This window comes from Tamandua tetradactyla, chromosome 2, assembly GCF_023851605.1.
Source record: "Tamandua tetradactyla isolate mTamTet1 chromosome 2, mTamTet1.pri, whole genome shotgun sequence".
In the NCBI taxonomy this organism is placed as follows: domain Eukaryota; kingdom Metazoa; phylum Chordata; class Mammalia; order Pilosa; family Myrmecophagidae; genus Tamandua; species Tamandua tetradactyla.
Genome location: NC_135328.1, coordinates 14,382,599 through 14,934,819, shown reverse-complemented (window position 1 = coordinate 14,934,819; position 552,221 = coordinate 14,382,599). Strand labels below are relative to the sequence as shown.

The 552,221-nt window shown below is 43.8% G+C and overlaps 8 protein-coding genes, 3 long non-coding RNA genes, 1 other non-coding gene and 1 pseudogene across 36 annotated transcripts; 5 read left to right on the top strand and 8 right to left on the bottom strand.

Annotated features, from left to right (window-relative positions):
* Positions 1-34,126: 34,126 nt before the first annotated feature.
* On the bottom strand, positions 34,127-53,751 carry LOC143666333 (uncharacterized). Its single transcript, XR_013167536.1, has 3 exons — positions 52,959-53,751; positions 36,536-36,632; positions 34,127-35,906 (listed from the first exon to the last, which is right to left on the bottom strand). It is a non-coding gene; the product is annotated as an uncharacterized LOC143666333 (long non-coding RNA).
* A 32,064-nt stretch (positions 53,752-85,815) lies between these two features.
* Positions 85,816-89,707, bottom strand: LOC143666330 (translin pseudogene; annotated as a pseudogene).
* XPA (XPA, DNA damage recognition and repair factor) lies at positions 89,692-133,089 on the top strand. Of its 5 annotated transcripts, none has more exons than XR_013167522.1 (7): positions 89,692-89,944; positions 91,099-91,209; positions 107,549-107,654; positions 110,791-110,956; positions 121,195-121,312; positions 124,668-124,900; positions 130,611-130,716. XR_013167522.1 is itself a non-coding variant. In XM_077140014.1 (6 exons), the coding sequence occupies exons 1-6, from the start codon at positions 89,719-89,721 to the stop codon at positions 130,757-130,759; spliced, it is 876 nt and encodes a 291-aa protein (XP_076996129.1). In that variant the 5' UTR covers positions 89,692-89,718; the 3' UTR covers positions 130,760-133,089. The 5 variants fall into 5 exon arrangements, 3 of the variants coding, with proteins under 3 accessions (XP_076996129.1, XP_076996138.1, XP_076996144.1); XR_013167534.1 differs by lacking the exon at positions 130,611-130,716 and adding an exon at positions 123,630-123,771 and having other exon boundaries at positions 124,668-124,770; XM_077140014.1 differs by lacking the exon at positions 124,668-124,900 and having other exon boundaries at positions 130,611-133,089.
* Positions 133,090-134,322: 1,233 nt separating this feature from the next.
* NCBP1 (nuclear cap binding protein subunit 1) lies at positions 134,323-196,349 on the bottom strand. Of its 2 annotated transcripts, XM_077139939.1 has the most exons (23): positions 195,892-196,349; positions 183,760-183,848; positions 183,124-183,224; positions 181,034-181,190; positions 178,903-179,010; positions 178,434-178,555; positions 176,524-176,593; positions 160,644-160,859; positions 158,412-158,509; positions 158,006-158,069; positions 156,549-156,659; positions 147,683-147,747; positions 146,267-146,329; positions 145,939-146,013; positions 143,909-144,012; positions 142,938-143,060; positions 141,556-141,658; positions 140,657-140,750; positions 139,807-139,910; positions 138,552-138,666; positions 136,483-136,611; positions 135,717-135,830; positions 134,323-134,486 (listed from the first exon to the last, which is right to left on the bottom strand). In XM_077139939.1, the coding sequence occupies exons 1-23, from the start codon at positions 195,923-195,925 to the stop codon at positions 134,373-134,375; spliced, it is 2,373 nt and encodes a 790-aa protein (XP_076996054.1). In that variant the 5' UTR covers positions 195,926-196,349; the 3' UTR covers positions 134,323-134,372. The 2 variants fall into 2 exon arrangements, with proteins under 2 accessions (XP_076996054.1, XP_076996064.1); XM_077139949.1 differs by lacking the exons at positions 183,760-183,848; positions 195,892-196,349 and having other exon boundaries at positions 183,095-183,208.
* TSTD2 (thiosulfate sulfurtransferase like domain containing 2) lies at positions 196,064-235,608 on the top strand. Of its 4 annotated transcripts, XM_077139968.1 has the most exons (11): positions 196,064-196,540; positions 197,031-197,234; positions 205,390-205,605; positions 210,148-210,461; positions 216,855-217,029; positions 225,152-225,277; positions 226,077-226,182; positions 229,036-229,154; positions 229,552-229,710; positions 230,274-230,412; positions 232,651-235,608. In XM_077139968.1, exons 3-11 carry the CDS (start codon positions 205,441-205,443, stop codon positions 232,914-232,916), a joined length of 1,569 nt encoding a protein of 522 aa, XP_076996083.1. In that variant the 5' UTR covers positions 196,064-196,540; positions 197,031-197,234; positions 205,390-205,440; the 3' UTR covers positions 232,917-235,608. The 4 variants fall into 4 exon arrangements, with proteins under 4 accessions (XP_076996083.1, XP_076996091.1, XP_076996079.1 ...); XM_077139976.1 differs by lacking the exon at positions 197,031-197,234 and having other exon boundaries at positions 196,064-196,255; XM_077139964.1 differs by lacking the exon at positions 197,031-197,234 and having other exon boundaries at positions 232,651-235,607.
* TMOD1 (tropomodulin 1) lies at positions 231,516-302,856 on the bottom strand. 2 transcript variants are annotated; one of them, XM_077140000.1, is made up of 10 exons: positions 302,810-302,856; positions 286,073-286,228; positions 267,602-267,758; positions 263,745-263,864; positions 256,544-256,633; positions 255,399-255,529; positions 252,330-252,437; positions 249,344-249,487; positions 239,941-240,085; positions 231,516-235,463 (listed from the first exon to the last, which is right to left on the bottom strand). In XM_077140000.1, exons 2-10 carry the CDS (start codon positions 286,190-286,192, stop codon positions 235,399-235,401), a joined length of 1,080 nt encoding a protein of 359 aa, XP_076996115.1. In that variant the 5' UTR covers positions 286,193-286,228; positions 302,810-302,856; the 3' UTR covers positions 231,516-235,398. The 2 variants fall into 2 exon arrangements, with proteins under 2 accessions (XP_076996115.1, XP_076996106.1); XM_077139991.1 differs by lacking the exon at positions 231,516-235,463 and adding an exon at positions 235,506-236,277.
* Positions 291,116-294,136, top strand: LOC143659108 (uncharacterized). Its single transcript, XR_013163427.1, has 3 exons — positions 291,116-291,172; positions 293,384-293,512; positions 293,795-294,136. It is a non-coding gene; the product is annotated as an uncharacterized LOC143659108 (long non-coding RNA).
* A 7,264-nt stretch (positions 302,857-310,120) lies between the features above and the next one.
* TDRD7 (tudor domain containing 7) lies at positions 310,121-395,370 on the bottom strand. Its single transcript, XM_077139929.1, has 17 exons — positions 395,284-395,370; positions 375,220-375,432; positions 372,712-372,853; positions 371,532-371,745; positions 357,600-357,673; positions 355,216-355,433; positions 347,637-348,229; positions 344,086-344,272; positions 337,627-337,738; positions 335,933-336,135; positions 332,316-332,450; positions 329,676-329,762; positions 320,612-320,746; positions 318,372-318,482; positions 315,805-316,301; positions 312,041-312,201; positions 310,121-310,578 (listed from the first exon to the last, which is right to left on the bottom strand). The coding sequence occupies exons 2-17, from the start codon at positions 375,424-375,426 to the stop codon at positions 310,358-310,360; spliced, it is 3,297 nt and encodes a 1,098-aa protein (XP_076996044.1). The 5' UTR covers positions 375,427-375,432; positions 395,284-395,370; the 3' UTR covers positions 310,121-310,357.
* A 5,671-nt stretch (positions 395,371-401,041) lies between these two features.
* On the bottom strand, positions 401,042-401,143 carry LOC143675324 (U6 spliceosomal RNA). The gene has a single exon (XR_013171555.1). It is a non-coding gene; the product is annotated as a U6 spliceosomal RNA (small nuclear RNA).
* An 80,508-nt stretch (positions 401,144-481,651) lies between these two features.
* On the bottom strand, positions 481,652-488,205 carry MRPS2 (mitochondrial ribosomal protein S2). 3 transcript variants are annotated; one of them, XM_077139865.1, is made up of 4 exons: positions 487,112-488,205; positions 486,543-486,695; positions 485,662-485,791; positions 481,652-484,629 (listed from the first exon to the last, which is right to left on the bottom strand). In XM_077139865.1, the coding sequence occupies exons 1-4, from the start codon at positions 487,182-487,184 to the stop codon at positions 484,005-484,007; spliced, it is 981 nt and encodes a 326-aa protein (XP_076995980.1). In that variant the 5' UTR covers positions 487,185-488,205; the 3' UTR covers positions 481,652-484,004. The 3 variants fall into 3 exon arrangements, with proteins under 3 accessions (XP_076995980.1, XP_076995971.1, XP_076995989.1); XM_077139856.1 differs by having other exon boundaries at positions 481,653-484,629; positions 485,662-485,794; XM_077139874.1 differs by having other exon boundaries at positions 481,655-484,614; positions 485,662-485,794; positions 487,112-488,202.
* On the top strand, positions 487,144-492,350 carry PIERCE1 (piercer of microtubule wall 1). Of its 4 annotated transcripts, none has more exons than XM_077139903.1 (4): positions 487,144-487,253; positions 488,308-488,455; positions 489,563-489,641; positions 491,906-492,350. In XM_077139903.1, exons 2-4 carry the CDS (start codon positions 488,322-488,324, stop codon positions 492,092-492,094), a joined length of 402 nt encoding a protein of 133 aa, XP_076996018.1. In that variant the 5' UTR covers positions 487,144-487,253; positions 488,308-488,321; the 3' UTR covers positions 492,095-492,350. The 4 variants fall into 4 exon arrangements, with proteins under 4 accessions (XP_076996018.1, XP_076996028.1, XP_076996003.1 ...); XM_077139913.1 differs by lacking the exon at positions 487,144-487,253 and adding an exon at positions 487,594-487,791; XM_077139888.1 differs by lacking the exon at positions 487,144-487,253 and adding an exon at positions 487,594-487,867.
* Positions 492,351-493,250: 900 nt separating this feature from the next.
* LOC143666272 (uncharacterized) lies at positions 493,251-509,886 on the top strand. Its single transcript, XR_013167482.1, has 4 exons — positions 493,251-494,611; positions 495,896-496,000; positions 504,721-505,495; positions 506,940-509,886. It is a non-coding gene; the product is annotated as an uncharacterized LOC143666272 (long non-coding RNA).
* Positions 497,897-506,302, bottom strand: PPP1R26 (protein phosphatase 1 regulatory subunit 26). 11 transcript variants are annotated; one of them, XM_077139760.1, is made up of 6 exons: positions 505,387-505,713; positions 504,768-504,972; positions 503,557-504,111; positions 502,561-502,759; positions 498,604-502,452; positions 497,897-498,243 (listed from the first exon to the last, which is right to left on the bottom strand). In XM_077139760.1, the coding sequence occupies exon 5, from the start codon at positions 502,387-502,389 to the stop codon at positions 498,649-498,651; it is 3,741 nt and encodes a 1,246-aa protein (XP_076995875.1). In that variant the 5' UTR covers positions 502,390-502,452; positions 502,561-502,759; positions 503,557-504,111; positions 504,768-504,972; positions 505,387-505,713; the 3' UTR covers positions 497,897-498,243; positions 498,604-498,648. The 11 variants fall into 11 exon arrangements, with proteins under 11 accessions (XP_076995875.1, XP_076995912.1, XP_076995951.1 ...); XM_077139797.1 differs by lacking the exons at positions 503,557-504,111; positions 505,387-505,713 and adding an exon at positions 506,244-506,295; XM_077139836.1 differs by lacking the exons at positions 503,557-504,111; positions 505,387-505,713 and adding an exon at positions 506,244-506,260 and having other exon boundaries at positions 504,768-504,882.
* Positions 509,887-552,221: the final 42,335 nt, after the last annotated feature.

Sequence of the window (552,221 nt, the reverse complement as noted above, 5' to 3'; positions counted from 1 at the left end):
ACTGGGGCCCAGATTGCATAAGGAACTTGACCAAGGTCACACAGCAAGCCAGGGACAGAGGCAGGAACAGCATCCAGATGCTTGGCCCGTAGTCCAGCGCCTCTTCATTATTCCATACCGTAGTGGCAGTTGTTTTTGTTTATGCAGAACCCCTTCCCGCACTCAGGAAATAGTTGCCAATCTTCTGGCCACGGGGATGGGCAGGTGACCTCGGCTGGACTCCTCATTGTGCAGTGCTTCGTCCTCTCTGGTCTCAGTCCTTAGTTCAGTGGGTAAACAAGTGACCCAAACTGGGCAATCAGGGCCCTTCCCTGAGATGTGTGAAAGTGGAGCTGGAAAAGGAAAGGAGCTGTAAGGATACGAGCACAGAGCTCGGGTAGCTAGAGCTGTGTCACACAAAAAGAATGCGGGCAGGAGGAAGACGCAGGCCTAGGGGGAGAGTCCAGACGGGGTTTGAATTACCCATCTAGTCACTAAATAGGCTTCCCAAGGTATTCTTTTTTAGCTTTTTTATTTTTGTAAGCAGTGAGAATACCCTATCAATAATCATGTCCTCCTGCCTCTTTTTTCCTTCAGTAAGTTGGTATTGGGTTCCTATTACTTGCAGCCGAATGGTCCAGTCTGGGGCTTCCCAACCTCAGCACTGTTGACATTTTGCACCAGATGATTCTGCGTTGGGAGGGCTGACCTTTGTACTTGAGGCTGTTTAGTAGCAATCAGGCCTCTAGCCCTTTAGATGCCAATAGCACCCTTCCCTGCAATTGTGACACCTCAAAATGTCTCTGTCACATGTGTCCCCTGGGGATCAAAATCCTCCTCAATTAAGAATACTCAGGGTGCCTCGGTCACCAAATGGCTGGGGAAGTAGAAGCTCAGCAAGACTGTTGCAAGGTGGACTTTTTCTCAAGGTGGCAAGGTCAGGCTCCCAAATCAAGGAAAAAGGATCCAGGAAGCGATACTATGAGGAGATGTTGGCACACGTCGGTCTGGCTGTCTTACAGCTGCTGGAACAACAACTCCATGAAAGGATTCGGGATTTTACCCATGACACAGACGGCACCTCTCTGCCTAAGAATTCTCACGATCTCACAAGATGGCGAGACAAGGCAGTGCCAATTAGTTTTATTTCTGTTGTTTTAGATCTTTCTGGTGAATGACTTGGAGGTTTGGGTTCAGTGAACTTTAACTGGGTGTCTCCAGAGGCACTTCTGAAGCAGGTATCCAGGAAGCCAAACCTTGCTGCAATTAAAAAAAGAAAAAAAAGTAATATGCATTGCACAATGTTGTCTATGTGAGGTCAGAAAAGACTGAAAAAGCTTCATTTTCATGAGGTCTGTCTCTTTTTGAGACAGTGCTCGTCACAGGAGGGTTGTGAGGAAAAGAGTACTGAGCGGGAATCCAGAGATCTTGATGTGAGCCTGACTCTGTCCCTACTGCTGTGTGACACTGTGCAAGTCTCTGCCCTTCTGGGGCCTCAGTTTCCTTCTTTATACAATGAGGGGTGGGACCAGCCACTGACCTTCAGTGTTTCTTTATGCACGTACTATTTCATATCTAATTTGGCTCCTTCCTTTCTCACCCCTGTACCTGGTGCAGTCCCAGAGACAAAATAGGTACTAAACAAACATTTCTGGATATTAAAAAGCTCTTCCTTATCTTCCTTATCTGGTTAACTGGAACCTAAATTATCCTCCTTGTAGCTATCATCTGATTCTGTTTTATTTTTTCTATTAATTTTCATTTTAATTCAAGAACTATATGCAGATAGCTTGAAAAGTCAAATAAGACCAAAAATCTTATTTATAATGAAAACTAGCTCCCTTCCTCATTCATTCTGGCTTCCCAGAGCTGCTCTCTTCAGACAACCACTTTTAACTCTTTTAGCTCTTTCTTCTGATATTTACATCTGTGTTTCTAAATGATATTTATAAATTTGCTTTTCACTAATTATACTATTATTTCTTGATTTATCAATTTTAGACATTATTTGTTGATTTCCTGTTCTATAGAAGAGGGTCCCTCCCTCTCAATTAACCTCCTCTAACTTTCTATTCCTTAATCTCTCATTATACTTTCACAATTTTCATGTTACAATATTCAATGTTTACATTAGGATAACTATAAATAGTGTTCAATACTAAAATAAATAATATACTATAATGTATATTATAATGTAATGTATGTTATAATGTATAGTATAATGTACTCTTCTTGGACTTCCTTTTGCTCGTCCTGGAATTGATGATTACTTGGTATTTTATTTCATTCATTTTCAATGTGCTTTTCTCTAATTCTCCCCAAGTGTTTCAACTAATCTATGAAACATCTATCAACACATAAGTTTAAAATTTTAAAATTTTTATCAAAGCTATATATCCACATAGTTTAAAGAGTCAAATAACTATAAGATTTGCTACAAAAAAGAGGAGTCCTCTTACAGTCCCTTCTCCCATTTCCCCTTCTCTGAAAGAAAACTTTTTTTTAACTGCTTTGGTTGATGCTTTCCATATTTTCCCTCCATATCTCTAAATAATATAATGCTACCGCTTGCATTTCAGGTTTAAGATTTGCTATTATGGAAGATGAAGATGTAGCTTTCCTTACCATCCATCGCCACCATTTGTACACACCCTTCTCTCATCCATCTTCTCAACATAGTAATATCATGATGTTAACTAGATCAGCATTCTGTGTGCATTAGGATGATTATGTAAATGGGTTTTCACAGCTAAGCCAATAGAATGACATTCTTTCTTTCCCTGTCTTCTGGAGACTGCTGCCTGACCCTTCTAGGTCTTTTGGCTTCCAGCTGGGGCTCAGCCATCAACCTGGTCCGATGGCTCACCCACATGCTGGGGCGTCCCTTCATCTTTCCCCTGGGTTGCATTCCCTGTTTCCTTCATCCACGCTTTTCTCTTTCTTGGTTTTCTTCTTTGTCTCAGGGGAGCACACACTTCAGCAGCTTCCTAGGAAAAATCATGGGAAGTACGACTGGGATTAGGGTAATACAAGTGAGAACCCTGCCTCAGGCACAAAATTTAAGGGGGCACCAAAAAACTCAATCATCTATATAAATAATATTTTAGTGCAATACTTCAAAACATAAGAATGATAAAGTATCAACATTTTAAATAGGATTAGTATAATTGAAGTTTTCCTTTTGCCTTAGTCCACAATATTGCTTTCAGGAAGTAAATATTTGGAAGCATTTCTTGTATGAAAATGCCTTTGTTTTGATTGATAGTTTGGCTGGATATTGAATTCTAAGTTAGAGATAATTTCCTTCTGAATTTTTTTTCTTAAATCTTTTATTATGAAATAATTTCAAGCTTACAGGACAGTTGCAAAAATAATATAAAGCCATGCAGATGCGCAGCTATATGATGATACAGTGAACCATTGATTGTACACTTTGGATTATTATATGGTATGCAAATATATAATATTCGTCAATAAAATTCATTAAAAATAAATACAGACCTGAAATAAAGGTAACCACTTGGATAATCATTAAAAAGAAAAACATACAGAGAACTCCAACATACCTCTCTCCCAGGTTCTGTGATCCACCAATTTTCACATTTTGCCACATTTGCTGTTTCATTCTTTTTTTCCATCTATAACTATAGATATCTGTATCTATACCTATATATCTATTATCTATTTTCTAAACATTTGAGAGTAGGTTGTATATCGCATGCTCCTTAAAAACATAATACTTCCCTGTACATCTTGTTCCTAAGAATAAGAATATTCACTTGTACCATCTTAAGTACAAGTTCAAGAAATTTGACATTGATATAAGATGTGCTGGTTTGAAAGGAAGTATGCCCCCTAAGAAAAGCCATGTTTTAATATAAATCCCATTTCTTAAAGGTAGAATAATCCCTATTCAATACTGTATATTTGAAACTATAATGAGATCATCTCCCTGGTTGATGTGATTTAGTTAAGAATGGTTGTTAAACTGGATTAGGGGATGACATGTCTCCACCCATTTGAGTGGGTCTTGATTAGTTTCTGAAGTCCTATAAAAGAGGAAACATTTTGGAGAATGAGAGATTCAGAGAGATTCAGAGAGAGCAACACTACAAAGCAGAGAGTCCACCAGCCAGCGACCTTTGGAGATGAAGAAGGAAGATGCCTCCCGGGGAGCTTCATGAAACAGGAAGCCAGGAGAGAAAGCCAGCAGATGACGCCATGTTCTCCATGTGCCCTTCCAGCTGAGAGAGAAACCCTGACTGTGTTCGCCATGTGCCTTCTCACTTGAGAGAGAAACCCTGAACTTCATCGGCCTTCTTGAACCAAGGTATCTTTCCCTAGATGCCTTTGATTGGACATTTCTTTAGACTTGTTTTAATTGGGACATTTTCTCGGCCTTAGAACTGTAAACTAGCAACTCATTAAATTCCCCTTTTTAAAAGCCATTCTGTTTCTGGTATATTGCATTCCAGCAGCTAGCAAACTAGAACATAAGGCTTACAGTTTCTATTCCATTTCTTTAATATGCCCCAATAATGTCCTTTTTTAAATCCAGCCTAGGATCACATGTTGCATTTAACTGTTGTTGTCTCCTTACTTGTTCTTATTTTTCAATTGTGGCAATTTATATACAGCATAAACTTTCCCATCTTGAGCACTCCAAAGTACATCATTCAGTGGGATTCCTTCAGAACTCTGACAGCATTGCTCGTTGTCTCCTGACTTCCAGGGTTATTTTTGAGAAGGCGTCAATAATTTTAATCGCTGACCATTTGTATGTGAACTGTTCTTGCTCTCTGGAAGTTTGTAGGGTCTTTATCCCCAGTGCTTTGACATTTCTTAATGATGGGCTGATGTGGAACTTTTTTAAGTTCATGGACCTGCTTCTCAGGGGTTCTTTGATTCTGGAGACTTCTGTTGCTCAGTTCTGAAAATATATGATTTAAAAAAATAATTTTCCACTCTCCCTTTTCTCTCCCTCTAGAATTACTATTAGTTAAATCTGAATCAATCCTCTCATTCTCTTACTTCTCCATTATTTTCCATCACAGGGCTGTTTTGTTCTTCTTTCTGAGTGATTTCCCTGCTGAAAAGAGATCAGTGCAGTTTTGAAGAGCCACTCTCTTTTGTTGTTTTGAAAATCAAGACAATTGGCACCATCCAACCTTTTACTCCCTCGCCTTTTCTCTGTGAGTTTTCAAAGATTACAGGGAGTACTTCTGAGCTTACAGTTACAACTTCTTTCACACCTTGACCTGGAGACAAACTTATTATTTTATGAAAAGACAAAACGTATATAACAATAGACAATATATTGAATAATTGCTACATTCCAACTCTGTTCTAAAGGTTTCACATGGCATAGTGTATTTGTAAGAAACCAGGGTCAAGGCCCCCCTCCTCTCTATTTTGAGAGGAAGTCACTGCTCACAGCTGCCTACAGGACTGGGACAGGCTTTAAAGATCAAAGATTGTAAACCCCCCCTCCACTAATCAGTTCTCAGGAGAGTCTTCTAAGACCCTGTTGTAACAAAATTTTGCAGGACTCTTAAGCTTTATAAGCCACCCTCTTTGTACTTCTCCTCCCTTTTGGTTTTGTGTAGTGTGCTGGTTTACATTTCCAATTGGCTGCCATTGGGAATGGTTTTCTCCTGTTTGTAAGTCCCTAGTTAAAACTCATGGTTAATATTCTGCCTGGTGTGTTCTTTGGTCTTGGGGTTGTGCGGGGCTGGAACAATATTTAATCCTTACAACAGCATTAGGAGGTAGCTACAATTATCCCCATTTTACAGGTGAGGAAACTGAAGCCTAGGGAGATCAGTAGAGAGCAAATGGCAGAACCAAGCTTTGAGCCCAGATGGCAAGTTGTCAGAACCCGTGCTTTTACCCACTGCACTATACTGCCCACTGGAAACTGCATGGCTCCTGAAACATCCTCTTCTATTCCAGGATAAAAAGCTTTTACTTTGGAAAAATGGAACCAAGTGTGCAGTTCCACAAGGATCTTTGAGATCCAGAGAAGACAGTGAAAGTGTTTTGAATCTTTTCTTCCCAAGAGACTCTTCTGCAGGCTTGTAAAATGACTTATGGAAGGAAGAAGTCTGATCCGGCTGGCTTGGGGAGACTGGTATGTAGAAGAGACACAGTCAGAAAGGGGAAATGCAAGAAAGGAGGTCGGAAAATTTGAGGGTCAACCCAGGAGAAACAATTTCAGACTAAAGAGGAGATCTAGAAAGAGAGAAGAAAGAAAATGGGAGAATCGGAAGCAGTGTGTTTACCGTCTCCCCTCCCCCTGAAGTGACAGTAGTGCGGTCTTGTCCACCTGTACATTCTACAGAACATTGGCCAGGGATGGCTCTCTACTTCCCTTTCAGCACCTGTGTCTGGCTGCCTTCTCTCCGCTCTTGGGAGTGCTCCCTATACTGTAGCTTATAGACACTGCCCTCCTCCCCTGCTCTGATGCCTGCAGATTGGAGAAGGGCAGAGGGAAGAGGCCCTCAGCTCCCCTCTGTCGGGGAGGAGGCCCTTTCTGATAGCACTGCTCAACCATCTCCTGCCTATAGAGCTACTGAAACAAGCACCATCTTGGTCCTCTAACGCAATGGTTCTCTGAGTTTTAGACTGGCCAACATTTCAAGCAAAATTTGCAAGAAACTGTATGGCATTGCTAATTGTTTAAACAAGTCAGGACAGAGAAACTAGCAAACCATCAAAAACCATGACCTCCCATCATTTCATGAAAAAAAGGACATTTCAACAGCCAAAAAGAAAATAGAGGAGGCATAAACTCAGAAGCAAGGCCAGCCAGTCCTTTCCAATAATGTCGCCTGGTTATCTTACACCATTTCCACTGTGGACTGAGTTGGCAAGCCATTGCAAGCATTTTGAGTTTTTCTTTTTCAGAAGACAATTCCAAGCTCTTGAATTTGCACCACAGTATACGTTTCAGAAAGCACCTTCAGTTAGCAGTGAACAGCAGGCACGGCTGGGGGTTATTATTTTGGGGTAACAGGTTAGGAGACAGAAGCCCAGACAGGGAAGATGCTCTAGGTTCTCCTAGCAGGTATCTGGAGGTGAATGACATTTGCATCTGGAAACATTCCTTTGAGTCCAACTGGTCAATGGCAGAACATGCTTTCAAGATAAGGGGCTCCTGGGATATGACTCATTTAAACAGGCTGGAATAAGTCACTTCCGTGCAAAGCAGGGCTGGGCAGCTGGCAAGCCTGAGTGGGGCTGGCAGCCGTCCGAAAGGCGAGTGTCTCCATGCCCTGTAATCCTGGCAATAGGGTCTTGATTCTTTAAGATTCCTTAATAGCGTTACACATACCCCTCCAGGGGCCTGAACAACACACAGCCAGGTAGGCAGGGGCAGGCAGGTAATCCCCTCACACGCCCTGCTGCCACCTCGTTAGCTGGAGGAGAACAGTGTGGCCTTAATTCCTGAGAGGCTGATCTCTTCTTGCTCCAATTGGGAACCAGAAGGGCAGGAGTGAGAAATGGCCAAATCAGTTTCAGTTTTCAGAGGTGATCTCTGCAAGGTAGAAAGACAACTGCATTCAGACCAGAAAAGTCCCAGCCCCATTGGGACCATGGAGAGAGCCATTGACATGTGGCCAAGGGGTCCCTGGAGATGTCATCGAGAGCATCTGGAGGCAGGAGGAAGCCAGTGTCTCCAGGTGTTTGTACCTGAAGCAAAGAGGGCACCTTTGTCTCTCTATTCCCGTGGGGCGGCCGTGCCAGGTAAGAGGGGCAGTGAAGCTCTCCCTTGCCGCCTCCAAATATTCCTGACCCTCCAAATCCTCCCCAGCCCTTCAAGGCCCGTGGTTTATCATCTTGTGCAAACCTTTGGAATGATGCCAGGAACCACTCATCAGCAGTTCCAGGACTGGACAGACTCCCGCTGTGGGGGCGCACAGACCAGAACACCTTGGAGCAGGTTTGGGGTGGGGGGTCCAGGGGCTGGGGCAAGCTACCCCATCCCAGTCTTCCCCAGGCCTGCCTGCTGCCAAAGCCCGAACTCGCAGGCTCAAAGGAGACGTCAGGTAGGAAAACACACTGGCTAGAAATCTGTGTTCCTGTGTCCCCCAGGTGCTCGGTAGTAATTTGAGGAAGAATTTGGGAGGCTGTGGTGGAGCGGGGAGTCGGGGCCTTGGGTCCTGGTCTCCTGCATGACCTACTGTGTGACTTGTGTCTTCCTTCCGGTCTGAGCCTCACTTTCCCCGCCTCTGGGGCAATGCCATGGAAATGCCTTCTATGGGGCCCTGCAAAGCCGGGGTGGCCGTGGAGGGGACGTGCTTCCATCCGGCCCTCAGTCGGCAGAGGGGAAGCAGGCCACCAGGCAGGATCAGGGTGGTGGCGCGGGGCCTGGCCTCCCACGAGGCCGAGCTGCATCTCGCCCACCAGCCCGGCCAACGCAAAACCCCAGTCTTTGTTTGACTTGGCTTCTTGTGCCTTGTTTAGTCTGCAGAGCAGGGAGCTTATCCCGCTGCCTTTGTCACAGGCCATTAGTACACACTTAATCCCGGGGGCTTACGGCTGGCTGCTTTCTCTAGGAATTCAGGGAGGGCCACAAAGGGAGCCCAGCTCTTAGGAACCGCCCCTCCCCCACTCCCCCTATCAGAGCGGCCTCAGCTAAGCAGCCCTGGCACTGTGTGCTCCTGTCTGCAAGTCTCGCTGTGTGACCTTGGGCCGGTCTCTCCCTGTCTCTGGGTCTCCCGGCCTGTCCAAGCATGGAGGAGACAGGCTCAGATGACCCCAAAGGCAAAAAAGGACACCCACCCCCTGAGGCTAAGAAACACATTCCTGTGGTGGTCCTCACCCCTGTCCCCTCCCCTCCCCCAATCTTGAAGCAATTTGTAGAGTCTGTGGGTTTTCACTGATCCCTTCCCTGCCCTGAGCCTGGGGCCAATCCCGCTCCCATTCAACCTCCTGCTTGTAAATTGGGGATAATAATACCCAATAACTCACCCTGCTGCCACGGGGATTAACTAATTAGTGGTTATTATGGGCTGGAGGAACACAAGAGAGCTCTGTTCCAATTTCAGGCAATTTCCCCCACTGATTTTCTGCACAGTGTTAGAGTTTGAAAACCTCAAGTGTCCCAACTCCGGTAGTCCTGCTGTACAAGTGGAGAACCGGAGACACAGGATGGGCGAAAGGGTGGCCTGGAGCCTGCCAGCCACTTTGCAGCAAAAAGCAGACTAGAAGTCGGAGCTCGGTCCAGTGCTCCTCTTCCCGGCCCGGTGGTAGCAGCCCACGCCGGTGGGGGTGCCCCTGTGCTGGGAGGGGAAGGTGCACTGGAAGCTTCCATGCCCAGGGCCTGGCTTGCAAGGGCTGCATGGCTTGGTCACTTATGGAGTGATCTTGGACTTGTCACCTCTGCTTACCTGTCAGTTTCTTCACCCATAAACTGCGAGTGATGGCACCTTCCCCCAGGGGTGCTGTGGGGCCCGGGACAATGGCATTATCATGCTGTTTTCATTTGACCTCTGTGATGGCCGGGAGAGCCGCTCTGAGGTGCCATGGGAGCCAACGGCCACGGACGCCCGTGCAGGCTACGCCCCCGCTGGGCTCTCTCATACAGCACCTCACCCCATCTGCACCCCGAGATAGCAGGGGCGGTGTCGTTACCCACTGGGATAGAGCTGTGCACGGAGCCTAAGTGAGGAAAACAATGCACCCAAAGCCGTGCCTTTCCCCGAGTGAGGCATCTCACCTCCTGCCTCGCCACGTCCCCAGCTCCCCGTGCCCCTTCATTTCCTGCCTGCGCCCTCTCTCTTCTCTGCAGAGAGCCCGGGTGGGACCTGGGCCCCCAGCTCCTCATCCTGCTAGTGCGCCCGGCCCGTCTGGGTGCCCTAGGGCTGCCGGCACCGAGCCCCACACGGCAGCAGGGCCTGCTGTCCCCGTCCGGGGGCCGAAGGGAGGTGTCGGCGGGGCCGGGCTCCCTCTGCAGCTCACAGGGGAGGCGCCTTCCTGCCTCTTCTGCCTTCCGCTGCTTGTCGGCAGCCCTTGGCGCCCTGGGCTGAGAGAGGAGCTGGTGTCCATCATCGCCTGGCCGTCTTCTCCGTTGCTCTCTGTGTCCGAATGTCCCCCTTCTTATACCAGTCACAGTGGATCAGCCCCTCCCCCCTCCAGTGTGGCCTCCTCTTAACTGACCACATCTTCAAAGACCCTGTTTCCAAGCAAGCTTCCACCCGTGGGACTGGGGTCAGGACTGGACCGTGTCTTTTGGGGGGCACAGACCTCAGCCCAGATGATCAGGTGTCTGCTGGGGGCCACGCGGGGGTGCAGGAAGCCCTGGTAACTCCCCGGCCGCCAGCCTGGCAGTGGGCCTTTGGTACTAAAATCCTGACAGTCTTGGCACTGGCCCCTGGCCGAGCCCCCCCGAGTGCCGGGAGCAGCACTGAGCGCTCACTGTCTCCTCGCTGCCACCCCCTCCCGCCGCGGTCCGCACACCGCCCTACCAGCTCCAGTTTACAAATGATGAGATGCCGAAATGCGGGCTCAGAGAGGTGACGCGGCTTGTCCAAGGCCACACAGCCGGAAGGTGGCTGCGATTTAAACTCGTCTCTTTGCCCCCAAGGCCTATTCTATATCCCCTGGGCCCAAAACTGGCTTTCCTTGGTCACATCCATTTTCCAGATTCCTGCAAGTGTCCCCTCACTTGGAGTAACAGACATGTATGTGTGCAGTCTACTCATCTGTGAGATGGGGATAATAATGAAGATTATATAGTAAAGAGTAAATAATGAAGATTAACAGAGCAGTCAGCCAGGTGCCAGCACATGGCGAATAGTGGGCGACAATAGTTATAATGACTGAAATGACTGTGGCCTCTTGAGGGGACCATGGATGAAAGGGGGTTCATGTGCTAATGGGAAAGGGAAGGTCTCTGTACTAATAGGAGGGAGCACCACATCCCCGATGGCCTTTTGAGGTGGCAGCCAGGACAGAAGCAAATTCGGGGGCCCAGCGCCTGCTTCTAAGGGTCTCCCCTGGGGCAGATGGAGCAGATGGAGCGTTGGGCCCGGACAGCAAAGGCAGTGGAGAGGAGAGGTGGGAGGGAGGCTGGTTCTCAAATGCCCAAAGAAGGAAAGTGCTGCCTTGAGGGGGCGTTGAGCTCCCCAACGCTGGAGGCCGGTGGGTAGGCAGGGGCTGGGAGCCATCTGGCTTCGGGGGTTGCAAGGGCATTTTTGTGGCAGTATCACACGGTTTCCAAGGTCCCACATCTGCAAGGAGGATGATTTTGACTCAGCATAAGCAAGAATTTGCTAGCAGAACTGTCTAAAGTTGGATGGCATTGCTTCAGGGAATGGTAGTGAGGCTCTCATTATGGGGAGTATTTAAGGAGAAGCTGGCTAAACACCTGACAGGGCTGTTGTTGTTGAAGGGATCCAGGCACCAGGAAGCAGGTGGGACGTGATGGCCTCTTAGGAGAGGCAACGGACGCTGGTGGGGGGTACAGGAGAGAAGAGGCCTGGAGTTTGGCCAGATCCAGGCATGGAATTCGCCAGCTGGGTGTTCTTGGGCAGGTGTCTCCACCTCTCTGAGCCTCAGTTCCCTTACCTGTGAAATAAAAACAATCATCCCTCCCTGCCTCCCCTCTGGGAGCTGAAGCACCTGTGAGCTAGCCTCTGGACCCTGTGGGGGGATGGGGAGCTAAGGAGGCTGTGCTGAGCTGTGTGTGGGTGCTGGAGGCACGGAGGATATACATGGAGCAATGGTTTGTCCTCTTTTAGGGCTGCCACCAGGTTTGGGGTCTCTGGAGCAGCGCTGCTCCTGGAGCTTTCCACAGTAGTGGCCATGCTCTGTATCAGCACGACCCGACCCAATTCCCAGGACTGAGCCTTTGGAACGCTGCCAGTGTGAATGAGGAACTGAATTTTAAATTTTATTTCATTTTAATTACCTTAATTTTAAACAGCTGCATAGGGCCAGAGGCTGCCGTGTTGGACAGCTCAGCTCAGCTCCAGAGAAAGCAGCAGGCCCTCCCTCCTTCGTGCCTTCCCCAGCCTTGCTGCCTAAGCTTTGGGGCGCAGTGGGGCTCACCAAGATGAGTAAGGTGTGGTTCCTGTCCCTGAGGGGCCGCAGCTCCTCCTGGGAGATGGACAGACTGCACATGGAGAGCAGCTACAATCCCAGGAGAGCCACGGCCACATAGGAGTAAAAGAAGGGAGCTGGGCACCCAGGTGGGGTCTGGAGGCTGCCTTGTAAAACAGGAAGAAGGGGGAAAAGCATTCCTGAGGAGGGATCAGCATAGGCAGAGCAGCCTGGAAGCAAGAACGAGTCAAGAAGTTTGAAGAGGGCAGGCCACGGTGGTTCAGCAGGCAAGCATTCTTGCCAGAGGACCCGGGTTCGGTTCCCGGTGCCTGCCCATGTTTAAAAAAATAAAATAAAAAATAAAAAAAGAAGAAGAAGTTTGAAGAGTGACTGGGGTAAGGATGCAGGAGGGAGGGCAGTGGGAATCCACTCCCAGATGCCCCATTCCAGCCACCCGCAGAATGCCCAGGGCAAAGACAGGATAGAGACAGCGAGGGTTTGGCCTGGCGAGAGTCCTGTTGGTCTGCTCTGCCTGGCCAAGTGCAGGGGGTGCCTTTGGGGGTCTCCTCCCTCCGCCCCTCACTCACCCAGTCTTATCTCCCTGCCTTGGCTCACAGAAGTGTTGGTTTGTCCCCTCTTGGGCTGAAACCCCAGGAGCCCTCCATCTGAGAGCGCACCCGTCTCATCCTCAGCCCTCCCGGAGAGAACGTGCTCATGACTCACCCCTGGGCTGACTTCAGAGCTGCTCTCCCTGCCCCTAGCAGCGCCCCCAACCCCTCGTCTGCTAGGGACCCCTTCCTCGATGGACTGGAAGAGCAGGCATCGATGCTGACGGCTGCTCCAGGCCAAGCTGTGTGCCCTCTCCGCTGATCACTGCCCTCCTGCACAGACCAGTGGGAGAAATCTTGCCACCTAAGGATTCCTCGGGGCCCAAGGGTCGGAAGCTTCGGCCAGGGTGGCCGCTAGATGTGGTAAGTGTACGTCCTCGATGCCTGCCCCGCGTCCTTTCTCCTTTTGTTCCCTCCTAAAGGAGGTGTCACTGCATACCTATGCCGCCTCAGCCATCTGCCTCCAGGACACTCGGACCCTATTCCCAGCTTCCCAGGTGAGCCTCACTGGTCTAAGGAAAATTCCATTGCACTTGCCAGGGATTGACTAATGAAAAGCAGGAGATGTTACTTCAGTCGGTGAAACATAGAAGGTAGCTGTTGAGTTCTGCTGAAGTTTCCTTGCCTTGTTCTTTAGATGAGTGAGAGATGGCCCCTCTTCTTCCTGGGGTTGCCGTCACCTACATGTGACGTCTGAACCTCTCAGGCCATCTTGCTTCTGGGCAGGGTGGGGAGCTTGGAAGAGCCTCAGAGACACCACTGAGGTCCTGAATCAACCTGCCCTGAAGGCTAACCCTAGACTTTCTGTTCCTTGCAGCTAAAAGCTTCTTAATCAAGTTAAGGAGGTGAGGGGTTTTCGTCAGGACTCTTTCAGTTGCACGGGATAGAAACTCAATCCCGACAGGCTTGAGCCCCAAAGGAGACATGCTACTGTTTTGCATACCAATTTAAGGCGGACCTCCATGGGGGCAAGGGAACCGGTGCCAGTTATATGGATTCAGAAAATTGTTTTTCTTCTGGTAGTCTAACCCCAGACACAGTCTTTGGAAAACACCATGGATTGACCTGCCTTTCAGTAAATCCTCTCCCTGTGGGTCAGGATTGAGTGGAAGTTCACCTGGCAAAGGACCAACAAAGGGATTTCTCTAGGAAATGTGGTCCTTCATGAGGAGACCCTCTGTGAGAGTTCATATTCCTTTTTTCTGGACTCTTGGAAGAGTTATATTCAGAACTCAGGTTTACGGCTGTGTTCCGGGTTGGTCTCTTGGACCATCAATAGAGGCTGGCCACCTCCGTGTCCTTGTGTGTGGGGCGGTGGGTGTTGAAGATGGACCAGAGATGGCAGAGTGGCCTTTCCAACACCCACCACACGCTGCAGTCCTGTAGCACACGACATCACATGGCAGAAGAGCACAGCTAAGAGCTGAAGCCTGACGCAGAGCTGAGTGTGGTGGGCATGGGAGACCCTTCAAGAGCCACCTGTATCTTCCAGAAGTTCTCCAAATATTTCCCTTCCAGGCCCTGGTGTCAGGTTTAGGGCAGGGTTTGATGAGGGTGGGCCAGGATCCATAAAGGTCTCCATACACACCCAGAAGCTCCTGTGCCCCCTGGGGTCCTTCCAAAGCAGACGGGGTGTTCTCCTGTCCGGCACGTGGAGCAGTGATGCCTTATTGCCTCCTGCCTTGCACTGGGAGGCTTAGTGACTTACTGCGGCTGTTGAGAAATAAAGCTATGTAAGTGGTGAGCATTATATTTTGATCTACAAGCCTGTCTGTTTCCAAAACACCCTTGTAGAGACCATCAAGCAAAGCCTGGCAGATGTTTTTTTTTTTTTTTTTCTCTCCAAAAGACTAATAAATTGCTTGGTTAAGTATGACATGAGAAGTTGTCTTTTGTGGTGTTGGGTTCTGCTCTGTCTTCTCCACTGAGGCCACGGGCTTGGAAGCCTTCTGGGTGCAGGGAGGGGGCAACTCCTCAACGCCCAGGCCTTAGCCTGGATTTCAAGGCTTTTTCATGACCTGGTCCCAGCTGATATCCCCAGACTTAGCTCCACCTCCTCCGCAGTACTTATTCTATTATTTAAAGCAAATGAAGTGTTCTCTATTTTTAAATCCAGGGACTCACAATCACCCTCCTTTGGCTGCTCTTCTCTTCCCTCAGTTGGAAACACACTTCTCCCCCTCCCCTCCTTACCTCCGCTTGCAGGCCTACCTCAGGCAAATACCACCCGGACCATAGAGCCTTGCCTGGGCATGGACTGAAGTCACCAGAGAGAGAGCTCGGTTCAAAGCGCAGCTCTACCACTATTAACTCCATGACTTCAGACAAGTCATTAGCCTCCCTGGACTTCATTTTCGTCATCTGAAAAGTGCAGATAATGATTCCCAGTGAGTGGATGCAACGAAGGCCCAGTACCCTGCATCCATGCCAGGTGATTGCTCCTGAAGGGCCGCTGCACCCCCTTTCCTGCCCATAATCCTTAGGGGGCTCCTCCCCATTCTGCCTCTTGGGATCACGGACCAACACACCTCAGGTCAGCCTGCGACCTTGGCTCCTGCTCTCTCCCGGCCCTTCCATCCCTGAGTGCTGACGCTGAGTCTAGATTCACTGGGCTGTCCTTCGCCACTCCTGCTTCTTGGAGCCCCCGATAGAAATAAGGCAGCTGGCCCAAGGTGCAAGTTCGGAGGACGTGGTGATCTCATCCAGCTTGGGGAGGGGAAGCTGGCCTGAGAAGACTTCCTGGAGGCCCTCGGTGGTGAAGATGCCTCAGCCAGAGGGAACATGGAAAGCAATGGCAAGGAAAGCTTGGGGTGCATTTGGAAAAAGGTGGGAGTTGACTATGGATGGAAAATAATGAGAGAGAAGGTTGGGGGCATCTGGTGGTCCCAGGTCATGGTGACTGGATACCTAAACCAAGGAGGTCTTAGCCCAGATATCACGTCTCAGTAAAGCCTTCTTTGGTTGTCCTATTTAAAGCTAAAATCACTCACCTCCCTTCGCTTGCACTCCCACTCCTCCTTTCTTGCCTTATTTTTTTTGTTCACTTACCCCCTTCTAATATATATAGCATAATTGTCTTATTTGTTATGCTTATTGCCTTTCTCCCTTTGCTAGAAAATAACCTCCAGAAGGGCAGGAAATTTTGTCTGTTCAGTTTTCTGCTGTGTCTCCCTGTGCCCAGAACATAATAGGCACTGAATAAATATTCGTTTAATGAATGAATGAATGAATGAATGATCCCTAAAGTCCCAATAGCCACTGAGAGCTGTCCCTGGTGCTGCCCTGGTTCTGGTCCCGCCTGGCCTCCCCTGGTCCTCTCTGCAGCCCCGTGTTGAGCTCAGCTTGCCTGGTCTCTCAGTATGTTGGGCCCCATGCCTGTTCACGCATTAGCCGCTGATTCAGCCAGAGGGCAGATGGCAAAGTCAAGAAGATGGATTAAGAGGGGCATGAAGACACTGCAAACTAATTTTCGGTGGCCCCAAGGATCAAGTCCAAACTCCTCGACATGCAACCATGAGCAGATGCTTGGCACTTGGAAGGCACTGAATAAATGGCAATGCTGTTAATGACATTAGGAAACACTAATAATTATCTCTCCCTTTTCAGCCTCTGTTTGCAAAGTCCTTCCAAACCCACACTCTCATTTCATTTTTAGTGTTACTCTGAGGCAGGGAGAGCATATGTGGAAGCTGAGATTAGAGAGGGTAAGCAACTTGTCCAAGGTGGCCCAACATCATAGGGCTAAGCTGAGATTGGACCAGGGAGCATGACTCTGGAGTCCTTCTTCTTTGGCCCCACCACTCCGCTTTGTACTTTGGCTACTTGGGTTCCAATCTCCCTAGACCGTGAAGGGCAAACATTGTGCAGAATCCCCAGTTTCCATGCAGAGTCTGACAGAGATGTTTGTTGAGTTGAAAAAGATGCACATGAGTTTATTCATGACTCTCTCAGCTCTGCCAGCACGCTCTAACGGCTCGGTTGGAGAGGACCTCCCGACCACTTCCCACTGGCCACTTCTGGCAGGCTCCCAGAGAGGCCGGGAGCCCTAGGAGGAAGCAGCCCTGGCTTTGCTGGACCGTGTCCCCGGCTCCATGGAGAGACAGGTCAAGTGTCCCTGGAGCCCTTGCCTCTCTTAGCAGCCCAGCACCTCTCTTTCTCAGCACCTGCTTGGGAATCCATTCACCTATGACAACCGGGTCAGGAGCAGTGCTGGAGAGGGCAGGAGTACTGCGGTCCCCAAGACAGCGACTGAGAAGCTGGGTCTGGCCTCCCAGGAGTCATCCCAGCCTCGGATCCTTGGGGAGGCAGAGCAGGAGACCTGGGGACTCTGTCTTCCCAGTCACTATCAGGGGGAATTTCATTTACCAAAAGTCTGAGAACCTTCAGTATTTCTCTCATTTTGTTTAGGCCCCAATAAATCTCTGCTTCATTATATCTTTCCTTTTAAAAAATTATTAATTTGCTTATTATTTTTTGTTTTTATATACAACACAAAATTTCCCATTGTAATAACTTTCAAGTGTACAGTTCAGTGGTATTAATTACACTTACTATATTGTTCTGCCATTGGCACTGTCCACTACTGGAAGTTTTTCATCACTCCAAACAGAAACCCTGCACCCCTTAAGCACCCCATCCTCATTCCCCACCTTTCTGACCACTCTGGTGACCTCTGAGCTTTCTGTCTTCATGAATATGCTTATTCTAGATATTGCAAATAAGTGGAATCATACAGTATTTGTCCTTTCGTGTCTGGCTTATTTCACTCAGCATATTTTGTCGTCAAAGTTTGTCTATGTCATAGCCTGTACGAGAACTTCATTCCTTTTTTTACAGTTGAATAATATGCCATTGTATGTATATACCCCATTTGGTTTATCCATTATTTTGTTGGTGTAAATGCTTTATTGTATCAGCAGAGATGTTGCAGAAACAAAATAACATGAAGTATCCATTTGAATACTAGGGTTGAAATCAAGACAATATTTTTAAGGCTATGTGATAGAGATATTTGGAGTGTTAGGCTTAAAAATACTTTTTTTTTAAAAAAAAGTATTTCTCAAATACTTTTGGATCAAAGTATGTTTGCCTCTCATTATGCAGTATTTATGCAACTGAAAAGAAGAATGCCTAAATTGCTGATCCAAAATGTATGTAATTCCCTTTGGTTTCTCTTAATGTGCAGCACTCCCCCACCCTCTGACTCCTGGGACTGCTGGTCCAGTTTCTGTCTGTGAATTTGCATATTCCAGGTATTTCATGGACGTGGGATCATGGTTATTCATCCTTTCAGGTCTGGCTGATTTCGTGCAGCATGATGGCTTCAAAGTTCATCTTGCACCTGAGGCATGTGGCAGAATAAGAGGGGCCCAAGGGAAAGAGCTGGGGTGCTGGGTTCTTTCCCCAAGTTCGCTTCCCACTTGGGTGTGCCTGGACAGGGCGCTTCCCCTCCCTGGGACTTTAGCTTCTGAGGTTGAGAGAAACATTCTTGGGAGGCAAGCTCACACACACCCCACCTTCCTTCCCAGTCAAAGGTAAGCAGGCAGCCTGTTCAGAATCAAAGACCCCCTGCACTCAGAATTGGAGACTTCTGTGATCTCTGACAAGTCTTGACTCTACCAGAGACTCGATTTTCCTAACCATAAAATGGGGTGACGATCACTGCCCTGACCACCCCGGACTCATGGGGGCTCTGCTCACCTCATGAGGCAAAGCACGAAGCTGGTGGGAAGGGCTGAGGACCCCAGCCTCAACCGTCTGCATTTTAAATCATTAAATCAACTAATATTTCTTAAGCACCATCCACGGGCACAGCACTGCACTGAATGCTGAGACGCGGAAGGATTTGTGCAGGGAGTTAGAAGGTCAGGTTCTGGGCCTTTCACTTTCTACGAATGACCAATATAGTGATTCTTAAACATCATAGCCGTAATCACCCAGGAGGCCTCAGGCTGGAAGAAGTTTCCGGAGAGCTTAGGGAAACCAAACAAGGCAGAGGAATGAGCACCGTTGCATGTGAACTCATTTAATCCTCAAGCCAACTCCCCAAAGGCAGTCACAGCATCCTCTCCTATAGTGGGGAAACTGAGGCTCAGTGAGGGGAAGCAGTGGAGAGCTGCGGCTGTGCCAGAGAGGAGGCGCCTGTCTTAGCTCCCTAGGGTTACTCTAACAAAGAGCCACAAATGCGGGGCTTAAAGCCGCAGCTTTGGCAGCCAGAAGTCCAAAATCAAGACATCGGCAGGGCCATGCTCCCTCCAGACGCTCTGAGGAAGGCTCCCTCCTTGCCTCTTCTAGCTCCTGGTGGCTCCCTGGGGTCCTTGCCGTGCCCCTCCCTCCACTTTCGGCCCCCACCTTGTGGTCATCTTCTCACAGTGTGTCTCTGTCCAAATCCCCCTCTGCTTATAAGGATGCTAGTCCTATTGGATTTCGGACCAACCCTAACCCAGTATCTCCTTATCTTAACTTTATGACATCTACAAATACCCCATTTCCAAATAACATCACATGCAAAATTATGGTGCTGGGGCTGGGACCACATTTCAACCACGACAGTGCCCCAGAAGGGAGAGAGAACCGTGAGGGTCCATAGTGCTCCTTCTCTCCCTCCACCCTCTGATCAAACCCACCTGGAAGTGGGATATCGAGGGAGCCCGAAGATGCCGTCTGCTGGAGTGAGCCCCGCAGGATGCAGAGATGGGGTTGGGGGATGACATGGCATAAATAGAAAATCCACACATTTGCCCAAAGTCACTAAATTATGAAGTCCAAAAGATGCAAAGCTCAATCTAAATGCTCACTGGGAACTGGCAGGTCACATACAAGGGACAGGAAGGGACTAGTGACCAGAGCTCCCCTTACTCTATTCAAAAAACTCCAACCAATCTTTGCCGCCTGGGAAAATAGACCCAATGGTGCCAATTCTTCCATTTTTTTTCCAGGAGAAGCTGAAAACCTGGATTTCAACATACCCCCCATCCATTCTTGAATTATGGCAATTCCAGTTTTGACACATACTACAAACACTCTGGGGGCCATATGAAACCCAAGCCTGCTGGATCCTGCCACCAGTTTGCAACTTCTGATTGCATCCATGTCCTTCATTTTATGGATGGGAAAATTTTGAGGATGAGGAAAGGAAAGGGGCCCTGCCAGGCTGCACAGCAAAATGAGGGCAAAACGCCACCCTTTAGGGTCGGGGTGGGGCACCCAAGGAAGGGAGCAGCCCAGGAAGGCCTGCTGTTGCTGAAGAGGAGGCAGCTGAGGGCACAGCCAGGGGCCAGCAGCAACCCTGGCCAGGAGAGTTGGCCCGAAATGTCTCGGGGACAGCGAGGGCTCCCGGTAGCCCAGACATCCTAAGCAGCCGTGTTTATTTAGCCAGAGACCAGGCTCCCGCCTGGCTTGGCCGGAACCAGACTCAGTGAGCTGGATGCAGAAAGGAGTGGATACATGGGCCCTTGTATATGCCTCCGACCAGAGACAAGGCTCCCAGGGCAGGGGCTGCTACCTGGGGCTTCAGGATTGCAAAGGTGTGACCGGATTGGGCATTTGAGGGATGCTGGGTGACTTTTCTGAGATCTTTTATATCTTTCTTTCCTCTAATTCCTCCCAGTCTATCAGAGCTATAAGATGAGTAGGACAGAGATTATTCTTGTTTTATAAGTGAGTAAACCAAAGAAAGGTTAGCATCAATACAGCCAATGAATGGGAGAAGAGCTGGGATTTGAATCCAGGCCTTCTTTTCACTATTTTTTAAAATTAATTTATTTATTAATTAAAAAAAAGAAACAAAATAAAACATACATAATCAGTAATTCACAATATCATCACCTAGTTGCATATTCATCATTTCTTAGAACATTTGCATTAATTCAGAAAAAGAAACAAAAAAACAATTGAAAAAGAAATGAAATGAACACAGGAAAGAAAAAAAAAGATTATACCTATCATACCCCTTACCCCTTGACTTCATTGATCACTAGCATTTCAAACTAAATTTATTTTAACACTTCTTCCCCCTATTATTTATTTATTTTTCTGTTTTAGCAATCGAATTTTTTTTTATTAATTAATGGAAAAAAAGAAATTAACCCAACATTTAGAAATCATACCATTCTACATATGCAATCAGTAATTCTTAACATCATCACATAGATGCATGATCATCGTTTCTTAGTACATTTGCATTGGTTTAGAAGAACTAGCAACACAACAGAAAAAGATATAGAATGTTAATATAGAGAAAAAAATAAAAGTAATAATAATAGTAAAAAAAAAAAAAACAAAACCTATAGCTCAGATGCAGCTTCATTCAGTGTTTTAACATGATTACTTTACAATTAGGTATTATTGTGCTGTCCATTTTTGAGTTTTTGTATCTAGTCCTGCTGCACAGTCTGTATCCCTTCAGCTCCAATTACCCATTATCTTACCCTGTTTCTACCTCCTGCTGGACTCTGTTACCAATGACATATTCCAAGTTTATTCTCGAATGTCGGTTCACCTCAGTGGGACCATACAGTATTTGTCCTTTAGTTTTTGGCTAGACTCACTCAGCATAATGTTCTCTAGGTCCATCCATGTTATTACATGCTTCATAAGTTTATCCTGTCTTAAAGCTGCATAATATTCCATCGTATGTATATACCACAGTTTGTTTAGCCATTCTTCTGTTGATGAACATTTTGGCTGTTTCCATCTCTTTGCAATTGTAAATAACGCTGCTATAAACATTGGTGTGCAAATGTCCGTTTGTGTCTTTGCCCTTAAGTCCTTTGAGTAGATACCCAGCAATGGTATTGCTGGGTCGTATGGCAATTCTATATTCAGCATTTTGAGAACCGCCAAACTGCCTTCCACAGTGGTTGCACCATTTGACATTCCCACCAACAGTGGATAAGTGTGCCTCTTTCTCCGCATCCTCTCCAGCACTTGTCATTTTCTGTTTTGTTGATAATGGCCATTCTGGTGGGTGTGAGATGATATCTCATTGTGGTTTTGATTTGCATTTCTCTAATGGCCAGGGACATTGAGCATCTCTTCATGTGCCTTTTGGCCATTTGTATTTCCTCTTCTGATAGGTGTCTGTTCAAGTCTTTTTCCCATTTTGTAATTGGGTTGGCTGTCTTTTTGTTGTTGTTGAGTTGAACAATCTCTTTATAAATTCTGGATACTAGACCTTTATCTGATATGTCGTTTCCAAATATTGTCTCCCATTGTGTAGGCTGTCTTTCTACTTTCTTTTCTTTTTTTTTTTTTTTTTACTATTTTTTTTATTAATTAAAAAAAGAATTAACAAAACAATTAGAAATCATTCCATTCTACATGTACAATCAGTAATTCTTAATAACATCACATAGTTGCATATTCATCATTTCTTAGTACATTTGCATTGATTTAGAAAAAGAAATAAAAAGACAACAGAATAAGAATTAAAACAATAATAGAAAGAAAAAAAAAACAACAAAAAACCTATACCTCACATGCAGCTTCATTCAGTGTTTTAACATAATTGCATTACAATTGGGTAGTATTGTGCTGTCCATTTTTGAGTTTTTGTATCTAGTCCTGTTACACCGTCTGTATCCCTTCAACTCCAATTGCCCATTATCTTACCCTGTTTCTATCTCCTGCTGGACCCTGTTACCAATGACATATTCCAAATTTATTCTCGAATGTCTGTTCACATCAGTGGGACCATACAGCATTTGTCCTTTAGTTGTTGGCTAGACTCACTCAGCATAATGTTCTCTAGGTCCATCCATGTTATTACATGCTTCATAAGTTTATCCTGTCTTAAAGCTGCATAGTATTCCATCGTATGTATTACCACAGTTTGTTTAGCCACTCTTCTGTTGATGGAGATTTCAGCTGTTTCCATCTCTTTGCAATTGTAAATAATGCTGCTATAAACATTGGTGTGCAAATGTCCGTTTGTGTCTTTGCCCTTAAGTCCTTTGAGTAGATTCCCAGCAATGGTATTGCTGGGTCGTATGGCAATTCTATACTCAGCTTTTTGAGGAACCGCCAAACTGCCTTCCACAGTGGTCGCACAATTTGACATTCCCACCAACAGTGGATAAGTGTGCCTCTTTCTCCGCATCCTCTCCAGCACTTGTCATTTTCTGTTTTGTTGATAATGGTCATTCTGGTGGGTGTGAGATGATATCTCATTGTGGTTTTGATTTGCATTTCTCTAATGGCCAGGGACATTGAGCATCTCTTCATGTGCCTTTTGGCCATTTGTATTTCCTCTTCTGATAGGTGTCTGTTCAAGTCTTTTTCCCATTTTGTAATTGGGTTGGCTGTCTTTTTGTTGTTGAGATGAACAATCTCTTTATAAATTCTGGATACTAGACCTTTATCTGATATGTCATTTCCAAATATTGTCTCCCATTGTGTAGGCTGTCTTTCTACTTTCTTGATGAAGTTCTTTGATGCACAAAAGTGTTTAATTTTGAGGAGCTCCCATTTATTTATTTCCTTCGTCAGTGCTCTTGCTTTAGGTTTAAGGTCCATAAAACCGCCTCCAATTGTAAGTTTCATAAGATATCTCCCAACATTTTCCTCTACCTGTTTTATGGTCTTAGACCTAATGTTTAGATCTTTGATCCATTTTGAGTTAACTTTTGTATAGGGTGTGAGATATGGGTCTTCTTTCATTCTTTTGCATATGGATATCCAGTTCTCTAGGCACCATTTATTGAAGAGACTGTTCTGTCCCAGGTGAGTTGGCTTGACTGCCTTATCAAAGATCAAATGTCCATAGATGAGAGGGTCTATATCTGAGCACTCTATTCGATTCCATTGGTCGATATATCTATCTTTATGCCAATACCATGCTGTTTTGACCACTGTGGCTTCATAATATGCCTTAAAGTCCGGCAGCGCGAGACCTCCAGCTTCGTTTTTTTTCCTCAAGATGTTTTTAGCAATTCGGGGCAAACTGCCCTTCCAGATAAATTTGCTTATTGGTTTTTCTATTTCTGAAAAATAAGTTGTTGGGATTTTGATTGGTATTGCATTGAATCTGTAAATCAATTTAGGTAGGATTGACATCTTAATTATATTTAGTCTTCCAATCCATGAACATGGTATGCCCTTCCATCTATTTAGGTCTTCTGTGATTTCTTTTAACAGTTTTTTGTAGTTTTCTTTATATAGGTTTTTTGTCTCTTTAGTTAAATTTATTCCTAGGTATTTTATTCTTTTAGTTGCAATTGTAAATGGGATTCGTTTCTTGATTTCCCCCTCAGCTTGTTCATTGCTAGTGTATAGAAATGCTACAGATTTTTGAATGTTGATCTTGTAACCTGCTACTTTGCTGTACTCATTTGTTAGCTCTAGTAGTTTTGTTGTGGATTTTTCCGGGTTTTCGATGTATAGTATCATATCGTCTGCAAACAGTGATAGTTTTACTTCTTCCTTTCCAATTTTGATGCCTTGTATTTCTTTTTCTTGTCTAATTGCTCTGGCTAGAACCTCCAACACAATGTTGAATAATAGTGGTGATAGTGGACATCCTTGTCTTGTTCCTGATATTAGGGGGAAAGTTTTCAATTTTTCCCCATTGAGGATGATATTAGCTGTGGGTTTTTCATATATTCCCTCTATCATTTTAAGGAAGTTCCCTTGTATTCCTATCTTTTGAAGTGTTTTCAACAGGAAAGGATGTTGAATCTTGTCGAATGCCTTCTCTGCATCAATTGAGATGGTCATGTGATTTTTCTGCTTTGATTTGTTGATATGGTGTATTACATTAATTGATTTTCTTATGTTGAACCATCCTTGCATACGTGGGATGAATCCTACTTGGTCATGATGTATAATTCTTTTAATGTGTTGTTGGATACGATTTGCTAGAATTTTATTGAGGATTTTTGCATCTATGTTCATTAGAGAGACTGGTCTGTAGTTTTCTTTTTTTGTAATATCTTTGCCTGGTTTTGGTATGAGGGTGATGTTGGCTTCATAGAATGAATTAGGTAGTTTTCCCTCCACTTCGATTTTTTTGAAGAGTTTGAGGAGAGTTGGTACTAATTCTTTCTGGAATGTTTGATAGAATTCACATGTGAAGCCGTCTGGTCCTGGACTTTTCTTTTTAGGGAGCTTTTGAATGACTAATTCAATTTCTTTACTTGTGATTGGTTTGTTGAGGTCATCTATTTCTTCTTGAGTCAAAGTTGGTTGTTCATGTCTTTCCAGGAACCCGTCCATTTCATCTAAATTGTTGTATTTATTAGCGTAAAGTTATTCATAGTATCCTGTTATTACCTCCTTTATTTCTGTGAGGTCAGTAGTTATGTCTCCTCTTCCATTTCTGATCTTATTTATTTGCATCCTCTCTTTTCTTCTTTTTGTCAATCTTGATAAGGGCCCATCAATCTTATTGATTTTCTCATAGAACCAACTTCTGGTCTTATTGATTTTCTCTATTGTTTTCATGTTTTCAATTTCATTTATTTCTGCTCTAATCTTTGTTATTTCTTTCCTTTTGCTTGCTTTCGGGTTAGTTTGCTGTTCTTTCTCCAGTTCTTCCAAGTGAACAGTTAATTCCTGCATTTTTGCCTTTTCTTCTTTTCTGATATAGGCATTTAGGGCAATAAATTTCCCTCTTAGCACTGCCTTTGCTGTGTCCCATAAGTTTTGATATGTTGTGTTTTCATTTTCATTCACCTCGAGGTATTTACTAATTTCTCTTGCAATTTCTTCTTTGACCCACTCATTGTTTAAGAGTGTGTTGTTGAGCCTCCACGTATTTGTGAATTTTCTGGCACTCCGCCTATTATTGATTTCCAACTTCATTCCTTTATGATCTGAGAAAGTGTTGTGTATGATTTCAATCTTTTTAAATTTGTTAAGACTTGCTTTGTGACCCAGCATATGGTCTATCTTTGAGAATGATCCATGAGCACTTGAGAATAAGGTGTATCCTGCTGTTGTGGGATTGTAATGTCCTATAAATGTCTGTTAAGTCTAGCTCATTTATAGTAATATTCAGATTCTCTATTTCTTTATTGATCCTCTATCTAGATGTTCTGTCCATTGATGAGAGTGGCGAATTGAAGTCTCCAACTATTATGGTAGATGTGTCTATTTCCCTTTTCAGTGTTTGCAGTGTATTCCTCATGTATTTTGGGGCATTCTGGTTCGGTGCGTAAATATTTATGATTGTTATGTCTTCTTGTTTAATTGTTCCTTTTATTAGTAGATAGTGTCCTTCTTTTTCTCTTTTAACTGTTTTACATTTGAAGTCTAATTTGTTGGATATTAGTATAGCTACTCCTGCTCTTTTCTGGTTGTTATTTGCATGAAATATCTTTTCCCAAACTTTCACTTTCAACCTATGTTTATCTTTGGGTCTAAGATGTGTTTCCTGTAGACAGCATATGGAAGGATCCTGTTTTTTAATCCATTCTGCCAGTCTATGTCTTTTGATTGGGGAATTCAGTCCATTAACATTTAGTGTTATTACTGTTTGGATAATATTTTCCTCTAACATTTTGCCTTTTGTATTATATATATCATATCTGACTTTCCTTCTTTCTACACTCTTCTCCATACCTCTCTCTTCTGTCTTTTTGTATCTGACTCTAGTGCTCCCTTTAGTATTTCTTACAGAGCTGGTCTCTTGGTCACAAATTCTCTCAGTGACTTTTTGTCTGAGAATGTTTTAATTTCTCCCTCATTTTTGAAGGACAATTTTGCTGCATATAGGAGTCTTGGTTGGCAGTTTTTCTCTTTTAGTAATTTAAATATATCATCCCACTGTCTTCTAGCTTCCATGGTTTCTGCTGAGAAATCTACACATAGTCTTATTGGGTTTCCCTTGTATGTGATGGATTGTTTTTCTCTTGCTGCTTTCAAGATCCTCTCTTTCTCTTTGACCTCTGACATTCTAACTAGTAAGTGTCTTGGAGAACGCCTATTTGGGCCTAATCTCTTTGGGGTGTGCTACACTTCTTAGATCTGTAATTTTAGGTTTTTCATAAGAGTTGAGAAATTTTCAGTGATAATTTCTTCCATTAGTTTTTCTCCTCCTTTTCCCTTCTCTTCTCCTTCTGGGACACCCACAACACATATATTTGTGTGGTTCACATTGTCCTTGAGTTCCCTGATCCCCTGTTCAAATTTTTCCATTCTTTTCCCGATAGTTTCTGTTTCCTTTTGGAATTCAGATGTTCCATCCTCCAAATCACTAATTCTATCTTCTGTCTCTTTAAATCTATCATTGTAGGTATCCATTGTTTTTTCCATCTTTTCTACTTTATCCTTCACTTCCATAAGTTCTGTGATTTGTTTTTTCAGTTTTTCCATTTCTTCTTTTTGTTCAGCCCATGTCTTCTTCATGTCCTCCCTCAATTTATCGATTTCGTTTTTGAAGAGGTTTTCCATTTCTGTTCGTACATTCAGCATTAGTTGTCTCTATCTCATTTGAACTATTGGTTTGTTCCTTTGACTGGGCCATATTTTCAATTTTTTGAGCATGATCCGTTATCTTCTGCTGGCGTCTGGGCATTTAGTCAGATTTCCCTGGGTGTTGGACCCAACAGGTTGAAAGATTTTTCTGTGAAATCTCTGGGTTCTGTTTTTCTTATCCTTCCCAGTAGGTGGTGCTCGTGGCACACGTTTGTCTGCGGTTCCCACCAGTAAAAGGTGCTGTGGGTCCTTTAACTTTGGAAAACTCTCACCTGGGGGGGGTTCGCCAGCCGACGTGGCTTGGAAGAGTGCCAGCCGGCCTGGGGTTCCGAACGCAGGGAGGGTCGCCGGCCCCCGCAGCCCGTGAGAGCGCCCGTCCAAATTTCCTAATCGGCCTGAGGTGCCAAGCATGGCGGGATGGCACCAGCCGCCGCGGCCCCGGGAGAGTGCACAGTTCCCAGCTGGACCGGGGATTCACATGTTTGGAGGGGACCCCCCCGGTCACCGTTCTCCGCGGCCTGGGGATTTCCGATCCAATTCTCTCAGTTGGTCTGGGGGGCCATGCATGATGGGGGCGCCAGCTACCGCAGCTTGAGGGGACCGCCTGCTCAATTCTGCCAGCTGGCCCGGGAAGGAGGAAGGGATGGACTCCGGCCGCTTGCCGCCCCGGCCCGGGGAACCCCTCACCCCTCGGCGATCTCACCGGAGTGGGTTCTCTCAGCCAGTCAGCCGTTCCAGGATGGGGTACACTGTCTGTTTGATCTCTGTTGTGGCTCCGGGAGCTGTTCTGTATTGTTTCTACTTCCCTAGTAGCTGTTCTGGAGGAGGAATTAAGATCCGCGCGTCTTACTAAGCCGCCATCTTCCCTCTCTCCTTGTTTTCACTATTAAAAATTACATTTGGCTCATGACAAAAAGAGCTGTTCATACATCTTGCACTCTGGGTGGGAAATGTGCTTCTCACAAGGTTCAGGTTCTTATTCTGAAACTACTTACACATATACAACGGTTGGACAAATAACTAAAGAAACTGTAGAGAATGGGGAGCCAGATTTCTTACTGTCAGAGAAAGAAATTACAAATGAGCCAGGGGCATTGGAAGGAGCCCCATGGTGCTAGACTGGCGCTGGAGACATCAGCATGAATTCCTGGTCATTCAAACATATCTAGGCAGATAGTTGCAATATACCGGGAACAGATTGGGAATTTAATGAGTTGCTAGTTTATGGTTCTAAGGCTGAGAAAATGTCCCAGTTAAAGCAAGTCTATAGAAATGTCCAGTCAAAGGTATCCAAGGAAAGATACCTTGGTTCAAGAAGGCCAGTGAAGTTCAGGGTTTCTCTCTCAAGTGGAAGGGCACATGGCGAACATGGCATCATCTGCTAGCTTTCTCTCCTGGCTTCCTATTTCATGAAGCTCCCCAGGAGGCATTTTCCTTCTTCATTTCCAAAGGTCGTTGGCTGGTGGACTCTCTTCGTAGTGCTGCAGCAGTCTCTGCTCTCTCTGAATCTCTTATTCTCCAAAACATTTCTTCTTTTATAGGACTCTAATAAACCAATCAAGACCCACCCAAATGGGTGGAGACATGTCATCCCTTAATTCAGTTTAACAACCACTCTTGACTAAATCACATCATCCAGGGAGATGATCTGATTACCGTTTCAAACATACAGTATTGAATAGGGATTATTCTACCTTTATGAAATGGGAATCTGATTAAAACATGGCTTTTCTAGGGGGCATACTTCCTTTCAAACCAGCACAGATACAGACATAGAAATAGCTTTGTGTGTGGACCTGGGCTAGTAAACATACAGCAGTCTCCTTGCTCTGTTTGCTGACACCCCAGGAGGTGTGAGCACCCCTAACACCCATATGTTGGTGTCTAAGTGCCATTCTCTGATGAAAGGAACCAGGGCTCCTTGGAGAATTGGCTGATTCTAGGATTGACCCAGGGAAAGCACAAGATGATCCATTTTGTAGAGCCAGAAAGTAAGGCAGTGATTGAAAATAAAAACAATGCGGTCAACCTGAAAGAACTCTCAGCTGCTGAAGCTATAACAGTTTGGACAAAAAATAAATGGTGAGAGTGTTGGGTTGTAAGCCAAAGAATAAAAGCAATATCCAGGGGTCCATGTTGATATAATAAATAATTGTATACATAAATGAATGAGAGAAGAGACAAATCTTCCTTACAGAAGAATTCCAAAGAATAAATCTAGAAGGAATCAGGGAAATGGAAAATCACCATTAGGACACTACAGAAATAATGGCAAAGATACAATGGTTATGATAATATTGGTGGGAAAAACTTTAGGGAGAGATAGGATATTTGTAGACTTGCAAAGTACCTCCCTTAAAATGTTGATTAATTATAATGAATTATAATTCTTTGATTCTCTTCCCTCCAGGAACATAATTCCCAAACCCTTCAATGGAGGCTGGTCTCATTGAATCTCTTCTCTGAGTAGAGCAGGGAAAGGGGAAAAGTTAGTAACTTTCCAAGAGAGAACCTGGCAGAAAACATCCTAACCAAGGGACCAAATTTGGCATCACCAACAACTTTGTGAAAGTAATGAACAGTGCATATTTGAGTGTGGTTAAAAGGGAAAATTTTGTGTTGTGTATATGTTACTAGAATACACATTTTATAGAATACACATTTTAGAAACCACATGGAACTGCACAACATGGGCAGTGGGCCCTATTGTAGGTGCTGGACTACAGTGAACAGTACAATTATAAAAATATTCTTTCATTAATTGTAACAGATGGACCTCACGGATGCAAGGTGTTAATAATAGGATGGGATGTGGGAACTCCGTATTTCCTGCCTGATTCTTCTGTAAACGTACAACTTCTCTAATAGATAAAAATGCTTTTATTTCAGCACCACCAATGATAATTGTGTTTCTGTTGTTCCCCTGATATGAAGCAATGAGAAGGGAACTTCACCTGTGACATTCTTTCCCCCAAAGTTCATTAGCCATGTCAAATCATGAGAAAACATCCACGAAATCCAGGTTGAGGCCATTCTACAAAATGCCTGAGAGTATTCCTCAACAGTGTCAAGATGGTGACAAACAAGGAAAGACTGAAAAACTGTCATGGATTGAAGAAATAAGGAGCTATGCCAAGCAAATGCAAAATGGTACTTGGATGGGGTTTTGGGACATAAAAGGGACATTAGTAGGAAAACTGGTGAAATCTGAATAGCATCTGCAGTTTAGTCAATACCTTGTACCAATGTTGACTGCTTGGTTTGGTTAATTGGTTCATTGTATTAAGGTTTTGTAGGACGTTAACATCAGGACAAGCTGAGTGAAAGTATATGAGAAATTTCTGTTTTACCTTTGCAACACTACTGTGAATCGAACCTTTTCAAAATAAAAAGTAAAAAAAAAATTCTATTTGTTGCACGTACAGATTGAGAAGACTGCCGAGGAAATCTCAAAGACGGTGAGATATCGCCCCTGCTTTATAGCTCTAACCTGCCCACTGTCAAAATGAGGCCTTCAGTTCTCAAGTCTCACTTACTTTACCTGATATGTTAATTTGCTAATGCTGCTGGAAAGCAATATATGAGAAATGGAACGGCTTTTAAAAAGGGAATTTAATAACTTACAAGTTTACAATTCTAAGGTCATAAACATGTCCAAACTAAGGCATCCAGAGAAAGATACCTTGGCTCGAGGAAGGATGAACTGGGAAGGCATGTGGCTGGCATCTGCTGGTCCTTGTTTCTGGTTCCATTGCTTCCAGCCTCTGATGCCAGTGGCTTCCTCTCTAAGCATCTGTGGGCCTCCCCTTAGCTGCTCTGGGACAAAACTCTGGGTTTCATCTCTTAGCTTAGCATCTGTCAGGGCCGGAGATTTCTCTTCAGGTTCTGGCTTTTTTCGTGAATCTCTGTTCGGCACCCAGGCTGTTTCCGTCTCCATCTCCAAACATCTATATCAGCTCTGCTCTCTGTTCTCTCCAAAATGTTTCCTCTTTTTAAAGGATTCCAGTAAACTAATCAAGACCCACCTTGAATGGGCAGAGTCACATCTCCATCTAATCAAAAGGTCACACTCACAATTGGTCATGCCACAGCTCCATGGAGATAATCTAATCACCAGTTTCCGCTCTACAATACTGAATCAAGATTAAATGAAACGGCTGCCCCCATAAGATTACATCAGGATTAAAACATGGCTTTTTGGGGGTACATAATAGATTCAAACTGGTACACATGACATCTTTCCAACTGGGAGAATGAAGCCAGATATTTACTTCAATGTCTGTTGCACCAATGGGGAAACTGAGGCACAGGCATGGTATTGGTCAGAGTAGACTAACCGCTGCAACAGCCTTAATAACTTAACATAATACGGTCACCAGGGGTGGGGGTCGGGGTCACTGGCTGGAGAGCATTCAGGGACCCAAGCTCCTTGGACCACATGCCTCTGCCCTCTTTCAGGTCCCTAGACCTGGGGGAAGAGAGTGATGATGCTGTGTGGAGGTTTCTAAGGCCAGGCTGAGAGGCAGCACTTGTCATTTCCCCTGTCCTTCTTTTGGTCCAGTGTCCTTGTTTGGCCGCATGGGAGGCTGGAAGAGAACCCTGGCCATGTGCCCAGGCAGTGGGTGACCACCTGTACTCTCTGTCCCGAGGTAGTCTTCCAGCAAAAGGCTCCCCACCCCCAGCATTTTTGGTTGAAGTCACTGTTGCTTCTCTAATCATCCGGCAATTTCCGGATTGAGCTTTTCAAAAGGTGAGCCATGGGTCTAGCCCCTAAACCAGCTTAGGGCTTAGTGGAATGTGCCAGACCGGGAACTCCCACCCAGCAAAGTTGAATTTTCAGAAGTATATTTGGGTTCTCCTGGGTGGATGGGACAGCTACAAGTCGCTCACCCACCTGGGAGAGCCCAGGCAGCAGCAAACAGCCCTGGGATGCATCCCCTACACCCTTCCTGGAGGCCTGAGGCCTGGAGGGTCTGGCCAATTGGGAGACTTTTTCAGAAGAAAGTGACAGTGGTGGGGGCTTCTCCGAGGTCCTGCTGCTTCACTCGGGGAAATCCCTGGGATGCCCGGTTTAATCCACAATGCACCTTCCTCATGGCCCGGTGTGTCTTACTTACCACTTTAATTTGCCCAAAGCCCAGAGATGATCGTCAGAGATTTTTTCCCAGAGTTTATTAAGCAACGTGCTAGGTCCTTGGAGAGATACAGAACATAAACTATGATTTCTCTTAACAGAAACCCATAATCTTTCTGAGGGGACAAATATAGTACAAATTATTTCCTTTTTTTTTTTAAATTAAGCTTTTATTGAGCACATACAGTGTGCCTGGCCCTGGATGAGATTGAGCCGGAGGAGTCACAGCCTTGACCTCTGGGGTGGGACAGGGGGGTGGGGGTGGGGTACAGCCACGGACCATAGAACTCTTAACGTAAAGCAGAAAGTGCTCCGGACCCCAAGAGAAGGACAACTTCAGGCTGGGCGAGTGCAGTAGAAGGGGAGACCACACTGCTGGAAGTCTCAGAAGGCTTCCTGGAGGAGGGCTGGTGGACATGGGTCTTACAGAAGGGGCAGTATTTGAACAGGCAGAGATGGCATGGAAAGAGGCTGGGGAAAGAGCATTTCAGGAGAAAGAGCAGGGTGGTGGCAGAAATGGAAAACGAGGCGTGACCAGGAAACAGAGCTCACGCCAATTCAGGAGTCTAATGGGAGTCGAAGAAAGAGAGGGGCATGGTGGAGGGGTGGGGTGGAACTCTTTGCGAGCTGTGGCATCTGGACTTTCTCTTGGCAGCAGCACTAGGGAGCCACTGGAGGTGTTTGAGCAGGATATTGACGTGGTAAGAGCTGAGTGAAAGGGAAATTTCTAGGTGATCTTGGTTGGAGAGATGAAGTGAAAGAGAGCTCAGTGGAGAGGCCATGGAATGATCTAGAAGAGAGATGATGAAGTTTGACTGGGGCGTGAGAGAAGCCAGAGACCTCCCAAGGATACATGAGCAGAATTCAGTGGTAGGTCAAGCTGCTTTGGCCATGACTGCCAGACAATTAGGGAAGGACTCTAAGGCAAGTGGCCGGGACAGTGACAGATAAAGGGGAATGGAGATCGACAGCCTGGGGAGTCAAACCCGCCAGAGTGCCCAAGATTTACCTGCACAGCCTGCCTGGGGTGGAGGTGCGAGCAAGGTGCAGGCACTGGGGTTGAATGGGTGGGTGGTGAACGGGCATGTATCCTGAGAGCTCTGGACAGACAATGGGCCACACGCACAGGCAGGGTGCAGTGTCAACAACGGGGCCTCACAAGGGGTCTTGAAGCACTCAGGAGGGTAATGCTCATTTGCAAAAGTTTCCAAAGCATCCTTCCTACAAACTTATCATTGTCCTCATTTTGCAGATGAGGAACCTGAAGTCTGAGAAGTTAAATAATTCACCCCAGAGCCCAGACTCTGGTCCAGTGCTTGGTCCACCGCAGGGCACTAGCCAACGGGGGGCTTGTCCCATCTGACCCTGCGAGGAAGCTGTGAGGGCAGGAAGCTCCATCCGGGCCACCAGCCCCTCTGCAGCCCGCCACCAGGAGCTTCTTCATTGTCATGCTGGGGCACTGGGTCCAAGGATCTTAAAACTGGGCAGCTCCCTGGTGCTAATATTGCCCCACTCTCTCATTGAACAGAAGGGAAACTAAGGCCCAGAGAGGAGGAGTGACTTGTCCCTGGTCACACCTCAGGGCAGGGGGAAAGCCAGGACTAAAACTTCTAGGACCCTAGCCTTAAAGCTCTCTGGGCTGGCTAAATTCCAATCAACTCCTGCTGACTCTTAAGAACACCTAAGGCTCGAATTGAGACTCTATGAAAGTTTCATGCACTAAGTTTGCTTCCTGGAACCTATAATTCCCAGGGGGTTCCTAGGTCAGGTAAATCCCGAAATGCAGAGGCACCAGCCTCTCCAAGACTGTCAATTAATTACACCCCCTTATCCTTTAGTACCAACCTGAAAAAGTCTGAACAGGCATTGCCTAAAGATCTTGATAGATTGGGAGAGAGATGAGAGGAGAAGGAAGAGGTATAACAGAGAAAACAGGATATGGCAAATGAGTATGACTGCTGAAACACTGTGTTAATAATCCTTCTGGGCTCCAGTGTTTTGGAGCAGCTAGAAGGAAAAATCTGAGATGGTGGAATGCTAGCCCATGACAAATGCTGGGGTCTGTTCTGTAACTACTTGTTGACATGTGCTTTGAAAGTTATTGCTTTCTCCTTTCTTCGCTTTGTATATATGTTGTATTTTACAATAAAAAACATTAGAAATGAAAACAACTGTCTGGGCTGCTTTTTTTTCCGGGCAGCTGCAGACAAAGCTTTAACTTGGACTGTTCAGGAAGGCAAAGGAAAGTCACTCTCATCCTGCCCCCACCCCCTTCTCACCTCTGAGTTAAGCAATAATGCTGAAAAGATCCTTCAACAAACAAATCCCTCCTCATTACAGAGTCCACGGACACATCAGCTCCTAGGAAACCTGAAAGGCAAGCTTCCCAGGCGGGAGGCTGTTCATACATGCCTGTCGGGGCGCCCTCTTCCCTGTTCCTCCTAAAAAAGGCGAGGTGCCTGCTTGGGCTGCGTGGCGAGGTGGCCACTCAGGGTCTCAGGCCCCCAAGTTGGGGGTGGTTTGGGGTGCTGGCAGCAGCTTCCTAGGGAGGCGAGTTGGCCGAGGCACAGTCCATGTGTGGCCATTCCAAAGCTGGCTTCATTCTCCAGGTTGGGGAGTGCTCCCGAGTGCTCTGTGATTGGGAAAGGCATTTGTGGGGTCAGGCCTGCAGGGTGATCAGGTAAAAATTGTTCCCAGACCCGACGGAGGGCCTGGAAAAGAAGAGCCTCCTTCTCTTCAAATGAAAAGCAAGGCCCTGGGTATCCTCTGAGCACTGAGAAAAGTGTAGCAGGAAATGGTTTTGGTCCGGAACTTGGAACCAGGAACTCGAGGCGAGCTTTGGTTGCACCAAGAGGGGGACCTTGGAGGAGGAAACTATTTGCTTAACTCTTAGAAAGGCAAGGAAAAGACTCTACTCAGGTAGCTTGTTTGAGAGAGGGAGAATGGTTTCTCCGTGCACATAAACAAAATATTAAAGCTTTTTGTTCAAGAAACCTGTATCTCAGGGGAAAGGAATGCAATCATTCCAGTAACCAACACTTCCCCCAAGAGATGAGGTTTGCATCATATGTGATTTTCTCATTTTGATTCCGGAAAACACAATGTGTCTAATCCAGGGCCCCGTGGAGGGGAGATGGCATTGCAAGGAGATTGGGCACACCTGTGATGTCAGAATCAAAGTTTCAACCCTGGGCGGATGAGCTTTCAGATAAAGGAACCCAACGTGGTGGGGAGAAAGGGTCTGAGAACTCCTGGCCCAGCAACCGGGCTTGAACCCTGCGCCTAACCCCACAGCTGTGCAGCTGGCCTGCCAGGAGGCTGCTAACCCCTCCGATCCTATGGTTTCTGCTCTTTACATGGGGATAATAATGGCAACATTTGGGTACAAGTTTTCGTGTGGCTGTAATGCTTCGTGTCTCTTGGGTAACTGACAGCGTTGAATTGCTGGGTCACACGGGTATCTGTGGCAACGTTTCTGCAGAGGCTGCGCTTTTTACAGTCCCTTCTAACGGCGTTGTCGGGCGAGCCCCTTGCAGACTTCCGTCACACTGTAGGTCTTCAGATAGCAGGGGTTCAAGAGACACTTGTCATTGCGCGCGCTTCTCGCTGGCTCGCTGGTAAATAGTCCTGTTTCCCATGGCTACGTGTTGATCAGCAATCTTGTTTTATTTCCCTCAACAAGAGCTGCTTCTCCCCTGCTCTCTTTTTATAACTGCTCTATGGAACTAAGAAAAAGTTCACGTTAAGGACAGTTTTCAAGACAGTTCTGCTGATGAACCAGCACACCCTGTACTCGGAAGACACTCTCGGCAGCATTGCCACGCAGCTCCCTCTACCTCTCCTTTGTAGCAACTACCGCCATTCTGATTGGCTAATTAACTGTGAAATAAACTGTTTAATGATGAACCTGCCTTACCAGAATGTAAGCCTCATGAAGGCAGGGTCAGTGCCTGTCGCATTTACTGGCACATCCAGTGAAGGCTGGTGTGTGTGTGTGTGTGTGTGTGTGTGTGTGTGTGTATGTGTGTGTGTGTAATCCAATAAGGATCTGTCTGCATGAAACAAATACATTAGTGAAACCTGGCGGCATAACCAGCCAACCAAAGAAAGATATGTCTACATTTGAAGAAAAATATTTCACATGACATTGTGGAAGATTATAATGCATTGCTTTTTTATTCTATTTTGACCGAATTATGTATGGCCTTTCAGCTACAAGCTGTGAGAGGTGACTACAGAAGTATCAGAATTGATGGCTTCAAATCCCAACTCCATCAATTCACTTCTTCTTTTTTAAGTATTTTTAATTTTATTTTTTTAAATACCAGAAAACATGTAATAAACACAAACATACCTGTTTTGATCATTCCGTTCTACATATATAATCAGTAATTCACACTATCATCACATAGTTGCATATTCATCACCATAATTTCTTGGAACATTTGCATCTATTCAGAAAAAGAAATAAAATGAAAACAGAAAAAAAAATTATACATATCATACCCCTTACCCCTCCCTTTCACTGACCACTAGCATTTCAAACTAAATTTATTTTAACATTTGTTCCCTCTATTATTTATTTTTATTCCATATGTTCTACTCGTCTGTTGACAAGGTAGATAAAAGGAGCATCAGACACACAGTCTGATTTCACAATCACACAGTCACATTGTGAAAGCTATATCATTATACATCATCTTCAAGAAACATGGCTACTGGAACACAGCTCTACATTTTCAGGCAGTTCCCTCCAGCCTCTCCACTACATCTTGAACAACAAGGTGATATCTACTTAACGTGTAAGAATAACCACCAGGATAACCTCTCGCCTCTGTTTGGAATCTCTCAGCCATTGACACTTTGTCTCATTTCACTCTTCCCCTTTTGGTGGAGAAGGTTTTCTCAGTCCCTTGATGCTGAGTCTCAGCTCATTCCAGGATTTCTGTCCCATGTTGCCAGGAAGGTCCACACCCCTGAGAGTTATGTCCCACGTAGACAGGGGGAGGGTGATGAGTTTGCTTGTTGTGTTGGCTGGAGAGAGGCCACAACTGAGCAACAAAAGAGGTTCTCTTGGGGGTGACTCTTAGGCCTAATTTTAAGTAGGCTTGACCTATCCTTTGTGGGGTTAAGTTTCATATGAACAAACCCCAAGACTGGGGGCTCAGCCTATAGCTTTGGTTGTCCACACTGCTTGTGAGAATATCAAGAATTCAAGTTGGGGAGGCTGAATTTTCCCCCGTTCTCACCATTCCCCGAAGGGAACTTTGCAAATACTTTTCCACTCACTGATCAAATCACTCTGGGATTCATCAGGGCATCACTCTGGACAAACCAACAAAATCTCATGTCCTACCCAAGGTTCCATGTACTTATGGTGTTCAACCAAGCTATCTACATAAGTTATATTCAGAAATACACTAGTCAAAATATAAATTTTGTACCAAATAAACATTTTTTGCTTTAGTCTCACACATAAGTTGAAATTTTAAAATTCTGTCACTTCTTAACTGTGTGACTTTAGGCAAGCAAGTTATTTTACTCTGAGCCTCCATTTTTTTCCCACTATAAAATGGAAGCAATAATATTTATCTCAAATTTTGCTCTGAGTATTACAGAAAAGACAAGTGACACTTTAATAGAATGTCTGAAATATAATAGACACTTCAGAAATGCTGCACCTTTGAGAAGTAGTGCAGCATGGCTTTTGATGTTACCGTGCCTGGGTTCAAATTCTGATTCTGTCATTTGTTAGCTGTGTGACCACGTTCAAGTTACTCAACATCTCTGTTTCATGTTTTTCTTATCTACAAAAAAGGGGATGAAGATAATAATAGTACCTACCTTTATGGTTGCTGTGAGATTTAAATAATTCAATATAAGTGAAATGCTTGGCAAAGGGGCTGTTGTATATATATGTAAGTACAAATACATATATCCAGTTATCAGACATTACTCTATACATATATACATATGTATGTATACATGCATGTATATATGTAGTAAGCACAATATAACTGCTGCTATTATCACTGTCACTCTTTGTGGCAAGTATTTATCCTTTAAGAGTACAGCCATTTTCAGAAGCAGCCAAAAATAATTCCAGCCATCAAAGTGATCCAGCTGAGAAATAGAGTTTTGGGTAAAAATCAAGTGTTTCACTCATTCATTCTTTAGCCCTAAAGGTCAGGATCCAGGAAGTCAGGAACTGAAGGGGCCTCCAGCCACTCTGAGGAGACAGACAAACATATCAGCAACTGCAGGGAAGGCCAGGCAGAGCCTCTGAGCAGACTCGGATTCTAGCTTCAGCTGTACTTTGAACTTGCTCCGTAGCCTTGGGAAATCCCTTCCCCTCTCCCGCCTTGTCTTGGAGGAGCTGAGGTCTCTGTGAGACTGTCCTGCTTAGTGGTTCCCTGATCCTATGATTCTTTTTAATAAGTTCGTGCCCCTTCCAGTAGTTTCCATGTCAGTAAGTCTGTGTGATCACTAGAGGAAGGTGTGGGAGGTTTCCAAACCACCAGCTCCCCCAGCCCGGCTGGAGTAAGACAGATTTCTTGGCTGTGGGGTGAGAGTCGAGACCTGCCTCCTCCCCTTGTGGGCTGTGTGACCTGGGGGCAGACCCTGCCCTCTCTGGGCCAGAATCCTAGATATGTAATAAAAAGGCACTTCTTGAGTCTCCTCTACTCCTCCACCCTGTGTTCCCAGGTGGGTAGGATATGAACTGACATTTTTACGGGCAGCATTTCACAAACTGTGCTGGGTAGAACATCACTATTCCATGAGATATGAAGAGAGTTTTCAGAAAAACAGTCTCAAACAAGTGTAGGGAAGGATTTGTTAAATTTAAGCAAGTCTTCTCAGTATGTTTAATATGCTTAAGTACACCATAAATCGGCCGAGGGATGATGCAGAGGCAGGGGGTGGCGTGGGGAGGGCAGTTAAGAACCCCAGCGGGGTTCTGAATCCTGGTTCTCTCTTTCCCAGCTATGTGTCCACAAGGAAGCTCACCAGCCTCTCTGAGCTGCAGTTTCTTCATCTGTAGTACAAAGAAGAACCTAAGCCTGCTTTAGGGTTCTCATGGGGATGAAATGCAGCATTGCACATAAGGCGGCTTCTGCCCTGGCTGAAATGCAAGCACCGATACGATATGTATCGGCTGTATAGTTACACCACCTGGGGGGATTTTTCTGAAGGGGAACAGCGATGAGCGCCTCTCAGCGTTCTGGGATTCCGCGTCCATGGTGTGAGAAGTCCGATGGAACAGCTCGTGCTGACCCCTCCGCTGCTACCGCCCCGACGGTGGAAGGGTCCTGTGAACATCTGCCCCACCTCTTCATCCAGCTGCCTAGCTCATGGGGTCTCCAGGTGCGACAGGGACAGAGTTTGGGTGCAAGGAACGGTTCTGAAGATTCAGGGTGAGCCCAGAGAGGGGCGAGGAGGTGTCTATGGAGGGAGCAGAGCATCAGAAGGGGAGCTGCAGAGCACGAGGCTGGAGAGGGGGGCGTGGGGAGGGCACGGGGGCCTCGAGGCCCTGAATAGGAACTTGGGCTTTCCGCTGGAGGTGCTGGGGCACAGCTGTTAGAGCCAAGTGCCCAGACGCAGCACCTTGTCACAGTTCCTCGGGCCCGGTGTCCAGGGCCCAGGCAAGAGGGCAGCAGCGAGAGCAACGCCCTCAACCAGAGGTACCAGTAAGAGCACAGAATCCCCACTGTTAAGGGTCAAGTCGCCTCTCCCAAAAAGGATGTATTCACTTCCCAACTCCTGTTCCGTGGAAGAGACCTCATCTGGTCTTTGATGATGTGATTAGTTAAAACAAGACCAAACTGGGTTAGGGTGGGCACTGACCTACTGAGACTGGGGTCCTTATAAGAAGCAGACAGACACAAACAGGAAGGCCACGTGAGCATGAAGGCAGGGGTGGGAGTGATGCTGCCACAAGCCAAGGGACACCAAGGACTGCCGGCCACCACCAGAAGCCAGGAGAGAGAGGCAAGGGACAGATACTCCTGTCAATCCTTCCAAGGGAGCCCGGCCCCACTGACACCTGCATTTCAGAAACGTGAAACAATAAAATTCTGTTGTTTTGAGCCGCCAGGGGTGTGGTATGTTGTTACGGCCACTGCAGGACACGGATACCCACTCAGCTCCGGGTGCCCTGGGCATGTCACTTTGCTTCTCTGTCTCCACTTCTGCAAAATGGGATGAATCATAACTTCTGGCCAGCTTAACCCCCAGGGGCTGCAGTGAAGGTTGAGAGAGAGAAAGTGTTTCAATAAGGCCCTACTGTGCACCAGGGCCCGTGTTCAGGCCCGGGGAAGACCGAGAACATTTGACCCTGCCCTTGAGGGGTGCATGAGTTGCAGGCTATTACATGGTGAGATAAGCGTCAGGGTAAATGTGAGCCCATGGAAGTCCCTTGACCTAATCTGGGGGCTGCAGAGGCTGATGAGGGGAGGGAGGCATTTGGAAAGACCTTCCTGGAGGAGGTGATGCTCCAGCAGAGTCGTGGGGCACACCTGGATGAAATTTAGTGAATGAAGAAGGCAGGAGTGAGGGTCCAGGCAGAGGAAACAGCATGAGCAAAATTGTGGAGAAACGAAATATCATGTCTATCTGGGCAATAGACTAGCCAGTGTTTATTGTTAGAATGTTAAATCTGAATTATGGAAGGAGACTCAATGGACACTGCTGGCAGGAACTGATGCTGGCATTTCAATGGAGAATGCAGTCTAACACTAAAGAAATGAAGCTCTAACTGTGGCATTCCAGAATTAGCTTGTGTGAAGCTTTCCTGCCTTTCCCAAAATCACACCATGACCTCCTTGGTATCTATGATAAGTCGGGTTGATGGTACTGGGAAGGCTGCAGGCTGTGAATGCCAGGCAGAGGGGTTTGCACTGTCACCTGCGCACTAATGGAAAAATTGTCCCCCCAAAAGCTGGGGGGATTTAGAATGGAATCCTTGGTATTTTCTGCATGTGCAGGGCTGGCTAGGCCAGGAGGTTCCCAGAAGAAAAGCAGAAAGACCTTTGCCCTCCTCCTGCACTTAGGTGAAAAGCAGAATTAGGACAGGGAGGGTTGAGTGATCCGGCTATTGTGCCTGCCCGTCAGCTCCAGCATCCAATCTGCCATAGTGCAACGGGCTTAAGGTGTGGCGCTCAGGAGGCTGGGCAGGAAGCCCCCACCACTGCCCGGGCTTTGGGGAGCTACTGCCTGCCAACAAGCCAGAGCCAAGGTCTTACTCCTGTTCTTACCCAGAGACAGGGGCTTGGCTGTACCTCCCCAGCTGGGAGTGCATACCATCCAGCCTACTGCTGGTGGGGGGAGAGTCTTCAGCCTGCTCCTTCAGGGCTTGCCAGAGGGGGCCGAGTTGTGCAGGCCAGGTCTCCAGGCAGTGGGACCTCCTTGCTGTGAGGCCCCTGGGGTGGGAAGAATCAGTGCCTGACTCTCCTGTGTGACCTGGGGCAAGTTCATTCCCTTCTCTGAGCCTCAGCTTGAGAGAACCTCCGAGGACAGACATGAGCATTAAGTGAGATAATGTGCATGGGAGGGCTTTGCAGTGGAAGAGCTGTGATGATCTTTATGGAAAGAGGCAGCAGGAGAGAACAGAAAAGATATGGTAATCATTGGAAATGTGAATGCTGCCTTAGCGGTTGATAATCTTAAGAAATTCTCACAACATTTTAAGACACGGCAATGGTATTTTTGCTAAGTTTTTAAATTTTGCTTCATCTTTTAAGGGCATGTATTGAAATATGCATGGACAAAACTAGGCAATGTCTGAGATGTGCTTCAAAATAAGGAAAGGATGAAGGAGTTGTGGCTAGAACAGCTCATCAATGATGCTGGGTGTTAGGTAACATGTCTATTTCTCTATGTTTGAATTTTCCCATATTAAAAATTTACAGGGGTGTGAGGGTAGTTCAGTGGTAGAATTCTCGCCTGCCATGTGGGAGACTTGGGTCCAATTCCTGGCCCATGCACTTCCCCAAAAAACAAACAAGCAAGCAAAGAAAGAAAGAAAACAAACAAACAAATAAAAATACAAGACATGGTGCTGCAATAATGGGACACTCACATGGAAAACTAATGAAATGTGACCCCGCCACACAGTATACACAAAAAAAGTTGCACTGCCTGGCATTTGGGATGAGACTGACCTGTCTTCATCATTTAGTAGCTGTGTGACCTGGCGCAAGTTGCCTCACCTCTCTGAGCCTCTTTATGTGTCTGTTTAATGGGTATACTAATAATAGTACCTGCTTCCTAGGCTTCTCATGAAGATGATGGGTGATAATGCATATTGAACGCTTAGTCTGTGCCCGCGATGGAGCAGGTGAGTCATATATCATTGTTTCCTTTCCCCCTAGAGATCTTCATCCATTATCATCTGTCACCATATGGCCCTCCTGGATGTGGCGGGACACTCTGGACCGGGGCTGTTCCCCTGGGTGGAGGCAGAGGCTGACGTGCCCCACAGCCCGAGCTCCCTCTCCAGTGGCTGTTTGGCCCAAAGCGCAGGACTGTCAGCATGTGCCGGGGCTCTGCTGGTGCAGACAAAGGAGGTGACCCCCCCTCCTCTCCACCTGAGGGGAGCGCACTCACATGGGGCACCTTCTCTCAGCTGAGCTTCTCAGTCGCCCTGTGAGGTCAGGGTTTCTGCTCAGAGGGTTTAAGGAATGAAGTACAGCTAGTGTGTGAAGAGGGTAGCGACGGGGAGAGGGGATAGGGGTAGAGGGAGAAGAGCGAGTGGCTGTTCCAGGGGAGAGTGGAAGGGGGTGAAAAGGAAGAATTAGGGAGAAAAAGGCACCAAAGGGTGGAAGCAGAGGCAGCCTGTTCAGGCTCCCTCTCCCCCTCACGGACTCTCTGGTGAGGAAATGTCTCCTCTGCTTTTAGCTGCTGTCCCGGAAGGGTTGGGGGTGAAGAAGCTGGAGCCAAAGCTGTCTTCTCAGCGACGCGAGGAGGGTCAGCACTGCGGGGCGGACAGCGCCCTGACCACGCCCTCGGCCGGGCGGGGCGTGGCCTCACTCCCTAGTCTCTTCGCGACTCCCATCACCAACTCCTCTCCTTCCGGCCACTGTTTCCACTGAACGGGAACCTCCAAAGACTGCCAAAGGTAGCAGCGAGCTGGGACCCTGACCTGCAGACCAGGTTATTGGTGGTCCTGGGAGAGCGGGGGCGGGGGGAGGGCAGGGAGGGGGCGTGGTCTCTCCTTGGCGGGCCTGACCCATAGTGAGATATCTTTTTAGGAACCAACTTTGGGCACGCACTCAGGTTTCCCAAGGAGTGTGAGACGAGTTATCACCCACAAAGGCTCAGTGTACTTAGGTTGATAAGACAGACGGCTCTGAAATCCTTGCAGAACACATGAGGCATTTATATTAAATAGAGCCAGGAGACTTGTTCTTGGAGCCTCAGGGAACCACAGCTCTGCCGCTCACCTGCTGTGTGATCTTGGGACAATCCTTTTGCCTCTCTGGACCTCAGTTTCTTCATCAGTAAAATGGAGGTGACACCATCTTCTCTGCCTGGCTCTCAGAAGCTGTTTGAGCTTATATAGGATAATCGATGTGGAAGCACTTTGTGGAAGCTGGTACACTATATCCATGTGTGGGTGCCAGCCTGTGTGTTCAAGGTGTTGAGCTGTGCTTTCTTGTTGTGCTGTAGATTTTATCCAGGGTTGACACGAGAAACCTCTACATGAGAAAAGTTCTTAGATCTTCTCTAATCACTTAACATTTTATTTTGCCTTGTTCCATGTCAATCATGTGAAGATGTTCTTGCTCACTTCTTATTAGAATTTCATCTAAGGGAAAACCATGTGTTTCTTAAAGGACAGAATTGTTTCCTATTTACCAGAAAAAGAAAATATGTAACCCATCTTGATTCTCTTTTTACCTTGGCTGCCAGGAAGCTTAGAGTAAAATTTAAGCTCAATAATAACAATATATGTGTATATTATATAATTTTCTTCCTCCTCCTTTTACCTGATTTTAGTTTTCTTACTGTTGTTTCAGAATGAGTTTTATGTCAGGCTGACCCAAAGGCAAGAACCACGCTAACAAGCCCAAAACAATCCATTCTGGTTCACTGACGATTGGAGAGGTAATACACTTTACCATGTGTCTCAGTCTTGGATGGCTGCTGTAACAACTCGCCACAAACTGAGTGGTTTAAAACAATAGTAATTTATTCTTTCATAGCTCTGGAGGCTAGAAGTCTGAAATCAAGGTGTCAGCAGAGCCATGCTCCCTCTGGAAGTTCTAGAAGAGAAGCTGTTCCTTGTCTCTTCCAGCTACTGGTCAGTGCCAGCATTCATTGGCTTGTGGCTGCATCACTGAAATCTCTGCCTCTTTCTTCACATCACCTTCTCCTCTGTGTGTCTTCTCTTCCATCTGTGTCAAAACACCCTGTGCATCTCATAAGGGTAATAGGATTGCATTTAGGGACCACTCAGGCAATACAGGATAAGCTCCTACTCTTAAGACCCTTAACTTAATTGCATCTTTTGCCATATTATATAGTCAAGGCTCCAGGAATTAAAGTGTGGACATATCTTTGGGGCCACTGCTCAGCTTACTCCATAATTTGAGAACCCTATACTCACAGAATCACCCCCCTCCCCCACTTCTCATTCATTATATAGGACAGTGGTTACAAGCACAGGTTCTGAAGTCTGACTTTGGGTTCCCTTCCTAGCACTGTCCTTTGCTGTGAAAACTTGGGAAGGTCACTTAATCTCTTAGTCCCTCTAGTTTCTTGTCTGAAAAAGAGAGGACAGATTCTCCTATAGAGGGCTGTTGTAAGAATGAAGCAAAATATTGTGCAGAAACACATAGTACAGCACCTGGCACATAGCTGGCTGTCAATAAACGTTGACTCATGTTAGCTATGGCGGCTTTAAGAAATGTCCACAAATTCTTTAATATTCCTCTTTTCAAGAGGTGGAGACTAATTCCCCTCTCCTTGAGGGTTGGGTGGAGTTAGCTGGTCCCTTTTAATCAACAGAATAAAGCAGAAGTGACTGCATGTGACTTGGAACACTAGGTCAACAAAGGACCTGCAGCATGCTGCTTCTCTCTCAGATCTCTTGCTCCAGGAAAGCCAGTGTCCATACTATGAGGAGCCGGTGGCAAGGAGCGGAGGTCTCCAGCCAACAGTGAGTGTGAGGGACCTTGGAAGAGGATCCTCCAGCCCCAGTCAAGCCTTCAGACAATGGCTTCTCTAGCTGATGCCTTGGCTGCAACTTCATGAGAGACCCTGAGTCAGGCCCACCCACCTGCAACCACATGTCTGACTGCAGAGAGTGTGCTAATTAATGTGTGTTGTTTGACACTGTTCTAGTTTGCTAGCTGCCGGAATGCAATATACCAGAAACAGAATGGCTTTTAAGAAGGGGAATTTAATAAATTGCTAGTTTACAGTTCTAAGGCCAAGAAAATGTTCCAATTAAAGCAAGTCTATAGAAATGTCCAATATAAGGCATCCAGGGAAAGATACCTTGGTTCAAGAAGGCCGATGAAGTTCAAGATTTCTCTAAGTGAGAAGGCACATGGTGAACACAGTCAAGGCTTCTCTCTCAGCTGGAAGGGCACATGGTGAACATGGCATCATCTGCTACCTTTCTCTCCTGGCTTCTGGTTTCATGAAGCTCCCCGGGAGGCGTTTTCCTTCTTCATCTCCAAAGGTCACTGGCTGGTGGACTCTGCTTCTCGTGGCTATGTTGTTCTGCTCTGCTCTCTCTGAATCTCTTTCTCCAAAACGTTTCCTCTTGTATAGGAGTACAGTAAACCAAACAAGACCCACCTAAATGGGTGGAGACATGGCGTCACCTAATCCAGTTTCACAACCACTCTTGACTAAATCACATCATCCAGGGAGACGATCCAATCACAGTTCAAAACATACAGTATTGAACAGGGATTATTCTACTTTTATGAAATGGGATTTTGATTAAAACATGGCTTTTCTAGGGGGTATACTTCCTTTCAAACCAGCACAGACACCATTAAGCCTTGGAATACTTGGTCACAAGGCAAGAGATAAGTAATGAATTAGCTATTATTATTTATCTTCAGATATGAAGGGTCCATTTTATAGCAAGCAAGAGGGATTGCAGGGAAGACAGATGACTTGGGCTAATGGGGATGGTGAGGGGAAGGAAGGACACATAAAAAATGTTTGCAACAGTGTGTGAGATGGGGCCATGTAGTGTGAACACACACTATACAAAAAAAAGCCACAGCAAGAGAGCATTCTAGAAAGGAGTCTATTGATCTGGTTGGGTTGTCTGGAGCTCTAGAATACAGACTCAAGTTCAGGTGGTGCTAACCAGACAGGGGTCTGCATATGTCAGTACCTGCAGGGACTTCATGAAGAAAAAACATAACAGAGAATTCAAAAAAATATTCACTAGAGCTAAATATGCACCTGTCAGATGATCTGCCAATCATGCTTGAGTATCCACCAAGAAATTTAGTCACCAAAAGACAAGTCCAGGAATATCCACAGCAACAGGTCTTCATAATAGCCCTAAACTGGAAACTCAATGTCCATCAGCAGGTGAAAGGACAAAGAGAGTCTGAGCTACTCACACAATGGAATACTTCTCAGCAATAAAAAATGGGCTTACTAGTGATTGATGCAACAGGGATGAATCTCAGAAACATGATGCTGAGCAAAAGAAGCCAGACACAAAAGAATACATATATGCACACTGAGATAAAAATAGAGGACATTTCCAGCACTTCACAGTATATTTGTGATATCCCAATTAAAACATTTTAAGATAAATGGTGGCCATTAAAAAAAGAATGATGGAAGCATCTTATTGAACAATAGTTAAGTATACATTACTGTACATTTATTAAAGCATAAGTGTACATGCAACTTACTGCAAATGGATGGGGAGTGACATAAAGGAATCAGGTTAGGGGTTTTAACATAAACATCCAGCTCCTAGTCAGAGGGGTCTCATTAGCTTAGCTCCATGGCTAAGCAGGAATTCCTAGCCAATGTGCACAGGAGTAAACTCAGTTTACTCAGTTACAGCCACAATTAAGAGCAATTCCTAATGTGGTTGGAAGATGGAGCCGGAGGGATCTGGGGATTGAGGGTTGTGGTGGTACAGCTCACTGAGAGTGAGAACCAAGGGCTTGGGGGGCATGGGGCCATCTGGCTGAAGGATGACACATGAGAACTCTGCTTGCGGGTACCTAAGGCAGTACAGCCAGGGCAGCCGTTAGCTCAACTAAATGGTGTTACAACACTGAGGGGCAGGCAAGTCAGTCCTGAAACCTGGGAGTGCTGTATAATCCCTTCCAATGTGCCTCTAGAAACTCTAATATTTGGGAGCATGCCCCAAACTCCAAAGAGCAAGAATGGCTAGACTAAGGAGGGGCTTCCATTCCTGATGGACCTGTCTTCTTCCAGGCTCACATGTCCCCCTCGGGGCACCTGTCCTATGCCACCTGCAGGAAAGTAATATTTGCTCAAGCATCTGAAGGCCCTTATCAATATTGAAGGACATCCTTTGGCCTGTCTAATGACATTACTCAAAGTTTGTGACAAATGCAAGCCTTAATTAATTTTATTCCTACAGAGTTTTTTCCTCTGTTCTTTCTTAAGATCCCAGAAGCCTGCCTTCATGTTCATCTAAGGGTGGGGTTCCTTCTCTGATGTGAGCAGCTTGTTCTGAATATCTGTGTTCCACACTGCAATGTGACAATGGCAAGAGTAACAGCAGAGTAATTTCCTGGTTGGGATCCATGATGGAGAATTTCTCTTTGAACAGAAACATGGAAAAAGTGCTATTTCTCACATAGCACTCTTGACCCTCCTTCCTTGCTGCTACAAATCAAAGTTTGGCCCATTTCTTGATTGATGTCATGCATGCAATGCCTGATAACTGAGGTGACCCCCAGATACAACAGTGGGACAAAAGAAGGAATGAAGTATTAATTGGTTCATGTAAGCAAATGGGATGGACAGGACAGGGTTATGTGTAGGGTTTGTAGCTTTGTGACTGCTGGCAGTTTTGGGCTCACCGACACAAGTTCATCAACAGAGAAAAGTGGGTTCTTTACCCCCAGCTCAAACTTTATAATCCCAGGGAAGAATCTGACTGGTATGTGTGGGGTCACATACCTGATATTTGACCATTCGCCATGGCCAGGAGATGAGATACTGTGATTGACCCAGCTTACTCACTCCTGTGGCAGGGGGAGGAATTTTGATTGAAATGAGGAGGGAACCATTTTTCAAAAGAAAGAAAGAAAGATGTCATTACCAGAATAAGGGAGAAATATGTACCAGGAAGACAAAACAAGAGTTCTTCACCACAGAAGGTGTCAGAAAGGTTGGTACTTTGCAAAACAGCCACATTTACCTCCCCCCTACCCAACTGTGCACCCCATTTGCAATATGACTCTGCTGCTTTCCCAGTCCCACCCTTTGAACTGGGGCTTGGTCATGAGACTTGCTTTGGCCAGCAGCTGTTTGCAAATGTGATGCAAGTAGAAGTTTGATAAGTTTTTGCTTTTTGGTGTTCACCCCTCTCTTGCTGTTGGGAACTTGAGTCAATGAGGTCAAAAAGATCGAGCTAGCCTCTTGGAAGCCCAGAGCACGCTTAAGAGGCTCCCCACCCATCCTAACCAAGTCCCTCACGCAGGAGGGGGCCCTACTAGACCAGCGAGCCCCAGCCAAGTCAGCCCAGACCAGAGGAACCACCCAACCAAGCCACAGAATTGTGAGAAATAACAGTATGGGGTTTGGGGTTTGTTTGCTTTTAACCACTATATTTTAGGATGGTTTGTTATGCAGCAAAAGCTAAGCAATACGGAGAGGACAAAGCAGTTGAGATAGATCCTGAATGGGCTGGATATTCGCAGAGGGAGAGAGGGTGATGGAAGGGGAAACACTTCTGGCAAAGGACAATCAGCAAAGTCACAAAGGCAGGAAGCAGTGTGACACATGTGATTGAGCTGGAGAACCCAGAGCTGGGAAGTGACACAGGGGGAGAGACAGTTAAAGGAGTCGGTAAGGGGTAGACCAGAAAGAGCCTTCTAGGCCAGGTGAAGGAATTCCCATTTACCTGCATTTTGCGGGGAAACCACAGAAAGCTTTTGAGCAGTGAAGAGACATGAGCAGATTAGCCTCATTAGAAATGTCATAATCCCACCAATTGTTAATGGGTTGCAACTGTGCTCCAGGTGTCTTGGAAATGCATGGTGACAAGGTTTTTCTGGCTGCAGGTGGAGGGTGGACTGAGCTGGGCAGGAGGGGACAGGCCCACACCACCGGGCTCAGGTAAGCGCAGACGAAGGCCTGAACCCAGGCAGATGGGAGAGGAGGGGACAGGGCACGATATGTTCAGGAGACAGAATTGGCCACCTAGTGACTGCCTCAGGGTGAAGGGAAAGGCGGAGCCTGGGGTGATCATGGAGTCTGGCTTAGGTATTTGAGGCGCATTTCGGAATCAGTGGCCAAGTGGATTCTCAGCATCCTAAAGTCCTAGCGCCTAAGATTTGAAGGGGATTTGCAGATGATCTAATCCCAACCCTTGATTTCATTTGCTTCGCAGGCTCATTTTAGATAGTACAGGAACAACTACCCCCGCCCCTCCTTTTTTTTATGGTTGGGAATTTGTTTTTATTGTATTAGGTGTTATCAGCACATAAATCCCATGATTTCACGGACATCAATGTTTAGCAAAGACCGAAGATGTTATTTCAATTTAAAAAATGAGTTGCTATTAAGAAGAATATTATGTCAAAATAGTATGGGGCATACATGAACAGGCCAAAATTGGGAATAAGTGAAGTTTGAGGCATTTTGCACAACCTGCAACTCAATTTTCTCAGCAGGATCCCAGCTTGTGAACACCCACCCGTCAGGTGTTCTGGTGGGAAGGAACCCTCCGCGAACTGGAAAGAACATCTCTGTCTTAGAGTAGCTATGAAAGCCGGGGTCAGATGGTCTAGGTGAAGGATTAGATGGAGAGGCTGTAAGGAGGCAGAGAAAATGAGCAGCACGTTCCCAGAGGCCTCCCAAGGCTCTAACTCCAGGAGGTGGACTTGTCCTCACCCGCCTGCCTGCCTTTTGTACAGATCTCTGCATTGTCCTGGGAAAAGACTCCTGCACGCAAGCCGAAACTTTGTGTGTGGTGACGGGGACCTTGCTGCCGGAGGGACTGTAGGGGGGTGGCGCGGGATGCCCTTGGGCACCCGGAGCCCACCCACTGTGGGCTGATTAAGGGCAGTGCTGGCCCCCGGAGGCCAGCCTGGTTGGGGCTCAGCCCCTGGCTCCGCCACCACATGGGCTTATCGCTCAGCTGGGCAGGCTGCCCCAGCCACCAGAGTGGTGCATCCCAGGCTGGGCCTCCCTTTGTGTGTAACCCCGCAGCCCTGGCTGGCAGAGGCAGATGGGCAGGATCGCGGCTTCAACTGGCTTGGCTTCCTGTCTTGCTGAATGGCTTGAATGGGTGCTGGGCCTGCTCTTAATTCCTCAGTGGCTGACTGTCCCAGAAGGGAGGGGTGAGGAGGGAGGGGAGGACAGCGGCTCCTAGGGCTCCTTTGTGGCAGGAGGCAGATGGGGCCAACCTGGCGCAGTTCCCTACCTTCTCCAGCCATGGGACCACTTGCAGGCACCCTCTCAGAGCCCTCCCTGCCTCTCCCAGGAGTGTCTGTGGCCAGAGGTGGGTGAACTGGGTTGCAAACTAAGGGTGGAGGAGAAGCGGTCAGAACCCAAAGTGCCCTTGGGGATCTGGCTCTGATCCCCTTTCCCATTTTATAAGTGGGGAAACTGAGGCCTGCAGAGGTAAAGGACATGTCCCAGATCACACCTTGAGTGAACGGCAAAGAGAAAATAATGCCTGACTTCAGGCAGGTGGCCTTTTCAGTAGACTCGCAATTGTTTCCCAAACTCTGTTCCCTGGAGCACTCTCACCCAATCTGAGGATGCAGAGCATCTTCCCAAAAGAGCTACGGGGTCAGATATGCTCACTAAATGCCACCCGTGAGCCACGCAGACTGAGGAGCAGTGGCTGCGAGAAGCTCTGCAGCACATAACCTTGATCTGGCTTAATGTAACACTTGCCCAAAAATTCGGCAGTGTGGTTCTCTTTTCATATGGCACTTTTTCTCCTGGAGAAGCAGGACTTAGAAGCACATGACATGGGAATTCTGCCCTAGACCCTGCTGTAGGCTTCCCAGAAGTGATTATGGAGATGATGAGGACGCTTCTGTTTATCCTCCCAGGAGCTTAACCGATGTGGGGAGCCCGGATAAAAGGAGGGGAGCTCCTTTTAGATCCAGCTCCAGTCATCCAATGTTTTTTGAGCATCTGCTGTATACTAAGTGTCTTCCAGCCAGAGAATCTCAGCTAAGCCTCACTACAGACCTGTGTGATGATTAATAGAACCTCAATTTTACAGTCATGGAAACTGAGGCCCATGGAACTGAGTAACTTGCTTAACGTCACACAGCCAATAGCAGGCAAAACTGGGTTTCAAAGGGCAGTTTTCCTAGCTTTATGTCCTGGGCTCCTTCTCGTCTACTTCCCTCTTCTCTTTCCATACCGCATGATAAGAAGCAGCAAGATCCATCCAGCTGGAAGTTAAAGTCCTAGGTTCAGGCCCCATTCCACTCATGAAGCACTGTCAGACTTGAACAAGATCATGCTTCTCCCTTGGCCTCAGTTTCCCCACCCCTACAGTAGGAGGGTGAGATGAATTGGCCAGTTACCAGCATTCCATGATCTATGCCAGGTTGTCAGACCCAGCGTCTGGATGCCGCCCTACTAGGGGCAGAGGTCACCCTGAGTCAGTCCCAGCATTGGGTGACGTGAGGCTGGGCACAGAGACAGCCTTTGTGAGAAGGCAGGGCATGTGTCAACCCATTCCTGGCACCTTGTCAGAGCCATGGGAAACTGTCATGATGGGTTAGGGCCCGAGTCAGCCCTGCATGGTGCTGGTTCTTGGCAGCGTGACCTATAGCAGCCTCACAGGTAGTGACCTCCTTAATGGGTGGTGGAGAAACTTGCAAGACAGGTGAGGGTAGGGCAAGAAAGGACCATGGAGGTGTAAGAGGGCATCACAATATTCTAGCCCTAGCTTGGATTTACTTTCTAAAGGCTGCATTTATCATTATTTGGCCCACCCCCAGTCCCCTTGTTTTAAAAAAGTTACCTCCCATAGAGACTCTAACATAAGGATTCAAAGACAAGTACCTTATTTACGGACGGAGCCCAGGAAAACCCGTTGGGGAGCATGGAAGTACAGCAAGGAAGGGAGAGGACACCATAGGGTGTGTGATGGAGTGAGTCAGTCCTGTGGGCGACAGGAGCTCAATGCTGCTGGGGTCCTCTGGGAGCCCATGTGGAGCACGTGTCTCAGGTGTCCCCCTCCATGGATCCATCATTCCCTGCCAGTCAGACCCTGCATGAGGGCTGCTATCAGAGAGGCGAATGGTCATTTCCCAGGACGTCTGACCTGCCCCAGCACTGAGGACAGAGAGCCCCAGGTGCCCAGAGCCTGTGCAGGAGGCACCAGCCACCTCAGCCACAGCTGTTTTTAGTGAGACAGAAGCTGAAACACCTGGAATAGGTTGTCCGGCCACCCACTGCTGGGGTGGGGGTGGGGGGGAGGAAGGTGAGTAAATCACGTGTCCTCTTTGAGCTTTAGTTTTCTCATCCATCAGATGACAAATGGAATCCCTGTCCTGCTTATTCCACAGAGGATCAAATCATAAATAGTTAAAAGAAAATAAGTATATACTCACCCTTCTCCAATCCTTTCTCCCCTCCTCCTGGTCTCCGACACCACCTGTCAAGCCCTCATTCAGTGAGGCTAGGTCCGAGTGCTGAGGCTGTCTTAGCACCTACCCACCCCTGCTGTGAAACCACCTCCCTTCCAACAGGAAAGGACTTGAAATCCAGAAATTAAGGTTTTTAGATTCAAGGGGAGGCAGACTGATAGAGCAGAGCTGGCTTCAAATCCCAGTTCATTCATTCATCAGAAACTTGTTTGAGAACCTACTGGAAGCTAGTGAGGGGCAGAGGGTGTTCAGAGGACTGAGACATCCAAAACGAGCTCTGAGTTCGTGGGCAGGCAGGCCCCTTACCCTCTGTCACCTGTGAATTGGCCCCTTTCAGCACTGTTATTTTTTTGTTTTAAGTTCAGCACCCCCAAACTCCTTGAGATCAGTGGCCCCAGGGTCACTAGAGCACATGGAGGCCAGGGTCTCTTTATTGCTGGAGACTCCAGGCCCGGGGTAGGTAGAATCCACCCTGGGCCCCTAGCGAGACTGCCACAGCGTCTGGGCCCCCGTCATGTGGGGCTGGGTAAACTCTGTACACAGCAGCTGAGGGTGGCAGCTTGGGTCAGCATTAAGCTACATCAAGATGAGCTGTTCCACAGAGTACCTTTTAGAATAAACATGGCAGCAAAGCCATGAACGGGGGCGGAGCAGCTGTAAAAAGTTGTAGCCCATCCTGGACAGCAGGCAGAAAAAACACCCCCTAAGCCACCCACTTGCTGACACACCGAGGAGTAACTGCCCAGCATGCCCCGCGAGGAACACACCCTGTAACTCTAGAGGGGGGCACATGACCTAGGCTGAGCCAATCAGAGTAGCTCATCCTTATGTGCACTTTGATTGGTCTAGGGGTAGCCATGTGACTGATGCCAAGCCATTCAGCGTTGTTTCCTGAAAAATTTTTTTTTTCTGGTGGAAAAGAATTTTCTCTCGCGTTTTGGACGTGGGAACCTAGAGCAGGTGGGGTGTACATGGCTGAACAGAATGACGCCAAAGGAGGTAAGACCGTGAGAGTAGGGGAGCTGTTTGTTTGTAAAAATAATAATAATGTAAAAGGAAGCTGGGATGAGTGTCTTGATGGCGACTCTCTATCCCAGACCACCCTCAGGCTAGCTCCATCTCTGTCCTTCTTAGTTGCTTGAAACAGTAATCTCTTCTTTACTTAAACTAGTGTGCTTTATTTCTGTCTCCCCAAATCAAGAGTCCTAGATGATATCGACAGCTTCCATTTATCGTGCTTATTATGGGCTAGGAACCTTTCCTGGCGGCGACTTACATAATCATTCACCGACCCATATGAACGTATTACACCCATTTTTCAGACGGGGAAGCTGAGGCTCAGAGCCCTTGAGGGACATGGCTGAGGTCATCCAGGTCTGCCTAACACCAAAACCCATGGCCTTCGCCCTTTCCCCGCAGTGCTTATCCGCAGCCCAGGTCCGACAGCCTCTCCAGTTCTCACTCTCTGGGGTGTCTGCCTGTGTGGTCAGAAGTGATGCAGTCTCCATGACTTAACCTTTTGTGTCTTGGCTTCCTGTGTTGCATTTGAAATGCAAATAACATTACTCTCATACAGTTTTCAGTACTGGGCTCATGACGGCCCTCAGCAGCTGAACAGGTTGGAGACAAAGTCTCAAAGCTCAAGTTCCCTGATAATTTTCCTCCTGTCACCCCACCTCACATCTTCACCAAGCTGAGCAAATAAATGCTTCTTGTTGACATCCTTTGGAATGTAGGATATTTTTGATCGTATCAAATCCTCGCTTTAAATATGGCAACCAATGCTGTTAGCTCTTGAGGCTCACAGAGGTGAAGTTATTTGCCCAGAATCACTGGTTTGTCCAAGGGCAGAGCAGAAGGTGGAACCCAGTGCTTTAAGGAGTGGAGTCCTTTTTCCCATAAATTTCTCAGACCTCCATTACTGCCCCTCGGGGTACCAAACCCTCTACCACAAGACCCCCCTCCAAGCCCAGATCACAGTGGCGCAGTGATGTTGGCACTGGTAAGGAGTGATGCAGAGAGCCCTACCTTTTAACCAGCGATGGCTTGAGCTTTCCTTGTGGAAACTTTCCTTCTGGCCTGTGGGCAAGGGTGAGGGCAGGAAGTTGGGGTAGACTACCTGCCTTTCCCTTCAGCAACAGAGGATTCTCCCAAAGCCAGTGTGGTCTGGAGTGGGGGAGGTTGGGGGTAAGGGTGGAGGATGGGAGAGCTCCAAGCTGGCCCTGGCCCTGACAATGAGTCTCCAAGTAACCTTGAATTTGCCCATTGCCACCACTTACTCTGTTACCAAGAAAAATTAATAATGACAACCATTCTTACGAAGCAGTTTCCTATAATGGAGTAAGAACTATGGTCCTTCCCACATGACAGTTGAAGAAATGGAGGCACAGAGCTGGCAAATGATGCTCTCGAGGGAATTTACTGGCACAGCTAGGAAATGGCGGGACTGGGATTTGAACCCAGGTATTCTGGCTCCAGAATCCATTCTCTCAACTTTCCAGGATTTTTATGTTTGCAAAGCAGACTGTAATGCCTCTGAACTCTGGGGAACCACTGGCAAGGCAGAAATAATTGTCTTCCATTTTACCTATGAGAAAACTGAGTTCAGAGAGGAGAAGCCACTTACTGTGTATGTTGTGTGTGTGTGTTTCAGTGGCTAGGAGGGGCCCTGTACGCTCCTGGATATCAGTTGTGAGAGGAGCTTGTCAACTCTGACGCTTGGAAGGGAGCGTTCCAGCCCACTGCCCGTGTATGGAGTCATTCAGACTTAGCTAAGTACACAGCAGCCAGGAGCCTGTGTTTCGGCAGCTGAAATTAGTGGGCAGCACAAAAATGTAGGCGCAGCTCCCTGCCCCCCTCCGCTCCTTCCCTTCTTCTCCCCCCCTCCCACAGGGTGGAACTGCCTGGAACAGGCCCCGCACTGCCAACGAGTCTGCACATGCAGTATCCGGGGACCAATTCCAGGGCAACTTTGGGGCACGTGTGGAAACTTGCACCCTTGCACATGCATGTGTGTGCATGCACTTGTATACACACATGGCTTTCCAGAAGGTCTACTCAGGAAGGGTGTGGGGCTGGGGGTTCTGGTCTTACTCAGCCTCTGACCCTTCCCTCCTCTAAACCTTGGCTCTCTAGCTTTAAAATGGGGGTGATGATGGGCACCTCGCAGGATGATTGCAAGGATCCCCACAAAAGGATGGAGTGCAGCATTCTAGAACTCCGGGTTCTGAGAGAAAATCTTGACAAGCACTTTCACTTTACAAATGGGGTGCTGAGGCCCAGAGAGGGAAGGGGAGCCCCCAGATCCTACAGTCAGCCAGGCCCGGAGCCAATAGAACCCAGGCCTCCTGACCCCAGGACCTGCAGCTAGCTCGAGGCCCAGCTCTGGGAAGAACAAAGTGCTGTCAAGCTGAGTCCTTGCTCTTGCACGTGAACTTCCATGCAGATGAGGCTTTGAGACCAAAGTGCTTTGTAAATGGTGCTTATTAACACATTTGCGTGTACTCCACCAAGGGGGCAGAGTTGTCTTTTTTGCTTTTGAAATATGAGGTCAATAGCATCAAAAGGACACTATGAATCTCAGTTTGTTTAACATCTTTGATTTGCCTGTTGCCTCCAAGTTCATACTAAGCTCCTGTGTACCTGCTGGCCTCTTCCTTCACACCCTATTAATTCAGTGTTACCCAAAAGGTAAGTCCAAAGTAGATGGAGAGCTGGAGTACTGGGAAGTGGGGGGCCCAGTTTTAGGGCTACTGGGAGAACTTGGTCAAGTCTCTGACCCCCTGCATGCCTGTCTGTAAAAGGCCAGGCTTGGGCGTGGTGAGTTCGTGTTCCCTGCTGCTTTCTGCCTACCAAAGTCCTCCTCATTCTCTGGAACCCACCCCCACATCACTTCCGCCCTCAGACTCCCTTTGGGATGTGGTTGTTACCCATGGCTCAGCTGGGTGCTCTTTGGGGATAAGACTGGAACCCCAGAGCCCCTCCCAGCATCCTTTCTGGAGCAGCTGTGCAGGTGTTGTGCATTTGATAGAATGGCTCCCAACTGAACTCTGAGTTGGGCATGCAGGTAACAGGAGGAAGGAAGAAACCAAAGAATGTAGGGAAAGCGCTGGAAATGTCACCTCTCCTTCCTCCCTCCATCTCAGCTGCCTAGATTCTTTGAATAATCAGTTTGTCCATTTATTCAGCACATCCCAGGTGCCAGGCACTTGACTTGCCTGAGCTCTATTCCTAACAACAGCTCTCATCCCATTTTAAAGACGAGGGAACTGGGGTTCAGAGACCTCAAGTTTTTTGCTTGCAAGAAGAGGAGCTGGGATTTGATCTTAGGTCTGTCTGAACATGGCCTTTTTCAGAGCACCGATGCATGTGAGTATTTAGGATCAGGGCATTTGCTTCCCTCTGCAGGACTTTTCTTCTTTTTGTAAAGCATGGAAACCAGGAGTTTGGGGTCCTTCCTGCCGTTAACTCCTCGTGGCACTCTTACTCATTCCCTTGATCTCGGTGTTCCCATGGGTGTATTGAGGAAGGGGACCAGATCCCCCCAAACTAATTGGTATTTCTGATAAAACATCCACATTCTCACTCCCGAATTTAGGGAGCAAGGACACGGGAGAAGTAGGGCAGGGGGAGAACGCAATGGTGACTGCCATCCCCAGAAGGGGACTGAGGAGGGACTTGGCTGCCTGGGGTGACAACTCACCATCACTGATCCATGTCCTGAAAGTATGGAAATCAGGGATATTTCCATGCCTGGCTCAGTGGCAGAATCACCTGGGGGCACCTGCTGAGATTCCTGGGCCCTGGTTGTGCATTTTCAATAGGTGCTCCAGATGTTGAGGCATAGGTTTAGGAATCACTGTCTAAGAGACCTTAGGTTTAGGAGTCTTCCAAATCCCAACACTGAGGGGCTAGGAGGGCAAAGGTGGGGGCAGGCAACGGCACTGTGAGTGAAAGTCCCTCATTCATTTGACATTGTCACATGTGACAAGATATTTCTATATCCTACCTGGATCCAAATAAGATTCAAAGTGGCATAGAAAAAGAAATATACTTAGGTTTCCCAAGTTGCAAATGGATTGGTGTTCCCAGATAGGGACCCAATGGAAACATCAAGATGCTAATTAAAAGGCATTTGTGAGAATGCTTACAGCAGCAGCTGTTCCAATAGCCACAAATTGAAAACTACCTAAGTGCCTTCCCAAAGTAGAGCAGATGAATACATTCAATTTGTGCAGTGGACCACTATGCCTCAATGAAAATGAAATAAACCAGTGGTACCTGCAGCAACGTGGATGAATGTTTCAGATATATCATAGTGTGAAAGAACTTACACACAAAGAATACTCATTGTATGATTCCATTTATAAGAATTTCAGGTTGACAGTCATACTAGAGGTGATTCCTGGGGGGACATTGACTGGGAGGGGGCTAGAGGAGGTCTCCCATGATGTTGGGAGCTTGGCCCATATGGCAGGGGGAAGAGGTGGACATCTGTGAAAACTCACCAAGCTTTACACTTAGTGTGTGCATTTTGTGTGTTTTACTTCAATTTTTAAAAAGTAAGTAGTGGAAATCTCAGCACATTCCAAACACCATCAAACAAGCTGTATTCACAGATCAGAATGCAAAACAATTAGAACTTAAAATTATTGTAAGATTCCTCCCTGCCCCCTGCCCAAATCTATACACCTGGAAACAAAAGTACACTTTAGGGCAGGCCACGGTGGGCTCAGCAGGTAAGAATGCTTGCCTGCCAAGCCCGAGGACCCGGGTTCGATTCCTGGTGCCTGCCCATGTAAAAAAAAAAAAAAAAGTACACTTTAAATCTAGGGTTAAAGAGAAATCAAGGGCAGGCCATGGTGACTCAGCAGGCAGAGTTCTCGCCTGCCATGCCAGAGATCCGGGTTCGATTCCCAGTGCCTGACCATGTTAAAAAAAAAAAGAGAAATCAAACCAGAAATTACACTATTTAGATATGATGATGAGAGCACTGTTTCTTAGTTTGTGGTACATAGTAAATGCTTACTAATGATTTGTTAAGTGAATGAATATCAGCTTTTGTGTGATGTTGCCAAAGCAATACTCAGAGGAAAATTTATAGTTTTTAACTGCCTTCGTTATAAAAATTAAAATGTTGAAAATAAGGAGTGGGACCAATTAGACTTTCAACCCAAGGGTCTAGAAAAAGAATAAAATAAACCCAGAGAAAGTAGAAGGAAGAAAAGGGTGGTGCTAAAATCAGAAATTAGGGAAATAAATAGAAGCAAATAAGTCAAACAAAAAATCAGGACAGGTGATCAATAAAACAAGCACATCTTTGAAAAAATAGATAAAATAGACCAGCCTTATGAAGAATTAAGAAAATAAAAGAGACAAAGCAATGTCAAGAGTGAAAGTAAGGGCTAGAGGTGGAGAAACTTGACCACAGACCCAGAGGAGATTAAAATATATATATATATAATAAAAGTAAGGCGTGAGGAAACCATTATCAAGGGAAAGTAAGTACAGGTGTGTACAGTGAAAGGCAGAGAGTGTCTTGGAGTTTTCTTTCTCACTAGGATTCAAAGGGGTGGCAGGATCACACAGAAAATGTAGTCTGGGATTGCACTGTATGCTCTTGTAAAGCATATGCAGTGGGACCTGGACAGAGGTGCAGGGACCCATGGGGTTTGTATCCAGCTCAGCCTGCCCCGACCTCTCCTCCTTGTACTTGTCTCCTCTCTGGCCCTTGGAAGGCTGGCACTGTCACAGGGACTCTACACCCTCCCAGCTCTGGCTGGCTTTCCCAAGTATGCTTTGAATACAGGGTGTCCTCTCTACAATGGCCCCAAGGCATGTCCTCCAGGGAGGTCGGTCTCAGCACAGCCTCCAGTCAGGCTTGCTCGCTGGGAGGTTGGGAGTGGCCCTCCCCAGGGCTCCTTCCTCCCTGAAAGCCAGAAATCAGCGCCTGAAGGATCTGGGGCAGATAGTGGGGCTGGAGGCAGCAAGGATGCTGACCGCCCCCCCTGGAGGTAGCAGTTGCTTCATCTCATACTGTGTCACTCTCCTCTAGGATCCGTATTTTAATCCTGACTGTGCCTTTCTTTACTCACCCCTGCCCAGAGTGAGCAGAGAAGGGCTTCTCTGGCTTGGTGTGTTGATAAATGCTTGACAACCAGCTCTTCAAGGATAAAAAAAAGTTGTATGCATATATATCCATACATCAACTTACTATAAATGTTCTTGTTGTAAATAATATGCAGCACATAATTCATGAGTAATATGCTATACTCTTTATTGTAAATTCCATACGCCTTTCCCTTCAGTGGTGTCATTCCTTCTAAAACCCACTACCAGTTTTTATAATTCCATCACCTGCGAGAGTGTTACAAAATTAAACTATGAACCAATGCTCGGTTACTCTCCGATTCAACCAGGGAGTCACCCATGGCATGGGCAAATGTTTCCACGTAAATCTTGGTTGATGTTTTATTTACATCAATGAAGAAAACAAGAGTGAAACAAAAGACAACAGTCAGCCGTCAGTGGTGGAACCCATCTTTTAGCTGAATCTTGTAATAGTTTTCAAGTATGAGAAGGATTTTCCAAATTGTTGATGCTGTTCACAATACAAAGACTACAAACATGACAGTTCACAATACAGAGACTACAAACATGACAGGCGTTTAGCTTAATTGGCAACATTAATATGTTTCCATCACTTTATTAAGCCCAGAGTCTAGACTCTAGACAGCCAGTAGGCCATTAAATGGAGACTGGTTTGCAGTGTGTGCTGATTTCTGTTGTGTAAATACTCCCAGTGTAGACAATTTCAAGTTCTCAACAAGATGTCACTGACCCCAGAGTTGGGAAGGGGAGGGGGGGAGGTAGCTCACTATTATAAAATTGTATTTCCACCAGACACACAGAAGGGATGTGATGAAACTCCGTGGCAGAGATGATAGGAAAATAGAGTAAAAGAGTTAGGATGCAATGATTTTTTTTGTATTACCTTTGTTTTGAATATTATTTATCTAGTTGTAAGTTCATATAGTTTAATTTTTAATAATGGCCATGTTCAACCACCGGCTTGCAAGCTTCCTGAAAATTTAGCAGTCTGTTCTCACGGGCTGTGAAACCCAGCTCCAGTACACAACAGGCCCTTTCCATCCTTCAAGGTCCAAAGGCCAACTCCTTCTAGAAGGCTTTCCTGATTTCTTACAGCAGAGGCCATCTTTTCCTCGCATAGATGCCAAGTGCACCTGCTTCTCTCCCTGGCTAGGAGGCTCCCAGCACCAGGTTTGATTTGTGTCTGCCACTGGGGAACTGGCATAGGTGAGCCCAATTGCTTGGTGAGTGTGTGCCGTGGCCAAGTGGGGGAACCAGCTCTGTCCATACCAGTTCCAGAAAACTCCTGTGGCCTAGTCCTGTTGGTGCAGGGCCCTAGCTCCTCTACTCTAACCTTCAGGTATGCTGCAGGCCATGTCGACACTGGAGGGTCAGGCTCTTGGCAGCAGGCCATGGGCCTCAGTTTCCCTATCTGTAAAATGCTAATGAAAGAGAGAATGGAAAGAAGGAAACCACACTGATACTCCTTCTGGTCTCTTTTTCTTCGGTATATCCTTGTGGACAGTTGTATTCAGTCTATACTTGTGATTTCTCATGTCACATATCATAAGCAGTTTTCCATTTGCTACGTAGCTTTCAGGTTCTCCAGTATCAAGGGCTGCAGAATACACCATATTTTATTTAATCAAAATCCACCTTGCCTTGCCTTGCCTTTGGGACATTTATCATTTTTGGTTTTCTAGCACCCGTTTTATCTTGTCACCACCAGCATTTTGTGTTTTCATTTCAGAAAAGTGAGTACTAATTTAGACATCGAAGACTTTGTCATTTAATGTATGTTTTGTTCTAATTTCTCTGTCCGTTTTTCTGTGAATTGTGTAGAACACAGATCACAAAGCAACTCGATTTTTGACATCTTGAGTCATTACCAAACCCAGGGGCTCCTGGGGTGTGTAGACTGTCAACCCCAGACTGATTTTGAGTGAATACGGCTGCCTTTTATACTCTTTCGGGTATTTCCCCTTTCAGTCTCTTAAATAGTGCTCTTTGCTGGGGTCAGTGGGTCAGCTTCTGGAGTCTTTGTTTGCTTCTAGTCCAAGAAACCAGACACAATAACTACACTTGTCAGATATGCCTTAAAGAAAACACACTGGGCGTCAGCGCCTGGCTGCTCTGTGGCCAGGAAGGTTTGTGGACTCATGGCGTCTTCCGCAGTGATCCAGAGACCTTGCATATTTGCAGCCCGACTCTTGGCTGGGGTCTGGGTGTCTGAGGCCCTCCAAGAAGAGGAGAGACTGCATTTGGTTTCATAAAAATCACACCAACAAAACAAATGTGGATAACAATTCCTGTACACAGGCATTGAGTATGACACGTTACAAAGCCCTTTAAATACCTCATAGCACTGATTCTTGCAATGACATAAGGAGGGGATGTGGCTTTTACCCCTTTCTTTGTGAGGATGCTCAGACCTGAAGACATCACCATCTTCCCCCATCTTCCTAGCAACTCTGGACCCCAAGTCCACTGCTTCCCAACTACGTGTGAGGGCTGCGTGACCTGGGCTCTAGTGTTTGGCTCCTTCACATGTTCGCTCATGTTCAAAACGCAGGATGTGGGGAAATTGCCTTTAAGTACAATAGAGGCGAAACAAGCAGATGAGCTCACAAGGTCTTTTGTTCGGGTGGTACCTGTTTATCTAACTGACGCTCCCCAAATCACTAAAAACCTCTACAGCCAGGAGCCAGGCCACCCTGCCTCTGAGACTTTGGCGTCTCTCTCCAGTGTACATAAGGTCACGACTAAACCGTCTTGGTGCCTGGTGCTGGGTTAATAGGAGAGGAGCGGGGTGACTGGGGGAAGGGGCCCCTAATGCCACCCTGAGGACATTGAGGGAGCCCTGGGATTGCTGGAGGCAGGTGGGGTCTTTAAGAGTCCCTCTCGGTGGCCCTCCCTAGACAAGCATTGGCCCCGGTGTGGTGTGACAGTGTGGCATAGAAGAGAACACACTGGCTTTGAAGACACACTGTCAGGGCTGGAATCCTGCCTCTGCCTCCTCTGTGACCTTGGGCAGGTCACTCAACCTCTCTGGGCCCAGGCTACATTCCTCTAAATGTGTTGCCTCCCAAAGACCCATCCTGTTTAAGACACAAGTTCTCACTTTATGTCTTTTGGTTTGAATGTCCGGCCTTAGTCCCCATTTGGGTCAGTGTTGCCAGTGCCCCACCTATATCTGCTCCCATCCCTTTAGGATGTGGGGGGCTATCTTCAGCCAGCACCTGCATCTCTTTGTCTGATGATATCGGATATAAAATTGTATTCAGTTTGTGAAAATTCTTTGAGTTTTACAATTATGATTTTTGCGTGTTTCTGTTTCTAATGTTCTACTTCAACCGCCATGATGAAAGGTGGCGTGGACAGGAGTCATCACAGGGAACTCCATGTGAGGGGGACGTTTTTAAATAAACTATTAATCTGGAGATAATTTTTGATTTGTGGTAAAGTTGTAAAGGTAATGCAGAAAGTTCCCATATACCCCTCACGCAGGGTCCCCCAATAGTATCAACTTACATCATCATGGTACAGTCGCCACCACACTGCAGGCGACTGGGCCTCTGGAGCCTACTTCCTGGCACCTGTTTTGAATAAGCAGTGGCACAGGTTTCTTCTCCTCTTACATGGCAGGTCAGAGGGAGAATGAGGTCCGGCCCTCTCCCATCAGAGTGCTCTCTATGCACAGTGGGCCCCCCAAAACCGTGGCTACAAGAATTCATGCCAAACCTGCAAAGGTTGCTTTGTGATAAAAAATCTGGATTGAATAACAAAGTTTCTTCCAGTAACTGTGTCCACTTATATCCATTTAACCTTGAACTACTTCTAAAGCTGTGGAGGAGCCGGTGGTTTCTGCTTTAAGCAAGATATGACTTGGATGTTAAAATCACTGAAGAACTTTATGAAAGTACCACTGGGGCTAGGTACTGATTTGGGTTGAGACATGCTTTAACATCCTGAGCACTATTGCTGGATGGTGAAAATAGCTGCAATATACTGCTCTCAGCGTTTGGAGAGTAACTTTGAGCTCCCAGGAGACCTCTCTGTAGTTATAATTTAATTCTGTACCATCTAATTTGCTTTATGTGAGACCCGGTTGGTTCCTTTGCATTCTACTGTTTTTTTTAGCATTTTTAGCGGTAATAGAGAAAGGTGACCAAGCCTCCTCTCTCTCTGCCTCTTCCTGGATCACATGCTGCCTTGACCCACACAGTGAGAACAGCCTTGCTCCTCAAGAGAGTAGACTTTGTTGTTGTTTTATTTTCAAAGATAGGAAAAAAGAAAGAGGCTCTTTTGTTTTGGACTGTGGTAAAGGTTTATTGGAAATCCCCCAAGTTGTTTTCCAGTTTCATAAAAATTTGCAAAGAATAAAGTAGAAGCCAGAGAGACAAATATTTGAGAGTTCCGTGTGGGTCTAAAGACTGTTTACCCAGTCCAGGTAAGACTCGTTTGCCTCTAAAAGCCTCACCCCCGTTCCCTGCCTGTCCCCACTGCTGTGCCACCGCCCATAAGGTCAAGTGGCCCGTGCAGAAGCTAAAGCCCTGCATTCCTGATCGCGGGTGCACAGCGGTGCTGACGTCGCCGCTCTTACGGGCAAAGGGAGTTAGGACTTGGGGCCTGCAGTTGCGTGTGAGATTCAAACATGAAACTTACCATCACAGGTGAAAAGCAGAGGCTTGGGCCTTGCATCCCTCTTGGACCAAACTGTAGAGAAAGAGTCAGGTTGATTGAGGTCTAGCCATCTTTAAGAAGGTGACCTCAAATGACATAGGCATGGAATATTATGGTTGATCACATACACCCCAGCGGCTTGCTAAAGAGAAAAGGAACCTCTGTATTCTGGAGCAACTAGAAGGAAAAATCGAAGATGTAGCCCATGACAAACTCTGGGATCTGTCCTGTAACTACTGTTGAAGAGTGCTTTGAAACTATTGCTTTTTTTCTTTCTTTGCTTTGTATATGTGTTATATTATACAATAAAAAAGTTTAAAAAAATCGAATTCACAGACTTAAAACTTACAGATAATAACTTGAAAAAAAAAAAAAAGGAAAAGAGCCTCTCCTGAGGGCTGAGTCTCCATTTCAGCTCAGCCACTGACTCACTGGAGAATCTTGGGCAGGTGACTTAGTTTCGCTGGGTCCCAGTTTCCCATCTGTGTAAAAAGGGGAGGGGGGAGGAGCAGGTTCTTTCTAAGTTGATCCCTGATTCTTTATTTGCAACCCACATGACAGCTCCAAGACAGGCAGGGAAAATAGCATTATCTCCATTTCACAGAGAAGGAAAACTGAGACTCACAGAGGGGACGAGTCCTGGCCATAGTTACAGGGTTTTAAATAAGCAGGTGCAGTGACCTCCTTGCCGTAGTATCGTTAAACTTGGGAGAAAAGTCATTGCAGGTCAAATAGAGCACGGCGAATGGTCCAGCACCCTGTCTCCGTGGTCCAGGTGAATCTTCCTCTATCATGCTCACTACCCTCTTTATAGGTTCAAAAAACTGGCTTATCAATGTTCTGCAAACCTTAGTTTTCCATCAAAACTTACGATACCGTAACAGACAGTTAGAAATAACTCTGGAATGACCAGAATGCAGCCTTCTCCTTGCTCAGGCTTGCCAACAGAGGGCACACACACTGCTCCCAGGGGGGAGATGCAGCATCTCCCAAAAGACATGTGAACAGCAGTGACATCAGTTCAAGCGATAGGCACTCCATACTCAGCCTTGCACCAGACACCCCATCGTGAGCTTCACCCTTGTCATCCTGTTTAATCCTCACAGTTGTTCTTAAGGTGGGGATGCCATCCCCATTATACAGAGGAGGGAGCCAAGGACTCCCAAGGTCGGGGCGCTTGCCCAGGTGGTCACCACTATCTGTGTGGGAACTGGCGTGGGATTTGAACCCAGGTCTGTCTGCAGGGGTAGGGTCTGTTTCCATTACCCCATGACCACTTGCTACCCTCAGATCATTCACAAATTCTGTAGTCACACAGTTAAAAAAAAAAAAAAAGAGTAAATAATTCTCCCTTGCAGGATTAATTAGTAATAGTGGATACATCTGGGGAAGAAAATGGGTTGGTTGATGGACCCAGAAAGGAGGGAGATTTCCTTTTCAGTGTGTATAGCCATGAGCCTTTTAAATCTTGAGTATTATGCATGTATTACCTATTCAAATAAGCTTAGCAAAAGTTAACCAAATGTATTAGTTCCCTATGGCCACCATAACCAAGTGTCACAACCTTGGGTGATTAATGCAACAGAAATTTGTCTTCCAGTTCTGAAGGTCAGAAGTCCGAAATCAAGTCATCGACTGGGCCATGCTCCTCTCCCAAGGTCTCTTGCCTCTTCCATCCTGTGGTGGCACCAGGTGTCCTTGGCTGTGGCTGCATCACTCCAACATCTGCCTCTGTCTCATCTCTGTTCATCTTCTCCAACATGTTTCTTTTTGACAAGGGTACATGTGCGTCCACTTAGGGTCCCTCCAGATAACCCAGGATAAACTTTTGTTCTCAAGATCCTTCACTTAATCTCATCTTTTGCCATATGGGGTAATGTTTACTTATTTACCGTATAAAGCAATAGACACATGTTACAGGGATTAGGAAGTGGACATAACTTTGGGGTCCCCCATTCAACCCACTAGGAATTAGCAAGTGACTCTCTGTCCCATCCCTGTCAGATTTTTTATCCCCCAGTTTTCCTCTGGATAAAAAGCATGTGTATAAACTGGGACTCCGAACTTGAATCTCATCTAGTGGGCCTTTGTGGCCGCCTTGGAAGGCATGTGGCATGAATTGGGTGCACAAGTGTAGAAGCAGCCTCACGTGGATTCTAATCCTACCATCTCCGTTTACTACCTGGGGAACCTTTAGGAAAACCAACCTTCACATTTTTTTGGATCACTATTAGTAAAGCACAATCTGATGACCTTACGTCTTTCCTTTCAAGCCTTCAGTGGCTCCCCAGGACCCACCAAATGAATTACAAGCCCCTTACCCCATATTCAAGGCCTCCCAACCTTCCAGGACCGCCCTGCTCAGGCCCGAGGTCCCAGACAGGTTCATCTCACCAAGCATGGGCTTGCCTCACTCCTTCGCACTTTCCTGCATTGGCTGCTGCTGTCCCCTCCCCCTCCCTGGCTCCACTTGTTGAAATCCTTCTCCCTCTTCAGGGCCCAGTCAGGTGCTACCTCCTCATGGCATCCTAACTCATCTGAAGAGAAACCCCACCTCCATCCCTTCTTGTGCCACTGCACTCTTGCACCATTTATGGGGCTCAGCTTCCCATTTCAACCCTCTCCACTGGCCTTATCCTCTTGATTGAACAGCGGGCTCCCTACTGACAGGAAAAGTGCGCTTCAGATGCTGTCAGAACCAGGAATAAGGACTGTTAAGTTGAGCAAAACCAATAGAAACAATACTGGAAGAACTTTCTGCAATGTGTGTTCGAAATCCCTCATTTCACAGATAAGGAAATTGAGACCCAGACTGCGAAACGAACATGACTTCCAGTTCAGTCTTTCAGGAAAACTTGGGGAATTAAGAGAGAAGAATGGAAGGTTTGATCTTGGGCCCTGTTAGCCTCTGGCCTGGGACTCCATATTCATTTATTCATTTATAATTCTGTCATTTGGCAGAGGGTGTGCGTTTCATGGTGAAGTGTTTTTGTTTATTTGTTTTGTTTTGTTTTGAAGTAACAAGTACAAACAGTTTGATTCCTTCCTCATTATTCCTTGGCTGTTGCCAGCATATTCCAGCCTTAGTCTCCCACATAGCCTGATTAAAATGTTCTTTGACTGCATTCCCAGCCAGCCCAAGCCTTTCCTTACATTTAGACTAGCACGACTCCCCAGATTAAGTTTTGGAGCCATTTTTGAGAGTCCTACTTCCCCAGGGGAAACACAGTCAGGACAATTTGAGTGCCTTGCATGGCAAATCCTCTCCTTTGTAAAGCCTCACAGAACCAAACCTGGCTCCATTACCACGCCTTTGTCATCTGGCACAGTATGAAAAGGGTGACGCAGAACAGCAGACCAGAGCACCTGTGACCTTTGTGAAAACCAAAGCCACTTCCCAGCGCTGAGGGCCTTTTATCCTGATTGTGGCAGCATCTGTCAGGTACAGGTGAAAACCCAGCCACAGAGGGCCTAGAAATAGGGCTCAGACAGTTGACTGAGGAATTAGATGGATTTTGTAATAAGCCCATTAATTCTGTTGGATTGAAATATCTTCAAGCTCTGCGCAGCTGAGGACAGCCACGCTTTTGTTTGCCATTTGACACGGCGTTTTATGCCTGCCTGAAAGCGGGGGAGCAGGTTTGTGTGGAAGGGCGAAAGGGACCAAAGATTTGGAGTCCAAAGACCTAAGGCTGGGATTCTGCAGCTACCACTTCCCAGCCGAAGGGGATCTAAAGCCCCCCGAATCTCAACCACCGCCTGTGTAAAATGTTCCCATCAGGACCACTGCAGATTACGTGTCTCACTGTGAGTTCAAACTACTAAGAAATATGCAGTTATTCATATTATTACCAAATTGCGATAGAAGGAAAAGCAAAACTTGGTGGTTCAAGGAAAGCCGTTTATCTGGGATTTATCAGTTGCGAAAAGGGAGAACGCTCCCATCCCTCCTAAATGTGGTCTCTCTCTCGACTCAGGCCTCAGGCTCCATTTGGGGAGCAGCCTGCAGGGCCCCATATGGACTCAGTTCCTTAGAAACAAGATGCTAACTCATTCATTCTCTGAGGCAGCCCTGTGGTTCCCTGTATTCTGAGCAAACTTTTAATTACCCCTCTGTGCCCCAAATGTTTGCAGCCGTCATCATCTCTTGGACGCCAGAGTCTCTTATCTTAAATTGTTTTCTCTCTTTATGCCTTCATCACAAATAAAAACAAATGCTAATGTTCTTGCTATAATATTAATTCACAAAGAATGGGATTGCAACTGCATAAAAGCTATCTGTACGTACAAGCAAAGGCTAGATGAGAGGAGGAGCAGCAGCTGCATTTGAGAAACTAGATAATGGATTTTTTCCTGCTTTTTTATATTTTACAAAAATTTGAAAGGGCTCACCATTACTCTTACAATGGAAAAAAGATTATGTTTGGAAATATTTTGATGCCACAAGTGGAAAAATCCATTTAGATAGTTTCATTTAAAATTAAATATATAACTTCAAAAAATTAATGATGATATTAATAATGAAAAAAGTAAAAATAACTTATTTTATGAATATTAATAAAGGACACTTAGACTGAGTCACTTGGTGACTTGGTGTCTCTGAAAAAAATTCAATACAGATGAAAGCATATTGCCATAAATTTCTTACACAATGACAATATCTGTATGATCAGAAAGTATTCAATTTCTGAAATAAAAAATATTTGATACATTAAAAGCACAGCGCAAATACAAAAGAATTTGGGCAGCCTTCTTGGGTTTGTTGTAATAGAATTTCACCTGCATTTATTTAGGTTCAAAAACATTGTCAACATTGTTTCAAAGTCATAAACTGGAATTAATGGAGGATTGTATTCCTGTTTCAAAATATTGCAGTTGTTACTGGTAAATATATATAACAGAAAGGTATGTTCTATAGCAGCACTACCCAAAGTTAAGTTCCAGGGGACCTTCATTGGACGAAGGGTCTTGGAAGCCATCTGAGAAAATAGTTAGGGAACCACAGGTAAGAGCACTCGAATGTAAGGTATAATTTACATTGCAGATCTCTAAGTGTGATATGTAGCATTTGCCCAAAGCATTTGACCACAAATTCCGACCCCCCCCCCCCCCACAGAATGACCTGTCATTGGGAATGCCACTGGCATGCAAAGACTTTTCTTTACCTTTTAAATTTTTAGTGTTGAGCGCGCAAAGCATAGAGTTTGTCTATCTCTATTGTCTAACCAAATACTTTATGTATTTGAATATGTGTGTGAAGCACACATAGAGATCACAAGAAACCATTTAATGGATCATTTTACACGGGACCAAAGTCCAGTTCCCACCTTTTCATTTCGAGTCCTTCCCTGGCAGATGCCTCTTTCTGCTGAGACCCGAGTTAGCAGGGAGTTTTGAGTCTCATCACCAGTTCAGTGCCTGGACCTCCTATGGCTTAGGAGTGACACAACCCACCCCCCTCCCCCAAACACACAATGCACACCCTTTGCTGGCATGCCAAGCCTGCTTAGAAAGGAGAGGGAAAACCCAAACCACAAAACCCCACATTCCTTTCAAGGGCTGTATGTGGACACACCCTGGACCTTTTGACTCTCTTTCCCTGGTGAGCAGGGGTTTTCGAGGCTTTGAGTCAGTAGTTAAGGAGTATTTCGATGCAGCTCTGACTTGTCCCAGCCTTGTGATTTCAGCACGTGCCCTCTCCAGGGCTGTATTTCTTCATCCGTAAAATGAAGTCACTGAACCCAGGGTCCTGTCTAACTTCGCAGGATTACTATAAGGACAAAACACAGAGTAAACATGCAATGAAAGCTGGAAATGCGAGGCTTGGTTACATTCTTGAAACTGAAACAGTCAACTTTCCATTTCCTTTGGTTGGAGGTAGTGGGGCAAGAAAAGACAGGTGGGGAAAACCTGAGGCATGCTTTCCAAAGACCCCCAGGCTCCTCTCGGCCCTCCCCACCACTCCCTTCACCGCTCATCTAGACAATCTTTGTCTTCTCACCAAATACAGGGCTTTCATTCATTCTAAAGAGGAGAGCAGGAAAAGAAAGGACACATGAAGTAAAGCGTGTCCAGAACACCAACTGTAGTCTTTTTATTCCAATCCTCACAAAATGTGTATGCCACTGAAAAATGCATTCAAGTGCGCACTTCTTTAAGAAAATAATGTACCAAAAAAAAGAGGCATCTGTTAGTAGTGTCTGAAACAGCCATAAAACCTGTGAAGGAACAGAAAAAGATTCTAGTAGCAATTCACCACACCACGCCTCCGAAGACTGACGGATTCTGGACAGAATTTGGGAAGATTGCCATGAATTCTATGGCGGATGGAACTGGATTAAGAAATCAACCAAAGAAAGAGGAGGAAGACCTGGCATCACAAATATATATGATTTAAGTTTTTAATCACACAAAAGAAAACGATAAAAGTGTTAAAAGAAAATATTTACATACGTAAAGAGACTATTTCTCTAACCTTGGGATGGGAAAAGCCTTTCTAAGAATGACTCAGCCCAGACATCGTGGAGAAAGACATTGCTTTATTTAACTATATAAAATGTAAACTTTTTTAGGCATTAAAAAGCATGAACACCTCATCCATGGCTGGTGAGAATGTAAAATGGTACAGCCGCCCTGGGAAACTCTGGCAGTTCCTCAAAAGGTTAAACACAGAGCTACCATATGACCCAGAAATTCCACACCTAGGTGGAATTTAATTTCCAAGAGAAATGAAAACAAACCATCTACATGAAAATTGGAAATGGATGTTCATACAGCATTATTTCTAACAGCCAAAAGGGGGAAACAGCCCAAGGTCCATTAGCTGATGAATGGACAAATAAAATGTGGCATATGGTATATGCATACAATGGATATTATTTGGCAATAAAAAGAAAAGACGTATTGATAAATGTTATGACGTGGATGAGCCTTGAAAACACAGTGCTAAGTAAAAGAATCCAGCTACAAAAGGCCACATATTGTATGTTATAGTATATGATCCCATGTCTGTGAAATGCCTAAAACAGGAAAATCCATAGAGACAGAAGGTAGATTAGTGATTGCCGTGGGTGGTGACTCGGGGGAAATGGGGAGTGATAACTGATGGGTGCCATTACCCAGAGGAATACTGTATGGCAATAAGAGTGGATGAGCTTTTGCTATGTGCAACAACACCTGAGTAAGTTTCATCAATACACTGTTGTATGAAAGAATATAAACAGAAGACTAAACACTGTGTAATTCCAGTAGTTAAAGTTCAAAAAGCAGTCAAAACTATTTAGAAATTAGAAGTCAGGATAGTGGGGACTTCGGGGAGGGGGTCAGGGGAAGGAGAGGGCTTAGAAGGTTTTGGGGGATGTCCGTAATATTCTATTAATTTATGTGGATGCTGGGAATACATGTAGAATCATTATGAAAATAACGGGTTTTGTATGTTTCTGTTTTCAGTGTTCTACTTTGACCCAAAGTTTCCTTAAAATGACATAGTAGAGGATGTGCAAGGGTAGTTCAGTGGTAGAGTTCTCTTCTGCTGTGCAGGAGACCCGGGTTCGATTCCTAGCCCATGCACCTCCCCAAAACAAAACAAACAAACAAAAACAAACATTGGACAAATGGTGCTGCAATAACGGGATACTCACATGGAAAAAGAATGAAATGTGACCCCGCCATACAGGATACAAAAAAATGACATTATAGAAGAATTTTGACATGGAAAGATATTCTTATTGTCATGCTACATTAAAAATAACACATATAGGTCAATATAAGTACCAGCCATATCATTCAGTGAAAAAAGCAAGGTGCAAAACAGTGAATAGTTTGCTATCATGTTTTTCCTTACAGAACACACAGACATACTTGTAAATCCATCTCGTATCTTTAGAGGGATATGCAAATGAGTGATGGGAGTGATTTCTTCTGAAGACAGAATTAGATCTATTGCTCTTTTGTGCCTTAAATTTTTTTCCCTGTGTACGTATAATGCCAATTCAGTGCGTAAGTGAATAAATAATAATAAAATATTTTTGATTGAATGAACAATTGAAGACCAAGGATTGGCACCTTCAGTACCAAATGTTAACCATTTTTGCCTCTGAGTTACGGGTTCATAGATGATTTTTGCTTCCTTTTTTAAAAAAAATGTAACTATTTTCTGTTTTCTCGTGTGGACATGTATTTCTTTTGAGAATGAGAAAAGTCATTAGAGCTTTCTTTTGCAGTTCTGTTTTTTAGTGGTACTATTGACCTTTAATTCGCATTCAGTAAAATCCTCTGATTTTTAATGCACAGTTCAGTGAACTTCGACGAAAGTGTATGCACAAGTATGCCATCATCACCCAGTCAAGACTAGAATGTTCTTTCATGTCCCTTTGTGATCAACCTTCCTCTCCCCTAACCAGCAACCACTAATCTATCATTATAGCTTAATATATTTTTAAATAGACTTATTGAAATAAAACTCACATACCAAATAATTTACCCTTTTAAAGGTGTACAATTCAATGTTTTAAAAAGCATATTCACAGATATATGCAACCATCAACACAATTGATTTTTAGAACATTTCCATCACCTCAAAAAGAAGCTCTGTAGCCTTTAGCTATCACTCTCCTATTCTCCACCTCCTTCCATCCCCCTAGTCCAAAGCAACTAATAATCTGCTTTCTGTCTCTATACATTTCCCTATTCTGGACTTTCATATGAATGGGGTCATATCATATGTGGGCTTCTATGACTGGCTTCTTTCACTTAATATTTGCGAGGTTCACCCACATTGTAGCATGTATCAGTACTTCATTCCTTTTTATGGCCAAATAATATTCCATGCTATGAATGGACCACATTTTGTTTTTCCATCGTTTGCTGAAGGATACCTGGGTTGTTTCTGCCTTTTGGCTATTATGACTAATGCATTGTTATGAATAATGTTTATTATGAGTAAACACCCGTTCACAAGGTTTTGTGTGAACATCTATTTTCGTTTCTCTTGGGCATATACCTAGGAGTGGCATTGCTGGGTCATGTGGTGACTGTAGGTTTAATTGTTTGAGGAAACCATGGCTCAGCTCTGCCTATTACAGAACTTCATATAAATGGAATTACTTTCTTTTGTTCCTGGCTTCTTCTGCGCAACATAATGTTTTTGAGATTGATCTGTGTGTTTGTGTATATCCGTAGTTCAGTGTAATTTTTTTTTTTCAATGAGAAGTAACATCTTAAGCACTTGCTCCTTTGTGATCTGGAAAGCGGGACACTGTCCACCAGGAAATAATTCCCCACCACTTTCCCAAGAGTTGATCCTGGCTGGAGTGATCTTGAAGCCTTCGTGTCCTGGGAGGAGAGAGTCACACCCGCCCCCCTCCACGCTCTACCCCGAAACCCTCTAGGCCTGCCCCTCTGCTCTGGCGGCAGCCCCCACTCTCAGGTGAGAACCACCCTGCTCGTCCCCATTGTTCGCGAGTGACAGCCTCCGGGGCACATGGAGAGCCTTCAACCTGAGGGCTGTCAGCGGCAGACAGGAATTCCTTTCTTTGTCAGGCTGGGTGGTCTCCCTGGTTTCGGCATCGACCTGCACAAAAGATGATAGCATCGTGTGTCCTTGCAGAAAAGCACCAGGCGGCTCTCATCACGCTCCTTTGTGAGGCCAGGATTAACCTGTGCTTGGCTTCCTTGACTGTGTCTAAACCACCACATCCCAGCTGGAGAGAGGGCACCCGGGGGGCGCCTAGCCCCTTCCTCCCACCCAGACACCCCTCCCCCCCGCAGGTTTTAGAGAACTCAGTTGTCCCAGAGTCTTGGTCCCAGACAGTGGGAAGGACACTTAGAGACCACCTGGTCCAACCCCGTGAAGGCCAGGAGGGGCCCGGGTGAGGACCTGGCCAGGGTTCCGCGACATCGGACAGAACTGGAACTGTCCACCAGGAGCCTTCCTCCTTGGGGTCCTGGTCCCACCACCTCAAGCTGCTTCTGTTAAGGTGAAGCCCCTCCTCAAAAAGCACGCTGCGAGTCCGAGTCCCAACTTCCCCATAGTAAAGGAGCATGTGGGAGGGACCCGCACATTTAAAGGGTCTCCTGCAACCTGGGTGTGATTCTCTGCGCCTGAGTTTGTTTCTTTTGTGACCTGGACACCTGAGGCAGGGGTCATTTGTAGATAGGTTTGGCTCCCTCTGCTGGTCACAAGTCATAAAACAATAGCTCCCCTGCCCTGGGCGCCCACAAAGCAGATGACCGGCACCTTTCTTTCCTTTTTTTTTTTTTTTTTCCGAATTCAAACATTTTTTTACTTCAAGAATAATGAAAGACTTTAGAAAAGATGATTAAATAGATTGAAGCAGAGTAGCATTTAACTAAATGTGATATATAGTAAGAATTGCAAAATCCTTAGAATATGGTTAAGACTTCATCCATACATGACAACTGATTATACTTACTGAATATAGTATATAACTCTGAATGTTTAACAAACATATTTAGTATATCAATTTTTATAAAACATCACTTGGAGCTTGTTAAGCAAATATTACAGCCCTTTCCTTTTCATATAGAAAGTTTTCCCTTTTACTTGTGCATTTCTTTCTTTTTAAAACATTTAGTTACATTTTATTTTTTTAGTAACTGATTTCATGTTTCCTGGGGTTCACATCTTTTGTGATACAATAGGGTAGGAACTGCAGTGGTGGAGGAGATGTCAGGAAACCCTTTTAGATCTGCCAGGCCTCCTTGAAAAATATAGCTGTTCTCCTGTACAGCCAAGGCATCTAGAATTTGAAGAGTGAAGAAAGGAAATACTGATCATTTTATCAGTGAGTTGCTTGCTGTCCCTTTTATTCTGTTGTTAAAGTCTCTCAGTTTTGGGCGGTGTGACGGTAGCTCAGTGGCAGAATTCTCGCTTGCCATGCCGGAGACCTGCGTTGGATTCCTGGAGCCTGCCTATGCAAAGAAAAAAAAAGTCTCTCAATTTTCATGTGTCAATTCTTAAATAGTAGGTATATTTGGAGGATACAGGCAAGCATTCCAAGTTGCCTTAGTCCTTGCTCTTTCTTTTTCTAAAGGTTAATGGTGATGGCAACCAGTAACCAAGCTACAACAGCCAACGACTGCAGGGGATAGGCGTGGAGTAGGAGGCACAGGTCATACTTGTTGCTGCAGATTGCCTTGTGACCTCACCCCAGCGTGCAAGTTTCATTCTATCCTTCTCCGCATGCATGAACACACAAACTACCTGAGAAGTGTTGGCAGTAAATGTATGTGGAATGCTTCATTCTTGTCCAAGTTTCCATCATCAACCATTGCAATGGTTTTGCATTTTTAAAAACATTTTTATTGATGCAACAATGTACAAGCACATATATTCTTAACATACAAGCATTCCATACAAGGTGTACAATCAGTGGCTCACAATATCATCACCTGGTTGTATATTCATCACCATGATAGTTTTTTAGAACACTTGCATCACTCCAGAAAAAGAAAAAGAAAAAACCCATACATACCATACCCCTTACCACTCCCTCTCATTGACCACAAGTATTTCCATCTATTCAATATATATATATTTAAATTTTAACATTTGTTCCCCCTGTTATTTATTTTTTGCTTTTTATTTTTTTTAATTTTCCCCTGTTATTTATTTTTAATCTATTTATTTTACTCATCTGTGCATACTGTAGATAAAAGGAGTATCAGACACAAGGTTTTCATAATCACACAGTCACATGGTGAAAGCTGTATCATTAAACAATCATCTTCGAGAAACATGGCTACTGGAACACAGCTCTACAGTTTCAGGCACTTCCCTCTAGCCTAATACACCTTAAACTAAAAAGGGATATCTTTATAATGCGTAAGAATAACCTCCAGGATAATCTCTCGACTCTGTTTGAAATCTCTCAGCCACTGACACTTTATTTTGTCTCATTATGCTCTTCCCCCTTTCAGTCGAGAAGGCCTTCTCAATTCCTTGGTGCTGAGTCCCAGCTCATTCTAGGATTTCTGTCCTGCATTGCCAGGGAGGTTGTACACCCCTGGGAGTCATGTCCCATGTAGAGATGGGAAGGGCAGTGAGTTTGCTTGCCCTGCACCTTTATTTCTAATTTCAAATCCAAAGGACGGGTTTGTTGAATGGGTTTATTCCCACTTTATAGATGAGGAAACTGAGGCTGAGAGATTTAAATAAGCTGCCCAAATTGGCTGAGCCCAGATTCAAACCCAGCCCTGGGGGGATTCAACACAGTTCATCTGTGTCTTTATACTGTGTGGCACTTTCCCCTTAAAAAATGATTCACCACACTTCCAAATGTGCCCTGAAGTGGGTATTAATGCCCCTCCTGAATGCATGGGGGGACCTCGGCTGGAAGAGCAGTGGCTTGTGTTGGGCTCTCCTTCGGGCTTGCGATACAGTGCCCGAAGGAGAGCCCAACCTATCAGGACCCTGGGGGAACTTCTTTCCCAGTGCAGCTTTCATCCAGGAGAGGAGTGGGGCTGCTTCAGTGCTCCTCCCTGGGGACCTACCTTGCCCTGGGCCTCTCTTCTCAGCCTCCCCGCACCCACGCTCCCTCTGTCCCACGCTTTAGGAGGGAAGGAGGCTCCGCAGGACTCTGGGCTAAAGAAAACACCGTTGCTATTCAGAAGGAACCTGCATCACAGTCCATGGGATTCAAAAGACGCTGTGCGGCCAAGCCCTAGTGGCGAGTGAGTGAATGAATGAATGAAAGACCTTGAAGCTAGGGTTAGGACCAAAGCCAGAGGTTGTGCAGGTCTAGGGTGGGTTGGCATGTGTGCTCTCAAGAGATGGACCCCCCGGGGTCCGAGGACTACACATCTGTTAGAGCTGTTTGCAGGTGGAGAAGGCTGCTTTCCATTTGGGGAGGGCTGCAGCCCAGGAATGTGGCAGCAGAGTGAAGAGCACTGTGTTAAGAGCACTAGTTAACAGACCTAGAGGGATTCCAAATGTGTATGATGTTATCTAAACATCTGTGTCAACATTTATGTATGGGAAGATTTCTCATTACATCCAGATTTCTAATTTCTTTTTAGCAAAGAGGGGGGCTCGTTCTCTTGGGCCAGCTCTTCAGCATGGTGGCAACCCACAGCAGCCCTGTCGCAGCCACCCCTCCGTGGGACCTGCAGCCCATCCCTTCCTAGTGCGGCCATGTGGGGCTGGAGAGGGAGTGGGAGACGGGGAGGCATTGCATATTGGACACGTGCTGTTGTTTTTCTAACTGTAAAGAAACATCTTCTTACCAGGTCTTTATCAAAAGAGGAAAATTAAAAGACCAAGAGAGTCACAGTTTTGAGGACAACAGGGCACAACGTATTATCCCTGGAAGTGAAGAAATTCCCTATACACTTAAAAGTCAAATACCCTACTTGCTTCATTCATTTTCATGACCACCTTGGCACCCCCGACACTTGAGTTTGCCACCCAGTGGAGTCCTTGATGCCTTCCTGCCCTGCTAGTGTGGACTGCTGGTCAGTCTCGCAGCCTGTTGCTTCTATTTTTAACTCTCTAGAGCTGAGGGGACATGGGTGCTGGCCGTGAGTGTGGTTCTGGCTGTGGCGGTTGGGGGTGAGAAGAAATCCTGCCCAGCGAGCTCGCTGAGCCGGTGGTGAGCGTGTAAAGGCCTCACAGACCCCCTCTGTGCCCTCTGCCCAGGGAACTCTTTGGAGATGTGGGGTCATCTGGAACCCTCTGAACTGGCTGCACTTCCAGCACTTGCTTGCCGTGATAGGGTTTCCTAGCCCTTGCTCCCCAACACAGACTCCCTGATGCCCTGGGTGGTGTCTAGAACTGGGGACAAGCTCCAGGTGTGGCCTGAGCAGCCCCAAACAGTGGGATAAACACGTCGCTCTGTCCAGACACTCTGCTTTTGTTCTCGCTACCTTGGATCATCTCATTTTAGCAGTCATGTTGGTTCCCATTGAGTTTGTGACACAAGATTCTTAGCTTGTTTTCTAATGACATTTTCTCAAGGCAGGCTACCCCTACCTAAACTGAAAATCACAGACACTGAAGGTTGAACATAGCCTTGGAGGTTGTTTTATGCTACCTCCCACATGTACAGAGAAGGACTCCTTCATCAAACATTCTGACAGAGTTGCTGAACCCAAATGAGAAAGTTCACATATTCCCACTTAATTTTTTTGGGGGGTGCATGGTCCGGGAATCGAACCCAGTCTCCTGTATGGAAGGCGAGCATTCTACCACTGAACTGCCCGTGCACCCCCCATTTAATTTTATGTTTGATCCATTGTTCTGTCCCTCCAAGAATGGATCTTGACTTTGTCAAACAACGCATTAATCATCATTTGTGGTTTTGTGTCACTCATAATTTTAATTAGACAATATGGTGGTATCACTAATTGGTCATCTTCTTTACCAAAGTAATCCATCTTCATTGTAGAAGAGTTAGAAAATACAGAAAGCAGAAAGGAAACAATTTAAAATCCTGGGATATTTAGAATGTATAAAGAACTCTTACAACTCAATTATAAAAAAGACAAATAACCCATTAAGAAATAGGCAAAGGATCTGAATAGATGTTTCTCCAAAGGTATACAAATGGCTAATAAAAACATGAAAAAATACTTTACATAATAAATCATTAGGAAAATCAGAAAACAATGAGATATCCTGTCATAGCCACCAGGATGGCTGTGATCATAAAAGAAGATAAAAACAAGTCTTGGCAAAGATGTGGAGAAATTGGAACTCCTCATCCTGTCACTTTGGAAAACTATTTGGTAGTTCCTCAAAAGATTAGTTTTTTAAATGACCCAGCAATTCTACTCCTAGATATATAACCAAGAGAAACGAAAACATACGATCATACAAAAAAGTGTGCACAAATGTTTATTGAAGCCTTATTTATAATAGCCAAAAAGTTGAAATAACCCAAATGTGTATCAACTGATGGCTGGATAAATAAAATATGGTATATTCATACAAGAACATTATTTTTCTATAAAAATGAAGTGTTGGTAGGTGCTACAACAAAGATGAACCTTGAAACCTTATATTAAGTGAAAGGAGCCAGTCATTAGAGGCCACATACTGAGTGTTTCCAATGATATGAAATGTCCAGAAGGGGCAAATCTACAGGGACAGAAAATAGATTAGTGCCAGGGGTGGGGGTGGGGGGCGGGAAATGGAGAGTGACAGTTAATGGGTATGGGGTTTCTTTCTGGGGTGATGAAAATTTTCTAAAATTGTGGTGGTGATTTCACAACTCTGGGAACAGTCTAAAAACTATCAGATTGTACACCTTAAAGGGTGGATCGGGTGGCATGTGAATGATATATGAATAAAGCTGGGAGACCCTGCCTCTCTGAATGCTTCATGTAAACTCTCTGAGCTGTGTCCCCACTGCCTGGTGGTGGGTTCAGGGCACATCAGCAGGGTTGACCAGTGGTGTCCACCCTGGGCCAGCTCCTCTGCTGGTCCCTGGATGCAAAATGGGCTCTGCCTCAGGAAGCATCTTGTATCATGCAGGGGGAATAAGGCACCTGCGTGGTTATAATACAGGGCAGAATGAGCTTGGACGACAGGGGTGGAATAGGGGAAAGGGTTTCGGAGGAGGAGAAAATAACGGGAAGAGGCTTCAAGGAGGGGAATGGAAGCTTTTTGGATTATGGCTGTGACAGATGGTGATGGATGTGTTCAGAGAGAGTCCAGGTTAGACTTCAAGCTCCTCAACAGGTGGCCCGTGACTGACTCATTGTACTACTGCACAGGACCTGGCTCAGAGCAGGTGCCCAGGAGAGTTGGCTGGGTGAATAAGTATATGAGTGAAAGAATAAGTGAATGGCTGAACAAAAGAATTCTAGGGCAGAGCACATTATGAACAAAGCACCATAGCAGAGGGATCTGGAAAATGCAGACTTGTCCAGTTTGGCTAAAGCATGAAGTTCATGGTGAGGACGCATGAAAGGTGAGTCCCCAAAGGGCTGTCGGGCCTGGGTGATGGGGTCTTTGAATCATCTTGGATCTGGGGAGGCAATAACAGTTTCTAAGCAGAGAAGCGGCATAATCAAAGCTGCACATTAGGAAGGTGAAGCTGGCAGCCCCTATAAATTAGGGCAGTAGCAGTAGTACTAGAGAAAGAATGGGGGCCAAGGACAAGCAGCTACTTTACAAGCAGAAGAAAAAACTGTAAAATCAAGTGCATCTGGTATTGCATGCTTCATCTATTCCACAGAACAGTGACTGTTAGAGGAAGTGCCTGCTAGTAAGAAACAAGTGGTTTGTGGTTGAGGCTGTGACCGCAATCATAAAGCTGATTGAAAGGAAAAGCCCAATTGGGGGTAATCATAAAACAGGAAACCACAAGCCTGTCACCCCATTATGTGGACTGGGGTTCACCTTTTATCCAGGCCAGGCTCTGGGCAGCGGCAGCCCTCTCTGTTTCAAGCCCCGTAGTTAGTCACGCAGGGCTTGGCAGGGACCTGATTTCTGACCCCAGCTCTGCACTAACCGAGACAGGACAAGTGTTAATGGATGAAGGAAGCAGAAGTCTTTTTCCTGTTTGGAGACGTAGAGCAGAGTGGATGAGGGTAGGGATGCCGAAGTGGGACTGTGCCTCGTCAGACCTAGCTGTGTCACTTAACTGGATAACCTGGAACAGGTTGCCTAACGTGTCTGTGCCTCAGTTGTCTCATCTGTGAAACGGGATTAGTGAATATACTTGTGGAGTCATTATGAGGACTAGATTGATTAATACATGTAAAAAGCTTAGGAAATGCCTAATGTGAAGTGCCATATAAGTGTGTGTTATTTTGTTGTTATTATAATAGATAATGGCCAAAGCTTCTCAACAATGGAAACAGAACATTCCCTATCACCACCTGTGTATAGGCAGGACAAAATGACCTTGGATCCTGAGTTTTCAGTGCTGGGGAGACATCCAAAAAGGCGTATCAGTATTACTCATTCAATTTATTTAATTCCACAAACATTTACTGAGCAGCTATTCTATACCAGGCACTATCTAAGCCCTGGAGATACTTGGATGAATCAGATGGTTCCAGCTCTTGAGTTGCTGATAATCTAGTAGGGTTGGCAGGTCACGGTCACCTCTGGTGTGCTGTCATAACATCAGCACCTCTGAGGGCCAGAGGCAGTCAGAGGACAAAGTCAGGGCAGGCTTCCTGGAAGAGGCAGTGAGGAGCAAGTTCCTTTGGGCTGCACTGAGGTCCTGGGGAATGCAGAGTGGGCTGGTCTAGGAGTGACAAAGGATTTTGGCTTCCAGAGCTAGAAGCCATTTTTCCTTAGTGGAGTCTTGCATTCCCCTCTCTCCTTACAGCTTTTGGAAAGACAAGTCTTGGGTGTTTTCGAGGTGTTTTCTGAATCTCTCTGAAGATACAGTTTATCAATTAAGATTCCAAAATGGTGCTTTTGCCTCAATTCCTTTGTCTTTTAGTTTAGGGAAGTTAAAACTATGTTTCTCTAGAGGGAAGATTTGCCTGGTCAATCACAGGCAAAACTCACAAAAAGAGAGTTTGCATTTCCTGGATTGCTACATCTATGAGTGTAAATTCACAGGACTGGGCTCATTTCTGTGTGGCTACATCCTTGTCCCAGAAAGAAACAATCTTCTCTTTTGATGTGTTCCTTCCCACAGTTATTCTCCTATTGTGAATTTATGTCCATAATGTTCAAAGTGACCATATGAAGGGGGTAAAACCCTTCATATAGGGAATCAGGAGGAGACCAGCAGTGCCACGTTCCTCACTCTTCTTCCTGGCTTCCATTCTTACCTGCTTGTTCTTTTTCAGGCCTCAGTTAGGACTGCCAATCCTTTCTGTGCTCTGGGTATTGCCCCTCAGTTAGCCAGGGTCACAGTTGGTCTGGGAGGTAAGAGAGCCACAAAGCAGGAAGACTGATACAGTCACAGGCTGTCCCCAAGACAGGGAAGGGGCAGAGGCAAGAACACTCCCACCGGTCTATTTTCCTTGCTGCTTTTCCTTTTGTGTCTCCACCAAGATGACTCACCGGCAGGTCTCACAGACGCTGTCAGCTGCTTGATCAGATTGGGGCATGCACTCTTCCTTTCTCTGAAGAAGGAGTCTCCTTTTAGCTTGGTGGAGGTATCGGCTAACAATTCAGACCCAAATTACCCGAAACTTGCTAACAAAGGTCAGTAAACCAAAAGGGAGGGAGTTTCTAGCAAAAGAAGACCAACGGGTTGTCAAGAGTTACAAAATACCGGAGCCTGCATGGCATTGGAGCCTTGGTCCTTGTCTTCTAGTGTTCAGGCTCGGAAGGCTTTCTTGGGGAGGAGGTTCTGGTGGCTGATTGCTCTCAAAAGGTTCTTTTGGGGGCGGGGGTTGAGGGGGCTGGGGATGTAACCTGGTCCTCCGGAAATATTCCACAACCTCCACACTCTAGAGCTGTGCAGAGTTTCCAGGGGGCATCTAGGGTGCAGCTCTCAAAATTCGTTGCCCATCAGAATTACCTAGGGGGTAGGGGAAATTAAAACAATCTGGATGCCCAGATCCCACTCCTCAACAGTGGCATCAGAATGTCACGAGGGTGGGACCTTGCCATCAGTGTGTTTTGCAACGCCAGGTCCTTCCAGGGTGCAGGCAAGTTTGAGAACCTGGGATATGGACCCCCTCTGGGGATTCCAGCACCACCTGGGAGCTCACTGAAATTCACACGCACAGGTCCCAACACAGACCCACGGCGTCAGATTCTGAAAGATTACCAGGTGACTGGTATGTGTTTGAGAAGCTCTTAATGTTTTTTGAAAACACTGGACCATCTGGCAAAAATGGGCCCCAAATCTCTCTCAGCAAACTACCTGCTGGAGCATCCAGGCTCCAGTTTGCCCCAGTCCCACACCAAACCAGGTTCATTAACTTCTATTACCTGCCGGGGTCTAGTTGGAATTTGTGATTTTTAAAAAAATTGTGGTAAAATATGCAAATATAGTGGTTCAGTGGTAGAATGCCTGCCTTCCATGTGGGAGACCCAGGTTCAATTCCCGGACCATGCACCTGCTCCCCCCCAAAAATGCAAATACAAAATTTACAATTGGTGACATTTAGTACATTCACAATCCTGGGCAACCATCACCGTTACCTAGATCCAGGACTCTTTCCTCACCCCAAAAGGAAACCCTACACCCTTTAAACAGTCACTCCCCATACTCTTCCCCCAACTCTAGCTTCTGGAAACACCAGTCTGTTTTCTATCTCAATAGCTTTGCCTGTTCTGGACATTTCATATAAGTGGAATCACACAATATGTGGCTTTTTGTGTCTGCATTCTTTCAGTTAGCATAATGTTTTCAAGGTTCCTCAACGTTGTAGTATGTATTAGTACTTCATTCCTTTTTATGGTTGAATAATATTCTATTGCTTGTGTGTTAGTCAGGGTTCTCTAGGGAAATGGAACCGACAGGATATATACATGTAAATACATATATGTAGATATTATGAGATTTCTTATAAGAATTGTCTCATGCCACTGTGGGACTGGCAAGTCTGAGCTGCAGGGCAGCTTACAGGTTGGGAGCTCTGATGAAGGTATCACTGAATTTCCCAGGAGAGGCTGGCCGGCTGAAGTCGAGCTGGATATAGAAATTTTCCCTTCTGAGTGGTGAAATCCTCAGTTCTCCCTTTACGGCTGTCCAACTGGTTGAATAAGGAGACTTCTCTCAGTGCTGAAGGCCACGTCCTTTGTTGACTATAGATGTAATCAGCCATAGATACAATCAACTGACTAATGCAACTGATGGCTTAAATCCATGAAATATCCTCAAAGGAACAATCAGGTCAGTTCTGCCAAGTTGACACACGAACTTAACCATCACATATGGATATACAAGATTTTATCTATTCTTTGATTGATAGACATATAAACTTGTTCTCGTTTGCTAGCTGCTGGAATGCAATATACCAGCAACTCAATGACTTTTTTTTTTTTTACAAACAGACCCAAAAAAATTTTTATTGCTTTACATCAAGCCAGCAACAAATACAACTGAATAATTATAAACATAACACTACTCAGTTCTTATGGCAAGACCCGAATGTGCCCTTCCACTTAAAATGCATTCGTTAAAACTGAAATCCACAACTTCTACCGAGCACTTTAATATTCTCAGGCAAAATCAATGAAGAGGCAAAGGAAACTCTTATGGGAGTTATCGTGACTCTAATTATGTCATTGACAAGCCTTTTATGCACAATTCAGTGTTGCCACTGCTCAATTTAGGTGACCATCCTGGGGACACTGAGGAACCTAATACTCTTCTTTCTACAAACTTTTCTGCAGGAAAAAGAAATTGTCAAGAAGATTGTTACACAATCCAACATTGCATAACAACGTGTGCCTAATTTCTACTTCTTTCCTCAGGATGGAAAAAATTGCTTGGCCTTTAACTCGATGAGATAAAAACTGTTGGCAATGCCACATATCCTATCATTCAAACAGGAAGTCCAAATGGATATGAGGCATAAAATACTTATTATTCTAGTAACTCTAGCACCTTTCTTGAAGTGAACTACAAGTGATTGTGTATTAAGTCACCATCTTAATTTCAATTCAACAGCAAAAGTTACCTGTTAACTTTTACTACCTGAAAAATGGGAAGGGGGAGGGGTCCTGGGGAAAAGGAACAAGATTTAAATGATGTGCCCCAAATTATCAATCTAAAATCTATTTCTATTGGGATAGCTATCAACATCTGAATTTTTCTTACTCTGAAAAACATTACCAAATTCAGCTTATTTAAAAAACAAAACGAAACAGGGTTCTATCTTTCGTCCATACAAAGCACTGCATTTTTCTCTAAGAACATACTAGATAGGGCACTGCTAATTAAGTCATGTGGGCATCTTTATTCTCCCAGACCAAACCAACTAGGTAGCTGCTAGAAAAAAGATTTCATAACTTAGAAACATATCACAGGAAATGTTAGTTCCAGATGCATGTGAAGATGATTTTTTTATTTTTATTTTTTTGTTATTATTTTTTTGTGAAGATGATTTTTAAGATGATTACAGAATATTAAGACATTATCATAAAATACAAATGACTTAAAATATTAAGCCATACTCCCCAACTGGTAAAGTATTCCTTTTAAATAGAGCCAATGGCAAGACATTACTAAATTCCTTAATAAAAAACTCCCCAAAATAATCTGTTGAGCTGGACTTTGTAGTTTAATTTTTTTACATTTTGATAGCAGTGGAAGAGAGCCCTGGGCTATAACTCTTTTGCAAAAATTTCAACACCGATTTACGACAAATCCTATAATAAAGAAGGAAGATTATAAAATAAGTTAATTCTTTTCCTTTGCTTGGCAACTGTCCTTTTAATTATGTATTTTTATACTGTATCCAGGTTATTCCCTGAGTATGGACAGCTGACTTAGGATATAGAAAACATCGAAAGTCACCTCAGGAAGTATGACAAAAACAACAAACTTCTCGATCAGTACCTCAACAGAGTCGAAGTAAGCAAAGGACTTTACCAAGATACTGACATTTACACTTTTGACAAACTTGAAATACACTGGATTACAGGGCAAGTTCACTGAAACAACAAAGAAAATTCGGTCCTTGTGAAGGTTTCTTTATTCCCCAAGAAAGTGTTTCGCTTCTGATACTTGCACCACACAACTGATGAAGAAAATAAAGTGCAGTATTTAGCAACTGGGCGTCCTAACTATCCTAAGAGGCACTGTGCTCACCCTCACTAGCAAACACCAAGGTAAACAAGGCCAGGAGCATAGGAAAATGCTTCCTATTTTTCTACACAAGCAGCTGCCATTTCCTTATTGAGGCCACGGATCGAGAGATCATAGGTTACTTCTTCCACTTTCTTCACGTCATCCTTCAAGCCATCATGGCGCTTCCTGAGTGAATCATTCTTCAGGTTGAGAAGGCGGAAACCGGAATCCAACTCATTGATGAAGGTGGAGATGGGAAGGGGCTGTGAGTAGTCTCCAGCAGTCACGCTGTTGACTGACAGTCTTGACAGTTCATTAGCAAGAATTAAAACTCCTGAAAGATAGTCTTCTACATCCAGACGGAATCCTTTCTCCCGAGCTGGCTCAATGCCAAGAATTTCTGTAATTGCTTCTCGAGTCACTAGTGTTTCTATTTCCAAATACACAACAAATGCTGCCAAGAAGACCAAGCGTTGCAACACAAACCTCCAGTGCTCATGAAATCTGTAGCACTGTTCAGCAGGAAACGTGGTCTTCAGGGACGTCAGATGTGTTTTCACAGTACCAAAATGTTCTCAAGCTTTCAAACACCTCTTTGGAATGTCTTGAAACCCAGCACCCTGATGGACCTCTTGCAGTAGAGGTAAAATCTCTGGAGCTGTTTGTTCTAAACTCTGTACAACTTTTCAGATTTCCTCTCGAATGTCCTGCTCAGCAGCCAAAAGGCCCTGCAGCTCCATGATGATCTCGCTCACAGACATGGTGCCAATGGTAAAACAATCAGCCTGTGCCGCGAAATCGGCCAGAAGAATACATTCCAGAAATAAACAGCGCAGTATGTAGCAGCATGGCAGACTCCACTCGGCCCTATGCCATGACCCTCAATGGCTTTTAAAAAGGGTAATTTAATAAGTTGCAAATTTACAGTTCTAAGGCCATTAAAATGTTCCAGTTAAAGCAAGTCTAGAGAAATGTCCAATCTAAGGCATCCAGGTAAAGATACCTTGGTTCAAGAAGGCCGATGAAGTTCAGGGTCTCTCTCTTGACTGGAAGGGCACATGGCAAACACGGCATCATGTGCTAGCTTCCTCTCCAGCTCTCCGGGAGGCATTTCCTTCTTCATCTCTAAAAGTCATTGGCTCATGGACTCTTTACTTGGTAGTTCTGCAGCACTGTGTCATCCTTCTCTGTTCTCTCTGAATCTCCTCCCTTTCTCCAAAATGCTTCCTCTTTTATAGGAGTCCAGTAAACTAATCAAGACCCACCTGAATGGGTGGAGTCATGTCTCCATCTAATCAAATTTAATACCCACTCTTGATCGAGTCACATCTCCATGGAGATGATCTAATTAAAGTATCAGACATACAGTACTGAATAGGGATTAGAAGAAATGGCTGCCTTTACAAAATAGGATTAGGATTAAAACATGGCTTTTCTAGGGTCCATACATCCTTTCAAACCAGCACAAAACCTTTTGGTCATTGGGTGCAGTGCTGTTATGAACACCCATGTACAAGTTTTTGTTGAGCACGGATTTTCAATTTTTTTGGGCATCTACCCAGGGATGGAATTGCTGGCTCATATGCTAATTCTTTGTTTAACTTTCTGTGGAACTACTCAACTGTTTTCTGCAGTGGTTGCATCATTTTACATTTCTACCAGCAGTGTATGAGAGTTCCAATTTCTCCACACCCTTGACAACATTTTCCTTTTTTGGCATGGGCAGGCTCCGGGAATTGAACCTGGGTCTCTGGCATGGCAGGCAAGAATTCTGCCACTGAGGCACCATTGCACTGCCCAACATTTTCCTTTTTTATAAACAAATTCCCTTTTTTCCCCCAAATGTGAAGTGCCCTCTCATTGCCATTTCAATTTGTATTTCCCTAATGACTGATGATGATCATCTTTTCATGTGCTTATCGGCCATTTGTATATTTTCTTTGGAGAAATGTCTATTCAAATCCTTTGCCAGTTTTTAATTGTTTTGCTTATCTTTTTGTCATTGAGCTGTAAGAGTTCTTTGCAAATTCTGGGTACCAGACCCTTATCAGATACATGATTTGCAACTGTTTTTCCCCATTCTGTGGTTTGTCTCTTCACTTTCTTTGTAGTGTCCTTTGATGCTAAAGCATTTTAAATTTTGAAGAAGTCCAATTTGTTTTTTCTTTTGTTGCTTGTACTTTTGGTGTATATGGAATATGAGTTTTTAAGGAGAAAGAGGTATCTGAGGGGAGAGTGAATGCATATTGCTTGAGATTCCTGTCTCCAGCTCAACCAGATCACAGCATTTGTCTGCTTTATGAAAGGCTCTGCAGTTTAAATGTATATATATTATACATATAAATGTTCTGAAGATTAAATATATATAGCTGTGTATTTGAAATATATATATATTTGTGTTTCTCAAACTTTGTTGAATACTAGTGGAAAACATCAGTATGTCAGGATAGTCTTTTTATGGTAATGCCAAATGGTATATGAAGTAATTAGAATTTAAGGTTTTCTGGTTTCAGTTAAGTTCTATCTGTAACAAAGAGATGGCATACATTTTGGAAAAGCATGCAATGTTTTCTTTGCTACATTTGTAACACTTTTGGGAAGTCAGGATATTTGGTACCCAAATCCAAATCCAGTGTCTATTTGGAGGCAACTCATCCGCACTGAAGGGATATTCCACGGTAAGGATAGCCAGACTCATGCCTCCTAGCCTCCTACAGGTATGGCATTTGCCTGAGGTCACACACCAAGAAAGTAAGGGCGTGAACGCAGGTCTTCTGTATTCAAATATAAGCCTCTGTGTCCTAGGCCATGCACCCAAACTGGAGCCAGACTCATCAGCGCTTGGTCTCTTTGATACCACTACTACTAGCCTTCATCATCTCTGGAAGCTTTCTACACGCATTAGATTTTCAGCTAATCTTCCCAACAACCCATGAAGTGCTTCCATAATTATACTCATTTAGCCACTGAAGAAAATGAATCCAGAAAGATAAAATTATACTTCACAAAGATGGTACATGTCAAGGCTAGGACATAACCTAGGTCTGATGCCAAATCCCATATTCTGAACTATCAAGCGAAACTGTTATTTTAACGATGACAGCGTCCTGAAAGGCAGCTCGCTGCCGACCCTTCTCCCAGGTAACAGGTGAGCAGATGCGTCCCCTTCCCCGCAGCGCAGACTCCTCCCACGTCCCCAGGCCTCCCAACTGCGCAGGCGCGCTTGCTCACTGAGGTGGGTGGGTAGAACCTACGCTGAGGCTGTTCCGGGGATGCGGCAATGCGCACGCGCAGGCATGGAGCCGAGGTCCTCTGAGGCGGCGGCGATAGCGGCGCCAGGGAGCATGTCGCCCGAGCCGGCGACCTCAGAACAACCCGCAGAGCTGCCGGCCTCTGTGCGCGCGAACATCGAGCGGAAGCGGCAGCGGGCGCTGATGCTGCGCCAGGCCCGGCTGGCGGCCCGGCCTTACCCTGCGACAGCGGCTGCGGCGACCGGAGGTTTGGGCCGCGGGGCCGGGTTCTGGGCGTGGCTTCCTCCGCCCTCGCGTCTGCGCCTTCGGCCCCAGGAATTGGCGGGGCGACTTGTCCAAGGCTACCGAGCGATCCCGCGGTAGACCCGGCCAGACCCCAGGCCTCCTGACCCCCACCAGCCTTTGTCACTGCGCCTCGGCGACTCGGCCTCTGTCTTTAGCTTGGGAATGTCGCCGCGGGTGCCTGTCAGCACCGCAGCTCTCCAGAACTTCCCTGTCCCCTTCTTGCAGGTTCCCACCAGTACCAGCGGCGGTCATTGTACAAAGGTTTTAGACCTGCAACCCATTTAAGTAATAATCTCGGCACCTGATCGCTCATTCGTCCAATCCATAAAACTGTCGAGTGCACGCTCCATGCCCAGCCCAGTGCTGTGTGCCCGGCGTCCGGAGCGAGGGGCCCGGACAAAGGCATTCACGGAGAAGCGCCTCTAAAATGCTTCGCAGTTTTCACCCGACTTTCAGATGATCTCGTTTGATTCACACAGCTGACCTGGAAAATAAATAGGGCAGCGTTTGGTATCTGTGCTTTACAGCTGTGGTGCCTTGGAGCCTTTGTCATTGAGTGACCAAATGTTTGTCTTAATTAAAACGCATACTTTTTAATTCCTGTAGTTTTATAGTAAGTCTTAAAATCTGCTAGTGTAAATCCTCCAATTTTGTTCATTGTCACGATCGTCTTGGCTCTTCTAGGTTCTTTGGGTTTTCATATAAATGTTAGAATCAGATTGTCGTTCTCCTCTCCCTCCATCCTGATATACACACACATCAGCTGGGGTGTTGACAGAGATTACATTGAATCTCTAGGTACATTTGGAGAGAATTGATAGCTTGAGGTTTCCAATCTATGAACACGGCATTTTTCTCCATTTATTTAGGTCTTCTTTAGTAGTGTTTTGTAGTTTTCAGTGTAGTGGTTTTACATATCTCTTTCTAGGTGTTTGATTTTCTTCATTCTAACTGTAGATTCTTGTAGATTTTCTATGTAATCATATCATTTGTGAATAAAGACATCCTTGTCTTGTTTGAGATATATTAAATATAATGGAGTTTCCTATTTATGTACAGGGGGACACGTGGGCTCATCTGGTTCAATTGTTGACTACTTTTATTTACTTTTTGTAGGTATGACTAATGTGAAAGCAGCCCCAAAAATAATTGACACAGGAGGAGGCTTCATTTTGGAAGAGGAAGAAGAAGAAGAACATAAAATTGGAAAAGTTGTTCATCAACCAGGTAAAATGTGAATTAAAAAAAAATTAAGTGGATTGGTTATTTTCAGTAACATGCAAAATTCTTTGCAAACTGAATGTTAAATAATGCCACACTTAGTCACTTTGGTCAATGAGCAGATTAACGTTAGTAGAATGATAGAATTTGGCGGTTTTGGCGGTAAGTTAAAAGTCAGAGAAACATGAATACATATGGAAATGATTAATATTCAACTTGTGACCTGTGTTTCTGATTGTAGACTTTTGATTGAAGTGCTCTCTTATTTTCTAATAGGTAGAGACAGTTAATCTTTTGACTGATAGATTAAATAGTCAAAATTATCCTGATAGAATAAAATGAGGACCCAAAACCCAATGGATAAAAGTAGTAAATTCTTGTATATTTGTTGGGATTTTAAAAAGCTGTTTTTTTTTTTAAAAAAAGGTGTTTTATTAAGTTTGAGATAGGGAGACCTGGCATAAAAGACTGTAACTCTGTAACCTAAGGTTGACACTTCAGTAAGTCAATTATATAAAAGTTTCAGATTGGGATGGTTTCACGCTCTTTGAAAACAATAGAATTGGAAGCATTATTTGATCATAAGATTGGTAGTCAGTACTACAATATGACAGCCTACAAAATTGAATCCACTCTTTAGCTGCAGCAAAAGAAGTATTGTGTATTCATCAAGGAAGGTAAGAGTCCTTTTCTGCTCGGTTTGTGTCTAAACTATTGTTTTCAGAAGCTGTGGCTTGAGATTAAAATGTTTGCTTTTGGTTTGGGTACCATAGTTTAAGATGGATATTCACAAGTAGGTAGTGTTCCAAGAGGGAGACCAAAGTGGAAGTCTGGAAATTGACACCTGAAGAACAGCTGCCAAACTGGATAGGTTTAACTTGGAGATTTCTAGGTGCTTGCAGGTACAAGAAGTACTCCTCTGTGGAAGAGAGATTACCCTTACCATGTTTTGCTTTGGAGGGCAGAACTTGTAACAATGGGTGACAATTTCAGTGAGGAAAGTTCCAGTCCTATATAATAAAGCTTACATATATTTAGCACCGAACATTTCTAGAATGTTGGCACATGTCTCTTGTGAACCTCACTGTGACTCAGAAATGGAGAAACTTCCTAACCATGTGAAATGTGGCCTTGAAATAGCAAAGCATTGAGGGGTTCAGAGATTCAAAGGTCACGTGACTGGGATATTGGAGAGTAAAGCCCTAAATTAAGAGGGAAGCCATTGGATTAAATGATCTTTAAATCCCTATGAATTTATGGCTATGAAAACTCAGTGTAACTTTTTTCTGCAGATTCCTGAATATAGGCTCTAAAGCCTATAGTTTTGATTTAATAGGCCATTCAGCAAATATTTGTTGACCACCTCCTGTAGTGCTTGCCTTGATATTTGACTAAGGAATGCATATAGTATGTCATTACTGCTGTGTGTTGAGGTAAGACTGGTCTTGTACGTAGAATTTTGGTAGTGGATATGTGCAAATTAGAAATGGTGTCCCCTTTGGCACTCTTTCTTTGGGCTGACGTAGCCTAGGCCAGGGCACAGAGCTTGGCCAGTGTAGTGTGGGGTGCATTTTGGCCCCTTGGCCAGATGCCTTTGCACAAGGAGCCTACTTTATGTGGCTAACCTATGTGAGTAGAATAGGGAGAGTGGTTAATATTTTCTATCACTTTTCTTTGTTAATTTTTAAAGACAGCCTATTTCTTCAGCCTAGCTGGAAAAAATAAAAACCATTTATTCAGAATATTAAGCTTTGCCTGCAAAGCAAAGACTACCACTACTTTTAGGGTCTAGAACAATGTGACTCGTTAGAATTCCCAGGAGATTACTGAGTTCCATTCCTAGTGTTTCTTTTGGGTTAGTAGGTCTGAGGACAGGCCTGAGAATTTGTATTTCTAACAAGTTCTGAGGTGATGCTGCTGCTGCTGGCCCAGGGACTACACTTTGAGAACCTTTGGTAGTAGATTAGATTCACTGTTTATTTTAGGACTTAGGTGATTGCAACTCCATGAAAAGAATGTTGTGTAACAGCAAGGCCAGCCACTGCTCATGGTGTCCTTTTTAAAAACCCTTTTTTTTTTTTTTTTTTAACTTGGGCAGGCACTGGAAATAGAACCCAGGTCTCTAGGATGGCAGGCAAGAACTCGGCCACTGAGGCACCATGGACTGTCCTCTGAAACTCTTTTTTTTTAAATACCAAAAAACACCAAATAAACACAAACATTCTTATTTTGATCATTCCATTCTACATTATATTTAATGTTTATATATAATCATTATATATAATGATATAATTAATGATTATAATCAGTAATTCACAATATCATCACATAGTTGCATATTCACCATCATGATCATTTCTTGGAACATTTGCATCTATTCAGAAAAAGGAATAAAATGAAAACAGAAAAAAAATTATACATACCGTACCCCTTACCCCTCCCTTTCATTGATCACTAGCATTTCAAACTAAATTTATTTTAACATTTGTTCCCCCTATTATTTAGTTTTATTCCATATGTTCTACTCTTCTGTTGACAAGGTAGATAAAAGGAGCATCAGACACAAGGTTTTCATAAACACACAGTCACATTGTGAAAGCTGTATCATTATAGAATCATCTTCAAGAAACATGGCTTCTGGAACACAGCTCTACATTTTCAGGTAGTTCCCTCCAACCTCTCCATTACATCTTGAACAACAAGGTGATGTCTACTTAATGCATAAGAATAACCTCCAGGACAACTTCTCGACTCTGTTTGGAATCTCTCAGCCATTGATACTTTATTTTGTCTCATTTCACTCTTCTCCTTTTTGGTCAAGAATCTGAAACTCTTTACAGTACTGAAATCAGATAGCAGAGATGACAGGGAAATCTTGTAATTATCACCAGAAATTTTTGTTGACTGTAATGTGTAGGGCAGTATATTAAGTTAAGGCATAAACGTAGTTTTAGCTCTCAAGGTTAGAACTTAGATAAACAATAAGATACTTAGGTGCACACACACACACACACACAGAGATAATTGATATTAAATCTAAAAGGCAAAGAGGGAAAGATACCTGTGCTGGTTTGGAGCTGTTATGTACCCCAGAAAAAGCCACTCTTTTCGTCCATCCCCATGGATGGACATATCTGTTGTGGGTGGGACCTTTATGTTCAATTGAGTTGTGACCCAGCCCATTGAAGGTGGGTCTTAATCCTTTACTGGAGTCCTTTATGAGGATAAGAAAGAAACTCCCAGAGACGTTTGAAGAGAGCTCAGAGAAAAAGGACCAGTAGATACCAGCCATGTGCCTTCCCGTGTGACAGAGAAACCCCAAGTGCCAGCAGCCTTTCTTCAGAGAAGGCATATTCTCTTGATGCCTTAATTTGAACATTTTCATGGTCTTAGAACTGTGATTTGTAAACTAATAAATTCCCTTTGTAAAAGCCTACTCATTTCTGGTATATTGCATTCTGGTAGCTTGAGCACACTGAAACTATATTGATTTGGTGTCTTGCTTTGTTTATATTATTATCTGAAACTTCTATTGTAAAGCAGCTTTGGCAATTTCACTCTAAAGTGGAATTTACCTAGCTCATCAGCAGCATCATCAGAGGAGGAAGAGAAGTAAAAGGAATAGAATTATGTAATCTAGATATGAGATTAAACTGGAATAAAGTATTGAGCTCCAGCTAGTTAAAAGAATAATTTTGTAGTTCTTTTGTTTTGACGATTTTGATGTTAATGCACTGGAGTCATTTTAAAAATGAAATTCCGTGATTATGAAGTGTTTTGATGCTTAAGAAACTGATACCCTTCTACCCTGCTCCCCAAATGGAATGCAAGTCAAAGCCTTTGTTGTAAATTCAGCTCTATAGTGAAAGCATCAAAATGAAGGGGTCCACTGCATTGAGGATCTCTTTACTTTTTAGAACCTTGATTTTTAGATCAAGGTTGATTGCAGATATATTAGTAGTTTAAAAAATAATTTTTTTTTTTTGCTTTTTTGGAGGAGGATTTTGATAGTGTGAAGGACAATAGTAAAATGGGAAAGGTGTCTGTTAGCAGTGAAAATGAAAATGTGAGAACCCTGGCTGTGACAGATTACATTTGAGGGAACATGTTTTCCTGAATAGATGGACAAAGAGAAACCTAAGCCTCATCTGTCTTGTGTCAAATGTTGTCATCTGGTACAGATGGCTCTCAGATGCCATCCTCTAGGCAAGCAAGACATGTACTCTAAGCTCCGGCTTTGCCTTTTTAAAATGCTAATTGGATAGTTATGCTTTGTTGATTAGTCATCTTCTCCAAAATCAACTGTATTTATTACTGTGTTGGTTTGAAACTGTTATGTACCCCAGGAAAGCCATATTCTTTTAATCCTAATTCAGTACTGTAGCAGTACTAATTCAGCACCTCTTGATTAAGTTGTTTCCATGGAGTTGTGACCCACCCAATTGTGGTTGTCACCTTTTGATTAGATGGAGTTGTGACACCGCCCATTCAAGGTGATTCTTAGTTTACTGGAGTCCTTAAGAGAGCCAACACATTGGTTCCTGGACTAGATAAGTTCTGAAATGCAGAGATGGCCAGCCCTTCCAGAACATCAACTAGTTCCATCCTCCTATCCCATGTTATTGACAACCCCTTCCAACATGAAAAAGTTAGAAGTACCTTTAAAGAGTGGGAAAAAGATCAAAGGTGATGGTGCAGTTTTACAGAGAAGGTCAGCTTTAACAAATGAGTATGAGTGCTGAATCACATAAAAAAATATACTTAATAAGGGTTATGTTTTGGTTTGCTAAAGCTGCCAGAATGCAATATAGCAGAAAGTGTTGGTTTTTACATGGGGACTTTTTAACTTAAAATTTACAGTTCTTAGGCCATGAAAATGTCCAACTCAGGGCTTCTACAGGATGATACCTGGACTAGGAAGACTAGTTACTGGTAACCTTGGGCTCCTCTGACAGATAGCAAGGCACGTGGCTGTCATCTGCTCGTCCTTCTCTCCTGGATTTCATTGCTTCCAACTTCTGGCTTCAGTGGCTTCCTTTCTGTTTTCTGAGTCCTTTCTTAGCTTCTGCAGGGGTTTTCTCTGTGAACTTCTATTTCATCTCTTAGCTTGTGTATGTGTTTTATTCTCTTATAAAGGACTCCAGTAAGTAGATTAAGGTGGGTCACATCTCAATTGAAATAGCCTAATTAAAAGGTCCTACCTATAATAGATCTGCACCTACAGGAATAGATTAAAAGATAGATCATGGCCTTTTCTTGGGTACATAACACTTTCAAACCACCACCGATGGAAAGAGTAAAAACCAAAAGTAAATAAACAAGAGAACCCAACTCTTTTTCCAAATGAATAACATAACCCTGCTCAAGGGGGAAGGGCCTAAAGAACTAGTCTAAAGAAACTTATGAACACAGTAATGACTGTGAACACAGTAATGACTATCTAACCTTGGTTTTGTGTGGCTGGGGTGGGAGGAGAATTGCAGAATTCCTCAAGTTCTTTTCTAGAGTCATACGGGTAAGATAATTCTGAAACAATTTTGCAAGTTACAGGCTCGAACAGATGACTAAAAGCCTAGTCTGTGTGTGTATATGCATATAAAAGTATATGTATGTATATGTGGGTATTTGTATGTGTCTTTGTCTACATATATATATTTCTGAGTTTTGTCCAGAGAAAGGACCTTGAAGCAAAGACACCCCAACCCCAGCATCTGTGAACACTCCTGTTGCCCAGACCTTGGACTCTAATGCCATTCCTCACTAAAAGGAACCTGGGCCCTTCAGAACAGTAAATAATTCTATGGTTGGGGCAGGATGGGTACAAGATGGATCACTTTGTAATGCTGGGAAATAAATAAGTGTTTGTGGTAGTTAGATTCACATGTCAGCTTGGCCAGGTGATGGTGCCTAGTTCTGTTGCTGTGAACTTGAACCTTTAGCATGTGAAACTCATCTATGGCTGATTACATCTCCAGTCAGCTTAAGGGAGTGCCTTCCGTAATGAGTGATGTTTAATTAGCTGGAGGCTTAAAAGAGAGAACTCAGTGCAGTGCAGCGCAGCCCAGATGTTTGGAGATGCAGACAGGAATTGCCCGGGTAAAGCTACTGGAACCCAGATGCCAGGAGAGAAGGCCAGTAAACATTACCCTGTGCCTTGCTGTGTAAGAGAGAACTTCAGATGAAAGCTAGCTGCCTTTCATCTGAGGAGCTGTAAGTTTTTAACTAAATAAAAAGCCAGTCCATCTTTGGTGTGTTGCATTCTGGCAGCTTTGACAGACTAACACAGTTTGGTACTGGAGAAGTGGGATGCTGCTGCAGTTTGCAAATATCAGACATGTTGGAACGGTTTTTTGGATGGAGAAGGGGGAGATTTTGGAGGAACTGTGAGGAGCTTGATGGAGTGCTTTGAAGAGACTGTTGGTGTAAACAGAACCACTGCCTGTCTGGACAAAGGGGAACAGTAAAAGGACAAATTGTAGTTTGCAGAGTGAGAACCTTGGAAGCTAGGGTCTGAAGCCAAGAATCCTCTGGCCAGGAGAGCGGACCCATCCATTTTGTGGAGAGAGTGAGTTTACCCCAGGAGCAGAGGGTGGGCCTTCCGCTTCCTTGCTCAGAAAGAGTTGTGCCATCCCAGGCATTGGAGAGGGGTGAAGCGCATAAACCAGGGATTGGGAGGAGCCTGGCTGCCACCCCATTGTTCTGGAGGGGTTGAGCGTGTGCCCTGGAGATGGCAGAGATCCTGGATGCTTCCTGAAACTTGGAGAGGGTGGAGCTGAAAAAGTAGTCTCCCTAATGGGCCCCCAAATTGCAGCTATCCCAGTGTTTGGAGAGAGCAAGTCTGCTGAGTAGGCCCCTGGAAAGGGTGGGAACACTGCTACAAAGCCCCAAGGATAAATGACTCTCAGACTTTGAAATCCAGTGGAGTTTGCCCTACAAGTTTTCAAAACTGTTTGGGTCTAGTGATCCCTGTGTTCCTTTCAGTTTCTCCCTATGGAAATGAAAACATGTATCCTATGACTGTTCCTCCTTTGCATATTGCAGCATATGACTTGTTTTTGAGTTTCACAGGTCCAGAGCCAGAAGAGAGTTTTTGCCTTTCAAGTATGGTTTAAGGTGATGTGTTTAGTTACCAGATTAATAATGGGTAGACATGTGGTAATGAGGTTCAGGTGTCAGCTTGGCCAGGTGATGGTGCCTAGTTCTGTTGCTGTGGACTTGAACCATTAGTCATCTATGGCTGATTATGTCTGCAGTTGGCTAATAAGAGTGCCTTCTGCAGTGAATGATATTTCATTAGCTGGAGGCTTAAAAGAGAGCCACTCAGTGCAGCTCAGCATATCTCTTCTCAGCACTCACAGCTCAGCCCAGATGTTTGTTGATACAGAAAGGAATTGCCCAAGGGAAAGCTGTTGGAACCCAGAAGCTGGAAGAGAAGGCCAGCAGACATCAATCATCCCGTACCCAGATGAAAGCCAGATGCCTTTCCTCTGAAGAACTATAAGTTTTTAACTAAATAAATCCCCTTTTATTATCTCTGGTGTGTTGCATTCTGGCAGCTTTGGCAGACTAAAACAGTAATAATGGGATAATTATAATAAAACATATGGGAGCATGTGATAAGGACAAAGGAACCAGCTTAAAGAGGCTCATACTGACCAAAACTGAGACAGTTTGAGCACCAAGATCATTAAGGACAGTCATGAATTATATAGCATTGTAAAAATTGGGATTCATGAGTCTGTATCAGTAGTCAGCGGGTACATATGTGAGTGAATGAATAAATAACCGAACAGGTTGGGTTGGTTTGAAATGATATATGTACCCTAGAAAAGCCATGTTTTAATCCTGATCCCATTTTGTAAAGGCATCTGTTTCTCCTAATCCCTATTCAGTATTGTATGTTTGAAACTGTAATTAGATCATCTCTCTCGAGATGAGATTTAATCAACAGTGGCTCTTAAACTGGATTGGCTGGAGGTGTGTCTCCACCCATTTGGGTGGAACTTGATTAGTTTATTGGAATCCTATAAAAAGAGGAAACATTTTGAAGAAGAGAGATTCAGAGAGAGCAGAATGACATAGCCACGAGAAGCAGAGTCCATCAGCTAGCAACCTTTGGAAATGAAGAAGGAAAACACCTCCCAGGAAGCTTCATGATGGGAAACCAGGAGAGAAAGCTAGCAGATGACGCCGTGTTCGCCACATGCCTTTCCAGATGAGAGAGAAATCCAGTGTTGCCTTCTCACTTGAGAGAGAAACCCTGAACTTCACTGACCTTCTTGAACCAAGATAGCTTTCCCTGGATGCCTTTGATTGGACATTCCTATAGACTTGTTGTAATTGGGACATTTTCTCAGCCTTTGAACTATAAACTAGCAACTTAATTAAATTCCCTTTTTTAAAAAACTATTCCGTTTCTGGTATATTGCGTTCCAACAGCTAGCTAACTAGAGCACAGGGAGAGTGGAGGGAGGCTCTGGGTTATAGTAGACTTCCAGTTTCTGAATGGGAAATGTAAAGGGACTCATGGAGTTGGAAGATCATCATTGTGTATATATAAGTTCTTCCATAATTTTTGGAAAATGCACATTTTAGACTCTTTATTAATAATGCTATACAGTGGCCTCTTAATTGGTATTTCTAACTGCAGTTTCTCTTCATTCATCATCCTGGTAAATTAAGTTTTTAAAGTTCTCACTTTGTATCATTGGACCTTTTCCCAAAGTTTTGGTTTTTCCTTCTGTCTGTAGTTCTCTCCCTGGAGTAATTTTTAAAGAGATGTATATATATATATTTTTTGTTCTTAGAGTTTGGAGATTAATAGATCTGGAGTATCTCCAAGACTTCTTGTATATGTGTTGCTAGGGGAAGGTAGTGATGGGAGCATGTATGCTTGCAAGGGAGAGTGGGTAGTGCTGATGAATAAATGACGTCTCTTGTCTTCCCACTTGGAATTTGGCCCTAGCAGTCAACCTAAGGACTTTCAGACTTGGTGGGAGAAACAATTCTAGACGATAAAGATCTTCAGGCATTTGAACTCTTAAAACAAACCTAGCTCTGGCCTACCGAGAGTGGTTTCTCTGCTGGGTATTGAGGAGACATTGCTAAATATAGAATGTAGTCTCTGCATTGAATGATGAGACAGATAAAGAGGAACCAGTTTTCTCTTGTGGTAATAGCACCATAGGCACCAGGAATCGAACCTGGGTCTCTGGCATGGCAGGTGAGAACTCTGCCACTGAGCCACCGTGGCCTGCCCCATAATGTTCTTTTTTTTTTTTTTTAATTAAAAAAATTAACTAACACAACATTTAGAAATCATTCCATTCTACATATACAATCAGTAATTCTTAATATCATCACATAGATGCATATTCATCATTTCTTAGTACATTTGCATCGATTCAGAAAAAGAAATAGAAAGAATAGAAAAAGAAATAAAATGATAATAGAGAGAAAAAATAAAGATAAAAAATAAAAAATAAAAACAAAAAAAACTATACCTCAGATGCAGCTTCATTCAGTGTTTTAACATAATTACATTACAATTAGGTAGTATTGTGCTGTCCATTTCTGAGTTTTTGTATCCAGTCCTGTTGCACAGTCTGTATCCCTTCAGCTCCAATTACCCATTATCTTACCCTATGTCTATCTCCTGATGGTCTCTGTTACCAATGACATATTCCAAGATTATTCTCTAATGTTGGTTCACATCAGTGGGACCATACAGTATTTGTCCTTTAGTTTTTGGCTAGTCTCACTCAGCATAATGTTCTCTAGGTCCATCCATGTTATTACATGCTTCATAAGTTTATTCTGTCTTAAAGCTGCATAATATTCCATCGTATGTATATACCACAGTTTGTTTAGCCACTCATCTGCTGATGGACATTTTGGCTGTTTCCATCTCTTTGCAATTGTAAATACTGCTGCTACAAACATTGGTGTGCAAATGTCCGTTTGTGTCTTTGCCCTTAAGTCCTTTGAGTAGATACCTAGCAATGGTATTGCTGGGTCGTATGGCAATTCTATATTCAGCATTTTGAGGAACCGCCAAACTGCCTTCCACAGTGGTTGCACCATTTGACATTCCCACCAACAGTGGATAAGTGTGCCTCTTTCTCCACATCCTCTCCAGCACTTGTCATTTTCTGTTTTGTTGATAATGGCCATTCTGGTGGGTGTGAGATGATATCTCATTGTGGTTTTGATTTGCATTTCTCTAATGGCCAGGGACATTGAGCATCTCTTCATGTGCCTTTTGGCCATTTGTATTTCCTCTTCTGAGAAGTGTCTGTTCAAGTCTTTTTCCCATTTTGTAATTGGATTGGCTGTCTTTTTGTTGTTGAGTTGAACAATCTCTTTATAAATTCTGGATACTAGAACTTTATCTGATATGTCGTTTACAAATATTGTCTCCCATTGTGTAGGCTGTCTTTCTACTTTCTTGATGAAGTTCTTTGATGCACGAAAGTGTTTGATTTTGAGGAGCTCCCATTTATTTATTTCTTTCTTCAGTGCTCTTGCTTTAGGTTTAAGGTCCATAAAACCGCCTCCAATTTTAAGATTCATAAGATATCTCCCAACATTTTCCTCTAACTGTTTTATGGTCTTAGACCTAATGTTTAGATCTTTGATCCATTTTGAGTTAACTTTTGTATAGGATGTGAGATACGGGTCCTCTTTCGTTCTTTTGCAAATGGATATCCAGTTCTCTAGGCACCATTTATTGAAGAGACTGTTCTGTCCCAGGTGAGTTGGCTTGACTGCCTTATCAAAGATCAAATGTCCATAGATGAGAGGGTCTATATCTGAGCACTCTATTCGATTCCATTGGTCGATATATCTATCTTTATGCCAGTACCATGCTGTTTTGACCACTGTGGCTTCATAATATGCCTTAAAGTCAGGCAGCGTGAGACTTCCAGCTTTGTTTTTTTTCCTCAAGATACTTTTAGCAATTCGGGGCACCCTGCCCTTCCAGATAAATTTGCTTATTGGTTTTTCTATTTCTGAAAAATAAGTTGTTGGGATTTTGATTGGTATTGCGTTGAATCTGTAAATCAATTTAGGTAGAATTGACATCTTAACTATATTTAGTCTTCCAATCCATGAACACGGTATGCCCTTTCATCTATTTAGGTCTTCTGTGATTTCTTTTAACATTTTTTTGTAGTTTTCTTTGTATAGGTCTTTTGTCTCTTTAGTTAAATTTATTCCTAAGTATTTTATTCTTTTAGTTGCAATTGTAAATGGAATTCGTTTCTTGATTTCCCCCTCAGCTTGTTCATTGCTAGTGTATAGAAACACTACAAATTTTTGAATGTTGATCTTGTAACCTGCTACTTTGCTGTACTCATTTATTAGCTGTAGTAGTTTTGCTGTGGATTTTTCAGGGTTTTCGACGTATAGTATCATCTCATCTGCAAACAGTGATAGTTTTACTTCTTCCTTTCCAATTTTGATGCCTTGTATTTCTTTTTCTTGTCTAATTGCTCTGGCTAGAACCTCCAACACGATGTTGAATAACAGTGGTGATAATGGACGTCTTGTCTTGTTCCTGATTTTAGGGGGAAAGTTTTCAATTTTTCCCCATTGAGGATGATATTAGCTGTGGGTTTTTCATATATTCCCTCTATCATTTTAAGGAGGTTCCCTTGTATTCCTATGTTTTGAAGTGTTTTCAACAGGAAAGGATGTTGAATTTTGTCAAATGCCTTCTCTGCATCAATTGAGATGATCATGTGATTTTTCTGCTTTGATTTGTTGATATGGTGTATTACATTAATTGATTTTCTTATGTTGAACCATCCTTGCATACCTGGGATGAATCCTACTTGGTCATGATGTATAATTCTTTTAATGTGTTGCTGGATTCGATTTGCTAGAATTTTGTTGAAGATTTTTGCATCTGTATTCATTAGAGAGATTGGTCTGTAGTTTTCTTTTTTTTGTAATATCTTCCTGGTTTTGGTATGAGGGTGATGTTGGCTTCATAGAATGAATTAGATAGCTTTCCCTCCACTTCAATTTTTTTGAAGAGTTTGAGAAGGGTTGGTACTAATTCTTTCTGGAATGTTTGGTAGAATTCACATGTGAAGCCGTCTGGTCCTGGACTTTTCTTTTTGGGAAGCTTTTGAATGACTGATTCAGTTTCTTTACTTGTGATTGGTTTGTTGAGGTCATCTATTTATTCTTGAGTCAAAGTTGGTTGTTCATGCCTTTCTAGGAACTTGTCCATTTCATCTACATTGTTGTATTTATTAGCATAAAGTTGTTCATAGTATCCTGTTATTACCTCCTTTATTTCTGTGGGGTCGGTGGTTGTCTCCTCTTCCATTTCTGATCTTATTTATTTGTGTCCTCTCTCTTCTTCTTTTTGTCAGTCTTGCTAAGGGCCCATCAATCTTCTTGATTTTCTCATAGAACCAACTTCTGGTCTTATTGATTTCCTCTATTGTTTTCATGTTCTCAATTTCATTTATTTCTGCTCTAATCTTTGTTATTTCTTTCCTTTTGCTTGCTTTTGGGTTAGTTTGCTGTTCTTTCTCCAGTTCTTCCAAGTGGACAGTTAATTCCCGAAATTTTGCCCTTTCTTCTTTTTTGATATAGGCATTTAGGGCAATAAATTTCCCTCTTAGCACTGCCTTTGCTGCATCCCATAGGTTTTGATATGTTGTGTTTTCATTTTCATTCGCCTCGAGATATTTACTAATTTCTCTTGTAATTTCTTCCTTGACCCACTGGTTGTTTAAGAGTGTGTTGTTGAGCCTCCACGTATTTGTGAATTTTCTGGCACTCCGCCTATTATTGATTTCCAACTTCATTCCTTTATGATCTGAGAAAGTGTTGTGTATGATTTCAATCTTTTTAAATTTGTTGAGACTTGCTTTGTGACCCAGCATATGGTGTATCTTTGAGAATAATCCATGAGCACTTGAGAAAAAGGTGTATCCTGCTCTTGTGGGGTGTAATGTCCTATAAATGTCTGTTAAGTCTAGCTCATTTATTGTAATATTCACGTTCTCTGTTTCTTTATTGATCTGCTGTCTAGATGTTCTGTCCATTGATGAGAGTGGCGAATTGAAGTCTCTAACTATGGTTGATGTGTCTATTTCCCTTTTCAGTATTTGCAGTGTATGCCTCACGTATTTTGGGGCATTCTGATTTGGTGCATAAATATTTATGATTGTATTGTCTTCTTGTTTAATTGTTCCTTTTATTAGTAGATAGTGTCCTTCTTTGTCTCTTTTAACTGTTTTACATTTGAAGTCTAATTTGTTGGATATTAGTATAGCTACTCCTGCTCTTTTCTGGTTGTTATTTGCATGAAATATCTTTTCCCAACCTTTCACTTTCAACCTATGTTTATCTTTGGGTCTAAGATGTGTTTCCTGTAGACAGCATATAGAAGGATCCTGTTTTTTAATCCATTCTGCCAGTCTGTGTCTTTTGATTGGGGAATTCAGTCCATTAACATTTAGTGTTATTACTGTTTGGGTAATACTTTCCTCTATCATTTTGACTTTTGTATTATATATATCATATCTGACTTTCCTTCTTTCTACACTCTTCTCCACACCTCTCTCTTCTGTCTTTTCGTATCTGACTCTAGTGCTTCCTTTAGTATTTCTTGCAGAGCTGGTCTCTTGGTCACAAATTCTCTCAGTGACTTTTTGTCTGAAAATGTTTTAATTTCTCCCTCATTTTTGAAGGACAATTTTGCTGGATATAGAATTCTTGGTTGGCAGTTTTTCTCTTTTAGTAATTTAAATATATCATCCCACTGTCTTCTTGCCTCCATGGTTTCTGCTGAGAAATCTACACATAGTCTTATTGGGTTTCCCTTGTATGTGATGGATTGTTTTTCTCTTGCTGCTTTCAAGATCCTCTCTTTCTCTTTGACCTCTGACATTCTAACTAGTAAGTGTCTTGGAGAACACCTATTTAGATCTATTCTCTTTGAGGTGCGCTGCACTTCTTGGATCTGTAATTTTAGATCTTTCATAAGAGTTGGGAAATTTTCAGTGATAATTTCTTCCATCAGTTTTTCTCCTCCTTTTCCCTTCTCTTCTCCTTCTGGGACACCCACAACACGTATATTTGTGCGCGTCATATTGTCATTCAATTCCCTGAGCCCCTGCTCAAATTTTTCCATTCTTTTCCTTATAGTTTCTGTTTCTTTTTGGATTTCAGATGTTCCATCCTCCAGTTCTAACCTCTGTCTCTTGAAATCTACCATTGTAGGTTTCCGTTGTTTTTTTCATCTCTTCTACTGTATCTTTCATTCCCATAAGTTCTGTGATTTGTTTTTTCAGACTTTCCATTTCTTCTTTTTGTTCATTCCTTGCCTTCTTCATGTCCTCCCTCAATTTATTGATTTGGTTTTTGAAGAGGTTTTCCATTTCTATTTGTATATTCAGAATTCGTTGTCTCAGCTCCTGTATCTCATTTGAGCTATTGGTTTGTTCCTTTGACTGGGTCATATCTTCAGTTTTCCTGGTGTGATTTGTTATTTTTTGCTGGCATCTGGACATTTAATCAGATTTCCCTGAGTGTGAGACCCAGCAGGTTGAAAGACTTTCCTGTGAAGTCTCTGGGCTCTGTTTTTTATTATCCTGCCCAGTATGTGGCGCTTGTCTGTCTGCGGGTCTCACCAGCAAAAGATGTTGTGGCTCCTTTAACTTTGGAAGGCTCTCCCTGCTGTGTGCGTGGTGGAGACAGAGGAAAGGGTGTAGGCTGGTTTTAATGGCTTCAAATTGCAAAGTCCTGGGATCTGATTTCCTTGAGAGAAGGATTCCACCTGAGATGCGTTTCACCGCTCCGTGGGGAAGGTTCAGGTGGTAGAGAGCCTTGAAAGCAGCCTGTTTCTGTGTTTGGGCAGTTGCAACCTGTGTAATCCTGGCGCTGAGCCCAGAGGCACCAAGCCTCCGTAGAAACAGCCACAGAAAGCTCTGTTTCGACCCTTTCCTCTTTTTCAGTTAGCCCAATAGGCGACTTCTGCCTTGATCAGTTTCGCCTGAGCTGGGGGCCTATTTTTAGTAGTCAGAATTTGTTTATTAATGCCACTATTGGTGTTTGGTTGGACTCAGTCCCTGCTACTGTTGGAGACTCTTTCCTTTCCCTCCAGGTAGCTGCCTGTGGGGGAGGGGCACCGGCCGCCGGCCACCGGCCACCGCGGCTTGGGGATCTCGCTGATCTGAGATTCGTAGCCGGTTCGGGAAGCTGCCCGCGAGGGAGGGGTGCCGGCCGCCGCGGCTTGGGGAACTTGCCTCTCCGAGACTCTCAGCCGGCCTGGGAAGGAGGGAGGGAGGGGCGCCGGCCGCCAGCCACCGCGGCCCGGGGAAGCGCGCGCTGCTTGGGGATTTCACCGCAGCGGAGTCTCGCAGTCGGTCCAGCAGTCCAGACTGGGATGCGCTGTGTGTTATAATGTTCTTCTTAATATAAAAAAATAAGTGTTCTGTTTGGAAGTGAATTCTCTGGCGTCTCTGGCCACTGCCTTGCCTTTGTTGCTGTTCATCATGGCATATGTTGGTGCCCTGTCTCCCCATCTAGATGTGGGGTGAGCCCCCCACTCCTAACCCAGGACTGAATTCCTTTGGATTCTCTACAGTACTGTGGTAAGAGAATAAGAGCCTCCAAAGAACTTCCCCAGAACCTGAGAATATGTTATCTGACATGACCAAAGGGACTTTGCAGATGTGATGAACATTCAAGACCTTGAAATGGACAGAATATCCTCAATTACCTGGGTGGGCCCAGCGTAATCACAAGGGTCCTTAATGGTGGAAGAGGGAGACTGTGGAAAAAGTCACAGTGACACAGTGGGAGGACTTAACTGCCTTTTCTGGCTTTGGAGGTGGAGGAAGGGGGCCAAAGACTGAGGGTGGCTTCTAGAAACTGGCGAAGGCAGGAAGCAGACTGTTCCCTAGGGCCTCCAGGAAAGAATGCAGCCCTGCTGACACCTTGATTTTAGCTCACTGAAACCCATATTAGATTTCTAAACTACAGCTCTGTAAGATCTGTGTTGTTTTAAGCCACTAAATATGTGACAATTTGTTGCAGCAGCTGTAGGAAACTAGTATAAGTACTTTGCATATAGTTGAGTTTAAAAAATTGTTGAATGGATATGTTTTCAACATTTTTTTTTTCCTTATAGTACTTCTTTTTTTTCCCGCTTTAAAACACATTTTTTGGTTTTAGGAAATAGATTATTTACTGTTTTATTTTGTCCTTTATTTAAATTGTTTGTCTCAGACATAAAATAAAGCTAATAAAATATAGAAAAATGTATTGTTCTAGTCACAGAAAAAAGAAACTTACAGAATTAATCTCCTTTCTTTAGGACCTGTTATGGAGTTTGATTATGTAATATGTGAAGAATGTGGGAAGGAATTTATGGATTCTTATCTCATGAACCACTTTGATTTGGCAACTTGTGATAACTGCAGGTACTTATTTCAGAGAATGTTCTCAATTGTCAAAGTTTAATGTTTGCATGTGGTTTATTGCAAAACAACTGTGAGATCCTTTTGGGTTTAATATTTTTTGTAGTTACGGTTTTTATTTTGGGAATTTCCTAATATTTTTATGGTTTCTACTTTGCCAAAGTAATACAAGAAGTCTTCTGGTCTTATAATTTGTCAGACTTATAATTTGTCCCATATATAGTGATATGCCTTGCCATATAAATTCCATTTTCCTTTTTGTTGGCCTAGGGTCTTTACCATGTGTTAGTAGCAGGCTCCCAACCGTTCTCCCCAGACCCAAAGGATCTCCTGTTTCTTATCTCCATGAGTGCTGACACCTGGGCCAGAGGATTGGGCCCTTCCATGACAGGAGCGGGGAAACCCCTCCACCTACTCTCCTGGGCCCCTCGGTCCATCTCTCTCCACTTGTCTTTTGCTACCCTGAATAGGCAAGGAGAAAATGGATGAGGAAAAATCAAATTCTCTTGTCATTCTTTATCTTCTTTCTTTTCCTCCTTTTATCAGCAGAATAACCCTTCTCATTCCAATTGGTTCTTCTGTCCCTGTCCCTGTTACTTACCTCAGCCAGTCCTGTGTTCGTGTCCTTTGCCTCTTAAAGATCGTAGTTGGATTCTTACCTGGTCCCCTTATCTGTTGCTAGGTCAGCTCCTCACTTGCCAGAAACTCCCACCCCCCACCCCCTGGCAGAATCCTGCTGCAGACAGTGGGAGCCATGTCTAGGCTTATGGCCCAGTGACTCCACAGTAGATAGGGAGAAGGGGATAGGGTGTCCCTAGTCTCATGATCAGATCTGTGCCTGGAGATATTCTGGCATTCCAATTGAAATTTTAAATTATAAACTCATTTCCCAATGACACACTGATGCATACAGAAGCAAACACCCACTGCAGTATCATCACTCTCCTTAAAATCCATTATAGTTTTTGGGAACTGAAACATCACATACAAATCTTGTTTCCATGAGAAAATAGAATCCAAACAACTAATGTATCAATTTAAAGAAAGTTGCACAGTAGTCTAGAAAACAGACACTTTTTTCTATTGAAGTATAATTAAGAACACAATTGTCTAATTCTGTTTATTCTTAGCATCTTTGAAAACTATAGTTTAGGTACACTGTAGTCTCTACCTGTCCTCTCCTTTGGTTTATGCTTATAAATTATTTAACTTTCTTAAAATTCTTCCCAGTTACAAGTCATGTGGTATTGTGATTGAATCCTCTAATCGAACGTTTGATTTCTTTTCTCCCTGATTGTTCTGCACTTTTTTCTGGGCTCACCATTTCTGTCAAGATCAACTTCATTCATTGGCTGTTTATTATCCCTTGTTTAATTCCAAATCCATTCGGCTCTGCGTTCACATCCTTTGCTGAATTTGTCCCCTATTTCCCCTCTCTCTCACCACTACCTTAGGTTGTCACCAGCTCTTGCCTGGACCACTGTAGTAAGTTCTAACTGGCTTCTGACCCCCTGCTTTTTTTTTCCCCATGTAGCAGCCAGATCATCTTTTTTTTTTTTTAATTTTTTTATTAATTTTTAAATTAAAAAAAATTACAAGAAAGAAACACAAACATTCTTAATATATGATCATTCCATTCTACATATACAATCAGTAATTCACAATATCATCACATAGTTGCATATTCATCATCATGATCATTTCTTAGAACATTTGCATTAATTCAGAAAAAGAAAGAAAAAGACAACAAAAAAAAACGAAAACAGTTAAAACATAATACATACCATACCCCTCACCTCTCCCTTTCATTGATCACTAGCATTTCAAACTAAATTTATTTTAACATTTGTCCCCCCTATTATTTATTTTTATTCCATACGTTCTACTCGTCTGTTGACAAGGTATATAAAAGGAGTGTCAGACACAAGATTTTCACAATCACACAGTCACATTGTGGAAGCTATATCATTATACAGTCATCATCAAGAAACATGGCTACTGGAACAAAGCTCTACATTTTCAGGCAGTTCCCTCCAGCCTCTCAATTACATCTTGGATAACAAGGTGATATCTACTTAATGCGTAAGAATAACCTCCAGGATAACCTCTCGACTCTGTTTGGAATCTCTCAGCCATTGACACCAGATCATCTTTTAAAAATATAAACCAGACATGTCACTCTTTTGCTCAAAGCTCTTTAATGGTTTTTTATCCCATTTAGAATAAAATCCACTCTTCATCATTACTTCCGAGGCCCCCTGCCCATCTCTGACTTTATCTCCCACCACTCCTAACCATCACTTTTCATGTTCTGCTCACACTGGCCCATTTGGCTGTGAACTCCAGTTGCAAGACACCATCCTGCTCCCAGAGTCTTTGCACTTACTCTCCCCTCTGCTAGCAGTGAGCTTTTGTAAGCTCTCCAGAAAGCTCTCTCACTTCCTAAGGGCTCTGCTCAAATGTCTCCTCATTAGTGGCCTTCTCTGTTTACCCATGTCTATCCCTTTACCATGCTTTATATTCCTGATTAACTCTTTTATCTCTCATTATTATTTTCATTTATTAACTTGATTCTCCCAGCTAGAATGTAAGCTTCATGAGAATAGGGCTTTGTTTTATTCATTGCTGTATTCCCAGAGCCTCAAACACTACCTGGCATGCACATGGAGAACAAATGAATGAGAACTGTAATTTGACTGTCTCCATTTTTACATTGGAGTCATCTGGAAACTGCACTGGGTTAGGTGGTTGGATCTTGCATATTTATATTCCTTATTTGTTGCCCATTTTGGTCTTACACTTTATGTATTTTTTCTTATTGAGTCTTTGCTCTCATTTATATTTGCTCCATTCTTAAGTCATTTCAAATCCTTTGCAGAATAAGGGGACTTAAGACAAATTCTTTAATTGTGGAATGATATGGATCTGCTGCTAATATAACACAGCTTTCCAATACAAGTAAAAGATAAAGTATTTTTCTGTTAGAATTTTATATGCTGCTAATTTAACCATGACAGTCGATGGAAAAGTATTTTATATGTCTCTTCTGGTGTACATGCCCCAAGGTTGTTGGACTATTTGAAAACTGAGTGTTTGTTAAAAAAAATTAATTTGTACAATGAACTTGACCTATTTTCAGAGACGCTGATGATAAACACAAGCTTATAACCAAAACAGAAGCAAAACAAGAATACCTTCTGAAAGATTGTGATTTAGAAAAGAGAGAACCAGCTCTTAAGTTTATTGTGAAGAAGAATCCTCATCATTCACAATGGGGTGACATGAAACTCTACTTAAAATTACAGGTCTCTAACGTTATAGTTTTCATTTTAAATTCTGCTTCAGTGAAGTATTAATAGTGAATTCATTATATTAGTTCAGATTTTGCTTATAGAGAGTTAAAAGATCTTTTTTCTTTTGTCGTTTTGTATGTTAATCACAGTTATATGTAAATAGTCTTTTTTGCTTTTTAGTCTGGTACTTTGGAACAAATATGTTGCTATTGGGTGATATTAGGAGTACAGTTAAGAAAGTAAAAAAAAATTCAGAGTAAGAATTAGATCTTGTTTCCCTTGCAAAAAAATTAAAATCTCAAATTTTTTCCAGAAATTTTACAAATACCTAAAATCTGACTTCACTTGGGAAATGGTCGCCTGGAACCTTGTCAAGTATTCATGTAACTGTAGTAGATCTAGAGCAGGTCTTCTCAATTGCTGTGTTACTTGCTGCAAATGACTTACAGGTGTCCCAAGATATTCATCTGCTTAGCACCTCGGGCTGTTGGAGCATCCAGACCAGTTGCTTTGAGTCACCAGTAGCCTCCTGTACAGATATTATAATGTTCTTTTTGTGCCATTATACAAAAAAGATTGGAAGGCATTGCTTTAGAGCACAGTTCGAATTGGAATGCACTAGGGAATCCATATCTTCAAATATAATTAAGAGGCCACGTTGAGAAAGAAAACGTACACTGAATTTCATTAAATATAAAACATTGCAGATATAGGATTTGCCATCATTTTATGTACCATTAAAAATGAGAAAATGCTTCAAATTAAAATGACCCAATGCTTTATCACTTGGTGCTTTTATTGTATACTTTCTGAAATAGTTTTTTGTCATAGAGCACTTTTATGGATACATAAAAAGGAAAATGCAAGTGCGGTAGGTTGATTAAAGTATTCTTAAACTTTACATTCAGAGTCTAATTCTGAACCACTTTCTGACTGACAGTTGCTGAAGTGCCATTCAGCACATTGATGTTGCAGCATTTTCAGGGATGTTATATTGTGGAAAAATGCAATGTCTTAGATTATTGAAATACTGGTATATTTCTTTAATACATTAGGAAGAATTTTGAGTCTGGCTACATTGATACTTCAGTCACCTTCACATATTGTTAGAGGTATCCTGAATATAATTTTTTTTTAACTTTTTTTTATTGTATAGTATAACATGTATACATAGCAAAGAAATAAAAAGCAATAGTTTTCAAAGCACTCTTCAACAAGTGGTTACAGGACAGACCCCAGGATTTGTCATGGGCTATTGTACGACCTTCTCGTATTTTTCCTTCTAGCTGCTCCAGAATATATAGGAGGCTAAAGGGCTTAAATAATTTTTTATCATCACAATCAACTTTTTTTTCTTTTTTGTGAACAATAACATATATACGAAAAATCTTTAAAGTTCAGAGCGCAGCACCACAGTTAGTTGTAGAACATATTTCAGAGTTTAACATGGGTTACAATTCTACAATTTCAGGTTTTTACTTCTAGCTGCTCTAAAATACTGGAGACTAAGAGAGATAACAGTTTAATGATTCAGCATTCATATTCATTTAAGTCCTATCTTCTATGTATAATTCTACCATCACCTTTGATCCTTCCATACCTCTCTTTGGGGTTGTTTGGGCTATGGCAATTCTAAATCCTTGATATTGGAAGGGTCTGTCACTAATACGGGGTAGGAAGATGGAACTATCTGATCTGGAGAGGCTAGGCTAGGTTTCAGGACTTATATGGATCAGGGACCCATCTGGAGGTTGTAGGTTTCTGGAAAGTTACTCTAGTGCCTGGAACCCTTGTGGAATCTTATATATTGCCCTTGGTGTTCTTTAGGATTGGCTGGAAAGGTCCTGGTTGGGTTGGCAGGTTATGATAGGTAGCAAGGTCTATGAAGCTTGTGTAAGCACAACCTCCAGAGTAGCCTCTCGATTCTATTTGAACTCTCTCTGCCCTGATACTTTATTAATTACACTTCTTTTCCCCCTTTTGGTCAAGATGGAATTGTTGATCCCATGGTACCAGGTCTGGATTCATCCCTGGGAGTCCTCCCACATCACCAGGGACTTTCACCCCTGGATGCCATGTTCCACGTAGGGGGGAGGGCAGTGATTTTGCTTGCAGAGTTGGGCTTAGAGAGACTGAGGCCACATCAGAACAACAGTAGAGGTCCTCCAGAAGTAACTCTTAGGCATGCCCATAGGTAGGTCTAAGCTTCTCTGCTACCTACATAAACTTCACGAGAGTAAGCCTCCTGATCCAGGGCATGGCCTATTGATTTGTGTGTCCCTGAAGTTTGACACAGCATCAGGGGATTCCTTAATGGTAAGGTTTAATAGTTCCATAGTCTTTCTCCCCTCCCTTGGGGGACTTTGCCAATACTTTTTGATTATCTGTTTAATATACTCTAGAATGTTTTCAGGCATTACAATAATCTATACAGGATTAAAGGACCTCTTATTCTGTGCTTCCTGTGTTTCAGTTGTTTAAATGAGCTATACAGATAGGTTGAATTAGATTGTGTACTATAGAAAATTTCAGTTTCAGAACAAATTAATCTTTCTTCCATTGGTCTCAAGGAGTATGTGTGGTTCTGAAATATAGACACTGTCTTCCTTACCCCTATATGCTGAATTACATTAACCCCAACCTGTTTGGCTTCATTCTTATCTCTCTCTCTTTCTATATATATATATATAAAACACCCTCTCAAAATCCAGAAATAATAATCACCACTCTGGACTTAATGTGTCTGCTCTAAAAGTTTACAGTCTAGGCCCCTGTTTTCTTATAAGTATTTTCTAAAGGTGACCATACCATTGTTGTTTTGTTTCTGGCTTATTTTGTCTCACCATGTGTCCCACATGTTCATTCACATTGTTGCATGCCTCACAGCATTATTCCTTTTTGTAGCACAACCTTCATTTATAAGTATACACCACTGTTCGCCAATGTACTTCTTCCTGTGTTCATCAGGCATCATGTAGAGAGCTCAAAGTCCACCGTCCATTAATATTCTAAATTTTAGATAATTTCATTGTTCCCAAGAGAAAACCAATAAACACACCCTCACCAAATAGGAAATTTAAACCTCCTCTTAACTCTTGTCCCTCCCCCATTATTTACTTCTGCTGTTGTTATGGTTGTGCTGAATGTTTCCTTTTGAACATAGCTCACAGCATGCAATAGCAGTTTCTCCCTATACCCTGGACTTAAACACTCTTTATAAAAGAATCATATCTTTGAAGTAATTCTTATAAGAACTCATTCATATTTCTAGTGTGAGTCAGTGGGACATGTAAGTCTATACAACCCCTTTCAATCTTGTTCATCTTCAGTATGGTAATGTCACTTCTAGACCCACTAGAGAATCACCTTTGCTCCTATCTATTCCCTTATATTGGAGTTCAACCTTATTAGCTAACAGTTCACCCATCTCTAGCTTCTATGTATCTTTAAGTCCCCTATATTCTGTAATAAAGCCTCTGGTTATATCTTTATGCTGGTCATAAAAGTGGAATCATATAGTATCTATCATTCTGTGTCTGGCTGAAGTAACTCAGCATTATGTCTTCAAGGCTCATCCATCTTGTCATGTGCTTCAGGACATCATTTTTTCTTACTTCTGCATGATATTCCATCATATGTATATACCACATTTTGTTGACCCACTCATCTGTTGATGGGCATTTGGTTTTGTTTCCATCTTTTTGCGATTGTGAATAATGCTGCTGTGAACATCAGTGTGCAAATATCTGTTTGTAACGTTGCTTTCAGGTATATACCAAGTAGTGCTATTGCTGGGTAACTTGATATTTAGTTTCCTAAGGAACAGGAAAACAGTCTTCCATAGTGGCTGTGCATAAGGGTCCCAGTTTCTCCACATCCTCTCCAACATTTATAGTTTCCTGTTTGTTTAATAGCAGCCATTCTTATAGGTGTGAGGTGGTATCTCATTGTAGTTTTGATCTGCATTTTCCTTATAGCCAGTGAAAATGAGCATCTCTTCATGTGCTTTTGAGCTTCAGAAAAATGTGTATTCATACCTTTAGCCCATTTTATAATTGGATTGCTTGTTCTTGAGTTATATGATTTATTTGTGTATACAGGAAATCAAACCATTGTCTGATATGTGATTTCCAAATATTTTCTCCCATTGAGTTGGCTGCCTCTTCAACTTTTTGGCAGAGTCTTTTGAGGTGCAGAAGCATTTGATTTTGAGGAGTTCCCATGTATCTGTTTTTTCTTCTGTTGCTTGTGTTATGGGTATAAAGTTTAGGAAGCTATCTCCTATTACTAGGTCTTGAAGATGTTTCCCTACATTTTCTTCTAGAAGCTTTATGGTGCTAGTTCTTATATTTAGGTGTTTGATCCACTTTGAGTTAATTTTTTTTTGTAGGGTATAAAATAGGAGCCCTCTTTTATTCTCTTGTGTATTGATATCCAGTTCTTCCATGCCTAATTATTGAAAAGACTCTTTTGTCCCAGTTCAGATGATTGGAGGCCCTTGTAAAAAATCAGGTGACCATAGATTTGGTGGTCTATTTCTGTACTCTCGATTTGATTCCACTGGCCAATGCTTCTGTCTTTGTGTCAGTACCGTGCTGTTTTGACCACTATGGCTTTACAATAGGTTTTAAAGTCAGGGAGTGTTAATCCTCCCACTTTCTTCATCTTTTTTAGAATGCTTTTAGCTATTTGGGGTCTTTTCCCCTTCCAGATGAATTTGGTAGTTAGCTTTTCCAAATCTTCAAAGTAGGTTGTTCGAATTTTGGTTGGTACTGTGTTGAATCTGTAGATCAATTTGGGGGAGAATTAACATCTTAACTCTATTTAGCCTTCCTATACATGAGCAGTGAATGTCTTTCCACCTATTTAGATCTCCTTTGATTTCTTTTAGCAATGTTATGTAGTTTTCTTTGTACAAGTCCTTTACGTCTCTAGGTAAGTTCATGCCTAAGTATTTGATTCTTTTAGTTGCTATTTTGAATGGAATTTTTTCCTTAACTGACTCCTCAGCTAGGTCATTGCTTGTGTATAGAAATGTTGCTGAGTTTTGCATATTAATTTTTTATCCTGCCACCTTGCTGAATTTGTTTATTAGCTCAAGTAACTTTGATGTAGATTTCTTAGGATCTTCCAGGTATAGTATCATATCTGCAAATAATGAGAGTTTTACTTCTTCCTATCCAATTTGGATGTCCTTTGTTTCTTTGTCCTGCCTGATTGCTCTAGCTAGAACTTCTAGCACAATGTTGAATAATAGTGGTGACAGTGGGCATCCTTGTCTTGTACCTGATCTTAGTGGGAATGCTTTCAGTCTCTCTCTATTAAGTACAATGCTAGATTGGTTTTTCATATATTCCCTTAATCATATTGGGGTAGTTACCTTTGATTCCTATCTTTTGGAGTGTTTTTATTAGAAAAGGATGCTGAATTTTGTCAAATGCTTTTTCAGCATCAATAGAGATGATCATGTGATTTTTCCCTTTTGATTTGTTAATGTGCTGTATTACGTTAATTGATTTTCTTGTGTTGAGCCATCCTTGCATTCCTGATATAAACCCCACTTGGTTATGGTGTATAATGGCCTGTAGTTTTCCTTTCTTATATCATCTTTACCTGGTTTTGGTATTAAAATGATATTAGCTTCATAACATGAGTTAAGTCGAGTTCCTTTTTCCTCAATTTTTTGGAAAAGTTAGAGCAGGATTGGTGTTAGTCCTTTATGGAATGTTTGATAAAATTCCCTTTGTGAAGCCATCTGGCCCTGGGTTTTTCTTTGTAGAAAGATTTTTGATGACTGATTGAATCTCTTTACTTGTGATTGGTTTGTTGAGATCTTCTGTTTCTTCCTGAGTCAGTGTAGCTTCTTTGTGTGTCTCCAGAATTTGTCTATTTCATCTAAGTTGTCTAGTTTGTTGGCATATAGTTTTCATAGTATCCTCTTATGATTTCTTTCATTTCTTCAGGGTTTGTGGTAATGCACCCCTTCTCATTTCTGATTTTATTTGCATCCTCTCTCTTTTTTTGTGAGTCTTGCTAGTAGCCCATCAATTTTATTGATTTTCTCAAAGAACCAACTTTTGGTTTTATTAATTCTTTCTATTCTTTTGTTCTTGCATTCATTGATCTCTGCTTTAATCTTCATTATTTCTCTTCTTCTGTTTGCTTTGGGGTTAGTTTGCTGTTCTTTCTCAAGTTCCTCCAGGTTTGCAGTTAAATCCTTGATTTTGGTTCTTTCTTGTTTTTTAATATAGACATTTAAGCCTTGTCCATATCCCATAAGTTCTGATAAGTTATATTCTCATTTTCATTCATCTCCAGAGAGCTCCTGATTTCTCTAGCAATTTCTTCTTTGACCCACTGGTTGTTTAAGAGTGTATTATTTCATCTTCATATATTTGTGAATATTCTCGTTCTTTGGTGGTTATTGAGATCCAGCTTCATTTCATTGTGATTAGAAAAAGTGCTTTGAATAATTTCAGTATTTTTAAGTTTATAAAGACCTGTTTTGTATTCCAGAATATGATCTATCTTGGAGAATGTTCCATGAGTACTAGAGAAGAATGTATATCCTTGTGCTTTGGGGTGCAATGACCTATGTATGTCTGTTAGGTCTAATTCATTTAGCAAGTTATTTAACTTCTCTATTTCCTTGTTTTTGGAGCTCTTTGATTGGAAGCATAAACATTTATGATTGCTATATCTTCTTGGTGAATTGACCCTTCAATTAGTATATAGTGTCCTTCTTTGTCTCTTATGATGTCTTTACATTTAAAATATTTTGTTCAATATTAGTGTAGCTACTCCTGCTTTCTTTTGGTTACAACTTGCATGGAAAATCTTTTTCCATCCTTTCACTTTCAATGTATTTGTATCCTTGTACCTAAGATGAGTCTCTTGTAAGCAGCATATAGGTGGATTATGTTTCTTAATCCATTCTGCCAATTTGTATCTTTTAATTGGTAAATTTAGTCTGTTAACATTCAAAGTTATCACAGAAAAGGTGTTTCTTGATTCCGCCATCATATCTTTTTTGTCAGATCTATATATTCTTTTTCCTCTTTCTCTTTATATTATTTAAATTACCCTTAGTGGTATTCTTCAATTCTGTGCCCTCTTCCAGACCTCCCTCTCCTGTCTTTTTTCTTTCAGCCTGCAGAACTCCTTTTAGAATTTCTTGTAGGGCTGGTCTCTTGTTGACAGATTTTTTCAGGACTTCTATGTCTGTGAAAACTTTAATCTCTCCCTCAGTTTTGAAGGACAGTTTGGCTGAGTAAAGAATTCTTGGCTGGAAGTCTTTCTCTTTCAGGATCTTGAATATATCATACCACTGCCTTCTTGCCTCCAGTGTGCTAGTTGAGTAGTCTGAACTCAGTCTTATTTGATTTCCCTTGTATGTAGTAGATTGTTGTTCTCTTGCTGCTTTCAGGATTTTCTGCTTCTCTTCTTCAACATTTGACAGACTGATTAGTATGTGCCTTGGTGTTTTAGTTTGCTAGCTGCTGGAATGTAATACACCAGAGATGGATTGGCTTTAATAAAAGGGTATTTAATTTATTAGTTCTTCAGAGGAAAGGCAGCTAATTTTCAACTGAGGTTCTTTCTTATGCAGGAAGTCACAGGGTGATCTCTGCTGGCCTTCTCTCCAGGCCTCTGAGTTCCAACAACTTTCCCTGGGGTGGTTCCTTTCTGCATCTCCAAAGGCCTGGGCTGAGCTGTGAGTGCTGAGATGAGGTATGCTGAGCTGCTTGGGCTGTGCTACATTGAACTCGCTCATTTAAGCACCAGCCAATTAAATCAAACATCATTCATTGCAGCAGGCACACCTCCAAGCTGATTGCAAATGTAATGAACAACAGATGAGGTTCACGTACCATTAGCTCATGTCCACAGCAACAGAACTAGGCACACTGACCTGGCCAAGTTGACATCTGAACCTAACTACCACACTTGGGGAAGGCCTATTTGAATTTATTCTGTTTGGGCTTTGGGCTTCTTTGACTTGTATATTTATGTCCTTCACGAGGGTTGGGAAATTTTCCCCCATTATATCCTCAACTACTCTTCCTAGCCCTTTACGTCCTCTCTTTTCCTCTTGGGACACCAGTGAGTCATATTTGTGCGCTTTGTTTTATCTATCATTTCCCTGAGTTCCCATTCAATTTTTTCCTTTTTTTTTTTTTTTTTTTTTTTGCCATTTCCTGTTTTGAGTCTTTATCCTGTCCTCTATATCACTTATTCTTTTTTCTGTGTCTTTAAATCTGGTGTTCTGTGCCTCTAGTATGTTTTTTATTTGGTCAACGAGTCTTTAATCTCTGTGATTTCTGCTGTTTTTCTGTTTATTCTTTCAAATTCCTCTTTATGCTCTTCTACTGTCTTCTTGATCTCCTTTATGTCATTTGCTATCCCACTTATTTTATTAAGTAGAGTTGTATGAACATCTTTGATTAGTTGTTCCAACGTCTGTGTCTCCTCTGGTGTTTTAATTTGGTCATTAGGACAGGCTATATCTGTCTGCACTGTGATATACTAGTGATCTTTACTGTCTTCATTGCATGTAAATATCTTGATTGATTTACTTTGGGAATTGATTTCTTTCAGTAGTCTCAGGCCTTGTGTTTGCGGGATGGTTATACACCAGGGAGCAAGGCATGGGGTGGTGCACTCAGTACGGTGATTTGTTTCCGGGTAGGTATGGATACAGGTTGGGGATGTTACGCTGATGCTTGTGAACATGGGCGCCTAGCGGCCAGGAAGGATATAGCTTTGCGGGTACACCAGTCTGGGGTCATAACCCTGGTGTGCGCTGGTCTAAGGCATGGGGCCCTTTGTGCATATGTGTAGAACTGTGGCAGCAGGTTGGCGTTACGCCTTCGTGGATTGGGGGCAGATGTGACCCGGCTGTGCAGGTCAGCCTTTCTCAGAGCTGGGAAGTGAGGCTGAGTGCTATGTGCATGCGTGGTTCTAGGACAGCTATAAAGTGTGGTTCCCAGAGCTGAATGATGTGATTGGAGGCCTGTGCACATGTGTGGGCCTGGGAGTGCCATAAACGGCTGTGCTGAGCTCAGGGAGGTAGGGGTGAGGCTGTGCAACACTATGGGCGGAGGGGCAGGGGTAACCTAGGTATGGGGGTTAGTGCCCACAGCCTTTATGTGCTGGCAACAGCCTGCAGGGAACAGGGAGGGGGAAGTAGTACTCAGGAAGGGTTCAGGAGAGGTGGGTTGGGCTGCACTTGGGGTGGGGGTGTGGGGCAGGTACATGCACTGGGGGCTGCTGGGGTGGGGGTGCCACGGAGTGTGGGGAATGGGAGCCAGTAATGGGGTTCCAGTGTGTCAGGTGTGGGGTGAGTTGTTAGTCACGGGGCTGTGCTGGTGAGGGTAGCGTGCCCAAGAAACGCGGCCTGGCTTACTTCCTAGGACCATGCTCCCATCCATGCACTCCTGCAGGCTCTGCACCTCCGCACCTCCGCACCTCTGCATCAGGCTCCAGCTATCTGCCTCTCAGTTCCTTGGCTTCTGCAACCAGGGCTGCGGCATGTGGTGCAGAAGGCTCTCCCAGGTCAGCTGCACTCCCGAATTGCCACTCAGATGCCTTCTCTAACTTTTCTGTGGTGCAGGGCTAATCTCGAGGTACTCTACTCAGCCATCTTCTCAGAAGTTCTACCTGAATATAATTCTTAGTGCGTGAATTGTTCTCTTGGAATGGAAATATTATAAAGAGTAAAAGTATTTAATTGCAAGCCTTTTAATGAGAACCCAAAACTATTTTTAGGTAATTTAGCTACCAAAGTCTTAAAAAAAAATTCATCTTCTGTAGAACAGAAACTTTTTGCTTCTAGTTGAAGGAGAAGAGTAGCAATGGCTGGTGATTGTGGTGAGAGACTTTAGAGATGACCCCTCATTACAGAACTCTTGTGGCTAGTCATTGGAACATGTGTTTTTGGTGAGCCTACCATAACTCATGAAACTTACCACATATACTTTGGTTCATGTAGAAACAAATAATCTAGCCAGAGAACAGAAATATATATTTCTATATTTATATAGAAATATAAATTTCTATTTATAATCTAATTTGGCATACATTTATTGAGGGTATTATAGATTTAGATAGAGGTTTTATTATTTGTTATTTAAAATCATAATTTAAATTTCAGATAAATATTTATAGATTTGCACTTGAGTTTGATCATTATTTGGTACCTGTGTGCTTTCTGAATCACAACTAATTTAAATATGACTTTTGTATTGTAGGTCGTGAAGAGGTCTCTTGAAGTTTGGGGTAGTCAGGAAGCATTGGAACAAGCAAAGGGAGTTCGACAGGAAAACCGAGAAAAAATGAAACAGAAGAAGTTTGATAAAAAAGTAAAAGGTAATTGGCTATACTTTATATCATGAAGGACTGTTCTGCTGCTTCACAAAAAGCCTTCAGGCTAAGTTCTTTCTGTTTGAAGTTACAACACCAATAGTTCGGTTTTTTTCTATAGTTAGAAAAAAGTGACCAAGTTTGCTCTCAATAGGTTGGTGTTTGAGGCTCAATAGGTTGGTTTTTGATGATACTGCATTTCTGAGAGTCATGTAAACTATCATCTTAAGGTGAATCATGTTTCATATAAGAACATGACTGGGGATGATATCCATGGTTAAGGATTTGGTATTAGTTAAATCAACAGTGTTATAAAAAGCAAAGACACAGACTAGCAAACCTCTCTAAATGTTTAAAATAAAAAATTATACCCTAAGTCTTAGTCATCTAATTTTGGAGCTAGATGGGACCTACTGACATCAGCTAGCCCCTAACTGCAACACATGAATAAAAGAACTAGGAAGGTGCAGTGACTTGTTACAAGATAGTGGCAGAGTTAGGACTACCCATCCCTCTGTCCATCAGTCTGTGTCTTTTGGTCTGTTCCTTTGTCTGTGTGTTCATTTGTCCATGCATCATCCATCCACACCCCTCAATCCATCCATCATTTCCAAGTGTCAGCTGTGTTCATTCCAGTGCTAGAGTCACTGTTTGTCAGGGAAGAGACCTAAAGTAGAAGCAAGTGAGCTCCTGATCCTCACGGCTCCCTGGGCCTGGCCGCATGTGCTGTCTGCCGGGTCTCTCACGAGTCCTGCTATGCTATGCTGTGTAGAGAGAACACCCATTTTATATGTATATATGTACTGGATATATATACTAAGAATATTAAGATTGATCCACTTAAAATGCTCTAGCCATAATAAATGTGCTTATGTTTTTAGAATTTAGAAAAGGTTTTGTGGGATAGCAAAGGTCTTAAAAACGAAAAAGGGCAAAAAACAATGAACATAAGTTGTCTCTGTTTCTTCTTAATGTGAAGGACCCCTTCACATTAAGGGCCCTGCCCTTTTCCTTAAAAGAGTAGCATGTGCATATGGAATTATTAAAGTGTATCACTGGGGAAACCTCAGGGACTGTGTCAAACATGAGGGACACCCAAATCAATAGGGACACCTTGATCTTGAGGCTTGCTCTTGTGAAGCTTCTGTATGTAGTGGAGAAGCTTAGCTTACCTGTGGGCATGCCTAATAGTTACTTCTGGAGGCCCTCTTGTTGCCCAGGTGTGGTCTCAGTCTCTCTAAGCCCAACTCTGTAAGTGATATCATTGCCCTCCTCATTACGTGTGACATGACATCAGGGGTGAAAGTCTCCTTGGAAGCATGGGAATTTACTCCCAGGAATGAATCTGGCCCTGACACCGTGGGATCAACAATGCCATTCTCAACCAAAGGGGGAAAAGAAGTATAACAAATGAGATGGTGATGGTTGGGAATTCAGGTGGAGTCAAGAGGCTGCTCTGAAGGTCAGCCTTACACAAGCTGCAGACATTGCTACCTGTCGTAACTTGCCAAACCCCAACTGAAACCATTCCTGCCAATCCTAAAGAACACCTAGGGCATTATATAGGATTCACAAAGGTTTCATGTATTCGGCTAACTTTCCAGAAGCCTACAAACTCCAGATGGGTCCCTGGACCAGATAAGTCCTGAAATGAAGTGGGACCAACCTCTCCAGAACATCAACTAGTTCTGTCCCCCTATACCATATTATCGACAGCCCATTCCAACATGAAAAAGTTAGGAAAAAAAAAATACCCCTAAAGAGTGGAAGAAAGATCAGAGGTGATGGTAGAGTTATACAGAGAAGGTAGGGTTTAACAAACCAGTATGATTGCGGAATCATTATATTGATATTTCTTTTAGTCTGAGTATGATTGCAGAATCATATTGATACTTCTTTCAGTCTTCAGTATCTTAGAGCAGTTAGAAGTTTAAACCTAAAATTATGGAATCGTAACCCATGCCAAATTCTAATTGTTGCGATGTGCTTTGAAACTTATTGCTTTTTTGTAAACATGTTATTTTCCACAAGAGAAAAAAAGTTTTAAAAAAGGAAATATATGCAGAAGGCAGAAAAGTTAGAAAATGACATAGGACTTCTATCCCACAATTCTGCTACCCAACACGACCATTAACGTTTTAATGTTTGTTCTTCTAGTTCTTTTGTATGCACAGAGTCCCAGCCCCTTTGTTTTTTTTTTTAATTTTGCATCAATGGAAGTATGGTTGACATCTATATCAAGACAGATAAGCTCATATACATCTTTGTATACATTACAGGCACTTAAAGATCAATTCCTGAATCAGGATGTGTATTCTTTTAGGATTGTTTAGAGACTTCCTCTAGCAAATTCAGCCATAGAAGAGCATTTCATTGAAGACTTTTTCCAGAATTAGCCCCTGCTCTATCACAGTATTCATAGATTCAACAGCAAGGACAAGGACCAGTTAAGAGGATTTGGAAAGGTGACATCTTGAATTTGGCCCTTTAAAAAAATCTTTTCAGTGTTCTACCCTAGCCCTCCCTCCCTTTCTTCCAACATCAAGGGACGCCTTGAAGGATAAAGACAGTAACAAAAAGACTCAAGGGGTGCAAGAGGAGGACATATTTATAGACTAATATATTAGCCTAGTATTTTGTTAACCCTAGCTTCCTGAATCACCTCAACTTTTCCCTCCCCGCTGCCTCCATAAACTACTCTTTATATTTTCATACAGTGATGTATAGATAAAAGAATAAGTATTAGTTAGAAGCTTGTGTTTGTAAGGTGATAAAATACATTTAAGAGGAGGGACTCTAATTCTTTTCTTAGATACTATTTCTGTAGTTTGGCTGACATCATCTAATGGTGAATTCCTAGTTAGACTAACAATAAAAGATTATAGCATGTTTCAGTTAATTATATATTTATGTTAAATATTAGTATGAATAGATTCATTTTCTTTTTTAGGTTTACAGTTTTCATAGGTATTTTTTTACAAAGGCTGTTTTTCTCACTATATTAAGTTACTGCTGTTAATCGCCAAATAAACTGCTATGGATTTTCCTCATCTTTGAAGAGTTAGAATTTATCCTGAAGTTTTTCATAGATTTGAACCTTTTTAAGACTGTTTATTTCAACTCATTTCATGTTTGGATAAAGCATGTCTTTTGAGAAAATTTTTCCAAGTTATCACATGAGTGGTTCATTTTCCAAGTCATACATATCCAAGAATGTTTTTCTGTTGCTTTTGCATGTGAATACCAGAGTTCTCTCTCTCTGTTCTGTCAACATTACTCCACTGTCTTCTGGCATTTAACATGCAGAGAGGTCCATGTGATACCTTCTTAATTATGGCTTCTTCTTGTTGATTTAATTTAGAGTTTGGTGGATATGTTCCTGTCCTCCTGACTAGGCCACAAAGGGCTGAGAGTGGAGTAGACACTGTAGAGATTAGAAACAAGGCACTTACTGTGCAGCTGGCTCAGAACAGAGAGGAATAAGAGCAAGTCTAAAAGCTTTTTAGTTGAAAAGAAATTGGAACCTGGTTCCTCTTGGTCTTCTGATTTTGATCCACAAAGAAGCTGATACAAAGTTTCCTTCTTTATGGAAAGGTAAGATATTACATTTACCTGCTTTTGGAATATGAATAGAATATGGTCAACTTTAGCAGTTTGAGAATTGATCTTACTATGTAGAAAAAAATTAAAGTATAAACAGTGTAAGGTTATATGGATAAAGTGAAAGAAAAAATGTTCCTGTTGGTGCATCTAAGTTATCAAAGATCTTTTAGATACTAGGTTGTAGAAATAACAGCTTCACTGCTGCTCATTTTAACTGGATTTCAAAACATGAAGTTTTTGTTGTCCTTGATATTGGGTGGGAACGTTCAGTTGGTACTAATATAGAACATTTTGGGTTTGCAAGCCTCCTTTCACAAACAAGGTAGAGATCAGGCCTTTAGATTATATTGTTTTCTCTTCCTCAATGTACTGGTTGAAGTTACCCTTCTAAAAAAAAGGAAAATAAATCTTCATTGTTACTTTGCACCCTCCTACCTCCTCCTCTGCTCACCCCCCCCCCCCCCCCCCCCCCCGGAAAAAAAGAGGTGGGTAAGAAAATCCCATCTGGAGCCACTTTTGAGTTTGCAGACATTTTATAAACTTAGCCGAGGCCATACTTACGAATTTTTTGGGACTTGAGTCTTGGGGATACAATTCCCTGACACTACTTCAGTTTATGGAAGAGAAAATAAAGGTCAGAGGTTCATGATAGTGTCATGAAAATTCCTTCTGAATTGTTTTCTCTAGTTAAAAAGGGCACCTTATGTCAGTACTTCTCCTGCCATTGAGATTTAGAAGTAACTGGTCTCCCTCTGCTATCTTTTTATTAAGTTCACCTTGTCAGGTACTTGGGCTTCTTTGAATATAAGCTATGTCTTTTTATAAAATTAACATATCAAACCAAATAAAAGTTTTAGAGGGTATGAGTTTTTGATGAAACAAGGATTTAGGGAAAAACTTCACTGGGTTAAAAGTACAAGCAGTCTCTGAAAGTTTCAGCAGCAATACTGGTTACTGTGAACATTTTATATATTTCTAGGAGAGTTGGTACTTACATAACAGCTTTCCATGTTGTGAAATCCTAGGCCAATGGGACCAGAAGTTGTAACATTGTAAAAGTTCTATTTTGTTCTCCAATCTCAAATTAGGCCTTCAGTACTACATAACATATTTCCCCATAGGTTTCCTTAGGATCAATTTCTTATCTTTCCCCTCTCTTCTCTCATTCTCAGCAATAGATAATTAATTTCTCCTTTTCTCAATTTTAAGTATAGTATTGTTGTTAAATGCAGTAATATGAAAAGCTTATTAATCCCTATTTGAAAAAATTCTTATTCACTGGATGTTTACTTTTTGTCACATGTACCTTCTTTATCTTTGTCTCTGTCTCACACACATGTTTTGCAGAACCATCTGAGTTACTTGCAGACACTGTGATTCCTAAAAATACTTCAGTATGTATCCCCTTTTAAAAGCAATGGCATTCTATATAACTAAAAAAACAGTGATCACCTCAACAAATCTGACATTAGAGTTAGGCTTTTCTCTAACCTACAGTCCATTTTAACTTTCCCTAGCTGCTTCAGTGTCCTTTATAGATTTATGGATTTTTTGTGTTGGATGCAGAGCCAGTGAAGGCACATGCATGTCTGTTTGGTCTCCTTTTTTTTGTTGTTGTTGTTGTTGTCGTCTCATCTTGTAGTCTAATCTCGTCCCATCTCGTCATCTCATCGGATGGGTCTCGGATGTTTGGTCTCCTTTAGTCTAATCCCTCAGCCTTGAAGTTTCATGGCGTTGAAGAGTCCAGGCTAGCTGTTTTGTAGAATGTTCCTCAGTTTGTATTTGTCAGCAGCTTGTTACCCTATGTTGAGATTGAGGCTAAATCTTTTTGATGAATCTTGAGTGTGACACATCAGAAACAGGCCACTGGTTTCTTTCTAAGGAGATGAGGTTGTTTGATTGCTTGGTTAAGGTGGTGTCTGTGATATCTCCATTGTAATCATACCCTTTTCCCTTTGTAACTAATATGAAATCTATGGTGTGACTATTATTGTGAGTATATCATCCTTCAAGTTTTACTCAGTGGTTTTAGTGCTAAACACAGGATGATTCTTGCCTGACTCAGGTATTATGGTAGATGTGTCTATTTCTGTCATTCCTTCATTATTGTTTGGCTTCTTTTGGAAAGAAGAACTTTCCCTTCCCTTCCAATTTTTTTTAAAGTATCAGTAGGACTCATGGATTCTTATTCTCAAATCAGTATGTTATAGTCCCTTTTTTTCATTCATTTTGATATTCAGATTGTCACAAATTTGGCCAGTGGAAATCCCTTCAAGCTATTGCCTTTTTTTCAACATTTTTATTTTGGAAATAATTTCATACTCACAGAAATTGCAAGGATAAGAAGAATAAAAGAACACCCTTCTATTTTTTACCCAGATACTTCTGTTGTTAATATTTTGCTTGTTCTCTCTTCAAACACATAATTTTTTCTGAACCATTTAAGAGTAAGGTGCATACATCATGGACCTAAACTTAAACAGTACTTGTATAGTTCCTAAGAATAGGAATATTCTCCTACATAACCCAAGTAGTTATTAACTTTAGTGAATTTAACATTGATACAATAATTTTGTATGTTCTCTCATCCCTGTTCTAGTTTTGCCTCTTAACCCAATTCTGTCATATATGATTTTTCCCTTCTAGTATAGGATCTAGTCTAGGAACAGGTTTGGATCTAAGTACCAAGTCTTCTAATCTCCTTTATTCCTGAATATTTCCACAGCCTTTTTCTTTTTTGATAGTGACATTTTTAAAGAAGAGTCAGTCCCCGCCCCCCACCCTACCCCATCCTCACTTTTTAGAAATAATACACATCTCACTTGGGGCTTGTCTCATGTTTCCTGATGGTTAGATGCAGATTGTAAATTTCTGGCAGGGATGGAATACAAGTGATCAATCTTTTTTGGGGCATCATGATGTTCATTGGCCCCACTGGTGATAATTTTTATTTGACAAGCAAAAAAAGAAGACCATGCAAATAACCTGCTCCTTGTCAATATGGCTCCTTAAACTGAACACTGACCTGTTGGTGACTCTTGTTGGAACCTTCAGTATAATGGTTGCAGAATTATTTTCTAGCTCCAGCACTCCGTCTACATTTTTACCATATGGAAGTCAGCATTCTTCAGCTTTCCCATTTCCTTATTATTAGTATGCATTTACTATTCTTGTTTTCAGTAGCTTATAATTCATTTCTATCCTTATTTTGGTGCTCAAATTATCTGAGATTTAGTCACTGGGAATCCCTTTGAGCTGGCTCCAGGATCCTTCTGACATGTCTTCATCAATCTTTAAGCACTTCCTTGCTTTCTAGCACAAAACACATGTATATTTATATTTCTGTGTCTATGTGTGTATATATATATATATATATATATATATATATATATATATATATATATATATATATATATATATATATATATATATATATAAAATAAGAAACCTTGAGTTCATGCAGATAGATACAATTCTAATCCAAATCAAGGTCTGTTCTGGTTCACTCCCTTATGTGTAATTCCCTCCCCCGACAGTGAGAAACCTGGCTCCCATTATCTTCATGGTTCTTCAGTCAGGGCCCCTGCATGTAACTCATTTCCCATGGCTGTTTCTGCCTCCTCCCCTGCAGGAGACCCTCCTCGCCTTTCTGGGGCTTCCACACCTCCTACAGATGCACAGACGCCTACTTGACCTGCTTCATGGCTCTAGGACTGAATAAGAAGGGAAGGAAAGGACAAGTCGAAGACAAAACTTCTCAGTTTTTTAGTACTTTCTTTCTGGCACAAGTTTTTCCAGGAATGTCTAGTAAATATTAAATATATGACTTTATTCTTACTATATACATCCCTTAGAATAACCAAAAGATGGTAAGAAAACTTCATCATTGTTAGTGTAAAACCTTATGCTCACTTACACAAATGATGGCTGGAAAGCTAGACTTTTAAGTATTCTTTTAATGATAAGAAAATAATTTTTCTTTTTTACCTCTCTCCCAAAGAACACTTAGTGCTCAGATTAGGCTTGGCAGTAACTGGGCTGCAGTCACTTTGAGAAGATTTTCTCTCTAGGGCAGTAAAGGAAGGTGGCCAGGATGCCTTACTTCAGATCAAGGTTGAAAATCAGACAGAAGGCATTTTCCTACCATTAGCCAAAACCATGAAGCAGCTGTGCAGTTCTGGTCAGCATATGATTTCATTCATTTTTTATTTAGAAAATGCCCTCAGGTTAAATAATAGAGGGATACAGCATTCCAGATATGTCTAGAAAAATGAGGGTTCTTTGTATGAGACTGACAGGAGTAAAGATTAGAGTTTAGAAGGACCTGACCCTCCCCACCGCCCTGACTGGAAACGATCTAGGTGTATATATTGATGTTTGAAATAACTTAAAAGAGTTTTTTTCCTTTTCCTACTGGAGGTCTGACCAAGGCAGGACAGCTGAGTGGTTAGGAACACTGCCTGGAGCTAGAGTGTGCTTCGGCCAGAGTAGATATTTGCGCTGAGAACTGTGCCGCGTACACACAGCCCTATATGTATTTGCTTTTCTTCATGATGTAATGAAGGCAGAAAATACAAAGATTCAAAGTAGTATTTCAATCCTGCCATTGATCACAGATCAAAAATGGATTAAGGACAATATGTGATTACTTGGTGTACGTTGATTTTTACGGTTGAGATTAGAGAAGGCAGCTGTATCATCCTCTCCCTTAGCTGGCCTGGTGCCTTGTCACAGATAGTGCTGGGCTGGATGGAGCACTCATTGGAACAGAAATGTTAATTAGTCCTTGCTTTTTATTTATGAAACTAGAAACTGAGAAGTTATCAGCATGGCATGTGGCTTCTTCAAGCGATTATGCAAAATGAACTTTTAAAATGTGATTGACTTAGTTGCTTTTCAAAATATCCATGTAACTCTTTTCTTTGTAAGGCTAAATTTTAACAGGATGAAGTGGAAAAAGCTCCAGCCATTGGAATAAAATGAACTGGGTTCACATGCTACCTTTATCTTACCTGCAAAATAAAATGAAGTAAAATAAAAATAAAAGCTCTGATTCCTTCTAGCTGTTAATATTTCACCTCTTGCATTTAGGTTGTACTTTGCAATAATTATTAGCAACCCCTCTCCTAAAATGGTGCTGTCATTTTACAGGAGAAAGACCTTAATAGACAGATGTAAGGTCAAGTTAATGATTAGCTTCCTATGGTGCTACACCAGCAGTGGGAGAGTTCTTGCCTTTCTAGTTTTTCAATAAAGCTTGACATTCCTCTTAGATATTAGCTTTTGACTTCCTTAGAATGTAGAAATGCTCCTTTTTTCCAGTCACCACAGCTGATTCTTTCCGTGGTAGCAGCTGATTCTGTAGTTAGCTGCCTGAATGTACCCTGTTCTATTACTCACCACCTCACTTCTCAATTTCTCCTTTGCTGCCCCTCTAACCCACATCTCCCATTCTGAATCTCTGTCTCACACTATTCCAACAGTGACTTGAACGAATCCACAGGCCTTGCTGTTGAAGCACTAAGAAAGTGAGCTTGTGAGGTTTTTATAAGACATTTTCATTTGTTATAAAATTAAGGTAGCTATTTAAACCCTACATGGTTTAAATATGTATTATTTATATATACATGGTTAAAAGACTGACAGGATTTATTTTCGGTTTCAACACCCCTGAAAACTGATTTTTAAATTTTTATCTTAGAATTGCGGCGAGCTGTAAGAAGCAGTGTGTGGAAAAGGGAAACAAGTGCTCACCAACATGAGTATGGACCAGAAGAGAACCTCGAAGACGACATGTACCGCAAGACCTGTACTGTGTGTGGCCATGAATTGACATATGAGAAAATGTGATTTCTAGTTTAATGACCTGTTTTATAGAATTGTATATTTAAATGAGGGAAATTTAGATTGGTTGTAGACAATTTCATACTTGATTCAAAATAAGTCACATAGAGGAACAGATGAAATACTGCCCCAGTAAAATGTCTGTATGTTATGGCGTAAGAGCAAGTTTCAGTGGGCTAGGTTGAATGGAATCTTGGGACTTTTTCTATAACAGGGAGGGGGGGCCAAATAGTAGAATAAGTTAAAAAATGGTTAGTGCTGCAAATGAGGGAATGAGAAATCATGGCAGACCCTAGACCAGGGTAGGAAGAGGAGCTTTTAATAAGGGTAAAAACTGCCTAAACTGCACTTCTATCCCAAGAAATAAGTAAGGCTGATGGCCTACCCCTGCATCAGGGACTGGGTTGGGTCGTCGAGGCTCCTTGTGTCCCCAGGACTTGGAGGGGTGTGGAGGACTCCCACTGGAAGGAGTCCTTGGCAGACACCGGCATCAGACAGGGAGCTGGGGGAGTCTGGTCACAGCTCTGTATCCTTGGGCCCTGGCGTTGGGCCTGATCAGCGTCTGTGCAGCCCTGCAGTCTTCAAGGCTGACTACCTGATTGTTGGGCAGAGAAGGTGCTCATGTCAGGCTTATCCTGACTGCCTGGCATGTCTACTAAGCACGTACCGTGTGCCAGGCAGGTGCTGAACCTCGCGGGTGTTCTCACTTGCTCTTGGGGAGGGAGGAAACCTTATTTGGAGCTGATTTAGTACTTCTCATGGCATCAGGCATCTTTTATCAAGGTGGGTTGCTCAGATTTTCCCATATCTTCTAAAAAGGATTACAAAGTACTTACAGCCAGCAAGAAGATCTGATTCCTTGGTCTCCTGGGCTTGGCTACAGGGCCTCTGCCTTGATTTGATAAAAACAAGTGCAAGTTAAGATAAATTGGCTATGTTCAAGATGGTTCTTGGATATGACTCTTTATCCTACTGCTACGAAGAAAAGAAACAGGAGATATACATTTTGATCTTTCTTTCTAGTCCAGTTTTGGAGGTTATGTTTGGAGGAATTCAAAAGTCAAAACAAGTCAAATCCTCAAAATCAGGTTTGAGATTAATTATTATTCTATTTTATAATACATTTTCAAATGTAGATTTTAGGCATGTTATAGCTATATAATATATAGCTCAGCAAAAATTGATTCTGAATGGGCACCAAGACTTCCCTGGGACAAAAAAAAAAAATTTCTTGTTTGATGACAATAAAACAATTAGGGGTTGGGCTATTGGACCTAGGTTTACATTTCCACTAGTTCTGGCCCACGGGCTGAAGTAACTCCAGGGTCCTGTTTTTAATCTGTAAATGGGCATCATAATCCTGTTCTCACAGGCCAGTTGTGAGAACTAAATAGGTGACTGCAGCACCCAGACCAATATGTTTACAGTTTGCCTGGCTCAGGTGTGTTTCCAGTCACTCTTAACTTCATTCACTTAAGACCATCCTGGTATTGAGGTATTACTGACAGGCAAATTGGCTCTACTCAGGCTGGCAAGCTATTTTCTCATCTTGCATTTTGAAGTATAACTATAGATTAGTAACATATAAATCATGGTTAAATTCTTTCCAAGAAAAACACAAAACCTTATCTTCATTAGAACTGTTTCCATGAATAATTCCTGGAGGGGAGATTTGGAATCAAGGAAAACATGTGATGGCTTAGATGGAAACATGTTAAATGGCATCAGTACAATTGAACAGAACAACTGATTTATTGCAAGTGGGACGTGCAGCAACATGCCATCCTTTTGTCTGTGCAGGCTTCATTACTGGAAAAAGCAACTGTTGATTGAGTGTTTGTTCTTGTATATTTATTTCCTCAAAATTCAATCCCTATTTCAGTCTTTCCATTCTTCAATATTCAGTGCCACCAGACTGGGACAGACAGGGAACAGTGCTGAGACACACCAGTGAACAGCTGTTAGAAGCAACTATTATGTATGAAAAGGGGGTCCAAGAGGAAGGAAATGAAAACTTCCAAATGCCTCTAGGTACGGTTTTAGTGTAACTAGTCAATCTTTGCAGTACATTGTGAAAGGGCGACTGAGCAGTTTAGGGCCAACCAAAAAGTTGTCAAGCCTCAAGGACAGTCATTTTCTAAATAGTTAAGTAGTTTGTACTGTGCTTAGCAAGGAAAAGGAGTAACAGTATAAATAAAAGAATATTTAGCCAAGAACCTGGGTTTTAGTTCTCTTTTTGCTAATAATTCGTCATGCCATCCTGATCTTGTGAACAATTACTTCTTGTCTTAAATGGCATGATATTACTTTGAAGTTTACTGCTTTTCTGATACATAGTTCACAATAAAAACAAAAACAGAAAAGCAGCTATAGTATTTTGAAATCTTAGGAAGTCTCATCTACTAAGTGGAATATCTTCAGTAGCCCCTAAAATGGATAGCAAACAGAAGGGACCACCTATCAATCCGGAAAATGATTAATGCATGAGAAGTGTATGATACAATGAAAAGAGCTATTTGGAGGCACTCAAAAATCTACTAGTAATTGTGGGCTTATGGGTAAGTTTTTCTAAGGTTTAATGAAAAGTTTAAAAGTCCTATAACTTTGGGATGCCAGATAATCCCTTATATTTGTATATTATTCTACGAAGCACTCATCTTAAGCTTCATCACCATATAGGAAACAGACTCAGGAACTAGTAGGACTGATATCACAGGAACAAAATCTAAACCCATATCTAATTCCAAGTATAGTTTTAGCCAACCTAAACCCATATCTAATTCCAAGTATAGTTTTAGCCAACCTAGCTACTTATTTTTCCACTCTAACCTGTAACTCTATACGACCCTGACAAACCCTCTCCAAGGCTGGGGGAAATGACCAGATGCTGTCAGATAGTGGTTTCCAAACCTGTCTGTACAGTGGACTTGCCTGGGGAGCCTCCCAGAGATGGTGATGTAAAAACTTTTAAAAGATTCTCAGGTGATTCTAATGTTCAGAAAAATTTGGGAAACTGCTGATCTAAATAGTCAAATTTTCTTTATCAATTAGATACTTCTAGGTAACCAGATACCTAGTGTATAGATACTACTTAAGAAAAACATTTTGAAGAGAAAATTTCAAGTGGAGGTAAGTAAACCTTCAGTATGAAATCACAAATTTTAAAGCAGACTGAGATGATAAATCATGAAATACCAAAGTTTAAAAAACGTGCTTTTAGTTTTATTTCAGCCATGTTAGGTTATCCATGAGCTGTGAAAAGCTACGCTACTTGGTAATAAACCCATCAGTTCTACATACTACTTTTTTAAGCTCGATCTCTAGTGTTTCACATACTTTTTTGGTGTATGTGTGCCTCAGAGAAAATATCAAACGAATCAAAGCAAAGTTGTATCTGTCACATATACACCATTATGGTCAGGTCAGGTTACTGTTGTTAGGAAGTCATTTAGGGGCAATTAAAGCTAACAGTTCATATTCTTCACTGTCACCCCCACCCCTTTTGCTTCCTTTAATAAGTGAAAGGATACTACAAGAAAGCAAGCATTCAAACCATCAAAAATAAGAAATTATTTTAAGATATTTTAAAAAAATCTCAACACAAGGCAAAAAATGACCCTTAAGCCTGTAGGGCACAGAACTGCTGGAACACAGCCAAGATGTGAGGGTCTAACTCAGCAGTGAAGAGAAGGTTCTCCAGGGTCACCATGTACTGCTGGATTATTTGGTGATGCTGTAGACACAGAAAAGGGGTGGGAGTTAGGTTAGGAGAAAAGCAGGGCAGTAAGCTCTGAGCAGCCCACCCATGGAGAGGAATGGGGGCCGGGGCAGAGAAAACAACTGTGGTTCCTGCCTATAGGAGTAAAACAGGCCTCTCCTTAATCTCAACCCTTACCCCACCAAGACTGTAGGGGGGAATGCAGAACAAAGATGTCCAATAACTAAAAATGCAACTCTGACCAGCTCCCAGGTCAATGTAGTTCACGACCCTAAGCAGTGGCAGCAACTGCCATCACACTTACAGCCTGGGTTGAGCTTGGCCTCCCCTGCATTAAGGCTTAACACTTTAGGACTTTCTACAGCAACTAGGGACCCACCCAGTAAGATTTAAAAAAAAAAAAGGCAGGCAGCAAAGGTGGTCTAAGTTATAAATGGGAATAGCATAACTGCTTAAGACCATGGTCTCTTCTGAAACATGAGAACAATGTTTTAGAACCTCCTCTTCCTTTTTTTGTTTTTGTTAGAAACTTAAAATAAAATATCTCTTTGCAGAAGAAAAAATGTAACAGATTACTGGGGAATTCTGTGAAGTCTTTCATAAAATAAGAAACCCAAATTCATTTTTTAAATATATTTTAGAATAGTTCATCTGTTTTACTGAAATCAGTGGAAAAAAGTATCAGAAAATAAAATCTCTTCTCTGCACTCCTATTAGATTTGAATATACGTAAGAGATCCATACAGGTCTAGAGGGCTGTTAAAGCTTTTAAACTGACAATCTCTAAAGAATCTGAAGTGAATTCCAATTTTGGAGGCTTAAAGAATCAATTTGAATTAAAAAAAACTCCCATTTTTTCTTTTTTGGAACAAATGTGGATTTTTGGGTTAGTATCTGAAGATACAAAGAATATGTTTTACTCTCCTATATATCTTTCAGATCTATCTAGCAGAGGGTAGGCCTTGTATTTTGTTTTAGTATAGAGACCTTAGGGAATTTACTTTGGACACTTTTATCATCTGAACACTAGATTTCAAAGATGTTTATAAATCCAGTTACTGTTCCTTTAGCATCTCTTCACATTTTACATTAATTACAACTAGGCTCTCTAGTATACAGAATGGCAAGTAGGAGTGCTACAGAACTAATTTAAATGTTCAGGTGAGCAACAGTGGGGCAGATACTATGGAAATTTGACATTGATTTTTTTAAACGGGAAATCTCTGTAGCCCGTTTTCCACGCACCTGTAAGAAGATCTGCTGGAGCCGCTCTATACAGTTCTTAAACCACGGTGTTAACACACTGGTCCCATCAGTCTCACATCGTACTAAGTGCTCAGTTAAGATCATGATAAAACGCTGTGGAGGGAGGGGGGAGCGGGCAGTACGAAGTTAAAGAAGTGTTAGAGGGAGAATTGTTATGCTTCAGAAACAACTGCATTCATGAGAAAGAGACCTCAAGGCATTGTTTGTGCCACCCTGTCTTTGTGGCTTATATTCCTCGCTTTCATAATTCATTAAATATTAACCATCTAGAACAGTAGATTGGTGATAATTTGAGTTTGTACATCTGCTCTGACAATACATAAAGACCCTTAGTGTTTAAATGACTGATCCTAGTAATTTCACTTGTTGGCACTGATCCCAAGGAAGTAATCAGAGATGTGAACAGGGATCTATGCACCAAGATGTGCACCAGGGAGGAAAACCAGGATCAACAACAGGAATTAAATATTAGGCATTTAACACAAACATAAAAAACAAAAAAACTTTCCTAAGCATGGAGAATGCTCAGGCAAGAATGCAAAGTAAAGAAGAATTCAAAGGTATGCACTGTTAAACTCAAGTGGTAAACTTTCGGGTGACCTAAATCTTCTTTGTATTTTTTTCTGTATTTGTAAACTCTTCCATAAATGAGTATGTATTACTTTTGTGATTAAAATAACTTTTTTTTTTAAACTAAAGAGATGTATAGTTTCCTTTCAAGTATCACTATCCTGAGCCAAGGTACCTGAAATATAACAAGGAAGAGGTTCTTTTGTTCACTCTGGGCCGATTCCACTTTTTCCTGCAGTCTTTCTATCTGCTCCTCAAGAGCCCCGTCCTTCCTGTCGCTGCTTCTGTCGTCGTCATCACTGCGCTGCAGAATGCCAGACGGCAAAAGGAAAATGTCATTGACCAGCAGTGTGCTAAGTGCTACTGTGTAAGGAAAAGATTTTATGAACCTTCCCAGACACCTCAAGCTCTGCTATCGTCTCAGATAACTTCTTACTCAGGAGTTGCGTGGGGACTTCTCTAAGCTAGGAAAACTTAGTGGGGTACCTCTCTCGTGGATAAGGGCAATGGGAAAATTTGCTAAGAAGTAGCAGTGAGTGACCTCTTTTGCCAGAGAGAAGGAAAAAAGTTTGCCCCACTTCGCTCCATTCAAAATGAAACCAGTTTGAGCTCCATGGGAAAATGTATTTTTATACCTCTGCCACTCTACTCAACAAAGACGAGAACCCAGGAGTAAAGGAGAGTGCGTTTTAGTCACTATCACCACTTGATCAATGAGCAGTGACAACAGGGAAAGAAGCTTGCTAATCTTTCATCCCCAAATCAGAGAATGTGCCACAAGGAAAAGCTGGGCAAGCCCTTGTCTGGCTCATGAACCGTGGACTGCTCATCCTTGATATAATTTAGAAATGGTTACAGGTGACATGTAGCAATCCTAAACAGTCTGTTCAACAGGTACCTGTAAAGCTTTAGTAATTCTTTCCCAGCCCCACCCTGAGGAGTTTACAGCATTAGCTTAAGTTTTTTACATTTTAAAGGCAGTAAAAAAAAAAAAAACCAAGACAAGATTCAATTAATTTTCCCAAGTGGGTAAGATGAACATCTCCATTTAACAGATACGGGAAATACAGACTAAGAGGGGTTAAATGGCTTTCCCAGGGTCACAGTGCCAGAAAGAGGAAGCCAGAACCTGACCCAGGCATGTAGCGGGCCAAGGCAATGCACCTCTTACAGGGAGGTGGGTCTCCCAGAGCTCTGAAAGCTTGGTGATCCTTCGTCAACTTGCTCTTCCGGGAGCCAAGAAGGCCTGGTGATCCTTCTAGGTCATGCTCCTCCATAAGGCCCTAGCTGTGATCGCCCTCTACTCCTCAGCCAAAGGATGTGAACTGCCCTCCCCATTCCTGTTGGTAAGAATTACTCTAATTCCATTCCTAAAATGTGGCTAGTGTGATGAAGGAACTCTATTTTTAATTGTATTTAATTTTAATAATTTTAAATGTAAACAGCCACATGTGGTTAATGGCTCCTGTACTGGACAGCACAATCTGAGAGCACGGTGTAGCACGAAGGAAGAAGAGTCTGTGGAGTCTCACAGACCTGGATCTGTCATTTACTACTAGCTATATAACTTTGAGCTAACTGCTTAACTCCTCTGAGCCTGGTTTATACATTAAATGGATACGACACCATTCATTCACTCAGGAGTGCTTACCCACACGCATGCTTATAGGGTGCCTGGCACTCAAATTCTCTTACAGATTCACAGAAGCCAATAAAGTATTTTTATTCTACTTCTACCCTGGCTGCCATGCATAACACTTGAAAATACCATCAGGAAGAATATCATTACCGTTATGCTCACTGCTTCCTTGAAAATGGCTAAAACATTAAACCCTGCATCATTATGAACAGTATTTAACAAACCTGGGAATGACCGTCACATCCCTCCCCAGAGTATTGGCGAGGTGGTAAGCATTCACCATACCTCCCCATCTTCCCCTGCTGTACCAGAAACTCTCAGAGAAATAAAAGTGCCTTCTCTCCTCCGTCTGTCTTCCGTATTGGGGAGGGCAGACATGAGGTTGACACAGCGTTGTGAATGATTCTGAGATTTGCAGCTTCCTAAGCAGGAGGAGAAACACATGAAAACAGACCTCCCAGTCCTTCTTCCTCCACTCCTGCAAACAGCTCTGTATAATTTGGCCTCATGAGAAATAAATCACCATCAAGGTTACAGACTTTGAATATTCTCAAGAGTTTCTGTTATACCTTCCTAAAGCATTTGTGAATCAAAACAAGACTCACCCGCTTGTGCTGTCTTGCGAGTTTTTCTTTAGCTTCTTCTAGCTCCTTCTGGATTTTCAGAACATGTTTGTTCATCTTCCGAATTGTGGAATGCAAGATTTCCCAAACAAATAACCTTAAAATAACATGGCATTTGTTTATTGTTTGTTGAAGTTAGCTATGTTCACAGATCTAAACCCTCTTAACTTTTATAACCTACTCTTTCTCAAGGCCTGAACCGCCCTTCCACCCTTGGTGCATAATTCATCATAGTTCCCACCAACACTTCCAATATGCCTTTTAAATTGGGCAAGCAGACAGGACCAAAGAGTGGTGCAGCCCCTCCGGAAGGGTGGCTGGGAATGGCTTTGCAGATTGGAAATAACTGAGCTGGATGGTGCTCCTGGGTTTGAATCCTGGTCCCTCACTTGGTTGTTTGACTTTTGGGCAACCCTGTGCAATTTTATAAAATGGGAACATTAATGGGACCTACTCTCTAGGATTGCGGCAAGTGGGAATGTAAAACCCTTGGGATGATGGCTGGCATATACTGAGGTGGTCAGTTTTCTGAGAGCTTATAGAGCTGTGAATGCCTTTGTGTTGCCATCACTCATCACAAGTCAACCTGGCTGGTCTGGTGCCCTGGGATCACATCTTTTCCCCCTAGGGCTTCTATTTCAGACCAATTTCCTCTGGTATAACAAATACAGTGGAAAAGTTTGATATGGTGAGAATCTTTTATGTCTTTGTAAGTAATCTGCATTTTTGTTTCCTGTTTAGTATCAACTCGATGCCCCAGTTCTGATCAGTTATATAGCCTGTAGACTCACTTTCAATAAGACCCAAGCTTGGTGAAAAGTCTCTTTTCTTTAGGGAAGGTAGGTCTAGCATGAATCATCTGTGTTGAATCTAAGACTTCCCCCGAGGTAGGCCCTCCACCCTCACAGGCATCCAAGGTGCCCACCAACGCTTTCTTGATCCATCCACGGCATGCACTTGATCTATTATGACTTTGGTTTCTCTCCTGGTTCTGAGTGTGAATTCCAGGTCCCATTGGAGCTAGAACCCTTTCTCGAATCCCATCTGGTCTGGCAGAGGCTCTGACAAACAGCTTGGCCCTCATGCTCTGATCCCCTCTCCTGGTAGAATCCTGATTCAACTCGTGTGTGTCCCCGACAGATGTGGCAATCTGATTGGCCATATATATTTCCATTGTCTGGGAATCTTTGCCAAGTTCAATCCTACCAGACTGGACTGTTAAAATAACCTCTATTACCTAGTAAAGTCACGAGATAGTTCTGAAGAGAAAATCCAATTTGCTACCGCTGCACAGTCAACAATCTGAGTCCGAATCATCTTATCCACTAGTACAGCAATCATCTTCAATGAGAGAAAGAGAAGTATTAGGGTGAACCACACTCGTATGTAGACCCAAATAACACTACTGCTATGAAAGGAAAATAAAAAGTCTCTGAAATTCATTTTCAGTGGTTCTGAGAGGGAGCAGTTTGACCATCAGATTTATTCTGTTCTCTTCTTGGCTCTGGTATTGCAGGAAATACTACGGTCTCTATAAACAATAAGTTAGCAAATGCACACTCTGGGTGGCAACACTTAAAAAACTTCTTTCATTTTAGATCAATATATATATATATATATATATATATATAATTTCAACTGAATCCCCAAAGTTAAAGATACAAGAATGTTTTATCATTGAAGACACTGGAATTGTTCGATGTGCTCTAAAATTTCTTCCAATGCTTCTTTATAATATGCAGTATAAAAACAATGTATTAAAAGTTTGAGAAATTTGGAACTTGTTTGTAGTAACTGCAGACTAGATAACCATTTCCCACGCAATTGGTAAAATATTACAAGCTGCCAGCATTCTATTCAGCATTTAAAACATGTTAAGGTGTTATAGTCCAAGATCAAATCAGACTTGCTCTTCAAAGAATGACTCAAACATCATCACTTCCATAACATTAAAAAATTCCAGATTTAAAAACCTTTCTATAGGCAGAGTTAAATGTCATCTTAACAAACTAAAACAATGGTAATCAATTTCTCACTTTTTAAGTAACACAATTAGACCCTCAACCTGTATAATAAATTGTTTTTACCTGTGGGTGGTTCCTCCAGACCTCAAACATAACTCTTAGAACATGTAACTTTCCCTCATCACTTTCAGCCAGGGTTTTGAAGACTTCATGAAACCTTATGATAATGGAGAAAAAAAAAACCACACCACATATATACCTAACTCAATGAGCATTTTAATGTTTTCAAAGCCCTTTTGATGATACTCAGTTGACAATGCAAAATATAAATGCCAAATGCAACAGCAACCATTAATGATGCAGGGCTATGGTTAGGGATGTGTATACGGAAGCTGTCACAGAACCTTAGGATATTTACAACACACTTTTATTAGCCCCAGACTAAGTTTTCACTGTGGATCTCAGAACAGACAAGGGCTAAGAAACCACGTCCAAACCAAAAGCAAACACAATAATCCCTCAAAACTTTTCTGACTGTACTTTCTGTAGGAACCCTGTAATGGAGCTTAGGAGCTGAGATGGGGAAAGGGGCTCAGTTTCTCTGCCTTCTGGACTCTGACAAGGGATCCGCTTTAGATGCCCATCTTTGGTTGGCTCCCCCAAATGTAATCTGTCCTCATTTCTGTCTTACCTTCCTTTGGGAAGATGCTTAGGCAGGGGTAGGGGGGGGCGCGTCTTACTGAATCTATGACTGTTCTAAGTACCAAGGTTTTCACTAGTTCCTCTAAAGGCTTATATGAAAAAATGTACATCCTATGTATATATGTAAACACATACAGACTGACCAAAGCAATGAGATCAGGATTTTAGCCACCACAAATCAAAACCCAAGGTGTCAAATTATATAAGGCTATTATTAAGATCTTCAGTTAACCATGTTAGGTAAAATTACTATACCATTTGTACCCAGCAAGCAAAGTCTCAACCCCTCAAGAGAGGCTGTGTGTTCTTGCTGGACTTACTTTGCAAGGGCACTGAAAGAATGGCTGAATGATTTGGCTGCAAGATGTAGCAGAGTCTGTACAAAGACTTCTATTTTCAGTGGGTTAAAACTGAATCCTTCATCTGAAAAACAGTCCACAGTAAGACAGTTAGGATAAGTCTAGCAGTGTCCTGGCACTCACCTGGCCTAGTCACACCTTCACATAACTTCTCTAAGTTCTAAGAGACAATAGGAGATCACCACTGATTTCAAATACTCAAAATATAAAACTGAGCATAACCTAATTCTTAGGGATTGTTTCCTTAATTCTCCTATATAACTCATTTTCTCTCTATATGGTAAAACAAGGTAAGTATATATATATTTTTTTCTTTCTATTAATGTTTTAATTCTTATTCTGTTGTCTTTTTATTTCTTTTTCTAAATCGATGCAAATGTACTAAGAAATGATGAATATGCAAGGTAAGTATATTAATACAAATAAAATACAGTGAACCTCAACACAGCTATGTCCATTTGAAAATGTTTCAGAATGCCTAAATGTAATAGCATCATGTTTTGATTTATACTTTCTCAATATATTTTCTCTAGTGTCATAATACAAGTTTTTTAGAGAAATCCAAACAATCAAAATCCCAGTAAAAAACACCCAAAACTGTGACTATTTTATTTTGATCCTTAGTCATTTTTTTCTATGCATATATTCTTATGCATGGATCTAATGAAAAATTTCCTCCAAGATAGCTACCCAATTATTCCAACAGACTTTTTATTTGTTCCAGTGATTTGTCTTTCTAATGCCAATACCACATTATTTTACTGATTGTAGTTTTCATAATATGTTTTAAGATATGATAAGGCAAGTAGCCCTCTCATTACTTTTTTTCCTCATCCATTTATTGATTCAGGTAAACTTTTAAAATTATTTTGTCAATTCCTCACCCCCGCCCCCCCCCCCCCCCCCCCCCCCAGAAAAAGAGACTAGGATTTTGGCTGGATTATATGGCATATACTCAGTAATTGTTACCCATTATTCTTACTACAGTGTACTTTGGAGACAACACCAGCTTTCAAACATACCATGCATTCTCACTCAGGAATGCTCTATGGTGAAAGCAGTGGACGTTTAAAAACCTTTGACTAATAATGGCATATTTCACTATATTTACGATATAGATTATATCCTTAATGTGAGTTATCTCATGGGGATGTCGGGATCTCATTTCCCATGGAGGGGAAATACCTGGATTCTAGCAACAAGTGATTAGCTGAATAGACCAAACGAATATACTGCTTTCTGACCATGCAACAGGATTTAAGAGGAACCCATGTGCCAGAGTTATATTTATGTTTTAGTTTGGCCTTCACAGAGTTCCACCCAAGAAAGCGCTAATCCCTTACCGTCGTCATCATCCTGGTTAGGATTTGGTACATCTTTCAGAATGCTGAAAATTTCATCACTGGTTGCCTTACTTTTAAATGCAACGGATAAACAGAGGGCAACAGAATGCCCAGGAAGAGAATCTAAACACAGAATGAGGGTGGGGAAGACAGATCAGCTTTATAGACTACTCGAACAAATAGTTAAATAACTGAAAACCTTTAACAAAAAAGTTATTTCCTTTCAAAACAGAACAATCTGCTTTATCCCAAGATCAATATTTAATCTGTACAAAGATACCACATGTAAAATCTCATTTCCGAAGCCAATAGTTTTTCACTTGAAATAAGGAATAAGATACAATTCTCATTTCAACACTTCCTTAACAACACATAGGTAAGTGAAATCCACAGAACAAGGGAGTCAGTCCTCCTCAGGGGTGAGGGGTGAGGGGTGAGGGAAAACGGATTCTTTGATAGCCCTCAAATTCCGGGGCCTCTATAGGCCCCACATTTAAGGATCAACATATGTCTCTTCCTTTTCTGCAGAGGTTCCCTTCCTCCTCCTCTTCCTCGAAGCAGTGGAAAGTAAGCTTGCATTTTAACAAGGTGGGGCCGCCAACATAAAAGCTATTTTCCCTTTTGCTGAGTTCATGTATTTGAGTCAGAATAAGCCAGGTGCCCATGCGCTGGGGCTGCACATGTGTATGGCCACAGGTTGACTCAACTATATGGACTCAGCAAAAAGAGAAAATAGCTTAAAAGAACAAATGTACAAGCCAATAATAATTAATTAGATCATGACAAAATCTTCAAGATAATGACAGGGCAAATAAATCAAACATGGCTATCTTTCAAACCAAGAAAAGCTAAAGTATAGGAAAAGAAAAAGTTCAATCAATTTCTCCACCTTAAATATCTGGCTTCAGAGTAGACTTGCACTGGTACTTTTTAAAGATAGAGGGATTTACTATATTTTCTTTTTTACTTACTGCTACTCTCATCTCCATACTTATAAATGCAGGTTGGGTTGGCAGGACACAGAGTTGAGAAGGTAGGAGGCACAATATCTAATATACGCTGATGGTATGACAACCTACAAAACAAAGAACAACCTCAGAAAATATCTTTCATCAGTTCCATTCTTCAGTAACACTCCCTTATCTGAAAAATCATTCTCCAACACCTTGAACTCAGCTGACAATCAAGGGGTGAAAGGAGGAAAAGGTCCTTTAAGCTTTTGTCTAAGCCAGTACACCTAAAGCTTAGGCCTACTTCAAAATTTTTGGCTTGCACTGAGGTATGGGTGGTGATGGTTTAAGGGGTTGGGGAGCCATTCGGAGTTGTGGACAAGCAAGCCTGGTGGCTGAAGACAGGGGACGGTGGGGTGGGGGAGGGAGTTTGCATGGTTGGGAGACAGGCTGCTTTGAACTAAATAAGTAAATACTGAGGATAATAAGGGGAACCACGTTTCTTACTCCCTGAGGAAGTATTTACAACGATGGTAAGGGAACAGCTGGAAAGAATGAGACGTTGTGTTGAAAGTAGAGGGTCTGGATGAATGCACAGTTTTATAATAGTTCTCTATAGAGACAGGTGGATATAAAAATGGTTATAGACACGTACGTTTGCATACATAACTATATTCTCTGGCTCTGTCCACCAAGAGGGCTTAGGATTAATGCTGCCACGTAGCAATAAGTCCATCAAACACCTAGATCTAGGCTTCTAAATACCATACTCCACTAATAGGAACTGAGGCTCTTGGAACAACAGATGATTCCAAGGCAGGGGCAAAGAAACACAAGACGGGACCTGGAACGGGTGAGGACATTAAAAAAAGACACAGGGGCCAGCTCGCAGCGGGCTTCCACTGGACAAATGAGAGACAATTTAGGCATCAAAATAATGAGAGGAATAATTTACAATCCAATGAATAAAACAGAAATTCACCAGTTCCTATCAATATATAAATAATCAATCAATAAACAAGGAACACTGGCAAAACACCAGCTAACAAATTCAGAAGGAATAACAAAACGAGAGTCGTACCTTGGATATTGTCATAGTGGTGACTGATAAAAGCAGGAGCTGTCAGCAGCCACTAAGGCTAGTGTGGGGAACTTGGATGACAAATAGGACACTTAAGTGCCATCTCAGAACACCTACTACAACGTACTTTAAGCATCTGCCCAGGTGATCGAGGTTAGCATCATGGATGGCCCCGAGTGCTCCTGGCATGATGCACAGAGGAGAGCACCAGCAGGGCCTGAACTGAGCCTGGTCCTGGGGAAATATGGCCATTAGCTGAGACTTCAGGCCTATGCTCTCTAAAATCAACAGGAACATGAGTGAAAGAGAACCACAGTGCAAGACGGGAGGGGTGTGATCAGAATGACACCCAAATGCCACGTATACTCCTGGTCAGGATTCTGGACCAGAAAGGAAAGAGACAGTACCAGGGCATTTGACAAGGGAAAGAGCTCAGCAGTGTCTGCGGATGGCACAGCAGAACTGGACCAAGTTGATTTCTTGGCTTGAAGGGCCATAATCAGGCAATGTATGCTAGTGTCCTTGCTTCTGGGAAATAAACAATGGAATGTTAAGGGATGTGGTACACCCTCTCTGCAGCTTGTTCTCAAAAGATTCAGAAAGAGACCAACAAAATGGGTGCATGTACGGGAAAGGAGAAAGAATATTAGAGCAAACATGGTGAAATGCTAAGTAGGGGTTTGAGGGAAACAGGACACAGAGTTCTTCATAATACTCCAGTAACTTCTGTCAAACTGAAATTATTTCAGAGTATAATACAGAAAAAAACCTTATTGGCTTCATTCACAGAGAATCCAGATGGTGTAGTTGCCCAATTTTTTCAGCCTTGATTTTAATTAAAAACTGAAATGGAAGAGAAGCAAGCATTTGGCAGAAATAACATTCTGGATGTAGGCTGCAAGAGAGAAGAGAAACAGTTCCCCCACAGAAATAAGGAGCCCTGAACAAAGGAGAAAATCCAAGAACTCACCTCATGCACTTTTCCAGTACTTCTCTGACAAACTTTGGTTTGGGGCTTTCAGGATCTTGAGTAAGACAATCTGACCTGATGAGGAAATGTACCCTTATTAAGTTCTTACCCATAATCTGTACTTACAGACCTGACTGGAACCTAACTACAAATAGTTTCCCTCTACCAAAAGTATTTCACTTCTACAAAGTAAGTAAACTATCAAAGAAGTTAAACATTTCAGACAGTGAAAAAGACTGCTTCTATGTTACAATTTTAAATACTGACAGTTTTTGTTATGGTAGACTCTAGAGAAAGGAAGGATAGAAAGAAACACAACACTACTTACCAATCTTCCCAGCTCCAGCGGAACTGGAAGTTATTAAGATGATGGGAAAACCAATTAATAAACCTGTGTGGAGAAAGGAGGGAGGGTGTGAATGGTTGCAATTTATAACAGGAACTTATCCTTCAAACAGCTCAGACCCTACTTTATGGCCGTCATGAAACATCCATTCGCTACCCCTTCCCTCCAGTGCTTCTCCTGCCACTCACCTGTAACCCACTCCTAACAGTGCCGTCCTTCTAGAGAGGGCCGTGAGTGCTTGTTTTGTGCTAGTCACCTTATATATGTTTATGTAATTTAAATCTCTTAACAACTCCTAAGGAATTTATTATATTACCCACATAACAGATAAAAATGAGGCAAAAAAGAAAAAAAATTAAGGAAACTGCAGATAAAACATCTTTCAAATGGCAGAATGTCTCATCATTACACCACAAACAATAGTTTAGACCACCGTGGCCCCTTTCCACTGAAACTGCTGCTGGTCTCTAACCAGACAGGAAACACCTTTGTACATCGTGTGATGTTGTGAACTTTCAAGGAGCACAGTAAACAATTGCTGAATGAGTGGCATAATGGGGATGCCCAACACAACTAGTGGTTTTATTAGTTACAATGGGAAAAATTTACATAAGACACTTTCCTAAAGCACATGACTTTCAGATATGGAATTTGTACAATAGGAAGAAAAGATAATGGAAACTGGAAAAATGTACAGTAACTGTCCTGACCTGATAAGGAAAACTAACAGAGATGAGAAAGAAGACAAGCTAATAAAAGGTGACCACATGGACCTCCCTCAAAGAAGCTGTGAGGCATGTGCCCATGGACGCAAATCCAGTTTCGTCTTTTGTGTCAACTAAGTCTAGGAGCTATAGGTTTGAAAAAACTTTTATGTGTGAAGCTCATGATTTTAGAAGCAGATGTTATCTATAAATAAAACCTATATATTTATAAATAATAAATACATTGTATTAGACTCTCCTAAGGGTTAGCATACAACCTACTTTAAAAGCTTAACATACCCAATTACAGGGGGAAATACAAAACTATACTGAAGTACCAAACATGAAATAAATGATGATGAATGAAGTTAAAGAAAACTTCAGCATGGGCATCATTTCATATCAAAATCAGACTAGATACAACAAATATGAGTTTTGCTGTTATACAAAGGATTATTTTAGCAACACACAAAAAAGCAACTTGGAAATTCCTGAGGCTGCAAAATGTCTTGCTCATCAAATTATTATTATTATTTTTATTTTTTGCATAGGCAGGAATTGGGAATCAAACCTGGGTCTCCGGCATGGCAGGCGAAAACTGCCTGCTGAGCCACCATGGCCTGCCCTCATCAAATTCTTTTATAAAGCACCAGAAGCTGGTGATCCCAGCACAGAAGGAAAGCAGTTAGCGTACCTGTCTACACATGTAGTATTCATTGTGTCCAATCGCATGTACAACATCTCAGTTGCTTGTGCAAGCTGTGAATTTGAAGATAAGGAAAACAATTCTCCACTTTCCTCCAAAGTACAAGCAAAAAAAAACCCTACACGTCTTTATAATAACGAATATTGCTGAGTGTCTTTTCATGTCATTAAATTTGACCTGTATATGTGTGTGAAATCAAGATTATGCCCATCACCCTCTAAAACTTCCCCACACGCCTCTGTAATTCATGACCCCCATCCCACTCCCTACCTCTGTCCCCAAGCAAACCTTGGTGTGTTGTCCCTAGATACATTTACATTTTCTAGAATTTTATGTAAATGGGATCACATACTGTCGACTTTCACCTGCTTGGTGTCTTTCACTCAGTACAGTTATTTGGCAATTGATTCATGTTCCATGGATCAAAAACTTGTTCCTTTTTATTGCTGAGTAACAGTCCACTGTATGGATATACCATAACTGGCTTTTTCATTCATGCTCCTGGACATCTGGGTTATTTCCCCTTTTTGGCTATCACAAAGTTTCTGTGCACAAATGTACTGTCATTCCCCTTGGGTTAATTGCTAGGACTAGAATGGCTGGGTATATGGTAGATGTTTAACTTTTAAAGAAATGGCAAACTGCTTTCACGAAGTAATCATATTTTTTTTATACATGCTCCATCAGTTTGAGAGTTACAGTTTCTCACATCCCTGTCAACTTGGCACAGTATGTCCTTTCAATTTTAGCCATTCTTGTGGATGTGTAGTGGTATCACACTATGTCAATTTGCAAATCCTCAGTGAATAATGCTGCTGCACATGTTTTAATGTGTTAATTTGCCATCTGTACATCTTCTCTTAAGTAAGATATCTATTCAAATACTTTGCCCACTTTTTACTGGGTAGTTTGACTTATTGTTATGTTGTAAAAATTCTTTACATATCCCTAGATAGAAATCTCCTGTCAGTTATGTTTTGCAAATACTTTCTCTTAGTACACAGCTTTCCTTTTCATTTTCTTAACAGTGTCTTCTAAAGACCAAAACTTTTTAGTAGGTCCAATTTATCAAGTTACAAAAAAATTATACTATAAGTTTTTTGAGTCCTAAATCTTTTCTTACATGGATCACTGAGATTTTTCTCCTATATTTTCTTCTGTAAGCTTAATGGATTTATCTCTGATATTTAGGTTTGTGATACATTTCAAGTTAATTTTTCCATAAGGTGCAGGGTAAGGATTGAGGGTCATTTTTTGGTATATGACTATCCAATTGTTAAACTATTTGTTGGAAAGATAATTCTTTCCCTATTTAGCTATCTTGGTATTTTGGGAAATGATCAACTGAAGATACGTATGTGTGGGTCTATTTCTACACAATTACATTCCAGTGAACTCCATATCTATTCTTAAACCAATACCGCATTCTTCATAACTGTAGCTTTCTAAGCCTTGCTAAGTTTTGAAATCGGGTAGTATGACACCACCAAGTTTGTTCCTTTTTAAAGTTGTATTGGCTATTATAGGTCCTTTGCATTTTCAATATTAATTTTATTAATTTTAGAATTAGCTTATTAATTTCTGCAAAGGGACAACCAATTCAATAGGATGAGCCCTCAATCTTGGGGCTCGCCCTTATGATGCTTATTCTTGCAAAGGAGAGACTAAGCCTACTAATAATTATGCCCAAGAGTCACCCCCGAGAGCCTCTTTGTTTATTCAGATGTGGCTTCTCTCTCTAAGCCAACTTGGCATGTGAACTCATTGCCCTCCCCCTACGTGGGAACTGACACCTGGGGATGAGCTGGGACTCAGCATCATGGGAATGAGAAAGCCTTCTTGACCAAAAGGGGGAAGAGAGAAATGAGACAAAATATAGTCACAGTGGCTGAGAGATTTCAAACAGAGTCGGGAAGTTATCCTGGAGGTTATTCTTTTACATTATATAGATATCTCTTTTTGGTTTATAAGAGTGGCTAGAGGGAAGTACCTGAAACTGTTGAACTATGTTCCAGTAGCCCTGACTCTTGAAGAAAACTGTTTAACTATATATCTTTTATAATTTGACTATGTGATTGTGAAAATCTTGTGTCTGATGCTCCTTTTATTCACAGTATGGACAGATGAATTTAAAAAAAGTAAATAAATAATGGGGAGGGATTGGGTAGATTGAAATATTGTGGGTCAATGAAAGGGAGGGGTGAGGGGTATAGGATGTATGAGTTCTATTCTTTTCCTTTTTATTTTTTTTTCTGGAGTGATACAATTGTTCTAAAAATGACCATGGTGAAAAATACACAACTATGTGATGATACTGGGAGCCACTGATTTATACGTATAAGATGGTTGAACTATATGTGTGTGGATATTTCTCAATAAAAATATTTTAAGTTACATAAAAAATCTGCTGGGATTTTTATTAGAATTGTGCTAAATCTATTTGATGCATTAACAATATTAAGTATTCCATGAGCATAGTGTATTTCTTATTTTTTCAGGTCTGTAATTTTTCTCAGCCACGTTTCCTAGCATTTATATTAGTCTCATACACCTGTTGTGAAATCTAGCCCTAACTATTTCACATTTTTGAAGATGTTATAAATAGTATCTTTTCAATCTCAACTTCTGTTTGCTCATTGCTAGTACAGAAACTGATATCAATAAATTTACCTCGTATCCTGCAACTTTAATTTTAGTTTTGTTCATTCCTGTATTTTCTATTCATATGTCTGCAAATGAAGAGAATTCTACGTCCTTTCCAATCTAGATGCTTTTTATCTTCTTCCTTGCTGACTGTAGTTACCAGGATATCTAATACAAGGTTGAAAAGAAGTGGTAGAAGAGACCCTTCTTATGTTATTTTTGATCTTAAGGGGAAAATATTTAGTCTTTCACATTAAATATGTGAGCTGAAGTTTTTTTCATAGATGCCTTTTATCAGAACGAGGAAGTTCCTTTCTATTCCCAGATTGCTGTTCAGTTTTTATCACAAATGGATGCTGCATTTGTTAAATCTTTTTCTGCATTTCTCTATGGAGATGATCATATGGTTCTTAGTTTGTTAATATGGTAAATTTAAAAGTTATTATATCTCAGAGATCTTTACAAAAGTGCTGTAATTGATCTCAAAATCAGTTTAGCTATAGGACTTAAGAGACATCTACTTTTATAAAGTAACTTCATACTGCCACAAATGTGGGTAATTTCATTATTTTAATAAATTAAAAAGCAATCCTTTTTTTAACTCCAGGCAAGATATTGCTTTATTTCTTAGTAAGAAATTTTCAGCATTTAAAACCCCAAGCAAATGAAGAATCATAACAAATTCTAAGAATACAAAATTGCTGAGAAAAATCTTTTCAATGTACTTTAACTTATATCATAAACATCAATGAAATACTGCACCTTCAATTCATAAAAGCAATTTAAACAACACACTAAATCAATGGCTCACAAACTTATTCAGGTGTCAAGTCATAAGACTCAAGGCTCAACAAATATTAATCAACTAAATTTAAAGAAATACTGTTTTGTATTAAGTTAGATATGTTATTTACATTCAAATGAAATCAAGGAACTCAGAAAGCTATGTGGGGCATCACAGGTGACTTTTAATCTGAGGGTAACTGCCAAACCAAATTATTCTGAGTGGAGGTTTTCAGTATCAGCTTGGACCCTGGAAATGGACACAAAACCTAGAATTCTCCAAGAGGGGCACTCTGTTAGGAAAAACTAACCTCCTCTTCTTAGAATTGGAACCAAAAGGATTACACCCTCACGTAAGAATGGATTAGAAATAAACCTGCCTGCTCCTCCATGAGGCCGCAAAGGGAACAGATTATCCCAAGTCTTGGTACTTACTGAAGGTGGGAGCAGAGACACCACCACTGAAAATCTGAAACGTAAGCAATCACTCATCCAGATTGCGGCCTGAATTCACTCTACTTAGGTAGTCCAAAAAACCTATTGTGCTGGTTTGAAAGGATGTATGGACCCTAGAAAAGCCATGTTTTAATCTAAATCCCATTTCATAAAGGCAGAATAATCCCTATTCGATACTGTATATTTGAAAACTGTAACCAGAACATCTCCCTGGAGATGAGATTTAATCAAGAGTGGTTGTTAAACTGGATTAGGTGACGACATGTCTCCACCCATTTGGGTGGGTCTTGATTAGTTTCTGGAGTCCTATAAGAGAGGAAACATTTTGGAGAGTGAAAGAGATTCGTAGAGAGCAGAGAATGCTGCAGCACCACGAAGCAGAGAGTCCATGAGTCAGCGACCTTTGGAGACGAAGAAGGAAAATGCCTCCCAGGGAGCTTCATGAAACCGGAAGCCAGGAGAGAAAGTTAGCAGATGACGCCGTGTTCGCCATGTGCCCTTCCAGCTGAGAAAGAAGCCCTGACCGTGTTTACAATATGCCTTCTCACTTGAGAGAGAGACCTTGAACTTCATCGGCCTTCTTGAACCAAGGTATCTTTCTCTGGATGGCTTTGACTGGACAGTTCTATAGACTTGTTTTAACTGGGACATTTCTCAGCCTTGGAACTGTACACTAGCAACTTACTAAATTCCCCTTCTTAAAAGTCATTCTGTTTCTGGTATATTGCATTCTAGTAGCTAGCAAACTAGAACACCTATAGTGAAAAATTCATTTCCGAGTGATTCCAGACTGACAGCATTACCAAGTGCCTGGCAGAAATAAAAAAATCTTTTCCGGAAAATGAACTCACTTAGATAGTTCAAAAAAACCTCTAGTGAAAAAATCATTCCAAAGTGATTCCAGCCTGATAGTGTGGCCAGGTGCCTGGCAGAAGTAAATCTTTTCTGGAAAATGAACAACTCAAAGTGTAAAACTACTAACCACACAGAGACAGGCACCAGGAGTGAGCAGAAACACTAGCAGACAGATAAACAACTCAGTAAACTGAATTCTCAGATTATCAAATAAAATTAAAGTTTGAAGATATGTAGGAAAGAAGAAAAGAGATTGAAAAAGAAATGATGGAACTTCTAGGCATAAAAGGTAAGACAAATTAAATTTTAGAAAAAACATAATCCCAACCACAAAAATGCAAAAACTAATTTGAGGTGAATCAGAGACCTAAATGTAAATGTTAAAACTATAACACTCTTAGGAGAAAACATTTTCAAGAAAATATGACCTGGGAATTGACAAAAATTTCTTAGGACACAGAAAGCAATAATCACAAAAGAAACAAACAAACCTTTAGACTCATTCAACACTAAAAAACGTGTTCATGAAAAGACTGGTTATCAGCATGAACAGACAAGGCACAGGCTGGGAGAAAATTACCTACAAAACACACAGCTGACACAGACCTTGTATCTAGAATATAGAAAGCCCTCTCAAGTCATTAACAGTGACAAAGAAACCAAAGTAACAAATGTGCTGAAGGTTTAAACAGACCCTCACAGAGGAGTGGTACGATTGGCTAAAGGCACAGGAAAAGTGCTCAACATGCATTAATTGTCAGGGAAATGTAAATGAAAACTACATAAAAAAAAAAAAGGCACAAAACACACATTAAAATGGCAACAATTGAAATGATAGAAAACTCCAAATGGTGGTGAGGACGCAGAACAACTAGACCTCTTACACACTGCTGGTGGAATGTAAAATGGTACAACCCCTCCGGAAAAGTCTGGCAGCTTTTTAATGAAGTTAAATATACATTTGCCCTTTAAACCAGCAATTCACAGTTAGGTGTCTGTCCAAGAGTAATGAACCTTATGTCCACAAAAGACTTGGAGAAGAATGTTCATAGCCTCTTTATTTGCAATACTACGACTCAACATTAAAAAAATATATAGTGCATATACATGAAACGTGGGTGAATTTAAAAATTATTCCACTGACCAAAAGAATGTTGATATGAAAAAGTTGATGGTATAATGCCATTTACAGAGAAAGCAAAATTACTTAATTTGAACAAAATGGGAACAGTGATTGCTTCAGGCTTGGAGAGAGGTTTTAACTAGAAAGGGACAGAAATAAACATTCCTAGGAGAAGGAAATGTTCTGTCATGATGGGGTGTGGGTTACTTGGGTGTGTACATGTTGGTTAAATTGAACAGCTACGATTTGCGTATTTCAACACAGGTAAATTTTAACTAAAGGAAGGAATTTGTAAAATAAAAATTTTAGAGGGGGTGGTGGAGAGTTACATGGCAGTCCAGATGATAGAAATGTGGCAGTAAGTTGGTAATTACTGAAGTTGGGTTGATTGGTAAATGGGAGTTCACTATCTTATTTAATTTCTTTTCTATATATTTGAGATTTTCCACATTAAAGTTTCAAAAGAAAAAAAAGAAGTAGATAGGTTTAACAGCAGATCAGACACAGGGGGACAGAGGTTAGTAAGAAGACAAAGACAAAAATTAGTTAGAAAGTAGCACAGAGAGGGAAAAAATGGAAAATATGAGATAAAGAGATTAAAAAACGGAGGCCAAAATGAAAGATCTCACACATACCTAGCTGGAGTTCCGTAAGGATAGAAAAAGACAGAGAGTGAGGTTAGAGGCAAGATTCAAAGTAATAGTTCAGAATTTTCCAGAAATAACAGAGAAAACCCCAGAGATTCAACAAATCCTTAATAGGATTCATGAAAAAAAAAATCTACTACTAGAAATATTCAAGGAAAACCTCAGGGCACCCCAAACAAAGAACATGCTAGGAGAGCAGCCACAGAGAAAAGGCAGATGGTAGTTAACAGCACAATGGGCATTAGGCTGAAGCCAGCTTTCCCTTGGCAACAGTGGAAGCTAGAAGACAGTGGAATGTTACGTCCAAGGTGCAGAGAGACAGTACTGTCAATCTACAACTCCATAATCAGCAAACTTTCAAGAATGAGAACAAAGGGTGTATAAGGGTAGTTCAGTGGTAGAATTCTCGCCTGCCATACGGGTTCGATTTTCTGGCCCATGCACTTCCCAAAAACAAACAAGCAAAGCAAAGAAAGAAAAAACAAACAAACAAAAATTCAACAAACAGTGCTGCAATAACAGGATACTCACATGGAAAAAAGAATGAAATGTGACCCTGGGCATACAGCATACCAAAAAAAAAAGAATGAGAACAAAATAAAAACACTTTCTAAAAACAAGTATGTTGAGAGCCAGCTAACTGGGTACCTTTTAAAAAGGAAATTTAAAGGATATTACTTTCTGTAGATGGGATATTTGGGATCCACAAAAAGCAATGAAGAGACTACCCATGAAAAAAAAAAAAAGCAGCGAAGACCCCTAACAGTAGATATGTGGCTACCTCCAAATGAACATTACTGTATTCAACAAATTTTCTCCTTTAATAATAATTAAATGTCACAACAACACTAGCATATGAATCAAGAGGGGAAAAAAATGAAATTAAAGTTTTTTCTGGCCCTACTATCTTAGAGAAAGGTTAAATTAAGTACATAAAAGAACAGAAACTAGGTATATGCTTGTAAACTAGTAGAGAAAAAAAATTAGATGGAGAATAAAAAATCCTACACAATACAAACGAAGACATGAAATCAAAGAAACAAAATTGCAGGACAGGTAAACTCCAGTTTAAAGACAAAGATTGCCAAACTGGATAAAAGAATTCTGCCTATATGCTATTTGTAAGACACCAAAAATTTAAGGATGCAGAAAGGCTGACAGAAAACAGATGGAATAAAATATAGCAAGTTATTTTAACCAAAAGAAAGTGGGTGTAGCTACATTAATATCCGGAAGAACAGACTACAGCAAAAAGCATATGTAAGCTCAAGAGGGTCACTGAAGTGATTAGAAGAATCCCATCATCAAAGAGATTTAACAATTCTGAATATGTACTTACCTAATACTATAAACTCAAAATATATAAAGCAAAAACTTTTTTGTTAGACCTACAAGGAGAAACGGACAAATCCACAGCAATAATGGGATTACTATCTCTCTCCCAGTAACACAAAGCAGCAGAGCAGCAGCAAAAACAAAAACCCACACAACCCAGTTAAAGATTTTGAAGAATTTAAACACAACACATCTGATCAAATGAACTTACAGAGAACCTTGAAACCCCGATTGCAGAATACACATCCTTTTCATATTTGTAGCATAACTATATTTTAAAAAGCAAGGGAATATGTCTCATATATCAGAATAACAGCCAATGTGGGAGTGGGGAGCTGAGGGATTCCACTGTGGAGGAGCACAGAGCTTTTAAGGTATGGCAACATAGTTCTATTTCATAACAGGGTGGGGAGGGGTCATTACATGTTCACTGGACAATGTGCATTTCAGTCCGTTTCTCTTGTTTAAATGATAGATTTCACCATAGAAACAAAACAAATCAGAAATCCCCTCCCTCCAAAAAATATCATGAAACTGATGGGAATAAAACCAAAATTGAGAAAATTTAGCTCCTTAAGTTATTAGTACTACTTTCCAAACAGAAACAGATGGGAACAGAGTGCCTTTTTTATTTTTATTTTTTTTAATTTTACTGGTAAAACAAACTTGTTTTACAAAAGATAACTATTTGACTTTTCCCCCCAGTCAGATGAATATCTAACCTCCTAGAGATCTAAGAAGACTGTATGTTAGTTTAGGAGAATTAAAATGTCTATCTTCCCTTAAAAATTAAAAATGCCAAGCTTTCTCTTTTTAGTTTTGTTTTCTTGAACTTTCCGACCTAAACAGAGAATACATATCTACTTACAGACATAGATATGTAACACTATAAATACATTTCAAAAGCCATATTTTAAACTAAAAAATTTCACGGCAGAAGCAGAAATATTTAAGTTAATCTTTTTCAGCCAGGCCAAGGAAAGAGCAAGTTGCAAAATAAAGAAAAGGATACAACTTGTGGTAGAGAGCCAGGCTGAAGTTTGCACAGTTCAATGAGAAGTGTTGTGTACATCACGTCAACGTGAGAAGGTGCTGGAAGTTGAAACAGCTCTGCAAAGATTACCTAGAAAAGAATTAAGAGTCAGAACTCAATCCAACAGCCATCTACGCGACTTCCACCGTTTGAATAACTTTTCTGTTCTAAATCTAAACTAACTTCATGGTATTCACAATGAAAAAAGAACTACCTTCTCATCTTTGCAATTATGATCTTTCAGACACAAAGATCTGTCAGAGAACATCTATAAAGAAAATTTCTTCTCTCAACCAAATGAGAGTTTGCAAAGACAATGCTTATCTGATGCATACTCCTAGAGAACTATGCAACTAAATTCCAACTTTGGAATTATCAAAGTTGATTTAAAGAGCGCAGTTTTCCTATATTATAATTTCATACCTATAAATTGTAAGAACCCTGATTAGATTCTGAGGATAGGAAACAGAAGACAGTCAAGTCATTTCACAATGCTGCACATAATGTGAAACGGTGCCCCCCAAATCTTCCCCATAGTCCATGACTTCTCTGCCATGCCTCTGGTCCAGAAATTTTGCTTCTTCCCTCCTTTTCAATTTGTGACCCACCTATCCAGAATTCTATAGCCCTGATCTGAATTCCTTCCTCTTAACTCCCATACTCATGGACTTCAGTTTGATGAATTTCTACACATTTTGTAGAAATTAAAAATCTGACATAGTTTGCATTGCAATTGATGTCAATGAGTCAAGCTCATAGCCTAAATACATTTTCAGTTTTGTAAAGACAGGACACAGGTAGTACTCTAGAAAAGTATTTTAAAAAGCAAGCAAATGTAGTATGAATAAAAAGTGAATCAAAGTAATTAACAGTTTGACAAATTATATCCAATGTGAGTGTCAAGTGAAAAAAAAAACCTTGTTTCTCACGACACATCTATAAGAGGTCCAACTATACTATTAATATCACCCTTTGGCAAGCGTTAATATGAGGTCAAAAGCATTTTCATTCTTCCTAAATGAAAACCGCTTGGCTCTTTTGATTTCGTATGATACATAGAATGATACTCCAGTCAGATGTATGCTAATAAGATGCCAGATGAACACAAAAAAGGTTACCTGCCTAGAGTAATACAATGTTTTTAAGTATTTAGAGCCAAAAGAACCTACATTACCCATGAGAACTATCCACGAATGAAGGTAGACTATATAAGTAATTCATAGGAAACTTGGAATTCCAATTGGCTACTGGTCTCAACTTCCTCTTTTCTCTTTACTAACATGGCTAACAGAGCACCACACTGATAGCAATTTCCTCACCCCTCTGTCAATTTTCAGTGCCTTATGTGTAGCAAAAGACAAAAGGAGCCAAGAGTAGAGCGCGTTTTGAAGTAACAGAGACTCCAGACCTCAGAAACAAGGTGGTGCGGTGCCTACCTCAACTATGTGGTAGTTCAGGGGGATCTTGCTCTTCCCGGGGTAGCTCACCAGCTGGGCAGCACTGCAAAAAGCGGGGCTTCAAGTCAGTGAGGACACAGACACGTGGCCAAATCAGATAGGCAGCTTCCAGAGCAGTGTGTTCAGATATCCAAAATTTTCTAAGGTCTTAGAAAAAGCCTGCATCACAGTACTTTATTCTAACACATTCAGAAAAGTAGTATTTAAAGATGAAGACAAGAGCCTCCAGAAAGTAAAGTGAGTGTTTTCAGAGATCAGCTGTCGCAAGACAGGGGCAAGGAGGAAAGATTTTCTTATATTCTTCATGTAACGACATTTTACTCTTACCAAATCATAAAAATTGCTGCTTTTTGTCCCCCTAAAAATATCATGTAAATAATCTTACCAAGTCTTCCTCTCCTTCCAATGGGACTTAATGATGCAGTGAAGATTCTCTTCTATCACAAATCTTTCAACCGAATGGCTTCCTGGCATAACGGGCCCCTGGATCAAAACCAAAATGTATGTATTTTAAAAATATATGCATCTAAAAATATATTTTCCTTCATTTATTCAACAAATATTTGAGAGCTGTTAAATTCCTGGCACAACATTGGATGCGGGGGATAAAAAGTTTTTAAGTGTTAAACCTCTGCTTTTCAGCAAATTTCTTTGTCATGCTCATTTATAACTATAATAAAATTATGTCACCTTTGGTGTCCTTCCTATGACATTCCACATCATGCTGCCATTACCCCCCCCACATACCAATTGTTATATGAAACAAGTCAAATTATTTTTGTCTATTAACAGCCCTGCATGTACAGCTGGATTTATTTTTTAACAATGAGAACAGATTACTTCCATTATAAATACAGGGAAGGGGAAAATTCTATTTTCAACATATATACATACATAATTATGTAGGTATTAGAAGATATCCACAATATACTGTTTCACAAAGATAACAAATAATTACTACATTATACTGTTTAATTTTTTTAGGTACATGCATAGCAAACAAGTTCAAAGCGTATACAACAGATTGTTTATGGTGACTTTGGGGTGATTTTTACTTGCTTCTTTTTCTTCTATAATTCTGATGTCTTTTTTGACAAACATTAAGAAAACAACAAATGCTCTTCATTTTGAAGGAATAAATACTTAATTTAATTATGCTCCTATGGCAAAGGATAGACAGCATATTATAGACAACACTGTCTTACGTAAAAACAGCACAGGAGGAAGATTTGGGGGCAACATTGTAGTCCCCTTTATGCAAAAAGATAACTAATCAAAACGGCTTTCACTCTTCAATGCAAATTATGCTCCTAGGTAGATATATCTACTTAGGCCATTACAGGATGTTGACAGAGTACATTATTCTATATGGACTATAGCACAACAGGCCAGGTTGCTAATTTTGTAAATGTATAACTGATTACCTGATAACTTTTTATTCTGAGGTAGATTATACATATACTATATTTTCACTGATCATTAAGCGCTTTACCAAAGGACAGAAAAGAGAAGGTAGAAGAAAGAAAACTCAAATTTGACCTTAGTTGGTATACTGGCTCTTTTATCAAGACATCTATGCCAGTGGTTCTCAACTAGTTTTGTTCCTTAGGGGACACTTGGCAATCTTGAGACATTTTTGGTTGTCACAATCAGAGGGGAAGAGATTAGAGGGCCAAGGCCAGGGATGCTGCAAGCATCCTACAGGGCACAGGATGGGTGCACAACTAAGAACTAACCAGGCCAAGTGCTGGCAGTGCTGAGGCAGAGAAACCCTGCTCTAGGCTGGCCAGATTGGGCTAAGCAGCAGGGGTGGAACCTTCACCACGTAACCACTGCACTTGCTGCCCACCAAGTCAAGGTGAGAGAGTTGTACCCAGGCAGAGGTATAAAATAATGAAAGTAAAAAAAAGAAAATTAATGAAATATCAACATCAAAGTTATACATTTTCTTTGAATTGCTGAAGTATAATGGCTGCCAACTATTTGACTTCAAAATAAAGATGATATGTATTTAAAAACTACAAAGTCAGCTTACACTAATATTAGAAGTTTTAAAATTAAAAATTCTTTTAATATTTGTTTTAAAGTAATTATAGTAGATGAAAAAAGTAAAGTCAGCTGTGAGGCTAAAGAGGGTAAATCTCTAAAACTCTTTTCTTTTTTAAAGACAAACTTATTACTAAGCAACTAAAAGTCATTGAACATTTGCCAAGTATCAATGCTCCCTGCGTTTTATGTGTGTTAAAAATTTAATCCCAATAGCCACCTTATGAGGTATATCTTATTACTATTCCTTCAGGAAATTAAGGCAAATCATTCACCCAAGATTTCACAGCAAGGATCTGGCCAAGCCAGAAGTAAGACCCAAACCAATGTGGCTCTGGGACCTAACACTCTTAATCAGCACACAGGATGCTATCTCGTCACCGATTTATACATACTAATTGTATATGATTGCATAATGAGATGATACCACTGACTGAATCAAAATACTAACTTCATTGCCATCAACCTTCTTAAACAATAAGTCAAAATTAAAATTCATCACAGGTGTTAGTTTAAGCAAGAATGAAACCCAAGTGCGATGTAATACAAGCCCTCTGAGTTGGCCCCGTACCTCAGGATCATCTGTGTAATCAAACATTCTAAAGATAACTCTTGGCATCGGGTACACTGAATCTTCTGTGTGAGGAGGTGGAGTAAAAGGAGGCAGATTGTGCTGCAGCGCTTCACACAGGATGCTGTCAAAGGCGAGATAAGGTCTTAGGATGTGCCGTTCCTGCCAGCGATCCTTTTTCAATTTCTGAATCTGGGCCCACAGGCAATCTAAATACTGAAGACAGATTAATTTTTAATAATATGTATCATGAGTCTAAAAGAAATAACACTTTGACTGGACAAAATGCAAAACCACTACCCTCTAAAATTCAAGACATAAGTAAGCTACCTTGCAATGAAATAGGGTACAAAGGAATGGTGCCAAGGTTTTAATTACTTCATTATTTGCTGTAAAAAGTCTGTGTGTGTGTGTGTGTGTGTGTGTGTTTAGGTATTCTAAGCAGCTCATTAGAGAGAGCCTTGGGCATTTCAATCATCAGCACTGATCCTGGTAAGGATGGAGTTAAGATAGGTCTAAGAGAAAAAATAACAAGCCAAATGAAGGAGATAATTCCCTAAAGGGCATATCTTCCCCAAGAAAGGGGGAGTGGAGGTGGGGCCCAGCTCAAGTGGTGGCCCTCACTCAAGGAATTCAGACCCCAGGGACTGGGAAACACCTTAAGCTACCCTCTACCTCTGCCTCTGTCTCAACCATGCCCTTGGCAGGGACAGGCACTGCTCGGAATTAAAGGGTGCACATCACTTTATGCCAATGGGGAGCTACAGGCTGACAAGCGCCACCTGTTGGGCAGGGTAGAAAAAGCACAGAATTTAGAGGCCCCACAGGAAAGTACGACAACCTGCTGGGTCTCATCCTTAGGGAAACTTGATACTGATTAAACTCTCACCTGAGACCCGGGCCTGTCTTGTCTGAGAAAATCTGATGGGGTCAATCATACCTGGGGAGACCTTCCTCAAAAAAAAAAGGCCCCATTAAGGCAGGGCAAGAACCAGAAAAACAAAACCTGAAAAATTTCTGATTAAACAAAAGCTATGCCAGAGGTCTACAGTAAGTTGAACTGAATGCCAAAGAAGAGATAGAGAACAAAGCCAGCCAACAAGAAAACCCTAGGTAAAAGAGTGAAAACAACCTCTCAAAGAATAAATTAATCAAGGAAATCAGATACCTAGCACCAGCAAAAAATTATGTCATACTAGGAAAAGCAAAGATATGGCCCATTCAGAGGAACAAATTAACACTTCAAATGAGATATAGGAGTTGATACAACTAATTAAAGATGTTAAAACAAGCATGATAAATAAATTCAAAAATCAAATCAACATGCTGAAGAAAGATATGGCAAAAGAGATGAAGGATATAAAAAAAAAGACATTAGGGGACCATAAAAAAGAACTCAAAAGCTTGAAAAAACAAATGGGAGAACTTGAGAATGAACGCAATGGAGACTTACAACAGCAGATTTGAGGAGGCAGAAGAAAGGATTAGTGAACTACAGAATAGACATCTGAAATCCTGTACACCAAAGAACAGATACGGAAAAGAACGGAAAAATATGAGCAGAGTCTCAGGGAACTGAATAACAGCACAAAGCGTACAAATATATGTATTATGCGTGTCTCAGAAGAAGAAGCAAAGTGAAAAGGGGCAAAAATAATAATGGAGGAAATAATCACTGAAAATTTCCTTCTCTTATGAGAGACATAAAATTACACATTCAGAGGACTTTAGGGAACATGGCCGAACAGAGTAGCTCAAGAATAGCTCTGCTCCATGGAAAAGTTAGAAAAGGGACAGGAGGGTGACTGAGGTAGTGATTCGGGAGTGCTGCTGACCTGGGAGAGCCTTCTGCAGCACATGTGGCAGCCCTGGTTGCAGAGGCCGAGGAACTGAGAGGCAGAAAGCTGGAGCCTGAAGTGGAGGTGCAGAGCCCACGGGAATACACAGACAGGAGTGCAGGACTAGATAGTAAGTCAGGCTGCGTTCCTTGGTTGCACTACCCTTACCAGCACAGCCCCATAACGGGCGACTCACACCCCACGCACCTGAACCCTATCACCTGCTCCCATTCCCTGTGCTCCAGGCACCCCCACCCCACCGGCCCCCAGTGCATGTACCTGCCCCACACCCCCATCCCAAGTGCAGCCCAATCCACCTCTCGTGCACCCCTCCTGAGCACTACCTCCCCCTCTCTGTTCCCTGCAGGCTGCTACCAACACATAACGGCTGCAGGCACTAACCTCCATACCTAGGCTACCATGCTCCCCCACCCATAGTGTCACACAGCCTCACCCTAACCTCTCTGGGCTCATGACATCGTTTATGGCACTCCCAGGCCCACACATGCACATGGGCCCCCAATCATGTCATTCAGCTCTGGGAACTGTACTTTACAGCAGTCCTAGAACCACACATGTGCACAGTACTCAACCTCACTTCCCAGCTCTGAGAAAGTGCCAACCTGCACAACTGGGTCACATTTGCCCCCAATTCATGAAGGCATAATGCCAACCTGCTGCCACAGCTCTACGCGTGTGCACAAAGGGCCCCATGCCTTGGACGAATGCACACCAGGATTATGCACTGCCCCAGACCGCACCCGCACACCTACATCCTCACTGGCCGTTTGGCACCCATATTCATAAGCATCAGCATTAACAACTCCAACCTGTTCCTATACCTGCCCTGAAACAAATCACCGTACTGACTGCCCTACCCCATGCCCTGCTTCCTGCTGTACAACCATCCTGCAAACACAAGGTATTAGACTACTGAAAGAAATCAACTTCCAAAGTAGATCAATCAAGACACTTATGTGCCATGAGACAGCAGAGGATCACTCAGCATATCACAATGCAGACAGATACAGCCCTACCTAACAGCCAAATTAAAGTACCAGAGGAGACACAGATGTTGGAACAACTAATCAAAGATGTTCATACAACTCTACTTAATAAAATAAGTGGGACAGTAAATGACATAAAGGAGATCGACAGTAGAAGATCATAAAGAAGAATTTGAAAGAATAAATAGAATAGTAGCAGATACACAGATTAAAGATTCTGATGACCAAATAAAAAACATACTAGAGGCACATAACACCATATTTGAAAAGAAGAAGTGATATAGAGGACAGGATAATTGACTCTGAAAACTAAAAACAGCAAATTGCAAAAAAAGATGGAAAAAACTGAATTGGAACGCAGGGAAATGATAGACAAAACAAAGTGTACAAATATAAGACTTATTGAAGTCCCAGAAGGAGAAGACAGGAGTAAAGGGCTAGGAAGAGTAGCTGAGGATACAATGAGGGAAAGCTTCCCAACCCTCATAAAGGGCATAAATATACAAGTCAAAGAAACCCAAAGAATTCCAAATCGAATATATCCAAATAGGCCTTTCCCAAGGCACATACTAATCAGTCTGTCAAATGTTGAAGAAAAGCATAAAATTCTGAAAATGGCAAGAGAAAAACAATCTACTACATACAAGGGAAATCAAATAAGATTGAGTTCAGATTATTCAACTAGCACCCTGGAAGTGAGAAGGCAGTGGTATGATATATTTAAGATCCTGAAAGAGAAAGACTTCCAGCCAAGAATTCTGTACCCAGACAAACTGTCCTTCAAAACAGAGAGAGATTAAAGTTTTCACAGACAAAGAAGTCCTGAAAAAATTTGTCAACAACAGACCTACCAGCCCTATAAGAAATACTAAAAGGAATTCTGCAGGCTGAAAGAAAATGGACAGGAGAGGTAGGTCAGACGAGGGTACAGAATTGAAGAGTACCACTAATGGTAATTTAAATTATACAAAGAGAAAGAGAGAAAAGAATATATAGATCTGACAAATAAAATAAAAAAAGATAAGATGGTGGAATCAAGAAACACCTTTTCAGTAATAACTTTGAATGCTAACAGACTAAATTTACAAATTAAAAGATACAGATTGGCAGAATGGATTAAATAAAATAATCCACCTATATGCTGTTTACAAGAGACTCAATTTAGACACGAGGATACAAATAGATTGAAAGCAAAAGGATGGAAAAATATTATCCACCAAGTTGTAACCAAAAAAAGAAGGAGTAGCTATATTAATATTGGACAAAAGAGACTTTAAATGTAAAGACATCCTAAGAGACAAAGAAGGACACTATATGCTAATTAGAGAGTCAATTCACCAAGAAGATATAACAAACATAAATGTTCATGCTTCCAATCAAGGAGCTCCAAAGTACATGAGATAGACATCGGCAAAACTAAAGGGAGCGACAGATGTTTCACAATAATAGCAAGAGACTTCAATACACCACTTTCCTCTATAGGTAGAGCGACCAGACAGGAGATCAACAAGGAAACAGAGAAGTTAAATAACTTGATAAATGAATTAGACCTAACAGACACATATAGGTCATTGCACCCCAAAGCACAAGGATATACATTCTTCTTTAGTGCTCATGGAACATTCTCCAGGATAGATCATATGCTAGGGCACAAAACAGGTCTTTATAAATTTAAAAATACTTAAATTATTCAGAGCACTTTCTCTGATCACAATGGGATGAAAGTGGATCTCAATAATCATCAAAGAACAAGACCACAGGTAAATACATGGCGATTAAATAACACTCTTAAACAACTAGTGGGTCAAAGACGAAATTGCTAGAGAAATCAGGAGTTCTCTGGAGATGAATGAAAATGAGAATACAACTTATCAGAACTTATGGGATGTGGCAAAGGCTGTGGTGAGAGGGAAATGTATTGCCCTGAATGCTGTATTAAAAAACAAGAAAGCAAAAATCGAGGACTTAACAGCACACCTGGATGAACTAGAGAAAGAACAGCAAAATAACCACAAAGCAAACAGAAGAAGAGGAAATAACAAAGATTAAAGCAGAGATAAATGAATGGGAGAACAAAAGAACGTAGAAATATTCAAAAAAACCCAAAAGTTGAGTCATTAAGAAAATCAATGAAACTGATGGACCATTAGCAAGACTGGCAAAGAAAAAAAGAGAGAGGATGCAAATAAACAACATCAGAAACCAGAAGGGGTGCATTACCACAGACCCTGAAGAAATAAAAGAAATCACAAGGGATACTATGAAAACTATATGCCAACAAACCAGACAACTTAGATGAAATGGACAAATTCCTAGAGACACACACACAATAACAAGTAAAGAGATTCACATCAGTCATCAAAAATCATCCAACAAAGAAAAGCCCGGGGCCAGATGACTTCACAAGGGAACTAATGCCAAACCTGCTCAAACTTCCCCAAAAACTGAGGAAAAAGGAACTCTACCTAATTCATTTTATGAAGCTAATATCATTTTAATACCAAAACCGGGTAAAGATACTATAAGAAAAGGAAAACTACAGGCCAATCTCTTTAATGATCACAGATGCAAAAATTCTCAATAAAATATTAGCAAATCGAATCCAACAGTACATTAAAAAAAATTATACATCATGACCAAGTGGGGTTTATACAAGGAATACAAGGATGGCTCAAAAAAGAAAATAACTATAATACAGCACATTAACAAATCAAAAGGGAAAAATCACATGATCATCTCGATTGATGCTGAAAAAGCATTTGACAAAATTCAGCATCTTTTTCTGATAAAAGTACTCTAAAAAGATAGAAATCAAAGGTAACCACCTCAATATGATACAGGGAATATATAAAAAACCAAGAGCCAGCATTGTACTAAATGGAGAGAGACTGACAGCTTTCCCCCTAAGATCAGGTACAAGACAAGGATGCCCACTGTCACCACTATTATTCAACATTGTGCTAGAAGTTCTAGCTAGAGCAATCAGGCAGGACAAAGAAATAAAAGGCATCCAAATTGGAAAGGAAGAAGTAAAACTCTCATCTGCAGATGATATGATAGCATACTTGGAAGCTCCTGAGAAATCTACATCAAAGTTACTTGGGCTAACAAACAAATTCAGCAAGGTGGAAGGATAAAAAATTAATGTGCAAAAATCAGTAACATTTCTACACACAAACAATGACCTAGGTGAGGAGTCAGTTAAGGAAAAAATTCCATTCAAAATAGCAACTAAAATAATCAAATACTTAGGAATGAACTTACTTAGAGACGTAAAGGACTTGTACACACAAAACTACATAACATTGCTAAAAGAAATCAAAGGAGATCTAAACTGGTGGAAAGACATTCACTGCTCATGGATAATCTGTAGATCAATTCTCCCCAAATTGATCTACAGATTCAACACAGTATCAATCAAAATCTGAACAACGTACTTTGAAGATTTGGAAAAGCTAACTACCAAATTCATCTGGAAGGGAAAAAGACCCCAAAGAGCTAAAAATATTGTAAAAAAGAACAAAGTGGGAGGATTAACACTCCCTGACTTTAAAACCTATTTTAAAGCCATAGTGGTCAAAACAGCGTGATACTGTCACAAAGACAGAAGCACTGAATGAATGGAATTGAATTAAGAGTACAGAAATAGACCATCAAATCTATGGTCAACTGATTTTTGACAAGAGCCCCCATTCCTCTGAATTGGGACAAAATAGTCTTTTCAATAATTAAGCATGGAAGAATTGAATATCAATAGCCAAGAGAATGAAAGAGGGCTCCTATCTTACACCCTACAAAAAAATTAACTCAAAGTGAATCAAACACCTAAATATAAGGACTAGCATCATAAAGCTTCTAGAAGAAAATGTAGGGAAACATCTTCAAGACCTAGTAATAGGAGGTAGTTTCCTAAACTCTACACCCAAAGCACAAGCAATGAAAGAAAAAATAGATAAATGGGAACTCCTCAAAATCAAATGCTTCTGCACCTCAAAGGTCAAAAAGGTGAAGAGGCAGCCAATTCAATGGGAGAAAATATTTGGAAGTCACATATCAGACAATGGTTTGATTTCCTGTATATACAAATAAATCATACAACTCAACAACAAAAGAACAAGCGATCCAATTATAAAATGGGCTAAAGATATGAATACACATTTTTCTGAACTCAAAAGCACATGAAGAGATGCTCATTTTCACTGGCTAAAAGGGAAATGCAGAACAGGACTACAATGAGATACCACCTCACACCTATAAGAATGGTTGTTATTAAACAAACAGGAAACTATAAATGTTGGAGAGGTTGTGGAGAAACTGGGACACATGCCCTGCTGGTGGGAATGTATAACGGTGCAGCCACTATGGAAGACTGTTTGCCAGTTTCTTAGGAAACTAAATATCGAGTTGCCCTATGACCCAGCAATAGCATTACTTGGCATATACCCAGGACAGCTGAAAGCAATGGCACAGACATTTGCACACTGATGTTCATAGCAGCATTATTCACAATCATGAACAGATGGAGAAAAACAAATACCCATCAACAGATGAGTGGATCAACAAAATGTGGTATATACATACAATGGAATATCATGCAGCAGTAAGAAAAAATGAAGCACATGACAAGATGGATGAGTCTTGAGGACAAAATGCTGAGTGAAAATAGCCAGACAGAAAAGGATAGATACTGTATGGTTCCACTTTTATGACCAGCATAATGGTATAATCAGAGGCTTATAATACAGAATATAGGGGACTTAGAGATAAATAGAAGCTAGAGATGGGTGAACTGTTACCTAATGAGGTTGAACTCCAAAGTAAGGGAATAGATATGAGTGTAGGTGGTTCTCTAGTGGGTCTGTGAGTAGTATTACCATATTGAAGATGAATAAGATTGAAAGGGGTTGTATAGATGTATGTGTCCCAAGAAATACGAATTCTCCCAAGAAGTACTTCAAAGATATGATTCTTGTATAATAAGTGCTTAAGTGCAGGGTACGGGGGAAAACTGCTATTGCATGTTATGAGCTAAGTTCTAAAGGAAACCATCAGCACTACCATAGCAACAGCAGAGGTAAATGATGGGGGGAGAGACAAGAGTTAAGAGGAGGTTTAGATATCTTATTTGGTGAGGGTGTGTTTATTGGTTTTCTTTCTCTTGGGAACAATGAAATTATGTAAAGTTGAGAATACTGATGGATGGTGGACTTTGGGCAGTCTACATGATGCCCGATGAATGCAGGTGGCTGAAGGATGCACTGACAAAAAAGAAGATTGGTGAACAATGTTGTATACTTATGAACGAAAGCTATGCTGCTACAAAAAGTAACAAAGTCATGAGGCATGCAATGATGTGAATGAACACGTGGGACATTTGATGAGATTAACGAAGCCAGAAACAAAAGAACAACAATGGTATGGTCACCTACAGATAATGCTTATAAGAAAACCGGGGCCAGATTGTAAGCTTTTAGAGCAGACACATTAAGTCCAGAGTGGTGATTATTATTTCTGGATTTTGAGAGGCTGTTTTACATATATAACCTGATATTTAGAGATAAGAACAAAAATGAACAGGTTGGGGTTAAAGTAATTCAGAATATAGGGGTACGGAAGACAGTGTCTATATCTTAGAACCACACATACTCTTTGAGACCAATGGAAGAATTTGGTCTGGAACTGAAATTTTCTGTAGTGCATAATCTAATTCAACATATCTGTGAGCTCATTTGAACAACTGGAACACAAGGAGCCCCGAATAAGAATCCTGCATAGACTATTGTAATGCCTGGATACATTCAAGAGTATATTAAGCAGATAATCAAATTATTGGCAAAGTCCCTTGAGGGATGGGAACAAAATATATAACAATTAAACCTTACCATCAGGGAATCCCTTGATAGTGTGTCAAACTTTAGGGACACCCAAATCAATAGGCCATGCCCTTGATCAAGAGGCTTACTCTTGTGAAGCTTATGAAGGCATGCCTAAGATTTACTTCTGGAGGACCTCTTTTGTTGCTCAGATGTGGCCTCAGTCTCTCTAAGTCCAACTCTGCAAGTTGGCTTTCACTGCCCACCCCCCAACGTGGGACATGACATCCAGGGGTGAAAGTCTCCCTGGTGACGTGGGAGAGGACTCCCAGGGATGAATCCAGACGTGGCACCGTGGGATCAACAAATCCATCCTGACCAAAAGGGTAACTAATTAAGAAAATATCAGGGGCAGAGAAGTTCAAATAGAGTTGGGAGCCTACTTGGAAGGTTGCTCTTACACAAGCTTCAGGTACCTATTATAACCTGTCAATTCCCAACCAGGACCATTCCAGTTAAACCTAAAGAACACCTAGGGCAGTATATAAGATTCCACAAGCGTTCTAGACACTAGAATAACTTGCCAGAAACCTACAAGCTCCAGATGGGTCCCTGGTCTAGATAAATCCTAAAACCTAGACCAGCCTCTCCAGAACACGAGATAGTTTCATCTCCCTACTCATATTACTGACAGACCCTTCCAATATGAATAATTTAGAATTGCCACAGCCCAAACACCCCTAAAGAGACAGATGGAAAGATCAAAGGTGATGAAGTTATACAGAGAAGACAGGATTCAAAAAATGAATATGAATGGTAAATCATTAAATTGGTATCTCTTTTAGTCTCCAGTATTTTAGAGAAGCTAGAAGTAAAAACCTAAAATTGTGAAATTGTAACCCATGTTAAAGTCTGAAATATGTTCTATAACTAACTCTGTGCTATGCTTTGAAATGTATAGCTTTTCTGTATGTTATTTTTCACAAAAAAAAAAAGAAGGAAAAAAAGTCGATTGTGATAAAAAGATATTTGAGCCCTCTGGCCTCTTATATTCTGGAGTAGCTAGAAGGAAAAATATGAGAGGATCGTATGGTAGCCCTTGACAAACTCTCGGTTCTGCCTTTTAACGACTTGTTGAAAGGTGCTTTGAAAACTATAGCTTTTTTCTTTCTTTACTTAACTTTGTATATATGTTACACTATACAATAAAAAAGTTGAAAAAAATTGATCTATCACATACAAGGGAATTTCAACACTCTGTGAAGGTTTCTCAGCAGAAACCATAGAGGGGATAGATAAATCCCAAAAGAAGAAGGAAGCTATATCAATGGAATCTAGAAGAGAATGGAAACACCAGGAGATGCCGCCATGTGACAAGCTAAGAACCAAAGATCACCAACCGCCAGCCTCAGAATGCCAGTTTTCAGAGAAAAAGTATCACTTGATTCGGACTTTCTTTTCACCTCAAAATTGAACTGATGAGCTGACTTCAAAATTTATACAAAAACAGGAAGGATAAGGAATAGCCAAAAGAATCTTGTAGAAGCACAGTGCTAGAAGACCTATACTATCAGGTATTTTACAGGCACAACGATCAAGTTTCCGGTCTATCTAGCAGATGGTGCATCCCAGCTACATGTTTCACCTCTGGTCAGTGAAAACACTGGTGCCCACTGACAAATGATGTCGGAGTTCTAAGCAGGTAAGATTTGTCCCTTTGCTTGCTGATTCTCTGGGGAGGATTTTCCAAAGAATGATTCATGTAGCCATGCTGATGAAACCACTTGTTGGTTTTCTTCCCTGGTTGGCATTGCCAGTTGATTTTTGAGAAGGTTTCAAAGTTTACTCAACTGGGAAAGAATACTGTCTTTAACATAACAGTTCTGGTGGTATTTGTTATCCATATACGAAGGAATGAAAAAAGACCCATATCTCACTTGTTACACAAAAATTAACTCAAAATGGATCAAAGACCTAAACTTAAGGGCCAGGACTATAAAACTCCTCTAAGAAAATGTAGGGGAGGATCGTCAGGATCTTGGGTTATGCAAGGTTTCTAGGACTTAACAGCCAAAGCACAAGCAACAAAAGAAAAAAATAGTTGAGTGGGAACTCCTCAAAATTTAAAACTTTTGCGCATCAAACAACTTTTTCAGAGACATGAAAATACAACCTATTCAGTTACAGAAAATATTTGTAAATCACATATCTGATAAGTGCTTAATATCCAGGACATCAGAATAAATCCTACATCTCAACAAGGAAAACACAAAAGCAAAACAAAAACAAAAAGGGGGGAAATTACTTGTATAGACATTTCTCCAAAGAGGATATACAAATGACTAAAAGGCATATGGAAAGATGCTCAGTATCACCTAGCTACTAGGGAAATGCAAATCAAAACTACAATGAGATATTATTTCACACATATTAGAATGGCCACTCTTAAAAAACAGAAAATTACAATGTTGGAAAGGAAGTAGAGAAATGGGAACACTCCCTTATTATTTGTGAGAATGTAAATTGCTGCAGCTGCTGTATAAGTTTCTCACAAAGCTATGTATAGAATTACCATATGATCCAACAATGCTACTATGAGGTATATAACCAGAAGAAATGAAAGCAGGGACTGGAATATATATTTGCACTCCAAGGTTCATAACTGTATTATTTACAATAGCAAAAGATGGAAACAACCCAAGTGTCCATCAACCAATGAATGGATAAGCAAAATGTGGTATATACATATAAAGGAATATTATTCTGCTGTAAAGTTGAATAAAGTCCTGATACATGTGACAACATGGCTGAACCCTGAGGAAATTATGCTGAACAAAATAAGCTGACAAAAGGACAAATATTGCATTATCTTAAGATAAGAACTAATTATAATAAACAAAACTTATAGAGTTAGAATGTGGAATATAGGCTACTAAGGGATAGAGTGGTACAGAAAACGTGAGCTGATGCTTAATTTGTTCAGAATTTCTATTTAGGTTCATTGTAAATGTTTGGAAGTAGATGATGGTGATAGTATCTTTGTGCGTGTAATCAAAAGCACTGAATTACGCATGTGAATGTGGCTGAAAGGCAAAGGTTTGGGTCATGTGTGCTACTAAAATGAAATTTCGGAAATAAACCACGGGACTGTATAACTCAAGGAACCCTGTAGTGGATGATGGGCTGGGATTAATAATCCAAGAATAAAAATGTTCTTTGATGAATTATAACAAATGTATGACACTAACACAAGGTCATATGGTGGTATATAGGACAGTATACACCTAATATAAACTCTGGACTATAGTTAATAGTACTATTTTAATATTGTTTCATCAAGCATAAAAAGGGTATCACACTTAAGCAAAGTATCAACAATGGGGGATGCATGGTAACACTGTTTTACATGAATTTTCTGTAAAACTACAGCTTCTCTAATTAAAAAAATTATTTTAATGATTTATGGTAAGTCAAAACAGATAGACACAAGACACAAAGTAGTAACTATTATATGATTCCATTTATATAAAATGTAAATGTAAATAAATCTATAGCTAGAAATAGATTAGTGGTTATGTAGGGATGGGGAAAATTCAGGGACTGAGTGGTGACTGCCAAGGTGTATGTCGTTTCTCTTTTGGGAGTAATTAAAGTGTTCTAACATTTATTTTGGTGATGAATGCACAACTCTGGGAATACACTAAAAGCCACTGACTATACAGTATGAATGGATAGTATGGCATGTGAATATATCACAATAAAACATCTCAAAAAAAATCAAAAAGAAAAAAGGAAAAGAAAGAAAGAAACCATGGAGGTGAGAAGCACAGTAGCATGATATATTTAAGACATTAAAAGGAAAAAACTGCCAACCAACAATTCCAGATCCAACAAAACTGTCCTTCAAAACGAGAGAGAGTTTAAAATATTTTCAGACAAACAGACCCTTAGAGAGTTGTGTACAAGAGGCCTACTCCACAAAAAAAAAAAAAAAAAAAAAAAAGCCAAAGGGAACACTACAGGTAGATAAGAAAAGACAGAAGAGAGAGGTCTGGAGAACAGTATAGAAATGAAGACTATCAGTAACAGTAAAAAGAGGAAAAAAAGTAAGATATGACATATTAGAATAAAGTCATGATGCATGCAACAAAACAGATGAACTTCGAGGACATTATATTGAGTGAAATTAGCCAGAAACAAAAGGACAAATACTGTGTGGTCTCACTAATATGAATTAACATTATTGAGTGAACTTTGAAAGAAAGTCGAGAACATAGGTTATAGAGAGTAGAGACTGGGTATTTGATGTTGAAGGAGTACAAAATGTTCAACAGGACTGATTGTAAAGATCCAGAAATGGATAGCACAATACCATCTGACAATATCACAATATCATAAGTACACTGAACAAAGCTTAATGTGAGAATGGTCGAAAGAGGAAGGCTAGGGACATGTATGACAACAGAAGGAAAGACTGAAGATAAATACTGGGACTCTATAACTTAGCAAAATGTACAGTGGACAATGATGGTGATTTAATATACAAATAAAAGAAATTTTTACATGACGGAGAATGAATGAATGTCAACAGTGAAAGGTATTGGAAATGGGATGGTATATGGAAAAATATATAATGAATGCAAACTAGGATCCACAGTTATTGGTAACACTGTAATACGTTTCGATTAAATGTAACAAAAGCAATATACCAAAGCTAAATGTCAATAAGACGGGGATATAAAGGAGGGTTATGGGATTCTTGATGGTGGTGTTTCTTCTTTTTATTTTATGTTTAAAATTTTTCTTCTATTTTTTTTTCCTCTTCTTTCTTTGTGGAAGAAATGGAAATGTCCTCCTATAGACTATGGTAGTGAATGCATAACTATGTGATTATACTGGGAACCACTGATTGTTTACTTAGGATGGATTGTATGGTGTGTGAATAAACTGTTGAAAAATAAAGATACAAGTGCTAGAGAAAATGTGGAGAGAGATGTACGTATTCATTGTGTGTAGTGAAGTACAATGGTGCCACTCCTCTGGAGGGAAGTGTGGTGGTTCCATGGGAGGCTAAGCATAGGGTTGCCTTATGATCCAGCAACCCTGTTATTAGGTATATACTTGGAAGAACTGAAAGCAGGGACACGAATGGACATTTGCACACTGGTATTTATGGTGGCAGTATTCACAATTTGCAATCGATGGAGGTGGCCCAAGGGGATATCAACTGGATAGATACAATGGGATACTGAGCGGCTGCAAGAAGGAATGAAGTTAGGAGGCACGCAACTAGGTGAATGAACATGGGGACAGTATGTTGAGTGAAATAACCCAGAAACGAAAAATCAGCTATTACAATGACTCCCTAATACAGACTAAATACAATGTGCAAACTATGAGAATTGAATTTAAGAGCATAGGTTATCAGGGAAGGCTTACTATAAAGATTTCTAGATTGTAAACTCTTATAGCAGTCATATCTATTCCTGAGTTGTAACTGGTATTTCTAAATTCTGAGATGTGGAGCTCTTTGTGTACAACCTGGTCATTTCTGGAACTTCACGTATCTGTCTGACACCTGAGATGCAGAGCGAGAGTTCTGCAGCTATGAAAATCAACATTACAGCAATTGTTTAAAAGCTGAAAAAGAGACTAGACTTCAATTGGAGATATGAATAAAGCTGATCTCGTTAGGATTAAGGTAAACCAGAATACAGATTAAAGAATGACACTGACTATATTTCAAAACTTCAACTTCTATGTGAGACCAAAGGAAGAAATGTTTATTTGGTGTAACACATATTTTCTGTAGTACACTATCTAATTTAACTTGTATGGTCAGGTTATTTGAACAGCATAATTACATGGAATCTTGAATAGGGACTGAGATCTTATTGGTTTGTACAGATTAGTGGGATGCCCCTATATGGCCCAGAGTAATGTGGGCAGAAGATAAAGTATTTGCAAAGTCCCCTTGAGGGACTGGGAAAAAATGTGGAAATATAAAAAACTTCCCCATGTGAGGAAGACCTGATATTCTCACAAGCATTGGGGACATATCAATTTAATAAGCCAAGCCCTCAATTTTGGAGCATGCCCTTAGGAAACTTATTCCTGCAAAGGAGAAGCTAAAACTTCTTATAATTATGCCGAAGAGTCACCCCAGAGAAACTCTTCTGTTGCTCAGATGTGACCTCTTCAAGCCAACTCTGCAGGTAAACCCACTGCTCTTCCCCAACATGAGACATGATTCCCAGGAGTGTAAACCTCTCTGGCAATGTGGGACCAGACTCCCAGGGATGAGCCTAGCCCTGGCATTGTGGGACTGAGGAAGACTTCTTGACCAAAAGAGGGAAGAGAAATGAAAGAAAATAGTTTCAGTGGCTGAAAAGATTTCAAGTAGAGTTAAAAGGTCTTTCTGGAGGTTACTCTTATGCACTATATAGACACCCCTTTACAGTTTCTGGTATACTGAGAGTAGCTAGAGGGAAATACCTGAAACTGTTGAATTATAATCCAGTAGCCTTGATTCTTGAAGATGACTGTCTAACTATACAGCTTTTAGGATGTGACCATGTGTTTGTGAAAAGCTTGTGAATGATACTCCTTTTATCTATCCAGTATATGGACAAATGAGTAAGAAAATAAAAACAAAAAATAAATAAATAATGGGGGGAGGGCAGGGTGTTTGAGATATTTTGGGTGTTCTTTTTTACTTATATTTTTATTGTTTTTGAAGTAATGAAAATGTTCAAAAATCGATTGTGATGATGAATGCACAACTATATGATGATACTGTAAACCACTGATTGTATTCTTTAGATGATTATATGGTATGTGAGCATATTTAAATAAAACTGCATTTTTTTAAAAAAAGAAAAATTTACCACCACTGCTGGTAATGATGTGAATTCTCTTTAAAAAAAAAAGTCTATTTGGGGCTATTTCCTAGTACCTTTTGAAACCTGACATTTAAATTAAAAAAAAAGTCAACCCTGTGATATTTGCAATTTCAGAGAACAAGGAAACGTTTTTCAATTACATTCTAAGGTTTATTAGAAGCCCACTCTATGTCTAGGGCTATGAGGAACTTGAGGCCAGGCATGAAATGTGGGAAATGTAGCAAAGGTGTACAGATGGAATGATGTGACTAGGTTACAGAGATCTGAATCTACTAAAGAGTTCACTGTGCTCATATCACAAGAGACTGGAATCAATTTACCTCCTCTTGTGGATGTGGCTTATCAGCAGTCCATACTTGAAGCATGGGTACATGAGTCTTCTGGCGTCTCCTAAAGATAAAGATGGAAATTTACATTTAGGCTTTTAAAAACATGAAAAGAAGCTGAGTCACTTTCATGACTAATAAAATGTAAATTAAAGTAATAAAATAGCAGTTTTTACTATCAGACTGTCAGTTAGCAAAAGTTTTGATAGTCCACTATATTGCTAAGATGTGGGCAAACAGGCAGCCCCAAACACAGCTGGCAGAGGGAATAATGGATATAATCTGTTTGAAAAGCAACTGGACTAAATCTCCCCAAATTAAAATTGTTCAGACCCTGCAGCCCTACAACACAACTTCTAAGAATTTACATTCCCCACAAATATACTTGTACATGGTCACAAAGACATATGTACAAGGCTAGTCACTACAACATCGCTTATAAAAGCAAAAGACTTGGAAAATGTCCAATATCAAAGAAAACAGGGTCCCTTAAAACAGAGAAATGCCACACAGGGGTTAAAAGAATAAGGTAGACTCTCTCTCTCTCTCTCTCTCTCTCTCTCTCTCTCTCTCTCTATATATATATATATATATATATATATATATATATATATGTATTTTTTTTTTTACACGGGCAGGCTCTGGGAATCGAACCCGGGTCTCTAGCATGGCAGCTGAGAATTCTGCCACTAAACTACCTTTGCACCACCCTAGTCTATATATTTTTATGCAACAAAATCCAAGTTATATTAAGGAAAAAAAGCAAAGTGAGGAACAATATGATAAATTGGCTATGATTTGTATAAAAAAGGAGAAAGTAACATATTCAAATGCTAGTTAGTAGATTCATACTCTATCTTTGAAAGATACCGAAGAAACTGTTAAAAACGGTTAGTTACTTTAGCAAAGGGGAACTAGATAAGAATCAATGGGAAAGGAGGCTTATTTTCTCTTTACATTCTTTTGTGAACACCTGAATTTTTTTACGTAGTATACCATTTTAAAAATTAAAAAATAAAAACACATTTTTAAAATCTGTCATTTAAAGATAGTGTAATAATATGAAAAAGCAGATTCTTATCTTTAGACTCCTTTTAACTTTAGCTGTAGCTAAGCAAATATTAGTAAAACCAACGTATCTATTGAAGACAGAAAGTGAAACTTAGGACAAGATTAATCTGAAAAAAATCAGACATGCTTAACCATTACCCTGCTGTTTGTTAAGTAAGCATAAGTTTATTCACAAGGTCTGCTATTAGTATTACATCTAACATGATAAAGTGATCTCTGACACTGGCTTTGAGGAAGTGGGGAACAGGAAAACATGGGACAAAATTATTTTATTTGAAATGTGTCATAGTCCTCAAATGTTGTGGGCTGGGATGGGAGGTTAAGAACCACTGTTTTAAGGGCTAGGAGTAGGACTGACTTTAAGAAATCAATATACTGCATGTGCTAGAGCAGTGGGCCTCCACTTGTGGAATATACTAATGACATAGATGTCCAAACCTCTCTCACAAATAGTATGATTCAAAGAGGAGAGTGTGTGTGTGCGTGGGGGGGGGGTGGAGGGAGAGGACAGAATAAATGCCACAGGTGCTTCTACGGCACATTAATATTTGAGAACCAGCACACATACGTTTTATACCTACGGCACACATGTACAAAAGTAGCTTAAAAGAAGCCATGTTACCAACTCCTTTGCACTGGTGAAGACAACACACTTGATCATTTTGAAGTCTCAGTGGGTTGTGACAGCAGAGAATGAGGTTACTTAGAGAATATCTTCAGAAGCTCTAATGTTTATGAGAAATAAAACTCAAATAGCACCACTAATAAACGTAATGTAACATGCTTATTATTTCAGCAAGATGTCCTTTACTTAAGCAACAAAGAGTCCTTACTTAAGATAGCTTTCAGTGTTGGCAAAGATGCGGTCCATCTCTGCATCTTTCTTTTCATACAACTCCTTTCCAACCCAGGGCAAAGATGACAGAAATGCATACACATACCAATCCCGTCGTACCTAAAGAAAGAATTTTGAAAGAAGTTACGTTTAAAATATGTGATTTTATATTTTCATCATATTTTATTTAATCTTGAATGAAACTCCATGGAAATTAAAGAGGGGTTAAGTAAGACATGACTCATTCAGAATGTTTCTAGATATGGTAGGCCTAACCAGACAGGAGTACTTGGATTAAAACACAAATGTCATGAGAAACCACTAGCTTGCCAGCTGACTTACCTTTAAGATATTAAGAATTTACAGTGTGGAAGTCTGCTATTATTTTCTATTTTTTATTACTAACACTTGCCAGTAAAAACAACTTCATACTGTATGGACACAATTCGGCATAACAGTTTTCTTACCTGAGGCACATCTTCTTCCTGAGTTACACTTACAAAATTTTCAAACATAGCAACCATGGATGGGGCAGCTATTACATGACAATTCACAAGATCAGATAAAAAACGGACCTGTTGGGGAAAACAATTTCTGCTATTAAATTTAAATGCTGTTCTTCATGATAAATCCAAAACAAATACTGTTAATTGTCTAAACCAGGGGTCTGAAAAACCCAAGGGCCAAATCAAATCGGCTGCCTGTTTTTTACAGCCTGTAAACTAAAAGGGCCAAATCAAACCGGCTGCCTGTTTTTTACAGCCTGTAAACTAAAAATGGTTTTCAAATTTTTAAATGCTTAAAAAGAGAATCAAAAGGATATTTTATGACACATAAAAATAACACAAAATTAAAACTTCAGTGACTATAAATCAACTTTTATTGGTACACACTCATGGCCATTTGCTTTTGCACTGACAACAGAGTTGAATATTTGTGATTGAGACTGCATGAAGAGAAGGAATCGGTGCATTTATAGGGTTCTATGCTATGCCATGCTATATAATACTATACTATTGTATGTACCCAGGGCTGTAAAATATTTTAGCTAATTCAACCAATTTTCTCTTTTTCCACTTGGCTGTAAATAAACCTTCAATGAACTAGAGAATTGGGAAAAACTGAACAGATTTCTTTTGTGTGTTCTTTGTGAAGGCCCTGTCAGATGGGAGCTCCCAGTCTAGTGGAACAAACACAATCTCAACTCAAAGCAATAACTTCTGTTCTAAAAGGCAAATAAACAGTGCTCTGGGGATTCTGATGAAGGGAGAAGGGACAGTATCATAAAAGAGTTAACAACTGGGCTAGGTCATTAAATACCTTTAAGTGGAGATTAAGAGAACATCTTAGGGAGAGAAGTTCAAAAACAAGGTGCATTCAGACACCTGCAAGTTATTTTCATATGGCTGGGGGGTACATGGGAGGCAAGGATGGAGAAGTAGATTGAAGGAACAAGGAGGGTCCGAACAAAGAGAGTGGACTTAATCCTATAGCCTGATGGTGTCCAAATTCTTTTGTGTATCAGTAAAAAAGAATGAGATTGCGTATCTCTAACACATGTATATTTATTTATAGAATATACTGGACCACTATTAATCTACGTATTAAACGTTAGTAAGGCTTATTTCATTTCCAAAGAAGATAAATAAGAGTCCTAAGATTTACTTCCTGTAAGCCACTGAATCATCTTGCACACCAGACTTTGAAGACCACCCACTGCAGACAATGGGAAGGAACTGAGGTTCGACAAGAGTAGAGCTGAGTCATAAAAAGACGACTCTGGTGTCACTGTCAAAGATAAAGTGAAAGGGGAGAATATGGATGCAAAATCATGACTTAGGAGGCTGTTGAGAATATGAGGAAAGGAATGAACTATGGCAGAGGGACAGGAGACAAAAGAGAAGGGAGACAGAACAGATAGGATATGGGTACTGCTTACAGTATGAGGGGAGGGAAGACAAAAACTAACTCTCAGTTTTCTAGACTGGTCACCCAGTATACACTGGTCACTATGTGGGGGCTGAAGGAAGGACTGAGGAAAGAAGGCACGAACTATGCATTCAGGGACTTCCAGTTAGGAGATCTTAGGACTCCCCAGGCAGCATGTGGAATAGAGGCCTAGAGCTCAGGAGAAATGCTGAGGTAGGAGATACAGATTACAGACTCAAGAAGTCATGAAAAGAAAGATAGTTCCTAAACTGAGAGTGAATAAGAATGCCTCAGTAGAGCTTAAAGAGAAGTAAGTAAGGACAGAACCCTGGGAAACACATAAATTTAAGGGGCAAATGAAGATGACCCAATAAAAGGAAACTCATGAATGGAGGGGAGGGGAGAGCAGGAGGTCCTGAAAAAAGTGGTGTCACAGAAACCAAGGAAGGGGAAAGGAGACTGAAGTACCACAGGTTGCAGGTCAACTAAGATTGAGTAACAACAAGCCACTGAACTTGGTAATGAGTTTTGTGGTTCCCTTAAACAATGCTTTAAAAAAAGAACAGCTATTGTTAGGGGTAGGGTGCTACCGTTCAAGAGAAACTGGTTGTGGTTCACCTCCTCCCTCCATCCAACACCAAGTCCTAATATGCACAAAAAATAACTTACCAGATATACTGCTTCATTATAGTTATTTGCTTTCAATGATTCTTTAAGTTGACGAATCATGGCTTCTACAAATTCTCCACCAAAGTTGTAATTCCTGGCATTTAGTAGTCCAACTAATGTTGTGTAAATTGTCAACTTCTCAGGTAACAGACGTGCACTGATTTGAGAACCCAGTACAATGAAAAAAAACGAAGATAACAGTATTACGTAAAGTTGCTGAATTTTAGACTTTATAAACCTTTTATCATTTCAACAACTTTAGAACAGCATTACTCTCAGCTATGCTTTGCAAACTACTTCAGAAAAGGACTAAAAAGTCATTCAGTCACTAACATTGCTCCCTCCCCCAAATTTTCATTTAAATTGTAGTTAGTTAATCGAAGAGTTAACAAAGTAAAACATTCTGTGAAGTTACCAAAATGAAATAAAGCTAACTAATGCTAGATCAGTTTTTCTCCAAGTATGTTTAGTGGAACTAAATAGCAGTTCCACAGAAAATGGTTTCCATGGTAAAATATCTGGGAAATGCTAGGTGAAACAAGTTTCCTTACTGCAGAATCATTAAGGGAAGATGCAGCATTTAGTGTTTCTAAACATAGCTAACCAACTGTCATAGGACCAAATTCTACTTTGAGAAACACTATTTTAACTGCTTATAAAAGATGCAAAATTAGAAACAACTTCAACTAAGTTCCTATTTAGCTATGTGTTTGAAACACTGATAAGGTAAGATTTCTTTACTCCTCAGTTTGCTTGCTCCAAGTATGTTAATTTCCATTAAAGTTATTTAAAATAAGAAGGGAAGAGAATTACAGTAATAAAATTTAGTTTTTGGAAAATGCAAACATTCCTTTCTTTAGGCAGTTGGCTCAAAAAGAAAAGCAAATAAATTCACAATGATATAGTGGGGAGGGTGATTCTCTTGGGTTTTTATGTTCTTCCAGAGCAAGTAAATTGGGTTCTAGAAACAATTAAGTTTTCAGAAAATACTTGTATTGGGAGCTACAATGATTCCTTCCTCACCCCTGCCAAACACCCCCAAACCAAAAATTCAAAAAGACCTCTGCCAAGCAATTAAAAATAAATAAAAAGCTTTAGCTCTCATTAGAATTTAAGCATAAATGCTATTCTATTCCATTGTAATAAATTATTCAAAATGAAAGGCATCTTATGGGTAGAGCAAAATGAGGTTTTTAGTGGTTTCTTAGATTACTTAGGCTAAGGATAAGTCCTCCTGAATTCTAAACGAATTCCTTTTAAAAATTCAAAGTAAATTAACTGCACTTCAAAATATTTTCACTTATGGTTTTAATTTTTTGTTGTATACATTTTTAAATTTCAAATGAGTTGCATGAAGTAGAAAACTATTTTAAAATAAGTGAAATATCAACTTAAAAGTAGCCTTCATAATTTAAAACTACCCACAGATGTTATAATTCCGTGTCATAAACAAAGACTCCTTTTTATACAGACGTCATAGTTAATTCTTTGCAAAGAAAACAATTCAGTGGATTAACGTCTATCTGAGAAGTGAGAAAGTAGAGATTGCTATTTCCATCACTGGGAAAGATTTGCTTCATGATGTTATGGGAGAATTTTTTTCACTTTTATTTCCCCTCAAGTTAAATGCTGATAACTGTTCTAGCTAACCTAACAGAGAAAAATGATGTCCTCTCTTCAAAAGCATACTGAGTCTTCCAAAAAGGACTATTACATGAGTGATTGGCTCTCAATTTTGCATGGTGCTACTGATTTAAAAACAGAAATTAATCTCTACTTTATATATGCGAATGCCCATGCTTTAAAAAAATCATTTCTGAATGTGAAGTGTTTACTTTCAAATTTAAAAACTCAAATGATGCTCTGGTTCTAAGAAACAGAAAATGAGGAAAATACTGAATTTTAGTCCTACTTATCCCTAAGAAAAAGCTTTCACCAAAGAGCCAATGTCATTTCATTTGTACAAATTTCTTCACAGAAAGAAAGCAATTGAAATATGAAACATAAACATATCTTCCGAACATTTCCCAAAGCAGTGAGAAGTAGATAATACATTATCACCTGGATTCACAAATCTTTTGCATACATACACTGTACAAAGAAGCCTTAAGATCTTGCTCTTGTAGTTAGGAAGATCAGCTTCCAAAACACCGGCTAAGCCTTCTAGGTTGCTCTCCAAAGAGCAGGCACTCTGTAGAGGATATCATGTTAAACACTTGTCAAGTACAGTAGTAATTTGTGAATTCAAATAAAATTGAATGATTATAAAAAAAAATTAAGGTCCTATATGCATAAGGCACTATATGTTTAGTACTAATCAATTTAAGTAGTTACTGACTTTTAAAAACCCATTAAAAGAGAATATACAACATTAAAAACGTAGCAGAGTAATTATTAGTAATAGGAGGACATCCTGGGCTCTAGCCTGTCTCCACAGGGCTCTGAACAAATTGCCTCATGTTTCCAAGACTTGTTTGGTTCTTCAGTTGTAAACTGAGAGGACAATTTCCTGAGATCCACTCCAAGGCTCATAGCCTCTGAAAATTACTAAAAATCCAGAACTCTTCATGATCTGCACCCCAGAGGCTTTAACATGCATTTAACAATTACCAGAGGCTTGGTAATACAAATTTTGCCTAAAAACTGAGATCGGTCATCAAGTTCCAGCTGCAGCCCAGGCAATCACCACCCCAAGGCCATCAATCTGTGCCTACTGGGGTGCATACCTTTTCTCCTACTTTGCATATTAAAGATTCCAAATGATCTTCGGTCTCATTGGCATCAGAGGTCTTTCTCCTCTTGTGAGGCTGTCCTCCTGGTTCAATAAGTTAAAAAAAAAAAAAAAAGAAACATTACATGATGACTCAGCTCTCAGAAACTGTAGTCATTTTAGGCTATAATCTCTTTTCTACCAGAGGTCCTTCTTTCACACATAATAAGTAGCTCTTAACGGATTGTTCTCTCAGACTAAATCAGATTAACCAACGGTTGCCATTCCCAGGGTCACTGTGTTTAACAATTCAAGGAGGCACCATTTATATCAAACTTTATGTGAATGGTGCCCCATGGAAGTATGCAATGCAGCAGCCCTGTTGGTTGTCATGGACAGGCTAAATACTATCGGTCAGGAAAATACTCTCTGTAACCCTCATGCACTGCTACTTCCATTCCTTGAACTTGAGTTGTTTACTTATAATCAATTATTTGTTTCTTGTTACTGCCAGTAGTACTTACTACCGCAATAATGTTGAGCGCTCTGGAAAGACTTGATCCAGCAGACCTATATGCAAAGAGAAGTCCTGAGCTCTGTATTAAATAGTTAATGGGGAAAAAATGACCATATGATTTATGATTTCCTGTTTTAATTACCTCTTGATTAAATGAATAACTACTGATCCTGATTGCGTTATCATCTGAAGAATCTCAGTATTAAAAAAAATTTATCTACCATTCTGAAATAATTACCAATTACCTATCTGTTCTTTAAGTTGAAGTATCTGGGTTGCATGAAGCTGTGCGCTACAAATCACCATGCTGAGGAACCGACTGTCTATTGTTTAGATCCCTGGAGTTGAGAGCCTCGTACCTCTTTACCATTTTGCTGGTTTATAACTTAACATCCCTACCTTAAATCCTTCTGTGGAATAGCATGAGGCTTAGAAAACTAAAATAATAATTTTACATATTAATATTTAAGTAACACTGTATATTGCTACCCAAGGTTGACTAATCTCCCAATGTAACTCAATTTCTGGCTTTGTCTATAACAGTGCTGGAAATCCGCATTCATAACGAAAATCTGCAGCTGGATACAAGGTTACCCAGAAACAAGTTAATATATAACCTCAATCTTTTTCATACCTGTTAACAGCCAAAGAAACAGAACGACCCTTTCAGAGTTCATAGTCAGTGACATGCCTTCTGGTACATTTGACTTGAACTGTCTGGTGACCCTCCTAAAACAGTACTTTCCACCATTCTAAGCACAAAGTATCCAAATTCTCTCAAACAGTGAAATAATGTTCTGAAACCACATGAATTCAAATAAGCCAAACAAGACCCCCCCCATTGGCACCCCCACAAGAAGGCATTTAGCAATCTGGAGACATTTATGGTTGTCACAACTGGGGGAGTGCTACTGGAACCTGGAGGGTAGAGGCCAGGGATGCTGCCACACACCCCATATTGCACAAGACAGTCCCCCTCAATGAAGAATAATCAAGCCCGAAATGTCCACGGCGCTGACGCAGTTCTTCAGAAGGAGAGTTTGGTCAATTTGGAAGAGTGCAGATGCTGAGAACCCAGCTGAACAAGAGCAGCATAAAATCAACAACGACAACAACAACTAAACCTCAACTACACTCTTCTCTTCTTTCAGACCCATTTGCTTTGCCTGCTCTTTATCCCACTCCTACAGCCTCCCTAAATTAACTACCCAAATAAACTGGGGATCATATTACAGTATTTAAAGCAATCCTCCCAGGCCCACTTGTAAGCTTGAAAAGGGGAAAATAATGCTGCAGGGAGTAAAAGGCAGGATTTCTGAGAAAAAACTAGCAAGTGCACGTACACAGTCATCTCTCTGAACTGCATCTTATCACCTGCCCCCCCACCCCCACCCCCCCGCAGCTATGCTGAAGGGCACGATTTGTTTGGAGAATGGGAGGAGGCAGAAATATTAAGAGGTAGGAGATGCCCACTCTCCTCTGAGAGAATATGGACGTAGAGACCAATCACAGACACAATCCAAATCCATGGACAGCAAAGGGATATTGAACTCAAGGGAGAACTAGAGCTGGAGCCTGGGGAAATGGAATAAAACCACCTGATTAAGAATAAAATGTGGGGAAGCAGCTGAATGTTTTCACGTTCCTTCCATATCTATGGTGGCTCCCAAAGCAAAAACAGACTTTATGTTAAAAATGTAGCCATGTGGACTTCCTGGAAGATGGCGGCTTAGTAAGACGCGCGGATCTTAGTTTCTTCTCCAGGACAGCTACTAGGGGAGTAGAAACGATACAGAAAGCGCCCAAAGCCACAACAGAGATAAAAAAGACAGCGTACCCCATCCTGGAACGGCTGGCTGGCTGAGAGAAGCAGCTCGGGTGAGATCGCCGAGGCGCGCGGGCCTCACTGGGCTGGGCGGCAAGCGGCCGGAGATACTCCCTTCCCCCTTCCCGGGCCGGCTGGGAGAATTGGAGAGGCGGTCCCCTGAAACCAAGGCGGCTGGCGCCCACACCACGCGCAGCCCCCCGGACCAACTGAGAGAATTGGATCGGAAATCCCCAGGCCGTGGAGAACGGTGACGGGCGGGGGAGGCCCCTTCCAAACCCGTGACTCCCGGGGAACGTGCACTCTCTCGGGCGGGCCGCTGCCGCTGGCGCCCTCCCGCCACGCTTGTCGCCCGAGCGACTAGGAAATTCGGACGGGCTCTTTCCCGGGCTGCGGCGACCAGTAACCCTCCCTGCGTTCGGACCCCGGGCCGGCTCAAGCCGCTTCGGCTAGCGAACCCCCCGGACGGCGAGAGTTTTCCAAAGTTTAAGGTCCCACAGCACCTTTTACTGGTGGGACCCGCAGACAAACGTGTGCCACGAGCGCCACCTACTGGGCAAGATAAGAAAAACAGAACCCAGAGATTTCACAGAAAAATCTTCCAAACTTTTGGATCCAATACCCAGGGAAATCTGTCTAAATGCGCAGACGCCAACAGAAGATAACGGATCACGCTCAAATAATTGAAAATATGGCCCAGTCAAAGGAACAAACCAATAGTTCAAATGAGATACAGGAGCTGAGACAACTAATGCTAAATATACGAACAGAAATGGAAAACCTCTTCAAAAACGAAATCGATAAATTGAGGGAGGACATGAAGAAGACATGGGCTGAACATAAAGAAGAAATAGAAAAACTGAAAAAACAAATCGCAGAACTTATGGAAGTGAAGGACAAAGTAGAAAAGATAGAAAAAACAATGGATACCTACAATGATAGATTCAAAGAGACAGAAGATAGAATTAGTGATTTGGAGGATGGAACATCTGAATTTCAAAAACAAACAGAAACTATCGGGAAAAGAATGGAAAAATTTGAACAGGGTATCAGGGAACTCAAGGACAATATGAACCGCACAAATATACGTGTTGTGGGTGTCCCAGGAGGAGAAGAGAAGGGAAAAGGAGGAGAAAAACTAATGGAAGAAATTTTCACTGAAAATTTCCCAACTCTTATGAAAGACCTAAAATTACAGATCCAAGAAGTGCAGCGCACCCCAAAGAGATTAGACCCAAATAGGCGTTCTCCAAGACACTTACTAGTTAGAATGTCAGAGGTCAAAGAGAAAGAGAGGATCTTGAAAGCAGCAAGAGAAAAACAATCCATCACATACAAGGGAAACCCAATAAGACTATGTGTAGATTTCTCAGCAGAAACCATGGAGGCTAGAAGACAGTGGGATGATATATTTAAATTACTAAAAGAGAAAAACTGCCAACCAAGACTCCTATATCCAGCAAAATTGTCCTTCAAAAATGAGGGAGAAATTAAAACATTCTCAGACAAAAAGTCACTGAGAGAATTTGTGACCAAGAGACCAGCTCTGCAAGAAATACTAAAGGGAGCACTAGAGTCAGAACCAAAAAGACAGAAGAGAGAGGTATGGAGAAGAGTGTAGAAAGAAGGAAAGTCAGATATGATATATATATAATACAAAAGGCAAAATGGCAGAGGAAAATATTATCCAAACAGTAATAACACTAAATGTTAATGGACTGAATTCCCCAATCAAAAGACATAGATTGGCAGAATGGATTAAAAAACAGGATCCTTCTATATGCTGTCTACAGGAAACACATCTTAGACCCAAAGATAAACATAGGTTGAAAGTGAAAGGTTGGGAAAAGATATTTCATGCAAATAACAACCAGAAAATAGCAGGAGTGGCTATACTAATATCCAACAAGTTAGACTTCAAATGTAAAACAGTTAAAAGAGACAAAGAAGGTCACTATATACTAATAAAAGGAACAATTAACAAGAAGACATAACAATCATAAATATTTATGCACCGAACCAGAATGCCCCAAAATACGTGAGGAATACACTGCAAACACTGAAAAGGGAAATAGACACAAATACCATAATAGTTGGAGACTTCAATTCCCCACTCTCATCAATGGACAGAACATCTAGACAGAGGATCAATAAAGAAATAGAGAATCTGAATATTACTATAAAGGAGCTAGACTTAACAGACATTTATAGGACATTACATCCCACAACAGCAGGATACACCTTTTTCTCAAGTGCTCATGGATCATTCTCAAAGATAGACCATATGCTGGGTCACAAAGCAAGTCTTAAAAAATTTAAAAAGATTGAAATCATACACAACACTTTCTCGGATCATAAAGGAATGAAGTTGGAAATCAATAATAGGCGGAATGCCAGAAAATTCACAAATACCTGGAGGCTCAACAACACACTCTTAAACAACGAGTGGGTCAAAGAAGAAATTGCAAGAGAAATTAGTAAATACCTCGAGGCAAATGAAAATGAAAACACAACATATCAAAACTTATGGGATGCAGCAAAGGCAGTGCTAAGAGGGAAATTTATTGCCCTAAATGCCTATATCAGAAAAGAAGAAAAGGCAAAAATGCAGGAATTAACTGTTCAATTGGAAGAACTGGAGAAAGAACAGCAAACTAATCCCAAAGCAAGCAAAAGGAAAGAAATAACAAAGATCAGAGCAGAAATAAATGAAATTGAAAATATGAAAACAGTAGAGAAAATCAATAAGACCAGAAGTTGGTTCTATGAGAAAATCAATAAGATTGATGGGCCCCTATCAAGATTGACAAAAAGAAGAAGAGAGAGGATGCAAATAAATAAGATCAGAAATGGAAGAGGAGACATAACTACTGACCTCACAGAAATAAAGGAGGTAATAACAGGATACTATGAACAACTTTACGCTAATAAATACAACAATTTAGAGGAAATGGACGGATTCCTGGAAAGACATGAACAACCAACTTTGACTCAAGAAGACATAGATGACCTCAACAAACCAATCACAAGTAAAGAAATTGAATTAGTCATTCAAAAGCTTCCTAAAAAGAAAAGTCCAGGACCAGATGGCTTCACATGTGAATTCTACCAAACGTTCCAGAAAGAATTAGTACCAATTCTCCTCAAACTCTTCAAAAAAATCGAAGTGGAGGGAAAACTGCCTAATTCATTCTATGAAGCCAACATCACCCTCATACCAAAACCAGGCAAAGATATTACAAAAAAAGAAAACTACAGACCAATCTCTCTAATGAATACAGATGCAAAAATCCTCAATAAAATTCTAGCAAATCGTATCCAACAACACATTAAAAGAATTATACATCATGACCAAGTAGGATTCATCCCAGGTATGCAAGGATGGTTCAACATAAGAAAATCAATTAATGTAATACACCATATCAACAAATCAAAGCAGAAAAATCACATGTCATCTCAATTGATGCAGAGAAGGCATTCGACAAGATTCAACATCCTTTCCTGTTGAAAACACTTCAAAAGATAGGAATACAATGGAACTTCCTTAAAATGATAGAGGGAATATATGAAAAACCCACAGGTAATATCACCCTCAATGGGGAAAAATTGAAAACTTTCCCCCTAAGATCAGGAACAAGACAAGGATGTCCACTATCACCACTATTATTCAACATTGTGTTGGAGGTTCTAGCCAGAGCAATTAGACAAGAAAAAGAAATACAAGGCATCAAAATTGGAAAGGAAGAAGTAAACCTATCACTGTTTGCAGACGATATGATACTATACGTCGAAAACCCGGAAAAATCCACAACAAAACTACTAGAGCTAATAAATGAGTACAGCAAAGTAGCAGGTTACAAGATCAACATTCAAAAATCTGTAGCATTTCTATACACTAGTAATGAACAAGCTGAGGGGGAAATCAAGAAACGAATCCCATTTACAATTGCAACTAAAAGAATAAAATACCTAGGAATAATTCTAACTAAAGAGACAAAAAACCTATATAAAGAAAACTACAAAAAACTGCTAAAAGAAATCACAGAAGACCTAAATAGATGGAAGGGCATACCGTGTTCATGGATTGGAAGACTAAATATAGTTAAGATGTCAATCCTACCTAAATTGATCTACAGATTCAATGCAATACCAATCAAAATCCCAACAACTTATTTTTCAGAAATAGAAAAACCAATAAGCAAATTTATCTGGAAGGGCAGGGTGCCCCGAATTGCTAAAAACATCTTGAGGAAAAAAAACGAAGCTGGAGGTCTCGCGCTGCCTGACTTTAAGGCATATTATGAAGCCACAGTGGTCAAAACAGCATGGTATTGGCATAAAGATAGATATATCGACCAATGGAATCGAATAGAGTGCTCAGATATAGACCCTCTCATCTATGGACATTTGATCTTTGATAAGGCAGTCAAGCCAACTCACCTGGGACAGAGCAGTCTCTTCAATAAATGGTGCCTAGAGAACTGGATATCCATATGCAAAAGAATGAAAGAAGACCCGTATCTCACACCCTATACAAAAGTTAACTCAAAATGGATCAAAGATCTAAACATTAGGTCTAAGACCATAAAACAGTTAGAGGAAAATGTTGGGAGATATCTTATGGATCTTACAACTGGAGGCGGTTTTACGGACCTTAAACCTAAAGCAAGAACACTCAAGAAGGAAATAAATAAATGGGAACTCCTCAAAATTAAACACTTTTGTGCATCAAAGAACTTCATCAAGAAAGTAGAAAGACAGCCTTCACAATGGGAGACAATATTTGGAAATGACATATCAGATAAAGGTCTAGTATCCAGAATTTATAAAGAGATTGTTCATCTCAACAACAAAAAGACAGCCAACCCAATTACAAAATGGGAAAAAGACTTGAACAGACACCTATCAGAAGAGGAAATACAAATGGCCAAAAGGCACATGAAGAGATGCTCAATGTCCCTGGCCATTAGAGAAATGCAAATCAAAACCACAATGAGATATCATCTCACACCCACCAGAATGGCCATTATCAACAAAACAGAAAATGACAAGTGCTGGAGAGGATGTGGAGAAAGAGGCACACTTATCCACTGTTGGTGGGAATGTCAAATGGTGCAACCACTGTGGAAGGTAGTTTGGCGGTTCCTCAAAAAGCTGAATATAGAATTGCCATACGACCCAGCAATACCATTGCTGGGAATCTACTCAAAGGACTTAAGGGCAAAGACACAAACGGACATTTGCACACCAATGTTTATAGCAGCGTTATTTACAATTGCAAAGAGATGGAAACAGCCGAAATCTCCATCAACAGAAGAGTGGCTAAACAAACTGTGGTATATACATACGATGGAATACTATGCAGCTTTAAGACAGGATAAACTTATGAAGCATGTAATAACATGGATGGACCTAGAGAACATTATGCTGAGTGAGTCTAGCCAAAAACTAAAGGACAAATACTGTATGGTCCCACTGATGTGAACAGACATTCGAGAATAAATTTGGAATATGTCCTTGATAACAGAGTCCAGCAGGAGGTAGAAACAGGGTAAGATAATGGCCAATTGGAGTTGAAGGGATACAGACGGTATAACAGGACTAGATACAAAAACTCAAAAATGGACAGCACAATAATACCTAATTGTAAAGTAATCATGTTAAAACACTGAATGAAGCTGCATCTGAGCTATAGGTTTTTGTTTTGTTTTGTTTTGTTTTGTTTTGATTTTACTGTTATTACTTTTATTTTTTTTTCTATATTAACATTCTATATCTTTTTCGGTTATGTTGCTAGTTCTTCTAAACCAATGCATATGTACTAAGAAATGATGATCATGCATCTATGTGATGATGTTAAGAATTAATGATTGCATATGTAGAATGGTATGATCTCTAAATGTTGGGTTAATTTCTTTTTTTCCGTTAATTAAAAAAATAAAAATAAAAAAGAGAAGGGATAATTGGAGCTGAAGGGATACAGACTGTACAACGGGACTGGATATAAAAACTCAGAAATGGACAGCACAATACTACCCAATTGTAATGCAATTATGTTAAAACACTGAATGAAGCTGCATGTGAGGTATAGGTTTTTTGTTTTTGCTTTTTTTTTTTCTTTCTATTATTGTTTTAATTCTTATTCTGTTGTCTTTTTATTTCTTTTTCTAAATCGATGCAAATGTACTAAGGAATGATGAATATGCAACTATGTGATGTTATTAAGAATTACTGATTGTACATGTAGATTGGAATGATTTCTAATTGTTTTGTTAATTCTTTTTTTAATTAATAAAAAAATAAATAAATAAATAAATAAATAAAAAATGTAGCCATGTAACAGTTTTACAATGCAATCTTATACACAGCTACTTTTTAAACACATCCAAGAACTTAATACCAAATACCTTTTCCCCGAATAAAGTGGTGCCAATTTTATATATGTACAGTGTATACAGCTCATACCTTTATTAGTATCAGGTATACTATAAAAGATTTTAAAGTCAAAAATTTAAAAATTAATATCAGGTACACTATGAAAAATTTTTAAGCCAAAACAAAAACCAAAAGCATAAGAGAAAGTAAAGTACTTTAATGCTACAGATTTAAAAGAGGTAACCATCACTCCTGAAACAAAGTATACTCTCCATCAGAACAACAATCCCCTGTACTTTTTTTTTTTTTTGTATGCAGGTGGAGTCACATTTCATTATTTTTCCATGTGAGTATCCCATTATTGCAGTACCATTTGTTGAATTTTTGTTTCTTTGCTTTTGCATGCTTGATTATTTTTTGGGAAATGCATGGGCTGGAAATCAAACCCTGGTCTCCCGCATGGCAGGTGAGAATTCTACCACTGAACTACTCTTGCACCTACCCCTGTACTTTCATTCTCTAAAAAAAATTTTTCAACAGTTAAGCAAAAATTAGTCTAAAAGATACGATTTAATTCCTTTTACATGCATAGCCTTATAGAAAACCTCAAAGCCATTCTTAAAGAGAATCTAAGAAGTGATGAGCTATAATTGGCACTGGACTACTATGCATACAGAACACTTGCCATTTAGGACTCCTCTTTCCTTGCTGTAAATTGAAGACTGGATAAACTTTTTTGACATATTCTTCTAACTGGTCTCCCTGGATCCTGGAGAGTCTGGTCTCAACAAAGTAGCCAGAGATAAACATATATGACCTGACCATATTGCTCCAGCCACACTGGCATCTTTGCTGCTCTATGAAGTGGCAGGAATGGTCTGGCCTTGAGCCTTTACACTTAGGTTCCCTCTGCCTGAACCACTGCTCTTCCCCAGAATCCATGTAATTTTCCTGCCTACCTCCTGCAGGCTCACAATCAGATGCTAGTATCAGATGGCCTTCCCTGAACAGCTACATAAAATATTAACTCCTCTCCTTCGGTCCTGTCTCTAGCCCATTTACTGATTTTATTTTTCTCCACAGCACTGACCACCATACAATACACTGCATTTTACTTGATTGATTGCTTTCTGCCTATCTCTCTATACTAGAATGGAGACTCCATCTTTAAATTGTCTCTTGCAGTACTGCCAATTATTTGACAATTATTCTGGACAGTGGCTGACACTATTACATATTGGTCAAGTAAATGACTGCATCCAAGTATACGGAAAGTCAGGGCAATTGCTGACATAAGCGAGAACAATAATGCAGAAGGGCTTGAAGTATCCATTTAATCCTAACGGTATTAATTCTGATTTTAAAATAGCCTCCTATAATATTTAAGCTTTCATGTTATTTTAAAAAATAAGTAGAAGTTTAACTAAAAGGGAAACATTCTGATTCAGATCCATTTTAGGGTAAACTCCAACTGACCACTACCTATAGTGCGGCAATTTACAAAAGTTCTAGATTTCATATATTTCAAAGAACTATAAACTGTCCCTCTATTACTAAAGCATCCACCATTGTGGACTTCGCTTCATCAATTTCTTATTCTACTTCTCTTTGTCTTTACTTGCGTACTGATACTCCAGCAGCAAGACCCACATGGACAATGATGAGCTACATCATTGCTGCCATGCTGCCAGCTGACGTTCAAAATCCCACAGAAAGTTATGAAAGCTTTCCAATAATCAGAAACAAGTTATTTTTCTAAATATTTGCATTCCATTCCTCTGGGTTGCCTTCTGGGACCATCCCCCCTCCCTTTCTGGATGCCCTAGAAAGGAGAGAGAGAAGAAAGAGTGGAGAAAAGAAAGCACAAGAAGAGCAAGGAACATGAGAAGAACAATAGACTCAAGTTCTCTAAATCCCAAGAGATGACTTCAAACATATTAGTTTTTGATTAGTCAAATCCATAATACACAAAGACTGTATTTTCCATGCTCTGTACGTACACGTTAGCAGTCACTTGTTAAAGTATACCACACAGCAGTGCCTGTGTAGTGAAGAGTTCTGGGCTTGTCTTCTCTGGTGTCTGGGCACTGATTACTTTGTCTCCATGTTAGTTCATTACACTCAGTCTCTGCACCCTGTGGTGTCAGATGGATTGTGAATAACCTCTCAAGCCATGCCCTAGCAGAAATCTGGTGTTTCACTGCTAAAACTAGGTACAAGTGAGTCTGTCCTCATCCACAAATGCTCAACATTCAAGGAGAGAAAACAATAATGGAGAATTATCATTAAAATTAAGATTATCAAAAAGTTAAAATTTTTGTTTTGCATTTTTCTTACATTGTTGGCACGTGCCACTATTTATGACCTCTTCAGCATTAAACAGACTATAAAATAAACATCACTGTCAAGCATTACTCAACCCTCACAAAACCCAAAACAGATTATCATTATTTTTACTTTATAGATTACAGTTTAAAGAAATTAGATAACCTGGATAAGACCACAAAATAAATAATGGGGTCTAGCTTTGAAACCATCAGCTCTCTGATTCCAAAGTTTGGTCTCTTACCCATTACTCTACAATTTAATAAATGATTCACTAAAATATTAAAACAGATTTAAGCACAGGTGTTTTTTTGACTGGATCTGTGTTCATGACTGATTTTTGTAATGCTTATGTGAAATGTGAGTATCTTTTTCTACTTTTTTTACTAGAAAAAGTCTTAGTTCTTAGTATCTCTGTGAGCACAGCACCCAATGGAAATGGAACCCCTGATCTAAATTTCAAAAAGATCTCCAGTTAGTTTTCCAGCACTCTTAATTACATGATGGAAAACGCCTAAGGCCAGTTCACAACCTAATAAAACAGCATGGGTCTGTTTACTAGTGACCTCTTGAGCGGAGAGAAGACACAAGATTCCTTTTCTGAAAGTTTGAACAAAGTTGAATCAATGGATGATGGTAGGTACAGGAGCAGAGTAGGCTGCAATTCATCAGCTCTTTGAGTCAGTGCTTTGTTTCTTTTCTTCAATTAAGTTTCCCTTAGAGGCCTTTTCAGGTTACTTTGAAGGCCAACTTAGAAGGTTAAAATGAGACACTGTGTCCCTGCCACTGCCCATCTAAGAGGTAAGGACACAGACACGGGTCTACTTCCTGCTCGGCAGAGCCAGGACCAACCCCTGAAGCGTCTTTAGAGACCAGGAGGTCTCTAATCACGGGCTCTAATCACGGGCTAAAGGCGCGAGGGCTGCGGGCAGCAGTCGCTTTCTGGAACCCACCTGGCCACACCCCCGCTCTGCCAGCCTCCTAGGCTCCGCGGCTGTACGAACTCTACCAGGGGAGAAGGGCTCTCCATTCCTTCCCTCGAGACCCGAAGGCCAAGGAAGCCGAAGCTAGGGCGCGGCAGCCAGGGCCGGGTCGAGGGCACTCACCGTCGTTTTCGTCGCTGTGCCGCCGTCGCGACATGCCGCACGTCGGTGCGCTTCCGAGGCGAGACGCCGGGCAGGAGGTGCGGTAGGAACCGTCGGACACTCAGCCGGCGCGACCACAGCAGGCAGGCGCGCGGATCCGCCGGCGCGCAGGCGCACTCGCTGGCGACGGCTCCCGGAAGCGCAAGGATGAAGGTCGGCCGGGTGGGCTAGCAGACTCGGCTGCAGGAGGGCCGCAGGTGTCTGCACGGCACGCAACAGCCCCCTCTTCTGCTCGACTTTCCTTCGCCTCGCGGCTGCTTTCTTCTCCTGCCTTTCGCTCTCTGTCCTTCCGGGGCCACGCAGAAAGCGCAGCTGCTTCATTCAGGTACAGCTCGCCGGCTGCGAGCGGCCTGGGGCGGGGCAGGAATGGACGGGAGGCGGAGGTCTGGGCGGGACGCTCTTTCCCCAGCCCTGGATCCTCTCGGTGGTTTTCCCGGCGGCCCTTGCGCTAACGGCCACTGAGATTTCCGTGGCCAAGTTACGTCGTGAGCGTTTTTCCCTACGTCAACTCGCGGCTGGGGCTGTAAGGCTTGAAGGCCGTGAGCAGCGACAATTGCTAAGCGGAGACTGTTCAGTGAGCCCATACCTCGGCAAGGCTCCGGACTGGCGGGTATGTGCTCGACGTACTACCGCTTCCCGGTTTTCGCCTACGCGGGAAGCTGTGCGGAGAGGTTGGGTCAGGCTACGCGGGGTTGCCCGGGCGGAAGGCGGGCCCCACGTGCCGCCCACTGTGATAGGGGAGGCCCGCCTGCTCGGAGCACCTCGGTTGTTGTACGTTTCGCCTCCGCGCGTTAGAAGGAGCTTGTTGGCCGTTTTAGTAATTCGTTTTCAGTACTTGTGGGTTGTCAAGAGAAACTAAGTCACCATTATATTCAGAACTTGCAGATTTTTTTTAAAGAAACTGCTGGAGCAGAGAGATCTCAAACTGGAGGAGTGAGTCTCCAATGAGAGCAGGCCACAGCGACTTATAGAAACGATTAGGGAATTTCAAATGGAAAGTTAAGATTGGTTGACGGCTAAGTTTTTCATTACATAGGGTCTTACAAAGCAGAGAACAGATAGCCATTGGTTAGTATAATGTATTTGTCCATTTTTAATAGGCTGTCCTTACTGGTCCGAGATCAGCTTATCATCAGGTGTCGCAAAAATTGCAACTTTATCGGGAGTGCTATTTCCTCAGAGACCTGTACTTGAATCCGTGTCATTTTTCGGCAAGGTGATCGCTACCGGTAACTCCCAAGGCAGTCGGCTTTTAAAAATCTCATTTCGCAGCATATACTTATATATGAACACCTCCGGCCTTGGTGAGCCCCCACCTGTTTATCTGTCTCTCCTTGGTCATTTGAAATTTCACTCTCCCTACCCATTTCAGTAAATGGCACCGTCCATCTTGTTGCCCAATCCAAACATCTAGGTAGGAGTCATTCTTGAGCCCTCTTTCCTTCACTTCCTGCATAGCAATTATCCATAAACCCCACTGGTTCTACTTCCAAAGGAGATCCAGAATTGGTGCACTCCTCACTACTGCTGGCTTTTTAATCCGAGCAAGTGTCCTCTCTCACCCTAATAAGTGTAGTAACTTGATTGGCCTACTTGATTCCTTGCTTTCTTAAAATTCTACACAGCAGCCAGAAGGTTCTTAAGATGAGAATCAGACGGTGGTGATCGTTTGTCTAAAACCCACAATGACTTCTGTGGAGGACTCTGTACTGTGGCCTTCCTGTTCTACCTGCTCATCACTGCTCCATCCACTTTGTCTTCTTGTTCCTCCAGTAAATCAAGCTTGTTCTCTCTGTAGGAGTTTATATTCCCTCTTTCCCTTGCCTGAATGTTTCTTTTATTTTTATTGTAAACAACAAGCAAACATACAAACATTCTTGACATGGTTACAATCATTGGCTCACAGTATCATCTTTCGTGTGTTCATCACCATGATCATTTTTTTGAACATTTGCATCTCTCCAGCAAAAGAAATAAAAAAGAAAAACTCATACATGCTGTACCCCTTCCCCTCCCTCTCACTGACCACTAGTATTTCATTCTATTCAATTTATTTTAACTTTTGTTCCCCCTATTATTTGTATATATCTTACCATATTTTTTACTCATCTGTCCATACTGTAGATACAAGGAGCATACCTGAATGTTTCTGATCCCAGATCTTTGCTTGGCTGGCTCCTTGTCATTTAGGGCTCAGCTGAAACATCAGGTCCTTAGGTCTTCCCTAGATACCTAATTAAATTAGCTGGCCCTGCCACTAGGTCATTCATAGCTATTTTATTTCACTCAGACATTCATTCAACAAATACTGTATTTATTATTTAGCACTAGTTATGTGCTAGGTACTGTTCTAATTCTTGAGGATGCAGCAGTGAACAAAGGAAAAATCTGATATTGTCATGCCCTGTTCAGGAATGGGCAAAGGGATCAGTGCAATCAGAGAAGAGAGCAAAGAGAAGTATGGATCAGAAAGGTAGTGAGAGCATGGTAAGGACTTTGGATTTTTATCTGAGAAAGTTGAGAAGTCTTTGGGGGGGTGATCTGACATTATTAAAAAATAAGTCTGTGTATTATTAAAAAATATACTTTGGCTCCTACATAAGAAAGGCAGTCAGGCTATTGCAGTGATTCAGGCAAGACCTGGTGGTGGCTTGAGCTGGGGTGGAAGTAAAGATGGTGAGAAGTTGTTTGACCTGCTTGTATTTCCAGAGCAGAGCTCAGGAAATATGCCAAAGTTGTTGCCTGATGTATTAGTTTGTTAAAGCTGCCAGAATGGATTATACCAGAAATGCAATGGCTTTTAAAAAGGGAAGTTATTATGTGTTTACAGTTCTGAGACTGTGAAAAAGTCCAAATTAAAGCGCCAACAAGAGGTTACTTTTATTCAAGAAATGTTGATGCCATCTGGAACACCTCTGTCAGCTGGGAAGGCACGTGGCTGGCATCTGCTGGTCCCTTGCTCCTGGGCTCTATTGCTTTCAGCCTGTTCCTTTGGGAGTTCCTCACTTGGTTTTTGTGGGCCTTCACTTAGCTCCTCTGGGACACAATTCTGGGTTCTGGCTTGCTTAGCATCTCATGGGAAGGCACATGGTGATGTCTGCTGGGCCCTGTATCTGCAAATGTCTGGGTCTTTTGGTTCTGTCAGCTCTGAAGCAACTATTCTCCAAGCATCTACATCAGTTCTATGCTTTCTCAAAAATGTTTCCTCTTTTAAAGGACTCCAGTGAACTAATCAAGACCCACCCAAAATGGGTGGAGCCATATTTCCATCTAACCTAAAGGCCACACCCACAGTTGGCCACCCCACACCTCCATGGAGATAATCTAATCAAAAGAGTTTCTGCCCTACAATATTGAATCTGTGTTAAAGGACATTGCTTTTCTGGGGTATACAACACTTTTAAGAAAGCACACCTAAGGAACAGGAAGAATGATTTATATATTTAGTTTTACTGAGGCAAGGAATACCAGAGAAGAATAGGTTTGGTTCCAGGGAGAGTACCTTAATAAGAGTTTGGTTCTGAACAGTTGTGTCTGAAAAGGCTATTAGACATCCAGTTGAAGCTATCCAGGAGAAGAGTCAGCTACATGAATTTGGAATTCAAGGGAGAAGTCCTAGTTGGAGATAGAAATTTAGAGTAATTTACTGTATAGTGTTCTAAACAATTTTTGGTTCCTTTATAGTTGTTTCCCCTTTTTTCTTTCTTTATTGAAAATTTTAGGTATTTACAAAAGTAGAAAACTTACACAATGAACCTTTATGTGCTCATTATCAAGCTTCAATAATCATCAGCTCATTAAGGCCAAGCCGGTTTCACCTATGTTCCCACCCAGCCCCCGACCTGCATCATTTTAAAGCAAATAGAGTTTAAAGCTTTCAGACTAGATTAATTCACCCAGGGAGTGAGTGTGAATAGAGCAGTTCAGCACGTAGAGGTTGGGACCATGAGGAGGATCCAGCAGAAGCATGTGGTTTTTACATGTTTGCTTATTTGTTTCCTTATTTGATGTTTCTCTCTCTTTACTAGAATAGAAGTTCCAGGGGCACAGGGGCATGGACTGTTCCAGTCAGAGCTGCCTCTTCAGCACTGTTCTTATGTCAGGCACACAATCGTGCCTCTGCAAGTAATAGTTAAAAGTATAGCTATAATTAGACTAAAGCAAGAGCTGAACGAGGATTTAGAGCAAGAGGGGGCAGGGGCAGCCCTTAAGGAGTGGTGGGAAAGGCATGTGCAAAGCATGGCTTCTGTGTGGGACTAGGTGAGGTCCAGGTGGCCAAAGCAGAGTGCCTGGCCTGAGATGACTAAGAGATGGGGCACTGGCTGATGGAGACGAATGTGTGAAAGAAGTGACATGTGAGCTAAATCTTGTTAAAGGTGTTTAGCATTTGGATAGGGAGAGAGGAGAGAAGTGAGTGTAAAGGAACAAAAAGGTGTAAGGAATCAAAGCTGGAGTGAACATGGCATCTGAGTGGGATGGTGGAGAGGCCAGGTTAAGCAGCAGGTCCTTTATGAAGCAGGTTGGAAAAGAAACCAGTGCCTGAAGTGGGGTCAGATGGTGCTGTTCTCTGTTTGACTGTTACCCCCTGAATGCCTCATAGGTCAGCTGCAACAAAATAATATGTTTGCTATACCTAGAACAGTCCCTGACACATAGTGGGCCTACTCTCAATATTTGTTGAATTAATTTTAATTTTAAAACGATATAAGCACTTTCTCTGCATGTACAGAAAATAGCTCTGGACTGTGGAAGAAGTATGCTGAATGAGGTTGTTTGATTTTTTTCATCTACCTGTAAGGTCTGCAGGTTTGGGTAGAGTAAGACTTGCTCTTTTCAGTGGAACTTTGTGTGATAGGCATTTGAGAGGAAGAAATGAAGTGCTAAAGAAGGTGATGTTTCTTTCTTCTCCCAGTCTCGGCTCATTTTTCAAATACAGACAAAATTTGGGTTTATTAAATTGTGTTTTGTTGCCTTACTGCCATAACAAAGTTCATTTTGAGCCCCACAAGGATGCCACTTAACTGATGTGAATGCATTTTATGTGATGCAAGTAATATCTTGATTTGTGAATATTAGGAACAGAGGTCCTTTATGAGAAAAGTGGTTGTGTGTGTGTGTGTGTATGTGTGTATCTTAGTCTCCATAAGTCCCTCCCAGCGTTCTTTTTTTTATGCTTTGCAGTTTCATGTATTTAAAAAATTCATTCTAATATCTTTCAGTCATTCTTCCATGCTTTGACGCCATCCTAAAGAACTGCATTAACAAAGGCAGTTTATGGAAATGGCATTTATATGGAAAACAATCTAAGTTTTGTTTGTTTATATTCTATATCTCCAAAGTAGCTGTTCTAGTTTGCTAGCTGCCAGAATGCAATATACCAGGAATGGAATGGCTTTTAAAAGGTGAATTTAATAAGTTGCTAGTTTACAGTTCTAAGGCCAAGAAAATGTCCCAATTAAACAAGTCTGTTGAAGTGTCCAATCTAAGGCATCCAGGGAAAGATACCTTGGTTCAAGAAGGCCAGTGAAGTTCAGGGTTTCTCTCTCAAGCAGAAGAGCACATGGTGACACAGTCACAGTTTCTCTCTTGGCTGGAAAGGCACATGATGAACATGGTCAGGGTTCCTCTCTCATCTGGAAGGACACATGGCAAATACGGTGTCATCAGCTAACTTTTTCTCCTGGCTTCTTGTTTCATGAAGCTCCCCGGGAGGCATTTTCCTTCTTCCTCTCCAAAGGTCACTGGCTGGTGGACTCTGCTTCTCGTGGCTGAGTTGTTCTGCTCTGCTTTCTCTGAATCACTCTCATTCTCCAAAATGTTTCCTCTTTTATAGGACTTCAGAAACTAATCAAGACCCACCCAAATGGGTGGAGACATGTCGTCACCTAATCCAGTTTAACAACCACTCTTGATTAAATCACATCTCCAGGGAGATGATCTGATTACAGTTTCAAACATATATACAGTATTGAATAGGGATTATTCTGCCTTTATGAAATGGGATTTTGATTAAAACATGGCTTTTCTAGGGTCCATACATCCTTGAAAACCAGCACAGTAGCTAATCACTAAATGCTAAAAAAAAAAAAGAGTTTTTTTTTTATTTTGATAGAATATGTACAAGTGATGCACATTAATGCAAAGTTTGTGATTCTAAGCAAATCAGACGTTAAAGTTCCCCTAGAAGCAAACAGGCACAGAAGATATAATACTTACCCAGAAAGTGGCAAGAGAAGCTTCCAGTCAGGAAGTCTGAATCCCGGTACCCATTACTTCCACCCTCCTTCCTGTCCAAGGCCCAGTCAGTCTTTTTAAACTGAGAACTCTTTACATACATACAGTCCGTACATAGTGTCCAATCAGTGGCTCACAATATTATCACACAGTTGTGTATTCATTGCTGTGATCATTTTTAGAACATTTGCATCTCTCCAGAAAAAGAAAAAAAAACCTCATACATCCCATGTCCTTTACCCCTCCATTTCATTGACCACTAGTATTTTAGTCTATCCAGTTTTTTACCCTTTATCCCCACCATTATTTATTTATTTTTTAACCTTATTTTTTTTATCTATCTGGATTACCCTAGATTAAAGGAGCATCAGACACAAGGTTTTCACAATCCAACAGTCACACTGTAAAAACTGTGTAGTTATACAGTTAGTCTTCAAGAATCAAGGCTACTGAAACACAGCTTAACAGATTCAGGTCCTTCCCTCCAGCCACTCCAATACACCATCAACTAAAAAAGTATAATTGTATAATGCATAAGAATAACCTCCAGGATAACATATCGATTCTGTTTGAAATCTCTCAGCCACTGCAACATTATTTTGTCTCATTTCTCTCTTCCCCCAATTGGGTAAGAAGGCTTTCTCAATTCCGTGATGCTGGGTTCTGACTCATCCAGGAGTTCTGTCCCACATTGCCAGGGAAATTTACACCCCTGGGAGTTATGTTCCACATAGTGGGGAGGGCAGTGAGTTTACCTACTGAGTTGGCTTAGCCACATCTAAACAACAAAAGAAATTTTCTGGGGGTGACTCTTAGGCATAATTATACATTGACTTAGCCTGTCCTTTGCAGGAATAAGTTTCCCAGGGCAAACCCCAAGATCAAGGGCTCAGCCTACTGAATTGCTTATCCCCACCTCCCAGCATTCTTAGCCTCTTTAGGGGAACACACACTACTTCTCATTTGCTTTCACCCAGTTGAAGTACCCAAGAGGCAAAGTTGTGAATTGACAGGATTTGTCTCCAGTCTCTCCCACCTTCCCTTTGCTTCCTCAATGATGACTTCTCTCCATTCCCTCTTGCAGGCTCCTCTGCATGTAATCCCACTTTATTCAGAGGTAATCCATCTTTGCCACTACCTAAGTTTCCTTTGGTTTTTTCCTTTGGTTGCTCAAGCAAGCACCATGAAATGTCTTGTTAAACAATGGGAATTTGTTAGCTTACTGTTTGGAAGCTAAAAGAAGGTCCAAATCAAGGTGTCTTCAAGGCTATGCTTTCTTCCCAGAGACTTGCAGTCTTGGACTGGCTGCCAGTAATCCTTGGTCTTGGACTTCTCTATCACGTGGTAATGGACATGGTGGCCTCTCCTGGCCTCTCGGCTCTCTCTGGGTTTTGTGAATTTCAGCTTCTTACTTCCTGTGGTTTTTTCTCCCTGGCTTTCTCTCCATCTATCTGAATTTCATTCAGTTTATAAAGGACTCCAGTGATAGGATTAAGATCCATCCTTAAGAGTGAGGTGGACCACATCTTAACTGAGGTGACTTCATCAAAAAGCCCTACTTAAAATGGTTTCACACTCACAGGAATGGACTAAATTTAAGAACATCTTTTCTTAGGGTCCATATAGCTTCAAACCACCACAACCTCCTTGGAGGTTGTCTTCAGGTGACACATTTTGCCAGTTCACTTAGTGTCATAAAATAAGCATGTATTAAGCTGTGAGGCAGGAATTTGGGCAGGGAGTAGCAGGGACAGCTTATCTCTGCTTCCCAACGCCAGGGGCCTTGGCCCAAAGTCCAGAGGCTAGAACCATTGGAACGTTCTTTCACTCAGATGCCTTGGTTGCTGCTGACTGTCAGCTGGAGGCCTCAGGTCCCTGCACCTGGCACTCTCCATGTGCTTTTCCTGTGTGGGCTATTGGGGATACTCAAAGCATTGGGATGGGGGGGGGGGGGTCTGTCCTGAGCGAACATCCCCAACAGAGAAGGGGGTGGGTGGGAGGTATCCTTTTCATGACCCAGCCTTGGCTCAGGGCATTGCTGCTGCCACATTTGATCAGTAGGAGCAGTTCTAAGCCTGCCTAGGTTTGAGGAGGGGAAGTTAGACCAGGAATACTGCCAGGGCCATTTGGGAAACACAATCTGCTAATTTTTAGAATGTCAATTATTTAAGAATAATTTTTTTTATTTTTTTAAATAAAAAATAAAAAACATTATATTGAATTAAAATATTGGTAATATTACTACCCCCTGAACCCTAGTTTGTGCCAGATCCTTTACATATTCCCCTTCCAGTCCTTGCTACACCCCTGGAAGGTAGAGGCTGTCAACCCGTTTTATAGATTAAGGGATTCAAATGCTGATAAGTTAGTTTGCCCGAGTTCATGTAGTTGCAACTAGCTGTGCTTTCCCTGCTGCTTCACGGGGTCTGTTAGTGCTTGTTGCCTTTCATATTTGCTTTATAAGGAAAGAATGAAGTATGTTGCTTGTATTGTCCCCATTTTGAAAGATTTGACCACGATAGCAATTTTGATGTTTATTCTGGCTCATTAAAATAGGGCTCTTTTAGTAGTTATTTCTCCTAGAGAAGGGAATTTGTACAGCTCAAAAATTAGGGGACAGGGTGCATGGGTGATTCAGTGGTAGAATGCTTACCTTCCATGTGGGAGAACTAAGTTTGATTCCCAGATTGCACCCAAAAAAGGGGGGGACAGAAAAGAATAGGAGTTCATAACTAAACACACTAGCACAGACTTTGGTTGATTTTGGTTCAACCTAGTGTGTTTCTGGTATTATTTACCCTAAATATTTGCTTGGCTTGGCCTTTAATTTGGGATTCTTCTCAAGTGCTTCTGCTTCAGAGAGGCTTTTCCTACCCTCTGTTTAAAGCGCTGCTCAATTGTTCTCTCTTTGCCTACCCTGCTTATTTATCTTCATAGCCCTTTTTGTCGCCTGACATTTTATTATCAGTTTATTCATTTTGTTTACCCTCTGTCTCTCTTCACTGGAATAGAAGCAACAAGAAGGCAGAGACTTTTTCTGTTACATTCACTGCTCTAGCCCCCACATCTAGAACAGTGCCTAGTACAAAGTAGGGGGTTATTGAGTCGTCGAGCAAATGAAATGGATAGCTTGGGCTGGTGGGCACATGATCTGTTCGTGATTGTCAACTTCTGGAAGTCATCAGAGACTTAGATGTGGTTGTTTCTTCCTTGCTTACATCCTAGGAGGTGGCCTATGGAAAAAGGATCTCTGCTCCACTAGTGCACCCAAGCCAGATGCCTTCTTCCACTTCACCAGGCCAAGGAGATGGCCTTGAAACCTGTGCTTTAAGATTGGCAGACCTGGATTTAAGGGACACAACTTATATCAATCCCAGTAGCAGCCTCAAAGCAGAGTTAGATGCCCATACAAAGAAGAAATATGCATTTGCAAAGAAAAAGGTAAAAGTGCTGTTGATATTTCCTGCTCATATATGTCGTCTGCCATGTGAGTTGATATGCAGGTACATGCAGCTCATCAAGGTGCTCCCCTGGGAGGTGGAGGGCCAGTGACAGTATATAGACCACAGCCATGTTCATGGTGAGGCCATTCGGGGCATTAGGCAGTGATGTTAATTCAGTGCCCGGCAAAGGAAAGCCATAGGCAAGGAGCAGCCCAGGGACAGGAATTTGAGTCTTTGAGGAGGGAAGATTGGGATGGATGGCCTGGGTTCCTTTGAGGAATCCCAAGGTTCCTGGTCAAAAGAATAACACATAGTCACAGGGCAGCTGCTGACTTGTGTGGCTGCCAGACTTGAGACTGTTCCTGACCCCTGCTGGGTCCACTGCTTGGGAGAAGTGCAGTGGGGGTTGGGTTTAAGGGGGTGTTGATGCTGCTCTTGGTGCCATTTAACCTCTTTTCAGAGACCATTGATGGAAACTCCACCTCTTAACAGTGGAGAATCTGAGGCTCAAAGGAAGGAAATCATTTGAATGAGAAAATTGATGTAGTTTTTTTTACCAGACTGGGCTCACTGACTGATGTACATAACAACAATCTATGACACTGGGATTTTAAAGAGAAAGAGCTTTCATTGCTAAGATCAAAGCAAGGAGAACAGGAGGCTTATGGGCCTCAGATCTGTCTCCCCGAATTTGAGTAACCCTGAAAGTCTTGTAGTATTCAAAGACCGGCTGGTTTAGGATAATGAATATAATGGCTCCAGATGACCAAGTTGGAGTTAGTCTAATTATTGAGCATGTGCAGTTTGATTATGTGCTTAGTTACAGAATATATGTAAGAAAATGGCCTTAACATGATCGTGGGTGTGATTTTTGGTATTATAATGAGGTATAGGTCACCTACAGGTTAAGGTCTAACCTACTGCACGTCAGGTAGGCCAATTCTGGTTAGAACTGACTTTGTCTATTAAGATAGCCTGGGAATTGGGGTTGATTAGTTTTGAGCTGACTCAAGTTCCTTCATTAATAAACAGTAAGAGCCTGTCTATGTGATCACAACTTCAGACGTGTAAAACAAGATAAGGGGGTACAAGTGGAAGTCACGAGATATCGTGAGGCTTTACAGTTATAAAGTAAAGATTATATAGCTACCCAATAAAACATCATCATCAGAGATCAAGGCATCAGGTTACAGTTCGGTGAGTTTCACTTGTTTCAGATATTTTGGGCTACACTACAATATCCTAGAAGGTAAGAAAGCATCTGTATAATGATTCAGTAATTATAGTCTATACCTCTTGATTGTAGTCTCTCCGCAAAGCTTGCTTTTATTGACTCTGTGTCAATGAAGAGTAAACATCTCTGCTTGTAACTTCCTATCCACCACCCCTCTACCCTCATCTCACACAGATTCCCTTGAGTACAAAACCCAAAGAATACTAAAAGGTTTTTAAAAAATATTACTTGGCAATAATTTCTAACTTAAGAAACGTTTCAAGAATTGTACAGAGAACCCTCTCTCCCCTTTGCCCAGAGACTCCATTCATGTTTCCCTAGTTGTCCCAAATATGAATTTCATCGACCCAGTCTAGGGTTACATATTACATTTAGTTATGTCCCTTTAGTATTGTTCATTCTGGAGTACCTTTTCAGTTTTTCCCTGAAATCACCACCATGACATTTTTGAAGATTACAAGTGAGTTATTTTATAGAATTTCCCTCTGTTTAATTTTGACTCATATTTCTAATGATTAGATTGAGTTTGTGCTTTTATTAGCCAGACTGTCCGGGAGAAAACACTGTCTGCCTCTTGCTGTGCTCATCTGGTTGCATTCTATCTAGTGGTTCACAGTGGTCATTTGTCTCATTACTGGGACTGTTAATTTGGTTATTTGATTAAGGATGTGTTTGTCAGATTTCTCCATTATAAAGTTATTTTTTTCTCTTATAATTAATATTTGGGGGAAGGGGTATACTTTGAAACTGTGTTAAGTATCCTCTTCCTCATCTAACTTTCACTTTTTGGTTTTAGACCCATTAAAGTTTCATCACTGAATTATTACCATAATGGTTGTTAAATGGTGATTTTCTAATTCCCTCATTCTTTTTACATTTATTATTTGGCACTCTGTTGTAAGGAAGAACTTACAAATAGATCCCTATCAGTATGCACTCAAGGATTTCCATTTTATTCAATGAATTATAATCTGTTACTATCACTACTTGTTTTAATATGTAAATCATCTCAGATTTGACTGGGAGTCCATTCAAGCTAGTTTTTTTGTCCTTTTTGTTTGTTTGGTTTTTAGCTTTTTATTTGGGTTAATTTCAAACTTACCAGACAGTTGCAAAAAAAGACCCTCAAACTTATAGGACAGTCGACAAACTCATAGAGAACTTCCAACATCCTCATCCCTCAGATACCAAGATCCAGCAATTTTAACATTTTGTCATCTTTGCTGTATCTATCATTCTGCTGTCCATCTGCCCATCTATATATGTTTTTCTGTTTATCTATTTTTTAAACATTTAAGAGTAGTTGTGTACCTAAAGCTCCTTGAGCACATACCTCCCTGTATATTTCCTAAGGACAAGGGTATTATGTAACCATCTTAAGTGTACTTATCAAGTTCAAGAACTTTGACATTGCTGTAAAGCTTACAGTCTGTATTCTAAGTTTTTCATATCTCCAATAATGACTTTTTGGGCCTTTTTTCTCTACTGTTGGACTTAGTCCAGGGTCATGGATTGCATCTAATTGAGAATTTGTGTTTTTGACTTGCTTCATTATTCTTTGAGCATTTCTGTTTCTGACTCAACAGGATGTTCCAGGTTCATCTTGAGTTTTCCCTACCCCATCCCTGGAATTGAACATTTGTGGTTTCTTTCTAAGGAGAATTGTCAAAAACCGAGACTTGGGGTCTAGGTGTGCTTATTACTCCCAGGGTGCTGCTCCTCCCAGGCCCCCAGTGGACCGATCTAGGGAATATAATGTATGTCGATACTGACTTTTATATTTGTTTAAATAAACCATGAGTTCATATATTATCTTCAGTTCCTTCTAACATCTCAAGTTTGATTCTGACTTTCCCCCTTTCCATATTTATAACTCTCCTTTGTTGGTGAAAATCTGGCTCCCATTATTCCCAGGGTATTTATTTATTTGCTTATTGCCCCTGAATGTAATCCTCCCCACCCCTTCACCACCACCCCCCAAAGGCCTGCCATCCTCACACAGGCCTCACCCACCTCTGAGCTGCCCTCCTGCCTCTGGCTTTCCTCCCTCAGGCAGACCCCACGTGGGCCCTAACTGCTGTTGGGTCTGCTCACCGAACCCTAAACGACCATTGCCAGGCCATGGCCTGCTCTCTTGGCCTACTGGCATTTTGATAAAGGAAGGGGAACAGAGGAAGGAAAGAAGGAAATTCAGGTTTTATGTAGTGTTTCTTTAAGGGCTGTGAATGTATAAGGCCTCAGTTGAAAATGAGGCTTTGGATGCATTGGCCTTATGAGTCTATGTAGGCTAATAATCCTGTAATTATTGATGCATACTGATGGACAATTTAAATAGCCTGTGAAATGCCCAGCTTGTTACTTGTTAGAGTGATTTCCTTCTGAGTACCAGCTTTTAGAGGACAGAATATGAAGTTGAAAGTTTAATAGAGAGAAGCACTTAAGTTGACATATGCTGACATCTCCTTTTCTTTTGCCTATCCTAGAATATTAATCACTTTTTAGACGACTAAAAAATGTCCTCTGGTGTGATTTCAAGCTACCCCAGCCTCACTGCTTTAGCCCAAGGCTTGTAGCCCAGACAGAGTTGTGCAGAGACTTGAGAAAGGCCCACCAGCCTGCTTCTAGGGCACCCACTTTTGCATACTTTACAGGAGTCTTCAGATCTGTTTTAAAAAAATTGTTTAATTATATAAATAGCACCCCTCCCCCAAATTAAGCCAGGAGAGAACCTTGAGAGGCTGATAATATTATCACATTTAATCCATATTTATGCATCAAAAACCACAAATAGTAAAGTTGAAAGACAGACTACAAACTGAAAAAAATATTTGTAATAACTATGATCAATAAGAGGTTACAGAAGCCACTTGCAAATCAGTAAGAAGATCAGTGCAACAAGAGAAAAATAGGTAAAAGACATCAACTGGCAAGTCAGAAAAGAACAGATAGATAAAATAAGAAAAAATAATCAACCCTACTCCTAATTAAAGACATGCAAATAAAAACAGGGTAGCATTTTTTGTTCTATTTGAGCCAACATTTAAAATTGACAATAAAAAATTAAAACTAATATTGATAAGACTCAGTGAGGCTGTAGATAATTGTACCCTCATGCATTGTTGGTGAGAGTTTAAATTGGTGCAGTTTTACTGGAAGACAGTCACTGTTTATCACACTTTAAAATATCATGCCTTTTGACCCAACAGAATAAATAAAAATAATAAAAAATTAAACCCCTGTGGACTGAGACTTCCGTTAGCCTTAAACCTAAAATAACAGTGACAGTACTTCAAATGTCATTTGCAGGCGTTTGCCCTTTTCGTCAAAACCAGGGAAGTTCCAGCACCTCCTGTTGAATGTAAAGAAAAATGGTGGAGGTGCTGTCAGCATCTATTCAAGGACCAAACGGGCATCCATAGACATGTGGCAACACAGCATGCCGATGAAGTTTGTCACCAGACTGCTTCCATTTTAAAGCAGCTAGCTGTGACTCGGCGCCCTTCAAAGAGTCTTAAGTCTGCAGACCCGAAGAACCTCCCAGAAGATTCTCTCATACATAACCATGAAGTGTCAGCTTGGCTCCCTGACATAAGCTCCTTTTGCCCTGATGAACTGAAAAGGTAAGACTTTCGTTCTGTATTTTTGATTTGCTTTCTTTAAGGGCCTTTCCAGCCACATGAGATACCAAGATTAACCTGCAAAAATGGCTAAAATGAGCAAGACCGACTCCACCAAATGTGACCAAGGAGGTGGAATGGTGGGGGCTCTTGGCCATTGCTCATGAGAATATGAAATGGTACAACTGCTTCGGAAAAGTGTTTGACAGTTTCTTTTAAAGTTAAGCATGCATCTTTCCCATGAGCCGCTCCTGGGCTAATCTCGGGATAAGAAACAGATGTCCTCAGAAAGCTTTATACAGGAATGTTCATAGATCTTTATTCATAAAACCAAAAACTGGATACAAGTGCAATTGTCCATTGACGGAAGGAAGATTGGCTGTGCTGTAGTCACAAGATACTGCTGATATATAGGGATCTGTGTGGATGAATTGTAGAATCACATGCCGAGTAAAAAGTCAGAAGAGTACATATTTTCTGATTCTATTTACATGGAGTTCTAGAATAGGCAGAACTAATCTGTGATGATAGAAAGTAGAACAGGGGTTGCTTCTGGCAGGGGCTTTGACTGGGACTTTTTGAGGTGGTGGAAACACTCTGGATTTTGTTGGGGCATGGATTACACAGAATTAGTCAAACTATACATTTAGGATCTGTGTGTTTCACTTGTAAATTATACTGCAGTTAAAATTTTAAAAAGTAAATGCAGTAGATAAAACTGAATCCCCACTCCCCCAAAAGCCCTTCTCTTTTAGGTCCCATCTTCTGTTTAAAGTCACATGACTTCAGATATCTGTACCCAGATAGATGCATCCTCATCAGAGTTTATTGGGGAATGCAGTGTTCCACAGGGTGAATTTTTCAGATGGCAGGTAAATGCTGTTTGCCTTTTAGAGCTCCTCAACTTTCTTTCATTTAACCTTTTTTTTTCCTTAATTGAAGTCTTTTAAACCAATTATACTTTTCTCTAGTTTCCTAACAGTATAATGGATGTAATTGGGCTTTTATTGGCTTAATGGCATTGTGATGAACATAGGAAGGATTCTGAGGTGTAAAAGTTTGTCTTTTTACTAATAAGCGTCCAGCTGTTACTATTCTGCCTTTCCTATCACCCGTTGCTACACCCTGACGCTCTGTACTAGTTATCTTTTGCTGTGTAACTCATTAACCCTGAATTTAGCAGCTTAAAACAGCAGGCATTATTTCACAGTTCCTGGGGGCCAGGGATCCAGATGTGGCTTTTCTAGGTAGTCAGGGTTTCTCACGAGGCTGCTGCCCTTGCAGGGCTGGACTAGAGCCGGAGAATCTGCTGTCAAGCTCATGCGTGGTTGGTGGGAGGTCTCAGTTTCTCACATGATGATCAGAGGCTTCCACTCTTCTCCATCACTGTTGAGTGTCATCAACAGACAGCCTCCTCCAGAGTGCATGACAAGAGACAGAGATACCAAGACAGACAGAAGCCCAGACGTTCTTAACCTAATCCCAGAATTGTCCTAACTTCACTTTTCCAAGTGCTATTGGTCAAACACACCAGCCCTAGTTCAGTGTAGGATGGCGGGAATCAGGGGAGGTACCCCAAAATGTAAGCACCATGGGACATGGCTTAGTTACCATACCCCAGAGGTGCTGCTTCGCAGTGTTTATGGCCAGGCAGCTCTGACTCTGCTCTCCACCATACTTGTCTCTTCTTACTCATGCAAGATTACTCTCTAGGCCTAAGCTAAGGCACACACACACACACACACACACTCATGCACATACACATAGAACTCTTGCCCATTCTGTCTTCTCTTAATTGCTCAAGATTTCTCTGTAGGCCTAAACTAAGCCACATACAAACACATACACATACACAGTAAAAAACCATAACCTATATAGTAGCATAAACACAGGCTTGCTGTGTTCATAGGCATTCTTGGAAGATATCTAACATATTTGGGATCTCAATTTCTTTGGGAGAGGTAAAGATCAGAAAATTGTTCTTTTCAAAGAGAAGTGGGAGAGCTTAGGGACATGTTAGTGATCCTGTACCCTGGATTATATCAAAGCTTGTAAAAGATTACCAGTAACCATCAAAGTATATTCCAAGAGAACCCTAATTATCCTCTAACTAGAATTTGGGTGTGAAAATCATAATCTTTTTCCTCTTTGCAGAAAAAAAATTAATGGAGATATATCTTTTAAATTAGTATGTTCTCCTTTAAATTTTTTTATTTTATTGAAATAATTTCACATTTACAAAAAAGTTGCATGTACAGTTGTACAAAGAACTTTTTTTCCTGAACCATATGATAAAAGTTCCTGTAAATACTTAGTATGTATTTCCTACAAACAAGGGTGTTCTCCTACATAATAACTATAGTATAACCATCAAAATCAGGAAATTAACGTTGTTGCATTATTACCTTTTAAGTTTTGCCAGATGTCCCAGTAAGTTCCTTTTTAGCGGAAGGATCTAGCATAGAATCCTACATTGCCTTTAGTTGTCATATATTTTTAGTTTCTCATTCTTAACTTTCATGACTTGACACTTTTTAATATTACAGGCCAGTTATTTTGTAGAATATCCCTTAGTTTGCTTTGTCTGATATTTCTTTGTGATTAGATTGGAGTTATACGTCTTTGGCAAGAATATTACAAAATTCACCTCATCACTTCCCCATTCCACCTGCCCAAATGAGCTGAAATAAGAACTGTGACTCAGAATTTCTTCTTACATTTTTCCACAAGACAGAATGCATGTTAAAAGAAAAGGAAAATTTCTGATTTTCCACTAGTAAGATTCTTCTGAGTTCTAATGACAATAACAGAATGCCATTTTTATCATGGCATTCTGCAGAAAATTCCACAGCTTTCCAGAGCTTCAGCCCTGAAACACGTTTGATACCCACTAGGTAGCAAGGACATTGTGTCATCCTCATGGAGGACCTCTGGACTGAGCTTGGCTCCCAGGGATGCATAACAGTATCCCTGTCTGACCAGTTGCTTAGTAGAAAGGAAGAGGATTTGTATTACCAACTGCGTTTTTTTTAGCTGAATGTGTTTTAGGAAGGATGTTAATTTTTATAACTGAGTCACAGGATTAGGAATTTAGATCCTGCCTTTGAAAAACTCACCAAATCATATTATAGAATTCCAGACAGATTTCTGATGTTAAGCAATTCCCGAACTATTTGGTGACAGAAAATAATCCACTTTTTTTTATGTTTTGTCACTCATCCTCATTGCTAGATTCCCCTCGTTCATCGGGAAGAAGAGAAGAAAGAGAATTGAGCTTGGACTCAGACTGGAGCTTGTCACTACAATTCTTTGTACCTTCATTTCCTTACCTTTGAAATTGGCATGACCATGGCTTGTCTGCCAACCTCACAGGAATGTGGGAGAATCATAGAATATGATGGCATTAAGAGCTCTTGTGCTCTCCAGAGAGGGCCTCTTCGATGGGCCCTATAAGGAGTTGGCTTTTTAGTTTGAGAAACAAAGAGGGACATGTGAAACAATTAACAGATAATACAAGACAGACTATATGATTATCACTTAAATCACAGGGTATGGATAATCATTTGTTACAGAAATTCAGAGAAAGGAAAGTGGATGTCGTGGGGCTAGAAGGCGTCGTGGGGCTAGAAGGCATCGTGGAGGAGACCAGGCCCTGGAGTATGATGCTGATTTGGATGAAAGAATCGCAGATTCCAGAGCCAGATAGGACCTTAATTATCATCTACTGTGGCATTCCCTAAAATACTCTGTCGGGAACACTAGTTCTGGAGGTTGCTAACAGGTATTGAAAAGGGTTCCCAGGGATGCATGTCAGTATCCCTGTCTGTACTCAGGATAAGTAAGCTTGGGAAAGACTGGGTCAAATAGTTCTTAACTGTAAGACTTCTTGGAGTCTTCGCAGAAAAGGGCTTTTACTGTGGCCTTCAAGAGGAAGATAGTGTCTGCAGGGTTTCTCAAACACGTTAGAAGAGCTTCAAGACAACCTCTTTTAGTTCTCCAGTTTTACAAGATGAGCAAATTATGGCTCCGAGATGCTAAAAGACCAACCCGGTTTCCATGACTAGTTAGTTTAAGACAACTTGGTGTGGGAGACAGGGTGTGGGCTGGAGGGTCAGAAGACTGGTGTTCAAGTTCTGAGGCACCTTGTAGCTGTGTCACCTAATATGAATGGGCCTCAGTTTCCTCAACTATAAAATTGGGCTGATAAGAGAGAGTCTTGTGGGTAAGAGAGAGCCATGAAAAAATGAAAGTGAAACTTTTTTTGTGGGTGAGAGATTCAAAACAGGCTGCCTTGTGTTAGAGGGTAAACTAAAACTGACTGAAATTTCTGGCTTTCTGGGTAAAATGGGATCATTGATACCTGTCTCCTGGATCTGAGGATGAAATGAAGAAAGTCAGCTTGTTTTTTGTAAAGTAAGAAGTTCAGTGCAGATCTAGTTTCCTTCAGAGCCAGTACAGACAGGAGCTGCTGTGCATTTTAGGAGAGCAGCAGCAGCAAAGGCAGCTGTGAATGGCTTCCCCTGGCTTCCACTCTGTGTGCCTCTCTCCTGAAGGATCTGTGGCTTCCTTGGGCCAGTGACTCCGGTGTTCCCTCCCTCTGGCTTTCTTTCTTTTTAAAAAAAATACTTTTATTGAAATATCTTCACATATCATACAGCCCATCCAAAGTAGACAATCAGTGGCTCACAATATCATCACATAGTTGTGTGTTCATCACCATGCTCACTTTTAGAACATTTCATCATTCTAGAAGAAGAAAAATGAAAAACCGACGCATCCCATCTGCCCCTTACCCCTCCCTCTCATTGACCACTAGTATTGCAATCTACCCAAAGTTTTTTTACTCCTTATTCACCCTCCGTTATTTATTTATTTTTTGTTCTTATTTTTTTACTCATCTGTCCATATTCTGGATAAAGGGAGCATCAGCCACAAGGTTTTCATAATCACATAATCACATTGTAAAAGCTATGTAGTTATACAATTGTCTTTAAGAATCAGGGCTACTGGAATATAGTTAACAGTTTCAGTTATTTTTCTCTAGTCATTCCAATACACCATAAACTAAAAAAGGGATATTTTTATAATGCATAAGAATAATCTCCAGGATAATGTTTTGATTCTGTTTGAAATCTCTCAGCCACTGAAACTTTTGTCTCATTTCTCTCCTCCCCCTTTTGGTCAAGAAGGCTTTCACAATCTCGTGATGCCAGGTCCTGGCTCATCCCTGGGAGTCATGTCCCATGTTGCCAGGGAGAGTTATACCCCTGGGAGTTATGCCCCACCTGTGGGGGGAGGGCAGTGAGTTCACCTGCCAAGTTGACTTAGAGTGAGAGGCCACATCTGAGTAACAAGTTTTCTGGGGGTGACTCTTAAGGCATAATTATAACTTTTACTTTGCAGGGATAAGTTTTATAGGGCCAAATCCCAATATCGAGGACTCAGCCTTATTAAATGGGTTGTCTTCACTTCTTGCAAGAATATCAGGAATTCTCCAGTTGGGGAAGTTGAATATTTTCCTCTTTCTCCCTAGTCCCCCCACAGAACTTTGCAAATACTTTTTTATTCTCTGTCTAGATTACTTTAGGATATATCAGGGTGACACACTTACCTGTACAAACCAACCAGATCTTACTCCCTATTCAAGAGTCCATGTAATTATGGTGTTCAAATAAACTGACCATACAAGTTAAATTAGATAATGTGCTACCAAAAATACAAATTTTGTACCAAATAAACATCTCTTCCTTTGGTCTCACACAGAAGTTGAAGTTTTAAAATATAGACCATATCATCCTTTACCCTGTATTCTGATTTACCTTAGTCCTTTTCAGATTAGTTGCATTTATATCTCTAGTCGAAGTCCTGATCAGTTTTTCACCTTTTTAAACAGTTGCTGTATAGTGTAATGCTGACTTTCTTGGCTTCGGAACTCTAACTCTGAGTCTTTGGTGTCATATAAATACCTGTAGTTCCAGGGAATGACCAGGTTATATCCAAAGAACTCAGCAATTCAGAATTTAGAGTAAATAGTTATAAGTCCAGAATAGATTTGCCTGCTATAAGAGCTTACAGTCTAGAAACCTTTACAGTAGGCCCCAACCTGATAACCCATGCACTCGACTTCAATTCTCTGAGCTTGTATATTATAGTTAGTCCATATGAGTGAGGCATGAAAATATTTGTCTTTTTCTTTCTGACATTTCATTCAACATACTGTCTTCTAAGTTCATTCACCTAGTTACACGCTTCAGAACCTCATCCCTTCTTGCAGCCGCTCAGTAGTCTATTCTGTGTATTCACCATAGTTCACCCTTTCATCCCTCAGTCGATGTACCCTTAAGCCGCTTCCATCCATTGCACATCGCTAAGCACTGTCTGGCTGTGTTTTTGCAGTGGCCAGGGCAGTGGCGAAGGGGAGGTGCTACTGTTTTACTGCTACCATGACCTGGATGACCCGCACTGGCTCTGCACCTGGCAGATGGCTCTGTGCCGGCAGCTGCACCTCACGGGCAAGGTAACGCCTCCCGACGCTGGCCCCCACAGGCCCCGCCTGCAGAAAAATTCACTGGTGGGTTCTTAGAAATTAGGAAATCCCACTGGGGGCTTAAATAGAATATGAAATATTAAATACTGCAGAATGGTGGCCAGGAGCTGGAGGGGAAGAGGAATGGGGGCGACCGCTGAATGGATATGGAGTTTCTGCTTGGGGTGATGAAAATGCTTTGGAACCAGTTAGTGGTGATGGTTGCACAAGATTGTAATGTACTTAATGTCACTGAATTGTACACTTTAAAAAGGTTAAAGTAGTATATTTGCTGTTATGTGTATTTTTTACCACAATAATTTTTTTTTTAATTTGGAAGTTCTCACTGAGATTCCCTCTGGCGCTGACATTGTAATATCTGACAGGAAATCTTTCCCACACTTCTCACTTCTCAGGTTTTAATTTCATGAGACAAGCAATAACTCATTCAGTGATGTTTTCCACACCCATGTTTTCTAACAGATAGTGACCGTTACCTCATCAGTTCATCACCAAGCCCTGCCATTTCTACTTGCAAATATACCTTGACTCCATTCACCTCTCCTCCACTTCCACCATGTTAGACCAAGCCACCACCTTCTTTCCTGGTCTTCTGCAGTAGCTTCCAGACTACACTCCCTTCTTCTCTCCTTGCTTGCCGTCTCATGCATTCTCCACATAGCATCTTGCAGATGCTCTTGAGAAATAAATAAAATCATATCCCTCATATCACATGCCCTTATGTTCCTGCATGATTTGGCCCCTTCCTGCCTTTTCGGCTCATCGGCTGCCATTCTTCATTCATTACGTTCCAGCAATGTGGTCTTTGTGTCACTGGAGCCCACCAAGTTCTTTTCCGGCTTTGGGCTTTTTTTCATGCAAACACGTTTCAGGGAACTCCCGTACCCACTGTCACTTCCTCTGATTTTTACTTAAGCTTCAGTTCTCAATTTTAATGACATTTCCTCAGAGAACTTTTGTGACCTCAATATAAATTTGTTTTTCCCAGTACACTCTCTCATAGCACCTCAGCTATTTTTCATAGCCCTTGTCAACTTGTAGCTTTTATCTTAATTTCTTTGACCTCTGTTAGTCAGTAAGCTCCAAGAGAGCAAAAACTTGTGTTTATTTTTTTCAAGCATATTCATCCCTAATTCTCAGGGATTCCTGGCTTGCAGTAAAAAAAAAGTAAACATTTGTGGAATGAATACATTTCTCTATTCAGAGAACTTCCACACACTAAGGATGGATACTCTTAGGGTAAACCTGAACAAACAAAACATGAATATGAAGTCAGTCTCTTTCCTTGGTTTCAGGTGGATCTTTTTTCTTGGCTTGCCAAAGTAAACCAGCCAAAAGGGGGCAGCACCTGCCCAGCTCTTGGGTCATATTTCCAGGCTACAGCAATACTTGCCAGTTACTTAGACACTTTTCTGTTGGCAGGAGATTTGGTAGAAGCAGGCACTTAGGAAGAGAAAGAGCAGAAGCTGAAAATTATGGAATTATGGAGAGAAGTCTCTGATCCCTGTTGTTCTACATTCCTTATTGCCTCAAGGAATCTTGGGGGACACATTGAAGGCTTTGGTATAAAGGGGAAAATGACAAGATTTGGAGCTGGAAGGATCTGGTTTTGAGTTCCAACTCTGCCACCTGCCATACACCCTGTTTCTTGACTTCTCTGAGCTTCTGTTTCCTTTTCTGTGAGACAGCAATTAACAATATCAATCTTTCCGGATTACGGTGTGAAGCTGGTGTCTCAAAACTGGTATTCAGGAAGTGGAAAGTATGGCTCTTCCACTCCCCAGGCAGAAGGTTTGCCAAGGAGCCGCTGTGTGCTGTTTCTTTTGAAAGTCTCGTGAATACATTTCTGGCTTGCTCCCCCCAGGCTATGTAGGAAGTTAGATGTATTTGTCTTTATTTTGGTTCTATTTTGATTTTAATCACATGGGAAGGACTCTATTGCCTTACCAGAAGACAGGTGCATAGAAGTGTGGGACCTCTTCATCACAGCCTATTACAGTCAGAAATGATTTCTCAGTGGATTTCCTGACCCTGATCCTGGCTCAGCTGTCTTTTTTTTTTTTAACTTTTTATTAATTAAAAAAAATTACAAGAAACACAAACATTCCCAACACATACACTCAGCAATTCACAATAGCATCACATAGTTGCATATTCATCATCATGATCATTTCCCAGAACATTAGCATCAATTCAGAAAAAGAAATAAAAAGACAACAGAAAAATATAACAAACAAAAAAAATTTTACATGCCATACCCCGTACTGATCCCTTTCATTGATCACTAGCATTTCCAACTAAATCTATTTTAACATTTGTTCCCCTATTATTTATTTTTATTCCATATGTTCCTCTCATCTGTTGACAAGGTAGATAAAAGGAGCATCAGACACAAGGTTTTCACAATCATACAGTCACATTGTGAAAGCTATATCATTATACAATCATCTTCAAGAAACATGGCTACTGGAACACAGTTCTACATTTTCAGGCAGTTCCCTCCAGCTTCTCCATTACATCTTAGATAACAAGGTGATATCTATTTAATGCATAAGAATAACCTCCAGGATAACCTCTCGACTCTGTTTGGAATCTCTCAGCCATTGACACTTTGTCTCATTTCACTCTTCCCCCTTTTGGCCAAGAAGGTTTTCTCAATCCCTTGATGCTGGGTCTCAGCTCATTCTAGAGTTTTTCTCAATCCCCTGATGCTGAATCTCAGCTCATTCTGGGATTTCTGTCCCATGCTGCCAGGAAGATCCACACCCCTGGTAGTCATGTCCCATGTAGACAGGGGGAGGGTGCTGAGTCTGCTTGCTGTGTTGGCTGGAGAGAGAGGCCACATCTGAGCAACAAAACAGGTTCTCTTGGGGGTGACTCTTAGGCTTAATTTTAAGTAGGCTTGACCTATCCCCTGTGGGGTTAAGTTTCATATGAACAAACCCCAAGACTGGGGGCTTAGCCTGTAGCTTTGGTTGTCCACGCTGCTTGTGAGAATATCAAGAATTCAACTTGGGGAAGTTGAGTTTTCCCCCGTTCTCACCATTCCCTGAAGGGGACTTTGCAAATACTTTTCCACTCACTGATCAAATCACTCTGGGATTCATCAGGGCATCACCTGGACAAACCAACAAAATCTCATGTCCTATACAAAATTCCATGTACTTAAGTGTTCAATCAACTATCTACATAAGTTATATTAGGAGATGCACTAGTCAAAGTGTAGATTTGTACCAAATAAACATTTTTTGCTTTAGTCTCACACATTAGTTGAAATTTTTAAATATTAAGTACCATCTATTTTTAACACACTGCAGTAATGACATTCTTTTGTTCTTCCTCATGCAAAAACATTTTTAAATTTGTACATTTAGTCACCATCATTATACACTCTAGGCATTCTTAGATTACACCATCTAAATCTTTATCGTCTATCTTTCTTTGTGATTTCATTTATGCCCCAGCCCTCCTCCCTCTATCATTCTCATATGCAGCTTCATTCAATGTTTTAACATAATTGTATTACATTTAGGTAACATTGTGCTGTCCATTTCTGAGTTTTTATATTCAGTCCTGTTGCATAATCTGTATCCCTTCAGCTCCAATTACCCAATATCTTACCCTATTTCTATCTCCTGATGGTCTCTACTATCAAGGAAATATTCCAAGTTTATTCACTAATGTCAGTTGATATCAGTGAGACCATACAGTATTTGTCCTTTTGTTTCTGGCTAATCACATTCAGCATAATGTCCTTAAGGTCCATTCATGTTGTTATATACTTCATAACTTTATTCTGTCTTACAGCTGCATAATATTCCATCTTATGTAAATGTCACAGTTTGTTTACCAACTGTCTGTTGATGGACATTTTGGCTGTTTCCATCTCTTGGCAATTGTTAATAATGCTGCTATAAACATTGGTGTGTAAATGTCCATTTGTGTCCTTGGCCTCGTGTCCTTTGAGTAGAGACAGCATATATATAGATGGGTCCTGTTTTTTAATCCATTCTGCCAGACTATGTCTTTTGATTGGAGAGTTTAATCCATTAACATTCAGTGTTTTTACTGCATGGGTAGTACTTTCTTCTACTATTTTGCCTTCTGGATTTTATATGTCATATCTAATTTTCCTTCTTTTTACCTTTACTCATAGTCTTCCTTTCTACACTCTTCTCTACACCTCTCTATTCTGTCTTCGTATCTGCCTCTAGTGTTCCCTTTAGTATTTCTTGAAGAGCTGGTCTCTTGGTCACAAATTCTCTCAGTGATTTTTTTGTCTGAAAATGTTTTAATTTCTCCCTCATTTTTGAAGGACAATTTTGCTGGATATAGAATTCTTGGTTGGCAGTTTTTCTCTTTTAATAATTTAAATATATTATCCCACTGTCTTCTCGCCTCCATGGTTTCTGCTGAGAGATCTGTGCATAGTCTTATTGGGCTTCCCTTGTATGTGATGGATTGCTTTTCTCTTGCTGCTTTCAAGATCCTCTCTTTCTCTTTGACCTCTGACATTATGATTATTAAATGTCTTGGAGTATGTCTATTTGGATCTATTCTCTTTGGGGTACGCTGCACTTCTTGGATCTGTAATTTTAAGTCTTTCATAGGAGTTGGGAAATTTTCAGTGATAATTTCCTCCATTAGTTTTTCTCCTGCTTTTCCCTTCTCTTCTCCTTCTGGGACACCCAGAACACATATATTCGTGCGCTTCATATTGTCTTTCAATTCCCTGAGTCCCTGGTCATATTTTTCCATTTTTTTTCCTATAGTTTCTGTTTCTTGTTGGATTTCAGATGTTCCGGCCTCCAGATCAGAAATCCTATGCTCTGTCTCTCGAAATCTACCATTGTAGGTTTCCATTGTTTTTTTCATCTCTTCTACTGTATCTTTCATTCCCATAAGTTTTGTGATTTGTTTTTTCAGACTTTCAGTTTCTTCTTTTTGTTCTTTCCTTGCCTTCTTTATATCCTCCCTCAATTCATTGATTTGGTTTTTGATGAGTTCTTCCATGTCTGTTCGTATATTCTGAATTAATTGTTTCAGCTCCTGTATGTCATTTGAATTGTTGGTTGTTCCTTTGACTGGGCTATATCTTCAATTTTCCTAGTGTGATTTGCTATTTTTTGCTGGCGTCTAGGCATTTAATTACCTTAATTAGTTTATTCTGGAGATTGCTTTCACTTCTTTTATCTAGGGTTTTCTTGCTGGATGAATTTGTTGTCTATCTGTTCTTTGACATTCCGTTCAGCTTTATCTGGACCTTTAGCTTAAGTTTTGTTTAACAGGGGAGAATTTTTTAGTTCTTGTTTTCTTGTTTCTTGCCCTGCTTGTGTGGTGGTGCCTTTCCCACACACACACTTAGGAGGGTCTACTTAGATATTATAGACCCAAGCCAGATTTTCCCAGACCGAACTGGCCTCCTATCAGGAGGAAAGAGTCACCTGTGTCGGTTTTCCCTGAGGGTGAGACCCAGCAGGTTGAAAGACTTTCCTGTGAAGTCTCTGGACTCTGTTTTTCTTATCCTGCCCAGTATGTGGCGCTTGTCTGACTGCAGGTCCCACCCGCATAAGATGATGCGGTACCTTTAACTTTGGCAGACTCTCCCTGCTGGGGGCATGGTGGAGACAGAGGAGAAGTTGTAGGCTGGTTTTAATGGCTTCGAATTACCAAGCCCTGGTGTCTGAATTCCTTGATGGAGGGATTACACCTGAGTTGGGCTTCACCCCACCCCTGGGGAAGGCACAGGCTCCAGATAAGCCCCCAAAAGAGCTCACTTCTGCCTATGCCTGGGGCAGTTGCAGCCTAAAAAGTCCTGCCGCTGTATCCGGAGGCAGTCAAGACTTTGTAGATACACAGCCACAAAAACCTCTGTTTCCTTCTTTTTTTTTCCCCCTTTTTCTGTCAGTCCTGCCCCCTTGGCGCCAGGGCAAAAATGAGCAACCTCTGCTTTGATCAGGTTCACCTAAGCTGGGGGCCTATTTTTAGTACTCAGAATTTGTTAATTAGTTCCATATTTGGCGTTTGATTGTGCCCAGTCCCTGCTGCTGTTAAAGTCCTTTCCTTTCCCCTCTGGAAAGCGGCCTGTGGGGGAGGGGCGCCAGCCGCCGCAGCTTTGGGAACTCACGGTTCTGGGGGGGTGCTCGCAGCCAGTCCAGCTGGTCCAGACTGGGATATGATGTGTGTCTGGTCACTGACGTGGCCCCAGGAGCTGTTCTGTACTGTTTCTGGTTATTTAGTAGTTGTTCTGGAGGACGAACTACAATGCCCACGTTGTTAAGCCGCCATCTTGACCCGGAAGTCTCAGCTGTCTTTTTCTGTGTAAGTTGTTGGTGGTGCAGTAACCTATGCTGTGGAAATGGCATGTGTGTCCCACTCCCCTCTTGCACACCCGGGACAGGCCTCCCTGCACTGCAACACTCTCTCAAGGAGCCTAGATATCCAGAATTGTCACTGTGGCTCTCCAGTTAACCACTGCCAGAGTCAGCATTGGCTTATGAAGTAAATTCCATTTTCCCTAAAGAATTGAAATCACGTGAGGCACAAATGAAGTCGTCTCTGGGTGTAAAAGGGTAACCATTTATAATCTTCAAATTCTAAAGCCTTGGTAGATTTCATTGTTATATGAACAGTAGAAACTATGTAGGCCCTTGAATTAAATTACCTCTCTTTCCAGGGAGGGCCGCGATACCACACAATTCCCCCGTTCTCTCTAGCACTTTCTTCTAGCGAGTTCAGTTCCCTTTAAAGATGATCCCAAGGATTTTACATTCCCCAAAATAACCAGCTTTTACCGAGTCCCCAGACCATGGCCTCTTATGGAAAGGGGGGTCTTAGGCTCTCATGTCCTCTACTCAGCAAAGTATTTCCAAGAACATACCGGGTTTGAGGAGCCTGATACCTCCACATGCAAGTGCTGGTCATTCACTGTTGAACACCTATGATGTGGCAGGCATTAGTCTAGGCTCTGGGTGTCCAGGTGGCCAAAGCTAACACACATGCCTCCAGGACCCTGCATTCCAGTGGGAGGCTTTTCGGTGGTGGGCTTCCCCCTGCACGCTGCACAGCCCTCACATGCTTTCCCAGCCCTCAGGTTTGCTCTCTGCTTTAGGGCTTGGGTACTAATTCCTCAGCAGTTGTCTCATTGTTGGTGGTCTTTTTTATCCCCATTTTATCAAGATGAAGAAATTGAGGTTCAGAGAAAATAAATGAACATTCTCAGGGCCTCATGACAAGCAGGTGGCAGCACTGCATCTTGGTCTAACTCTGCTGACCTGTGGAGGATTCTGTTCTAACTCTATTTAGACTGAGCTCAACATTCACTATTTTGGTTGTTGGAGAACTGGAGCTCCAGAGCAAAAGGGGCTTTCTGGACATTTTATTCATTCTCTTCTTCAGCACATAGGAACTATATGCTTCATCTGTACTGGCCTAATTGGCAGTGCCATTATTTTAATTTGCTAAAGCTGCTGGAATGCAGTATGCCAGAAATGGAACAGCTTTTAAAAAGGGAATTTATGAAATTGCAAGTTTACAGGCCTAAGGCCATAGAAATGTTCAAACTAAGGCATCCAGAAAAAAATATCTTAACTCCAAAGAAAGGACTGATGAAGTTCAAGGTTTCTCTCTCAGCTGGAAAGGCCCATGGCCATGTCTGTTAGCTTTCTCTACCAGGTTCTTCAAACGGCTTTCCTGGGGCATCGTCTTTCTGCATCTCTAAGGGTCTCTGACTGTGTGGGCTCTGGTGGCTCTGAAACATTTTCCAAAATGGTTTCCTCCTAAAGGGCTCCAGTTAGCGATCCCACCTTGAATGGGTGGAGTCTCCATGGAAACCACCTAATCAAAAGGTACCACCCACAATTGGGTGGGTCATATCTCCATGGAAACAATAAAAAAGAGCCCACCCAGCAATATTGAATGAGGATGAAAGAACATGGCTTTTCTAGGTTACACAACAGTTTCAAACCAGTGCAGCCATCCTAGAAAAATGCAAGTGTCTTTGCAGGTCACACCTTGGTGCCCACAGCAGATTCTGCTTTTCCTGTTAAACTTGTTGACACACGTGAGCCTGTTTTTCTGCCCTGGAAAGGCTGCTTAGCTAAGAGTGTGGGCTCTCATCCCTTTCTCTCACCATCTGGTATCTCAGGTTCGAATTGCTACAGAAGGAATCAACGGGACAGTTGGTGGAAGCAGATTGGCCACCAGACTCTATGTGGAAGCCATGCTTTCCTGCCCCTTTTTTAAGGGTTATCTCTGTAAGGATGATTTTAAGGTAAGAAGAATTGGAATAGAATTGTCTGCTTCTGCCTGAGGCCTCTCCCCACTCTGGGTTATTGAAGAGGAGATCAGTGGAGGGAAATAAGCAGTTCCAGATAAATATCCTGTCTCTGTCATGCTGTGAGGCTGCACGATGGAAGGAGAGTTGGGCCGGATACCTGGAACGCTGCACCAGTTCTTCCTCCAAGTCCCCTGAGGCCTGGGCAACCAGCTCCCACTCTGAACTTCAACCCTCCTTCTTATAAAAGAAGAACTTACAACTTACCCAGTCCAGGGCCATGCCTGGACAACTTTGCTTACTCAAGAGGCCACCTGGCTGCTTGAGGGGTTCGCTAGTTTTTTTACCACAGAAGGGGAAGCTGTTTCTCACACTGGAGCTGCCTCATTTGAGTGAAGCATGACTTCATGCTTCACCATAATAGATGGTTCACATGGTGGGAAGCACCTTGCTAGTGCCAGAAAGGTCATGATTTCAGAACAAAAGCTGGGGGGGTGATCACATGCTAGAATTGCTCAGTGGCATTTTGGTTTCACAGTGAAACACTTAAAGCTGTAGAAACACCTTTCCAATTTAATATTCCTCACATAGTAGATCTTTCAGATGTATTTATACTGAATGATCCAGAACATTTTATACCCTCACACCTGTTTCTCGCTGAAGCCATCATTCCTGATCTGAAGTTTCTTAAGAGTGCATGCTATTATGAAACAGCCTATAATTATAATTTTGGTACTTGCCTTATACCTGGGGAGAGCAGAGGAAGACTGACGTGTTTCTGTTTCTCATTGGCTAGACCAGCAGAGGAGGCGCTCACTGTTTTCCAGAATTGCGTGTTGGTGTGTTTGAAGAAATCGTGCCCCTGGGGATCAGCCCCAGCCAGATTTCCTACAAGAAGCCTGGTACGCCTGTTTTAGAAGAACTATGCTTTTCTTCTTAGGTCAGAGCTGAGAGAGAAATAAGAAAGGGAGACACTGATCAGTGAGGAGTGGTGGGTCCTCCCTGGAAGTAGCTGGGTGGCAGCTAGTACTAGGGGCTGTCAACATTAAAGCTGGTTCTCATGTTTGGTGTTGGGTAATTGAAGACCCCCGCAGAGTGACCTGGCTTAGTTATTCTCCTGGGTGATGGTTTGGCAAGAAGCTGTTTCTTTTTCCAAGGATAGCAGTTTGGGGAGAGTATGATTATTACTTACAGCGGTCCATCAGAAGACTAGAGTGCACAGGAAGCAAGTGGCTTTTTAGGTTCTAAGCAGTTTGTTTGCAAATGTGCTAGAATGTTCTCCCCTGTGCTTCATTTACTGTAGATGAGTGAAAGACATTTGTTTTACAGTTTTTTTCCCCTTGCTTTTTACTATGAAAGATTTCAAACACTAAGCAAAGTAGAGAAAATAGTAGAGCAAACGCCCATGTACTGTCGTGCGGGTTCCACAGGTACCAGCTCATGTTGTTGTTCTTACCTGTATCCCCAGCCACGTCCCCACCAGGTTATTTTAGTAGATAGCTCTAAAAAACTAAAGGCTCTTTTAAAAAATAAATAACTGCAAAACCATTATCACATCTAAAACATTTTAACTGTTCAAAATTCCCAGTTGTCTCCATTTTTTAAAAGTATTTTCGATTAGGATTCAAGTAAGGGCCATTCATTCGGCTGTGTGTATGTCACTTTAAGTCTCTTTTCACCTGTAGATTTTTCTCCATCTTTTTTCCCCCCTGCAATTTATTTTTTGCAGGAACTGGGTTGTTTGGTCTGTGGTTTCCAAGAATCTAATCATGCTAAGGGCTGTGTGATATAGTCTTCTGTGCTCTGCAGTTTCTGTAAATTGAAAGGTAGATTTGGAGCAGCGCTGTCCATTAGAAACATTTTGTGAGCTTATGTTGTTTTCTGGTAGCCACATTGAAAAAAGTAAAAAGAAGCAGGTGAAATGAATTTCAGTAATATACTTTAACTGTCAGTACTCAAAATATTATCATTTCAACATGCAATCAATGTAAAATATTGTTAATGGACATTTTATATATTTTTTACATTAAGTCTTCATAATCCTGTATGTAGCTTGCCCTTATCACAGCATACTTCAGTTTGGACCAGCCACATCTAATGTGCTCAGTGGATGCACATGGTTTAGTGGCTACATTTAGCTCAGACCCAAGACTAGATCAGATTCCTGTTTGCTATGTTTCTTTTTTTTCTTTCTAAGACCAGTTTTTTCATCAGGAGCACATTGGTCTGACTGAACATACTAGTTTTTAAGTATGTAAATATTTAAAATACAGATGAGTGAAGCCAGAGGGAAATGGGAGTACGTTGTGAGCATCTGGGAAGAGACTTATCCATGAGAAGATAAGTGCTAAAGGGGCTGTGTTTTCTTAATGTGCTCCTCTTAGCAGGAGGCAGCTCCTCCTTGGCCCAGAAACATTGCTTTGGAGGTCGGGGGTGAGCAGGTTCCCAGCAGTGCTGTGCTGCTGTCATTCCAGCCAAGGTCTGGTGGTTTAAGAGACCCTGTCCAGCCTGGCCTTTGAGGCCAGCGGAGTGGCAGGAGGAACCGTAGCAGTGGGGACAGGTATGCTCGAGGCTCCCTGCAAGCAGGAGGGTAGGCAAGTCCCCTTGCTTCTCACCACACATTGAACCTCCCTTGCCACATACTGTTTTGATGACCGTGTAATTATGTCACAGTAGCTCATGTAGAATCTGGCCTTGTCACCTCCTTACCATCTGAGGGATCTAGATTCCCTGGCCGTACCTTGGGCCTTCAGCCCCTCCTGGGTTCTGAGCAGTTCAGATGTGGTTGGGAGTCCCTGGGTGGAAGGAGGTGCTGTCCATCCTGAGTGATGATTGAAGTCAGGAGGGCCTGCCCAGGAGCTGAAGTCACCTGTTGCCGGAGGCACTCCTAACTCCACAGCCTTAGCCTTCAACTTTGGCTCGCCCTTCCTTGGCTAGGGCAGTTGACAAAGCTTTAGTCAAGATACAGCTGCCAATTTCTTCCATGTGCAGTGATGAGAGTACACTGGCTAGTCCCTGACCCCCACCCTTTTATAGATTAGATAGATAGATAGATAGATGATAGATAGATAGATAGATAGATAGATAGATGATAGATAGATAGATAGATAGATAGATAGATAGATAGATAGATAGATAGATAGATAGATAGATATACAACATACAAGCACAAACATTCTGTACATACCCTGATCTACCCTTGACTGTAGATAGATAGATAGATAGATAGATAGATAGATAGATAGATTAGATAGATTAGATAGATAGATAGATAGATAGATAGATAGATAGATAGATAGATAGATAGATAGATAGATAGATAGATAGATAGATAGATAGATAGATTAGATAGATAGATAGATAGATAGATATACAACATACAAGCACAAACATTCTGTACATACCCTGATCTACCCTTGACTGTACAGTGGACCAACAAAGCAAGTAGCAACTTAGACCCCAGTGTGTAGCTTTCATTGGGGTTGGCCAGTACAAGGAGACAGAATTCTTTGAGTAATTATTTCTGAACTTACTGGTCTCCATAATGCTAATTTTGGGAGAAGGAAGGTTGAGAGAATACCTGGAATTACTAAATTATGTGATCGTGATCATCAGATAGTGATATTTTCAGTATAAAAGTAATTTATGAAGAGCAAAGGTTTGTTTAGAAAGAACACAAGTCATCAGGCTAGGCCAGTTGTGATTAGATTTAGGTTTATTTGTTTGTTTAAACATAATTTTTTGTTTGGTTTTAGGTATCCATTTATCCCCAGCTGAATTCCATAAAGAAGTAGAAAAGTTTTTATCTCAAGCCAGTGAAGAACAAAGTGACACTATCCTGCTGGACTGCAGAAACTTCTATGAAAGCAAAATAGTAAGTCTGACCCAGAACTGAGCTCAGCAGAACAGTCTCCAAGGGGAGACTGGGTGTGCCCCACAGGGGTGTCTGTCACAGGGGTCTCTGCCCGGCACTGGCCATTTCAGAGGAAACTGGTGAGAAAGTCTAAGCAGAGGTGAAATTACGCATCATGGCCCTCATGCCGTTTTTGGCTCCCCCGTGTCTGTCCCTGTCATAGTGCTGATTTTGGATCTTGAGGCCGCTTTGGGAAGGGGATCCCTGGCCCACTGGCCTTGTTTTGAAATTCCAGATTTGAAGTTGGAAGGTCAGAGCATGTGTTTGCTGGCTACCACGGGGCCCGTCTCACCTAGAGAGAAGCCCTGTCCCACCAGGTGCCTTCTGACGATTGTGCTCCTGCTGCTCCTTTCCATAGGGACGGTTCCAGGGCTGCTTAGCTCCAGACATCAGGAAGTTCAGTTACTTCCCGAGCTACGTTGACAGAAATCTAGAACTTTTCCGAGAGAAGAGGGTGCTCATGTACTGCACTGGGGGCATCCGCTGTGAGCGGGGCTCTGCCTACCTCAAAGCCAAGGTCAGCCACGGTCCTGGGGCACTGCGGGCACCGAGGGGCAGGGAGGGAGGGAGGGGTGAGGGCTGCATTCTTTCCCCTCTTTCTCATCCACTCCCAGCCTGCCAGTGGATTTATTTTCCCCCTCTTATGATCCCAACACAGACCTTATAAGTATGAAATTTTAGATCCTTAAATCTCAAGATGTGAAAAGCACTTAACAATCTTAGAAACTTATCAGATACAAAAGGGAAAGATTAGTTAACATCTCCTTTGCCCCTAATCCTTTTACTTGATCCCCAGAAGAGCAAATTTGGTGACATTACACATCCCAACAGATGTCTTCCTATATTTAGGGACAGCAAAAACAGGTGGGCTTTCTGGGATGTGGAGGCTGAGGCCCTGCCCACCCCTCTGGCAGGCGAGGTCAGGCCAGTTGGTCCCTGGACCCCTTGGTCAGCAATTCCTCGGGCCCACGGGGGTGCCGCATACTCATGTATATGCAGAGGACACAGGAATGCCCTACTCCTGGAGCTCCCCACCAGCCTTTGCTTATTGCAAATCCCCCATGTTCTTCCTACACACAGGGAGTGTGCAAAGAAGTATTCCAGCTCAAGGGTGGCATCCACAAGTACCTGGAAGCATTTCCCGATGGTTTTTACAAAGGGAAGTTATTTGTTTTTGATGAGCGCTATGCCCTTGCCTACAACAGTGATGTGGTGTCAGGTAGGTTTACCCAGATCCAGAACTAAATCGGTACTCAGACATACTGTATTAGCCATTCTAAGAGGACTCCACTGGGAAGGCAGGTCGTACTAACTATATGAAGAATAGGGGAGGGAAAAAAATTGGTAGTACCAACATTTTTCTGGGAGAGTTGGAGGTGAAAGAGTAGGGCCAACAGAAGCCTGGTCCTGGAGTCTGGACACCTGTGTTGGAGTCCCAGTGTCCCTGTGACCAGCTGGGACATTGGGCAGGGCCTTGCAAAGAAGTTATCTCACTTGCCCTGCCCTCCTGGAAGTTGGACTGAGATTCTGAGTCCGGGTTTTTAACCTGGGATCCACATATAGAATTCAGAGGTTTTGAAAGCTTGGTGGGGGTGGGGTGTGTGTGGAGAGAATGAATTAAATCTCTCACTGAACTGCAGCTTTCCTTCCGTTCTGGACGTAGGCAGCAGGCCGATGGGATTGGATGTGCCTGCCTGCAAGCTCGTTATCAATAGAAATCACGGTAGTTTCAGATCCTGCTATGGTTGCTGGGATATCTCAAAACAGCATCTACTCTATCACTGCTTCAAACAGGAGATGGTTATTAGACCCATCACCAAGTCTTCCTATTTATGTGTTAAAGAAGAAACCCATGTCTTATAGGACAGATTTTTTTAAATTTTTTTATTTCAATTTTTTTAAATTTTAAAATGATTGCTTCAGAGCTTTATTGCAGGTTAATTATTATCTGCAAAACTGAGTATTCTTCCTCAACACAAACAAGGCTAACAAATAGTCTTTACATTTTCATTTCAAAAAAAGAAACCAAACACCAAACAAAAAATAAGAACTTAGCTAGAATGCTGTGCTTGTTTCCTGCTCAGAAAAAATATGTAATCTATAATAAATACAATGCAATTTCTGTACCTATTTTTTAAATTTATAAGGTTTTCATCATTTCTAAAAGTAAAAAGAGCTGCAATACACTTTACACTTTTCTAGTCAGCTTAATCTTGTCAGAAGATATTACATCAATATTGACAATCTCAATATTTTCTCTTTTGTATAGCACAGATTTTAAAAACATATTTTGTACTTCTAGAAAATTGTCTGCCTTTGTTAACTCCTAAGTATTTTATTTTATTCATTTAAAACATTTTCCTAAGACTTTGTCCATAGGCTTCACCAGAGTGCCAAATAAATCATGTCACAAAAAAGGGTGGGGAAGCCCCAAGTTTAGGCAGTCTGTGGATATACATGTGCACATCTGAGGGGGAGGCAGGGCCAGTGGCAGGCTGGTACCAGGACATGGTAACCCTGGGACGCCTATGGTCTGACTGCACAGTGAAGCCCATATAGAGGGAAGACGGTAAAAGAAGAGTGGAAATAACCCTTCAGAAACAGCTCCTAGCCCCTTTCCACATGTCCCTTGGAGGGGGAAGGTCACAGGCAAACAGCCCAGTGGCTGTTGAAGCTTTCTGGTGCAACTGCTGTCATCAAGGACTGAAGCTGAATTGGCATTCTGATAATGAATAAGATTTGAGTCTGATTGTTCCCTCTCCTTCCTTCTTGACCTTTGTGTTCATTTTAACGGTCTCTTATTTAGGTTTCATTGAAAGTTACTTCAGATTTGTTTTGGAGGTAGATGAAATATAAATGATAAGTAAGAAGAGTGTGTGTGAGATTTTACAGTCTTGGGAAGACTTTTACCTGCAAATGTGTGAAGGGGAGAGAAGACCCAGCAGTTGTAAGAAAAGAAGACCAGGAGACTTAGGAGTGACCTTCTCAGTGGTAGGGGGGTGTCTGGAAGAAACAGGCCTGGGCAGAAGATAATGTGAGTCTTAGTCATCAGGCAGCCCAGCATCCTAGTGCAGCAGGATAGACTCAGGCAGGGCATAGGGTCTGGGTTCCAGGAGGTATGTATGACCTGGCATTCTCTACTCAAACACCTTGTTCCCTGCTGGGAAAGGGAATGCTCTGAAGGGGGCTGTGTCCATTGGAATAATGTACCCATTTTCCAGATAGGAAAAGACAAATGGGTCAGTGAATACCAGAATCAGAAAGACAATTCCCAGAAGCACCATCCCCAAAAGCAGGGATGAGGGTGGGCAGAAGACTTATTATTTAGAAACGTCCCCAGGCCCAACAGAATAAATAAAATTTGGGTGAGCTGAGAATTTTGTTCAGGTATTAGAGATATCTGTGTGCACGTGGTGTATGTGTGTGTTTCTAACAAGGGCTTTCCTTGCTTTCTCAGAATGTTCATACTGTGGAGCTCAGTGGGACCAGTATAACCTCTGCTCAACTCCCAAGTGCCGCCAGCTCGTCTTGACCTGCCCTGCCTGCCAAGGCCAGGGGTTCACAGCCTGCTGTGCCACATGTCAGGACAAAGGGAACAGACAAGCTTCCAGCCCCAGCAAGTGCAGCTTTAAAGAGGAGTGTGCCTGCACAGCCCAGCGGCCGCAGGTGCCCAGTGAGCTCCCACAGCAGCGTCCAGGGCAGGAGCCTGATGCTGGTGTGTGAGTGGGACCCCCAGCACCTGCCCAAGCTGTCACCAGGCAGGTTTGGGGTGACTGTGTAGCAGCTGCCAAGGAGGCAGGAGCAGAGAAATGGGGAACTTCAGTGCTGGCTGGTGCCATTGGGGCAAACTGGTCATCTGTTGGCCACCTATACTTCATGGGGATGAGGGGCAGAGGGGAGCAGATGCTAACTGGCCACTTGCCTGAGACATTTCTACACAGAAAATGATCGAGTCCTGGGTAAAGGGAACTGTGGGGCCCACAGCTGCTAAGGGAGGAGTTTGATCCTGATGACCATATGACACCCTCTGCTGTGCAGCAGGGCTGTTGAGAGCCACTGCTCATCTGCAAACCTGTCCTGACGGCACAGTGGGCAGGCTGGGGCTCTGGGAGGGGGCTCCTGGGCCAAGCTGCTGAGGCCATCTGCCCCACTCCTGCCTCCCTCTTTGACAGTTCATGACTATCTAGGCCAGGTCCCTGCCAACTATGGCATTTGGTCCACTTCCTGTTTTTGTAAATAAAGTTTTATTGGAACACAGCCACACCCATTCCTCTACATATGATCTGTAACTGCTTTTGTGCTACAATGGTAGTATTAGGTAGTTGTGACAGAGACCACATTTCTCATCAAGCCTAAAGTATTCACTACCTGGCCATTCCTGGAAAAAGTTTCCCAGCTCTAGTCTGGACCAGCAGCTCCTCTGGTGGAACAGATGACGTTAAAGTTGCAGCCCACTTTCATTTTCATCAGTCTGATTTCTGTGAGAGGGCTCCCAACAACCCCAGCTTCCCCCAGCACCCACCCTCTAGTTCCCTTTGAGAGCTTCACTGAGGCTCTGTGATATTCTCCGTGCCTGGGACACGATGAGACACATTCATTCTCCGTGAGATCACTCAGCACTGCCACCATGCGGCGGCCACCCAGCCTTACAGGCTTTTGCACATCCCTGTCATACAGATCCCAATAATTACATCCACATCCATGCAGAGACCAGCAGGTTTAATGTTATGTTGTAGCTTCCAGTGGGGCAGAAAGCAGCTGCAGCTGTGCATCAGGGCAAGGCTGAGTGGGTATGGCCATCTCTGCAGCATAGTGCCCTCCTGGGTCCTGCCTTCTGCCCCCCAGGCTCCCCTGGACTGTCTATGTCCTTGAGTCCAGTGCACTTGACCGTTCATTCCTCTTTTGTCAAAAGTCCCTCTGTTCAGTGCTGTGCAGCTTAGTCTGTGCTCACCAGTTCTTTGACCCTGTCCTTTATCATAAGATTTTCTGAATCAAATGAAAATAACTCCCCAGAGCAACAAAGTGCTAGTTTAACTGGCACAGTGGTATATTGAAAGGCACAAGGGCATTGTAGCTTAATGTTTTTGCTGGATCCCAAGAGGCACACGTGCTAAAAAGGGCTGCGGCAGAAATACCAAAATTGCATGTTCAGATTAACTATCTTGGGATGATTTAGCCATGGTCTCCTAATTCATTCATATCTGGATTTTCTTCACCATTGTCCTCCGAAGGCTTAATTTACTCATACGGAAGCCGTGGGGTTCGTTTTAAGAAGTGATGAGACGGGCATTTGATGTCTAGGCTCCCCCATACTCATGCTGTAGCTCCGAGGGACTAGGAGTTCGTCGAACTAGTGTCCGGCCTAGCCCTGCTCGAATGTCTCCTTTTCACCTGCTGTGCGACACGAGTTTTCACGTCCATCGTGAGGCTGGCATTTGAGGAGGAAAAATTCTTTCCAATTCCAGCATTAAATTGTAAATAAACCCCAGATGTTCACAAGGAATACTTGGAAACATTATTTGTGTGGGATTGGGAAGGAGAGGATGGTTTTTGAGCCTTGAAGTTTCACCGTTGCCTTTTTCTGACATTTCCTCACATCCAGCAAAAGGAATCTCATGTTCTTTGATTTCTGGCAAAGCTCCCATCACTTCTGGCTTTCTGTCTTTCTTGAGGGGTAAAATTGGGTTCTCGACCCAGAAATCAATTAAATTGGCCACCTTAATCTTGAGGTTCTTAAGATTAAAGAAGAGTTAATAGAGAATGATTATCTGCTCTGTCTGCTGAGTAGCTAAGATAAAATCTTCAGTAAAGCATTTTATAATGCTTCTAGAACATGCGGAAGGGGCTGTTCTAGTGGGACACACTTCCTGTGCCCTGTGAGCTTGCACGGCCAAGCCACCAACACTGGGCTCCTGGGCTGGGTCTCTGCTGTGATGATGTGGTGTCCAGGAAGAGCTGCCGGTTGGAGAGTCTCAGAGTTTTAAAGTAATTACCAGGCTGAACTGTGACTAAAGGAAAACTTCACATTAATCAAAACTTAAAAAATTTTCAACTACAACCACTAGTTAGCCTAAAATCTTAGTGCATCAAGAACTGAACCACACAAGGGTTCTGCGCCGGCTTCCCGCCTTGCGGTGGCTGCTGCAGGGCACAAGTCACCAGTAGGACACGTCCAACTAGCGGGAGCGGCCCCCGTGGCCTCGGCCTAGACACCGCTACGACACTTTGGGATGATGGGCCCTGTCAGGTCTGCAAGCCTCCTCTTCCTCACTGAAAAGGAGCAGAGAAAGGTTGTGAGGGTGTGAGCCAGTCGCCCAGGGCCCAGGACCACCACCGCCAGGGTCAGAAAGCACAGCAAGCCTCTCATTCGCTTCTTAAAAAAAAATTTTTTTTGCAGGGTCTTAGCTCTTATTTTGAAAGGCAGGTATGTGTGAGGTGGGTAGGGGTTGCCCAGTGTGCCAGAGTTCACGGGAAGGGTCGCTAGTGTGGAATCACTTAGAAATTGCTTCTAAATGGCTGACCACACAGATGAGACCTGCTTTCCCCAGCTCTGTGAGGTCCCCTTTGCCCACGGAGGTCCTGTGGGGGAAGCTCCTTACTCTGGTTGAGATGAGAGTTCACCCCAGTCTGTGCCATGAGCAGCCAGAGCCTCGTCCTGGTGCAGGCATTCCCCAGCAAGTCTCCACCCCAAAGGCTCCCTGCAGCCACTGTGGCCGCATAAGTCCAAGCTCGATGGTTTCCCAAGGATAGGACAATGTAAGTTTTGTTCATGAACAAAGCCAGTGCTATAAAGAGGAAAGCAGGGTTGCAGGCTGGGGCCATTAGCTGCAGGGTCACTGTGGAGCCCCTGTGCTGTGACAAGGGAGAGGGCTCTGAAATGAATTATAGTGCAGATGAAGACAAAGCAGCAAGCTACATCAGCCATGAGAAAGGGGTCAAAGAAGGCTGAGTGGCAGTCAGGGGCCTGCTGGTGTGGCAGAGGCAACAGCTTTTGCTGAGAAGAAAAGGGCCTGTCTACTTAGATGTCTTCCAGTTCTCGAGCTGAGACGCCTCGCCCTGCCGCCACCAGATGGATTCGTACGAGCTACAACAAGAACCAGATGAGCTGGGGTGGGGTGGGGTGGGGGTGGGGGTCCCAGATCACCTAGGTGATGTAGTCAGGGGAGGCAGTCAACCCCGGGAGAGAAGACAGTGTCCCTCCCAGTTCCTGGAGACCACCAGTACATCCAGCAGCCTGTGGTAGATATGGGGAACGGAAAACAACCCCAGAGGAGCTGGCTCCTGAACATCTCCAGGCAGCAGTGCAGGCATTCTCCCAGGACAGCCTCTCACCCCTCCTCCCCACAGTACCCCGCTGGAGGCCCCCGGTGATCCTGGAACATCGGTATCAGCACCATTCCCATTTGACAGAGGTGAATAAGGCAGAGGGTATATTTCATGCTCAAAGCAATAAAGCCAGACAACTCCCGGGGCCCCACCATCCCAGCTGTCTTTCCAGAACAATCACACCTCCTCTGTGGTGTTCACCCACCCTCAGCCCACCCGATGTTCACAGAGAAGCATAGCTCCTCACCCCTGGAGGTGAAGCAGACCCCAGGCCCTGAGTGCGTGCACAGAGCCAGCGCTGCCATCTGGCCCCGAGCATGTGGCTCAGGCCCACTGTGAACCCTGAGCAGGCTGGGTCTGTGCAGCACCCCTGGCATGACTCCTTCAGGGGCTGGGTGGGAGGAAGGGAAGGCCACCGTTTCCTAAGGTAGGATTTTTTCCCATTAAGCTGATGACTAAAACCGAGGCCAAGAAAAGGGAAGTAACTTAACCCCAGTCGTGGTGAGGTGGTAGAGCAGCAAACAGAGCCCAGGGCTCCCAATGGCCTCCACCAACTGAATGGCTCCCTCTTTCTTTAAAGCAGCAGCCAGAGACTCATGCACTGTGAGAACCAGAAGGAACCTCGAGTCGCCTGTCCAGCCTCCACCCTCTCCTTGCCACTTTGCCTCCAGCGCCCTGGCTTTGGGGAGCATTTACCAGGTGCTGTCATGTGCCCTGCAGGGGACTCGGAAGGAAAGATGGAGCACAGCAGGGGACCAGGGAGTCACACAAGTTCGAGAGTTTTACGCGGGGAGTGGAGGGAGCATCTCAGGCCAGGCAGCTAACATGGCTGCTGACTTGGAAAGCCGCGAAGCGTGGGAAGGTGGCAGAGGAGGGCAGCCTGGGAGTCAAAGCCCTGCAGGCCATCTCTGGCTGGGGCCCTGGGGCCCTCGCACTCCCGAGTGAGGTTGCTTCTAGTAGGGCAGGGGTGGCGGGGGCTGGCATGGTCGCGAGCCTGGCCTCAGCCCGCCTGCACAGTGCACGTGCGCATCCCAGTTCCGCCTACTCCCTGCAGGCGACACTACCCCTTCTCTAGGCCTCCACGTCCCTCCTGTCCAATGGGGAGAACAGCAGCGCGACCCTCGCCCGGTTGTTGGGAGGATGAGATGAGCTAGTGACATGGGAAGGCTTCAGGGCAGGGGCTGGCTCTCAGGAAGGGCCCTGGGCCTGTCGAGGGTCCAGAAAACCAGACCCTGGGTTTAACCAGAGAGCAACGGGAGCCCAGAAAGGGCTGCGAGCTGTGGCTTGGTGGTGGGGAGGAGCCAGGTGCCCTGCAGCCTGCAGGACTTAGGGTGAGAGGTGAGGGGGCAGTGGGGAGGCACTGGGCGGGGACTGGCAGCCGAGAGGGTGGGGCCCCGCTTTTTGGCTTGAGCAATAGAAGGGAAGTAGCTGCCCTTTCCCGAGGTGGTTTTGGAGCTGCCAGGGGCTGTAGCAGGAAGGATACTGCCGAGGACCACGGTGGTTGGAGGGGGGCAGGCGGGAAGAAATACTCTGCTGGAAGTCTGTCTGCTTCATCCTGGTATCAAGAACAGTATGAAAATACTGTTTTCTCCTTTCTCCTTCTCCTTTGCAGGGAGAAACCTCATGCACCATCAGAACTGGGAGCATTTCTCTTGCAAGAAGTAGCCTCTGGGCACAAATTTGCTTATTTATTATTTTATTTTTGCATGGGCAGACACCAGGAATTGAACCCTGGTCTCCGGCATGGCAGGCGAGAACTCTGCTGAGCCACCGTGGCCCACCCCACAAATTGCTTTTTGTGCACAACCTACAACCCCCCCACCCCCAGCCCCAGCTTCCCCATAAGGGAACTAGACGGCCCAACTCTGACATTCTGGAGCCCTACACAGCCTCCGAAGGTCTTTAGTAATGGGATTTGGAACTTTGGAACTGTAGATTCTCAGGACGAGGAGAGTCCTCAAGGGCCAACTAACCTAGTCATCTGGAGCCTCTGTCTCCAGAAGACAGACCCAGACCCTTGTACCGTTGGAAGACAAAAGGTAGGTTGGCCCTGAGCTAGGCACCAAGGGAACGCATACAAAGCTTAATGTAAACTGGGAAAACTAGGTGAAGCTATTACATCTCAGAATAAAACCAGAGGCTTAAATTCGGGTTGTGAAGGAAACCACAGCTGTGGGGGGAGAGCCCGGACAGCCAGCCTTCAGCACTTCATTTAGCTCTCACTGTGAGTGCTCCCTATAATGTGAGTCTTTGTTATCTGTGTGTGATCTTATTTTATTTCATGAGTGATGTGAGCGTGGTACTTGTGTGGTTATCTACACACAGTTCTGTCAGTGTCTGCTATGCAGACACACCTCCACACGTGTCTCCATTCTTCAAGGCCCTCTGTCCCCCAACCTAGCCTCAGGTTTATCACTGGGACGTGACATCTGCACTGTGCTCCATGCCTTAGGATTTGGCTCTTAGCACTTTATAGAGGGTTAGAAACCAGAAAGTGCCACACATAGAGAAGGTCTGAATTTGATGTAAAACTTGAAGCCACTGTCCTTTATAAGACTGTTTTTTTCCATATTTTAATCCCAGAAAGAAGCTTTTATTTTCTAACACATTATGCTTCCTTCTGTCTGTAATAAGGATGATGTAACTTATTTTGTCCTCCCCATCTTGGTTCTAGGAGACCCGGGACTAAGTATAATGGTTGGTCATGTCAATAGCGTTAGATCTACTTAGTCCCTTTCTTGGTTTTATTTTCTCTTGTTTTCCTCTAACCATATCAGGCATTTTGTACATATCAGACATCCCTTCACTGTACACTTACAAGGCATGCATGTTAGCATTCAGCAGGAATATGCACAATTAAACACATTAGACCCTGTGGACAATTGGCACCTGGAAGTGAGCTGATTGTTGATTTGGCTTTTCATTTGGCCAACTTGGATACTAACTGACATATGCTCTTAAGAAAGAATGACACTTTCCTTATTTAAAAACAAACAGGGCGGGTGATGGTGGCGCAGTGGCAGAGTTCTCGCCTGCCATGCTGAAGACCCGGGTTCAGTTCCCGGTGCCTGCCCGTGCAACGCAAAACAAAACAAAACACTGCCTTTAATTGAGATTAACCAAATGTCACTTGCTTTTACTCCACTACAAAGCTGACGTTTTTGAACTTTTACCTTAAGCGTCGCGTGAAATCCCCTAAGGCCTGGGGTTTTGGTGGTGCCGGTGGCTTTGGGATGGGGTCTAGAGACTGTACAGTCGGGGGGCACCCAGGACACTTCCTAGCTGTGAGCCCTGTGCCCGTCTGCCCCCGTTTCCCTGCTCTGAGTCAACCGGCTGGGCACAGCCAGCGCTGAGCTCTGAGGCAGTGGCGGCGGGAGTGGGGGGGGGGGCAGGTGGGGAGGGGGTGGGGGCACCCACTCACCCAGGTCGTTGTTGTTCATCATGGCATTGGATGCCCGCAGCCGGGGCCCCTGCTGGGTAAAGTGGTAGCCGAATTTGAGCAGCGTCGTGTTCTTTTCCAACATGCTCACGATCTCCATTTCCACTTTGTTGCCCAGGGGTTGGCTCTTTGGTCAAGAAAAGAACAGTCACCACTCATTCCCTTTGTGCGAGGACCTAATCCGCCTTGCCGCACAGCAACCTTGAGTGATGGGCAGGGGAGAGATTTGAGCCCCCTCCCCGAGGGCAAGGGAGTGAGGTTTCAAGGAGTTGGAAGGTCCCGTGGCCAGGAGTGAATGTGCTGGGACTGCAAGCAGTGCCTGCCTCTCTCTGAGCAGGGGCTGCTGGGGCTGCAGGAGCTGCAGGGACCCCAGCAGCGAGCTCCACTACAGAGAATCCTGCACATTTGAGCAGGGCGGACCTTCAAGTCATGTGATCCTGAGGAGATTTAAAACGCCCACTGCCCAGGCCACACTCCATGTTAATTAAATCAGAATCTCTAGGGGAGGGACTCAGACATCTGTGGTTGTGCAAACTTCCCAGGTGGTTCTAATATGAAGCCAAGTCTGAGAACAAGTGATTTAGGTTCCATCTCCTCAATTTGCAAATGAAGAAACTGAGGCCCATGGAGGAGAAACATTCACCCAAGACCACACAGCAAGTTGGGAAGGCCCGAGTTAGGCCCCACTCTGATCATCCAACAGAGATGGAAAAAACAGAGGACACTGACAATTCATGGTGTGAATGAGGAGAGGGTGAGCACGCTCCTCACAATCTTGTTTACTAACAGTGGGGAGGAAAGGGAACAACTCAAACATTTGTCAAGAGGGAATCACTCAAATAAATAATGGCTCATCTTACAATGGGACATGGGCAGCTGTAAAACATGGGTACAGATACTTTGTCACAGGCCTGGAAAGATGGCCATGAAATGGTATTGAGTGGGGGAAAAGCCACACAAAACAGGTCATATTTATGTTGTTCCCTCTATTTTCCATACAGACATATATATGCACAGAAAAGGTCTAGGCATATGTTTATGGGAGAGAGATCTGGGGGAGTTTTTGTTTTCTTCCTACCCTATTGTACTAATAGAATTTTCTGTTACAATAACGTATAATAAAATGAAAAACTGAAAAGAATCTCAAGATGGGTTTTCAAAGATACAGAAAACAAGGACTTCTGCTAAGTACAACTAAAAACCTGGACTTTATATATAAAATACACATGAGAAGACTTGAAAAGAGGAGAGAAGAAGGAAGACAGGTTTGGGATCCAAGGCATGGCCCAGTGCTGAATTCCCCAGGTTTTCTTTTGGCCGCTCATAATCTGGCTTGAAGCTAAAAGAGTTGGCAACTGAGAAGTGCCAGTGCTGCAGAAAATGCAGCTTATTTAATCAACAGAATGTTATTCAGCTGTGAAAAGGGATGGGTACTGACACATGCTACAATATGGATGAACCTAGAAAACATGTAAGTACAAGAAGCCAGCTCCAAAAGGCCATTACAATGTGACTGCAGTTACACAAAAAGTCCAGAACAGGGAAATGCCCAGAGAGAGAAATAGATCAGTGATTGCCTGGGACTAGGGAAGGGGGAAACAGGGTAATAAAATGGTCAGGAATTAGACAGTGGTGATGTTTGCACAACTCTGTGAATATAGGAAAAATTACTGAATTACACTTTAAAAGGGTAAATTTTATAAAGTATGCAAATTATGTATTTTTAAAAACTCTCAATGGTAAAAGTTCAAACAATCCAGTTAGAAAATGGGCAAATGACATGAAGAGACTTTTACTGAAGAGGATATGCAGAGGGCAAACATGACAAGATGTTCAGCATTGTTAGCCACTAGGGAAATGCAAACGCTCTAGACCGTGAGCCACTGGGGGCACCTAGGGCACTGTATGTAGAACTGGACTGAGTGGAGGAAACAGCAGCATCCTCGGTGTTCAGCAATCCGGGTGGCTTGGAGTATACAACAGCCCAGCATCCAGATGGGCCCGTGTGGAACGGCACTTGGAGTCCTGCATGAGAACAGCTCCCAGGTGTTCTGAGTTCACCAGAGCTCCTCTGGGTTCACATGGGCAGAGGGATGCTGCTGACAGTCCTCCAGCCCATCTGGCAAGACTCCAGAAAGGGCGGGGGTGAGCTCAGTTTTGTCCTTGGAGCCTGTGACCAGTCTGGCTCAGCAGATGGTACCCTGACCCTCAGATACCCCAAGAAGGAACTGGCCACTTACCCCTGCCTCTCCACTGAGCAGGAAGCCTGGCCTTTCCCTGAGGTCACTTGCTGGGAAAGCTCTGCCAGCCCTCAGGATGCCCTAGGCTCCAAAAGCAGTGGTCTACCCTCTAGAGAACACCAGGGCTGTCTCCATGATGCTGGCATGTCCTACAGCTTGGTCCAGTGTCCAAAGGACCTTGACACAAATTACTCCTGTTCAAACCTTCCTGCAGCCCTAGGAGGTGAGCAGGGCAGGCAGAAACTAGCATCTCCCATTCAGAGAGGAGTAAATTGGGTCCATGGACAGATGGAGGCTGGACCGGGGTTTATATCAAAGCCAAAGCTTGACCTTGATCTGGGACCGGTGGGCTCAGAGGATCCCCTGGGCTCCAGAATCTCCAACCAGGGTGCCATATTTCTGGGATACATGGAGCTATATCTGAGCATGCAAGAGGGGAACAGATTGCTTAGATAATGACAGCCAGCCTCCCTGGAGCATTAATCTTAGAACAGATTCATTATTTTTAGATTAAGGAGTAAAATAGAAATATGACAACATTTAAAAATAAGCTACAACTTCCGGGAAGATGGTGGAGTGAAGTGGAATGAGTTCACTCCTGCTCCATGAAACAAGTTGGGGATGGGGAGAAAATGACCAGGACTGAGGTCCTGGAGTGAGTCAAGCCTGGGTCTCCTGCATGGTGGGCAGTCATTCTGCCACTAAAGTACATGTGCATCCCAGTCTAGCTTCTAATAGATGCTCAAATTGAATTCTATCCCCTACATGAGTTCTGGACCTTGATTTGGTGGAGAATAACTGACAAACCAAGAGCAAAAGGAAATCTTCAGCGAAAATCAAGTAAATACAAAACTTTGGAAGAGCAAAGGAAACCAACGTGCAAAATAACCATATCAAGATAATCAACTGCCTCAAACACAACAGAAGATCACAAAGCATGAGAAAATCCAAGCAGAAATAGCCCAGCCAAACGGCCAAATCAAAATTCCAAAGGGGACACAGAATATGGAACAACTACTCAAGGATATTTATAAAGAAATAAAGGATATCAGGAAGACACTAGAAGGGCATAAAGAAGAATTTGGAGGGTTAAATAGAAAAATGGCAGATCCCACAGAAATGAAATGTACAATAGACCAAATTAGACATATACTAGAGACACATGATAAGCAGATTTGAAGAAGCAGAAGGAAGAATAAGTGAGCCAGAAGATAGAACAATTGAACTAGAGCACACAAAATAACAAATGGCAAGAAAGATGGAAAAAATGCAACTGGATCTTAGGCAAATTATGGAGAACAAGAGGCACAGAAATATAAGAATCATTGGTGTCCCAGAAGGAGAAGAAAAGAATGAAGGATTGGGAAGGTTAGTTGAAGATGTAATTGAAGAAAACTTCCCAACCCTTATAAAAGACATGAATATGCAAATCAGAGGCCCACAGAACTCCAAATAGAATAAATCCAAGCAGGCCCACTCCAAGACATACTAATCAAACTGTCAGGTGTTGAAGAGAAACTGAAAGTCCTGAAAGCAGCATGAGAAAAGCCGTCTACAACATACAAGGGAGAACACATAAGAGCAACTTCAGACTACTCAACAGGCACCATGGAAGCAAGAAGACAGTGGTATGATATATTTAAGATCCTGAACGAGAAAGCCTTTCAGCCAAGAATTCTTTATCCAGCTAAGTTACCCTGCAAAATTGAGGGAGAGATTAAAATCTTCAAAGACAAAGAAAGATTGAGAGAACTAGTCAACAAGAGACCTGCACTATAAGAAATACTAAAGGGAGTCCTGTTAGCTGAAAAAAGAGACAGGAGAGGGAGGTCTGGAGGAGGGCACAGAATTGAAGACTAAGAGTAATGATAATTTAAAGGGAAAAAGAGAGAAAAGGAAAATAATTTGGAGAGCTGACAAATAAAAGCTAAAGGACAAGACGGTAGAGTCAAGAACCACTTTTACAGTAATTACTTTGAACGTTAATGGACTTAACTCATCAATTAAAAGATAGATTGGCAGAATGGATTAAAAACATAATTCATCTATATGCTGGTTATAAGAGACGCAGCTTTAAAGATGAGGGAATGGAGGCCTGGAACAGGCTGGCTCTCCCTAGTTATGCAGAAAGGACAAGGCAGAGCTGGGGTTGAGCTGGGGCTGGCCCAGGAGTCTGACTGCAGGTGGCAGAGGCTTGAAGACAGGGGTCTCCCCACGCCGGGCCTGCGGCTTTCCAGAACAGGCTGCTGTGCCGGTGGCGGCTGACCCACGGCGCGAGTGAGATGGCCGCTGTCACAAATCTTTATCTAATTAAATGTGATCTGTGTAGAAAAAGGGTTTTCTCTAACATTTTTTTCTCTCATTGCCACTGGTTTTCTTTCATTTTTCCCTGAGACGCAAGGTCAGGAAAAGGACATAACTGGCATTTAAGGGGAAGGGACAGTGACATATATCTGTTGTCTGGATGAGATCAAATGTTTCTAGGCTGAATTGCTTCAATACACAATGAGACTACAAAACACAAAAATACTGCAGGCACAAACCAAGAGCTGCCACTTAAAGGCTCAATGTGTAAGAACCAAACAGAGAACACAGGCAGCCAAGCAATCTTGCTGAATATTGCTAAGTGAAAGAGGCCAGTCAGAAAAGGTTCTGTCCTGTACGTTCCAACTCTGTGACGTTCTGGAAAGGGCAAGACTACAGAGATAGTAACGAAGTCAGAGGTCGCCAGGGTCTAAGGGAAGGGAAGGTGGGATGAACAGGTGGTGTATAGGGGGCATTCAGGGTGCTGTGTAAACGGTTGATGCATGACATTATATATCTGTCAGAAATCCATGGAACCGCCCAGCACAGAGAGAGCGAAGCCTTACACAGACTACAGACTTCAATTATTATTAATGTATCAACTATTGTTAACTGCACTCCACCGAGGCAAGATGCCAATAACAGGGGAAGCTAAGTGGAGGGTGGGCAAAAGGAAACCCTCTGTACTTTCTGCACAATTTTTCTGTATTCTAAAACTGCTCTAAAAATAACATTTATAATTAAAAAAAAAACTCACACTCTTGGATTTCGAGTGTGTTTTCTTTCTATTTTGCAAAACCTAGAGTCATCTGTGGCCTCATTTTAAAGGGAAATAAGAGGGTGGTCCACGGTGGCTCAGTCAGGCAGAGCTCTCACCTGCCATGCTGGAGGCCTGGGTTCGATTCCCGGTGCCTGCCCATGCCAAAAAAAGGAAATAAGGGGAGCCAGCTGCTGGAAGTGTGTGATTGGAAAGGAAGGGGTGTCATTACAAGTGAAAACCTGCAGGATCTCATTTCAGCGTGTCTGTGTTTTCTTTCCAATCTAATTTGCGTTGGGAAAAACAATCCAGTCTGGAGAAACAAGAAAACACAACCCACTTCCTTAGATTCCCCTCAAAATATTCGACACATCCTCACTGCAGAGCTGAGGACCCTTACCTGTCAAATACTAGAGTGAAAAGTGTGGGGAGGTCTGGTCAATATCCCCCAGAGCTTGCCAAGAGCTTTATTTTGGGGGAATCATGTTTTCAGGCCCCCTCTGTGCCCCAGGTCCTGCGGAAGGCAGCTCTGTTGGCAGCTGGGAGGGCAGAGGTTTGCATATGGCCAGCCTGGGGTAGGCAGGTGCCTGGGACAGGGCAGCTTGCACAGACACCTCCAGTCCAACCCCACCCCAACAAACTAACTTGATCTACGACCTCAGGCAGGTGTCTTCCCCTCTCTGGTCCTGGATTTCCCCACCCATGGATAGAGGCAGGGATGGATGAGACAGCGCTGCCCGTTCCCATCCCCTCAGTGCAGTCTTGGGCTGCAACCTCCAGGCTGCAACAGAGCTTTGCTTGGCGATAAGGAGGGACAGTTGAGTAAACAGACTGAGAGTCTTGGTTCCCGCATCTGTGTCCCAGGCGGGCTTCCTGTCACTGCAGGCACAGCCCCCCGAGTCCCTTTCTTTGGCCGTATAAGGCAAAAGGAAGACAGAGACTCTCTGATACAGGGTCCAGCAGGAGGGGGAGGACAAAGCTCCAGCCTCCCGAGGCATTACTGCCTGATCCAGAATGAGGAGGAGATGAAGAGCCACTCATTGCCTCGTCTTTGTCACATACCCAGTGCCTGGGGCTGGGCCTCCTGGGACATACTGTCTCAGGTGGCCTTACCCAGAGTTGGCAGCAGACCCCTCCCGAGACCCGCCTGTAGCCCCTTCCTCACTCTCTCCCTGCCAGGAGCACACTCTCTTCTCTTTCCAGCCTGGATGCCTTCTCCCCACTCCCACCCAGCTCCTCCGGGGCAGCTCCCACCAGCTCCTGAGGCTACACTGGTCTTGCCGAGGGGGCCCCAAGGCTTTTCTGAGCCTTCTCTCTGTCCGGGAGGTTCCCTCCACCCATGGTGTCACAGCCTCCACCTCACCTTCTCAGATACTGTCCACCCTGTGGGTTCATCTCAAAGATCTACCACCTCCAGGAAGCCCTCCCTGCTCCCTGCTCCGGCAAGACCGCCCCAGCCAATGAGCCGCAGGGCCCACTACTTGGGCTTGCTTGAGCAAGCGTTTGTGCGCCCGCCTTTCCTGCCATCTGAGGGGAACCCTGGCGGGCAGGGCCTGAGCGTGTTCACACGTGGAGCCCAGCCCAGCCCTGGGGAGCCAACAGAACTCACCAACCATATGAGAGGAGCCATGCCAGCCCGTGCGGAACTACAGTTGGGGTCAATAAGTCCAGAGGGGCATAGAGCACAGACTTTGGAGTCATAGACTTTGGACCTGGGTTCAAATCCTGCTTCAGCCACTTATGTACTGGGTGACTTTGAGTAGGTGACATAACTTGCCCGGGCCTCAGTTTCCCCATCTCTAATATGGGGGTCGTAATACCCACTTAAGGGGTCTCTGTGAGCATTATATGAGATAATGGAGGTGGAGCACCTGGTGCACCTCCTGACCCATTAATCTACTCTTAGATCAATGCACAAACTCCCTGGGTCACCTCCAGGGCGAGCACAAATGTTGACAATCTCCAGTTTACATCTGCCATCTCTCTAGCGGTAGAGAGTCTTATTCTACAGGTGAGGAAACTGAGGCTCAGGGAAGTGAACGTTCTTGGGAGGGGAGGGCGATGTTCAGCCATGGCTCTGTCTCTGGGTGCTGGGGGCACAGCGGCGAAGGATGGCGGGCAGTTGGCTCCCTGTCGGCGGCTCCTCCGGTAGGCTCTGGCCGATGTCCTGCCCAGCGGCGCCTGGAGTCACATGAGCAGCTAACCCCGGACCTGCCCAGGGCCGCTGCCAAGCCTGCCGCATGCCTCTGTCCAAGTGCCCTGTCCCTCCTGCCTCCAATGGAGCAGGGTCAGCCACGGCCAAGGGAGGGGCAGCAAGCGTGGGGGCCTGTGAGAGCGACGAGATGTCCACACGGCAGGGCCGCTGCCGCCTCATGCGGCCTCTTCATATGAGCTAGAAAAATGTGCCTCTCTCTGGGTGGACAGACACTGCACCGCAAGGCACAGAACTCGGAGGGTGGGGTGTGGGCTGCGTTTCTGCCCCTCCCACCTCAGCCAGGCACCCTTGTGCAATGAGCAACATGGACAACCATCCAGGGCAGCCCAGCCGGGCCAGATCCCGAGCTGGGCGCTGAAGTACAGAGGTGACTCAGACACAGACCAGCTCCTGAGAAGCTCTCAGGGAAGAGGAGGGACCAGCGAACTCTCCCTGGTGGGAGGCTTGGGCAAGCTGGGAATGATAGAAGACAATGGTGGGCTGGTAAACCAACTCTGAAAAAAAAGGAAGGAAGGGAGGAAACGAGGCCTGATTTGTAGCAGGTGCCAATTTCCATGGTGTAAATAACCCAAAGAGGATAATTTCAGGGTACGGGTTGCCGTGCCTGCAGTGGAGATGGGCAGAGACGCACACACCTGCTTTCACAGGCTGGTCCCAGCTGGTTCTGTCTCCCACTCTGGGAGCGGGAGAAGCTGCAGCCGAACCCAGTAGGAAGAGGAGGGTTTCTCAGGGCAGAGAAGGGGACAGGGGCCGGGCGGCCATCAAGGAAAAGCAAGGCACGGAGAGCGGAAGGCATGGGGGAGCAAGTCGTGGGGAGTTTGCAGGGGCTGGCATTGGGAAGGGGCGGCCAGTCTCCTGGAGGCTGATAGCACCTAGTTCTTCATCTGGATGGCAAAGCTGCCTTACTTACAACTTAAGCGTTACACTTAGCTTTTATACATTTTTCGTATATTTGTTCTATTTTACACAATAAAACAAGATAACAGTACCAATAAGTCACCGAGGATAACCACTGTTCACAATTTTATAATATTTCCTTCCAATCTTCTTCCTATGCTTATATTTATATACTTGGCAAAGGTTTTTATGCAGGGGGGTAAAAACACCAAACCTTCTCTGCACTGATGGAAAACACCCGGGAGTTCCCTGTCCACAAAGAAGTAAGCATCTTAGCACTGGCAGGTGCCGTGCAGCTGGGAGAGTGGGTTTGGAAGCCAGAAAGACCTAGGCACAAGTCCTGCTTCCTAAAGGGCTTCTGGGAAAGTTGCTGGTCTTTAACTTTCTGAGCTGTTTCCTCTTTGGCACAATGTGCCCCCATTTGCGGAGATATCCGGCAGGTCAGGGATGACGGCCATCAGGTGCAGGGCACAGAGCTCTGGCACGTGTGAATCACAGACATTTGCATCATGGTGGAACAAGCGTGAGGCTGCCCCGTGATTAGACTAGAGAAATGATACCCTGAGGAAGTTCTAGAGAAATGATGGGGGCTGAGGAGACCCAAAGACCAACTGACTGGGGGCCTGGCTGAGCAGAACCAAGTTCAGGGGCAGGACTGAGAAGGAGCCGATTCTGCTGGATGTAAGAAAGGATGCACTCTCACCACCGCTGTCGAGGGAGGGGGTGTGCTCTCAGTAGGGAGTCAGCCCCCCAGCTGGGGGTGCACCAGCTGAAGCAGGAAGAGCTGCTGAGTGGGACTGATGAACAAGGAGGGGCTGCTCATGGTGAGGGGGTGTGGGCCTCGGCACCCCGAGATCCTTTCAAGCTGGGCTTCGGAGCCGCCATGCTCAGCCTCGCCTGCCCCACCCGGAAGCAGGCAGAGTGCACCCCCCCAGGAGCAGACCCTGTCACCCCAGGTGCAGATCTTCTCACCTGGTTGTCGATTTTCAGCTCCGCCAGAGAGGTGTTGTGCAAAAGGGCTTCTACTAGGCTCAGGATCCCGGCTCCAGAAATGAAGTTGGATTCCACGTTGAGCGTCTTCAACGCTTTGTTCACCTTGAGCATTTCAGCGAGGGCCTGGGACCGCGGGAGAGAAACGGAGGTGGCACTGAGTCCCCGGGAGCCAGGCTAGAGCCCCGTCCAGAGGGGCTCTGCCGGGAGCTGCCCAGCTGGGAGCCTCTCTGCTTCCTTCTCCTTCGCACAACCCTGACTGGGTTTCTCCTTCCCTCCAACCTGCCAGGGCTCTGGAACCCCTACCAGAAAGTTCTACACTCCTTAGCCAGCCTTCGAAACCTCTGCCGCCCTGGCTGTACTCTTCCCTGTCCAGCCTGCACTCTCTGCCCCTCTGCCACGGGCTCCTCTCAGCTCCCCGTCCAGCCCCAGTGCAGTCCCATCTCCTGGCCTTTGCCGATTCTGACCCTGCCACTTGTTCCAACTCTGGCCAGCCTTCCAGGCCGTCCTCAAACGCTCCCTTCTCAGGAGCCTTTGTTGACACCCAGCTAGGCTGTGGCCTGCTCTCTTGATCTCCTCTGGAGAATTTATCCCTGACTTCCTGCCTGGGACCTGTAACCTCTGTACTGAAGTGGCTGTCACACTGGCATGGTCTCTGCCATCAGACCAGATGCTCCTGGTGGGCTGGAAACGCAGCTTATACACCCCCTGTGGCCCACACAGCAACTCAATATTGATTAAGTGACAGCGGAGTCCCAATTGCCCCACACTGTTTCCCTGTTGAAATTCCATGGAGTCAACATTTTCTTCGCTGAAGTGGCAGAGAGCAGAAGAGGGAAGAATTGGGCCTGGGAAACAAACCCCCCTTTTTTTTTTTTGCTTTGGGGGCAAGTGACCAGGACAAGCTGAAGGAGGGGAGCTAAGGTGGCACGTTTCAAAGGAATCCGGCAGAGGGTGTAGATGACCATCGAGCATAAGAAGGAAATGAGGTAATTAGCAGTTGGTGGAAAGAAGACACCAGCAGCTCATAGGCCCCGGACACACAGGTTGCCTGGCCCTGGTTGACGGAAGGGATGCTCCGAGGCAGGAACTCCCACCCCACTGTTGTGCCAGGTTGCTGAAACCTGACTCAAAGCTCAGCTCAGAGCTGCCTCCTCCAGGAAGCCTTCCTTCTTGAAATCATCACTCCCTTCTCCACTCCCCCCAACTTTGGTTTGGGGCATGTCAGCTTTCTGCCAGCTTCCTCTGTAACCATGTAGTGTCTCCCTGAGTGGGCTGGACGTTCCTGAGGGAGGGGACCTAGTCTGTGTCCACTTCATGCCCTGCACAGCCCCCACCCCCCAGGAAAGTCCTGACTTCTAATGACCAGTAGGTAACTGCTCCAGGCTGATCAGAATGGGCACACTTATATCTAGCGAGGTCTCTGCCGTGCCAGGTGCCAACTCCTTGGTTGCTGGCTTGTGGTGGAGGAATTGGGGGCTCCTGGCAGGGCGGGAGAGAACTTGGGGTCGACACTGAGGGGCACGTGCTTAGGGGGTGTTATTTACCAACTCACCCAGAAGCATGTCAGTGTTGAGAGTGGGCGGCCTGGCCTTTTGGGGTTGAGCTGAGTGTCAGTGCGGACACTCAGTTTGTGGCTTTGCCCGCCATGTCTCCAAGGGCAGATGCAGGGTCTGCCAGAGAGCACCTGAGGTCAGAGGTCATCCACCCAGCGGTTTCCCACTGGCAGCAACGGGAGACTGTGAGCTATTTATATTATCTCAAAAATATTGATGATAACCGTGCCAGTTAGTTTTAAAATTAGGAAAAAAACGGAATGCTACTAGATGGCTAGTGACCACCCTGATAAGCTGATTCCTGCACCTGCTGTTGGTGGTGGAACAGTCCCACATGCTGCTGCCCTTGCCCAGTGGACTGGCACGACCATAAGGGCAGGGGCTCAGGCCGTCTCGGCTGCTGCTGCATCCCCAGGGCCTAAGCCAGTGCCAGGCACAGAGAAACTCCTAACAGATATGTGTCTGATGAATATCTATGATGCATGGCTACTTTATTATAAGTATAATTTAATTAGATCAGCAGCATCTTTCAAGACATGAGTTACAGATAAAAAAAAAAATTGGGCCTCGGGACCCTCCAATGAAGATGCTGATTTTAGAGATGGAGAAGCAGGGGCCCAGGGAGGGGCAGGTGTATGTTCAAATGTGACATGCTGTGGGGAGAGAGATCTGGTGTCAGTGTCCTGAATCCCAGCTCTACCCCTTGCCTGCTGTGCAATTTTGGGTAAGACAAGTTGTCTGGCCACTCTGAACCCTGAGCTCCTCGTTGCAAAATGAGTAGACCCTGCGCCTTTGTGTTAGGGGGTGGCCATAAGGATTGAAGTGGGCTGATGCAGTCTGGCCCACCAGACCCCCTACCCCCAGCTCCTGGCAGGTGCTTCTCACCCCATCACGCAGACGCCCATCATCTGTGAGTGGGTGCAGCCTGTACCGAGGCCACTAGCACAAGCCCCTCCTGTTTCTATGTCCCTGGACTGGAGTGAACAGTGTCTCTCCCCAAATTCTTGTCCTCCAGGACACTCAGAATGGGGCATCATTTGGAAGCAGGGTCTTTGTAGGTGGAATTAGTTAAGATGAGGTCACGCTGGAGAAGGGGGGCGCTGAAGGACAGGTGTCTGTGTAAGAAGAAGGCCATTCAGACACCGAGACGTATGGGGAGATGGACACATGACAACATGATGTGTCCAGCCAGCTACGGAGTGCCAAGGACGGAGGCAAGAGAGGCCAGGAAGGATTTTCCCCCCAAAGTTTCGGAGGGAGCACGGCCCTGCCCACAGCTTGATTTGGGACTCCCAGCCTCCAGAACCATCAGAGAGCTCTCTGATGTTTTAAGCCACCCAGTTTGTCGTGGCAGTCCTACGGAGCTGCCACAGCCCCCACGTTCCACGCAGCCCAAAGAGAAGGGTACGTACATATGCCACGGGGTCACTGCTGCGTGTCCCCACGATGCTGAACTTCTTCACATACGGGTTTTCTTTCAGGGCTTCGGCGTAAGCCTTCAGGGTGGGTATGGGGATATTCTGCAGAGAGAGCGGTGGGCAGTGACCTGCAGCTCCCTCCCACCCCATGCCCTCCCCAGGGCAAGCAGACGGGGCAGCCCTTCTGGCAGATCCACTCCTGGCCAGTCCCTGACCAAAAAGCTGAGACCACAAGGGTGCCAGCTCTGCCTGCTCCCTGGCTTTGCCCCAGCTGGATGAGATTTGGGGAGAATTTCCTAGCAAACAGATTGAGAAAACTCTCCCTGAAAACTTCAGCGAGGACCCACAACTCCCTGGCTCTGTACACAGAGACCAGGAGAGAAGGGAAAATCAGGGCAGGGGGCACAGAAGGGAAGTGTGCAAAGAGCCCAGGACAGGCCAGGGGCTCAACTTTCACCCCATGCAGTTTCTGCCTCCAGGGAAGTCTCTTTCCCTCTCTGGCTCTGTTTCTGGGAAAGAGGGAAAGGGAATGCTCTAAATGGTCTCTAACAGACATACGTGCCTGAGGGTCCTGGCCCTGGCTGCACATCAGAGCTCATGGGGAGATTTTACACAATTCTGATGTTCAGCCTGCCCCCTGCCAGTGAAATCAGAAACCTCTGAGGGTGGCACCTGAGCATTGGTTTTTAAATTTTTTTTTCACTTTTCTGCATACTTTATTTGTTACAAACATACAATTTTTTAAATATAGACTGTAAAACTCCATTTGCAAAAGTCTGCTATTGTAAGGAGTGCACACCAGCAGGATTCTTAAACTTTTTTTTCTGTCAGTTTTACTCATTAGTGGTAAATACAGGACCCGCAATTTTAGACCTGTCTGAAGCTTCTGGCTGAATTCACATTGCTCTTTTGATGCAGCCCTGCTTGTCTCAAAACTGATCGGTAACTGAGCTTCAACCTACAGGCAGTGAGATAAACAGTCCATCTGGACTCTGCTTTTGAACTATTTCCAGGAAGTGTGATTTCTGAATGGGTACTGCACTTCATATATTTGTTTGACTTGCCCATACAGCTCTGTTTGTTAAAATGCATTCTTTTAAAAAATAAGCAAGAGGATTCAACTTTACTCTTTAACGAAGGTACTTAAAAAATGAACTTTTTGGTCTCTCAGCAGATATTCCCAAATTGATCCTATCACTACAAATTTTAGTATTCTATTTACATTTATAGGGTTACAGGTGGAGGGGGCTTTATAAAATCAAAGGTATTGCTTCTCTTGATGGAGAAACCCTTTCTACAAATCCATACATGTGAATAGTTTGCAGTGCACAAGCATGTGGGTATTTATACATAAAGACATCCAAAACAAAACAAAACACACCTCCTTTAAGAACTTTCCAACATCAACTCTAATTGTGTATCAGGAAGCTGTCTCCTGCTATCAAATTACTTTTGTAGATTCTATACTGGCATAACATCAGTCCCAGCTTTACAGTGAAGAATCTATTCTAGTAGACTGGTAGCTATGGCTGGCAGTGAAGGTTCCTTCAGAATGGAGTATTATCTGGAAATTTATCAGGTGGATGGGTTTAAAAATGGTCTTGAAAAGACATCTGCATGAAGGTCCAAAAGGAAGAATAAATTCCTACCACTATAATTGTTCCAGAACTTTAGAAAAAAAGAACTTTAGTTATTATTTAGATGTTGAAATAATCCACTGGGTTTTTAAATTTTTTAAGCCTCAGATGAACACCACTGATCTAGGAAACACCCTGTATCTGGACAGTATCCATTAATATCCTGCCTGTGACACTACACTGTGGTTTTGCAGGATGTTACCACTTAGAAGACTAGGGAAAGGACTCAGGGACTCCTTATTTCTTTAACATGAATATCAATCTACAATTATAGCAATATAAAACGTTTAATTAAAAAAAAAGTTGGGTGGGCAATGGTGGCTTAGTGGCAGAATTCTTGCCTGCCATGCCAGAGACCCGGGTTTGATTTCTGGAGCCTGCCCATGCAAAAAACAAAAACCAATATAAAACAAAACAAAACAAAACAAAAACAAACCACTGTTCTCATCCAACTGCCTCATGGTGCAGAAGGGGAAACTGAGGCCCACCCGGTTCTGAGCTGGCCTTCCCGGTTCGAGTGCACAACTCTGCATTGTGCTATTGCCTCCCTCCGGGCACAGGGCAGAGAGCTGGGCCGCCCAAGCGAGAACCTGGCTGTGCTTTTCCTGCTCTCTCATTTCAAGGAGTCATTTTAGCTCCCCGTGGGAGTACAGCCTGGGGAGGGAAGGCGGAGGAGAATACTCAGGTACCGGCTTCCAATCTGATCGCGCCAGGGTAGGGGGTGGGAGGGGGTTGGCAGCCTCTTAAAAGAAAGCAGAGGAGAAAGGAAAGAGGAGCGGGGTGGGAGTGGGGGTGGGGGTAGAGCTTGTCTGATACCCTCCAACCCTCCCAGAACGAATCCTGCCAGCTTCGAGCTGAGCAGTTGGGCAGGCAGCTGCACCTAATTCTGAATTCCTCCTACAGCCTGTCCTGGGCAGGACGGCCTGGCCATCTGTCCCTCCTCTGCACCAGGAAGCCACATGGGGAAATGTCCAGAGAAACATGGGCAGGCGGCTTAGGATATTTCTTTGGGCATTTGGGCCGCCAGCTCCCTTCTGGGGCTGAAAAGGAGGTTGGACATGAACAAGACACAGTAGTGACGAGGGCTGGGGTCGCCCCCAAGCTTGGGTTGTCCCAGCAGCCTACAGGCACCACGCTGGCCACGCCTCTTGGTCTGGGGCTGCAGCAGCCTGGGTCTGACTCCCCAAGAATCTCTCGGGGCTTCAAGACACAGGACGGGGAGCCCTGCAGAGGGGCAGTGGGCTGCACATGTGGCCACCGTCCGCCCCTCTTAAACGCTCCACGAGCCGAGGTTTTCCCGCCCTCCTGATCCAGAAACAGCCAGGGCCCACCCAAGCCCCTGCTCCCTTCGGCACAGCCGGACAGGCCCAACTGCGCCCTGGGGGCGGCCACCCCCGGGGGGTCCAGAGAATGAAAGGGGCTGTACCCGGATGTTGTTGAGGTTGACCTCCTCAAGCTTGGGGTCGTGGCTCTTTATCCGCTCCAGCGTCTCCTCCACGTCCGTTGAATTCGGCTCTTCGTCGGGCACCGGCTTGTACTGTGTAGGCTTGATCACACCTAGACGGGCCAACAAAAGGGAGGTGGCTCGTGTGGACACGGGGGTCATGCGCCCCCATCACAAGGGCAATGAAAGGAAGCTGGGCGCGGCGGGGGCTGGCAGAGGGGATGTGGGAGACACTGGGCTGTGAGGCCAGGCGTGTGCACTCTGCCTTTGGCATCCTGCAAGAATGGGGCGAACTCCTTAAACTCGTGGGGCCTCAGTTTTCTCCTCTGCAAAGTGGGGATATTCATTTTGCCTGGGCTCATGATCTCAGTCAGGGGAAACCCTCGAGGAGAAAGAAGTGGGCAAATGTTGCACGTGGGAAGGATAATCGTCATTCCTTTGACACACTCCTTCCTTCCTGGGGCCAAAACATGAGCTTGGAAGGAAATTAAGACCATGCAATATAAAAGGGGAATGTACTTGTATATAGGTTACCACAGCAAAAATTGAACTCATCAGGCTGTACAACACAATGTCTGAGTCCTAATAGGCTTTAGTTAGTCATATAATTATAATAATATTGATCTATCAATTGTAACAAATGTACCACAGTAATGCACAATGTTAATAATAGGGAAAACTCAGTGTGTGTGGGAAGTAGTAGAGGTGAATTCTGTGCTTCCTGCATGATTTCTGTAAACTTAGAAGGGCTATAAAAATTAAATTTTTTTTTAAAGACCATGAAATAGTGGCACAGGAAAGGGCAAAGAATAAGTGGGGAAAAGAAGAGGACCCCAAAAGAGATGGACATTTATAATACAGGCGGAACCCCAAATCAGGGATGAAAGGCTGAACGCTTGGAGAGAAAACGGCATTGTGACAATTGCCTGTCCATTCAAAGATGTAAGTCCCATCTCCAGCGCTCCAGGTGGATTAAGATGTCGAGAATACAAAAGAACCTCTAAAACTTTAGAAGCGAAGATGGGTGGCCGTTTTGACAAGGTTGGGGTGCAGGAGGCCTTCCTAAACAAGATGGGGTCGGGAGGTGCCCGGGTCCGGGGCGGGGCGCGGGGAAGGCGCGTACTCACTGTCAAGTCCCTCCTTGTTCACGATGGCGCTGCTGCCCAGGGCCTGGTAGTACTGCGGGTTGCTCATGAGCGTGTGCATCCCCAGGATGGCTGCGGGGACAGGGGGCCGCACTCACCTCAGGGTGGGACAGCCGCCCGGAGTGGACACGGCAGACCAAGTCTGGCTCGCAGAAATGACAGGCAATGCTGGCATCAAGCTTCTCTTATCTTTTTTACCCTCGCCTCCTCTTTTGACCTGACCCTCCAGGCCTTACCCCCAGCCTAGACTTTTCTAGCACCCACCACTCGCTCAGACTCTGCCATCTTCCTGCTTGTCCGACATTCCACCTCACTTGGGCAAAACAGGCTTTGTCATCTTTCCCACAACTGCCTCTTTCTGCCGATCACCTGTGCCTCGGTGCCAACCCTAGGTGGCATGGCGCCCCCTCCTCCAGGCCCCTAAATGGCCCATCGGCCGCTCCGGGATCGCTCGGCTCCCTTCCACTTCCCGTCCCCATCCCCTCCGGCCCGGTGGTGGCCCTGGCATTTCTTGGCCGAATGTGTCATGGCTGCACAATCACGAGAGCCTTGGCCTCAGCCTCCTCCTCTCCCGCCCACCCCACCTCCACCTTATGAGTTGAAGTGTGTCCCCCCAAAAAACATGTTCAAGTCCTAACCCCTGGGACCTGTGGCTGTGGCCTTGTTTGGAAACAGGGTCTTTGCAGATATAGTAAAATGATGAGGTCATAGGGTGGGCTAAATCTGTATGATTGGTGCCCTTATAAGAGGAAGACACAGGGGAGAAGGCTGGGTACAGACTGAGGCAGAGACGGGGGTGATGAGTCGACAAGCCAAGGAATGCCAAGGGTGGTCAGCGAATGCCAGAAGCCAGGAGAAGCCAAGGATTCTCCCCTACAGGCTTCAGGAGGGAGCGTGGCACCTTGATTTCGGGCCGCAGGCCTCCAGAGCTGTAGAGGAGACATTTCTGTTGTCTTAAGCTGCCCAGTTTGTGGTACTTTCGTTACGGAGGCCCCAGGAAACCAAGGTCCTTCCACAGCCCAGCACTGAGCACAGAGCAGCCAGAAAGATCTTTCTGGAAATCAAAATCTGATTATATCTCTCCCATGCTCATTCATTCATTCACTCATTTTTTCATTCATTCATTCATTCATTCACCTATGAAGTACCCATGTTGTGGGCCTCGCTCTGGGGCATGAGGGGACAGCAGAGAAGGAGAAAGACAGGCATTTCTGCCCACACAACTGACAGCCCACTGGGGGAAAGGGGTGTTCGGCAGGCAAGCATGTGATTAGGGACATCGGCCCAGAAGAAGTGCTGAAAAGAGAAAGTTTAGTATGCCCTGGGACAACATAGTGGAGGGACTTGGGACGGCAAGGATGAGTAAGTGCTGGCCAAGCTGAGGGCAGGTGGTAGAATGTTCCATGCAGAGGGAATGGCAGGTAGGAAAGCCCCACAGTTCAGGAGGTGGAAAGCCAGAGAGGGAGGAGCATTGGGGGAACCAGGGAAGATGGAAGGAGGTGAGGCTGGATATAATATTGAATGGGACACACACTAAAAAAATTTTCAAATATTGAACAGGACACACTTAAACAACAACAAAAAAAGATTTCCAAATATTGCATGGAACATATTTATACTAAAAAATTATTTATTGTTTATCTGAAATGCAAATTCAACCAGGTATCCGGTATTTTATCTTGCAACTCTACTCCCACCTTTCAAGCTACTTGGAGTAGCTCTTCCTCCTCCAGGAAGTCCACCTGGATTCTTCCCCTCCCAGTTGTCTCAGAGCATCTGGTATCTCTTACAGCACTCGTTAGAGATATGTGTATACATGACTTATTCCTATTGAAGTGTGGGCTTCTGAAGGTCAGGGAAGAATCTTTTTCTCTCCTCCATCTCTCCCAGAATACCCAGTAGGTATCTGCTAAGTATTTGGTGATGATTTTTTTAAACGCCCATGCCATTTCATCAGACAAAGTTTGCAGGTAGAGAGACAACCTCAGAGGTGGATGAGAAACCAGGAGAACAAGTTCCAGACCTGATTGTGTCCTGTTGCCGGTGTGACCTGGCGAGGCCCCTGACCTCTCTGGGCTTTGGCCTCCTCTGTACAACGAGGGGGCAGGGAGACAAGCCAGGGGCTCTCAACCCTGGAAGCACGTATGAATCGCTGGGGAGTTTAAAAGCAAAATCAGAGCCCCATCTCCACGCTGGCCCAACCGGTCAGAATCCCCGGAGATATATTTTTAATCTCCTCGGATGCTTTCAATGCTTAGCAGGAGCTGAGAACCTCAAGACGAGATGATCCCCAAGTCCCGTCTGCTTCTCACCTTCCAAGAGTCTTCTCTGCTAAAATTAGACTTGCCTGTTCGCCAGCAAGGAGAAGTGGTGGGAGAGAGATATCTGTACCCTGTCAAGCTCTCTGGGTTTTATTCGGGCTGCGCCTACGTGGGCAACAGGGGCTGGGCCTGAGTCAGCAGCAGGTGCATCAGCTCACCCCGAGTTACCCCCTGCAGCGAATCTTGGAGCTCCCATGGGGAGCTCAGCTCACGGCAGTTCTGGGCCGCTGCTTGCCTTCTGGGTAAACAAGGTTTGGGAATTGTCTGAAAAATACGCCCGCACAGGGCTGGCTGGCCTGGCTTAGAGGGCATAAAGGGATGGAAAATGGCGAATGCCTTTGGGCCTGGGATGCCAGCATCCTGTAGTGGGCAGAGGCAAAGGGGTCACCAGCAACCGGTGGGGGTCGGGGGACAAAGAGGAAGGAGACCTGGACTCCAGCCTGGGCTGTGGCACTAACTTTCTGGGGGACTGTGTTCAAATCATTGCCCTTTACCAAGCTTCAGTTTCCTCACCCGTAAAAAACGGAGTGTGTTTGAAGGCTGATCTGGTACATTAATGGGACTCAGCAGGCATGCAACAACTTTTCCTGTTTTTATATTGTTTGAGTTTCACAACAAGCATTCAGGCCAAGGGTTGGTGATGTCCCACTTTTCCAGCAAGATCGAGAAGGAAATAGTTTGCCAGAAACCATCCAGTGAGGATACTCTTGGCTTCTAGGAGCTCCCATCCTTCACACACTAGGCTACTAAAGCTCCAGAACTTTCTCTGGACTTCAGACTTCTAAGGACAACGATATATATCCTAGAAGGTAATATATGTCGATCACAGGCCCAAGAAGAAATGAAACCATTTTGCAGCTCAGAGGAAATTAGGGTTCCACAAAGGAAGGAGTGAGTGGTGGGAGAGAACAGCCCATCACCGTTGCGTGCTGCTTCATCTTTTGCAATACCAGCAAGGCTGAATTTAGCGCCGGAGTACTTGATTAAAAAAAAAAAAAAAAAGTCTAGATCTTCCCCAAAACTCAAAAAGGGCTATTTTTGAGCTCTGAAAAAGAACATCGAGTTCTTTTGCCTGTCTCTGCTTTGGCAGGGTTCACTCAGTTTGAAATTCCAGTTAGGACAGGGAGAGATAAGGCACACATCCCCGGCTTCTCCAGCTGCCAACTGCCAACTGCTCCAGCTGGCTTTGGGCAGGAAGGTGCTTTTCCAGCATCTTAGGAACAGGTGGGAGGGGCCAAGCTCCTGCCCAGGACTTGCTGGCAGGTTATTGGCCCCTGGATAAGCTCTGCTCTGACTCTGGCACAGGTGCCTGGGGCCATGACAGTCAGCCAGAAGAAGCCAGAGGGCCACCTGGCCAGGACCATCTGTGACAGCCACAGAGCTCTGGGTGCCAGGTGCCTATCTTGAGGGTGGCCTGCAGGGGAAGTCCCCAGATCTCCACTTCCTTCCAGGACTCCTGCCACACCTGACAGATTCCTAAAGGCAAGCCAGGATCCCATCCTGAGTGAGGAGGGCAGGCACAGAGACTTCCAGGCACTTGCCACTGATGCCCAGGGGTCTTGAGTTTATAGCCCGCCCTCACCTACTTTTTATGTTGGAATCTACACGCTTCTGCTCGGTCCTCCTATCACATCCTGGTCCCCGAGGCCAGGGACTGGGGGTGACCCATCCAGGCACCCAGTGGGAGTTCAATAATGTCTGATGAGTCAATGAGTGGATAGATAAATGAATGAATGAAAGAATGCTGCGCAAGCAAGAAAACAAATGAACTCATCGGAGCTCCCCAGATTCACTTTCACTGTGTCCACACTTGTCCCCAGATGCCCTCCGGCATGTCCAAAATCATTGCCAAAATCAAGGCTGCCCCACACGCACCTGTAAAGCCTGTAGAGGGATGCACCCTGCCCACCAGTGTCCCTGGGACCATCCCCCTTTTAGATTCAGCTTCACTGTGGCCTCTCTCCTCTCCCCCAGCTTCACCACCTAAACCAAAGCCCCCCGCTTAAACCCTGGACCTCTTCCGTCATGACACTCACTCTCTTTGGTCTTCTCACATTTGCCTGATTGTTTGCACGACTCCTGCCCTTGTGGCTGTCCCTCTGCCATTTCTTCTTGAGCCTGGCACGTGGGAGGGAAGCTCTTGGGCAGGGTCACCGACCGTGAGGCTGTGCACACATGCGAAGGCTGTGTCCGTGGGGTTGCCCGGATATCGGGTCTTGCCCGCTGGAGCTGCCCGGGTGAGCCCCCTCTTCCCACTCCTCCTTCTCCACCGAGTCCCCTGCACTCACAGCTTCCAGGTGGAATCTCCACCAGGCCACAGCTCTCTGCTGTGCGCGCCACAGCCAGCCCCTCCAACAGGGTGCCCCACCTCCACCCCACGTGTCATGCTCTCCTTGCAGCCCCTGGACTGTCTTCTGGTGCCCAACCCCGTCTTGGTGCAGCCATGTCCCAGATGCAGAAGCCTCCGCCCAGCTGGGACCTGCCTCCCACGGCCCCCCTCACCCTGGGAACCCACCACCTCTCTTCCCAAACTCCTGCCTTCATTGGGCCCCTCCCTGTGCCAGTCTAATACCATCTTTCACCTCCTTGGCTTGACGATTCCAGCCTTTCCTAATATGGCCCCGCAGTCCCCGTCCCAGGTCACCCTGGGGGGCGGTGCCAGCGGGCCTCAGAACAAAGCTGCCTGGGTTCACACCCCCGGGGCAAGGTACGTGACCTCCCGGGGCCTGGCTCCCCATCCATAAAACAGCGACAGCAAAGCCCCCCTGCACTCGGCTGTTGTGGGCAACAGATGGAAACAGCCACTTAAGGCACTCACAGCATTCCGGGACACAGCTGGCGGGCCCAGACCTTCAGACCCCGTCCCCAGAGTCACTGCCACCTTCCCAGTGGCTGCTAGAAAATGCCAGGGGGTCAGGGCGAGCCTGTCAGTGCCAGCGTGGCCTCCTTTCCGACGTCGGAAGGGCACGATGCCGTGAACAGATGAGACGAGCTCAGCATGCCGACGAAAATGAAGAAGAAATAAGGTTTTGGGAAAGCGAGATGGAAACCTAGCACCATCCTGCAGGCCTACTGCGGCTCAGGCGCCGGCCAGAGCTGACGGCGAGTCTCCCTACAACCCCTGGGGGCTGCGGGCCGAGGAAGGCGGCGGCAGGAAGGCTGAGCCAGGGAGAAGGTCCAGATGAAAACAACCCCGGGGTGACGGAGCCGGGGCTGCTGGACGCAGGCTCCCCCCACGCCCACCTGTCAGCTGCACAGATGCCCGGCAGGGAAGCGGCTGGGCTGAGCTGCAGGGCCTGACGTGTTGTCCTCTGTGACTCATCATGGGCAGCTTCTGACCAAGCAGAGCCTCAACGGCAAAGCAACCCAAGTCCCCCGAGTTAAGGGTTGTGCTTGCCCAGCTTCGGTGCTTCGTGCTGAAAATAAAAAAGCCTCCTTTCTCAGCAGCTGGGCAGTGGCTTGTCCTTAGTCCTTCCAGAATTTTCTGCCTCCTAAGCGTTGCCTGGACTCTCCCCAGACCCTTTCTCAGGTCTCCGCAACCCGGCCTCCATGGACACTGCCCAGGGCCGGCCCTCCAGCTTGGTGGTGAGTTCTCACTGTCCCCCACCCCCACCCCCGTGGCCTTCCTCGGGCTGAGGGCTCCCTCCCCCCACCCCCGCGAACACCATCAGGACTCAGGGTGAACACCTGTAGATGGGATGAGGTGGAAGGAGGCAGCAGGCAGCAGCAGCTGTGTCCCCTCTGGCCCCACGCAGCTCGGAGTCTCCCCCGCCGGCCCCGAGCCCCATGCAGGCTCCTCGGGCCCTGTGCAGAGCCCACCCCTCTCGCCCAGGCCTGCGTGCGGCTGGTGGCTCCGGGCTGGCTTTGCCCCACTTCCGTCACTCGCCGCCCAGGCACGTCCCTGCAGAGCCCGGGCCCCACCTTGCCCACGGCCTACGTCTCCAACCCCGGCGTGGAGCCCGTGCACAACTCCAGACCTTCAGGTGCCATGGTCCCCACCACTCCACAGGCCCTAAGCAGAGCCCCGCATCTCCCCCATCGCCCCCTTTCCCTCCCCGCCTCCCCCCGCCCCCCACCTAGCCTGGAGCCAGGAGCCATGGGACCTCTCTGGGGTCCTCCTTCCGCCTCACGCTCATCGTCCTCTCCCTCCCTCCCCCCTGCCCCCTCACCCTCTCCATCCGCCCCCGGCCATGCCCTGAAGAGATGGTTCGCTGATGCCCTGTGTGCAGGATAAATGGACTCCTGCCCACCGAGCAAGGGAGCAGAGTCTGGTGGGAGCATCCGTGGCCGTGGACCCTCGGTGGGGCCGGAGAGAAGGGCAGGCCGGAAGCGCTCTGGAGTTTTAGGGGTTGTTTGTGAAGATCGTATGGGAAGACCAGGCTGGAGGGGGCCACACAGACATGAGATACGGGGGTGATCCGCTCAAAGTCCGGCTCTCTGAGCCAGCCTTGGGCAACACGCAAGCCTGCAAAATCAGGGGACTCGGCCCGGCCCTGCATGAGCTGCCACACAGGGGTGCTGCTTGTCCCACTCTCCTTTGTCTTCCCGGGTTACCTGGGCAGGATTTGTGCACACGACTAACAAAGGACCCAGCTGGGATATCTCCTCCCTGGGGTACCTCCACATCCTCAGGGATGGGTTCTCACAGCAACAACAGATGGTTCCTGGGTATGCTGGGGTCGGGAGGGTTGGATGATCTTATCCCTACTATCTGCATTTTTGATATTGGACTTCTATTTTGACACTTCTGGTCCCCTGTACTCCTTATTAGAAATAGAGACCGTGTATCATAAAAGGCTCCCTGGTTATGCTGGCAGAAGCCCTTGCGGAGGCCGCAGGGAAGCTTCTGGAATGTGTCTTACCGGCAATGTCACAGAGTTCCGCATCAGAGGCATTTGCCAAGGCCTCCTCCAGCTCCGGCTCTAGTGTCACACTTTCCAGCACAGGATCCATCGGCTTCTGCTTGGGGACCCAGATCTTTCCTGCAAACACACGGGGGCCCATCACAGGGCGTGCAGCTGCCACGGGGCAGCCTCGGGGCCCCCGGTGGACATCCCAGAGCCCCTGTGGATCCCTTGATGCCAAGACTGTCTGAGGTGCCTCGCTCTGGGGACTGGGCACCCACCATCGCCAAAGAACGTGAGTCATGGATCTCCCACCAAGCCCCTTTCATGTTGGGAAAAAAGAACCCTGCAACTTGGTAAAAGCACACTACTCCCTATGGAAAGCATCAGGCAGGATTTTAATCAACCTGCAAGTAGGAAAAAATACAAAAAGAAAAATGTAATAGAATGCCTGGGATGCTCTTGCCAGGGGTTCTGGTATTAAAGAAAAATTGAGAAATATTTCTAAACAAAATAAACAAAACAGACTTTGTTGCAAGGACAGGGAGCAAAAATATATCCTTGCCTGGTAGGACATCGTATTTTAAAATGTCAGACTCATCACTGAATGGGAGAGCAAAGATTCATGCTCAAGGATGGTCACTGCAGAACCCACCAATAGGGGGCTGTAGAAGAAACTGGGGTGCATCCACTCAAGGAAGTATCAACAGGATGCTATGCTATCAGTAGAGAGGATGACGGAGGACTTGCTCAGAAGGGAAATGCCCAAGAAAAAATGTTGTGTAGAAAAGCAAGCTATAAAATAGCATGAACAAAATAAAATACTGGTAGTCAACCAGAGGGCGGGGTAAGGGCTATGGGGCATATAAGTTTTTTCTTTCATTTTTTAAATTTCTTTTTCTGGAGTGTTGCAAGAGTTCTAAAAACAATCATGGTGATGAATATACAATCATGTGATGATATTGTGAGCCATTGATTGTACACCATCTATGCACTGTATGTGTGTGAAGATTTCTCAGAAATATTTTTTTTAAATAACACGACCAATTCAACTCCACTTAGGGAAAATTGCATGTCTATATTCATTTATTAAGCAGGTGTCTACTGAGGGCTTCCTATGTGCCAGGCATCTGTCGAAGGCCTGGACAGAGAGAGTAAATCAGACCTTGGAGCTTATACTTTAGTGAGAAATGACGATAATAAGCAGGAACAGAAAGCTATCAGATGGCATTAGTGGGATGGAGGAGTCATGGTCAGGTTCATGTGTCAATTTGGCCAGGGGGTGGTGGCCCATTTATCTGATTGGGCAACTGCTGGCCGGTCTGTTGCTATGAGGACATTTCATAGAATTAAATCATGATCACATTGGCTGCAGCCACAGCTGATTCCATTTGCAATCAGCCAAGGGGAGTGTCTTCTGCAATGACTGATGCTTAATCTAATCACTGGAAGCCTTTTCAGGAGGATTCAGAAGAGACAGGTCTCCTCCTGCTTTGGCCAGCGAGCCTCTCCTGTGGAGTTTGTCCAGACCTTCCATTGGAGTCATCAGCTTCACAGCCTGCCCTATGGATTTTGGACTCTACATTCCCACAGTTACATGAGACACTTTTATAAATTTTTTATCTACAGATATTTCCTGCCAATTCTGTTTCTCTAGAGAACCCTGACTAATACAAGAGGAAATCAAAGCAAGCAAGGCGTGTCAGGCTGGGATGTGGGTGAGGCAGGTGCTGTGGTTCTGGGCAGGGAAAGCTTCACAGAGCTGATGGCCGATGACCTGATGGAAGTGAGCCAGGCAGGTAACCCTGGGAAGAGCATGGCAGGTAGATGGGACCGTGAGTGCAAAGGCCCTGAGGCCACAGGGTGCTGTTCACAGTTCAGGAACAGTGAGGAGACGGCTGTGGTTATGGTAGAGTTGGGGCAGGGCAGGGGCAGTCAGAGAGAGAGTGGGGGGCACAGCGAATAGGGCCCTGGAAGTCACTGTGGGGTTGGAAGGATCCTAGCAAAGGAGTGACATGTCGTGACTTAGGTTTATATAAAGGTTTGCTCTTGCAGTGGGAGAAATGAGGGTGACTTGTACCAGGGTGATAGCGGTGGAGATTGGTTGGGAGTGGGATGTGCAGAAAGAAACATGCAGAAAGATGTTCACTAAAATGGGATTGGTGTTTATCTCTCAGTGGAGTGAATTCCTTTGAATTTTTTTTTGTTTGTGATTTAAATTGTTTATAGAAAAGACATATCTATAGGCACAGGACACACGATGAAGTCATTTGGGGAAAAATGTATCATAACCTCTACCTTAATATCAGATTCTAGGGATCCAGAAAAGGGCAAAGCATATATAGAAAACAAAGTGCCTAATAATAAGATCAACTATGAAAATGACAATGCAATGACTAAGGTGAACATTTAATATGTATTTAAGACCTGAGCTCTATTATATTCCTACAGCAGGTAACTCCAGCAAGGACAATGACTCTAAGACACTAGCAGTGGGAACCTGGATTGCCTCTACTTTACTAATTGGAATGCTGATGTGATGACTGGAGCTTCAGCAGCCAGTTGGACCATGAAGACAAGAACATATTGCAGGGATGACAGAATGAAAAACAGGATTCCTGATGCCAAGGAAGATGTCCTACCAGGTTTAGAATGCCTAACCCTGTAGCTCTTCTAAGTGAAAGATTAAATTCCCATCTTGATTCAACCTCTGTTATTTTATTTTTCCTAGCACATGCAGCCAAATTTAATTCAAATGAAAGTATCCTCCATTGAGCTTTATTCTTACCCCTTCACCCCTGCCATGAGTGAGAACCGCTCTCACTCCAACTTCCCCAGGTCTCTGCACTAAGTTGTGGCTCTTTCCACATCCTGCTGGGTCTCATGGTGATGAGTACTGCTTCCCTCTGCCCGAGCCAGCAAAAAAGCTCAGCATGGGAGTTCCTCAGTAAGGGACAGACTGAAGAAGACTGGTAATAGGACTCTCATCATCCCCATTCTAGGGGAGGGAGGAAATGGAGACACAGCATATTCAAAACTTTTTTTGAGTTCACACAGCTGGTAAGTGGAGGTGCCAGGAGTGGAACCTGATCGGGCTCTAGGCGGTGCATCTAACCACTACACCACCTAAAGGAGAGAAAGAGCCAGCCATGGAGTTGGGCCGCAGGACCTGAATTCCAGGCAGAGGGAGTGTGTACAAAGGTTCAATGGTGGGAAAGAGCTTGGAGTGTTTGGGAAGCAAAGGGTGGCCTTGGGGCAGCAGTGCAGCCTGCAAGGGGGAGCATGATGCAAGGGGATGAAGTAGGGTGTGGAGTACGATGGAAAGTCCTGGAAGGACAGTCACGGAGGGCCTCTCCGTCCCCCTGGGGCTCAACTCGGTAGCCTTGGCTTCAGCTGAGACAGAGAGTCTTTGAGGGACAGAAGAAGGAAAAGATGCTGCAGTTGCCGGAGACAGAGGGACTTAGGGAAAGAGTGGGAACAGTTAGGATAGAGATGGTTGATGTATCTCTTATTCCTGCTTTGCAAGAGAAAGTCCTGGTTCACGCCTGCTGTCCTGATATCACTACCGAGAGCTCTCTCTGTCAGTCTCAAAAATGTCCAGGTATTCAAGACAAATTACCAGAACCTGGTAAAGGGTGCTCTGGGGAAAATTTTGCAGGTCTGGGTGAATGTAACTCTCTTCTGAGTCTCCCAAGAAATGTGCATTAGATCCGCATCATGTGTTGATGCTTTTGGAGTTGGATTTGGGTTTTTGGGCAGGCGGCGAGGCACACAGGACTCTGAGGAGGCCCAGTACCGTCTGGCCCACACAGGGCCTGGCACACAGTTGGCACTCAGTGAATGGATAGAGAGTGACAAGGTAAGAAGAGCGATACCTCGTTTTTCCCCTGTGTAGGGGACCAGATCTTCTCGGTCCTTAAACTCCTTGGCTTCCTTTTCCAAGTGGTCCAAGAGCTCCTCTCTCTTAAAGGGGCCCGTGGGTGCCTTGGTGGTCTGGTCCTTCTGCCTCAGGCCTGCAGGCAGCAATGCGTTCTACAGTGGAGGCAGCGGGGCACCGAGGGACAGGGCAGAGAGCGGGAGAGGGAGGGGGAAGGGGAGAGGGAGAGGGAGAGGGAGAGGGAGAGGGAGAGAGAGGGAGTGGTCAGCAGCTGAAGACTTGCACTTCTCTGGAAACCCACCATTGGCCAGCAGGGACCTCAGAGCTCACAGAATCAGTCCAAGCCCCCCATTTGTACTGAAACCCAGAGAGGGCAGGGACTCACCTGAGGTCACACAGTAGATGATGGCAGAATTAGGCTGGCACTCAAGTCTCTCAGTCCTCCAGCATTTCCCTGCCCTCTCATTTGAAGGGAGGAGCTGAGATAGTGCTAAGTGAAGTGGGGGGGGGGGGGTGGACGCTCGGAGAGATACAATGAAGTGGTGTCTGGATGCATGAAGATGTTCACAGTGGCGGTGGGTGAAGTGGTAGGAGGGGGAAGAAAAGCCAAAGGGGTCTGAGTTAGGGCCCTGGTTGCAGGATCAGGCAGGAAGGAGCAGAGCCAAAGACTAAGCAGGAGAAAGTCAGTGGGACTGCTGGGGGGGTGGGGCGCATCTGCAGACTAGAGCTCCACTGGGCCCTCCTGACAGGTCCTGCCCAGCCGCCTGTTAAATATTTTGCACATCAGCCCTGGAGATGGGTCTCTCCAGGAAGCTAGCATCAGCCAATCCTTGCCTTCTCTTCTTCAAACATGGGCAGGCTTCTAGGTGTGGGGTACCCAATGAGGGTGGATTTTGAATCACATGGGCTTCACAATAACTCAGCCCCCACATTCCCCCCACCCCTAGAGTCAAAGCAGTTTGCAGCTGCAGGTCATTTATAGTTTACGGACTATCTAGTACACAACCTCGCCTCCCTTTGATTTCAAGGGGGGAACTGAGGCCCAGAGCAAGCAAAGATCTGCCAAGGAGTCTCAGGAACACATCTTGAACCAAACCCAGGGCCTTTCTTCAGATGTGGGGTGGGGTGGGGTGCAAGGAGCCATGATCTTCGCTTGTAACCACTGCTTTCTCCACCCTTTCATTCCAGGGCTAGTGGAGGACACTGGAAGGTGGTGGTGGCAGAACCTCCTCTAACTTCTTGCTGTTCCCCCAAAGAGTCCTTCCTTTGCACCGTCAAAATGCACAATCTCAGTCTCTTACACACACTCCACATCTTTCCAGAAAATTCCCCTCTGAGAGAGGGAAGGGGTCAGGAATGAAACCTGGCACCCGGTGGGCTGCAGCTGGAGTTGCACACAACCATTTAGCTGTGGTATGATTTTTTTGTTTTGCTAGCTATCCCCCCCTGCTCATACCATAGTGGGAGCCCAGTGGGAGCAGCGGGTGCAGCATCAGGAGACCGGGCGGGGATGCCTGCCCCTGGGAAGTGCCCAGCCCAGAGAGCAGAACATGCCAGGGGCCCAGGGAGTGGGCCTAGAATCTGCTACACATTTGGGGATTGGAGTGTGTTGGGAGAGAACGGCCGTTAGCTGGAAAACCTAGCCTCCACTGATTTCGGGGTGAGCAGCAAGAAGCTAAGTGATGCCACAGCCACCCCAATTTCCCTGAGCAACCATTCTGGGGGGCGTTCTGCTGTGATACATGGGGTACCGAGGAGTACGGTGAGCCTCTCTTCTCGGGCATTTCCAAACCAGGTTGGGATCCCAGCAGCTCCCCATAACTCCCCTTTTCTCCCCACAGTGGGACATTTCCCCGGGGGCAGGGGAGCAAGAGGTGACCTAACTGCCCTGCCAACGCCCTGATGTGATAATCCAGTGTGAAGAATCCAAACTCCCTGCGGCAGGTCTGCACCTTGGCGTGTGCCGCTGGCCAGGCTTGAGCCTGGACTTGGAGTCATGGGGACAGCAGATATATGGCCTTGGGCAAGTGGCCTGGCCTCAGCGTGCCTCAGTTTCTGCAACTGTAAACTGTGAAGGGCACAAGCCTCCTCGCACAGAGAGGATGCCTGGCCCAGTGCCCACAGAGCAAGCACTCAAAAAGGATTACTTCTTCTTACTGTGGCTGTGATCATATGATCTGATAAAGTATATTTTAACGGGGCACTGCTTGTCCGAATGTGTAGGTTTAACAGGGGATGTATAAGCCACATATATCTTATATTAATGAGAAACCCAAACACACAGACATTAAGTGAATTAAGCAGCGGCAGCCAGTGCTCGTGTTTTCTCAGTGATGGATTTGAGTTAACAAAAAGCGTTTTGATGGCAGTGAGATGCTGGGTGCATTCTGGCCCCCCCCCCAAATGCTTGGCATTGCAGCTGGAGAAATCCCTGGGGCTGGAGCTGAAGGGAAGAGGGTTTGCAAACTCTCCCTTTGAATCTATCCAGTTGGGACCACTGATACAGTTAAAGCAGGGCTTCCCACCCTCAGGAAGGGAAATCAAGATAATTCTCTGATGTAGGCAGCTGTCCTGGGCATTGCAGATGTGTGGAAGCATTCCTGGCCTCTACCCATCGGATGCCAGCAGCAACTCCCCCTTGTGCCAACCAAAATGTGGCCCAGAGGGGAAAAAAACATCCCTCAAATGAGAACTTCAACATTAAAGTCCATTTAACTATAATAGGAGAATAAAGATGATTTTAATGTATTTCAAAAATATTACTTACATAGCCTATTAAAATACAGCTTCATTTATTTAAAACTTCATTGAAAGTAGATTTTTTAAAAACAAAAATGGCAAAAGCCTCTTTTTTTTTAAACAATTTTAGCTTATCAGATTTTTAAAGTAAATATCGAGAATATCAGCCTCGTTAGGAGTTAAAGCTTATTTTCTTTCCATGAAATGGAATGTTTAATAAAACATGATTTGCAATCAAAAGCAAAGACAATTGCATACTTAGAATAAAACACTCGATTATTTATTTTAACTTGTTTTCAAAAATAGCATATGATGTCACACTGCATACAAAATCACCTCAAAATGGCTTGCTCTTGTGAAGCTTATGTATGTTGCAGAAAAGCTTAGCCCACCTAAGAGTTACTTCTGGAAGACCGCTTTTGTTGCTCAGATGTGGCCTCACTCTCTCTAAGTCCAACTCTGAAAGTGAAATCATTGCCCTCCCCTCTATATGGGGATGTAACATCCAGGGGTGAAAGTCTCCCTGGCAGCATGGGAGATGACTCCCAGGGATGAGTCTGGTCCTGGCACTGTGGGATCAACAATACCATCCTGACCAAAAGGGGGGAAACAAAGTGTGACAAATAAGGCATCAGTGGCTGAGAGAGCTCAAATAGAGTCAAGAGGCTACTTTGGAGGTCACTCTTACACAAGCTTCAGACATTGCTCCAACCCCAACCAAAGCCATTCCTTCCAATCCTAAAGAACACCTAGGGCGTTATATAAGATTCTACAAAAGTTCCATGCACAAGGGTAACCTTCCAGAAACCTATAACCTCCAGATGGGCTCCTGGACCAGATAAATTCTGAAATGCAGAAAGGCCAGCCTCTCCAGAACATCAGCCAGCTCCATCATTATGTCCCATATTACTGACAGCCTTTTCCAACAGGAAAACATTAGAATGGGCATAGCCTAAACACCCCTAAAGAGTGGGAGAAAGGTCAAAGGTAATGGTGGAATTATACAGAGAAGGGAGGGTTTAACAAATGAGTACAAGTGCTGAATCAGAATACTGATATTTCTTTTAGTCTCTAGTATTTCAGAGTAGCTAGAAGTAAAAACCTAAAATTGTGGAATTGTAACTCATACAAAACTCTGAAATCTGTCCTACAACTAAAATTGTTGTGATGTGCTTTGAAATTTATTTTTCACAAGAAAGAAAAAAATATATTTCTTCTAGCCTCCAGTATTCTGGAGCAGCTAGAAAGAAAAATCTGAAATAGTGGAATGGTAACACATAACAAACTCTGAAATTTGTTCTGTAACTAGTCGTTGAAGTGTACTTTGAAAACCATTACTTTTTCTTTCTTTTCTTTGCATATACATTATACTTTACAATAAAAAAAATGTTCAAAGTGAAAAAAAACCCCTCAAAGTGGATCAAGAACCTAAATATAAGAGCTAAAACTATAAAACTCTTAGAAGGAGACACAGGTATGAATCTTCGTGGCCTTGAATTAGGCAATGTATTTTTAGATATGATGCCTAAAGCCCAGGGAACCGGAGGAAAAAATAGATAAATCGGACTTCTTCAAAGGACATTATTAAGAAAGTGAAAAGAAAGAAAAAAAAAAGTGAAAGGACAACCCAGAGTTTGGGAGAAAAATTTGAAAATCATACAGCGTCGATGCTCATGATTGGTGGTTCGATGTTTGTGAATCTACGTATTTTGCTAAAAATGTTCCCAACACTTCCGCAGTCAGGGCAAATGGCTGTGGATGTGCGCATGCGCAGTGCGGAGAAAAACAATTTCCCGCCGAGGTCGAACAAGCTGGTTCGGTATCCACCGATTCCGTGCTCACGGACACTTTACAGAACATAAGACACGGGAATCAGCTGTATCTGGCAAGAGACTTGTTCCTAGAATATATAAAAACTCTCACAACCCAACAATGAAACAACCCAATTAAAAAAAAAATGGGCAAAGACTTTGAATGGACAGTTCTCCAAGAAGATAGACAAATGGTCCATGAGCACGAGAAAAGGTGCGCAACCACATCAACCATTAGGAAAGTCAGAACCACAGTCAGACGCCACTTCGCGCCTGCTAGCATGGGTATGATCAAAAAGAAAATAACAAGCATGGTGAGGATGTGAAGAAACTGGGACCCACGTACCTTGCTGGTGAGTATTTAAAATGGTGCAGCCACTGTAGAAAACAGTTTGTTGGTTCCTCAAAAAGTTAAACAGAGAGGTACCCTATGACCCAGCGCTTCTACTCCTAGGTACATACCCATGAGACATGCAAATGTGTACACCTGAAAACCTATCCACAAATGTTCACAGCAGCATTCATAACAGCCAAAAGATGCAAACAACCCAAAAGGCCATCAAATGATGAAGGGACAAAAAAAAACGTGGTCTATTCAGACGATGGAATATTATTTGGCCATATTTATGAATGAAATACTGCACAGGCTACAATGTGGAGGAATCATGAAGACATCATGCTGAGTGAAAGAAACCAGTTCCCCGAAGTCACATACTGCCTGATTCCACTTACACGAAATGTCCAGACTGGGCAAATCCAGAGAGAAAGAAAGCAGACTGGTGGTGGCCAGGGGCTGGGGTGGGTAGAGAAATGGGGAGTGGCAGCTAATGGGTAAGGGGTTTCTTTTTGGGGGCGATGAAAATATTCTAAAATCGACTGTGGCAATGGTTGCACTACTCTTTGAATATACTAAAAAGCATTGAATTGTACACTTTAAGTGGGTAGACTTTATGATTTGTGAGTTATGTCCCCATAAAGCTGTTATGTAGAGGAAAATGATAAAAATGGCTAATGCAATACCTCAACGAAATGGCCAGGGGATGCTAGCATAGCCGCCTCTGTGTGCACAGACCAGTGGCCAATGAGGAGATTCAGATGGCGCCTGGTCCCAAGGCGAGGGGAGCGTGATGTCAGTTAGTCCTGGAGGCATGAAATGGGAAGGAAGTACTGCCTTGGATCTCTCGAGACTGTCAGAACCTTGGATGAACTCTCCAATGACCAAGGAAGAGACCCCGAACCCATGTGTCGTTAGTCCCGACTGGGAGAGTAGTTGGTGAACGTGTGTGCAGGAAGGCATCTTTCATTCCCACATTTCCTGTTCCTTCAACAGCTGCTGGGTGAGAATGGAGTTCCAGGGCAGTGTCCCAGGGAACTTTGTGGAGAGTAACGGGGGAGCTGAGAAGTGGAAGGGGAGGTGGGGAGGCAGAGCAAAATTAGAGAAAAGTCCCAATTACAGCATGTGCAGGAAAATGTGATGTTTTTAATCTTTCGAGTTTGTTCAGTTAACACATGGTAAGATCCTAAAGGGGTGTGTACTTTTCTGGACAGCAAAGGATAATCTACACTTAGTCTACAAATTACCTGCATCATCCTTATGGCTAACTGGAACCATGTAGCCTTTTAAGGAATTTAAGTCTCATTTGCCCAGTCTCAAAATGTGCAAAGGTAAAAAAAAAAATAAAGTAATATGGAAGTTAAAAAAAAACAAAAAAAAAACAGATGAGACCAGGAAAGTGGGGGATTCGAACCCCAGCGTCTGTGCTCCAAAGCCACACCACACTGTGTCCGAGTGGCAGCCTGCAATATGTGGGAATCACCACTTGAAGACAACAAGGGTAGTCCCAGGTGACAAGCCCCTCTGAAGGGGATAAAACCTCGCCATGAAGTGCAAATTATCTACACAGAATACAAACAAACAAAAAGGCTTATCTCAGGTGTCACCTCTTCCAGGGAGTCTCCCCTGAATTCCTACACTAAAGCAAACACTTCTCCCCTGTGTTTCCAGAGCCCCAGTGTTTACATCTATCATTGCCCTTAACACTCTCCTGACAGTATGGAAAATCTGTATTTAATGTGTCTTCCCACCCACCCCCACTCCCCAAAAAAAGTACGGAGGGCAAATTAGGCTGACAAGTGATTTCTGTACAGTTAGCTTAAAAGGAAGCATCCATCTGGGACAACCAGGAGAGTCACTGATTCTGCATTCGGGGAATCTGTATTGACACGCACATGCCAAACATAGAAACTTACGCTGAAGATAGGGCTGGTTATGGGGTAAGAGTTGCTTTGGGAAAGGGCTCTGTTATTTAGGATCCCTGAGCAAATCTTCATGTCTTTAGTTAAAACAGGAAATTTACTCACTTAAGGAGGACAGTGATTAATGCCCAGCGATCTTATCATCTCCCAAAAGGAGGGTTAGCATTGGTTTTAGGAAGGAAGAATTTCCAGCCGCTCCTGGATCTGAGGCTAAAATATAGCTGGTGGGTAGGTGGGCATGGTGGCGACTGTGACACAGTGTGGGGGCTAAGATTCCACACCCCATACGTCCCAACTCTGGGAACTGTTGCCATGTGGGCACGAGGGCAGTGCTAAAAGATCTGCTAAACTGATGCAAAATCTTGATTTTTAAATATGAACAAGTAACAAACAATGTTCAAGCCAAATAAAATACATCCACAAGCCGGCCCCGGCCCGTGGGCTGCCATTTTGCCACATCTGATCAAAGGTTCCTGTTTTGAGTTGAATTGTGTGTCCCCCGCCATCCTCCTGCCAAAGATATGTTCACATCCTAACCCCTGTCCCATGAACGTGACCTTATTTGGAAATAGGGTTGTTGCAGATGGAATTAGTTAAGTTAAGATGAGGTCATTACTGGAGTAGGGGGGTCCAGTCATCCATATGACTGGTGTTATAAAAACGGGAGGGAGGTACAGACAGGCAGCAGGGAGAAGGACGCGGGTCGACGGGGGAGCCCGAGGTGGAATGATGCATCCAGGAGCCACGGAAGGCCAAGGGGTGCGGGCGAACACTAGAAGCCAGAAGAGGTAAGGAAGGAGTCTTCCCTACGGCTTCCAGAGAGAGCGTGGCCCTGCCCACACCTTGAATCTGGATTTCTGAACTCCAGGACCGCGAGAGAATTCATTTCTGATGTTTTAAGTCATCAAGTTCGTGGTACTTTGTTATGGCAGCCCCAAGAAACTAAAATAGTTCCTAACAGACGAACAGTCCTCATAGAGAGAAATCTAGATATTCTTTCTTTTATTCCATAAATGTCTACTGAGCGTCCTGCCTAGGGCTACAAGAAGAAAAAGCTACATACATGAATTTATAATTTATATTTTTAAATGAAAAGACACATGAAAAGTTGAATATTTTGGGGAGAACAATCACAGTTGCAGAAATTAGACAGCCTCTTCCTATAGTTCTTTATTCCTGGGTTTTGAAATGGGGGTTTCCTTTTAAATGTTGCAAAATTAAAACTCGGACGTGCTGCTTGATAGCTTAACGTCTTGGTCTCATTTTCACAGCCACACTCCGAAGCCCAGTTGTTCCAAAGGACAAATGGAAACTCTGACAGATCCTTAACTGTGCTGTTGGGAGTCTAATGCCCTGCAAACAGGTGGCAATAAGACCGAAGATCAAATAACTGCACAAATTACTGTCGCTATAGATAGTTGGGGCTACGTGAGAGGTCATCTTGGCTGGAACCACGGTGCATATGTTCAGATGTGCAAAAAAAGAGTACACGTGCACACACATGGTGCACACAGGCATACACGGCTGCACACACACACATGACACAAGGCATGTCCTCCCGGACATGCATACACATGGGTGCACACACGTGGCACATGCACACAGGCACACACATTCATCCTGGAATAAAAGGATTGAAAACTCCCTACAGCTCAGAATGGCAAAGCCCTAAGAAATCGTCTAGGCCAACTCTTTCATTTTCAACTGGGGAAACTGAGGCACAGAAAGCTGAAGTCACTTGCCCAAAGTCATGCAGCTGGTTAGCCACACAGCCAGGAAGCCTGAGTATGTATGTAGATGACACTCTATATATTTAGCAGCTCAAGGATCAGTATGACTCTTTGGACTGGTGGCTAATCATACATAACATGTCCCTCACCCGGATCCTCCATGGTGACAGAAACGAGCCTCTCGTCATGTTTCCCAAATACATTTGCTGCATCTCAGAACAAAGAAATGCATGTGCTGCTGTCCTCTGTCTGGACCCCAGGCATCCTTAGAGGGAAAGATCCTATAGGGACCCTGAGGTATACCCCCATCATTGGTTACTGGAGAGAGCCGAGGGCCAGGGAGGGAGGGGACACGGCGCCCAGGACTCTTACTTCCAAACCATGGAAAACGTTCCATCCCACCTGGCAGCCTTCCTCAGGGAATAGGTCCAGGAAAGCAGATGTGGCAGGCACAAGAACTAGTCTTCCTCTTCCGGTGTCAGAAAGCCAGCTCTCACCTCCTTAGCAAAGGAGTTTCATCCTACAGCTGGGAAAAGAAACTGAGGCGCAGAGGCATGGGATTGCCAGCCTGGGATAAGAGTGAAACAAGAAGGCTTAACCTCTCAAAACTCCCACTGACTTCTCTTTTCCCCACTTAGTGCAAACAATGGATCCTACACATGCCTTGGACCCCTCTTCCCCTATCCCCTCTCTTCCTTCCATCACATCAGGCCAGGCCAAAACATTTTATAGACCAGCTTGTCCATCAGTTACCTTTGACAAGGTATTTGGCAGAAACATTTTTGCAATTTTCTTTTCCAGTGATCTGCTGTGTCTGTTTTTCCTTATGCGAAAGGAGGCCCCTTCCAGTGTCACACGCCTGCCTGGGCTTCGCTGGCCGGGAGCGCCCAGACCTGCAGCAGGTTGCTGAGTGGGAGCTTTGCATTCGGTGGTGCTTCAGCAGCACTCTCCTGTCACGTAGGGGAGGACGTGATGAGACTGGCTGGCACATGGGGGAGATGCCTCTCAGGCCCCCAGCACAGATCTTGGCTTCAGATCCCTCCAGGTGGCTCCTTCTTTCTAAGCACGACTCCACCCTCATGAGCATACTCCAGGTGACTTCCTCCCTTCTTTTTCTTTCTTTCCAGAAAGTTCCAGGCCTTTGACTTGGTCCTCTGACTTCACTGCATGCCTGATAGCTGCCACTCCCCCTTGTCAAGTCTATAAGGTGTTAGTGCTTTTGTCCCAGGCCAGCGCCAGTGCCTGTGGGTTTTGGGACCATCTGATCACAGTGGCGCTCCCTGTCTCTCTCTGGCATTTGAAGTGCAAGGGGAAGGCCAAAAGTTCTCCTAATTCTCTCTTCTGCCTCGCTTACCCAATGGGCCTGCGCACTGGGCATCCTGAGATAGTGAATGTGTGGTCTCTGCTCCCCCAGGCTCACCCCAGAGGAGGGTCTCATGTCCCGGGGTGAGCACTGACCCAGGCCTTCCTGGAGGAGGTGCTTCTTGATCCTCGGGACCACAGAGGCACAGCCAGGTGGAGAGAGCGGGAGGAGGGGGTGAGACAGGGCGCTGTGGGCACAATGCCAGCAGCAGCATGGCAGAACAGGGGGCACAGCTCGCTGGGGAAAGGGGGCTGGGAAAGTCAGAGACTGCAGGGCTGTCCATGCCCGTCAGAGCAGCCTCCAGCCCCAGGCTCCCTGCCTTGAGCCTCCGGCCTCCACTCTCTTTCCTTCCCAGCCACCAAACAGACCCTGCCAGCGTGGGCATCTGATGGCGCAGCTCCCCTGCACCCTCAGAAACGGGGCTTTGCTGACCCGTAGCATCACGGCTAAATCCATCAGGCAGGCCTGAGAGTGCCACGACTCAGCCCCAGCCCCGGCAGCCTCCTGAGCCTCCCTTTCCAATGTTCTCCGCTCCAACCCCTCCAGAAGGTTCCACATATCATGGTAGCCCCCTGTCCCTCGTTCAAGCCCGGCCTCAGCCTGGAATTCCCTCCCTCTGCCCCTGAGTCACCTGTCAAAGCCCCCTCTTCGCGCCCCATCGGCCTCCCCAGAACCGACAATTCTCCTCACAGCTCCCCTGCACTTCTGGCTGGTCCCTGCTTGGAGTGCGTTCATGTGGGCTCCTTCCCCAGGGAGACAGGGTGCTCTTCAAGGGCCGCTGGGCTCCATCTCAGTCCCCTCTGTGTCCCAGCGCCGAGCACCAGATGCCATGTGAGCACGGTTTGAATGGTCCGATTCACACAACACAGGTGCTCCTGCTGGCCAAATCACAGCCTCGGCCCCAAGCTGGGTCACCCAACCTCTGTCCCCAAACAGATTTGGGGGGCAAAGGGGAGACACATCAGAAAGGCGCCAGGGCAGGGAGGTGTTCAGGATGGGACCAGGGTTCGCTGGGGTCTGCAGGAGAGCCGACCTAGAGAGCGGGAGCTTTGTGACGTTTCCTTGGGGGCCTGGTTTGGAGGTTCAATTCCTGCCAACACCTCTTAGGCCACTTTGGGGTTGTTGGCAGGGCAGGATGTCAGGCCACCAAACTGGCGAACCCAGGGTGACAGACTCCAAGTTGTCCCCCCTAGTAAGTGTCTCCCTTTTTCCATGTGCCACATTTTAGCCCAGCACACAGCCACACAGATGAAAGAGTGCACGGCCAGCTCCCACGCAGCTGGGTGGGGCCATCTAAGTTCTGGTCAATGACATAAGAAGTGTCCAGTGGCAATTTCTCGTTGTTGTCCTTAAAAGGCCCCTGGCATGTGGCTCTTCTCTTTTCCTTTTGTTTCTTTGTCCTCTGTTCTGATGCCTGGAATGCAGCTATCATGGCCACTTATCCTGGGCTGGGAGGAGGGGAGCTGCAGCCCAGGGATGGCAGAAAAATGAGGTGGACTGAGCTTGGGACTCTGGGGCATGTGAGGAGCAGAGCTCCATACCAGCCCGAGACTGCCAACCCAAGGAACGAATAAAGCAGTGCCTAAGTCGGGGTGAATCTCTGCGACTTGCAGCCGAACTGCACACTAACTGACCACCGGGGCTTTCATTCCAGTGTCTGAGTTCATGAACGGGGAGTGGGGAGGCCGAGGGGGTTTGGGGCTCTCTGGCATCTATAAAACAAGGGTCTAAAGCCCTGCTAGCTGGATTTTTTATCTGAACTCCATGCAGAGGCTATTTATTGCCAATAAGGTTTTTCACCCTAGGGCATAACCACGTGCTTCAACTCAGCATACACCACACTGTGGGGGAGCCGTCAGGGCCACTGCATCTGCCTGTGCAAGTGTGTGCCCTGCACAGCAACAAGGGCGTTTGGTCTCTGGTTTATGAGAACGGTGTCACCTGGAGTTGTGCACAAGCGGCACCACTGGACCAGGAGGCCTTCTATCTGTGGTGGTAGGATGTGGCTCCAAGTTCCAAGAAGCTTAGATTCTAGCAGACAGATCATATCTTCAGGCTCAACAAATGTTTATTAAGCATCTATTAGATGTTTGGAACTGGAGGAAGTGCTTCTCATATACTTAACCATATTTACCACTATATACAGATATACATGTTTTTTAAAAAGCAGAAACAAAAACCTGTCACAGAGTAGAACTGAAAACTTGGGAGGCCCCCAGTCCAATCAAATGCCAAAACTTGGTTTGTCAGGTCTGGGCCTTTGAACAAGCTACTAACATTTAAAAGTACGGAAGTAGCACATCGAAATCCAGATTTCCAAAATTTCTTGAAAAATTGGACAGCCTGGCAGTCCCGGGTCTGCGATCTCACATTGGCAACAACTGGTGGAGCCGAAGGACAGGGACCTTCAGACAAACACCAGTTCTCCTGTTTGCCCTAGGCCCCACCACTCCCTAGTGCCTCTGACATAGTCAGGTTGGCTGATGCTTCTCTTCCTGCCAGGTTAAGTAGCAAGGGAAACATCTTAGCCATATCTCTTTCAAGAGTGGAAAAGCAAAAGACGAACAAAGGTGGTCACATGCTGCCAAAAAACCATCTCTCTTCCTATGCTGATTACCTGCCTCGTGCAGGCGCTGGGTTTGGTGCCTCTCGGATAGAAAGTCTTCGGCAGAGCTGGTGCAACTGAGAAGGCGGGAAGCCAGGGTTTCAACTTTATGTAGAGTGATTCCTTGTGAGGATGATCTTAATCAAGGCAGAATTGTAGCTTTCGTTAAATTTGGATGATGAGAATAGGTTTGTTCCGTACTTTCCTATGTGTTAAAATATCTCTTAATTACAAATGTTGAAGTCACAAAGGATTCAGGATCCTCAGTGAGGCAGGTGTCATGTGGTTGGGTCGAAGGAAGAAACATCTGGAAGGCTTCCCAAGGGATGGGAAAATGGGAAGGATTCCAACTTGAGGAGGTCACCCGGCAAGCAGAGGCAGGGAAGAAGGGGTGGTTGAGATAGGAGGGGTCCTGGGGGAGGGTGTGCTGGGAGGTGGTCAGTAGCCAGAGAGGTCATGCTGACACCTGCCGGGTCCCCCTCACCCCACTAGGCCTGTCCTCGGCTCTGAGCAGGGGCCGGCCGTGCTTCTAAGGATGCGTGCCTATTTTTAGAGGAGAGATTTATTTCTTTCCATTCCAACTGTTTACTTCTGTCCTGGGCTTGTGATCGTGCCGGTTTCTGTTACAAGGGAGAACTGCGGCCCTGCAGACCGGGCTTGGCTGCTTCCTGGCCGGCCGGTGAGCTCGGCTCGCAGGATGCGATTCCATTCGGGGTTCTGAGTAGGGAGGAGTCTGATGAGGCGAAGCCACATGGCGTGCCTGGAAGCCCCTGGCTCCCACTCTCATCCTGGCTCCATGGGGAACCGTGTGACCTTGAGCGGGTCCTTTTTCTCTCTGGGCTTTTTGTTGCCGTTGCTTGGATTTTTCATCACTGAAATGTCTGTGACAATACTTCCTAGGGCTGGTGTCAGGATTTGATGAAATGCAAGGAGCAATGAATGAATGTGTGTCTGGAAGGGACCCTTGCAAACCAGGGAGTCCACAGGCACTGGGCATGTACGCAGTGGGGGTAGGTGGGGGGCGGTGAGGGGCAGAGGCTTCCCAGGTGTTCTTCTAGCTCCGAAGTCTCCATCATTCCTTCCTGCAATTTATGGCCCCTTGTTCCCAGGATGCCAGAAGCCAAGGCGGGCAGAGTCGACCTGCATTTCCTTTCTACCCCGGGGGCCTCGGGGTCTCGGTTTCCTCCTCTATAATGCCACCAAGGAGCCGTGATTAGAGTGGTGTCTGGCGCTGGGAAGACGTTGGGAAAGAACAGAAGTTGTTGTTTGTTACTATTACTCTTTCAGCCCCTACAGTGCCGGCAGCCGATAGTTTCCGAGGTTGTTTCCGTGGTGATGACATGTCACAGATTGCAAACAGCTGCCTTTAAATCAACTTGGAGACCCCTTTCCTTTATAGGGTCAGGATTATCTCTACTATCTTCTCTCCCGCAAAGATTTTTGATCTTTTTATTAAGGTGATTTTTAAAATATTTTGCCTTTTCCCCAAAGCTTCATTAACAAGCCATATTTAGTTAACCTCCTTGTGTGGGTGATTTCTTTCTTCTCTTTTTAAGGTTAATATTGGTGGTGAAAATAACATAGCCACTTCAAAGGAAGCCGAAGTGGAGGAAACCAATTTGTTGTTGATACCCCACCTTGTGTTCTGTGCCCTCCCCTCCCCCAGACCGGCCCCTTTGTGCTCATGGGGCGGGGGTGGTGGTTAATGGCAGGTTGCGGGCAGGTTAACCTGGTCCACACTGGGCTGGAATCCGGCACTGCCTGGGATGCATTCCGGCCCGCTCACTTCATCCCGCTGAGCCTCGGTTTTCCCATCTTTAAAGTGGAGCTAATAACCGAACCTCTCTCTCAGAGGATGAAATGAGGTCAGTCACATGGGGCTCTGCCGATGGCCCCCCAGGTCACATCTAGGGGTCACAGGAGAACTTGGACGCTGTTCCCTGAGTATGCCATGGCACGATTGTCGCTCTCCAACCTCTCTAGTTGCCTTCTCCTCCCGCTGCCCAGCCTGGAGCCCATCTGAACTGAGGAGCTGGCGCGGTGCCAGGCCAGCGGCCACTTCACTGCAGACGGACAGAGAAGGGGCACATCCCCTTGGGGAATCAGTCAACAGCGGCTGCTTTTAGCGCATGAGGCGGTCTTTTCCCGCGGGAGTCCAAAGGCAGCAATCTCACGATAAGTCCGAGTTTTTCCAGGGCGGACAGTGAGAGGGAAAGAGTTTCGGGGACTTTTTTTTTTTTTTTTTTTTTTTGGAATCCTTTGCAGTAAGCAAAGCTGCTTTCCAGCTCCTCGTACTCCACGCTGTCATGTGACATCCAGGCGGAACAATTGCATAACTGAAAACGCAGCCCCCTGATGTGCTTGCTGGATTCAGGTAGCAAGAGCCAGGGCTTGCTCAAGCCATGGTCATAGATGTTTAGTGCTAGAGGGGGTGTCACAGACCCCCCCCCAGAGACCCCACAGCCAACTGCGTCCATTGTACAGATAGGGAAACTGAGGTACAAACAGGGAAATCAGAAGCCTGGAGCCAGGGCCAGGATAAGAACACAGAACCCTGTCCCTCGGGCTCCTTCCAGGAAGAAGGGAGGGGTTTCTGCATGCAGCACCCTCCTGAACCCCAAGACCTGGGCACTTCTGTGGCCCAAACCGTGTTCTTGAGGCCTCACCTGAAGACTCAGCAGCGTGTGGAGTGTGTGGCCCCCAGGACCACATGGTGGCTTTGCCACTGCGGAGCCCTGGGAGCCCGGGCAAGCCCCTCCACTTCCCTGTCTGCCGCCTATAAAAGGGGGCTGCTCCCGGGGCCCGCATCAGAGCCTGGGGTGGATGATGAAAGCAGTCGGTATTTGCAAAGTGCTCAGCGAGCGTCTGCACATAGTAAACGCCATGGGAGTGCTTGTTAGACTAAAGCCGACCCAAGAGGAGGGCAGGGTGGGTCCAGGAAGGCAGCAGCCAGCCGAGGCGCCCGCGGGCCCAACCCCCGGGCTCTGGTCCGGTTCCCACCGTGGGCTCCTGCCCCTCGCTGGGCTCTGAACTCGGGCCGGCTGCTCAGAGGCCGCGGGCGCTCCCACATACTTCGTGCCCCTCCCCGGGCTGTGATTTCGGTACGTGTGCCAAGGGAGGGTGAAACCCGAGCTGGAAAGTTTGGGTTCCCAGAAAGGGAGGCCCCTGCACCTTTTCAAAACTCGCCTACTGTCTTGCAAATCAGGTAATTGAGAAGATCTCCGTGAAGGGCCAACTATGGGGCTGGGAGGAAAGCCGCACCCTTATCTCCCATCCTCGCTGTTTTCTCTTTGCTTTTTCTAGAAGTAGGGGAGAAAGGGATCTTTAAAAACATGCATTTTGAAACCACAGTGGCAGGTGTACCACGGGTCTCAGATCTCCTGTCCCTGCTTCCAAATCCAAATTCCCACTCCCTTTCCTTGGACAGACTGGAAGGAATCGCTCTTTGGAGCCTCAGGCTCTGTAAGCCTGCCGGCCATAAGCCCCCTTCCTTTCTTCTACTGATCGGAGGGGGAGGGGGGAAGGAGAGAGCTGCCTGGCCCAGAGACCCTGGGGATTTGTGCCGCCGCCAGAGGCCCTGATGTTGGGGCAGGGGATACAGAAGGGGCCTCTGCGGGTTTAGACCTGGATCAGAGCCCCTGCTGGGCCTCAGGGCAGCCCTTAGGATAGCGTTCTCTGTCCTCATTGGGCTTCTCCACCTGCCCGTCCCAGCTCGCGGTTGGACCTCCCGCCTCATGTCTCGTCATATTTGCAGCCACAGGCTAATCTAACCTCCTCCCCATCCGGCAGCCCCAGAGACCAGTGGGGGCTGTGGGGGACCCCACTTCTCCTCCCTGGGCACAGCAAAGCCAATCTAACCCAGCAGAGGGGCTGCAGAGGGGGCCGCCTGTCTTTCCTTATAATCGGGAAGAGAGCTCTCCCTCCACCAGCTGGCAGAATAGAGGGGCTCCCACATGAGCATGCCCCCTCCGGTTATCTGTTGAGGGGTCAGCTTGAGCCACTGCCTTTTGGAAGCTTCCAGGGCCCGGTGCAAAAGTTCCAAGCCCTTCAGTTTGTTATGTAAGCCTCGGCCCTTCCACCCCTTCCCAGCCTCACCTCACCCCCCTGGAGAAACCACAGGGAGACTTGCCCTCCTCGGTGACTTTCCCTACAGGAGGGAGCTGTGCTCGTGGCATTCACTGGGCCTGGAATTCTTTGTTTTTATTCTCAACTTAAAACAATCCAGGGCCCAGTTCCAATAGCACCTGCTCTGTGAAGCCTCACCCAGTAAGGACGAACTCTTCCTCTGAGCTCCTCTCTGTTCCCATGTAGGACGCAGCTTGTCATGCCCGCTACTCCACAGACCCAGCTCCTGGAAGTCGGGGTCCCTGCCAGGCACCCCTGTTGGTGTCCAGCCTGGTAGGCAACTGAGCCACGTTTATGGGACCGAATGGGCACAGTTCCACCTCCCTTTTTAAAGCTGTTCTAGTAATTCATGGGAGGGCAGTCTAGGGGAGAGAATGAGAACAGACCAATTTTGCAGCAATAAAGGTGGAAGCCTGATTGGTTCTTGCAAATATCACTTGCTTTTCCTGAAGCCCAGTCTACTGGGGAGAGATGGTACAGGGCAACGAGGAGGGCCCCCAGGTTCTGCCCTCCAAAGAGGGACCCTCGGGCTCTGCCCCCCGCCCCCTGAGGCAACCTTCTAACGAGTAGCCTCACCCTGAGTAGAAAGATGAGGACATATGGCTGTAGGCATCTGTCATTCTATGGGGTTAGGACCCAAGGGCCCTGGACAAGGAGTCTGGGTTATCCAGAAACAAGCCATTAACCAAATTTGGAGATGAAGACCAGGGTTATAAATTCGTGGAAGCTCAGCCCTGATAGGGACCCACCAACTCCATCACTTCATAAATGGGGACCCAGAGACCCAGGGAAGGACGGCAACTAGTCCAAGATCATGGGGAGCGTAAGAGATAGGGCTGGGCTGGAACTGGAACGAACAACTTCTGTTTCTGTGTTCCTATGTTAGCAGTAATTATTTGAGAGTTAGAGATGTTCCCTTTATGGATCATTATTAAATCAGAGTTTAGTAATGGCTGGTTAAAAAAAAAGTGTGCAATGCTTTATTTTTAATTAAAAAGTATCTCAAATGGAAAATGCACTTAGCCTTCCTAATATGCATTAAGTAGTTGCGGTGTGTGGGGCACTGAACTGGGTGCTGGGCCACAGACGTGGGACAAAGGCGGCCTGGGCTCCATCCCTCAGGCCCACTCTCGGCCCCAAGGGGCCGCTCAATCCACACACAGCAGTGAGGGGCCTCCTACCTTTTGATGTGGGGTGTTCTGACTGAAGGGCTAAACTCTGAGCTTAAACAAACTTATTTTTTTAAAATTTGTTTTATTGTAAAATATAATATATATACAAAGCAAAGAAAGAAAAAAGCAATAATTTTCAAAGCACTCTTCAACAAGTAGTTACAGAACAGATCCCAGAGTTTGTCATGGGCTACCATTCCACCATCTCAGATCTTTCCTTCTAACTGCTCCAAAACACTGGAGGCTAGAAGGAATATAATAGAGTGATTCAGCAGCCACACTCAATTACTAAATCCTATTTTTTTCTGTTACATGTCCTCCTTTGATCATCCTCCCAATCTATAGGGATCTTTGGGCAATGCCCATTCTGACTTTCTCATGTTGAGAAGGGGTTACACTTCTTAAATCTGCCAACTATGACATGCAATGATAAAAATATCGGGTGGGTGAAATGGATTCTCCTAGCCCTTTATTTCCCAGCTAATTCATCCATTAAATTAAATGCACATTAAAACAAAAACAAAAACCCTACAGAGGCAATATTATCACGTCATTGCTGTGGACAGCTGCTTCAGGCAGTCTACACACGACCTCCTCCACCTCCTGCCCAGGGGTCACTGTCCCTGAGCCTGCAGTGACATGCCCCCCACCCCCTTAGCACTACTTACATCAGGATCTAGCTCATCCAGCTCGTTTTCCAGGGTCCTGAGCTCTTCCTCCGTGAGGGCACCCAGGATTTTGTCTTCGTCCAGGTCACGGTACTTCTCCAGTTCTCGTCTGTACGACATTGTGGAAGCACTTGTCTTGGTGGGCCAATCTAGGACCTACCAGAAAGAGTTTTAAAAGCTTAGCAAGGGCCTCCTTGGACAAGGAGGGGCTCTCTCAGAATCACAGGCGGCACTTGTCATTCACGTGGGGGCCTGAGCACGTTTTATGGGTCGCCAGGGTAATGATTATGACAGGGAAACACTGCATTCGATTCGGACTATTTTGCTAATAAAACTGTACAAGGAGAACAGCTCAAGGGTATGCAATGGAGTAAATTCTAATTGGTTGTGATTGGAATGGGTGATTATAAAGGGCTTGTAAGTGCCTGAAGGCAGCTTGATTTTTCAAGTAGGGTATTTTTCTGCACACCCCTTGCCCTCCTGCCCAGACCACAGTGGGATTCTTGAATGCAGAAATTCTGCCAAAGCCAATTTAAAAAGGGGAAGGGGGTACTTATCCATGGCTAATGAGCCCCCACTGCATGCATCTCATTTGGTCCACAGAAAAAGGAGCCCACAAGAAGAACTGACTTTTTACTACCATGTGCCAGGCCCTCCCCAAGGGTTTTCTGATTTAACCTATGAGGTCAGTCTTTCTTGGTATTCCCATTGAACAGATGAGGGCATTCTGCTCAGGGACGTTCGGGGACTCACCTACAACCACACTTCCAGAGCCCACCTGGCTCCAGCTGTCGCACGTTGGCGCCTTTACGGAGAATCACCTGCCGTCCCGAGGGGAGAGTGCTTTGCCCTGGGCGGCCCAGGGAGAGCCAGGGGCCTGCGTGCAGCTGCCTCAGGTTCGAGAAGGTGGCAGCTCCGACCGTAGTTCGGGCACCATGACTAACACCTGCGCTCGGACCCTGTCCTTGCTGCTTCCTGTAACCGTGACAGTTTTGCACCCCTTGGCTCATTTGGTCCTCACACACACTGTCGGGTGGATCCTCTCATTTCTGTCAATGGTGACGTTAAAGGACGGCACAGGACCTCAGACATCAGACGTGGGCTGCTCCCCCTACACCGCGTGGCCTCTTGCCTCATCTGGGAGGGACAGCCCGGCTCCCATGTCACCTTCCTGCTGAGGCCGGGGCATCCCCTCACTAAGCGCATTTCTCAGTGGCTCGGAGCACCTCTATGCACGCAGCTCGTACGTCTGTCCCGGCCTGGCGCCCACCTGGGCAGGGTCTGGGTTTGCTTTATCCCCTCTCCCCAGGGTCCAGCCTGGGGCCACACATACAAGAGAAGGAATTGCTGAAATGAACCCAATCCCAGCTCTCTGCCTGCCTTGAGGAGATTCTGGGCTCTTCTCTTGGAGGATGTCAGCTTGCTGCTGAAACTGCTATCATCTCTGTATGTGAGCCTGCCCCTGCCTATCCTTTGACTGACACAAGCTGACAGGCCACCAGGTGGGGCGGCAGCCCAGGACCTCTGTAAACGATGCAGAACGCAGCATCATACTGGATCTCCCTGAATTGGCATTGCCTCCTGCAGAGCAGTTTATGTTTTCTGACCTCCATACAATCAAACCAACCATCAAAACCCACGGCTCATCTGTGAAATGACTGATGGAATTTTCCAGAATAACGAGAAATAGAAAGCTAGGAAAAGACACCCAACCAGGCAACCAAAAAGCTAGGATTAGTCATTTTAATTTTATTTTGAGTAATTCAAATTTTTAAATAATTTTTTAAAATTACAACATCCTCTAAGCTAACAGAAAAAGCCTCCATCTCAGAAAGCGGAATGTAATTTTTTTATCATGAGTTTGCGCATGTGTGGGTATATGAGTAAGAGAAATCTAAGTGCGCTATAGCTGGCTTGACAAGAAAGGGCTTGCTTCCCAACACAGAAAACTCTAGTGCCATCCTTTTTGCTCAGAATTGGCTGAGCTTGGCTTTGCATCTTTCTCTGACCAGGCCCCAGGAATGCAATGCTCAGACCATAAATGGGCACCCCTGATTCATTTCTACTCACTTTCAAAGAAAGCACAACCAGCTGCCAGTGCTCTGGTATAGATGGGGGAGGAGGGAGAACCCTCCCTGAAGATCATCAGAGAACACCCTAATTTGGCTTTTTCTGAATGAAGCTAGGAAAGGAGAGGATCCTTCATCTTCATCCTGGGGCCAAGAAAGACCCTAGTGAAGGGCTTGGAAGCTTCCAGAACCAACTCATGGAGATGTCAAGGACCACCTCCAAACTAGGTTCTTTAAGGTGGACTACAAAACACAAGTTTTTGGTGCTCATATAGGTTTTGAGCATATGAAGTTCCGCAGGACTTCTCAAAAACTGTAGAATGTTACCGTGCATTGGGCATCTCCAAGGGTGACAGGTTGCAAGAAGGATGCCCCAATCCTTTTTGACCAGGAACCCGTTTCTCTGAGGATCTGCTCCTGGAATTGGAATCCCATGAAACAAATTTTGGAGAACCCAGCCTTATACTCATCTACGGGTCACATCAAGGAGACACTCAGAACCACATACGACAGAACACAGCAGGAACACACATCTGGGGGAAGCCAGACAGGTTTGAAATCATGGGAGCGCCCCGTATTTGTTTCCTGTACCACCTAACTCATTTCCTAGATGATGTTCAGTAAAATCCTTGGAAAAAGTCATGGACCCACCCTGGGGGGATGGAAGAGCCAGGATGAGGGAGCTGGGAAGAACAGATTCCATATCCAAGCCGGCTTGGGAAAAAGGAATTGGAGGAAGGAACAAGAAGAGAGTAGGTGGAAACTAGGGGACCTGCCAAAGGAAGACATGGGGCTAGGACAGCAGGCCACCTCCAGAGATGTCACCCTGAAGGCAGCAATCTTCAGGAAGACACTTAAGTTTCCTGAAGTTGCCCTCTTAGCACCCACAGGAAAATTAATGCACCACATTCACACCCCAAGGTGCTGCTAAGTTCAAAAATACCATTTCATAGGATTTTAAAAGCCCTTTCTAAAATCAAGTGTCCTGGTGAATATTATGGAGTGACCAGGATTTAAATTAAATAAGCTGAGAGGAATCAAGAACTTCTAAAGTAAACTATGAAGCTGTCAGCTTCAAGCCACACTCACCCACTTGGCTCCCAGGGACTGATTCTGCAAAGGAGGAATCTTTCCTGTGGTCGGCAAACACTGGGAACTGGGGGGGCAGGGAAGGGGCAGGGCAGGGAGAGGTGAAAACATGCCTGCTAACAGCACCCACTGCAAGCTCAGTCTTAAAGATGGCTTGGAAGAGATGGTATTTTATAACAATTAACAAAAGGCTTCCATTTCCTTAATAAAAGGTGTCATAGATGAGCACAAGCCTGAGATTCACAAGGCTTTGGCTGGACTGCTAGTTGCAAGGGTAACTCCCTGGGTGACCCTGACACCCTAAGTTCCTTCCCTTCTCTGAGCCTTCCTTTGCTCATCAATAAAATTAAGAAATTGGATCACCCCTATGCTTTTTAAACTGTACCCAGGGGAGATCTCAGATCTTGAGCTCCCAGGAAGTGCCTCCATGGTCACTGTGGGGGTAGAGTGAAGGCGTTCAACCCTGATTTGACCTGTTTTGGATATTTGGGGTTCCATGGCTAAAAAAAAAAAACTGTTGAAAACCTGGCCTGGGGTGCTTCACCAGGACAGTGAGGAGACAGCAGGACTTACCCCACAGGGTGTGATGAAGTTTAAACAGCAGCTGGGGCCGGTGGCAGGTCAGAGATTACCAGGCCATTGCAGCTGCTGCTGGAGTCACCACCTGTCCCCTTTCACCCCAAAGGCATGAGCTTGCAAGGTCCCTGAGTCTTCTTTCTGGATCTCATGTCCCCAGGGCCCACCCCTGTGCATGGCCCAGAGGTTCTGGGTGAGGAGGGGAAGGTGCACTTCTTGGTTTTGTCTAGTGTCCTTGGCACCTTGGCTAAGTCCCTTCTGACCCTGTTTTCCCATCTTCAAAGTGGAACAATTGGACAAGGCCTGTGAGCTTCAAACTCTGTTCCTGGGATAGCTGCAGATCTGAAAGGGGCAGGACCAGCAGGAAGGGGGCAATGAAGCTGCTGGGGCTCCCACCAGCACCCGCCTGAACCAGAATCGTGCTTCTGCTACCTGCTTTACAAATTCAGTACTGAGTAACAGTTGGTTAGGTGAAGAAAGGGGAGGGAAGATGGCTAAATAAATTAAAAATAAAACTAAAACCTAAGCCCCCCAGATCTGCTGTGTATCCTATATTTAGGGCATATCAGGCCATCCTCCTCAGTGGCAGATGCCTTAAGCCTCTGCTAAGCGGGAAGAAAATCGAATTTACAGAGCATGCCAGAAAATAAAACTAGGTGCAGGTTGGAGAGTAGAAATGAGGGGGTGGAGGACTGAGGCCATCCATCAAGGGAAAATTCTGGAATGAAAGCTCCAAGTACAGGAGGCTCTTTTAAATCTTCCAGGGGAAATAGTTCCAGCCCTTGTGCTGATGGCTTCTCCAGCACCTGCAAGTGTGGGACCACGCTGGGGAGGAGGCACCAGGAAGGGCATCTTGATTGATGGGATATAGTGAGCTCAGGAAGAGCTGAGTCATAATAAATAATCAAATGATTATTTCCCAGTTAGGCCATCTTCTTATTTCAGTTCCACTTGATGTCTTAGGGATAGATCAAGAAAGGTTGATTTTCAAACAAATTTGACACTTCATACGCCTCTCCTCATAAATTTGTACCACTCTTTTAGAAGTCCCTTTGGCTAAAGGGACTTTTTGCTATGATCCCTCATCTCTCAATCCTACATCCCAGGACAATGCTGTCTACTCCGCTCTCCTGAACCTCTCCTCTCCCTTAGCTTCACAGATATAAGGAAACTGCAGCATCCCCTCCCAGCCCCAAACCTCCCTCAAGGGACACCTATGAGCAGCCATGGTTGATTTGTGTCATGTGACCCCAAGACGCTCAGCTGATTGGACAGAATAGGGAGCTGGCTCAAGGGCAGCCAATTGATTGGCTGGACAAGGACCAATGAAGTGGCCAGGACAAGAAAAAAAAGATGAGTGGGACAAGTGAGCTCCTTTGTATCTTGGCTTCAAACTGAGACCTAAGGAGGGAGTTGGGCAGGTGGCAGTTGAAGCTGGGGGTGACATGCTGAGGAAGAGAGTGACCCAAGAGAGTGAGAGAGAAAGAGGTGTCCCCAGGCTCCTGCTCCCTCAGGTTTGGGTTGCTGTGGCTCTTGTTGAGTCCCATGGAACCCCTGTCTTCCCACAGCCCTCCCAGTGCCCACCTCTCCCCTCCCCTCACTGGGGTAGCCACACACTGTTGATCTCCTCCTTCCTTTCTGAGGCTCCTGCCTGATTTCCTTGATAATGAGACGTCAGGCTTGGCGCACCTGTCCCTCTGGGCTCTGCCCTCTTCTCCCTGCTTTCCTGGCTGGTTCTCAGCCTCTCCCGGACAGCTTCGGCCAGCACTATAAGCTGATGACTCTCAGATTTTCTCTCCCCAGCCCTAACTTCCTTTGGGAGCCCCGTCTCACCACCACCTCTGGCTCCTTACCTGGCTGACGACACCTGTGCTGCCACCTCTCAGCCACCCAGGTCAGACACCTGGGGTTCTGCCTACACCCCTCCCTCCCTCTGGCCCCCAGTCCAGTCCATCCTCCATCCTGCAAGGCTTCTCTCTAACAAGCTTTGTATTTGTCCTTCCTCTCCTCTCTCATGGGCCCTTGCCCTTTTTATCTATGCCACCTGACAGCCTTTCAACCAGTCCTTCCTGTCCACATTCAGCTCAGCCTCCACCTGCTCTTGGCAAAAACCAGTTCTGATGCTACACCTGAGCTGAAAACTGCCGTTGACAGCACATAGTTACGTCGCATGGAGAGCCAACTCCCTAACCCGGGGCTGGAGGCCATCAGAGAGCTGGTGGCCCTATGCTTCTCCACCTTCTGATCCCTTTCCCTTCTCACTAGCCTGGACTACTTATTCCCGAACCCTTCTGAAATTCCACTCCTCCCAGGCCATGCTGAGGCTCTTCTCTCAGGCTGGCACATCCACTCTCCAGAGTTTCCCCCTGTCTTGTGATGGAGGCTACCCACCTCTCTCTGCCTGCCCAGGCTAGGCTGGGGGAGGACAGCTGGGTGCAGGACCTTCCATATTCTCAGTACCCAGGCCCGGCTTGGCCCAGCTTGAAGTAAATGTGTGATGACTATGGAAGCAGGTCGAACTGAATAGGCAGGCAGGGGTGGACAACTGAATTCTGTCCCAGATCAGTTGCCTGCAAGGACAAAGGCCAACCAGCCCTTGCACAAATTAAAGGCAGCACCTAAACAGGTGGGTCTGAGTGGAAGGGCAGGTAAGCTGGTCATGGAAATCTGGTCCTCAAATTTTAGGTTTTAGAACAGGGCCGTAAAATGTGCTGTGATCATTAGATCAATGTGGAGAGAACTTTGCAGCTTCTAAAAAGCCACGTTGATGCTTGCAGTTCATTTCCCCTGAAGACTGAATGGTACATGTGCCTTGGGGCTGTGTGGTGACTTCAGATGGGATCCAAACAAAAGTCAGGAGAGGAGGAGAAACAGGGAATGAGATAAGCCAGGTCGCCAAGCTCTTCCAGCCACCTAGGCCCAGGTCCCAAAGCCCTGGGCATCCCCTGAAGAGTCCCTGCCTACCATGACCTCCAGCTCCTCACCCTGCCTGGATGAAAGGTTTCCACAGGTGGGGCTGACCTCACAATTTGTAGGGTTCAGCATGAAATAAAAAAGTGGAGACTTTTGTTCAAAAAGCAGGAAAAAAGTGCCATTAAAGGAGCAATATATAAATAAGCATTTTCCTTTCACTCCTGTTCTGTCTCTTGATTTGTCATGATGTTTTTTAATTTACTAGTTAACGTCCTGCCCACGTGCCTCTCCTGTGTGGGACTGGGAGGTCAAGCCGGACATACAGTTGATATGTTGTGTCCGGCCCCTCCCGCTCAACATTAAAGGCATGACATTCATCCACGTTGTTGTGTGTGGCAACAGTTTGTTTTTTTTCCTTGCGGTGTAATAGTCCATTGTATGAAATATATCAACCTCTATTTACCCACTCTGCTGTTAATGAACAAATCAGGTTATTTCTGATAATGGTTTATTACAAATAGTGCTATGAATATGTCTTTTAGTAGAAATAAGTACGTATTTCTCTTGGGTTTGCACCCAGAAATGAATTGCTGAGTCATAGAGCAGGCATACATTTATGTCAGTGGATATTGTCAAAAATTGTACCATTTTACATTGCCACCAGCAGTGTCTGAGAGCTCCAGCTGTTCCGCCCACACTGGGATTGTCAGTTCTGGTCTTTTCAGCCGTTGTGCTATGTGGGTGTCCCTCATGCCTGAGGACGCCAAGCACCCTTCACAAGCCCGTCGGCCAGGTGGGTGACATGTTTTGTGAACTAGGCCCTCTCAGTTGAACGGTGTGACTGAGGCCAGAGAGGGGGGTGGGGTGTTGGGCGGAGAACAGATGGAGGACTGGGGCGGGAGCTTGGTCCCATTTTGCGAACCTGTAGTGGGCTGACCCCAGGAAGCAGGAACAGAGGTAGTCTGTGGGGCAGAAAACCCAGATTTACTAAGATTACTGGGATCTAGATTTCTAATCACACAAGGATGCACAGGGAAGTTTCCAGAGGTGTTAAATAAGCATCCTGTCATTACAGGCATGGAGGCAAAGATGGCAGAGTCCTAGATCAGTGTCTTACAGAAGGGACTTTTGTCTGGACTGGAGTTAAACTGATGCGATTTAACGTCGTTATGATTCTATCATGAAAGACATGTTTGGAGCCACTGAATGGAAGATTTCAAGACTATCTCTCTTTAGAAGACCTGTTTTCCTGCCTGTTGGCATTTATTTTCCCTGGCTGATCTCATACTCTTAGTCATATGGGAAAGCACCTTCTAAAAGAAAGCAAGGAAACTAAACATAGTATTTGACTCGGTTGCTTTCTGCAGTTGCTATGAGCCCCTCCCAGACGTACTGGGCCTTGAGGATGCACACGTCAGCCAACGTTGTCAAATGGTTTAAAATAAAAAGGGCTTGTGCACACGTGTGTGTAGCAGGGGGTGGGGGGTGAGGATGAATAGGTATGTGTGACTTTTCATTTTGCTGTCTTCAGGTCATCACAGTCTGAGTCACGACTCATTGTAAGCCACAGGGTTCCAGCATAAGGCCCTGAAACCATGTCCCTGGCCCTGGCTGGCTTCCACCCGCTTCCCAGGCTCCTCTCTGCCTTCTGCCACGTGCCTAGTCCACCGCAGCTCTGGCGTGGACTCTCTCCTATGGCCCCCCCCACACTGGCCTGCCTGCTGCCAGCCTCTGCCTTTTCCATTTCTTCTTCCTCCATACCAGCTGAAGAGGGTCTTAGGGACCCACCATCCTAATACACATGGGAGAGGTAGGTAAAGTTCTGAAGGACTATTGCATGGGCTTACTGCCCCCTCCCCTAGACAGAAAGCTATTTGAGGGCAAGTATCTTCATCTCCGTGGTGCAGCACCAAGTCCTGCACCTCTCAGGTGCTCAAGAAATGTTTGTTGAATGAATGAATGAATGCCCAATATTATTATGGGCTCTGACAGCCATAAGTCCAAAGCATTGGGAGGAGAAAAGTCTGCCTGTAGAACAGCTTATGGAGCTCACTTCTATGCTGGGTCTCCCCGTTACAAACACAAGCTCCATCACCTTGTCTCACGGCAGGTGCTAACCTAAGGTACAACTTTATGGAGCAGGTTATTGCATTTCCTGAAAAAACAATATGAAAATTAGCATGAACAATGCCAAAAGACAAATGGCAAATTGGGAAGAAAGTATTTGCTGCACATTTGACAAAGGGCCAGTTTGCTTAATAGTTGGAGTTCCTACAATCAATAAGAATAAGAATAAAAGAATACAGCAGCTCAATGAAAAGGTGAGAAAGGGAAAGGACCAGGAAATTCACATAAAAAGAAATAGGAATGGCTATTAATGACTAGGTAATGAACCTCATTCATAAATATAGAAAAGCAAATTGAGAAATGAGATATTCGTTTTCCTCCATCAGAAGAGACTAAAAATGACTAAAAAGTCCGAGAATCCCCAGTGTTTATAAGATGGGGGGGCAGGGGGAGACCAGTATTCTCACATGGAATAGAAGTGTGTTGGCAAACCCTCTTTCTAGGCAATTTAAGCCACTTCTATCAAAACGCACACAACAAACAGCCTTTGACTCAGCAATTCCACTTCTAGGAATTCAACCTATCAGTTCTACCTGCTGTACTTTACAAAGATAAAATGTAGAAATGATCTGGTACGGCACTAGCGATAACAGAAAAAAGCCCTGGAAAGCACATAAAAGCCCTTCAGTAGAGGACTGAGTAAATACACTTGAGTGTAGAGAGAGGGTGGAATTACTAGGAAAACCATCCGTGAGGCTCTCATTATAGTGGTGTTATCCTGTACTCACTGCAGGTCAAACACTGGGCTGAGCTCTCTGCGTGGATTATTTCATGCCATCTCAGCCACTCTGCGAGGCACCTACTTTTATCGTCCCCATTTTATAGAGGGAGAAACTGAAAAGCAGAGAGGTGACGGAAGCTCACCGTTGGTCATAAAGCTGGTGGGTGACAGGCTGGGATTGGCATCTGGTTACCCCCATTCTCACTACCCTGTGCTGCCTGCCCTAATCGCTAACACGTATATCGGGCTAATGGGTACTCAGGGCACAGCAACCCCGCTCCAGAGGCGGAGAAATGCAGGCTAACTGGGGTTAACAAAATTCCTCGAGATCACACAACCAGGAACTGGTAGAGCTTAGATTGGAACCCAAGGACATGGTCTACCAGAATTCCTCCTCTTAACCACCACGCAAACCTGCTTCTAACACATGCTCTCCTCAAGACAATGTACTCCGAGAATCAGAGCTAAGAAGACATTTCTCTTTCTTGAAACACTGATCTTCCTCTTATAACCAGAGATGAAGAGAATATGGGGCCACAGTTCCATGGTTCACCCCAGAGCTGATGTGAGTTGGCATCTCAGGCTAGGATGTGGGCACCCCTGTCTCTCTGGACCTTCCATGTTGGGTATCCTCCACCTAGACTTTGGATGGGCTTCAGAGGGAGAACCATGCGCCCTCTGCAATGGTATATGCCAACTCTGTGTGTATGGATATATTCATTTTTCTGGGGCAAGATTCCAGAACATCCATCAGATTCTCAAAGAATTCCTTGCTCCCTGTCTTCCAGGCTTCTGCTCTAGTCTTTTTAAAAAATTTCTATTCTTACCAGTTACATTGCCTGAGTAGGTTTATTTTAAGTCATCTCAACTCTTTTAATGGTGTAAGTGGAATGTATTATAAAAACCATAAACAAAAGCATGTGATACTGCCATCCAGGCTGAAGCTTGAAATTTTCCTGGATTGGCATGGAGGAAGTCTGTCTCACCCTCTCCTTATCTTCACATTGGCACACATCTGAGCAGTTCTGATGCAACCATGTTAGCCAGGCACTCATCCTGGGCCCATAGATACCAAACCCATCAACGGCATGCTGCATTGAAAGAGCCCTTGAGTTGAAGTCAGGGATAAAATGAATTCATTTGTATATTAAAACAACACTTGTGCGTTGTGGTACACATATACAACATCAACTTCCCCATTTCCGCCACTTTCAATTATATGACCCAGTGGCATTAATTACATTCACAATCCAGTACTACTGTCACCACCATCTATTACTAAAACTTTTCCATCATTCCAAACAGAAACTCTGGACCCATTAAGCAATAACTCCCCATTTCCTGCTCCTGCCACCCCTGGTTAACCTGTACTCTACCTTCTGTCCCTATGAATCTGCATGCTCTAGTTATGTCATGTAAGTAGAATCATACAATATATGTCCTATGTCTGGCTTATTTCACTCAACATGATGTCTCCAAGGTCCGTCCATATCTTGCATGGATCAGAACTTTGTTCCTTTTTTCAACTGAATAATACTCCATCGTATGGCTCTGCCACATGTTGTTTATCCGTTCATCTGTTGCTGGGAACTTGTAGATTTTAAAATATTATCTTAACACATGGACAGGGGAAAGCTTTGTGATAACTAGCACTTGCCTTGAGGCTCAGAGAGTGGTCTTTGGACCAGTATCATCCAGGAATTTGTTAGAAATTCTGAATCCTGGGCCCCACTCTAGACCTACTGATTTAGATGCCTCATTTTTAACAAGACCCAGGTGACTCACATGTGCATTAAAGTTAGAGAAACTCTGGTGTAGAACACAAGGACTCTCATATTTCAAGCTGATCAAACCCAGTAGAGTACTTTGGTTTTAATAGAACACACACCCCAACTGGGCACCTGTGAACAATTCCCACTGGGCTCAATGCCTTACTTGCAAAAAGGGGATGATGATAGCTACCCTTCCTTCCTCATGGCGTCACTGTGAGTTTCAAATGAGATAATGGATTCAATCATTAGAGCTACTTATTGTGGCCCCTCTGTGTGTAGACACAGATGGGGTGGGAAGTCAGTGGAGAGCAGAGCAGGTGGGATCTCTGCCCTCATGTTCCTGATGTGTTGGTGGGATGGGTAAATGCTATAAATGCTGGTTGGTGTTGTGGTTGTCATGATTATGTAAATCTTTCATTCATTCACTCTTTTACTCATTCATTCGTTCAATGGTGGGTGTTTTGCTACAAAATAAAGTACGTGAACTACGTCAAGTGCTGAGCTCTGAACTAGCCCCTGGGTGTGACGGTTAGTTTGATGTGTCAACCTGGCTAGAGGACCTAGTTATTTAATCAAACCCCAATCTAGGTTTTGCTATGAAGTGTTAGTAGATGGGATTAGCATGCACCATCAATTGACCCTAAGTAAAGGAGATGACCCTCCCTAATGTGGGTGTGCTCATCCATTCAGCTGGAGGCTTCAAAAGCAAAGAACTGAGGATTCTAAGAAGAAATTCATACTTAAGACTTCAACATTACTGCTACCGGAATTTCTAGACTGCCAATCTATCCTACAAATTCAGACTTGTTAGGCCCCACTATTGCGTGGGCCAATTCCTTGAAATAAATCTCTTAGGATATACGTTCCTGAGGTTCTGTTTCTATGAAGGACACTGACAAATACATAGGGAAGGAGAAGTGAGTGAGCCAGAGACCCTGCCCTGAAGAAGCTTTCAGTCTGGCTGAGTTAGACATGTAAGCTGATAGTTAATTTAGAACTCACTGTGACTGGTGCTCTGAAGTCCTCTGAGGTCTAAGTGGGGGCTGTGGGAGCACAGGAGAGGCAATGGGGAGCTCTGCTACAAATGATCTCAGGTTCCCCAGGCTGACAAGGGGGAACACAGCATTCCAGGCAGAAGGAACAGCACGACCAAAGGCAGGGAGTTGCAGAGGCACACAGGGCTTGCACCGTGACCAGAGGGTAGGAGAATTTTGGTGGGGCACACCAAGAGATGATTTTGTAAGTAGCTATGGGGACCAATCATAGGTGGGCCTGGTAGGCCATCCTAAGAAATTTGGCCTTAGATTCCTTAGAAATGGCGGGGGTGGGGGGAACGCCCTGAAGGGACTGAAATGATGGTCCTACTTTTGATAACAGCACAGCAGAAGGGAGAGAACTAAGGTAGAAAGACTTTTGGTAGTTTCTGACAAGAGCTCAGGGGAGAGACGGCCAAATGCTCAGCTGGGACAGTACATGTGGGAATAGAAATGAGCCTAAGAGCTATGAAGGAAGAGACCTGACGGGACTGGCCGGCCCAGTGAATGGAGTGGTGAAGTGGAGGGAGGTCTCTGGCTTGGTGGACACCAAAGGGGATGTGGGGTGCTGTGGGGGACAAAAGAGTGGGGGGAGGGGATAAGCCTGAGCCTGGGGCTTTTGGGTCATAAGTGCCTTTGGGACATCCTATTGACTCTGTCCAATAGGCAAAGGTCAAGGATCTGAGAGCTGAGGAGAGGCTGGACACATGAATTTGGGAGCTGCATGTTTATAAGTGGTGAATGGTTGAAGCCGCAGGGGTAGATGAGATTTCCAGTTGAGAGGTGTGGGGTGAAAAGAGAACAGGGTTGAAAGTGGCACCAACAGTTACAGGATGGGCAAGAGATGAGTCCAAGAAGGAGAGTGAGCAAGGCCAAAAGGCATTTCTGCTTCCCTCAGCCCATTCCCTCAGGCACGGAGAGCCAACACCGCTGTGGTCACAACTTATCACCCACCAGTATCAACTCCAGGAAGGGCCCGGGAGACCAACTCCCCTAGAGGCCCCAGAATGAGCGGTGGCTTGGGCTGGAGATGCCAAGATGAAATGAAATGGGGATATGTGGATGGGTCTTGTCTTTCTCTCGCTCCCTCTTTCCCCAACATGGACATTAATACCCAACTCTTAAGTCTGTTTTCTCTGAGAGAAAAACAAAAAGATATAAGAGAAGAAGAGGCCAAAAGAAATGCTTGAGTCTGCTTAGTTTTTCAGATGGGACAAGGACCCAGTACCTTCTAACACTAAAGATGCCTCCCAGAGGTATCCTAGGTTGACTCCGATGAGCTCACTCCTCTGTTATCTTTAAGAGCAAAGAGAATCAGGTCCTATCATGATTAATCCAAGGAGGATTTTCAAAACAAAACAAAAGAGAGGAAATGGCCCCAGAATTATGTCATCTGATTCATGTCTTCCCATAGAAACAGGTCTGTGGCTTTCAACTGAAAATGGCTTCCAGCAGCCAAATAATTGATTTTTCTGGGGATCTGGCTTTAAGTGAAAAGTGAACTGGCCTTTTTAGAAATGTTGGCAGCCAGGCCAGTCCATTAGTAGGACTGAAAAATCAAAACATTAACTGGAAAAGGCCATTATGACTGTGCTCAGTGGGAGTCATCGATAGATGATGTCATTTCAAAAATAAGCATGCCAAGGTCACAAGGCTGTGGGCAGGGTCAAACACCAGTACACAGCCCATCGCCAACCTGCTTCACCAAGGGCACTCGGGGGTCTCAGCCAGGACACAGCTTCATTTTAGCCTTTCCTTGCTCAGCCTGATCCCAGGGGACACAAACAATGAGCCTGTGACGTCCAGCGGATCACCAAGGAAGGGGCCTCCGAGCTCACACCTCGTTTGGCTCTCCTTTACCCTCTTCCTCTCCTTGGTCCTTTTCCATCTCTTAGCACGCTCCTTGTTCCAGAGACACCTGCTGCCCCTTCATGCCTGTCACCAGTCCCCACTCCCTTCCTTTCTTATCCATGCTTTTAAGAAGAGCTGTGTGCCTTCCTCGCTCCATTTTTTCACTTCCCATCAGTTTCCACCCTGTCCCTCACTGACACCGGGACCGGGGACCTAGCACTAGGCTTTTTGTGAATCCTCCACTGAATCCCCATAGAGACTCATAGAAAATGGGTACATCCTTATCCCCATTGTACAGAGTAGGAAACTGAGGCTCAGACAGTAGGGTCACTGCCCCCTTAAGGTGGTGGCAGATCCCATTCTAGAACCTTCCAGCATGGCCCAGGCCAAAATCACCCATGACCTGCAGCCAATTCTAATGGTCCTTCCCAGTCCTCACCCACCTCTGTATCTTTGCAGGAGCTGGCACTGTGGACTTGTCACCTTCTTTGGCTCATGGGAAGCCACTTCTCCCTTTCCCCCTTCACGATGGCCTCCCCAGGATGCTACCCCTGGCATTTCACTTTTGTCACCATAAAAAGCCTTCCAAGGGAAACTGAGTCTTCTCGATTCCAGGTCCACTAGGGATCCTCTCGTCCACTCCATCTTTACCCAAGGTCACTGCAGGTGGGAGACAGAGCTGGGGCTGGGTCTCCAGGCAAGTCTGCCTTCCTGCAGCTCAGAGCTGCCACTACCTGCTCACTTTTTACTGAGCAGCCAGAAGCAGCCCCACCCTGGAGAAGGTGCAAGAGCCTGATAAGGTGGGTTGAGGCTATTTTTAGAGAACTCGAGCTTTCCACTCAGCCTGGAGGAATTCCAGGGCCACTGGCTCTCTAAAAGGTGGGTTTGCAAGACATTCAATCAACACCCTGAAGGGAACTTTTCTCTTTTGAAATCTTCGCCTGTTTGCGTGGCTCAAATTCACCAGAATCTTAACCACGTGGGTCTTTTTTTCTCCTAATTCTTTTCCCTATGAGGTTCTGAAATGGCTTTAGAAAAAACAAATAATAAATGTCAGGTAGAAACAAACATGAAATTTCAGGTTAGGGTGCTATTGTGTGAAAAAAATTCTGGATATCAGTAGATCAAAGAAAAGGGGGCACTGTTGGGGGGCCCACAGACCCGCCCTCAGCCCTGGAAGGGTGGTGAATAGAGACAGAAACGCCAGAGGTGCCTGCAGATCTCCCTGCGCGCCCATCAGCCTGTGACCTTGAGCAGGGGTCTGTGTGACCCCCTCACCCATACAAAATGGCGCCACCTCCGGGAGAAAATGCGGGTCCTCGGAGCGCTCCCGCTCAGAGTCCAGAGCCTTGGGTCCAGTTTTGTTTCTGAGATTCGGTCACGGGCGAGTTTGGGCCAGGTCATCTCCAGGAGTCTGAGGGGACCAAGTAGCTGGAAATGGTGGGGAGTGGGGTGGGGAGCGGAGGGGTGTGGGGGGGGTGAGTTGCACGGCTCCGAGGCCTCATCATAGGCGGCATAGACCGCGTGGGGTCCTCGCTAAACAAACGGGGAAACTGAGGCCAGAAAGCAGCTAAACTAGAACGCCGGGCCCGCCCGGTTCACTGGGTTTCTGAAGCTTTCCGGCTCCCATGCTCCCTCGCCCAGAGATGGCCACAGGTGCCGGGGGCTCCCTTCCTGGGGGTGGACACCCCAGACCATTCCGAGGGCCCTCGTGGGACCCGGGTTACGATCCGAGACGGGGAGGCCGCCACGGCCTTGGGTTTGCGCCCGAGACGTGCGCGGCTGTGGCCCCACATCCCAGGCCCGGAGGCGGGGAACAGGTGTGCGGAGCGCGGCGGTCAGGAGCGCTCCCGGCCGCTAGCTCCAACGGGGACCCAACCCGCGCCCCGTACGAAAGGGGAAACCGAGGCCGGGGGAGGGAGGTGGCTTGCCGAAGCCCCTCCGCGAGGTGGCGACAGCGGGGGGTTCCTGCGCCCCGGGTCTTTCCTGCTCCACCTCGCCGTCCAACGCGGGTACCGTGGCGCTTTAAACCTCTCCATCCCCGGCAGTTTGGGAAACTTTTCCCGTCACACATCGGCGCTACCCGAGCCTCAGGGTCTCTGTCCACCGAGCACTTACGCCCCCATGCGCACCCCCAAACTCTCCGCGGGCGGAGGAGAGGCCGCGCCTGGGTCCAGGACTCGGGCGGGCACCTGTGCCCCGAAGAGCGCCCGCGTGCGCCGGGCCGGGCCGCGCTGGAGACCCCCGGGCGGCGGGGGATCCCGGCTCTAATAGGACCGCGGGCCTCGGGACCGCTCCTCGAGAGCCAGCCCTCCTCGGGTGGACCGACGGGTCGCCGAGGCCGGGAAGGAGGGAGTCGGGCCAGGGCCGCGCGCGCGGGGCTCCAGACCTCTGCCCCCGGCTCCCCAGCCCCGGAGGCGACCCGAGGCGGCGGCTATTTATAGAGGGAGCCACGCTCAGTCCCTCTTGGCGGCGGCGGCGGCGGCGACAGCTGAATATTTTGCCCAGATATGGTTGGGACCCCGGCGCGGGGACAGGGAGCCCCACGAGCGCGAGGGGGACCCCGGGCAGGGCGCGGGGCTTACCGGGGCGCGGAGCTGCCGGGGCGGCGCGGGCGCAGGCGGCGGGGCGCTCTGGCGGGCGGCCGGCGAGCGGAGCGCGGGGCTGGTCGAGCTCCCGGGCGGCCGCGGGCGGCGGCGCTGTGGGCTCCGGGTGGGAGCCAGGGGCGGGCCCCGCTCGGCTCAGTCACCGCGCCCCGCCCCGCCCCGCCGCCCCCTCCCTCCTCCCCTCCCTCCTTCCCCCTCCACCCGGGGGCGCCGGGGCGCAGCGCACAGTCCCCGGAGGAGGAGCGACACCCGCTGGGGGCAGCACGGGCTAAGTGGGTGCGGATCGCCTCTCTTTCCCCCACTTGTACCAGGAGAAGGGTGAGCGACGGTGGAGTTATCTGGAAAACGGTGGGCAGATTTCATTCCTGCGGGGTCTAGAATTTTAAAATCGGAAGGTCCTTGAAAGCGCGGGCGCTCAGCTAGCCCGGCGGCCGCTCCACCGGTACCCCCCGGGATGGAAGCAACGCCCCCTTCCCTGCTTTCCTGCAGCCCCGCCCGGCCTGGAAGGAGCTTTGGTGAGGATTGACCAGTTAACGCGCAGTTCCCACAGTGTCGCAGGCATTCTCTCGCTGCTAGGGGAGAATGGGATCCGAGAAATCACCCCTTAAAATAACCACAACGAAAAAAGCCCCACTTTTTAAAAAGACTGATGTCTTGCGGAAAAACCACTGAAACCCAAAGAGAAATTTTAAGTGTTTTGAATAACAAGCGGTGCATCCATCCAAAGGAATTTGTATGGACAAAGGGAAAAGCCTCAGTTTGGGTTATCATGGGACAGGTTCTGGTGGCAGTAGATCCTATTAAAATGAATTCTTTTAAATTTTGGTGTATGATTGCTGCTGAGGAGCACATTTTAAAAAGTTATCATTGACTGTACACCATGGGAATGTCGTGTGTGAAGAAAAAATATATATATTTACATGAATTAAGAATATATATACTATATTCTACAAAACAAAACAAAACGTGTTTTTCACGGAAGTGTTTCCCTCTACTACAAGGCCCTGATGGCTGTTAAGAGGAATGCTCTTTTCAAGGGTTTAAGTACCACATATTTTAAAAAAACCAATGGTTTAAATTTCCGATTAAAAATTTTTTAGACCTTTTCATTGTAAAATAAATTATATGCAGAGAAAGCGCACACAACACAAGTGTGCAGCTTCAGGAGCTTTTATAGCGTGGACACCTGGACACCCACCACTCAGTCTGAGAAGCAGGATGGCCAGCAGCCCAGAAGGCTTCCTCCTAAAAGGCGTGGCTCGCTTGCTGCAGCTCCTGGCTTCTTTGGAAACTCTTCGTCTTCATTTGCTCAGCTTTGTGAGATGTGTCTATGTTGTTTCATGCAGCTGTACTTTGTTCACTCTCAAAGCCAAAAAGTTTTCCATTGCATGACTGTACCAGAGCCTTGAAAAAAATTCCATTATACTCTTAATGGACATTTACCAGGCTGTAGCTATTACAAGTAGTGCGGCCACGAACATTTTGCCAGCGTCCTGGCAAAGAATTCCTTGCCAGTATCACTTCAGTTGGAAGTGCTGGGTAATAGAGGATGGGTAGCGTCAACTATAGAAGGGAGAATGCTGAACTCTTCCAAACTCATTGTTCCAATTTACACAGCAGCTTCACATCCTCAGCATCTCCAGAATTAACAAAAACAAAACCTTCAGCCCTTCTCAAATGTGCACAGTAGTATCTCACTGTGGTTTGGATTTACATTTCCCTGTGTCCTAAAGGATTGAGCTTTTATGGTTACTGGCCAGTTGGATTTCCTCTTTTGTGAAAATATATGGCCCATTTTTTCTTGTGGATAGTCTGATTTTTATTAATTCATGTATTTTCCCCCACTACACATGCATACACACCCACGCTCCACATATATATATGTACATGTATATTCCATATGCATATATTCCTCAATTATATTTTTCCACTCTGTGCTATGCCTTTTCTCTTCCTTAATAATGTCTTGTGATGAGCAGGTGTTCTTGATTGTAATATAGCCAAATACATGCATCTTTTCTTTCACAGAGAGCACTTTCTGTGTCCCAAGGAGCCTTTTCCTACTCTTGGATGGTAAGGGTGTTTTCCTCTTGGACTGCCTATGCTGGTCTTTCATGTTTCAGTTTTCAGTCCATCTGGGAACGACTTTTTAAAAAAATTGTACAATATAACATCTATACAAAGCAGAGAAAGGAAAAAAAGCGATAATTTTCAAAGCACACTTCAATGAGTAGTTACAGAACAGGTCCCAGAATTTGCCATGGGCTACCGTTCCATCATCTCAGATTTTTCCTTCTGGCTGCTCCAAAACACTGGAGACTGGAAGGAATATTAATATGGGGATTCAGCAGCCACACTCGTTTGCTAAATCCATTTTCTCCATTATACCTTGTTTTAGTTTGCTAAAGCTGCCAGAAGGCAACCCACCAGAGATGAATTGGCTTTTAATAAGGGGGTTTATTTAGTTACAAATGTATAGTTCTTTCAGAGGAAAGGCGGCTGGCTTTCTCTGTCAAACGGGAAGGCACATAGTGGACCTCAGCTGGGCTTTTCTCCTGGCTTGGTGGGTTCAAATGGCTTTCCCCAGGTTGATTCCTTTCTGCATCTCCAAACGTCTGCGTCTGAGTTCTGAGTGCTGAGCTGAGGTGTGTTGAGCTGCTAAGTTCTCTTCTGACCTCTCTCTATTAAGCGTCCAGCTAATTAAATTAAACATCATTCACTATGGAAGGCACTCCCCTTAACCAACTGCAGATATAATCAGCCATAGATGAATTTCACATGCTGATGATTTAAGTCCACAGCAACAGAACAGGGCATCATCACCTGGCCAGGTAGACACCTGAACCTAACTATCACATACCTCCCCCTTCTCTTTTAATCCTTCTCCCATCCCATAGGGATCTTTGGGTAATGCCTGTTCTGACTTTTTCATGTTGAGAAGGGATGTCCACACTAAAGCATAGGAGGATGTAATTAACTGACAATCTTGGAGAGGTTGGTCCCTCTGAGTTTCAGGATTTAGCTGACCTAAGAAACCTCCAGGAATTATAGGTTCCAGGAAGGTAAAACTAGTGCATGAAACCGTTACAGAGTCTCGAGCCCTAGGTGTTCTTAAGAGGCCACGGAGTGAGGTTGATTGAGGTTTAGCAAATCATGACAATCAGCACTATCTAACTGAAGTGTGCCTAAGAGTAGCCTCCAGAATAGCCTCTTGACTCCCTTTGATCTCTCTTGGCCACTGATGCCGTATTAAACCTATTTTCCCTGTTTTGGTCAGGAAGGCATTGTCACGGATCCCACTGTGCCAGGGCCAGACTCATCCCCAGGAGTCACACCCCACATCGTCAAGACTTTTACCCCTGAACGGCTTGTACCACACTGGGGGGAGGGCAATGATTTTCCTTGCAGAGTTGGGCTTAGAGAGAGAGGCTACATCTGGAAGCAACTCTTAGGCCTCATTATGTGTAGTCTTAAACTATTCCCCTACAGAAAAAAGTTTCATAAGGGCAAGCCTCAAAATCCAGGGATTGGCTTATTTTCTTGGGAGTCCCCAACAGTTGAGAGGGTACCTGGGGTTTCCTAGATGGTTTAATCGTTTCATATATAAACATATATTCCCCTTCTCCACTTTGGACCCTCAAGGGACTCTACCCTCAATACATTTTTTTTGATGATGATGATTAGCAGCTTTATTGAGATATATTCACACACCATAAAACCCATCCAAATTATACAACAAATGGCTCACAGTATCATTGCATAGTTGTATATTCATCACCACAATCAATTTTAGAATATTTTTATTATTCAAAAAAAAACCATTCCATAACTCTTATCCCCATTATTGACCATTAGTATTGGTGTGGTACATGTATTACTGTTGATGAAAGAATATTAAAATATTCCTGTTAGCGATAGCCCATACTTTGCAACAGGTCCATTTTCCCCCACATAGCACTCTACTATTAACTCCTTGAAATAGTGGTGTTCATTTGTTTGAGTTCATGAAAGAACATTTTCATATCTGTACTGTTAGTCACAGTCATCACCCATCACAGGGATCACTATTATACAGTACTGTGTATGTCACTAGAAGGAAGAGAAAATGTGTTTTTACCTGTCTCTAAACTTCCCTGTTCAACCACAATCATACACATAATTCAGTGCTCTTAATGACACTCACCATAATCTACCCTTACTTTTAAATTATCAGCCCACATAGTCTGAGATGTATCCTGGTATTATATAAACTATGCAGAATTACAAGGCCTTGTTTCTGTTCTGGACTCCACGACTTTGGGTTGTTTTAATGAACTATCCAGACAGGTTGATTTAGAGTGTATGTTACAGAATATTTAAGTTCTAGACATAACAAACCTCTCTGCTTTTGGTCTCCTACAGTAGGGTAGGGTCTAAAGTGCATGCACTGTCTTCTTTTACCCGGCATTCCAATTTTCCTTAGACCCAGCCACACTGGTTTCATTTTATACTCTAATCGAGGCCTGATCTCTTTTTCGGTTACTTTAACTGTTGTTATATATGCCTATGCTAACTCTCAGGGCAGCAGCACTCTATTTCTGGGTCTTAGGTGTCACAGAGTTACTCAAAGTCCCAGGAAAATACCAGCTGATATACATATAGTTCACATCTCAGAACCCAGAGACACATTCACAACTTCAGACTCGACGTGGCCGCTGCAAGGGCCAAATCTAGACTCCCGTTTTCTTTTAAGTATTTTCAGAGAGAGACCTTAGCATATTTTTTCCATTGTTTCTGGCATTTTGCACAACACAATTTCCCCGAGGTTTATTCAGTTCATTGTGTACCTCTTGAAGTCCTTTTTTTTTTTGTAGCCGCACCACATTCCATCATATAAATGTATCACAGTTCACCACTGTGCTTCTGTCATCGTATCCTTCAGCTCCCTCCATCTGTTGGGCATCACAGATAATGCTCAAAATAAACAAACCATGTCTTACAGTATCTTTGCTTAGTTGTGCAGTCAGCAACACTCTCAATTTTAGGCAATTTTCATTGGTTCATAATGGCCAAGAACTGGCAAACAAAATGTTACCAACTATCAAATCAAAACTACCCCTTTTCACTTGTCCCTCCCTCCCAATTAGTTGTCCCTGGTACTGCTGTGGTACTGATGATGTCTTCCTGTTAACTATTGGTCACAGGATGCATTTTTAGTTTTCCTCTTATATCCCTCTACTATCGACTCTTTGTTTACTATCAGACCATTGAAATAGTTCGTGCGGGAACTTATTTATAATTGTAGATTTAAATCATGGCTTCATGTATCCCTTTCAATCATATTCACCTTCAATATGGTAATGTTATTTATAAACCTGCTAATTAGTTACCATCACTTCTATCCTTGGAACTGACTTTTGAATATGGCATGAGGAAACACATTTCATTTGTTTTGTCCGTCAAGTTGTCCCAGCCACCAGATTAATTGTTTTAGCTGCATCAACAAACCCACAATAATTGCTTTATCTTAAAACTTAATGGAAACACTTTTAAAGTAATGAAATAGAAACCACCTCTTTCTTATTTGTAGACAATTCGAGGACTGTTGTTTTGGGTTAGGTAAAGAAACCAATATTTAAAAAACAAGATATTTACACCATTTTATTTCACTAAAGTATTTTTATGTCAGGATTTTTAGTTTAATCACAAATAGTTATTTTAAGTATGGGAATAAGCATTCCTGAATTTTTACTCACTTCAGCATAACTATTAAATAAGAAGTTTTAAAAGCTGGAAAGAGAATTTCAACATGCTTAACATGAGGAATTTAAAACATTTGGTCTTTACCTTCTTCTGTTCTCACTTTTCATAGATTTTCTCAAATAAAAACAAACAAAAATGACTTTCAGGATTTTGAGCCCCAGCCTGGTCTTCTCCCCTGAAACCCACTATGCACTTCCCATAGTTAAAGCATTTCTTCACATGGAGACTCTACCATTAGCTCAAATTCAAGACATTCAAAATCATATTTTTAAGCTTCCTACTCAAGCCAGAGTAAGAATCATTTCGTCACCCTGGTCTCTTGGACCTTAAGATCTTAAGGTTTTACTCTGACACCTCCCTTCCCCTATGATCTTTATCTAAGTTGCCAGTTCTAATAATTCTAGTTAAACACTTTAAGATGCCTCCACGCTTTGTCTGGGTCTTCCAACCTCCGCCAATCCATGCTGCCCATGATGCACACCCAGCGCGTGCAAGACCCGGGCCCTCCCTCTAGGGGTTCTCTATCTGTTGGGGTGACTGGTGCACAGATGGTTAGTTACATATTGTGAAGCAAAGTGAGATGTGGGCATCACAGGAGTAGAGGGACAACAGGGAAAGTGCCACAGAGAGGGGGAATGGGTTGTAGGCTGAGGAAAAAAGAACAAGCAAGTTCTGGACGGGAGCAAGTCTTGCTTTGGAAGGTCAGTAGTGCTGGATAACCAGGTATAGGACCCAGGGACCAATCAAGGTCCAGTGTGCTTGGAGGTGGGTGTGGTGGATGACGAGGATGGACAGGGAGGTTGGGCCAGATTAAGGGAGGCCTGGGTCTTAGGTCTGGAATCTCTGAGCCATGAGCAGCCACTTGAGATCTGGGGAAAGAAGGGCTACAGAAGGGCATGCTGGCTTGCCTGGGCTGCTCTTCCAGCCGGCCCTGCTCGCAATGCTGACATGGATAAAGACTCGGGACAGCCTTCGCGTGCTTTGTTGACCACCTGCTTTGGGATGCACAATCCCCAGACGAAGGTTATTCAAGAAAAGGTGGCGGCACGATGCTGTGAAACCATTTATCATTCCCAGTAATTACCAAACACCTGCTTAGTTTTAAGCCCATCAGGGGTCCGATGAAGAAAGCAAGGTGGAGGCAAGGCAGGTACCAGTAGGTAGGTAGCTGGTTTTGTACGGGAGCTTTTGAACAGCAGAGGCCCATGGAGCAGGGGTGAGTGTGGGAAGGGAGAACAATTCCTCAGAGCTCAGGGGTGATGTGGGAGAAGCATTCTGGGTGGTGAGGCTGGAAACCCGGGGTCTGGTCCCACCTCAGCGTGACCTTGAGGCAAACCACATCATTCTGGGACTCATGCCCCCTCTCTAACTCTAGGGGCTGGCGAAGAGCAGAGCTGGAAGTCTAGCTGATCACTGTGGGCCTTTCTATGTCACAAAATCCCAACTGAAGAACCGCCCAGCATGACAAGGAAGATGGCATGGTTGGAAAGAAAGGAGGGCTTTTCATTTTAAGATCATAAAGCCTAGAAATCATAACGTAGCCGGTGCTTACATCGATAAACATCTTTATTCTAATATCACAGTAATAATTCAAGTGCAATTTTCTTTGAAAGTCAACTCTGTTAGAACAAAACTTGTTAAGTATCTTGTCATCACACATAAGCATGTTCTCTTCCCCTGCAATAGTCAGAACCAGGTAGTAGAGATAGGATTTTCTTTTAAGCCTACTGCATTCTGTTATTGCTAAGAAATCTGAATTAGTTGCTGAGGTCTCAGAAGCGGTGATTAGTTAACTTTGGAAAGCTCCATCAGATACTCCGACATAAAGTCATGGACCCAGACGTCAGTGTCTGGGAGTGACGTGTCCACCAAGTACACCACCACTTTCCGGTCCCACGCGTTGGCATTCTCAATGACCGTCTGCACCAATGCCACCAGCGGTTTCTTCTCCACATGATTCCGAAACACCATGGAAGCCTCCTCGGACCACTGGCTGCACTTCACTCCTAGGAGAAAGACAGGGAGGGCCGGGGCAGAGTGGGTCACACGAGCCTTTCTCTGACCTGCTGTTCGGGAAAACTAATTGCACCAATTCCAGAGTCGTGCAAGCATCCCAGGTTAGGCTCGCCTACACTGAAAAATGGGTTCTGAACAATCTTTAAATAGTCCAGCTTACCGTTTTGCTACTCCAAATGTGGTCACTTTTGTAAACACGAGTTTCATATGAGATGTAGTGCTGAGTTCTAAAATGAGGTAATAGTGACTGCTACTCATTTCCCACATGTAAAGATTTAAACTAATCACTCAGATAACCAGAGGCATAAAAAATAACATGCTTGGTATCACTGACCTTTCTTTCTCTTAGTTAAGGATTTCTTTTCTTTTTCTGGTGGCCCAAAACAATATACATTGCTCCAATAAAGCTGGTCACTATTTAAAAGAAACCTCTGTATATGTAATTTTTATCATTTCTGAGACCAAATCAATTGTCACTGTGTGGGATGAGCTGGGGTGACAACCACAGGCAGCAACATGGAGGGGCATGGGGTTGTGGCTCCCACTTCCCAGCAGAGAGTTCTGGAGGGCTGCAGGTTCCAGCCCCCTCCGCCCTGCTGGCTTCCACCTCTGCTGCTGAAACAGACAGGCCTCTGCTCACACTGCCTTGTGGTAGAGCGCACACAGGGCAAATGCCAACATTTATACTGTTTTCACAAAAGCTAAAGTAGAAATCTCAACAGACAACATTACCAGGAGTGACCCCTGTACGCCTATTAATTTAGCTCCTCCGCTTTGAGTGATTACTGAGAAGCTGGTGAGCATGTGGTAAGATTGCACACTTGCAGTATTAGGTGCAAAGCAAACTAGAAACCTACTTGGCTGTGAAAATATCCTGTGACCTGGGAATTCTTTCATGGTTGTATAATAACTCTTAATGGAGGTGGTACTGTAATTTATGCAACATTCTCCTCCTGTTGGTTATTTAGCTTGTTTCCATTGTTTTGTTTTATTTGTTCTGGCTAGTATACACATTTGCAGAGTTTTTAAGTTAACATTACAATAAAAAGTGTGAACAACCTAAATGTTCAACAGGAAATAGTGATTCAACGGATCTTGCAGTCATTAAAATTAACGAGTAAAACCATGAAACAACCACTCAAAAAAAAGTTAAGAATATGCTAAATGAAGAAAGCACAATGCAGTATTACACCTGTACTAAGATGACAGCTTTAGAAATACACTTGTGCATGAAACCAGAGACAGAAAGGAAAATGGAAAAACAGAAGCAGCAGATATAGCGAGAGAGCATGACAGTGAATTATTTCCATTATGTTTGGGATGCTGTTTGAGCAAAAAACAAAATCAAAAGAAAACAAAACTCTCAAAAGGCCAGTGATTCAGCACTAAGTACCCAGGACAAACTGACAATATAAACTGCCGCAGTAAGAGTTCAGACTCTACAGAAATTACCTGCAAGCTGAGCTGTGACGGCTTGGAATGGCAGCTTCCGGAACATGTCCACCAGGGGCTGTACTCTTCTTATGTTGACTAATTCGTGCTTGCCATAGTCCAGCTCATAAACAGAAACCAGTCCATTGGTCAAGACTCCTTTTAAAAGCACTCGGTGCCACCTAGATGTGCATGGGATTAAAAAGGAAGAAAACACATACAAAGTTAGTACTTGCTGTAAGGACAACATTTTATAAGAAAAAAAAAATGAATGGAAACGATGGCTATCGAAATGTAAAACTGTGCTGTCATAGAGGTTTTTAAAGCAGTGGCTGCTTCTTTTTCCAAAGGTTGTTATTCTCTGCTTTGCCACTGGTTCCCTTGATGGCATTTGTTCATTTGACAGAGTTTGATGGGCCTCATGGAGCTGGAGGAGACCAGCACCTCAACTGCAAACCATCATATTAGGGTGCCTGAGATGAGGGACTTGTAGGACTGTCAGGAAGAGGCTGGGGTCCCTGTACCTGGTTGGAGAGACAGAGGCTGGCCCTGGGTTTGATACGGGGACATGTTTAGAATATGGAGGAGGCCTGATAGTTTAGGATGTAGCAAATGCCCCAGTACAGCTAGAAGGTAGAACGTGTGGAGGCATGGATGAAAAAGTCAAACTGGCAAGGCAGGCTTTGAATGCACACTTTAATTATGTCATTAAGCAACAAAAGAAACCAAAATACAAACTCCAACTCACCCATGAAAAGGGTAGCAAGGGGTGAAGGGAAGTGGGAAGAAAAGAAAAGTGGATTCAGAACTGGTTCAAGATGCCACAGAGAAATTCACAGGAACAGGATTTTCTCCTTGGGGCCTACACCAACAAGGTTGAAGCAAGAAAAGCCTAGACTTCCAAGTTAGATATGAAGGACCCTTTCACAGTCTTACAGACTTGACCATATTAATAAGGAATGCTACTACTCAAAAGGGAAGGAAGAGTGTTCATAATGCCGAGACGGAAAGCATCTATGTGGGCGGTGTCCGTGAGTCCGGCTCTCCCTCAGGTGGCGGTCCAGCCGCCCTGGGAACACACAGCTGGGCTGGGGCTGGTCAGGCTGCACCAATGCTCCAGCTGGCACACACCCAGCCCCAGCAGAGAGTGGGGGTTAGGGTGTGAATCCAGGGGGAACTCGATAATCTTTAAACATGGGATATGTTTGGGGAAATTCCAGAAACCTTCAGACAAACCCAAAGTGCAGCAACAAACCTGAGTTGCAGAGACAACTTGGACACAGCAAGGCATCATAAAAAGAAGCTGAGCTTTTGGGGCCAAACAACCCTGAGCTAGAGTCCCACTAGGTCATTTTCCACAGTCCCCTGGGCTCTGGGCTTTACCTCTCTGAGCCTCAGGTATCTCACATATGAGGTTGAATAGTAATTTGTTAGTGAAAATAACATATGCAAAGTATTTAGCACATTGTTTCCCTCCAATAGGGGCTCGGCATATGGGAGCAATTGGGAGCTATTATGATTTATAATTATTATGAAATGAAAATTAGTTGTTAAATGACAGCTTCAGACCAAACTGAGGAGAAATTTTCAAATGTGGAAATGCCAGGTTGGTACATTGCTAACTGGTATAAATGCAAAAGGAGATAAAAGTATTCCGTTTCTACCGATAGTATCATCTGTAAATGGTCCAGAACAAAGTGGTGGTAGCCCGTGCTTTTCATGGATAAATAAGAGTAACGGAGCAGTGAGGAAAGAACCACCAGAAATTTCCATATTGTACTTCCATTTAGCTTTCAATGTTCAAAAATAATAGCTTAAAGGCTTCACTTTTGACTGCTTACAACTTCTGTGCAAGCTGGCATGAGAATCACTTGGCGAGATGGTTAAAACAGATTCTGGGGTGCCACCAGAATCTGCACCTAATAGGTTTTACTTATGTTGAAATACATTTGTAAATGAAATACACGAAATTCCTAAGTCTTATCTTACCATACTCGGGAACAAGACTTAGTAAAAAAAAAAGAAAAAAAAATCTTGCATCTTAAGCAAGATAGAAGCTCAATTTAGTTCATGAAGTTAATCAGATAATCTGTTTTTATGTATAAGGCATTCCACGATTATCTGGGAACAAATGAACTGGTTAGATCCCAGAGTCCTAGGGCTGAGCCATTCAAGTCTGTGGGAGTGGGGGAGTTTGAAGCCCCCCAGTCTAGTCCTCCAGTCTATGGGTTCTCCTCTGCCCCCCTCCCCACTTAACCCCCTTGCCCCGGAGTAGGACCTGCCCCCAGATAATGAAGAGTTAAAGTCAGTTTGGCTTTAACTGTGATTAAAGTACCCTGCAAAGAGTTCCTGATTGAGGCAAATTTATACAATGTCCCCTTATCAAATTAGACCCCATTTATGTCTATGGTTGTAAATCATACGACATAGTAAAAATGGCTTTTTAAAGATGAGGAGCTTGGAACACACAAGGTGAATGCTTGTCAAAATAAGAGCTACTATTTTCCACTATTAAGGGTTAAAAGTTAGGTATTTTCTCCCATGAAAATGACAAAATTTTATAAATGCCTATGTTTGCCACTTAAAAAAAAATTAAAGTACTTTATATAAAAATAAGCAGTTTTACCTTTTAAACTGAGATTTTGAAGGTAAAATTGCGTGTGTGTGTGTGCACGTGTGTGTGTGTTGGGGAAGGGAGAGAGACAGTTTTTTGTGTCCAGCTTCAACAGATAAGCTTCAACTATCGGTGTCCCCTAAGACAGCTGGCAAAGAGGACAGGGTGGGGACAACCGTGCCATTTTTTGCTTTCGTGGCCTGAGTGTGGGCAGAGAGCTGAGCTTGGCTCCGCTGGGATGGAAGGAGCACAGAACTGAGGGGCTTCAGGGATGGGGTGGGTCCAAATGTGAAAAACTGAGAAAATGATTCAAAGTGCTGAACAAATGCGAGGACTAGTGTCCTCTTTGTCCAAAGGTCAGAAAGCAGTGAGGTAGGCTCTGCTGCCCTTACAAAAGGTGGCAGGAGCTCTGTGGAAAGCAACTGGCAATATATGTCAAGAACTGTGTAACTTTTAAACAGTAACCTCTCTTCTAAGAATCTATACCATAAGTAAATAATCAGAGATGCCAAGGTTTATGTTCAACATTATTTACAACAGTAAAAAAATTGGGAGAAAAAAACCCTTTATAACAAAAGAGAATGATAAATAATGATTTCTCCATATGATGGAATATTATTCAGCTACTAAAAATGTTTATGAATAAATTTTATCACATGGAAAAATGTTCACAGTATATCACAAGAAAAATATATATAATAGTAATATCTCAATTATATAAATATGCATAGGAAAAAAACTGGAAGAAATACATTAATAGTATATAATAAGGGTTATATCTAAGTGGCTTATTTAAATTTTCTTTTGTACACTTTTCTGTGTTTTCTGAATTTTCTACAATGAACATTTTGAAACTAAAAAGCCATTAAAATTCTTAAAAACCTGGTTGGTTCCTGAATAAAAAATTATTTTCTAATCAAGAAGTAGGAAAAAACATTTAAATCTCAGTTTGGTATAATTACGTCTTAACAAGAACACGGTCCCTAGATTTTTAGATAAACGACATAATTTGATATATGAGAAAGTGGCACAATTCATTGGCCTCGTTGCACGTTCAAAATTTCCTTCAGTGCAGTTAGTTCTGAGCCCCCCTGCCGGGATTAAGGACTCTCGGCCTTACTCTACAGACTTCTCTTAGGAGCAGAGAAAAAGACTTGGTCCAAGGACCTACTTGTTCTCTACTTTGGCGGCGTACACGTGGTCCTTCTCCACCGGGACGCGGCGCTCTTCCAACACGCTGTAGTAGAGAATCATCTCCTCCATGAGAACCTCCAGCTTGTGGATCTCCTGCCAGGGCTGGATGACAAAGTGGCCCGGATGGCAGGCCACGGGCACGTACACGTCCATGTGCTCCCCGGGCCTGGACAGGGGCACGGGGGGCGGCAGGTCCCCGGGGGAGGGGGCGCCGCGGGGCTTGGCCCCGGCCTTCCCGAGCGCATCGGCGAGGCCCCTGCGGAGGGCGGCGGGGGCGGCGCTGCCCGGCGGGGCGGGGATGCCGGGCTTGCCCGCAGGAGGGCCGGCCACGGCGCTCAGGAACGCGTCCTTCTGGTGCCTCCACAGGTCTGCGTTGGTGATCTGGCGGTTAATGCTGCGGTGAGGGTCGGGGAAGTTCTTCGGGGTAAATAAATAGATATGTACCATCCCTTTGGCTTCATCCACTTTTGTAACCTTTGGAAAACACAAGGGGCAATTTCAGATGGCTAAGTTCAGGTTGGCATCTGAGAGGCAGTTATCATTAATAGGAGCCTCAATTATTAAAATAGGGTATTTTGCAAAAAAACCCTACAATTTTTCGTTATAGCTAAGATAAGATGAATGATTTATCCCAGCCATGGCAATGAACAGGCTTTCAAGTCAATAGTCTAGAAAACGGCAGCGACCTAGTAGAAATAAGAAAATCACTGCCCTTTATAATTTCTGAGCTATTAGAAAACTTTTTACTAATGATATTTTAAAATACTAAAAATTGGGCAGTGCGGTGGTAGCTCCGTGGCAGGGTTCTCACCTGCCATGCTGGAGACCCGGGTTCGTTTCCCAGTGCCTGCCCATGCCAAAAAAAAAAAGAAAAACTAAAAATGGAACAGTAAAATGAACCCCGTGTGTTCACCACCCAGGTTCAACAATTAAAAATCACAATAACAGCAGAATGTGCTCTCAGCAGCTCCGCTAAAGGCTGGTGCCTGCGCAGGCTGGGAGTACCGCTGTGTGTCCAAAGGGCTGGGTGACTGTAATCCTTCTGATAAGCTCTTCTGATTTATTTCAGGAATGACAAACGTGAGGCAGTTCTAGTCACCTCTATTCTTCATCAAATGGGGCAGGAACACGGGCATGGAGAGAGGGGCACACAAGCCATGCTCTTTAAATTGTTTCCCAGAAAGATGAATCTATTTAAATTCATCCTTTGATGTGCCCAAACAATACTGACTGCTTGTTTGTTCTCACATTTATGATAAAGAAGTTCCATTTCAAAAACCCACCAAATTAAAAATATTTTTATTGAGGACCCAATCTTCTAGACTTTAGGAACTTAAGAAACACCCGAGAGGCGGGCCGTGGTGGCTCAGCGGGCAAGAGTGCTTGCCTGCCGTGCCGGAGGACCCCGGTTCGATTCCCGGCCCCAGCCCATGTAAAAAATAAACAAACAAACAAAATATAATAAAACAAGAAAATGTTTAAAAATGTTTCCCTTTCTTCCTCCCTTCCTTCCTTCTCTGTCTTTCCTTCCTTTAAAAAAAAAAAAAAAAAAAAAAAAAAAAGAAACACCCGAGAGAACAATACTCGTTACCAGCACTGTTACATTACAGAGTAATACGAAGCGGTACAGAAGTAAGTGTACAGCTGTACATTATAATCCCTAGAGGAGGAAGACAGGAAAATCACTGAGAGCTGGAATAATCTGGAGAACTTCATAAAGACATTCCTCAAGGATATTGCATAGTTAAAAGCTTATATATTAGCCTGCCATGTGGGAGACCCGGGTTTGATTCCGAGCCCATGCACTTCCCAAACAAACAAACAAGCAAACAAACAAATGAAAAACCAAGCAAACAAAAATTCAACAAATGCTGCTGCAATAAGGGGATACTTAAATGGAAAAAGAGTGAAATGTGACCCCAACATACAGCATACAAAAAAAAAAGCTTATATAAAGTGATTACACTATTTGTATCTGCTAACAACAGAGAAAAAATAGCATCTTGTTACACTTCCATTCTAGGAAATAGTGACAATTTCTTTGATATGAAGATGCAAAGGTACAAGAAAAGAAAAGACAGGAGGTAGAGAAGTAAAGCAGTCGAAATGAACTTCAGGAAAAATGACAAAAACTAAGATTAGATACAAATGATGTGTTTATAATCCATTCTACTTTAGAAACAAAAGAAAGAGGACTTATTTAAATGATCTTCAGAAACATTTATCAGGAGATATGTGATCCTGCTGTTGGGGACTTAATTTCCTGTCGTGAAGTAAAACAGGAACAGAGAATGTATCTGTGACCTTATTAATAATGGAAAAAATGTCATAAAGAGCTTAAAATAATACTGGAGAAATAGAATATCATCTTAAATAAATTTAAAACTTAGGCCTGGAAATATCCTGCAACTCTACACATAACCCATCTCTCCACTGTACCAAATGCATCAGATTCGGTGGGCTTACAGGACAGAAATCTTACACATAAGCCCCGGGGCCGTCAGCTCCCTTTCTAGACGTGTCAGGACCAATGAGACCACGAACCTTAATGCTACAGTCCGAGCAATTCAAAACAGAATCTCTCAACCACAGCACAGCATCCGGCGTCCACATGCCCACGGACTGTGGGAGATCCGCCAGGCAGCACTTTATGGCCTGAGAAGAAAACAGGGTGGAAAAGTGAACACGTTGTCTCCAGAGAGGTGCGGGCGAGTCACGTCACTATTATTTTCCTACAAGTTAGGTATTGCCAAGGTAGTGAGCAAGGAACAGCCACTAATAGCCGTCGCGGCGTTCAGGGCTGGCTCGATTCACGTGATACTACGGCTGCTCTCTTTAATCCTATCATGGACTGACGAGGGCGCTTCTCCCACTTCTCACCCTGCCAGGATTCAGCAAGTCGGGGCCATGACCCGCTTTACAGACGGTGAAACAGACTCGGAGGCACTGGTGTAAGATCACAAAGTTGCCAAGTGGCAGGAGGGGGCCTCATGTCCAGGTCTTTTCCTCTCACCCCAAATCAACACCATGAAGTGTCATCTGGCTGAACTCTGCCTCTGGGGCAGAAACCTTCCTGGAGGAAGACGTGCTCCACCAGGCACTGCATGAGCCCTCTCTGGGCGCCAGGCGTCGTGCTCCTGCTTTGGGAATGAAGAAGGGCAGGGAAAACAGGGACCTGCAGACACCTGCCGGCCGTGCTGCCCCAGTGTTCCCAGCACTCACCACTGCTGCCCAAGCTTGCAGGGGTTGAAGGGGACCTCGGGGACCCCCTTCAGCCTCCTGTTAGGCTATGAAATATGGAGGCCATCCTGGAAAGGAGATTAAATATCCTTCTAGAATTCCTTCCTTCCTCCCTGCACCTCTTCCTCCCTCTCCTCTACCCTCCCTCCTCAGGGACCTCACGATGCCTCTGGGTGGGCACCGTCCCTGGTGGGGAGGAGGTCACTTAGGGCAGAGAGCAGGGGCTGGGCAGGAACAGAGGGCGTGACCCCGCAGGGGGCAGAAGGCACCTCCACGGCCCCTCAGAACCAAGCCCTAGAGCCAGAGCTTCTAGTCTGTCAAGAGACACCAGGCGTAGGGATTTTTGTATGAAATTTTCCCAAATTCACACTTAAAAAATACATTAAGAGCCCCCAAACCCAGGGGTCAGCTCTAGCCTCCAGGCCACCGGTTTGCCACTTCTGACTTTGACCCTGACCCCTTGGCAGAAATGTTAGTGAGAGGCTGAGCCAGCTGCCCATCACAGATCCCCCGACCAAGAGTCTTTGCTTCTATCAAATAACGAATCTAGGTAAGGGGTACAGGATTTCCTTTAGTAGTTTTCAATGCTATAGCACAGAGAAGAAGGGGCTCCTGTGGGAAATTCAGAGTCTGAGGCAGGCGCAGGCCCGGCACTGCACCCCAGTCCTGACGGGTGCTCTAACAAGGGGACACAGGGCAGCGGAGGCATTAAGAGACGCCGCCCCTCGACACCAGGCCTCTCACGTTTCAGTACCACGGCTGATCAACAATCGAGTAAAAACGAACTTGGAAACAGGCTTGAACACGAGTTAAACAGCTTCTCTGCAACAGTCACCGTTAGCAAAGGGGATGGTGACAGGAGCGAAAGAAGGTATAAAAGCCACGGTAACTGTGTACAGCTACTTTTTATTCACTGACGTTTAATGGTATGAGACGACTTCTGGCAGAGATCCGTCGAGGGGACTTTAGACACAGTTCCACTTTTTGTATAAAATCTCCTACTTCTCCCAAAGGTGGGAAGTGGTTCTTAACGATTCTGATTGATTCAAAGTAATTCAAAGTTCTTATCATCTCAATTTCCAGTAATCAAGAAAGAAGGAAAGGCAGACAATCTTTTTACTAAAATCTGTAGGGACGGGTCACACAAGAAAATGATGATGTATGAATAGGTCTCCAGAGACTGGTCATCTAATTAACTCAAGAAGTGAACTTTCAGGCACAAGGCGTTGGCGCTGCGGGGACCTCAGTGTGTCACCTGACCACTAAAGCAGAGACTCCACCTAACTGGCAGCCTAATTACTCAAGGTCCCTGGGAATAAACATTTATCAAGCAGTGTTTTGTAAGTCTGGCTGGCATTATTGTTGAATTCAGCAAGTTTTACTTCTGAAAATCAGTCAACCAACCACATTGAGGCAATTTCAATTTCCAATTTTCCTAAAAACTGGGATCCGATCATCAAGCTAAAACCAAGGGGTAGCTCCCAGCACGATTCCGACGCATCCAGCCCTCTCCCAGCAAGCCTCCTCAACCTGCAGCCCGGTACCTGCGGTGGGATCGCAATCATTTCCTGCAGGAACCGAGGGGGGATTTCCCTGAGCTCCGACACTTTCACAGACGTCACGGTGCCGGAGTCCAGGAACTGGAGGTCCAGAGCCCGGCTGCTGTGGACATTTGTTATCTGAAACGAGACATGTGTTGGCTCAGCTACCAGCACACCCGCAAGACCAAAATGCCCCTGTGCAATCAATCTCGTACAAGTCAAAATCGTATATAAAAGCAACAAAGACTGTAAACATTAGCTAAATTATCCCTACTTTAAAAAAATATGTTTATTTATTGCAAGAACATTAAAATTTTTAAAAGTTAACTACAGTAGAATGAAACAGTAGTGTACGTTGCACCCGTTGCGCTTGTGAGAGTAATTCATGATATAAGATGAAAAACTAATAAGTTTTGTGCTTAATAGCCAAAAGTTTCTTCCAAAATATCACAAAACTAAAATTAGATAATGATGCTATTTTTACTCAACAAGCATGGACTATTCATTAGAATTTTTGTTGTGATAATAAAAAAGTTTCCAGATGTGAATTAAACCTTTCGAGGAAATGGAGAAGACTTTTTTTTTTTTTGACATGGGCAAGCACCGGGAATCGAACTCGGGTCCTCAGGCATGGCAGGCAAGCACTCTTACCTGCTGTGAACCACCGTGGCCCGCCCTGGAGAAGACTTTTTAGTTTATAAATAAAATTTAGAATAATTTTGTTGAAAAGGTCCATACCAATAACTGATTTTGTTTTATATGGCAAATCTTCAAAACCAAAACTGTTATTTTTAGTAACAGTGTTTAAAATTTCTTACCCCAAATTTTAAACCAGTAAAAATTACTCTGTGATCAGAGTAATTTACTCAGTATAGAGTTGTTTTACACAAACTAAAGTTTTATGATGGTTCATTAAGGAATCAATTTATTTGAACCAAAGAAATTTTAAAAATACCCACCTATTTATTTTATAAATATTTTTCTAATCTCTTTGGACTGGAGTTGAAAATATGTATATACTTGAAAAAATCTTTCACATACAAACATGACCATAAACAGAACTATAAGCTTTTTAGTACTAATTTGCTGTACTTAAAATCCCTTTAGCAGCTGTGTAATATTTTTACTGATCAGCATTTATTCAACATTCCAAATGTTTGTATATATCTAGATTGTTTGAGGTTATACAAAAATACTAGTTAATAAACTAATCCTGATAAAATATATGTTTATTTACTAGATAGATATTCTTTTATGGTAGAATTGACATTAACATCTAGTTGTTAATTCACATAAACGGTTAGAATGAGAGTATTAGAGTTCTCCAGAAAAACAGAACCAACATATGTGTGTGTATGTAAATATTATGAGATTTATTACAAGAAATGGCTTATGAGACTGCAAGGATTGGCAAGTCAGGATTCTGCAGGGCAGGCCACAAGCTGGAAACTCCAATGAAGGTTTCTGATGAATTCCCTAGGAGAAGCTGGCTGGCTGAAGTAGGGGTAGAAATTCTTCCTTCTGTCTGCTAAAATCATCAATTTTCCCTTTAAAGGCCTTTACCTGACTGGATGAGAATTCTCTCATTTTTGAAGGCAATCTCCTTTGTTGATTGTAGATATAAACAGCCATAGATGCAATCAACTTACTGATGATTTAAATTCATGAAATAACCTCAAAGAATCAATCAGGCCAGTGCGTTCTTGATCAAACCACAGGACATCATCACCTGGCTAAGTTGCCATGTGAACCTAAACATCACAGTCCAGCCCTTGTCAACTTGGCAGCAATATGTATCTCCCAGACCTCGCTAATTTCTAAATAAAAACAGTAACAGCCATGCTTTTCTCTAACTTAATTCATTGGTCCTATGAAGAACTAGAAACAATCCAGAAGAGGGCACAAGGCCTTGGTAACATTCACTATTAAACTGGATATCCTATGACTTAAATACTGTGATATTAATTTCCAGGTCAATGGAATCATTATTGGGTCTGCTGGTGGGCGCACTCCTTCTTTAGGAACTAAGAACTGTAGACCAACAGAGCTTAAGGTTTCAGGGACAAGAAGCAAACATTCTCCTAGTGGATCACTAGGGTGATAGTGAGTGGTGCCATTCCCATTTCCACCCCTTGATTCCTGGACCCCAGAACCTGGGTATGGGAGAAATAGCACCATACAGAGGACGCTGATTTAGAGCACACACAGCCTCCTGGAGAACATCGCCCCAGCCCTGCAAGGTACTGCCACTTAGATGGCACTGTAGTTGACTCTTCAAAAGGTCATTCCACTGTCTATCAATCCAGCTGCTTCAGGATGATGGGGAACACTGTAAGATCAGCAGATTCCATGAGCATGTGCCCATTCTCACACCTCATTTGCTGTGAAGTGGGCTCCTTGCTCAGAAGTGATGCTGTGTGGAATGCCATGGCAGTGGGTAAGGTATTCTTTAAGTCCATGGATGGTAGTTCTGGCAGATGCGATGCCTGCAGGGAAGGCAAAGTTGTATCCAGACTTTGATATACAATAATTTCTATTCCAGTTAGAACAAAACGTCCCTTCCATGATGGAAGTGGGCCAATGTAACCAACCAGCCACCAGGTGGCAGGCTCATCACCTCGGGGAATGGTGCCGTATCGGGGGCGTGTTGGACTCGGCTGCGGTAAAATCATCATCATCATCATCAGTAAAATTCATAAATATGGTAATATCTACTATTTCTTCAATTCTAGAGCTGTTTTATAATATTTTTGATACATGATTGATACATAATTAGATAATGCTGATTTTAAAATGGGATTTGTTCTCCAAAAAATTAAAAGGTGGGAAACAAAATTATTGTACCTTTGCAATGCAGAACTAATGGACAGAGATAATTCTGGGGCAGAATTTTACTTGTAGTGGGTAAATAATAAATGTTTTTAAATCATAATGTATTTTGGTATTTTTTATAGCTTCATCAGAAGACCTAATGATAATTTTATCATTTTCCTACTTGAAAGACTTGAAACTCAGAAAATCATATAGAAGTAAAATAAGTACAAATAAATAGTTCGAAGATGGAAGTCAAAATAAGAGTAACCGACCTGTGGCAGAATGATTTCCCTCCACAAGGGCAACTTCACAACGTAAGGTTCTGGATGTACCTTTAAATGTCCCGAACGTCTCCTAATGAACCACTGTGATGCATATGTCATGGGAGAACGCGGTCACACTGGCAAATTCAGCCCTGTCAGGAGGGAGACTTGGGAGGCGCCATCAGGCTCCCAGCTGCACTGACCACCTAAGAACACTGACCCTTCAACAGGGGGCTGTCAGGATGGAGTCTCTTTCTACTGCCACAGAGAGTGCATTTTTTTAATATTTTACTATCTGTTTTAGTTTACGTTTTTCCCCGAGAAGCGATGGGTAGCAATTGGCGTGCACGCTCCCATTCTTTATTCCCCCTACCCAATGGCTGGGAGCTGGTAACAACTGGGGGAATGTGCCTTAGACCCAGAAATGCTAAAGATGGCAGGAACACTCACGCAACCCTAAACCATATCTCTGTACTGTTACAGAAGAGATATTTTTTTGAAGGGGGAGGGCTTTTTATTTTTAATTAGAGAAGTTATGGGTTTACAGAGCTATCATGCATAAAATACAGGGTTCCTATATATACAGGTTCCTATATATCACCGTGCACTGGTGTGGAACATTTGTGACAACTGATGAAAGCACATTTTTATAACTGTTCTAGCAAATACAGCCCACACGCTAACCTAGGGCTCACTGTTCTTGTTGGGCAGTTCCATGGATTCTTCTTTCCTTTTTTTTGGCATGGGCAGGCTCTGGGAATCGAACCCAGGTCTCCGGCATGGTAGGTGAGAATTCTCTCGCTGAGCCACCACTGCATCGCCCAATTCCATGGATTTAAAAAAAAAGTTTATTCCAGTACCATATACACAACTTAACATTTCCCTTTTAAGCACATTCAAATATATAACTCAGTGCTGTTAATTATGTTCACAGTGTTTACCACCATGAGAATGCTTTACTAATAGCATAAACTATTAATCTCTTACAAATGACAAATACTAACAAGCATTACAGAACAATATTTTAAAAATGTATTTATTTACCTAAAATTATATATGGAACATTTTTTATGTGGACAATATATATTGAGTGCTTACTGTATCCAGAAATAATGGGTCACAGATATATTTCTCCTGGTCTCATGGGAGATGACACAGACATATTTACCATATAATGCAATGAGTGCAAAAATAAAGCCATGCACAGGAATTGTGAGAGCACGGAGGAAAGGTACTTAACCAGTTAGAAAGCAGATGTTAGGGGAAGCTTTCAGGAGAAGAAAATGCCTAAAATTGGTCCTTTTCTTTAAAATGTTTTTTTTTCTTATTTTATTTAGTGAAATGTCTCTATTAAAGAAAAGTCAGATAATTAAAAGGATACAAAAGTCACTTGTAATCTACTACAGAGACAATCTGTTAAATTTTGTAAGTAGCTTTCTAGTGTTTTTTCTAAGATATAACCTATTCACAAACATTGGAACATACTGGCACAGACTCATAACTGGTTGTTTTTCACTTAGTGAATCACAAAATATTTTGTCATTAAATATTTTTTTAAAACATCCATTCAATGTTAAACTTTTTGTTATCATAGTAAATGATCCTGTGTATTGGACACATGCATTTCTTTTTCATGAATTTCCTATTTCTTTCTATTATACCCCTTTGGCGCTAACCCCACATGACATGGGGATTAGGCTGGCTGGTGTTTCATTACAGGCTGCTCTGGGCACTCCAAACAGAGGGAAGAGGATGGGCAAAGGTGCCCCGTGTGGGGTCATGCGACCAACGAGCATTTTGATTGTGTTGGAAGGATAGTGAGAAGCAGGGAAGGGGAGGAGGTGTGGCTGGGGGGCAGGGAAAGGCAAAATTTGGGGAGAGTTGGACAATATGTGGCAAAGAACTTGGACTTCACCCAGCAGGTGAGGGGAAGCCAATGTCCAGTGTTAGGCGGGAGGTCAGCCATGTAAGAGACCATGTAGTGGTTGGAGGTGGTAGGATGTAGGACGGGTGGGGGTTTTAGAATCAGATAGATCTGGTTTTGAATCTCAGCTCCCCCACTTTCTAGCCGAATAGCTTGACTTACCTCTGGGAGACACAGAGGCGACATCAGCAGAATGGGGATAACAGGGTTTGTTAAGATGAGATCAATGTTTTTTTAATTTTTAAATCTGTAAGGGCATTCAGCCCAGTGCTTGGGACAGTAAGCCTCATTAGAGGTTAGACAGGTTATTATTTGCCTTTTGGACAGCTCACTCCAGTGGCACAGAGCATGCATGCCTGGGTGGAGACGGAGTCCAGCGGAGGGTCCTTGGCCCCGTGTGGCAGGGATTCTGGCAGCAAGTGACCAAGATGTAAAATGGGAGCTTGGATTGGGAGTTGGGGCAGAAAAAGGACACGGGCGGGACAATTTAGGAAATTTTTCTATAGTTTCTGCAGATTAGTTAATATGGTGTATTAATATTAATTTCCTGGTTTTGATCATTAGACAAGGGTTATGTGAGATGCAAACATTGCGAGAAGGCGGGTAAAGAGCCTATAGGAAGGAACTTGTACCATTTTTGCAACTTTTTAAAAAGCATGCAATTACTTAAAACTCAAAAGTTAAAAATTAACTTTTTACATGTCAGACACTAAACAGTACAGAGCTTTCAGATCAGGACAAAGGCGTATGCTTTTGACCAAGTCACCATTTTGAAGTTTATAGCTGAGTATATCACCCTGATCACGGAACTCTGGGTCAAGGCCTTCCTATTCATATGCATTCCATAATTATTTGAAAAGTCCTATTCTCATTAAAGTCAAGATGAGCAGGTTTTACTGAATTGAAGTAAGAATCAATACAATTCATCCAGGGATGAGACTGGCCCTGGCACAATGGGATCAACAACACCTTCCAGACCAAATTGGGGAAAAGAAATGTAACAAAACAAAGTAACAAAACAAGGTATCAGTGGCTAAGAAAGTTCAAATAGAGTGGAGAGGCTGTTCTGGAGGCTACTCTTACGTAAGCTTCAGCTGGATATCGCTGATTGCCACAATCTGTCAACCCCCAACCAACCCCATTCCTGTTAACCCTAAAGAACACCTAGGGCTCTAACTGAGACTCTACAAAAGCTGCATGCACTAAGTTTACATTCCAGAAACCCATAACCATCACAGGGTTCCTACACCACTGATAAGTCCTGAAACCCAGGAGGGCCAGCCTCTCCAGGAGCAGCAACTAATTCCCTCTCCTATCCCATACTGCTGACACCCTTTCCAACAAGAGAAAGGTAGAATGGACATAGCCCAAAGGACTGGGAGAAGGGTCAGAGGAGGAGGAGGAGGAGCTATAACAGAGAATGACAGGATTTAACAAATGAACGTGACTGCGGAGTCACTAGCATGACCTTTCTTCTGGCCTCCAGCACCTCGGAGCAGCTAGCGGGAAAAACCTGAAATTGTGGAAGAGCAACCCATTGTGAATTCTGAAATCTGCTTTGTAACTACCTGTTAGGATATACTTTGAAAATTATTGCTTTTTTTTTTTTTGCGTGTGTGTGTATATATATGTTGTGTTTCACAATAAAGAATGTTAAAAAAAAGAAAGATCATAGAATACTTCATAACAGCAAAGGAACTTTAGAATATGTAACAACATTACAATGTATACAATTTGATCTGAATCTCCAAGGCATAATTTCCAGTGAGTGAAGCATGCTGTAGAGTAATATGGATAACAGAATTCCATTCACATAAAGTTGAAAAATTAATAAATTAAACAAATTATAAATACCTGCATAGGTAGGAAAACTATTTTTAAAAAGCAATAGAAATACAAATGCAAAACTGAGAAAAATAATTACTTCATCATCCAGGGAAGATGGATACAATCAGAGAGGGGCACACAGAGGGGAGAGGGGCACACAGAAGGCACCTAAAATACTGGCAATGTTTTCTTTCTTTACATGTGTGAATGATACGCAATTATTTATTTTATAATTATTGTGTAAACTATAATATTCACTTTTTAATTAAGATACTTGATAATAATTTTATATAAAACCAATTAAAAAACTTGCAATAACCATAATCTGTGCAGAGAAAAGTAGAGACTTAAAAATTAGAAATAGGCTAATGGAGTAGGGGTATAAGAGAAGATATTAATTGGCATTACGTTACCAACTCTTTGGAAGAAATAATACCCAAAGATATACTAGATACTGAGTCATAATCTGGTATATTTTTCAAACTTCAAAGAACAGAAAAAATATTCAGAAATCTAGGAAGAAAATGCAACTAAGCCATGAGATTGGTGGACAGAATGAGTTGCATAGGCTTTCCCACTAGACCACATGGAATGGATTTCCCACAAGACAGAAGGATTCTGTTACAACAGAGTATAGAAAGAATGTTGGAAAGGAAATTACTAAGATAAATATAGGAGGTCATTATGTAAATAAATGTTTACATTTATTAAGAAGATAAAACAATTATAAAGACAATAACTGCAAAATACGTAAACCAAAAATTGGATGAGCTGTAGGAAAATTTGACAAATCCAAGTTATTAGTGAGAATTTTCAACATGTTTTTTGCAACTATCAACACATCAAACAGACCCCAAATCAGTAAAGATTATTTGAAATACCCAAATGTCAAACATGATCTAAAAATGATACACAGAGCTCTGCAACCAACAATTAGAAATGTCTGTAAAAATTTAAAAATACTTTGAAACAATAATGGAAATGTTATATATCAAAACTTACTTGATTCAAAAAGTGGTACTACAACAGATTTTATGGAAAAAACCCAGTACAATTCAGCTATCAAAACTTGCTAAGCAGTCTTAAAAAAAATCAATAAAGCCATGGCTCTTACATTTTTAGGGTTTGTTTCTTTGAGAATCATATAGAAATTACGGACACCTTCCCCCCCCAGAAAAATACATGCAAACACACACACAATTTGCAAACAGTCCCGGGGAAAGCAGAGGTCCTTGCACCTAGGTTAAGATTAGCACTTTTAGGAATTGGGCAAGCTAGAGATCTGAAACAAATGAAAAAACAGAAAAAATGTAAAAATCCACAAAAATCCCAATCCACCTTTTTACACACAGATAGAAATACTGGATAGAACACTGGACAAATCTTTCAAATTCACAACTGAGCTTGGGAGAAAGTAAGGAAAGCTGCGAGGGGCTGAAGATTGGGAGAAGTGACTTCTAGGCAGGTGGCGAGGGCCTGAGATGCCCCAGGATGCAGGAGCCCTCAGCGGAAGCGACTTCGGAGAGCAGCCAGTAACATCTACTGAAGCTGAAGAGACGCATCTCCTACACTCAGAAACTCCATTCCTACATATGCAACTCGGGAGATAGGCCCAGGAAGGGCATGGCGGTGCTATTTATAACGGGAAATCAGAAACAACCATCACCGGGAAAGCAGGGCGGGAGCGCTGGACAGCCGTGCACGGCTGGGCTCAGGTGAGCTGAGAGTGGGTGTAAGCCGACCCGGCCAATACCTGGAAGTCCCACGTGGTAAGATGCTTGAGTGGGCACCGTGCGGGACACAGAACTGGGAGGCCGAGGCCCTGCCCTCAAGAAGCCTGCACTCTAGCGAGGGAACTGAGGCCCCAAGCGGCTAGAGCAGCACACGACTGCCTGCATGAATGTCACCAGCGCAGAGAATGGAAAGGCATCCGGCAGAAAATCAATACATTTTACTGCTTACATGATTTTAAAGACATGTTTACTTAGTTACGCTTACATCTGTTTGTTCTTTGCCTACACACTGCCATCATACATGCACACACACAGGGGGCGCTCAAGGGTGGGGGTAGAAGAAAGGCCACGCAAGCAGGGAGCCTCCACCCATTGTCAGGTTTGTCCCTTACACTGCTGGTGACCACATGGGTCCTTACTGCATGCTTTTAGAAGAAAACCTGCTTGTTTGTATGTCTGAAATATCTCATAATAAGCCAAAAAAAAAAGTCAAGTGACCAATTTACCTCAACTCGTGACCATTTTCCTTTGCAATGGAAAAGGCAGATTTTCCCACAGAAGGGTGTTGAAATGAAGTACTCGGAGGTCATGTGCTGCAAGACAGAAAAGCAGTGCTATTACTACTACTGGCCGAGAGCATAGTGGCGCAACTGAGAACACTGTGTGCCAAGCAAACTTTTCCGCCTGTCTGCCATCAGACTTCCCCGGAGCCCTCCCCTCCCAGGAGAGCACTGCAGGGGGTACCAGGGGTTTTAGAAAACATCCACATTTGTTGATGATGGTAATGTACTCTCCTCGGCTGGATGTTAAAACATCCAGAAAGTATTAGCATGGAGGCCCGTGGGACTCACTTAAGCTCTGGCTCCATCAGTCAGACAAGGAGAGAGGGACTGGATGTGACAACAAGGTAGGAGAGCAAATGCACAGGCAGAGAGAGGCTGGGCGAGCCAGCTCCCAACCCTTACGATCATTTGAGAAAAATTTTAAATCCCCCAAAACAAATGTGTACATCGGTGCCTGGAAATGCTAAGGTGTCACGGCTGTGGGTCTTTCACCATCTTCTGTGCTAGCCCAGGGCCTCTCCCCACAGGGGATGCCTCAGCACAGCGGTAAGGACATGCATGCAAAGGGGTCCCTGGGACGAGCCTCCTGGGGCATCTCAGATTTCTCCAAGACTGACAAGCAAAGTAAATATAAGTACTGACGTTGGCATACATACATGACAGCTGTTACGCAGAAAGAGAACGCTATAGATCTAGTTCATCAGTTCCAGACTGTGGTCCAGATGCAGGTTTAACTCAATTTGGCAAATGTTTTGGCTATACCAATTGTAGGTAAGATGCTGCACTGGGCACTGTATGGGATGTAAAAGTCGGGCAGGCAAAGTCAATAGGCCAAGCCCTTGATCTTGAGGCTTGCTTTTGTGAAGCTTGTTTCTGTAGTGGAGAAACTAAGCCTACTTATAGCTATGCCTAAAAGTTGCTTCCAGAGGGACCTCTTTTGTTGCTCAGATGTGGCCTCTAAGTGCAACTCTGCAAGAAAAATCATCATCCTTCCCCCTACGTGGCACATGAATCCAGGGGCTAAAGTCTCCCTAGCAACATGGGAGATGACTCCCAGGGATGAGCCTGGCCCTGGCACCACAGGATAAACAATGCCTTCCTGACCAAAAGGGGGAAAAGAAGTGTAACAAATAAGGTACCAGTGGCTGAGAGAGTTCAAACGGAATTAAGAGGCTACTCTGGAGGCTACTCTTACGTAAGCTTCAGCTAGTCACTGCTGCTTATGGTTTGCCAACCCCCAACCAAAATCATTCCTGCTAATCCTAAGGAACACCTAAGACTTTACCTGAGAATCTACTAAAGTTCCATGTACTATGATTACTTTCCAGTAACCTCCAACCTCCAGATGGGTTCCTAAGCTAGGTAAGTCCTGAAACCCAGAGTGACCAGCTTCTTCAGAACATCAACCAGTTTCATCCCCTTATCCCATATTATCAATAGCCCTTTCCAATATGAAAAAATTAGAATGGGCATAGTCCAAATAACCCTAAACATTGGGAGAAAGCTCAAAGGAGAAGGAGGAGTTATAACAGAGAAGATGAGATTTAACAAATGAGCATGACTGCTGAATCATTATATTGATATAACTTTTTAGTCTCCAGTGTCTTGGAGCAGTTAGAAGTAAAAACCTAAAATTGTGGAACTGTAACCCATACCAAACTGCAATCTGTTCTATAACTGCTGTGATGTGCTTTGAAGTTTATTGCTTTGTTGTATATATGTTATATTTCACAATAAAAAATGTTAAAAAAACAACAAATAAACAAGAAAAGTTTGAACAGGCATAGTCCCTGCCCTCAAGAAGCCTCCACTCCAGCAAGGGACCTAAGTACCCAAATAACTAGCATACAAAGCCAGCTACGAGTGCCAAGAGATGCCCAATGCACTCTGAGGGTTGGGGGGGGGCAGGGCTAAAGTGGCTTCTGTACTGGGAAACTGAGTCCCGACTGCCATACACTGATAGAGATGAAGAAACCACCTGGGACACTGAAAACCACACATTCTACAGACCCTGATTCAGAAGAAAATTCTAGAATTAAGGGCTAAGGGGCTTATGGAGACAACGCAGCTTGCAGCAGCATAATTACCAAAGTGGCAGGTTCTGGGGACCCAGAGGAGCTTGGGGAGAACTGCCTGAGGGGAGGAATAGAATTAAGAAGGAAGGTTTCCCTCTCTCCTTAACCTGCACGGTTTCTCCTTTGGTGGAGATGAAATTCCAGGCCAGCGGCTTCAGCAGTCAGAAGCCTGGGCCGCTGCATTCCGGGCTCACTGAGTGCATGCCCTAAATGACAAATTGGCCTGTAGTGGGGCACTCACGGTGTGCCAGGCACCCATTCTCACGACAGCCCCGATGGGACCCATGATTGCCGTCACTTTACAATGTGGAAACTGAGGTTATAAAGCCAGAAAGCCCCAGAGCTTATCCAGGGGTAGGTGGCTGGGTAGCCCTGCAGTCTGGAGCTCTTACCCACTATGCTAGAGAGTCCACCCCAAACTACTCAGCATGGACAGGTGTTTGGGCATCCAGCGGGCCAGCCCCGTGGGTGCGCCCCAGGCATACCTTGGAAAGGGCGCTGGCCGTACCTTACAATGGAAGTAGTCCTCGATCTTGTGCAGGAGGTCGCCAAGCTTGTTCAGACCCTTACAGGGCACCTGGCAGTAGAGTGTCCCGTCGGAGCAGATGTTGGTCACTGTGACGTTCGTGTACATGGCATCAACCTGGCCAGACAAGAAGACCCACGGGGAGTGCTGAGGCAGGGCGCGCAGGGTGGAGGGGCCCCGGCACCCCCGTCCTCTCAAAACACTCTTCTACAAAGTCTCCCCCATTTCAGAAAATCCTGCAAAGTTCATCTCATTAAAAGTCTGCATTTAAAATTTTTGCATACAGTAAGTCATTAGCACATTCCATTGTCTGAAAGGCCAAGAACAGCTTCAGCTTCGCTTTATTTTCTCCCCATTTATTTTTTTTAAAAACTCAGACTCTGAGTTTTTCGTAATATTAACAGAAGTAAAAATAAAGACTATCACAGCATCAGTCCCATTATTAGCAGTCTACCACAGGCCTTGTCCCATGACCGCAGAAGTTTCAGTAATCCTCAAAAATTGTAATCAGAATAAGGGTTTAAAGCTAACCAATTGTGGTCAAATTGCAAACATAAAGAAAATTCCATTTTTATAACAAAGCTGTTATAAAATTTATCATTTTATAATATGATAAACTTACATTATAAATTTATATGAAAAATATAATCATTTATAATATGATTAATTATAAAATCAACCTTTTCCCAATGTTGCTTTAAGTCTTTAGAAAGGATCATTTTTAATACTTTATCCTATTGTTTACAGTAGATGCTCTATAATGCAGAGGCTTTTCCTCCCTGGGGGCTTCTATGTTCTTCACATTTTAAAAACATTGAATGGATTTAAGTTTTTCTTTCTTTCTATTATCTTCCCTATTATCTATGCAAAATTAATATATGTTCATTGTAGAAACCTTGGAGAATAAAGCAAAAAAATCACCTATAATACGATTCCTAAGAAATAATCACAAGCAATGTTTTGGGGTTTCCCCCCTCCCAGCTCTATTTCTTTTTCTCGATAAATGTACAACTGTCTTTATTTATGGGTATGGCTCTGAAGAGGGATATATTTATTTTGAAATTTGGTATCTCCCTATATGTAGATGTTTCCTGCTTCTTTTCCATGATCCATCATATACATTTCCTCATGTAACTTTAAAAAATCTTCAAAAATACAATTTTAAACAGCCACATAATGTTGTGTCTTTAGACATTCTTACCACATAAGCTAGACATTTAGGTTCTTTGCAATTTTTGCTACCACAATGCAATGAAATACTTCAGCATTACACTTTTTTCTACATTTCTGATTGTTTCTTTGGGCTAAATGCCTAGAAATGAAACTGCTGGTCAAGTATTAGGCACATTTTAAAAGCTGCTTGTATCCAGATTGCCACACTGCTTTCTAGAAAGGTCTGTGTTAATTTATACTTGCACAAGTGGTGTTCCCTTATTGGGACAGATTACCTATTAAAAATCTTGGTTAATTTGGTGTGCAAAAAAGGGATATCACATTTCTTCAATGATTAATGAGGTTGGGATGCCTTTTCCATATATTTACTTGCAATAAATATCAATTTATGGCTAATTATCTGTTTAAGTTCTTTGCAATTTTTAAAATTAAGTTTTTTAGTGCTTATCTATAAATACATTGATATTGATAAGGTTATGCAGATTTTTCAAGTTTACTGGATTTTTGTACCGTAATCTAGTATGATCTTTGAATTACCTGTTTATGTCTTTCTGCTCATTTTTTAAATTGCAGTAGCTCTCAAAACTTTAGTCTCAGGACCCCTTTACATTCTTAAGAATTATTGAGGACCCTGAAGAGCTTTTGTTTATGTGGATTATATCTATGAAGGCTTAATGCATTTGAGATTAAGAGAGAAAGTTTTAAAAGAGCTATTTATTAATTTATTTAAAATAAACTCATTGCAAGTTCATAAAAATAACTTATTAAAATAATTACATTTTCCAAAGGAAAAAAATAGGAGTGTCACTGTTTTACATTTTTGCAGCTACTTTTAATGTCCAACATAATAGAAAACAGCTAGATTTTCATATCTACTTCTGCATTCAGTCTGTGGCAAATATTACTTGTCGAGTAACCTCTGGAAAATTCCATTGTACACTCAAGAGACAATGAGCAAAAAACGCAAATAATTTGGCCCCTGGATCATACTTTAAGAACCACTGTTTCACTGACTTATTCACAGTTTTGAGTTGAGAGAACTCCCTATACTAAGGTAAACAATCTCTACTCTATGTATTACAATTCTTTTTCCAGGTCAGTTTTTCAATTTTGCTTATTGTGTTCTTTGCTTCAGAGAAGTAGCACTTCTCTAAGGTCAAATGTGTCACTTTTTTTTTATTGTTTTCACTCTGTGTAATATTAACTCTCCACTCCTAAGGATACAAAGCCACATACCTGTGTTTTCTTCCATAGGCCATTGCTTTTGTTCAAATGTTTGATTCACCTAGGATTTATTTTGTGTATGAACAGTGATATAGGGAATCAGCCTGATTTCTCCCACATAGTTAGCTGGCTGTCCTACTACTATTTGTTGAATAATCTGTATTTTCCCTAATGATTTGTTATTTCACCGTTATCATAAGTATTGTACCTCATATATGTATTTGAAACCTATTTCTAAAGTCTTTAATCTATTTCATTAATATCTTTTTCTATTTGTAGGCTTCTTCTATACTGTTTTAATTACTGATGCTTTATGATGCAAGGTAGGATCTTGTTTTACACAACCAACATGTTCCAAGACCCTATGTATAAGCTGAAAATCACACATAAGTGAACTCCATTATTTAATAAATATTTTCTTATATGAACATAGCTTATCATGCATTTTTAAAATAAATAAGGCAAATAACATTCCAGGAACAATAAGTAAACAAAATTAATCATAGAAGTAATTTTTAAAAATTTTAATTCTCTGTCTTTTTAATTTCTTTTTTGATTGTCAATTGCACATGCCTGAACTCGTGTCTGCTGAGTTTGTGTAAAATGAGGCCTTACTATTTCTTAATTTCTAATAAAGCTGGTCTCTTCTTAAGACTTACTTTTTCAAAAAGCTTTTCAATGAATTTTGCATATTTGTTTTATTCTTTCAAAAGAATTTTAAAATCATTTTGTCAGATTCCAAAATAATTCTGCTGGGGATTTTGTGATCACATTTAAATTAACAGATTAGTTTGCGGGAGAATTTGCATTTTTTAAAATGTTTTTGGTGTGAGAACAAGGTTTTATTTGTCCATCTAGTCACATATTTTTTGGCATGTCTAAGTCTCAAAAATTTCTAGGCACATTCTAATTTCCAGGTATTTTATGCTTGGAGTTACTGATCATGAGATTTTCTTCCTTCATGTGTATTTTCTCATTGGTTACCGTAAGCACAAAAGAAAACCGTGATTTTTGGAATGTGGAGTTTTGTAATCTCCATGTCTTCTAAATTCAGAATTTACTTTAAATATGATGATAACCTAAAACCCAATATGATGGAACATATATTTTTTTCAAGTAAGACACTTCTCACTTGCTGGCCTAAAATTTGTCACATTCTTTCCTGACTTCCTTTCCAACAGCCAGCCAGCCATACAAGGTACCTGAAGGTGGACCTCCAGCGACCTGTCACATATGGCCTTCAGGCAGGTGGCGTTGATGTTGATGTCATCTTCTCCAGAGGTATCGTACAGGACCACCAGCGGGACGTCGACTTTTTCAAGTATTTCCACTGCGAAGATCTTCCCGCATGTTAAAGACTCAACTACCTTCACCAAATTCGGATCATCACTTAGAACTTCCAACCCTGAAAAACATGGAGTATTCTAAGTTCTAATGAGTTCGCAAAATCAATTTTCAATGGACAGGCTGTGTCTGCTTTGACTGCTTAGGACAATTAGGAATCTGCTACAAAATTTCTCAATTTTAAATGGAAAGCTTTGTTTTACCATCTTCTTTAGATACCTATTTGTAGGTTTTAAAACATATCATTCAAATACCTCTTTGAATGACTGCACTAAGACAGGCAACCTTAAAACATGTTTAGAAGAAACGTGGACGGTCAACCAAAATTTCTACCTCCGGAGAAGCATTCTTCACCTCATTTAAAACAATAAGGCACACAAATGCAAAGCTATCAATCAATTATATCTGTCAGTCACATATTTATAATTTTTTCCTAAAAATCTGTACCCTTGACTTTTTAAATTTTATAATTAAATCCAGATAGTTTTTTCTCATAAAATGAACATGTATGTATAGAAATTGAGATGGCTATTTTTTTCTTTCTTTCTTTAAAATATACAATGATGACCCTGAAAGATATCACAGATTTCTTCAGATTTATCAGAGGACGATTAAACAATGTTTAACAATACAGGTATTAGGTGAATTTTATTGTAGCTCAAATACTCTTTCAAATTCTTTGAAAATTGTAATTTCACGTGTTATTTATATGACAAATCTAAATGAATCTATTAAACAGGTTAAAACTAGCTTTTCATTCTCTACTCCAGACACACAGCAGTACAGGCCTTCTCACTGCAGCACACTCAATCTTGTCCCGTGCTCTGGACACGCGCTGAGTCCCATGCCTTTCCAAGAGGCTTTTGAAATTTCTTGGGATTTAGCTCCCAAACAGAGTCAAATCCAGTTCCTCCAGAAGAGGGTAAGGTCTCAGGCTGGCTGGGAAGGAGGCATTCCCTTCTCAGTTGATTTGTATGAGAGAATTAGGGTCAGTTTCTCAACTGAGCTCATGCTCCCCTGGCATGCTGCATCTCCCGGGGCTCTTCCTCACCAGCAACACCCACAGCACCCGCGTGTGAAGGGCGCCCACGTGTGAAGGGCGCCCGCGTGTGAAGGGCGCCCACGTGTGAAGGGCGCCCGCGTGTGAAGGGCACCCGCAGCGCTCCTCCCTCACATGCACACTCCTCTACGCTTCCTCGAGGAGGGGAGAAAGAACCACGAGCTGGGCTCATGTCTGGGTGGGGAGGCTCACCCCCGTCCACGCCAGGGGCCGGAACTGAGCGCCCCTCACTGCATGACCAAACTCAGGCTCTGCTCAGGTCCCACCACACAGGGCTTCCATCAGCTGTCACTACAGCAGTGGGGAAATGTCCCAGGCGGCCAGTGGGACCACGATTTTAAGGACGATCATGACTTAAACATAAGTTTGTTCACACCTTTCAAGAAACCCCTCACCACCCTGAGACATGTGGACCACCTACGGATTTACCCACCCCAAAGTACGATAACAAGCCCTCATGATGGACAGAGCTTCCAACCACATTCCACTTACCTGCCAGTTTACACTTTGTAGCTTGGAATGAGAGTGAACAGAACTTGGGGTTCAATTTGTACGCTTTGCTCTTTTCGACACGTTCACTGAAACCGTAGTCAACATAGCATACCTAACAGTAAGAAAAGAAACGAAGTTCAGCTCCAAGGTAAGTTTTTTAACCTCACTCCTTAAAACCCCATTTGATACGTTTTCCCTGGCTCCGTTTTATTCCCCGATCAGCATGCGGGGTGAGAGTGCAGCTTCTGCCAGACGTGCGGGCACCGCGGCTGCCTGGAGACGGGCTGACTGCTGGCGGCAGCCCCTGCGCCCTGGCCCCCGGGAAGAACAAGGCGAGCCCAGGCCCACTCTGCCGCCTCCCCGTGCCCGTCCTGCCAGCCCTGATGGCGGCACTGTTTCGTTAACATCTGGAATGCCCGCATTGCTGGCTTTTTCTTGAGGCCCCTGCCCCTGTCCCCTGGGCAGCAGTATTTGTTTCTAGGAGGTCTGGCGGCAGTTTCCGACTCCAATGCCCCAAAGCAGCATGCAAGGTGCCTGCTCTGCCCCGGGCCTCAGGGCCGGGCGCTTTCCGGCGACAGCAACCATGACCCGGCGGGTCCTCAGGGACCTCGACCACGGGAGTCGGGGCTCCTGCTCTTGTGGAAGGCGGGTCTGGCCTCTCTGGCTCCATAAAGGCCCCAAACCTGCTGGCAGGGGTCTGTGCCCCAAGAACCCAGAACGACCCTCCTGTCACCAACCCCCGGATGGCCAAGAGCTGATAAAATCTTTCAGCTGAAAAGAGCTATATAAACCCAGGGGCGTTTTCTTTTTTTGAGAAAAGTAAAACCTAGAAACGTTAGGCTCTGGGTTTAAAATGCTCACTAAGAATCTGAGGGAAACTGTTGGGAACCTATAAAATTAGCTTCTCTAATGAAAAGAGATGACGACGATTAAGCGGCCACCACGCCCTCTGGGTCCTTGGCTCGTGACGCGATGGCGGGGCGCAGAGACCAAGTTCGCGGGTCGGCTCCGCAGCCGAGGTGTGCGGGCACAGGCGGCGGGGTGCGGGGCTGCCCTGAAACGCGCGGGGCCGCAGGCCGAGTATCCGAGGACCCCACGCCGGCTGGATCCTCGGCGTCCACACCCGCCTCGGGCGCCCTTGGTCAGGACCCCCCGTGGGGCCCCCGCACGCCGATTCTGCCCTTTCCGGTCCCAGAACGGGAGCGCGTGGCCTGACGTCAGGACTCCTGGGAAACCAGGGTGTTCTCAGAGTAACAGCAGGTGATGGATCAACTGCGCGGGAGGCCCCCAAAGGATTTCCATAACACTTGGTGCTTTCTTCCTTCCTTTTCTTAATCGCCACACCACGTACCTGCGGGGCAGCTGCAGTCACCCCCCCCCACCCGCGTCCCCTGTTCCCGGCCCCGCGGCACCGGCAGGCCGGCACTCCCTGTTCTCTGGCGCCCTCTGGTGGCTACAGGACTCACTGCGCCGCCGCTGGCACACCCGCAGACACCCCTGGGATGCCGCCAATCCCACCCTTCCTGCTTCTCATAGTCACCCGGGCCCACAACCGGAGAGGTGGGAAGCAAGCAGGGAGCAGGTAAGCGTGGCCAAGCATTGCAGAGCTCAAGAAAACAAGGCCGCTGCTGAGCAGCTTGGGTGTCTCCAAACAAAGGGGAATGTGGGGAGCCAGATCACAGCCACAAGGACAGCTCTCTTAAGAGCTGACTGCTATACAAGACACTAAGCCGCCACAACTCTGGGCAGCAACAGCTGCAGGCCGCACCCTCCTCGAGGGATACTTTCTTTCATCACTCTTCTCTCCCCGTATTCTTCCCCAGCTGGTCTTTCACAGGTCTCAGGTTCTAAAAGCACCTCTAAGCTGATGCCTCCTGTTTTAGCGTGCTAAATGCAATATACCAGAAATGAAATGGCCTTTAAAAAGGGAATTAAGTTGCAAGCTTACAGTTCTACGGCTCTAACAGTGTCCAAACTAAGGCATCCAGAGAGGATACCTTGGCTCAACAAAGGCAGATAGGTCAGGAACACCTCCTGTCAGCTGGGAAGGCATGAGGCAATGTCTGCTAGCTTTCTCTCCAGGCCCCTCATTTCAAAAGGCTTCCTGGGGAGTTTTATTTCTTAATCTATAAGGGTCTCTGCCAGTGTAGGTTCTGGTGGCTCTGAAGTTTTCTCCTAAGTGGTTCTCTCTTAAAAGACTCCAGTAAGCAACCCTACCTTGAATGGGTGGAGACGCATCTCCATGGAAACTACCTAATCAAAAGGTCCCACCCACAATTGGGTGGGTCACATCTCTATGGAAAGAACTTAATCAAAAAGATCCCCCCCAACAATATTGAATGAAGATTAAAGAACGTGGCTTTTCTGGGGTTCACAACAGTTTCAAACAGGCACATCTCCCAACCTGGGCTGGGAGACCTCCCTGAGTCCCAAACTCAACCACGTGGACTCCAACCTAGCAGGTCCTGTACAATTCTTGATTCTCCCCCATACCTGTTCTCCCCAACTTCTTGATTTCAACAAATGGCACCTCTGTCTACTCAGGCACCAGCCCAGCAGACTCCCGAGTCTGTTTTTTGCCTACCCTCCACTCCCCACCCCCAATTAGTTAGTGTCCCTTGAGTTCTACCTCCAAATAGATCCTAAATCAGCCCCACTGCCTCCAGCTCCACTAGCATCAGCGAAATTCAGGTTGCAAGGTGGCTGGCTACTGCAACAGCCAGCTAACTGGTCTTACATTCCTTCTCTGCCACTCTGTAATCCACTCACTACACAGCTACCAAATAGATTTTAAAAAATACAAAGGAGGCCACATTCTCTGGCCTAGCCCTCCCTTCAAGCTGTTTTCTAGATTGCAACACCCAGCTTAGTTCCTTTGGTACATGTAATATACCATATTTATTTACTGCATACTTATTGTCTCTTCTCTCTAGAACTTATGCTTCTTAAGAACAGGGACTTGTCTGTCTGGTTATGGCCTTAGAACAGTGAAATAACAAATGAAAAGTGTAGCAGGTAAGATACTACTATGATGCTAGCCTCTGATTTTACAGATAACAAATCAGAGGCATTAAATAACTTTCCAGGGATCACTCGAAACAGCAAAGCTGGCGTTCAAACCCAGGGCTGTCTGACTCCAAACCCAAAGCGAAGGGAAGAGAGGAAACGAGGTGGAGGGACGCCCTGTAGATTTCTGACTGGGGGACATCCATGGGGAATGTTTGCAACATTGTTAACGTGTCACTAGGGACTTTTGTACAGTTCTTTTCTTCCTATTCAATCCCTATGCTTTTTTTGTTTTTTACATGGGTAGGCACTGGGAACTGAACCCGGGTCCTCTAGCATGGCAGGCACACATTCTTGTCTGCTGAGCCACCATGGTCCACCCAATCCCTATGCTTTTATACTGAGCTTCCTAAGGCCCAGGGGGGAGAAACAGTCAGGAGGCAGACAGAAATTTATTGGGGAATGTCTGGGGGCAGTTAGCCCCTATCAACTAGAAGCCATCAGTTTCTCATGGAGCAGAGTGCAGCGACAGGGCTGCCCGCTGGGCTCAGGCTTCTGAAATGTGCTACTGCTCCTGCCCCAGCACCCCCTCTCTCCTGGGGTCTGAACTTCCACTGACGGGTGATCTGACTTGGGCTTCCCCCAAGATGCTCTCCACCCCTGGTGCAACTGATCGCAGTCCCCGGCATTTGGTGGCTGCCAGTCTCCTCTGGGAGTGGGCCAGGCCCCCGTCCAGCACCAAGATTCGCCCAAGGTTGAGATATCTCCGAGAAACAATTCCCGTCGACTTTGTGTTATAAAGCGCACCCCAGAAGAACTTTCAATCCATTTTCTTCAACTCAAGGTTGAGTGGAAGGCTGACCCCTCTGGTTTTCTTTCCCAGAGGAGGTTTCCATGAAGGTGGGGGTCTCTCTGTTTGGGTGTCTTCACCCATGAGATGTCCCCGGGGAAGTGCATCTCAGATACAGATAAAGGAAAACCCACGGAGTGCCCTTGGGCACCCAGGAGACATTAGACCCGAATCACCTTGGCTTTGTAGGCTCAGAGGGGTGGAGGGATCCACCCACAGGCAGCCCCAGCTGCTGCTTACAAGCCTGTGCTCCCCTTTGGGGCCAGGGATCCAGGAATCAACTTGGTCCTCAGCTTTTTTCTGACTTTATTGGAACGCAATTTACAAAGACTAAAAGACACCCACGTAAAGTACAGAGCGGAGGGGTTTTGGCAAATGGAAACAGCCATGCAATCCCCACTGTAACTGAGACACAGACTCCCCCAGCAGTTCCCTTTACCCCTCCCTCCACAGTGCATCCCCCACCTCCTGTTCTAGCAACTGCCGATCCGATTTCTATCACTACAGATGAAATATGACCTGTTCTTAAATATCACTTAAATAGAATCACCCAGCATTACTCTTTTATGTCTGGCTTCTTTTGCTCAGCATAAAGTCCGCAAGATTTATTCATTTGACAGTGTATGTCAGTAGTTCATTCCTTCTTATTGCTGAATAGTATTCCATTATATAGATAAACCAAAACTTGTTTATATAGCCATCTGTTGGTGAATATTTGGGTTGTTTCCAGTCTGGAATTATAAATAGTAAAGTTGCTACAAACGTGTGTCCACATCTTTTTGTGGATATAAATTTTCATTTCTCTAGAGCGGAATACTTAAGGGTCATAAGGTATTTAACTTTAAAAGGAGCTGGCAAACTGTTGTCCAGTTTTCAGATTTTTAAGCTCATGCCAAATTGCTTAAAAGTTGTGTCTCTGTAGATCTGAGGAGTTTTCTCAGTAGATTTAAGGAGTTTTCAAAATCTCTTTGTGAATGGCAAAGGGTGGCTGGGTGGTTGGGGTCGGCTGACTTAGGGGAAGGACCAGGGCCCCCCCTTTGACCTAACCAGGTAAGAAGCAGCAAGCATCCCTCTCTCACCTGCCCACACTGTGCTTGCAGCTGGGGTTTCGGTACATGGTAAGTGCTGGACTTGAGCCAAGGTCAGGGACTTGGTCATCTGCACTCAGTGGTGTACTTGGGATGAGCGACCAGGGGACGACACAGCCATGTGGATTCGGGTTTTGTATTATGGAATGGAGACCATGGAAACAGAAGTGTATTTCCCCGCTAGAACACCTGGAAACAACCCAAAGATCCCTAGACATGCTTCCCCTCACAGACTGTATCTTCCTACACCTACACTGTCCTACCCATCAAGAAGGATGGAAATGAGCCCAACTCATGTGACAGATGTCCCTTTGGGCAAGGGGAAATTTTTTAAGAAAGAAAAGAGCCCTTCTCCCCACAGATTTTCCATATAATAGCAGCCCCTCTGCCCTGAAAGAGGTGACAGTAAAGATTTGGGAGGCAGGTTCATCATCCAAAAGTATACATTCCAAATGAACACACAGCTTCCACCAACAAAAGAAGAAGTGACACGTTAAAAATAGGAAATGTGCTGGGAGTCCAGCCATGCAAGAAATACTAAAAGCTCTTCCCCGAGAAGGAAAATGATACAGGCCAGAAACTCAGATCTACATAAAGAAGGACGAATGTTCAGGAAGGAATAAATGAAGGTAAAATAAGATCTTTCATTTTTCTTACTCTTAACTGATTTAACAATTATCATTTTATTCAAAATCACACTAGCACAAAGTATTGGATGATTATAGCTTATGGGTAAGTGAAATGATTGACAGCAGTGATATAAGGACAGGTTGGGAGGAATTAGGAGCCCATTAAGTGGAATTTGAAAGTCGACAGATTGGCTGTGAATGTGCACCGGGAAAACACTACACTGGGCCAGTGACGGCATGGCAGAAGGGGTTAATGCGAACCTCCTGTGTGAGTTATTAGGGGAGCACCAAGGCCCTGTGGCTGCTGATCTTAGAGAAACCCTGCCTTGAGGACAGAAGAGTCCCCATTCTCACTGAGTTGAAGAAAAGAGGTGAAAGGGGCCGACTGCAGGAAAGGGGGTACACACAAGTATCTGGGAGTCCACTCATGGAAGACAGGAAAGAGCACACCACACACGTACAGTGGCCCTCAGAAAAGGAGCTGATTCCTAATCCAGGGTATTCTCAATGGGCTACAGGCAAGTGGGGAGCACGTCACCCCTCTGAGCATCTCTATAGCCCCCTCACTCCCACACACCAGCTTCCCTGAGACACTCGCAGAGCTCTGACCGGTGTTATCTCCGTCCTCCCGGAACGGGGAGAAATGCCTTTTCTTTATCCAGCCATGGGTTATGGATCCATGTGAAGAAGAATTTTTCAATTTTTAGCAAAACTCCGAGATAGTTAGCCTAGCAATGACTTAAAAGTTGTCAGGGACATTCTTTTTCTACTTCTGGAGAAGAAACTCGGCGAGGAAGGACACAGAATATTACAAGTATTCTTTTACATTTGCAAAGTAAAGAAGCCCCTGCCTTGAGCCTGCTGTGACCAAGTGAACAGTGCTTGCCTTTATTTTGTTGTTGTCTAGGGAGACGACCTGGGCTCGCAGCCAGGCGTCCTCCTCGGCGTGGACGGCCAGCAGCTGCCCCACGTGCACGGCCTGGACGGGGCTCTCCTTCGAGCTCCTGCTGTAGTACTCCTTCATCTCGTCCTCCATGAGCTCCTGGGCAGCAGAATAGTCCTTGCCCACGTACCTGGTGTGGTTAAGGGGGGAGAACACAAATGAAGCTCACCCGAGGAGGAAAGCCACCGGGGTTCAGTAATGGGGTGCCGCTGGCTGCCATCTTCGTCTTTGGCTCCAGCCTTAGACTTGCTTACATCAACAGGAGGACGCCTGTCCTCCATAAACATTCATTGTTCTTTTCTACACTTTTCATTTTGAAATAATCTCACACTTAAAGACAGTTGCACAAATAATACAAAACCCACACAGAGAACTCCAACATACCCCCCACCAAGATACCCAGATCCATCAACTTTTAACATATTGCCACTCCTTCTTTCCTCCCTCCTTCCATCGTCTATCTATCCATCCCTCCATCCCCTCCCTTCCCTCCAATCCATCCTTCCATCCCTTCTTTTCTCCTTCCCTCCCTCCCTCCATCCATCCATCGTCATTTATTTCTTGATAAAAGATACATATTATGGGAGATGATGTGAATCAACACCACACAGTAAAGCAGATGCTCAAGAACAATCCAGGGAACTAGAGATTGTGCAGGGCAGTGGTCCATGGGCAGGCTGCAGGGGAGACTGGGCTGAGAAAGCACTCACGGGACAGGAGGAGAGGAAGACACAGTGGAAAACGAAGCACAACTGTAGGTTGTATAGCCAAGGGTCAGTCCAGGATTTTGGATAAGGCTGCTGGAAATCTTTGTATTTTACTGACAATACAGAAGATCCAGTAGAGAATTTTCCCTGAACTCAGGCTGGGTCTGAATAAGGCTGGAGTGCTGAGAAGCACTGACAGTTTACTGGAGGAAAAACAAAGCCTTAAATACACTAAACATAACCATGTCACACCCCTTCCCCAATTTACTGAATAAATTTCAACAAAATGTTGAGTTCTGACAGCCTTAAATGAGAGAACTTATATTCTAGCCAGATACCTCTAAAATTGTGTATTGTTTCCTCAGAAGTACTTTTCTTCCCCAAGATATGACTTTACTCCCTTCTACAATTTCCTTCTGTTGACAACTGCAGAAACCTTATGTTATCACCGTGTATATTTTCCTCTCTGCCACAAACAGGCTGCCCTTCAGTCCTCAGAGGCAATTCCACAAAGTGCCTCTTTCCAGGCTCTAAGTCCCGCAAGCTAAACTTGGGTCATAGGAGTGGGCGGCCCCAGCCCGGGGCGAAGCATCCTGGCTCGAGGTCAACATGATGGCAGCTGTCCCAGAGGAAGGAGAGACGCCACAGGAACACTGTCCTCACATCCTTCTGGCCCTTCCCTGCGTCACCAGGGACCCCCAATATCACTTAGGGGAGCCACGCCGCTAAGAGAGTTTCCTTGGGTTCTTGGGAGCCACCAGCAGGGCCAGGGGTGCCACAGTCACCCTGTTGCACTGGCAACTAGGCAAAAAGAGCTTGAAACACTTAAAAAGTCTACACAAAATGGAAAGGATGCCTCTTTTTTTGCAATGGCTCTTTAAAACCACACATGACATGTGTGTTATTTACTCTGGCAAGGGCTGCAGAAGGCTGCTGCGCTCTCCTTCGCTTCCCAGGAGTGCTACAAGTGCCACGGCGCTGCTGGCACACAGCCACCCACGGCTCCCGTGCTCCCAGGAGGTCTACAGCCCGCCCCGGGGCTCAGCTCCGGAGATGTGGAGTCAGGAGGCGCCGGCCGGCAGAGGCCCTGGGCCGTGTGGCAGTGTGCCCAGCACAGGCTCCTGCGGGGAGGAGGGAGGCAGTGAGGGGCAGCCTGGGCCCTTGCAGGCAGCATCTGGTCTGCTCTCCGCAGGTGCAGGAAGGGAAGGGCGGCCAATGGCTGCGGCGGGGGGATGTCAGGGGTACAGTGACCCCGTTGGTGTGATAGTGAGTGGTGGCGAGAACAAGGTCAGATGTGTCCTCAAACAACCTGAGCAAAGGAGCAAAGAAGGATGTGCAGGCCAGTTTAGGAAGAGAGTTTTACTGTGTGGGAGAGGATGTAGGGACAGGACAGGGCTCAGCCTGCGGGGCTCTGCCAAGTCTCTGGGGAATAGCTAATGACCTTGGCCAACAGCACAGCAGCCACCACTGACACTGGGGCCAGGCCACCTCCTGGACATGTAGAAGGCTGATTCCAGGATCCAAACCCACGTGGAAAAAGAGCCTGGGCCAATCATCCTGGAAGAGGTCGAACCCCCCACTGAAGTCCTAGAACTGACCCAGACTTCTGCCGGTCCCTGGTAAGAACATCAGACATTCCAAGCTGGACCTAGCCAGTGCTTAGTCTCTGACAATGACACCACGGAATACTGGCAACAGACACCAAAGGACCTTGCCCAGGGGGTTGATTTAGGTCTTCTTTATCATGCCAAATGGTAAATGTCAGCAATGTGCTCCCAACATCCTTCCTTCACCCCCATGTACCAGCAAAACATCATGGGACCCCAAACCCTCCTGACCTTCAGTTTCACATGTCTATGACCCCTGTAAAGAACAAGCCTTCTCTAAAGCTGCCACAGGTTCTTCTGGTTCCAATATCCCTAGGTACTGTGTTCACTGCTTTGTCCTCGGGCTTAGCTTACTGAAATGGAAGAGCTTTAATACTTTTGACCTATCCTTTCACTGAAGACCTTTGATTGTCTATCATGGTCCTTCTCTGGCGTTCCCAGCTCACAGCTGTGAGTCTCTGGGGAGGCAATACCCAAACCATAGGGATATTTTGGGTAAGAAGCCTGGATTCTGTTCTGCTTCAGCCTTTTCCTGATCAGATATTTCCAGAGATCTAGCTACACAAACTCCCATCCTGTCGCCGGAAGCTGCAGATTACATCTTTCCGGTGTATTTATGATTTCTTCAAAAGCTCACGTCAGGCACCCAGAGCCTGGCAGTTTATTGGAATTCCAGTGGTCAGAAGCCACCTAAGCCGTGACTCGTCCCCTAGGCAGTGATATCTAAAGGCTCAAGTCATTTGGGCACCTTTGGGTCCAAGGGCGAATCTGACGCTTATACTAGGAAGGTGACACTTATTTATTTCGATTTTCAGGAAATGCTACACCAGCCCACATGAAACAATTTTACCTAATGCACGCAGAACCTGCTTTTTCTACAGACTAGGTATTGCTTCTGACATACGTAACTGTCATTAACCTGTAGACATTTTCAAGTTTAAACCATGTCTTCATTCCAATTTTCAAAACTGTTGGTAATCATCTTTTTCCCCAAGAATAGTTGCACGTTTTGAACATTTAACAGACATTAGGACCACACAATATATTACTATACTTTATATAACTAAATTGACTAAGCTAAGACTATTCTATTCTTTCTTCTGCCCCCAGCACTCGTCTGAGGAATAATGAACTGACAACTGTACCCAAGCATCCAAAAGATTTTGAAAGTAAAACTTGCCTGATAACCACTTCATTTGTGTTGCTCAGTTCAACCACCAAAACAGAAGGGGACGCCTCGGTCGGAATGGTGAGTGGAGGGACTGTTACATTCTCCATGAAGAGATCAGCGCTTTCAGCAATGTTTTCTTCTATCTGCAAATATTCTTGTTCAATCATAGACTTGATATCATAATCGCCATGGGCTTGCCCTGCATCATTTAGGATTTTTTTTTTGTCAGATGGCAGTGGAAGTTTAGTATAGAGAATGGCCTTCTGGGGATTTCCAGAAATGTAGTCTATGGTGCAGACATCAGAAAGCGAAGCGAGATTTTTCAAGGTATCCTCGGGGAATTTCACTTTGAACATATCCTCAAATGCATTTGGGAGTGCACTAGCCCAAAGACCGCTAGAGTATTTCAGGAGCAGCTCTGCAACCTTCTCTTTAAAGTCTCCTGGCAAGACCGCTGGGCACTCCTTTAGTGTCGGAGCTTGTTTTGGAGGAGACAGCGGGGGTGGATGCATTTTTTCATTGTCCAGTTCACTTTTCCAAAGCTGCTTTCTCTTAGCTGGGTAAAGAAGTAAATCTTGACCACCACTGCAAGGCTTTTCCACCTAAAGTTTTTAAATAGAGCAAATGACAGATGTTTCAATGGAAATGTGAAAGCACATGAATGCATTTTACATTTGAGGGCAACTCTGTTTTCAAATGAATCAAGAGAACGCAAAAGTATACAGTGTACTATTCTCAATTACTAAGATTTTAATGCATTGCTTCCACCTGCAAATAACACCATGAGCTACATTTCAGAAATAAACGGTGTAATAAAATACTCAGTGTAAGAGAATTTCACTTCTGAGGCATCTAGCCTCCAATAGCCCTAGGAAATCACAAGTGCCTCTGCCTTTTACACTACACCTTTCACATCATCTCTCTGCCAAGTCCAAAGCAGCAGCTCACAAAACTGACTGCATACAAGGTGAAACAAAGCTGGCAAAAGGACTCGAACTGGTAGGAATAAACTAATCAGAAAGAAAGCAAGGAAACATTTAGAATGAATGGGAGTGACATCTCTCTTCTTCCTGCAATATTCTGAGAAAACCCTCAGCTCTTCATAATTTAGAAGAAGCTCCAGAGTTTTGTTTTTTTCTTTAAAACAAACAAACCACGCACCACAGTAGGAAGTTGGCTGAAACTATTGCCTCTTCAATGAATAAGAATAAAAAATACCTGGCCTTTGTATATCATCCGATGTCTAATATTATTTGCGTTAACATTCCCAAAAGGTGAGGCTTGATGACATCTCGTTACAGAGGAGAAAGTGATGTACGACACCATTTCCTCCACGCTCTACGTCTTTTTATTCCTAGGTCAGGAGTCAGTCAGCAAACTGTAGCTTACAAGCCAAATCTAGCTTCTCACCTGCTTTTTGTTTTTTTCTTAATTCGCCTGGATCATCACTGACTTTGTGATTTCACTCTCCAGACCATGCTTTGGACGAGAGAACATAAATATGGAAGTAGACGAAAGAAGGTATAATTTTGCTTCACGACAGAACTTTAATAAGTCAAAAGGTATGGTCAATTTCCTATTAAAATATATATATATTTTAGTCTGACTATATATTTTGGATGATACATGAGACGAGTCAATGCCAATATACCTATATCCATAATTATGAAATATCAGCTCCCCCCACCCCATATGCTTCTGCTAGTGTGTGCTTGAGAAGAGAGGAGGACTAGGGTAAAGTTCCATGCCTAAAAACCTCCAAGCATCAGTGAGAGCAGCTGTAATCCCATCTGCAGGTTTACCCTATCATCAGAGGTGTACAGCTCCTGGCGTTTTGAAGTGCTCTAGGTGGGCACATTTTATGATTTGCACAATTTATTAATTATGGTTCCTAATTTTAACCCATAGTGCCACAAATATATGGAGCAGACCTCATTCTGTTCCTGATGGTTGGTCTCTCTCTGGAGAGCCATGTTTTTAAATCTGGAATCATCAAATGACAGTTTTCACCAATAAAATTCAATATGTTTGAGAAACATACTTTTGAATTAAAGGGAAAAAGAAAACAGAATTCTATGTGAGTGATTTGTTTGTTATAGAGTCCCTATTAATGCAATTTTAGATTTAGATATGGCAGTCCTTCAACTTCAAAGCTCACAGGGCCTGCAGGGTCCAACTGAAAACCCTTCTTCAGTTTTCACCTACCAGCCTTTTCTCAACATTTATGGCACCTTCCCTGAAGGAGAAGGTAGAGTCTAGTTTTGGTCTTATTTGTCTAAGAATGCTCAGTCTTATTTGTCTAAATTGGCTCTCACGGGTTCCATGCCCCAATGGTTTATGTGTGTGGCTTGAAGTTTATGTACCCCAGAAAAACTAAGATAATTCCTTCCTGAGAGTGTGGATCCATTCTAAGTAGGATCTTTTGATGAGGCTACTTCAGTTAAGGTATGACCCACCTCATTCAGGATAAGACTTAATTCTTTTACTGGAGCACTTTATAAGTGGAATGATTAGAGAGAGAGAGGAAGCCACAGAAGCCACAAGCTGAAAGCAACAAAACCTGGAAGAGAAGAGACCAACAGACGCTGTCATGTGCCTGGCCATGTGGCAGAGGAGCCCACAATTGCCGGCAACCAGTCTTTGGGAAGAAAGCATTGCCATGATGATGCCCTGATCTGGACATTTCCTTGGCCTCAAACTGTAAGGTAATCAATTCTCATTGTTCAAGCCAAACCATTCCATGGTATTTGCTTTAAGCAGCCTAGGACATTAAAACAACACGCTACCTTTTAACCCAAAAGAGGGCAAGAAGGACTCTTTTGCTTTACAGTCCTTTTGTTTCCAATCAGGAACCGGGGATATAAGATTCCACGATGTTTATTTGGTCTGCCCTACTCCCGGTTCCCATTTGTGCCCTAAATCAGTCAGGATCAGTTACTGCACCATGTGCTTAACTTGGACTCACACAATGGGTTCTTCTAAATAGAAACTGCTCTCTTAACAGACGTTACAGACCTTATGTCTACTTAGAGTGAGTTGGTCCAGGACAGGGTCCGAATTTCCATTTTTTTGGCCTTTATTCCAAAATGATGCTGGAAGAGCACCTGGAAACACTAAGCTTCCAGGGCAGCATTTAAGTCAAGCTTTTGCTGGTCAGCCTATAAAAAACATTTTTGACCAGTTTAAACCTGTGTTTATCCAAAGTCCAAACAATAGCAGACAGTCATCTGAAGGCCAATTTCTTTCCTTGGTGCTTTTATTTCACTGTTAAAGGTAGATAACCACCTTACCTCCCCAAATGAATAGCTCCTTGAATTGTAGGCACTCTCCAGACTTTCATGGCTTCTTCTCAAGAGGCTATGTGATCAGTTCCACTTTGTTCTCCAGATATCTGGCCTCTTTAGACCAGAATTAGCATTCACTAAGATTAAACACAGGCTTGACTTTGGGAACTGAACTTGACCCTTGATTGGAGACAATGCAGACGTTTGTCATGGTTCCAGGTGGACATTCGTGGATGCTTTAATGATCTGGAAAGCATGCCAGGCTACAGCCTTCGTGGGTCACTGTATGGAGAAATGCTGGAAAATTACTCAACTCAAAAGAACAAATTATGGAACTCATAGTGTTTGGGTAGAAAAATGTAATTTAAAACAAATGTAATTTTTTTTTCATATGAATGGAAACTTGCTTTCCCAGGCATTCTACTGTGATTGCCACTGTGTCTTTGCCTCTTCTTAAGCTGGTAAATGGCCTTAGGACCGAGACATCCCGCTATGTCCATCCTCAGCCTCCAAGAGTCTCCACAAAAGAAAGGAACTATTGTCATGAAGTTGCAGTATGGCATCCACTTTTGCTCTGGTGCATCCAACAGGGCTGAGATGCTGCTCTCCTGGTGTCATCCTCCAAGGTGGAACAGCTTCTTTTGTCTTCACAAATGACCAAACTACATCAAAAGCTATTTGAAACATGGATTTTTATCATTTCTTTAGTGTGGTAACCAACTGCTTACCATCTCTGTTGGATCTCTTAATAGCGCACTCTTACAGCTTCTAGTTCCCGCTCTCCACCAGACTCAGGGCCATAACTGAGGAGGGTTCCAAAGGCCTGTTCATCTGTAGGAGTTTTGTTTCCACTGGGCTGTGTTTCTTCTGGCTAAAGTTTTAAAGTTCTAAACTTCATTATATATGATCATTGTCTACTACAAAGTTGAGGCAGTACAATAAAATCATGTTTATCTGGGGCCCAGCTTTCCAGTACTCCAAATATTAGCAATAGTTTTGAATGCAGAAAATTTAAAAACAACTTAGAAGTGAATACAGATCCCTGTTACCTAGCATCAATGAAGCCAGTGAAGAGTGACTGACCAGAAGCTTGTAACCTGTGATCATTCAGTTCACAGAAAGACAGATGGACTGGTTGATGGCCTCCTTAAGAGGTTAGCTTTTTTGTGCTAAAGCTCAGAAATGCTGGAAAAGTTAGACAAATGCGAAAGACATAAAGAAATGGCCCCCACTGGCATCACTGGGCCACAGTAAAGACAAAATCATTGGTACAGATGTGACCCTGTAAGGACAGTAGATGGGCACAGACACCATGCCACAGGTACACAATGAGACAGGCGGAACCATCCAACTCAACATCCTGTGCTACCTCCATGTGCAGCTAGCTACCTTGGTAGCAGAGTTTTGGGTGCTAGTGAGGATAAGCCAATGCATTCAGCAATGGTTACACCTTCTCAGTTGATTCTGTTTAAGACAGTACAAGGATTCATGGCACATTACATAGAGACTTAATCAAAGGTGATGGTAGTGGGAGACCCAGGTTTGATTCCCAGCCCATGCACCCCAACCCCCCACCACCACTGCAAAAAAACAAAGGTAAAGGTAAAATGCAAATGTTTCTATTAGGGTGTATATTAGTTCCCTAGCGCTTCCATAGCAAAGTACCACAAACTGGGTGGTTTAAAGCAACAGAAATGTACGTTTTCAGAGTTCTGGAGACCAGAAGTCCAAAGTCCAGGAGCCAGTGGGGCCTGTGCTCCCTCTGATGGCTCTTGGAGCAGATCCTTCCTTGCCCTGACCAGCTTCTGGAGGACACAGGCCCATCCTTGGTGCTCCTTGGCTTGCAGCTGCATCACTCCCATCTCTGCCTTCACTTTCACATGGTCTCTGGTCTCTCTTCTCATAAGGACACTGATCACACTGGATATACGACTCACTCTAATCCTGTATGACCTCATCCTAATCTGGCTACATCTGCAAAGACCCCATTTCCAAATGCCATACTTACAGGTACCAGGGGTTAGGACCTGAAGATGTCTTTTGGGGGGGACACAAACTAACACTTAACAGGGTCCACAAACCATCTACCCAGAGCAACTCTTTCTAGATGATCTTTGATCAGCAATTTTACAGACTATATGTTTCAAGGCCAGCACACTCTTTCTAGGAAATACTTGCCAATGATGCTGCCTGTAGATACACTACTTATAGGATAAACGTCAAGTCATTCTCATGTCCCTTCAGGAAGACAATGGAATCTTCTGGTTTCTGCGATGATCCTGGCTGGTAGTTGTTACTTGCACCGTACATTCCAGGCTCTTTGTGTTCTCCTTACCTTGGGGGCTGTGGGCTGTTCCTCCAAGACAGTAGAGACACGTCTCATCTTGAGTTCAGTTCCCCGGACCAGGTTTATCCACCGTGCTTCACTTCTTATCTATCTACACTTTTGTGCGTCTGTCTCTAGCTCTTCCTTGGTCTTCTCTGAGATGAGTTCCTTGCGGAGTTTTCTAGGTACACTCCTGGCTCACCAGAGGATGTGGGCCTGCCTCCGCTGAAGATGTCCTTCTCCGTGGAAATGGCCAGCCGCCTTTTCCTGAACACCTGCTATGCTCTGAGACTGCACTAGCAGCTGTTTGACATATATCTCACCGATTCTCAACAACTCTAGGAGACAGGCAGAGTGAGTCACATCTTTGAGCAGACAGGAGCAGTGAGAGGAAGATTTTTATGCTGAGAAAAATTATAACTCTTAAGAGCTGGGAAGGCCAGAATCTAACTCCCAAACTCTTTCCATTGTATTACAGACCTGGGGTGGTTTTTCATTTCAAGGTCCAGAGCAGCCACAAAATCAAATTATTCCAAACTTCTTTATTCTGATTTTACCCCATTGCTATTTCTTTCCCCTACTCAGATGTCCACTGAAATTAAATTTAAAAATTATTCCAATTATGTGCTTAGCACACATTTTTTTGGTAAAAAACTGGAAATGAAGTTGGATTCCATTTTAAAAACATTACGGCTATCCTTCCAAATCCTCAGTTTCCCCTTTCACTGCTCCTGCTTCGGGAACTGCTATATACATTGTATTTCACATCATTAAGCCTGAGGATACAGTACACTATTTGATACTTCTTACATTCCCATATCACACTGTACATGTGTTTATAACATTCACCACACTGCCCTGTCTGTCTCCTCTACTAGACTTAAGCTGTCTTAATCACCTGTGCTCCCAGCACCTGTGGCAGTCACCGGGCCATGCAAGTGCATGGTGAATGCTGCACTAACAAACGGGATGGATGGAAGAATGGATGAATGAGTGATCTGTGCCCGGAAGTGGGCATGGGACTCAAGTGGGTGGTGGTAATCTAAAAGAAGGAAATATTTTCCAAAATACGTGCTGTCTTTAAGACCACGAGCTTATGAAAAGGGAGTGGCTTTTGCTCTGCCCAGGAGGCTTGGGAGCCAAAATATATATTTAAATTTTGAGAAAGAAAGAAAACCCCTCTGTCAAAACACACATAATCCTCATGCATTTTTAACTTTACACACAAGTTTAGAAGCACCAAGTACCTGCTAATGCCACCACTTAATTCAGTCATGCTGTTGATTAAATTCTATGTAAATAAAAACAATTAAAAAATATCTACAAGTGAACTGACAATGATTTAATAATCTAGTTGTCTCTCTTTCTGGCTGACATAATAGCCATAATAAACTATTCCAATCTATCACTTTATTATTCGATAGACTTCCAAGTGGGAGGAGGAATGGAAATTGATAAATCCAGCTTACTTCTCCATTTTTTTCTCCAAAGATGTTTTTGAAAATTAAAAATCTGAATCCTATGTTAATTTAGAAATAAACAGCAGGTACTCTATAATCAGCCACAGGTGACTTTAATAACTAAAATTTGTTCAGCTTATATTCTTTAAAAATGATCAAGAACCAAGCATATAAAATTTGAGACTAATAAAAAATGAGCTCTTAAAAACAGCAAAGCTCAGGGTCTCTTAGCAGCAGTTCACCTAAAACTGGTATACATGGCATCACATACTAAATGCATTTTAAAAATAGTTTAAAGCAAAATAAATAAAAAAGCAATGACAACACTCAGAGGCCTCAACCTTGACATACTTCCCTATAAATAAGAGCCCACATTCGTTATTCTTAGAGATAAAGATTAATGAGGCAACATATGTAAAGTGCTTTGTGTTCCCTGGAGAAAAGGTGATATGACTAATAAGGCAAAATCTGCAAGAGGCTGGGAGAGGCAGGAGAAGGGAGGAGTAAGGAAAACGTACCGTGCAAATATGAGGCCACTGTTCAAACTGCTGTAAAATTCCTTGATTAAGTTCTTCTTTATATAACTCTTTGTAAAAATGTGGAAGCTTAGATATCCAAATGCCATTGTCATGCTTGTTTAGTATTTCCTTTATGCGGTTTTGAACCTCATCCATTTTATAAGTGTAAGAGGCAGGAGGCGTGACATTTGGTTTTTCAACAGTCTGATTTAAATTATCTTTAAATTAAAAAAATCATAGAATTAACCAAAATGCTTAACACTGTAGGTTCTCCCCATTCCCTTGCACTTTACCTGTCTCCAGGCTTCATGTACTACAGGTTGGTGGGGGCCAAGGGACTTCAGAAGGAGCCAGTATTAGACAAAGCAGTACCATGACAACCTTGTTCTAAGTTTTATCCCCACATCACCAGCAGAGTCAACAGGCATCCCCCCTCCCATCAAGAGGGAACCCAGCCCCCCTGGAGGACCGGGGTGCTTCAGAGTTTAAAAAGGATGTCCTTGTTTTGTAAATGATCAAGAAATTTATGGCCTAGCTAACCATTTCTTACCTAAAACTAAGAAAGCTTCAATTTCCCACAAAGTGTACGATGAATGCCTTAACAGACAGATTGAAGAACATTTTGTAGAAGATAAAAATTCTCCAGGTTTTAAGATAGGATTGATTTTCAATCTTCAATAATGAGAATAAATAATTTAGCAATATCCAGAAGTTCAAAAACTGATCCACTTAAAATAATCATCCTAGCCTCAGCTTACAGATTGAAATAAAAGGTTGGGCGTCCACACAGAACTGTTAACAATTTGTTTTTATTTCCCCAACATAAATCATTTGTCCTTCCAAAGTGAGTATTTATAAAGTTTTAGCTAGCTCTTACATTTAATTTTCATTTCAAACTTAGAATAGCTGAGTTAACATCTGAAAAAATACAGAAATCTGAATGTTCACTATAGTTGACAGTCCCAGTATTTTAAGAATTATGACATCCATTTCAAACTCCTTCCAAATTTCACTGGTAAACAGATCATAATCCATTAAAAATGACCATCTATAAGCAAAATGCATTCCTATTTTAATCAGATAGCGTTTCTACTGGGACGCAATAGTTTTTATTTTATTCTAATGCTGGGTTCAATCTGACCTAGGGGCCAGTTTTGGCACTGTGGCAGCCAAGGACAGTTCAGCACTGACTCAGCTTTTTCTACCATGAAGGCCCAGCCTTGCTGAAACTGAGTTTGGCTCAGCAAACAGAAAGAGCCTAGATGTCCATATATATTTCCAATTAAGGGCCTAGTTAATTTATGTAAATTCTTCCCAAATAATGACAGAAAAGATGAGTTTCTCAGAACTGGCCAGAGCCTTCCTTGTGAGAGGCCTGCCTCTGACCCACAGTTGGAGGTTCTGCAAATGCACCTGCTCTGCGGGACCACCAGAGTCACCTAAGCATCTGTTACCTTCTGTTAAACAAACCTAGGAGGCCAGCTAGTAGGAGAGGCCGTGTGGATGCCTGTGCCTATCACCTCTGCCAGGGGACTTGAGATCCTCCTGAAACAAGTCTGCTCGGTTCTGCAAGAGAAGTCTATCCTCTTAAAAGGCAGACAAATTGTTGAGTCATCATGCTTCAGAAAATGCATACGTAAAATAATTCAGATAAACAAAAGTCATGGTGTTCAACAAATTTCCCCAAGAAAAGAATAATTTCAACTCAGTAAGAATCATACTTAGAGCAGCCAACATTTAAATCCCATTTAAATTTCCTCAAATGTAAGTACTGAATCTGAAAAGTCTGTTCCTGGGGTAGGCCAATGGCCAGGGGTCTCCCCACCAGTGGAGGTGTGGTCCTTTCTGACCTCCAGTCTCTGCCTTCACTAGGTGTCCCACTCTTCTCTTACCTAAGAGTGTGCTGGGGTTTTATAATCCAAGGAGTCATTTCTATTCATGTTTAGATTTTTTAGTGGCTACTGCACATGGTTGAGGGTGATATCTTTTATTTGGGGGAGTATCTGGAAACTCTTAGGAGTCAAGTTCCACGTTTCAGTGCTTTAATTTAGAGCTGGGGGTCTCCTGAGTCTCAGAGACCTACACCTCAGGAATCAAGCGTAAGGAGGGTCACGGCCTCAGCAGGTGACACCCAGGAGGGAGGACCGGGTGAAGGAGGCCTCGAGTTAGAATAATGACATCCTTGGAGGTAGTATTTTCTCCTTATATCACTTCAATTCATGATTTTAAAAAACTGGGAAAGGGGAGAGGGAGGAGAGATATCGTCAAAGCAGGATGAGAAGAGAGAAAATGTCAAAGGCCATGCCCCCCACCCAAATGTGCTGGGGGGCTCTGAGGCTCCAGATGTCAACAAGTATTGGGAAGATAATGTTTAGAAAACATACCATTCATTTCCTTAGGACAGGTTCTGGATAGCTGCATCTGAAAAGCCTGCGGGAGGGGTGTCTTTGGGCTGAACCTAAGGTATAACATTAAAAAATAAAAGATGAAATGAAAATTCAAACAACAAAGTCTATACCAACTTTTATACACTATACTTTTAATTTAAAGCTTCTGTGGAACTGAACGTCAAAACAGTTTAAGATATTCCAATTCAGCAAAAATGAAAATGAAACTTGGCATCTTTCATGGTTCATATTCACCCAGAGAAAAATATGTTAAATGCTAAGTTTAAACCAAGTCTTTAAAGTTACTGCTTAAAAGCATTTTTTAGGACGTGGATGTCAGAAGCCCCATCAGTCATCTTTAAGAGACTAGTAATAAAGAAAAAGAAAATTCATGCAAGGAACAAACAGTTGAAAATAAGGAACATTCTGGAAGATAACTAAAAAATGAAGGACTTGCATGACGAGATTTTGAAATACATTCTAAAGTTACAACACTTAAAATAGTTGGACAGATAGGCGAAATGGTAGGGAGCTTAGAAACACTCAATCTGCATTATATTCTCACATGTGATAAAAGCTGCATTTCAGACCAGAAAGGGAAAGCACACTTCCTCCTAATATTTCAATTATAAAAGAAGTGATGAGATAGTAGGCCACCGAAGACAGCTCATCTCAGGTCTAAAATGCTGTGTAGTCACAAGAGCAGCATATTTGTGTGTAAATGCACCTGGGTAAAAACAGAAGATGCCAGAAATATGGCCAACTCCTACTTCTGCAGAACTGATAGGGAGATGCCCTCCTTCTCCCTGCACCAGCCTTGCTTTACTGGGCTTTGAGCCAGCACAGAAGGCTCTAGTGGGAGGCAAAGGGCTAAGAGCAAACAGTGACAGCCCAGAGACTACGGGGAGAGAAGGAACTGCTATGGGTCACAGGCTGGGAGGCCTGACGGGGAACAAAGGAGCAATCCATATGGCAGAAGGGAAATTGCAGGATGCATAGAAAAACAGATGTCATAAAATAAGATGACAGCAGCCCAAATCAATTTTATAACAAGAAACAAAAGAACAATTTATAATAATAAATGGGGAAGATTTAATCTCACTTCTTAAAAGTGTATTTATCTTATCACTAGAAATTCTATTTCTCCCAGTTTATTCTAAGGAACTAGTCATGAATATATGCAAGGAGTTTTCTACAAATATGCTCATTGCAGAACATTTTCTACAAATGTCTACAAGAGTAGAAAGCATTTATATTCAACTACAGGTAATTGGACAATGGATTATTTTGTCATTACAATGACAACGCAGAAATGTATTTAATGACAGTGGAAAATATTTGCAATATAGTATCTTTAAGAGAGGTTATATGTACAGCATGGTCTAATTTACATTTTATAAAAGTTAAATGCAGACGGAGGTTCTGGGAAGACGGAGGAATAGAATATGTCAGGTTCATCCCTGCTCCAAGGAACAGCTAGTGAAGGAACAGGAAGGTGACTGGGATGGCAACGCCAGGGTGTAGGGGACCTGAGAGGGCCTTCTATATCACACAGGGAGGCCCTGGTTGCAAAAGCTGAAGAACTGAGATGCAGAGAACCGGAGACCATCCCGCTAGTGCAAACAGCCTAACGCTGCCCTTTCCAAACAGGAGCCCGGAGCCCTCATGAGTGCACGGACAAGGAGAGGGGACTAGAAAGCTCACAGGTACCAGCGTAGCATCCCCTACTCCTGCCTATACCTGCACTGCAACCTGTCACCGCACTGTTGTGCCCCACATGCTGCTCCACATCCATCCCACAAGCTCAAAGCTTTAGACTACTAAAGGAAATCAACTTACAAAGTAACTCTATCAAGACATTCACATGCCTCGAAGGCAAGAGATCATGAAGCGAATCAAGAGGCAGACAGATACAGCCCTGCCCAATGACCAAATTAACACACCAGAGGAGACACAGACTTTGGAACAACTAATCAAAGGTGTTTCATATAGCTCTACTAAATAAAGTCAGTGAGATGGCCAATGACATAAAGGAGATGAAGAAGACATTAGAAGAGCATAAAGAGGAATTTGAAAGAATAAATAGGAAATAGCAGATATCACAGAGATTAAAGATGCTTGTAAACCAAATAAAAAATACACGAGATACACAACAGCAGATCTGAAGAGGCGAAGAAAGATTAAGTAAGTGAAGTAGAGGACATGACAACTGATTTTGAACACACAAAAGAGCAAATGGCAAAAAAGATGGAAAAATTTGAATTGGATTTCAGGGAAATGATGGACAAAACAGAGTACAAATAAAAGAATCACTGGTTTCCCAGAAGGAGAAGAATAAAAGTAAAGAATAAAATAAATAAATAAATAAATAAAAAGAAAAAAAGAATAAAAGTAATTACCAAAAAGTTATATGCTGTTTAAAAGAGACTCATTTTAGACACAAAGATACAAAAATAGATTGAAAGTGAAAGAATGGGAAAAGAGCTGCAAGCTGTAACCAAGTATCAGACAAGAGACTTTAAATGTAAAGACATTATAAGAGACAAAGACACTATTTACTAATAAAAGGGACAATTCACCAAGAAGAAGTAACAATCATAAATGTTTATGCTCCCAATCAAGGAACTTCAAAGTACATGAGACAACCATTGGCAAAACTGAAGGGAACAATAAATGTTTCAACAACAATAGTATGAAACTTCAAGACACCACTGTGCTCTATAAATAGAATAACCTGATAGAGGATCAGCAAGGAAATAGAGAACTTAAACAATCTGATAAATGTATAAGACCTAATAGAAATATGTAGGTCATTATACCACAAAATACCAGGATATACATTCTTCTCTAGTGTTTGTGAAACATTCCCCAGGATAGGATCATAAGCTGGAGCACAAAACAGCTCTTTATAAACTTAAAAACACCGAAATTATTCAAAGCACTTTCTCTGATCACAATGGAATGAAGCTAGAAATCAATACCCACCCAAAGAACGAGAACTTTCACAAATACATGGAGATTAAATAATGCACTCTTAAACAACCAGTGAGTCAAAGAAGAAATTGTTACTGAAATTGGTAGCTGTCTGGAGATGAATAAAAATGAGAATACAACATATTAAAATTTATGGGATATGGCAAAGGCTATGCTGAGAGGGAAATTTATTGCCTTAAATGCCTATATTAAAATAGAAGAGCAAAAATTGAGGACTTAACTACTCACCTGGAGGAACTTGAGAAGGAACAGCAAACTTACTCCAAAGCAAAGAGAAGAGAAATAGTAAAGATTACTAGCAGAGTTAAATGAATAGGAGAACAAAAGGACAATAATAAGAATCAATAAAACCAAGTTGGTTCTTTGAGAAAATCGCTAAGATTGATGGACCACTAGCAAGGCTGACAAAGAAAAAAACAGAGAGGATGAAAATAAACAAAATCAGAAATGAGAGGGGATCATTACCACAAACCCTGAAGAAATTTTAAACAGTCATAAAAGGATACTATGAACAACTATACACCAACAAATTAGACAACTTAGATGAAATGGACAAATTCTTGAAAACACACGAACAAGCTACACTGACTCAAGAAGAAATAGAAAATCTCAACAAACCAATCACAAGTAAAGAGACTCAACTGATCATCAAAAATATTCCTACAAAGAAAAGCCCAGGGCCAGATGGCTTCACAGAGGAATTTTATCAAACATTCCAAAAAGAACTAACACCAATCCTGCTTATCCAAACAACTGAAGAAAAAGGAACACAACCTAACTCATTTTATGAAGCTAACATCACTTTAATACCAAAACTGTCTAAGGATGCTATAAGAAAGTAAAACTACAGGGCAATCTCCCAAATGAACGCAGATACAAACATTCTCAACAAAATACTAGCAAATTGAATCCAGCAACACATTAAAAGAATTCTACACCATGATCAAGTGGGGTTTATACCAGGAATGCAAGTATTGCTCAACACAAGAAAATCAATTAATGTAATACAGCACATTAACAAATTGAAAAGGAAAAAAATCGCATGATCATCTTGATTGATGCTGAAAAAGCATTCGACAAAATTCAACATCCTTTTCTGATAAAAATACTTCAAAAGATAGGAATCAAAAGGTAACTGCTTAATAGGATAAAGAGTATATATGAAAAAACCATAGCCAGCATCATATTCAGTGGAGGAGAGACTGAACGTTTTCCCCCTAAGATTGGGAAGGAGACAAGAATACCCTCTGTCACCACTATCATTCAGCACTGTATTAGAAGTTCTACCTAGAGTAATCAGGCATGAAAAAGAAATAAAAGGCTTCCAAATCAGAAAGGTATTAAAACATTCATTATTTGTAGATGACTTGGAAGTCCTGAGATCTACAACAAAGTTACTTGAGCTAATAAACAAATTCAGCAAGGTGGCAGGATATAAAATTAATGTGCAAAAATCAGTAAAGTTTCTATACACAAACAATGACTTACCTGAGGAGTCAATTAAGGGAAAAAAACATTCAAAATAGCAACTAAAAGAATCAAGTACCTAGGAATGAACTTAACTAGGGATGTAAAGGACTTGTACACAGAAAACTACCTAACACTGCTAAAAGAAATCAAAGAAGGTCTAAATAGGTGGAAAGACATTCCCTCCTCATGAACAGGAATATAGTTAAGATTCTACCCAAACTGATCTACAGAGTCAACACTATCAATCAAAATTTCCACAATCTACTTTGAAGACTTGGAAAAGCTAGTTACCAAATTCTTCTGGAGGTGAAAAAGATCCTGAGTAGCTAAAAGCATCCCAAAAAAGAAGAACAAAGTGGGAGGATTAACACTTGCTGATTTTAAAACTTGATATACGGTCAAAACAGCATGGTACTGGCAAAAAGACAGATGCATTGACCAATGGAATCGAATCGTGGGTGCAGAAACAGACCACCAAATCTATGGTCAACTGATCTTCCACAAGGTCCCCAAATCCACTGAACTGGGACAAAATAGTCTTTTCAATAAATAGGCATGGGAGAATGAAAGAGGACCCTTACCTTACACCCTATTCAAAAACTAAACACCTAAATATAAGAATCAGTACCATAAAGCTCCTAGAAGAAAATGTAGGGAAACATCTTCATGATCTAGTAATAGGAGGTAGCTTCCTAAACTTTACACCCAAAGCACAAGCAACAAAAGGAAAAACAGATAAATGGTAACTCCTCAAAGTCGAATGATTTTGGGCAGTGTCCCAGTGGCTCAGTGGCAGAATTCTCTCCTGCCATGCCGGAGATCTGGGTTCAAAAAAAAAATCAAATGCTTCTGCTCCTCAAAAGACTGTCAAAAAGGTGAAGAGGAGCCAACTCAATGGGAGAAAATATTTGAAAATCACACATCAGATAAAGGTGATATATACTGTATACATAAGAAAATCATACAACTCAACAACAAAAGAACAAACAACTCAATTATAAAATGGGCTAAAGACATGAATAGGCATTTTTCTGAAGAGCAAACACAGATGGCTCAAAAGCACATGACGAGATGCTCATTTTCATTGGCTATAAGGGAAATGCAGATCAAGACCACATGAAATATCACCAATAAGCATGGCTGCTATTAAACAAAAAGGAAACTATATGTGGAGAAACTGGAACACTTATGTGCTGCTAGTGGGAATGTATAATGGTACAGCCACTATGGAAAACAGTTTGCTGGTTCCTTAGGAAACTAAATATTGAGTTGCTCTATGATCCGGCAATAGCACTACTTGGTATATACCCAGAAGAGCTGAAAGCAGTGACACAAACAGAGATTTTGCACACCAATATTCATAGCAGCATCATTCACAATCGCCAAAAGATGGAAACAATCCAAGTGCCCATCAACAGACGAGAGGATTAACAAAATGTGGTATATACATACAATAGAACATCACGCAGCACTAAGATGAAATGGCATCGTGAAGCACATGACAAGATGGATGAACCTTGAGGAAATAATGCTGAGTGAAATAAGCCAGACACAAAAGGATAGATACTGTATGACTCCACTTCTATGACCATGGTAAAGGTAAAATCATAGGCACATAATACAGAATATGGGGGATCTAGAGATACAAAGAAGCCTGAGATGGGTGAACAGTTAGCTAATGAGGTTGAACTCAAATGTAAGGGAATACATAGAAGCAAAGGTGGTTCTCTACTGGGTCTATAAGTAATTACCATACTGAAGGTGAACATGACTGAAAGGGGTTGTATAGACCCCATGTATCCCACCGATTAATACTACAAATACAAATAAGTTCTTACATGAAATATTGCAAAGGTATGAATCGCGTACAAAGAGTGTATAAGTTCGGGGTATAAAGTTCAGGGTATAAAAGCTATTGCATGCTATGGGCTATGTTTAACAGGAAAACATCCACAGTACCACAGCAACACCAGGGGTATGTAATTGGGGGAGGGACAAGAGTTAAAGGGAGGTTAGAATTTGTATTTGGTGAGGGTGTGTTTATTGCTTATCTTTCTCCTGGGAATAATGAAATTATCTAAAATTGAGAGTATCGATGGATTGTTGATCTCGGATGTTACACATGATGGAGGTGGGTGAAGGATGTTCTGACCGAGAAGTAGACTGGCAAATGATGGTGTATACATATGATCGAACATTGTGCTGCTACAAAAAGAAAGAAGTTGTGAGGCATGCAAAGTTGTGAATGAACCTGTGGGACATTTGTGAGGTAAAATAAAACAGAAACAAAAGAGTAATTATTGTATGGTCATTTAGAAAATACTTGTAAGAAAACAGGGGCCTAGATTGTAAGCTCTTACAGCAGTCACATTTAGCCAGAGTGGTAATTATTATTTCTGGATTTTGAAAGGCTGTTTTATATATATTTAACCTGGTATTTAGAGTTAAGAATGAAGCTGATCAGATTGGGATTAAGGTAATTCAGAATACAGGGGTAAGGAAAACATTATCCATATTTTAGAACCTCATCTACTCTCTGAGACCAAAGGGAGAAAAGTTTAATTTGTCCAGAACCTAAATTTTCTGTGGCACATAATCTAACTCAACCTGTCTGGATAGATCATTTAAACAACCCAAACACAGAGAGCTCAGAATAACAATGCAGGCCTTTAATCCTGTATAGCTTAATATAATGCCTGGACACATCCTAGAATATATTAAGCAGATAATCAAAAAGTATTGGCAAAGGTCCTTGAGGGGTGGGAGAAAAAATATGGAACTGTTAAACTTTACCACCAGGGAAACCCCTGAAACTGTGTCAAACATTAGGGACACCCAAATCAACAGGCCAAGCCCTTGATCTTGAGACTTGTTTTTGTGAAGCTTATGTATGTAGTGGAGAAACTCAGCCTACCTATAGGTATGCCTAAGAGTTACTACGTCTTTTGTTGCTCAGATGTGGCCTCACTCTCCCTCTCTCTAAGCCCAACTCTGCAAGTGAAATCATTGCCCTCCCCACTACATGGGACGTGACATCCAGGGGTGAAAGCCTCCTGGTAATGTGGGAGATGACCCCAAGGGATGAATCTGGCCTTGGCACTGTGGGATCAACAATGCCATCCTGACTGGAAAGGGGAAAAGAAGTGGAACAAATAAGGTATCAGTGGCTCAGAGTTCAAATGGACTTGAGAGACTACTCTGGAGGTCACTCTTATGCAAGCTTCAAACTCTGCTCCTAACTTGCCAAATCCCAACCAAAATGATTCCTGCCAATCCTAAAGAACATCTAGGGAATTATATAAGATTCTACAAAGGTTCCATTCACCAGGGTAACTTTCCAGAAACCTATAGCTTCCAGATGGGTCCCTGGACCAGGTAAGTTCTAAAATGCAGAGGGGTCAGCCTCTCCAGAACATCAACCAGTTCCATTCCCCTATTCTATAGTATTGACAGTCCCTTCCAAAATGAAAAATTTAGAATGGGCATAGACCAAATACCCTTAAAGAGTGGGAGAAAGATCAAAGGTGATGGTAGAGTTATATACAGAAGGTAGGGTTTAACAAATGAATATGATAGCTGAATCATTATATTGATATTTATTATAGTCTTCAGTATCTTAGAGCAGCTAGAAGTATAAACCTAAAATTATGTAACCCATACCAAACCCTGAAATCTGTCCTACAACTATTTGTTGTGATGTGCTTTGAAATTTATTGCTTTTTTGTATATCTGTTATTTTTCACAAAAAGAAGAAAAATTTTCTTCTAGCCTCCAGTGTTTTGGAGCATCTATAAGGAAAAATCTAAAATAGTGAAATAACTCATTACAAACTCTTGAAATCTGTTCTATAGCTACTTGTTGAAGTGTACTTTGAAAGTCATTGCTTTTTCTCTCTTTTCTTTGTATATGTTATATTTAACAATAAAAAACGTTTAGAAAAAGGTCAAGGATATAAAACAAAACAAACAAAAAGTTAAATGCCCATAAGAAAGACAAAAGATAGTTTAAAATGTTTACATTGGTTATATCTGGGTTAGAGACAATTGTTTTACTTTGCAAATTTGCTCTATATACCAGACACATAGCACTTTTTTCTTCACATAGTACTGTGAAATTGACAATAAATTTACATTCATTTCCTTAAGCTGGAAAGAGGCCTTTTAATTCCACATGTGTTGGCTAAAGCTGACAGCCGGTGATTCCTGCCCAATGGGCGTACAGCATCTCATCCTGTGGGGACCTCAGCCAGACACCCTAAGCCTTAAATGCAAACATATTAAATACCTCATTTAGTAATTTTATCAGTCTAACAAAATTTAATGATCTACAAATTGTATTATTTTAGTGATAAATGCTTTGTTCCCTCACATAAACCAGAGAAATCGTGAACTAATTGCATATCCTCAACTCCTGACTCTTCTTTCTATTTTACTGGAGACAAATGGCAAACTCAGAGTCACACTTACAATGGAGAATATCAATATGCTATTTTCTACAACAGTTTGTTAAGTGACAGCATGAGTTCTTAACCAGAGGCTCTTGAGAATGGGCTCCAGGCGCCCACAGGTCTCCAGAATCAGGGTACAAAGATGTATGGATATGTGCATGCATGCTTTTTTCTGGGAAGATCATTCATGGCTTTTATCAGCATCTCAAAACATTTGACAGTCCTCAAAAACTGTACATCTCATAACAGATTTAACTGCTTTTGCTATTGTTCTACTTTGGTAAGACCAACTACTGTGATTTTTATTTATATATTTGCTTGTTTGTTTGCATGGGCAGGCACCAGGAATCGAACCCGGGTCTCCAGCATGGCAGGTGAGAACTCTGTCACTAAGCCACCATTGCACCACCCAACTACTGTGATTTTAAGACTAAAAAGGTTGTTCACAACTTCTGCCATCGGGTGGTAATTAGATTTCTCTTAAAAGGTTTCTTTCCATTTGTATTATGTTTTTAAATACATGTTTTACAGTCTACAGCATAAACCATATGAAAGCATTTTAATAGCCAAAGACAGCTAGGTATACAGTTCTAGAAACCTTTAAAAGTAAAATCATATTTAAGGCTAGTGATGTATTTTTGTTTTCTCCCAGCACCAGTATCCTATTTTTAAAATTTTTTTATTGCATAGTATAACTTATATACAAAACAAAGAAATAAAAAAGCAATAGTTTTCAAAGCACTCTTCAACAAGTAGTTACAGAACAGATCCCAGAGTCTGTCATGGGGTACCATACCATCCTCTCATATTTTTCCTTCTAGCTGCCCCAGAATATTTGAGACTAGAAGGCTTAAGTATTTTTTTATAATCACAATAGACATTTTTCCTTTCTTTTTTTTGGTGAAAAATAACATATATACAAAAAAGCAATAAATTTCAAAGCACAATTAGTTGTAGAATATATTTCAGAGTTTGACATAGGTTATGATTCCACTACTTTAGGTTTTTACTTCTAGCTGCTCTAAGATACTGGAGACTAAAAGAGATATCAATTTAATGATTCTTGCTGTCTATTTTTTTAACTGTCTATTTTGAGATAATTAAAGAATCATGGAAAGTTGCAAAAAACATACACAGAGGTCCTGTGTACACTTCATCAGTGCCTGAGGCAATATCAAAAGCAGGAAACTGACACCACGTTAACTGACACCACGCCATCCAGAGCTGCTCCTTCCGGTTTCACCAGCGTGTGTGTGTGTGTGTGTGTGTGTGTGTGTGTGTGTGTAGTTCTGTGCAATTTCATCATGTGCAGATTCCTGGGTTCCCTCTTGCTATCCCTTTAAGAGCTAACCCTGTCTTCCCCCACATCCCTAATCCTTGACAACCACTTGTCTGTAAGCTATCCCTATAATTCTGTCACCTCAAAAATGCTGTAATAAACAGAATTACACAGTATGTACTCTTTAAGATTGGCTTTTTTCACTCAACATCATTCTCTTGAGGTCCATCAAAGTTGTTGCATATATCGATAATTTATTCCTTTATATTGCTGAGGAGTATTCTATGGTCTGATGCACCACCGTTTATCCATTTGCCCATTAAAAGGCATCCATTTGTTTGGGGCTAAGCCACAGCTCCTCTGAACATTCCCGTACAGGTTTTTGGGCGAACCTGAGTTTTTCAGTGTCTGGGATACATGTTCAGAAGCACAACTGCTGGCTCATATGGTAGCTGAGTGTTTAGTTTTTTAAAGAAAACCCAAACTGTGTTCTAGAGTGGCTGCACTATTTTACATTCCCACCAGCAATGGATGAGTGATCCACCCAGTTTCTCCTACGTCCTTGCCAGCATTTTGTATTGTCTCTATTTCCTGTTTTAGGTATTGTGATAGGTATGTGATAATATCTCATTGTGGTTTCAATTTGCAGTGACTAGTAATGAGGAAGGTCTTTTCATCTGCTTTTATACTTAAAGCAATTAGGCTAGGGCTTAAGTCTGCCGTTTCATTATTTACATTTCTGTTTATCATTCTTCTGTTTTTCTTTTCTCGAGTTCCTATGAGTTACTTAAACATTTTTGAGAATTCTATTTTGATTTATTTCTAGAATTATTTTTAGCACATTGCTTTGTATGATTTTCTTAGTGGCTGATGCTCTTGGCATTACAATATACATCGGTACCATCACATCCTGCAGGTACGTGTGTTTACAGCTTTCACTGAAGTGCAGAACCCTCACTTCTCTTGAAGTCCCTTTGCCCTCCCACTTTATAAATATAATTACCTAAGTTCTTCCTCTACATATATTTAACCACATAAGAGGGTGTTATAATAGCTGCCTCAACAAATATGATTTAAGAAACTCATGAGGACAAGGAAAATCTGTCATATTTGCAATGGTTTCCACCTGTCCTGTTCTTTCTGGAGTCCCAGGCTATCTTCTGTTCTCATCTCCTTCCTGTGGAGACGACGACTGTCAGGCACTGTTAGAGTGTCAGTCAGCTAGTGACGGATTCCTAACGTTTCCTTCATCTGAGACTTTCTGTCTTTATTTCTATTGGATCGAGAATTTGTTCTCTCAGCACTGGAAACCTACTGCCCATGCCCTTCCTGCCTCCGTGCTTGCGGAGGAGAAATCCATTGTCTTTAAAGCTGGTCCCATTTATAAGGTTTTTCTCTGATTGCTTTCAAGATTTTTTGTCTTTAGTTTTCAGAAGTTTACTTATGATGTATCTTGGCATGGATTTCTTTGGAGTCATCTTACTAGGGGATCATTTGGCCTCCTGATTCTGTAGGTTTATGCCATTAGTTAAATTTTAAAAGTTTTCAGCCATTATTTCTTCAAATTCTTTGTCTCACTCCTTCTGCAACTCTGATAATATGAATATTACATCTTTTCTTATTTTCCCAAAGGTCCATCAGGCTCTGCTGGTTTTATTTTTTCCTTCAATTCTATTTATTTTGTTCAGATTGGGTAATTCCTCCCACTCTATCTTCATGTTCACCGACTCTTTCCTCTGTCATATTCATTTTGCTATTGAGCTCATCCAGCGAGTTTTGATTTCAGTTATTGCATTTTTCAGTACCATAGTTTTAATCTGCTTGTTCTATGCATACTCTATTTCTTTGGTGAATTTTCTATCTTTTCAGTTGCTCATTTAAGAATGTTTACAAATGATTTAAAATCCTTGTCAGATAGTTCCATCATCTGATTCATCTTGTTGGTGGTGCCTGTTGATCATCTTTTCTCATTCAAATTGTGTTTTCTCTGGCTCTTGGTATGACGAATATATATATATTTTTTACCGTATCCTGGGTATCGTGCCCATAAATGAGACTCTGGATCCTATTTAAATATTCTATTTTAACAGTTACCCCATTTGGTTAGCATATAGGTCCCATTTTTGTGGGCTGTGGTGCCAATGATGGTTTAGCTTTCAGAGCTCATGCAGGGCTATTCTGGCTTAATTCATCTGCTGCTGCCCGGGGCTCCTGCTTGCTGTCTGCTGGTACCATCCAGGTGTGGGTGGGGGTTGGAATGCACTTCCTCAGGCCGGGTCTACAAGGTGGAGGGTGAGGCAGCATTAGGCTGCATGGCAGACAGTGTTACCCACTCTCTGGACCGCTTGGTGATGGCAGGGGTCCTGCTCACCCCTGCTGGTGCCACCTGCATGGATGGAAGACCGTCCCCTGGACCACCCAGTGTCACGATATGAGGGGCAGGAGACACTGGACCCTGGGCCACTGTCCAGGACACCTGGGCTTGCTGTCATTTTACAGATTAAATAAATTGAAATTTAGGTGCACAACCAGAGAAGACAGTGCTACCTCAGTCACACACTGGTTTCTATTTGTACTTTGGGTCAAGGTTTAACAATGCATATTTAATACCTTATCAAAATTATAATAGCTACCCATAAATAACATTAAATGCAAACTGTTACAAAAAATATCTTGGGATTCCTTTTCAAAAATACAAAAATATGAAAATTGTGTACTCTTTCCATTTAACTAAAAAAAAAATTCATTTCTTCCTAAATACACCAGAGGGGAAGGTTCCTGGGGGAAAATACCTTTTCCACAAAATGGAATTTCTGAACACTGGTTTAAAGAGCTATGACACAAAATATTTGTTTTGAAAAGGGCACAAACACAATGGCAAAACAAGGTATTGATCCATGTACATCAGGGGTTGGCAAAGTTTTTCCGTACAGGGTCAAACAGTAAATAGTTTTGGCTTTGCGGACCATCCAGTCTCTGTTATAATTATTTAATCCCTCTGTTGTAGTGTGAAAGTAGCCAGGGCAATATGTAAACAAAAGGGTGTGGCTATTCCAATAAAATTTAATTTACAGAAACAGGGGGTGGGCCGGATTTGGACCATGGCTGTAGTTTGCCAACTCGTGATCTACCTTATACAATCTAAAATTTAGAAAAGAACGTGGGGACCGTTTAGTTTAACATTTGCGTTGGACAAATGAAGAAACCACAGCCCCAACAGATGACAGAATTAAATTTATTGTACCTGGCTAGGGAATGCCAGCATCCAAACTAAGGCACTTAGGTTGTCTTCTACCCACAGTCCAGTACTGTGATGCCAGTACTGTGTAGCTATACGGTGCCACTCTACAATTACAGATGGGGCGGCTGGGGCACAATGGAGTGGGGAACTCCATCAGATTTTACTTAAAACTTACAACACTAACCATAAGAAACGGTTTTCAGAAAAAGTTGTAAGTTATGCTGAAATAGCAACTTAGAACCTGTGAGAGCTTTTTTAACATGAATTTAACAAGGAAATATTACCAACAATGTAGAGAAAGGACACAATGAAAATACATTTAAAGAATGACATTCAGGCATCCAGGGAAGTTGAGCTACTGGTACTGATGCATTTCGCTACTGCATGTGAATGTAGGGGAGACAGGACAGAAAGCATTTCTTTCTCCCTGAACACATATTTGAAACATTATCCCAGGTCCACCAAATACCTCCTTTTAGCCAGAGGAAGCCCCAGTACCTGTTGCTGGCAGGCATTGTCACAAGTCTCTGCCCTGGAGCGTCTTTGAATACTTCACTTCTGAGAGCTGTGTGTAGTGCATAAGGTGGCATTTCAGCATCAGATTTGATTCCAAGGGAGCTTCCTTTATCTCTCAATAGTGTCAGAGTAGGCTTTTTGCTGATAGAAAACTCTGAAGAAAATCCTGGTTGTCTGAGGGTTGCTTTGGGTTTTCCTATGAAGTCAGGCATACACATGGGATTAATCAGCTGCCCCACACCCTTGTTTCCTTATGTTCCTCCCCTGGGCAGATGTTTCCAGAAGGTCTCTATTCTCAGAAAAGCTTGCAGGAATGTGAGGGGGCAGCCGCTAGAGGCTGGCTGGCCAGGAAAGGCACGTTGGTGAGTAGTTAGCAGATGGACACGGTGCTTCCAGGACCTGGCTTCACTAGCCCAGCCGCAACCCGCCCCCCTACTAAGCAGCAGCAACCCGCCCCCCTACTAAGCAGCAGCGCCTCACCCTCCCCTAAGCCCGCAGCCTCGGCTACGCTTCAGCCCTCCCATCTCTCCTGCAACAATCCGGAGTCTGCCCAGCTTTTGAGGTCTACGCTCAAGTCACACCTGGCCACCAAACCTTCGCTGCCATCCTCAGTGACCACCTCCTTGCCTAAAACAACCCTGTGCCACTTGGTCACTGACTATTTTGGATTATTCTTAAACTATTTTTGAGAATTTATAGTGTTAGAATTGACTATAAGCTCCTTGAGGTGAGTGTCCAGACATCACAGGCTGAGCTGTAACACTAATGTGCACCACGTAATTCATATTCTGAAAGTAGAGGTTTTATATTAAAATGCACAATTTGCTAAATAAGACATTAAATAAACAAGTTCTTGGTCTGGCCAACATTCTGGATGAGGGTTTCCACCGAATAATCTAAAAGTATAAAATCACGATTTGCTATAGCAAGCCTCATTACAATCTGCTCTGAGTTTTTTCACCCTGTGTATCTATTCAGTAAATCACATTCCTTATGCTCACTTCATAATGGCAAATGGAAATCCTAGCTGCAGGATATTTCCCTGGACGTACGAATGTTAACACATAGAAGGTGTTTACGGTGAATTTACAAGCACCATTTCCATCATTCCCCATAACGTTTACTGACAGGCCCGGACATCCCAGCACACAGCAGCCCTTACCTTCTAGGAACAACGGCATGGTTTTCTTCACTCTCATCTGACAATTAACTTGCCGCCCTGTTTTTCTTTTAGAACTCCTCTGACGGGCCACAAGCTGGGCAATTCTTGCAGTTTCTGTGCAGGCCACAGCATAGCAGGTAATCTGCGAGAAGCAGGTGATAGAAACATTTCTCAGATCCAGTGTCACCAGGAGGCCAGTTCTACAAAATGGACCTCAGTGAGCATTCACGCGCCAATCAAGCCGGGTGCTGGTTTGCACCCTCTCACTCCCTGAACACTAGAGAAAATTATATCATCTACCAGGGGAATTAAGCTTAGTCTAATACACTTGCTAATCTCCTTTCTTCAAAATGAAAACTGCATTGGTTCTCTGTACAGGTATTTGTGAGCATCTACAACCTGCCAGGTACTACGAGATTAACAAATGAACCAGAACAAAGTGGTTTTTCATTTTGAGAATGATAATGTCTACCACTTATTGAACACAAAACAAGTCATTTGCACACATTATCTCATATCATCTTGGAGATGTATTTTATTTCCATTTTACATATGGGAAAGCTGAGGCTCAGGAAAGTTAAGCAACTTTTCCCAGCCCACATCCAGGCTCTCTCTGACTCCACAGTCTGCACCCGTAACCACTGGGTTCCATTACTGCCCCAAGACTACAGCCTCGCCCCTGGACTGAGGTAGCAGGGTGATATGGGACAAATCAGTTCAGTCCCCAGATCACAGTATTCTTAGTAGTAAAACAGAGTGGAGTCTGGGGTCTCCAGTGGAGCACAGGAGTCCTTGGAGGATGTGAGGGTAAGGCAGGGTAATCAGAGGCCCCAGGGTTTTTTGTTTTTGGGTTTTTTTGAGGGGGGTGCACGGTTTGGGAAATGATTTGTTTTTATTTTTTAATTGGTGTGATATATAGAATATTGAAAACAGAACTTTCAAGAACAGGAAAGCTGTGAGGCTTTACACCACAAGCCAAAAGAAAGTTCTTACTCCTTGACTCAATATTGCTATTACTGAAAATCTATTCCAAGAATATAATTCAAAAAGAGATAAAACAGTTACATGCTGAAATATATGTCATGGGAAGCTATTTAAATAGTCAAACCTGCAAACATTTAAAATGTCCAAAATAGGGGCACAAGAGTTAAGTAAATTATAGTACAGTAAGTACGTGAAGCATTACTAATTCAGTGATTCAAACCCTCAATCATTCATACATTCAACACATATTTATTAAGTATCAACTATTAGGGGAGAAAACCAGTCCTTCATCTTCAAGGAACTTATGAGGGAAAAAGATAAGCAGAAAGAGAACATAAAGCACTGTGGTGAGGGCGGTGCAACAGTGGCTCAGTGGCAGAGTTCTCGCCTGCCATGCCAGAGACCCGGGTGTGATTCCCGGTGCCTGCCCATGCCAAAAAAAAAGCACTATGGTGAGCCTTATACAACAGGTGTATCATAAGGTGCCAAGTAGACAGAGAGGAACACTTGGCTCCATCTGGGAGAAGAGTCAGTGAAGGAGAGGCTCAGAGGCTAGAGTAAGTTTTACTATTAATATCGTATTTCATCAATGACGCTGTACACCTTCTCCTACAATAAGGCTGGCCTGCCCTGTGACCTATGCCCAATCCTGGCTATCTTTTTCCCTCCTCCATCCTCCACCCAACAGAGAAACCACCATTAGCAGACCGAGTCTTTGTATTTACGCACAAAGAAAACACCCTGAAGCACAGATCCCTGGGTGGTGGTGGTGGTTTTGCTTATCTTCTGGGTGGTTGGTGGCTTGTCCATATTTGAGCCTACTGTTCATCAGGTGGGTGGCCAGAAGGGACACTGCTGGGCCACAGGGTATATGCAATAAAAAGTACACCGACTATAACCAGATTGCCTGTGTTATTTATAAGAAATTTTCATCCAGAGAAAGCAAAGGATGTAAAAGGGTAGAACAATTCGATAGGTATTGGTGAGAAGATGAGAAAAGGCCAGAAGGGAAGGGACTAAAGGCAGGGGGCATGGGGATAGAGGCCCGTGCAATAAGAAAAGGTGATGATGAGCACCGAGGCATGGAACCAGGGTCTGGAGAGCAAAAGCAGACATGAGTGGGGTCAGACAAGTTGAGAGCTTAAAAGTACCCCATAGATTTGGTGGTCAGGAGGTTTTCAGGGACTTTGACAATGCAGAGCAAGTCTGTAAATGGGAGGGTGTGATGTTTAGGCAGGAAAGGCCTCTAGGACAGCTGTGCAATTTGGAAGGTGAGATTGGGTAATTCTTACCTTTACAATGTTTTACTTGATGGGGTTAAAATCTTATTTTTATAAAGCAAAGAATCTGAAGGGTAAAACAAAAGACATGGGAATCCAGGATGTGCTCTGGCTGCTGTTCTCTCCCTGACTACTGACTTCAAACCACTCAGCTATTTCTTTTCCCTGTGCCTTCTATTTGTTCTGAGAGCGGGCGCGCTAGACGGGCAATTCAGAGTTGGTGTGATTCTTTTGACCTTCTTACCTCCCCACACCTACTAGTCTCTATCCTGACTACAGCCGGCATGCTTCTCAGGTAGGCTTCTAGAGTAGGGTGTCCTAGCTGCTTGAACGGGATCCAGTCTCCAGTCAAGGACCTGTACTCTCCCTGGAGCCGGGGCAATGCTATTCCGTTCTTATGAGACTGCAGAACAGCTCGCAGCATCTTGGAAACCAGATCTGCTTCCAGCATCTTCGCCTGCAAAAATACAGGAGGAAGTTACTGTAATATGGTGAATGAATCCAAGGAGATTTTCAGCATTGAAACTTGTTATGCTACACCATCAATTTTGGTACTAGTGCGATACAGGGAAATAACTGCCACGACAGAGAAAAGCACAGAATGCCATGAGGACAGGCAGAAGTCAGAAAGGGGCAAGACAGAAAGGGGCAAGACCAGCTTGGGGAGGGAGGGTCTCAGGTAATGATTTCCAGACAAGGGCAGGTCAAAAGGACAAGATGGAATCATCTAGGAGATGAGGAAAAGGGAGGGGTGCGGCATGAGGAGGGTTTAGCCTGAAGCAAAGGGAATAGGATTGGATGTGGGAAGGCACCAAGGTGACAGAAGTACTCGGTGTGCCCTGAGAATTCCAGGCAGTTTACGTGGCTGGCTGTGGCTGAGCAAAGACCCAAGCTGAGGACCTCCAAGACAGGGCTGGGGAATGGGTAGAGGCTGGCCCTGAACAGACTTCTGCATTATGCTAATACATTTGCATTTTTGCCAAAAGTAGCGTGGGACCTTCGAGGGGTTTTCAAGAGGGGAACGAAATGGTGAGCTCTGCATGTTAGAAAGACCACTCAGTCTTCAGAGCTGTGGGGGCAGTACACTGGAAAGGAGCAAGGTGAACGAGGCATGGAAACATGTGGAAATGTGGAGAGCCTACAGGTTTGGGGACAGACAAACATTAATTTGAGAGAGAGTGAGGAGTGGGAACCGACAGGAACTGACTAGTTAGGTCAGGATGATGAAGGGGACTCCCAGTTTGCTAGCTGAGAAGTGGGGTGGATGGAGGTAGAGCCCACTGAGGCAGGGCAGAGGCCAGGTCTGAGTTGCACACGGGTGTGTGGGTCTCAGCACAGACGCGGTACCTGGTACAAATAGGACATTCAGAGTGTGAAAAACAAGAAGGTTGGACCTCTGTGGAAGGCCATTCTTTAAGGGATGGACAGAGGAAGAACAACTTATAAACGGCTGAGAAAAAGAGACCTGAGAAACAGACAGGAGAAGTCATGGTGCACTATAAACAAAGAATCGAGGAGAGTGCCCTATTGGAAACAATCTTATGCAGCAGACAGTCCACATCAGAGAAACCAGCTGGGGCCTTGGAGATGGAGTTTCGTTGGTCAATAACAGGTCATTTTCAAGACGAATCACTCATATTGTTTTGAAGTAACAATTACATCTTGTTCTAGTCTTACAAGGGAATGACAGTCAAGCAGCCAGGAAAACTGGGCTTACCATTTCATTAAAGAAAGGAGAAAAGCAAGCCATGGGGAATTGGTTCATTTTTCCTTGAACAGAGCTTTCAAACAGAATTTTCTGTGTTACAGACAATGTTTTATACCTGCACTGTCCAATACAATAGCCACTAGCCATGTGAGCGCTTGAAATGAGAGGCTGAATTTTTAATAAAAATTAAATTAAATGTCACTAGTGGCTACCATACTGGATAGCACAGAATTCTAAATAAATGGTCTTTTTTTCTGGCTTAGAAATCAGAAAAGAAGAACAGCATATAATCTTATCAGTTATCTCATTTTTCCATTTTAAAAGGGACAAACAGCTCAACTGTGATGTTCTTCATTTTAAGTATGATAACCAAATGACAGCAGAGTTTAAAGAAGCAAATAAAAATGGAACTACTCATTATGTATTTCCCTCTACTAAACATTAACTCTCTCAAACTGTCACCACCAGCACAAACAACATTTAATCACTGCCACAGACTAGGAAAGATACATACTAGGTGTAAACTCTCATTCATTCACATATTCTCTCTCTCTAACTATATATACATATATTTATATACACACACATACATATGTATTACATATTTAAATCTTCAGGTATAATTTACATGCAATAAAATTCACTCATTTTATGTTTATGTTAGCATTTATTGAGCTTTGAAAAATATATACACCTGTGTAATCATTGCCACAATCAAAATATAGAGCATTTCCACTGCCCAAAATCGTTTCTTCATGTGGGGTGGATAATATACATTAAAGTAAAATGTGTGACAGTGTTAGCACAAACAATTAAAGAAATTGGATGTGTACCTTTAGAAGGTTCTGATGCCACACATGAAGTAGTATAATATTGTTTGAAGGTAGAATATGATGAACGTATATTTTAAACCCTATGGTAACCACTAAAAGAGGTAGAACTAACAAGCCAGTAGTAAAGATAAAATGGAATAAAACAATAATCAAAAAGCAGACTGAAGTTAAAATAATAATAATTAACAGGCTGGAAAAAAGGGCAAACAACAACAACAAAGAACAGAGGGAAAACAGAAAATATTTAGCCAGCCATACCAATAATTATATTAAATGTAAATGATTTAAATGCCCCAATGAAAAGTTAAGAGATTGACAGAGTAGAAATAAAAGAAAGGTTCACTCATTACACCATCTACAAGAAACCTACTTTAAATATAAAGACACAGGTTAAAAATAAAAGTATACAAAAGGTATATGAAGAAAAGAAGCCCCCCAGGAGAAGCCAGAAGGACCCTCAGGAGCTGAAACCAACTCAGGAGAGAAAGTGCAGCAGACATCGCCTTGTGCCTTTCCATGTGACAGAGGAATCCTGGACGCCATCTGCCTTTCTTCAGTGAAGACAGAGGCCTCTTGGCATCCCAGAGGAGATCCTTAAGCAAAGAAACCTGTCTGTATGCGATGAAGACATCCTGGGTGAGTCCCCTGAGTAGCTCCAGTCTACCTTCAAGTTCTCAGTTCTAGATCTTAAAGATGCATTTTTTTGGTATTCCTTTTACCTCGACTCTCAAAACCTGTTTGCTTCTAAATGGAAGGGACTTAACATACGATTTCTGTCCTATTCACTTAGTGCTGCCCTGATGGTTTTGAAATAGTCCCTGTATCTTTAAGAATGCCTTAGCAGTAAACTTTATGGACCTCCAACTGCCTCAGAGCAGTCTGACAGGATGGTAATGTTGTGAACTAACATATTCCTAATATGAAACTAAATGTTGTTTATTATAGTCATTGCTGACTGGATATGGAAAGTTAAAGAAGGTTTGTGAAAATGAATTTTATCTGTAGTCATTGTTGGCTACAAGCCCTTAGATGGAGGTAGAAAGTTTTTAAAAACGTAAGTTTTACCTGTAATCACTGCTACCTATAAGAAGTTAAACACAGTTTACAAAAACAAATTCTACCATAGCTGATGCTGCTCTCTGTTAAACTGCTCTGAATATAAGGTTATGAAAAGTCTTTCTTAACCACCTGAGTACTCTATCTAGAAAACAAAAAATTTACATATCTTAGAAGAATAACATCCTTGCTGATGTCTATTTTCACCTCATTCTTTATTTCAATAGGCAAGTCTTCACTCTTAAAGGAAAACTGTTACAAAAGATTTGTTCTTTCACCTTGTAAAAGTGAGGTGCTACAATAATTTAACATATACATAGAAAGCATTTGGGAAGCATTACAAAAATGTTTAGGAAGTACTACAATAATTAAAACAATTTCTATCCTTTTGTTGGCTAAATTTGCATGGGTGAAATGTTACTGATATACTTAGAAGTTGTTTAAAATTTCTAAAGATTAGACAATATTCTCGCTGCCCATGTTATATCCTGGTACTAACTGATCTACATAATGTTAGATAACAATATGATGTTGTTAGTCATAGTTTCCGTTTTTCTCAGAAAAAGTTACAGATTATAAAAACAACCCAGTTCAGCTTTATTTTACATGGAACCTAGAAAAGATAATAAAATCTTAATTAGAAAATAAAAATATTTGCAGAAAGTCCTTTAAGAAACTGGAGAAAAATGTCAAACTACTGTTAAGCAATAGGGGTTCCCAATTTACTAAGCAAAGCCCACGATCTTGAGGCTTCTCCTTATGAAACTCATCTCTGTAATGCAAAGCTAGGCCCACTTATAATTAATGCCTAAAAGTCACCCCCAGAGAACCTCGTTGTTGCCAAACTCTACAAATAAACTCACTACCCACCTCCCTACCTGGGACATGACTCCCAAAGTTGAGCCTGGCCTTTGCAGTATCGTACAATTAGCTGACCAAAAGAGGGAAATAATATTTCAGAGGCTAAGAAGTTTCAAATAGAGTGGAGAAGTAACTCTCATGCACATTTCTGTCAGCTATTGCAAACTGCCAGTGTGCCAAGCCCCAACCAATAGCACTCCTAAAAAAAAACCTCTAAATACCCAGAGCTCCATCTTGCTCCTGCTTCTGTTCAGACCATGCATACAATTTCTCACCCAGTGTGTTTCTTCCAGATTAGAAGCTTTCCACAACAAGCTTTTCCTCTCCAGAGACCATGCTCCGGCTCCCCACGCCCAGTCTTCCTCGCTCAGCAGCCAGCCTGAGACCGCTATGCTCCCCCTACCCCACTAACAGCCTAAAGCAGTGACAGACAGCGAAGGGGTCTCAAAGGGGAAAAGAGGTAGGGTTAGGTTAGGGTGGGGGCTGGCTGAACAAAGGGCAAATTTCCAGAAGCGGTCAGGCCTCAAGGAGAAAGATGTCTCTGAGGAGAACAGTAATAAACAGCACCTGGGGGCCAAACACCCCCCACCTGAGTGAGTCATATACAGAGAAGGGAGGTACCACCCAACCAGGCCCGAGTGAACCATCTACCATAAAGCATCCACGGATGAGGAACAGGGGAGGGCAGTAAAATGGTTCATAAGAATTACAACAGGAACGGGTGCACGGGTGGGTCGGCGGTAGAATGCTTGCCTTCCATGCAGGAGACCTGGGTCTGACCCCAGACCATGCACTAAAAATAAATCAAAAGAATTACAGCAGGAACAAAAATCTCTAAAAGCAGATTGCCCCACAGTGTTGGGGCCTCTTGCCTCTCACCTCTTTCTTGCAAGAGTGCCTGCATATCCTCTCAAATGCATTCTCAATAAATTCTCTACTTGCTTATGATTATGGTCATGCCAATGCGTGTCACAGGTGAACCATGTAGTAATTAACTATACTATAACTGCTTTTCTTTCCTCTATATTCAATTTTCCCCAGAGATAATAATTTTCTCCTTTTATACATTTGCTTGATTTCTATGTACTTAGTGCCAATTCTATACTGAAGTCTCCACACTGGTGTAAAATTCCTCTTAATATTGTCAAACTCATTTTCTCTTCAATCAATTTCATATCTTTTGATGAAATCTCCATGGAGCTTTCTGACTTGGCGCCATCTGGCCTGGGAACTCTGGAGGCATGTTGATCACATGTCACCTTGGGCTACACAGACATCACCTCTTTCTAGTGGATTCTAGGTCTTGAGTGGCATGACCCTTCTCTCTGGCTTACTCCACCTTCTGACAAGGGACATCAGCTTCCTGAAACAGGATTACGAGAGACAAATTTGTTGAGGTCTTGCATGTCTGAAAATGGTCTTCATTCTTGTATCAGTCAGGGTTGTATAGAGAAACAGAACCAACAGGAGATATCTGTAAATATGAGATTTATAAAGGGTCTCATGCAACTGTGGAAAAGAAAGAGTGGGAATGGAAGAGCCCAACATCTGGAGGGCAGGCTGTGAAGCTGGCGACTCCACTGAAGGGACTGGACAAACTCCATAGGAGAGGCTCGCTGGCTGAAAAAGCAGTGAAAGAGTCTTCTCCGTCAAAAGCCTCCAACAGATTGGATTATATCATCCGTGGGAGACATGCCTTAGTTGAGCATGGATGTAATGAGCCAATTGACTGATGATTTAATGCACCAGCCTTCCAGTTCATTAACCAGACACAAAACATCCTGTCAGCAACGGTCAGGCCAGTGCTTGCCTGACCAGACAACTGGGCATAATTACTTGGCCAAACTGACACCAGAACCTAACCATCCCGTTCTCTTCCATGCTGAGTTGAGGTTTTTTTTTTTAACGGTTACCGGGAAAAACATTTTAGTTACAAATCAGTCTATCAAACATTTTTAACTGTTAGTTTCCAGTTTTGCTGTTGAGAAATATGCTTGTCTTATTTTTTTTTATCTTTTGATTTTCCTTCTTCAGAAATCTTAGATAGTTGTTTCTCCAGTGTTTTGAAACTTCAGAGAGATATGTCTTGTTGTGGATTTATACTAATACATTTTGCAGGACAATTAAATGAACCCTAGCGAATTTGGAAATTATAATTGTTCTGTCGTGGGAAATTTCCGTTGATAGTTTGATAATCTCTCTTCTATAATTTATTGTGAAATTCTTTTTATTTGAAAGTTGGGTGTCCTCTAGAGGTCTTCTAATTTTCTTTTCCTTTCTCCTCTATTTTCTATGTCTTATTAGTTTTGCTTTTAAAATACATCTTCAACTTTCATTTTAATCCTTCTATTGAGATTTTATTTTCTGCCTTTGTCTATTTAATTTCTAAGAGCTTCCTTTTCGTTCCCCAAGTGATCCTTTTACAACACCTTGATAATATTTGTAGCGCCATCTTTTATCTTTCTAATGATATTACTGGTGTGTGTGTGTTCCCAATTTTCTACTTTTTAGCACCATCTCTTTTGTTCTCTAGTTGTTGTCTTTTTTTAATTTCTTCTTGGCTGTTTGGGTCTCTGATTTGACTATTTGTTCCTGCTTAGGTTTGAAAAGGCTCCTTTTATACCACTGGCCTTCATTCTTATGGGGCCTGATGGTCCATCTCATCCCCAAATCACTATACTTAAGTCTGTTTTGAGAGAACAGGTCAGATTCCAGAAAGGAGATTCCTCCAACCTACTTTTCAGGGATGTACTGGGTTGAATAATATCCCCCACAAAATTCATGTCCACCGAGAACTGGTGAATGTGACCTTCTTGGAAAATAGGTTCTTTTCAGGTATAATTAAATTAAGATAAGTTTAGACTGAACCCTAAATACAGTGAAATTGCTGTTCTTATAGGAAAAAGGAAATTTGACCATAAAGACACAGGCACAGAGGAAAAGGACATGTGAAGGCTGCTTTAGAGATTGAAGTGATGCATTTACAGACCAAGAAACCTCAAGGACTGCTGGAAATCACAAGAATAGAAGAGAGTTATGGGACGGTTTCTCTCTCAGATCCTCCATAAGGAACCAACCTGTCAGCATTTTGATTTCAAACTTCTAGCCTCCAAAACCGTGACAGAATAAATTTCTGTTGCTTTAAGTAAAAGAAAAGAAAAGGTATACCATGCAAACACTGCAGCCATATTAATGTCAGAACTAGGAATATGACCAGGGATAGATAAGGGCATTACTTAACAATTAAGGAGTTAATTTATTAAGGAGACATTACCACGCTAAGTGTAGCTGTGTCTAAAATCAGAGTTTCAAAACACAGGAATCAAAACTGACAGAGGTGAAAGGAAAAACAGATTCACAATTATAGTTGGAGACTTTGAAATTTCTTTTTCAGTAATTGAAATAACTACTAGACAGAAAATCAGTAAAAACACAGAATTGCTGAATAACTCTATTTCCAATCTGACCTAACATCTTTATAGAACACTGTAACAACAGCAGAATATATTTTTTCATGAGCACATGGGACATTCACAAAATGGACTATATTCTGTACCTCATAATAATCCTCAACAAATTTAAAATAACTGAAATATACAGAGAAAATTTTAGGACCCCAAAAACTTAAATTAGAAATCAGTAACAGAAATAGATGTGGCCAATCTCTATTTGAAAATTTAACAACATACTTCTAGGTAATCAAGGACCAAAGAGGAAAGCTGAAAATAATTAATAAAATATTTTTAAATAAATGCAAACATAATATACCAAAGTTTGTGGGTTGCAGTTTAAAGCGATATTTAAAAAGACATTTTCAGAATTTTATGCTTATGTTAGAAAAGAAAAAAGGTCCCAAATCAATGATTTAATTAATATTCACCTTGTGAAGAGAGCAAATTATACCAAAAGTTAAGCAGAAGGGAGGAAATAATGATAAGTGCGGCAATCAATATTGAAATGATGAAACAGATGAATAATGAAATAGAAAAAAAAAAACAGTAGAGAAAAATCATGAAACAAAATCTAGTTCTTTAGCACTAAAACTGATAAAACTTCTAAGCAGATGAATCCAAACAGAAAAAACAGAAGACACAAATGATCAATAATGGGATTGAAAGTGGCACACCAATATGGACCTCAGAGACATTAAAAAAAAAGATTAAATAGATAAATCCACTGACAGCCTAAGCCTACACAAAATTCCTAAGCCTACTCAAGAAGAAAGAGATAACCTGATTATCCTTATATTTATTAGTGAAATTGAATTTGGAGTTAAAAACATTCCCACAAAGAAAGGGAAGGCTTTATTGGATAAATTCTACTAAACATTTAAGGAAGAATTAATGCCACTTCTACAAAAATTCTTCCAGAAAACAGTGGAGAAGGGTAACTTCTGAACTCATTTAATTGTGCTAATATCAAAACCAGACAAAGATATTACAAGAAAAGAAAATTACAGATCAAAATCCCTCATGAACATAATACAAAAGTTCTTAACAACACATTAGCAAATCAAATTCATAACATGTGATTCTTATAATTGATTATTTGACTGAATAGATAATGAAGGAAAAAAATAGTGTTTAAGGGGGGGGATGTACATGTAAACAACAGCATGTAAAAAGGATAACATATTGTGATCAACTAAGGTTTATTCTAGGAATGCAAGGTCAGTTCAACATTGATAAGTGAATAAATGTAAGTAAGTCACTGTATCGAAAAGGATACAGTGAAGGAGAAAAACCACTTGATCACATCAATAGGTGAAGAAAAGACATTTGACAAAATTAAAAGTCCATTTTTGATAAGAACTCTCAGAAATAGAAATAAAAGTGTAATTCCTCAACTTGGTAAAAGGCACCTGTGAAAAACCCCATGGTGGAAAACTGAATGCACTTCCCCTAAGACGAGGAACAAGTCAAGGATGTTCCCTCATCACTTCTATTCAACGTTATAATGGAGGCCCTAGCCAATCCAATCAGGCAAGAAAAAGACGTATGAATAGGGAAGGAAGAAGTAAAGCTAACTTTATTCACAGATGACACCACTGCCAATGTAGAAACTTGCAAAGAATTTACAGAAAAACCTTTCTCAATTTAATAAGTGAGTTTAGCAAGGTCACAGGATACAAAGTCAATACACAAAAACCAGTTCTATTTTTAATGTATTAACTACAAACAACAGGAAATTGAAATTTAAAAGTCTAATAAAAAATATCCAAGACTTGCATATTGAAAATTACAAAATATCATTGAGGGAAATAGAAGACCTAAATAAGCAGAGAATTATATCCTGTTTGTGCACCGAAAACTCAATATTGTCAATATGTTCATTCTCTCTAAACTGATCTATAGATCCAATGCAATCTCAATGCAAATCCCAGCAGGTTTCCTTGTAGAAATCAACAAGTGACTCTAAAATTGATATGGAAAAGCAAAGGACCTAGAATTGCCAAACAATACTGAAAAAGAAAAACAAAATTGCAGGATTCATACTATCTGATTTCAAGATTTACTATAAATCTATATTTACTATAAATCTATATTAATATAAGGACATAAGGACAGGCATAAAGATCAATGGAACAATACAAAGTCCATAAATAGACCACACATAATACATGGTCAATTGATTTTTGACAAAGGTGCCAAGACAATTACGTGGAGAAAACCGAATAAATAGTGTTAGAACAACTGGTCATGCAAATGCAAAAAATGAGCCTCATACCTGAAAATGAATTTAAAATAGATCATATGTCCTAAACGAAAACACTGGAACTATAAAATTTCCAGAAAAAAAAACAATAACAAATAAGACCTTGGGTTGGGCAAAGCGTTCTTAAAATCATACATGCTAGTCTGAATCTGTTGTGTACCCAGAAAAGCCAAGTTCTTTAATCTTCACTCAGGATTGCTGAGTGAGAGCTTTTCGATTGTTTTCAGGGAGATGTGTCTCCACCCATTCAAGGTGGGGTTGCTTACTGGAGCTCTTTAAGAGGGAACCATTTTGGAAAGAGCTTTAGAACCAACAGTGCCGACAGAGCCCACACAGCCAGACACCTCTGAAGATGCATAAAGAAAATGTACCCAGGAAAGCTGTTGCAGAAGCCTGGAGAGAAAGCTAGCAGAGGCCGCCACGTGCCTTTCCAGCTAAGAGAGAAACCCTGAATGTCACCGGCCTTCTTGTGCCAAGGTATCTTTCCCTGGATGCCTTAGTTTGGACACTTCTATGGCCTTAGAACTGTAAACTTGCAATTTAATAAATTTCCTTTTAAAAAGCTGTTCCATTTGTGGCATACTGCATTCTGGCAGCTTTTACAAACTAAAACATGATATAAGAAAAAATTGACTAATTGGACTTCATCAAGACATAAAATTTCTAAAGGCTGTTGAGAAAATGAAGAGACAAGGCACAGAATGAGAGAAAATATTTTAATAACACTTCTGATAAAAGACTGATAACCAGCACAGGTAAACAACATTCAAAGGTCAATGATAAGGAAACAAAAAAACTAATTAAATATGGATAAAAGGTTTGAATAGACACTTTACTAAAGTAGTGAGAGAGATGGAAAAAAAAAAGCACATGAGGGCAGGCCACAGCGGTTCAGTGGCAGAGTTCTCACCTGCCATACCGGAGACCCGGGTTCGATTCCCGGTGCCTACCCATGCAAAAGAAAAAAAAAAAAAGGCACGACGAAAACATGTTCAACATCATTAGTCACTAGGGAAATGAATGAAAATTACATCCAAAGTGAGGCATCACTACACACCTATGAGGATAGCTTAACAAAAAACAAAAAAAACATAAAAACCTCCAGAAACCTATAACTTTAAGATGGGTCCCTGGTCCGGATAAGTACTGAAATGCAGAGGGGCCAGCCCTTCCAGATCATAAACTAGTTCCACACCCCCCCCCCATCCCAACATGAAAGTTAGAGTGGACACAGCCCAAATAACCCTAAAGAGCAAGAGAAAGATCAAAGGTGATGCTGGAGTTATTCAGAGAAGGTAGGGTTTAACAAATGAGTATGAGTGCTGAATCAGTATATTCTTTTAGTCTCCAGTAACTTGGAGCAGCTAGAAATAAAAACCTAAAATTGTGGAATTGCAACTCATACCAAACTCTGAAATCTGTTCTATAATTAATTGTTGTGATGTGCTTTGAAAGTCATTGCTTTTTTGTATATGTTATTTTTCACAGAAAAAGAAAAAAAAAAGAGAAGGAAGAGTATAACAGAGAAGATAGGATTTAACAAATGAACATGACTGCTGAATCAATACATTGATATTTCTTTTGGTCTCCAGTGTCTTGGAGCAGCTAGAAGAAAAAATGAAAAATTAAGGAACTGTACCATACTTGAAAATCTGCTGTATAACAAAATATTTTGTTATACAATTCCATGAAGACACTTGTCCATACAAACACCCATACATGAATTTTATAGCAGCTTTATTCGTAATTGCCCCAAATTGGAAACAACCCAAATGTCTATCCATGGGTGAATGGATAAACACATTGTGACGTGTCCCTAAGTGGAATACTACCCAGCAATAAAGAGGAAACGCTACAGACACAGGAAATGATATGGGTAAGTCTTATAAGGATTATGCTAAGTGAAAGAGGATGGACACAAGACTCCATCCTGTTTAGTTCCATTATGTGACCCTGTGGAAAAGGCAAAACTATAGGGTCAGAAATTAGACCAGGGGTACAGGGAGGGGACTGACTGCAAAGGGGAAAGAAGGAACTCTGGGGGATGATAGAAATATTCTATACCTTGATTACTGTTATGGCTACATGACTATACAAGTTTAAACTCACAGAACTGCAACAAAAAAAAGGTGACTTTTACCATATATAAAGTATACTTTGATAAATCTGGAAAAAAAATGTTCCTTCAATTTGTGCCCTTTGCAGTCAATTCCCCTGAGCCCGGCTTCTGGCAACCACTGGTCTGCTTCCTGCATCACAGATGAGCAGTGCATCGTGCTGCGTTTCACCCAAGTGACTGCATTTACCAGCAGGTCATTCCTTCTCACAGGTGAGTAGTACCCCAGTGTATGGATATACCACCCTCTGCTCACCCATTCAAATGCTGATGGACCTCTGGGTTGTTTCCAACTTGGGGGTGTGATAAAGCTGCTTTGAACATTCATGTTCGAGTCTGTGCTAGACACATGTTTTCATTTCTCTTGTGTAAATTCTGAGAAGTAGATTTTCTAAAAGTTTACTATCCATAATTCTGGGAGGGGAAGTATTATTCTCATTCTAAAGATGAGAAAAGCAAGGTCCAGAGGAGTTAAATAACTTGACCAAGATAATGCAGTTTGGAGGGAAGCCAGATTTGAGTCTTCATCTGTTTAATGCCTAAGTCCACATTCTTTCCATTATATATGGCCCTGTTACTGGGGCTGAAACAACCCAGAGGAGTTAATTACAGGAGACAGAGGAAAAGACTGACAGTAAGCAGAGCGAAGAGGGAAACCACTGGTGTAAAATCAATGGAGAACAAACCCAGCAGAGGGGCGACATGGATTCCAAGTCAGTGGGGCAGCTGGGGGCAGGCCGTCTACAGACCAAACAGAAAACTCAGGGCACACGAAGACAGTGCCATGGCCCCCGACGTCCATCCTTTGAATGAGTGTGCCAGGGAACAGGAAAGGGGGGAGAGCAACTTCAGACAGTAAATCTGAAGATGGATCTTGGCTCTTAAATAGCAAACTCCTGATTCCAGAGAAATGCTCTGATTCACTACAGTTCATGACTCAGCAGTCAAAGATCACTCAACTTTTACTATACATCCATTTCCTCCGGTGGTGAAAATGATAGTGGAATCTAGCCAAGTTTTAACTTGCAAGAGGAGAAACCAAGAGGCTGACTGCTCACCAGCGCAGAGCCCCCAACTTGCTTCTTTGGCTTCTGCTTTTCCTACCTGTTTGCTTTCCTCTTCCCTTCAAACCCCAATCCCAATCCCTCCTGCCGAGTCACCTAGAGCTCTTCTGAGTGAAGTATGCCGTTTGGATCTCCGTGCCTGTCCGTGCCAGCCGGCTTGCATATTAATCACATACGCATTATGTGCAGTGTCACGTCAGGTGGCCTGGAGGCACTGAGGGTGAGCAGACTTCCCAATCTGACCCGAGAAAGGCTCGTGCCACACACATACCTCTGAATTTTGGTCTCTCTTGAATGAACATGTTATCAGATTTAAAATCTATGCTTTACTATTTCTTTCAATAGTAAAGTTCTGATGATTAGTCACTGATGTACTGATTTTGGGGGTGAAGAGACGGGGATTGCAGCGGGGTATACAGTGAGCACCCCGCCCCCCGCCTGTGCTCCCCAAGTTTACCACTAGCATGCAAAGGGACACTTTTCTGGGACAAGCCCTTCTGCTTGTATGCTTATCTGTAAGATGAAGGGGTAGCCTGTTAATGGTCCTCAAGTCTCCCCCATACCCCTCCAGTGCCATCCACAATCCCCCCTGCTCATCCCTGGTGCCTCCCGGTCCACACCACTGGCCTCTCTTGCAGGGATTATGGTGTTAAGCTCCTGACTGGTCTCTGCTTCTACTTTGCCTCCTGGAATCTATTCAGACAGCAGCTAGAGCAATACTTATAAGTTGTGAATCCTTTCTCATCATTTCTCTGCTCAAAACCCTCTAACAGCTTCCTGTCTTCCTCAGCAAAAAGCCAATTTTATAGGGGTTAAAAGGTCCTCACTATCTGATCTCAATTTCTGCTTGTCTTTTCTTTCATGCACTCTAATCATTCTGGGCTCCCTGCTTTTCCCAGAGTATGTTTGGGACAGCCTCACCCCAGGGCCTTTGCACTTGCCTTTCCTCTGCCTGGGCAATCCTGACTGCAGGTACCCACCCAGCTGCCCTCTTGTGGGCATCTGCTCCAACAGTGCCTTCAGGATGAGGATTTCTTTGGCCACCCTGATAAATCACAACCATATTGCCAGCTGCCCTGTACTTCCTGTAACTCTTCTCTGCCTTATTTTCTCCTTAGCACTTACCACCATGCGGGATTCTTTCATTTTATGGTCTGACTCCCAGTCTAGGATATTAACTCCATGAAGGCAAACATTTGTCTGTTATGCTCACGGCTGAATCCCTTGTGCCTGGCCCACAGCAACGGCTCCATATTTGTTCAAAGAATGAATGAAAATTCTCCACCTACCTACCACCACCCCTCTTCTCTTCTACTCACTAGAAAGCATAACATGTATGAGCGATCATAAGGACAACTTTGACTCTAATTTATTACGAAATTATTTTCAAATGTTAACGTCTGTTATAAACTGAGACAGCCAACTGTGTGGCCAAGGGGTGGCTAGAAGCACTTGTGCATTATTTCCTGGCCTTCCCACTGTGACTGAGCCAGCGCCTGCGGCGAGCGAGCCATAACTGCAGCGTTACTGCCAGGTGCCCACAGTCCCGACAGGGTTGGTGTCTCTTCCTGCACATATTCCCGCTGTTCAAAAGATGCTGGACTCACAAGAGCATTCGGTAGTTCTGCATCTTACCCACCAACGGACAGAAGAACAACTGCTAGAGTAAGAGGCATTTACAAACCGAGGAAGGAGGAATTCATACTGAAGAAGAACAGGACACAATGCTTGACCACAGGGGCTGCCATCTGTAAATGAAGTAGCCACCCCTCCCCCGCCCTTTAAAATCCTGCTACCTTTCCCGGGCTACTAGAACTCTCCATTTGCAAACAGCTTCCTGGAAGGAAGGGTAGCCCCTCAGGCTATAAAACTGAAGTTCTCAAGGCAGGTGAGAAGCAGCTAAATGCAGTAAAATCCAGAAAGCATTTGTTTGTACTCAGATGTTTTGTTCTCATGCTTTCCCATTTCTTCCAGCCTTGTTTGCAATTCTTACATCAGCAACAGAATTTTAGGCACTGACCAAAAAGAAAGTTACATCTAAAGCTTCAAAAAATTTTTCTTATTTTTTCACCTACTGTACTGTTTAAAAACGCTCCAATTTTTGTAACTGAGGCATTTTTTTGAGATTTTCCTGAAGACGGCAACTACATACGTTCTCAAGAACTTTTGAAAAAGGTATGTTTGCTACAAATCTCCAAATATAAAAATCAAGTTTATAATCTTGATCATCCATTAGAAACACAAAAAGGAGGCTTATCAAGGGAATTTCAACTATCAGTGTCCCAAAGCCAAAGTGTTAGGCATCTTCTCCAAAAAATTAAGTTTGGAAGTATGTCTGAAGTGGGACTCCCCAAATTTTAAAAGTTGTCATTTTAAATTTTCAACTCCCCCCCATTCCTATTCTTTAAAAAGAATATTTGTGATGAATATAATTTTGAGTGTGAGGGAAATCAGGTTTACCTTTAGAATTGGAGAATGGCACCCAAGCTCTGGTGACTATTAGATTTGGCAAGGCTGGGAGAAAAGAGGCTGGCTACTCTGTTTGAAACGGGCTCTCAGGATAAAATTCCTAAGAGTTTCCCTAGATAATGTGGGGAATAAGAATCCTGACGAGCAGAGTAAAGCAGAGACAGGCTTGAACACCTTTGATTTCAAAAACTGACCATGAGAAAAAAAAAACAAAAACCTGACCATGGTCAGCTAGCAAAGTCCTCAGTTAAGTAAAAAGAAACGGTCACAACAGATTGCACTTGACATTCTGGCTTCCCTCCCTTCCTCTCACACTCACTTTTCCTTCTTCCTCTCCTTGCTTCTTTCTGAATGGCATGCATTAGAGTTATATGTGCTCAGCACAATACCTGCCATTCAGTAGGTACTTAATGAAAATTTTTCCTAGAAGAAGGGTGTGGACGTAAAATCGAATATGAATAATTGCATTAAACAGCGACATGTGCAATATATAAATATTAGTATGTTGGAGGAAGTTTTAGTTCAGCATTAAATTTAAAATACCAGAATTTCCCAGATTTTCTTTGTCTTCTTTGGTTGCCTGAACTGGCAAGCTTGGTAAGAAAGCCTCCAGATCGCCTCCAAGATTTTCACCTAACCAACAGGCAAATATGGCAGAGGGGGTAGGAGCAGATTCCCTGCTGGACCTGCCATGCATGGATGCCCCTGGATTCCTCTGGCATAGGAAAACAGAAGAGGATGGCGGGCCCACCTCAGAATGGGGAGCTGTGCCAACCATGGAATGTCAGTGGGCACCTGAACCCCATCTCTTCCACCTGCTGCAGTTTAAAAGCAAGGAAACCAAGGCCAGGGAGGGGGACTGCTGCAGGGTTCACATATTTTGGTTGCCAAGCTCGGACTTCCTTTTAGACAGTGGCTGCTAATTTGCAAGGCTGGCTTCTGATGGTAAATTCTGACTCAGGGAAAGGTGACAGCAGCCCTGCAGCCAACTTAATGACAGCCCTTAAGGCTGCCTAGGAAAACGATATGCCACATTCAGATTTAAGAGTGGCACCTGGATCCAAAAGAACTGCCAACTCTTGCAAAGAAATCGATGGTGGTCTTTGACATCTCCTTTTATCCTTTCATTCTGTCCCTTTTCTCTTTGCTACACAATCAATTGTGAGTCCCCCAAGGCCTACTGTGTGAGACTAGGATCTACTACAAGATCTAATGTGTAAGTAGGAGATGGAATCAGGGAAAAAAATGACAGACTGCAGGGAAAACAAGATTTCAACAACTTTAAATGGCCTAGCCTAGTGTACGCAATCAAAACTGTAATTTTTAAAATCTGCAGCTTTCCTCTTCAATGCCCTTGAAACTGGGCATTGCGAAAGTCTTATTGTGAAGACCACGGCTTCAGCAAAGCCGAGATAATACCTTCCTCCGCTATCTGGCCCTCTGCACCTCAGTCACTGAAACATCATCTGCTTCTTCGCACTTAAATTTATTTATTCACTATCTGTGTCCAGAGACCATAAGCGAAGCTAGTCTGGCTCTCAACTGTGCTTTTTCATCTCAGTTTCTCTTTTCCCAACTATTAACCAATGGTACTATTTGGCTCATCTTTCTCCTTACATTTTTTTATATCAGGAATTTGAGCTGATGAGTGGCCCAAAATTCCAAAATATATCCGCAGAATTATGAGGAATAACGTGAAATTCCCAAGTGGTTCCTCTTGCCTTCGTTAGGTGGCTGGTCAATTTTGAGCATTTGGGTAACTAACTCCTCAGGGCATATACTTCCGGTAACTAGTTGCGCTTCTCTTTGAAGACACTATTTTAACCACAAGACAGGCCCTCACGGTCAAAGAATGTCTGTGCTCAAAGATTTTGGATAATATCTAATCTAACCCAAATCGATAAACCAAGCCTCAGAGAGGGAAGGATTTTGTGAAAAGATCCTTTCAGGTTGATGTCACCACTTGCAGCAGTTTAACATGCAGCTTTTCTTTCCAATTATAGTTTACTTGTTACCACCTGAATTACTCTTTCAGGGAAAGGCTTTTTAAAGGAAAGATAGTCATTAATGTGCACAGGTGGTGGTATACTTTCTTCCAGTACCTTTAGGGAGCGTTTTCCTTTTTATGCTTATGATTGCAAACTGCAAATCACCCATGCATTGCTAACTACACACTCATGAACTAGAAGTAAGGGCTTTCCAACAGTCTGCATTCTGGGAAATCTTGAGACGGAAAAGCGGCTCAGTGTGGAGATTAGGTCTTAATCCCAGTTCTGCTATTTATTACCTGCGGCCTTTGAGCAAGTCATCTCAAATCTATTTTTTTTTCACATGCAAGATTAGGAAGGTGGGCAGGATCCATAATTCACAACTTTTCCTTGGAGTCCTTCAAGGCAGAAATGGTGTCCAAGGAGCTAATGGAAATCATGAGCTTGCTGACTCATGACAAAGCTGCACGAGTCAAAATATCAATTTGTTTGGGGTCACACTGAACATTTTGTGCTGATGGGAAGCTCTGACTGGCATTAAGTACACATCTTCAAAACTAAAAAACCGCAAAGTAAATCAATTACTTTGAAACAATTTATCTGAGAAACAAAACTGAAAAAAAAAAAACAAAAAACTAAACGCATGGGGAAACATGAGGAAGCAAGCATTCAGGAACATGAAGGTGGGAGGGGGGAGAGGAGAAAGGTGGTTTGGTGCAAAGAAAAACCAATTCATGTAAAAGAGAAAATTGGATTACTCTCCAAGCACCAAGGGACTCCAGTCTTGTCTTTATCTGCCGACTGGGAAAGTGCCCAGACGCCAAGCACAGACTCTACATCAAATCTCAAGTTATTGGAAATAGCAACTTGACCAAAGACAGGGTAGGCACTCAGATTTGAATTATAGAGTATTTTTCTAAGTGCCCGGCTAGATTACACAGCATGGAGAATTTAAAGAGCGGTCCTTCAAGAACTTTAAATCTCTTAATGCAAAATACAACAGTTCATTCAGCCAAGTTCAACCAGCACACTTAAACGAGCATTATCAGGGATTACATTTCACTTTCAATTTACAGGGACTGAAATAGGAAGACACTACCAAACTCTGCCTCAAGGTCTCACTGTGTTAAAGCAGCAGAGAGGGGGACTGTCTACAGCCAAAGGGCCCTGAAGTGAGTTTCAGAAGATGGGGGTTCTAATCCAGCTGCCCTGGGAAGCTATTCCCTGCACCAAGCCCAGTATCTTGCATGTAAACGATGCTCCATGAATTTCAGTTGAGTGAAGCTGCAAACACCCCAACATGTGCCAGTTTCTATTATTTAGAGAACTTAAAGATGTGTCCCCACCCTTGGGAAACAGAAATCCATATAAAATATGGGAAGTTCGGTGATAGGACAAAAACTAACATTTCTTGATTATTAGTGTGAGCCAAAGGAATTACAATAGTTCCTCACGACAGCCTTGCAAAGTATGATCCCTATTTCAATTTGATATATAAGGAAAACAGGCCCAAACAAAGCATGTAATTTGTGCAAGATCAAACAGTAAGTGGAGGATCCCAGATCCCAGCTCGGGTCTGCAAAAGTGAGCAACACTCCTGCATCCAGGCAGCCTGGGATGAGGGTTGGGGAGGTGGGTCAGGGTTTCACCTCGGCTTCTAAGTTACTGAGCCTCCAGGCAAAACCATGTCTCTTAGAGGCAGTTTTCCTCACCTGCACGGTGAAGGGAAGGAGCTTCACCAGTGAGTTTAGGTTTGTTTGTTTTCGGTGGGAGGAGCGGTTATCAGAATTCGTTTGGACGGTGACTTTTTCTACTAAACGTATTTCCCGTCAATGCTGTTTGAAAAATCACTTGGGAGCGGTACTCTGAGTTATTCCTGGCAATGTCAGACCCCGCAAGTCTAGGGGAGTGCACAAGTTGTGAGGGCTCCGAGCTTCCTCCCAGCAAGTTGGGGGGTCCCGGTGAGAGCTGAGAGACACCTCATTCAGGGATTCAGGTGTCCCCCCCTCCCACCCAGCTCGGTGCCTCGTGCCGCCAGGTGCTCACGGTTTGCGGGGAAAGGACAGTCTCCGTGTCCTGCATTTCTTCAAAGGGCCTGCACCCGGCTGATTGGGCTGCAGGCGCAGATCCGCGCCTCGGAGGAACTTGACGCCCAGAGGGGTTATCCGAGTGCCCTAAGGGTCTCTGAGACACCCTGCTGCGGGCGGGCGGCCGGGAACCCCTTCCCGGGCAGCGCCCTCTCCCCGCCCCCCGGCCGCGCCCCCAAGACTGCACCGACGCCCCGCACGGTGCCCGGCCCGGTCCCGAGAGGGACCCACCAGAGGTTTCAAGCCCGAAGCCAGGGACTGCCACCCCTCAGCGCGCAGCCCGGTTCCGGGGTCGGGATCCGGCACCCCGGCGCTGCGGCCGGCGAGGCCCTGAGCCCCTCGGCGCCCGCCCGGACCCAGGTGCACCGCGCCCGCCAGTCCCGCACCTGCCGCGCCCGGCTCTGCGCTCACCTAGTCCCGGGGGCCGCCGGCCCGTCCCTGCGCCGCTGGGCCCCGCTCCCGCCGCCGCCACTGCGGCCGCCGCCCACTTTCGGTTTCCCAGCACTGCCGGCGCCGCCGCCGCCGCCGCCGCGGCTCGGGAATCGCCGCAGCCCCCGCCCTGTCAGTCCCGCCCCGCTCCGCCCGCCCCGCCCCCGGCAGGCCGGCCTCGGCTCTGCGCAAGCGCGGCCGCCGCGACACACGCCGGCGTCCGCGCGTGGGAAGGAAACCGACGCCGCCTAGCGGTTTCTGCGCGTGCCCACGCACGGGTGCCGGCGGAGGATGGCGCGGCGGGCGCAGGAGCGCCTCCTCGTGGGCGCCGCGGGTATCCCCGGCTCCGACGTGGCTATCCCCGGCTCCGACGTGGCTTTCGACTCCTGGTCGGCGGCTCCCTCAGCTTTGCAGCGGTGACTCTTCCCACTCCTACACGTCCACCGGGTCCGTTCTCCGTCGCCTTCAGGGCTTTTCGCAGAAAAGGGAGGGTGGCTGCACCCTTTACAATGTCAGCCTCTTCCCGGGTGTCGCTTATCTTCTTCTTGCCTTCTGCCTTCCGGAAAGGAAAGTTCTGCGAGCAGAAAGAACTTCGGGTTCTTCCCCAGTATATTCCCGAGCCTAGGGCGATGCCTGGCTTGTGTTGCGCATTAAATACAGAGTTTTCCAATTCATTTATTCGTTGACCCATTCATTAGAAAGTTATTCAATAGCTGGTAGTTACTTGCTTAGCCAGCGTTTCTTGAGCACCTGTTTTGTATTCCGTCAACCAGCATTGAGCGCTTGAATAGGTACCACCGTGCATTCAACGGGTGTATTTTTTACAATTTTGAGATATGATCTACAAAGACTACACGTTTAAAGTGCACAATCTGATAAGGTCTACGTAGGAACACACCCATGAAATCGTCATTACCATCAAAATAATAAGTATATCCATTTTCCCCAAGAATGTCTTGTGCCCCTTTGAATTCCTTTCCTCCCAGGCCTCCCCCCACCCCCAACCACTGGTCTGTTTTATGTTGCTGTAAATTACTTTGCATTTCCTATTGTTTTATATAAATGGAATCGTGCAGTATGTAGTCCTTTTTGGAGAGGGATCCGGCTTCTTTCACTCCGCATAATTATTATGCAATTCATTTGCATGCATCCTAGTTTGTTTCTTTTCACTGCTGTGCAGTCTTCCATTGTCTGGAAACACTCAACCTACCTGACCGCCATGGCATTCCCAGGTGTTTACCAAGAGAAATGAGGGCGTGTGATCACACAGAGTCCCGCACAAGAGCACTAGAAGCAGCTTTGTTCCAGGCCGAAATGGAAACAACCCACATGTCCATTAGTAGGCCAACGGATAATCAGCCTGTATTTATTGAACACCTGCTGCTGAATAGCAAAGTTTTATGGAGCACGTACTTCGGGAATGCACAAGCCCTAATATTTAGGAGCTTTCAATTCAGTGAAAAGATGCAGTAGGCAGTGAGTGGAATCCCATCGTTGGGGCTTGAATCATGTATTCCAATGGACTCTTCATTGGAGTTCCCCAGGGCGAACCCATCTGTAAATAGCATCTTTGAATATATTAACCTGAGTCAAGGTGTGAAGTAGGATCCTGCAGATCCTATTTGGGTGTGGCCAAACTGAATGAGGCGGGGCCTCTGTCCCTATGACTGGAGGCTTTTATAAAAGGAAGCAATTTGGGTACAATCAGAGGAAGCCAGAAATCAGTGGCACCTGAAAAGCAGACACAAGGAGAGAGAGCTCCTCATGTGATGGAGGCAGAGATGCCAGGCAAGGAACCTCCAGGATTGCTGCAAGCCAGCACCAGGATGCTATGGGTTTCCAGGAGAAAGCTCACACCTTGCTCACACCTTGATGTCGGACTTCTAGCCTCCAAAACCATGAGACAATAAACTCCTGTTAAGTCAGCTAGTGTGTAGTATTTGGCAGAGGGGCCCTTGCAAACTAAGACTCATTCTCAGGAGTTTGGGCTTTTTCCCCAAGTTGATGGGGCACTGTTCAAAGTTTCAAACAAGGGTCTTTAAACACTGTTCTCCTTCATATTCCCAAATCTAGTCCCTAAAATCTGCCCAACTCGGTGGGCCACGGTGGCTCAGCACGCAAGAATGCTTGCCTGCCATGCCAGAGGGCCCGGGTTCGATTCCCGGTGCCTGCCCATGTAAAAACCAAAAAAGTAAAAAAAAAAATATATAATAATCTGCCCAACTGTGTCTTCATGGGACTTCTCTCCAACCTTCTCTTCATCTCCATCTGTCTCAGCTGTCTCTTGCCTTCCTTCTCTCCCTTCCAGTCTACTTCAAACATGGCCATGGACTTAACAGGCGACCTCAAATGTAACCAGCCCCACAGGTGGATTCTTCAGTGCTGATAACATCCTCTGGCTTTACATCCCAAATGGAAAAGCAGCTCCAAGGTGAGAGAGTACTGTGAGAGTGGGAAATCAGGAAAAAACTACACAGCCCAATATGCAAAATTACTCATAAAATGATGTGAGCTGTCTTCATCCTTGGATTATCTGATATAGAAAAAAAAAATGATGCTTTGCAGGTAATTTTATTTAATCAGCTTTATTGAGGAATATTTTACATATAAAAATCTCTTAAGTGCACAGTTTGTTGAATTCTGGCCAATGTACTCAATCATCGATTTGCCACCGTGATCAAGATGTAGAACATGTCATCATTCCTGAAAGTCACCCCATGCCACTTCACAGCGAGTCCTCTTCCCACCGCCCCAGCCCCTGGCCACCGCTGTTCTTATTTCTGGCTGACAGCTTTGCCTTTTCTAGAAAGCCATATACATGGAATCAAACAGTATGTACTATCTTGTGCCTGGCTCCTTTCATTTAGCATAATGCTTTTGAGATTCGTCTGATTGCTGCGTGGATTAGTATTTCATTCCTTCTCATTGCTCAGTAGGAGTCTGTCATATGGCTAAACCACAGTTTGTTAGGCGTTCACCGATTGATACGCAGTTGTGTTGTGTCCAGTTTGAGGCTGTTAGCAATAAAGCTGCTATAAATATTCCCATACAGGTCTCTGGGTGGTCACATGTTTTCTTTGTGTACATAGGAGTAGAATGTGTGGTTGTAGGGTACATGTATGTTTAACTTTACAAGAAACTGTCGAACTCTTTTCTAAAGTGGCAGCACCATTTGGGACTTCCTCCAGCAATGTATGAGAGTTCCAATTGCTCAAAATCTTCCCCAATACTTGCTAGTGTTCATTTTTTTAACTGTAGTGCTTCCAGTAAATGTTCAGGCATATTGCATTGAAGAATATGTATTTCCCTGATGATAAATGATGTTGGGCATTTTTTTCAGGTGCTTATTTGACCTTCATAAATGTTCTTTGGTGAAGTGTCCATTCTGCAGATAGATTTTTGGCTGAGACATATTGCTGGGTGAGGGGATTCTAAGATGTCCTGGTATGGCTGATACAGCCAACATAGATTAGGAAATTGTGTTTATTTTCTTTGGATCATGGTCCAAGATCCAAGGATTTTAAGAACTCACTTTTATGCTTTGGATATAATTGGATTTAGGAGAATTAAGGGATAGCTGAGATGGCACAGATAGTTACTCTTTAGGGACAATGGTTCTTACCATTTTAGGGGGAACAAAGCTGGTATATGGAAAAATAACACATAGGTACAAAATTTGGCCTATGAGTTCAGAGAGGGTTTGGAGTCCCTGAAGCCCCACTGTGAACCCATGTTAGAAACTCCGTAGAGAAAGGCATATACCCTGATGCCAAAGAACAGAGTTGTTAATTAGATGAAACTCAAATGAAAGGCATTCTCCCTCAGCAAAAGTCCTAGCCCATCTTCGACTTCAAGACCAGGAACATCCAAGACCCTCAGGAGAGGCAGGCACACTTCCCATCCCCAGGAGCCATGGAGAGGGCCTCAGGTGCTGTTTGGGATGGCAAGATGGAACAAAAGGAGAGCAGTAACACCTGGCCAGGTAGCAGGCTGGCAGGTAATCGGTGCCTGTCCAGGTGCTTCCCAAGAGAGTTATGGAAGGAAAGTGTCATGGTTCATTGTCTCTGTCAATGTGGTGGGGTTAGGGTGGCCAGTTCTTTGGTCAAACACTGGCCTCATTGTTACTGTGGAGGCATTTTGGAGGTGGGATTAGCATCCTTAATCAGTGGAGTTGAAGTATAGGAGATGGTCCACTATAATGTGGGTGGGCCTCATCCAATCAGTTGGAGGTCCTAGAGCAAGGACTGAAGTTTCCTGGGCTCAGAAGAACTTCTGCCTCAAGACTATCCTCCACTCCTTGCTCAGATTCCATCTTGATGAATTCAGGATCAAGAGTTCAGCTACACGGTCATGGGCCTCGAGTGCAAATCAAGGTATGAAGAAGGTATGAAGAAGGAAGATGAATTTGTTGCCACCTCCTCCTGGATTGAGCAAGGTGGCTATATTTCCATTGTGAAAGTTACACCTGAGCCCCTTCATGCATTTTTGTCCACGTCTGAGGAGCCTGTTCATTTGGAGAGAGCCAAACCCAAACACATGTATAAGGCACATAGACCAAAGCTATTGACTGAGTTGGATTCCCCTCCCTCCTTCAGTCCCTCCTTCTTAGCTTAGCAGTTTAGAATGGGGGAGGTGGGGAGAGGGCAGCAACCATGACCCAAGACATATCTGTAGCTCATTTTGTTTCTCTCACGCCTGAGAGAATTTTCCACCTTTGAAATGCAGCCCAGGGCTTCTTGAATTTGCAGCTACTGCAGGCAGCTTTACAAATTTCTCTTTCACCCTCTAAAATGTAGACAGGAATGTTGAGAGACCTCTTGTTGTCTTCTTCTCACTTCCCATCTGAATTTGTCTGTTAGTTTTCTATATTGTCTCCAAGAAAATCCAAAAGAGCAAAACCAAGACAAAACTCTCCCTTCTGTCACTTTATGGACCAACAAATGTGCCCCCAGACTTTAATATGCCGTTCCTCAGTGTCTTACGTGGCTCTTCTCCCAGGAGGGTGTGCTCGAAGCCACGCCCTGAAAGGGACTGGCCTTATCTGGGCCCCAGGTGAGCTTATTTACTCCCCAAACAGGTTTATGTAGAGAAGGCTGGAAGGGATTCCACAGCCGGCTCGTCTCCCTGTGGACCACTTGAGACAGATTTACATTTTATTCGCCTTTATTCCAAGTCGCTGAATCACAAACCACTTTAGCAACCCTCCTTTCATTTTTTCAAATTCATTAATTATTAATGAATTTAATCATTAAATAATTTAATCATTAATTATATTATCATTAAAATGATCTGGCACTTTTGGTAGCAATACAAGGACTTTGTGACTATTGGACTCATTAGACATGATTTCATGTTTGGGTATGTTGGAGAAAAAACTTCTAAATCGCTTGCATTTCTTTACCTAATGCAAAGTGCCTGAAATTTTTCCTCTATCTACAATGACTTATTATTTGTAGGAAAGGAGTTTCTAAAATAAGATTAAAAAAATAAAATCCATACTTTAAAAAAAATTCCCTTAGAATATCAAGAACATACAAAGTATATTAAAGACACGTACATTTAATCCTCCGGGTAGATCTGATGTCTATAGTTTCTTGTTTTTCTTTATTGCTAATTACAGTTCAGAGAGCAAAGAGATTTCAAAAGCTATAAAAACATGATTGACACTTCCAGTATAGTTCCAATGGCGTTCAAGGACAGATCCAGGAGAACACCTGATTTGGCCTTTAAAATTACACAAAAATGTATGGAATGCTTCACGAATTTTCTTATCCTTGTACAGGGGCCATGCTAATCTGGTATTGTTCAATTTTAGTATATGTGTTTCCAAAGTGAGCAAGACAACACTCCTTTTAGAAACAAAACCCCAGCATGTTCAAAGCTATGTCTGTGTATGAAACCCAGCCTCACAGATGCTTTTTTGCTGACGTAAGGTCAGCAAAAATGGATCCGGGACAAAAGACATCTTTGGACGGATCTACCTTTGGCTAACACTAACGTGGAAATTGCCCCCACTCCCATCAGCAATTGCTTCTGGAACAAAGGCAGAGAAACTTCTAGGCAGCTGCGTTTGTTTTAATTGGGTAAGGAGAAAAAAACTAAACTAAACTGAACACAAAAGGAAGAGATTGTCCGAGCCCTGCTAAAATCCAGGCACTGGTAAAGCTAAGTATGTGCTGATCGAGCAAAACCCCTTAATCAGCCCACAAAGGCTTCCAAGGTGAGTCAGCTGAAAAGGGCTAATCCCAGGGGGGCTGACCCCCAGAGCAGGAGAGCCTGCACAGCTTTGAACACTAAACACTGGACACTGGACAGCAGGAGAGAATGAGAAATTAAAGAGATCCTTTGCAGGGAAAAGGAACCAACGAAGAGGAACCACCCTTACCCTCTCAACAGCTGTGGGTCATTCACACAGCTCGGCCCTGGGCAGGGTCCTGAAATAAGGAGGATTCCTAGAATGTCAATATTAAGAGATGTCAGCCAGCTTAGGGGTCCAAGTGGGGGTGAGGGTGGAAGTGGAGTCACAAATACTTTCAGAATCAAGTACACTATGGATGCTGAAAAAGTAAACCAATTGGTACAAAAACTGTACCACAGAGGGTGCTGGGGATGAGTGGGGATGGGGAGTTGCAAGATGAAAGAACAAAAGCTCAAGAGTATTTAAAGGAATATGAAAATATCCAGCACCCAACAGGGTAAAATTCACAACGTTTGGCAGCCAATAGAAATGACCAAAGACGCAGAATGAAAAAAACCAATCAACAGAAACAGACCCAGAAATGACACCAATTGTAGAATTCATGTACATGGACATTAAAACAGTTACAGTTATCCTCCCGCCTCTGACCAGGTGCGACAGAAAATTGCTATTCAGGAAAGTCAGAAACAAATGAGGACATTTACTTAATTTTCATCTTAATCCTGAGGGAGACAGTCTAATCCCCAGGGATTTCACCCAATTAAGTAAGAATGTGGGAAAGGGAGGCTGAGAACACCATAGGAACTGAGAGATGGAAGGTTTTTGTGTTTAAATTTATTAAGAAACCTATAAATAGTTGTTAGGTCGGGGGAACAGGGAAGGTCACCATGACTCGAGCTGTGTAAAATGTGCCGCCACTTCTAGACCTAACTCCGTTGCTTAAAAACCGCCCGCACCAGGACCCAGGGGTGAGCTCACAACTCCCTACCTGGAGTTCTGTGAGCTCTGCCCGGGAGTGCAGGAATAAACTCGCTTGCTCTAAGGTTTTTTGGTCTGCCTCTTCTCTCTTTCGCCTCCTAAACCTTACAATAGTCATGTCATGGTTAAGACCATCTGTCAACTCAGCTACTTTATGGTGTGCATTTGGTAAAGCAAGCCCTGGCCTGATGGTTACTGTGAGGGCATTTTGTGGACATCAGTAAGTTGACTGAATCTATGGCTGATTGCATCTACAATCAACAAAGGAGATTGCCTTCAGCAATGAGGGGAGTCTTCTCACCCAATCAGTTGGAGGTCTTGAAGCAAGAACTAAGGCTTTCAGCAGTCAGAAAGAGTTTCTATCTTTACTTCTGCTAGCCAGCTTTTTCTGGGGTATTCATTGGCATTTCTGATTTGTGGCTTTTCCTGTGGAATTCTACTTCACCTTCATCATGTTTCCAACTTGCAGCCTGCCCCACAGAATTTGGAATTGCCAGTTCCTATAGTTGTGTGAGCTAATTTCTATAATAAATCTCTCAATATATATGTCAGTTCTATTTCTCTGGAGAACCCTGAATAAATAAATCATAAGTATTTTACTCTCCAATTCCAATTCTAGGAGCTTATCTGAAAATAAAATTGGACATGTGTACAAAGTCGTATATGCAAGATGTTCACAATAGTGCTGTTTATAGAACAAAATGGCTTGAAACTACCTAAATGCTAGATATAGGTTATGTAGATTGTGACACATCTATCTGTACAAGGGAATGCTGTGCAGCCATCAAAAAAAAAAATGAGGTTGTCTGTGTGTGCTGTTAAGGATCATCTGAGCTCTGGTCCTACGTCTGGGAAGTTGGTGGAATAGGATAGGTTGAATTCACCCCTGCTCCAAGGAACAGCTAGTGAAGTACAGAAAAACAACTGGGACGGCAATTCCATTGGGTAAGTGACCTGGGAGGACCTTCTACACCACACAGGGAGGCCCTGGTTGCAAAAGCTGAAGAACTGAGAGGCAGAGAAGCCGACACCAGTCAGCCAATGCAAACAGCCTAATGCGCACCTTTCCAAACGGAGGCCTGGAGCCCTTAGGAGTGCATGGACAGGGAGACGGGGACTAGGAAGTAAGCCAAGCCACGTTCCCTGAATGCACTACACCCACGCGCACTGTCCCTGCCCCACAAACTGTGACTCCCCTCACACCTCATGCACCTGAACCCCATCACCGCCCCCCAGACTGCTCCAAGCACCCTGGCCTTGACCCACCCAGCCCGACCCACCTCTCCCATGCGAGCACACAGTCTCACCGGCTCCTAACGAGACCCACACACCCGTGTCTAGGCCCTCAACCCCCACTTCCCCCTCTCTGCCTCCTACATCTGGGCTGCAGGCACTCACCTTCATACCCAGGCCACACCAGCCCTCAGACCATAAAGTCCCATAGCCCTGCCCTGCTCACCCTTAGCTCTACCCTCACATACATCAGCATCCGCGCCCCCAGGCCTGTGCATGAGTATGTATGCAACCTCTGCTGCACGCCCCAGCTCTGGGCAAGCACGGAGCTGTGCATCCGGGCCACACCTGCCCCCAGCCTACGCTGTTCCAACCCCACCCAGCTGCCCTGAGCTTGGTGCAGAGGCATACCAGGTCCACGCTCCCCAGACCTGCGTTCCCATACAGCCTCCCCGTTGGACATCCACACACCCTTGCACCAACCTTTCAACCCCTGCACCCCAGCCCCCTGACCCACACATGTGCACACATTTGCCCCACCCCCTGGCACCCTGCTCCCACACCTGGCAGGTGCTCATGTGTGCATCTGTACCACATAGCCCCCGCCCTGCACATGCTTGCATCCCTACACCACCTCCACGCCCGCCACACCTGTGCACCTGTGCCAGGGCCCTACCCACCTGACATCACCCACCACTAACCCATGTACCACAACCCCCATGACCTGTGCCCCACCCCTGCACACTCACACGTCTGCATCCTGGTCCGCCTGGACCTCTCCCCATGCACTAGGGCACACCCATACCCTGCCCTTCCTATGCCCCAACCTCTCTGCTCCATATTCCACACCCTGATATCCACGACCCCAATGCTCCAAGTGCCCACCCACATTTGGCCCATGCACCAGCCCCCGTGCATCTACATAGCACCCCCATCCACCTCCTGCCGCACCCTACCTCTGTGTCCCCCACGTTGCACACTGCTTCTGTGCTCCAAGGCCTGTCTTTGAGCTGCACCTCGCCCCCATGGTCCCTGCACCACACCTCCACAACCCCTCACCCCACACCCCACACTCATAGGCACCAGTGTAATGTTCCTGACCTGTGACGACTCCTGCACCACAGCCTGTTATCACACTGCTGTGCCCCACCCCACGTCCCACATCCTGCTCCACACCCTGTCCTGCAAACACAAAGTTTTAGACTACTGAAGGAAATCAACTCCAAAGTCACCCTATCAAGACATTTACATGCCTCAAAGGCAACAGAAGGTCACAAAGCATATGAAGATGCAGACAGATACAGCCCAGTCTAATGTCCAAATTGAAACACTGGAGACTTAAAGATGCTGTAGATCAAATAAAAAATATACCTGAGACACACAACAGCAGATTTGAAGAGACAGAAGAAAGAATAAGTGAACCAGAGGACGGGACAATTGATTTTGACCATACAAAAAAGCAAATGGCAAAAAAAGATGGAAAAATTGGAATTGGATCTCAGGGAAATGATGGACAAAACAAAGTGCAGAAATATAAGGATCATCAGTGTCCCAGAAGGACAAGAGAAGAATAAAGGGATAGGAAGATTAGTTGAGGATAAAATGGGGGAAAACTTCCCAACCCTTATAAAAGACATAAATAGGCAAACCAAAGAAGCCCAATGAACTACAAATAGAATAAATCCAAATAGGCCTACTCCAACTCACATACTAATCAGTCTATCAAATGTTGAAGAGAAGCAGAAAATCCGGAAAGTGGCAAGATAAAAACAATCTACTACACACAAAGAAAACCATGTGAGACAGTTTAGACTCCTCAATTGGCCTACAGAGGTGAGAAGGCAGTGGTATGATATATTTAAGATCCTGAAAGAGAAAGACTTCCAGCCAAGAGTTCTGTATCCAGCCAAACTGTCCTTCAAAAGTGAAGGAGAGGGCGGGCAACTACAGCTCAGTGGCAGGGTTCTTGCCTGCCATGCCAGAGACTGGGTTCGATTCCTGGCCTGTGTACTTCCCAAACAAACAAAGAAACCAACAAATACAAACAAACAAAAATTCAACAAAATGGTGCTGCAATAATGGGATACTCACATGCAAAAAGAATGAAAGGTGACCCCCCCCCATTCAACATAAAAAAAAAAAGTGAAGGAGAGAGTAAAATCTTCACAGGCAAAAAAAATGCTGAGGGAATTTGTCAAGAAGAGACCAGCCCTACAAGAAATACTAAAGGGAGAGCAAGGAGAGGAGGGCATAGAATTGAAGAGTACCAGTAAGGGTAACTTAAAGGATAAAAAGAGAAAAAGGGAAAAGAATATATAGATCTGACAAATCAAATCCAAAGGATAAGATGGTGGATTCAAGAAATGCCTTTACAGTAATAATTTTGAATGTTAATGGACTAAATTTACCAATTAAAAGATACAGATTGGCAGAATGACTTAAGTAATATAATCCAGCTATATGCTGCTTACAAGAGACTCATCTTAGACACAAAGATCCAAATAGATTGAAAGAGAAAGGATGAAAAAAGATGTTCTATGCAAGTTGTAACCAAAAGAAAGCAAGATTACCTATACTAATATCAGATAAAAGAAACTTTAAAAGTAAAAACATCATAAGAGACAAACAAGGGGAAAATATATTAATAAAAGGGACAATTTACCGAGAAGAAATAACAATCATAAAATTTATGCTCCCAGTCAGGGAGCTCCAAAGTACAAGACCAACAGTGGCAAAACTGAAGGGAGTAATAGATGTTTCAACAATAATATTAGGAAACTTCAATACACCACTCTCCTCTATAGATAGAACAACCAGACAGAAGATCAACAAGGAAATAGAGCACTTAAAAATTTTTATGAATGAATTAGACCTAACAGACATATATAGATTGTTACCCCAAAACACCAGGATATACATTCTTCTCTAGTGCTCATGGAACATTCTCCAGGATGGATCATATGCTGGGGCACAAAACAGGTCTTTATAAATTTTAAGACATTGAAATTATTAAAAGCACTTTCTCTGATCACAATGGAATGAAGCTGGAAATCAATAACCAGCAAAGATTGAGAGTGTTCACAGATATATGGAGATTAAATAACACACTCTTAAACAACCAGTGGGCCAAAGAAGAAATTGCTAGAGAAATTAGTAGCCATCTGTAGATGAATGAAAATAAGAATACACCATATCAAAACTTATAGGATGTGGCAAAGGCTGTGCTGAGAGGGAAATTGATTGTCCTACATACCTATATTAAAAAAGAAGAAAAAGGGCGGGCCGCGGTGGCTCAGCGGGCAAAGTGCTTGCCTGCTATGCCGGAGGACCTCGGTTCGATTCCCGGCCCCAGCCCATGTAACAAAAAACGGAAAAACAAAATACAATAAAACAAGAAAATGTTTAAAGATGTTTCCCTTTCTTCCTTCCTTCCTTCCTTCTATCCTTCCTTCCTTCTCTCTGTCTTTCCTTTAAAAAAAAAAAAAAAAAAAAAAAAAAAAAAAAAAAAAGAAGAAAAAGCAAAAATTGAAAGCTTAACTGCTCACCTGTAGGAGCTTGAACAAACTAGCCACAAATCAAAGGGAAGAAGAAAATAACAGAGATTAAAGCAGAGTTAAATAAATGGGAGAATAAAAGAACAATAGAAAGAAGCAATAAAACCAAAAGTTGGTTCTTTGAGAAAATCAGTAAAATCAATGGATACTTGCAAGGCTGACAAAGGAAAAAGAGAGAGGATGCAAATAAACAAAATCAGAAATGGGGGGTGGGTGGGAATGTCATCACCACAGACCCTGAATAAATATAAAAAAATCATAAGAGGATACTATGACAAACTAGACAACTTAGATGAAATGTACAAATTCCTGGAAACACACTAACAAGCTGCATTGACTCAAGAAGAAGTAGAAGATCTCAACAAACCTATCCCAAGTAAAGAGCTTCACATAGACATCAAAAATCTTACTATAAAGAAAAGTCCAGGGCCGAATGGCTTCACAGGAGAATTTTATCAAACATTCCAAAAAGAACTAACACCAGTCCTGCTCAAAGTTTTTAAAAAAGTGAGGGAAAAGGAACACTGCCTAATTCATTTTATGAAGCTAACGTCACTTTAATAACAAACCAGGTAAAGATTCTGTAGGAAAGGAAAACTACAGGCCAATCTCCCTAATGAACATAGATGCAAAAATTCTCAGCAAAATCATAGTAGATAGAATCCAACAGCACATTAAAATAATTATACACTAAGACCAAGTGGGGTTTATACTAGGAATGCAAGGATCGTTCAGCACACGAAAATCCATTAATGTAATTCAGCACATATACAAAACGAAAGGGAGAAATCACATGAACATCTCAACTGATGCTGAAAAAGCATTCAATAAAATTCAATATCCTTTTCTGATTAAAAAAAAGCACTTCAAAGGGTAGGAATCAAATGTAATTCCTCAGTATGATAAAGGACATATATGAAAAGCTGATAGCCAGCATCATACTCAATGGTGAGAGACTGAGAGCTTTCCCTGTAAGATTGGGAATGAGATACAGATGCCTTCTGTCACCACTATTATCCAATATTGTACTAGAAGTTCCAGCTACAGCAATGAGGCAGGAAAAAGAAATAAAAGGCATCCAGATTGGAAAGGAAGAAGTAAAACTTTCATTATTTGCAGCTGACATGATACTATACTTGGAAAATCCTGATAAATCTACAGTAAAGTTACTTGATGTACTTAATAAACATTCAGTAGGGTGGCGGGATATAAAATTAATGTACAAAAATCAGTAAAGTTTATATATATAAGCAATGAACCTAACTGAAGAGTCACTTAAGGGAAAAATTCCATTCAAAATAGCAGCTAAAAGAATCAAGTATCTAGGAATGAACTTAACTAGGGATATAAAGGACTTGTACACAAAGAACTACACAACATTGCTAAAGGAAATCAAAGAAGATCTAAGTAAGTGGAAAGACATTCCTTGCTCAAGGGTAAGAATGTTAAGTGTAGTTAATATGTCAATTCTACCCAAATTGATGTACAGATTCAATGCAGTACCAATCAAAACTCCAACAACCTACTTTAAAGAATTGGAAAAGCTAGTACCAAATTCATCTGGAGGCGGAAGAGACCCCGAATAGCTAAAAGCATCCTAAAAAATGAAGAACAAAGTGGGAAGATTAACACATCCTGATTTTAAAACTTATTATAAAGCCACAGTGTTCAAAACAGCATGGTAATAGCACAAAGATAGATGTATTGACCAATGGAATTGAATCGAGAGCACAGAAGTAGACCACCAAATCTATAGTCAAATGATCTTTGACAAGTCTCCTAAATCCACTGAACTGGGACAAAATAGTTTTTTCAATAAGTGGGCATGGAAGAACTGGATATCAACTGCCAAAAGAAAGAAAGAGGACCCTTACCTTACACCCTATACAAAAATTAAACACTTTAGTATAAAAGCCAGTACAATAAAGCTCCTAGAAGAAAATGTAGGGAAACATCTTTAAGACCTAATAATAGGAGGTAAGCTTCCTAAACTTTACAGCCAAAGCACAAGCAATAAAAGAAAAAATAGATAAATGGAAACTCCTCAAAATCAAATGCTTTTGTTCCTCAAAAGACTTTGTCAAAAGGTGAAGAGGCAGCCAACTCAATGGGAGAAAATATTTGGAAATCACCCATTGCATAAAGGTTGATATCCTGTATACGTAAAGAAATCATACAGTTCAACAGCAAAAGAACAAAAAACCCAATTATAAAATAGGCTAAAGATGTGAATAAGCATATTTTCTGAAGAACAAATAGATATGGCTCAAAAGTACATGAAGAAATGCTCATTTTCATTAGCTATATGGGAAATAAGGATAAAGACTAAAATAAAATACCTCCTCACACCTATAAAAATGGCTGCTATTAAACAAACAGGAAACGACAAATGCTGGAGAAGATGTGGAGAAACTGGGACACTTATGCACTGCTGGTGGGAATGTATAATGGTACAACTGCTATGGAAGACAGTCTGGTCATCCTCAGAAAACTAAATATCATGTTGCCATATGACCCAGCAACACCATTACCTGGTATATACACAGAAGATCTGAAAGTAGTGCACAAAGAGACATTTGCACACCGATGTTCATAGCAGAATTATTCACAATCACCAAGAGATTGAAAGAATCCAAGTGCCCATCAACAGACGAGTGGATTAAAAAAAATGCGGTATATACATATGATGGAATATTAAGCAGCAGTAAGTTGAAAAGATGTCCTGAAGCACCTGACAAGACGGATGAGCCTTGAGGACATGATGCTGAGTGAAATAAGCCAGACACAAAAGGATAGATACTGTATGATTGCACTTCTATGAACATCATAAAGGTAGGATCAGAGGCTTCTAATACAGAATGTGGGGGACGTAGAGATCCATAGAAGCTAGAGATGGGTAAACGGTTAGCTAATGAGGTTGAACTTAAATGTAAGGGAATAGATAGAAGTGAAGGCGATTCACTAGTGGGTCTATAAGTAATATTACCATATTGAAACTGAAAATGATTGAAAAGGGTTACGTAGACTCTCGTGTCCCACTGATTAACACTACAAATAAACATTCTTGCACGAACTACTGTAAAGGTATGAATTTTGTACAAGGAGTGTTCTGGGTATGGGGGAGAACTGCTGTTGCGTGCTATGGGCTATGTTTAACAGGGAAACATCAACAGTACCACAGCAACACCAGTGGTAAATAATGAGGGAGGGACAAGAGTTAAGGAGAGGTATGGATTTTCTGTTTGATGAGGGAATGTTTATCGGTTATCTTTCTCTTAGGAACAATGAAATTATCTAAAATGAAGAGTGTTTGTGGACTGCTGACTTTAAACAGTATACATGATGCCCAGTGAATGGAGGTGCTGAAGGATGCACTGACTGAGAAGTAGATTAGTGAGCAATGATGTATACATATAATCGAATATTGCACTGCTACAAAAAGGAACGAAATTGTAAGGCATGCAACATTGCGAATGAACCTGTGGGACATTTGGTGACGCAAAATAAGCCAGAAACAAAAGAGTAAATATTGTATGGTCTCATTTAGAAAATACTTATAAGAAAACAGTGACCTAGATTATAAACTCTCATAACAGTCACATTTAGTCTGGAGTAGGAATTGTTATTTCTGGATTTTGAGAGACTCTTTTATATATGTATAACCTGGTATTGAGAGATAAGAATGAAGCTGATCAGGTCAGGATTAGGATAATTCAGAATTCAGGAGTAAGAAAGACATTGTCTATATTTTAGAACTTCATCTACTCTTTGAGACCAAAGGAAGAAAAGTTATTTTGTCCAGAACCTAAATTTTCTGTAGCACATAATCTAACTCAAACTGTCTGGGGAGATCATTTAAACAATCCAAACACAGGGAGCCCAAAATAAGAATGGGAGACTTTAATCCTGTAAATGTAATGCCTGGATAAATCCCAGAGTATATTAAGCAGTCCCTTGAGGGGTGGGAGAAAAAATATGGAACCATTAAACTTTACCACTGGGGAAACCCCTGATATTGTGTCAAACATTAGCGACACTCAAATCAATAGGCCAAACCCTTGATCTTGAGGCTTGCTCTTGTGACGCTGATGTAGGTAGCAGAGAAGTTTAGCCTACCTATAGCTATGCCTAAGGGTTACTTCCAGAGGCTCTTTTTTGTTGCTCAGGTGTGGCCTGTCTCTCTCTCTAAGCCCAACTCTGCAAGTGAAATCAATGCCCTCCCCTCTACATGGGACATGACATCCAGAGGTGAAAATCTCCCTGGTGGCATGGGGGGTGACTCCCAGGGATAAGCCTGGCCCTGGCACGATGGGATCAACAACGCCATACTGACTAAAAGGGGTAAAAGAAATGGAACAAATAATGTATCAGTGGCTGAGAGAGTTCAAATTGAGTTGAGAGGTTACTCTGGAGGTTTCTCTTATGCAAACTTCAATTAGACATTGCTATCTATTATAGCTTGCCAAACCCCAACCAAAACCATTTCTGCCAATCCTAAGAACACCTAGGGCATTAAATAAGCCTCTGCAAAGGTTCCACGAGTTAGGGTAACATTCCAGAAATCTGCAATCTCCGGATGGGTCCCTAGACCACATAAATCCTGAAATGCAGAGGGGCCAGCCCTTCCAGAACATCAGATAGTTCCATCCCCCCATCCCATATTATCACCAGCTCCTTTCAACATGACGAATTTAGGATGGGCATAGCCCAAATACCCCTAAAGAGTGGGAGAAAGATCAAAGGTGATGGTGGATTTATGCAAAGAAGGTAGGGTCTAACAAGGGAGTATCATTAAATTGATATTTCTTTTAGTCTCCAGTATCTCAGTGTGGCTACAAGTAAAAACCTAAAATTGTGGAATTGTAACCCATATCAAATTCCGTAATCTGCTTTACAACTAAGTGTTGTGGTGTGCTTTGAAATTTATTGCTTTTTTGTATATACGTTATATTTCACAAAAAAGAAAAAAGGTTGACTGTGATGATAAATGCACAGCTATACGATGATATTGTGAACCACTGATTGTGCCTTTTGGAAAATTACATGGTATGTGACTATATATCAGTAAAAAAAGCTATAGGTAAGAAAAGCAAGACATGGCAGTTCCCAACTGCATCCCAGAACAAAGCTCCAGAATAGCAAAAGGACTACAAAAATATCCAGGATCCAACAAGGGAAAGTTCATAATGTTTGGCATTAGCAAATATACATTATGAGGAGAAAAATCAACCAATAGAAACAGACCCAGAAATGACACAGATTGTAGAATTATGCACTGTTGTTATAATTATTCTCTCACCTGAACGACTTCATAAGCAACAGAAAATTGCCTTCCAGGAAGGTCAGAGATTAGTGAGGTAAATGACTCCACCCTGAGTTCCAAAATAAATAGCTAAAGGAAAAAATAAATTGTGGATTAGAATAGATCTGTGCTGTTCAATTCAATAGCCACCAGCCTTGTGCGGCTCTTGACAACTTGCAATGTGGCTGGTATGAATTCAGATGCACTACAACTGTAAAGTGTATGCAGGTGTGTAAAGACTTAATATGAAATATTTTACTTAATATGAAAGTAAAAGATCTCATTGCTAATTTTTAATATGTATTAAAGTTTTAAATGGTAATGTTTTAGATATATTGGATCAAATAAGAAACAGTATTACAATTAATTTCACTTGCTTTTTAAATGCAAATTTATTGAGATATATTATATATCACATACCATATAATCATCCAAAGTGTATAACCAAAAGTTCACAGTATCATCATATAGCTGTGCATTCATCACAACTGATTTTTGAACATTTTCATTATCCCCCCAAAAAGTATAAAAATAAAAATAAAAAAGAACACCGAAAACATCCCATATCTCACATACCCACTATTATTTATTTATCTTTTGTTTTTATTTTCTTACTTATATGTCCATACATTAGATAAATGGAGTATCAGTCATGAGGTTTTCACAATCACATGGCCACACCTTAAAAACTATATTGTTATGCAATCATCTTCAAGAATCAAGGCTATTGGGTTACAATTCAACAGTTTCAGGTATTTCCCTTTAGCATCTCCAATCTACCAAAAACTGAAAAGGGATATCCATGTACTACATAAGAATAACCTCCAGAATGAACTCTTGACTCTGTTTGAAATCTCTCAGCCACTGAAACTCTATTTTGTTTGATTTCTCTTCCCCTTTTTGGTCAAGAAGGCTTTCTCAATCCCATGATGCCAGAGCCAGGCTCATTCCCAGAAGTCATGTCCCACGTTGCCAGGGATATTCACATCTCTGGGAGTCATGCCCCCACATGGTGGGGTGGGGGGGCAATGAATTCACCTGCGGAGTTGGCTTAGAGAGAGAGGCCTCAGCTGAGCCACAAAAGAGTTTCTTTGGGGGATGACTCTTAAGCATAATCATAAGTAGAGTTACCTTCTTCTTTGTAGGAATAAGTTTCATAAGGGCAAGTCCCAAGATCAAGGGCCTGCCCCATAAAATTGGCAGCCCCCCACTGCTTGTGAAAATATAAGGTCTTTACTAGGTGAAGAAGTTTAATATTTCCACCTTTTCCCAAATCCCTCCAGGGGACTTTGCAAATACTTTTTAATCTTCTGCCCAGATTACTCTGGGATGTATTGTCACCTAATTTATTAAACTTTTAAAGAGAGTGGCTATGAGTAAATTTAAAATGACATATATATGACTTGCATTAAATTTCTAATTTCTATTCAGTGGGACTGGAGGGACTGGAGGACAGTGTGCCAAGGTGAAAATAAACACATACATGTGCTTGCACTGTGTCTATAAAATCTGTGGGAGGACACACGAGAAACAACAGAGGTTCACCCTGGGGAAGCATTCTGGGGATCTGAATGGGAGAAAGACTTACTTTACACCACATAATTCTTTCTAATGTTTAGAAGACAAAAAGTACCCAAATATGGGCTGGGCTAGTGCTAAGAGAAATAAAGACATCTCACAGTGGTAGTAACTTGCAGTTTGTAAATTACTTTCTCATCATTTCTTCTCCCGCATCCTCCTGTAAAGGAGGTAGGGCAGGGAATATAGCGCCTGGGTGGATGGAGCCAGGTCGGGGAGGGACAGGTCCGAGTCTGGACCCTAAGAAAGACTCCTCATTCCAGATTTCTTCTCTTCCCTGCAGCCCTGAGCTGCCTTCCAGCCACATACACACAACCTACTCTACACCTCCTCAGATACCTCACTGGAAATCACCCAGCCACTTGCTGATTTTTCTGTTGCATTTTCCAGCATAGGCTTAATGTACACTATTTCCTGAACAATCCTCTCCTTTGTGGCTAATCTTTTGACTTTACAATAAATAAATTAACTTCTAGTCACTTCTTGTTTGGGGATCATGAGCCATTCTTAGCTTCATAGCAACCAGGATACAGGATAACGGAGATGAAAAACTCCTGGAATGGACGTGGTGGAGGTGCTTTTGTTGTTTCTGATATTGGAGGAAGGCATTAGGTAGGATGATAGGTATGGGCTATCCTACCTAAACTCCTGGAAACCCATTCATTCATCTTAAAGCAAGAGGCAGAGGAGGAGGCAAAGCTGCTGTGAAAGCTCATCCAACAGGTATAGAAAAGCTATTTGACAAAACCCAGCACTCTATCATGATAAGAGCATTCTAGAAACTACGCCTAGAAGTCACTTCCTTAACCTGATAAAGGGCTACAGAAAGCCCATACCTATCATCCTACCTAATGCCTTCCTCCAATATCAGAAACAACAAAAGCACCTCCACCACGTCCATTCAACATTATATTAGAGGTTCTAGCCTGGTTAATTAGGCAAGAAAATGAAATAAAATCATCCCTGTTTGGAAGGAAGATAAAAATCTATCTCTGTTTGCAGATGACATGATCTTGTATATAAGAAATTTAAAAACAAGAAAAAAAAACCTATTACAACTCCTTAACTTGACCAACCAATTCAATGCACTTTCTATTAAAACTGGGGCCGGCCACAGTGGCTCAGTGGCAGAGTTCTCACCTGCTGTGCCAGCGACTCGGGTTTTTTTTCTGGTGCCTGCCCATGTAAAAAAAAAAAAGCCAAACTATTCATAAAATTCAAATGGAAAAACAATGAACCCAGAATAAGAAAACAATCTTTAAAGAGATTAAAGTTGGAGGTCTCATACTGCCCAATTTCAAAGGTTGCTACGAAGCCACAGTAATCAACAGTGTGGCGCAGAATAAAGACAGACTGTAGCTGAGTGCAATAGAATTTAGAATCCAGAAATAAACTCCCACACTTACAGTTAATTGATAATTAACAAGGATTCCAAAACAATTCAATAGGGAAAGAAGAGTCTTTTCTGCAAATTGTGCTGGGACAAGTGGATAGACAAATGCAAACGAATGAATTGGACCCATTCTTCACACCATATACAGAAATTAACTTGAAATGGACATAAGCCTACATGGTTAGGCAATGGTTTCTTTATTTTTGTTTTGTAAATACTTTTTTATTCTCTGCCCAAATTACTGTGTAATATCCCAGGGCATTACACTCATCTATAGTAACCAATAGCAATGGCAATGGCTTCTTAATTAGGAAACCAACAGCAAAAATGGCAAAAGAAAAAATAGATGAATGATACTTCATTTAAATTTAAAACATTTGCACTTCAAATTTTGGACACTGTGAAAAAATGAATGGAACACCCCACAGAATGAGAGAAAAGATTTTCAAATTGTATATCTTATAAGGGACTTGTATGTAGAAAATACAGAGAGCTCTTAAAATAATAATAAAAAGACAAATAACCTAATTAAAAATAGGCAAAAGATTTAAATAGACAATTTTTCCAGGAAGGTATACAAATGGCCAACAAATATATGAAAAGATGCTGAACATCATTAGCCGTCAGGGAAATGCAAATCAAACCACAAAACACCAGTGAGGACGGCTATAATAAAAAAGACATGTAATAGCAAGTGTAGGAAGGAACACAGGGAAAGCGAAATGCTCATACACTATTGGAGAGGCTGTAAAAAGTTACACAACCTTTGGATCATGGCCTGGCAGTTCCTCAAAAGTTTAAACGTAGGGTTGCTATGTGACTCAGCAGCTCCACTCCTACCTGTAGGTCCAAGAGAGATGAAGACTTGTACAGGAATGTTTTCAGTAGCATTATTTCATAGCAAAATAGTAGAAACAATCCATGTGTCTATCAACTATAAATGGGTACGGAAAAATGTGTTATTTCCATACACTGGAACATTATATGGCACTGAAAAAGAAATGATGTATTGATACATGCTACAGCATGAGGGAACCTAGAAAGCTTTATGCTATATGAAAATAGCCAGTCACCAGAAGCATATATTGTATGATTCCATTTATATGAAGTGCCCAGAACAGGCAAATTTATAGAGACAGAAAGTATTTTGCTGGCTGCCTAGCGCTGGGGGGTGGGGGACTTGAGGTGTAATTGGGAGGGAGTGCTAATAAATAGAGGGTAAAATGGTGGTAAAAATGTTCTAAAATTGATTGTGGGGATGGTTGCACAACTCTGTGACTATATTAAAAAACATTCCATTTTACCCTTTAAATAGGTGGATTCTATTGGATGTGATTTCTATCTCAACACTACTTAAAAAAATAAAATGAGAGGCTAATTTCCTTTCCCTTCACATTTTCACTCTGTCTTTGTCCCAGGACAACCAGGACCAGGCAATTGCTATCATCCCAACTCCTGAGCAGCCCAACGGATAAGGATCAACACCACAAATCCCAGCCTGGGAGGAGGGGCCCCTGCAGAAGGAAAGGATGTGAGGAGACGTATAATTGTGTGGTCGGTTTAGCTGAACACCACAAGTACATGGAATCATGAATAGGACTTATGATTTGTTGGATTGTCCAGATTAGTGTCATGCCCCCATATATCCCAGAGTAATTTGGGCAGTGAATAAAGAAGTATTCGCATGAAGTCCCCTTGGGGAATTTGGCAGAAAGGAGGAAATATCCACCTTTCCCATTTGGAGAATTTCTGATATTCTCCCAAGCAGTGGGGATAACCAAATCAGGAGGCTGAGCCCTTGATCTTGGGGTTTGCCCCTATGAAACTTATTCCTGCAAAGGATAGGCTAAGTTTCATAAAATTATACCTAAGAGTCACCCCCAGAGAACCTCTTTTGTTGCTCAGATGTGGCCTCTCTCTCTAAGCCAACTCAGCAGGTGAATTCACTGTCCTCACACCTACATGGAACATGACTCCCAGGGGTGTAAGTCTCCCTGGCAGTGTGGGACAGGAATTCCGGGATGAGCCAGGACCTGGCATTGTAGGATTGAGAAAGCTTTCTTGACCAAAAAGGAGAAAAGAGGAATGAAACAAACTAAAGTTTCAGTGGCTGAGAGATTTTGAACAGGTTTAAGAGGTTATCCTGGAGGTTATTCTTATGCATTATATAGATATCTGATTTTAGTTTATGGTGTACTGGAGTTGGCTGGAGGAAAGTACCTGAAACTGTTGAGCTGTGTTCCAGTAGCCTCGTTTCTTGAAGACGATTGTATAGCGGTATAGCTTTTACAGTGTGACTGTGATTGTGAAAACCTTGTGCCTGATGCTCCTTTTATCCAGGATATGGACAGATGAATAAAAAAATAAAGATAAAAATAAATAAATAACAGGGGCGATAAGGGGTAAAATAAATTGGGTAGACGGAAATACTAGTGGTCAATGAGAGGGAGGGGAGCAGGTATGGGAGGTATGAGTTTCTTCTTTTTTCTTTTTCTGGAGTGGTACAAATGCTGTAAAGATGATCATGGTGATGAATATACAGCTATGTGATGACATTGTGAGCCGCTGCTTGTACACCATGTATGGACAGTTTGTGTGTGTGAAGATTTGTTGATAAACTGTTTTCAAAAAAAGAGAGATGAGGGCAGCTGGAGAGATACACGGTGGCTGCGGGGTCTCCAGGCTCCCCACCCCTCCAGACCGGCTTCCTGGGGCCCTGCCCAGCTGAGGTGGGATGTCCCTGGAGATCCGGCGAGAGTGGGGCGCAGGGGGTGTGGTTCCCTGGGGGGATGCGTGGGTGGAGAGGGTGGAGGGCCAGGAGTTCGCGTGGGCCAGCCTCACGCACAACAAGCCACGTGCTGTCCACGCAGGGTCCAGAGTCCCACGCAGACCCCGTGAGCCTGCCGGGGGTGGGTGCGAGCTCGGGCTGTTGATGCCATGCCCACCCACATGCAGGCCTACACCCCCCTGTTGTGGGGAGCCCGGTGGGGCACCTCTTCCCACTGAGAGAGCCTTTAGGTTGTCCACGTCCAACCCCGCAGGGTGCATTTGGGAAAGTGATGTACAACATGAGGCAGGGGCTGGCTCAGGGCACACGAATAGAATCCGGAAGAGAAGGAAGATCCCCAACTTGGAGTCAGGGTACAGCTCTCTGCCATGGGGTTGATTGGGGAGCCCCTACGTCCTGGGTGAACCCTGCCCACGTGCGGGAATTACACTGTGGGCATCACAGAAACAAGTGAGCCTGCAGGTACTGGCACACACACGTGCGTGCGCACACACACACACACTCACAGAGTGATGGAGGGGGAGGCAGAGGTGGAGCTGCCACCTGGCTGGTGGCAAGAGGACATGGGAAAGGGGTGGGCAGCAGCTCTGCCATGGCGCAGTGGCTTCAGCCTTCGGGCAGCGTGCCCACGGCCCCCAGAAGAGGGCGGGGGAGATGCCAGGCTGATGGGCAGGGGAGCCCCGAGGGTCCCAGGGGCCTGCCTGGCCAGGACCATCCCCGGGGCAGCCTGAACAGGATAGAGCTGCCTCCTGCCTCCTCCACTCTGGGCACCTGGAAGGAGGATGAGTCCCCAGTGTGGGGATACAGGAAAGGCCTCAGTTTCCACCTCCATAAATTGGGGTGCTTGGAGTAGGGGACCCCAGGATTCCACAGGCTCACAGAAATGTTTTTGGTTTTGGTTTTCCACTGATAGCCTGCTATGCTCTGAGCCCCGTGGGAAATGCTACTGAGCACAAATAGGCCTGGGGGTTGAGGGATGGGGGACTTAGGAGATGGCAGAGCATGGCACAGCACAGGACCATGAGTCTGGGGTCCTTCCTTGGAGGTGGGTCAGTATCATTAACACAGGTAGTTGAGGAGCCCACAGTGAGCTGGCACCTAGGGACAGAGATGCAAAGGAGGGGTCAGAGGGGAATTCCAAGCTCCCCCATATTGCCCAAGGGACTTCAGGTCCTGCTCCTTGGCCCCATGGGGCTGGAGAGCTGTGCCCTGCTGCCTCAAGGTGTGGGTTCTGGGTGGCCTTATTTTTCCTGCCCACGGCTGCAGTGCTGGGTCTGGTCACCAGGGGCAGCAGCCTCTTCTCCCAGCTGTTTCCAGGAGTTTTCAGGAGCCACAGAATTGAGGAAAGAGGCACACAGGGGTTTTCTGGCCATTCCCCTGCCCCAGACTTGCACCTCCTGTTATTAGCACCCAGTTCCATGAACTAAGCTGGTCAGAGGCATGGGTGGGGTGGGGTGGAGGTGCGGCTGTGATGACCTCATTGGTTCTTTCAGCATCTGTGCCCCAAGCACTCACCTGTGCCAGATGGCAGGTTAGACCTTGATCCACATTTCAGTTAATTAAAGGCCATATGGAATTCCTCTCCTCTAAGTAATCAACTTATGTTTCTGACCTTCCAGGCCTTTCTCCCACCCTGGAATCTCTGGGCATTTGCTCCTTTACAGGATCTGGGAAACCTCAGGTTCTTGAAACTCCCTTTAATATATGAGACAAGAGAAAGTTTATGGTTTTGTAATAAAATCCAGGATGCCAGGATGAGTCTCCCTGTGCTAACATGGAGAAGAAGCTTTCAAGAGAATTCCCTCCAGGCCAGGGACGGACCCAGCCTCAGGCAGCGCAGAGGGGACATCTCGCTGCGGTAGAGTCAGAGGGTTCCGGGTCGGACCTGTGTCTTCCAGCAGCCGCATGCCCTCACCAAGCCTTTGTTCTCCTCTGTAGAATGGGGTGGTTTTGTGAGAACTCAGGGGATAATCTGTTATTGACAGGCTACTTATAAGGGAGGTGCTGTTATTACTCAGGTAACAAAAATAGCCTGAATGCACTGATGTTTAAATCACTGTCCCACCACAATTTCTTCTGATGAGCTGAGACCTTCTTCTGCTGGAAACACCCAGGTCCCACCTCCTGCCACCTGAGGACCTGGGATTTCCAGGTCTGAGCTCCATTCCAGGTCCTCCTGGAGGTCCTGGTGGGACGGCTGACCACGTGCCCCTCCCTCTCTCCCCCCTCCCGGTGTGAAGAGGAGCCTGCTGGGGTCGTGGAGGAGCCCTCCGGGTGCAGACCAGCCCCAGGCCCAGCAGGCGGGAGGACTCAGGCAGCACCTGGTGCTCACCTGGACAGGAGGTTCTCTGCCACCTCCACCTTCAAGGGGAGCGTACAAAATGTCATTCCCCACCCACAGGTCCAGGTCCAGCTGCCCTGCTCAACATCATCCCTGATTCTGCCAGTGCGTTCCATGGGTCCTCGGATGTCCCTCACCTCTCTGGGCCTCCAGGGTCCCCTCTAAGGGATGGGGGTGAGAGGACACATGACACAGGGTTGCTGTGAGCTATGGGAAGGGCTGGCCCAGGCCTGGCCCTGAGTGATGGGCTACTGATGGGCTTCCTCTTTTCCTCTCTTGTGTGGAGAAGCATCTGACTCAGCCTTCACTTTTCCATGGTCCTGGACTCATCCATGTCCCATTTGTGAAGACAGTTAGAGATTCCATCCTGGAGGTCCTATCTGAGGCATAGTCAGAGCATGACTTGATGGGGGCTGAGAGATGTGCCCCAAACCCACGTCTGACATCTAGGACAGTGCTGGTGGGGCTCCATCAACACATAGATCTTGAGAGCCTGTTATTTGGAGGACATTTCTAAACATTGCATAATTGGAGGAATAAAGCAGAAAAATATCCCAGCCTCCTGGGTTTCCCTTCCAACAGGGGTATCAGATAGTGACCCAAGACCTAGGTGCACAGCATGGCAGATGTGATGCCCTCATGGTCCCCTCTAGGTGTGGATGTGTCTTTCTATTCTCTGAAGAGTATGGCTGAATCCTGGATCAGCTCAAAATGAGTGGACTCTGGGTAAAGAATGAGGGGCTCCTTCCTCCACAGTCGAGTGGGAAATGTGGGGTGGGGGATAGTAAGTGTGAGTAGCAGGTCCTGTACCTGGCTCCCCCACCCCTAATAATTCCCACCATCCCATTGTCACCCACTGTGGTTCAACTTGCCCCCCTTCTCACCTCCAACCCAAGACCCATGGTCCCAATTGGGGGATGTAGTGTGCATCTTGCTCCCTTCTCTGCCTGGGTCTTCAGTGGAGGGTGATTATCTGCAGGCATGGGGGTCCAGGCTGCTTCCATGGTGCCAGGAGGACAGTGTCAGAAGGATGAGAACCTCAAAGGCATGCAGAGTTAAGGCAAAACTTGACACATGAGATTCCAGTTGAAATGCAATAGGGCCCTGAAGAGGCTTGTGTGGGAGGTCTCCATTCACCAGTTACTTAGGGAGCATCTAATGTTGTGAATGCAGTGCACTGAGCACAGAAGACAACAGCCCCTTGCTGCCCTGCTGCTGCCGAAATTCCTAAGAGATGGGGGCAGGGGAGTCAGACATATACATGTGAAAGTTCTCTGAACAAGGGGAGATTTGATCAGAAGATTGAGTGCCCTTATGATTGAATGTCCTCATCAGGCCCCTGGTGTGCCACCAACATGGCGACCACCATGACCACCAGAGAGCGGCTGGGGTGGGCGGAAAGGCCAGGCCTCTGATCTGCTGCCCAAGCTCCTCCTCCAGCACCATCTGCTCATCCCAGGCACCTGGCTGGACCACCCCACGGGGAACTTCTTTCAGCCTGCAGGCTCTCCTGGCCTCGAGGCACTGGTGGTGCACATTCTGGGCTCAGCGCTTCACTGCTGGGCCTTTCTTTCTCATGCCTACCTTGAATCTCTGGAGTCAAAGGAGGCTGTGCCAAAGGGTAAGAGGACTGGACTGTAGGTGTCTGTGAGTCTGAGGAGAGGATATGGGAGAATCCCCAGGGAGAATCCTCTAAGGCTCTTGTTAGGCCAGGTGCAAAGAGGAACCTCAGACCAGTCACCTGCTGGACTTCTGTCTGGGAAGGACTCCTGGATTGGGAATCATGGGTTTGGGCATCTCACAGGTAGTGGGATATTTTCTGACTTTGGAGAGACCTCTGGGAAGGCTGTCATGCTGGTGAATCTGCTCTTCCTCTTACCGCTCCAGCGCCAGCAGCATTGCCTGCCCTACCTCTTGCTCTTGTCAAAGCAAGCAACACCTGTAGAGCTAGAGACCCCTCCAGGTTTTGCACAAGCTCATATGCTGAGCACATGGAGGGTCTTAGGTCCTGGAGCACAGTAAGGCTCAGTCAGGGAGGCGTTGTCCTCACTTCCAAGATGGGGACAGCATGGCTTAGGGAGGTTAAGGGACTTGCCCATAGTGTCCTAGCTGGAAGATGGGGAGACAGGGACTGGAGCACAAGACAAGGCTCACAGCAGGGCCAGGTGTCTGTTATCTAATTTACCCACTTGTGGCTGGGACCCTCCCACCTTCTGCCCCTGGTCAAGTGCTCAGTCCAGGTGCCTTATCCAGCTCCGGCACAATCAGTCCAGGTGGTTGCTCTGGTCTTATTGAGAGGATAAGACCAGTATAGACAGGGTGACAAAGGGCATCCCTGTGGTGAATGTTGTCACCTTGGTTTCCCCCACCAAGTGGGGGCAGATGGGCATCCAGGAGGATGGGGGAGCAGGTAGGTGGAGGTCTTGGCATTCCTGAGGCCAAGAGAGGAGTCTGTACAGTTTGCCCAGATGCTCATCAGGAGTATATCCTGAGAGGGACCAGGGAGGGAGGCTTTTAGGGGAGCATGGAAGGATCTGGGAATTCTTCAAGCCTCTTGAAGAAATTGGGATCCTTATGTCTGGTAAGAGAAAGCTGTGGCCATATCATGGGTACTACAAATTCATTTGTATTTATTCTTCATCCTGTCACAAAGTTTTGTGGCATCTTCCTACAGTAATTCAGCATGAAGAAAGATTGTTTCTCACCAAGTGAATCTGTATTCCTCATTTGGCTGGATGGGATCTATGCCTGTGGTTTCCCTCTTTTGTCCTGAAAGGAAACCTAGAGCTTCTTTTTCTGCTTTCTTGTGTCAAAGATTCATCCCAGATTTCTAGGTACATTTTATCTTTTTACCTTTCAGGTATTCCTAACTTATCTTATTCTAATTGACTATTACTATTTGGAGTCTTTAATGTGATCACAGAATCAAACTCTTGAAAGGGATCAAAGATGAAGCCCTTTAGAGCCAGGAACCAGAGACCATCATGCTCTGATCTCTCCATTCATGCAGGATGGGGGCTGGAAGATACACTGAAGAACTTTTCAGTGGAATGGACTGGAAGATGGGGAAATGTGTGTAGGGCTGGGTGCAGCAGTGAATCATGGAAAGGTTTTGTAACACCATTGAGACTGGTAGGTTAGAAGGGGACCTCTTGAGTTTTGACAGGCCTGGGCACATCAGATGAGGCAGGAACACGTGGGAACCTGGGAAAAGCTTTCCAAAGTGTCCTAGACGTTTGTTGGCCACCTGTTGGTGAAGCCATGGCTAGACAGTGAAATGTCCCAAATGAGTTTCCCAGGGGCCACCTGCACCCCCAGAACCTCCCATAGTGTGGCTCAGTGCTGGATGTTTTCATGGGAAATAGGAAGAAGATGTCAGTCTCAAATCCACTGTGTCTTCCTCCTGGGCTCCTGGGATGGTCCCATGTACAGAGTTCAGTGTTGTCATAGAATGTGACATTGTTGATTCTGCATCCCTTGTTTATGTAGAGTTTTCTGCCCAGCTTCTAGAAGTCCTCATGGCAGGGACAAGCAGGCACAGGGGTAGGGGAATCTGCCCTTCAACCCAGTTCCAAAGAGAGGAATCTGCCCACCCACCCAGATCAGGACTGTGGAGGGCCAGATGACCCCCCCCTGCACATTTCTAACTTCCTTCATCCCCCATTTGCTCATGTCCTCTCCCCTGTAGCTGCCTCCCCAGACCTCTGCACCTCAGCAGCTCTACAGCTCCAACCATGGCTCAGGAGCCCACTGCTTCCTCCATGTTGGCTCTGTTGGCCATATGGATGGATGGCATATCGATAATGGCAATGCTGTGGCCATCCGTGTGTTTGGGTCCTGCCAGCTTGGACATGTCTCCAGCATTGACACTCAGGTTGGCAGGGTCTCAGGATGTCATCTCCATTGATGACACTGATGAAACACATAAAGGGTAGCATGGTGTCTTTGTGAGAAAGACAAATGGATCTTACTATCCAGCGCCTTCCTGCTCCTCTCCTCAGCCTCTGGGGGAGGGAGGTGACCCTATCCCTGCAAAGCTGCTGTGGCGATCCCTTCCTGCATGGCCTGGAGCAGCACTTCTCAGTGCCTTCACTCCTGATGTTTGGGGATGGACGGTTCTGTAGAGAACTGTCCCATGCATTGTAGGATGTTTAACAGCATCCTGGGCCTTTACTCACTAGATGCTGGAATAAGCCCCTCTAGTTGCGACAAGCAAAATGTTCCTCTTACCAGCTTCTGTGTCTCTGGCTCTCCACCTCAATGTATGTTTTGGGTGGCGGTGTTAGTTCTGCTCTCACCTGCCCAAATTCTGCCTGATGGAAGGTTAATGAATGAATGAATGAACAAATGATGGTAGCATAGCAACCCTATGTCAAACAGCAAGAGAAAATTCTCCTCTTGCTCTAATAATATTCAGATTCCAAATCCCTTGGGAAAATTTATTTAATGATGATAATTCCAACTGGGCCTGGCCTTTACCAATGCTACCACAAACAGAAGGGCCCCCAACCCAAGGACAGTCATTGGTCATCTATGATCATGAATAGGGTTGTACGGGAGATTGCAGCCTTCACAATCATGACACCTAAGTCAAACCACCCCCTTCCCTTGTTGTACTGCCTCCACCTCCAGTTCTGCATTATTTAGCCAGAGAAGGTAGTGAGCACTTGCTCAGATTTTTGGAAAATGAAGTCGTGAATGTACTATCCCAGGGCCCAACTCTTGTGAAATGTCTCCAACCATTCAGAGGCATAGGAAGGTACCATGCATCAGCTCACTGCTAGGGCCAGGAGGATGCACATTTGCTGACCTCCCAGAGTTCCCAAGAGGGCCTCCCAGGGCCATTCAGGGGTGTATTGTTGTCCCTAGTGCATCCTGGCTTATCCCAGGCTCCTGGGAGCCTGTTTAAAATCACAGGTGTCTGGGATCAACCCTGGAATAACTACCTGGGGAATTATGGGATAATCTCAGGGATTTGTGTTTTAACCAGAACTCAGGACATTCTAAGCAGACAGGCTTAGGAAACGAATTCCCTGGAGGACCATAGGTGGGCTGCCAAGGCTTCATGGAGCCGAGGGTCTGCATACTGCTTTGTGGGAATGACATTTTTGGTGGAGAGTCCACTGCCTTGATTAGATGCTCACAGTGGGCTGTGTCCCAAACATGACCAAGTGCCACTGTTGATAAAAGGTTCAATCCATCAAGGAGATATAATGATTATAAACATATGTGCACATCACAACAGAGTCCCAAAATAAATGAAGTAAAAATGGACAGATTTGAAGGGGAAAATAGATTATTCTTCAATAATAGTTGGGGAATTCAATATATCACTTAACTTAATTGATAGAATATGGAGACAGAAGAACAGTAAGGAATAGGGGACTTGAACAGGGTTATTATCCACCTGGACTAAATTGACATATCCTTAAAGGACATCTACCCAAATGAAGAATACATGTTCTTCACAAACATATATGGAATATTTTCCAAAATATATGGAAATACATATATACAAATAAAATGCATACATATAGGTGATCATATATATAGCCATAAACCCAACCTTAATATATTTAAAAATATTGAAGTCATACAAAGGTAACTTTGTGGCCCACAAATAAAGCTAGAAATCAATAACAGAAGGAAAACTGGAAAATTTACAAATATGAGGAATTTAAACAGCACACAATTAAAAAATAAATGGGCAAAGAAAAAAATCACAAGGGAAATTAAGAAATCTCTTTAGTTAAATGACTACAAAAACACACTATAACAAAACTTATGGGTTGAAGCAAAGGCAGTACTCAGTGGGAAAGTTATACCTCTAAGTGCCTTCATTAAAAAAGAAGAACAATTACAAATCAATAACTTAACTTCACATCAAAGCCTTGACAAAGAAAGAATTAGTAAATATCAGAGTAGAAATCAATGAAATAAAGAATAGACATAGAGAGAATTAACAAAATGAAAAGATAATATTTTGAAAAGACAAATAATGTTGAAAGCCTTTAGCTATGCTGAAAGAGAGAGAGAGAGAGAGAGAGAGAAAGATAAAAATAACCAAACCAAGGAATGAAACTGGGGACATAATGATCTTACAGAAATAAAATGGATTATAAGAGGGTACTACAAACTATGGTATGCCAAAAATTACAAATCCTGGACAAAACAGACAAATTCCTTGAAGCATATAAATTATATAATTTGATGCAGGAAGAAATAGGAAATCTCAACAGACCTATAACAACTAAAGAGATTTATTCCGTTATCAAAAATGTCCCAAGAGAAAGTTCAGGACCACATGATTTCACTGCTGAATTATACCAAACATTTAAAAAAGATTTAACAGCAATCTTTCTCAAACCATTTCAAAAAAGAAAAGGAGAGATGTCTTCCTAAATCATTCTATAAGGCTAGCATTACACTAATACTGAAGCCAGATAAAGACAGCATAAGAAAAGAAAATTACAGACCACATCTTTATAAAGGTAGATGCAAAAATCCTTGAGAAAATACTGCAAGCTAAATCCAACAGTATATGAAAAGGATGATACACCATGACCAAATAAAGAGAGATTTATTCCAGGAATGCAAGGGTGGTACAATATATGTAAATCAATCCACATAATATATGACATTAATAGAATGGAATGGAACAAAACCACATGATCATCACAGTTGAGGAGAAAAAGCATTTGACAAAATCCAATATGCTTTTGTGATTAAAGCAATCAATAATCTAGGAATAGAAGGGATATTTCTTAACATGATAGAGGGTGTTGATGAAAAATCACAGAAAATACCATAATCAATCATGAAAGACTGAAATTCCACCTTCCCCCTTAAGATCAGGAAGTAGACAAAGAAGCCCCCTGTCAACACTGTTATTAAACATTTGTAAGGAAGTTCTAGTCAAAGCAATCAGGCAGAGAAAGAAATAAAAGGTATCCAAATCTGAAGGGAAGAAATCAAATTATCCTCTTTGCAATGACATGATCATATATACAGAAAATCGCAAAAAAATCCAGAAAAAAGCTACTAGAACTAATAAATTAATTCAGCAATGTTGCTGGGTACAAGGTAAGCAGGCAGAAATCAGTTGGGTTGCTATACGACAGCAATGAACAATCTGACACAGAGACAGCACAGCCCAGTTCCCTTCTGCCATGAATAAAGACCACAGGACTACCCACACCTACTTAGACATCTCCAGGCCCAGGAAACCAGACCCACAGAGACCTAGAGTGGAAATCAGCTGAGAAGTACCACATACAAAAGTGCCCCCAGGTAAAAAGGAGACCAATGAAGAGCTGTCAGCAAGAGGTGCACATGCTCAACATAGTCTCTGTTTGCTGGAACACTTAAATGCAAAATGGAACTTTCTGGATTGGCCTTATCTGGCTCCCCAGGATGAGGTGCCCTATGGGTAAGAAACTGGAGGCAGAAAACCCTCATGAAATATAAAAGGGGTGGTGGTGGAACTGAACTGATGTAATACATGAGGTGTCTGAGAACTGAGAAGTGTAGTGAAAGGGGAACACTGACAGAGGGAAAGAAAGTAAAGAAATCATAGAAGTTCTGCACACACACACACAAACCCAAATAATTCTGGGAAAGAAACAGAATAAAGGAAGCTATCTCCTGGAGGTAGAACAATTGCACACCAAAATGGCAATCTTAAAAATCATACTGCATATCCAAGGCAAGAATCACGTGCAGAAGAACTGAGAAAATCTGAACATGGGCTACTCTCAAGTTCCAGAATAACTTGGATAAAGCATCAAAGAAGAGACTTAGCACAAAGGCAATCAAAAATAAAATCTTAGGCAAGAGGGAGAAACTGAACTTCAGAATTCCCACATCAAGATAATAATATGCCTAGACATCAGCAAAACATTTCAAGCCATATAAAGAAACAAGAAGTATGGCTCAGTCAAAGGAACAAATTAAAACTTCAGAGGAGAGACAGAATTTGGAGCAACCAATCAAAGAAGTTCAAAGAAACTCCTAAATCAATTCAAGAACTCAAATATGGATAGAAATAAAATAATGGTGAACATAAAACTAAAGGATATTATGAATACAATATGTGATCATACATAAGAATTCAAATGATTAAAAGGAAGCATAACAGAAAGTATGGGGATGAAAGGCGTAGTAATGGAGATTAAAATACACTCTGACATACAACAGCAGATTTGAGCAAGCAGAAAAGAAAAACAGCAACCTAGAAGACAGGATATTAGGAATCATACAATCAGTAGAACAGATAGAGAAAAGAATAGAAAAAGCTGAGTAGTCTTTCAGGGACTTGAGTGACAGCATGAGACATACAAATATACATATTTATGGGTGTCCCCAAAAATAAAGATAAAGGGGCAGAAAGAATATTTGAGGAAATAGTGGCTGAAAATTTCCCAAATCTTATGAAAGACATAAGTATACACATCCAGGAAGCACAATGTACCCCAAAGAGAATAAACCCTAAGAGACCTACACTGAGACATACACTAATCAGAATTTCAAATGCCAAAGATAAAAAGAGAATTCTGACAGCAGCAAGAGAAAAGCAATTTGTCACATACATGGGATCCTCAATTAAACTAAGTGCTGATTTCTCATTTAAAAAAAAAACATGGAAGCAAGAAGGCAGTGGTATGATATATTTAAAGTACTCAAGGAGAAAACAGCCAGACAAAAATTTTTATCTGGTAAAGCTGTTCTTCAAAAATGAGGAGTTTAAAATAGTCACAGGTAATCAGAAACAGACAGAGTTCATCAACAAAAGACCTACCTGACAAGGTTGACTAAAGGGAGTACTTAAGGTTGAAAGGAAAAGACAGGTGAATGGCTTGGTGTATTGCAAAGGAGTGAAGATCTTCAGTAAGGATAACTAAAAGTCTAAATGCAAAACCCAGCAGTTCTGTTTGATTCCCGGTGCCTGCCCATGTAAGAAAACAAAAAACAAAAACCCCAGTAGTTCTGTATCCTCAATATACAAGTCTACGCTTTGATTCCTATGAATCAGGATACAATAGAGCCAGAAAAGTCATATTTCCTCATAATGAATACACAAAATATAAAGTGGTAATGTGGGACAAATACAACAAACTGATGGGAATCTGAGGGATATGAGAGCAGAGAACACATATAATATTGAAATATTTGGTTTCAATATTATATGTATCTTTTCATATTTGGTATCTTTTCAAATCAGTAAGCTATAAGCATAGGTTGTGTAATATACACCTCAGAGTAAACACAAAGAATGATTTTTTAAAAAATATATGGGAAAAGGAATGAGAAAGTGATCACACAAATACATCACGAGAGATCAACTATATTGAAAAGGAGGCTGGAATAAAGGAAAGGGGAGACAAAAAAGTCATAACATAAAAATCATAGAACAAAATATTGGAAGTAAGTACTGAATGGTAATGAATTAAATTCCCCAAATCAAAAGATATTGATGGTCAGAATTGGTAAAAAAGCATGACTCAACTATATATCTTCTTACAGGAACCACCTCAATTTATATCCAAAGACACAAATAGATTATAACTGAAGGGTGGAAGAAGATAATCCATGCAAACAGTAAAAAAAAAAAAAAAAAAAACTGGGGTAGTGATACTATCAGACAAAAAGAAACTTTAAGTCAAAAGCTCTTTTATAAGAAGAAAGAAGGATGCCATATATTAATAAAAGAGTCAATCCACTAAGAAGAAATGATGATCATAAGTATTTATGCATCTAATCAAGGCATCCCACAATATTTGAGGGAAATACTGGCAAAACTGAAGGGAGCAATGATATCTCTACAATAATACTGACATATACTTAACATTACAACTCAAAACAGCAGAATATATATTCTTCTCAAGTGCACATGGATTGTTCTCCAGGCTACACCGTATGTTGGGTATTATAACAAGTTTCAATAAATTTTAAAAGATTGCAATTGCACAAAGTATCTTCTCTGACTAAAAGGAATAAAGCTGGAAATCAGTAACAGACAGAGAACTGGAAAATCCACGAATATATGATTGCTAAATAACAGAGAATTAGTAATCAATGGGTTAAAGAAGAAACTACTATGGTGATCAGTAAATGCCTTGAGGCAAATAAAATGGAACACAACATATCAAAACTTATGGGATGCAGTGAAGATAGTATTGATAGGGAAATTTATAGCACTAAATGGTTATATTGAAAAAGAAGAAAGAGCTAAAATTGAAGACCTAACTGCACAACTGGAGGAACTAGAAAAAGAGCAGCAGACTAAATACAAAGCAAGCAAAAAGAAAGAAAGAACTAAGATTAGAGCATAAATAAATGAAATAGAGAATAAAAAACTAAACAATAAGGAGCACTAGTAAAACTAATGGGTCTTTGAAAAGATCATAATAATTGGCAAACCTTTACCTAGACTGACAAAGAAAAAAAGAAAAGAAGCATAAAATCAGAAATTAGAGGGCAGACATTACTGCTGACCCCACAGAAAAAAAAGGATCATAAGAAGAAATTATGACCAACTATATGCCAAAACACTAGACAACCTCAAAGAATTGAACAAATTCCTAAAATTACATGAACAAACTACATCGACTCTACAAGAGAGAAAAGATCTCAACAGACCAATTACAAGTAAAGAGATTGAGGCAGTCATCAAAAACCTCCCAGTAGTGAAAAGCTGAGGACTACATGGCTTCACAGGTAAATTATACCAATTTTTCAAGAAGAATTAAAGTCAATCTTGTTCAGACTTTCCCAAAAAATTGCAAAGGAGGGCACACTACCTATCTAATTTGAGGAGGCCAAAAAAATTGCCCTAATACCAAAGCTGGACAAAGATACTAGAAGAAAAGAAAATTATAGTCCAATTTCTTTTATGACTATAGATGCAAAAATCCTCAACAAAATATTAGCAAATCAAATCCCAAAGTAAATTAAAATAGTTATATACCACGTTCAGGTGAATTTTATCCCAGGCTTGTAAGGGGATAACAAGAAAATCAACTAATGCAGTATATCACATTACCACAACAAATGGGAAAAGCCACATGATCATCACAACTGACCCAGAAAAAAAGCATTTGACAAAATTTTATGATCCTTTTGTATTAGTTATGGTTCTCTAGAGAAACAGAATCAACAGGAAATATTCATAAATATAAAATTTAGAAAAGTGTCTCATGTAACTTTGGGAACACAGAGTCCGAAATCCACAGGGCAGGCTGTGAAGCTGACAACTCTGATGGAGGGTCTGGATGAACTCCACAGGAGAGGCTCTCCAGCCAAAGCAGGAAGAGAGCCTGTCTCTTCTGAATCCTTAAAAGGCTTCTAGTGATTAGATTAAGCATCACTTATTAAAGAAGACACTCCCCTTGGCTGACTACAAATGGAATCAGCTGTGGATGTAGCTGACATGATCATGATTTAATTCTATGAAATGTCCTCATCACAAAAGACAGGCTAGCACTTGCCCAATCAGACAAAGAGGTACCACCACCTGGCCAAGGTGACCCATGAACCTGACCATGACAGTCCACCCCTTGTCAACTTGGCAGCTATACTCATCACCTTAAACCATACCTAATTTCTAAATAGAAAACAATAAAAGACACATTTTTTTCTCACCTAACAATACTCAACTGTCCTGCAGATAACTGGAAACACATATCTCTCCAGAATAGGGTGCAAATCCTTGGGTAATATTCATTCTTAAACTTGATATCTTACAACTTAAATAGTATAACATGAACAAAACAGCATTGCAGTCCTTGTTTCTGTAACTGATCACATGGTCATAGTTCATATTTATCACTACCTTCTTCCACTACCCATTCTGTGTTCCCTTTACCCTCAGCAAGCACTTCAGCTGGCCATGGTTCCTTGCCTGGTGGGGTGACCTAAACCTTCATTCCTGAAGTTTCAAGCCATTGGTAGCCCTGCCTGGATTGGGTTGTTGCAGTTTTCCATTGATTTTAATCACAGGGCATGGTAGTACTAAAAGACGTCCTAGGGGATCTCCTATATTCCAGGAAAACTCTTCTTTACCTCCATTGTGTAGTTGTAGTCCTATTTCCTCCTGATAGGGTCAATCACCCCAGCCAGTAATGTAATCCTCTTCTTGGCTTATTGATCTAGGGGCATGAATAACCCAAAGTGACCAGGTGGCAGTCTTAGATTCCAGTTCAATGGAATCATTGTTGTTTCTCCTGATGGAAGCACTTCCCCTTTTGGAACTAAAACTTGTAGACCAGCGGAGCTCAGGGATAGGAAGCAAAACTTTTCCTAGTGTATCACTAGGGGTAATAATGAGTGGTACCACTTCCATTTCCACCTTTTGGTTCCTGGACCCATGGACCCTAGCTATAGGAGAAACAGCATCATACAGCAGACACTGATTCAGAGCATACACAGCTTCCTGGTGCACATTATCCCAGTCCTTCAAGGAATTGCCACCTAGTTGGCACTGTAATTGAGTTTTCAAAAGGCCATTCCACCATTCTATCAATCCAGCTGCTTCTGGCTGATGGGGAACATGGTAAGATCAGAGAATTTCATGAGCATGTGCCCATTCTCGCACTTCATTTGCTGTGAAGTGTGTTCCCTGATCAGAAGCAATGCTGTGTGGAATACCAAGATGATGGATGAGGCATTCTGTAAGCCCATAGATGGTAATTTTGGCAGAAGCATTGCGTGCAGGGAAAGCAAACCCATATCCAGAGTATGTGTCTATTCCAGTTAGAATAAATTGCTGCCCCTTCCATGAAGGGAGTGGTCCAATGTAATCAACCTGCCACCATGTAGCCGGCTGGTCACCTTGGGGAATGGTGCCATATTGGGGGCTGAGTGTGGGTCTTTGCTGCTGGCAGAATGGGCACTCAGCAGTGGCTGTAACCAGATCAGCCTTGGTGAGTGAAGTCCATGTTGCTGAGCCCATGCATAACCTCCAACCCTACCACCATGTCCACTTTTTTCATGAGCCCACTGGGCAATGACAGGAGTTTCTGGGGAAAGAGGCTGGCTGGTATCCACAGAATGGGTCATCTTAACCACTTGATTATTAAACCTTCCTCTGCTGAAGTCACCCTCTGGTGTGTATTCACATGGGACACAAATATATTCATGTTTTAATCCCGCTCAGAAAGGTCTATCCACATACTTCTTCCCCAGACCTCTTTATCACCAATTTTCCGGTTATGGTCTTCCAAAGTCCCTGACCATCCAGCCAAACCATTAGCAACAGCCCATGTGTCAGTATATAAATGCACCTCTGGCCAGTTCTCCTTCCAAGCAAAATGAACAACCACGTGCCCTGCTTGAAGTTCTGCCCACTGGGAGGATTTTCCCTCACCACTGTCTTTCAAGAATACCCCAGAAAGGGTTGTAGTGCTGCAGCTGTCCACTTTCGGGTGGTACCTGCATATCGTGCTGAACCATCTGTAAACCAGGCCTGAGTTTTCTCTTCCTCAGTCAATTCACTGTAAGGAACTCCCCAAGAGGCCATAGCTCTGGTCTTGGAAAGAGAAGGTAATATGGCAGGAGTGGAGACCATGGGCATTTGGGACACTTGCTCATGTAACTTATTTATGCCTTCAGGACCTGCTCTGGCCCTATCTCGTATATACCATTTCCATTTTATGATGGAATGCTGCTGTGCACGCCCAATTTTATGGCTTGGTGGGTCAGACAACACCCAACTCATGGTAGTCAACTCAGGTCTCATGGTAACTTGGTGGCCCAAGGTTAAGGGTTTGGTATCTACTAAGGCCCAGTAGCAGGCCAAAAGCTGTTTATCAAAAGGAGAGTAGTTATCTGCAGCAGATGGTAAGGCTTTGCTCCAAAATCCTAAGGGTCTGTGTTGTGATTCTCCTGTAAGGGCCTGCCAAAGGCTCCAGACACTCTATTTGCCACTGGCACTTCCAGCACCATTGGATCTGCTGGATCATATGGCCCAAGTGGCCGAGCCGCTTGTACAGCAGCCTGGACCTGTCGCAGAGCTTCCTCGTGTTCAGGTCCCTACTCAAAACTAGCAGCTTTTCTGGTCACTCAATAAATGGGCCGGAGAAGCACACCCAAATGTTGTCGCCAAAACCCAAAGAGACCAACTAGGCATTGTGCCTCTTTTTTGGTTGTAGGAGGGGACAGATGCAGCAACTTATCCTTCACCTTAGAAGAAATATCTCGACATGCCACACACCACTGGACACCTAGAAATTTCACTGAGGTGGAAACAGCTTTTGGCCTGCTACTGGGCCTTAGTAGATACCAAACCCTTAACCCTGGGCCACCAAGTTACCATGAGACGTGAGTTGACTACCATGAGTTGGGTGTTGTCTGATCCACCAAGCCATAAAATTGGGCGTGCACAGCAGCATTCCATACTGGACACCTGTATGTCTTATCCATTTATGGCAGAGTCAGTTCAGGAGGTGACTCTGACCTTGTTGTCAGGAAGTGGCCAGTATAGTGGGTGGCAAAGGGTGTCCCTGTAGCATCCTGGGATTTGTCCACATGATCAGGTGAGCAGGTGTGCATCTGGGAGGATGGGAGCACAGGTAGGTGGAGGTCTTGGCACTCCTGAGGATGAGACAAAAGGCAGCCAATTGGGCCAGGTGCACACCAGAGCCGGCCATGTACTTGAAGGAGCTAGAGTGGGGCTGGGGGGAGGGGATGGGGTCCCACAGAGCTGAGTATCTCCTTGTTAGAGGAGTTAGAGGAGACTGATACGGATGGTCCAGATCCACAATCCAGGCTCCACAGACAGAGACAAGGATGACGGGTGGGATTCCTGCCCTGAGGGACCCAGATGTGGATCTTAGGCATTGTTGTAGATAGTCTAAGCTTCTCTGCTACCTACATAAGCTTCACAAGAGTAAGCCTCAAGATCAAGGGCTTGGCCTATTGATTTGGGTATCCTTAATGCTTGACACAGTATAAGAGGATTCCCTGGTAGTAAAGTTTAATAGTTCTGTAGTTTTTCTCCCATCCCTCAAAGGACTTTGCCAATACTTTTTGATTATCTGCTTAATATATGCTAGGATGTATCCAAGCATTACACTAAGCTAAACAGGATTAAAAGTCCTCATTCTTTCTCTGGGCTGTCTGCGTTTCAATTGCTCAAATGAGCTATACAGATAGGTGGCGTTAGATTAGGTGCTACAGAAAATTTAGGTTCCAGACCAAATAAACCTTTCTTCCTTTGGTTTCAAAGAGTAGGTGTGGTTTAAAAGTATAGGCACTGTCTTCCTTACCCCAGTGTTCTGAATTACCTTAATCTCGACCTGATTGGCTTTGTTTTTCTCTCTGAGTGCCAGGTTATAGATATATAAAACAGCCTCTCAAAATCCAGAAATAAAAATGATCACTCTGAACTAAATGTGTCTCCTATAAGCATTTACAATAGGCTGTTTTCCTATCAGCATTTTCTAAATGAGACTGTACAATAATTGCTCTTTCGTTTCTGGCTTATTTTGCCTCACCAAATGTCCCACAGGTTCATTCATGTTGTTGCATGCCTCACAACTTTGTTCTTTTTTGAGGCAGCACAATATTTGATCATATGTATACACCATTGCTTCCCAATCTCCTTCTCACTCGGTGCATCCTTCCACCACCTGCGTTCATCAGGCATCATGTATAGTGCTCAAAGTCCACAATCCATCAACATCCTCAATTTTAGATGATTTCATTGTCCCCAAGAGAAAGATAACCAATAAACACGCCCTTACCATAGGAAATCTAAATCTCCCCTTAACTTATGCTCCCCCCGTTATTCACCCCTGCTGTTGCTGCAGTAAGTACTGCTGATGTTTTCCTGTTAAATATAGCCCATAGCATGCAATAGTAGTTTTCCTCCAGTACATTGGGCTTAAACACTCTGTGCAAGAATCATACCTCTGAAGTATTTGCAAGAACTAATTTATATTTCTAGTGTTAATCAGTGGGACACATAGGTCTAAACAACCCCTTTCAATCTTGTTCACCATCAATATGGTAATATTACATATAGACCCACTAGAGAAACGCCTTCACTCCTATCTAACCCCTTACATTGGAGTTCAACCTCATTAGCTAACTGTTCACCCATCTCTAGCTTCTATGTATCTCTAACTCCCCTATATTCTGTATTATAAGCTTCTGATTTTACCTTTACCATGGTCATAAGAGTGGAGTCATACAGTATCTATCCTTTTGTAGACACTAGGATTTTAATAGTAATCCCATTAAATAGAAAAATCATCCATTTCTAGAAAAAATGTCTAACTGAGGGTAGCTTGATTTTGCCCACAGAATACTGATGACCGAATGCACTGGCCTTCTTGATGGGGACAGCTAAACACCAAACAGCTAAATACTCACTGTGGATCCTTTGACAAGCAGCGTTCCTAGGAGTTCTGTCATTAACCACCTGCTGATGCGCTCGATGGCTGTGTGAACTTGAGAATGTCCCTTCTTCTTATTTGTAGAGGAACCTTTTTTCCCCAGGTAAAATCTTTTACAGAACCTCTACACACACACACACACACACACACACACACACACACGCGCGCGCGCATATGCACATATCCTACCCCAATATATAAAAGTCATATCTTATTATTATAAATGCCCTTATATAATAACTAAATATTATGCAGTCTACCAATGAAAACATATAAAGCATCAATGATCTCCAGTATATTTAAAGCAAATTGAATTGGTTGTGCCCCTCCACTATTCCTTTTTTTCCCCCAAGACTGCCTTTTAATGAACACAACTTCCCAATGTCAGAAATCACTGAACAGAAAGATATTCTCAATTAGCCTTATTACCTAAATATGGATTAGGCATAATGGATGGATTACATATTTGTGTGATTGGAGTCATTTTTTAAAGTAATTTTTTTTCAAAAAAAAAATTAAAATGAAAGTTAAAATTGCAGAGTCTAAATCTCCCGATGTATTCTCAGTACGCCACAGGAAATCCGCGATCTTCTGAGATCTTTCCCAACTCTAAAATTTTAGATTGTCCTTCTAGATTAGATTTGCAGAATTTAATTCAGATTGCCAGATTTTAAAATGTTTCTGTAAATAAATATGTTGCTTTACAGATTTTTGGACCTTTCCAGGTATAGTCAACGATTTTGTTCCTTAGAATCCTTCACTTTTCAAGGAATTGTTTAACAACGAGCACAGTGACTTGACATTGCCCAAATCGTTTTATTTTACAATATGAGCTCCAAGACACTGACTGATCTACTGTGACATATAAGATTTAGCCTGCTCAATTAAACAAACACACAGTTCTTTGCTCATTTCATCAAGCTGAGTGATAATTTTTTTAACTTTTTTATTGTATAGTATAACATATATACAAAGCTAAGAAATAAAAAAAGAAATATTTTTCAAAGCACTCTTCAACAAGTGTTTACAGGATAAATCCTAGAGTTTGTCATGGTTTACCATACCATCCTCTCAGATTTTTCCTTCTAGCTGCTCCAGAATATCGGAGGCTACAGGGCTTAAATATTTTTTTATCATCACAATCAACATTTCTTCCTTCTTTTTTTGTGAACAATAACATATATACAAAAAAGTTATAACTTTTCAAGCACAGCATCACAATTAGTTGTAGAACATATTTCAGACTTTGACATGGGTTTCAATTTCATAATTTTAGGTTTTTATTTCTAGCTGCTCTAAAATACTGGAGACTAAAAGAGATATCAATTTAATGATTCAGCATTCATATTCATTTAAGTCCTATCATCTATGTATAATTCTACCATCACCTTTGATCCTTCCATACCTCTCTTTGGGGTTGTTTGGGCTATGGCAATTCTAAATTTTTGGCATTGGAAGGGTCTGTACTAATATGGGGTAGGGAGATGGAACTATCTGATATTCTGGAGAGGCTGGGCTAGGTTTCAGAACTTATCTGGACCAGGGACCCATCTGGAGGTTGTAGGTTTCTAGCAAGTTACTCTAGTGCCTGGAACCCTCGTGGAATCTTATATATTGCCCTAGGTGTTCTTTAGGATTGGCTGGAATGGTCCTGGTTGAGGGGTGGCATGTTATGATAGGTAGCAAGGTCTAATTGAAGCTTGCGTTAAGAGCAACCTCCAGAGTAGCCTCTCAACTCTATTTGAACTCTCTCTGCCACTGATACTTGATTAATTACACTTCTTTTGCCCCACTTGGTCAGGATGGAATTGTTGACTCTGTGGTGTCAGGTCGGATTCATCCCTGGGAGTCCTCTCCCACGTCACCAGAGAGACTTTCACCCTGGATGTCATGTCCCACATAGGGAGGAGGGCAATGATTTCACTTGCAGAGTTGGGCTTAGAGAGACTGAGGCCACATCTGAGCAACAACAGAGGTCCTCCAGAAGTAACTTTTAGGCATGCCTACAGGTAGTCTAAGCTTCTCTGCTACTACACAAGCTTCACAAGAGTAAGCCTCATGATTGAGGGCATGGCCTATTGATTTGGGGGTCTCTAAAGTTTGACACAGTATCAGGGGACTCCCTGATGGTAAGGTTTAATAGTTCCATAGTCTTTCTCCCCTCCCTCAAGGGACTTTGCCAATACTTTTTGATTATCTGCTTAATATACTCTAGGATGTTTCCAGGCATTACAACAATATATACAGGATTAAAGGACCTCTTTTTCATTCTGTGCTGTTTGTGTTACAGTTGTTCAAATGAGCTATACAGATAGGTTGAATTAGATTATGCACTACAGAAAATTTCAGTTCCAGATCAAATTAACCTTTCTTCTATTGGTCTGAAGAGTTTGTGTGGTTCTAAAATATAGACACTGTCTTCCTTACCCCTATGTTCAGAACCCCAATCTGTTCGGCTTCATTCTTATCTCTAAATATCAGCTTATATATATAAGACAGCCTCTCAAAATCCAGAAATAATAATCACCAATACAGACTTAATGTGTCTGCTCTAAAAGCTTACAATCTAGGCCCCTGTTTTCTTATAAGCATTTTCTAAAGTGACCATACCATTGTTGTTTTTTTTTGTTTTTGGCTTCTTTTGTCTCACCAAATGTCCCACATGTTCACTCACATCGTTGCTTGCCTCACGACATTGTTCCCCTTTGTAGCAGCACAACCTTTGTTCATAAGTGTACACGATTGCTCACTGTTCTACTTCTCTGTCACCTGCTTTCACTGGGCATCATGCAGAGGGCCCAAAGTCCACAGTGCATCAACACTCTCAACTCTAGATAATTTCATTGTTCCCAAGAGACAGAAAGCCAATAAATGCACCCTCGCCAAACAGGAAATCTAAACCTCCTCTTAACTCCCTCTGCTGTTGCTGTGGTACTGCTGATGGTTTCCTTTTGAACATAGCTCAGAGCATGCAATAGCAGTTTCCCCCTGTACCCTGCACTTAAACACTCTTTATGCAAAATCATATCTTTGAAGTAATTCTTACAAGAACTCATTCATATTTCTAGTGTGAATCAGTGGGACACGTAGGTCTATACAACCCCTTTCAATCTTGTTCATCTTCAATATGGTAATACTACTTCTAGACCCGCTAGAGAATCACCTTCACTCCTATCTATTACCTTATATTCGGGTTCAGTCAACCTCATTAGCTAACTGTTCACCCATCTCTAGCTTCTATGCATCTCTAAGTCCCCTATATTCTGCCTTACAAGCCTCTGATTATACCTTTATGCTGATCATAAAAGTGGAATCATACAATATCTGTCCTCTTGTGTCTGGCTAATTTTGCTCAGCATTATGTCCTCAAGGCTCATCCACCGTGTCATGTGCTTCAGGATGTCATTTTGTCTTACTGCTGCATAATATTCCATTGTATGTATATGCCACATTTTGTTGATCCACTCGTCTGTTGATGGGTGTTTAGTTTGTTTCCATCTTTTGGCAATTGTGAATAATGCTGCTATGAACATCGGTGTGCAAATGTCTGTTTGTGTCAGCTCTTCTGGGTATATGCCAAGTAGTGCTATGAGTGATAATTCTTTAAATGTGAATGGTAGATAGCTTCTCCCATAATAACTAATGCTAAAAGTTGTATAATTGTTTAAAGGTTGAAATGTATACTTTTTATATTCTGTAAGACTTTGTCTTTTTAAAAATATGAAATATTTAAATGCATGTATGAAGACAGTAATATGTGCCTGCTAGGATTTGTGAAATGGTTTCATGAACTCTATGGAATTTGTTGCATAAGTTATAAAATTTTCCTATAACAAAGGATTTGGTCATATAATAATTCTATTGAACTTTAGTTTGAGAAAAATGAATTTGACTATGGACTGAATTTAGAGATTAAGATAATAGAATCTGTTTTGTTCTTAGGACAAACTAATAAATTGTACAATACATGGTCTGTAGCAAGTAAGTTTTATCTAATTGAAGAGATTTCTATTATCATATAATTTCACATTCTTACATACTAAATGTTCATATTCCTTTGAGGACTATTTTATATTATGATGTTTCTGTGCTATGTTATTTTAAGACATTTTTATTGTTTAATATAACATATAAACAAAGAAAAGAAAAAAGCAATGATTTTCAAAATACACTTCAAGTAGATACAGAACAGATTTCAGAGTTTGTTATGAGTTACCATTCCACTATTTCAGATTTTTCCTTCTAGCTGCTCCAAAAACTGGAGGCTAGATGAAATATATTTTTTATTTTCTGTGAAAAATAAGATATACAAAAAGCAATAAATTGCAAAGCACATCACAACTATTAATTGTAGAACAGATTTGAGTTTGGTATAAGTTACAATTCTACCACTTTAGATTTTTACTTATAGCTGCTCTAAGCTACCGAAGACTAAAAGAAATATCAATATAATGATTCAGCACTCATACTACCTTCTCTGTATAACTCCACCATCACCTTTGACCTTTCTCCCACTCTTTAGGGGTATTTGGACTATGCCCATTCTAACTTTTTCATGTTCTAAGGGGCTGTCGATAATATGGGATAGGGGGATGGAACTAGTTGATATTCTTGAGAGGCTGGCCCCTCTGCATTTCAGGACTTATCTAGTCCAGGGACCCATCTGGAGGTGTCAGGTTTCTGAAATGTTACCCTCGCACATGGAACCTTCATAGAATCTTATATAACACCATAGGTGTTATTTAGGATTGACTGGAATAGTTTAGGTTGGGGGTTGGCAAGTATGGTAGAAGTGAAGCTTGCATAAAAGTGACCTCCAGAGTAGCCTCTCAATTCTATTTGAACCTCTCAACCACTGATACCTTATCTGTTCCATTTCTTTTACCCCTTTTGGTCAGGATGGCATTGTTGATCCCATAGTGGCAGGGCCAGACTCACCCTTCGGAGTCATCTCCTATGCCTCCAGGGAAAATTTTATCCCTGGATGTCATATCCCCTGTAGCATGGAGGGCGATGATTTCACTTGCAGAGCTGGTCTTAGAGAGAGAGAGAGGCCACATCTGAGCAACAAAAGAGGTCCTCCACAGGTAATTCTTAGGCATTGCTATAGGTAGGCTAAGCTTCTCCACTACATACCTAAGCTTCACAAGAGCAACTTTAAGATCAAGGGCTTAGCCTACTGACTTGGGTGTCCCTAATGTTTGACACAGTATCAGGGGGTTCCCTCGTGGTAAAGTTTAACAGTTCCATATTTTTTCTCCCATCCCTTAAGAGACTTTGCCAGTACTTTTTGATTACCTGCTTAATATACTCTGGGATGTATGCAGGCATTACCTTAAACTATACAGGATTAAAGTCCCTCATTCTTGTTATGAGCTCCCTGTGTTTGCATTATTTAAATGATCTATCCAGACAGACTGAGATGTTTTATGTGCTACAGAAAATTTAAGTTCCAGACAAAGTAAACTTTTCTTCTTTTGGTCTCAAGGAGTAGGTGAGGTTCTAAAATGTAAACAGTGTCTTCCTTAACCCTGTATTCTGAATTACCTTAATCCTGACCTAATCACCTTCATTCTTAACTCTAAATACCAGGTTATATATATATAAAACAGGATCTCAAAATCCAGAAATAATAATTACCACTCTGGGCTAAATGTGACTGCTATAAGAGCTCACAATCTAGGCTCCTGCTTTCTTGTAAGTATTTTCTAACTAAGATCATACAATAATCACTCTTTTTTTCTCTGGCTTGTTTTGCCTCATCAAAAATCCCACAGTTTCATTCACAATGTTGCATGCCTCACCATTTCATTCCTTTTTGTAACCGCACAATTCTTGTTCATGTGTGCACACTATTGTTCATCAATCTACTTCTCAGTTTTCCCAGTCGGCGTATCCTTCAGCCACCTCCATCCATTACACATAGCGCCCAAATCCACAGTCTGTCAACACTCTCAATGTTAGATGATTTCATTGCTCCCAAGAGAAAGAAAACCAATAAACACACCCTCACCATAGGAAATTTACACCTCCCCTTAACTTGTGTCCCTCCCCCCATTATTTACCTCTGCTGTTGCTGTGGTAGTGCTGATGGTTCCCTTTTGAACATAGCTCATGGTATGCAATAGCAGTTTTTCCCCTGTACCCTGGACTTAAACACTCTTTGTACAAGAATCGTATCTTTGAAGTAATTCTTGCAAGAACTCATTCACATTTCTAGTGTGAATCAGTGGGACACATAGGTCTATACAACCCCTTTCAATCTTGTTCATCTTCAATATGGTAATATTACTTACAGGCTCACTAGAGAACTGCCTTCACTTCTATCTATTCCCTTACATTGGAGTTCAACCATATTACTAACTATTCACCCATCTCTAACTTCTGTGTATCTCTAGGTTCCCTATATTCTATATTATAAGCCTCTGATTTTACCTTTACCACGGTCATAAAAGTGGAATCATATGGTACCTATCCTTTTGCTGTCTGGCTTATTTCTCTCACTATTATGTCCTTAAAGCTCATCCATCTAGTCATGTGCCTCAGGACATCATTTTGTCTTACTGCTTCATAATATTCCATTGTACGTATATGCCACATTTTTGTTAGGCCGCTTGTCTTGATGGGCACTTGGATTGTTTCCATCTTTTGGCAATTGTGAATAATGCATCAGTACACAACTGTCTGTTTGTGTCACTGCTTCCAGGTCTTCTGGATATATATACCAAGTAGTGGTAGTGCTGAGTCACAGGGCAACTCGACATTTGGTTTCCTAAGGAACCGCCAAACAGTCTTCCATAGAAGCTGTACCATTATACATTCCCACCTGCAGTGAGTAAGTGTCCCAGTTTCTCCTCAACCTCTCTAACATTTATATTTTCCTGTTTGTTTAATAGCAGCCATTCTTATAAGTGTGAGTTGATATCTCATGTAGTCTTGATTTGCATTTCCATTATAGCTTATGAAAATGTGCTTCTAGCCATCTGTATTTGCTTTTCAGAAAAATGCCCATTCATATCTTTTTTGTTTGTTTGATTTTTAACTTTTTTTTGTGAAATATATAAAAAAATCAATAAATTTTCAAGTATGTTTTTAAAAGTAGTTATAGAACAGATTTTAAAGTTTGGTGTGGGTTACAGTTCCATGATTTTTCATTATTTTTCTAGTTGCTCCAAGACACCAAAGACCAAAAGAAAAATCAGTATAATTATTCAGCAGTCACACTCATTTGTTAAATCTCATCTTCCCTGTTATACTCTTCCTTCTCTCTTTTTTTGTGAAAAATGACAAGAATACAAAAAAGCAATAAATTTCAAAGTACATTGCAACAATTAGTTGTACAACAGGTTTCAGATTTTGGTATGGGTTATAATTCCACAATTTTAGGTTTTTACTTCTAGCTGTTCTAAGGTTACTGGAACCTATTCATATGGCCTGTCTTGGGAATGACCCATGAGCACTTGAGAAAAGTGTTTATAGTGCTGTTGTGGGGGTAATGCTCTGTAAATGTCTGTTTAGTCTAGTTCATTTATCATATTATTCAAAATCTGTTTCTGTATTGATCCTTATTGATGAGAGCAGGGAAATGAAGTCCCCAACTATTATGGTAGAAGTGTCTACTTCTCCTTTCAGTGCTGTCAGAGTCTGCCTCATGTACTTTAGAACACTCTGGCTCAGTGCATAAATATTTATGATTGTTTTGTCTTCTTGTTGAATTGTTCTGTTTATTAATACATAGTGTCCTTATCTCTTTTTATTGTTTTACATTTGAAGTCTAATTTGTTGGATATTAGTATAGCTACCCCTGCTGTTTTCTGGTTGTTGTTTGCATGAAATACATTCTTACAGCCTTTAACTTTTAACCTATATATGTCCTTGGATCTAAAATGAGTCTCCTGTAGACAGCATACAGATGGGTCCTGTTTTCCAATCCATTCTGCCAGTCTATCTGTTTTGATTGAGGATTTTAATCTATTAACATTTAATGTTATTACTGTAAAGGCAGTATTTTCTCCTATCATTTTGTCTTTTGAATTTTATATGCCATATCTGATTTTTTTCACTTTTTTATTTTCACTGATAGTTTTCATTTCTACACTCTTGTCTAGACCTCTCACTTCTGTTTTTTCTATCTGCTTGTAGTGCTCCCATTAGTATTTCTTATAGAACTGGTATCTTAGTCACAAATTCTCTCAGTGACTGTCTGAAAATATTTCAATCTCTCCCTCAGTTTTGAAGGACAGTTTTTCTGGGCATATAATTCTTTGTCAGCAGTTTTTCTCTTTCTGAATTCTAAATATATCACTCCACTGCCTTCTTGCCCCCATGGTTTCTGCTAAGAAATCCACACATAGTCATATAGAGCATCTCTTGTATGCAACAGATTGCTTTTCTCTTGCTTTCAAAATTCCCTTGGCCTTTGACATTCGACAATGTGATTAGTAAATTTCTTGCACTGGGTCTATTTATTTCTATTCTGTTTGCAGTATGCTATCCTTCTTGGACCTGTAATTTTATGTCTTTCACAAGAGAAGAGAAATTTTCAGTGATTATTTCCTCCATTCATCTTTCCACTCCTTTTCCCTTCTCTCCTCCTTCTGGGACACTCTACATGTACATTTCCATGCTTCAAGTTGTCATTCAATTCCCTACAAATCTGGTCACATTTTTCCATTCTTTTCCTTATATTTTCTTTTGTCACATTTCAGATGTGCTGTACTCTGGTTCACTAATCCTTTTGTCTGCCTCTTCAAATCTACTGTTGTAGGTCTCCATTGTTTTTTTCATCTCTTTTATTGTGGCTTTCATTTCCAAAACGCAATTTGCTTTTTCAAACTTTTGAGTTCTTTATTTTCACCCAATGTCTTCTTTATATCCTCCCTCAACTCACTGATTTGATTTTTGATAAGATTTAGCATGTCTGTTCAAATATCCTGTATTAGTCATTTCAAACCCTATATCTCATTTGAAGATATAGAATTTGGAACAACTAATTTCCTTTGACTTTGCTTTATTCCTTTGCACCATATCTTTGATTTTCCTAGTATGATTAATTATTTTTTGCTGACATCTAGACATTTGATTTCCTTAATTAGTTTATTCTGGAGGTTGTTTTTACATTTTTACCTAAGTTTTCTTGTTGGATAGCTTTGTTCTCTATCTGTTCTTTGGCATTCAGTTAACCTTATTCCAGACCTCTAGGTTCTATTTAACTGATTAGAATTTTTCAGTTCTCCCCCCACCCAACCCCCAGTGTGAAGAGGACATTGCTGGGGATATGGATGAGACCACTCGGGTACAGACCATTCTTAGTTCCAGTAGGCAGGAAGAGCCTGGGCAGCGCCTGGTGCTCACTCAACTGGGCAGGGAGAGCTCTGTCACCTCCACCTCCCCGGGGAATGTCTGAAACTTCATCTCCCTCTAACAGGTCCTGATCCAGCCTGTCCTGCCCTCTTCACCCCTGATTCTGCAAGCCCTCACCATGGGTCTTGGGCTGTCATTTCAACTCTGGTGCAAGCAGCCCCATCCACCGGTTCTTTAGAGAGCCCCCACTATTGCATGCACACTGCAATGAGCTGAGCTGACACGGACCCTAACTGTCATCCTAGAGTCCAGATACCTGTTGAAGAGGGGGTAGGCCTGAGGCCTGGGATGTGTCCTAGGGACACAGGCCAACGTTGAATGGAGGGTTCAGCCCCAGGACCAACAAAGGGACCCATTTGTAGGACAAGGACACAGGCCTGGGAGGGTCCCGTGGCTGACCAAGTGGGAGCCAAGCGTCCTAACTCCTAGAGAGACGGGCTCTCAGGACTCAGGGTAGGGGGGCAGAGAGCAGAGAAGGTGGTACCTGGGGGAAGCCAAAGAGGGAACCCTTAGGGCAAAAAGCAGGTGTGTTTCTACATATTAAAAATGGAGAATTAGAAATCAAAATTGAAAAAAAATCAATTATAGTAACAGGTAAAAGAATTAACTATCTAGGTATACATTTAAGGAAGCGAAAAATTTAAACAGTGAAAGCACTGCCAAAAGAAATTAAGGAAGACTTGTTGTGATGGTTTGAACCTGTAGATACCCCAGAAAAGATTATGTTCTTAAAGCCAATCTTTTCCTGTGGATTAGTTTTCCCTGCCTCAGCATGGACACCCCCTTCACCCTGTCACTTGGACTCAAGCCTGGACTCCTCCCGGGCTCTTCAACCCCATACTCCACAATGAATCCTGGTCCCAGCAGCCCTGGCTCCCTGCGGCAGCCTCTTCTCTGCCCCCCTGTCTGCTGCCTGCAGGCTCAGCTTTTAGATGTCGCTCCCCCATCCCACCTCAGGGGGGCCCAGGGGACGCAGCGTGATGCCGCCGCTGTAGCTGTTCCCGCAGTCCCTTTCTCTATGGCAGAGCTGGCACTAAGTTCAAGCACATTTCTTTCCTGCCTACGACCTCATCGCCTGTTCGGGTGGTCAGCAGCACGGGGTCATCATCCCTTCTTTGTTCAGATGAGGAAACAGAGGCCCTGAGAGGGGCAGTGAGTTGTCCACGGCCCCAGGGCAAAGAGGAGAGCCAGGCTCCTCCCTCCCAGCAGAGGCCCTGTGCAAGCTGCCTGCAACCACCCTCCTCTGTGATCGGGATCCGGCCTCCAGGCCTTACAGTGGGGAGTGGGGGCTCCAGCTGGGCCCAGCCCTTGCATAGGGACAGGGTCTGAGCATCTCAATGTCCTAGTTGAGTGGCTCCTGTTTGACCTTTTCCCACTGGTGTCTCTGCCTCCAGCCAGGGCCTGAGACCATGCCAAAGGCTCCATCTCCCCAAGGAATTCATCAGGAAATTCCCCTGCAGGGAACTCTGTCTTTGTCCACTCAGGAATGGGACTTGTGAGGTGCCATGTCTGATCGACAGGTAGCAGCTGCCGGCCACTCTGGGCAGATACAGTTTGCTTCCTCTTCTACATGGAAGTTTCTGCAGCAAGGTCTCAGGTGGGTTCTACCCTGAATTCGCTAGTGCCCAGATACTTTGCATAAGCTGCCTGGGGCATGTGCCTATTCATGAGGCACCACGATGAGAATCGAAGGCTGTGAAGAGCAGTGTCTTCTATAGGGGCAGAATGAGGAGTTGCAGAAGGCACAGGAAACTGCCTCCCAGGTCTAGCCATCTGGACACGAGACCAGGCAGTCCCTTTGGCGATGTGGCCCCTGGGAATGTGTCCTTACTGCTGTGGTCAGTGTGCCCCCTTCCCTTGGAGGGGCTCTGGCTTTATGAGAAAAGTCTCAGCCGATGTGGGGGAAGGAAAAAAGTTCCATTTACAATAACAACCAAAAGAATAAAATATTTAGGAATAAACTTAAGAAAACATAAGACCTATAAGCAGAAAACTAAAAGAAATTGCTGAAAGATAGCATGGAAGACCTAAATAAATGGAAGGGTATACTGTGTTCTTGGATTGAAAGACTAAATATAGTTAAGATGCCAATTCTATGCAAGTTGATTTATAGATTCAATGCAATACCAATTAAAATCCCAACAATTTCCTTTGCAAAAATAAAAAATCAATATCCAAAATTATTTGGAAGGGCAGGATGCTCTGAACAGCTAAAAATAGCCTGAGAAAGAAAAATGAAGAGGGAGGTTTTACACCACCTGACTTTAAAGCATATTACAAAGCTACAGTGGTCAAAACAGCATGGTACTGGCATAAAGATAGATATACTGACCAATAAAATCAAACTGAGTATTTAGAAATATTTCCTCTCATATACGGACAATTCATCTTTGATAAGGCAGTCAAGCCAATCCACCTGGGACTGAGCAGCCTCATCAATAAATGCTCATTTATTTATTGGAGAACTGAATATCCATATGCAAAAGAATGAAAGAGGAACCATATCTCACACCCTATACAAAAGTTAACTCAAAATGGATCAAAGATTTAAACATTAGAGCTAAGACCATACAACATTTAAAAGAAAGTGTAGGGAAATAGCTTATAAAACTTGTAAGTTATAATGTGGTTTCCTAGATCTTACACCCAAAGCATGAGCATTGAAAAAAGAAATAGATAAATGGGAATACCTCAAAATTAAACACTTTTGTGCATCAAAGAATCTTTTTCAAGAAAGTAAAACAGCTTATGCAATGGGAGGCGATATTTGGAAACCACATATCAGATAAGGGTTTAGTATCCAGAATATATAAAGAGATTGTTCAACACAACCATAAGAAGACAAACAACCCAATTAAAAAATGGTCAAAAGACATGAACGGACACATCTCAAAAGAGGAAATACAAATGGCTAAAAGGCACATGAAAAGATGCTCAACTTCACTGAGCATTAGAGAAATGCAAATCAATACCACAGTGAGATATCATCTGACATCCACTAGAATGATCACGGTGGGAAAAAAACAAACAGAAAATGACAAGTGCTGGAGTGCAGGTGGAGAATGAGGCACACTTATCCACTGTTGGTGGGAATGTAAAATGATACAACCGCCCTAGAAGGCAGTTTGGAAGGCAGGTTCCTCAGGAAGCTACATATAGAATTGCCATATGATCCAGCCATCCCATTACTAGGTATATATTCAGAGGACCTGAGGGTAAGGACACAAATGGACATTTGCACACCAATGTTTATAGCAGCATTATTTACAATTGCCAAGAGATGGAAACAGCCCAAATGTCCATCAACAGATGAGTGGCTAAACAAGCTGTGGTATGTACATATGATGGAATATTATGCAGCGGTAAGACAGAATAATGTCACGAAGCATGTAACAACATGGAGGAACCTAGAGGACCTTATGCTGAGTGAAATTAGCCAGAAGCAAAAGGGCAAATACTGTATGGTCTCACTGATAGGAACTAATTTTGCTGAGTGCACTTTGAGAATTGAAGTTAAGAACACAGGTTATCAGGAGATAGAAATAGGGTAGAGAGTGGGAAATTGGTGCTGAAGGAACACAGATTGTGCAACAGGACTGACTGTAAAAATTCAGAAAAAGATAGCACAGTACTACCTGATTGTAGCACAATAATATAGGTACACTGAATGAAGCTGACTGTGAGTATGATAGAGGGAGAAGGGCTGGGGGCACGTATGAAACCAGAAGGAAAGAGAGAGGATAAAGACAAAGACAAAATAATTTAGGAATGCCTAGAGTGGACAGTGATGGTGATTAAATGTACAAATTTTTTTAAAAGTTTTTTTTGCAAGAGGGAGAACAAATGAATGTCAACATTGCAAGGTGTCACAGTCAGGTTCACGTGTCAACTTGGCCAAGTGGTGGTACCTGTTTGTCTGGTTGGGCAAGTGCTGGCCTGCCTGTTGCAATGAGGACAGTTCGTAGAATTAAATCATGGTCATGTCAGCTGCATCCACAGCTGATTCCGTTTGTAATCAGCCAAGGGGCGTGTCTTCTGCCATGAGTGATGCTTAATCTGATCACTGGAAGTCTTTTAAGGAGGATTCAGAAGGGACAGGCTCTCTTTCTGCTTCTGCCGGCGAGCCTCTCCTGTGGAGTTTGTCCAGACAAACTCCACAGGAGATGATGGAACCGTCGGCTTCACAGCCTGCCCTGCGGATTTTGGACTCTGCGTTCCCATGGTTACGTGAGACATTTTTATAAATTTTATGTTTGCGAGTGTTTCCTGTTCATTCTGTTTCTCTAGAGAACCCTAACTAATACACAAGGTGTTGAAAATGGATGGCATATGGGGAAAAGTACAATCAGTACAAGCTAGGGTCTATAGTCAACAGTAATGCTGTAACATGCTTCCAATGAATGCAACAAAGGCAGTATGCCAAAAGTAAATGTCAACAGGTGGGGGCATGGGAGAGGGGTATGGATCATTTGTGGAAGAAAATGAAATTTCTTCATATAGATTGTGGTGGCGAAGGCATGTCCACTTATCTAGGTGGGATTGTGTGATGTGCGAATAAAACTATTTAAAAATAAACAGAGAAAAACAAGTGCTAGAGAAAATGTGGAGATAGAGATGCACCAATTCACTGTTGGTAGAGAAACTGATGCAGCCCTTTGGAGAGCAGTAGCTCTATATACACCTGGAGGAACTGAGTGTGGGGACACAAACAGACATTTGCACATTGGTGTTTATGGCAGCAGTGTTCCTGACTCACAATGAATGGAGGTGGCCTAAGGGTACAATGACTGAGGAATGGAGGAAGGGGGATCTGTGGTGTATACATACAACAGACTACTGAGCAGATGCAGGAGGGAATGAAGTGAAGCATGCAACTAGATGAATGAACATTAATGTTGAATGAAATGTCAGAAACAAAAAGATAAATATCATGCCTCACTCATATGGACGAACTATAATATAAAAATTTGGTGAACTGGAATTGAAAGCCTGGGTTATCAGGTTGGGGCTTACTGTAAAGGGTCCTAGATTGTAAATTCTTACAGCAGTTACATATATTCTGGAAGTGTTACTGTTAATTCTAAATTCTGAGACACTGAGCTGTTTGTATATAACCTGATTGTTCCCAGAAACTTTTGGTATTTATGTGACACCTGAGACTCAGAGTTAGAGCACTGACACTATGAAAGTCAGCAGTGCCCCATACAGAAACTGTTTAAAAATGAAAGGTTTAGGAGGCGAAAGGGTGAGAAAGAAGGAAGGTAGACCGGGAAATTTAAAGCAGGTTTATTTCTGTGGGCTGAGCTCACCAAATCCAAGATGGAGAGAGATGAGTCAGTGCCTGGGTGATGGCGTGGGCAGTTTTTAAGCAAGGGGGTCAGATGACGTCCGGAAGGGGTGGTTCTCCGGAAGTCAGGTGGTCAGTCGGAAGGGGCGGTTCATCAGTTCCGGAAGTTAGGTGTCGGGAAGGGGGGGGCGGTTCCAGAAGCCATCTTGGGAGGGGCGACACAGCCTCCGCAGCTCCAGTTGCAGTGCCCTTCCCCGTTTCCCTGACCTAACAAAAAAGTTGAAAAAGGGATCTGACTTCAACTAGAATTATGAATGAAGCTGATCTGGATAGGATTGGGGTCAAATACAGAGTAAACGATTATATTGTCTATATTTTAAAACTACAACTTCTGTGTGAGACCAAAGGGAGAGATGTTTAGTTGGTGCAAAATTTGTAGTAGGTAATTAGCATTACCTAATTTAACTTGTGTAGTCAGTTTAGTTAAACACCATAAATACAGCGAATCTTAAATAAGGGTGTGAGATCTTGATGGTTTACCCAGGTTAGTATGATGCCCCAATATATCCCAGAGTAAATTAGGCAGTGAATAAAGAAATATTTGCATAGTCCCCTTGGGGGACTTAGGAGAAAGGAAGAAATAGTCACCTTCCCCATGTGGAGAATTTCTCATATTCTCACAAGCAGTGGGGACAACTAAATCAATAGGCTGAGCCCTTAATCTTGGGGGTCATTCCTATGAAACTTATTCCTGCAAAGGATTGGCTAAGCCTGCTTATAATTATGACTAAGAGTCACCTCCAGAGAACCTCTTTTGTTGCTCAAATGTGGCCTCTCTCTCTAAGCCTATTCAGCAGGTGAACTCACTGCCCTCCCCACTCTATGTACAACATGACTCCCAGGGGTGTAAATCTCCCTGGTAATGTGGACAGAACTCCCAGTATAGGCTGGAACCTGGCATCATTGGATTGAGAAGGTCTTCTTGACCAAATGGGAGAAGAGAGAAATGAGACCAAAAAAAGTTTGTTTGTTTTTATTAATTCTTAAATTAAAAAAATATATATTACAAGATAGAAACACTAACATTCTTAACATATGATCATTCTGTTCTACATATATAATCAGTAATTCACAATGTTATCACATAGTTGCATATTCATCATCATGATCATTTCTTAGAACAACAAAATAAAGCTTTAGTGACTGAGAGATTGCAAACAGAATCAACAGGCTATCTTGGAGGTTATTCTTATGCATTATATAGATACCCTGTTTTTTTTAATGATGTATTGGAATGGCTGGAGGGAAGTACCTGAAACTGTTGAGCTGTGTTCTGGTAGCCTTGACTCTTGAAGATGATTGTATAATGTTATAACTTTTGCAGTGTGACTGTTTGATTATGAAAACCTTGTGTCTGAGGCTCCTTTTATCCAGGGTATGGACAGATGAGTAAAAAAATATGGATAATAAATGAATAATGGGGGGATAAGGGATAAAATAAATTGTATAGATTGAAATACTGATGGTCAATGAGATGGAGGGATAAGGGGTATGGGATGTATGAGTTTTTTTCTTTTTTCTTTTTATTTCTTTTTCTGGAGTGATGCAAATGTTCTAAAAATGATCATGGTGATGAATATACCACTATGTGATGATATTGTGAGCCTCTGATTGTACACCATGTATGGACTGTATGTGTGTGAAGATTTGTCAATACAAATATTTTTTTTAAAAAGCAATGGAGAATTTCCTCACTCATTGCATCAGACCAGCAGTACCTAAGAAGTTAAGCCAAAGACAATGGAAGGAAAAAAAACTATAGATTAATGCCCCTTATGAATAAAGTTGAACAAATTCTCCTCAAACTACTAGCAAACTGACCCTAGCTGTATATAAAAAAGATTATAGCTCATGATCAAGGGAGATTCATCCTTGGCATGAAAGTGTGTTGCAATATATGAGTATCAGTCAAGGAAAGATACCATATTATTAGAATGAAAGCAAATAATCACATGATAACTTCAATAGGTAAAATACATTTGCGAAAATCCAACACCCTTTCATGATAAAAGCTCTCAATAAAATAAAGAATAATTTGAAGGAAATTAGGAAAGCAGTTGCAATGAAAATAGTATCTAAACAAATTTTAAAATTAGGAATTTATTTATGCAAGGAGGTCCAGGAGTTGTTTCATGTCACCTATAATGAACTGATGAAACAAAGAAGACCTAAATAAATTGAAAGACATCACATGAGAATGGTTTGGAAGAATTTATATTGGTCCAATGCCAATATTCCTACAAAACACAAATTCACATTCAGTGAGACTCTAACAAAATCCCAATGAAGTTCTTTGCAGAAATGCACAAGGCCATATTTTAGCAGATAAACCAAATGTCCTACAGAAGATGAATGGATGAACAAAATGTGGCAAATCCTTACAGTGGAATACCTCTCAGCCATAAAATATATGAGGTACTGTGACGTGGTATAATACAGATAAACCTCAAAAATATGCTAAATGGAAAAGCCAAGTAAAAAAGGACATATATACACACTTCCACTGATCATTCCAATGAGACAGGAGATTCATGGTTTACAGGGACACAATGGGGAATGAATACTTAATGGGGACAGGATTGGTGTGATAAAATGTTCTGGATTGAGATAATGATAGTAATTGTGCAACATTATGAAGGAAACTTCATAATGGATGGAAAATATCAAAAAGTCTGACCGCACCCAGGGCCCATGGGATGAAGGGAAGTAGTCAACCTCATAGCTTGCTGTTGGAACAACTGTTCTAGGTCACCTTCCTTTATCTGGCTGAGGGTGGGCCTGAGGAGGTGGACCTTTCTCTAGTGTCTGGGCTGGCTGGAGCTCATCCACCAGTTTACCCAGGGATGGTGATGCCAGAGATGCGGATAGTGTTGCACCCAGCTCGTACCTGATCTTGGTGTTGTCAAGTTTTCCAACTCTGAATCTGGCTCATACTCCACAGCCTGTGCTAGTGTTGGCACCAGATGGCACCAGTGCCATCAAGTTGGCACTCATTCTCCTGGGATTGTTCCACCTGGTGCTGGGAATGGAGCAGGAGCTAGAATTCGCAATGTAGCTGGCTCACAAGTTGCCAATGGAGCTGGAAGAGACGGGATATTCTCCAACAAGCCTGCCTTTCTAGATGGCTTCACAAAGCAGAGAAGAGCCCCAAGCCTTGCAAATTCCCAAGTCCAAATCCATAACCCCCAATCAGGAGGCCTCCTGAACAGAGGACCCCCATATTTGACTCTTCTGAGGTTCTGTTGCTACTGGTCCCATATTAGCCCTGGATGCTCCTTCCTGGGTGCTCCCCTTGTGTCCTCCCTTAAGGTGAGAGGGCACCTAGCACCATTTCTCCTCACACTCCACCTCAGCCTACATGGAACCAAGACCTTCAAGCTGCACACAGAAAACCTGAGCCTGGCAGAGCTGCTCTACCTCATTGAGTCTAGAGGCTGAAGGTGGACATGGAAAAGGAACATGGCACCATGGCTCTGACCCAGGCATTTGATCTGGATGTGGCCCAGCAGAAGAATACAGGGTGTATTATTTAGGGTTCTCTCGAAAAACATAACCAACAGGAGATATTTGTAAATGTGGGATTTATAAAAGTTTCTCACACAACCATGGAGATATAAAAGTCTGAAATGTGAAATGGCAGCCCAATGAAGGCCCTCAACGAACTCCCCAGTGGAGAGACTGGCTGACTGAAGCAGGAAAAAGAGATTGTCTTTTCTGAATTCTCCTTAAAAACCTTCGGGTCGTTAGATTAAGCATCACTCATTGCAGAAGACATTGCCCTTGGCCTACTGCAGATAAAAGCAGCTGTGGATGCAACCAACATGCTCATGATTTAAGTTCCTGAAATGTCCTCACAGCAACACATAGGCCAGTGCTTGCTTGACCAGACACCTGGGCACCATCACCTGGCCAAGGTGACACATGAATCTGACCATCACACAGGGTCTGACAGAAGTCCTCTGAGGAGTGGTCTTGCCAGATGTCCAGGATGGAGGACTTGACATTGTAGGGTAGGTGAGCCAGAAGCCAAGTCAGAGGCCAGGCCTTTCCCAACTCTGCCCTCTGAGGGCACCCTGTGGGGTGGGCTCCTTTGCCTACCATGCTGTCCCAAGCCAAGCCCTCTCCAAGTCTCTGCCTCAGTGAACTCCAGGTGCTCCAGCTGGGCAAGGAAAAGATGGGCACGAGGTTGCATGTCAGAGCTGTCATGGGTTGCTCCACATAGGAGACTCCCTCAGGGGCTGTCTCTGGATCCCCAGCCTCCCCTCTGCACCCCGGGGTCCCAGACCCCAACCACACCTCTTTTTCACCTCTTTCCTCCTAATGGGAAGTCCCCAGTCCTCAGGCCTCTAGTGGAAATCATAAGATGTGTGGAATTGGGGGACTGCCCGGCCTCTCCCAGTGACAGTCCCCCAATTTCCGTACCTGGTCTGTGGAGACAGGGGCCCCTCTTCCTGACACAAAGCCCACTCACCTTTTCAGTTGATTCTGGAGGTCACCTGAGCTGTCACAATATGGGGGCACACATCCTTATCAAGAGCGGCCATGTGGGGTCCCCTCCAATGTGCTATGCACCCTGCCTGCTGAGAGATCTGGGATCCCTGTCTGAGTCCCTGACTAGAATGGAAGCCCAGGAGACAGGATCTTTGTCTGACTGGTTCACTGTGAAATGCTCAGAGCCTGAAATGTGCCTGCACATAGTAGGTGCTCAATAATTGATTGAATGAAACCCAACCAGAATGATCCTGGATATCTGAGTGGACCTGGGCCCTGTGCTAGCCGCTGGGGAATTGTGTTCTCACTATGCTAGGGATGGGGACCCCCTAGATGGAATCTCAAATCTCCCAGAGTGAAAAGAACCACCCTGAGTGGGATGATTAGTAAGGCTGGGAGAAGGTGTGAAAGGACAGACCAGCAGATTGCTACATGGGTCCCTGGGGTCAGAGAGGTAAGCCATAAATACAATAGCAGGAAACACCCCTGGGGGAAGCTGAGGGTGGAATCTGGGCCATGAGCCCTGTCTGGCCCATCAGGGCTGCCCTCAGCCTCACCTAGGCCAGTGCTGTGTTCATGGTCCACGTGGGGCTCCTGCACCTTCACAGGGGGTTGGTGTCCACCAGCCCATCACTGACCCTCTGTGTGGAGTTCTGCAAATAGGAGCCCAGCCATGGGCCCAGGAGGCATCAGGGGATGGCTGCAGGTGACCTTCTCTACCCAGATCAGTGTGGGGCCTGTATTAGGTCAGACCTCCAGCCTGGGGGCCACAAGCTGACAGATGGAGGGTCGGGAAGCATGTAGGGCAACTGGCCCCCCGCCCCCCAGCACTGGTCTCTCCACCCTGCTGGACATATCCTGGGTGTGGAATTATTCAGCCACAAGTACAAAGAGCTCAGTGGAGCAACCTCTCCAAGGCTGTGCCTCATCTATAGGCAGAGTCTGGATCCTCAAGCCCTGACAATCACCTGCACCCAGGGGGCTACCACCCCACAGAGAATGGGCCTCTTTCATGGTATCAGGCCCTGTGGCCATGCTTATATTCACTCCCTCATCTGTCTACTTGGGACCTCACAGTCTGATCTGGTAGGCATGGACAGCTCCTCTTGGCTAGACTGTCTAGCCATGGACCAGCTTGATGGGTCAGGAGCAGGTGTGAGGTGTCCCCAGCACCCACATCTTCCTTCTTGTCTGCTCAAGAGCTCATTGGGCCCACTTGGGTGATGCATAGTTTACAGCTTCATCTCATCAGGAGATTGAGGTGGGCTGTTAAATGCAGCAGTTCTCTGATCTGGGAGTTCCACAGACAACCATAATGGGGTGGGGCTCCATAGTTGAGTTCTCTGGCTATACCCCATGTCCCCCCAAACAGAAAGGAAAGGCCTTGATGTTGAGGCCTCGATTCTTCCACTGGACAGCCAGGCCCAGGTCTGTGTCTTCAAATCCAGACCAAGTCCACAAGTCCAGGTCACCCTGGGCTCTGCAGGCCCCACTCTCCCACCACAGTCCAAGGAAGAGGAGACCTTGCCCTGGAAAGGAGGAAACCAGGGGCCAGGGTAAATACATCAACCTCTGGGAGGTGGAGGAAGCCTCAGGAAGGTTCTACTCATGCACAGGGTCACCCACCTCTCAGTCAGTGCCATGCTGAGAACTGTGTGCTCCTGCCCACACAACACAAGTGGAAACTCAAGGCCCAAGCAGAAAGTGCTGGACGGCCTGGGCCCCTCCTAATTCCCTTCTCCCAACCCCTGGACATGACCTGGGACCCCAGGGTGGGATCCCTACTGCTTTATACACCAGAATGCTGCAGCTGTGCCCCTGACCCCACCTGCTCTCTCCTCTGACTGACCACCTTCACCCTAATTTGCAGCTGTCTGACAGCAGAGAGGAAAACAACCTGTATAGCAGGGAAATAAACGAACAACTTCAGACAGGAGCTGTTCCTAATGTCCCACTCACCCTGACTCCCCTCCCGTTCCTCCAGGTGGCCCACTAAGACCCTCCACTGCCCTGCCTCCACTATAAAGCTCAGCCCACACTGGCCTTCCTGGGAGCTGAGTTCCAGTCTCTCTCCTGCTTTAGCCACCTTGGAATGGAGACAGCCTTGCCTGTGTTACATTGTCCAGGACAATTTTTTCCTTGAGAGTAGGGACCAGGTGTCCAGCTTCCAGAGGGCTGTGACCCCCAGATGTCATTGCCCTTTGGGATGGGAATTCTGGGGGCTGGGGCCTCTTGCTATTTCATACCTCAGAGGCTCTGTAAGGCCCAGGTGCCTCTCTCGGAGTCCTCTGACCCCAAGCCCCCCTCCCACTCTGACTTTCTTACCAACCAGCACTCTCAATTCTATTTCATTGAACTCTGCATTCACCTATTTTTTAATAAATAATTTTGTCATAGGACGTGTAGGTTTATAGAAATATCATGCAGGAAATATAAATTACAGTGTTCCCACACACCACTCTATTATTAATACCTTGCATTAGTGAGATACGTATGCTATAATCAATGGAAGAACATTGTTATAAATATACTGTTAACTATAGACCATCATTTACATAGGGTTCATTGGATTGTACAGTCCCATGTATTTTCTTTTAATTTTTATTCTACTAACATATATATGACCTTAAATTTCCCTTTAAACTCTATTGACATATATAATTCAGTACTGTCGATGATCACAATGTTGTGTTACCATTACCACCATCCATTGCCAAAACTTTACAATCAACCCCAATAGAAATTCTGTGCAATTTAAGTATCGACTCCCCAGTCCCTACCATACCCCAGTCCCTAGTAACCCATATCCTATACTTTGTAAGTTTGCTGATTCTAAATAATTCATATCCGTGACATCATACAATATTTGTCCTTCTGTGCCTGGTTGTTTCACTCAACATGATGTCTTCAAGGTTCATCCATGTTAGTTCATTAATTAGAACTTCATTCCTTTTGAATGCTGAATAATATTCCATTGTATGTATATACTACACTTCTTTATCCATTCATCAGTTGATGGACACTTGGTTTGCTTCCATATTTGGCCATTGTGAATAATACTGCTATGAACATTGGTATCCAAATATCTGTTCCAGTCCCAGCTTTCAATGCTTTGGGGTATATACCTAGTAATGGTGATTCTACACTTAGTTTTCTGGTGAACTGCCAAAATGGCTTCCATGGTGGCTGCACCAATTAAATTCCCACCAGCAATAAATCAGTGTTCCTATTTCTCCATATCCTTTCCATCCTTTTTTAATTTCTTGTTTTGTTTAATAGCAGCCATTCTAGTGGATATGAAATGGTATCTCATTGTGGTTTTGATTTTCTTAATAGTTAATGATGTTGTGTATCTTTTCCTGTGATTTTTAGTCATTCTGGATATTCTCTTTGGAGAAATGTCTACTCAAGTTTCTTGCCCAATTTTTAAATTGTACAATTTTTCCTTTTATTGTTGAATCATAGAATTTTTTTATATATTCTAAATATTAAATTCTTACTGGTGTGTGGGTTCCAATTTTTTCCCCCATTGAGTAGTTTGTATTTTTACTTTCATGATTAAGTCTTTTGATGCACAAACATTTTAAATTTTAATAGGGCTCCCCTCATCTAATTTGTCTTTTGTTGCTAGTGCTTTGGGAGTCAGGTCAAAGAAACCACTGTCTAAAACAAAATCCTGAAGATGCATCTCTACATTTTCTTCCAGGAGTTTTTATTGTATTAGTTCTTTTAGTTAGGTCTTTGATCCATTTTGAGATAGTTGTTGTATATGGTGTGAGAGAGAGAGGTCCTCATTCCTTCTTTTGCATATGTATATCCATTTCTCTCAGCACCATTTGTTGAATAAACGTATTCATTTCCACTGAGTGGGCTTGGCAGCCTAAATCTATTGGCCATGAGGTGTGTGGGTCTATTTCTGAACTTTCAATTCTACTCCATTGGTCTATATATCTTTGTGCCGGTACCATCATGTTTTGACCACTGTGGCTTTGTAATAAGTTTTAGAGTAGAGATTGTGAGGCCTCCAATTTGGTTCCTCTTTTTCAAGATGGTTCTGGCTAATTAAGGGTTCTTCCCTTTCCAAATAAACCTGATCATTGACTTTTTCATTTCTGCATAGTAGGCTGTTGTAATTTTGATTGGGATTGCATAGAATCTGTAATTCATTTTTGGGTAGGCTTGACATGTTGACAATATTTAGTCTTCGATTCAATGAGCATGGATTGACCAGCTTTTCCATTTCTACAGAAAAGGCGGCTAGAATTTTGATAGAGATTGCACTTTGCAGATTGCTTTAGGCAGTATATGTCTTATATCTATATCTTAACTATATTAAGTCTTCTAATCCATAAACATGGGATGGCTTTCCATTTATTTGGATCTTCTTTAGTTTCTTCCAGCAATGTTTTGTAGTTTTCCATGTATATATGTTTCATGTCCTTTGTTGAATTTATTCCCAGGATTTAAAATTTCAGATGTTATTGTAAATGGAGTTGATTTCTTGATTCCCTTGTCGGATTGTTCATTACTGTTGTATAGAACCCCAACTGATTTCTGCAGGCTTATCTTGTATATGGCAACATTGCTGAATTAGTATAGTAGTTGTAGTAGCTTACTTGTGGATTTTTTTTGGATTTTCTGTATATATGACCATGTCACTGCAAAGAGAGTGATTCATTAATTCTCTCTATTGTTTTTCTATTCTCTATTTCATTGATGTCTACTTCCTTCTTTGTACTAGCTTAAGTTATTGATTTATGATCTTTCTTCTTTTTAAATATAGGCACATAGTTATAACTTTCCCTCTGAGTACTGCCTTTGCTTTTACCCATAAGTTTGTGTTGAGATTCTTCTTTGATGCTTGATCCAGGTTGTCCTGGACTTTTAGTGTCACCGGTATTTACATTTTCTCACCTTTTCTGCACGTGATTCTTGCCTTGAATATGCAGTACAATTTTTAAGATTGCCCTTTTGGCATGCAATTGTTCTACCTCCAGAGGAAATCTTCCTTTACTCTGTTTCTTTCCAGAATCATGTTTTTGTGCAGAATTTTATCCACAGTCCTATGATTTCTTTATATTCTTTCACTCTCTCAGTGTCCCCATTTTATTACTTTTTTCAGTTCTCCGACCCATCATGTTTTCCAGCAGTGCAGTTCTACCACAACCCCTTTTTCATTCCATGAGTTTTCTGCTTCCAGTTTCTTACCCATAGGGCACCTCCACCGTTGGGAGCCAGATCAGGCCAATCCGGAAAGTTCCTTTTTCCCTGGGGGCACTTTTGTAGATGTAATCCTCAGCTGGGTTCCATCCTGCGTCTCTGGGGGCTTGGGTCCCTGTGCCTGGATATGTCTGTGTTTCTAAGTAGCTGTGGGTGACCTTGTGGTCTTTATTCACGGCAGAAGGAACGTGGACTGTGCTGTTTCTGTGCAACTCCCAAACTGCCCAGGACTGAGGGAAGGGGAAGTGACCAGACGGATGGTTCTGGGATGAAAATCTCCTATTTTGTGTTTCACAATGTTGCTGAATTCACATATAATTTTTAAATATTTTTATTGGCACTTTGGGTATTCTTATGAACAAATTCATATCGTTTGCTAATAAAGATATTTTTATACCTTCCTATCCAGTCTGGAGGGCTTTTATTTCATTTTCTTGCCTGAATTACCCAGGTTAGAAGCATGCTAAATAGAATTGGTGACAGCTGACATTACCCTTCTTGTTCCTGATCTTAGGTGGAACATTCAGACTTTCACCATGAAGTATGGTGTTTACCATGGTTTCTTTGCAGATTTCCTTTGTCAGGTTAAAGAATGTCCATTCTATTTTTAGTTTGTTGGGAGTTTTTATCATAAAAGGGTGTCAGATTTTGTCAAATGATTTTCTGCTCCTCTTCAGAATCAGTTCCTCCATGAGATTTTCAACTAAAACATTCATATCCCTTTCCTTCTTCCCCCTTCTCTCCCGTATAATCCTGAAGAACCTCTTGAAAAGCAAAATGACCCATACAAGGTTCAGGGACTCCCACTATTTACTCAAGCTTCCAGTGTGAGCCTGATATTGTGATTAGAAGCTTCATGTGATTTTCACCACAACCCTTAGGGGTAAAAATTGTCATTTTTATTTTGATAGCCGAGAAGCTGAGACTCAGGATGTTGAACTCATCCAATTTGCAGCAGACCATGCATTCTGACTCAGAGACCTTGCTAGTTCCTGGACAACCCAGCCCCTCTATTGGGTGTCCAGACCTACTCTGCTCTCAAGGGTTGCAAGGTCAGGAGAAAACTACTCTGGGTGCCCAACAGGGACTTGGGCTCAAAAGTTTGTTAAGGGAGAATATTATTTAATTTCTCTCAAGACATCTTCTTTAACCCATCTGTATTTTAGAACCACATGGTTTAATCTCCAACATTTTTGAAACTTTGCTGCTTTCTGTTTTAAATTCTAGTTTAATTCCAATATATTATGACAGTATACTTCAGATGGCTTATTTGCTTTTAAGTTTTCATGATGTGTTTTATGGTCCAGAATGAGGTCTATTCTTGGTAAATGTGCATGTGAGCTTGAGAAGAATTGTATATCGGTGTTTGTTTGATGAAGTATTCTATAAATGTCAATTAAATGTAGTTGATTGATGATACTATTCAGTTTATCTATGTCTTTATTTCAGTTGCCAATAGAAGACTGCTGCAGTCTCCAACTACAATATTGTGTTTATCACCTTCTTCCTGTAGTTTTCTTAGATTTGCCTTATGTGTTTTGACTCTTTATTATCAGGTGCATACACATTAAGGATTGCTATGTCCTCTTGGAGAATTGACCATTTTAGAATTATGTAACGCCCTCTTTGTCTGTGATAATATCCCTGTTCAGAAGTTCATTACTCTTTAATCAGTAAAGCTTTCCTGGCATTCTTTTGATTAGTGTTCAATGGTTTATCTCTCTACAACCCTTTAATTGCAATGGTCTGTACATTTAAATTAGATTTCTATATGAATTTGAAAGCCAGATTTTCCATTTCTGCAGAAAAGGTTCCTGGAATTTTGATGGGGATTGCACTGAATTTGCAGATTGCTTTAGGCAGTATGGACATCTTAACTATACTAAGTCCTCTAATCCATAAACGTGGGGCAACTTTCCATTTATTTGGATCTTGTTTAGCTTCTACCAGCAATGTTTTATAGTTTTCAATGTACACATATTTCATGTCGTTTGTTGAATTTGTTCCCAGAATTATTTTTTATTTCAGATGTTATTGTGAATGGAATTGATTTCTTGATATCCTTGTCAGATGGTTCATTACAGTTGTACAGAAACCTAGCTGATTTCTGCATACTTATCCTGTATCTTGCAACATTGCTGAATTAATTTATCAACTCTAGTAACTTTCATGTGGATTTTTTTGGGGATTTTCTGTATATATATGATCATGTCATTGCGAAGAGGGTAATTAATTAATTCTATTTTTCTATTCTCTGTTTAGTTGATCTCTACTCTGGTATTTACTAACTCCTTTTTTGTACTAGCTTTGCTGTGAAGTTATTGATTTGTGATCTTTTTTAATGTAGGCACATAGAGGTACATGTTTCCCTCTGAGTACTGCCTCTGTGTCATCCCGTATGTTTTGTTATATTGTCTTTATGCATTCATTCGGCTGAAGAGATTTCCTAATTTCCCTTGCAATTTTTTTCTTTGATCCAATTGTTTTCTAATTGTGTGTTTTAAGTTCTTCATATTTGTAAATTTTCCACTTTTCCTTTATTATTGATTTCTAGCTTTATTTTGTGGTCCACAAAGATTCCTTTGTATGACTTCAATATTTTAAAATATAATAAGATTGGGTTTATGGCTATATGTATTGTGATGGTTAAGTTTTGGTGTCAGCTTGGCCAAATGATGAGGCCCAGTTGTCTGGTTAGACAAGCACTGGCCTGTCTGTTGCTGCAAGGATATTTCGTGGCTGGTTGATAAACCCTAAGGCTGGTGTATGAAATCATCAGTCAGTTGATTGCATCTGTGACTGATTACATCTGTGATCTACTAAGGCATGCTGCCCACACTGAGATAATCCAATCAGTTGAAGGCTTTTAAGGGAAAAGAGAAACATTTTCACTGCTTTTTCAGCCAGTGATCCTCTCCTGTGATACTCATCCAGACTCTTCACTGGAGTTGCTAGCTTCACAGCCTATCCTACAGTTTGGAAATATTCCATTCCCCTGGTACATGAGACACCATTATAAATCTCATATTTACAACTCCCTCCTTTTGGTTCTGTTTTCTCTTGACTAATATAGCTTGGTACTGGGAGTGGTTCTTGAGAAACAGAATCTTAAAAATGGGTTTTTATAATTGGTTTTCTACTCTGACTAGACTCAGAGGCACTAATGATACTATTTCCAATAATCAAGATGGCACTGACAGTCCATGGGGTGAGTTGGCAAAAGAGATATTCCAAATATCACCATTAAATTCTGCTAATTGTATGCTTATATGAGATAAGGCTCTGGTTGAGAATGTTTTTGACACCTTTATGGAGTTTTGTGGAATTAAGAGGTGTAATGATCTTGGCTAGTTGTTGTTAGATACGCTGGATACAGTGATGAGGGAAAGGGAAGAGCTGAAGGCTTCAAATTTGTATCTTAAGCTACATATGAATGATGTAAAAGTTTTTATATGTACCTTGAAAGAAAACCTTATTTCTTATGGTAGCACAGTTGAGATCTCTGAAAACCAGACACGAAGCCTCATTGTGTGAGTAACAGATTTATAATGCAAACTAAAATCTCCACCTTGCAGTGTGTCTGCTGTTCAAGTAAGGACTTTGACTGGAAAAGAATGGATCCTGAAATGTGGAATGGTGATACATGGCTTGATAATGATGGTAATGGGGAGATGATCCCTGGAATCTGCTGAGCCTTTGCTAGATAGACCTGTAATGGACTGTCCTGAGGAAAGAGCTTCCTGATCTCCAGCCTACCTTGAGGAATCAACTTCCCAGCCTTCAGTCTCCCCAGAAGTGTCTGCCCTCCAACATCCACTTAATGAGATTAACCCTCCAGTGCCTGCTAATCCTGTAACCACCTCCCCTGGGGAAACAGCCCTCGCTCCTCTATCTGGAGTGACTATATCCTGTTTCACCAGATGAAACTGCAATGGAATACCCTGAGGTAGTTGGCTTGAAAGACACTTCTATTTCTTTTCATAAACCACCCCAACCAGCCCTCTTTTCTTCAAGACCTATAAAGTCCCAATAGGCCCCAAAAGGTGAGGTACAAAGTGTGACCTGTGAGGAGGTATGCTGACCTCCAAAAGAACTGTATGAGTTTTCCAATCTATATAGATAGAAATCAGGAGAATATGTGTGGTAATGGATATTAAGGGTGTGGGATAATGGTGGAAGGAATATAAAGTTGGATCAAGCTGAATTTATTGATATGGACCCACTAAGCAGATTCTGCATTCGATGATGTAGCTCAAGGGGTTAGAAAGCACATTAGCAGTTTGGATGGTTGGCTGAAACATGGACCCAAAGGTGGCCCACAGTAATGAGGTTGAAATGTCAGAACCGCCCTGGTATAATGTAGATGAGGGGATCCAAAGGCTTAGAGAGATGGGAAGGTTAGAGTGGACTTATCGTGGAAGACCTGCTCACACATCCCAGGAGTGTCCAGAGGCACATCTTTCACCAGAACCTTGGGAAAAAGCTTGCGAGACTGGCTCCATCATCCCTGAAGAGCTCTGTAGTTGCCCTTCTCTGTAGGTCAGATGTTACTGTGGTAACTGCTGTCACTGAGCTGGAATCCTTAAACACAATGGAGATAACCAGATCCCGAGTTGGCAGATGCCATGTGGCAACAGTTAATCACCATAGACAAAGTGGGCATGGCCACCATAGTGGAGAGTGAACTCAAAGCAGCAGTCAAAATAACCTCACTCACAGAGACTTGTGGTGTTGGCTAATATATCATGGGATCCCTAGAAATAAAATAGATGGGCAGTCTACTAAATTCTTGTTTGAGCTGTATAAGCAGAAGACTTCTAGATCAAGTGACCAGAAGTCTACTTGAATTACAAAAGCAGAGAGTCACACCACCTTAATCAATTCCCAGAGTTAAGACAGTTTACAGACCCAAAGCCCCTCGAATGAGTGGAGGGTCAGGTACCCTTGGGGGATGACCCTTTTACACTGCCCAAAATTTACACTGTTAGCCTTCCTCCTAGCCTTCCCCAAGGAGACCCATGACCTTTTGCCAGGGTGACTGTGCACTGGGGAAAGGAAATGACCAGATATTTCAGGGATTATTGGATACTAAGTCATAAATGACACTAATTCCAGGAGACCGAAAACATCACTGTGGTCCACCAGTCACAGTAGGGGCTTATGGAGGTCAGGTGATCTATAGAGTTTCAGCTCAGATCCATCTTGCAGTGGGTCCAGTGGGTCCCTGGACCCATTCTGTGGTCATTACTCCAGTTCCAGAATGCATAACTAGAATCTACATAGTCAGCAGCTGGCAGAATCGCCACATTGGTTCTCTGACTCATGGAGTGAGGGCTATCATGGCAGGAAAGGCCAGGTAGAAGCCACTAAAACTGCCCCTACCTAGAAAAATAGTGAATCAGAAGCAGTACTGTATTCCTGGAGGGATTTCAGAGATTAATTCCACTCTTAAGGACTTGAAGGATGCAGGGGTGGTGATTCCCACCATATCCCTATTCAACTCTCCTATTTGGCCTGTGCAGAAAACAGATGGGACTTGTAGGATGACAGTGAATTGTCGTAAACTTAACCAAGTGGTGACTCTAACTGCAGCTACTGTATCATTTCTTGAGTAAATCAACACATTGCCTGGTACCTGGTATGCAGCTATTGATCTGGCAAATACTTTTTTCTCAATAGCTGTCAGTAAGGACCACCAGAAACATTTGCATTCAGCTGTCAGGGTCAGAAGTATACCTTCACTGTCCTGCCTCAGGGTTCAACTCTCCAGCCCTATGCCACAGTCTTGTCCACAGGGCCCTTGATCATTTCTCCCTCCCACAAGACATCACACTGGTCAATTATATTGATGATATCATGCTGATCAGACCTAGTGGGCAAGAAATAGCAAATACTCTAGACTTATTGGTAAGGCGTATGGGTATCAGGGGATGGGAGATAAATCCAATAAAAATACATGGGACTTCAATCTCAGTGAAATTTTTAGGTCTCTGTGCCTCCAGGGGTGAATGTTGAGATATCCCTTCTAAGATGAAGGATAAGCTGTTGCATCTGGCCCCTCTTGGGACCAAAATAGAAGCACAATGCCTAGTTGCCCTCTAGATTTTGGAGACAATATATTCCTCATTTGGATGTATTACTCTGGTCCATTTACTGAGTGACCACAAAATCTGCTAGTTTTGAGTGGGTACTGGAACAAGAGAAGGCTCTGTGACAGGTCCAGGCTGCCGTGCAAGCTGCTCTGCCACTTGGGCCATATGACCCAGCAGATCCAATGGTGCTAGAAGTGGCAAATAGGGATGCTGTCTGGAGCCTTTGTAGGCCCATATAGGAGAATCACAATGCAGACTCTTAGGATTTTGGAGCAAAGTCTTACCATCCACTGCAGATAACTACTCTCCTTTTGAGAAAAAGCTTTTAGCTTGTTATTGGGCCTTAGTAGAGACTGAACACTTAACCATGGGCCACCGGTTACCATGAGACCTGAGTTGCCCATCAGGAGCTTGGTATTGTCTGATCCACCAAGCCATAAAGTTGGGTGTTCACAGCAGCACTCCATCATAAGATGGAAATGGTATATTAGAGATAGGGCTCGAGTGGGTCCTGAAGGCACAAGTAAGTTATAAGAGAAAGTGGGTCTCCTGCCAAATTACTTTCTCTCTCCCAAACCAGAGCTGTGGACTCTTGGGGAGTTCCTTATAGTCAGCTGACTGTGGAAAAGAAAACTCAGCCTGGTTTACAGATGGTTCAGCACAATATTCAGTGACCACCTGAAAGTGGACAGCTGCAGCACTACAGCCCCATTCTGGGATGCCCTTAAAGGACAGTGGTTAGGGGAAATCTTCCCAGCCAGCAGAACTTCAAGCAGTACACCTGGTTGTTCATTTTTCTTGGAAGGAGAATTGGCCAGAGGTTCATTTGTATACTGACTCACAGGCTGTTGCTAATGGTTTGGCTGGATGGTAAGGGACTTGGAAGGAGCATGATTGGAAAATTGGTGACAAAGGGGTCTGGGGAAGAGGTATGTGGATAGATCTTTCTGAATTGGGCAAAAACATGAAGATATTTGTGTCCCATGTGAATGCTAACCAGAGGGTGGACTTCAGCAGAGGAAGGTTTTAATAATCAAATGGATAAGATAACCCATCCTGTGGATAAAAGCCATCCTCTTTCCTCAGCCACTCCTGCCATTTCCCAGTGAACTCATGAACAAAATGGGCATGGTGGTAGGGATGGAGGTTGTGCATGGGCTCAGCAACATGGACTTCCACTCACCAAGGCCGACCTGGCTATGGCATCTGCTGAGTGCCCAATCTTCCAGTCCCCGATTTGACACCATTCCAGTCCTACTCTCAGTGTCCAGTTTGGCACCATTCCCCAAGGTGATCAGCCTGATATCTGGTGGCAGGTTGATTACACTGGACCACCTCCATCATGGAAGTGGCAGCTATTTTTTCTAACTGGAATAGACACATATTCTGGATATGGGTTTGCCTTCCCTGCATGCAGTGCTTCTGCAAAAACTACCATTGTGGACTTGAGGAGTACCATATCCACCATCATGGTATTCCACACAGCATTGCTTCTGATAAAGGAACCCTCTTCACAGCAAATGAAGTGTGGGAATGGGCACATGCTTATGGAAATCTCTGATCTTACCATTTCCCCATCATCCAGAAGCAGCTGGGTTGATAGAACAGTGGAATGGTCTTTTGAAAACTCAATTACGGTGCCAACTTGGTGGCAATACCTTGCAGGGTTAGGGTGATATTCTCCAGGAGGCTGTGTGTGCTCTGAATCAGCATCCACTCTATGGTGCTGTTTCTTGCATAGCCAGAATTCACGGGTCCAGGAATCAAGGGATGGAAATGGGAGTGGCACCACTCACTATCAGCCCTAATAATCCACCAGGAAAATTTTGCTTCTTGTCCCTGAACACTTAAGCTCTGCTGGTCTATGGGTCTTAGTTCCAAAAGGAGGAGTGCTCATATAGGAGACACAACAATGATTCCATTGAACTGGAAGTTAAAACTGCCACCTGGCCACTTTGAGTTTCTCATGCCACTGAATCAACAGGCATGAAAGGGGATTACTGTTCTGTATGGGGTGATTGATCCTGATTATCAAGGGGAAATAGGATTGCAACTATACAACAGAGGTAAAAAATAGCTTGCCTGGAATATAGGAGATTCCTTAGGGTGTCTCTGAGTACTACCATGCCCTGTGATTAAAGTCAATGGAAAATTGCAACAGTCCCAATGAGGCAGGGCTACCAATGGCCCAGAAACTTCAAGAACGAAGGTCTGGGTCACACCACCTGGCTGAAATGCTTGCTGAGAGTAAAAGGAATATAGAATTTGTAGTAGGAGAAAGTGTGATAAATATGAGCTATGACCAAATGACCAGTTACAGAAATACAGACTGTGATTATATGAATATTTCCTTCCTGTTTTGTTACAATTATATTTGCATTTGTACATAAGTAAATATCCTGTTTTCCTCTTATCATATGACATAAATTGTAATGTTCATGTTATAGTCTTTAAGTCATAGGATATGAATTTTTTAAGAGTGAATGTTACCTAAGGACTTGTACCTTATTCTGGAGAGGTGTAGTCCATTCCCAATTGTACACAGGACAATTGAGTATTGTTAGGTGAAGTAAATATCTGTTATTATGTTAAGCATGTTTCAGGATGATATGTATAGCTGACAAAGGGTGGACTGTGATGATTAGGTTCTGGTGTTAAGTTGACCAAATGATGAAGCCCTATTGTCTTTTCAGGCAAGCCCTGGCCTGACCGTTGCTGCAAGGATATTTTGTGGCTGGTTGATAAACCATAAGGCTGGTATATTAAATCAAAAGTCAGGTGCTTGCATCTGTGACTGATTACACCTGCGATCAACTAAGGCATGTCTCCCATACTTAGTTAATCCAACCAGTTGAAGTCTTTTGCAGGGTAAGAGAGACTTTTCACTGCTTCTTTAGCCAGGAAGCCTCTTCTGTGAGGTTCTTCCAGACCCTTTGTTGGAGTTTGCAGCTTCACAGTCTGCCCTACAGATTTTGGACTTTTCCACTCCCATGGTTGCATGAAACACTACAGAACCCTGACTAACAAATGTATGGTCACCCATATGTATGCATTTTATTTATATGTATATGTGTTTCCATATATTTTGGAAAATATCCCATATATGTTTGTGAAGAACATGTATTCTTCATTTGGGTAGATTTAAGGATATGTCCTTTAAGTCTAGGTGGATAATAACCCTGTTCAAGTCCCCTATTTCCTTATTGTTCTTCTGCTTTCATATTCTGTCAAGTAGCTTAAGTGATATATTGAATTCCCCATCTATTATTGAAGAATAATCTATTCTCCCCTTCAAATCTGTCCATTTTTACTTCATATATTTTGTTATGTGCATATATGGTTATAATATTATACCTCCTTGATGTGATGAATTGAAACTTTTATCAACAGTGGCACTTGGCCATGTGTGGGACACAGCCCATAGTGAGCACCTAATCAAGGCAATGGACTCTCTCCACCAAAAATGGCATTCCCACACAACAGTATGCAGACCCTCAGCTCCATGAAGCCTTGGAAGCCCACCCATGGCCCTCTGGGGAATTCGTTTTCTAAGCCTGTCTGCTTAGAATGTCCTGAGTTCTGGTTAAACCACAGATTTCCTGTGATTATCCCATAATTCCGCAAGTAGTTACTCCAGGACTTGAGCCCAGACACCTGTGATTTTAAACAGGTTCCCAGGAGCCTGGGATAAACCAGAACTCACTAGAGACAACAATACACCCCTGAATGGCCCTGGGAGGCCCTCTTGGGAACTCTGGGAAGTCAGCAAATGTGCATCCTCCTGGTCCTCCTGGTTCTGGCAGTGAGCTGATGCGTGGTACCTTCCCCTGCCCCTGCATGGAATTTCACAATAGTTGAGATGTCCAAGATTGCGTATCTATAGACCCCATTTTCCAAAAGGCTGAGCCAGTACTCAATACCTGTCTCTGGATGAATAATGCAGAGCTGGAGGTGGAAGCAGTGCAACAAGGGAAGGGGTCGGTTTGACTTAGGTGTCATGACTATGAAGGCTGTGACCTCCTGCAGAACCCCGTCCATGATCATAGATGACCATAGAAGGGTTTGGGCCCCTTCTGTTTGGGGTAGCTTTGGCCAAGGCCAGGACCAGTTTGAATTGTCATCATTAAATAAATTTTCCCAAGGGATTTGGCATCCTGGTAGTATTACTGGAACCAGAGGAGAATTTTCTCTTGTCATTTGGCATAGGGCTTCTGTGCTACTATCATTTGTTCATTCATTCACTCATCCACCTTGCAATCTTTGGGCAGTTGAGAGCAGAACTAACACCCCTACCCGACACACACATTGAGGTGGAACCCAGAAACAGAGAAGCTGGTAGGAGAGACTCTAATTGTCACAACTAGATAGGTTTATGCCAGCATCTAGTAGTTAGAGGCCCAAAATGCTGCTAAACATCTTACAATGCATGGGACAGTTCCCTACAGAACCGTCCATCCCTAAACATCAGGAGTGAAGGCAGTGAGAAACTCGGTTCCAGGCCACACAGGAAGGGGTCACCACTGCAGCCTCACAGGGATGAGGTCACCTCCAGCCCCCAGAGGCTGAGGGGAGGGCAGGAGGACACTGGAAGTTAAGACCTTGTTGGTTTTCCCACATAGCCACCACGTTACCCTTTCTGTGCTTCATCAGTATCATTAATGGAGATGATATCCCAAGACCCTGCTAACCTGAGCATCAGTGCTGGGGACATGTCCAACCTGGCAGGCACCAATCACAAGGACAGCCACAGAGTTGCCATCATCAATATGCCACCCATCCACATGGCCAACAGGACCATATGGAGGAAACAGCGGGCTCCAGGGCCATGGTTGGAGCTGTAGGGCTGCTGAGGAGTCAGAGATCTGGCAACACAGTTCTGGGGGAGAGGACATAAACAAATGGGGGGTGAAGGAAGTTAGGACTGTGCAGGGTGGTCATTTGGCCCTCCATTGTTCTGCCCTGTGTGGTTGGGCATGTTCCCCCTTTGGAACTGGGTAGAGGGCAAGAGTGAGCCCACCCCCACCCCTGTGCCTGCTTGTCCCTGCCATGGACTTCTAGAAGCTGGGCAGAAGGCTCTCCATATACAAGGGATGCAGACTCAACAATGTCACATTCTATGACAACACTGAGCCCTGTACATGGGACCATCCCAGGAGCCCAAGAGGAAGACATGGATTTGAGACGGATATCCTTTTCCTGATGCCCATGGAAACAGCCAGCACTGAACCACACTATGGGAGGATCTGGGGGTGCAGGTGGCCCCTAGGAAACTCATTTGGGACATTTCACTGTCCAGCCATGGTCTTACCAGCAGGTGGTCCACAAATATCTGGGAACTTTTGGGAAGCCTTTCCTGAGTTCCCATGTGTTCTTGTGTCATCTGATTTGCCAGGGCCTGACAAAACTCAAGAGGTCCCCTTTCAACCTTCCAATCGCAATGGTGTTACAAAACCCTTCCATAATTCCCTTCCCCACCCCGCCCTGCACACACTTCTCTATCCCCCAGTCCATCCCACTGAAAAGTTCTTAAGTGTATATTCCAGCCCCCATGCTGCATGGATAGAGAACTCATGGCATGATGGTTCTGGTTAATGACCGAAGGGCTTCATCTTTGATCCCTTTCAAAAGAGTTTAATTATGTATCTTGGTTTGAAAGTATTATGTACTTCAGAAAAGCCATGTTTTATTCCTCATTTAATCTTGTGGAGGCAGCCATTCCTTTTAATCCTAATTTAATACTATAGGGCAGAAACCTTTGAATAGATTTGAATAGACTGCTCTGTGCTCCAGTCCCTATTCTCCAACTTTCCAGCTGGGACACTGTGGGCAAGTCCCTTAACCTCCCATGCCCAGTTGTGGGTGTGATCTTTTGATTAGATGGAGATGTGACTCCACCCATTCCAGGTGGGTGTTTGATTAGTTTGGGACATTTCACTGTCCAGTCTTGCTCTCACCAGCAGGTGGTCCACAAATATCTTTTAAAAAGGAAACATTTTGGAGAGAGCCAAAAATGACAGCACAGACAGAAACGACTGACACGTCAAAGCCAACAAAGAGAGGAGTTGTAGATGCTTGGAGAGAGTTGCTTCAGAGAAGAAAGACATGGATGTTTGGAGATGCTTAGAGCCCAGCAGATGTTGCTATGAGATGTTAAGTGAGCCAGAACCTGGAGAGAGTCAAGGGAAGCCAAGAGATGAAAGCCAGCCCTGGAGAAGCAAAGTGAGGAACCCCCACAGGAACAGAGGCTGAAAGCAATGGAGCCCAGGATCAAGGGACCAGCAGATGCCAGCCACCTGACTACCCAGCTGACAGAGGTGTTCCTGATCCATTGGTCTTCCTTGAATTCAGGTATCTTTCCCTGGATGCCTTGACTTGGACATTTTATAGGCTTAGAACTTTAAACTTATAACTTATTAAATTCCCCTTTTAAAAAGCTGTTCCTATTCTGATATATTGCATTCTGGCAGTTTTCAAAGTAACACATTCTGTGATCACATTAAAGACAAATGTTCAATTTGAATAAAATAAGTTTGGAATACTTGAAAAGTAGAAAGATAAAATGTACCTAGAAGCCTTGGATGACACTTGGAAGCAAAAAAGCAGAAAATGAAACTCTGGGCTTCCTTTCAGGTCAAAAAAGGGAAACAGCTCAGGGCACAGATCTCATCCAACCAAATGAGGAATTCAAGCACACTTTGTGACAATCTTTCCTGATGCTGAACTATAAGCGGAAGATGCCCCAAAACCTTGTGACAGGGTGAGGTATAAATACAAACAAATTTGCAGAACCCATGATATGGCCACAGCTTTTTCTTACCAGACATAAGGATCCTAATTTCCTCAAGGGACATGAGGAATTCCCAGATCCTTCTATGCTCCCCTGACAGCCTTCCTCCCTGGTCCTTCTCAGGATGTGCTCTTGCTGAGCATCTGGTCAAACTGCACAGACTCTTCTCCAGCCTGAAGAGTGCCAAGACCTCCACCTACCTGCTCCCCCAACCTCCTGGATGCCCACCTGCCCCACTTGGTGGGGGACACCCTGGTGACAACATCAGGTCACCACAGGATGCCCTTTGTTACCCTCTCTATACTGGCCTTACCCTGTGAACAAAGCCACAATAACTCCCTGGACTGACTCCACCAGAGCTGGATAAGGCATGTGGATTGAGCAGTTGATTGGAGGCAGAAGGTGGGAGGGCCCCAGCTACAAATGAATGAATCAGATGATAGATGCCTGGCCCTGCCCTGAGCCTTGCTCTGGGCTCCAGTCCCTGTTCTCTGACCTTCCAGCTGGGAGACTGTGGGCAAGTCCCTTAACCTCCCTGAGCCATACTGCCTCCATCTGTGAATTGAGGACAATGGCTCCCTGACTGAGTCCTGCTCTGTGCCAGGACCTAAGGCCCTCCATGGGTTCAGCACAAGGTCCAGGCACAGGGGCCCACGTGAGATAGAAGCAGATCAGTTATTTCCATGGTCTGAAGGAGGTGAGAATGGAGAGCAACAGCTGAGTGGGGTGGGGGTCCTGTTTGGGGGAAGAAATGCTGTGGACATGACAGTGATAATGATTGCCCAGCACTGTAATGTATGCAAGACACTGACATGCACACTTCAGCAGGGAAATAAAAATAAAATATTTATTTAAAGTATATTTTAAATCTAAAAAATTAATATAAACACATGAAATTTGAAACAAGAAAAAAAAAAAGTAGTAAATAGGAAAAGAGCTGCCTTCACTTGGGAGAAGAAGGAAAGGTCCTTTTCTCCACCTCCTGGCTGAAGCTGGGGAGCTGTAGCCTCATGCAGTGCATGGCTGGCTGGAGCCGGGGAGCTATAGCTTCATGCAGTGCATGGCTGGCTGGAGCTTGTCTACTGCCTCTCCCTGGGGTGTGGATGCTCTCACTGGCCAAGGACTTACTGCCCAAATTGGGGCTGGCATTGCTTCCTGTTCAGTGTCTGGCCCTGGTCCTGTTGTGGGCTCCAGCGCTGGAGCTGGCTCCAGATCCTTAGCTGGAGATAATGTTGGTGACAACTCTAGAGCTTGTGCAAAACTTGGAGGGGTCTCTAGCTCTACAGGTTTTGTATGCTTTGATGCTGGTGTGAGAACAAGACATTATAGTAGGCAGTGCAGCTGGTGTTGGAGCGGCAAGAAGAGGAGTAGATTCACCAGGTTGACAACCTTCTAAGTACCTCTCCAAAGTCAAAAAATATCCCACTACCTGTGAGATGCCCAAAGCCATGATTCCCAATCCAGGAGTCCTTCCCAGACAGAAGTTCAGCAGGTGACTGAACTTCTAAGTTCAGTCTTTTCTAAGGTTCCTCTTTTCTCCTGGCCCAACACCAGCCCTGGAGGCTCCTCCCTGGGAACTGCCCCACAGCCTCTCCCACAGTCTCAAGTCACCCACCCAAGTCCTTTCACCCTTTGGCACAACCTCCTTTGACTCCAGGGACTCAAGCTGGGCATGAGAAAGGAGGGCCCAGCAGCAGAGCTCCGAGCCCAGAATGGTCATTTCCCTGTGCACTACCAGTGCCTCGAGGCCAGGAGAGCCTGCAGGTTGAAAGAAGTTCCCCGTGGGGTGGTCCAGCCAGGTGCCTGGGATGGAGCAGATGGTGCTGGAGGAGGAGCTTGGGCAGCAGATCAGAGGCCTGGCCTTTCTGCCCACCCCAACCGCTCTCTAGTGGTCATGGTGGTTGCCATGTTGGTCACACACCAGGGGTCTGATGAGGACATTCAATCATAAGGGCACTCAATTAATCTTCTGATCAAATCTCCCCTTGTGCAGAAAACTCTCACATGTATATGTCTGACTCCCCTGCCCCCATCCCTTAGGAATCTTGGCTGCAGCAGGACAGCAAGGGGCTGTGTCTTCTGTGCTCACTGCACTGCATTTGCAACCTTAGATGCTCCCTAAATAACTGCTGAATGGGGGCCTCCCACCCAGGACTTTTCAGGGCCCTATTGCACTTCATCTGGAATCTCAAGTGTTAAGTTTTGCCTTAACTCTGCATGCCTGTGAGGTTCTCATCCCTCTGACACTGTCCTCCTGGTACCAGGGAAGCAGTCTAGTCCCCATGCCTGCAGCTGAGCACCCTCCACTGAAGACCCAGGCAGAGAGGGAAGCAGGATGCACACTACATCCCCCAGCTGGGACCATGGATCTTGGGTTGGAGGTGAGAAGGGGAGCTAGTTGAAACACCATGGGTGACAATCAGATGGTAGGAATCATCAGCTGTGGGGAAGCCAGGTACATGGATTGCTACTCAACCTACTACCCCCCACCCCACATTTCCCACTTGACTGTGGAGGAAGGAGGCCCTCATTCTTCAACCTGAGTCCAGTAATTTTCAGCTGATTCAGGGTTCAACCATACTTTTTTGGGGGTGGTGGTGGTGGTGGTACATGTTCCAAGAATTGAACCCAGGCTTCCCACATGGAAAGAAAACATTTTGTCACTGAACCACCTCTGCACCCTTGGCCATACTCTTTGAGAATAGAAGGTCACATCCACACCTGGAGAGGGCCATAAGGGCATCACATCTGATGTGTTGTGCACCCTCCCTGCTCCCGGAAGGGAAGCCCAGGAGGACGGGATACTTCTCTGCCTTATTCCTCCAATTATGCCGTACTTAGAAATGTCCTCCATATAACAGGCTCCCAAGATCTATTTATTGATCGAGCCCCACCAGCACTGTCCTAAATGTAAGAGTGAGTTTGGGGCACATCTTCCAGGCCCCAATGATCCATGCTCTGACCACACCTCAGATGGGATCTCCAGGATGGAATCTCCAACCATCTTCACAAATGGGGCACAGATGAGACAAGGCCCACAAGGGGTGAGGGCTGAGTCACATGCTTTACCACACTGAAGAGGAAAATATTAAGTCCTACCACCCCCAGTGCCTCCAGCAACCCATCACGCAGGGCCAGGCCTGGGTCAGCCCTTCCCATAGCTCATCCCCTTCGGTCCTCACAGCAACCCTGTGTCATGTGTCCTCTCACCCCTACCCCTTAGAGGATATCTCTGAAGCTCAAAGAGGTGAAGTGACATCTGAAGACCTGTGGAATGCACTGGCAGAATCAGGGGTGACGTTGAGCAGGGCAGCTGGACCTGGACCTGTGGGTGGGGAATGACATTTTGTATGCTCCCCTTGAAGGTGGAGGTGGCAGAGAACCTCCTGTCCAGGTGAGCACCAGGTGCTGCCTGAGTCCTCCCGCCTGCTGGGCCTGGGGCTGGTCTCCACGACCCCAGCAGGCTCCTCTTCACACCAGGAGTGGGGAGGGAGGGAGGGGCACATGGTCAGCTGTCCCGCCAGGACCTCCAGGAGGGCCGGGAATGGAGCTCAGACCTGGAAATCCCAGGTCCTCAGGTGGCAGGAGGTGGGACCTGGGTGTCTCCAGCAGAAGAAAGTCTCCGCTCATCAGAAGAAATTGTGATGGGACAGTGATTTAAACGTCAGTGCATTCAGGCTATTTTTGTTACCTGAGTAATAACAGCACCTCCCTTATAAGTAGCCTGTCAATAACAGATTATCCCCTGAGTCCTCACAAAACCACTCCATTCTACAGAGGAGAACAAAGGCTTGGCGAGAGCATGCGGCTGCTGGAAGACACAGGTCCGACCTGGAACCCTCTGACTCTACTGCAGCGAGATGTTCCCTCTGCGCTGCCTGAGGCTGGGTCCGCCCCTGGCCTGGAGGGAATTCTCTTGAAATCTCCTTCTCCCCTATGTAAGCACAGGGAAGTCTCAGGGAGGAGCTTCGGGTGTTGTCTGGGCAGGGTTTGGGACCTGGAGCTCCCCTGGGAGTCTTGGGACCTGGATGAAGACCCCTCTGCTGCTCTTGCTGCTCTTTTTTTTTTTTCTCTCTCTCATGCTTTTATCCACCTCCCCTCTGGACTGTGAGCTCCTGGGGGCAGGGACCACGTCAGTGGTTTTGAGCACTGGACTCTAGGTCTAACCTGCCACGTGGTGCAGGTGAGTGCTCGGGGCACAGAATGAACAAATGAGATCATCACAGTTGTCCTCATACCTCTGACCAGCTCAAATCATAAAGCTGGGTGCTAATAAGAAGAGGTGCAAGTCTGAGGCAGGGGGATGGCCAGAAAGACCCCATGTATGTCCCTTTCCTGGCTTCTGTGGCTCCAGAAAACTGCTAGCACTGCAGCCCTGGGCAGGAAAAGCAACCCCATCCAGAACCCACAGCTTGAGGCAGCAGGGCAGCAGCTCTCCAGCCCCATGGGGCAAAGGAGCAGGACCTGAAGGCTCTTGGGCAATATGGGGGAACTTGGAATTCCCCTATGACCCCTCCTTTGCTCCCCTGGCCCTAGGTGCCAGCTCATTTGTGGGCTCCTCAACAACCTGTGTTGATGATACTGACCCACCTCCAAGGGAGGACCCCAGACTCGTGGTCCAGTGCTCTGCCATGCTCTGCCGTCTCCCCAGTCCCCCATCCCCCAACCCCCAGGCCTATTTGTGCTCAGTAGCACCCCCAGGGAACAGAAAGCATTTCTCAGACGCTCAGAACATAGCAGATCATCAATGGAAAGCCAAGAGCAAAAACATTTCTGTGAGCTTGTGGAATCCTGGGGTCCCCTACTCCAAGGAGGTGGAAACTAAGGCCTTTCCTGTATCCCCGTACTGGGGACTCATCCTCCTTCCAGGTGCCCAGAGTGGAGGAGGCAGGAGGCAGCTCTGTCCTGTCCAAACTGCCCTGCGGATGGCCCTGGCCAGGCATACCCCTGGGAGACTCGGGGCTCCACTGTCCATCGCCTGGCATCTCCCCCTCCCTCTGCTGGGGGCTGGGGGCATGCTGTCCGGAGGCTGATGTCACTAAGCCATGGCAGGGCTACCGCCCACCCCTTTCCCATGTGCCCTTGTGTGGGGATGCTGAGAGGAAAACAGGCTCCCATGGGCAGGGACAGCTAGGGTTCGCCCAGGATTTAGGGGTTCTCATTTGCAAAGCAAACCATGGGAGAGTTAAGCCCTGCTCCAGGCCAGCTCCTCTGGACCCTGTCCGCTGTGTGCCCTGGGCCACTTCCTACCTTACTCTAGGCCTCAGTTTCCTAATTGTTTATGTTGGATGTGGACCTGCATTAAGGTCACATTAACATTAACCCATTTCACAGAGGAGGAACCTGAGGCTCAGAGAGGGGAGATGTGCCCCGGTCTCAGGTCGCAGAGAGCTGTATCCAGCAGCAGGCTGTCTGAGCCCCCAGCCCGTGCTTAGCCTGATGTCATGGGGCCCCGAGGCAGCCCTCCCTGGCCCAGCACCTGCTGGTGGCCATCTTCTTCTAGTCCCTGAGGGTGTTGCTGGCTGACATGGATGGGTGCCCCTCACACAGGACAGGCTGTAGCTTCAGGACAGAGTGGTGGCTGTGAGGCCACCAGGCGCCCCGGGTGTTTCTCCCACGGCCAACCTGAAGCCAGGGTCCAGCAATAAGGTGAGGAAAGAGAAGTTTTTTCCCTGCTATTTGGGATCTCTCAGCTCTACAGCAGGGTTCATGGATTGGGCAGCGCACCATTCAGAAAGGAGAAGCGAGCTGTCCCGGGTGGTGGAGCGGGGAAGCTCACTGAGGGCGATGGCAGAAGCTGGTGGGGAAATGCTCTGGCTGGCTGGTGGTATTTCCACTCTGCCCAGTGGGGAGCAGGTGTGCCAGGCCAGCATGTTTGTCCATTCTGACAAGCTCTCATCTGGCCCCAAACTAATTTTAGCCTGAGGTGTTGCTTATCAGGGACCCCTAGAATGTGTTGTTTTTTCAGAAATGCCCTGCAGGTCAATCGTTTTTTCCTCTGGAAGTCCTTCTCGCAAAGGGGTCTTCTCCAGGCAATGGCCATTGCAAACAGCCATTTTATTTAACAGGGGTCTGTCACTAACCAAGGGTCCATGGCCACAGCCTCTCAAGAGCTGGTCCCCGGGTAGAGCCCGTCCCTGCTGTGGCCCAATTTCTGCCTACATCTCAGCTCTGCTGCTCCCAGGCCCCAACCAGGCCCGAAAGGGCTCCTGGGGTAGATGCTGGGATTGTTGCAATCTCTGCCAATTCTTGGGGCCAGAGGGAATGAGAGGATGGTGACAGGTCCAGGTGGACAGCGAGGGGCCTGGCGGAGCAGGAGTCCAGTGCCTGGATCTTCATTCTCTTGGTACCCCCACCCCTCCACTCCCATACAGCCCCTACCTGAGTTCCGTTTAAACAGAGCCCCTTTCCTCCTCTGGATATCAAGCTCCTTCCATGAAGCTGAGGCAGGGTCTCTGGCTTCCAGGCCACCCCAGGGTGCAGGCTGCAGCAGCTCACTCACCCTCCTCAGCGCCCTCTGGAAGGCTGACAGCCAACATCCCTCAGAAAGTGTGCCTGAAGCCACCAGCCCTGTGGCCCTCACGCTGCATTCCGTGAGACCCTTTCTGGGGCCAGGGCGCACATTCATCAAGGACTGAGATCTAGGCAGGGCTCTGGGCCCCAGGGCGGAGGACCACCCGCCCTGACCACACCTGGAGGGGCTGAGGCCTCACACCAACTTCGGGGCCAACTTCACTCTCCCTTGTAGCCACCGCCTGTGTGTGGGGCAGTGTCTGGCTCAGAAGAAATGGGATACAGCTTTGTGATCAGAAATCTGCTGAGGCTAACACTGAGCCTCAGCTTACTCCTCAAGTGACACGGGCAACAAGCCCCAGCTCCCAAGGGTCTCTGAAGCTCATGTGGACCGAGGGGTGCCAACTGTTGAGGGTTCATTGCTCAGGGAGAGGATGTCTCCTCCCAAGCCTTAGGTCACACCCCACCAGACTTCCACGCAGATGGTGGCACAGGGCAGAAAACAGCAAGCCCAGGGGGGAATGGTGCTCTGGACAGCCTGTGGCAACGGGTGGGGGTGGGTACTGACTCTCAGTTCCCCACTGAGTGCCTCCCCTCCCCACCTCCGGCCTCCCACTTGCAGCAACCTGGGGACTCTGTCATTACCAGGAGTTCCCTCCTGGCCTTTATGGACGCCAAAACCCTCTGGGGTTATCACCCAGGGACAGCCTTTGACAAATCACAGAGGCCAGGTGGTACCTGTCCCCCACCCCTAACCCCTCACATCCATATCTACTCTAAGTCCATTCCTCCAGGCTCTTGCTCCACCCAGTTGTGACAAGTTCCCCAGAGACTAACAGGTTGAGGCATGGCCCCTCCAGGATCCAAGGCCATGTCTACTGGGGTGGTGGCACCAGGAGGGAAGGGCTGGAGAATTTGGGACTCTTCCTCTTAACATGGAGGCTGGCTCCCCTGACCTCCCCAGACTTATATGCTATCTCTGGCTGCTGCTGCTTCCAGGCTCTTGGGCTTAACCTCCAGGGTGCTGAATCAGGAGCCATCCTCCCTTCACCCACATCTCCCTTCAGAAGAGGACTGCTCAAGCTTCCTCTGGATGTTGTTCCTGGAGCGTTGGGCCCTCACCCGAGTCCTCCCCTCCCATCAGCCTGCCCCTTCCCTCTAGACACTCACTGCTCCAGATATTGTCCAATTCTTCATTTCCCTGAGTCATCCCTATTAGGCTGGGACCACCCCTGCCTGCTCTGTTCTCTAGCACCCCCAGGTCAAATGCCCTGTAGACATTTCTTCAGGATGGCTCCATGTACCTTCATAAGCCAGGCTCCTGTGCAGTCCCAGAGGACCCCAGGGACTGAGGGCAGGAGTGAGGTAGGCCATCAACAGTGGGGTGGTACCCTGGGGTGTGGGACAGGCCTGCTGACCAAGACCCTCTCCCATTCTTGCTGAGCACCTCTGGTTTGTCTTGGCTCTCTCAGGGCTGTCCTTTCCACCAGCCCCTCTAACACCCCAGACATGAGGACAGGGCCATCCTCATCTCCCCTGTACACCTCCTAAGGAATGACCAGCCCCTGCAGCTTCTGGACATCCCAGCCAATACGGCCTGGCAGGGAGGCTCCCCTGGGTCTCCCTAAATGCTGGCCCCAATCACTCTGGGCCTCATGGGGGTCCACCTTATCTAAGTCCCAGAATTCTGTTAGGATGTACAATTTGGTAAGTTTCCTATTGTTTCCCAATTTTAGGGCTCTTGGCTCCTCCCCAACAGCCTCCCTGACTCTCCATGGCAGGAAGATGATTTGTCAGAGCTCAGTGCAGGGCACCAAAGAAGCAGGAAGTGCTCTGTGGTATAAAACTTCTGGAATGACCCCGGTTCATCTGCCTGTAAGTTAGCATTTTCATACTTCCGGTGTGTAAATGAAAGCAAAACTGGTCATCTGTGTTTTAAATTGACATCCCGTTACCTGTTCTTCTGTAAATCCGTAGCACTCCCACTAAACATGGGACCCCTGCCACACTATCTCCCCAGCAGTAACCCTGAAAGGGCACTGAGTGGATACTCAGCCCTCACACCAGCCTCAGATGGCCTTTATTGGGCTTCTCCTGCAGGCCCAAGGGTCTGTGGGACACACCTTGTTGCAGGAGGACCTAGAGACCTCAGCAAACTCTGCTGCGTGAACACTCTCGAGAGCAGATAAGTTCTAGGGTCACAGGAGGTACAAGGAGAGGTCCGGAAAAGACAAGGCCCATCTCTTGTCCAGGAAGCATAGCCGTGCCAAAGGCTGGTCTCCATGAGACAGCAAATAACAGCCCTGCCAGCAAGGGTCCATAAGCCCTGAGTCAGAGGAGCTGCAGTCTACTTACAGCCTGAACAGTACCAAAGCTGCGGTGCCACCCCATGGGCTCCTCAGCTGTACAGGGGCCCATAAACATGTGCCGCAGGTTGGCGCCTCTGTGAACCCCACTACAATTTGTCCCTGTGGCATCCCCCTGAAGTTCAAAGATCCTGTGGGTGAGGACATATCTTGTGTGCTCTGTGGCACCTGGTAGGTCTTGGATACACGCCACACTAATGAAAGCAAATTCATGCAAACTACTGCCTGCAGGCCTCAAAACTCCAAGCCACACTTTCCCCAAATCTGTTTATTTTGTATCATGTTGCTGTGTTCCTGGCCTGCCTGAGACCCAGTGGGAGCTCTATCCTACAAGATCATCTCACAAATATCCCGACGCCGGTCAGCCAGGAAGGCAGCCGATCTTAGGATATTTCAGTTGAGGATTAAGACCGAGTGGGTATGAAAGCCTCCCCAACACCAAGGACTACCCTTGAGGCAGAAGTGAGGCCTTCAGTACCTCCAGGGAAGGAAACTGCATGCAGGGAGTGTTTCCCAGTGAGCTGGCCGCTTCAGCACTGAGGGGTCAGGCTTCAACTCCCGACTCCAACCAGGTAGACAACTCTGGATAAGCCACTTGCCTCCAGGGTCTGAAACTGAACCTGGGAGGGGTATACTCTGTAGCCACTGTCAGGGACCCAAGTGCCTAAAAGGGCTGGAACCCTATGAGGCCCCAGGGTCAGGGACTCCCAGCTGGGGAACAGGCTGGGCTGCTGTTTTCACTGGGGAGCAGGAGAGCAGCTGCATTATGGGGAATGGCTCGAGCCCACTCTAGTCTGTGCTCCCGGGGCAGGATGGCCTGCAGACTCCTGGGCCTCAGCTGCCTTCTGGGCCTGCAGTCTGTACAGGGCCTCGACATGCCTCCGCTTCTCCTTAGCCCGGTTGATGACCACCCGGAAGAGCCTGCAGAAGAGTTGGATGGATGGGGGCGAGTCGTCGTTGCCGGGGATGGGGTAGGTGATGAGGCAGGGGTTGCAGTTGGTGTCCACGACACCGATGGTAGGGATGCTCATCTTGGCGGCATCTCGCACAGCTATGTGTGATTCAAAGACATTGTTGAGCGTGTGCAGGAAGATGATGAGGTCTGGCAGGCGGACCGAAGAGCCAAAGAGCAACGGGGCATTGGTGAGCAGGCCACCCTTGAAATAGCGGGTGTGGGCGTACTCGCCGCAGTCCCGGGCCGTGTTCTCAATCAGGTGTGTGAACTGCCGGTTGCGGCTCACAAACAGGATGATGCCATGGCGATAGGCCACGTGGGCGGTGAAGTTCAAGGCCTGTTGGAGATGCACAGCTGTCTGCTCCAGGTCAATGATGTCCTGGTCCAGGCGGCTCCCAAAGATGTATGGCTCCATGAACCTATGAGAGACTGGACTGAGCCAGGGTAGATAGGGCACTCCTCCATGGGACGCTTCAGGCTGGGAGGCTCAGGCTTGCCAGGGGATACCCCTCCCCGCTAATGCTGACAGTCTGCCACCACCCACCATGACCAGAGAGAGCAGTGATGGCTCCTGTCAAATAAGTGACAGTCAGGGACAGATGAGGGCCTGGAGAGTGAAGGGCTTTGGAATGGGCAGGCCCAGGCTGCCAGCCCCTTATAAGCCTTGGGACATGGCTTAAGCCTTCTAAACCTCTGCCTCTTTGCCAGCTCTTAGCTGGTAAGGTGGGGACTCTAACAGGACTAACCTCATTAGGGCTAAGTGAAGCATGAAGATTCTTCATATAGCCCTACTCTTGTCCTTTTCCAGCCCCTTGCAGATTCTATGGACGAGGCACCTCTGGGCTGGGTTGAGCGATGGGAGTGGTGAACCCCCAGGATACAGACCTGCTGCTGCCCTGGCAGTACCATGAGGCACAGAGATGGCTTCTTAGCACACAGCTGTGCTTCTTATACTCTTCCTCACCTCTAGCTCCTCCCCAAGTCACTCCCATCTGGGTTTTATGCCTTGTCCTCACCTGACACTGCTCAGGAGCCCATCACCCACCTTTCTGACTGAATTCCTGGGCCCTGCCCTCAGCTCACATGTCACCTCAGCAGCATAAACAGTGGACCCCATCCTGCCCTAGCAGGTCCCTTGGTCCCCTTCCCTCCTGCTTTCCCAGCTCCTAAACCTTGGGCCTCCCCATCTTTCTCCTCTCACTCTCTGGATGGTCTCCAAGTGCCCCACCCACCTATATGTTGATGACAACTGCTCAAGTCCCACTGGCCCAGGCTGCCTGGCCTCTCAACTGGGAAGGCTGAAGGTTCAAACACAATAAGACTGAGCCTTGTGCTTTCCCTCTAGACCTCCTGGGAATCCCGGCTATCACAATCCCCCACCCCAAATCCAAGCCCCAGCCCACGCGGCTGGGACCCCTCTCCCAACCTGTGCCACATATCCCCCCACATGGCTAGAGTTCCCCTACCTGTGCCGACAGCCGGCTTTGTGTCCCAGGTGCACTCTTGCATCAAAGAGACTTCTAATGGAAAACAATTCCTTGACGTTGAAGAAGTCAGAGTGCTTGAGGGGCTCATTCAGAATTCTGTCATTGAAATCTGCTGCAGGGAAAGGAAGGAAGTAGATATGGTTGCCTATGCCATATAGATGGCAAAGTGCTCCCTGCATGGTGCGCTCAATGGTCTTATGTGGAGACGCAGTGGGTGGGTGAGAGAAGCCCAACAGCTAAAGACGCCCAAATCCACAGGGGATGGTGGCCAATTCATCCCAAGCCCAAGGGTCACAGGTTCCTTGGGCCCAGTGGGGCAAGAGGAACCTGGGAAGGATTTAGGCATCCTGAGCTCTATGCTCTGTAGATCTATGATACTCAGCTCTATGCCTCAGTAGATCTATGATATTCCTTAAGAAGTTGGGCTCTCTGTTAAGCATCAGATGGCCATTATCTCTGTCACCCACTCTAGGAGGGAAGTGCTTCCTTAGTTCCATTCAGGGAATTATCCCATGACAAGGACACTGAGATTCAGGGAGGGAGCCTGAGTAAGGAGCCCAAGTGGACAGCTCAGGAGTGGGTGGAAGCAGCACTGGAACCCAGTCTAGGTAAACACCAAAGCAGGTAAAGTGCTGGGGCTTGTTTTGGGGACAAAGCATGCCAACTGGAGCCAAAAAATGGCCAAGAAGAGTGGAGGCAGCTGTCCTTTCTTTTTCCCTTGGCCGAGACACCGCCAAGACTTCTTATCTAAACTAAGGGGCACTGGGGAGTTCTGGAGGCAAGCAGTATCTACCCAAACCAGACCTTGCCCTTTTCACACCTGGGGCCCTGCCCACCCTCTCAGCGACCTCCATCCACACCTGGTGTACTGAGGAACGCTGTATTTCCGCTGGTGTCTTCAGGTTCGCTGACAGCCGGGAATGGGGTCCCTCCAAACGTCCTGCTGCTGGGCCGGGACGCCCCTGGGGTCGCCTTCTTGAGAAAACCCAGCCAGAATGACTTGGGCGAGGCACCTGTGGAAAAAAGCAGAGACTCTGCCGCATCCCGCCAAGCGACTGCTGGGGTCCCCGGCAGTCCACCCTGGAGCCGCGGGGTGGAGACCGCGCACCACTTCTTACTGAAGCCTGTTCTCGGGACCAACAGAGTCCTGACGCACTTAGGATGTCCCAGCCGACCCGAATAGTGCGCGCGACTCCTCCCAGGGCCAAATCTGAGCCCTGGACCCCAAGAAGGTTCTCCAGGGCAGCCGGGCGCGGCCAGGGCTGCTTGACCACCCGCGCGTACGCAAAGGCCCAGACATTTCGGACAGGGCTGGGGAGGCTGAACTTGCCGCCCCTCAGGTTCCACGTTCCCGCACCCAGGGCCCCCAGCAAGGCCCGCCCTCTCCCCCACCAGGGGGCCCGACTGGAACGCCAGGCCGCGCGCTCACCCACGCAGAGCAACCGCGGAAGCATGGTCTCAACAAGCGCCATGATGCAGGCGGACGCAGGGCGCATGCGCATGCCTGGCCTCGGCGGGGGCGGCTTCTCCTTCCACCGCGCGTGTCCACAGCGCCGCCTGCAGGACAGGAGGTGCCTCTGCGCGTCCCCGCCCCGCGCCGAGTTTTGTTTTTAACCAATCGCAACGTTTTCTCCTGAATCCGCGGCTCCCGAAGCGTCGCCCAACCCTGGGACGCCGGCCGCCTCCCCGCTTCCAGCGTCGGGGCTAGTCGTCCTTGGGACGGTGCACGAAGCCCTGACCCCGACTCTTGCCCGCCGCTCCTAGCTCCCTCACTCGCTGAAGGGGCTGTGCCGAAAAGGAGGAAAGGGACAGAACCGGACAGCGGACCAGGGACAGGAGCCGGGATTGCGGAGAGCGGGACAGGGGGCAGGACCGAGGACGCAGTGGGGCAGGGGCCGGGGTGCGCGCGGGTCCCCCTGCCGCGTCTCCGCGCCACGAGTCGTCCCCGGTAGCGTCTGGGGAGGGCGGCGGGAGCGCGTCCCTAACCCTACAGTTCGCTCGCTCCCCGAGGAGCCCAGGAGCGATGGATCCTTGCCTCACAGCTTCCTCTCGCTCTCCAGAGTGGCTTTTTCTTCTTCCACCATACTTGGCTTAGGAGGACGCCATAAGGTGGTCAAATCTCTCGGCTAAATTTAGATCTAGGCTATCTGAAGGCAGGAAGTTGCGGGTCAAGGAGGACCTCCAGGTGAACGCAGTTAAATCACGGCCTGCCTAGAGGCCTGGGAGAAGTTTAAGGCCCTCAATTTAAGGGTGAAGTCCCGTGACCCGGGTTTCACCTGCCCGAGGCCCCGGAATTTGAAGGAACTCTCCGCGGAGCCTGAGCGCCCCGCGTCTGCTCGGTTACTCCGCGCGCACTCCCAGCAAGGAGGCCCTGTGAAAATCTCCGCCCAGCCCTGGCCCTTGGTTGTTCGCTGCGAAAAGTGCTAGACCCCGCTTTTCCAAAGGAAACCCCACCTCCCAGGGGCGGGTGAAGGGCCTGTGTGAGCCCCGGCCGCAAGGCTCCTTGGAGGACTGTGTCCTACGGTCAGGTGACCCGGGCGTTGCTTAGCAACCGGACGCCAAGCGGCAGGCAGCGGGCCCCCGGGCTGTTTCCTGTCTTTTCTCTCTTCTTACCCGTCCTTCTAGGAACCCGAGGCAAAATGTCCCAGGAAAATTCCCCGGAGTGCGCGGAGCCGAAGGCCAAGCCGCCTCCCGAGAAAACCAGCGACTACTATTGCGTGAGAGAGGACCTGCCCGCCAGGTTCAACCACCCGGAGTGGTTTCGGGGCTACAGGTGAGGAGAGAGGACATCCCCGAGAGAAGCTGGACGCCCCACCCGGGTGCACCTGGTATGCTCAGAGGAAAGAGAAACCAACTCGGGCTCAGGGGGAAAGGGGTCCCAAGCTCCCATGCCCCTCCCCAGCCTGCCTTGGCCCCTGGGAAAATCAGCAGCGTGGACAGTGGCATAGTTTACACTAATGAGCTGCGAAAGTACTGCCTAAACCTTCAGGTACATAGGAACACATGGGCCCCGCGTCAGTGCAGGGCAGGAGGGTGTGGGGCAGGGTTGGGGTACCCCAGCTCCAGCAGGTGGTGAAGTTAAGTCACCTCTCCTCTCTGGCCTCAGATGCCCATCTGTGCCTACAGCATCTCCTCCCTCATCGTACTCTTGAGAGTCCCTGACCTGCTGGCTGTTAGAGTGCATTGAGGACACCAAGGAAATGACAGTGAATATTTGTTAGGCAGCCAGCTGAGTGCCTTACTCCCTCCATCCCTTCATTTAGCACCCCACCCTACCCCATCCCAACCATCCTACAGCGTGGAGTCTGTTGAGGTGTTAACTTGCCCGAGATCTCTGGGCCGAGTTGGATGAGGCAGGGCTGAGATGGGAGCCCAAAGCCCACTGGGTTAAACTGTTCTATTGTCAGCACTGCAGATGTCAAGTCCGTTTCTCATTATCTGCACCTGCTGTAAGCATGGCCTCAGCAAGGCTGGCGTCTCAGCAGTGGAGGGACCCGCAGGGTGGGAGATTCGGAGGCTGAGCCACAGCTCTTGCCCAGTCGGTTAACGTGTCCAGGAAATGGCAATGCGTGCCAAGGCCCTGTGGTTCCGTCCTCTGTGAAGCTCAACCTGCTGGGGCTGAGGACCGGGCTCTTGCCAGATGGAAGTCCTTGTGTAAGCATTGAGGCAGCAGCCAGCAGAGGAGGTCAGGAGGAAGGCTGAGCCCTCTGGGAGGGCCAGTCCTGTACATTGTAGCTTTGTGGCAGCATTGCTCACCGGGCGCATCTCTGGGCTTGGGGTATTTCAAGCGAAACTCAGTCCACCAAGTACCTTAAGGCTGTGGCTTGGGTAGAATTGGAATAAATCAATGGAAAGCCAAGCGTGTTTTTTTATCTACCAGGACCAAGGAGGCTGCCTCAGTGTACAGGACCAGTAACCAAGCTTACGGGGGCAGAGCCCCCACCGTGCATGAGATGCCGGTAGGTGGGGAACAGGGGAGCAGGGCTGGACATAGTGGGAGGTTGTCTAAGAAGAGGTTACAAACCTGGCTTTCTCGAAACAGCAGCACATATGAGGGGAGGGGAGGGGAGGAGGAGGGGAGGAACCCAGAATCCAGACTCTCAAAAGTGCAGGGGTGGGGCACTTCAGATCCTTTTGAAGCAAGGCAGCATGGAAATAAAGAACAGATGGATTAAGCAGTAACATGTCTTAAAGGATGAAAAAAGCCCACAGAGACTTGCTGACAAGCCCCCAAGGCTTGTCCCTTTCCTCATTCACACACACACACCCAACCATCTCTGGTAACTTAAGGCGCTAAGTTTTGAGGCAGAAAGTTGAAGAACTTTATTTCTGGAATAGACGTATTTATTTATTTATTTATTTATTTTACATGGGCAGGCACCGGGAATCGAACCCGGGTCCTCGGGCTTGGCAGGCAAGCATTCTTACCTGCTGAGCTACTGTGGCCCGCCCAACTAATTTATTTTTATGAGATGAAGCTGTGGCCTTCAGAGGCACTACTGCCTGGAAGCACAGGGTGTAGAAGGGTGACCCTCTTGTGGACACCCACCAGGTATCCCCTGGATGCCCAGGACACTAAAACCACCCATTTTTGTGGCTGAGAATATTTTTTTCACCCCTAATATTTCCATCATTTAGAGGTATGAATAATTGCTTATTGATTGCTTTGCAACTCTAAATTTCTAGAGTATTTGAGTCCCTTTTTCACATTCAAATGATTCCAAGTGTTCCCTCAAGATCATTTCTTGGAAAAGACCAGTGCACTCACTCACTGACACAGACGCAGGTGCCTTCGTTGTTGTAAGAGACCACTGAGAACACATTCCTTTGTAAATGGTGGGAGTTTTCTGTTCACTGCTTGTTTATTCGCCAGGGCTGCTGTGCTAAACACAATGTGCTGGTGGCTTAAACAACAGGGATTTATTGACTCATGGCTTTGGAGGCCAGAAATCCAAAATCAAGCTCTTCGCACTTGCTTTCTCTGTAGCGTTCTGGTGCCGGCCTCCTGGAATCCTCGGGGTTCCTTCATCCCATGGCATCTGCCTCAGTCTTTGGCTTCTTATTCTGTGTCCAGTTTCCTTTCATATTGGGCCATATTGGACTAGGGCCTATCCCTATTCAATTTGGCTAAACTTGAACTAAGTAATAACATCTTCCAAGGTCCAGTTCGAGGAATGGAGGTTAGGACTTGAACATGCCTTAACTGGAGACACTGGTATTACCTGGCATTGGACTGTGAGGCAACTGAAAAGGCAAAACTTGGAAGTAGGTTTTTCCTGCTTCTTATCTACCTGCTTTATGTGGAGTTAGTTTTCCAGCTTCTTGACTGAGCGTAGGTCCTGGATTTACATGTAAAGTAAACACCGACCCAGCTATCAGTGTTTACATGTGGGAACAGAAAATAGAAATGCTTTGCATTAAAAAAAAAAATGCACCAGAGCCATTTTCTTTGACCTTGTTTCCTACCAAGGAGACAAACATCAAATGATCTGCTTGGGACAAGAATAGTTTAAGGGACATACCTGTCCAGGGGAAGTAATCTAGCAAAGTTTCAGGCCATTTATATCACATACCTCAAGGTCACCTGATTGGGCTGTTTTGCTAGAATGATCCTTACTGCTGTGTACTTGCATGGATGCATGGCCACCTGTGTCCCTCACCACACTCCTCTTTGTGAGCTTGATGTTTCTCAAACTCGATAGGGCAGTTCCTTCTCAGAGCACACCTCTCTGCTGGGGTAGGGTAGTGGACATCAGAGTTTATTTTTGAAGCTGTAGTCATGATTCTAACACAGTCTGGATGAAATAGCCACAGATGTAGGTATTACCTGTTTCCCACAGAAGAAAAAACTGAAGTTCAGAGTGGTTTAAGGACTTGAAAGAATAACACAGCTAGTAAAAGCAGAATTGGAGGTTGCTCCAAGCCTCCCCCGAGTTAAAGCTTGGAACCACACCCAGGGTGTGTAAATGTCAAACTAGGAGGCCACATAATTTACTGTTCTGAGAGTGAAAGAGGTACTATTGGTAGTTATGATGGAACAGAAGGCACATGTTGGGATGGTCTCAGGCAAACAGGGACAATTGGCCACCCTAGCTTTTCTGCTTTCCAGGGGTAAAAATGCCATTTTCTTGAAAATTCTTATCTCTGTTACCCAAATCTCCAAGGATGGGTTGCTTATGAATATTATCACGTATTAGTCTTAGTCTTGCTTTTTTTCTTCCAGAAAGTGTTTTATCCTACCTCAAATAAATTTTCCCAACGACTTGCTGCTGGTGGAATGTACCGGAACACCTCATTCAACACGAGCATGGAGAAGAGCATTGTGTCGGGGCCTGACAGCTACATCACCCCCTATGACCGGCTCAACTTCCACCCCAGTTACAACGTCAACAAGCCGTCCATCTGCAACTGAGGGAGGCGCGGACTCTACCAAGAGTCTCCTCCTGGCTCTGGAACCATTGACCCAAAGAACTGTCATCCCTGACGCTGGATAATCTGTCAATGAGGTGCAGGCCTCACTGTTCCCCTGAAAATATTTTTCTTCTCTGGAAAAGAGAAATATGCAAAGGGAGCTATAATTTCTTGCTTTTTCTATTTTATATCTAAGATGTATGTGGAAGAGATACTAATTGCTTGACTTCCAATTAAAAGCATTGCCACACATTGAATTCCAGGACGCATATGATATGTCATCCAGGAGCAGACAAGCTGGTATCCAATCTTGCCCTGAATGCTGGGAATGCACAGATTATCCGACTGGCGTCTTCATTTGCAAGCCATTTTTGTACATGTTATAATTATGGAGGCTGTGTTGTGTTATAAACCACCCTGGCTGAAATCCATGCAAGGCCATGGAGGGAGGGTGGGAAATCCTGGGCTGTACAAGGGCAGTGATTCCCACCACTTCCTCTCCTGGACAAGAAGAGCGATAGGGTCAGGAGCACTGCAGGCTGGAGCAGGCCTGAGGGAGCGACTCCTCGTCCGGACCCACTAGAGGAGCGGGTGGGCAGAATTACAAGTGAGGACACTCTGGCCACAAAAAGGGGGCAGGGGGCAAACAGATGAAACCAGGTTGTTGAATGCTCTTTGCTGTTGAAGAGGGTGATGCATACATGGGATCCTCTACTTTGTGTTTGTTTGTTTATTTATTTATTTATTTATTTTTATTTATTTATTTGGTATGGGTAGGCACCAGGAACTGAACCCAGGGCTCCGGCATGGCAGGCCAGAACTCTGCCATTGCGCCAGCATTGCCCACCCTACTTTGTATTTATCTTTAAATTTCAGTAACATTAAAATAAAAAACAGGCAGGGAGCAGGGGAAATTGCATTAGTAAGTAAATTTTTTTTTTTTTTTTTTTTTTTTAAAGGGAGGAAGGGAAGGAAAGACAGAGAGAAGGAAGGAAGGAAGGAAGAAAGGGAAACATCTTTAAACATTTTCTTGTTTTATTGTATTTTGTTTGTTTGTTTGTTTTTTTTACATGGACTGGGGCCGGGAATCGAACCGAGGTCCTCCGGCATGGCAGGCAAGCCCTTTGCCCGCTGAGCCACCGCGGCCCGCCAGTAAATTTTTATATATCTGTAGTCCTAAATTAATGTTTTATATGAGCTAGTGGGTACTCAATAAGAAAAAACTTCTTTGACAGGGTATGTCTTTCAGAAGTAGATTTTTTTGCCCTTCCTTTATGAGAGCAACAAATGCTTGTTATAGGAAATCTGGAAAATAACAGAAAACCATGAAGAAGAAGAAGAAATCATTCTGGAAAACCACTGAAAATATCTTGTTTACAAAGATTTTTATCTCAAGGGATTGTACTCATGAATTTGGAAGAATTTAAACACCATGGGCTGGGTTATTTCTTCATTTCAAACTTTTTATTATAAATACATAGGAGTAAACATTTGGCAACATTCTTAATGTCCAATATGGAACAGAAATTGTTTCCAGAGAAAATCAATATATTGAATAAAAGAAGATACAGAACTGAGTCTGAAACCAAGATTTATGTAATGCCTCTCTCTAGCTATAAAATCAATGGAGACTCCAGGCATCAAACTGAAAATTATTTTTTATTTTTTTCAACCCTTTGTTAAAATTACCAAAAGCCAAGCAATCCTTCTGTGTTTAGCTTCTGTTGAAATTTTAAAAAAAGGAAAATATCTTATTAACTACAATGAAAAGAATAAATTCCTTCCTCCATCGCTGATTTTGAAAGGCAGGTAGTAACTTTAGGGGAAGATGAAGCCATCAGCCAAAGTGACTTTGTCTCCCTAACCTAGAATTGTGGGGCGACCGCTGAGCTGTAACCAAGGACAGCTTCACCCAAGCCAAGAGAGCATCTGAAAGAACCATGGGGGAAACTCGACAAAATCCCCTCCCCATTCTAACCTGAAGGCGACATCAAGACTCGGACTGGAAACAGCAATGGAGCTGACACCACAAAGAAAACAGAACTGATGCTCAGCTCCCCTGCGGGCTGTACAGAGTTAATTCTGACATCATAATCAGGCAGTGAAATGCTTTCACTGATTGTGCAACAAAAGGCTCTTTCTCTAACAATTGCTAATGAGTTAATATAAATTTAGACTCTACGTATATTCTAAATAAAAACACATTTTAGGAGTGGCAAACAGCAATACCTTTGATATAACATACATGTCTGTCTTCTTGAAGATTCAGTAGTTGCGTGTCCAGTTCAGGTTCCTGGCGTCCATGGACTGCCTACTGCTGGTGAGGTGTCCCTGTGCCCTTGGGTGCCGCGGCCCTCTGCTTGCCTGCTGCTCCAGTTTCCCAAGGGCTCTGACGCGGTCCCCACACCTGATCCTCACCCCTGTGCCTGGAGGGGGAAGCTAGGCTCCCAGGAGGTGCCGTGCCCAAGGCTGCACCTTGAGGACCCTGGGCTTTACCTGCCACTGGATGTCCTGGGAGGTAGGTGCAAGGGCACTAACCACCCACTTCGACAAGTCAGGTAGAAATTGCAATGCTTACACATTTCAAGAACTTCACCTTTTTTAAAACATACTTCCAAATTGATATCTTTAAGTGTTGAGGGGTAAAAAACCCTTTAGATCCATTGATGGGTGAAAACAACGTATCATGTATGGTGATTATAACATACAAAATGGGTGGTTGAAAAAAGGAAAAGAAAATGACATCGAATCCGCCTTTGGACCTTTGTAGTCTTTAAAACCTTCAATCAAACAATTATAGAAGAGGTGTTTTAAACACTTAGGAAGGCAAAAACAGTATTAGCTAATTACTGAAAAGGGCACAGCAATTTTTGTAAACCTCTCTTTGCATTTCTTGACTTGTTCTATTTTCTTTTTGCCTTTTTTATTTCACTGTAAAATTAAAAATTGAAAAATAAAGTTTCATATCACTTTACTAATCACTTAATTTAGCTCGTGGGTTGGTTTAAAGCCAGTATCTTCTTAATCTAAATGTATATTTTCATTTACATTTGCATATGTTCCTTGGTAACCTTTTAATTATAATCAATTAGAACAAACAGTTTCAAATATATAGTAAAATAGCTCAACAGTGAGGAACAGTCTTATATGCCCAGCACACAGAGTGCCAGCAGCCTCAGCGATTCTGCAATTAATGCCACCTGTCTCCCCACAGAACAGCCCCACCTGGGCAGAAACCTGGGCGTGAGCTGCAGATATTGATTGTGGGTCCTGCACTGTTTTTTTTCTCCCCTCAATAGACCTTTTAAAAAAGGCTATACCTTTTGTATTCTTATGAGGCGGAAGGTACTATTTAAATTCAGTGCCCAATTTTCAAATCCAAGTGCAGTATATCTCAGGTTGGGAAAACCTGATACCCGACGATTCAAATTCAGAGCAACAGATAAAATAAGGTGGACTCCACTAGAGGAAGCTCTCCCCTTTGCAAGGACCTGGGTGGAGAAGTTTGGCTGGAGAAGCTCAAACCTTAACCACTGGAACTTCTTCATCCTTCCCCATCCCCCACCCCTGGGCTCCTAGGCCCTCAGAAATGCACCTGTTCTTTTCCTGCACCCACCCACCCAGAGCCAACCCCAGGACAAGGACGGAGTTACCCAGAGCACAGGACACTTAAGTCGGACCTCTCCCTGTCTTCGCAGGAGACAATGCAGCCTCTGTTCCTAGTGTGCAGTCCCGCTCCCCCTCCCCCCACAGTCGGAAATGATGAGCCATGTGACCAGTCTTTTGGTTCTTCTAATTGCAGATTTTCAAAAAGGTTGCTGCAGTAACACCCGGCTACCTGAGACCCCCACTGGGTGGGGACCAGCAGCTCCCGAGACCCCCTAACTGCACCGGGGCACACAGTCAGGTGAGGAAGATGGAGGGGCTATGACAGGGTCTGCAAGACAGCCTGGTTACACCTGCCCTGCTGCAGGGCAACTGCCCACCTCGGCCCCCTTTCCAAAATGGGTCATAGCACTGGCCAAGGTCAGACAAGCAGTGGGAAGCTTAAGTTTGCTAGGTGGCAGGTGGTCAGTGGGGGGTAGTTCCAGCGGGCATGTCAGTGCCATTGGAAAGAAGGATGATGCCTAGGGAGTTACTCCTCCAGCTGGTTCCCAAAGGTACCACATTCTCACAGAAAGCAGGAGGGGGAAGTTCAAAATTCTATTAGCATGAGAAGAAAGGAGGGCCCTCCTGGGGCAGCTGTCACTCCCAATGCTCCAGGGAAAGATACCCCAAAAGGCACTCAGCAGAGGCCTCCCATTTTGAACCCAGTCAGGAGAGTCCTTAAACCAGCCCCTCCCTGCAAGTATGTGCTCTACCAGGGAGAGCACACGGCCCTGGAGGCGCCCGGACACCCCAACAGACAGACCTCACTGTAGACAGACCACCTCTTTCACACAGACTGAAAATGGACCAAAATGTTCCATAAGGTGGATGGAGGCCTCAGAGGTCTTTCCTTTAAGTAAGTGAAGGGCACACTGTAACTTTAACCCAACTACCAACTTCTCCTGTTGAACAGTCAACACTGCATATCCGGTTAGTGGGAACTTGGTAACTGGGCCCAGTGTTTCATGGCGTCTCCTCCTTCTACTGTGGGAAAGCTGTCATGCCCAGGGCAGCCCTGCACTCAAATCATGAGAACAGTGAGCTTGGCGGCAGCAAGAGATGGGAGGCAGGAAGGGCTGGGGAAGCGGGCAGAGACCTGGCCATCTAGGGTGCTTGCCCCTGTGTTCGGTACTTCCTCTTCCTCCCAGCCTTGCGGGCATGCAGGCAGGTCCAAGGTGACAGTTTGGTTCTCTGGTCCACGCCCCACACAGGCCACCTCTGTTGGCAGACTGGAGAGGGCACACCATATGAATGGGCTGATATACAGGGCTTGGTCTACTATTTAAACTACAGTTCTAACAAATGAAACAAGCCAATTTTTTTTTTTTTTTTTTGCATGGGCAGGCACTGGGAATCAAACCTGGGTCTTCCGCATGGCAGGCAAGAACTCTGCCTGCTGAGCCACCATGGCCTGCTCTCAAATTTTGTTTTTGAGTGTTTAGGCACTCTTTAAAAAATGTAAAGCACTGGTAACATGGAGTTGTTTCCCTGGATGGACTTAACTGGGTCAAAGTGTAACAAGGAAGATCAAAGCATTGGGGGGCACTGGAAGTCGGGTCTGCCAGAGCCTACTTGTCACAGCTCTGGACCAAGCCAAAGGGGAATGGCTGCTGAAACCCAGGACTCAGCAAAGGGTGGAAAACCCATCTGCACATCAGAATACCAACTGCATTCAGTTGGAAAGAAAACTGACATTTGAGTTGTAAAACTCGGGCCACCCATGGATGCTGGCCACACAATCACCAAGTCAACAACCTGCCTGCGCCCAGCCCTGGGTGCCACAAGCTGCCCCTTCTCTCTAAGGCATTTCAGTTTAGACACTGACTGGCTGGTAGAAGTGCCAGGAAAAGACCAGGGGCCTTCAACCAAATCAGTGCAGGTAGGAAACAGTTCGTCTAATGCTGCCCCAGGAGGGAGACCCTGGGAAAGTGTCACTTGTTTGCTTTGTTGTCAGGGCACTTCCCTGCCTGGACTCCAGTTCCTAGTGGGAAAGGGGGAGACTTGACCCGAGTGCTATGCTTCCGACACCATCAGCACACATGGTGTCAGGGGACTCTATGGTGCCTACTCATTTGCACAAATCAAGATAAGGAAATTCAAAATGCACATGTGGTCTACTATCTTGCAGCACGTGATTAAAAATAAAGAACAGCAGTGCCCATGTAAAAAGAAGTTTATTTAGATTTCATAATCACCTAGTACTTGAACAAGATGAGACACCGAACAATACAGGCTTTGGAAGTAGGAACCGAACAGGAACCTAATGCCCTGGCTGGGAGGCTGGGACCTGGGGCGTTGGCCATTGTGCTCACTGGCCACTGTGCTTTCACATGATCTTCTCACTGGAGGCTCTAACTGCGGTTTTCAGAAGATGCATTCTGGTCTCTTGGGACTGGAGGATTTCTTTATATAAGAAGTGTTGTCCCATGAGCTTCTCAATACCTCTGGGGTGTTTTAGCAATTCTCGGGGAGGGCATCGATCGCTGCCTTCCTCAGGTTGCACTGCAGGTACAAGAGGATATTTTCACTAGCAATCAGCCAAAAAGTACCAGTCGGTCTCGGAGTGTCTTTACAGCTGGCTGTGATAGTAAGAGCCAAGTGTTTGCTAATCTAAGACTTGCTTTGGGGACCACACGGAAAACTGCAGTTAAGAATGCCCTACAAAATCGAACCACTGTATTTTCCAAAATATTTCTTTACAGCACTTCAAATAATTTACAAAAACCACAAAAATCATATTTACCAGGATACCTCTGTTAAATAAAACATGGTTTCGTGTTGGTAATGTATATACATGGCCTTGGAGAGCACCTGTCCCTACCCTTCCATCACCATGGCACCCACGTGCTCACAGATACTCACAAGTACACTGCTTTCAGTGAGTGTAGCGGAGACCAGGACGGGGACTCACAGCTGGAGGACTGAACCCCTGATGATGGAGCCGGCGCCTTCCTCCACGGAGGTATCACTGAATTCACTGGCATCGCTGCCCCGGGCCTCCTGGTCTTCCTGACCTCCGTCAAGGACCCTCCGTCTGAGCCGCAGGTCTAATAGGTTTTCTTCTGCACCCGAGTTCCGCCTGTCGTGGAAACCAAGCCCAGCCTGGGACTTCCGGTTTGCCCAGTGTCCACTTTCCTTCTTCATGAGCAAGTGTGAACCTCCAAACACAGGGCTAGGGCCCATCGGGGCCTCTCGGAAAGTGGAGAAGGATGGCCCCTGCAGAGGCAGGCTCAGCGGGGAGCTGAAGAGGCCTGCTTGCTTGCCCCCCCATGAAACGCTCTTCCCAAAATGGAACAGCTGGGTGGAGAGCAGTGGAGAAAAACCTGCAAAGGGCAGGTTTTTCTTGGAGTCCATGGCCAGGCTGGGCAAGCACCTGGCCTGCCCATCCGCCCCTTTCTCTCTCTCACTCCCAAGGCCCCCCTTCCATGCTGGATGTCTCCCTTCTGAGTTCAGCACCCATGTACTTGGCAGCCTGCTCTGTTGGGCAAAATCAGTCCAGGGGATGGCCTGTTCTGCCTGGGGCCGGCCACTGAGCAGAGTGTGACCCACCACCTCTGCTCCTGGGCTCTGAGTTGGTAAGTTTGGACTCCGACAGCTGACCTGAAAGGGCCCAGTGCTTTCCACTTCAGCCACAGCTTTGGAACAGCTTGGCAGCTGATTGAAAGCATTCTCAATAGCTATGGGCTCGAGCCCTCTCAGGTTCTGGTCTCTGTTACCATAAACACTTTTCCTGCTTGCTGGTGACCCTTTGGCAGATATGGTCCCACTGCAGCTCCTGGGAAGCACAGGTTCACACTTTGCCAAAGCAGCAGGGAGGCAGGCATGCTCGGTGCGGGTGGCACTCTTCCCGCCCTGGCTGAAGACACTGGCTGCACTCTGCGCCCCGGCTCTGTCAGTGCCCCTCAGCCCTTCACTTGCTGGCTGGGGGGCCACCCGGCGCTTCTGGCTCCGTGTGCACACGCCGAGCTGGGCACTCTGTGCCAGAGCTGGGTCTTTACTGCACACCATCTCCGGCCTGGGGAGGGCCCCTGCCCCAAGTGCAGTGGGACCTCCTCCTTGGATTTCTGAGCTGTTCATGGACTCCTTGGCCTTTTCAGCCAAAAACTTTCTAATCTCCAGCTCGATGCTATCGTCACTGTCCACTGAGCTGCTGTCATCGGACAGGGACATGGGGCTGGAAGCCAGACTCTGATTTTCCATTTCAGGGGAGAACCAATTTCCTTCTGTGCCTTTTTTCCTTAACTGGAAAGCCAGGGGTACCTGCTCATTCCCAGCGCCATCTGGCTTTGCTCTCTCGGCTCCACCAGTGAAGAGATTCAAAGGTTTTCTTACCATGTTCTCCCTGTTATCTTTTTTGGATTTTGAGAGGCAGCTTTTCAATAAATGAGGGCTCTTATCTTTCAAGTCTTTCTGGAAGCCCCCTAATTTATCTAAAAACTGGGTCTCAGTGGTGCTGAACCTAACCCGCTTCTTGCCCCCACCTCTGGGTTCCTTCACTCTTTTCTTGAGCTTCCGCTTGGAGCTCAGCAAGTCCTTGATGGCAGTGTCCAGATCTTCATCACTGTCCAGCGAGCTGCTCTTGTCGTCTGAACTCTCTTTCTCATCTACACCTCTTACCTCGTCCACCTTGCCATGGCCTTGGGACACAATGCCTCTGGCATCTGGGGCCGTGTGCTCGTTCCCAAGTCTGACTGTCTTGGAGGGAAGAGGCTGAACCCTGGCCCAGCCGTCTCTCCCTGGACCCTCGCTGGCTCTTCCCTGGCCCAGCGAGTCCCACCTGCCTGGGCAGGGCAGCGCTTTCCCCTGCCGGTGGTCAGCGTGCGGCACACTCTCGCATGAGGGCTCTTTTGTTTTCTTTGCTGTTGATGGTCTTATGGTGTGGCCACCACCTCTGCGTTTTCTCTTGCAGCTCAGTGATGAGTCTGGTGCTGTAGAGAGAGGGCCCTTGGGGCTGCTGGGTGACAATGGTGGGCTCTCCATGGATTGCGGGTGGCTGTCAGTACTGGCCTTCAGAGCCAGAAATGTCCGGATTTCCTGCTCTATGCTATCATCACTGTCCACTGAGCTGCTGTCACCGTCAGGGCACGAAGGTACCTTAGGGGCATACAGGAGTGCGTTTGTAGACAGGAGCCTGTCGCTGCCTGCCACAGGGTCCGGCAGAATGGTTTTGGAAATGTCCAGGATGGCTTCTGCACACATCAGCTCAGCAGATGTGTCTGCCCGGCACGAGGACCGTTCCACAGCCTCACTCTTGGCAGCCGTGTTTATGGGAGGCGTGGGACCTGTGGTTTCCTTCTGTGGCCTGGGGGCTCGGTCGGAGTTGAGGCTGCCAGGGTCGGCGCCCACAGCCTTGGTGGGGGGCTGCTTCTTCCTGTTTGGTCCTCTACGGTGGGGGTCGGGCAAGGCACTTTTTGTGGAATTGCTTGTGCTGTGTGAGGCAGGGTGGGGTCCCCGGTCCTCTCGGGGCTGGGCTCTCTGTGGTGGCTCCCCGCCTGCTTCCTTCCTTGTTTTCTCCAGCTGGTATAGCTGGATAGCCTCCTCGATGCCATCATCGCTGCTGGAGTCCGACGCCTCAGGGCCTGGGGCTGTGTTCCAGGCCCGCGATGCCCTCCGCCCACTGCTGATACTCCTCCTAACGCCAGCTTTGGTCTGTGCTGCCTCTGGAGCACAGCAGGCAGCAGAGGGCTCAAGTGCCGCTGGTTTTGTGTTGCCAGAGTTCTCCAGCTCAGTGGTGGCCTTTGGCTTAGGGCCTCTGGGCTGCACATTGGTCTTTGCCACTCTGGGAGGTTTTCGGAAGACAAACTCCTTGCATGAGCCTGTCAGTTCCTGGCGATGTACCTTAGTGGTCAGTTCTTTGTTGGGTTTGCATGCCTGTTTTGTAGGAATTTCACTCGGGTCCAGTTTTTTATCCAGGGTAACATCACACTTTTGGCTTTCGAGCTGCTTTTTTTCATTCAGAAACTGTTCTATCTCCGCCCGTATGCTCTGCTCGAAAGAGTCATCACTGCTCACGCTCACGGGGGAGGTGGAGCCATGCTTGTCGCCGGCTCCCATGTGGCCGCCAGGGACCCCTCCCGAGGTGGTGCCAGCACCAGCCACTGTTGGGTGTGGGGAAGGTGTGGAACCGCCATGCGGAGGCTCAGGTCTGCACCGACCACCCCACTCTGCAGCCCCGGAAGGCTGGGCCTCTCTGGGCAGGGGCTGCGCAGCACCACTCTTTGCCTTCAGATACTCCTGGATGGCTTCCTCAATATCTCGGTCCACAGAGTCGTCGCTATCTGAATCCAGAACCAAGGGGCCAAAATCCGCAGCTTCCTCCTCCTCCGTGGGGTCAAAATCGGCAGTGAAAGCACAGGCAGCAAAGGTGGGCGGCTCACTCAGCAGAGCAGGGTGGGCAGCCAGCCTGGCCTCTCGGCACCGCTCTGCCCGTGGGCTTCTCTGTGCAGCGTGCCCATCGCTCATTCCCCAGGCGGCCTCGTCGCCCCGCAGCGTGCTGAGGATCATCTGAACCTTGGCGCTCACTCCTGCGCCTGCCCCACCCTCACCGGACTCCAAGAGGCACCCAGGAAGCCTAAAGCCTCCGGAAGGGCCAAAGGCCTCCCATCTGGACTGGAGAGCAACCACAGGAGGAGCCTTCATGAGGAACATTCTAGCAGGCAGGGACGGGCGTGTGGAGAAGCGAGTCTCTTATGTCTCTGCCCGTTTCACATCCTGGGAGGAAAGGAAAGCACACTGGGGTTACACGTCTGGGAAACCCACCTTGTCTGCTCATGTTGCATGCGGCCCAGAGATGTGGGCTGGAATTAGAACCGAGCATACGGCTGGACGCCCTGGAGTCAGGGACGCACGCTTCCAGGGCCCTGGTTCCCTCCATTGTCAAAGGAGGAAGATCTGCAGCCCAGGGCTGCTGTGAAGATTCAAGAGGATGCTTCTGGACCACCCGGCACTGTGCCCATGCCATACACACACAGGTACTCTTTCCTGGACTTTCCTTCCTTTCTTTGAGCTTTCATTTTCTCTGGAAAAGAAGAATATTTACCTCAAAAGGTTGTCAAGAGGTGCCAATGATATAAAATCTGCAAAACGGCTTTGCAGGTTAAAAAGAGTAACTATGGGGCGGGCCGCGGTGGCTCAGCGGGCAAAGTGCTTGCCTGCTATGCCGGAGGACCTCGGTTCGATTCCCGGCCCCAGCCCATGTAACAAAAACGGAGAAACAGAATACAATAAAACAAGAAAATGTTTAAAAATGTTTCCCTTTCTTCCTTCCTTCCTTCCTTCTATCCTTCCTTCCTTCTCTCTGTCTTTCCTTTAAAAAAAAAAAAAAAAAAAAAAAAAAAGAGTAACTATTAGGAATCCAGTGTTAGCCACGCTCACAGGTAGAGTCATCCTTGACAGGCCAACAAGTTCCTGGAATAAAAAGTAATATGATGTGAGCAACTCATTTCTCAGACACCTTTAAGAATTTATGAGAGCGTCTCTGTCTTAAAATGTCTAGCATATCTTGGCCAGATGGTCTCCTGGGGTCAAGTCACTGTGTTACGTAATTGGCATACTGGTTGCCCCAAACACGACCATGTGCCCTTCTTTATCCCATGCAGGCCACACCATAGTTTCTATGTTGCAGACCCAAAGTGGCTGCTCCCACACAACTGCTGGGGGGTCTTGGAAACACCTAAAAGACCTGCTCAAAGACAGTTGTTCCATTAATGGTCTGAGATTAATGTAGCTGCAAATACCACAGTCTATGAGGACAATACAAGTAAACTGTGCAACTGTTAATTCCTTATATCTCTCTCTGAACAATAACATCCCCACCTGAGTGCAAGGCCATCCAAATCCAAGGGGACACCACTGGCTGCAGCATTTGTGGCCACTGGGAATTTTAATTCCTCCGAAGAAGAGCATGAGGCAAGGCTGTCACCTCTCCCTGACCCAAGCACCTCAGCAGGTGGGCTGGAACTGGTATATAGACTTGCTTTGCTTCCACTGTGGAACATTTTCCACCAGGAACTTAACCAGAACAAACACATAACCTGGTGCTTACAAACCACAGGTCTTTTCCAAGAAAACACGGTCTGGTCACCTAGACTCATACATTCTTTCACAGTGAAACTAAGTACTGAGCCAGAGGGCACGAAAAATTCACAAGTCAGTCATTTGCTATCGCAGGCACATATCCAAAAAGCAAAACTGGTATGTGAGGATTTGTGGCAATTACAAGGCCAGGTTTGGCAATTACAAGGCCAGGATTGATGATGGTGATCATCAGTTACAGATGTTCTCCAGGCATTTCAGGAATTGGGTCTTCACCATCCTTCTTAGGTTCCATAGAATCCTTTGCCCACTTTCTTTTTTTTTCAAGATCGCTGACTGCCAGAATTAAAGAGAATTGGAAACATCTAACTCAGAGGCTTAAGTTATAGTTAATACAATTTTTTGCAAAGAAATACTACTCATTGAAGGGTTCAAAATTAAACTTTATAAGCACTTATTGTAAGACCAAATATATTTAAGCACAACTACTTTACAATTTTCCTGGACCATACATCTGACACTGTAGATTAGGGTTAGGGTCGTGGGAGAATTTTTGAAGCTATCTGCGGGTCCTCAAATTCTGGCATCCTGCCATAGCTCAAAATGCCCCCTTGAAGTCACCTTCTGGGAGATGGCCCCAGACACCAGGGAGGGACCAACAACGGGGCGGGGGGGGGGGGCTCTCACTGGCTAGACCTGTGTTGTCAAAATTACAGCAGTTTAAAAATACATTCACTTGAGCCTGGAGGTTAGCTGGGAAGAATCTTAGTGGGGAATGCTAGCTTCTTAAATAGTAATACTACAGGAAAAAGCAGACCCCAGGGCAGGTCTAAGGGACCCCAGCGCTTTCTATTCCAGGTAGCAGAGCTGGGGGAGGGACTTTTCCAGAGGAAAACCACTCTGATCTCTACTAACTGTGCTCACCACACTTTAAAATGTTTGTAGGCAGAGCTTGGACTTCTAATGAAGAGTGTTCCGAATTGCTAAATTACCTGGTTCAAGAATGAGGTTAAAAAATCAGAGATGGAGTCTCCCAGCGACAGCTTGTGGCTTTGAGATCATCAACTACACGAGATGAATCATTCTGGATAACTCTCCGAAACCATACTTGGAGAGAAGCAGTTGGGGCTTGGTCAGACGGCAGCTCTACACACCAAGTGGCCCTGGACGGGTCTCCTGCGTGGCTATGGGGGCCAGCTTGGAAGAGGGGAAGAATGTAAAGATCGGTGCTGACACCTTCCCAACCTGTAGAGATTCAGTACCAACCTCAAGCTTTCTCATCTGACCAGTCTGGCCACTGGTAAGAAAATGTCCCCCAAACACATTTCTCAGCTCATCATAAAAGCACTTCAGTGGGAAGCCTTCAGGACCGGCTTTCACCCAGGGCTAGGGGGGTGGGGGGGCATGCAAAGGAGAAGAGGGGGCGGTTCCTCCGCCAAACTGAGTGGGCTCCCACTAGAATCGAGCTCAGCCTACTAGAAGCGCCGATACTACAACATCCTCACATTTCCACCACACAAAGCTGAGGTGCGATTCCTTGTGACTGTGGTAAGACCCTCACAGCTCGACCTGCCCTGACCCTTCACCCCAGGCGGCAGGCGGGGTACCCACCTTCCTGCGGGGAGCTCTGCTCCACCACTCCCCCGCCCCCGCCTCTGGCATTCCCTCTGCCAGAAGAGGGATTCCTCCACCTGGAAACAGCTCGTCCTCCCTTGGCCAGGTAAGTGCGAACGCCTCCCGCAAGGAAGAGACCCGGCCTCGGCCTCCACGCGCGTCTACGCCCGGGGTTCTTTTTCTTGATTCCGTGGACTTGGGGCTTAAGGCCGGGGAGCTCCGTGACCCTCCCGGAAACTGCGCCCGGGTGCAGGGCGCAGGGCGCGCGGCATTTCCGAGGGAGGGCCAGGGCCCAGGGCCCTTCTCCGGGCCACCGCGCGCCAGGGCCGGGCCGGAAGCTCTGCCCGGCGGGGCCTCACCTGCGCCTCACCTGGGCCCAGCCGGGCCCCGCCGCCGTGCCGGCTCTCGAGGAACACCGGGCGCGCGCGGAGGCGAGGAGCGGCGCGGGCGGCGGGCCGCGACCCTTCGCCCGGCCCGGGTCACAGACGCCGCCGCCCCAGTAAGGCCGCCCCCGCTCGCCGCGCGCCCCCTTCCCGAGAAGCCTCCTCCCCCGCCCGCCGCGGCCTGCCCCGTGCGCCCGGGCCCGCCTACCCGCGGCCGCTCACCTCGGCCGCCGGCCCGGGCGCCGCTCAGCCCGCCCCGCGCCCGCGTCCCCGTCCCCCGGGAGGAGGAGGCGGTGGCGGCGGCCTCGGGCTGCGGCCGGGGCGGGGCGGGCCGCGGGTGGGCGCGGGGGGACGCGGCGGTCGGGCCCCCGCCCCTCCAGCCCGGGCGCGCGGTGGGAGGTGCCGGGGAGGCGGGGCCGCGCGGGGGGCGGGGCGACCCCCCTCCCGGCCGGCCCCCTCCCCGTTACTTACCGGGCGGTGGCGGCGGCGGCCGCGCTCCGGAAGCCGTGCCCGTGGCTGGGCATCATGGGAATGGCACGGCCGAGTTCCGGGGGAGGCGCGCGGCCCGGCCGGACCCCCGCCCGCGAGAGCGCGCCCACCTGCCGGCCGCCCGGCTCCCTCCCGGCCCGCGGGGACGCTCCCACCCCTCCCCCGACGAGGACGGGAGCCCGTAAAACGCCCTGGGGACCGGGGGCGAATGCAATGGCGCGCCCCACCCCCTGCCCCCCAGTCCGAGCTCTGAGGGCGTGGACCCTCCTGTCCCCAGGGCCTGAACCGGCGCCTCGTCTGCGCGCTGGGAGGAAAGCTGGGAAGTGCGGGCCGAGCCCCGACCTGACCTCGCGAGGGCAGAGGCGAGCAGCACAGAGCTGAGGGCCTGGGGCCCTCGGGAGGCGCACCGGTGGGTGTCAGAAGCCCCCAGGCTGCGCGAATCCGTGGGCGCCTGGAACCGTGGCGACACCTTCTCCCTCATCCTGCGAGGCCTTTACCGCCTCCTTTTGGCTTTGGTTTTACGGAATGCGTCCAGGTTAGGCCGGGGACCCCTTCTCAGGGCCGCGCCCCAGTGCAGAGGTATGGATCTGAGCCTGAGAAAGCAGAAGTCTCTAACCAAGGTCATTCTGTAGGGAAGCAGGGCAGCCTGTAGTCAAGTCCTCCGTGTGTCATTTTCAGGTCCTCGCGGGACTGCGTCTCTTCAGTCTACAAATTGCCACTGAGCACCTACTGATGAGTGCAGGTTCCTAGGCCCAGCTCCCTGTTTCACTGGAGAACCGAGGGGCAGCTTGACCCTTGCATACATCTGCTGCCAGGTTCTAACTGGAAGAGGACAAATTCCAAGGAAAGAATTTGTGTCCTGATTGCCAGGTCTGCTGGGAGCCCCAAGAGACACTGTCTTTTAGGATGGCCTTGGACGGGAAGCCGGTTCTAGTTCCATGTCTGCCATTTACTGATTTGTAACCTTGGAAGTCTGCAGTTGACGGATGACAGCCCAAGGCCCTCATGTCCCAGGTGCTGCTCAGGAAGCTGGGACAAGCTGGACCCTCTCCTTACTCACTGGGAGCGCTTACTCTCTGGGGAGGAACAGACTGTGAGACACAAGCAAGACCCAAACACTGTCTCTGCCAGGCATGTCTGGGGGTGAACTGGGAGTTCATTTCCTGTCTAGAAAGTGCCAGACATTTGACAGGATCATAAACCAAGACATTTTCCTACAGGGGAATTTTGGGGCAGGCCAGATGAGTGTCAAGAAACCCTGACATTATTTTAATGCCTGAATCGATTTTTTAAATAAACTTTTCCCACTATAAGAGTGATATCCACTCCTTGCAGAAAGTTTTAGGAAAATGGACCTAATTAATAACCTGATTACCCAGATATAGGGACTATTAATATTTGGGCATGTTTCTCCACCGTTTTAAAAATAATACTATGGTGACCACGTCTTGACAGTGTTTTTGGAGCTCTTCTGAGTATTCTCTTAGGATAAATTCCTAGAAGAGAGACTGCTGGCCAAAGTCTATGATGCATCTTGCCAAAATGCCTCTAGAAACGCCAGATTAATGTGCTGTCCACCCACTGCATGAATGAGCATGCCCGTTTTCCTACACTTGCCTGCCCTGAATCGGGTCATGCTGTTATGTCTTTGGCAATCTGATAGGCAAAACAAGCCTTTTCATCACTTTAATTCTAATTTTTTTGACTGCTGATGATGTTGAACATCTTTTCATTTTATTGTTGGCTGTTTGGGGAGTTGTCTATATGAATATTTTCCTTATTGATTTTTTTTTGCAAGGGCAGGCATAGGGAGTCGAACCTGGGTCTCTGGCATTTCCTTATTGATTTTAAGAGTGCTTTCTACTAAGGATTTTAGCCCATCTCTACCAAGTACTCATGTCCACTGAATTAATTTTCCCCTTTGCCATTTTTCTCTTGATTTTGGATTTATGTCTTTTGTTTGCTGTGAAGAAGCTTTAAACTTTTATGTAGCCAAATCTCTTGGATTTGCTGACTTTGGATTAAGACCTAGAATGGCTTTTTTTTTTTTTTTTTTTTTTTTTGGTGCATGATCTGGGAATCCAACCGGGTCTCCCCAGTGGAAGGTGTGCATTTTACCACTGAAACACCCATGCACAATAGAATGGCTTTTATGACTCCAAAATAAGCATTTGCCAACACAATGCCTACATTTAAAAATAAAAACAATTTCAGATACGCAAGGCTTAATTGAAGGCTTTCTGTGGGACTCAGGCCTCCCCAGGGTAGTAAACAGTGCTTTCTTCAGTCCTTTTTGAAGACACTGGCCTTCAGGTACTCGCTTTTTCCAACTATGAGAAGTCCTTGCCTTCTGCATCTTGTGAGGCCTTTATCCAAGGAAGAAGCCTCTCTTTTCGTCAGTTTTCCCATTGTGAGAGGTGCTGGCTTCAGCAGCACCGACACTTGTATTTTCCCTCTAACCAGGCTGCTATCTGAGCAGGGCCAGGGGCCTCCAGCATCAGCCTACAAGGTCACCTTTCCCGGTTCTAGAAGTAGTCTCATCTGCCACCTAGGAAGCTGGGGTCTCCCGAGTCCCAGCAGGGGATCAGGGGAGCAGGGAACCCCCGGTCTTTCTCTACTCAGCCAGGGCTGATGCTTCTCAAACAGTAGTCAGTAGCTGTGTGGTGGGGAGTGGGCAGCAGCGGTGGGCTGGGCAGCCACATGGGGGGCCTCCAGCCCGGCTCTGGGCCCTGCGTGAGCCATTTCTCCCCATGGAATCTCCGTTTGCCCTTCTGTAAGGTGAGCAGAGAATGTGTAGGGCTCCCTGCGGTCACTCTGCAGGTGAGAAAGGCCCAGGAGACAGCAGGGGGCTCGAGCTGGTTCTTCTGGGAGAAGCCCTAGGTCCCCGATTTGTTTCTGTTTTTCTTTGAAGAGATCATGACTCCAAGGAAACTCATATCAAAGAAGGCACCACTTCTCCCTCTGCATGTCAGCAGATATGAGAAGGTTTGATGGTGTCTTATAGACACACATATATAGATATTAATTTTAGGGAATTGGCTCATGTTGCGGTGGGGACTGGAAAGTGTGAAATCTGTTGGGCAGGCTGGAAACTGGAAACACAGACAGGAGTGGATGCTGCAGGTTTGAGGTAGGATTTCTTCTGTGGGAAACCTCCGTTGTCACTCTTAAGGTCGCTGTATCTGTTTCCTGGCTGCTAAACCAAATGCCATACAGCGAGTTGGCTTAAACAGTGGACATTTATTGGCTGGCGTGAAGCTAGGAGAAGTCCAAAATCGAGGCATCGGCAAGGCAACGCTTTTCCCCCGAAGTCTGTGCTATTCCAGGGCTGACTGCTGGGATCTTTGGACCTTGGCTTTTCTGTCGCATGGCATTACATGGCAGCGTCATCTTTCTCTTTCTGGTTCCACTGACTTCTGGTTTCTTGCTTGTATTAGTTAGGGTTCTCTAGAGAAACAGAACCAACAGGGAACACTTGCAAATATAAAATTTATGAAAGTGTCTCACGTGACCGTAGGAACGCAGAGTCCAAAATCCACAGGGCAGGCTGCGAAGCCGATGACTCCAATGGATGGCCTGGACGAACTCCACAGGAGAGGATCACCAGCCAAAGCAGGAATGCAACCTGTCTCCTCTGAGTCCTCCTTAAAAGGCTTCCCATGATTGGATTTAGCATCACTAATTGCAGAAGACACTCCCCTTTGACTGATTACAAATGGAATCAGCTGTGGATGTAGCTGATGTGATCATGACCTAATCCTATGAAATGTCCTCATTGCAACAGACAGGCCAGCGCTTGCCCAATCAGATGAACAGGTACCACAACTTGGCCAAGTTGACACCTGTCCCTAACCATGACATTGCTCTTCCCGTGGCTTTTCTTTTCATGGCTATTTTCTTTGCTTATAAGGATTTCAGCCACGTTGGATGAAGGGACACCCTCATTCAGTCTAGGCACACCTTACCTGCTAATATTTTCAAAGGTCCTATTTGCAAATGAATTCACAGTCACGGGACCAAGGGTTGGGACTGGAACATGCCTTTTTTTTTTTTTTTTTTTTTTTTTTTAAAGGAAGGAAAGACAGAGAAGGAAGGAAGGATGGAAGGAAGGAAGGGAGGAAGAAAGGGAAACATTTTTAAACATTTTCTTGTTTTATTGTATTTTGTTTGTTTGTTTGTTTTTTACATGGGCTGGGGCCGGAAATCGAACCGGGGTCCTCCGGCACGGCAGGCAAGCACTCTTGCCCGCTGAGCCACCGCGGCCCGCCCTGGAACATGCCTTTTGTGGAGGGTGGGGGACATGGTTCAATCTCCAATAGCCAAATTGGTGGGATGACACCCACCCACAGTATGGAGGGAAATTTCCTTTATTTAAAGTCAACTGGTTGTAGATGCTGAGCCTGTCTAAACACCCCCATGGCCACACCTAGAATTGTGCTTGATTAAATAACTGGGTCCTATAGCCTAGCCAAGTTGACACATCAGGCTAACCATCACAGGCATGTATCTGCAAAACTGTTATTTGCTCAGCAAAGCAAAGACTCTAAATGGTTATCACTAGGGGGAAAGTTTAAAAAATATATGGAAAGGGGTTCAAGGAGTACAATAAAGTGAGAGAAGCAAGGATCCCCACAGGGCAAGGCTTTGACCTGAGGTGCTTTCCTGCAGTGGGGGGTGGTGGCAGCAGAGTAGCTGACTGGCTGGCGGGCACGAGGTATTGACACGCGCTTTTCCCTGCCTGGGTGTGCAGTGTGGTTGCCTCCAGGGAAGGGTCTTTCCCCCTCGGGTGGAGGGCAAACGAGTTTTTAAAAATCATGCACATGTGTTGTTTTTATATGTGCATATATTAATTTGTTTACAATATTTAAATGGGAAATGCAAAGAGAGTCACATGTGCAAAGGCAGACATTTACACACAGCCTCATGGAAACTGGGGAGCCAGCACCCCTGCTGGCGTGGGTGAGGCGGGGGACAAGCAGAGGCAGTGGAGAGAAGTGCCCAGTTCTTACCTGGACCAAGGGAACTTCTCTCCTGACTCAGTTCAATCTTTGGAAATTCTGTTTCTGTAAAACAATTTAAAAGTTAAAAAATATATATTTTTATTGAGAAATCTTTGCCCATATACAGTCCATATATGGTGCATAATCAGTGGTTCACAATGTCATCGCATAGTTGAGTATTTATCACCATGATCATTTTAAAAACATTTGCATCACTCCAGAAAAAGAAATAAGAAAGAAAATACTCATATATCCCATTCCCCTTACCCCCCCCTCTCATTCACCATCAATATTTCAGTCTACCCATTTTTTTACCCTTAACCCCCTCTCCCATTATTTATTTGTTTTTTTTATCCTTAGTTTTTTACTCATTTGTCCATATTCTGGATAAAAGGAGCATCAGATACAAGGTTTTCACAATCACATGGTCACATTATAAAAGCTATATCCTTATACAATCAGCTTCAAGAATCAAGGCTACTGGAACACAGCTCTACAGTTTCTGGTATTTCCCTCCGGCCACTCCAATACACCATAAACTAAAAAGGAATATCTATATAATGCATAAGAATAATCTCCAGGATGACCTCTGGAGTCTGAAATCTCTCAGCCACTGAGACTTTATTTTGTCTCATTTCTCTCTTCCCCTTTTGGTCAAGAAGGCTTTCTCAATCCCTTGATGCTGGATCCTGGCTCATTCCAGGATTCCTGTCCCATGTTGCCAGGGAGATTTACACCCCTGGGAATCATGTCCCACAGTGGGGGAAGGCAGTGAGTTCACCTGCTGAGTTGGCTTAGAAAGAGAGGCTACATCTGAGCAAAAAAAAGATTGTAAGACTAGATGTAAAAATCTGAAATAGAATTTTCAATAATCAGGTTGAACATGGTGGCAAAATGTGATGAAGGAAACAAATTCTGACAAAACTCAGCAGGAGAATGTTTCCACGCTCTCATTAAAAGAATGTGGTGCAGAGTACAACTGAAAAAGCTCAGTTTTCTCAAGCTGGGAAAATTTTCCTAGTCTATGCAAATTATTTTATTTCAGTTGTCCTTGGGCAGGAAGAAGAGGTAATCCCCTGTACATTCTCTGAATTTTGGAAAAGCAGTATAGAATAGGTTACTATTTTGTATAAAAAGCTATTTATTATATCCTGAATCACTTCCTTCCTTTCTGAGATATGGTATGGCAAAGAGTACCCTCAATGCTGGATGAAGGTTTGCAGGGCCTGTGTATGGCAAAGGTTTGGTGAGTTTGGTGCCAGTGGCAAAAGGTAGACTTTGTGGAGGGCCAGTGGGAGAAAGCTGAGCGAAGACTTCCCCTTCACTCACCTGAGGCAGAAAGGAGTTGAACAGTGGCCATTGGAGGGAGATAAATGAGTATGTCTAACTCCCTTTTGACTGGGGAGGCACTGCCTAACTTCAATCTCCAATATATTTCCATGACAGTACTTTTCATGTCTTATCCCGGAAATATTTCCTCTGGGACGTGCCTAGGAAAGGGTGTACCTGCTGTTATCTAAGGGTATGTCTGGAACCTGTAGACATAAGGAGAGATGGTGAGGCCTTCCTTGGTTGGTCATGTGGATTGCCTGGATGCTAGGGTCAGGTGAGAAAGTGAAGGGGCGGCCTCAGGCATTGGTGTACAGATGAAACCAAAGCTCCATCTCAGGGTTGGTTTCCAGAGGCAATGCTCGCGATCCAGAGACTCTTTTCACTGTTCTGGTAAGCAGGGAGACTTCAAGGAGGGCAATACACTGTGAGGTTTGGGGAAAGGATGTTCACCTGGCCTTGTGGAGATGCTGGAATTGCGACAGAAGAAGGACTAGGCCTTTTCTTTTTTGGCATGCAGTCTCAGGATTGCCTGCTGGAGAGGCCTGAGTTATGAGGCAGGCCTTGGGGTATACAGGTCAGCTCTCTCAGCAAGGGCTGGAACCCAGCCTGGCTGAGATGGGCTGGACAGGCTCTGGGTGCCGCCCTGTCTTCGCTGTTGTGAGAGGTCACAAGGGTGCCTCTGGCAGGACTGCCATGGGGAGAGGTATAGGAGTCAGGTTGGAGGGGGAGGCCTGCACTGTGATTCCTGCTCCCCAAGACCCATCCCAGGGCTCATGGATGGGATATGTGTGTCCTAAGCAGGTGGATGCAGTAGGGCCAGACTGAGAGAACAGAAACCTGACCTCTGGACTAGGCTGATTTGGACATTCTATTCTGCAGTTGAAAGAGATACTGAACCCAGTTATATAAAGTTCACACAGAGACAAGACTGATCAATGGTGACTGGGCTTGGGAGGTATGCTGGTTTGAGGCTGATGTGTACCCCAGAAAAGCCATGTTCTTTTTCCTAATCCAATCTTGTGGAGGCAGATCCATTGTTTAGTGTGGGACCTTTTGATTAGGTGGTTTCCACAGAGATGTGATGTCAACCATAGACAATAAAAGGCTTACAAATATATAAGAATCATTGGTGTCTCAGAAGGAGAAGAGAAGAAGGCTGGGAAGGTTAGTTGAAGAGATAATCAGAGAAAACTTCCCAACCCTTATAAAGACATAAAAATACAAATCAAAGAGGCCCAACAAACCCCAAATAGAAAAAATCCAAATAGGCCAGAATACATACTAATCAGACTGTCAAACATTGAAGAGAAGCAGAAAGTCCTAAGCTGCACAAGAAAAGCAATCTACTACATACAAGGGAAACCATGTAAGACTGAGTTCTGACTACTCAACAGTTACCATGGAGGCAAGAAGGCGGTGGTGATATATTTTAAGATCCTGAATAAGAAAGGCGTCCAACTAAGAATTCTTCATTTAGCCAAGTTGTCCTTTAAGGTTGAGGGGGAGATTAAAATCTTCAAACACAAAGACGGAGAGAACTAGTCAACAAGAGACCTGCCCTATAGGAAATATGGAAGAGAGTTCTGTTGGTTGAAAAAAAAAAAAGACAGGAGATGGAGGTCTGGAGGAGGGCACAAAATTGAAGAGTACCAGTAAGGGTGGTTTGAAGGATAAAAAAAGAGAGAGGGAAAAAAAGTAAATGGGTCTGACAAATAAAAACTAAAGGATAAGATGGTAAATTCAAGAACTGCATTTACAGTAATAACTTTGAATGTTAAACAACTAAACTCAGCAATTAAAACATATAGATTGGCAGAATGGATTTTAAAATATGATCCATCTGTATGGGTCATATTTATAAGAGATGCCTCTTTGACCCAAGGATACCAATAGATTGAAAGTGAAAGGATGGAAAAAGATGTGCTATGCAAGTTATAATCAAAAGAAAGCAGGAATTGCTATACTAATATCAGATAAAATAGACTTTAAATATTAAGACATCATAAGAGACAAAGGAGGACACTACATATTAACAAAAGGGACAATTCACCAAGAAGAAATAACAATCAAATGTTTATGCTCCCAATGAAGGCACTCCAAAGTACATTAACCATACATTGGCAAAACTGAAGGGAGTGATAGATGTTTAAACAATAATAGTGGGATATTTCAATACACCCCTTTCTTCCATAGATAGGACAACCAGACAGAGGATCACCAAGGAAATAGAGCTTAAACAATGTGACAAATGAATTAGACCTAATAGGCATATACAGATTGTTACCCCCCCCCCCCCAACCAGGATATACATTTTTCTCCGAGCTCATGGAACATTCTCTAGGATAGATCATATGTTGGGATGCAATACAGGGCTTTAAAAATTTAATGTTTGAAATTATCCAAAGCATTTTCTCTGACAATAAGGGAATGAACCAGGAAATTAATAACCACTAAAGAACCAGAATTTTCACAAATATATGGAAATTAAAGACACTCTTAAATAATCAGTTGTCAAAGAAGAAATTGCTAGAGGAATCACTAAATATCTGGAGACGAATGAAGTGAGAATACAATATATCAAAACTTATGGGATGCGGCAAAGGCAGTGCTGAGAGGGAAATGTATTGCCTTAAATGCCTATATTGAAAAAGAAGAGTGGGCAAAAATCCAGTACTTAATTGCTCATCTAGGGAAATTAGCAGAAACACAGCAAACTAACCCCAAAACAAATAAAAGGAGAAATAACAAAGATTAAAGCAGAAATAAAAGAGCTGGACAACAACAACAACAACAACAAAGGAAAGAATGAACAAAATTGAAAGTTGGTTCTTTGAGAAAATAAAAAAGTTCAGGGACCCCTCTAGGCTGACAAAGAAAGAGAGAGGATGCAAATAGACAAAATCAGAAATGAAATGAGCGTCATTACAATGGATCCTGAAGAAATTTTAAAAATCATAAGAGGATACTAGGAACAATTATACCCCTACAACTAGGCAACTTAGATGAAATGGACTAATTTCAACTTAGATGAAATGGACTAATTTCAACTTAGATGAAATGGACTAATTTTTAGAAACACGCATACTACCTACACTGACTGGAGAAGAAACAGAAGATCTCAACAAACCAATCACAAGTGAAGAGATTCAATCAGTCATCAAAAATCTTCCTACAAAGAAAAGCCCAGGGCCAGATGACTTCACAGGGAAATTTTATCAAACATTCCAAAAAGAACTAACACCAGTCCTGCTCAAACTCTTCCAAAAAAATTGAGGAAAAAGGAATATTGTGAAGCTATGTAAACTCATTTTATGAAGTTAACATAACTCTAATACCAAAACCAGATAAAGATGCTACAATAAAAAAAAAAAAAAACTACAGCCTAATCTCCCTAATGAACATAGATGCAAAAATTCTCAACAACATACTAGCAAATCAAATTCAATGACACTAAAATAATTATAAACCACAACCAAGTGGGGTTTATACCAGAAATGCAAGGGTGGTTCAACATAACAAAATCAATCAACATGATACAGCACATTAACAAATTGAAATAGAAAAATCACATGATCATATCAATTGATGCTGAAAAAGCATTTGACAAAATTCACCATCCTTTTCTGATAAAAATACTTCAAAAGTGAGAATTGAAGGAAACTTCCTCAATATGATAAAGGGCAAAAATGAAAACCCCGTACCAGCATTTTACTTAACTTTGAGAGACTGAAAGTATTCCCCCTAAGATCGGGAATGAGCCAAGGATGCCCTTTGTCATCACTATATTCAACATTGTACTAGAAGTCCTAGTTAGAGCAATCAGGCAGGAGAAAGAAATAAAAGGCATCTGAATAGGGCAGGAAAAATGAAACTTTCATTATTTGCAGATGACATGACCCTATACTTAGAAAACCCGGAGGTATCTATGACAAAGCTACTTGAGCTAATAAACAAATGACTGGGTACAAGATTAGTGAACTAACATCAGCAATGTTTTTAAAGACAGTAATGACTTAATTGAGGAGACAATTAAGAAAAAAATTCCATTCAAAATAGCAAAACAAACAAACAAAAATAAATTCAGCAAGGTGGCAGGTTATAAAATTAATGTATAAAAATCAGTAATCTTTCTGTACACAAGCAATGACTTTAAATGAGGAGTCAATGAAGGAAAAATTTCCATTCCAAATAGCAACTTAAAGAATCAAGTATTTAGGAATGAACTTAACTAGGGATATGATGGACCTGGACACAGAAAACACATAACATTGCTAAAAGAGATAAAAGAAGATCTAAATAGGTGGAAAGACATTTCTTGCTCATGGATAGGAATATTAAATGTAGTTAAGATGTCAGTTCTACCCAGATCCAATGTGGTATCAATCAAAATTCCAACAATCTACTTTGAAGGCTTAGAAAAGCTAGTTACCAAATTCATTTGGAAGGGAAAGAGACCCCAAATAGCTAAAAATATCCTAAGAAACAGGAATGTAGTGGGAGGATTAACATTTCCTGATTTCAAAGCTTATTATAAAGCAACAATGATCAAAACAGCATGGTACTGGCACAAAGATAGAAGTATTGACCAATGGAATAGAATTAAAAACACAAAAATAGACCGCAAAATCTATGGTCAACTGATCTTTGACAAGGCCCCCAAATCCACTGAACTGGGATAAAATAGTTGTTTCAATAAGTGAGCATGGAAGAACTGGATATCAATGCCCAAAAGAATGAAAGAGGACCCTTACCTTAAACCTTGTATTAGTTAGGGTTCTCTAGAGAAACAGAATCAACAGGGAACACATGCAAATATAAAATTTATAAAAGTGTCTCACGTGACCGCGGTAATGCAGAGTCTAAAATCCGCAGGGCAGACTGTGAAGCCGATGACTCCAATGGAGGGTCTGGATGAACTCCACAGGAGAGGCTCTCCAGCCGAAGGAGGAATAGAGCCTGTCTCTTCTGAATCCTCCTTAAAAGGCTTCCCGTGATTAGATTAAGCATCACTTATTGCAGAAGACACTCCCCTTTGGCTGATTGCAAATGGAATCAGCTGTGGATGCAGCTGACATGATCATGATCTAATTCTATGAACTGTCCTCTTTGCAACAGACAGGCCAGCACTTGCCCAACCAGACAAACAGGTACCACCACTTGGCCAAGTTGACACATGAACCTGACCATGACAGTTCACCCCTTGTCAACTTGGCAGCTGTATATATCACCTTAAACCATACCCAATTTCCAAATAAAGACAATGGAACACGCATTTTTTTCTTTTACCTGACAATACTCAACTGTATTGCATATAACTGGAAACACATTAAATCTCTCCAGAATAGGGCATAAATCCTTGGGCAACATTCATCCTTAAACTTGATATCTTACAACTTAAATAGTATAACATGGACAAAACAGCATTACAGTCCTCATTTCTGTAACTGATCACATGGTGGAAGTTCATATTTATCACTACCTTCTTCCACTACCCATTCCATGTTCCCTTTACCCTTAGCAAGCACTTCAGCTGGCCGTGGTTCTTTGCCTGGTGGGGTGACCAAACCTTCATTCCTGAAGTTTCAGAGCCATTGGTAGCCCTGCCTAGACTGCGTTATTGCAGTTTTCCATTGATTTTAATCACAGGGCATGGGTACTAAAAGACGCCCTAGGGGATCTCCTATATTCCAAGAAAACTCTTCTTTCACCTCCATTATGTAGTTGCAGTCCTACATCCTCCTGATAGTCAGGATCAGTTACCACAGACAATAATGTAATCCCCTTCTTGACTTGTTGATCTAGTGGCATAAGTAGCCCAAAGTGACCACATGGCAGTCTTAACTTCCAGTTCAGTGGAATCATTGTTGTTTCTCCTGGAGGAAGCACTCCCCATTTTGGAACTAAAACCTATAGACCAGCAGAGCTCAGGGTCACAGGGACAGGAAGCAAAAATTTTTCTAGTGTCTCACTAGGGGTAATAGTGAATGGTACCACTCCCATTTCCACCGCATGGTTCCTGGACCCATGGATCCTGGCTATGGGAGAAACAGCACCATACAGTGGACGCTGATTCAGAGCATATACAGCTTCCTGGAGAACATTACCGCAGCCTTTCAAGGTATTGCCACCTAGTTGGCACTGTAATTGAGTTTTCAAAAGGCCATTCCACCGTTCTATCAATCCAGCTGCTTCTGAATGATGGGGAACATGGTAAGACCAGAGAATTACATGAGCATGTGCCCATTCTCGCACTTCATTTGCTGTGAAGTGTGTTTCTTGATCAGAAGCAATGCTATGTGGAATACCATGATGATGGATAAGGCATTCTGTAAGCCCACGGATGGTAGTTTTGGCAGAAGCATGGCATGCAGGGAAAGCAAACCCATATCCAGAGTATGTGTCTATTCTAGTTAGAACAAATCACTGCCCCTTCCATGAAGGGAGTGGTCCAATGTAATCAGCCTACCACCATGTAGCTGACTGGTCACCTCAGGGAATGGTGCCATATCGGGGGCTGAGTGTGGGTCTCTGCTGCTGGCAGAATGGGCACTCAGCAGTGGCTGTAGCCAGGTCAGCCTTGGTGAGTGGAAGTTCATGTTGCTGAGCCCATGCATAACCTCCATCCCTACCACCATGACCACTTTGTTCATGAACCCATTGGGCAATGACAGGAGTTGCTGGGGAAAGAGGCTGACTGGTATTCACAGAACAGGTCATCTTATCCACTTGATTATTAAAATCTTCCTCTGCTAAAGTCACCCTCTGGTGTTCATTCACATGGGACACAAATATCTTCATGTTTTTAGCCCACTCAGAAAGGTCTATCCATATACTTCTTCCCCAGACCTCTTTGTCACCAATTTTCCAATTATGGTCTTTCCAAGTCCCTGACCATCCAGCCAAACCATTAGCAACAGCCCACGAGTCAGTATACAAATGCACCTCTGGCTAGTTTTCCTTCCAAGCAAAATGAACAACCAGGTGCACTGCTTGAAGTTCTGCCCACTGGGAGGATTTCCCCTCACCACTGTCCTTCAGGGACACCCCAGAGAGGGGTTATAGTGCTGCAGCTGTCCACTTTCAGGTGGTACCTGCAAATCGTGCTGAGCCATCTGTAAACCAGGCCTGAGTTTTCTCTCCCTCAGTCAATTCACTGTAAGGAACTCCCCAAGAGGCCATAGCTCTGGTCTGGGAAAGAGAAGGTAATGTGGCAGGAGTGGAGACCATGGGCATTTGAGCTACTTCTTCATGTAACTCACTTGTGCCTTCAGGACCTGCTCTGGCCCTATCTCGTATATACCATTTCCATTTTACAATAGAGTGCTGCTGCACATGCCCACTTTTATGGCTTGGTGGGTCAGACAACACCCAGCTCATGATAGGCAACTCAGGTCTCATGGTAACTTGGTGGCCCATGGTTAAGTGTTCAGTCTCTACTAAGGCCCAGTAGCAGGCCAAAAGCTGTTTCTCAAAAGGAGAGTAGTTATCTGCAGCAGATGGTAAGGCTTTGCTCCAAAATCCTAAGGGTCTGTGTTGTGATTCTCCTGTAGGGGCCTACCAGAGGCTCCAGACAGCATCTCTATTTGCCACTGACACTTCCAGCACCATTGGATCTGCTTGATCATACGGCCCAAGTGGCAGAGCAGCTTGTACAGCAGCCTGGACCTGTTGCAGACTCTCCTCTTGTTCAGGTCCCCACTCAAAATTAGCAGCTTTTCTGGTCATTCGATAAATGGGCCAGAGTAGCACACCCAAATGAGAAATATGTTGTCACCAAAATCCAAAAAGACCAACTAGGCGTTGTACCTCTTTTTTGGTCATAAGATGGGCCAGATGCAGCAACTTATCCTTCACCTTAGAAGGAATATCTCAACATGCTCCACACCACTGGACACCTAGAAATTTCACTGAGGTGGAAGGCCCCTGTATTTTTGTTGGATTTGTCTCCCATCCTCTGACACACAAATGCCTTACCAGTAAATCTAGAGTAGTTGCTACTTCTTGCTCACTAGGTCCAATCAACATGATATCATCAATATAATGGGCCAGTGTGATGTCTTGTGGGAGGCTGAAACAATCACGTTCTCTGTGGACAAAATTTTGACATAGGGCTGGACAGTTGATATACCCCTGAGGTAGGACAGTGAAAGTATATTGCTGACCTTGCCAGCTGAAAGCAAATTGTTTCTGGTGGTACTTACTAATAGCTATTGAGAAAAAAGCATTTGCCAGATCAGTAGCTGCATACCAGGTACCAGGGGATGTATTGATTTGCTCAGGAAATGATACCACATCTGGAACAGCAGCTGCAATTGGAGTTACCACCTGGTTGAGCTTGTGATAATCCATTGTCATCATCCAAGACCCATCTGTTTTCTGCATAGGCCAAATAGGAGAGTTGAATGGGGATGTGGTGGGAATCACCACCCCTGCATCCTTCAAGTCCTTAAGAGTGGCAGTAATCTGCAATCCCTCCAGGAATCTGGTATTACTTCTTATTTACTATTTTGCTAGGTAGGGGCAGTTCTAGTGGCTTCCACTTGGCCTTTCCCACCATAATAGCCCTCACTGCACAAGTTAGAGAGCCACTGTGGGGATTCTGCCAGTTGCTCAATATGTCTATACTAATTATACATTCTGGAACTGGGGAAATAACTACAGGATACGTCCAGGGGCCCAGTGGACCCACGTGAAATGGACCTGAGCTAAAATTCCATTGATCATCTGGCCTCCATAAGCCCGCACTCTGACCAGAGTGACGTGTTGGGTCCCCTGGAATTAATGTCACTTCTGAACCAGTGTCTAAAAATCCTCGAAGTATCTGATCATTTCCTTTTCTCCAATGCATAGTTACCCTGGTAAAAGGCCGTTGGTCTCCTTGGGGAAGGCTTGGAGGAAGATTAACAGCATAAATTTGTGGCAGGGTAACAGGGTTCTTCCCCAAAGGGACCTGGCCTTCCCTTCATTCAAGGGGCTCTGGGTCTGTAAACTTTCAAGTCTGGAAAATTGATTAAAGGACCGTGACTCTGTGTTTTTGTAATTCAAGTTAGACTTCTGTTCACTTGACCTAGAACTCTTGTTTATACAGCTCAAACAAGAATTTAGTAGACTGCCCTTCTATTGCATTTCTAGGTACCCCATGATTTGCTAGCCAATGCCACAAATCTCTGCATGTCATATAATTTGATGCCTGCTTTGAGTTTGCTATCTATTATAATAGCCACATCTACATCTTTCAGAAGGCACTTAAGTGTCTCATTTGAAGCCTTAAGCCCATCCCTTTCACCCCTTATTGTAGCCAGCATATCTGACAATAACCAACCAACATCTCTATACCTCTTATTTCTACAAAACTCCATAAAGGTGTCAAAAACATTATCCCCAAGAGCCTGGCTTCTTACAAGTGAAGCATTAGGAGAATTGAATGGTGATATTTTGACTATCTCTTTTGCCAACTCACTCCATGGATTGGGAGTGTCATTCTGATTATGGGAATCAGAGTCCTTAGTGTCTTTGAGTACAGTCAGAGTAGAAAACCGTTCATAAAAACCCATTTTTAAGATTCTGTTTCTTTTTTTTTTTTTTTTTTTAATAGTAACTTCAAAGGAATGCATTTATTTGTCAATATGTTTTTACAATTTCCCTTCTTTTAACAAAATATTGGTGGTGGTGGATTGTACTATATTTATTCGGTCGTTTGTTGTTTTTTTTTTTTTTTTTAATTTTTTTTATTAATCAAAAAAAAGAAAAGAAATTAACACAACATTTAGAAATCATTCCATTCTACAAATGCACTCAGTAATTCTTAGTATCATCACATAGATGTATGATCATCATTTCTTAGTACATTTGCATCGATTTAGGAAAAGAACTAGCAAAACAGCAGAAAAAGATATAGAATGTTAATATAGAGAAGAGAATTAAAATAATAATACTAATAATATATATATATATATATATAAAGGAAAAAGAAAAAAACAAAAACAAAAGATACAAACACACAAACAAACAAACAAAAAAACATATTTCAGGTGCAGCTTCATTCATTGTTCCAACCTAGTTACATTACACTTAGGTATTATTGTGCTGTCCATTTTTGAGTTTTTGTATCTAGTCCTGTTGCACAGTCTGTATCCCTTCAGCTCCAATTACCCATTATCTTACCCTGTTTCTAACTCCTGCTGGTCTCTGTTACCAATGATATATTCCAAGCTGATTCTCGAATGTCAGTTCACATCAGTGGGACCTTACAGTATTTGTCCTTTAGTTTTGGGCTAGACTCACTCAGCATAATGTTCTCTAGGTCGATCCATGTTACTACATGCTTCATAAATTTAGTCTGTCTTAAAGCTGCATAATATTCCATCGTAGGTATACGCCACAGTTTGTTTAGCCACTCATCTGTTGATGAACATTTTGGCTGTTTCCATCTCTTTGCAATTGTAGATAATGCTGCTATAAACACTGGTGTGCAAATGTCCGTCTGTGTCTTTGCCCTTAAGTCCCTTGAGTAGATACCTAGCAGTGGTATTGCTGGGTCGTAATCCATTCTGCCATTCTATGTCTTTTGATTGGGAAATTCAGTTCATTAACTTTTAGTTAATTTACTGTTTGGATAATATTTTCCTCTACCATTTTGGCTTTTGTATTATATATATCATATCTGATTTTCCTTCTTCCTACACTTTACTCCATACCTCTCTCTTCTGTCTTTTCGTATCTGACTCTAGTGCTCCCTTTAGTATTTCTTGCAGAGCTGGTCTCTTGGTCACAAATTCTCTCAGTGACTTTTTGTCTATAAATGTTTTAATTTCTCCTTCATTTTTGAAGGATAATTTTGCTGGATATAGGAGTCTTGGTTGGCAGTTTTTCTCTTTTAGTAATTTAAATATATCATCCCACTGTCTTCTAGCTTCCATGGTTTCTGCTGAGAAATCTACACATAGTCTTATTGGGTTTCCCTTGTATGTGACAGATTGTTTTTCTCTTGCTGCTTTCAAGATCCTCTCTTTCTCTTTGACCTCTGACATTCTAACTAGTAAGTGTCTTGGAGAACGCCTATTTGGGTCTATTCTCTTTGGGGTGCGCTGCACTTCTTGGATCTGTAAATTTAGGTCTTTCATAAGAGTTGGGAAATTTTCAGTGATAATTTCTTCCATTAGTTTTTCTCCTCCTTTTCCCTTCTCTTCTCCTTCTGGGACACCCACAACGCGTATATTTGTGCGCTTCATATTGTCATTCAGTTCCCTGATCCCCTGCTCAAGTTTTTCCATTCTTTTCCCTATAGTTTCTGTTTCTTTTTGGAATTCAGATGTTCCATCCTCCAGTTCACTAATTGTAGCTTCTGCCTCTTTAGATCTACCATTGTAGGTATCCATTGTTTTTTCCATTTTTTCTTCTTTGTCCTTCACTCCCATAAGTTCTGTGATTTGTTTTTTCAGATTTTCTATTTCTTCTTTTTGTTCAGCCCATGTCTTCTTCATGTCCTCCCTCAATTTATTGATTTGGTTTTTGAAGAATTTTTCCATTTCTGTTCGTATATTCAGCATTAGTTGTTTCAGCTCCTGTATCTCATTTGAACTAGTGGTTTGTTCCTTTGACTGGGCCATATCTTCAGTTTTCCGAGCGTCATCCATTATTTTCTGCTGGTGTCTGGGCATTTGATCAGATTTCCCTGGGTGTGTTACGCAGCTGGTTGAAAGCTTTTTCTGTGAAATCTCTGGGCTCTGTTTTTCTTTTCCTGCCCAGTAGGTGGCGCTCGTGGCGCTCGTCTGTCTGCACCGCAGTTGGCCCGGGAAACCGCGCGTGGAGGTGGGGGTCGCTGGCGGCCGCGGCTTGGGAGAGTGCCGGTCCTAATTGCCCAGCTGGCCCGAAACGCCAAGTGTGACGGGGGGGCCCCGCTATCCAACGTTCCCAGTCAGGCCGGTGAGCCACGTGCGTGGAGGGGACCCCAGTCGCCAGCCGCCCCGGCCGGGAAAACGTGCGCCCCTCGGGTAGCTCACCGCAGCAGATTCTCCCTGCCCGTTCAGCTGTTCCAGAATGGGGTACGCTGTCTTTTTGGTCTCTGTCGTGACTCCGGGAGCTGTTTCGTATTGTTTCTGTTTCTTTAGTTGCTTTTCTGGAGGAGGAACTAAGACCCGCGCGTCTTACTAAGCCGCCATCTTCTCCGGAAGTCAGATTCTGTTTCTTAAGACCCCACTCCTGGTACCAAGATGTATTAGTTAGGGTTCTCTAGACAAACGGAATCAACAGGGAACACTTGCAAATATAAAATTTATAAAAGTGTCTCATGTGACTGAGGGAATGCAGAGTCCAAAATCTGTAGGGCAGGCTGTGAAGCCAACGACTCCGAAGGAGGGTCTGGATGAACTCCACAGGAGAGGCTTGCCAGCCAAAGCAGGAATAGAGCCTGTCTCTTCTGAATCCTCCTTAAAAGGCTTCCCGTGATTAGATTAAGCATCACTCATTGTAGAAGACATTCCCCTTTGGCTGATTACAAATGGAATCAACTGTGGATGCAGCTGACGTGATCATGATCTAATTCTATGAAATGTTCTTGCAACAGACAGGCCAACACTTGCCCAACCAGGTAAACAGGTACCACCACTTGGCCAAGTTGACACATGTCCCTGACCATGACACACCTTATATAAAAATTAAAGTGGATAAAACCCCTACATATAAGAGCCAGTACCATAAAACTCCTAGAAGAAAATGTAGGGAAACATCTTCAAGACCTAGTGATAGGAGGTTGCTTCCTAACTTTATACCCAAGCAGAAGCAATGAAAAAAAAATAGATATATGAAGACTCCTTGAAATCAAATGACTTGGTGCCTCAAAAGACTTTGTCAAAAAGTTAAGGGGCAGCCAACTCAATGGGAGAAAATATTTGGAAATCACACATCGGACAAAGGTTTGATATCCTTTGAATAAGGAAATCATACAACTCAACAACAAAAGAACAAACAACCCAGTTATAAAATGGCCTAAAGATTTGAATAGGCATTTTTCTGTAGAGCAAAATATAGATGACTAAAAAGCACATGAAGAAGTTCTGGGAAGACAATGAAATAGGATAGGTTAAGTTCACACCTGCTGCAAGGAACATCTAGGAAGTGACAGAAAAATGACTGAGGGAGCTATTCCAGGGTGTAAGTGACCGGGAGGGTCTTCTACACCACATAGGAGGCCCTGGTAGAAAAAGCAGAAGGATTAAGCCACAGACAATCAGAGACTGTTCAGCTAGTGCAAACAGCCTAGTGTGTCCATTTCGAAATGGAGGCCTGGAGCTGTCAGGAGTGCACAGACAGGGAGATGGGGACAAGGAACTAAGCCAAGCCACATACCTTGAACATGCTACCCCCATGGGCACCACTCCTACCCTGTGACATGCGACTCCCCCCACACCCCACAGACCTGAACCCCATTATCCACCCCCTGTCCTGACTGCGCTCCAATCACCCCTGCCCTGCCCCGCTCCCGCACATCTCCACCCCACACCCTTGTCCCGCCCATGTGCAAGCCTTTCCCGGTCCGACTCAGCTCTCCTGCGCAATCTTGTGCACCTCAGTCCAGCCCCTCGACCCCACCTCCCACTCCCTGCCCCCTGCAGGTAGTCACGTGCCCATCTGGGCTTCAGGTGCACACCTTCATACCCAGGCCACACCTTCACCCAACCCATACAGTCCCTCAAGCCTGCGGGCCACTCCTGATCTTGTGCATGCACACATCAACAGCTGGCCCCTCAGATGTGTGCATGTGCATGCACCGACTCATGCCACACCCCCTCAGCTCAGGGCAAGCTTTGACCTGTGCATTCAGGCCACACTCGCCCCCAGCCCACACAGGCACAATCCCGCCCTGCTGCCTGTCAGCTCTGTGCACCTGCACACCACGGCCATGTTCCCCTGACCTACACACCTGCATAGACACATCCTCCCTGCTGGGCACCCATGTATCCATGCACTGACCTCTTGACCCCTACACCCACTCCACCCCTGCCCTGCACAAAACCCTATGGCACAAGTGCTCTTCTCTCACACCTGGCAGGTGCTCTCATGCACATCTGTGCCACACAGCCTCTGCTCTGCACAAGCGGGCAACCCTAGTGCCCCCAGTCCCACCCTCCAGTACCTGCAGATCCGCCCCAGGACCCTGTCCATCTGTCATCATCCAGCTCTGACACATGGCCCACAACCTCCGTGGCCTGTGCCCCACCCCTACACACTTGCGCATCTGCATCCTGGTCCCCCTGGATCTCTCCTCCTGTTCATCTCACACCCATGCCCTGCCCTCCCTGTGCCCCGACCTCTGTGCCCTGAACCCACACCCTGACACCCATGACCCACACACTTCATGTGCCCACCTGCATCCTGCCCATGTACCAGTCCCAGGACATCCACTCAGCAACCCCATCCACCCACTGCCATGCCCTATCTCTGTGTATCCCATGCTGCACCCTGCTTCTGCACCGCAAGGCCTGCCTGAGCTGCAGCTCTCCCCTACAGCCCCATGACCCCGTGACTCGCACCCTATGCTCACAGGCACCAGCCTAGAGTCCCTGACCTGTGCACATACCTGCGTCACAACCCATCACCACCCTGTTGTCCACCTGCTCATGCCCTGCATCCTGCTTATGCCCATCCTGCAAATAACAAGCTTTAGATTACTGAAAAAAAAATCAACTGCCAAAGTAACCCTATCAAGATATTTATGTGCCTTCTGTTGTGAAGACAACAGAAGATCACTAACCATATGAAGGTGGAGATAGCTATAGCTCAGTCTAATGACCAAATTAAACACTGGAGGAGACACAGACTTTGGAACAATTTATTAAATATATTCATATATCTCTACTAAATAAAATCAGTGGGATGGCGTTCTAGTTTGCTAGCTGCCAGAATGCAATATACCATAAATGGAATGGCTTTTAAAAAGGAGAGTGTAATAAGTTGCAAGTTTACAGTTCTAAGGCCAATTAAAGAAAGTCTATAGAAATGTCCAATCTGAGGCATCCAGGGAAAGATACCTTGGTTCAAGAAGGCTGATGAATTTCAGGGTTTCTCTCTTGGCTGGAAAGGCACGTGGTAAAGTCTGCTAGCTTTCTCTCCTGGCTTCCTATTTCATGAAGCTCCCCAAGAGGTGTTTTTCTTCTTCATCTCCAAAGTTTGCTGACTGGTAGACTCTCTGCTTCATGGTTCTGTGGCATTCTGAAGCTTTCTCCAAAATACTGTTTCTTTTATAGGATTCCAGTAAACTAATCAAATCCCAGGTAGAGTGGGTGGCGATTCATCTCCACCTAATCGAGTTTAATACCCACACTTGATTGAGTCACATCTCCATGGAGATAATCTAATTAAAGTTTCTAACATACAATACTGAATAGGATGAGAAGAAATGGCTGTCTTTTCAAAATGGGATTAGAATTAAAACATGACTTTTCTAGGGTACATAAATCTTTTCAAACCAGCACAGACAGTGAATGACATAAACGAAGTGGAGAAAACACTAGAAGAGGATAAAGAAGAATTTGAAAGAATAAGTAGAAAAATAGGTATCACAGAGATTAAAGATGTTGTAGGCCAAATAAAAAATATACTAGAGACACACAACAGCAGATTTGAAGAGGCAGAAGAAAGAATAAGCAAATTAGAGGACAGAACAACTGATTTTGAACACACAAAAGAGTAAATGACAAAAAAAGATGGAAACATTTGAATTGGATCTCAGGGAAATTATGGAGAAAACAAAGTGCATAAATATAAGTATCATTGATGTCCAGAAGGAGAAGAGATGAATAAAGGGCTAGGAAGATTAGTGGAAGATATAAGGGGAAAAACTTTCCAACCTTTATAAAAGACATAAATATGCAAATCAAAGAAGCCCAATGAACTCTAAATAGAATAAATCCAAATACACTTTGCCCAAGACACATACTAATCAGTCTGTCAAACATTGAAGAGAGGCAGAAAATCCTCAAAGTGGCAAGAGGAAAACAATCTAGTACTTACAAGGGAAACCACATAAGCCTAGTTTGGACTACTCAGCTAACACTGTGGAGGCAAGAAGGCAGTGGTATGATATATTTAAGATCCTGAAAGAGAAAGATTTGAGCCAAGAATTCTGTACTCAGCCAAATTGTCCTTCAAAACTAAGGGAAAGATTAAAGTTTTCACAGTCAAATAAAGGCTAACGAGTATGTCAAGAAGAGACTGGCCTTACAAGAAATACTAAAGGGAGTTCTCCCAGCTGAAAATAAAGATAGGAAATGGAGGTCTGGAGGAGGGCACAGAATTGAAGAGTACCAGTAAGGGTAACTTAAAGAATTAAAGGAGAAAGAGGAAAAAGAATATATAGATCTGACAAATAAAATCTAAAAGATAAAATGGTAGATTAAGAAATGCCTTTACAGTAATAACTTTGAATGTTAATGGACTAAATTTACCAATTAAAAGATATGGATTGACAGAATGGATTAAGAAATGTAATCCAGCTATGTGCTGCTTACAAGAGACTCATTTTAGACTCAAATAATATAAAGAGATTGAAAGTGAAAGGATGAAAAAAGATGTTCCCTGCAAGCTGTAAACAAAAGGAAGCAGGAGTAGGTATACTAGTATCAGACAAAAGATACTTTAAATGTAAAGACATCATTAGAGACAAAGAAGGATATCGTATATTAGTAAAAGGGACAATGTTGACTTTAGACATCATACATGAGGCCCAGTAGATGGAGGTGGCTGAAAGATGAACTGAGAAGAAGATTGGCAAACAAAGGTGTGCACATATGATGAAAAATTGTGCTGCTACAAAAGGACATGAAGTTGTGGGGCATGCAAAATGTGAATGAGCCTGTGGGACATTTGATGAGGCAAAATAAGCCAGAAACAAGAGCAAATATTTTATAATATCATTTAGAAAGTATAAGAAAACGGGGCCTAGATTGTAAGCTCTTATCAAAGTCATATTTAGTCCACAGTGGTAATTGTTATTTCTGGATTTTGAGGGGCTGTTTTTCTGGATTTTGAGGGGCTGTTTTTCTGGATTTTGAGGGGCTGTTACTTAGAGATAAGAATGAAGCCAATCATGTTGGGATTAAGGTAATTCAGAATACAGGGGTAAAGAAGACATCGTCTGTATTTTAGAAGGTTTTATTTTATCCAGAACCTGAATTTGCTGTAGTGTGTAATCTACAGCCACTGTGAAAGACTGTCTGTCTGTTCCTCAGAAATCGGAATATTGAGTTGCCCTATGACCCAGCGATACCACTACTTGGTATATATCCAGAAGAGCTGAAAGCAGTGACATAAACAGACATTTGCACACTGAGTTCATAGCACCATTTTTCACAATTACCCAAAGATGGAAACAATCCATGTGCAATCAAAAATGCCATCCTGACCAAAAGGGGGAAAAGAAGTGTAACAGATAATGTATCAGTGGCTGAGAGAGTTCAAATGAAGTTGAGAGGCTACACTGTAGGCTACTCTCACACAAGCTTCAGATAGACATTGCCACCTATCATAATTTGCCAACTCCCAAAACAAAACCATTCCTGCCAACTGCAAAGAACACCAAGGGCTTTATATGAGATTCTTTTACAAAGGCTCCATGAACTAGGATTACTTTCCAGAAATCTACAACCTCCAGATGGGTTCCTATGCCAGATAAGTCCTGAAATGCAGAGGTGCCAGGCTCTCCAGAACATCAACTAGTTCCATCCCTCTATCCTTTATTATTGACAGCCCCTTCCAACTTGAAAAAACAAGAATGGGCATAGTTCAAATAACCCTAAAGAGTGGGAGAATGATCAAAGGAGATGGTGGAGTTATACAGAAAATGTAGGGTTTAACAAATGAGTTGGATTGCTGAGTCATTATATTGATATTTCTTTTGGCCTCCAGTGTCTTGGAGCAGCTAGTAGTAAAAGCCTAAAATTGTGGAATTGTAACCCATACCAAACTCTGAAATCTGTTCTACAACTAATTGTTGCAGTGTGCTTTGAAATATATTGCTTTTTTATTTTTGGGGGAAGGTGCATAGTTCAGGAATTAAACCCGGGTCTCCCACATGGCAGGGGAGAATTCTACCACTAAATGATTTTTTGTATATATGTTATTTTTCACAAAAAATAAAAAGAAGTTGATGTGAATTTGAATGCATAGCTATATGATACTTTGAACCATTGATTGTACACTTTGGATGATTACATGGTATTTGAATATATAATATATGTCAGTAAAGTTGCATTAAAATAATTTAAAAAATAGCAGCCAAAAGAAGCAAGTATCTTGGAATAAGCTTAACAAGGATGTCAAGGATTTGGACATAAGAAACTACAAAATATTGCTAAGATAAATCAAGGAAGACCTAGACAGATGGGAAAACATCCCATCCTTATGGATAGAAAGACTGAATGTCATTAAGATGTCAGTTCTACCCAAATTGATTTACAGATTCAATGCAACACTATCAAAATTCCAACAACCTACTTTGTTTAATTTTTTTATTAAGGAAAATCTTTAACACATACTTTATATACATGGTGCATAATCAATGGCTCACAATATCATCATGTAGTTGTGTATTCATCACCATGATAATTTTTAAAGAACATATGCATCACTCCAGAAAAAGAAATAAAAAGAAATAGAAAAATAAAAAGAAAAAAACTCATACATACCATACACCTTACCCCTCCCTTTCATTGACTGCTGGTGTTTCCATCTACCCAATTTATTTTACCCTCTTCCCCCCTATTATTTATCTATTTATCTATACCCATGTTTTTACTCATCTGTCCATACCCTGGATATAAGGAGTATCAGACACAAGGGTCTCAGGATCACATAGTCACACTGAAAACGTTATATAGTTACACAATTGTCTTCAGTGCTCTAGGCTACTGGAACACAGCTCAATAGTTTTAGATACTTCCCTCTAGCCACCCCATTATAGCATAAACTAAAAGGGATGTTTATATAATGCATAAGAATAACCTCCAGGATAACCTCTCAACTCTGTTTGAAATCTTTCATCCACCAAAGCTTTATTTTGTCTCATTTCTCTCTTCCCCCGTTTGGACAAGAAGACTTTCTCAATCCTTGATGCTGGGTCCTGGCTTACCTCAGGCTTTCTGTCCCATGTTGCCAGGGAGATTTACACCCCTAGGAGTCATGTTCCACGTAGGAGGGAAGGCAATGAGTTCATCTGCTGAGTTGGCTTTGAGAGAGAGGCCACATCTGAGCAACAAAAGAGGTTCTTTGGGCTGAGTCTTAGGCATAATTATCAGGAGGCTTGGCCCATCCTTGCATAACAATTTTCACAGGGGCAAACTCCAAGATAGAGGTCTCTCCCTATTGACTTGGTTGTCCCCACTACTTGTGAGAGTATTAGAAATTCTCCAAATGGGGAACCAACAACCTACTTTAAAGACTTGAAAAGCTAGTTAGTAAATTTACTTGGAAGAGAAAGAGACCTCAAATAGCCAAAGATATTATAAAAAAGAAGAGCGAATGGGAGGACTAACACTTTTTGACTCTAAAGTTTACTATAAAGTCACAGCATTCAAAACAGCATGTTATTGGCACAAAGATAGAAGTATTGACCAATGGAATTGAATTGAGGTATGGAGATAGACCACCAAATCTGTGGTCAGTTGATCTTCAGTAAAGCCCCCAATTCCATAGAACAGGGACAAAAGAGTCTTTTCAATAAATTAGCAGGGGAGAACTGATTATCAAAAGCAAAACAGAATGAAAGAGGACCCCTACTTTACACCCTTTACAAAAATTAATTCAAAATGGATTAAAGCCTAAATATAGGTGCTAGTATCATACAACTCTTAGAAGAAAATATAGGGAAACATTTTCAAGACCTAATAATAGGAGGTAGCTTCTTAAACTTTACATCCAAAGCACAGGCAATGAAAGAAAAAATTGATAAATGAGAACTCTTCAAAATCAAAAGCTTCTGTGTCTCAAAGGATTTTGTTAAAAAGCTGAAGAGGGAGGCAACTCAGTGGGAGAAGATATTTGGAAACCACATATTGGAAAAGAGTTTGATATCCTGTGTACACAAGGAAATCATACAACTCAACCACAAAAGAACAAACAAACCTGATTATAAAATGAGCAAAGGATATGAATAAGCACTTTTCTGAAGATCAAATATATATGGGATAAAAAGCACATGAAGAGATGCTCATCTCATTAGCTATAAGGGAAATGCAAATCAAGACTACAATGAGATACCACCTCACACCTATAAGAATGACTGCTATTAAACAAACAGAAACCTACAAATTTTGGAGAGGATGTGGAGAAATTGAAACACTTATACACTGCTGGTGATAATGTATAATGGTAAGCTGCTATGGAAGACAGTCTGACAGATCCTCAGAAAACTAAATATCAGGTGTCCCTACAACCTGGAGATACCAACACTCAATATATACCTAGAAGAGTTGAAAGTAGTGACACGAACAGATATTTGCACATTGATGTTCATAACAGCACTTTACACAATTGCCAAAAGATGGAGACAATCCAAATGCCCATGAACAGATAAGTGGATTAACAAAATATGGTATATACATACTATGGACTATTATGCAACAGTGAGATGCAATGAGGTTCCAAAGAACATGGCTGCATGGATGGACCTTGAGAACATATTGCTGAGTGAAAAAAGTATGATTTCACTATTATTACGTTGGTAAAGATAATCTCAAAGGTTTACAATGTAGAAATAGGGACCCTAGAGGTACACAAAAGCTAGAGGTGGGGGAAAGTTACCCGGTGAAGGTGAACCTAAACAAAAGGGAACAGATAGAAGTCATGGTATCTAATTAGTGGGGTTATAAGTAACATTACCATATGGTTGGTGCATATGATTGAAAGAGGATGTATAGTGCCATGTATCCACCAATTAACTGTACGGTTATAAATAAGTTCTTACATGAACTCCTTCAAAGGTTTGATCTTGTAGAAACAGTCAATAATAGAGAGGCATAGGGGGATTTGGAAATTACGGGATTAGGGATTTGATGCTTGGTGAAGCTGTGTTTATCAGTTCTTTGTCTCATTAGACCAATGAAAATTGTCTAAAATTGAGAATGCTGCTGATGGTACAACCAAGTGAGGACATACATAAAACATGGTATGTTTATTTTGAGCATCATCCATGATGCCTAATGGATGGAGGGGGCTGAAGGATACAATGACTGAGAGGCTGAAAGGCAACTGTGATATATATATGTGTGTGTGTGTGTGTGTGTGTGTGTGTGTGTGTGTGTGTGTGTGTGTGTGTGTGTGTGTGTGTGTGCGTGCGTGTGAGTGTGTGTGAGTGTGTGTGATATATAATACTGTGTGGCTAAAAAGCAACAATGTTGGATGCATGCAATAAACTGAATGAAACTTGTGGACAATGTGTTGTGCAAAATAAGCCAGAAACCAAAGAACAAATGTGCTATGATCTCTTTCAGAAAATAGAAGAAAATTGGAGCCTAGATTGTAGGCTTTTAGAGCAGCCACACTTAGTCTGAAGCTGTAAATGTAGATCTAGATTCTGAGACCCTGGAACTTTGAGTGCCTCCGTGAAACCTAAGATTCAGAGCTAGAGTTCTGAAGCTCTGAAAGTCAGCATTGCTACATCCAGTAACAGTTAAAGTAACCAGGAAAAGAGATTAGGCTTCAATTACAGATATAAAGGAAGCCAATCTGCTTGGAAATAAGGTAAATCAGAATACAGGGCAAAGAATGCTAGGGTATGTATTCTAGAGCTTCACCTACTATATGAGACCAAATGCAGAAACGTTTAGTGTGTCTAGAACCTAGATTTTCTGTAACACACAATTTAAATCAACTAGCTCATTTAAACAGCTCAAACACATGGAACCCAGAATGGGAATGTGGACTTTTAATTCTGTATAGCTTAATATAATACCTGGAGACATCCCAGACTATGATGGACTGATAATTAAAAAGTATTGGTAGAGTTCTTTGAGGGACTGGAAAAAATATGGAAATATTAAATTTTCCCAAGTGGGTAACCCTTGGTATTCTCCCAAACATTAGCAACTCCCAAGAAAATATGCTGAGCTCTTGATTTGAGATTTGCCCTAACTAAGCTTATTTCTGTGGTGGAGAAGCTAAGACTACTCATAATTATACCTCAGAGTTGCTTCCTGGAAACCTCTTTGCTTGTTCAAATGTGGCCTCTCTCTCTCAGCCCAACTCTGCAAGGAAACTTACTACCCTCCCCACTACATGGTATATGACATTCAGGTGTGAAAGTCTCTCTGACAATGGGGGACATAACTCCCAGGTTTGAGCCTGGCCCTGGCATTGTGGGATTGACAATGCCTTCTGGACTAAAAGGGGGAAAAGAATTGTACCAACATCAGATATCAGTGGCTAAAGGAGTTCAAATGGAGTTAAGAGGCTATTCTGGAGGCTACTCTCATGCAAGCTTCAGCTAAATATTGTTAAGCACCATGGCTAACCATACCTAACTGACAGCTTCCTGTTAACCCTGAAGAACATCCAGGGCTCTACCTGTGACTCTAGAAAAGATTCATGTATTAAGTTTACTTTCCTATAACCTCCAGAGGGTTCCTGGAGGGGCCAGCCTCTCCAAGAATATCAACTAATCCCATCCCCCTATTCTATTGTTGACACCCCTTTTCAACATGAAAAAGTTAGAATGGGCATAGCCCAAAGACCCTTATAGATTGGGAGTAAGATCAAATGAGAAGGAAGAATTATAACAGAGAAGATAGGATTTAATAAATGAGTATTACTGCTGAATCACTATAATGATATTTCTTTTAGTGTCCAGTGTTTTGGAGCAGTTAGAAGGAAAAACCTGAAAATATGGAATGGTATTCAGTCCCAAACTTTGAAATCTGTTCTGTCACTACTTGTTAAAATGTACTTTGAAAATTATTGCTTTTTTTGGTATATGTGTTATAGTCACAATAAAAACTTTTTTTAAAGAAATCTCTGTCCAATAAGTCCAAAGTGTTATTCTTCATTGTTGGTGACTGGATTTTTATCTTGTTTCTTTGGTGGGTCCTCTACCTGCTAGAGGCCTTAGGAATTCCCCATTTACAGTTTATGTGAGTTCATGTACAGGTCCCCTCTACTCTGATTGAAATAAACTTTCACCCCCTCCTGTGTGCTCTTAAGTGACTTAATGCAGGTAGTCCTTTGCCCCAGGCCACTTTAACTTAATTGTTTCTCACACTGTACCTTTGTCTGTCCCTTTGGGCTTCTTCTCTGCCCTCAGACCCAACTCTGGGAGGGTGAGTGTGCCAGTTTGAAAGTATGTTTGTACCCCAGGAAAAGCCATGTTTTAATCCTAATTCCGTTTTGTAAAGGCAGCTGTTTCTTCTGGTCCCTATTCAGTACTGTATGTTTGTAACTGTAATTAGATCATCCCCCTGGAGATGTGACTCAATCAACAGTGGTTGTTAAGATGGATTAGGTGGAGATGTGTCTGCACCCATTTGGGTGGTTCTTGATTAGTTTCCTGGAGTCCTATAAAAGCGGAAACATTTTGGAGAATAAGGCAATTCAGAGAGAGCAGGGAAGAATGACAAAGGCATGAGAAAGCCACAACAGAGAATGCTGCAGAACCATGCAGCAGAGAGTCCACCAGCCAGTGACTTTTGAAGATGAATAAGGACAATGTCTCCCAGGGAGCTGGAGAGGAAGCTAGCAGATGACACCATGTTCGCCATGTGCCCTTCCAGCCAAGAGAGAAACTCTGACCATGTTCACATGTGCCTTCCCACTTGAGAGAGAAACCCTGAACTTCATCAACTTTCTTGAACCAAGGTATCCTTTCCTGGATGCCTTAGATTGGACATTTCTATAGACTTGCTTTAATTGGGACATATTGTTGGCCTTAGAACTATAAACTAGGAACTTATTAAATTCCCCTTTTTAAAAGCTGCTCCATTTCTGGTATATTGCAAACTAGAACAGTGAGCTTAAGTCAAGTTTCCTTTCTCAGTCCCTCAAACTTTTCACCTAATAGACTGACACTGACACGGGCCCATTCGGCTCCCTCTGGAATCCACACTGGGAGTGCAAGTTTGTTCATCCCCATGTTGTGGAGAGTGAGGGAGAGTCCAGCCAGGGCGCCAGGAGCTTCTTCTATGGCTTTTGAAGCTGAATTTTCTTGATTGGACACTTTCCCAGTTAATGCAGCCCTTTAACTATTTTCCTTAGTTTTGAGGAAAGCTTATATCTTTAAGAGTCCTCTATTGCCTTTGCTCAATGGGGGTTGGAACAATGGCCATCCTCAGAGCTGGCCCCCAGTGATCTGAAATAGCTGATCAAAAGCAGATCAGACCATTCACACACTTAGTTTTGAGGACTAGGTCTGTGTGTCGCATTCTGGCACCAGCAAGCTGCACTAGAAGCTTGAGCTCCAGCCCCCACTACTGCCCACACAGCTAGAGGAATGAGATGGTAGCTACTGCAGGGAGGGTGAAGTTCATGGGTATTTATCACAATTCAAGCCTGTTCTTCTCCTCCCTGGATGTGGCATAGTGTTCCACTAGACTTAGGGATTTCAAAATGGTTGATTTAGATATTCCTGCCAGCAGTTACTTTGGTGGAGTGACTGATTCCTGGAGTTTCCTAATCCCATATCTTCCTACAATCCTCTCTCCCCACCATGTTTTAAATATTGTTCTAGTTTGCTAACTGCCGGAATACAATATACCAGAAACAGAATGGCTTTTAAAAGGGGGAATTTAATAAGTTGCTAGTTTACAGTTCTAAGGCCGAGAAAATGTCCCAATTAAAGCAAGTCTATAGAAATGTCTAATCTAAGGTATCCAGGGAAAGATACATTGGTTTAAGAAGGTGGATGAAGTTCAGGGTTTCTCTCTCAAGTAGAAGGGTACATGGTGAACACAGTCGGAGTTTCTCTCTCATCTGGAAAGGCACATGATGCACATGGTCAGGGTTCCTCTCTTATCTGGAAGGGCACATGGCCAACATGGCATCATCTGCTAGATTCTTCTCCTGGCTTCCTGTTTCATGAAGCTCTCCTGGAGGCATTTTCCTTCTTCATCTCCAAAGGTCACTGGCTGGTGGACTCTGCTTCTCGTGGCTATGTCATTCTGCTCTGCTCTCTCTGAATCTCTTTCATTCTCCAAAATGTTTCCTCTTTTATAGGACTCCAGAAACTAATTGAGACCCACCAAAATGGCTGGAGACGTGTCGTCACCTAATCCAGTTTAACAAAACCACTCTTGAGGGAGTTACACGTCCATCTCCAGGGACATAATCTAATTACAGTTTCAAACATACAGCATTGAATAGGGATTAGAAGAAACGGCTGCTTTAACAAAATGGGATTAGGATTAAAACATGTCTTTTCCAGGGGACATACATCTTTCAAACCAGCACAAATATGTAGATAGATGTAGAGTTCTATTTGCCAAAAAGGCCCATGAGCAGTAATACCCCGAGAGCACTGAGCATACCCAACACTGTGATTGTGGCTTCTCCCATCCTCTCTCCACTAATAGGAACTAGGGGTCCGTAGAGAAATGCTGGCAGGGGAAGTACATGATGAGCCGGAATAACTTGTGGAGAAAGCCAGGAAGGGCTCAAAGAATGGTTGAACATTCAAAAGGAACATGAAGCAACTTGAAGGGATGCCACTGGCAAACTGGAAATGTCAGAGCACCAAACTAAGTCTTGATAATAGCAGATTATAACTCACTGAATAAAATTGGAAAATTGTGAGTGCACACATAAGGAAATAAATAAAATAATAAACTGGAACTCTGGTGGGCTTGACAGCAGATTGGAAATGGCAAGAGAAAGGATCAGTGTATTGGAAGGTGGAGGAACATAAAGTCTTTTATCTGAAGAACAGCAAGAAAAATACTGGAATAAAAAAATGAACAGAGCCTCTGTGATCAGTGGGAAAAAATCGAGTGACCTAACATATGTCTCTGTAGGAGAGAGAATGGGTGAAGAAAAAAAAAAAGATTTCAAAGATGTTTGGTCAGAATTCCTCAAATTTGATGACGGAAACAAACATATATTTAAGAATCTTAGAAAACCCCAAGCACAAAAAATAATAATGTAAGCACATTATAAGCATACTTCTGGATACCAAAGATGAAGAGAAACCCTTCGAACAGTCTCATTTAGCTGGTTTCTTAACAAAATGATGGGAGACAAAAGTACATGGAATAACCTCTTTAAGGTGCTGAAAAATAATAAATCCAGTGAAAACATCCTTCAAATTTAAAACAAAAAAAGATATTTTTATTGTTCTAGTTTGCTAGCTGCCGGAATGCAATATAGCAGAAATGGAGTGGATTTTTAAAAAGGGGAATTTAATAAGTTACAAGTTTACAGTTCTAAGGCCATGAAAATGTCCTAATTAAAGCAAGGCTATACAAATTTCCAATCTAATGCATCCAGGGACAGATACCTTGATTCAGGAAAGCCGATGAAGTTCAGGGTTTCTCTCTCAAGTGGAAAGGCACATGGCGAACACAGCATCATCTGCTACTTTCCTCTTCAGCCCCCTGGGAGGCCTTTTCCTTCTTCATTTCCAAAACTCGATGGCTGGTGGACTCTTTGTTTCATGGTTCTGTGGCTTCCTGTCATCCTTCTCTGATCTCACAGACTCTCCAAAGGTTGCTGGCTGGTGGACTCTGTGCTTCGTGGTTCTGCTCTGTTCTGAAGCTTTCTCCAAAATACTTCTTTTATAGAATTCCAGTAAAATAATCAAGAATGGGTGGAGACATGTCTCCATCTAATCGAGTTTAATACCCACAATCGATTGAGTCACATCTCCGTGGAGATAATCTAATCAAGTTTCCAGCCTATAGTGCTGAATAGGGATTAGAAGAAACTGTAGTCTTTACAAAATGGGATTAGGATTAAAACATGGTTCTTCTAGGGAACATAAATCCTTTCAAACTGGCAGATTGATACAAACACAAATTGTGAGAATTCATCCCAGCAGACCTGCTCTGTCAGAAATGTTAGGTGTTCTTCGGGATGAAGGGAATCCATTTCAAATGGAAATTCAGATCTGCTGCAAGGAATGTAGAACACTGGAAGAGATAAATATGTTCAAAGCCAGAAAAGGCTGTTTCTTCTTATCTTAATTTCTTTAAAAGACCCCATGTGCCTCCTGATACAAAGCACTGTGAAAGAGTCTACCTCCTTCCTGGGGTTCCTTCCAAAAATGTAAAATATAGGCTTTGAGGAGACAGGAAGACTAACCCAATGGTGGGACATTCTGCAACATACAAGCCTATAAACCTTCAAAAGTTTCAAGGTCATGAAAGTCAAGAGAAGAATAGAAGAGTTGTTCCAAGTTGAAGGAGACGTGACAATTAAGTACAAAATGTGATTCATAACTGTGTTCTTTTGCTATAAATGGCATTATTTGGACTACTGGTGTTTTAGTTTTCTCATTGTTAAAGTAAATACCATGCAATGGGTTGGCTTAAACAATGGGCATTTATGGGTTTACAGTTTCGAGGCTATAGGAAAGTCCAAAGCAAGGTGCCATCAAGGTGATGCTTTCTTTCTGAAGATTGGCATTCTGGAGCTGGCTGCTGGGGATCTTTTGTCCTGGGCTCCTTTGTCACATGGCAATGTACATGGTGACCTCTCCTGGACTTTCCCTTCTCTTCAGGGTTTTGTTGATCTTCAGCTTCTGGCTACTCCCTCTGTGGCTTTCTCTCTGTCTGAATTTCATTCCACTTATAAAGGACTCCAGTAATAGGATTGAGACCCATCTTTATTGAGGTGAAACACACCTTAACTGAAGTAACATCATCAAAAGTTCCTACTTACAATAGGCTCACATCCTTAGAAATGTGACTTTACCCAGTCAAGGTAGGCCTTGATTAGTTTAAGAATTAAGAACATATTTTTCTAGAGTACATAGCTCCAAACCACTACAGCTGGCAAGACTTGAATGAAGTCTGAGGATTAGATGGTGGACATGCTTCAAGGTCAATGCCCTGACATTGATGATTGTTCTGTGGTTATGTAGAAAAATGTCTCTGTAGGAAATATACACTGTGTTAGTTTGGAACTATTATGTGTCCCAGAAAAACCATGTTCTTTCAATTCTGATCCATTCTTGTGAGGCCAGACCTCTTGTTTAGGGTGGAGCCTTTAATTAGATTTTTCCATGGAGATTGACTCATTCAATTGTGGGTGTGACTTTTTGGTTAGATGGAGATGTGACTCTACCCATTCAAGGTGGGCCTTGATTAGTTTACTGGAGTCCTTTAAAAGGGGAAACATTTTGGAAAAGGCTCAGAGCCAATACAGAGACATTTGGAGATGCAGAAAGAAAATACCCCCAGGGAAGTTGTTTGAAACCAGAAGCCAAAGGACCAGCAGATGCCAGCCACATGCCTTTCCAACTGACTGAAGTGTTCTGGACAACATTGACCTTTCTTGAGTCAAAGTATCTTTATCTGGACACCTTTATTTGGACATTTTTTATGGGCTTAGAACTGTAAACTTGTAATTTAATACATCCCCTTTATAAAGGCCAACCCATTTATGGTAATTGTATTCTAACAACATTAGCAAACTAAAACAAACACCAAAGCATTTGTGGGAAATGGAGCATTGTGTCGGCAAATTACTCTTCAGTGGCTCAGAGAAAAAAAAAGATTTGTACTGTGTTTTCAACTTCTCTGTAAATTTGTGATTGTTTCAATTTAAAAATAACAACAGCAAAGAAAGTGGGTGTCTTAATTCCCTGCAGTTGCCATAACAAAGTACCATAAACTGGGTGGCTTAAAACAATAGCTATTTATTATCTCACATTTCTTGAGGCCAGAAGTCCAAAATCAAGGTATTGGAAGAATCATACTCTCCTTGAAGTTTGTGGGGAAGAATCTGTTCCATGCCTCTCTTCCAGCTTCTGGGAGTCTCCCAGTAATCCTTGGCACTCCTTGGTTTGTAGAGGCATCACCCCAATCTCTGCCTCCATCTTCATGTGGCCTTCTTCCCTGGATCTGTCCATGTCTTCTCTCCCCTTCTTATAAGGACAGTAGTCATACTGGATTTAGGGCCCACCCTACTGCAGCATGACCTCATCTTAATTTAACTAATTCCATCTACAAAGACCCTTTTCCCAAATAAGGTCACATTCACACATGTTGGGGGTTAGGACTCCAACATACCCTTTTGGGAGACATAGTTCAGCCCACAGCAGTAATATTGGTGCAAATACCACACCTGCAACACAGCAGAGAAGGTAAGTGTGGGAACCCGGCTCACAGTGAACACCGTTCACATGTAGGGAGTGTTGAAGGTAGGTGAGAATTAACCTTCCATATCAGTCATTAGGGTCTGGAAGAATAACCTGCTCACACTAGCCTCAAGCATCTCAGTCTAGAGTCAATAAGAAGTTGTGTCATCAGATTCTCTTCTCCAAGGGCGCTTCCTGCTTCTCCCTGTAAAAGGTTCATTGGGTAGAGTGCAGACACAAGGTAGAAGCTGAGGATGAGACACACACTGGGGTGGGCACAGTGTGCCCTTAAATCAAGAAGTCAGACCCTGGTTTTCCCAGAAAATCTAGGCTTTTAATTTAATTTTTTTTACTTTAAAATTTTTTATTGACTGTGCTTCACCCCTCTACACCTTCCTCATTGAGCCTTGTGAACTTGTTCTTCAGATCTGGGTGGCACAGTGTGGTCATCCACAAGTGCAAGCCACCCAGTGCCCCTTGGAGGGCGAAGGAAGTCATGACAGGCAGGTGAGCTGTCCCAGTTATGTCTCGGGTTCTGAGTGTTCTTCTAATGAGCAATTGCTGAAATTTATCCCTGTGTTCTGGAATGTTCTCAGGTGACAACTGAAGAGGATTTGCTAAACCATACTCCTAAAGGCAAAAGAAGATTGACCAGTAAGACAGATGTAAAAACCTAAATCTGCCACTTTTCTCAGAGCTGGAGCCAGAGTGAAAGGAAATTTAGCCTGGGTCCCACAGGACCACTGAGACTTTTCACACAAATACCTGAGCTCAGTAACTAGCTGCTTGGTTAACTGAATGAGGTGGGCAGAGGTGAACTTTCCCTTATTTATAGATTGCCCAAGAATGCTGTGGATTGTTTCTCTCCTTGTTCATAAACATAGCAAATTTTGTGTTTTCAGTTTTAGCTCAGCACCAGATGAAGATGTTTAGAGAATGAATTTTTGTTAGAAGACAAGCTTAGAAGCAGGTCTCCTGGGTAGGGGAGAAAGAGGCAGCATCTGATCAATCCGTGTTGATGCTTCAAGGTTAAAGTCCAAGTCATTATCCGTAGCCTCTGTCACCAAGGTCAGAAAGAGAGTGCAGAGTAAGCTTCCTGGCTGAGGAGCCACTCCAGTTTTTGAAGACTGGGACAGAATGTGTTTGCGTAATCTGAGGTCTTCAATGTTGAAGGAGCCCCAAGGAGCGTCCCCATGACAACCGAGAAGCCCTCCCTGTAGCCTGTTGGGGACATCCAGAGCCCTGCTCTGATCATTGCCCTCTTCACCTGGGTCCTTCAGAGTGGCCACGTGGAGAAATAATTCCACCTAAAATCTCAGAGGAACCTCAGTGCGTTTAAAGTGGAGACAGAGTATGACTGTTACAACTGGTTTCTGCTCTATGAATTTTGCCTAATACTGAGGCTGAGTGATGGAAGAGAAAAAAAGTTTGTGGAAAATCTTGTCCTTAAGACCTGGAGAGAAAAGAAATGTCTCCTTTGAGTCTGCTGGTTCTTTCCAAGTGGCCCAGAGCTGGACTTTATATCTTGACTGCAGAGAAATTGAATTCAAGTGGCTCCCAAAGACCAAGCCTCAGAACCTTGGGCTGAGGAAGAAATGAAACAGAAGCCGAATATTTATGATGAAAAAGGAGGGAGCTGCTTAATGAAAAGTCCCCTGAAGTGCCTGGAGCTGTCTGAGAAACTAATGCCTGCTCTTTAAAGCTCTGCTCAGGCTGGTTAACAGCCCTTTGTAGTGAAATCAAGGCTTGAGTTCAAGATGAAGAGGGAACAATGACATTTTAGCGTAGAAGTCATTGCACCATCCTGTGAAAGCTCTCAAGCGTTTTTTCTGGCCCATCCTGAGAAGCCCACCCTGGATTGTTAAGACAGGAGGAGGAAGCAGCTTGGGGTGCAGGGACCCAACCTTGCTCCTAAAGGGCAGACATTCTAAAAATGAAACATTTATGGAGGATGGATGCATGAGCCTTTTCACTTGAGCCCCTGACTGGATAAATGAAGAAAAGTCTTGCCTTCAAGGTGGGGAACTTTCCTGAGAAACGTTGGTCACAGCTTCCAGTTCCTAACGCTGGAGATACTAAAAAGAAGCTAGCACTTCTCCCACATGGAAACCCATCCAGGAGATGCTCAGCTTTTCATAGACAGTTCTGCCAGAGATCACTTTATTCACACTATCTCACTCTGAATCCAGGACTTTTTTCTCATCTTAATTAAATTTTTAAAAATTTAATAAGAAAATTATAATCTCTACCATGAAGAAACAGACCACAGACCTTCTCCTGTAGGCCATTAAAAAAAAATTCATTAGCAGAACCTGAAGAAGTTCCTACATACCGGAGGTGGGACAGCTTGAGCTTCAATGAGAAAAATAATTGCGATGGGTTGAAACCCATTAAATAGTTTAAATTCAATTTTACAATTGAATTTCATTGTAATATTAAAAAACACGAAGTGATCACTTTGGGAGAATAGCAGAGATCAATTCATTATCTTTAGAGACAGTCAAGTGAAAGGAAGGAATCCAGCATTAATCCTGCCCTTTTGAACTGTAGCACTGGGTAACCAAATAGTCCATGAGGGGAAAAGTATCTTTATTATAGTATTCCAACTCATACATGAAAAGGAAGGGATGGAATCAGAATATCACCATTTTGTAACCCCCAATGAATTAATGGGTGTAAGGCAACGACAGCTGCTAACCCTAAAAGGGAGGGACAGCCAGACCTTCTGTGCCTCTGTGAGGAGCATGGCTGCCCCAAGAGATGGAGTCTGAGTGTGTTATGTGCTGATGGCCCAGCTGCCAAGCCCCAGAAACAGCAGACATCAGACGGCTGGGCTGCACTGCAACCTGAGGATGCAGTCAGCACCACCAGACTGTAGGGCTTGTCAGGTCTCCCTCAGACCTACTGTAAGGAGAGAGAAGGGTGGAAGGGAACCTGTAGTTGAAGAGAGGTTTAAAAGACACATCAAATGACAAAGAGGGCAAGACTAACTCAGAGCATCTAAAGAGAGATGCCTGGGTCTTCAGACTATAAAGAAGCACAAGGAAGAGATTGTTATAAAAGGCAGAAGAGTGGTTACTTGGGGGCATAGGACAGGAGGATATGGAGGAATTTCTGGGATGGTTGGCCAAATTCTGTTTCTTGACTTGAGTGGTGATTACAAGAGTTTTTGCCTTATTATAATTCGTCAAGCTGAAAACATTTTTAAAAATTGTTTCCTGGGGTAATTTGAATACAATGGAGCCAGCTACTGCCTTCTTGGGACCCTCAAGCCATGGGAACCCCGGCCCCGCCCCAAGCTCTCCAGACCCTCTAGTCTTTCCCACTTTCCATTGCTTGCTACTGGCCAGGCTCTCCCCCACTTTAAGGTATTTGCGTAGATTAGATGTTTTAAAATTACACTTAATAATCAAAATTATATGTACCCAGTTTCAAGAGTAGAATCCTTCTACTACGTGGTCAGAAGAGAGGGCCATATACCATTCACCTTTCCTGCTCTCTTTCCCAGAGGTAATCAGTTTTATTTCCTCTAGCTGATTATTTTGATATTTATGATCTAATTTAGGCAGGGACCAGCCAAAAGCATACACTAAGATGAGGATTTGGAGGCCAGTACCATTGTAGCTTCCACTTCTCAGGGGTTATTGGGCACAGCACCCCACTATCTGGAAAATTTGCATAATTTTTTTTGCCCTCCCTACATACCTGAGAAAAAGTCTGAAGTTTTTCTTTTTCTTTTATGGGATGTTTATAGTATGTTATTGTAAAATTTGAGTTAAATATTTGGTCAAAGCTATATGTAGGTAAATAATTAAGTAAAAATACTGTTTGAAAATGAAATTAAGAAAATTTGAATAAATATGAAAAATTAACCTTAAAAAGAGATTGTGTAGGGTGACTCAGCAGGTAGAGTTCTCACCTGCCATGCTGGAGACCTGGATTCGATTCCCAGTGCCTGCCCATGCAAAAAAAAAAAAAAAATGTGCGTATTTATGGTGCTAGAAGATAAAAATTTTGATATTATACAATACTATACATATATTTTATGCATTTTTGAATTTCTAAATTTTCTCTGTGTCATCTGCTGTCCTTTCCATGTCATGTAAGGCTTCCACACAACTCCCTCAAAATTCCCATTTAATTTCTTATGCTAGCCCATGATATATGGAAACTGCGATGGGGAAAATCATCATGTGGAAGGGATAACTGCAGTTTATTTGGGAGGGGACCTCAGGAAGCCCTGTGAGGGATGAAGGACATCAGTGGAGGAAATTCAATGTAAGGAACATTGATATAAGTGGCTACATTGGTGGGTTGGGTACAGAATTCTGCATAAGAAAGTTTTCCATTCAGAATTTTGAGTGTGGCCGCATTGCCTTCTAGCCTCCAATACAGGTGTTAAGAAGTACAAAGCCTCTCCACTTCCTGATCTTGGATGTCAGGAATATCACCACCCACTTTGATTTGAGCCTGTCTGCATTTGTTATCCCTCTATTTTCTCTATTCTTTGTGCATTTCTTTTTTTTTTTCCTTTTTGATTTTCAGTTTGGGAAGTTTCTATTGACATACATTCAAGCAGACCAATTCTTTCTTTGGCTGTGTCATGTGTCCTTGAACCCCTCAAAAACGTTCTTCATTTCTGTTATGCTGATTTTGATTTCTAGCCTTTCATTTTGTTTCTTCCCTAGAGCGTTCATCATGTTGCCAACTGTCTTCAGGCTGGACCCCCAAAACAGGTCTCCTGTCCAGTGTTGTTCACACCAGTAGAATGAACCAGGTTCAGTAAAGCAAAGCAGCTCTTTATTCTTTGGCCAAAGAAGGGGAAGGGTGGACTTGTGTCCAAAAGACACCTTCTCCCAGAAGGGAGATGTATTCGTTAGAGTTCTCTAGAGAAACAGAATCAACAGGAAATATCCGTAAATATAAAATTTAGAAAAGTGTCTCATATAACCATGGGAACGTAGAGTCCAAAAACCACAGGGCAGGCTGTGAAGCTGATGACTCTGATGAAGGGTCTGGACAAACTCCACAGGAGAGACTCGCTGGCTGAAGCAAGAAGGAAAGAGAGCCTGTCTCTTCTGAATCCTCCTTAAAAGGCTTCCAGTGATTAGATTAAGCGTCACTCATTGCAGAAGACACTCCCCTTAGCTGACTGCAAATGGAATCAGCTGTGGATGCAGCCGACGTGATCATGATTTAATTCTATGAAATGTCCTCATAACAATAGACAGGCTAGCACTTGCCCAACCATATAAACAGGTACCACCACCTGGCCAAGTTGACACATGAACCTGACCATGACAGGAGATGAGTGGGATTCTTTTATGGGGGTGAGGGGGCATGGCTTGGTTATGTGTGAGTGGTCCTACTCAGCACTTTTGTACTTTCCATCTGCAGTTAGCATTTCTGCACTTTTTTTTTATCTATACTTGATGTTCAGCTGTGGACATCTGGGCTATTCTTATGGTTACTGTCCTCCTGTGCTTAGTTCCTGAGAGCAAGCATAGCTCAGACAGAGGCTGGATAGAAATTTTTCTAAGTGCTAATCCAAGGGTGGCACTTCATCCTAATCTCTCTACTTACATTACCCACTGTTTCTATTTTTTCCACTCATGACCTCAATTTATTAATCATAGTAATTTTAAATTCCCTGTCTGGTAATACCAACATCAGTGTTGTATCTGAGTCTGGTTCTGGTTCTGACTTTGTCTGTTTGGGCTGTGTTGATTTTTGCTTTTTGGCATGCCTTGTCATTTTTTACTTTTGTAGTGTTGGTCATAGGAGCTGAGGTAAACAGGCTTTCAGTGTCAGGATGCATATTGCTCTGACTAGGAACTGGGCTGTGTTTAATGGTTGCTGTAGCTGTAGGTACAGAGGCCTCCGTTTCTCTTAATGTCCTTGTTTGCTCCCTAAGTCCTTGGCTTTGGGCTTCCCTAAGTACTCTTCCTCAGAGAGAGTCTGTCGTCCAGCCCTTTAGTTGTAACTGTTACCACGCTGGAGCCCTGGTGTGGTGGCAGCTGTGGGAGAGGGGCCATCCTTTTCTCCAACTATGGGATCCAAGTCTGGGGCTGTGGCGTTTGTGACAGTTCGTCCCATGGGGTAGTGTTCCCTCCTGCCCTTCGCTGCGTGGCTTCCCTGGTCTAGTTCCCTGAAGCTCTCACCCTAGTAACATTGCTTGGTTTCCTGTTTCTTTCTTTGGTGACTCAGAAAGGCTGGAGGGTGCTGAGGGAGAGGAATTCCCTTCCCCCTGCGGGAGGGTAGGTCTGTGGACCTAGGGGGATCTGGTGTATTTTACAATGACCACTCTCCCCTCCTCCTTATTCAGAGTTCTTCCCCACAGGTCTTGGTGTGGTTCTTTGGGGAAAAGCCCTGGAAGGTCCTTAGGAAGATGCAGGGGACCTGTCTTAGATGCAGAAGACCCCAGGAATTTCTCACTCTCTCATGGGTCCATACACAGCCTTCAGAAGTTCACCAAAATTTCCATTTGAATATTCCTATCAGTTTGTGTCTCTGGCAGCTTCTGCTTCAGGTAAGCAGGTCTCAGCTGTGATTTTGGGTACACCTGTGTTCTCAGATTTCTGGGTGACAGTTTGTCCTGAGACCTCAGTTCTCTAATGGGGCTGAGAAAATGCCCTGACATTTGGGTTTTCAGGAATAGGCATGGCGGCACCTTTCATTGTGAGAGCTGCAGCCAGAAGTATTTCCTCTCCATGCTTCTTTTGTTGTTGTTGTTGTTTTTCTGAAACTCTTATTACTGACCTCCTGGATTGTTCTCTAACTTTTAAATGTTTCTTGTCCCGTTTTCTATCAGCTCACTATTTCCTCTCTCCTACTTGCTTTGGGTTTATTTACTTCTCTCGTCAAGCTTTTCAAGGGGTAATGGGGCTCTGAGCCAGTGCCTGCGCTCACCACCTTCCACCCCCTGCCCTGCTCCGGGAGGAGAATTCTGGAAAAGGATGGCAGCTGGGAGTGTTCTCATGCCCACCAGAGTTGAAGTTTGGGGGTGTGCTGGCTGCAATTAGGGAGAGCCTTAAGTACTAGAAGCAGCACCCCTCCCTTTACCCAGGAGGGTTCTAGCCACTGAGGCAGCACTCAGAGGTGTTCTGACTGCCCATCCAGGCACATCTGCTATGGCCTTGACATCAGAATTGTGTTTGCCACCCACAGAATCGTGCTTTTATATTTAACAGGTACAAGTTTACCAAGCTGGGAAATAACTGCCTTTCCTTTAAAAGCAATAAAAGTAAAGAAGAAAAGTAAAGAAGATTTGATCTCAGAAGGAGAGCAGTTCCCTTACTGGGGAAATTCTCCAGTGCTGGGCCTGGCCATCCTGAGCCCAGGAACTTGCCCACCACCTGGAGCCATGTGTTGGCCCGAGGCTTCTGCCACAGGCTCAGCTGTGACTCTGACCACAGCCCTTTGTCTGACCAGCTGACTTCTTAAGCACAACTGGGCCAGCTTGGCACCTGTCTTCAGTCTTACTACAAAAGTCCTAAATCATGGCCAGTCCGTCCTCTGGGGCCAGGCTGGAGTAAATCCAAAGTGACCATTTCACCACCCACTGACTCCCCATCCCGCACCAAAGTATCTTTTTAAGATTGGGAAACAAAGGTTCCCAAAAGTCTTTGGAGGAAACACCCAGCAGGATTTGGCCCCTTGTCTGATGCACCTGAGCCGGGACCTGCTGCTCCGTGCTCAAGCCCAAAGGGAAGGTGTCCATGTCCCACCAGTGAGTCATTGTAGGTGGGCAGGGCAGCGCCAAACCACACACTGAAAGTACAGCTAACAAGGACAGTGGCCTGCAACTCAGGGGTCCTGGCCACTCAGCCTCCTCTCACTTGCAGCAGGGCCTGGCAGAACCTGTCTGCATTTTGGACCCCAGTTTCTCCTATCTGGAAAATGCAGGATTGGGCAAGATCACCTTTTGTGGTATTCTACGAAAATGTGAAATGCCCACTGAAAAGGAGCCTGGGGCCAAGCGAGAAGGCACGAGGCAGTGCTAGGGCCCTAATGAAGAGTAGAAACAGGGCCACCTGCAGACATGTGGCTTTGGTGTCATCTCAGGTCTTGTTAAGTGGTCCCTTGCTCCGAGAGGCTGTCCCTGACCCACCAGCATCAGTCCCACCTGAACTTTTCCTTCATAGCGTGTTTGCAAGGGTGACAACCAAGTACACAGGATTACCTCTGGATTACCTGTTGATGGGCTGATGGCCCGTCTGGGTGGAGGCTCCATGAAGGTGAGACTTGTCCTGGCACCTGGCACAGGCCCTTGAGTAGAGTGGGAATGCAATACCTACTGATGGAATGAGGCAAGGAACGCATGGTTCACCAAAACGTTAACATTTACCTCTTTTCGTTATTATCATTCTCATTCTTATTTTTTCATGACTCACTTGAAAGTAAGTTGCAGACATGACACTCCATGACCTCTAAATAACTCCAGTTGTATTTCCTAAAAATAAGGACATTCTCTTATATAGGCCCAGGACAATGATCAAAATTAGGAAATTAACATTAATACCTGTTATGGATTGGATTATGTCCAAGTCCTGATCCCTGGTCCTGGGAATGTGAACTGAACTGTAAGTAGGGTCTTTGAAGATGTGATTAGTTAGGATGAGGCTACCATATTGGATAAGGGTGGGCCCTAGTCCAATATGACAGGTGCCCTTTGAAGGAAAGGAAATTTGGACACAGAGAGAAAGACAGAGGCAGAGCAAGATGGCCATGTGACTGAGCAGAGATTGAGTGATGCCCCCACAAGCCAAGGAATGCTCTGCCTTGTGGCCCCCCACCATAAGCATGGAATGGATTCTCCCCTCTAAGAGGGAGCATGACCCTGCCAACACCAGGTTTCAGATTTCAGGTCTCCAGAACCAGGGGATAATAAATTTATCTCGTTTAAGCAGCTGGCCTGTAGTGCTTTCTTATGGCTGCCCTGGAAAACTAAGACAATACAATACTACTTTATAAACCACACATCTTATTCAAATTTTTCCAACCATCACAGGATGCTCTTTAGAGCAAAAGAAAAAAAAAAATTCTGGTCTGAGATCTAATCAGGGATCACCTATTGCATTTAATTCTATGCCTCTTTAGTCAGCTTTGATTTCATTTAGTTCCTTGGAATTTTCTTTGTCTTTCACGACTTTGCTGTTTTTGAAAGTTCAGGCCAGTTATTTGGAGCATGTGCATCAATTTTTTTTTCTGCTGTTCCCCCTTAATTAGATGGAGGTTATGCATTTTGGCAGGAACACCACCTAAGTGAGGGCGTGCCCTTCTCAGTGCTTCATATCAGGAGGCACAGATATTTAGTTGTCCCCTTCCTGCTGGTGTTCACTGTGACCGCTTGAAAAAGTGGCACTGGCTGGGATTCTCCACTCTGTAGTGAGTCTTTCTTTTCCCTCCATAACGAATGAGTGTGGGGGTGGGGTGGAGGGGTACTTTGGGACTATGTAAATATCCTGTTTCTCATTCTTCTTCTTCTTTTTTTTTTTTTTTTAATACATGGGCAGGCACCGGGAATCGAACCCAGGTCCTCTGGCATGGCAGGCAAGCATTCTTGCCTGCTGAGCCACCGTGGCCCGCCCTGTTTCTCATTATTCTTATGCCCATTACTTTTAGCCTTTATTGACGACTCTTGCCTGAAAAAAAATTGCTATTATAGATTGCTAAGTATTTGTCTTCCAACTCCGTTATTCCTTCTCTTTAGTCAGTTGGCATTCTACTGTGAATTGGATGTCTGTATGTCTGTATGTATGTATGTTCTAGTTTCCTGGGCTGCTTAAGCATATACCATGAAATGGGTTAGGTTAAACACTAGGGATTTATTTGCTCACAGTTTGAGGCTGGGAAAATGTCCAAATCAAGGCATCCTCAAGGCAATGCTTTTTCTCTGAAGACTGGCATTCTGGGGCTGGCTGCTGGTGATCCTTGGCCTTTAGCTTGTCACATGGCAAGACCCGTGGTGGCATCCCCTGGGCTCTCCCTTCTCTTCTGGGTTCTGTTGATGTTTAGCTCCTGGCTTCTCCCTCTGTGACTTTTTTTTCTTTCTGTCTGAATTTCATTCTCTTGTAAAGGGCTCCAGTAATAGAATTAAGACCCATCCTGATTGAGGTGAGACACACCTTACCTTAGCCTCATCAGAAGGTCCTATTTACAATGGGCTCACACCTACAAGGATAGATTAGGCTTAAGGACATGTTTTTCTGAGGGTAGAGGTGGCTTTGAACCACCACGAGGTGGTTTGAATTACGTTATGCATGTAGGGGGGCTCATGGACTATTATTTTATTTTATGGGCTTCAATTAGTTATTGTTACTCTTTAGTTTGTTGTTCAAATTTGACTGCTGGGAT

What these genes read in the sequence shown, in the direction of transcription:
- PPP1R26 (XM_077139842.1), bottom strand. Translation starts at nt 502,389, where the DNA reads ATGTTCCTCATGAAGGCTCCTCCTGTGGTTGCTCTCCAGTCCAGATGG.
- PIERCE1 (XM_077139903.1), top strand. Translation starts at nt 488,322, where the DNA reads ATGTCCCAGGAAAATTCCCCGGAGTGCGCGGAGCCGAAGGCCAAGCCG. An exon ending in GAGTGGTTTCGGGGCTACAG is followed by an intron (nt 488,456 to 489,562) that starts GTGAGGAGAGAG and finishes TTTATCTACCAG; the next exon opens with GACCAAGGAGGCTGCCTCAG. An exon ending in CCACCGTGCATGAGATGCCG is followed by an intron (nt 489,642 to 491,905) that starts GTAGGTGGGGAA and finishes TTTTTCTTCCAG; the next exon opens with AAAGTGTTTTATCCTACCTC.
- NCBP1 (XM_077139939.1), bottom strand. Translation starts at nt 195,925, where the DNA reads ATGTCGCGACGGCGGCACAGCGACGAAAACGACG. An exon ending in ATTACACAGATGATCCTGAG is followed by an intron (nt 158,510 to 160,643) that starts GTACGGGGCCAA and finishes GTTTTGATCCAG; the next exon opens with GGGCCCGTTATGCCAGGAAG. An exon ending in CGCTGGAGCTGGGAAGATTG is followed by an intron (nt 146,014 to 146,266) that starts GTAAGTAGTGTT and finishes TTTCCTCATCAG; the next exon opens with GTCAGATTGTCTTACTCAAG.
- MRPS2 (XM_077139856.1), bottom strand. Translation starts at nt 487,184, where the DNA reads ATGCGCATGCGCCCTGCGTCCGCCTGCATCATGGCGCTTGTTGAGACC. An exon ending in AGCGTTCCTCAGTACACCAG is followed by an intron (nt 485,795 to 486,542) that starts GTGTGGATGGAG and finishes CTTTCCCTGCAG; the next exon opens with CAGATTTCAATGACAGAATT. An exon ending in AAAGCCGGCTGTCGGCACAG is followed by an intron (nt 484,630 to 485,661) that starts GTAGGGGAACTC and finishes ACCCTGGCTCAG; the next exon opens with TCCAGTCTCTCATAGGTTCA.
- XPA (XM_077140014.1), top strand. Translation starts at nt 89,719, where the DNA reads ATGCGGCAATGCGCACGCGCAGGCATGGAGCCGAGGTCCTCTGAGGCG. An exon ending in AAAAGTTGTTCATCAACCAG is followed by an intron (nt 91,210 to 107,548) that starts GTAAAATGTGAA and finishes TCCTTTCTTTAG; the next exon opens with GACCTGTTATGGAGTTTGAT. An exon ending in AACTCTACTTAAAATTACAG is followed by an intron (nt 110,957 to 121,194) that starts GTCTCTAACGTT and finishes TTTGTATTGTAG; the next exon opens with GTCGTGAAGAGGTCTCTTGA.
- TDRD7 (XM_077139929.1), bottom strand. Translation starts at nt 375,426, where the DNA reads ATGCTGGAAGCAGATCTGGTTTCCAAGATGCTGCGAGCTGTTCTGCAG. An exon ending in CTGTCCTAAGGAAATGAATG is followed by an intron (nt 355,434 to 357,599) that starts GTATGTTTTCTA and finishes TTTAATTTAAAG; the next exon opens with ATAATTTAAATCAGACTGTT. An exon ending in GAAAATGGTCACGAGTTGAG is followed by an intron (nt 320,747 to 329,675) that starts GTAAATTGGTCA and finishes GTCTCGTTTCAG; the next exon opens with ATAACAAATGTCCACAGCAG.
- TMOD1 (XM_077139991.1), bottom strand. Translation starts at nt 286,192, where the DNA reads ATGTCGTACAGACGAGAACTGGAGAAGTACCGTGACCTGGACGAAGAC. An exon ending in TGGATGAGCTAGATCCTGAT is followed by an intron (nt 267,759 to 286,072) that starts GTAAGTAGTGCT and finishes CCTCCACTGTAG; the next exon opens with AACGCATTGCTGCCTGCAGG. An exon ending in TCAACCTCAACAACATCCGG is followed by an intron (nt 252,438 to 255,398) that starts GTACAGCCCCTT and finishes CTCTCTCTGCAG; the next exon opens with AATATCCCCATACCCACCCT.
- TSTD2 (XM_077139976.1), top strand. Translation starts at nt 205,441, where the DNA reads ATGCCTTCTTCCACTTCACCAGGCCAAGGAGATGGCCTTGAAACCTGT. An exon ending in ATGCATTTGCAAAGAAAAAG is followed by an intron (nt 205,606 to 210,147) that starts GTAAAAGTGCTG and finishes TGTCATTTGCAG; the next exon opens with GCGTTTGCCCTTTTCGTCAA. An exon ending in TCTGTAAGGATGATTTTAAG is followed by an intron (nt 225,278 to 226,076) that starts GTAAGAAGAATT and finishes CTCATTGGCTAG; the next exon opens with ACCAGCAGAGGAGGCGCTCA.